Source organism: Lepidochelys kempii, chromosome 5 (genome assembly GCF_965140265.1).
Source record: "Lepidochelys kempii isolate rLepKem1 chromosome 5, rLepKem1.hap2, whole genome shotgun sequence".
Taxonomy (NCBI): Eukaryota; Metazoa; Chordata; order Testudines; family Cheloniidae; genus Lepidochelys; species Lepidochelys kempii.
Genome location: NC_133260.1, coordinates 96,410,241 through 96,986,956, shown reverse-complemented (window position 1 = coordinate 96,986,956; position 576,716 = coordinate 96,410,241). Strand labels below are relative to the sequence as shown.

The 576,716-nt window shown below is 40.8% G+C and overlaps 3 protein-coding genes and 1 long non-coding RNA gene across 10 annotated transcripts; 3 read left to right on the top strand and 1 right to left on the bottom strand.

Annotated features, from left to right (window-relative positions):
* Positions 1-156,281: 156,281 nt before the first annotated feature.
* PCSK5 (proprotein convertase subtilisin/kexin type 5) lies at positions 156,282-456,220 on the top strand. 4 transcript variants are annotated; one of them, XM_073345119.1, is made up of 37 exons: positions 156,283-157,014; positions 187,205-187,309; positions 219,171-219,284; positions 252,581-252,724; positions 255,092-255,168; positions 279,998-280,086; positions 287,361-287,533; positions 302,432-302,644; positions 316,132-316,232; positions 334,805-334,908; positions 352,125-352,242; positions 352,954-353,142; positions 364,465-364,601; positions 372,108-372,251; positions 374,514-374,616; positions 375,488-375,681; positions 377,299-377,383; positions 379,787-379,884; positions 380,355-380,484; positions 381,418-381,533; positions 397,631-397,733; positions 402,455-402,591; positions 405,600-405,803; positions 406,161-406,229; positions 423,650-423,692; positions 425,809-425,951; positions 427,655-427,855; positions 438,508-438,591; positions 439,202-439,397; positions 443,154-443,371; positions 444,449-444,685; positions 445,260-445,490; positions 447,614-447,791; positions 448,235-448,452; positions 450,715-450,815; positions 453,830-454,016; positions 454,671-456,220. In XM_073345119.1, the coding sequence occupies exons 1-37, from the start codon at positions 156,817-156,819 to the stop codon at positions 455,078-455,080; spliced, it is 5,592 nt and encodes a 1,863-aa protein (XP_073201220.1). In that variant the 5' UTR covers positions 156,283-156,816; the 3' UTR covers positions 455,081-456,220. The 4 variants fall into 4 exon arrangements, with proteins under 4 accessions (XP_073201221.1, XP_073201220.1, XP_073201222.1 ...); XM_073345120.1 differs by lacking the exons at positions 423,650-423,692; positions 425,809-425,951; positions 427,655-427,855; ... (8 more) ...; positions 453,830-454,016; positions 454,671-456,220 and adding an exon at positions 407,145-407,801 and having other exon boundaries at positions 156,282-157,014; XM_073345121.1 differs by lacking the exons at positions 397,631-397,733; positions 402,455-402,591; positions 405,600-405,803; ... (12 more) ...; positions 453,830-454,016; positions 454,671-456,220 and adding an exon at positions 383,507-384,225.
* A 10,003-nt stretch (positions 456,221-466,223) lies between these two features.
* RFK (riboflavin kinase) lies at positions 466,224-486,431 on the bottom strand. Its single transcript, XM_073345118.1, has 4 exons — positions 486,172-486,431; positions 479,800-479,951; positions 476,845-476,947; positions 466,224-473,044 (listed from the first exon to the last, which is right to left on the bottom strand). The coding sequence occupies exons 1-4, from the start codon at positions 486,251-486,253 to the stop codon at positions 472,914-472,916; spliced, it is 468 nt and encodes a 155-aa protein (XP_073201219.1). The 5' UTR covers positions 486,254-486,431; the 3' UTR covers positions 466,224-472,913.
* LOC140911656 (uncharacterized) lies at positions 486,041-494,935 on the top strand. The gene is made up of 2 exons (XR_012159074.1): positions 486,041-486,991; positions 492,818-494,935. It is a non-coding gene; the product is annotated as an uncharacterized lncRNA (long non-coding RNA).
* A 33,338-nt stretch (positions 494,936-528,273) lies between these two features.
* On the top strand, positions 528,274-571,846 carry GCNT1 (glucosaminyl (N-acetyl) transferase 1). 4 transcript variants are annotated; one of them, XM_073345116.1, is made up of 4 exons: positions 528,274-528,429; positions 562,145-562,207; positions 564,330-564,388; positions 565,077-571,846. In XM_073345116.1, the coding sequence occupies exon 4, from the start codon at positions 565,201-565,203 to the stop codon at positions 566,491-566,493; it is 1,293 nt and encodes a 430-aa protein (XP_073201217.1). In that variant the 5' UTR covers positions 528,274-528,429; positions 562,145-562,207; positions 564,330-564,388; positions 565,077-565,200; the 3' UTR covers positions 566,494-571,846. The 4 variants fall into 4 exon arrangements, with proteins under 4 accessions (XP_073201217.1, XP_073201215.1, XP_073201214.1 ...); XM_073345114.1 differs by having other exon boundaries at positions 562,103-562,207; XM_073345113.1 differs by lacking the exon at positions 562,145-562,207.
* The last annotated feature ends 4,870 nt before the right edge of the window (positions 571,847-576,716 follow it).

Sequence of the window (576,716 nt, the reverse complement as noted above, 5' to 3'; positions counted from 1 at the left end):
CTTCAAACACAGTTCAACATTTATTTTTCTGAACCTGTCAGACTTACACGCCACACAAGACTGTCGGTCACACTTCTCTACAGAGACTTACAAGGAGTAACTGATAAAAAAAACTGTACTGGGAAGGATGTGCCTGTGTGTAAGAGAGAGAGGGAGAAACAGGAAATAGAAGTTCAAAACTATGGCCTGGTCTACATTAGAAAATTAGGTCAGTTTAACTATGTCATTCAGGAGTGTGAAAAATCCACACCCCTGAGCGGTGTAGTTAAGCTGACCTAAGTTCCTGTGTAGACAGCGCTAAGTTGAGGGAAAATTCTTCTGTCTCTTCGCCTTCCTTTCATCCCTAAAATTTCCCTCCATCGCTAATGCTGATTCAGCATCAAAGATAGGTGTGCTAGTTCATACAAGGTTTCAGGTAGCCTGCATTTTAAGCACTCTCTCACTTGACCCCGTTTATAGAGTTGCAAATGTCTGAACATGGTATGAATTTCCACCTACTTTGCTGCCACATTCTACTGAGGAGCTGCTCACTGAAGATTATAATTTGTACTTTGGGAAAAAAATTGAGTTTTGAGGAGGGATTGCATGAGTTGGTGGTCATTTGGCACACAAGAGAAAATGCTGTTCCAGGCATAAGGGACTAGATGTAAGGTGTGAAGATGGGAGTGGGAGGATACAAAGGGCCTGGTTCAACTCCTGATACATCAATTGGAGCCTCTACATTGCTCTAATGGGCACTGGATCTAACCCAAAGGGAGCAGACTAGGTTGGAGCACAGTGAGCAAGACAGGGAATAGGAAGAAATGAGCACAGGGATGATGAGCACAGTGTTTTGCTTAGTCAATGAAAGAAACTCCCAAAAAGGTATGGTCAAAGGATGCTCTAGTGTTGTTTTTTCCCCGTAAGAAATGTATGGTTCTGAGTCATTTTGTGCTCTCAGATATGGGGATATGCAGTTGTTTTAAGATGTCCTGTCACTTTGGGGATGCACTGAAGTTTGATAGCTACACTTGGTCTTCAAATCTATACAGAGAGGGGAGATTAAATATCTAGAATGTCTGGTTGGAAACATCATGTGCTCTTTAGAGTGCCTACCCCATACATAGCTGGCATTGCATGGTAATAATTTCATGAATGCAATGTTATACAGGGAGATAAAATAAACAAAATATGTGGTAGAGGAAAAAGGCTCAGAGAAAAGTAAAACATAAAAAGTTTAAGACCATGGCATCTAGTGACCCAATTGTTTCATTGTAACTGTAACTTTGGCTTTCATTTTTAGATATTTTGATTTGTTTTTAAAACATTTGTCATTGGCTCACATGATCATTATTTAATCTATAGTAAAAATTTAAAATAGTACTAATAACTTAGAAGGATATCAGTAACTTAAACTAATCCTATCTCAAAATGGCCACACTGTAGGGTGCTGGCATGTTGCCAGCCCACAAAGGATTAGCTGTAACACCCAGAATCCCTTTTCAAGGCAGTTCTATTTCTCAGACATAGGCAAACCCCACTCAAACACAGTTCCTCAGTTCACCCTTGGCTACAGCTCCCAAGGGATTTTCCCCTTTGCCTGCCTCTATTCCTTCTGCTCAGGGCCTACTGCAGGAGTCTCCCATGCTCTGTTAACTGAGCACCATCTCCCAGGAGCTCTCTCCCTGGAGCTCCTTTCCCCCAGTAGGTTCCCACTGCCTCCCTGCCCAGCGGACTCTGGTAGCCACGCCCAGATAAGTCCCTCCTGCTGTTCCTGTTCCCACTACCTCGGCCTCCTGGCTTCTGGCAGGCAGCAAGAGCTCCATGTTTTCTTTCTCTACCCTTTTCCTGACTGACTAAGGCCTGACTTACTCAGGCACTCCCTGAGGCCTTCTCTTATAGACCAATCATAAGTACACTGGTCTCTTCTCTGTTAAAGGGTCTATGACACCCTGTGACATAATCCTAGAACAGATGGAATGAATCCAATTTAGTGGCTGCAGCCAATTCACGCCCCAGATACTTTTCCTATATCCATGACTTACAGTGAGAAGTCAGGCCTTAAAGTTATCCCTTCAAGAAAGCAGTTCCCTTAGGAATGACTTGACCAGAGCTAGAACCACTGTATTAAAAAAACAGTGAAGCTGTGCTACCCACATAGTTCTTATGTTATGTGTCAGCATGTTACATGTGGGGTCCCACAGGTGTCTGTCCTGGGCCTGGTACAATTCAATATTTTCATTAATGACATTGATAATGGAGTGGAGAGCATGCTTATAAAATTTGCAGATGACTCCAAGCTAGAAGGGGTTTGAAGCTCTTTGAAGGACAGGTTTAGAATTCAAAATAGCCTTGACAAATTGGAGGACTGGGCTGAAATCAACAAGATGAAATTCAATAAAGACAAATGCAAAGTACTAATCTTGTCTCTTAGGAAGGAAAAATCAAATGCACAGCTACAAAATGGGGGATAAATGGCTAGGCAGCGGTACTACAGAAAAGAAGGTGAGGGTTGCAGTGATTCACTAATTGAATACAAGTTAACAATGTGAAGCAGTTGCAAAAAAGGCTAATATCATACAGCGGTGTATTAACAAAAGTGTAGTATGAGAGACATGGGAGGTAATTGTCCCACTCTACTTGACTGGTGGAGTACTGTGTCTAGTTCTGGGTGCCACATTTAGGAAAGATGTAGACAATGTGGAGTCCAGAGGAGAGCATCAGAAATGATAAAAGGTTTAGACAACCTGATTTATGAGGAAAGGTTTAAAAAACCAGGCATGGTTAGTCTTGAGACAAAAAGACTGTGGGGCCTTACAGTCTTCATATATGTTAAGAGCTGTTATAAAAAGGATGGTGATCAATCGTTTTCCAAGTCCACTAAGGTATGACAAGAAGTAATTGGCTGAATCTGCAATAAGAGGGATTAAGGTTAGATATTAGGAAAAGCTTTCTAACTATATGGATAGTTAAGCCCTGGAATAGGCTTCCAAGTGAGGGTGTGGAATCCCCATCACTGGAGGCTTTAAAGCACAGGTTAGATAAACACCTGTCAGGGATTGTCTAGGTATAATTGGTCCTGCCTCAGTCAGGAAGCTGGACTAGATGACCTCTCATAATCTCTTCTAGGCCTTCATTTCTATGACACTTTGATACTATGTGATAAATTAATGAGTTCTTCTCAAATGGTTAATCCTTATAAATTAATACCTGATTTACAAATAATTGTAATTTTGTTTGGTTTATAGTGTCCACATGAAGTCAGAGATATTTTATGATGTTGAGATCATGAATCAAATCAGAGAGTTTACTGCAAATCTAGGGGATCTGACATATGTCACAATCTTCAATTCTTAATTGTCTAGGAAGAATTTAAGGCTGAAAATTTATACATTTAGAATGACCAGTTTGTGTACACAATATATGATTGCAGGGATACTGTTCAATGAGTTCACATTAAAATCAATATTTCAAAAACAGAGACCTGGATTTACAGTTATATTTTATGGAACTCCAACTGTACTGATAAATCATCACCATGACTTCTGTCAGAATAAATAATGGTTTTCAAATGTCCCATGTGATGCAGAAAGGTTCAGTGCAATTTAGCCATTCCTGCACCTGGCTTTACTCAGTACCTAGACTGTTCATTGCCTAACACAAAGCACGTTTACATATTGCCTGTCTGAGACAAAATGAATGCACTGCATGGATTCTGAAGTGGCTTAGTTCTAAAGTTGGCTTCTCATAGTACATCTGTCTGGCAAAAGAACAATAACTTGGATCAAAGAAAGCAGAGGCCTTTAGGCAGCTTATAAGTCTATTGTGTGATATTGTGTGTGCTTATCCAGTGAACACGTGCTTTAAATTAAAAGCTATGGCAGCAGGATAAGTATGTGTACTGTGTACAATTCACTTTCTCTTCACTCCCATCAAACAGCTTTGCCTTAAACCTCCATGCCTAGATATTATATCAGCATCTTCATAAATGAATGCTTTTGTTACCAGTACATCAAGAATAAAATCTGTTCTTATTGCGTCAGCAAACAATAATGGAATGTCATGCCAGTAAGACACAGTAGGAAGCATGCAATGGGGAAAGTATTAACAATAAGATGAGACAAGGTATATGTTAATAATAAACGTTTACACACGTCTCGGGGCATTAGGCTGGTCCTTACCTTTAAAGACCAGGAACCTATGTAGAGTTTAAGGATCACAAATAATGGTTCATGGTAATAAACCACTGAAATACATTACAATGATTATAAATTTGACAACACACACACACACACACATATATACACACACATTATGATCCCTGTTTTAAAAAAAAATAAGTCTCAATGCATCTTTCCACTTTAAAAACTGTGCAATAATTGAAGCTTTTAAAATTGATCTTTTAAATTTTTTTTTAATTTGTCTTTAAAAGTTAACAGTCCCATTTATTGATTTGGTGCTAAAGGAGTCCAACAGAGTTAAGATATTTTGGGACCCACAAGTAGCTCATCTACCAATGCACTCTCCCATTGACCTAAGGAACATTTTTCCTTAACAAAACAAAACAAAAAAAATTTAATGTTGGATTGAAACCACAGTAGACTGGACTCATCTATTTATCCAGCTAACAGGTAGCAGACAGAAGCATCAGTGCATGTTTGGTCACAGCGTTCTACAAAATGTATCTTTGCCTTTTTCTGAGGGACCATCTCTAGGAAGGAGAGTGTAGTTCAGCATCCACGCCCACATAGGCCTTGTGCTTTATGCAGAGCAAGCCAACAAGGATGTCAACTCCTCCCGTTTTCAGTATAACCACCAGAATTACCTAACAACTAGGACCTGATCAAGATAAACCATAGGCAACTGAACACTCAACATACAGTAATGCTTATTGGTCACAATCAGCTTGGGTCATTTTCCATACTGGTGACCTTGTGATGAAAGACTGTATTCTTTCATCTAAAGCTCCCAGTCATTCAATACCCTGAGACAAGAAATTTAAAATCTGGCAGCAAATGACAATTGTAACATAGAGGGGTGAGCATTGCTCGTAAAGAGCAACTGGAATGAAATGTCGCTAGAATTGAACAGCATTAAAAATTATCTAGTGTTTTTATATACCATCTAGTGTTTTCTGACTTATTTTACATAGCAATGAGTTAGACTGTGGTATAGTGACTGCCTAGACAAACATCAGTCTACATGTGTTTAGTAATTGCTCATATACCACTTGGACATTAGAACCTGTTTTATTAAGAAAAGAAACACTGACAGGGAGAATAGGAGTAGACCACCTTCTGGCTACAAAGTGTCATATGGGTCAGTTTTAATTTCACTAGAGACAATCACATTTGACTCTTATGCATATTTACCAGACTGAGTGAGTCATTCTGATGTCCTGAGCCATCCACTGTTCCCCTCTTGTAAGGACAATGAAGGGAGCTGATTAATTCTGATATTACTATAAAGTCACATTCCAGAAAGAGCTACTATATGAGACATCTGATCCAATGGGAAACACAAAGAAGCCCTAGAAGTTGAGGGCACTTAGCACTTTGGTGAAGACACTTAGCACCTTACTAAATGAGGCTCTGTTGACATAACCAGCACTTTTAATTACTTTTAAGAAATACGATGTTGGGACCTGATCCTGCAAACTACTGAGCACCACCAACTCTCACTAAGTGATAAGGAAAAGCACCTAGTTGGACTGTGCTTTTTTAGAATTCACACATCTTTTGTAGTTCTGAATGTGAAGTCACCCAAGTTGGAAAAAACAGCCTAGTCCTCAATCCATTGGAGTTCCGAAGGTAGACTGCCAGTAAAGCTAATATAGTCCATGAATGCATTTACACTATAGCCTTTACTCAGGCTCTGCTGAAGGATTAATGGAAACACTCCCCCTGGCTCTGGAGTCCATCATCTCTGTTCTCTTTTCTTTGCTGTTGAAAGCAAAAACACAACCCCCTGCTGTGAAGAGGATCCTCTGGCCATTCAAAGACAAATGGGACCACATCAGCTGCCCCAGGATGCAATTCATTTACAGCAATTTTAGGCTCTGCCCATTTCACTGTGTCACACAGACACACTTGAGGAACTCAAGGATGTGCATTGTGGATGTGCTGAAACCCCATTAAAATGCAGCTCCGCTCAATGTGGCTATTTTTAAAAATCATAATTCTGAAGAATTAAAGAAAACTGAGCTGTGATATTTCTGAAGGTCGGAAACTAGTAACTAATTTAAGGGAACTGTAGTGTATTTTGAAAACAATGCAGCAGTGAAAAATAAATGAAGAGAGGCAGAAGGTTTGCATATATTTGCCAGCTGTTAGGACCTACTGACTCATATTTACTATTGTTATCCAGATGGTCTTTTCAGAGCCTTAGAGGATGTTAATTCAGTATACCTAATGCTTTGGCAAATAAATCTGAAACCAAAACATGAGTGATAATAAAGAAAATAAGAAAATACAGAAAGAAATGTAAACAGCCTAAAGTAAATGGATTCCATTTCCCTCCTTAAATGCAGTAAGAGAAGGAAAAACAGCCTGTCCAAAGCTTCCAACAGACTCCAGCTGTGTCTCTTTAGTTGTTTCTTTCATTTTCAGACACAGCAAACCATCTAGTTTTCTAGAGAAGTTTCATCATTTTGGACAATGTGACCTTAAAGCTCAAATAAAGTTGAACTGATTACTAGAATGTTTTCTGTGTGTCGTACCATTGCATATTATTGAGCTGGTCAACAGTATAATTTATAACATACCTCTTACCAGTCTGCTATAAAAATCAGGGACACCATTTAAAAAAATATATTCAGGGACAAAGAATCAAATTCAGGAATAGTCTTTGTAAAAAGAGTGATCAATGACTCCAAAACCTATTAATTCAAACAACATCAAAATAGAAAAGATTGTTTGAAAAGTAACAAAACCTTGACTGTATTTTTTTTTTAAATTACACTCTTTCTGGTTCTCTAATAAAATAGCTAGGAAGAGAGACAGTCTATAGAAGGGGTATTATTGTATTTGCTAAAACATCATTAATGAAAGTAAGGAAGACATGAGAGGTATGTTAATCAGTAGAGTTAAATGAATAATTTGCGATGAATTAATTACTGGATAGATTTAACCTATATTTCTGTTCACAGATATTCCCACATATCACAATTACCTTGGATTAATTCATTTTTGTAATACATTTTAATAACTCAATGTATTGATCACTAACAGTCATCTTCTGCTACCCTTCCTCATATTGAATAATATATATATACTTTTAAATAGTATCACTTGAGGACTACTTTAGGAGTGAGGATGTGTGTGAGGGTAGCAGACCCTGGCCCTAACATTTCTTTGTAAGTATTTTATAGTCAATATTTGCTATTTGAGATGTTCTGGTTAATTGTGATTAGTCAAGTAAACCACATGGTATTGTTTGGATAAGTATATTGATGCTCCTCTATAAAAGAGATATGCAGAGAACAGCAAATAACTCATCTATATGGAAAGATACATGCCTATGGACTCAATAATGATGTCAAATCTGATGTTTCTGGAGTAATTTGATTGGGGAAACCTGAAAGCACTGATTCAAATCACACTTATTCAAAATGGTGGAGTTATACAACATGAGCAATTCTACCATGGATATGAAATGTTTGTTTTCTTTTCTCCTCATAGCTCAGTGTCCCTTAGCTTTTTGATGGCTACTGGACTGTGAGAAACTGGAGATATAGCAACAGATGTCATCATATCATCATGGTTCAAATTCCATTTGAATTGTCAGATTCCATTGTTAGTTTTGCAGTGGGTCAAGATTAATATTTCATTAACTAGTAGGTTAAAATAAGCCGAAATGAACAGCAGTGCTTGGAGAAAATAAAATCCTGTAAATTAGACACCAGTACCTCACACACAGAACTGTTAATTGGAGGTCCTTCACATTGTTGTTGGTGTGTTTCTGTTAGAATGCCTGTTTATTATGGAGTGTCATGCCACTGTTTCATAGTTAAGATTTATTTCTGACACTCTAGTAAGATACTAAGAAAAACTTGGGACCTTCCAGTACATTACCCTCCTTTCCCTAACAAACATACTATTTTCTCTTTGTCTACCACAACTCCTATTCATACATTTGAAAGGAACCTTTAGTGTGATCTGTGTAAACAACACTGATCATCAATTGCTGTTCAGGAAGATCAAACTGGCACATTGATGTGCCTCTCCTCCTCTTTTCAGCTGAACCCCGTCACAAATAAGACAGCTAACAAAATATTAGGTGATTTCTACAAAAGGGTTTTCTTGTAGTTCGCACAGGTCAGAAAAACATAAATTACCCCCAGACCAAAGAATGACAACAAGGTTCTTCTGGCATCCCAAAGTGTACAGGGTTAAGGTTGTGTGACAGTTTTGTGTGAGAAGTGCCATCTTAAATCCCAAAGAGCTAATGTTTGCTTTTTGCTTTTTACAGTTTTGCTAAAGTTCTTGTAAGGAACACACTGGTGAAACTTAACTCTGTGCTTCATGATTTATCATTGTTTTAGCATGGGCATTTAAACTCAGACTCAGGAAGGAATCAACAACTAACTTTAACTTTAGCTCCACCGTAACAAAGTTTTCTGTCGGATGAATATCGTCTGTGATTGGTGTCTCATTATCTGATATTGTCAGTTTCCTGGGGGGAAGGAGGGGGAATGTGTTTGCTGCTTAATTTTTGCTCTCCTATCCAACTAAATGGATAGCTTTAAAGGTAGATAAGGTTGAAAAATCAGTCTGAGAAACTCTGAAAATAAGCAAACCAAGAAATAAAGAAATGTAAAACTAGATACTGACACCCCCAGAGATAAAACACAATGAGATACTTAATGAACCAACCAATTTCAATAGGAAATTATTGGAAAACAAATTTTTCAACAAACACCTAAGGGCTTTTTATAGCCAGTAAATATGGTACTGGGAAAGCTGCAGGCCAAACGTACTACTCTAGCAAAGTAGAATGAGGAGGAGAAGGATTGTGAAAAATGGGGCTGTCAGAGTCTCTAAATCTCACACATTAGAGTGAAGCTGGATCAATGCCCCTTGGGTCCCATGTACTTATATCCGATAATAATCTCACAGATAATTAAATAACCTGTGTTAAAACTTCTCTCTTGCACCAATGCAGAAGTGAGAAGGTTAGGTCCAGGAAAATATACCACTGGCTCCAGAGAGGCAATCATGGTCACCATAGAAACAGAAATCTCATAAGAGACTGAGAAAAATTCTCCTACCTGGCAGCCCTTCCTCACTGGAGACATGCTGAAGGTCAGCTTGTCTTGATGTTACATGCTACGTTATGGGTAGGGTCCAGGAAAAAGTGAACACTGAAAAAATAATTTCCATGATAATTCATTTGAATTTTGACAGACCTTGGTTTCAGCTGTATTTGCATTCTATTGTGTTTGCTTCCTGCTAACACTCTATGAGTTTTCTGGGAAGGACTGTTCATGGAAACAGAAAATTTCAAATGGATTTTTAATTCACAAATGAAAGTTTTCAAACTGGAATCTGATCCCAAGTCTATTGTCTACATTGGACTTTTCCCACCCTAAAAGTTCCCATGGTTGTTGTCACTGGTGTAATTCCTCCCATGGTAACAACAGAAAGAGCTCTACAGAAAGGCTTGGTGGCTAGCAGCATTTAACCACTGTGGGTATGTCTGCACTGCAATCAGAGGTCTGACTGCTGCATAAGACCGCCCAAGACCCTGGATAGCTACTTAGCAGCCAACCCATACTGCCATCAGGACTGCCGTGGCTTCTGTGCTATCATTATTTGCACTAGCTAGATCCAAGTAAGCCTGGGCATGTCTACATGACAATCAGTGTGTGACCGTAGCAGACGTAGACAGACACTATGCATCTAACCCCTTTAGCAGGTTAGATCACATGGTGATTAAAAAAGTCTAGTGTAGACAAAATGTAAGAATTAAAATGTGTCCAATCAAGGAACTGAAACATACTATAGGCCTGATTCTCCACTGCCTTGCTCGTTTTGTGGCCATCTGCATCTGTGCAAAGTGAATCTAAAAAGTTACCACTCCAGTCTGGTTGGCTGAAATTCTGTCTTGGAGTCGCAGGGCAGGCCAAGGTTTACTCTGTGCAGGATCCAAAGCTGGGAGAGAAAAGGTGCTGTATGCCACCTCCATGGTCCCAAAACTCCGGGGCTGCCATGGGCCAAATCAGTCCCAGTGCAAGTTAGCCCAGCCTCAGGCTGTTCCAAATGTATGCCCATCTACGCTGCTGGCAGCTGTAAGGAGGCACCAACTCTGCGCCATGTGACTCTCCGGCCAACCACCTCGATGAGCTTTCAGACTGTTTTGCATAAGCAGAGCGATTCAGAGCACCTTGCTGGAGATGAGGCTGTCTGACTTCAATAAAGTTATTCCAGGCTTATACTGTAACCGAACGTAGAATTTGGCTCATAGTGATTTACAGCCACTTTACATGTATATAAGTGACTACCTGCCATTTCTGCAAGTGGAGATCCAGGCCTTAATTCTCAGCTGCTTCATGTAGCTGCTGGGTACACTGGAAGGGGGAGGAATTATTTGTGGTTCCCTGATCCTGGGGCTAGTTTGGCCACTGGCTGACTATCGCCCCAAAGGCCATGTAAAAGTGCTGCCCTTCTGCAAGCAGCAACTCCTCTCACTCAGGTTTCAGAGTAGCAGCCATGTTAGTCTGTATTCGCAAAAAGAAAAGGAGTACTAGTGGCACCTTAGAGACTAACCAATTTATTTGAGCATAAGCTTTCGTGAGCTACAGCTCACTCAGTAAATCATCAGCATTCCCAGCTCTGCCTGACACACACGGCGCCTGTGTCCCAAGAAAGGGAATGATCATGGAAAAGGCAGAGCAAGTAAAGTTCCCTTGGTTGGTGCTTCTTTCCCAGGTGTTTAAGGAATAAGTAAAGGAGAGGAACATACCGGAGAAGATGGCTTGAGCAGGCAAAAATTAAAAGTTTCGGAGGGCCTGTTCACTGAAGAACAGAGTGACAAGGAGCTCTTGAAAAGAAAAGGAGTACTTGTGGCACCTTAGAGACTAACAAATTTATTTGAGCATAAGCTTTCGTGAGCTACAGATCACTTCAAAATTTGTTAGTCTCTAAGGTGCCACAAGTACTCCCTTTTCTTTTTGTGAATACACACTAACACAGTTGCTACTCTGAAAACTGTCAAGGAGCTCTTGGTCTCCCTGGTAAGGGCCAAGGAGGGAGGAGCAATTTATTCATTGATTCATGGAGTATAAGACCAGAAGAGCCTATTACATCATCTAGTCTGACCTCATTTGTATCACAGGCCATTATATTTTACCCAGCTGCACCTGTATTGAGCCCAATAATTTGTGTTTGATTAAAGCTTATCTTCCAGAAAAGCAGACAATCTTGATCTCAAGATATCAAGAGACAATCCAATACTTCCCTTCACAGTTTTCTCCAATAGTTAATCACCCTCACTGTTAAAAATTTGTGTCCAATTTGAATTTGTTTAGCTTCCGCTTCCAGCCATTGGTTCTTGTTAAGCTGTTGTCTGCTAGATTAAAGAGCTCTTTATTACCTGTTATTTTCTTCCTGTAAAGTCCTTATACAGCATAATCAAGTCACCTCTCAAGCTTCTTTCCAATAAACTAAACAGACTGAGCTCTTTAAGTCTCTCACTCTAAGGCATTTTCTCCAGCCCTCAGATAATTTTTGTAGCTCTTTTCTTCATTCTCTCCAATTTTTCATCATCCTTTTTAAACAATGGACACCAGAACTAGACACAGTATTCCAGTAATGGTCTCACCAATGCCCTAAACAGAGCTAAAATCTCCTTCTGCTCACAGCTCCCCTATTTGTACATCCAAGGATTAGGGTTTAGCCCTTTTTGCCACAGCATCTCACTGGGAGCTCATGCAGAGATGCTTGTCCACCCATGTCAGGGTTCCCTCCCCACTCTGAACTCTAGGGTACATGAAAGACCCCCTAAGCTTATTTCTACCAGCTTAGGGTAAAACTTCCCCAAGGCACAAATTCTTTGCCCTTGGAGGGTACACTGCCACCACCAAGTGATTTAACAAAGAATCAGGGAAAGGATCACTTGGAGTTCCTATTCCCCCAAAATATCCCCCCAAGCCCTTAAACCCCCTTTCCTGGGGAGGCTTGAGAATAATATCCTAACCAATTGGTTACAAAGTGATCACAGACCCAAGCCCTTGGGTCTTAGGACAATAGAGAGATCAGTCAGGCTCTTAAAAGAAACAGAACTTTATTAGAAAGAAAAAAGTTAAAAGAAGCATCTCGGTAAAATTAGAAGGGAAGCTAATCTCACAGGGCAATCTGATTTAAAACACAAAGGATTTCCCTCTGGGCAGAAACTTTAAAATTACAAAAAGAAAACCAGGAATACACCTTCCTCTCAGCACAGAGAAAATCACAAGCCAAAACAAAAGTAAACGAACGCATTTCCTTGCTAGTATTTACTAATTCTAATGGAGTTGGATTGCTTGCTTTCTTGATCTCTCTCCGGCAAGCACACAGAACAGAAAGACAAAAGCCTTTTCCCACCCCTAGATTTGAAAGTATCTTTTCCCCTTGTCGGTCCTTTTGATCAGGTGCCAGCCAGGTTACCTGAGCTTCTTAACCTTTTACAGGTAAAAGGATATTGTGCCTCTGGCCACGAGGGATTTTATAGTACTGTATACAGGAAGGTTGTTACCTTTCCCTTTATATTTATGACAACCCCTAAATCCATTTCAGAGTCACTATTTTCCAGGATACAGTCACCCACTCTGTAAGTATGACCTGCATTTCTTGTTCCTAGATGTATAACTTTGTATTTGGCTGTATTAAAAAACATTTTGTTTGAATGGAGCCAGTTTATGAAGTGATGCAGATTGATCTGTTTGACTGTCCTGTCCTCATCATTACTCATCCCTCTGCCAGTCTTTGTCTCATCAGTAAATTTTATGAGAAGCCTTTTATATTTACTTCCACATCATTGATGAAAGTGTGAATAGCATCAGCCCGGGAACTGATCCCTGTAGAACCCCACTAGAGACACCTCCATTCCACATTGACAATTACTTTTTGAGATTGGTCAGTTACAGTATGAAATTTAATCTGTGCTTTATTTATACTGTGTACTGCTAATTTTTAAATCGGAATATTGTGGAGTACTAAGTCAAACACCTTACAAAAGACTACGTGTATTACACCTACAGAGTTATCTTCATCAATCACCTTTATAATCTGATTAATTAAATCAGGTTTGTTTGACAAGACCTATTTTCCATAAAATCATGTTGACTGGCATTAATTATATTTCGAGCTTTTAATTCTTATTAATTGCATCCTGTATCAGCATTTCCACTATGATACATGTCAGACTACCCAGCCTTTCGTTACCTGAATAATCTCAATTGCCCTTTTTTAATACTGGCACAAAATTTGCACTCTTCCAGGCTTCTGAAATTACCACAGTATTCCAAGATTTATTAAAAGCTAACATCAGCAGGCCAGAGATCTTTAAGGACTCTTGGGTACAAGTTATCCCGGCCTGCTGATTTGAAAATGTTTTATCCTGTAGATGTTGTTTCGCATCCTCCTTAGTTACTACTTGGCTGGAAAGTATTTCATCATCCTTGTGTGATACTAGCTACATCATCCTACTTTTTTCTGAATGCAGAGAAAATATTTATTGAACACTTCTGCCTTTTCAGCATCAGTAATAATTTTAACATCTCTATCTTGTAATGGGCCTATACCATTGCTAGGATTTCCTTGGTTCTGCATGTATTTTAAAATCCTCTTCATTTTCTTTAACCCTGCCAGCCATGGATTTTCCCTGATGTCTTTAGCTTCCCTTAGCAACTTTCTATACTTATAACATCTAATTTAAAATTATTGCTCACCATTTCCATTTGTTCTTTGTTGCTTTTACATTTCTAATTGCTGCCTTTACTTTGCCACAGAATCAGGGCAGGCTTTTAGCCAAAGTTATCCTCTTTCTTGATTGTGGCTTTTTGGCCACCTAATAAACTCTTCTTAAAGAACTCCCAATTTTCATTCACATTTTTCTGTCTACATTTTTCCTCCCAATCAATTTCACTCATAATTTTCCTCAGCTTTGGGAAACTATCCCTTTTGAACCACCAAATACTTATACTTATACTAGTTGGAACTGTCCTCTGTTTGCCTATATTGAATGCAGTCAGATCAAGATCACTGGCTCCTAGGTGACTACCAACTTCCATTCTAGTGATAAATTCATCTTTCTTCATCATAATGAGGTCCAAAATAGAATTAACTCACATAGTGTACCATACCTTTTGTGTTAAAAAATGATCATTTATAAATTTTAGAAACTCCACTGATGTTTATTACATTATGACTTGGTTTAAAGATCTGGATGGCTCTGGAAGGGAAACTTGGAAGGAGAGTGTCTGCAGCTGTGCATTAGGGGAATCCCTGAAAGGGCAAAGGACCCTGGAACTAGTGGAGGAAGATATCCTGGGCAAGGAGAAATAGAGATCTTAGAACAGGGGTGGGCAAACTTTTTGGCTGAGGGCCACATCTGAGAATAGAAATTGTATGGCAGGCTATGAATGCTCACAACATTGGGGTTGGGATGTAGGAGGGGGTGAGGGCTCTGGTTGGGGGTGCGGGCTCCGGGGTGGGGCCAGAAATGAGGAATTCAGGGTGCAGGAGGGGGCTCTGGGCTGAAGTGCAGGGGATGGGCTCTGGCTGGAGTACAGGCTCTAGGGTGGGGCTGGAGATGAGGATTTTGGGGTGTAGGAGGGTGCTCTGGGCTTGGACTGAGTGGTTCAGAGGGCGGGAAGGGGATATGGGCTTGGCCAGGGAGTTGGGGTGTGGGAAGGGGTGCAGGCTCTAGCTGGAAATGCAGGCTCTGGGCTGGGGATGAGGGATTTGGGGTGCAGGGGGGTGCCCCAGGCTGGGATCAAGGGGTTTGGAGCGGGATCAGGGCTGGGGAAGGGGGTTGGGGCACAGGGAGAGGCTCAGGGGTGCAGGCTCCAGGTGGCACTTACCTCAAGCGGCTCCCAGAAGCAGCGGCATGTCCTTCTCCGGCTCCTTATGTGGAGGTGCAGCCAGGCGGCTCTGCATGCTGCTCCATCCACAGGCACCAGCCCTGCAGCTCCCATTGGCTGTAGTTCTCGGCCAATGGGAGCTGCAGTGGTGGCGCTTGGGATGGGGGCAGCATGCAGAGTGGAGCCCCCTGGCTGCCCCTGTGCATAGGAGCTGGACGAGGGCCATGCTGCTGCTTCCGGGAGCCATGTGGCGCAGCCCCCAACCCTGCTCCCCAGCTGGAGCGACGGAGAGGGGCAAGCCCCACCGGGAGCTCAAGGGACAGATTAAAATAGCTGGTGGTCCATATCCGGCCTGCAGGACACAGTTTTCCCACCCCTGGCTTAGAAAGTGACCATGTGATCACCTCTGTCTTCTTTTCAGGGCTTAAAATTGCAGCTGCTGGCTGAGGATGGGAAGAGCTCCCCTGCAATCTTCTCCTGGAAAAGGGGGAAAGATGAACTGTCCTACCCCAAAGAAAAGAGGAAACTGCTAGATCTTTGGATAAGGCTGTGCCCCAGGGAAGGACACTGAATGAAGGTTTGGGATTTTCATGACCTTAGAGGAGGTGGAGTTTTGTTTTTGTTTTTTTTTATCTAGAAGGCTAATGTATCCAAACAGTGAGAAGGAAACTGAGGCAGGGCTGTTGCTGTGTTGCTGCCACACATGCTGTATACGCTGTCAATCCAGCTCCTCTCACAAGCACTGAATTAACTTAACCTAAAAATGAAAATGAATGTGCCAAGTGGAAGAAACGGTTAAAGGGTTCTGTGTATTCTTCCTCTCCCACAGGCAATCCCAAAGACCGAGCTGTGCCCTGCAAATCGGCTCTAAAATTTATGTATCTCACCCAGCAGTGGGACTACAGAACAGCCACACAATTGGATTTGACAAAAGCAATTGTTAAAATCTGCACAAACTAAAGCAATGGTTTTAGAGAAGCGTTTGGCCTCCACCCCTTCTTCAATGATTTTGTAAATCTCCTGGGTTAGCTTAGTGGTGCATTCAGAGGCTCCCATTGCTTTCATTAACTCTGACAAAGAGATGGCAATTCCTTACAGAGATAAGAAAGTATTAAAATACAGGCAAAACCACAGTATCTACTGAAACAGAAAAGAGAGTGTTCTTATTACAAAGATGGAAATTAACTTCCTAAGGGTTTTATTATCCTGGTGTTTGTTGCTGTTATTTTGACCTGCCCTGGTGGATAGACAGAGCTTACACTGACCTCTTCCAAGTTTAAAAAGAAACAAAATTCCCTTCAGAAAGAGCACAAACCCTTATCATGCCTTCCTTTTCTTTTCTTAAATAATTTCAATTTTTTTCAGCCAACTTTTGCTCTGTTAAATCAACCCAAGCAAATGGGTGTCCTGCTTCCCTCTGGCTCCCCATCCAACCTTTAAATAAGCAACTATTTCAAGACCAAAGACGCTCTCACATTTTCTTCTGTTAATTTGCAGTCTGTACCAGCATGGAATCCAGAACTATTGAGAATGGGAGTTGTACAGCTATGTGCTGTTGACTGGTCAATCTGAGACTCTCTGGCTGTTCTACCATAATCCTCCCGTAGTTTCCTGGTTTTCATTGTAAATCAGCTTTTCTTTTAAATCCATAAAAATCCTATTTACAGATAGTTGGTTTTCTTTCATTATCTGTGTTGGAGAAATCACCATTTTGTAGGAGTAGAATGAATATATAAGATTTATCTATTGGGTTTGCAGCCCATGGCAATAATTTGCATTGAAGATAAAGTGTTATGAGGCTGCTCTTTGACTTAAAGGCATTTTTGATAGAAATGAAAATATCATACATCTCACTAAAATGGATTGAATGGTTCAGTGCACAGAGTGTTCTTTTCATCAGTAAACAGTTTGAAAAATCCAGCATGTGAAAAATGAAACACTGATTTAGTTTAAAATTGAAACCTCTCATATAAATTTAATACTTGCTGCAATCACATCTAAAACACTCATACTTGGACATATATAGCTTTGGGCTAAAGTCAAAGGCATTAGCTGGTTTCCCCCCCTTGGAAATACAGTATACATCATTAACATTAAGACCATGTGTCCAACAGCAATGACCAAAACCAAAACCACACAAACAAAACAAAAACAAAAAACACATAGGAAAACCTCAGGAAACCTACTGGTAAATAAACACAAAACAAAAGAACACCCAGTTCTTCTAGACTTGCAGCACACAACTTTTGCTCAGCTGAGGCCTGTGGTTGAAATTTGCTGGGAACCAGAAGGCTACACATAAAATGAAATAAACTGTGGCTGTCCTTCATCTTTAATATGGAGATGTAACCTACAGAGACTACATGTTCCAGAATGCTGGGCTCCATTCTGGTCCTAGCAGGAGCCATTCATGACAAGATTGAGCCTTACCTCCTGCTACCTGTACTCTTTGTGGGTAGATGTAAGCATCATGAGCTGAGGGCAGCTGTTGACCTCATGGTAGAACTGTAAGTCTTTAAATTTTTTTTCCTTTCAAAATATTTTCTGCTTTCCCCATATATCTCTATGAAGAAGGAAATGCAACAAAACAAACTATTATGTGAGGCTGATCTTGCTCTCATTGAAGGCCCTGGCAAAGTTCTCATTTACCTCAATAGGAACAAGATCAATCTCTTTGTTAATAAAATGTTCAAGTTGCAACAGATACCCATGCTAGTCAAGAAAATCAGAAAGAAAGCTTTAATAACAATTTAAACCTGTCCTATTTTTCATACACATTTTAAACCTTCTGCCAGGTGGTTAGCAGCAGCAAAAAGAGCTGGGTTCTTCTATATATCTAGTGTCCCTCATGACAAATAATTAAACCAACTTTGTCCCCAGCCAGAAACCCGGGAAAACTAAACACACCTACCTCGGAAGCCTTTAATAAGCAAGCACTCTGAGACTGTGGAAAAACAAGGCAATCTTTTTAGGGGAGTGGGAACATAGAAACTTGGAAAAGCACAGCAATAGAATAGATATATATACACAAATAAACAGCCCTTTCTGTTCACTATGACAATCTAAGTCCCTACCTACCCGCTGCGAAGACAGTCCCACAGATAATAGTCCTTTGGCCACATCACCTCATCCCTCCACCAAACCCCACTCACAGCTGAGATAAGCTTGTAGCAGTAGTCCAAGCACCTATGTGCAGGCCTGCCTCCAGTTCCAAGGGAGCTGCTTGCCTAAGCCTTTTTGGAGGCACCACCATGTTAGTGACTCAGCTTTATTAAGGTGCTGGGTGGACAGGAGTCCACTCAGCAATTCTGTTGTCCTCTACCAAAGTCCCCATGGGAAGGGAGCTAAGCACTCTTAGGAAACTTGAGCTGATTCTGGCTTCTTGTAAAAGAGCTCTGTCATATGGTAAGAGCTCTATCCCCTCTTGAGCTTCTTTGGGAGCTCACTGCTCTCCAACATTCAAGTTCACACGCAGTTACGACGACTCCCCCAAGTTTCATTAGAGGAACTGTGCGTAGGTAGCCTGTGCAATTGTAGCTATGGCAGCACTTTCCCCTTGTCACAGATAGAGGGAGTAGAGAGCCCTTTCCCCTCTGGTGCTTCAGACCCTGGGGCTTACACATTGTAATAGGATGCTTACATTGAGAGTACATATATATATGTGTGTGTGTTTGTTTTATATATTTTATAGAGCATATATATATATAAATAAAATGCTTTATCTACCCACCCATCAACTAATTTTATTGGGCCAGCTTCTCAACTGTAATTTACACCAGGGGAAAATCTGTGTAGAAAGCTGCTCTTCTGCTCTGGACATGCATATACTTCTGCACAAACTGCTAGGTAGTAGAGAATCATGCCTATCATCTTTCTCTATGTGGAAGTATCATTTGGATCATAGCACTTTACAAAAGTCTCTTTAGACTTATTGTCAGGACTCCTGTTTTCTAAAAAAATGTCCTGCTTCACAAGACTACAAAACCTTTTTTTAGAAAATACATTTCTAATTTTTATAGTATGTTACTTATGTATTTGGCAGAGATACAACAACAGAAAAAGAAATGCAGCACATAGAACCTACAATACCCACAAAGATCCAGCTAGTGAAATAGGACTATCTGTATTCCTTTCCCAAATGTGCAGGGCAGAGAAACAACAACTGGTATTACAGTTGTCAAAGTTAAAGGGTTATGAACTTATGGTGAACTGACTTGCATCTTATGTTCTTTGTTCAGGAAATAATTGGATTTTCTAATCACTGACTCCGTCATTTCTTATAGCTTTATTCATGCCATCTAACAAAGGTGGTCACAATTTCCCAAAATCACCACACACTGTTTTGTAGCCTCTATGCTGGCTGTTCTCTCTGGAGATTTATCGAGTTGATCCATTCTGTTTTTAAGAGGAGATCCTTATCTTTCCTATGTCAAGAAATTATGCATTTTAAAGCAATCGTTGTTAATAGTATTTTGCCATTTTTTGCCATTATTTGTTTTTCTACCCACTAAAGAGCTATTATTTAACAAACAAAATGCAAGATGGCTGGTCTCCCCAAAGAGATGCTGAAAGCAGCAGCTGGCCAGAAGAAGGTGACATAATGGTTAATACTTTAGGACAGGGGCTACATCTTATTATATGTTTGAAAAGCACCTAGCACATCGGGGGCACTGTCAATAATCCAAAATCAATCAATCAATAATACTGTCCAGCAAAATCCTTGGGCAAATCTTCTGATGTGAGCAGGAGAACAGAAACGGATCCAGATCCTGCTCTGTCTACAGCTTAAATCTCAAAGTGCCGTTCTGCTTGAAGGCAGAAGTACAAGTTCTACACTTCAGAAATATATGGCCATTGTTCCACCAATCAACTTTGTATTATGGTTAATCCTGGTGTTACTTTAAGGGGTCTTGCTCCATCTCCCAAACAGAATAAATTATGTATTTAGTCTTTAAACTGAGTGTCATCCTAAGTGGGACAAATATCTGAAGTTTATTGATGTCTGTGCTCAGGGATTGGAGTGTGCAGCTATCGGTAATATAAGATAGAACCTCTCATTGCTAGAATTCACTGGGGCAAATCCAGCTCAGGCTGGTAATTATCATCAAGGGCTGTTCAGTGGTCTGGGTGTGAATCAGTGGTCTCAATCCAGTTCTTAGTGCAAGTGACCACATCAGAAATAACGATACCCAACAAGCATTTATAGGCTTGTTGATTGGCAGGTTTAGCAGAGAACTCCAGGATTAAATGGGCACTGAGTGGGAAAGCCATGAAAGTGACCTGGAAGATATTTGAGGCTCATTGGTGGGGTATTCTATTTTATTTTATTGTATATAGGTTCTTATCCCACACTCACAGGAAAACTTAGGCTGCTGTTTTCCATGCCATACGTGATCTATGGTCGAGGACAGTGGTTCTCAATTGGGGATCCGGAGCCCCCTGGGGGGCCATGAGTAGGTTTCAGGGGGCCCACCAAGCACAGCCAGTGTTAGACTCACAGGAGCTCAGGGAAGAAAGCTGAAGCCCCACCACATGGAGCTGAACTCCAGGACCCTGAGTCCCGCCACCCAGGGCTGAAGCCGAACTTAGCTTTGTGGGGGCCCCTGTGGCAGGCGGGCCCAGCCAATGGCCCTGCTTGCGACCCCCTAACACAGCCCTGGCTTTTATATGCAGAAAACTAGTTGTGGTGGCACAGGTGGGCCATAGAGTTTTTATAGCGTATTGGGGGGGCCTCAGAAAGAAAAAGGGTGAAAAACCCTGGTCTAGGACATCAGATTCCTGGGTTGTCAGTCTGGCACCTTTCTCAAGCACTACAGCCACCAAAAAAAGATAGATTTCTACTGAAAGACCAAGGTCACAGAGAATCTGAACGATTCTCTCTCAACAGATCATCCTAGGGAATTACTTCCAAAAATGCGTCACAGATCTCAAAATGAACAAAGAACATATAGTGTGCTGCCAGACCTCTATCAAGAACAAATTTCCTGCCTGAGACTTCAGATTCCAAAAACAATCAGGGATGCAACATTCTGTGGCGTGTTTCATGCATGATTCTATTTCTAGTGACTGGGTAAGTGCTATGTCTGTGAAGTGATTTTCATCAGTATCATGTCACCGATGGCAAGAGAGTAGGAATTGTCTGGTGGTTAACACACTTGACTGGGACTTGGCCAGAATTTTCAGAAATAGCTATTGGGTGCATCAATTTTGGATGGTTAGGTGGAGACGCCTTAACAAAACCTGCTTTTAAGACTTCACTGAATTCCCACCCTCTGAAAATAAGACCTTTTACTTCAGGGACCTGCTTGCAACACGCCACAAATTGCTGCAAGCCCCTCTCACATATCAAATTGACAGTTTCCAGTTCCATTTTGTTCCGACATCAAGGCCATCACAGAACAACAAAAATAAAACTGTTCAGTTGTTGTTAATGTAAGCAGGAGAATAGTCCCGCTGTTGTGGGGAACTTTCCTGGCTTCTGCACTACCCCGGTGAAGTAGGCTAGTGAAAGGATCTGAGTCCTCACTCCCACTTCCTTTACCCAGTGGCCTCCCTGCCCTTGAGGACTCCCCTTCCACTCTCCTGTCTGGCAGAGTCCTCGTAACCCCAACAAGGCTGGGCCCCCAACCCTGCTGCGGTCACCTAGGACAGGGTGTCCCCACTGCGGGGTACTCTCTCTGCACTGGACACTTCTCTGACCCACTGACCATTACATACAATTTGAAGCAAATGCAAGTTATTTAATCAACAATTAATTTTAAAAAGAATAAGGGGAAATGGGAAAGGTTAAAGGAAACACTTCACCCCGCTCTATGGCCGGGAACGTCACAAACAGTGTCTCTGCAATGTCAGGGCCTGCAGGGGGTTCCCCCTTGCCCTCCCCAGCTGCTCACGACACCTGGCTCCGGACTGCTCCAGTCCCAGCTCCAGCTCCACTCTGTCTCAGCACGGCTGCTGCTCTGCCTCTAGTTCCCCGGGCTGCTTCTCTGGCCCCTCTGACTCTGATTGCTGCAGCTCTACTCCCAGGACAGGTCTGCTCTGCAGGTTGCTTCTGTGACTGTGGTCCCAGCACTGACCTGCTTCCTGGGCCTCTTTTCTAGCTCCTCTGGCTCTGGTTGCTGCAGCTCTCCTCCCAGGGCAAGTCTGCTCTCTCTGGGCTGTGCCTCTGGCTTTGGGGCTGCAGCTCTGCTCCTAGCACAGGGTCTGCTCTCTCTGGGCTGCTTTTCTGGTCTCTCTGGATCTGGCACAGCTCTGCTCCCCAGCTCAGCTCGGGCCCCTCCTTTCTCCTTAGCTCAGCCCCACTCTGTCTGACCCAGGCAATTCTAGCTGACACGGAGGACGAGACCTCCCTGGCCTCCTGACTCCCTGATTAGCCTGCCCGCCCTGTCATTCAGGCTGACCTGGAGCATTGGCCTCCCCCCATTGTTCCTGGGGACTTTGTCAGTCTCAGGGTCCTGATTCTCCATCGACCCTTCCCCTTTTAGTCCTGGGAGCAAGCCAACCAAAACACCCCCACTGAATGTTCGTAAGGGGACAATGGTCCCCTTACATTAATTATTGTGGGCCCATAAAGATAGTGACAGTAACAGCAAGTATCCAAAATATTAACGTGTCATGTAAACAGTACTTCAGAAAAGGAATAGCAAGATCGTATACAATGATACTAAAGGCCTGTTTGCCACTTTTTGAAATCATTTTCACTTGTGCACAGTGGGTGCAAAGCACTATCAGTTTGATCTGGTAGCATTTTTCACCCTCTTTGCACTCATTCGCAGAGGTGTAAATGACTACACAAGAGGCAAGGCAATTGAGAATCAGGCCCAAGATACGAAGAAGTATCTGAGCCTTGTGCTTTGAGATTGTCCCAATCATATAACAAAGCTCCATTTGGGTAGCACTGCTTGATGTGTGTACAGGTGCAGTATCTGTGCACTTTGCTCTGCCCTTCCCTGGGCAGCACTTAAGCTTGCAGTCCCAGAACTTCCTTTTCTGTTTCCAACTACTTTAGGGCTCCATTTACTTTTTCTTCCACTCTGATTTCCCTGGTGATTATCCGCTAGAGTTAGCACATTTCTGAATCCTCTGAGTTTGAGAGATTGGCTCTGGAGTTTCAGAAGTATAGTGCTTTCTGAAGCATGAATAGTGGGGATGAGTAGGGGAATGAAAATAGATTCCCAGCACAGGGCAATTAGGAATATCTCTTCTCATAGTCCTGTAGGCATCATTACAGACAAGAGGCTAGACATTACAGACAAGAGGCTACTAGAGGGCAAGAGGAGGGGGAGTGGTAGGCCACCATTACATCACATCCACTACCAAGAGAAGATGCCAGAAGGGGGAGAAGGCTGAAGAGGCTTTGTCCACAAGTGACAGATTTTCAAAGCAAGGGAGGGAGGAGTATTTGATGGAGAGTCTATGGTACATCTACCCTGCAAAAAAAGACCTGCAGCAGTGAGTCTCAGAGCTCAGGTCAGCTGACTCGGGATCACAGGGCTCATGCTACAGGGCTAAAAATAACATTGTAGACTTCCTGCTTGGGCTGGAAACTGGAGGATTTCATGGCTCAGGCTCCAGCCTCAGCAAGAACATCGATACTGCTACTTTTAGGCCAATAGTATAAGCCCTAGTCAGTTGACCCAGGCTCTGAGACTTGCTGCCAACTTTTTTGTTTGTTTGTTTTCCCCCTCCCCCCGCATAGACATCCCCCTATGTGGCCAGAGAGAGAACGAAGGCCTGGACCTGGAATTTGCTTCAAAAGATTTGGACAAATTGGAAAAACATCAAAATGTCTGGATGTCTAGGAGAACCAAACTTCACTCCCCTCACAAAAATGTGAGCTACTCCTAGAGCTCTCTGACAACAACTTAGGCCATGACACAGACACTGGGAATTCACAAGATACTCTCCCAGTACTCAGACTGTGGGGACTTGTGAGCATGCATGTATGGGGAACATACTTTTTTGTTGGACTGTTCTATATTTAGCCTTGATTCATCCTTGCTGCAAGCTTGGGAGATATCTAATGCTATTTAGTAGGGATTTCCCCCCTCTCTCATACTTCAGAGAGGTTTACTAATCTCTCACTATATATGCATCTGTACATTTGATTATCAAATAAAACAAGATGAAAATATCTTGTAGAAAGAGCTCGGTTGTCAACTCTTGCAAAAATAAACAAATAGGGTACTTAACTCTTCCACCTTTGCTGTCTGATTTGATGATAACTATGCCCATTATCAATCTAGTTCTAAGAGTACTGCCATTTATTTTAATTGGGGAGGTTAATTTGTATTACAAAGTTTTTACTGTGTTGTTATGTGCGGGGGAGCAAGACAAAGGAAATGCTTGAATGCAGAATGAATCTGAAGCATTTTTAAGATGAGCTTCATGCTTTGGTTCAGCCTTATCCCCTTGAAAATGATCAAAATAATCTTAATCTATTGCAAACCTATAACGTTTACATGTAACTGTTCTACACTCTAATCCTGGAATGATAAATAGCTAAGGGTTTGTCTACATAAGGACTTTCAGGAAAAAGCATCTGAATTAACTAGAGTATTTAAACTGCATTAAGCCTTTGTGGGAACATTCTCATTCAGAAATAAAGTGGCTTTAATTTGGTTTAGTTTAATTCTGAACACATTTTTTTAGAACAGTGTGGACATAGCCTTTCAGCCCAATGCCTGATATTTCAAATTCCAAAATCATCTGCCTGGCCAGGAAATTTCTCCTCAAGGAAAAGTGGTTTAACCATCGTGAAGCTGCTAGTATGGGTAATACTTGCTGTCTTCGACAGGAAATGCTTGTTTAATAATGGTGCTAGTTCCAGAAATACACAGGCAAAACAGAAAGCCCAAGATCAACTTCATTATCCTTGACCCAAAATAAAGCAGGCAAACAAGACCACTGGTTAGTCCAAACTTAAAGCAGCACTGTCTGTATTCAGCAGCAATAATCTACACTCTCTCTGCTTCTCACCATGGCTATAGCCTCACACTGAGCACAATTAAAGGTTTATTTTAATGTTTAAAAGTGTGATCATTGCATCAAAAACTAAGAAACAGTCCCAATTTACAGAGATGCTGGTGACAGGTACATCCAAACTTGGAATGGACACAGTGATTCAGATAAAAATCAAAACAGATGTGAAACTTTGTCCAGGGTCAGACTAAGGCAAAATCCTTGTATTCTTGGGATTGAGATCCCATGTTTAGAAAAGGTGCAACAGTAAGGCACAGTGGCGCAATGCTCATAGCAAACCCACTGGCTTCAAGGCTGGGATGCTTTATGTGCGGGAAAGCACAATGACTCTGAAGTAGGAGTAAGTCAATAGACCACCCTAGAAAGCATAGATGGCAAGGCCATAATTAGCTTGTGGAACTCACTGCCACCATATATCAGTGAATCCAATAGTTCAGCAGGATTCAAAAAGGGATTAGACATTTACAGGGAAAATGGAAGCATATCCAGTTACATTAGTCAGTATAAATATATAGGAGGAACATTTTCAAAGCTTAAACCAGTCCCCTGCCTGGAATAAGGAAGAAACTTCCCTAATGGATAGATTCTCACATAATTATCTGTTACACAGATGCCTGGACCTTCATCTCAAGCATCTGATAGAAGCCACTGTCAGACACAGGATATGGCTAGCATTGTTTGGGAATTTTGTGAGGAATCTGCATTTCTCAATGGAAAAATGTCCCATTGAAATCAAAATATTTTGTGGAAATATGTAGATTTTGATGAAATTTAATTTTGAAAAAAATGACAAAGTATTTAGTTTTGAAGTTTTCAGAGTGGAATGCTTTGGGGGGTTTTTTTGTTTGTGTTTCAAAAAGGCTTTTTGGTATAAAAATTTCAAAATTATTAGTTTTTAAATAGGAACAAAACTTTTTGATGTCATTAAATTGGAACACTTCAACTGACCCAAAATGATTTTGAGGGGTTGGGGAAGGCAGGGGAGGATTTTGTTTTCTGGGAAATTTCATATTTTGTTTTCATTCCATTCTGGAATGGGAACAAATTTCCAATTTAAGGAATATCCCAGGAATGGGAAATCTGTTTCATACCTAGCCCTAATTCTAGCATAGACGGACCAAGGTTTTAGTCTGCTATGCTAGTATTACTGTCTTTAGGGGACTAGACTTTCCTCTTCCCACATCCTTCTCCTTTCTTCCTCCCCATATATCCTATCCTAAGAATCTGCGGATTCAGGAGAAAAAAAAGATGGGAAATGGTAGAGTTGGACCCATTGCTTTTAACCATCAGCCTGATGGTTGTTCTGCACACAGTAAAAAAAAGTCCAATGAGAGAAGTGACAGATTCTAACCTTGGAGCCTCCAAAAAGAAGGCTACTGTGGCAAATTCTAGATATTTATCCATTTTTAATTAATATATTTTTTGGTATTTTCCAGTCTCTTAATCCATCTGTGTAAAAGATATCCTAAACCAAAGAGTCAGTTTGCAGCTTCATCCTCTTTTTGTCATAAAAAACGTAGTCTTTTTAAGCTCTTTTACCTGTGTCCCTAGGCCAGACACTATACAGAGGAGTGAATCAAATAGAACTTCTGATCCATCTTTAATAATTACTGGCTAATTACCATAAAGGAACCTTTTCATATTGATCAGTCAGTTACGGTTGCTAGAATCTCTTAAAATTTTATCTAACAACTGTTTAGAAGTTATTGATAATATTTCTCCAGTAGCAGATAAGCTGAGTGTTGAAAAATGCCCGAGGGCTCACATTCATCATGGGGCTCTGCGGAGAAACTTTTGTCCCTGGACAAGCAAGGAAATATGTTTAGGCCTTTAAGAAACATTATGACCAGACCAACAAGAAAAGTGAAAAGACCTACTTAAGATGTGCGTAATTACCATCAGCAAATAAAACAAATCAAGGAGAAACAGAGTGATTATCAAAAATGGCTATTTCATCCAATTGTCAGTGTTTCCTCTCTCTCTCTCTCTCTCCCCCCCAAAACTAACACAGTAGGGAGCAGGACAGCAAGGGCAAGCTCAGGCAGCAGCAAGAAAGGGAAAACAAGCATTTATATTCTCTTCTTCTGGTCTCCCAAAAGTATCTCAGCAGGGGGCATGTATTATTGAAGGGAAGAGCAGTTGTTTATTCTCTGTTCCTTCTTCTCATCCCGACCAGCACAGTGAAGCAGAGCCATATGCCAACAGCTGTAATCAGGGCAGGCTCAAGCTATAGTGCTGGAGACAGGTCTTTTATGTTCTCCCCCTCTCTTCACACAGAAGCAGCTGCAGCAGTGGCCTAGGGTATAACACCACTAGACACCACAGCAGCAGGCTGAGGATTAGGTAGCGTCCCATTGGGAAGGGTGATTTTTATCCTCTTTGCCTTCCACTGACCTGGAGACAGCAGCTGGAGGGCAATGGCAGGGCAGCAGGCCTCAGGCCCTAAACCCCTAATATTTAAATATAACATCAAAGACTTTTAAGGCTCATTTCCTACAATCAGCCACGTGTGGGTGGATCCTTAGGCCTATGCACATAGCTCCGCTAACTTCACTGGGGCTCCTCATAGGCACAACCACATGCATCAGGTTGGGGTCCAGATTTGGTGTAGTACCATGTAACTTACTGACACACACAATGAATTAGAGATCTATGCAACTAGGGATCCAGGGCCAGATTTTTACAGGTATTTAAGTGCGTAAAACCCTTTAAAAGTCTGGCCCCCAGTCACTAGCCTATAAATATCACCACAGAAACCAAACTGCATTCTACATATAGGTTAGAGACCTGACTCTGCCATCCTTCTTTGGATTCAGTGGGAGTTTTCCCTGACCAAGGACTGCAGGATGTTGCTCTTTATTACTCTTCAGAACAGAAGAAATCAAAAATGCAAGGAAGGAAAAGTGATTGGAGTTTAATGTTTTTGTCACTCACCGATACATAAGTATCCTTAATTTTTCCAGTTGTTAAACAAAAGGTAAAATTTTGTCACCAACTATCATTTCCTTTCTATGAACATCAAGCTAAGACTTCATTTTCAGTGACTGACTGCGGCTATATCTAACTCCAGACCTTTTCTAATCTCCTGCAACAAGGAAAATTTGTTCTCAGCAGACATTGCTGAAAACACAAGTGTTTTCTCAAAGATTCTTGTGTTGAGTAAAGAAGAAACAATGGCAGCACAGGTCTTGGAGTTCAACTTTATTATTTCCTAAGTGTGGTAAAATAGCAAACTAGAAAGGAGTGTACCAATTAGCATTATAATCTGCCAGAACATGGATATGTGCTGAAATATAAAGAAAGCACAAGTAGTATTTGAGTATGATGCCTGCCTAAGAGAGGACAAAGAAACCTGTGTATACATTTGGAGAACATACCTAATCCATTTACAGATTATCTGTATTACATATAGTGCTTCCTTACTGGCATTTGGCTCACAGAATACAGACAAAAAGCCTACCATAAAAAGATGGGCAGAGGTTTCAGAAAGGGTTGTCCAGTCAAAGCTGGATTTAGTTCACTTTTATTGAAGCATTAAAGGCCATTTTTTTCAGACAGGCCTAAAAATCACAGACAATAATAATCTGTGTGCAATTGCAGTTCAGTGTTTGCATGCTCAGTTTACAGTGACTGCATGGATATTTGTATTGAATATAGTGGAAGAGATTAGCAAAATTTGATATTTCAATTCCATGAGAAATTGCCACACTTTGGTTTCATCCCAAATCATGATGAAAAGTTTAATTCTTTCCACAGAACAGAAATTCTGATTCAGAAATATCAAGTCATATAACTCCCATAGGGCACCACACAGTCAGAGGGAAATCTTTATTGCATTATGAGAGATGAAGTGCTCCAGGAAGCCCAGGCCATAGGAAAGAATAGGGGCCCAAACTACAATTCCCATAAAGCAATGCTGATAGGAAACTGCAGTTTAATATTTTGTTGCGCTAATTTTAAATGAAACACATTGGGTCAGTTAAAGAAATGAAATATTCTGATTTGGGCAGAAGCAATCCCAAGCGAAATATTTAATTTTTACTTTCCTGACAGAAAATTAAAAATTACTGGCAAAATTAAAATATACCCAGGGAAAATTTTGATTTTGTGGAATCTTCATTTTCCATTGGAAAATAGTGTAGATGGAAAATCCATTGGTAGCTGGGCATCTAAATATCTATTTCAACATACAAACCCAAACACTTGTGTGCAATTGTGCACAAATCATGTGCCTCCTTTTTAAGAATGTAGCCCTGAATTGAGTAAGGAGTGCAGGATCCTCATTCAAAGGTTAATTGTTTGCTCTGGGGAAATTATAGAAGTACATTGATGGTGACCAGATGTCCTGATTTTATAGGGACAGTCCAGATATTCGTGGCTTTGTCTTATATAGGCACCTATTACCACCTCCACCCTCCTGATTTTTCACACTTGCTATCTAGTCACCATAAGTACATTGCACATGTTTATGCACTTGTTATTGAAAAATATTATTCACAATGGAACAAAATTGATAACTGATATTACTAAAAGCTATAAAAATGATTTGTCCATGCTACAAATGTATAGTAACATAAACAACTGATAGTTTCTAGTAGTAAAATCGTAATTCATTCATTAAGGACCAAATCTTCAACCCAGCACACATCCCAACTACACTCAGGAGAGATTCACTGAGTTCTAGGGAGAAGGAATGTTCTGCCCCATATTGCTCTGCAGCCATTAACAGAAGACTCTGGCCTCCAATAGTGTCTTCTCTGGAGGGTGAGGGGAGAGGGAAGAATAAGGTAAATGGCAAATTACTTTGTAAGAAGTGATTCAGATGAGAAACTAATTTTCTTTAATGTTTAAAAATTATATTTTGAGACATCTTTTCTAGCCTTCATATAACTGAACAGTCATTATACTGAGAAAAAAGGTCATCAGTAGCAGCGCAGTCTCCACTTTGTGTGACTCTGTTAAATATTCTCTGCTACAGCAAACTCAACCTCAGGATCTTTAACATACTTACTGCCAAAGAGCAGATGGCGTCAATGGCTTCAGACATGCATCTAAGGAATGTTTGGCCAACTAGATAGAAGATAGCTCCTAAGGCAGTTAAGGAAGGCAATTTACTATCCTGTACTATCTTGTGATCTGTGAACAAGGCAGCCCGAGACAGGGAAAAGACAATGGCAGCGGGCAAAAGTCAGGCAGAGACCTGATGTGGAGCGGATAGTACAGCATTTTTGTTCAGTCCCTCATCTACAAAGGCCTTAGGAAAACATTAGGCTACAAGAAACAATGGAGCTGTGATAACTGCACAGCTGAAATTAGTGATTATAATCTTTTCTCTTCTTTTGTTCCAAGATAAGCATAACAAAGGACAGACAGGTTCTGACAAAACTCTGCAAGCAGTAAGCAAGAGGTTCAAACAACCAAAGAAGTCCCCTAGAAAAACTATCTGCAGACTGCCAGTTTATACAGTTTCATATAACAAAGTACCTGGAAGTATGCCTTAAGGGTGAAATTCTGCAGAGCAGTCCACAGAAGGCCACGTTCATCATATATGTCCCACTAAGCCCTTAATGAAGATTTTAAGTAGATCTTAAATGATAAGGCTTTATGCAGGCTTCCTGCATAAGGCTGACATTTACCCTAAATATCACTCCCTCTGTATGAAATCTGCCACCAGCTGACCCCAGGACTGGGAAACTTTAAAGGCAACTTTCCCTATTCCTGCTTGGATCCTGCACTGAACAAAGCTCAATTGTGACAAGAAAATTGAGGCAAATGAATTTAAAAATGAACTAGAGAAGCAAAAATTAAAAAATGCTGTATTTAGCAATAACTACAGCTAAGCAAATATGAGTCAGGAATCAGAAAATTCAGGCAGAGATTTCACTAGTGGAATGTTTAAGTGCCTAGCTTATATCACAGTGATCAATCTATCCTTCAGCCCTCATATAGATTGTGCTGATCACAACACTTCTATTTTTCTCTTATCCTGGCCTTCCCTCTCCATGTGCGACCGTGCCTTTTCACGATAAAAATCTTCCCATCTCTTTGGAGTTCGGTCAAGTGGTCATTTCAGTTCCCGTGGGTACCACTCAATGAGAGCTGTAGTCCATTGATTGTCAGTGAGCCTAGCTATATACCTGACCCATCGCATTTTACTGTACCTACTTTCAACAATGACGTCCTGCACTCCACTCTGTCGTCTCCATGACAGACAGTTGTTGGTCCTCTATCTTCATCAGAGCCCATGTTTCACTGCCATATAACATTGCCAGCAGTACTGCTGAGCTGAAGAGGTTGGCATGTGCTGCGTTGTTGATTTTTCCTTTATGCATTGCCTTCATTGACTATGTAAAAGCATTTGACAGTGTAGAGATCAATGCAGTGTTGAAAGCTCTTGCAGAGCTACATCAAACTACATCAAAACTACTAAAGGAAGCAAACTCTGACTGCACTATGGATATAGCTCTGTTTGATACTCCCCTTCGCATCCCAGTAAAAAAAGGTGTGAAGCAAGGAGACATGGTTTCACTGAAACACTTCACAGCCTGCCTCAAAATGGTAATGAAGTGAATGAACTGGACAGGTGGAATCAGTGTCAATGGAGAGCAGCTAAACCACCTGCGATTCACACACAATATCGTGTTGATTGCCGACAACACTATCAAACTACAGAAAATGCTCTGAGAACTCGACACAAAAAAGCAGCCAAGTTGGACTGAAAATGAACCATTCAAAAATGAAATTTATGCAGTCTGGTGCTTTGCCAAAAGCTCAAATAATAGTCAAGGGAGAACAAGTAGAAGAAGTTGAACAATACATCTATTTGGGCCAAGAAATTAACATGCGCCACGGTTAGGAAGGCGAACTCTAACAAAAAAAGAAAGCTGGTTGGTGCGCATTCAATTCTGTCAAGGATGTCCTCCAAGGAAAAAATCAACAAGGCAACACACGCTAGCTTATATACTGCAATGAAATCCTTGCCCCATTAAAGTCAATGGGAGCATTGCCATTGACTTCAGTGAAGCCAGCATTTCACCTGAGAAACAAGATCACCCTATATTATGACCTTGCAGAAGTTACAGATGATGATCTGTAGGTTAAATAATTTCAAATGACTAAAAACTTAGAAAACTGTCCCACTGTAAGAAGGGTATTGAAAAGCACCGTATGTTGCCCTGTTCAACCAAACTCAATGTTATATGCTGCATAATTAAGCTGCTGAATACATTTCCCCTGGCCTCCCAAAAAACCCACTCGGGGTGACCTGTAGCTACAAAAGATCCGTACATATAAACTAACTACTTCAGAAATAGACTAGACAGCTGAGGGAACTTCTGTGGGGGGATTCAACTATTTCAGATGCAATCATACTATTTATTGACAAGTTCCTGAGAAATCTGCAGGGTTTTTTTCCCCTAAACCCACCACCATCTATTTTATTTTTCACTTGTATATTCCATAACCAAACTGGGGACTTTCAAATAAAATGAAGTTCTCCATTCATTTTCTAGGTATCTTGTTCAATGTCAGTCTCTTATTGCTGATAACATGATGCAATATGACCTAACACTCATGTGTAATTGAAAAATAAAATGTTATTTAAAGTATATTGACATTTTTACTGTCAACCCGGAGATGCTAACTGTGAAGCAGCGGAGATAGTAGAAAGGAGAAATGTCAACAGGAAAGAGAGAAGCCAAGGTATTAGGAGGGTTAGAAGTTAGATTTCTGCCCTGTGTGTTTTAGTGACTGGTGAAAATCATCCAGAAAAGCCGTGTAATTCAAATAGTTTCCAAGATCTCATTTGCAGGCTGCTTACAGGTGAAAGCACAAGTCTTAAATAAGATTTACAATTCATGCAGCAGGAGAGAAGGGATTCAGTTTGTCTGTGGTCTCTATTTGGCTCTGTGTCTGGCTTGCCAGCCAGTTAATTTGAGTAGAATTTTGTGGTGATTTTGAATGCCAGGCAGAAACTCACATGTTGCTGCAGTGCTCAAGCCAGTCAGCATACCAGGAGTCAAAGCGACAGCCAGATGAAGTAAAGTGAGTCAGGCAACAGGTTTCTCGAGGTGGCAATGCCAGACCACCTGTATAAACTCGCTTTCGTTCAAGCTACACAGGAAACTGGTCAGCCAGACCCAAAGTCCAATTGCTTCTGTTGTCTGCCTGTTCCCCTCCGCCTCCCCCGCCCCCAACATATCCCAAGCCCTCTATTGTGGTAGAAATGAATCAGTTTTTTATAATAAATATATATTTTCTGTTGTCAGAGACAAAATGCTGTTCATTTGCTGTCTTTATCCATGCTATGTTCTCTCTTTCTTCCATGCCATTCATCCTGGACTGTGCAGTCTCAGACAGACAGACTAAGGAGTCAATACAGCCTAAGTGGGGGTCACATCCAGGCAGGAAGCCACTGGGGAAAGAGGTCACTCATGCTTAAAAGGGTTTCAGACAGAAAGCCAGAGAGGGACTTGAACAGCTTTCTTTGCCTTGAGGACTGTAGAACTGAGGGCCAGCTCTGTATCTGAATGGTCAAAGGACAGTGGTTCATATCCTGGGTATGAATGACTAAATATTACTACAAACTTCAGGATACACCAGCTGGATAAATTCTGTGATTATTTTAAAGCAATTTAGGCCTTTTTTTTTTTCAGAAATGTCCATTAATTCTAGGTGCCCTGCCTGAGACTCTTAGAACCTGATTTAGAGAGGTGCTGGTGCAGCTCCCATTGAAATGAAATAGAATTTTGGGTGCTCGACCTCAGGCCAGACATGTCTCAAACTGGACATCCAAAAAAGCGAGGTTCCCAACTTAGTGGGCACGTTTGAAAATGTAGGCTGCAGTTACTCATTTGAAGGCATGTATTTATATTAGTGTGAATATATTTGTATTTCCATATAATTTGCTGGTGGTATGTGTTTGAACAGCATACAGCCAATGAGCACGCAAACAAAATCAACAACACATACTAAGACATTCAACTACTGTGGTGATAGACACACAGAGAAATGAATCGCCTTTTTGTGGTCGTGCTTAGATTTATCATTTAAACTGCCACTGTGTTTCTGTTTTTCTTTGTCTTTATGTTTCCATCCTTTTGGATTAGGGCCTCGACTCCATTCAGGTAAACTGCAACAGTAAACCTGTTAAATCTGGCAAAGGAAGTTCTACTAAAAGATGCGGTTTGCTATTTTTTCTTAATAAAGGGAGGTTAACTAATACCCATGCTGCTTCATGAAAGGTGATTCTGCCAAGTACCAGCTGTCTAGGCCCATAGGACAAAATCTGTTGGATAATGTCAAATTTATAGACCTGATCTTGAGAGGCGACTTCAGTGGGAAATATAGGTGCTCAGCACCTCACGGTTCAAATCCTTTAACTCCATTCAAATGATGTTTTGAATTTCTCACTGGGTAGTTTAAATTGGCTTTGATTCGGTGCATTAGAATTTCCAGGTAAATATAAAGGAATACCCTGTTAGGAAAGTTAACTGTATAGCTTTATCTACCAGAGAGACATGTCTTATGCATTGATGGGATGCTCGTTACAGCTCCTTTGGATGGAATATTTTTCCTGGATGGAGAGCTGTACTCACATCTTTCATGCCCACCCATCAGTTTGGTAGGATATTATTCCTGGCTGGAGCAAGAGTTCAATGCTTCTGTCTCATAAAATGCTGGATTATGTGATGCTCTCTGGCTAAACTGGTATATATTATTCCCCAGGCAGAGAAGTTAGTGCTTATGCATGGCATGAAGTGAAACATCTGGTACTGTTCTTGCAGAATGGGATGTTATTCTTGGATCAAGAGGTGTGCCAGTTGGTGAAGTCAACATTATTATAAGCATGTACTCTGCATACTTGCTGCTAGTTATTCCAGAATGTAGTTATGGAAATATTGGAAGTCTAGTTAAGAGAAAGGCTATGGGACTCCACCAACCTTAAAAGTCTGTCCTCAAATGCTTCAGAGAGAGAGAGGGGAAAAACAAAACATCTTTAGTATTAAAACACTACTGCTTCTTTGCGGGAGCTGTTGTTCAGGCTGATAGAAAAGGATTTGGGAGAATGCTAACGTAAAGAGTCCAGTTTGAGTAGCAGCCAATATGAAAGTGAAGCCTGGAAATGGTATAAACACAAAAATCAACTCCACTACCCTCAAAAGTAAGTGTAGAAGTACAGTAATCTGTACTTTTCTAATCTAATCTAATCACAAAAGGCTGTCTGTCTCTCCCCACTTCTCAGCAAAGGCTTAATAGCAGTGGCTGCAAGGGAGTGTCACTAAGATTTGTTTAAAGAAAAAATCCACACACACACAAAATATACTCCAGAATGTTCACTAGTACATTATGAAATAGCATAATAAATCACTAAAACATGACTAAAATGTCAAAAAATGAACTAAGTACATTTTGTGATGCATTATCCCATTTCTTATCACTTGTATTCACTTACTCGATAATTTGTAAAATTCACTCCTTTGCAAACGGTGTTCCCTGTCATTAATGCACATGTGAGGTTCTACTAGGGTGACTAGATAGCAAGTGTGAAAAACTGGGATACCTTTTCAGGGGTGGGAGGGTGGGTGTATAACTGTGTATATAAGACAAAGTCCCTAATATCAGGATCACCTTATCATAGAGTCATAGAATATTAGGGTTGGAAGAGACCTCAGGAGGTCATCTAGTCCAATCCCCTGCTCAAAGCAGGACCAACACCAACTAAATCATTCCAGCCAGGGCTTTGTCAAGCCGGGCCTTAAAAGCCTCTAAGGATGGAGATTCCACCACTTCCCTAGGCAACCCATTCCAGTGCTTCACCACCCTCCTAGTGAAACAGTGTTTCCTAATATCCAACCTAGACCTCCCCCACTGCAACTTGAGATCATTGCTCCTTGTTCTGTCATCTGCCACCACTGAGAACAGCCTAGCTCCATCCTCTTTGGAACCCCCCTTCAGGTAATTGAAGGTTGCTATCAAATCCCCCCTCACTCTTTTCTTCTGCAGACTAAATAACCCCAGTTCCCTCAGCCTCTCCTCGTAATGTGCCCCAGCCCCCTAAACATTTTTGTTGCCCTCCACTGGACTCTCTCCAATTTGTCCACATCCCTTCTGTAGTGGGGGGACCAAAACTGGATGCAATACTCCAGGTGTGGCCTCATCAGTGCCGAATAGAGAAGAATAATCACTTCTCTCAATCTGCTGGCAATGCTCCTACAAATACAGCCAGATATGCCATTGGCCTTCTTGGCAATAAGGGCACACTGCTGACTCATATCCAGCTTCTCGTCCACTGTAATCCCCAGGTCCTTTTCTGCAGAACTGCCGCTTAGCCAGTCGGTCCCCAGCCTGTAGCAGTGCATGGGATTCTTTCTTCCTAAGTGTAGAACTCTGCACTTGTTCTTGTTGAACCTCATCAGATTTCTTTTGGCCAAATCCTCCAATTTGTCTAGGTCACTCTGCACCCTATCCCTACCCTCCATCGTATCTACCTCTCCCCCCAGTTTAGTGTCATCTGAGAACTTTCTGAGGGTGCAATTAATCCCATCATCCAGATCATTATACGGTCTACTGTATATGGTCTACTGTACTGTAATTGTATGGTATTCTTATAGGTTTGGGCTTTATTTAGTACTCTGTTAAAGGTTTTGATATTGACAGATATAAAGAACCCCAGAGCCAAACAAAAAGTACACAGTACGAACGGAAATATTGACCTGTTCAGGTAAATGATGCCATAATGTAAGCAAGACACAACTTCCATTAACTGAAGTGGGAGCTGTGCCTGCTTACATCATGGCTGAATTCGGTACATTTTACAGAGATTGGTCAGTAGTAATGCATTATAAATCCCCTCTGTCATCTTATTCATTTCACTGTAATTATATCAGCAATGAATTTTGTCCCAGATGCTTAATAACTATGGTTTTGAGAGAAACAATTTATTAGTAACCAACTAATTCATTTCACTTTTGGGCCTCCACAGTCACTCTATCAGAAATTATCTTCAGTAAGGAAGGGATTTAAATTGAGAGTCTCTCTCTTCCATGGATCAAATAGCAAGTAAGAAATCTATTGTGCCACTAGACCACCAATACCATATATTGATTTGAAGGTAGATGTATTCTTCTCATGCACATCTGGGCAGATGTCCAGAGACAGCAATAAAATAAGCAATTATCATTTTTGTTGCCATTTTCTCTTACAGTAGAGGTTTCTTGTTCAATTTCAATTTTTTAATTTTCTCTTTTGGAGTATGCAGCTTGTACTTGGAAGCTTACTAGTCCTCAGGTGCAAGAAATATATTGCCCTGGAAAAGTTTGCTACAGTATATTCTTGGCAAAAGCATTATGCAACTGAAAAATTATCAAACACAGACACTTCCAAGGTACGAAAAGAACAGGAGTACTTGTGGCATCTTAGAGACTAACAAATTTATTTGAGCATAAGCTTTCTGAATGCATCCAATGAAGTGAGCTGTAGCTCACGAAAGCTTATGCTCAAATAAATTTGTTAGTCTCTAAGGTGCCACAAGTACTCCTTTTCTTTTTGCGAATACAGACTAACATGGCTGCTACTCTGAAACCTTCCAAGGTACAGTTTCAATAAGGTGATGTTTTAGGACCATATTCTGCTCTCAGATTCCACTGGCATAAATCCAGAGTAACTCTTCATGTATTCGCAAAAAGAAAAGGAGTACTTGTGGCACCTTAGAGACTAACAAATTTATTTGAGCATAAGCTTTTGTGAGCTACAGCTCACTTCATCTCAAATAAATTTGTTAGTCTCCAAGGTGCCACAAGTACTCCTTTTCTTTTTGCGTATACAGACTAACATGACTGCTACTCTGAAACCTGTCTTCATGTATTTTCACTGGTGGAACTAAGCACAGAATTTGCCTTTGAACTACATGCCCTATAGCTGATGGTTCACGTAGAGACACTAGTGGTAAAAATTTTTTAAAAGTGACTAGTGATTTTGGGTGCCTTGATTGCTGGGCTTAAAAGGGGCCTGATTTTCAGAGCTGAACATCCACTCTATGACAATCAGGCCCTGTTATAGTGTCATGGAGGATAGGTCCATCAATGGTTATTAGTCAAGATGGTGAGAGATACAGCCCCGTGCTCTGGGTGTCCCTAAACCTCGAACATGGGTATGCATGGGTACCTCATCCTTCTTTAGATGGCCTGAATATTGGGATGTTTGTGGGTTAGGAAGGCCACAACCCCTGGCTACTCCACCATTTCCAGAAATGCCCTCCACCCCAACCCTGTTGCCAGATGTGAGGCAGCAGAGTCTTCCCCCTAACACTGACCGTCTCCTACATCAGCGGTTCTCAAAGTTTAGCAACCTGAGGATCCCCGTTTTGATTTTAAATATTTGGGGGAATCCCAAGCAATCCGCTCAGCCCCAGGCCCTGCCCCCATTCCACCCCTTCCCCCAAAGCCCCACCCCACCCCTTTCCCCCCTCCCCTGAGCGTGCCCAGTCCCCAGCTCCTCCTCCTCCCTCCCAGCTCCTCCTGCACACCGCTGAACAGCTGTTCCCTGGCATGCAGGAGGCACTTGGAGGGAGGGGGAGGAGTTGATCACTGGGGCCCACAGACCCGCTGGAATAGCTTCACGGACCCCCAGGAGTCCGCAGACCCCAGTTTGAGAAACGCTGCCCTAGGTTTTTCTGTCAGAAAGGAATGATGTGGGCCTTAGTCAGGCTGATGCACTTGGCCTGTCCTACAAACTAAATGGACTGAAGTAGGGAAAGTAAAGTGAAGTGTTATGGTTTTGAAGTATTTGGGGCTTGCTTCTCTCTAGGTGAACTATGAAACTGTACCAAGAAAAGAATAAAACAGTTGGGTCTATTGGTGAGTCTCTTCACCATGTGAATGTGAGAAAGAGAAAAGGTATTTTTATTTTCATTAAAATTCAGTAAGCATCAAAGATGCAAAATAGAATATCTTTCTTCGTGGCTGCAAGCAAACAGAAACTGATGATTTTTTAGCATCCTGCAGCGTGTAGCAAAAAAGCTAGTTATGGTAACACATTTTCCTAACAGACACAAGCACAAGTATACATAAAGACAGCTAATGTGATTGTAAGTAGGATCACTTTTGAAACAGCATCACTTAAAGGAAGACAATCAACATTTAAATGCAAATTTACAGGGAAGGAGACATTTTCAATGTCTCATGCAGTGAGTTCCGAACATAGTTTGATTATGAGATTTGTGTCTGCATCTCTAGTTTGGAATACCTATCCCAGTTACAGATCTCATAACCAAATGTTTCTAAATAAATACAAAAATGTGATTATTAAAAATGCTTGCGGTAGGGGAGAAAATTCTGCTTGGATTACTTGGCTGAATTTTGCTCTCATTTACCCTTGTGCAAACTGAAGTAATTCCATTTATGTCACCTGGGTCCATTAAGGTACTTATTGAACATCTGACTTTTATTCTAACATAAAATATTTAGGAACCCCTTAACTTTGTCATTAAGACCATTTTTCCTTGAAGGACCAAATCCTGTGACCATGTTGTGTGAGTAAAGTGAGCAAGGTTTGGCCCCAGTCTCTTATTCTGATATTGACAATTGCTCATAGTTGCTGCATTAAAATACATAATGCCAATATCCAGTTGCACAATGCAGCACATGGAGGAAACATTCCATCCTGACTGTATGTCTTATTAATTATATCATCTGGGGCAGAGGGTCTCATTCAGATCTCACTAATATTGGTTTTACACCATTGTAAGTGCATTGACTTCAGGGACCCTACACCTTATTTACATCAGTGTGAGATAAGAATCAAGCACAGAAGGATGGATTCTGCTCACAGTTACACTGGTGTAAATCCTGAGTAACTACACTATACTGAATGCCATGACTATGTATTTATACTGGTGTAAACGAGAACAGAAGTTAACCCACGGGTCCTGATTCCTCGCTCACTTACACCAGTGCAATTCATAAGTAACTCAATGGAGTTGCACCAATGTGCATCTAATGTAAGTAAGAGGAGAATTAGGCCCATTATCTGTAAAGCAATGGACCAGTTGAGAAATGGATAAAGGAAAGTCCTAGCATAACAACTCATTTACATGTGTGCTTTCCTTAATATACTATTTTAAAAGATCTTGATTTAAACACTAGCTACTGATCTTTTTCTGCACTTCAGTGTATTTTGCTGATTCCTGTGAAGTTGGATTCTAACTTAAACTGAGATTAGGCACTGGCCAGAACCTTATCAGAGGCATCCGTCTTCATGATTGTATTCTGTGAAGAAGATGTGCTCTCCTAAAATATCAAGGTCCTCCACCCTGTGCCTTCACAAGGGTATTGACTTTTTCTCTTACTAGTGGATGAGGAAAATGAATGTGTTTTTCAGAATGCCATAACCATTTACAGATCAGCGATGTTTGATTAGAGCAAACTGCAGGATTGCAATGATAAAAACAGATCATTGAGAGGGAGGCATTTAATTTTTGTTTGTTTTTTTAATATCTGGGGCTAAAAGGGTTGGTTATTATTTAGTGTCTGCACAGCAATGGTTTGCGGTACCTGCAGGGACTTTGTCTTCTCTTCTCAAAACCCTTACTGAAAGCAACCAACATATATGTATTTCTTGAATATGACAAAATGCCTCTCTAGTAATCTATAAAAACAAAACAGGAGCATTATTTACATCTAATTTTAAGGGATCTGTAAATATATTCTTAAGTAAGGGACAGGCTGTCTCACAGTATGCAAATAATATCCTTGCTTGCTTTAAAAATGTTGGATTGACTTTGAACTGACCCTGTACTTTATCCCTCTGTGGAGATCTACGAAGGGTTATTTATAATACCTATGGACATCTCACATTATACCAGTGGGAATTTTCTTCATCAGTAGATGAATAGCAGAAACATGGGCAGACTAAAACATGGCAGATATATGCAAAAGACAGATTGGATTGGATTTATTTAGCAGTGTATTACTTAGTATAGCTCTCTGGTCTCTCTTGGGTACCTGAAATGGCATTGTTTCCTGTAACAGTAAAATATAAAACTGGAAAAAAAGAACACACAATAAAATACCACTTGAATAAAAGGAGTTTAAATCACAAATGTTATTTCCTGGTTCCTAATACAGTATATTTTCTTGGAAACCTTCAACGATTTCTGCTGCTGTCAATTCCCATATGAAAGAAAGTAACAAGATTATTATCCTTATTCATTGTTATTTATTTAGAGCACCCGCAAGTATGTTTGGCACTTCACAGAAACAGAAGGAAAAGTCAGAATTCTGCTTCAGAGAGGTTACAGGCCACATGATGGACAATTAACAATATAATACACACACACGCACGCACACACACACACACACACACACACACACACCAAACAAGGGAAACAAAAAGAGGGACCCGGGTTATGTATAGAACGACACAGACACTCAATTAGGCATGGCTGGCCTTGGCATTTTCTGTTAAGTCTGTGAAAAATTCCCCTCTCCTCAGTCTGGCAAAAAATTAAATACCGACTCCTGGCCCCCATAAGAGGGTGCCAAATCTTCCACTGGTGTAAAGCTTCATAGCTACACTGAAGTTAATGATAAAGGGATTAGAAAACATGCCTTATGGTGATAAACACAAGGAGCTCAATCTATTTAGCTTAACAAAGTGAAGGATAAGGGGCGACTTGATTACAGTCTGTAAGTACCTACATAGGGAACAAATAATTGGCTCGTCAATCTGGCAGAGAAAAGTATAATACGATGCAATGGCTAGAAGTTGAATCTAGACAAATTCAGACTGGAAATAAAGGTGTAATTTTTTACACAGAGAGTAATTAATCATTGGAACAGTTTACCAACGATTGTGGTGGATTCTCCATCACTAATTTTTAAATCAAGAATGGATGTTTTTCTAAAAGATCTGCTAGGGGAATCATTGTGGGGAAGTTCCATGGCCTGTGTTATTCGGGACGTCAGACTAGAAGATGATCGCAGGGGGCACTTCTGGCCTTGGAATCTATAAATTTGCTCAGCTGAGGTCCTGGCTCCCTGACTTTTGTCTGTCAGGATCACAATCCACTGTGCATTAATGTGAATGAACTGCACAATCCCCATTTTTATAATTAAATAGTGTAACTGCATGCTCCCTGAAGAATGGGAATGTCACTGTTCTCAGAGCCTGCCTCTCTTGGTTTACCAAAAATAGCTTTTTCTAACAAAACACAGAAGAGTGACCACCTGAAGGAGCTGCCAGCCAGCTGAGCTGGTGAGGTAGGGAAGTATTCTTTAGAGCTCATCCAAAATTTTCATACAGACAGTTTTCTGTTGGAAAAAGTTGCTTTGACAAACGTTAGTGTTTTTCATGAAATCATATTAATTTTACAAAATTTTGTTTAAAAAAGAATTATAATTAAGTTTTCAAAATGTTGAAATGTCCCATTTTGACATTTTCAGAATGGAAAATTTTGAGGGTTCTTTTTGTTTCTAAACAACTTTTCATTTAGATATTTACTTTATTTTAGATTAAAGAAATAAAAATGGTTGAAGTCAAAATGAAACACTAAATTTATTGAAACAAAACATTTCAAATTATCTGAAAAAAACAATTTTGTTTTATGAAAATTTTGAAGATTTAGCTTTTTATCCCATTTTGGATGAAAAAATTGCAAAATGTTTCACAGATTGAAAAATCTATTTCCTGACCAGCTCTAGTATTATCTCCTTGCTACACATGTGAAAATACAAGTACAAAGCTGTTAAGGACAACATTTTTAACATTGGTTAAGCAACTGTGTCTGTACTTTTGCATTTAGGTTCCTAATTTTAGGCACCCAGGTTTGAAAATGTTGGCCTCTGTGACTTGACAAAGCACAAAAAATTTACTAGTGGTAGAACTGGACTAGTCCGTTGACAATAACATGGGATACAAAAGTATATTTGTATACACAGAGGAAGGACCTAAAGAAGGGAAAAGGCTTAAGGAGAGCAAGAGAGAAAGGAATGAGAGCAGAGACAAGGGACGTTAATAGTCAGGAGGGGATAGGGCCAAGGTAGCAGGTGGAAAAGACAGAAATGGACAGGAGGCCAAACATTTCACTCATGCTGGTCTGAATTCAGAGCAACTAAAGTACTCTCAATGAACTGTAACTGAGATCAGAGTCTGGTCTTCTAACACTAATATACAAGCATATGGTTACATGTGGTTATAATTATCTATCTTTTTGAGGGCATTGTCCAATTATTACCCAGTGTTTATCAGCTCATAAATGCTAGGAAACCCCACACGTTAAAATACTCGTCATTCCATTTGTTTCCCCTCTCCCATTGTCATACAGGTTACATCATTTGTTTTAGTTTTTATGCCAAAGTCAAATCAGTGATTTTGAACCTTAAATATTTTGTTTATCTAGAGACAAAATACAATACAGGCAGTGGCAATGCAAGCTTCCCTACACACAGCCTTGCCCACGTGTCTCCACCTTCTCCTTCAGGGGTACTTCGGCTCTTATATTCATCAGACCTTTGTCTGTTGAGGCTGGCAACAGTAGTGCCATTTGTGATTATGCTTTTTGCTGTGTGTACATGATACACCAATCCACCAGAACTGGGCTGAAAAAGCTAACTCATTTCTCATACAAAGTCTGGTCACTACCCACTTGTTTAGGATTTGAATCAGTGACCTTGCAGATGAAAGGGTTCATGTGCTCTTTTACCAAAACAATCCCTGGAAAAGCTTAGTAAAGTTATCCTCATCCATTGTACTCTTTATACACACTTAATATAAAGGAACCATATAGACAAAATGGGGGCCAAATAACCATGTTTACTGAATATACACAACAAGCAAGGCCTAGCTACGTACATACACTGCTGTTTTGGGTGGGTTCTGTCACTTTCCAGACATGAAACATGGTAGGCACCACTAGAGGGCCCACAAATTATTTAAAGAGACATTATCCTATTCCTGTACATAGGCTTGGCAGACTTCAATTTTTATTTTCTTTAAATAAAGATTGATATCTGTCAAAATTATAAGCATTCTTATCAAATTTCCAGTTGCACAAAATTATTTTATTTTTTCCAATTTTTATGGATTTAAATTTTCACAGTTGTGGGAAATTATGGATTATCAGATAATAATTATTCAATGACAACAGACATTGAGATTCAAAAAGTTAAAGCTCAAACTTTTTATAAACACAAATTATCAACATCACTTGTCTAATTATACAAAGTAAATATCCCTAAATCAAACTCTAATAGGTTCTCAGGTAGCATTTTTCTTACTTTGCCTCTCTGCTAATGTCGACCACCACCTGTGGCAGTATTTTTTCAACAGTTTCTGTGCGTCCGGTTAAATCAACTGAACTGTTCCAAGTCTACCTATATACTACATCATCCATCAAGGCCTTGTCTCTGTTAGAAATGTTTCCTTTATTTAAACATGACTTAACAAATGAGTTAGCCAACATGATGCTGAGCACAGCTTTGCAGTCATACAGACAAGAATAAGTCATGTTCACCCTCATGTCACTTCGTCATGATTAAACCATAACTAGCTCACACTGTGCTGAGCATACCTAGTGTCTGTCTACACCAATCGCAAAGTCGTGGTCCTCGTGGTTAAAAATCATATTTTAACACACAATACAATTTCCTAATATAGGAATGGCCTAAGGGATTCTTACACATTGTTAACTACTCACAGCCTCAGTGATTTTTCTTTTTGGTCAAAGTAATTGAAATGGTAAAAAGAGGCAATAAGGGATTTTATTTTCTAAAAGAGAAGGACGAAATGACCTGCCTGTTGATTATTTTGAAAGGTGTCATTTGGAATTCAGTTATAGTTATCCAGGTATGTTTTTAAATAGTAATTTTCCTAAATTTAACCAAATCATGAGAGAGGTAAAATGACTGAAACCAGCGCTGAGGCTATAATATAATACTGGAAGGAATACTGCTCATTTCAAAACTAAGATGCATGCTGCATTAAAAGGAGTTTCTAAAACTAAAAAGGATTATGTGAAATGCCAAAGTTCTTCGAGATATGTAGCAATATGAACACTGCCTGTTTTCAGTAGTAGGTAAAAGATCAAAATGTAATTAATTACATTTGTTTCAATAAAAGCGGCAAAGAGTCCTGTGGCACCTTATAGACAAACAGACGTATTGGAGCATGAACTTTCATGGGTGAATACCCGCTTTGTCAGATGCATGTAGTGGAAATTTCCAGAGGCAGGTATAAATATGCAAGCAAGAATGATTAGTGGGTATTCACCCACGAAAGCTCATGCTCCAATACATCTGTTTGTTTGTCTATAAAGGTGCCATAGGACTCTTTGCCGCTTTTACAGATCCAGACTAACACGGCTACCCCTCTGATATTTGTTTCAGTGTTTTTCTGTAGGTTTGATTTTTTTAATTTAGATTTTTCAAGGTCTCAGACCCATTCATGCTTGGACAAGTTTCCTTTTAAAGTTTGTAAGCCATTCAGAAACATTGATATTGAACCAGAGTTTGATGAGTCTAATTCTTCCACCTGATTATTAAAAAAAAAAAACACCCCAAAATTTTATTATGACATGGTACTGGCCTTAATAGAAGGAAGTTCTCATATCAGCCATGCAGTTCTTATGTACCCTGAAAATGGAGAGGGCAGTTGCTGGGGTTGCCTCAATAGGAGAAGAGCTTAAAGAGTGTGTAGCCTTTGCAGTTTTGCAGCGGGCATGAGGTTCCTGTTTTGATATTTGTAGAGGGATATGTATGACCTCAGGTTGGCCCTACATCGTCATCATGAAATCATGGACTGTAAGACTCTGGAGGAGAATCAGGAAATTGAAGCCAACTGCTCTTGAGCTGCTGGCAAGGGATAATAAGTAGAGAAAAACAGCAATATTTTGTTTTTATGTTGTTGTAAAATCTTAACTACCATGTAAACTATTGTCTTCAAAGATCACAGGTTTTTTTTATCAAAAAGAGTACATTTGGAAAAAACTGGGCAAGGAATAGATCACACGTAAGAAAACATATCCCTTGTTAATGGGTTTGGCTAAACATCTCTCTTGGGCAACATTTAGAAAATGATCTCCTTAGCATTTATTACTGATAAACCCACAACAGTTCCACAGTATTTGCTGATAAACTTCTCTTACTGTAATCCTTCTAATAAACCCCCATGTGCCTTTTGGATTCATTGCACCGTAGGAGACATTCCACTGAAATGCACAGCAGAAGCAGTATGGGGTTATTACTTCATTGATAACTGCCATGCAGTATGATCATGCTCGAAAAAACCACGTTCCTCTGATGTTAAAAGTCTGACTTCAACCCATAAAAGCCAGGAAAAGCAGGGCTTTGGAGCAAAAATTTGTCTTTAATTCATCTTGCATCTAGACAGTGGATAATATATCAGTCCTACTGCACTGTTTGGAAACCCCAGATTTTGATGGAAAATTTAAATGTATTTTCTTCAGCATTTTTAAAAAAAGAAAATTAAAACGAAATCAAGACAATGTACAAAAGCTAAGATGGACCAAACCAGCCTAGTATACAGTAGAACACATGCAAATTTAGGGTACCTCTACAGCACAAGTGAAGGTGTGATTGTAGCCCAGCTAGGCATACCTGTGCTAACTTTAATCTAGCTAGCAAAGGTAACAGCAGTAGTAAAGACATAGGTTACATCTACACTGAACTCTTCTTTTGGCAGTATGTCGTGTACATACATGCATAGCCCCCTTGCATGGGTAAAAATAGCAATGTAGATGACAAGGCACAGCTTAGGCGAGTAAAGACATACATGAAGGGTCTGGGTACATACCCTACACGGCTCTCTACTTGCACAAGCTCTGCCTCCCCATCTACACTACTATTTTTAGTGTCCTCCTGTCTCTCAGCTGCTGGAGCCTTTCCCCACCCCAGGAAAAGACTCCAGTACTCAGAGGCAGCGGGGGAATACTCTGACAGCTGCCCCTTATGTTCCAGCAGCCCCAGGATGGCTGTGCTACAATCACACCTTCAATTTCAGTGTAGACATACCTATAGATAATCTCTCAAAATCGTTCATTTGCCTGGAAGATGTAGTTTCTTTTACAGAACCCCAAAGTGTGTAATTTGTTTCAGGTACAGAATTAGTTAATAGATTTCTGCCCTAAAGATCTTGCAATGCAAGTAAGAAAGAAATAGATGACGGACAGAGAAAGGGATGCAAATATTTGAGACAGATTATGTTGGGTCCATTATATTGTGTTGCCTTCTTTTTCTCTCTTTTTAGTCTCCACTCCTTTCACCCCCATTTATCCCATTGCATGGTTTCCCACCAACTGTCACATGACCTCACTGCCTAGTTCCAACCCTCCATCTCTTGCAACTGATCTAATATAGCAAATAAGTATTTGCTATATTCAGTCCCCGTCCCCTAGTTAATTCCCACCCACTTACCTCTGACTTGTCTCAGACAAGTCAGTTTTCCCATAAAACAACACAGAAAATTTCATAGAATCCAAAGCTACTGATTCCTGAGCCCCCGTTACTCTAGGTTGCTGCAGTTTTTTCTACCAGAAGGAAGCAGGGGGCCTTGTTAAAGGGCCACTTCCCTAGGAAACACTGTGAGCTTTAGTCCTCATGGTGTTTTTTTGTGTGCTGGCTAGGAGGAACGTGTGTCCCCCAAAATCCTGACTGCACAGGGGGGCTAAAAACTCAAAAATGGCCCCTTTTTTATTATTAAAGGAAAACCTGACCACACTATGGAAATTAGAAAACAATGGACTCATTTCCTAGTGCAAATGGGCAGGTTTTTTGAGCTAAACCAGGTTTTGTTTGAAAGTGAAAGCAACATTCGCAATGACATCATCAAACATGTTCTCAATGTGAAAATAACCATTTTGTCAAAGTCTGAGTAAAGCACAATTACACAAATGGAAATGATGATATCCACTTTTTAAGGGAGTTTGAAAAGTAATATGGACCCTATCATGCTGGTATGTAAGTTATATTTTTCATGCAAGACTCATGAAAAACAAAAATATATGAATTTCACATATTTCTAAGGCTTAAAACAAATAAATTATAAGCAAAAACCAAAGGGACTTGCATTAATTCAATTTTAAAAAATAACTGAAGAGTTTCTGCTCTCTGAAATATGATTTGCCAGGTTCCAACACAGAGCTAATTTTTACTGACACCTCCCTCAAAGTCTGAATTTATAATTTAAATTATTGGTGGTACACTGAACAGGCTGATAGACCTTTAGCCATAATAGTACTAGCAAGTGCTACCCTGATTTATGCTCAGATACTGATTCTAATTAAGTAATAGTAGAGGTTGCCTTTGAATTTATGAGGCTATAATCAGCTCCCTTGTGTTCAATAAGTGCCACAGATACAGTACAGTGGGAGCTGGTGATTGTTGCCAAGTATAATCAGAAGTCACAGGCAGTTTGGATTATTACACGGTAGTATACAGTGCACCAAGAAATGAGTTAGTTCATAATCGCTTTTTAAAGTCATTACCATACATTTGAAAATTGTAACTCTTCTGTCTCTGATAAAAGCGTATCGTATCTGCTATTCTTTACCTGCAAATGATCTACAGATAAAAGCGTATCGTATCTGCTATTCTTTACCTGCAAATGATCTACAGATGCAGTAAATACCCATATCTGTTACAAATAATACATAAGCTTCCCTGTCACAGATTTTTATTTGTCTCTAGGATCATTAGGTAGTTGAAGCCCAGTATTCTCTTTGATCAATGCCAAATGGGAAGTTCCTGTTCCCAGGCAGAAAGTCTGAAGCTGAGTCAGTTCAGTCTGGGATTTCGCAATATGGAGAGGCTATTCAGAATTGAGAAAGATGTTTATACTCTGCTGACTTTGGATTCCAAGCAGAATATTCTCTGTGTGGTTTAATGCTGAAGTCATATTAATAAAAGTGTCACAAAGAGAAAGATAATAATTGGATGAAGCAGCTCAAATGAGCATGGAAACTTTTATCCTATCTTGGAAGGCTTAATCTTGCTATTGGAGAAAAAATGAAAACACTTCACCAGATTCTCTTAGTAGTCATATTAGAACAACCTCATTGACTTCAGTGGGGGTGCATCAGCACAACTAAAAGGAGATTTTGGTCAGTACAAGCTATATTTTTCCTTGCATTCTATGTTAGAAGGTTTCCCCCTAGCCCTCTCCTTTGCCTCTTTTATTATTTTGAGGTCACCTCTATTACTTAAGTGCAGTTTCTGACTGTTCTTTAACCCCCTAAATTTACCCAGCATGTTTGTGGCCTTTGGGAAAGACCTGTCATTCACTGCATATTTCATGAAGCCACCATTTTTAGAGGCCCAGCAAAGAGCACAAACTATGGACCAAGGATATGAAGAGCCAAATCCTGCACCCATGGAAGTCAATGAATATTTTTCAGTCAATGGAATCAGAATTATACTGTGTGTGCCTTCCTAAATATTTCACTGTGGGAAGTACATGAGACACTGCTGTAATTGTGTAACCCACTGGTCAGAGTCTATTGCATGTCCCCTTCTGTGCTTAACCCACAGAGGATGTGGGGCTATTGCAGCCCAGCTCCAGAGTTTTTTTATTTCAAGTTGTAGACACATAAGCTCAGAGATATGGAGGTCTTTAGCTAAACCATCAGTGTGGGCTAAAAATGGTGGCCATTACAGACCCACATCCATCATAGTATGAAGTAAAGCCTTGGGATTATATTGATATCCAAAATATGGAGACAAGTCTTTGTGAAAGAATATACCTCTATATTTACATCCTACACACTATTGCAATAATCTTTGTACCAAGTATGCCTGTAAAGATATCATTTGAAAACTCATAATTTGGTGATCAGTATTGTCTTGATAAAGTGTGTGGCATGTGAAGCTATAAGATTCCACTGAATGGAACTATGAACACATGTTTCAAACAGAGGTTGGAAAACAGGTCTGTCTCAAACAAAGGAATGTGTGTTCTGCTTAAATTGCATTTAAGCAGTAAACAGAATCACCAAGCAGGAAGGGAAAGAAAGGAAGCTCAAACAGGTGAGGAAAAAGCAGCTGGGAACATCCTTCCACATAGACCTTTTGTCTCCTAGTATGCAGCTGGAAATGTTTTTCAAGAGGGGGATTGAAACTATAAAGAAGGAAGGGTAAATACCCCAAAGGACTAGAGCCCTGCAAACCCACAGGTATCCACTTTATATCCGTGGACCATTTCTGCGGATATCAGTGCAGATGTGGATACAAATTTTGTATCCATGCAGGGCTTGGATGGTGAGAGCCAGGCGGGCAGCTGTGAGGAACCGTGGCATGGATCCTCCACCTGCTCTGGGTGGGGGAACATGGGGGACAGGGACACTGGGCAAGGGGCTGCTTAGGCCCCATGACCAGGGCAGGTGGAGGGTCTGCCATGGCTCCCCACAGCTGCCTACCTGGCTCTTACCGTGGCTGGGCTGCAGCTCTGAGACCCCTCCCTGCCCCCACAGCCGGAGCTGGGTAGGGGATAGCTGCACTGGCAGCTGTGGGGAGCCTGGGTCCCTCCACCTGCCCTGGGCGGGGGTCTGAGCAGCCCCCCCAGGCAGCTGCACAGGTCTCCCCCATCCCAGGCCACCATGGAGCCCAGCCGGGGAGCTCGGTGGCAGGGACACTGAGCAGGGAGGCCAAGAGGTGGAGAGTTCATAACTCCGCACGGGCTCCCAGTGCGGCTTTCCCCAACTGGGCTTTGGTGAGGGGATGCCTCAGAGTCTCAGCCTGGTTCCCAGTGTAGAGCCCTGCAAATCCACAGATAATTTTTGTGGATCACGGATCAGATGCGAATACACCTTTGTGTATCCAGGCAGGGCTCTACAAAGGACCCTCTTTCTCTCACTCTGCCCATTCACTGCACCTGAAGTGACAAAGGAAACCTTTGTTGGACTCTGGGAGAAGGGGTTCTGACCTAAAAAGTTTGGTCAGTAAGACTGCTGAAAGCATGTAGTGAGAAAACTGATTTAAAATTTAACACTTTGCTAAATTAGGTAACAGTTGCATTTTATCTTTTTTTTTCTTGTAACCATTTCTGACTTTTATGCCTCATTACGTGTACTCACTTAAAGTCTCTCTTTGTAATTAATAAACTTATTTTTACTGTTTTATCAAATGCAGTATGTTTAAATGGAAGTATCTGAATAACTATTTGAAATAATAAGATGGTGTATTAGTCTTTCAAAGAAATAACAGACTTAATATCACTTATAGTGTCCAGGCGAGGGCTGGACCATACAGGACATACGTTTCAGGGGGAAATATCTAAGACTGGGGGTGTGCTGAGGTCACCCTGTTGTAGAACCCAGGCTGGTCAGAGCCAGAGTGTAACCCAAGTGAGGCTGGTAAAATACTGTAACTAGCACCAATATGACAATCAGTGGGTGTTTAAAAGGTGCATGAGGAACATGTTATGAGGGAAAGAGGATTATAGCCAGAAAAGCAACTAAGATGTTTGTAATATAAAGCTGTCCACATAACCATAATAGACTTATGTGTAATGTGTGTTATTGGTTGCAATACACAGGTTTATCCTAGAGCAAAGATGAACTCCGCAAAGCAAGCGAGAGATTAATTTGTGTATTCACTTAGTCATGTCATATGGGACTTCTGCCTCATGTCTAAACCAGGTAGTGTGAATTTAATTAATTTGCATTTCTCTTATTTAGTCCAAAGAGTGAAATCTATCGACAACTTGACCTGGGGGGAAAAAAAAAAAAGGACATATAACAATATGAACAGAGCCAGTTTTCAGTAGTTGGTAAAAGATCAGAATGCATAGGATTTAAAGCAGGATAAAGCCCATCTTGTTTATGCTGAGGAGCCTCTGCTGGTACAAAGGAAAAGAGGGACACAAAGAACTGCTGTGTGATTCTAATGAGACAAGGTGGGTGAGGTAACATCTCTTTTACCAACAGAGATGTCCGATAAAAGATAAGCTTTTGAGCTTACACAAAGCTCTTCTTGAGGTGATTCTAATGTTATTTAGAAAGGCCACTGACTGCCCACACATACAGAGCAGCTCTTCTTGCAGTACTGTGGGATATGATTATTATGGATCTTTGCACTGAAGAAACAATATTAAGTCACAATACTGGAAAGTATATGAGGAAGAGAGGCTATAGTGGTGGTAAATTGACACCATTTCCCGTCCACTGAGGTTCCACAAGCATCCAATGCAGCCCCCAAAATGGGTGGCACTGGCTAAATAGGGGTGTGTGCTTTGGAAACATTGAATCAGTGCATCCCACCTGCAGCCTCTGCCAGCAGGACTCTTACTGGAGGTCCTAGCAGAACTTAAAGTTGGCTGCCTCTACCTAATCCCTTCAAGCAGCAAAAACACCACTTTTCTTCCACCAGTTGTGAATCACCCTGGACCACATCATCCTTTGGTGGTGCAGAGAGGTGCCATTTTCACCTTCTGGCACCAGTGGGGTATATCTGGCCTGACTTTGCTATTGGATAAAACAGGGACAAAGGTTGCTTTCAGTACCAAACCAATATTGTACCCTGCTCCAGGCCCTCTCAGAGGTCCAGAGAGGCCCAGGCCACTTTCAGCTTTTGAGGCCCCTAGCCATAATACGAAGAAAAAAATGACAAACACATGGTCTAATCTTGTGCCATCAGAACCGATATATTTTTATTAATATTTATGAACATTTTAACTCTTTAATATGACAAAAATCTATATCAGTTAACAAAAAATTATGTCTTTTACCGAATCACATCTCTTATTTGCTTAAATCTGCAGTTCTAAGCTGAGAAAGTGTGTCACATTTTGGTTTGATAGGGATGCGCATAAAAACAAGTTGTGAAACGTATCAAATGACAAAAAATTAACACGTGTCTAAATGTGAGGCCCCCTTTGAGCTTGAGGCCCAGGCCAAATGGCCCTCCTGCCCCTGCCCCCTCCCCACTCCCTCTGATTGGCCCTGCTCTGCTCCAGTCAGATACCACAGAAATCCTCTGATGTCAACAGAGTGTTAGGGCAGAATCTGTCCCTAAATGTATAAAAATCAAAATAATTAGTTTATACCACATATGAGATAAAACTCCCAAGTTTTCTTAATTAAGCTTTGCCACAAACAAACATATGCCTTTTACGGTACTACAGTAGCATTGGGAAGATGAATATAACTGTACCTCTGGCCTGGGGTAGACAGCAGACATGCACCATGGTGGCCTTGCTTTGCACTGTAGGTAAGATGAGCTTTACAATAGACCTTTAGTTATTACAATTATTTATATAGGCGCATTGCTTGCTGAGGTCTGCTCCGATAGCACAGAAATGAAGCATAAGCCAGCTATTTTTGAGCCACCGATTCATCGCAAGAGCTTTATTAAAAACATATTCTCCATTCTTCGGAGAATGAATATGAAAATCTGGTCTCCAGAATAATTTATTGTTAAAGTTGGCAGCACTGACTGTGAGCAGTGCTCCTAGAGGAGGAGGGAAAGAGTTGCATATTTTTCCGAACAAGGTTGTCTTTTATCCATTGGAAATATTGAAATATTAAACATTGTATAAAAAAATTAAAATGTTTTGAAGGAAAGAGAAAGCAAAGCACATTATTTGACTTGACTTCACCATAGGGCACCTCTCTGATACCAGTACAGAGGCATCAGAATATTCTTAATGCAGGGCCCCCTGGATTTGCATGACCTGAGGCTAGTTCTACCATACAACTTAGATGCTAAAGAATTTAGATAAGCAACTTCTATGCCCTATGAACATACTACATGATACACTTCTAGCAGAGCACCCCCAAATCGTTATATGGGCAGCATGAATTATATGTTCAGCAAAACTTTGCCACCTAGGCAGTTATATGGAAATACACCACACCCCTCTTGAATACATAATATATCTCAGCTCTGTAAGTGAACCCCACAAAATTTTGAGGCATCTTTTCTCTCCAATATGCTTCTCCATAGAGGAGGATCATCACCTCATTTAAATGGGCTTAGCGTTTATTCCTACTCCCATTCAAGTCAGTGGAAAAACTCCCAAGGACTTGAATGGTGGAGGATCAAGCCCTTAGTTTGTTGTTGGCCATTGTCATCTCTGTGCAGTGAATCCTTATGACCTGTGGGCAATACTGGAAACTCCCAAGAAGACAATTCTTATGAAACCTGATATCTCATCTAAAACTTGGCTTTAAAACTTACAGAAGCAAGTAAAACACAAAGTAAAGACTAGGTGGTGTTAGACAAATTGTTTGCCAGTCGTTTAGCCAGCTAGAAATGTTACATTTCATTGCAGCCCAGAATACGAACACTACACTAACACAGACACCTCAGAGTGAGAAGTGAGATGTGGAGGGTGTGGAACACTCTGAATTTTGTCAATGAATCACAGTTACAGGAACAACTTGCTCAGATCCAGTGTAACAATCTAGTGCCTAATAGCCCTTGAAAGGATTTATTTCTTATCAGCAGAGGTGTGGCAGGGGGAGGACTAGCTTCTAAGCACTAGGTTCAAATCTCTTACAGGTAAGTATAGCAAAACTGATTTAAAACCCTGTTAAAGTACTTAACTTACCTTGACACAAAAAGTACCTGTGGCCTATATTTTTAAACAAGTACATGTATTCATTCCCAGAGTTCTACTTAATAGACCAGATTCTGATCTAATTAGCATCACTGTAAAGCCAGTGGCTTCAGTCGGGCTATTCTGGTTGTACAGCAGTAGACAGAGATCACAATGTGACCAACATGATAATGAAAACACATAGGGCTAAATCCAAAAAGTTATTTAGACATTGCAACTCCTAACCCCTAGGTATCCTGCTACCTAGGAGAATCCTCAGCCACAAGTTAGGCAGCCAAGCTCACTATATGATGTATGGAGAGAGTAAAGTGCCAAAGGAAGGGATCCTCGGAAGCCAGCAAGCGAAGCAAGGAGCTACCTAGGGTAACCAAGAATGAAATGCAGAGGAAAGGGGCAGAGCTTATGTTTCACCCTTCAAAGATATTTAGGTGCCGAACTGATGGGCTGCAGGCAGCAACTAACTCTGCTCAGGGTTCTCAGCTGTGAATGCTCTCCTGGAGTTAGGAGCCTAAGTCAGGTCCGCACATACCCTAGCACAGCGTGTTTCTCAATTACCCGTCTGTGGACCAGTGCCAGTGGCTGAGATCTCCCTGACACAGTTTATGGAAGGCAGCAAGTCAGTCCCTGGTATTAAAAAGGTTGAGAAACACACTGCTCTAGCAGATTAAACCTAGACCTTTCTTGTGAAAAACAAGAGCAAGACTACCCCACCTGTTCCCTTATAGCCAATAGCCTGGTGATTAAGGCGGTCACCAGGAATCTGAGGAACCCCTTTTCAAGTCCCCTCTCTGCCTGATTTGGAGCAAGGACGTGTACCCAGGTTCCCAAATCCCAGGCGAGTGCCCTAACCACTAGTGAGATATTCCCAGGTAATGCTGGCAAGTGACCCACATCCACAGGCTTCAGAGGAAAGTAACCCCCCATGCCCAAAGTCCCTCCCAAACAGACCCCACATATAGTGATCAGCCACAGTCAGACCACGAGCAAGAACCAGCCTGCCAAGCACCTGAGACACACAATTTTTGGTGCCATCTCAATGCACTGGCCTACCCTGTACAATGTCCCATTTCCAGCTGTAGCCATCCCTGATGCTTTTTGAGGAAGGAGATTGTAAATGGCTCCACTCCCCGCGTGTGTGCCTCCTTGTGGCTAGGTTTGGGAATTAGCTTTTGCCCCATTGTTGGTTGCTTGCACTGTGGTCCCTCTCCCTCTCTCTGACAAGGCCCTCTGCCTAAGTCACTAGACAGTCCCCCCTCAAAGCCCCATCAAACAAGCTGTCCGGATGCTGCCTCCAGATCTGTTGCAGTCTATATTCATCTTTTTGAACACAGGTGACGAGAACTGTACACAGTATTCCAAATGAAGTCTTACTAATGCCTTGTACAATGGCATTCATATTTCTTGCTTTCCACAGGAAATGCCTTGCCTGATACAGCCTGAGATCACATTTGCCTTTGTCACAGCCATCATGTTCTGTAGTGAAAACTGAGGCAAAATATGGATTTCATTTGGGGGCTGTAGCTACATTATCTTTACTCTCCTTCCCATCCACACTGCCTAGCGGCCCAAACTCATCCTTCCTTACTCTCTTTTTATTTATATAGCTAAAAAAAAATCTCATTTTATTTTCCTTGTCAAGAGCTAATTCAGCTTGACTTTTATAAATTCTCATTTTATTCCTACATTTTCTAACTCCTAGAGTGTAGCTTTCTTTCCTGATGAACCCCTTTCCCCATTTCCTATAGGTTCTCTGCTTACTTCTAATAAACTTTTTGAGGTGGTTATTCATCCAGGTTGGTCTGGAACCTTTCCCTACATGTTTTACCCCCATTGCTTGGGAGGCAAAGATCAGATAGTTTTTTGTATAGTTGACTGGACAAAATTCCAAGCCTCCCTCATATTTAAATCATGGAGCTCTTCAGTGCAGTGGACTTCTTTAACAAATTCCCTTAAGTTCCCCAAATCTGCCCTTTTTAAATCAAAAGCTATAGCTGATGGCCTGGTTTTGATTCTCCTTCCATTCAATTGGAACTGAACAGTCTTATGATCACCAAGATTATTTCCTATGATCAGATCTTCTATGAGGTCCTCACTGCTTAACAAAACCAATTAAAGAGTGGCTATGATTAGGGTTTCTGAGTGGGGCCAGAAATGAGGGGTTCAGGGTGTGGGAGAGGGCTCCAGGTGGCGGGAGAGGGTTGGGGTGCAGGAGGGGGGGTGCAGGCTCTTGGGTGGGGCCAGGGATGAGAGGTTTGGGGTGCAGGAGGGGGCTCAGGGCTGGGGCAGGGTATGGCGGGGGTCTCCAGGAGGGAGTTTGGATTTGGGAGGGGGTGTGGGCTCCAGCTGGGGATGTGGGCTCTGGGGTGGGGCCAGGGATGAGGAGTTTGGGGTGCAGGAGGGGGCTCAGGGCTGGGGCAGGTGTTGGGGGGTGAGGGCTCCAAGAGGGAGTTCAGGGTGCGGGAATGGGTTCGGGGTCCCAGTGGCACTTACCATGGCTCCCAGGAAGCAGCTGCCAGGTCCCTACAGCTCCTAAGCTAATGGGCAGCCAGGGAGACTCTGTGTGCTGCCCTCGCGCCTGCAAGTGCCGCCCCCATGACTCCCATTGGTCGCAGTTCCTGGCCAATGAAAGCGGCAGAGCTGGCGCTAGGGGTGGGGGCAGCGCATGGAGCCTCCCTGGCTCTCCAAGCACTTAGGGGCCACAAAGACCTGGCCGCTGCTTCTGGGAGCTGCACAGAGCTAGGGCAGGCAGGGAGCCTGCCTTAGCCCTGGGCCCCTGCTGCACCGGATTGTTAACGGCCCTGCCGGCAGTGCTGACCGGAGCCACCAGGGTCCCTTTTCTGCCAGCATTCCGGTCGAAAACCAGATGCCTGGCAACCCTAGCTATGATTCATGTGGCACCAAGTTACTATGATGAAAAGCTTAATACAGTATCTAGCAAGTAGGGGGAGATAGATGCATTATTTGAATATAATGATGTCTGTCACTTTATTTGTAAAAATGTTTTCAAATCCTGAAAGTTTCACTAATTTTAGAACAAATGAGGATTCATCCAACCACCCATGCTGGAACTGCGTGATTCAATATTCGGTATTTCATTTTTCAGCATTCACTATTTATTACTCATTCACCTATTATCTCCTGTTTAACAAGAGTCAGACATGCACCAAGGCTGCCGAAAAAATACCATACAATGGATGACAACATATACACAGACAACAAACAGTGACTAGATAAAAACATAACTGAAGTGAATAGACTACAAAGCCACCTACAGGTGGAAATTTGTTCAGATGTATTCATAATTTACAAGTACTTTAAAATGAGTTTAATTGTAGAAATCAGGATCAGTTTGCAAAGAAATTCACAAAAAGGTTAAATTAGTTGGATCATTTATTCACAACAAAACAGACCTGTTCTACTAATTATATTACATTTACATGCATTTCCAGAGTACCAGTTATAAAAATAGACAGCTATAGTTATGACAGCTATAACTTTCGGAACAAATACTGTATCGTTGTCATTCCAGAGAGCCCAGTACTGCAGTAATTGAAATCAATGGCAGAATTCCCACCAGACTTCAGATGAATCATGACTGAGCCCTTACTATGACTCAGAAATGAACAGCCTCTAATTTATACTTAACCTCAGTCTGATACCCATTTTCTTTTGTTGTATAAACAATGGTCGCTGTTAAAAATTTACGGGCCTATCTTATAGCAAGCCCATTCTGAAACTGGCATTGCTGTTACCTTACTGTCGCATTTTAAATGGCATGGAGATGCGTCTAAATTGCAATTAAGCTGTATAAGTGCAATACATAATCAGCACAGTGATGAGATAAGACCTCAGAGATGAACTTGCATTGTCCTCAATGCTTTTATTTGTTTTTCTATTTCTCGGCTGAGCTCATCTTTAACTTGTAAAATATTCCTATCAAACACCCCATCATCATGTATTCTATAGATATGTACATATTTTCTGCCTCATTTTTCTCTCTTCTTTATTCCCAATCTACTTTATGTGGTTGTCTTACCTTATATATTTTTATAGAGTTTTGCTCCATTGCATAAAGTATATAAAAACAAGTCCTAAAAGTACAGCTTGTTGTGATGTTACAAGAGGCAATGGTGAAGATATTAAGTCTTAAAAATGTGATCAAAAAGAAGGAACAAGAAAGAATATAGTATGACTGTGATTGTGCATGACATATTTGCAGGTAAGCTATAGTAAAAGTATCAGTTTATATTCTGTTATCCTACTGGTCAGGAACATATAGAAAAGCTGGCAATGTCTCTTAAAAAGTATCAATTCTTTCTGTTAATAGATAAAACACTCTCCAGACTGCTAACCAGCTTAAGCTAGTAGTTCAGTTGATTATGTTTAGAGACATTGACAATTTCACTGAGACTACTCACAGTAGTAAAGTTAAACCTATGCACAGGTGCTTGCAGGACTCGGGCGTCTTAGTTAATGGTACAAATTACATGAAAACTATAGCCTTTTCATGTCTTTGCAAATTATCAGCAACAGACTTTGATTTTTACAATTTTCTGACCTCATGGGAATATATTTCAGCCAAATGGTTCATTCACAAACAGTTGGTTTTAATGATGACTTTTCCATTTTGACTGTGCTGTTTTGCATGAAATGCCGGCCTGGTCAGATAAATTCTTCACCTGAAGCTATCGATGAATCATCAGTCCAAACTTGGTAAGATGGCAAGAGTGAGGATTTATAAAAAACAAAACAAGTGAAACTGATGAAGTCTTCAGAATCCAAATGTATCCTTTTAAGAGTCTTAACTTCTTAGGTCTTCACCTCCCCTATGTCTAGAGCACCTCTATTTCTATAGAAGTCAATATTCTTCATCATACATTTCCACTTAATCTTCACAGAAGTGGTATTACAGTAGGTGGCACCCTTTCCTTTGAGTCAGTATTGAGCCAGTACCCCAGCATGGTGTTAGAGACACCATGAGCTGGAGGTGCAGAGTCTTTTAGGATTTTAAATTCCCTAGATTCTAGGGCATTTTTATAGGGGGGTTAACTCAGGTGTCCTGGTCAAATTCCCACTCTGGTAATTATAACCTCCCTATCTTAATTCACCCTGCAGTTTCAGGTGCATATGATATTCTTCTCCATCTGTGTACCCTTAACTGTACATTGTGACCTGGTTGCTGTGTTCCCCTCAACTTGCTACCCCCACCCAGTGACTGCAATTCAGTGGTTAGTGACTCTCTATATAGCCATTACTATTCCCCATCCCCATCCTCTCTAGCAAGAAAGTAGGGATTCCATTCCCCATACACATTATTCCCTTGCAGAAGCCTCTTACCCTGCTGTTTAGCCTCTTGGCCACCATGGCACATGGTTATTATTGCTATTACAGAAGCGGTGTTTCCCTGAGTTACTTTGACCCTATAGCAACTCTTAAAGGCTGTCTTTCCTGTGGGAGACAAGGTGGGTGAGGAAATGTCTTTTACTGGACCAACTTCTGTTGGTGAGAGAGACAAGCTTTCCTGTGCTCAGACCACTAGATTTACAGCTCACTCTTTAGTGGCTTGGCCCTCATGAGTTCAAAATATTATCATAAACCCCAAGGGCCAGATTTTCAAAGGCAGAAAGGCACCTACTAGGATTTTCTAAAGCACCTAGCAGGTGGGATCAAAAGAAATGAGATGCCTAACCTACTTAGGGCTTTTGAAATCCTCCACACTGACCACTGCCGGCAATGTTTATATCAAATGTCTTTGACTGAAATGCCAGTACTGATGTTGAATGGTGCATGGGGTAACGTGGCACAAGATCTTGTGCTTTGGTGAAAATACATGGAAAAAAGCAAAATGTGTTAAATGTAAAGGGAGAAAAAGAAAAGTTTTCAGCTTGATAGAGAAAACAAAAAGAAGAACAAAGAATTGTCACCTTCATATTTGAAGATGAAAGTTTATTATAAACAATGAAGTTTATAAAAATATTAAAAGAATGTCTCCTTAAGGGAAAAGTATCAGGGTCATATAAGTATATGTTTATGTATTTTATGGAAATTGCTATTTCACTAGAGCTGCGGAGTTACCACAAGAAGGGCAAAATATGATTTGCTGAGAGACCCTAAAAAATCATAGAATCATAGGACTGGAAGGGACCTCGAGAGGTTATCTAGGCCAGTCCCCTGCACTCATGGCAGGACTATATTATCTAGACCATCCCTGACATGTGTTTGTCTAACCTGCTCTTAAAAATCCCCAATGATGGAGATTCCATCTCCTAAGGCAATTTATTCCAGTGCTTAACCACCATGACAGTTAGGAAGTTTTTCCTAATGTCCAACCTAAACCTCCCTTGCTGCAATTTAAGCCCATTGCTTCTTGTCCTATCCACAGAAGTTAAGAAGAACAATTTTTCTCCCTTTTCCTTGTAACAACCTTTTATGTACTTGAACACTGTTATTTTGTCCCCTCTCCGTCTTCTCTTTTGCAGACTAAACAAACCCATTTTTTTCAATCTTCCCTCACAGGCAATCTAGACCTTTAATCATTTTTGTTGCTCTTCTCTGGACTCTCTCCAATTTGTCCACATCTTTCCTAAAATGTGGTGCCCAGAACTGGACACAATAATTCAGTTGAGGCCTAATCAGCGTGGAGTAGAGCGGAAGAATTACTTCTCGTGTCTCGTTTACAACACTCTTGCTAATACATCCCAGAATAATGTTTACTTTTTTTTGGCAGCAGTGTTACACTGTTGACTCATATTTAGCTTATAGTCCACTATGGCCTCCAGATCCCTTTCTGCAGTACTGCTTCCTAGGCAGTCATTTCCCGTTTTGTATGTGTGCAACTGATTGTTCCTTCCTAAATAGAGTACTTTGCTTTTGTCCTTGTTGAATTTCATCCTATTTACTTCAAACCATTTCTCCAGTTTGTCCAGATCATTTTGAATTTTAATCCTATCCTCCAAAGCAGTTGCAACCCCTCCCAGGTTGGTATCATCTGCAAACTTTATAAGTGTATTCTCTACACCGTTATCTGAATCATTGATGAAGATGTTGAACAGAACTGGACCCCAAACTGAGCCCTGTGAGACCCCACTTGTTATGCCCTTCCAGCATGACTGTGAAGCACTGATAACTACTCTCTGGGAATGGTTTTCCAACCAGTTTTGCACCCACCTTATAGTAGCTCCATCTAGGTTGCATTTCCCTAGTTTGTTTACGAGAAGGGTCATGCAAGATGGTATCAAAAGCTTTACTAAAGTCAAGATATACCACGTCTATCGCTTCCCCTATATCCATAAGGCTTGTTATCCTGTCAAAGAAAGCTATCAGATTGGTTTGAAGCCATCCAGCTTCAGAGGATTGCTGTCCCACCTCCAGGGAAGGAGGATATAGCTCTGTCACTGGGAGGACACTGGGTACTGGTTACTTCTGGCAGCAGGCAGTGTATTCCACCTCTGCTCCCAACCCACCCACCATGGGGATGGAAAACCGACATGCTTCCCTGGCAACGAGCGATGAGGAATCACCCCCAAAGGTGAAGGATGAGAAGCCATGTACCCAGAAGGCTGGGAGGATCGCAGCCACCACTCCCAGGAGGAAATGTAAAGTAGTGGTGGTTGATGATTCTCTTCTGAGGGGGACGGAGGCACCCTTCTGTCACCCTGACATGGCATCCCAGGAGGTATGCTGCCTGCCAGGGGCCCATATTGGAGATGTTTCGGAGGGACTGTCGAGGATCATCTGGCCCTCTAACTACTACCCCATGCTACTCATCCATGTGTGCATAATGATACTGTGAGGTATGGCTCTCAGCAGATAAGAAGTGACTACAGGGCTCTGGGAGTAAGGGTGAAGGTGTTGGGAGCACAGGTGGTGTTCTCTTCAATCCTTCTGGTGAAGTGCAGAGGCCCAGGCTGAGACAGATGTATCCTGGAGGTGAATGCCTGGCTGTGAAGATAGTGTTGCCAGGAGGACTTCGGCTTCCTTGCCCACGGGATGCTGTTCCAGGAAGGACTGCTAAGCAGCAATGGGGTACCCCTATCAAGGAAGGGGAAAAGCATATTTGTCTACAGACTTGCTAACCTAGTAAGGCAGGCTTTAAACTAGGTTCAAACGGGGCAGGTGACCAAAGCCCACAGGTAGAGTCAAAAACATGGAGATCTGGGAGAAGTGTTGGAATTTGGACTGTTATAGCAGGGATAAAGGAAAGACAAGACAGAACTTGCAGGGGGGGACACACGACAAATCAGTATTTTAGATGTCTATATACTAATGCAAGAAGTATGAGGAATAAGCAGGAAGAACTCAAAATGCTAGTAAAACACAACTATGACATACTTGGCATCACAGAAACTTGGTGGAATAATATGCAGGACTGGAATATTGGTATAGAAGGGTACGGCTTGTTCAGGAAGCACAGGCTTCCTGGGAGGGAGGAGAGGGAAAGGGAGGAGATGTTGCCTTATATATTAAAAATGTATATACTTGGACTGAGGTTGAGATAGAAATAGGAGACACTTGTTGAAAGTCTCTGGGTAAGGATAAAAGGGGTAAAAAACAAGTGTGATGTTGTGTTAGGGGTCTACTACAGACAACCTAATCAGGAAGAAGAGGTGGGTGAGGCTTTTTTAAACAACCAACATCATCATCCAAAGCACAGCACAGGACTTGGTGGTGATGGAGGTCTTCAACCACTCAGACAGCTGTTGGGAAAATAACACAGCAGGGCACAGATTATCCAACAAGTTTTTGGAATGTACTGGAGACAATTCTTTATTTCAGAAGGTGGAGAAAGATACTAGGGGAGAGGCTGTTCTAGATTTGATTTTGACAAATAGGGAGGAACTTGTTGAGAATTCGAAAGTGGAAGGCAGCTTGGTTCATGATTCTAAGGAATGGTAGGAGGGAGAACAGCAAAATAAAGACAATGGATTTCAAGAAGGCAGACTTTCACGAACTTAGGGAGTTGGTAGGTAAGATCCCATGGGAAGCAAGTCTAAGGGGAAAAACAATTGAAAACAGTTAGTAGTTTTTCAAAGAAACATTATTAAGGGCAAAAGAGCAAATTATCCCACTGCATAGAAAAGATAGGAAGTATGGCAACAGACCACCCTGGCTTAGCCAGGAGATCTGCAATGATCTAAAAATCAAAGAGTCCTACAAAAAGTGGAAACTAGATCAAATTACATAGGATGAATATAAACAAATAACACAAGTATGTAGGGACAAAATTAGAAAGGCCAAAGCACAAAATATGAGATCAAACTAGCTAGAGACGTAAAGGGTAGCTAGAAAACAATCTACAAATACATTAGAAGCAAGGCGGAAGACCAAGGACAGGGTAGGCCTGTTACTCAATCGGAGCTGGGGGTGGGAGGGGAAATAACAGAAAATGTGGAAATGGCAGAGGTGCTTAACGACTTCTTTGTTTTGGTTTTCACCAAGAAGGTTGGTGGTGATTGGACGTCTAACATAATGAATGCCAGTGAAAATTAGGTAGGATCGGAGGCTAAAACAGGAAAAGAACAAGTTAAAAATTACTTAGACAAGTTAGATGTCTTCAAGTCACCAGGGCCTGATGAAATGCATCCTAGAGTAGTCAAGGAGCTGACTGAGGAGATATCTGAGCCATTAGCAATTATCTTTGAAAAAAGTCATGGAAGATGGGAGAGATACCAGATGACTGGAAAAGGGCAAATATAGCGCCAATCTATAAAAAGGGAAATAAGGACAATCCAGGGAATTACAGACCAGTCAGTTTAACTTCTGTACCCAGAAAGATAATGGAGCAAATAATTAAGCAATCAATATGAAAACATCTAGAAGATAATAAGGTGATAAGTAACAGTCAGCATGGATTTTTCAAGAACAAATCATGTCAAACCAACCTGATAGCGATCAAATAGTCAACTGAAAAAAAAATGTCAGTGCTGATGTGATTTATGGACATTGCTTCAGTGGGGCTATGCTGATTTACACCAGCTGAGGAGACAGCTCCAAAAACTCCATCAGACTTTTGACTCTGGCACTAGATGGCTGTTATAGAAAATATTTCCTTTTGTCATTTTGTAAATATCATAAGCATAAGGATGGTAATAATAATTTACCTTTTATCTGAATCTATCCCTTTTGCAAGGTTTTCTGTTTTTATGCTTTTTCCTTTCACTCCCTAATCCTATTTGGTTTTATTTGTGTGTGTATATATATATATATATATATATATATATAAATATAGTCTCCCTTTCCTTACGTCCCAGTATAATTTTAGTTCTGTTTTATCCATTTCCCCCCTATTTCCTTCCCCTTTTTCCTCAGAATGGTTTCATTTCTCTAGTCTATTTGTAGCCCTCTCTCACATCCCTGTTTTAACTTGTTTTTACCTCACTAATCTATCTGGCTGCATTATTTGTAATTAGCATTGTTATTTGTGGTTCATATTACAGTGCCCACAACAAGATCCCTTATACCAGTGTCTTACAAAAATACAAAAAAAAAAAAAAGAAGTGTTACAGCACACTATTACTGAAAAATTGCTTACTTTCTCATTCTTACCATATAACCATAAAATAAATCAATTGGACTATACATATTGTATAGGGGGGGAGGGATAGCTCAGTGGTTTGAGCATTGGCCTGCTAAACCCAGGGTTGTGAGTTCAATCCTTGAGGGGGCCATTTAGGGATCTGGGGCAAACACTGGGGACTGGTCCTGCTTTGAGCAGGGGGTTGGACTAGATGACCTCCTGAGGTCCCTTCCAACTCTGATATTCTATGATTCTATATTGTACTTCTATTTCAGTGTATAGCATATAGAGCAGTATATACAAGTCATTGTCTGTATGAAATATTAGATTATACTGACTTTGCTAGTGCTTTTCATGTAGCACTGGGTAAATATAAACTGATGTGCCCTCTGAAAGACCTCTGCATGCCCCTGGTTGAGAACCACTGCATTATACTAAATGCTGTTCCCAAACAAAAAAAAATAAGACTGCCCCTAGTTCAAAGAGCTTAAAGAGAAGCAGGACAAAAGGATGAATGAGAAGGTTCTTATCCCCATTTTACAGATGGAGAACTGAAGTACAGAGAGATTAACTGATTTGTTCAAGGTCACACAGGAAGGTTGTAGCAGAGAATTGAACCCAAATCCCCTGAATCCCAGACCAGTAGATTAACCACAAAATTATCTATCCTTCTCAGTATGTCAGGTGCTTTGTAGGATAGAACGAGGAGTAAATCAGATGTTTTTCTAATCTGAATGAGGAGCTAATAGAGTTCATGAAACAGAAGCGTGATGTGGTGACATCAATCTGTGTGCTATATCAAATTGAGCCTTCTTGTAGGAGTTCAACTCAATACACAGACCATGCTGCAATAGTCTAACCTAAAGGAGATGAAACTGTGGATCACTGTGGCTAGGTCTGAGAACACTGATTTTTGGCGAGTTACAGATGGCGTTTCTCACCTCTGTGGTAATCTGCATCTCCACAGGTAACAGAGTGCAACAAGACTGCATGCACGTCTTCACATCACCTTGATGATATTTGATCTAATACCACCAATCATCCGTGACATTAAGGTACTCACAAATTCCTCAAAGTGTTTCCCCTTCCTGTTAGCATTACTGTGCTTCTCTCCTTCCTGGGTTGGATTTGAGTCAGCTGCTTTCAAATTCCCTTAACCTATCTTCTGGTCTCTTTGAGGCACAAAGACCTTTTGGTGATGGTGAAGGCTACATTGCTGAAGAAGGAACTATTGAGCATCACAGCAACTTGTGAGAGGACACAAAGGTATGTTCTAACAATCTCTCTGAAGAAAGTCTTATATAGACATTAAAGGGGAGAAGATACAGTCCTTAGACGTGAGAGATTATATGAGATGGTCTCTGGATGATGATTGACATCTATTTTGATAAGAATGAATTCATCCAGTCTAGTGCTGCTCCATTTACTTCCACAAAGAGTAAACCATCATCAGAACCATATAAATAATCTCTAGCAGTATCAACAGAAAGAGGCCAAAGGTCAGGAGAAGGTCATCCATCAGCAATCGTAAGTCCATTTCTGTGCTATGTCCTGATCTGAGAGAGGACTGCAAGAGATCAGGCTTTTGGCAAGGGATAGGTGCTGGTGGAGTGTGGATGATGTTGCCAGGAAATATGAAGGTGGCAACTGTGTGGTTACTGGTGATGTATGAAGATTTTTGCATTCATTTCATTGCCTTCTTTAATGACTTTAGTTGTCAAAGGATCAGGGGCTTCCTCACTAGACTTCATCAGTTACAAGGAGCAAGGAACAATTTCCCAGATGGTGGGCATGACATTCCTCAAGATTCCACTGCTTCTGTTTTAATGATTGATCCCCATTCTATCAGGGCAGACAGGATGGGCTTTGTTCCTCCATCTGGTACGCTGTGCTTGTTTCAGTGCAGGCTCCTCTGATACTGTTTATTTTTTATTTGCAAAATAGGAAGGCCCCATTTCCAGCAGGTGATGCTTAGGTTTAGCAACATGTGTAGACATCTTGGGTCAATTGGCTGTTTACTGCTCAGAGCAATTTGCTGACCATGATTTGGTGCATGCATTGGTATCTGAGGGTAGGTTCTTTTAGCTTCCTTTAGGGCAGTCTGCAATTAGTGCTTGAGCTGCTTCATTTTGCAGGGTTCGTCAGAGAACCGTAGTGAACTGTGGGAGACTAAGGAAGGAAAGGGCCATTTTGCAACTAGCTTGTCAGTGGTTTCTAACAGATGCCTGTGGCCTTCCACTAGTTCAACAACTTCTTCAGCAACTTGGTCTTTCAAATGGGTAGTTTTTACTTCCAGAAATTTATGGAAGTTTGCCAGAAACAAGATCTTCCAGGACTAACTAGTTTGGTTGGCTCACTGAAGTAGTAATCATAGATCCAGTCAATGCCTGGTCATCCTGAGCCATTTGCCTAGCCCCAGACTACTCCCAATTGTGTTCAGTAATGGCTGAACTCCACAGCATCCTTCTTGCTGTGATATTGCATCAGACGACCATAACCCCACAAACCACCATTTAAAAAGGGAGTTGAAGCCTCTACATCTCCAAAATCTAAGATTTATGTTATCTTGTGTCTGTAATAATCCCATAATTTCCGTGAGTTGACACAGAGTTTCAGATACTTGGTTTTATTTCTGAGATTCCAGTTCCCTTTTGGTTGGTCTTTTTTGTGTTTTTTAAATTTAACATTTCTTGTGTTGTTCACACTACTAGAAAGACCAAGCGGGGCATAAGGAGGGCACTACCTGAAAGCTCAGTCCTGTGTGGTGCTGAATGCACACAACACTGAGCGCTACTTTGGCATCAACTGGGTACCACTGAAATCATTGGGAGTGGAGGATATTCTGTGCCTTGCAGGTTCAGTGTTTGAAACAAAATCCTAGACAAATGACCAGCAGCACTCCTGGCTGCAGTAGTGGATGACTGATGGAAGTGTCACAGTGTTCATTTTACAGAAGTCAAAAATTTGGGTTGTTTTTTTTCCAGAATAAAAACAATGGGCTGATTTCAGAGTTTTCTGGAGTTTATTTATGAACATAGCTATATGTTCATCACCTCTTCCAAAGGGCATGTTTCTGAGTCTCCTTTGGAATAATGAGGCTCTTTAGACTTATGCAACTTTTAAAATGATCAGACATGGTTTGTATTTATACAACAGTTCTAAAAAGGTTTCCAAAGATGCCTGTTTGGCAACTCTCATATAGCTCTGTGGAAGTTTTCTTTTCTTACTATTACTGTGAGGATAAATAAAAGAAAATTAAGTCACAGACACAGATTCAAATAATTAAGAGCTTTACTTAAGCTCACACAAGTCAAGAAAGTCATAGTGAAGGATACCTCATTTGACCTTAGCTCACTCCACTGTGCAAGAATCTCCACTGAGTAAGAAATCTGACACTTCAGCTACAACATCTATAATCTGAAACTCAGGTTCCTTTCTTGATTTAATTCAGACCCTTAGTGTTCTTTGACTTTGGGGGAGAGGGTGTTATTAATTATGCATGGGAACAGAGAACATCAGAAAGGGTATACTATTCTGAAATGAGGCACAATAGGAATTTGCAGCAATCCTGAATCCAACGTCTTTAGTTCAGGCTACACCCTGTTTTTTCTCAGAAAGCAACATGTAAAACAAAATGGTGGAGCAGAGGAGAGTTACTACTGAATACAGGAAAAGAAAAAACTAGTGAGTGGTTTCAGCAAAGGACATTAAAAAGCATATGAGGCAGATTCTCCTACTGGCAGAGATCCTCAGTATTTCTCTTTATTGATTTGTGATCAGGTTACATAGAAGATCCTTGTAAATCCTGAGCAAATGCAGCATACTTTTTATCCAGAGGAATTTATTTATTTATTCTGGATATTATTCTTTCTAAGTACAGACTAAAACACATTCTTGTGGCCAAAGAACAGGACTGGCAGGTAGGAAATCTGGGTTTTATTGCTCAGTTGTGCCATTGTCTTGTATGACCACGGGCAAGATCACTAAACACCTTTGTAATTCAGTTTTCTCTTCTAAAATAGGAATAAAAGGGGTGTTTTGAGATTTACTCCACTGATGTTTGTAAAATGATTTGAGATCTTTGGATGGAGAGCGCTACCTAAGTGCATAGTGTATATTACATTAGGCATTTCTAGGATTCTGAATATACACACTGAGAATACCATCTTCTAACATGTGCCCAGTCTCCATTCATTAGATGGTTTTGTGTGGATTAGCAGTGTAGAGATAGGGTTGCCTGGTGCACACTGTACACTCCCAGCAACCTCACAGTGTTCCAACAGCCTGTGACTGATTGTATCTGTGCGGTCTTGGTAGGCAGATGTCTTTAAGCCTTCTAAAATGTGATCAAATTTGCAATATCTACACGTATCTTCTTGTCTTTAAAATAGCCTTAAGTTAATTTGAAAACTATTGTATGTCCCAAGTCTTAGTTGGTACAAACATCTTATTACAGATATACACTGACTCCACTGGGAGGAGGGACACAAGGGAGGACCATTTAGTGCAGAAATAGTCATCAGATTTCTAATTAGAAGACCAACTGTCCAAACAAAAGAATGACTTGCGTGCCTGGCTTTGTTGTGGTAGAGTGAAAGGGAGCATCAAATTGCATGATTCACAAAGAAAATGACACTTTCACAAGAGCTCTTAGAGTAGGAGCATGTAATTAGGGCTTGGTGAGGTCACATTTTTTTGCATAGTAATGTAAATTTAGGCATGATGAGTCATCCTTTTTGCCCTTGCAAAGATAAGTCATAGGCTAAACATCTGGGATTTCACATATATTTTGCTTTTTCAGTCTCCCAGAGCAGAGAAGAAAATTGCCTCATCTTACATACCCTTAGCACCAGCTTCTTCCTTTCTCCCTCAATTACAGTCAGACAATTGTTTCCACTTTTCCCAGACTTTTTTAAATTTTAAAGTGAAAACATCTACACAAAAAGATTGGAGCCTAGTCTAGCCAGGTGCTAAGCACCCTTGGCTCCTATTGACTTCAGCAAAGACTGAGCAATCTCAGGACTTCTCAAGAGATGATTTGATGTCACAGGAACAGGTTCTTAATGCAATAAAAATATTCGTAAACCTTTTGTTTTAGCCATGCATCCTAATCCAAAATGAGGATTTTTAACCAAACGCATTATTTAAGTGCAGTGTTTTGATGCTAATCAAATATTTTTCTGTATTTCCATTAAAAAGTAGCATGCAACTCAGAGCAATAAACTTTTTTTTTGGCACACATGCACACGTCAGAGAACACACATTATTTTAAACAGAAAATTCCAAATGTTTTGACATGTACAGAGGCACCATTCTGTTTTCAGTGATTTCGTTGTGTCCAGAGGTGAATAAATCACAAAATCTGTCAGCAAAATGTTGCTACCCCCGGCTACAATAAATAATACGTAAATTTCAAAATTCTGTATTTTCCTCCCCTAGAGAAGTGTGTGGTTTGGTCTTACTGCAGTGTTGGTCTAAGCTCCATGGGCTCAGTTCTGAAGTCCTTGCTCAGGCAAAAATTCCATTAATTCCAAAGGGAGATTTGCCTGGTACAGACTCAGTCAAGATCTCAGTCTTGCAAGATGCCAAGCACTCTAGATCTGATCCAGCAATGTATTTAAATTTAAGTGCTTTTCTAGGGTAGGACTGGAGTACTCCTCATCTTTATGGTTGAGCCCTAGATCTTGTGCCCATGTAAGCAAGTACATTAACACCAAAAGCAGCCTATAATCTGCAGGTTAGCCTTCCATGGGGGACAGCGAGAGCAAAGCAGTGGAGACCCCATATTGGGGAGTTACAAAAATATAGTATGTACCAAGGAGAAAAGTTTACAAGTTTGGCCATAGACAGAGGAAAAGGAATTGAGGAGGTCCATATATACAAAGCAGATCCACAAAACCACTTAAAGGGAAGTAAAGAGTCGAGGTGAGCAAATAATTGATTTTTTGGTTTGTCATCTGAACTGAAAAATATCTAAAGAATTAGATTGAATTGTTTTAGTTCAACATGGAAATACTTCCCTGCCCCCCTTCACTGAAGCAAAAAACAAACATCATTTTGAGTCAAACGAAATGTTTTTATTCATCCAAAATGATTTGTTTCATTTTTTAAACGAACTGACTAAATTTCTAATTTTGAAACAGTTTCATTTTCAAAATTTCAAACCAAAAAATTTGACTTTTATGCACAATCATTTTTTACCATCCAACTATTTGCCACATTCAACTCAAATAAACTATGTGGCAGAAAATGTTTGCCCAACCCTACTGAACAGTTGTGTCTGCCACACCCCTGCACAGGCTGTAGGGGGAGCTGCAGCCTGCCTGTGCAAAAGCCTGAGATGAAAATTCCATTCTCTCTGTCCCTACAGGCAAAAATCTTTTACTTAAACTTTGCTCTGAGAGCTACCTGCAAATCCTAATCTCCTGTGCAAACAGGCTCCCAACCCCCACTACTTCACACCACTCACTTTCATCTTAATACCCTGCTGCAATGCAAAAATGAGAAGTAATCAAGTTACATAGGGAAGGCAAGAAGCAGAGTGACTACCAACTAATTTTGACAGGTTTCAGAGTAACAGCCGTGTTAGTCTGTATTCGCAAAAAGAAAAGGAGTACTTGTGGCACCTTAGAGACTAACCAATTTATTTGAGCATAAGCTTTCGTGAGCTACAGCTCACTTCATCGGATGCATACTGTGGAAACTGCAGAAGACATTATATACACAGAGACCATGAAACAATACCTCCTCCCACCCCACTCTCCTGCTGGTAATAGCTTATCTAAAGTGATCACTCTCCTTACAATGTGTATGATAATCGAGAAACTGCTGAATTGGAATTCATTTGCAAATTGGATACTATTAATTTAGGCTTAAATAGAGACTGGGAGTGGCTAAGTCATTATGCAAGGTAGCCTATTTCCCCTTGTTTTTTCCTACCCCCCCCCCCCCGACGTTCTGGTTAAACTTGGATTTATGCTGGAAATGGCCCACCTTGATTATCATACACATTGTAAGGAGAGTGGTCAGTTTGGATGAGCTATTACCAGCAGGAGAGTGAGTTTGTGTATGTGGGGGAGGGGGTGGCGAGAAAACCTGGATTTGTGCTGGAAATGGCCCACCTTGATTATCATACACATTGTAAGGAGAGTGGTCAGTTTGGATGAGCTATTACCAGCAGGAGAGTGAGTTTGTGTGTGTGTTTTTTGGAAAAAAAAAGGGGCGGGGTTGAGAAAACCTGGATTTGTGCTGGAAATGGCCCACCTTGATTATCATACACATTGTAAAGAGAGTGGTCACTTTGGATGGCCTATTACCAGCAGGAGAGTGAGTTTGGGGGGGGGGGGAGGCGGAGGGTGGGAAAACCTGGATTTGTGCTGGAAATGGCCCAACTTGATTATCATACACATTGTAAGGAGAGTGATCACTTTAGATAAGCTATTACCAGCAGGAGAGTGGGGTGGGAGGAGGTATTGTTTCATGGTCTCTGTGTATATAATGTCTTCTGCAGTTTCCACAGTATGCATCCGATGAAGTGAGCTGTAGCTCATGAAAGCTTATGCTCAAATAAATTGGTTAGTCTCTAAGGTGCCACAAGTACTCCTTTTCTTTTAACTAATTTTGAATTATTCAAAAAGAGAACACTCTGTTTTGTTTTTTCCTTGGAGAAGGTTATGTAGAATTCCAAGGAAATTCAGTTGCCTACGCCCTGAATAATTATTAGTGCTTGACAGAAAGTTTCTTGATACTACTTGATGCATTCCTAGTTATGAGTAACAATGATATAAGTAACATGTAGTGACAAATATTTTTAACTGATTTGGTTGAAAAAACCCACATGCTTTTAAAAATTAGAAATGGGTGTTTTTTCCTTCTCAGGCAAGCTTTTGGAGCTGGATGTGAGCAATACAGATTCTGAAAGCCTCATCTTGACTTTAATCTTACAAGTTCAGGAAGAACTATTCAATTTGTGTTTCTATGAAAAGACTCAGCAGTTATCAAGAAGAAAAATAAACGCATCATACAATCCTGTGCTTTCTGCATGTTCATAAATAAAGTCTACGGAGAGCAGGTTGCCATTGCCTATTGAATTCAGCCATCCTTATCAATATGAGAAAACAGGAATTGACTAAAATAATATAATTTTGCATTACAGTTTAGGTGCAAAAACAATAATGGTTCTGATATTATTGCATAACCCTTAATTCTAAAGACAAGAGGCCAGATCCTCAAGTGGCATAAATCAGCATAATTCTATTGGCTGCAGTAGAGTGATGTCAACACATATACCAGCTGGGGAATCTAGCCTGAGATCACCAAAAAGTTCTTAGCTGTTGTGTTTTCGTTTTTAAACTGAAGAGCATCTATTCCATTTTATCTGTCTAGTATGGCAAGCTATAGCCTTCCAAAAAGAATAACGTTTGCTCATGGTGACTATCCCCAGTCTGCTTTAAAAGTTTTATTATATACCTTGAGGTTAGATTTTCCAGAAATGCCACTTTTTGTTATTGTTGCAAAGCATCTACAAATAAGGCAACTTTAAAGTGTGAGAAAAAACATTCAGAAGGAGATGATGTTTTTACAAAAAATTAATCAGAATCTGGATTTAATTGCTAAGGCTAATCGAACAGAAACAACCCACCACTAGGGAGAGAAAAGTCAGTTACAGAATTTTGGACCCATTCTTAATGGGCAGGTAATTATAGTATTCAAACAGCCTTGTTGTTTCAAGAAGGATAAATCAGTGAGAATAAAGTGGCAGCCCCTTTTCACTTACTAGTAGATAGCTATTATTTTCTTTAAACACAGGAAGAAAAGGAGTACTTGTGGCACCTTAGAGACTAACCATAAGCTTTCGTGAGCTACAGCTCACTCATCGGTTGCATCCGATGAAGTGAGCTGTAGCTCATGAAAGCTTATGTTCAAATAAATTGGTTAGTCTCTAAGGTGCCACAAGTCCTCCTTTTCTTTTTGCGAATACAGACTAACACTGCTGTTACTCTGAAACCTTTAAAAACAGGGAAATTCAAATCCTAAAATTTACTTACATTGAAACATTAAGGATAAAGATAGCATATTAAAAATTCTAAGGACAGGAAATGGAAGAGTTAGTGTTCTTGGATAATGAGAACTCACTTTGCAAATATACAATACTTTCTTTTAAAGAGTCCAATTCCAGCCTGACTTACACCTTGCTGGAACTTCCCCATATTTCAAATCCAGGATTCTGGTTCTGACCAATCTCTGCTCTTTGGGGCAGGGAATGTTATTTCCTGTGTGTTTATGGAGTGCCTAGCATGATGGGACCTGATCAGCTTGCGGCCTTTGGACACAACCGCAATGTAAATGTTCAATAATCTCTAAAAAGTCAGAGAAGCCAGTCTCTTTTTTTTGAGGGGAGTGGTGTTAACAAACATGGTATCCTTTAATGTAGCTTATTCCTTATTCAAAGGTTTATTGTGGGATATCTATGTAGTATATTGAATGCTGAAGGCAAAAAAACTTACATTCTGGAGGCTTCCTGCTTTAGGAGTCCAGAGAGCTTGGTTTCATCAGAGCTAGATATCAGACCTGTGAACTCCAGCTCCAGTAATGACGACATGTGTTGTTGAAAATACTGAGCACAATTATTTCTTCTAGTATTCCTGAGTTCCTGCTGCTGCATCCTGTTTGTTAGACTACAGGTTACTACACTATGAGCTGGAGAGGGTGATAGGAAATGGGTACAAAAGCCATCTGAGGATCAAAAAAGAGAAACAGGACAAACTAACCAGGTTCTGGATTAGTAAGGGTTTATGGGGAGAATTTAAATGTTGGGGAAAGAGACAATCCTGGAACTCTCAAAATGTCACCAACACTAAAGTCTTTTAGATTAACAACGCAAGGCATTCTCACAGCTCCTTTAAACACTAAACCTTCGTCCAAATAGCCACATTCCAAATAGTGTTATTGTAAATATTTAAATGAGAATATTTCACATTTCTATTGGGCATTAAAAATATAGCCAACCCCAAACGTACAAACTCATGATTGAGGCCCCTTCCCCCCCACCCCGAAAATGAGTTTAAAATATACAATTAAAACTTTTTTAATTTGCCTTATAATTTTTCAGCCTTTAGGTTTTATGTTTCCATTTGTAGGAGCTAGAGACTTATTTATTTAAAAAAATGCAAGCTGAGATTCTCACATAATCACCTGACTTGAAGAGCTGAGGCTTTAGGAAAAACAGCAAATATCATAAGACATGATAAAATTGCAAAAGTTGACCATACTTAGAATTAATCTTCCTAATGTTCCTGTAAAGTAGGTGAGAGTGTTAACCTACTCTGTACCTCATCTGTAGAATGGGGCTAAGGACCAGGTTTTCAGAGGCATGCATGCTGAATTGCACTTTCTTCTGCACAGGCCCCACATGTTATTGCTTATACTCTACTGTGTAAAAACCTTTATTTCCATTCAAAAATATTTACTTGCATTTGTGATGAGTATTCTGAGTCTGATTAATTATTTCAGGTAACTGCAAGTCCACAGGCCAGGGCTAAGCAGTTGACCACATGGTATATAGACTTCTAACAAAAGCAGCCATTCCAATGTGCTCAACTTTGCTACATGGTTGGGGACACTCCCAGCTGCCTGGTAGATCAGAGAGGCTGCACCCGCTCCTGTTCCAGCCCTGGCTCTGGATCTCCTGATCCTCCTCACATCATGTGCAAATCAAAGTTTGCACAAGTACACTGCCTAAAGTGTGAGCATGTGAATGCCATACTCAGAAGTACACGCTCTTAAAAATATTTGGCCCAATGTGACTTGACCAAGGTCACACAGGAAGATGGGCAAATGCAGGAATTGAATGCAGTTCTTTAGACTCGTTCATAAGTCAACCAATTCACTGGGACATCAAAAGGAAAAACAAACAGTTTCTGATCATGAGGATCATTAATATTAAAAGTATGCATATTTTTAAAATAATGAATATTTAAAGAAAAATGTATGCCTCCTTTCATATATTAACTCATTTCTTTCTTTCCTGTAACATATTCAGGATAAGTCCTAAGAAAAATGCAATCTTTCACTGTCATTATTTCATGTCTGGTTAATAAAACCTCTATTACTACAAATTATAATACTGGTAATCATGAGAAACTTACATATTAAAGAGAATTGTAGTGGTAGTTTAAAAACATTATTTAGTTTTTCTTACCAAAAAAAAGCACACTTGAAGGAAGAATTTTGCCATGATTCTGACAAGTTTTGAAATAGCTAAAGATCTTTATTCACTTCATTTCAGAGAGGGTAGGAGTCAGACACATCGTGTTATACAGCAGACTGGGTAATCATTTTTCCACATCAAAACATAGCTTGCAGAAGCATAGTGCAGAGGTGCAGTACTCCAACGGGACAAGCAGGACATTGTTACCAGGAGTGGACTGAGAGTTGTGGCCACTGAGCACCCTTGGACTAGCTGAAGCTAGAGTAAGGCTCATCTGTACAAGAGCGAGAGCTTTCTCAGAGTCAACCTAAGACTATAGAATGAATTCCCCAGGAACTAAGGATCCTCACAAACCTCACACTTTCCACTCCAAATGCAACGTACATTTCTTTGACCTTGTCTTCTCTAACAAGCACCAAGGAACTTGTGTGTCTGCATATAAATTTTAAAAGAACAACAATCCATAACCAAACATTCCACTGCCCACACTTCCCCGCATAGAGAGAAGATGAGAGAACACATGACAGATAGTAGTCACTGCACTTAATGCACTCCAGGAAGACACTTGTATACTACAGTGAGAGCACAGTGGAAGAACGTATATGGACAAGAATAGTTAAAATGTGCCCCACTATCCTCTGCCTGGTGGAAGCCAGGGCTGTGCTCTTACCCCATCAATACCTACTTTCTCGGAGGATTTTTCTGCACGTCAAGCTGGCGGTGTAAATTCCAGCTCGAGGAGACATACCTCTGATCTAGCTAGCTGCTAAAAATAGAGCATAGCTATGGCAGTGCAACCAGCAGGAGGGACTAGCTGCCCAAGTACGTAACTAGGGTCCCAGGTGGGATCATACCTGGCAGCTAGTCCCTCCTGACACTTGTGCTGCTATGCTCTATTTTTAGCACACTAACTCTAATCAGGAAAGTCTCTTTGACCTGGAACTTATACCTCCAGTGTAGATATACCCTGAGGATGATACTGACAGGAACGATAGCCTGAAACAGCCTTTGATCTTAGGAGAAAAGGACTGACATATTGCCTGGGTCCTGCACAGGTGCAGATAGAGGGAGGGAAGGCCTCTTTTGCCCATCTTTTTATGATTTTGCATACCAAATCGAAACAATTAAGAAAGTCAAGTAACCATCTCTTCCTCATGGGTCCCAAAGCCACAATTACATCCAAATCCAGTTATTCTATTATACAAAACATCCTGTTCTTTAAGAAACAATTAATTCGTATTCCAGCACTTCAGAATAATGCCACTATAATAGGAGCCTCATTAGAATACAGATTAGGGCTAGGATGCTCAGCACTGACAGTGGTCATTTGTAAAAGATGAAAGCAGCATGGAGAGACAGTGACCTAGCTTTTTGAGTCCATCTCTGGGTTTATTCTAAAGAGTCCCGCCATCATCTGTCTCTCTCAATATCCTTTGTGACAGAATGTAGTCTTGTCCACACCCTACACACTATGTTAATACCTTACAAGACATGCTTTGTACAAAAAGTATCACTTGAAAACTCAATTTTCTCATCAGTATTGTCCTAATATAATATGTGTAGCAATACTGTATGTGAAGTTATAAGATCTCCCTCTATGATGTTAACACATGTTCCAAACCACAACCCTCCCCAAGCAGAAGTTGGCAAGCAGGTCTGTCCTAAACAAAGGAATGTGTGCTCTACTTAATATGTATTTAAGCAGTAATCAGAGTCATTAAGCAGGAAGGAAAAGAAAGGCAGCACAAACAGGTGAGAAAAAATAGCAGCAGGGAACATCCTTCCCCATGGTCCCCTAGTAACCACCTGGAAATGGTTTTCAAGAGGGGGACTGGAACCATAAAAATGAAGGTCAATCACCCCAATGCAGTCCTTTCTCTCTCCCTGCCCATCGCATTCACAGCACCTGAAGCAACAAAGACAGGTTTCAGAGTAACAGCTGTGTTAGTCTGTATTCGCAAAAAGAAAAGGAGTACTTGTGGCACCTTAGAGACTAACCAATTTATTTGAAGTGAGCTGTAGCTCACGAAAGCTTATGCTCAAATAAATCAGTTAGTCTCTAAGGTGCCACAAGTACTTCTTTTCTTGAAGTAACAAAGGAAGTGTTTGTTGGAGTCAGGTCAGGACTCCTTCTCCCAAAGAAGTTTGGTCAGTAAGATTAGTGAAAGCATGTGGTGAGAAAACTGTGCTTTGAATTTAAGAAGTTAAAATGCAACTGGTCCCAACTTATTTTATTTGGTAACCATTTCTGACATTTATGCCTCAATTTATATTGTGCAGGAGAGGACTGGGCAGCACAGGACATACATTTCTGAGGGAAAATATCTAAGACTGGCGTGTGTTTGGGGTCACCCTACAGTATAACCAAGGCTGGTGAGAGCCAGAGTGTAACCCAAGTGTGGTTGGCAGACTGCAGTTCCACACAAACAAACAGGATGTGACTTGCATGGTGGAAGGCTGTTTTTGAGCAGCCAGCCGGGAACTCTTCATCAGAGCATCATAAGATCATGGGATCTGAGTTACCCAGGAAATAATTTTCTGTAGTATCTGGCTTGTGAATCTTGCCCATATGCTCAGGGTTTAGCTGATCGCCATATTTGGGGTTGAGAAGGAATTTTCCTCCAGGGCAGATTGGAAGAGGCCCTGGAGGTTTTTCGCCTTCCTCTGTAGCATGGGGCACTGGTCACTTGCTGGAGGATTCTCTGCTCCTTGAAGTCTTTAAACCATGATTTGAGGACTTCAATAGCTCAGACATAGGTGAGGTTTTTCGCAGGAGTGGGTGGGTGAGATTCTGTGGCCTGCATTGTGCAGGAGGTCAGACTAGATGATCATAATGGTCCCTTCTGACCTTAGTATCTATGAATCTATAAGGCATCCAGGGCAAGGGTTGCACAGCTGCTCATTGGTCTAGATTGTACCCAAGTAGGTCACACCCTCCCAAATCCCGCCTGTCTCAGATTTATCTGCTCAGACAACAGCATCCCTCACAGTCTCTCATGTTAAATGGACAATGGCAACTTGATTTTTTTTTAAGTGGATCAATTGTTCCAGTATCTAACAGAGCATCTTTCTGGTACGATGGATGACTTGGATTCTGGGTTTTATAATGGTCTTTTATTGGGGGGGCGGGAATGTTTTTTTTTCTGCTCCCTAGTAGATCTTTATCAGGTTTTTCTTAGCAAGGGAAAAACTGTACTCACTGATTATAAAAGGTAAACAGTGAAACTCACTACAGACAGAGGGCTGTCATACACAAAGTCAATAAACTAATCAGAGGGATGGGGGGAAAAGGGTTTTTTGCTAACTTCCTTCAGTGATAGTGATCTCTGGCGTTAGTAGTAATTATAGCAAGTACAACATTTTCAGACAAAATTCTATGTTGACAGTGTCCCTTCAAACTTGGAATGCTTCCACAAAAGAGACCAGGAGAACTGTATTGGACACTCCTTCAGCAGGGAAGGGTAAGGAGGGCTAATACAGACAAACGTTTGCTTCTGCTGAGAGCAGCGTGGAAAGTTCTCTTTCTTTCATCTCTTTCCTAGGTGATCTATCAGACCCTTCCTCTGGATAGAATGACTGTGTAGGTCATTGTTTAAGGGCAAGTGCATTCCCAAATGTAAGCAGGGGAATGGTCCCGCTATTGTGGGGAACTTTCCTGGCTTCTGCACTACCCCAGTGAAGTGGGCTAGCGAAAGGATCTGAGTCCTCGCTCCCTTCCCACTTTGAAGTGGCCTCCCTGCCCTTGAGGGCTCCCCTTCCACTCTCCTGTCTGGCAGAGTCCTCGTAACCCCAACAAGGCTGGGCCCAGGATTCCTGGGGGGCTCGACCCCCAACCCTGCTATGGTCACCTAAGATGGGGCAAGGGTGTCCCCATTCCAGGGTACTCTCTCTGCACTGGGCATTCTCTGACCCACTGACCATTACATACAAGTTAAAGCAAATGCAAGTTATTTAATCAACAATTAATTTTTAAAAGAGTAAAGGAAAAATGGGAAAGGTTAAAGGAAACACATCAACCCGTTCTGTGGCAGGGAACTTCACAAACCGTGTCTCTGGAATGTCAGGGCAGTTCACAGTCTGTTCCTTGTAAGTCCCAGGCCTTCTTCTCAGGCCCTGGCTTTGCTGCAGGGATGCTGTGGGTTGGACACTTGTTCTGGTGGTGGCCACACGCTCTCAGGCTCTAAGTGGTAGGACCCTCCTTCCCAGAGTCACCCCCGCCCTGTCGGGGTTATGATCCAAGCCTGGCCTGCAGAGCCTCTTGGCTGAGGCGTCCTCCTCGGTCTCCCCAGCTGCTCACCACACCCAGCTCCGGACTGCTCCAGCCCCAGCTCCACCACTCTGTCTCTGCTCTGCAGGCTGCTTCTGTGACTCTGCTCCCAGCACTGACCTGCTTCCTGGGCTGCTTTTCTGGCCCCTCTGGCTCTGGTTGCTGCAGCTCTGCTCCCAGGGCAAGTCTGCTCTCTCTGGGCTGTGCCTCTAGCCTTGGGGCTGCAGCTCTGCTCCCAGCACAGGGTCTGCTCTCCCTGGGCTGCTTTTCTGGTCCCTCTGAATCTGGCACAGCTCTGCCCACCCAGCTTAGCTTGGGCCCCTCCTTTCTCCTTAGCTCGGCCCCACTCTGTCTGACCCAGGCAATTCCAGCTCACATGAGGACGGGACCTTCCTGGCCTCCTGACTCCCTGATTAGCCTGCCCGCCCTGTCATTCAGGCTGACATGGAGCATTGGCCTCTCCCCATTGTTCCTGGGGGCTGTCCTGATTCCCCATCAACCCTTCCCCCTTTTTAGTACTGGGAGCTAGCAACTAAAACACCCCCACTGAATGTTAGTAAGGGGTAACCATCCCCTTACATAAAGAAGCTGTCAGGTAGAGGGGCACCCCGAGAATTAATGGCATATGTAATGTGATAATCCATACAATTGCTTCAAATAAAGCAAGGTTTTCAACATGAACAAAAAAAGCAACCAGCTGTATCTGCAGGATAAAATGCCAGGCCCTTCACTGAAGAACTTTGACAAACTCACTGTATGTCCTTTGAGAGCAGCTAGTTCAGATGAAACACAAGGCATGAATTATTTTATGAGCAAAGCCTAAAGAACATCACAAATGATATTATTCTGCTCTAAACACATTCTACATCCAAATGCTGCAATGTTCCTGGATTAACACACTACTCTATTCCAGAGTTTGCTAATACACTTATGGGATAAGGCCTTCTGCTTTCCTTGCAGGCTCCATGCAGGTCCAGGGGAAGAAGGGAATTCTGAAACACAGTGCAAGGTATTTGGATGGATTTATCTTTAGACATGACACCACTTGAAGTCCTCTGTAGTAGTGTGCAGTTCCTTTGATTTAACGGGGGTGAGGGGGGAAGAGCAAAGGTAAATGATCCTTTTAAATATTTATAGAAGACTAAAATCTTCAGCGCAAAGCATACGACAAGAGGAGAATCCTATTATTTTCAGGAGGCCCTCACAATAAAAAGTGGTTATGGAATTCATCTGGCACAGATATTAGCTAAAGTTATCAGGGCACTCCAAATTTCCCCTCTGCTGCTATAATCCTGCTTGAAGAGGTGGCATACCAGTCTAAGGATTTACAGAGCAATATGCTTGCATTTATCTCAGACTAATATCCAGTGTAATTTTATGTGTATTTTAAATGCAAATTAGATGCAACCCTCATCCCCTTTCAAGTAGCCAGTGTGATCCTTAGTCCTGCAAAAATTGTATCTCACTATAATAAACCAATGTTAAAGATGATGTTAACTTGCTTCTGCCTTTTCTATGTGCTGATGTACAAAAAATCTGAAAGAATTGGGGGGGGGGGCAGAGGGGGAAGAATCATGCTTTTGTTATCTATCCTGGAAGTTTTTAATATAGTATTTGTATTGCAGTTGCAACCTAGCATCCAGTAGACCCAGTCATGGACCAGAACCCCACTGTGCTAAGCGTTGTACATAAACAAATGCCTTACTATGAGGAATATCAAGTTTGTTCCTCACGGTTTTTCTGGTGGACTTCTGGGAGGGGTCTGGGTGATTTAGTGAGCTCGAACACTAGTTGAAGGGGCACCGCTGTTGATTAATAAAAGTGTCCTTGATCCAAATTGTTAGCCAGCCACTGAAGTTAAACAGGAATTAAGAAAACAAAAACCCCAAAAGATTTTAAGCAGTCTGATTAAAATTCTCTTCCATTTTCAGCATTCAGTCTCTTGGGTGTTGTGAGGTCACCATTTCACTTGTTCTCCAGTCATCACAGAACCATCCAACCTAAACAAAAGCAACCCTCCCTAAATTTCTAATGTTCAAAACAAACAGAACTATTCCTTTCTTTAAAAAAAGAAAACAAAAAAAAAAAAACAAATCAGGCCACCACCACAGCTTTCAGTCCTTCTCTGCATAAAGCAGCGTAAAAAGGAACTAGCACGTTTTTCTCCTTTACAAGTTACCTTAAAGTCACAGCTAAAACAGACCAGTTTAAACAGAAGGTATCAGCATATTTCCTGACTGTGACATTCCCCGGGTTTTATCCGGACCGGTGATCTGCTAGGTCACTCCAGCCCTTGACTCTGGGAATCAGCCTTACCCTGCTTTGCGGTGAGAACCCCCCACTCCTGTGCTGCTCACACACAGCTTCTGGCATGCAAGCTGCTCCTTGGATTGTGCAACTGAATGACACTAGCCAAACATCTCCGGTCCCAGACACAACCCTAGGAACCTCCATCTTGCAGTGTCCAGTTATGCCCACTGCACTGCAAGCTTGTATGAGTTTGTCAATTTAACAAAGAAATTGATATGTACCAGGCTTGTTATCCCAAGGGAGTCTCTGACACACTTCAAACCAAATGCACTGCTTCAGATAAAACAAATACATTTATTAACTACAAAGATAGATTTTAAGTGATATTAAGCGATTAACTTTTTGCCTGAGTGGTTACCAAAAGAAAAGAAAATATAAGCACAGTCTAAACTCTCAACCCTATTAGACTGGGCAACATCTAGATTAAGCAGCTTTTCTCACCCCACTGGATACTGCAGTCCTTAATATACAGGTTTGTTCCTTAAACCTGGGCCAATCTCCTTTGTTGGAGTCTTGTCTTCTTCTCAGTGTCTTAGTTGCTTGCAGCAAAGGTGGGGGCAGGAGAAGGGCCCAGTATGTGTCCACTCTGTCTATTTTATACCCTCAGTCCATGTGCTGGGGGAGCACAAGTCCAGGCGTGTCTGGGGGACATTGCTGAGTCTCTCCAAGCAAGATTGAGCAATTCCCCTGGTGTGGCCTCATGTGACGAGTCATTTCATTGTAGCTCCCTTGCTGGACAATGGCTGTTGGTGGGTTGTTTGGCACCCCGCCCGGGCATTGGTTTTGTTCCTTGCTGTTGCCTCAGGGGAGCTAATATCTGGCTGATTCCCCAACTTACAGCATGTTTTAGTGACCACCATACAACACAATTCTCATAACTTCATATGCATTAATGATACACATATATGGATAGAGAAATGACTTTCAAAGGATCATAACCTTTCCCTTGATACATATAAAGTATGCCTTGTAAAGGAAGATCATGATTATATGAAAATGAGGAATATGGGGGTTACAGTAAGCTCCCCCAGGGTATAGAATGTCACAGCTTTATTTGGTACTTCAGGCAAGTTACTAAAAAAAAAACAATTAAGATAATAAACTAAGAATCAACCTCTGCAGCATTCTGCATGTCACAGACAAAGACACCAAACAAACAACTACCCTCTTGAGGCTTGCCACAGGTCAGACCAATGGTCCATTTAGCCCAGCGTTCTCTCCTGATCATGGCCAATCCCTGAAAGACAATGGGAAACCAGCAAACAGCTGCTTAATAAAGCTGCAAACTAGAAAGCTTCTACAGTCACAAATCAGGATTAGTTAGATCAAAACCTTTCACAGAAAGACAGTTCAACATTGGGTAAAAGCCCTGCAATGAACTTACTCATTATTGGCATCCAAACAAAAGCAGCGATTATTACATTGTCAAGCAATTTTGTCAGGGTTATTCACCATGTTTAGTCTGATGCTAATGTTTAGAGAGGAACAACTGGCCCAAACAAGCAGACCAGAGTCAGAATAAGAAAAATTAATAGAACAAAAAATGTTGGAGAGGCAGGGCACTTACAGACATCAATGCAATGAGTCAGATTCTGATATTTCAAAAGAAAAAAAAAGAGAACAGTGTCAGGAACTGTGCTGTAGATTTTTGTGAAGCCCTGTTTAGATTAGAGTACACACATTTCTGCCATGAAGAACAGGAACAGCATGTAATGTTTTGGCACAGTTTAATCTCTGTTTGCTTGTGTGGATATAGCCAGTAGGCAGCAGCTACACTTCAGAAAGATTCTGAGACAAAAATGAGGCAGAATAGACTTTTACTGGTGATATGATCAGAACCTAAGAGAGAACTGCACCACAAATGACAGTAAGCATTGCTTCAGGAGTTAACTGCTTATACATTCACTTGAACAGAGCAAGCAAGACCATCTGGTGACACTCAAAATTATGCAATGAGGAGTGCTCAGCTAAAAGCATAACTGTACAAAGAAGAAGAAATTAAATGCCAACTCTTATGAAGCACTGAAATCCTGCGTCTTGATCTCACAAAAATGCTGTTGAGTTCCTCAAATCCCACTGAGTCAGTGAGAGAGAGAGCACTCTGCATCTCCTTGTAAGCGCTCAGCACCTCACACGTTCAGGTCTGTTGGAGGGTAGGAGTGCTTCTCAGATCAAAGGAGGAACTCCACTCTCTGTGGACCGAATCAGTAAAGATAAGATTATTTATTTATTTATTTAGGGGTGGGGGAGATTGAAAGGGTGGGAGGGGAACATTTATCCTAATGGCCTTAAGTAAGGCGATAGCACCAATGAAAAACATATTCCCAGTTCTTTGGAGCTGTAGCTGAAAGGGCCTGAGGCCTATGAATCTTATTCACCAACTACTGTAATGCTTTGAAACTGGTGAAACATGCCTTACGTGGAAACAACTGAATACATCAGCTATCTTGCTTTTTTGTGTTATATATTTAGTTGTTATATATACAAACAGTATAACATACTTTGGGTCTAAGTGACTTAATTTAGATAAACAACAACATACTAGAAAGAACAAAATCAAAATCTGTGGGATGAAGTACATAGTGTGCATTTCTTCTGATAGTCTGCACAGAATTGAACACAAAATGGCTTATCTTTCTCTGTAGACAGCATACAGTCAAAGATTTAAAAGTGCAGTAGGCAGAAAACAAAGGCCAACAGTTGCATAGCTAAATACCCACACCTAAGTAAGTGGCATTATGTAGAAGTTCAGTGGTACAAGGTGGGTTATTGGCTATATCTAGGATGAGGCAATTGTATTTAACTAAAAAGATGGGAATTTTTATGTAAGGTTGTCAAATTTAACAAAAACAACAAAATAGTGAAAAACAGCCCACAGAGATATACCTGTACCAGCCTTCACGTAGTGAAATGAATTACTTTGTGTCAGTGGAGCACTTGTTAATGTTGAAGGGAAACTTGAACTATATTACAGGCCACGTTTTCCAAGGCCCAGGTAATGGGTGAGCCATATAAAATGCATGGATGTCTCTTATATCTGCAAAACCTCATTACACATGCAAACATGTGTCTGTGCACAGTATTAGTTTAATCCTCTTCCTTTTGATTTTAGTGGGAGCAAAAACAGGCCCAGTTTAAGTAGAGATATAACTGCTCATACTATTTCCAGATATGCCCATATAAATATGGGCTTGTGTGTGTTAAGGTGGGCTTTCTAAGTTAAACAGTAATTTAAAAGTACATACAAAGGAGCCAAATGGGCTACAGTTCTTTTTTTATTAAATGAGTCATCATCCAGTTAGAAGGTTGATTATTTTCTAATTAGCTGTAACTTTCTAAATTTTCCTGAGTTTACAAAACATGTTTTTACACATTAGTGTTCCGAGAGTTACTCTAAGATGCAGGATTTGTTTCAAAAATAGTAGTGGAAAAATATTATTTGCTTTTGCCATGTAATGTACTAGGCCAGCTCTATGCCAGCTGCACGGTGGGGGATGAACATAAATTAGTAACTAATATTTAGATACAATTGTGTATTTAGATGCAATAGAGTATTTTACCCCCTTATTTTTACTTTTGTAGATTTACTTTACATTCTAAACAAAAGTTGTAGCAATAGCCTACAGACAACAGTTAAACCACAGAGAAACAGATAATTGATGTTTTTCTTACTCAGCATTGGTACATCCTGACTGTGAACCATTCAGCTGCGGTCAGTACTCAGGAAAATCTCCTTTCTATAAAGTTATGAAATCAAGTTTAAGAACTATGGGGTAAGCAGAGGGTCATTCTCCATCTGGGTTTAGTGAGAGCCTATGAGGGCATGTAGGTGGGAGGAGGGGCTCCCTTGAGTCCTCCCCGCAGACCCAGCTTTCAGTGGTTTCTAGTGTCCTTCCCAACCCCCAGTTAGTAGCATATAAGGGGTTCTCTGAGTAAAAGAGGCAAAAGAAAGATCCTTTCTTCCTGCTTTCCCTGATGGGAGAGGAGAATCCAATTGAAAACAAAGAAAGGAAAAGGGCCTGTCTCTCATGCAATCTTTCTGGATCCAGCTTTTGGGCCTTGGTCTATTGGTTGGTCTATTGTCTTTCAGGGGGTTTTACCTCCAGCCCCTCCCCTCTTAAGGCCTACTGCTTTGCAGCTGGTCCATTCAGCTTTGGGAGCAGTGAGGCCTGCAACTATCTCCCTCTCAGCCAACCTGTGTCTATCAGCAGGATCTGAGGTGGGGCAGCCCTCCTCCTGCTGCTCACCACCCCCTTCTCTTCAGAGAAACAAGCCTTGCAGGTGCACCTTGTTAGTGCTGAACTGACCCAGAAGAGCTCATTGGTCTCCTCCCCACCAGAGTGATGGCATGTCCCTTCACAGTATGTCTATATTGCAGCTGGGAGCAAGTCTCCCAGCCAGGTAGACAGACTTGTGTTAGGAGGGCTTGAACTTGCATGTTAAAAACAGCAATGTGGACATTTCGGCTTGGGCAGAAGCTCAGACCCTCAAATCTACCCAACCCCTTAGGCTTGAGAACCTGAGCTCCAGCCCAAGAAATAACATCCATATTGCTATTTTTAGTGCACTAGTTTGAGCCCTGCTAGCATGAGTCCCGTTGGGAGGTTCACTCCCATGTAGTGAAACTCCCATGCAGCATAGATATATCCTTAGGCACAAGTCAACGTTACAGATAGTACTGAGCCGCAATGTCCCAGAGAGAACTGTAGTCTAGAGCTCTCTGGTGCTTAGGAGGAAAGCACGTGCTGTGCCGTCTCTTAGGATGAGGTCGCCTGCTCCCATTTTGCAGCCCATCTACTTTGCTGGACTTTGAAAGGGGGAATTTGACCAAGTCCCTGCCCTTAATCTGCCCCCTCTGGAATGGCTTTCACACCCAGGCTCGTTCTCAGAGACTGGTCTGTATGCTCCTTACAAAGCACAGGAGCTGCAGTTGTGCTTTGCCTTTGCAAGGGAAGTGCAAGTGGTAAAGGTTTCTTGCGCCCTTTCACATCCCACACACACTTGCACAGGCCAAGCACAATCCAGCCCATGATGAGTATCAAACGACGTGTTTTGTTTCCATGTAAAATCATTAGAGATATGCATAGTCAGAGGCTAGTAGACGCAGGGGTATAAATGTGGGAGGACATTGAAATCAATGAGAGCTTTATGTGGATGAGGGCAAGGTTGACAGGATCTGATTTAGAGGCCAACTGGGGGGAAAAAAACAAGGAACCCATTTCAGAATTACTGTTTGCACATGGCAATCATGAGTTGCTGAATTCACATATTTATAGATTATATTGACTTTCCTGTGTCCAAAAAACACCCACTAACCCTACCAGCCTTTCATGGTATTAGCAGATCTGTGTGTCTGTCACGCAACACGTGAGTGTCAGATATGCATCGTTAATAGCTGCATTATTATGCAGCGAGATGCACAGCTTTCTGGTGATTCAATTTATGTAGTGGCTCTGTAAGCTCTTCCTCTCTCATAATAGCACTCAGCTTTTCACCTTTAGTGTCAGACTCAAAATAGAAATAGTCTATTTTCAAAGTGTCAGGACCCAAAGAAACATACCCAGTCTATCAGTGGAAATCAAAAGGTGATTTTCTTCCCCCCTCAGCAATGCAAACAAACTAGCTTTATCTGTGTCATGTCTCTTCTGTTCTCATTTTTGTTATAATGGCATTAAACTTGAAAAGCAAAGTCAAATGCAATGTAAACACGCTGTAGTAGCTTGTTGGAGGGTTGGTTGGTGCAATGGATTGATTGATCTGGGTTCAAGTCTAGATTTGGAGGCAGATGAAATGAGTTTTCTGGACTCACAGAAAGAGTGACATAAATGTTTATACTGTCTTATCCTGAAGTAATTGGGCAGTGCAAGGGGTTATCAAGAGCCACCATGCATTTATCATTGTTTCCATTTTCAATCACTGTTGCGAAAAGATCAAGCCCTTTTTTCTGGTCTGACTTATTTATATGCTTAATTTTAACTACGTGTCCTATTGAAAACAAGGGCATTTTTCACAAGCTTAAAGTTAACTACTGATGAAACTCTTTGTGGAATCAGGGGCTCAGTCTGTGCAGCACTTAAAATGCTACAGGCAAAGATAAAAATTTACTATTAGTTGTTGTGCATCATTATTGTTCTTAGTTGTCATTTTATAGCCTGATACACGAAGCATCATAGTAAAGGAACAGAAGCCATTATAAAAGTAACGTATGGATATATTTATGTTGAAAGAGAGGCTTTAGTTCATTTGGAAAAAATTGAATATTCTCAGAACAAAGACGATTGTTTTGCAAAAGCGCATGGCTAACACTGCCGCTGCATAAATTGTCAAAGTATATGACTATCCCCCCCCCTTCCCTTTACTGAATGCTGTTCCAAAAAGAGAGTTTTTAAAGTGCATTGGAACAATAAAAGAGCTGACTGGCATGTCACTATGGAAAAGCAAGTTAACTTGTCATGCAACAGGGACTTGGCATACCTGAAAGTGACTGGAGAAAACGCAAAATTCAGAAACGTAGGCCACAAAAAAAAAAAGGCAGAAAAGGAAGGATTTTTACCTATAGTAATTATTTTTGGCAATTCCATTAATAATAGGAAAAAAGAGAGACTGTAATTTACCTTTAGTTTAGTTTTCCTCAAGGATGGAGTTATGAAGCAGAAATGAACAGCAAACTGACAAAAGGCCAAATGCTACAAGATGCTGAGCAGGTGCTTTACATCTCTTGGGAGTTGGAGGTAGTGAGCAGATCCTCAGCGGCGGTAAAGTGTCCTAGCTCCATTGGAGCGCTGACAATGTACACTAGATAAAGATCTGCCTCCAAATGCTTTGCATCTCTTAGGATTTACAGGTGCTGTTCCTAATCTCTGAGGATTCGGCTACAAAATTATAGCCTATTTCTCCCTCGAAAAGAGTCAGTTAAAAGCAAGGAGTGAGAATAGCATCTGAGTGAAAGCAAGAAGTTCAAGTGAATATATTAGCCAAAATGTTTCCTCTTTTAACCCAGTGAAAGCACCATTTCCTCAGGGTTCCTAATTAATTGGGACATCCTGGTATTAATGCTTTAAAAATCAGCACAGAAGGGTATATTTTAATGATCCCCTCCTGATACATAGTACTTAACAAATTACAGAGAAATGAACAGAAACTCCTGTTTTTGCTAAAAAGAGAAATGAAGAGTAAAGGTAATTGGGAAATTGCAATACAGTGGGACAGAATGGATTCCTCACACTGTTGATAGCACATCTTTATAGACCTGAAACATGCAGTTTGCAGAATGCAGTTTCTGGAGACTAAGATTCTCTCTTGAGTAATGTAAATATGCCTTTGATGATTAAAATCTCCCTTCTCAAATTTGTTACAAGGCAATTACTAATTTAATTATTGTGCATATTTATATTCTGATAGTGCCCAGAGGCCCTAATAAAAATCAGGGTGCCATTGTGTAAGGTGCAGTACAAATACCCTAGAGATCTTATCCTTTCAGCATGTCCACTTTTTAAAACTGCATCAGACTTCTCCATGTTTTGATGGGATAACCAGCAATATATCAGAGTTTTTAAGCCATTTTAGGCCTATATTAAAAGAAGACTGTGTGATGTTATTGATATGAACTGTGACCAACTGTGTTGCACCAAATCTTGTACAAAGGAGGTCAAGTAAGGTGTCTATGAAAAGGTTATGATTTGCTGGTTATGATTATACTATCTGTATGCATGTATAATTTTTGTATTTAAAGTTATAAGTATTGACTCTATACCTGTTTCAAATGTTGGCTCCTGGGGTAACACCCACAAAGTAATCAGCCAGATATGCCATGTAAGATATCTGCAAAAATGTTATCATTTACCAGATATGATAATCTTGTTTATATGTTTGTATCACCTTGATGTTATGAGTTATAGATATGTATGTATGTCTGTATTTCAAACTTGTGCTATGCTTCTTGGTGACACCCCAGATAGTTTGGCATCAGCAGTGTCTAACCTACTTAATGGCCCATTAAGGACCATAAGCTACACAATTGACCCATTGAGAGAAGGTAGATACACCTTATGACTCCGCAAGGCATGCAGGGACATGCTTATGGAGAGAACTGTAAGGCTTCCAAGCCATGTGCTGGGCAGCTTGTGTTTGAAACAAAGGAAGCACAGGCTGCATGGCAAGAGACTATAAAAGGCAGCTGCATCTTCTCCATTTGGTCTTCAGTCCTGCTTCTTACTTCTGGAGGAACTTTGCTACAAACTGAAGCTCAGAACAATGGACTGAATGACCTGTCCAAGCTGTGGATGTACTCCAGAGACTTGATTTGAGTCTGCAGTTTATTCTATCACTGTTACAAGCCTGAACCAAGAACTTTGCCATTATTGTATGTAATTAATTCCATTTAACCAATTTTAACTCTCATCTATATTTCTTTTTTTTTATGAATAAACCTTGAGATTCTAAAGGATTGGCAACAGCGTGATTTGTGGGTAATATCTAACTGATATATTGACCTGGGTCTGGGGCTTGGTCCTTTGGGATCGGGAGAACCTTTTTTCTTTTACTGGGGTATTGGTTTTCATAACCATTCGTCCCCATAAGGAGTGGCACTGGTGGTGATACTGGGAAACTGGAGTGTCTGAGGGAATTGCTTGTATGACTTCTTGTTAGAAAGTGGGGTGAAACCAAAGTCCTCTCTGTTTGGCTGGTTTGGTGTGCCTTAGTAGTAAAGGACCCCCAGCCTTGGGCCGTGACTGCCCTCCTCTAAGCAGTTTATCCTGAATTGATGCTCTCAGTAGTGTCCCGCCAAAGGCTGCATCGTTACAGTGTGACATGTAAATAAATGTAACTCCACAAGTATCAATGGAGTTTTACTGATTTACATCAGCTGACAATATGACGGCCCACTTTTTTTTTTTTCATATTACAAGCTGTGAAATAGGCCATTATGTATGGTGGGATGTTTAAGTGCATTTTTCCTTGCAATAAATGTATGCTAAATCTTAACATGTATTTTTCTATGTGGCCATTATCACATCCACCCAAATGAACTGCAACTCCTGCAGATAATTATGTGTTTGACATTCATTTCAGAGTTAGTAATTTTCCTTGTTAATAGAATATATCTTTTGTGCCCATGCTAGAACTGGAGCAGGAACACAAGAAGCAGCCTGCATGTGTCAAAATACCTTACTCTTTCCAAAATTTAAAGGGCCAGCCCTACCAAGACAGGCTGGGAAAAAATTCTCATAAGATGGTATCCTGACAATAAGGAAGCAGATAGTAATTAGGGAAGCTACTCCTGCAGAAATGAGCTCCCAGCTCTGTGTCAATAGTCACTACATCCTTCAAGCATTCATACCATTTATGTGCCATGATAGAAATATTTACTATCATCATTCTCTATGACCAATGCCATTTTATTTTGTAAAAAAGAGCCACTGCAGAACATCTAACTAGGTAAATAGGCTGGGAGTGGTGACTGGAGCAAGGGATGAGATTGGTATTGGTTTACAAATATCCCACATGCTATAGTTACAGCCAGTTTTAGTCATCCCTAGTTTAAATGAGCAACGACACCAGTAAGAGAACCATGAGTAGCTAAATATCTCTGGAGCTACACAATGCTTTAAATTGTATCTTTTTGGTTATATCTCTATTGCACTACACTGTGTACTAGCAGAGGAATATGTTAAGCAAAGGAATACACAGTGTGTTGGCTCAGGACAGGTAATGTCAATTGATAACTCAATTAAATTTCTAACTTGTTAAAGGAACACGGGCAAGTTAAAACTCTATGCATGAAATCCTGGCCCAGCAAAGCCAATAGCAGTTTTATCATTGACTTCAATGGTGCCAGAAATGTATCACCCCTATATATTTTAAAAGAAACACATATCCTTCCTAATATTATCACCAAAACTTAGGTTATTAAAAGTGAAAGAATTTTTAAAAATAGAATTTACTGCTTATTATCTTAGCTGCACTGGAACTGACTACGGACTAGCCCTCAGTGTCGCTGGAGTAAATCCAGAGTAATCTCATGGCTTTTAAGAAGCAAAGGAATCACAGAATCTGGTCCATCCCCCCTATGCTGAGGCAGAACAAACTATACCTTAACCATCCCTAACAGGTGATTGCTCTTAAAAATCTCCAGGAATTCCACAGCCTCCCTGGGTTACTTATTCCAGCATTATCCTTATAATTATACATTTTTTTCATACTTTCTCACCTAAATTTTCCTTGTTGCAGATTAAGTTCATTACTTCTTGTCCTACCTTCAGTGGACATGGAGAACAATTGATCACCAACCTCTTTATGACAGGCTTTAACGTAGTTGAAGACTGCTTTCAGGTCTGTCCCCCTCAACCCCCCCATCTTCTTTCTCACGTCTAAACATGCCCAGTTTTTAACCTTTCCTCCTAGGTTAGGTTTCCTAAGCTTCTTATCATTTTAGTTGCTCTCTTTATGACTCTCTCCACTTTGTCCACATCTTTCTCAAAGTGTTGCACCCAAAACTGGACACAGTACTCCAGCTGAAGTCTCACTGGTGCTGAGTAGAGTGGGACCGTTACCTCCCATGTTTCATGACACTGTGTTAATACACCCCAGAATTATATAAGCCTGTTTGGCAATGGCATCACATTGTTGACTCGTATTGAATTTGTGATCCACTATAATTTCCTCGATCCTTTTCTGCAGTACTTCTGCCTAGCCAGTTATTCCTAATTTTGTAGCTGTGTATTTGATTTTTCCTTCCAAAGTGTAGTATTTTACATTTGTCTTTATTGAATTTCATCTAGTTGATTTCATGCCAATTCTCCAATTTGTTTAGGTCATTTTGAATTCCAGTTCTGTCCTCCAAAATGCTTGCACCTCTTCTAGCTTGGTGTCATCCACAAATTTTACAGGCGTACTCTTCACTCCATTATCCAAGTTATTAATGAAAATATTGTCTACTGCCACACCCAGGACAGACCCCTGCAGGACCCACTAGATATGTCCTCCCAGTTTGGTAGGACCACCATTGATTACTACTGTTTGAGTACAGTTTTTCAACCAACAGTACACTCACTTTATAGTAATTTTATCTAAACCACATTTTCCTAGTTTGCTCATTACAGTGTCATCTGTGTCAAAAGCTTTAATAAAATCCAGATAAATCATGTCTACAGCTTGCCCCCTACCCAGTAGGCCAGTAATCCTGTCAAGGGAGGAAATCAGGTTGGTTTGGCATAATTTGTTCTTGACAAAGGAGAATCCAGATCATTCAAGTGAACTTACTGGAAACATTCAGCAAAATTTAAACAGCAAATGACAGGTGGGCTGACATTTTTCTTTCTATTTTGAAATCATCTTCAACTTACCCACTCGAGAATCACATCCACCCATCTTATAACTCCACAGAAGTCAATGGATTTACATCCAATGATTACTTTGATCCACTGGGGCTACTCATGTAAGGTGAGCAGAACTTGGCTCCCGAGCCTATACAATGGGTTTTCTTTTCTTTTTCTGGTTTGGTTTTGCTTCTAGTTGTTCCTTATTGCCTTATTTTTCTTCATGCTGTCATGTCTTGCTGGAGGAAGAAACATTTCCATAAGGCTATTCATCCAGAATTGAAAGCTGAGTGATATCTGTGAGTTAGACAGCTTAATGGACCAAACACTGGCCTTTCACCTCTGACAGTTGTAGAAATGTAACGCCTTTGTTTATTCATATTACAGGTACAGCAGACGTAGGTGTGAAAGAGTCCGCCATAAAACTTCTCTACTAATGACGTAAGTGGGTGACCTGGAAAGCCCCATCTCTCATTGTTTGTGTATGTGTATATATGTGAGAGAGAGACACAGAGACAGATGCTTCTCCAGATTTGCTCATTCTTCAGCTTTTCTAAACAGAGGTTGAGAAGTGTGCCAAAAGTGACTGAATTATGTCAGACATTTGTGTGGTTTTTAATAGATTCCCTTGTGGAACTCAAGATTTTTCACTTAATTAACAATAAATAAAAAGAGAAGAAAAATCATGGGGTGAAATAGCTGAGAAAGTTAGACTGAGAAGTTGGAGGGAACAGTGTGTTATTACAAACTGATTTTAGTTCATGCTAAAAGGATCTTTACAGAGAAATACAATGATTTAATATACTAAAATACAGAACAAGAGGGCTGCAACTTTTATTTTTAATAAGTCATATTTTCCCCTTTATGAAATCTGCGATGCACCAGAAAAAGCCTTAAATTGTTCAGCAGTGCTGATGCGTGCATAAAAATCCTCACCAAGAAACTATTGCAACCTTTTTTAAAATACCACTCACTATAAAGACAGGTTTCAGAGTAACAGCCGTGTTAGTCTGTATTCGCAAAAAGAAAAGGAGTACTTGTGGCACCTTAGAGACTAACCAATTTATTTGAGCATGAGCTTTCGTGAGCTACAGCTCACTTCATCGGATGCATACCGTGGAAACTGCAGAAGACATTATATACACACAGAGACCATGAAACAATACCTCCTCCCGCCCCACTGTCCTGCTGGTAATAGCTTATCTAAAGTGATCATCAAGTTGGGCCATTTCCAGCACAAATCCAGGTTTTCTCACCCTCCGCCCACCCCCCCCAAACTCACTCTCCTGCTGGTAATAGCCCATCCAAAGTGACCACTCTCTTCACAATGTGTATGATAATCAAGGTGGGCCATTTCCTGCACAAATCCAGGAAATGTGCAGGAAATGGCTCACCTTGATTATCATACACATTGTGAAGAGAGTGGTCACTTTGGATGGGCTATTACCAGCAGGAGAGTGTTTGTGGGGGTGGGGGGGTGGAGGGTGAGAAAACCTGGATTTGTGCTGGAAATGGCCCAACTTGATGATCACTTTAGATAAGCTATTACCAGCAGGACAGTGGGGCGGGAGGAGGTATTGTTTCATGGTCTCTGTGTGTATATAATGTCTTCTGCAGTTTCCACGGTATGCATCCGATGAAGTGAGCTGTAGCTCACGAAAGCTCATGCTCAAATAAATTGGTTAGTCTCTAAGGTGCCACAAGTACTCCTTTTCTTTTTACTCACTATAAATGAATTCTCCCTGACAACTAGCTAGGGAAATATCTTAATCTATATAGACCAGATCATACTCTTCTATTTAGCCATTTTAATTCCTGTATTCCATTAATAGGAAAGATTTCATTAAGGTTGAGGAGTGATTGTCAAATTCATGGTGCTTTGAATCCTTCTAATACAGAACATTATTTCTTGGTTTATCTGTTGAATTAGTCTCCCTTGATGCATGTTAAGTTGGAAGTAATCATGAGAAATGTCCAGGACATTGAACCTAGGTTCAAGTTTTGATTACCTTTATCAATGTTGTTATTAATTTCAATTGAAAAACTTAAAAAAATAACTCAATGAAATTACAGTGGGAAATGGCGGAGCACAACAAATATTATTTGGCTTTCCTGATATGTTATATGTTGTCAAAAGTAAAAACAAATATTTCAAAGGAATTAAAGACAATGTAGTAAAGAGAAAAATATTTCTTGTTGTCAGAAGTCCATAGATTAGGCATGTTAAAAGAGAATAATACATATTTCAATCTAAGGGATGTTACAAGAGAAATTATAGTGAAAGAACACAGGGCATAAAACAGCAGCAAATGAGTTGTTTATTGTTGCTGAACACTTTATTTTCCACAAGCATTCTTGTGGTATTGAGTGACTGCTGGGCAGAGTGATAAAGATGGTGAATGTCTATTTTGAATTAGCTCCTGTTGTGAAGCACTAGCTAATCTGGATTTGTTTCTTCATGATAAGCCTCATTTACCACTCATCTTTTCTAAGTATCTGTGCAAAATTGCTTGACCTGCTGCCACTCATAAGAGTGATGTTCTCAAATAGTAACTAGCTAATACAAGTTAGTGGAGTTAAAGCCCTCCTTGCATGTTTGTTCTAACTCAGATGCAAATTTGCCCTGGCCATATAACCTCCTCACCCAAAAGTGGATTTTTTGGCATACAAAATTAAAAATCAGGTCAGTTTGGCCTGAATCAGTTTGATACTATTCTCTGCAGCTCAGAATGATCTCTGCCACAAAGGGCTTTGGTTTTGTAGCCCCTTTTATTTTTAACCTCTGGGGGAAAAAGTAGCTATGACCACAAATGTACTTTAGTAAAATGCAGCAGATACCACAACTGCATGGGAACTTTTTCCAACTAACCATTTCCTGGTGACTTTTAGTAGGTGACATAGGGTGTATGAGAGAAAGCCACAACAGTGTCGATATATTTTAGTTAATGTATGCACAGATATGTCTATTGCTAAAAACAGCCATGGACCAAGTTCATTCTGCTACGTGGAAAAATGGAGGGAGCAGGGCGGAGCTTTGTGGAGCTTTCCCAGTGCTGCGCTCTTGGGAGAAGAGAGGTTGCTCCTCCACAAATTGCTGGGCTCTTGTATTCTGTGCAGTCTCTGTGCCTCTCCATGGTCTCCTAGCCCCTTGCCGCTCCCCACCATCTTTCTGCCAAAATGGCTCCTGTGGAGCTGTCTTCCAGGGTCTCCCCTGCTGTATTGCCCCAGAGCCTCCGTGAAGATTTGATCGATCCTGCTACAATCGACGTTAATAGCAAAGCTCCCACTGGGAGAAAAATCAGACACTTAAAGGGGAAGGGGAAAGAGGAAAAGGGGCTCCACAGTATGCACAGGAAATTTTCTCAACCAGCCTGAGACTGTATTGACACTTAAATGAATTCCCCAGTGGAAACAATGTGTGACATACACCAAACTTCCCAGTCCTGGGCATGGCCCCCTGTTCCCATCTCCTCTCCATTTGCTGACAGTCCAGAGAGTTTTTTGCTGGGAAGGTGCTGTGGGGGTATCTAACCACCTTCTTCACAAACAAGGGAAGATGCAGTGATCTGGCCCAAAGTGACTGAGATGTCTCAGCATTTGAGTCAATAATCCATTTGCACAACTTCACTGTCTTTAGGGAGGTTTTTACATCATAAACTATAACATAGATATCCTTAATTACAGTCTGTCAGGCTGATGATTCACTTTTCAAAAGTACATCAACACAAAGGGCCAAAATCACATTCTATTGACCTAATTAAAAGTTACTTGACATTTACCTGGGTGTAACTAAAAACAGAACTTGGCCCTTGGAATATGTTACACTTGTTCTGCACACCCTCTAAATGTCCATGGCTAAATTCTCTGCTGGTTTAATGCCACGGATATCAATGGAATTTTGCCAGCAGCTAATTCAGCTCCAAATCAGTGCAAGTAACTACTTTACCAACCTACATGTGCTTTCTTATCAAACACCCAACCTGGAGTTTACACTGCTGGTTACTTTAGTGCTGAATCTGCCCCATATACTGTATTTGCACGGCTTGCAAAACTACCTCCAGTGCTCAATGTGAGAAGAAAAAAGGGTTTAGTGCCACATACTTAGGGTGACCAGATGTCCTGATATTCTAGGGACAGTCCTGATATTTGGGGCTTTTTCTTATGTAGGCTCCTATTACCCTCCACCACCCTGTCTTGATTTTTCAAACTTGCTGTCTGGTCACCCTACACATACTGCTGTTGCTCAGCTGGCAAATAGTGCACGGGGAGTACATAACCAGATTGGGGTGAAGGTCGCTATCTTAAAACAAAAAAACTTCAAATCCAGACTCCAGCGAGAAACTGCTGAATTGGAATTCATTTGCAAATTGGATACTATTAATTTAGGCTTAAATAGAGACTGGGAGTGGCTAAGTCATTATGCAAGGTAGCCTGTTTCCTCTTGTTTTTTCCTACCCCCCCCCCCAGATGTTCTGGTTTAACTTGGATTTAAACTTGAAGAGTGGTCAGTTTGGATGAGCTATTACCAGCAGGAGAGTGAATTTGTGTGTGTATGGGGGTGGGGGGGATGTGAGAAAACCTGGATTTGTGCAGGAAATAGCCCAACTTGATTGTCATGCACATTGTGTAAAGAGTTGTCACTTTGGCTGGGCTATCACCAGCAGGAGAGTGAATTTGTGTGGGGGGGTGGAGGGTGAGAAAACCTGGATTTGTGCTGGAAATGGCCCACCTGATGATCACTTTAGATAAGCTATTACCAGCAGGACAGTGGGGTGGGAGTAGGTATTGTTTCATATTCTCTGTGTATATATAAAGCCTGCTGCAGTTTCCACGATATGCATCTGAGGAAGTGAGCTGTAGCTCACGAAAGCTTATGCTCTAATAAATTGGTTAGTCTCTAAGGTGCCACAAGTACTCCTTTTCTTTTTGCGAATACAGACTAACACGGCTGTTACTCTGAAACCTGTCATTGTAGAACAGGTTTGCTTGGATCTTGCATTAATTTTCTATTGCTTTGTCTCTTCTTTCTCATTTCTCTTCTCCTGTTTCCTTTACTTTCTGCAACCTTCTAAGCTGTTATTCTCAACACCTATTCTTCTTGCTTAAGTGAAATGCTAGGACTTTTCAGTTTCTTTGGGGGGGGGGTTATCACTCCATTCCAATATGAGCATAGAGCTGGCCTAATTCTGAAACAGGTGCTATGTAGAGTGACCAAGGCAGTCACAGGTTTTCATGTGGTCCCTCGGCACTTGTATCAGGACAATTGAAATGTCCTCATATTTCATTTCATCAAGCAAATTGTGCAAGATGTATTTGTAACTCCAAGATGTTTGTTAAAGGCATATTTCTATGCCAAGAATAATTTTCTCTGTGTTTACCAGGAACAAACAATTTGATAAACAGTGTTTGTAGTGAAGGGAAAAATCACAGGAGCTTAGGCACTATCAAAGTTGTTATTTTGTTCTAACTGAATGTTAATGACAGATGTTCAGTGTTTTATGATAAACTCATTCAAAACATGACAGTACTGGAAAGAAATCCTCCACTCTGAGAAATATGCATTTATGTTGAATCAGAAGTTGACAGTAACAACAAATGTTTTAAAAAGCGAACTTTTGTCTTTTTCCAGGGTATTTCATGATCCTAAAGAAGGTCACCACAAAATTGCCTCCGTTTTTTATTTTGAAAATACGGTTCCATTAATGCTGTGATCTGTCAACTCTTGTCTTTTTAAACCATCCTTAGGGAAATGTTTACACGACTGGATAAACTATTAGGCTCAGTCAGGCCAATAATCCACGTTTTACAAGCTTCCTACAGATATATTTAGAAATTCAAAGCACATGGCTTTGGACCTGCCTATTTAAGAGACTACCTCTTTCTCAGTGGCAGCCTGCTGTAGTTGTGGTCAGCAGAGGCGCTCGATCTGAATTTCCCTTGTATAAAAGAAAGCTTTGAGCAGGGTACTTTACAGTGAGGGTCCCTTAGCCTTGGAACACACTCTCCTCTTTTGGTCCAAAATAACTCAAATCTGGTGCATTCAGGGCATGCTGCAAAGCCCATCTATTTACAAGTCTTTGGAGAAAGGAGGAATCTGATACGGGTTAATATTTGTTGGTTTGGTGGATGATTTGAGTTTTCCGTTCTGGTTCGAAAGGGGAGAGAGAAGCTGGGCGGGAAGGGGGGGGATTCTTTTTGTGACTGTATTTTAATGTACATTGCACACAGAAAACTACATTAAAACAACATTATTAAGGTTACAAAGTGAAACACTGAAGAGTTAGGAAATCCCAGCATTAAGGTTGTTCCCCTATGATGCAGCCTTTAATTACATGGTGTCAAGGGCCAGGACATAGGCAGCTGGACTAGTGGTTAGCGTAAGAGGGCCAGGTCTCCATGCCAGCCCAGGTTGAAGACTAGAAGGTCAGAAGCCATAGTCAGAAATCAAGAGTCAGATATCAGGAATCAGGTCAGGTCAGGATCAGGAGACAAGAGCAGGTAGCACTTGGTGAGCAGTCCAATGCAGGGTGGAGCCCAGCTGTATGGATGATTTCCCGTTCTTCATTCCAGCTTAATTAGGGGGAATGAGCCAGTCAGGAGCTCTGGTGTTCCATCAGGTGGGGCCTAAGGGTGGAGCCCACTATCTGAGCTGGGCTTCAAGGAGTCCTGATTCTAGCTGTTGACAATGAGACATCAGGTGGAGGGCTGGAGCAAGGTGCCCATCCACCCCCAGGAACCCTGTAGACCCTAGTGTGAGACCTGTGGGTCATAACACATGGTCACCTACTATTTTCCCCACAGACCCCGCCCCATTCCAGGCACAAAATGGACTGTGCTCACTGAGTGCACAGCTACTTAATATTTTTTTGTTTTCTCCTCATTGTTTAGTGTGTGACTCCAGGCCTTAGTTACAACACACTAGTCAAACTCCGCTCTTCAGACAGAAAAATATATTTCCCCATGGGATTTACTGTGGCACTCACCACTGTAGTATCTGATTTTCACAGCTATTTACTGCCATCAGCAGAATGATAAGTCAGGCATCTTGGGTTCAGTTCCAGCTTCTGGAGGGTAGTGGGCATATACCTATATACTGCTTCTGTTCCCCCCTGTTTTGCCCCCATCCCCTCTGACCTGTCTCTTCTCCATTCCTGAGTCCAGTTCAATCTCTTTGCCTAACTAATCCCAGCCTCCTACTTTAGGCCCCTCACCCAAGTTCCATCTCTCTTTTACAAAGCCCAGTGCCCCAGTATCCAGGAGCAGCACTTTCAGGGAAAGTCTCTCAGCCCCTGCAGCCCTGCTCTGGTGCATGATCAGTGCAGATGGAATCTTTGGAGTCTATTTAGCTGCCAAACTTTAACAAGTCTTGACTGTGCATTTCTGAACTGAATTTTTCAAAGGCTCATAACTTGGCCAAATTTGAGTTTTTCACATGACAGCAAAAGACACATTCTTGACACTAAGGTAACCTCCCTGCTTTAATCTCAAGTTCCTCTTCCAACGCATGGCAGTGCTAGAGCTTCTCAATGAAAAGTTTGCATGTTTTTTTTTAACCTGAGCAAAACAATGCATTTCTTTCTAATCTTGCTCTGAGGGCGGACAATCATTTTACAACCAAAAATCCTCGGTGAAGCAGACACCCAGCATGGAAAATTTCAGCCCAAACAGTTAGTGGTTGGCAAAGTAATAAACAACTGAAAATAGGACCTTTATTATTGGAAGTATCAGGCAACCTTAATCACAAGCAGCACTATCAACTCTGCCTATAATCAAAAGGAACCTACAGCTTCAGATAGGCACTTTTTATTTTTGGATAGATAATAAGACCCATCTTCGAAGTAATTTAGTTGAGAGACTATAAGTACTTCGATCATAACATTTTATTTAACTGCTGTTGAAAGACCACAGGCAATCACATAATAAGCGACCCTAAAATCCTTGCATAGTTAAGAAAAAAGCTCTAGAAGAGAAACAAAATGTAAAAGTAAGACTAATTTTCCATCTCCTATTCATGTCTATGTACTGTTGGGTTAATTATTATTATATTTGTATTACAGGAACATCTAGAGGTACCAATCAAGGGTCAGAACCCCATTACAGTAGGTGCTATACAACACATGCCTTAAAAAAAAATCCCTGCTCCATAAAGCTCATAAACTAGGTTTCAACAAGATGCATTAGGTAAATGAGACAAACATAGAGGCAGAGGAGGTAGCAGTAGTAAAGCAAGACAAATAAATATGATACAATAAGCAAAGGTCTTGGCTTGTTACGTGTCTAGACAGATCAGTGTGCAAGTTTATGTCTAGTCCCAGAACAAAACTCTATCACTTTATATTGGGAAGCTGTCAAGATGGATTAAGAACAGATTCTTGTAATTTAATCATCATGCTGGAACCTTTGGCCAGGTTTTTCATTACCTGGCACTATCTACTAATGTAAAGTATGTGCAAATCATTACCAGTCTGATTTGACAGTTTTGCACTCACTTTGTACTAGTATAAAGGGCTATATCAGCTGCCTGGTAATGGGGAATCAAACCCCTTAACAGAATTTCCTGTTTCTAGGAATTAGGAGCCTATGCCGGATTCTGGTAATGCAGTATTGCCACCTCCCTCCACTAATTTGTATGTATGGGTACACATTTTAAATATCAAAGCAGCCTAGTATTGCAAAAGTTGGGGGGAAAGTTTCCTGGTGGGGTCAAAGAAGTTCCACTTCCGCAGGAAAGATGGCACAGCCTGTCCCCCTTCTCACAGGAAATATTATGCTGCTGCCTATCTCTCCCATGCAGGGACGTGAACGTTCTTTCACTGAAGGCCCACTCAAGGGTGCGTGTGTGTATGTGTGGATATTCTGCTGATTGAAAAAGCCTACAGTAGTACCAACCACACTCCTGTTACTTTAGGGTGGCCCCTGGAGAGACAAGGTGTGGTGTTTTAGACCAAGAGTCAGGAAAACAGAGAAGAGCAACTACTTATTCCACACAACATAACTCTGTGCAGCTTAGCACAGAGGAGTGCCCACAGGAGGTATCATTCCATCCTCCTGCCTTGCTCACGGAGACTTCAACTCCTTAAGTTTAGAACAATAGGAAGCAGAGCAGATGTTGTCCCAGGATGCGGGTGGGGCATGTCACACTAGTCTCTCCAGCAGCACTGCTTGAGGGAGCTACAGAACTCCAAGGTAGAAGTCCAAGGACAAAGCACAGGGGTGAAAAATTTGTCATCACCTGCCACTCCTGTAGTAGTGCAAAGGTAAAGATTCTGGTTGACAGGAACAAGCGCAAAAAGTCCTCTCAAAATGATCATGAATTTAAAGTTATTTATTCCTCTGTATTACTTGCTTGTTCATAGCTCTACATGCCATGGGTACGTAAATAAAAACACATACGGAGTATCATACACTAACATCATCAAGACTTCCCTCTCCTGACAAAAAGTTACCCTCAATTTATAAGGAAAAATCTCCATGACAAACTTACAAATTTAGGGGCTGATTCCAAAGCCCACTGAAGCCAGTGGAATGACTTCCATGGAGTTTAGTGGGCAGTAGATCAGGCCCCTAGTGAGCCTGTTATACTTTGAAAAGTCATCTTTGCAATTAAAAGAAATGTCTTCTTTGTAAATGGAAGTTTATAGTAGGGTGAAGCTGAACTTGCAGAATTCACCAATACCTTTGCAGAAGTCCTATCATACCAAGGCAGAGCATTCCATTGAGAAAAAAAGTGCATTACAACTTGGTAAATATAGCCTTGCAGCATGCATTAGTTTTCACTGAGTGTGTTTACAGGTTTACATAGGGTAAGGAGTTGACAAAAAAATGCTAGACAATTTTTTGAAAAGTAAAAGGTTACTGCTTTTTCAGAGTCTCAGACAAAAAAAAATGGCTTGTCCAATTAACCCAAACTCACCACCACAAAAAATCATCATCAGTTGGACAGGGTCTATACGTGCAGTATGTTAAGGCAAGGACTGGCCTGTCTCCCAAGATTTGTGAGAGTGTTGGGTCATCCTTCAGGATAGGTTGTAGATCCTTGATAGTGCGTTGGAGGGGTTTTAGTTGGGGGCTGAAGGTGACGGCTAGTGGCGTTCTGTTATTTTCTTTGTTAGGCCCGTCCTGTAGTAGGTGACTTCTGGGAACTCTTCTGGCTCTATCAATCTGTTTCTTCACTTCCGCAGGTAGGTATTGTAGTTGTAAGAATGCTTGATAGAGATCTTGTAGGTGTTTGTCTCTGTCTGAGGGGTTGGAGCAAATGCGGTTGTATCGCAGAGCTTGGCTGTAGACGATGGATCGTGTGGTGTGGTCAGGGTGAAAGCTGGAGGCATGTAGGTAGGCATAGCGGTCAGTAGGTTTCCGGTATAGGGTGGTGTTTATGTGACCATCGTTTATTAGCACTGTAGTGTCCAGGAAGTGGATCTCTTGTGTGGACTGGACCAGGCTGAGGTTGATGGTGGGATGGAAATTGTTGAAATCATGGTGGAATTCCTCAAGGGCTTCTTTTCCATGGGTCCAGATGATGAAGATGTCATCAATATAGCGCAAGTAGAGTAGGGGCGTTAGGGGACGAGAGCTGAGGAAGCGTTGTTCTAAGTCAGCCATAAAAATGTTGGCATACTGTGGGGCCATGCAGGTACCCATAGCAGTGCCGCTGATCTGAAGGTATACATTGTCCCCAAATGTAAAATAGTTATGGGTAAGGACAAAATCACAAAGTTCAGCCACCAGGTTAGCTGTGACATTATCGGGGATAGTGTTCTTGACGGCTTGTAGTCCATCTTTGTGTGGAATGTTGGTGTAGAGGGCTTCTACATTCATAGTGGCCAGGATGGTGTTATCAGGAAGATCACCGATGGATTGTAGTTTCCTCAGGAAGTCAGTGGTGTCTCGAAAGTAGCTGGGAGTGCTGGTAGCGTAGGGCCTGAGGAGGGAGTCTACATAGCCAGACAGTCCTGCTGTCAGGGTGCCAATGCCTGAGATGATAGGGCGCCCAGGATTTCCAGGTTTATGGATCTTGGGTAGTAGATAGAATATCCCAGGTCGGGGTTCCAGGGGTGTGTCTGTGCGGATTTGATCTTGTGCTTTTTCAGGGAGTTTCTTGACCAAATGCTGTAGTTTCTTTTGGTAACTCTCAGTGGGATCAGAGGGTAATGGCTTGTAGAAAGTGGTGTTGGAGAGCTGCCGAGCAGCCTCTTGTTCATATTCATAATGACAACAGCACCTCCTTTGTCAGCCTTTTTGATTATGATGTCAGAGTTGTTTCTGAGGCTGTGGATGGCATTGTGTTCCACACGGCTGAGGTTGTGGGGCAAGTGATGCCGCTTTTCCACAATTTCAGCCCGTGCACGTCGGCAGAAGCACTCTATGTAGAAGTCCAGTCTGCTGTTTCGACCTTCAGGAGGAGTCCACCTAGAATCCTTTTTTTTGTAGAGTTGGTAGGGAGGTCTCTGTGGATTAGTATGTTGTTCAGAGGTATGTTGGAAATATTCCTTGAGTCGCAGACGTCGAAAATAGGATTCTAGGTCACCACAGAACTGTATCATGTTTGTGGGGGTGGAGGGGCAGAAGGAGAGGCCCCGAGATAGGACAGCTGCTTCTGCTGGGCTGAGAGTATAGTTGGATAGGTTAACAATATTGCTGGGTGGGTTGAGGGAACCATTGCTGTAGCCCCTTGTGGCATGTAGTAGTTTAGAAAGTTTAGTGTCCTTTTTCTTTTGTAGAGAAGCAAAGTGTGTGTTGTAAATGGCTTGTCTAGTTTTAGTAAAGACCAGACACAAGGAAGTTTGTGTGGAAGGTTGGTTTTTTATGAGAGTATCCATTTTTGAGAGCTCATTCTTAATCTTTCCCTGTTTGCTGTAGAGGATGTTGATCAGGTTGCCAACTGTGCCCACATATCTATTCAGGGGACACCATCACAGGGCCTAATAACATCAGCCACACTATCAGAGGCTCGTTCATCTGCACATCCACCGATGTGATATATGCCATCATGTGCCAGCAATGCTCCTCTGCCATGTACATTGGTGAAACTGGACAGTCTCTATGTAAAATAATAAATGGACACAAATCAGATGTCAAGAATTATAACATTCATAAACCAGTCGGAGAACACTTTAATCTCTCTGGTCACGCGATTACAGACATGAAAGTTGTGATATTACAACAAAAAAACTTCAAATCCAGACAGTGAGAAACTGTTGAATTGGAATTCATTTGCAGATTTGATACAATTAATTTAGGCTTGAATAGAGACTGGGAGTGGCTAAGTCATTATGCAAGGTAACCTATTTCCCCTTGTTTTTTCCTCCCCCCCCCCCTTCCTCAGACGTTCTTGTTAAACCCTGGATTTGTGCTGGAAATGGCCCCCCTTGATTATCATACACATTGTAAGGAGAGTGGTCACTTTAGATAAGCTATTACCAGCAGGAGAGTGGGTTTGTGTGTGTGGTGGTTGGGGGGCGGGGGTGAGAAAACCTGGATTTGTGCTGGAAATGGCCCAACTTGATTATCATACACATTGTAAGGAGAGTGATCACTTTAGATAAGCTATTACCAGCAGGAGAGTGGGGTGGGAGGAGGTATTTTTTCATGCTTTGTGTGTATATAAAAAGATCTTCTACACTTTCCACAGTATGCATCCGATGAAGTGAGCTGTAGCTCACGAAAGCTTATGCTCAAATAAATTGGTTAGTCTCTAAGGTGCTACAAGTACTCCTTTTCTATCCTGCCAGGGACAGTTTGGACATCCCACTAGGACATATAGTGTAGGTAGCAATGCTTCATCAGCAGGGGAATGGACTGGATAACTTAATAGGTATTTTTCGTCTTTAGTTTCTATGATCCTGCAACTCCATTCTCTCCCTGCTCCACTGTGATTTGGGTAGTTAGAACTATAATTAATATAAACTATAGGTCTCAACTGGCTTTTTTAAATATTAGAATTTAGAGAAAATACACATTTCTAATGGAATCAGGAGTGCTGTGTTTTTCTGTCTCTGGCATGGGCGGAACGGTGTGGTTACTACAATGAGATCTCTGGAAAATTAAAGATGGGCAGCAAGCAGCATTTTAGTTATAAACTAAAAAGCCTTCAAAATGATCCCTGTTTTTATTGATTTATGAATTCAATAACAAACAGCATGGTCAGCAATTTTCATCTGAATTCTGAAGAGTTATTTCCAATTGGAACAGCCATTTAGGAAAGGTGACATGAGATTCTTCTCGAGTGCTGGAATAAAATATAATAAAATAAAATCTTTAGCCTGAACTCTATCTTGTCCCAAAAGCCAAACTGTGAATTGCCAGATAAATAAACACAATTTGCTTATTAAAGCAGAACTTTAACTTTTTATTTTCATTGAATTTGACCCAGTGGAGGTGAAGAACCCTATGGAAGGGCTTGTAATGGTAATTAGTAAAGTGAAATAAGAGTTTATTTTGGTGCTAAATATTATGCCTTTGGATACCCATGCACAAGTCCTACAACAGGAGCTACAAGCACCTATTGGAGAAGAGAATTTGGTTATTTAGAATAAGTTGTGATTCATGTCTGTCAAGTCATTTAAGCTCCACAGGTAACAAATCAAAGCAGTTTGGATCAGAACCAGACTTTATGAGACACTGCCTCCAGAAGTCCATTATGTTAGTTTCATCTTGTGCAGTGCAAAATCCCATCTCCTGTCTCTTGCTATGTGTATTTATTTCCTGGCAGCACAAAACACATCCTGACTAGTAAAAGATAAAAAACTTCTTTACTTAGAGAGTAAACTATCTTTTAAAGTGACTTCAACTTTGTGTAGAACAAGATCAAAGTTAAGGTGAATGTGATGGGGCAGATAAGCCCCCCACTGGCAATGAGAGGGTTAAGGAAAGCCTGTGGCATCAGTTTCTGCCTCACTACACCTGCAACCAATGTCAGTTATGGAGAGAGAGTTAAAAGGAGACCTAGCCGAGGTCAGGGCTGTCCAGGAAGGAAAGCAGAGTTCTGCTACTTCCTTGATGAGGGAAGCCTAGGTCCAGCTAAGAGCCTGAGATAGGTAGCTAGGTGAGCTCAGGAAGGGTCACAGAAAGGGACTAGCCACATGGAGACAACCCTGGAGCAGAAGGCTGAGGTGCCACCAGTGAATCTATGGGTGATCATTATTTTTAATTTCAGTTTTCCTTTTTGCTTTAGGTCTAACACCCTGGAAGGGGTAGGAGTCAAATGTGCCATAGCAGGACGAATAAGGCGTTATGGCACTTGATCTATGAGGGGTGACTGGTGGGGACCAGCAAAGGGGTGAGTTCTGCCCTAATGGGCCACTAAGTGGTGCTGCCTAGACAAACTGGGTACAGTGATCTACTGTTCTGGGTAATTCTGGAAGCAGTCCTTCCTATGTCAAGCAAAAGTATTTTGCACCTGAAGCAACTTTTACCAGCTTTGTAAGAAATGTCCTTTTTCCCAAAAATCAGGTTTGATCCTACAGTCTTCAACTGGATGTTCTTTGAGAGCCATTATTTGAAGCATACATTGCATTGTATTAGGTTCCATGACACGACACTACATTTATATATATGAAATAGGTGGCAGACAGACTCAAAGTTATGCACATCACTCCTAATTTTTAGCTGCCCCCCAGCCTGGCTTCCAAATAGTTGTGCCTGCAGTGCCCATGAAAACCCTAATGACCTTATTTGCCAGGCACTTGGGTAGTTAAGCTGCATCCAGAGTTTTGCACTCAAATGTTGTAAGCATAAAACATCTGCAATAGTATAGACAAAGCACAAAATACTGAAAAGTTTTACATCTTCAAAGCACTTTTCAAATATATTAACTAACCCTCTCAGTACCATTACCTCTATGTGAACTAATCCTTACAATACAATGCTATCTCCTTGTTACAGATGGGTAAAACAAGGCACAGAGTTCAATAACTTGCTGTGGGTCTCGTAGAAAGGTAGTGGAAGAGCCATGGATAGAACCCACAAATCCTGGCTCCCAGTCCCCTATTCTAGTTGTTAATATTTCCTGCTGAAAAGAAAGAGGAATTCACTTGAGCTATGTGCCCAATAGAAATGCTGTAACATGACAGCAGTGGCTGATGTCTACTTCTGTGTATTTTTCTCCCTTGTCATTCATTCCTCTCGGCAGTAAGATGAACTCATCATCCTTCAGACGCCTTACTAGATGGATGACATTCTTTGAAATAGTTCCTTCTGCCTGACCTAATGTGGGTCCCTGATTGCTATTTGTCATTAACATGTTTCCTAGACAGATGCTGGTATGTCATTAGCTATATAATCCCTCCCTGAAATGTCACCTTCTTGCAAGAAGATTATTTTGATCTATATAGGAAATATCTTCACTGTTTTCTATTTAAGGTATCCCACAAGACTACCTGCCACTACAGAATAAGTGGCATGCTCATGTTTACAATTCTGCCTGTAAATGTGTGTACTACTTTACATAAGACTTTACATCAAACACCACATTGACTTCAATGGTTATTATAAAGTTAAAATGGTCAAGTTTCTACACAGAGTGGAGATATTGGTGTTTCCCTCCACTCTTAGAATTGGAAATAAGCACATTATCTAAGAAATCACTGAAAGAAAGTCAGCATTTGCCAACAGTTATCAAAGTGGCAAGTACTGTGGGCTAGATTGTAAATTCATTTTTGTAGGCTGCAGTCAGATTATCCAAAACTGGAATTCTGCATCCTGGAAGCAGAACAAACATGCAACAGATGACAGTGAGAAGAAGAGAGAAACACTGACAAAAGCAAATGCTCAGTTTATTTTGTGTGCCTGCTTAAGTGTCCCGCTTTGATGATGGATGTAGGCTGTCGCTGGGACAAGTCACAATAAAACATGAGCCTTTTACTTTGTATATAAAATGCAGGCTGGTGAATATTCTTATAGATACAAAAGACAGAAAGAAGAGTACCCACTTCTAATTAGAAAAGCGCTATGTTTTTTCTTTCTCAAGCCTTCCTTTGGATTGAAAGGACCAGATTCTCCTCTTGTTAATTGTGACATTGCACTCCATATGATTATGGAAATATGCTTATGAGTACAAATATAATGTAACTTGAATATGCTTTATGCAAAAGGTCTTTTGTAAGGTATCATTACAAAGCTTATAATCTACTGAGTGTGGTCATCCTATTTGTATGTATGTATCATTCTTTTATCTGACGCTAGAAATATGAAGTATTACTCTGAAGTCCTATTGTAACTATGTAAAGTGTGGGCCATTAATGGTGGCTTGGAATCTTGATGGCTCCCATTAACTAGGACAATTGGTTGTAAATGGCTCTGTTTACTTGTAAGCCTTCCTGTATACATGGGTGCCAGCCAGTGAATAGTGAAGTCTCACAGGACATGTGAACATGTCACATGATACTGGAGTCCATCTTAAACCTGGTGCTTTTCCATTTAGAAGGAAGGGTGGGAACCCAGAGAGAGACAAAGGATTCCGGCCTTGTGCCAAAGATATAAAAGGGGGTGGAACAGAACAAAGGGGGCTGCTGTCATGAAAAAAACCCTAGTTACCACCTGAGCTGGATCTAACAAGAACTGTACCAAGGGAAAGCATTAGGCCCAGACTAAGAAGGAGTCTAGTCTGTGAAAGAAGCTTATTAGAACATCTCTGACGGTGAGATTTACCTATATTCAGTTTCTTAAATGTATTAGGCTTAGACTTGCGTGTTTTGTTTTATTTTGCCTGGGAACTTACTTTGTTCTGTCTGTTATTACTTGAAACCACTTAAATCCTACTTTTTATACTTAATAAAATCACTGTGCATATCTCTCTATCAGTGTTATAGAGGGCAGACAATTTATGAGTTTACCCTGTATAAGCTTTATACAGAGTAAAATGGATTTATTTGCAGTTTGGATCTCACTGGTAACTGGGTGTCTGGGTGCTGGAGATAGGTGACTTGCTGAGCAGTTTTGGGTTAAAGTCTGCAGTTTTGGGGACCGTGGACCAGACCTGGGTCTGTGTTGCAGCAGACTAGTGTGTCTGGCTCAACAAGGCAGGGTTCTGGAGTCCCAAGCTGGCAGGGAAAATGGGCTCAGAGGTAGTTTCAGCACATCAGGTAACAGTCCCAAGGGGGTCTCTGTGACCGAACCCATCACAGTAATATCAGTGCAACCCCACTGACTTGTTTGGATTTACAATGTTATAAGCTGATAAACAGTAGACCATGGGCCAAGTTGTTCTATTTTTGGTCCTTATTTCCTTTCATAAGGAGAACAAAGGGTTTGTCTTCACTGAAAAGTAAACGTAAATTATAATTAGAGCATTGGCCTTAACCTGACTCCCAACCACACACAAAAATCCCTACCTTGAACATGATGAATTAAAGTCAAGCTAGCTAGCCTGCCACGGGGGTATAGGCCGAAGCTTGATGACTGTTGCTGCTTAAGCTACTGCACACTATGTGGATGCAGCTAGAGTCCATTCTATTCCCCTAGGATCTTACCAAAATTACCCTGGGAGTTAGTCTCCCTACTCCTTGGTTCCAGACCAAAAGTTACCTCCAGTTACTTCCAGCCAGCATAGTTTGCTTGGATGTTCAGCCCCCAACTTAACATGTGGTTTACTATACCTGTAATACTTGTATAGCACTCTCATTACACTTGTTCAGATCAGATGGTGTCCAGGAGAGTATCCTCTCAACATGAGGTTGACACCAAAGTTCTTGCAGACCTATGGTGTGAGGCCAGCAACACACGATTTTTTTGGACCAGAACCAGCAATCAAAAGTCTTATGAAGCTACCATACTGGAGATAGCAGAGCAGGCAGGGCGGGATCTGCTGAACTAGACCTCAGTGCCCGCAGAAGAAAATGCTTGAAAAACCTGTTCTGTCAGGCAAAGGACCACAACTCCTGGTCCCATAACTCCACTAAAATGTTAGGAGCAAGAGTAGGTGCTCAGCAGCACCCCCAAACTTGGAGCCTGTGTACACCTTTGACACCTCAAGGGCCCAAGACAACCAAGCACTGAGAATTTGGAGGAAGAGAGGAATCCAGGTCTGGTGCTGACACTGGCCACAGCAGTCTCAGCTGAGCTGGAGCAGGTGCTCACCATTCTGGCCATAGCCAATTTGAATGTGCTGAAGACTCCCTGGTCCTGTTTAGGGTGGAGATGGAGGAGGAGACTGGGGAAAAATGGACCAGGGAGAATTGGGCAGAAGAACCAGCATCATCTCAGCTGAGTAATAGAGTGATACGCCATTGTTGACATGGTTAATGGGGATATGACAACATAAAAGTGCCATCATTGCTGGTTTAGGACCAATCTACTACTGTAGTGCAGGATGCTGTGTGCTGGAAGGTGGGCTTTTTTGGTAATACTAGGTGCACCTTCACTTGAGGGCTGTAGCAGTGCCATTTCCCACCCAACTCTTCTCCCTCCCTCTGTGGTCAAGCAAGGTCTGTAGAATAATGAAATAATGCCCTTTCCAGTTTACATAAAAATGTGCACCTGGAAGGGGTCAGATATGGGCACAAATGTCATTGATGGCACTGGTCCAGTTCAGGAAGCCCATTTACTCAAAGCTGCTATTACTTCAGGGACACTACCAATCTTAACCATCCATGCGTCAACCAAAGCTATTACTTCAATTGCAAACCTCATCACCCAGCACCAGCATTGACTTCTGACGCCAAACTGATTAGCCACCCACCTACAGCAGTTTGGGGTAGCCAGCTTTCAGATGGCAAGAGTAACGCACTTCTGGACTGTCTCTACTGCATATTTTGGCACTGCAGGGCTGCGACAAGCTCTTAGTATAGCTCTAGGAAGGTAGAAGTTCTGGGTCCACTGATTGTCATCCCAGGCCTGCATGCTAATGTAGTTCCACCACTCGGTGCCTGTGATCCTGCTCCAGAACCACCAGTCAACACAGGAGGATTCCTCAGCTAAGAAAATCAGGATGAGTTTCTCCGCCCTTCCATCATGGCTGCAGGCAGCCTGCATGATCTCCTTAGCAAATCATATTGCTGCCTTCTGAGAGCAACCAGCCACTGTGAAAAGTCCTCCCCCACATCTCATGCTCTGTATATGCCTCCCGTTACTTAAGTCAGAACTCCATTAATGCATGGTAAGCGTTCCATGCCTCCACACTGGAACACAGGCCATGAACACAAAATCAGAAGTGGTGCGCTGTAATGACTTGCCAGGCTAATCCACTTTTGCCCATGTGCCCAGAAAAGAGACAACTTTTACTGCAATATTGTACAAAAGATTTCAAAGAGTGGTTTACACTAGTGCAGTGCTAAGAACCCAGGGATAACACTTCTTGGGGTTCAGTACAGGGTGCACACACTACCTTGAATATGATTTGTTACCCTCTGTGGTGTGGACACTCACTTTAGCTAAGTTAACCTGAGTTTCTCCACTCAAGCTAACTGCAGTGAAGACATACCCTAAGAGACAAAACTACATGTGAGAATGTAAGGCTTTAAGAGATAAGAACCCCCTACAAAGTCCAATAAACACAAAGTATAGGAATGTGGAATTAAAGCTGAAAATCTCACTTTCCCAACTAGCTTCATGTCATCATAAAGTTAACACTGAAAAACAAGAGGGCCACAAGATGTGTGCAATAAGAGAAATGCAGATCAGGGATCAGTCTAAGAACTCTAAGGCAGTCACTCTTGCCTAGCTGTCTGCTGAAATGTTCTGTTCACTGCCCTCAGTGCCTGGACTTGTCAAAAACAGGTAGCCCGCTGTGCCAGAGATTTGAAAAAGATCATATGGCCTTGAACCTTCTACAAGAGCTAAAGATATGCATAGCTGAATGACTCATTCCCCTATGGCTTTTCTCCATGATCTGTCTGTCAAACAATGGAGCCAAGATCGTGCATGCATTCAAGATGGGGACACTTGTGCCCATACCATATTTTCCCCAGACTCTTGACTTGGTTTGACATGATTTCCTCTTGTGCCGATAAGACTGTATACAATGTTGTGGTCTAGCACACAGAAGTACAGCAGGTGGTGGGCTCCTCAAGCATGCATAAGAGGGATTGTTGTTGCATTACATAAATCAAGAAGTTGTCACTCCAATCTCCATTCTCGTACTATGAGCCAAAACTATGAGGTGCTGTGTGACTCCTGTGGGCTGCTGAAGAGGAACCATCAGCTCCCCAAAATGTTAGGGGACTTGAGAGTACACAGCCCCCCAGATATTTATTAAATCCAGCAGTGCCAAAATCCAGCACATTTGGCATGGCAAAACTGTGGCCACTATTCCACTGTATAGGCTGCACTGGTCACTAGTCCTGGCTGGCAAGTTGAATTTTACCTCTGTCCCTTTGCATTCCATCTACATGTGGGTGGAGAGGATTTACCCATAGAAAATATTTGCAGAGATCTGACAAACAGCTAAAAAAGTCTCAAAAATATCAAATAGTTTACAATTCTCAAGAATATATTTGTTGCAGTCTGTTGGAACAGCGTGTGCTGGAAAAAAGAGGCTACATTTGTCAGATGAACTAAGTATTGCAAGTAACTCTGGTCCAATAATATTTATCAAATCCTTTATTCAATAATGTTTGCTATATTTTGAATACCTGATTCCACAATATTTTTTTCATTATTCAACAAACTTACAGAGCAGGGGAAATTCATTAATGTTCATGATTTAAAAGCATTCACAGAGAGAGAGAGAGGACCACCCTGCTCTATCTGCAGATTACTGGAGAGGAACAGATAGTTTTCATAGAATCATAGAATCATAGAATATCAGGGTTGGAAGGGACCTCAGGAGGTCATCTAGTCCAACCCCCTGCTCAAAAGCAGGACCCATACCCAATTAAATCATCCCAGCCAGGGCTTTGTCAAGCCTGACCTTCAAAACGTCTAAGGAAGGAGATTCCACCACCTCCCTAGGCAACGCATTCCAGTGTTTCACCACCCTCCTAGTGAAAAAGTGAAAAAGAAATATCCAACCTGAACCTCCCCCACTGCAACTTGAGACCATTACTCCTTGTCCTGTCCTCTTCCACCACTGAGAATAGTCTAGAGCCATCCTCTCTGGAACTACCTCTCAGGTAGTTGAAAGCAGCTATCAAATCCCCCCTCATTCTTCTCTTCTGCAGACTAAACAATCCCAGTTCCCTCAGCCTCTCCTCATAACTCATGTGTTCCAGACCCCTAATCATTTTTGTTGCCCTTCGCTGGACTCTCTCCAATTTATCCACATCCGTTTTGGTGGTAAGGTTTTGGATTGGGAGATGTGAGTTCAGGTTCAAGCTTTAGCACATTTCCTGCAGTTCCCCAGCTGTAAAATGGAGACATTTCTTCTCTTCCATCTTCTGTTTGTCCTTTTTATTCATTGTGGGAAGTCTTTCTGGGGCAGGGACTGTCTCTTCCTGTTTCTATGGTGCCTAATGGATATGTGGTGTGGATTGGGGGCAGTAGGTGCTACTGTAATACAAATAAATATTTGTTCAGTTCTAGTACAGCCACTTGAGGATACCTCTATTTCTCTATCTTTTCTAATTTTTTGGGGAGGTGGGAGTTAGCATATCCTGAGAATTATAGCTTTCTCCTCCAAAAAAGGTGCTAAAGAAGCACTCAATGAAATATTTAATTAAAAAGTTTGTGAACCTCTGCTGAACTAAACTTACTGATCACAAAAAGTACTTCTATTACTTGCATACATGGGGTAGATGGGTGCTAATGGGAGCAGAATCTAGCCCCATATCTCTAGAAAGGAGCTGGAGCATTTCAGAACATTAGACCTAGATTAGGAGTGGAGTTTGCAGACCCCATATCCTGAAACTCACTGAGGACCAATCTGAACTGAGAGAGCTGTGAGGGCTATGCTAGCTGCCTTGACTAATAGGAGCAAAAATACAATCCAGCCACACCCCCATATAGATCTCAGCACATGTAAAGCTATGCTATTATAACAGCTGTACTGTACATTACTCAGTGATTACCCTTACATAAGGGAAATTCCCAGGTAGCTGGTTAAGGCAACTTTCTGGCTTCTTTGTACTGCTTCAAAATGCCTGTTTAAAATGTACTGTTTAACAGGTATGGTAATCAGAAGTAGGGACAGAATCTAACTTTCGAATTCTAATTGCAATATTGAAGCTACATTTAAAGATTAGAGTCTACGGATTCTCAAACTTCACTGCACTGCAACCCCCTTCTGACAACAAAAATTACTACACAATTACTACAGGAGCCCACCCGAGCCCTGCTACCCAGGGGGAAGTCAAAGCCAAAGCCCAAGCCACAGCCCCTTGGGCGGGAATGGGGGGTGGCAGAGCTGAAGCCCGAGCCCCACTGCCCCGGGCTAAAGCCCTTGACCTTCAGCTTCAGCCCCGGGGCCCCAGCAAGCCTTACACCAGCTCTGGCTACCCCATTAAAACCGGGTCATGACCCACTTTGGGGTCCCGACCCACAGTTTGAGAACCGCTGGATTAGACTAACAGCCTTTGTGTAGCTAGCACTCAGACTTTAATATTAACTTTAGAAACCCATTAAGAAAAGGTATTGACTCAAACTGTTTAAAAGGTATGGTAATCAGAAACAGGGTAGCAGCGCCACCTTAAAAGAGAGTTTTACTGGGGAACACATGGACTTATATTTTCTATTGTATTACTCTTTTGTATTTTTTTAAATTAAAACTTCCCCATACTATTTTGCTACTTACAGTTATATATTTACATTATTGCTTCCTTTCCCTATATCTACTTAATCTTTCAAAGAAGTCATGATACTGAAATTGCGACAATCTAATCTTTCCCATAATGGCAATTGGATGCCATAAACATAGGATTATGTGGTCTATTCTCTCACATCTGCATTGTTTTGCTTAAATGAAAAACTCATCCATAACAAGCTTCCAAGTTTTGCACTGTAACTTTGCCTTGTAATCAATTGCAAGAGTCAGTGATCTGTGATTATGGGCACCCACAGACTGTGACGTCTACAAAACCTGGCAGGCTAATTTAGAGCCCATTTGTGAAAAATCAAGTATTCAATATTAAACGAAAATATTTCTTTGAACAAAAAAATCCCATTAATCCTGGGTTGGTAGGTATTTATGAACTTTGACTTTACTGGGGACTTATTTATCAGCAATAGTGTTACATAAGGGATGTATTTAGCCCATGGGCAAAATATGGCCCTCTCTCTTCTTCGTCTCCTCCCCCGCAGGAGAATCTATAGATCCAGAAACCACTACAAGCCAAGATGGGATAGCTAAATTTCTATTGGCAATTTCCCCTCCCCCACAGAAACTCATACTACGGTATAAATTGCATGTATTCACAGAGCCAATTGGCCCTGCTGTAACACGTCTTGTGATTAAGCATCTGACTACAGTTCCAGATCTTTACATCACAAGAATAGTCTGATGAAGAAATCATGCAGGAAAACTAAAATTTAGAAGGGACAATAATGTTTTAAAAAATATTCTGATGCAGATGTAGAGATCAGGTACAGATGGAAACTAAATTTAAAGGGAAAGACTATATAGACTTACATAGACTTCAGTCTTACTGAGAGGGCACACTAGAGGGCACTGGTATTTAAAACAGATCACAGTAATATTAACTTGCCAGTAGAGGAAAGTCATAAGGAGAGAAATGTTCTTCCTTTCTGGAATCTGAAGAGCTCTGTGTAGGCTTGAAAGCTTGTCTCTTTAACCAACAGAAGTTGGTCCAATAAAATATATTACCTCACCCACCTAGTCTTTCTGGAATCTGCAAGAACAAGTTGTGAAACGTGTACCTGTTAAATGCAATATGTATCCTCCAAGTTAATGATGATCCTGTTTATACTGATGTTGGTATCTGACTTTACTTATCTTTTCCTTGATTACAGTCAATTGCTAAGATTCATGCATAAAGCTGGTCAAAACATTTGATGCAAAGTGACTTTTCAACCAAAAAACTTAATGGAAAACTTTCATTCTGGTCAAAGAACATGATTTAAGAAAAAGTTTCTTAAAGATATTTGATTTTTGGAAGTCACATTTTAATTTAGTGGAACCTGAACATTTTTACCAAGAACAGTTTTCAAAAACTGAAAATATTTCATATTTGGATTCAGTTTTTCATTTTAAAAGTGAAATATTTCTCAGAATCTTTTAAAAAGACAAATTTCTTTTCAATTTCCCCATAGTAATAGTTGGCATTTCTGACAAGCTCTATCCACAGGTAAGATTTTCAGAAGTGCCTAAGTGATTTAAGGAGCACAACATAATAGGACTTGTGCTCCTAAGCTACTAAAAAAATCCGACCTCACATGAGATCAAGCACATAGAGTAATTCTACCACTCAGTGGGATGGTGTAGAACCTGACACAATGGCAGAGGATTACTTAAGAGATCACAGACAGGGAAGCTGTAGGAAGGTAGTGATCAACTCTTTGGTTCAAAAATGTCACAGTAAATTTGGTCTATAACACTAAGCTCTTTATGCTAGTTTTTGGCATGTTACACATATGCATCAGTGTATGGGAGAGGTGGGTCATTACTGAGGCATACCAGCAGAATGACATGCATAGTGCCTGGCTGGATTATGCCTGTTTTCAGCCCAGCACTATTAGTCTTTTGCTTTCTGAGTAATCCAACAAAACATCTGAAAATGTCTGAGGGGAAAAAAATAAATGGAAGATCACAAGATAAATGAGCAGAAAGATTTACACCTTTCAAATATAGGCCTGAAAAAAGAAATCTCTCATTGACATTCTACAAAGTGACTACGTGATAATCCTGAGAAATTATTTAGCACTCAGGATAACATTGCCACTGAATGATGGAGTTTGCTGGCAGAAATGTTGAAAGACTGACATCGATCAAAGTTAACTGTGGTGTCTTTGCTGATGCTGTGTACCCTGGAGTGCTGCCAAAGCATATCTCAGATGCAACTGATGATGAGGCTATGGGTGGCTCTGATGATGACTGATGTGATAGCCCTGCCAATGCTCAGCATCTGACAGAAGGCTTGGTGTCTTTTTTGATATAGAACAACTCTTCTTTTATTTACTTCATTATTTGGCTTTACGGAAGCTGCCAACACTAGTGGACTCAAAAAATTCTCACCTAACCCATCAGGAAAAAGCTTTCCCCCCTTAACTGATATGTACTGTCTTCTAAAGCCTGAGGGAATAGATCACCATTGCATTGTCCCTTCAAGAAAAAATAGTGTTCTACTGAAACAAGGGGGGAAGGGAAAGTAGGGCTTCTGAAGTCCTGCTGCCAATCCCAGAGGGCCATTAGCTCTAGGGCTTCAGTTGATCACAACTGTCACATTATCACTTGAGGAGAGAAGCCAGTGCCCATACCCAGGCGTTGAACATTTAGGACTTTACAGATTAACATCAGCCCCATTAATACACTGGAAGCTTGTATTTTGCATGGTAGTGCCACCAAACTGCAAGTAGCACTCTTGGCAGAGGTATGTTTAGTTGTAGCTCATTTGCTTATTCTTATTTCTCTTGCTATTGTTTGATGACAAGTAAAAGGAAGAGGGGCTTGAGAGGAGGAGGAGGAGGAGGAGGAGGAGGGAGGCCACAGTGCTGGAGAGGCATCGTAGCCAACATTACAGAAATGTAGATAAGGAACATTTGACTTGAATAACACATAGATGTGTGTACAATGTTGTACACACACATTTATGTGAAAGACTGTATGCCTCAGCTAGATTGACCTAAAATTCTACAGCATTCTACCCATTCATTCTGTGATGGTCCCCTCCAGCAGACTGGAGGTTCTGTGGTGGTTTTAGGGATTTTTTTTTTAAAAAAAAGAATGATGATTTTCTAAATTAAATGTGAAAAATACAATCGCTGAAGTGTTCCCTCTGCTAGTTAATATGATAATAAATTCATTTTATTTTACTGTCCCCATCTTTTTGATTTCCAGTGTTGCGGAATTGTGTGTTGAAATTGCATAACTGCATTATAGAATTTGTCAGGGACGAGTTGAATTTTCTTGATCAGTGCAAGAGCCAGCAGGGAAATTGTGTTTTTCAAAAGTTTTGCAGAAAAACTTGAATGGGATTTCATGGGACAAAAAAGGAACTTCTCTAGCCATAGGCCTCTCCCCATGCCCATTTCAGAGGCCTGCTGCAAACAAGGGAGGTATAAGATATATTTTTTAAAAGGTCACAAGAATCTTTTATAATGGCAACTTGAATATAGGTATCACTACCAGCTCCCCTTATAATAAAAATTACCTGAATGTTAAAATAACCAGAAGGAAAATAATGTTGAATAGAATACAATGTTGACATAAAAATTGGCATGATTCATTTTCAAAGTTGCTCCCTTATTGAAGATTTCAGAGATTTTGTTCCAGGCTGCCTGCAGGCTCAGTAACAAAAATACTGAACTCTTGCACAGTGCTTTTCATCAGTAGATCTCAAAGAGGTTTACAAAGTGTCATTAGCCCCATGTTTTAGATAGAGAAACTGAGGCACACAGAAATTGAACCCAGGTCTTCTGAGTCCCAGCCTTGTTCTCTGTCCAGTAGGCAGTACTGCCCCTCATATTACTCAGATGGACAGGACTGCATCAGTTTACACTTAGCTGATATTTTCTTTGCAAGGCTAGAACTAAAGAGGTTTTTTAAATGAAAATTTAAATCCTACTGTGCACCTCTGTAGCAAGAGGTGGAATCTGCAGCAAATGAGTATATAGGCCTGCTTATGTTTGTTGCCTGGTGCAATTTAGCTTCTGCCATGGCTGCATATATCAAATGAATGACAAGGAAATATTTTCTGTTTTTCACATTGTATCAAACAATGTCACTCTACTTGCTTGGAAAGATTTTTTTTTCTTTTTTTAATAAAGAAGTGAATTTAATGCTTGCAAAAGGTGCTGAATTGTCAGCCTCGAAAAATGCCTGAAGCTGGTTTATCATCAGAATAAATGAAGCATTACTGCAGACTAACCCCACCCTGCCTTGTTCACGTGTTCCATGACAGGATCACCTCAGAACACCCAGAAGAGAATCTTTTTTCGCTCAACACCTGTCCCTGTGAATTTATAAAGAGCAATGGTTAAGAGCTCCAAAGACAGTCCCTTGTAGTCACAACCAGAATGACGGTGCCTGAGGCACAAAGCCTAAGTGGAGATGTGCAGGGGTTAAAGCTGGATAATGGGAGGATCCTTTCCTTAGGGCTCCATTATGGATGAAGGAATCCAGAGGATGTCTAAGATGACAAAAATGAACATGTAAAACAATTAGAGGCAGGATTTGAGAGAAGTGACAAATTGTTCTATTTTAGCACTAGCACCAGGTGGTGGCTGCATGGAGTGGGCACTGTCCCATGGGGAGGGATTATGCCAGAGGGAGACACAATCTGTCCCAAGTGGTATGGTGTGCAGGGACCTGCACTGGCAGGATTGTCCCTTAACGTGGTTATTTGTATTATCTATTTGTATTCTGGTAGTACCAATCAGGGATAGAAGCTCTGTGTTCTGTTATGTGTTGGTGCAGTGGAGAAGCCAGGCCCTGCATCAAAGAGATTTCTCAGTCTAAATAAGCAAGTCAGATTAAGGGTGAAGGGGAAAGGATGTAACATACGAGCTGGTTAGTCAGGGTGATAGAGGGGCAAATATCATGATAAAGCGGCAGGGGGGGATTCCACTTTAAAAATTTGTTTTGTTTTCCTTTTCTAAAATAGAAATTTAAAAAGTGTGGGCAGGGGATAAATAAAGAGGAGCGTGAGTAAGAAAAAGGAGGAAAAGCCGTGGAAATATTGTAAATGCAGAGAGAGAAGGAGAAATAGGAGGAAAGGATAAATATGGATGGAGGGAAGTTGCTGTGGAGCATCTGTAAGAATGAGAAGGGGTTGGAACCAGGAAGGACAAAAAGTGTCCAAAATCAAAACATTCACAAAAGGAGTCTGATGCCATCACCACTGCCTGAAAGTTCCAAAGGTTCTGAATGTTCTTGTGCGCCAGCATGTTCTAGGGAACAGAGTGGAGAAAGGCAGCTGGTCATTGTTTCATTTCTCCCTCCTTTGAGGTGCTGTGCAACCCTGAGGGCTCATCAAGGGGGTTCCCCAAAGAGCAGGCCCTGAAATTGTAGCTGGCCCCTATGTGAGCCATGCACCAAGCATAGGGTTCCTTTCACCCTTCCACATTGCATCTGTGTAAGGGGCCTTGTATTTGACTGACAAGGATCTGAGCTCAGCTCAGGCATAATGACACCAGATTTATGCTCCATGTTTACATTGGGATGTAACTGATCAGTTTTCTGCTGACATCTATCCATTCAATTATATAGAAATTCTATATTCTAGTAGGCATAACTGTTCTGTTAGCCATATGCAGTTCTTCCAGTATTGCACAACATTATTAAATTACGTCATCTGACTTTAATACAGACAAGCCTATAACATGAAAATGGATTGATACAAAGCAGTACTCATGAAACATTTTGCATATCACCATTGCTTTTTCCTAACTCATACATGTAAGACCATGCTGTATTCCAAATATATGATTCTCACTTCATATCCAAACACCATAGCACATCCAGGTAGAGAGGAGCTCAAGCCACAGGACCCACCTGTAACAGATTTCAAGCATCCCAAAGAAGAGGGAGTTTTGGATCTGAAGTTCTTCTTCAGCCCTGTAGATAGAAGCCCACTGAAAGAATGTACATTTCCAGCACCCCAGAATTCCTGCGTATAGAGATCTGAGGGTTTGGTTCAGATCCATCTGCATCTGATGGGTAACAGAGTATGCTCTCCCCATGCTGACTACATTTACTTTCATAAAATGACAGAATTGTAATAGGCCTTTTGGCTGGAAAGAATATCAGACATATACCTAACTCTTCCTGGAATTATAAAAGTTGTGTTTTTCCTAGAGAAGCTTGATAAGAAACTTTTTATAACTGACTTGTAGGCAAATGGTTACAGCTGACACCTCCTTATCGCTCCAAAGCACAACTGCAAAGTAAACTTATAACCTGAATTAAATGTTAGAATATCCTGCAAACACAATAGAAAATAAACCAAACAGAAAGCCAAAGTTCTTCTTTTGTTACGTAACGACTCCCCACATTAAAGATCAGACAAGAAGCAGAATCCTTTCCTTCTTTGCTCCTGTTACTGAAACAATTCAAACTGCACTCAGATTCAGAATGCAAAGTCTGTTATCACGCACTCAGAATGCACAGGAAAGAGCATCTATTTAAAAAAAAAGTTTCCTCCCAGCCCTTTTGCCATCCAAAGAGCCATTTTATCACCACATGGAGTTTCACACCTTTAGATTATGACAATGCATACTTAGACTGCACACATTTATATTATGCAGTAAATTACATATATCTGTCAGTTAAATACAGCTTCAATTTCAATAGTTTTAATACCTAGTACCAAGAACAAGATATTTTTCACTTCTATAGCATCCTCTATCTGCTGATGTCAAATTGCTTTACATACATCAACAAACTAAGCCTTGCAACTCCCCCTTGAGGAAGGGTGTATTATCAGAGAAAACAGGGCTGGCCTTAAACCAATGCCATTTTTCTGGTCATATAGGACCCCATAGTTTAGGGGGCCATGCACCCACCCACTGCAGATCAGAACAGTTCAATATGTGAGGTGGGAAGAATTCTCCCTCTGCTCCAGGTGATGAAGTGACACTGTTGTCTCAGGCTGCAAAGAGGTTCCAGAAGGAAGAACCACTCCCCTCCACAATAAAAAAAATAATTTGCAATCTAGATACTTATGGCCTTCATGATGTGTATCATACCTGAGCAACAAAGCAGGGGGCAGCTAATTCCGGCTGTTGTAAGCCACCAAGGTGGCGCTGTGGGCAGGCAATAAAGATAGGGACATTTTAGTGGTTAAAGTAGTTTAAAATAGGAGGGGGCTCTCCAAAGCCCAAGAAAGGAGAAGGATCACTGCTCCTCAAAGCCAGGGTGAGTAAAGGGAGCTGTCCCTTTGCTCTTGGCAGAGGAGGAGGGAGTGTCTTCCTTACTTCAGTCCCTAGGGATGTTCCTTCAGTTCAGCTCCACTCCGTGCAGGACACCAATGAGTCGCTCCTGATTTATACTTGAGCAAGTGGAGAATCAGGCCCATTGTGTTCCGCATTCAACTGAATGCACAAAAACAAGTTGAGGTTTCTGCTTCACCTGCCCCACACTTCAAGCCTGTCTGTGCTGGGCAGGGGAAGACACCAGCATCATCTCAGTAAGAAAGTGTTGCACATGGACTGGACTTTGCATTGAATTCTGCTGCTCAAGAAAGATTCTTGTTGGCCCTTGAAGTGATGTGTCACACTAGGTGGGAGACCTGCAAAGACTGCATTGTTATTGGCTTATATCATTATGCCAGAGACCTAGTTTTCTGGGATTCCAGGAGAGAATCCACAGGAGATACATTCTCCTCAAGCCCAGCTGGAACTGGCTGCAGCCAAGACGGAGATTGAAGGATATGCTCTTGAAAGCCATCATCCCTGATCCCCGATTCCATGTACTCAAACACCTCAGACAGGAAATAAGAACCAGAGATGACTAAAAACAAATCTCATAAGGGACACTTCCAGCTGCACCAAGAGCCACAGAAGAATAAGCTCAAATCCCCATGGTAAAAGGAACTGGACTCAGTCAGAGATCCAATGTAGAGAATCCCACCAGGATGCAGACACTTGCAATCAGGAAGATAAACTGGGTGTGGGATCTGTTATTGTAACAAGAAAAGCCATCAGGCTGCAAGATCCCTTTAGAAAAGAGAACTCAAATGCCAACTTTAGAATATATATCATGGAAAAACTTCTGAGGAGAGGAAGGCGGAAGGGGGTGTCTTTTGGGCATTGGAGATTAAGTAATTATGTAGCCCTCTGGTGTCCTTCCTTGACTGACTGAAGGAAATTGTTTCTGACCTCCACAGAGACCAGTAAACTATGTCTGAAAAATAATGTCTGTCAATTATAAAGACACTGGAAGTATTAGCTTTTCAGGCATGTGTAACTCCTGGATTCAGTTCCTTGGGTTCTACAGTAGTTACCCTTGATGAAAGGAACAGAATGGCAGGCTCATTCACTTATCTCTTGCTCTACAGATTTATCCTCCCACCACCACCACCCCTGGCCAGGTATTATAATGACATGTAATGATGGACCATCAGCTCCTACCCAAACAGAGGTCTAGCAACTTAGGAGGGAGGATAAATAGTGTCACATGGATTGGGGGCCAGAGGGCTTGAAAAGCCACCTGTTTTTGCAAATTCAAATGAATTGTTTTTCCTCTTGACGTCTTTCCTTCCAACCCATCTTGCTTAGAGTGAGCTTTATAGATGGTACACACCTTGTTTCAGTATTTTTCATCTCTCCACTTCCATCTATTCTTTTTCCCAGTTCCTTTTCTTTCTCTTGGTTAATTAAATGCGCCTCTTTCTGGCTGCTCTGCTGCATCAGCAGCTCAGCTTATGTGGCTGCAGGCATTCAGAATGGAGGGCCGTGTATTTATAGACTCAGTCCCTCCCACAGGAGTGGTTATGCCACTTACAGGTTGGAGCTGTTCCCTGTTGCACATAGTCCTGGTCCTGATGATAGGGAGCCTTGGTTAGGGCTGGAGGATAGAAAAGTTGGAAAGATTCAGGCTGCTTGTCAGTTTTTTTGGCTGTCCAAAGCTATTTATTACTTTGTTGCGTATTCATTGTTTTATTTTATATCACTTGCAGTACTTGCATTCAGTAACCACATTTTTGCAGTGCAAATCACACAAGCACTTTGTGATGGAACCACAAGTTTGTGTATATTAACCTCTCAACTTACTACACTGAGAAGTATGACAGACTGGGTGTGGGTCTGTCTAAAAATGGGTGATTTATAATCCTTTTCTAGAGATTGATAGAAAGTTGTTTCCTACCCATTAGGCAAATCACAAATCTATACATTAACAAGTCACAATTTGAAATGAAAGCAATTTCAAAAATCAAATAGTACTGTATATACCTACTCATTTATGCTAAAAAGCCCACAAGGAATAGAATAAGCCACATTTACAGAACTGCATACATGCATGCATTTGAACACAGGAATGCAAATAATTTTAGTTTATATGCATACCATTGCAATTCCATGTGTAATCACAAAAAATTAATACAAAATAGAGGCAAATCAATTTTCATTTTTTGCCCAAATAGTTCTAATAATCTTACCCTTTCACTTCCCTAGTTTTAACAGAAATATCATGATACACTGATTATGTATATAGTTTTTTTCTCAAATGGCTAACAGTGGGAATTCCAGAGAGATATGAAAATAGGAAGTCAAATCTGGAAGAAAATAGAAAGAACTAACTAACAACTAAAAGGAAAGGAGAAGTGAGTGAGGCAACTTGCTTTGCTCTGGTTCTGATGCAGCCTCACTAGACATGCAGTGCTGTCTTCCTTCTATGGAGATTCACTTTTCCAGTTTAAAAAATAAATCAGTTTGCCTTTGTTCCCATTTACTCCATGGATGCTCACCACATTGTGTATTCATTTTTCATTTCTCTGTTTTAAAAATCTTATTTAAGGGGGACCTGGATGTAATTCCTTGGATATTTGAGGGTAATTCTGATTTCCTGTTAAAATAACCCACATACCTAGAGTGATTTTTGTTGTAATAATTTGTGTCTCTCATATATTCCTTTCCTCTATAGAGTCTACAATCTTTTCCAAGTATGTAAGGTATAAATAGGATTAGTCACTGGGGTAAGGACTGCTCACATGAAATTCAAACCAGAGGGTTGACTCCAGCAAACTCTTACTCATGTGATTAGTCTTTAGTCAAAGATCTCTATTATAGTTAATGCTGCTACTCACATCAGCAAAGGTTTACAGGTTCAGGTCTCTAGTTTGAACTTAATGTTTTTCCATACAAATAATTTGATTTGCATCCCTCTGTCTCACTGACACTCTTGGCCCCATTTTTTATGCAAAGGACAGAATTGTTCCGAAAAAGGTTCTCATTTCCCATAAAAGGTATCTGTCAATGCCCCACAGAGATTTATTTTGACTTACCAGATTTGAAGTTTCACTGAGAGACTTATTTCCATGAGACTAGGGTATAACTCAATACGACCCTACTGGGGTGTCGTTCCAAATTTATATCTTCTGCAGTCACCGTGGGAGAAAAGGGGTTGAATCAATGTCATCCATCCAACTAAATTGACACAGTTTAAGTTCTCATTTCTATGGAAAGGGAATACATACACTTGTTTTAAACATCACTAAAAGCAAAGACAAGTTCAATGCTGAAATGGTGACAGCATTGATATATCATATACAATGCAATGTAACCTAATAGGGGAAAATACCAAAGATCACTTAATAGCTGATATTGCCAACTAAATATTTACTAAATTAAAATATATAGAAATATGCTCGTGATACCACGGTGATAAATTGTGAAATTATGTGTCAATTTACATGAATCAGGCACCTTAGACTGCTTCACCTGCATTCTGCCAGCTAATCCAACTCTGTCAGGACTATTTATAATATACAAAGCCTCTAAGCAGCTTTCAAAAATCTTTCTTTTATAGGCCTGAAAGATTCTAAGATACCAGACCTTAAAATGGTTACTTTGATTTATAGGAAGCTATTTTCAATAATTTGTAGACGCTGCTAAAATTTATGAGGACTCATTTTTCTTTCTATGCAGGGTACAGTTGCATACGACAATATGGCTTCATAGGTATATGGGTATGAAAAATAGGATCAATAAAATTTGTAAAACTAATGAAATTCCAAAATAGTGTCTATAAAATGTTGCTTTTACAGAGGAGCAGGGAGAGACAGATGAACTCCTGAACAAAATGCTAATAGAGAAGCCAGTAAGGTAAAAAGAGAGCAGGAAAGTATACAGCCCCTGAAAGTACAGGGTCAAGAAATTACAGAGCAGGAAGGAGTGCTCAGCCATGTGAAAGGCAGCCAAATGTGTATACAGAAGTGTCAGACTTGGCCAGGAGTTGGTCATTACTGAATTTGATGAGAGCTATGTCAGTGGAGCGTAGACAGTGAAATTCAAACTGCATGGGGTCAAAGAAAGATGGCGGGAAGGAGCTCAAGGGAGCAGGGGCTGACCATTGCCTCTGGAAGCTTAGAAATAAAAGAGAGAAGGTGATAGAGCCAGGGCTGGCTCTAGGTTTTTGCCGCCCCAAGCAAAAAATTTGCCGCCCCAAGCTCCGAGAGCGCAACTGCCCAAGGGGGAAAAAAAAAGGAAAAGGATGGCTGGAATGCCAACCCTGGAGTTGTGCCACCCCAAACACGTGTTTGCTTTCCTGGTGCCTAGAGCCGGTCCTGGATAGAGCACGAGAGAGGCAAGAAGGGTCGAGGAAGTAGTTGTGCTCTTTTTCTCTTCTCTGCTGCACATTTTACAGAGGGGAAGGAAACTGGGGAGAAAGGTTGAGGATAAGGAGATGCAAGAGAAAGGAAGAGAAGGATCAGATAAAGAGGGCATATCTTAAGGTGAGAGGATAGGAGAAAGACGGGTGTGAAGGAGGAGACAGTTCAAGGTGAAGGAGGTTTCCTGACAGTTACTATTGTTTTTTTCTTTGAGAAATAGGACATCCTTTGGCAGAGAAAGTAGAGGTGGGGGATAAGCCGAAAATAGTAGGAGTAAGAGGTGAGTCAAAGGTAGTGAAGAATTGCCATGGATAAAGGGCATGTGAGCTACTGAGAGAAGACAAGTAGACCTGTTGAGCAAGGGAAGGAGCAGAACTATGAAAGGAGAATGTCCCTTAAGAACGTTAAAATCCTCTGGAGACTCTCCGAAGAGCAGGGGGACAATCTGATCAACAAGACAAGGCTAGGACTAGTGGGGCAAAGAGGGTGGTGAGAGCTAGAGGAGCAGAGATTTTAAGTGATGAGGAGAGTAATGATGAGTTATAAACAGGCAGGAAAGGGATTAGACAGGGTTGGAGTGTTGAGCAGCTGACAACTAAGAGTGGTCAGTAGACAGGAGTTCACAAGGTGTAAGAACAGGGAAAGAGCAAGAAAGGAAGGGGTGATTAAAGAGAACTCAGACAGAAAAGTCAGAGAAAGAGCATTTCAAGGTGAAGACCAAGGTAAGTGGCCAACGGGGTGACTACGAGTCAATACGCTGATTGAGATCAAAACAGGTGGTAAGGGAGAGCAGGTAAGAGACTCTAGAGTAATAAGTCTCATTGATGTGGAAGCTGCAGTTCCCCAAGACCATAATGGAGAGAGGAATGGGAGGAATCAAGAGTAGATGTCAAGGAAGGAACAAGAAGGAGAAATGGGAGAATGGCAGAGGATGGCCATATCTTGGAGAGAGAGGCAAGAAGTGTCAGATAAAGTGGATTTCATGTTACCTTGGAATTTCCCTGTTATTGTTTGGTCAATTTATGGTCATACTGTAAAATGTTGAAAGATACAAGTTAACATTAGTATTATACATTCCTCCTAAACTGTTTTCAAAACATTGTAAAAACCTTCCAATAATCAAGGAATACTCTGCCTATAAACCAGACTCAAATTACAGAATGTTATCTGGGATTATGCACTGTTTATAAACTTGAAAATTTATGGATTACATAAAGCAGCTGTTTAAATATATTAATGATTTTTTCCTTTGCAATAATGCTGCTAGAAAAATGTGAAACCATTTGATGAAGCCTGCAAGGTATTTATCATCATTGTTTGTTAACTTCATGCACATCCAGAAAAGGAATTGTACAATAATTGAAAGTGATGGTCATTGCAAAGACTTTGACACCACACACCTCTTAGCACTGAAGAAATTTAAAAAGCAGGATTTTCAGAGCAAGGCTAAAAGCCAGACACTGCTGCACAGAAGGATATTACGAGTTTGCTTTCTATGTACACTAAACAATGAATTTAATTAAAATGGATGTAAGCAGTGTCAGGGTGAGCTCCACCCTGACATCTGGTGGTGAGGTGTGGCAAGTTGCGGAAAAGAACTTCAGGGGCCGATCTCATTTGCATAGGCACACCCACCCCGCCTAAAATGAGGCCATAGCTGCCCAAATGGTCACTTTGGCTGCTGTGGGATCCCCAGTGTCTCTGTTATTGGGGCAGAAAGAATAAATTGTTATTACCCTGATTATGGGAACTGTGCTTGGCCTTTTGTTGTGATGGAGGGATTCACCATCAACTAAGTAGCACTCGCTAGGCAAGGGTCATGGGTTCCAAAACTGTGTGAAGAGAGAGAGGCTGGGGACAAGTATTAATTCTTGGTGGCATGGGCCCCTTAGTGAGGGCCTTACATGCTAATTGCACTTCCTCCTCTCTCCACTGTGGAATATCAGAGCTAGTTTTGATTCCATTAGGAGTCTAGTTACAGGCTGCTGAGCTCACTTTGGGCTAATGGTGCACCAGCACTGCGGCTCCCCTACTACAAGCTGAATTCACCTAAGAGCTGAAATCACTGAGCATTGTGTTAAGTAGTGGGGGAGCCTGAAGATATATTGTGGAGCAGTTTGTGGGACGGCTGGAGTGCCTTGTGGACAGGCTGGTGGAGCAGTTCATGGGATGGTGGGAGCTGCTGGTGGGACACGGAGCGGAGCAGTTCGTGGGATGGCGGGAGCTGCTTGTGGGCCGCGGAGCAGAGCAGAGTGGAGCTGAGCGAAGGAGTTCGTGGGGCGGCTGGTGGAGCGGAGCGGAGCGAAGGCCTATGGAGCTGTGGGGCGGTCAGCTTCAGATCATGTAAGGTGCCTTTTACCCCTGCCCCCATCTCCACCCAGGTTGGGAGGTAAAGCTCTGCAGATAAACTTTTGAACTCTGGGGCTGCCCTGACCAGGGACAGAGACTTTTGGGACTTTGGGTGATTTGGGGTTGCTGGACTCAAGAACCAAAGGGAAAGGGCATGCCCCAGTTTGCTTGGGGTGGGTTTTTTTGCTCATGGGTTGTGTTATGAATCCTGTTGCTGGTGTTTCCCCAACATAATGCCACATTGTTTCTCTCTGTTATTAAAAGGCTTTTTGCTACACTCAGACTAGGTGCTTGCGAGAGGGGAAGTATTGCCTCTTGGAGGCGCCCAGTGGGGGTGGTATATATTTGTCCCAGGTCACTGGGTGGGGGCTCGAGCCGGTTTGCATTGTGTTATTGGAATGGATCCCCTAGATATTGAACCCGGCCCTTGTTGCTGCCAACTCTGATGGGCAGAAGGGTTACATGTATAATTACATAGTTTTAGAATATCAAATACTATTGTTAAGAATATGTAATGAGACATGACAAATAAAGGGTGGTGTGTGTGTGGTATTACTCAATTGTTGAATCTTTTTCTCATTAATTATGTTCCTAAAGAGCAACTGCTATGTAATTAATGCACAACTAGTTAAATGTAGAGATCCATTTAGTTGGAGTTGTTAATGAATGTTAGTTATAGACGCTAAGGATTGAATTGTGGCTTTGCCACAAGCCCTGTATATGGGTTTGCACACAGCACCCTCTGAGATGTACAGTTCCCATCCCAACTGTGCTCTAGGGCAGGTGCAAGATGCACCGAATACTAATTTGCTGCTGTCTGACACCTGCAGCAAATAAAAAAACCTATGTCAATCTCCATTGGCTGATGCCTTGCTGACCCATCTCACTCAAAGGTGAGGACTAGTAGGTGGCTATTCCTGAATGGTGAATATCAGGCTCTACAGACTTTATTGGCTCTAGTGATTCTTGTTCTTTTCAGAATTCTCTGAAGATCAAGAGGAGGAAGAAAGCTAACTGGACCTTCTGCATAGATCCTGCTTAATGCAATCAATACCTCCAAACCATCTGAGGATCCATTACAAAACAGTATTTAAATGCTACTTTGAGAGTCATTCTGTAACATACTCTGATGAGGGGGGAAGAACTGAAACATTGGCATGTGCAGTTTGACACAGCCAGCCAAGCACAGCACTCTGAAATGATTCACATGGAGTATACATGTTAAGTGAAGCTGGAGTGGACTTCTGTTTCCTTTCTCAGGGCTACTGAGAGCGTAGACTGAATTTAATAGAGGCAATTTGGGAAAGGATCACAGGATGCTACTTTATTGACCTACATTTTAAATACCCCAATTTACCAAATGACCATGACTGAAATAATTATCAAACTCCAATTGCTGCTGTAAATAAATAGAATATTGTGCTGTTTCAGACTGTTCTGGACTCGCTCTCAATATACAGTAGTCGGTTTTCATCTCTACACCAATTGTGAAGGTAACTTCATGCTAATAGGGGGCCCATGTATAGAAAGCAGAACAGATTCATTATTCCATATAATCATACACAACCTCCTTCCCACCAACCACTCCCTACCCCCAATTTTATGCCCTAAGTTGCAGATTCAGTGCATGATTTGCATTAATCCTTCTCTGATATAAAAAGAAAAGGAGTACTAGCGGCACCTTAGAGACTAACCAATTTATTTGAGCATAAGCTTTCATGAGCTACAGCTCACTTCATCAGATGCATCGATGAAGTGAGCTGTAGCTCACGAAAGCTTATGCTCAAATAATTTGGTTAGTCTCTAAGGTGCCACTAGTACTCCTTTTCTTTTTGTGAATACAGACTAACATGGCTGCTACTCTGAAACCTTCTCTGATATGTCACTACTCCAGTCTCAGGTTCACTTTGTCTACCTGAATGCCCTACCTACCACAAAAATGAGACCTTGAACTAGTGGTCTCACTGTGACCGTTTTTTTTCTTAATATTTCTTTAAAAAAATTCAGAAAGATGCTAGCCTGACAACCCCAGAAATCAGCCTAGGCAATGACAGGCCAAGCTACTTAAGGCTGCCCCTCAAGCATCAGTGATGATCTTCAAAAATAATCTCTAGGAAGCACCAACATGAGCTAATGGGGCCTCTCTGTGCAGGCCCCAGCAACCACCACAACTCTAGGTCTTGGGAAGCTCTGAAGCCTCCAGATCTCTTAGAGTTCAGAAACACCAAAGGGGGCAGAAAGGGAGTAGCTTCACTTTCCCTCCTTCACTTCAGCCCATTTGCACCTCATTTCTCTCCAATGCCTCCCCAAAAATAAAATAAACAATACATAAATTATACATTTTAAAAGGACATTTGTAGTTTTATATGTAACAAGTTAACACTGATCTGTAACATGGAGATGCAGCAAAGTTTCAAAATGGCCACTTTAGGGCTGCAGCTGCTTGTCTCTGCTTTAAAAAAAAAGAAAAGAAAAAAAAAGCACCAAACACAGAAAAACATACTGGGGGAAAAAGTTCCTATAAGAAGTTAATTTCCATGGGAAAGAATAGGGACCAGGCAAAAGAAGTGGCTGTTTGTTGTGACACCACTATTGGCCATATTTTAGTAAGTCTCTACTATTTGTTTGCTCACTTTCATGATCTGTTGCCTTCCTGTTATATAAACTCTCCAGGCAGAGACAGTATTGTGTGTGTCTGAATGGCACTTAGCCCACTTTAAAAGAGTAAGACCAGAGACTCTGGATCAGTAAGACTGGAGATGGCCTGTGGAGAATTCTCCAGAGTTCTTTGCCAGTAAAAAGCTAGCAGAAGCAGTTCTACCATCCCCGACCACAAGAGGAAAGATGGGGCACGAGCAGGACAAGGAGAAGAGGAAGTGTGGTATAACAGCACTGCCATGGCCTGATCCTGCACTGGTACAGAGTCCCCAGTTTATGCTGGGACCAGACAGACCTGAGTCAGGGAGCTTCAGTTGGCTCCTTGCAGCCTCCTTCTCCCCTGCATCTGAGAAGACCTCAAATATAGTGGAGAACCGAGGCGTTCTTCAGTCCCACACAATCCTTGGCCTCTATGCTCAGACTGCCAGTGGTTTTCAGGAAGTAGACAGACTTCTAGCATTTCATACATTACACGATACAAAACAATGCTACCAGCTTGGTCTGTTTGTACCAATGACCGAGCAGTGAAAGGATCTTTGCCACTTCTATATACCAAAACCCAAAGCCATCATGTACATTAAATTGTGTCCTTTCAACTCCATTGAGAATTTCATTCCATGCATATGTGGGAGGAGACAGGGCATTGTGATGGTCATTATGGCAGAATTGAGGTAGTGGATAATGGACAATATTAAGGGACAAAGTCAGAGATGTAGGCTTAAGAAGAACAATTCGAGGCCTTGAAGCTGCTGAGAAGTTGACACTGTAGTCAGCAAAATTGGTCAGGAAATCTCATGAGAACAGACTTTCCTTTGACATTTCTGTTATTTCCTGCTTCCAGTCAGGCCAGAAATAACACGACGACAGGCTCTCTCTTGGTATTTCAGCTGTTTGGTTTCCATCTAATCATGGTCAGAACAAGGAAGAGTAAAAATGAAAAAAAAACCAGCATAATGTTTTAGAACTTCAAAAGCATTCAGCACCTCAAATTTTGGGCAAAAGTTTTGAGTTTATTTTATCCAGACTAGTTTATCCAGCCCCAAAAAAAGAGATGGGACCAAGTCAAAGTTTAGATCTGGAATTACACTCTTCTAAATTTTGGACATGCTTGAATTAGAGGGTTTTGGTTCAACCAGTAGAGAGATAGCCATAAAGTTTGAATCTGTATCAACTTCCTCAAAGCTTGGGGTGACTGGAACTGGATTTTGGGTTTGGACCCATCTTAATCCAATAAATACACAAAGTGAGTAAAAACACTACTGTGTTGTAGATTTGGCCAAAACTCAGGAAAGCAACTCTTATGATTATGCAAACGTAAGACATATGCTTCCATCTGGAGATGGAGGTTAATATCTGTTACTTCTGTTCTGCTTCTACAAATTATGGGTAAAAATGAAAACAAAATGAAACTTAATGGCCTACATGTGTACATCTGTACTTTCATTGATATGTAAAGCAGACTGTTAGTGGGATGCTGCTCACCCCTTGCAGCCACTCTCCTGTTGGAGGGATGCATGCCTGCACTGTCTAGGTTTGTGCTGCTTACAGCGACCCCTGTTGGCAGTTAACTCTTCTCAAGTGAATTTTCATTGACTTATCCCTCCAGCTAAGTCGCGCACAGACTGTAAGTGTGAAACAAAACAGACCCCTCCTGGAGTACACACTCCAACCGGGCCTATCACAGTACGTGGTTCAAACTGTTTTTCAGCCCCTTCTGGGCTCTCTCTCATATGAATGGAGCAGTGCCCCCAAGACTTCCTCTCTGGAGACTCTTTGCTCAGTAGCGAGCCTCACGGGCCCCAGCTCTTCAGTTAGACCACTACTTCAGTTCAATCCCCTTCCAGGGGGTATTAAAGTTCAGTACATACTGACCCCTTTGGGGTCTTCAGCCCCTTCCCTGGGCCTACGTAATCTCCCTTCTTCAGGGCTTTGGCCCAGAGGTGATGTGTCAGGGGGGCATTAAGGTCAAGTGCCCCCCCAGGAACCAGCCCAGGCAGGGAGGGGAAGGATTGGACCAGAGCCAGAGTGGAAGGGGCAGGGCCTCTTCTAGCCGTTGAGACACTGCCCAGTGCAGTGGCTGCCTGGGAGAGCACCTGGATGTAGCGGGATGCCTCCCACCCAGGCTCAACTTCCAGGGACAGCAGCCAAGGAGTCAGAGCTGCCCCCTGCCCTCCAGCATGCTCGGCCCCTGTGCCCAGAAGCCGAGCCCGAGCAGGCAGGCTCGTTCCTGGGCAGGCTCTCTCCCAGGCAGCTGGCTACGCTGCACAGAGCAGCAACTGGGAGCGGCTCCATTAAACTTCCCAACTGGACCTGCCTGCTAGGAAGAACAGCCAAACATGCCAGAGGGAAGCTGGTGCGGCGGTAGGATAAAGCCCATCCCCTCCACTGGTAACGGGGTGGTGAGAGTGCAGGGGCCCCAGGTTGGGCAGGGAGGAGACATATGGGAAGGTCACGTGTCCTCCCCTTTATCTTGTTCCCCCTCCCCATATGGGGAGGCACCAGTTGTCTATGCTTTGGCCACTCAGCCTGTGGCTGGTGGAGCAGGACTTGGGCCCACTCACTATTCCGGGTCCCAACCCAGGGAGCCTATAAATAGCAATCACATGTGCATCCCTTTTAACTCTGTACTACTGTCCCCTGGGCCACTGCCCTGTAGCCCACTCACCTTTATCTCAGGACTGAAGACTTTCTTGCATTCCTGCAGTCAGCCAGGAGCAGCTTTCTTGCTCCCCTTGTCCCTGCCAGCAGCTGCCTCATACACCACATCAGACACATCTAAGTAGCAGTTTGAGATTCTACATACAGGATTTAGATGTAAAAGGGGCGGAATCTTTTTATCACCATTCAGGTCAGGAGAATACATTTTGAAAGATGCCTATAAATCAGTGGTTCCAAGACTTCTTCCGCCGCTTGTGAGTGGAAAGCCCCTTCCGGGCCGGGCCGGTTTGTTTATCTGCTGCTTCCACAGGTTCGGCTGATCGCAGCTCCCACTGGCCACAGTTCGCTGCTCCAGGCCAATGGGGGCTGCTGGAAGCAGCAGCCAGTACGTCCCTCAGCCCACGCCGCCAAGCGGTGGAACAAGTTTGGGAACCACTGCTATAAATAATCCTTAGCTCTTCTATAGTAAAAGCACCATGCAAGCATCAACTATTCTTCACCAAACCACTGTGTGTTTTATTATTCCATTTTAAAATAGTGAAGTCAAGGAAGAGTGAGGAGATGATTTGCTTGAGGCCAAAGAAGGAATCAGTGGTAGAATCAGGGTTAGCATTCATGTCCTCTGGTCTCTTATCCATGCACTCATTTCTGTAGACCACATTGCCTCTGCCTCTATAAATGTCTTAGCAGTTTTACTTTCTTATTTCTTTGGCATTCTTGACACAGCAGGACATTTAGAGGAGTCTATTTTTGAAACTGTGCTAACTACAATTATTAAAAAATCTCTGTTCTGTGCTGAATTACTGTACTCCTTCTTCCATAAATATGACTACAGTTTTCATGCCTCAGAAGGCCAGGAAAGTATACAGTTTAATTTTGTTTATTTATCGTTGCCAATTTAATCATAATTTTTCTGAATTCAACAATGACATGGTTTTTCCCTCCCTTAGACATCAGTTCTTTACACTGAAAGGCAATGATCAGAAGAGTTTCCTCATCTCTTTCATGTTATATTAAAAGACAGAGATATTTTTGCCCCTAAGTCATTGTTAAATTTGACAGCAGGACTATTCATTGCAGAACTGGCTGCAATTAAAGCAATTATGCAGATCACACGTCTTTCTAGTTTAATGGGTGGGTTTTTGTGGGGTTTTTCAGGGTAGCTTCTCTAAGCCTACGACTAGAGCAGCGTTTCTCAAACTTCATTGCACCGCGACCCCCTTCAGGCAATAAAAATTACTACACGACCCCAGGAATGGGAAGTGAAGCCTGAGCCCCACCGCCCCAAGTGGGAGGGCCAAAGCCCAAGCCCCACTGCCCTCGGGGGGCGGGGGGGTGGGGAAGCCAAAGCTTGAGGGCTTCTGCCCTGGGTAGGGGGGCTGTAACTTGAGCCCCCCTGCCCAGGGCTGAAGCCCTTGGGCTATGGTTTCAGCCCTGGCAGAGGGGCTCAGACTTTGGCTTCAATCCCGGGCCCCAGCAAGTCTAATACCAGCCCTGGCAACCCAATTAAAACAGGGTTGTGATGCACTTTGGTGTCCCAACCCACAGTTTGAGAACTGCTGGACTAGAGGAAGATAAGAAAAGGGAATGAGGAGGACAGAAACTGATCTACTGAACAGATCCCACAGTAGGCAGGAGGAAATTTGAACAGCGTGCTTTGCATTTCAGCTTGTCAAAGATCTTACTGTACACCAAGTCCAGTGCCTTCTCACCATGCAGGAAGGGGATGGCACAATGAGGTCAAATCCTGATCCTACTGAAAACAACAAAACTCAAATTGGTTTAAATTAAATTAGGATTTTGCCTTTAGTTAGAAAATGCTAAGGCTTAAACAATTAAAGATTTATGCTGCTTTATGGGCATATGTTTACCTTACGCCTTTCAAAAAGTTTAGTGGAAGCTTTTAGGCTCATATCCTCAATGGTATTTAACCTCCTATTTCCTTTGAGTAGAAGTTACGCACCTGAATATCTTTGAAGATCTGGGCCTTAGCCTTTTCCTGTTTTTAAAAAAAGGAAGTGTTTCTCCAAGATCTGAATCCTATACATTCAGATAAATAGAATCCCAATAAGTTCCAGTTGCAATAATCTGTTATTTTTTAATATTATGAACTTTGTGTGTCTGCAATAGACAGTTTCATACAACCATGTGTCCTCTGCTAACTGCTCTGTTGATATGGCTGAATCATGCCCAGGGCTACCTAAAGGGGCCAAAGGCACACCTTCCATTCCTGGGAAGGCTAATTGCATCATGGATAGCAGCACAGGATGGGAGGTAGACTCTGCAGAGCTGCCATATCCCTTCCCAGTACAGCTGGAAGGAAGGGGACAAGAAGTGGGTAAAACCTTTGCTTGCTCCCCCCCCTCATTAAATGTGTATGGTGGTACAACTGCACCCTTGCCTTTGAGAACAGGGCTCCCTCCTTGTGCCACCATCTCCCCAGATCACAATCTCCCTCGCTGCTCCAAGAACGGCGCAGCAACATGCTACCCTTAACACAGGGCTCATGGAAGAGCCACAATTGACCTCAAAGAACGTTAGCAATTTTCCTTAGTATTTTCATTAAATTCACGTCCTGTGATTTTCAGAACCTAACTGGTTTTCTGATCTCCCTTCACTTGTTTTACCTAAACTAATGGGTGTTTCTTCTGCATGTAACATTACATCTCTAAAAACCCTCTGTTCTTTCAACATTTGGAAATAGAATTTTAGAATTAATACTCACATTTTCCTCATTTTTAGAGTCTGTCAGGCTCCGAACTTCATTTTTGTGCCTTTCAAAGAATCAGTCTGGTAATCTCTTTTGCATTTTATTGGGTCACTCCAACTTCTGTGATAGCCCCTGTGAATGGATTGCATTATGTAAGAGCAAGGTTCCTTGAGCTACATCGTTGCTACAGCTCGCTTTCATATGCGCACATCCTATCCTGACATCTCCCTGGGACACTGGAGATGAAAAGCTTGTCCGTTTTGTCATAGTGCTGCCTTTGTTTATGTTGAAGGGTTTTCAGATTGTTCCTCACCTGTGATATTACTTGTGATTGTTGGAAGAAATGCTCTAATTCTATAAGCAGCAGTGTACAAGCACCACTTCTTTAAATTGAAGCAACAGTTCAGCAAAATTGTTCATAAATTGCCACATTCTTTGCAGACTAAAGAGGCCTTCTCAAAGACCAGATTATTGAATTTGTCCATGAACCTATTGATCTTGTTTATCCACATCACGGGGAAGATACATCTCAAAGTATATTTTGGAACCCAGTCCTACAGAACTTACTCATACACAATTTCCATTAACTTCAATTGGAGTTTTGTCTGAGTAAGGTCATCTGGATGAGTCACCTAATCCAGACATGTTGGAAGAAAAAATTAATACTGGGGGCCAGATTCTGCTTTCAGTTACACTGCTATAAAACTTGAGCATATCTATTGACATCAGTGGTATGGTACTGTGTCTTAACAGCGTAAATAAAATCAGAAAATGGCCTAGGATTAGATCTGAACTAATAATTGACAAGAAATTTACTCAAATTCAGGCTCCAGCCTTACAATTTGCTCAATGGGGCTCCACAGTGGCATAGGAATCAGCCCACTGGGAAGTGAACTAGTTGCGAGAGTGGGGGTTTAGCCTCTTTTCTGCTTGTGAAACGTGCGCGAGCAGATTGTAATCTCTGCTAAGACATCTGTGCATTGTTTGAATGTTCTCAATGATTATTTTTGTTTTGCTTTTGTTTACTCTGTGGATTGATAGTGCATACTTCAACTATTCCACACTAGATATACAAAATTCAAGCTGTGTTGGCTAGTTATTACTGATCACGTAAATCATATGGTTCTCTCTCCGGAAGAGCTAACATGAATTAGAACATTAACATTTTCCTTTCTGGGCCAAACAGGCCTTGCCTCAACCATCATTATTAGGAAAAAAACAAGATTGACTGGATAGAATTGAAAATCTAATATTTTAATGTCACATTCACACTATGTGTGAGCACTCATGGTCCTAGTTGCCTTGGAACCAAGACTCTGGTGAGAAGCTATTCGCTGGTGTGTCATACAGTACCCTGTCTATCCAGTGGATCCCAACAGGATCAGTGTGAATGCTCGGGAGGACAAGATGAAAATGACAAAAGGAGATCCATTTTGAATTTGAGCAAAAATACTTGCAGGAATCTTTGGCAGCATTTTCCCAGTTTTACCCAGGATCTTTAAGGCCTCTTTGTACAGGTCAGGTGCCATGTTAATAAATTCTCACCCAAGAAACAATTTCTCAAAATACAAAAAGGTTACAGTTTCCCAATGTATTAACTATACAGGCTATAAGGTGGATCTCCACAGATGTTCATTTTTGAAGTAGTGTCTTTGGCAGAAGGGAGAATTTTTATTTTTATATTTTGGAGCTATAGCCATCAGAAATATTGCACTGTGTATCTTAAACAGGTGCTCACACAATGCTTACCACAGGAAAGAATCCACATCTTATTAACATAAAGAGCTACATATAATAGTTAACTCTGGAGAATTAACTCCAACTAAGAATTGAAATTGTTAATAGACACCCTGGCTCCCAATATCATGTGATTTGTTACTACAAGCATTCAGCCCTAATCACTAATTTTAAAAAATGAAGTCTCTGTACTTCTATTATTTAACTCAGTGAAGGAATGAAGGTAAAACAGAGAGGGAGGGGAAAAGAGGGAGTGAGAACAAGAGTATTAATGGGGGTGGGTGATCTGACATAATTTAGTAGTAGGGGGTTGGATTTCTTCTAGAGTGAGTGAAACCTTTCTGGGAGTAATCTAATTTCTTCATGAATTGTAGGAGTTTAATTTCTCAACAGCAGAGAAAGGTGGTAAATTCTGTCTCTTGTCTCATTCATAAAATAACTCCAAAACAAAACCACCTTCATTTCAAAAACTAGGTAAGGCTTCTCAGTGATGACAATGTACTTTATCTTCAGTATTACATCATTTACCAAACCAGATCACTTAAAGGCAAGGAAATGAATAAGACCATAAATCATACACTCCCTACATAAAAAATCCACGCATTATTCTTATCAACATAAAGCAATGTGTATTTTATCACAACTCCACAACCTTAACTCTGACCAGGGGATTATTTTTTTAAAAGTTGTTATTTTACATTGTATCATTTAATTTTTTTTAATAAACTCAAATGAAAAGTAAGAGGGGGTGATATCATGGTGCCACAATAACCCCTCTACAATTAAAGTTGAAACTAGGGGTATGTCTCATACCAGCAGCTGTGCATGGGCTAGCCTACCCAAACTAGCTTGAATCTAGCTAGCGACGCTAACAATAGCAGTGAAGACAGTGTAGCACAGGGTACTGTGCCATGTATGAGCCAGGGGCCATGCCAGTTTGTACTACCCATGCTGAAGCTTTGGCTGTGTAGACATACACTAGGATTCAGTCACGAGCTTCATTTTCTCACATACACTTACCCATTTCTAATTTGTAGTAGGAATGTTTGTGGTCAGTTTAGGCTGAGAGGAATTCTGTTGCATTTTCTAAAGTCTAATATACTATCTCTGGAATGGAGTCAGCCAGAGACTGAAGTCAGCAGGAGCAGCTACAGCAGATTTTAAACATCCCCTCATACACCACTGAGGTCAGGCAATGCTTTCTACAGTTCTTATTCTGAAGATTTCCCCCTCCGCTGATTGGCAGTTTTCTCTAGCTCCTATCCACCTACTCCCCTCAGTGTCTTGACTTCATCCTTTTCTCCATTCTCTACGTGCTTTGCTTTGTTTCTCCTTGCAGCTAATCCCTTCACATCATCATCTCTCTCCCACCCTTGCTCTATAACTTTAATATAAAAAAAGTAAACAAAAAAACTCTATCCAAAAATAATACATAAGTATATGAACAAGCAGGAAAAAATCCATGGAACTCACATGATGCTTGCAAATTATCAGTGTGTGTGTTTATATCAATTTCCCTATCGTTTCCAGTTAGACTGTAAGCTCTTTGGCACAGGGACTGTTTATTCAATATCTAGCACAATGGAGTCAAGATCTTGATTTGAGCTTCTAAGAATTATTGTACTACAAATAACCACAGTAATAATAACTGAGGATCTCTCAACTATGACCTGGATTTCAAACTGATAGAAGGGAATAGAGAGGGGGAAGTTATATGAAGAGGGTGCAGACAAGGAGTTGCATTGTGGGGAAGCAGGGTGGAGACTGTAGGTGATGGAGAGGTCAGAGGTGACCACATGGGCAAAGGGGAGGTCACAGGATGTCTACGTGGTCCAAAATGAGAGGCAGAGAAGGTATTACAGGTGGGCAGCAGAAAGGGATTCAGGTCTGTTAAGAGAAAGGCATGAGTGGGAGGGAATCTGAAAGGGGAAGAGGCTTTCATTTGGTAGAAATGATGAAATAATCTCCCAGAGAAAGAACACTGAACTGGCTCAGACAGAAGCTGTCAATACACTCCACCCCCTCAGTACCTGAGCTAACAGTTTCCCTAATGGCTACATAAGAACACTTCATGCATTTATAAAGCCTCATTGCTAGGGCCCAAATTTACGGTCCATTTTGGTCAATTTCACAGTCATAGGATTTTAAAAATCATAAATTTCTTGATTTCAGCTATTGAAATCTGAAATTTCACTGTGTTGTTATTGTAGGTGCCCTGACCCAGAAAGGAGTTGTGAGGGGGTCACAAGGTTATGGTAGAGGGGGTTGCAGGGCTGCTCTCCTTACTTCTGCACTACTGCTGGCAGCAGCGCTGCCTTCAGAGCTGGGCAGCTGGAGAGCGGCAGCTGCAGGCCGGGAGTCCAGCTCTGAAGGCAGAGCCGCCGCCAGCAGCAGCGCAGAAATAAGGGTGGCCTGGTATGGTACGGCCACCCTGACTTCTGTGCTGCTGCCTGCAGAGGTGGGCCCTCAGTCAGCAGCCGCCACGGTCTAGCTGCCCGGCTCTAAAGGCAGCAGTGCAGAACTAAAGGTGGCAACACCATACATGCCATGCCTATTTCTGCGCTGCTGCTGGCGGCGGCTCTGCCTTCAGAGCTGCGCTCCCGGGCTGCAGCTGCAGCTCTCCTGCCATCCAGCTCTGAAGTCAGCGCAGAAGTGAGGGTGGCAATACCGCAACCCCCCTAAAATAACCTTGTGACCCCCTGACAACTTCCTTTTGGGTCAGGACCACCAATTTGAGAAATGTTTATCTCCCCCATGAAATCTGTATAGTATAGAGCAAAGGCACTCAAAAGACCAGATTTCATGGGGGGAGACCAGATTTCATGGTCCATGATGCATTTTTCATAGCCGTGAATTTGGTAGGGCCTTATACTCATTGCTTAGTTTCAGCCACTAGAGCAGGGGTGGCCAAACTGTGGCTCGCGTCATATGCGGCTCTTTTACCATTAAAGTGTGGCTCATGGAGTCCGCCACATCCCCCGTCCCCCCATTCTCCACCTACCAGATTTCGGGGGGAGCTCAGGACCTCTGCCTTGCAGCGAGGTGGTGGGATAGGGGTTTCTGCTCAGTGGGGAGGGGGATCTCAGGGCTTCTGCCAAGCAGGGCATACCTACTGGGGTTTGGGGCTTCAGAATAAGCAGGGCTGAAGCCCCAAGCCCTGGCAGGTGCGCCCCAGCCCTTGAACTTCTGAATATTGTTGTATTTGCCTTGGCAGGTCAATACATTTGGCACCCCTGCTCTAAAGGAATCTTGTTTCAGACTCTCCGTGCTCCTGAATGCCTTTCTGAGGGACAGGAGGCCAAATTCACCCTCCCCGCAAAAGGAGTGTGTGTTTCATTTCAGAATGTCCATTGTTTTTAAGATAGCCCATTTTTTCATGAATCATAGAACTGGAAGAGACCTCGAGAGGTCATCTAGTCCAGTCCAATCCCCTGCACTCCTGGCAACACTAATTATCTAGACCATGCCTGAAATTGTCTAACCTGCTCTTAAAAATCACCATTGATGAAGATTCCACAACCTCCCCAGGCAATTTATCCCAGTGCTTAACCACCCTGACTGTTAGGAAGTTTTTCCTAATGTCCAACCTAAACTGCCCCTGCTGCAATTTAAGCCCATTGCTTCTTGTCCTATCCTCAGAGGTTAAGAACAACAATTTTTCTCCCTCCTCCTTGTAACAACCTTTTATGTACTTGAAAACTGTTATTGTGTCCTCTCTCAGTCTTCTCTTTTGCAGACTAAACAACCTCATTTTTTTCAATCTTCCCGCATAGGTCATGTTTTCTAGACCTTTAATCATTTTTGTTGCTCTTCTCTGGACTCTCTCCAATTTGTCCACATCTTTCCTGAAATGTGGTGCCCAGAAACTGGACACAATACTCCAGTTGAGGCCTAATCAGAGAGAAGTAGATTGGAAGAATTGCTTCTTGTTTCTTGCTTACAATCCTCCTGCTAATACATCCCTGAATGATGTTCTCTTTTTTTGCAACACCATTACACTGTTGACTCATATTTAGCTTGTGGTCCATGACTCCCAGATCCCTTTCCTAGGCAGTCATTTCCCATTTTGTATGTGTGCAACAGATTGTTCCTTCCTCAGTGGAGGATTTTGCATTTGTCCTTATTGAATTTCATCCTATTTACTTCAAACTTTTTCTCCAATTTGTCCAGATCATTTTGAATTTTAATCCTATCCTCCAGAGCACTTGCAACTCCTCCCAGTTTGGTATCATCTGCAAACTTTATAAATGTACTCTGTATGCCATTATCCAAATCACTGATGAAGATGTTGAACAGAACCGGACCCAGAACTGATCCCTGTGGGACCCCACTTGTTATGCCCTTCCAGCATGACTGTGAAGCACTGATAACTACTCTCTGGGAATGGTTTTCCAACCAGTTTTGCACCCACCTTATAGTAGCTCCATCTAGGTTGCATTTCCCTAGTTTGTTTATGAGATGGTCATGCGAGACGGTATCAAAAGCTTTACTAAAGTCAAGATATACCACATCTACCCCTCCCCCCCCCCCCAAGGCTTGTTACTCTGTCAAAGAAAGCTATCAGGTTGGTTTGACGCGATTTGTTTTTGACAAATCCATGCTGAGGGTTACTTATCACCTTATTATCTTCTAGATGTTTGCAAATTGATTCCTTAATTATTTGCTCCATTGTCTTGAAGTCTTTGTCTCTGTTCTCTTTGTGCTTCTGTGGGTTTCAGTGGTGTGTCTGTTTGAATAGCGATACCTTAGTCCTTTTTTCCCTACTTTTATATTCAAACAAATAAACCAATACAAATCTTCCTGATCTCACCATTAGCATCTGCTTTATTGTTGTTGCTCAGTGCCACCATACTGATTTTCTTTTTGGAAAACCCCTTGAGTTTCTGATTCTCCAGGGTGAGAATGTTGGTGGATGCTGTCTTAAGAGAAAGGAAGTTTCCTGACTTGTAATTCTGCTTCCCTGTAATAAAATCACTCAGTCAACCATCTCTCCTCAGAGTTCAAAGATTATATCCTTTTAAGTACTTGTTTCTATTTTTCTTTGACGAGAGCATTGGGAGGGTAATATTTATACCTGGCAGTGGGTAGCATCCAATGGTCAGGTTTCAGAGTAACAGCCGTGTTAGTCTGTATTCGCAAAAAGAAAAGGAGTACTTGTGGCACCTTAGAGACTAACCAATTTATTTGAGCATAAGCTTTCGTGAGCTACAGCATCCGATGAAGTGAGCTGTAGCTCACGAAAGCTCATGCTCAAATAAATTGGTTAGTCTCTAAGGTGCCACAAGTCCTCCTTTTCTTTTTATCCAATAGTCAGTAAGGGGATGCAGTGTGTGTGTGTACACGCATGCATACCTGCTCTCTATATGTACACCCATGTAGACACAGAGAGAGCATACTTATACATAGCAGATGCTAAAGGAAACTGCCCCTCAAGTCCAAAATACACCCTTGAAGAAGGCATATCTTTGAGGGATCTTTTTTCATTTTTGCATCTTTTCACTGGATAATCTGTATTTATCTGTGCTTATTGTCAAGTCAGGCCTTTTAACATATAATCCATGCAGAGGCCCCAGCAATCAGTGACAAACCATGGTGATGAACACAGTATAGAGAGTTAGGGTACATAAGTGTAACATGATTCAGAACCCATGTCAGCCACTCAAACTCATGCTGTGTGGCGCCTTGTTATGCATGTAGTGCCACTGAAGAGGAGACAAGGTGAAGGAAAATGATTATAATATGATTATGTGGTTCCTTATTTAGCAGGGCACTAATCAATTTGAGTATGCATGGCTGAATTGCACCCTAAATAAATAGAAAAGTGTAGACGTCACTCATATAGCATAGCTCTGTTTAATCACATTCCCCACACCAACAAAACTCTACTATAGGGATAAGGTCATTATAAAAACTTTGGTTAACACAGTGAGAGGAAAGATGGTCCAATGGTTACGGCGCTAGCTTAGGACTTGACACCCAGGTCTGCTCTGCCACACATGTCCTATGTGACCTTGGTTAAGTCACTTAAGCTAGATTCACAAAGGCGCTTATGTATTGCTCTGTTCAGTGATGCTATGCTAATCGCTAGATGGCCTGCTGCCAGCGGTGCATTATCGCCTCGGCCGACAAGACCTAGGCCTAGCCCGGCAAATTTGCAGGGGCAGCAAATTTTTAATAGCAGCATTTTCGTAATCGCGGCATCACTGACGCGTGCCACGATTCTACCTATCATAGCGCGTATTGAAACCACCCATGACGGCGCAACGCCATTTAGTAAGGAACATGCTCGTGGCAATCCTAAGCATTAACAATATGACTGGAAGGAAGAAGTTAAGCGGTTCTCAGTTAAAAAAAAATGCTATACAAAAGAGAGAAAGGGAAAATGAAATGATAGCAAAAATGCACAAAATGGATTCCTTTGTTATCAGTTAGTGCCAACAGTGAGACAGAAAAAATACTTGAAAGTAGTAGTGAAGTAAAAAGTGAAAATATTGGTGTTGATATTGAAAATATTGATGTGATTAAAGTACATAGTGAAACTAAGGAAGAAATTCCGGCTGTGGTTAGTATTGAAGAAAATGCTCCAAATCCTAGCATATCAGAGACTACCGGGAATCATGTTGATCTGGATATCTTTGACAATACTGCAGAGATTTGCGAATCATGTCAATCAAAAATTCAATCTGACACTGAAATATCTACCATAAGTGACGACCCGGCCCAATGGATATTGAATGATGCTACAATTGAGTATTTATCAACGCATGGTATTAAACAAAATATTGATAGTGATTTTACTCACTCAAAAAGACAATATATGATAAAATCATGTTCTAACAAAAAATGTGTTTGAACGACATCTTTTAAATGGTGAAGTAAAGCCACAACAATATCTTGTATATTCGGAGAGCAAAGGAGACGTGTTTTGTGCCCCATGTCGATTATTCGGAGGGAGCTCTAGTCTGGCGATGAGTGGATACCATGACTGGAAAAACATATCAGCTCAACTATGTGAACATGAAAATTTGACTGAACATAAAACATGTGCACTGACAATGGTGAAGAGAGACGAGATATCTGGAAGAATTGATACGAATTTAAAATTTCAAATGGAAGACGACATTATTTATTGGAGAAATGTGTTGAAGAGGATTGTAGCAATGGTAAAGAAACTGTCAAGCAGAGGACTTGCATTTAGAGGTAAGGTGGAAAAATTTGGATCACTTTATAACGGCAATTACATGATGGCCCTTGAGCTTGTCGCAGAATTCAATGCATTTCTAGGAAATCACATTGCACGTTACGGAAATGAAGGTCGAGGTAACGTATCTTATCTTTCATCCTATATATGTAATGAATTTATAAAATTGATGGCTTCAAATATGATATCAAATATTATTAAAGAAGTAAAAAGCCAAATATTTCTCGATAAGCGTTGACTCAACTCCTGACATATCTCATGTTGATCAATTGGCTTTTTTACTGAGATATGATGGCATACCAGTAGAGAGGTTTCTTTGTTTTTTACCAAATACTGGCCACAGATCAGAACAGTTAGCTGATGCTGTACTTTCAGCTCTGAATTGTTATGGATTAGATATCACAAACTGCTGTGGCCAGTCGTACAACAATGCCACTACCATGTCTGGTATCTATAGCGGGTTGCAAGCAAGAATAAAGAATATAAATCCTTATGCTGTGTATGTGCCTTGCTCTGCACATTCTTTAAATCTGGTTGGAGTATGTGCAGCAGAAAGTTGTCAAGAAGCATGTTTGTTTTTCTCAACTGTCCAACATCTTTATTCATTTTTTTCTGCCTCTACGCACCGGTGGGAGATTTTGCTATCTAATTTGAAGCCAGGCAGTAAAGTAATAAAAAGACTTTCTGAGACTCGGTCATCTCGAGTGGAAGCTTGTCAAAATTTGAGTGAAAACTGAAAGGCTATAATTAAAGCCTTAAATACAATAAAGGAAGATGCTACTGAGAAACCTGTTACATGTAATGAAGCTGCAGGCCTTCAGCGAAAACTCCATCGACTTGAGGCAGCTTTTATGGCTGTATTTTGGAGCTCACTCTTGGAAAGATTTCATATAACTAGCCAAAAACTGTAAAATGTTTATATTGATATACAGACAGTTGTAGAACTCTACAACTCACTAATAGGATACATTAACTCTATACGGGACTAGTTTGATATGTACGAAGGGACAGCCAAAGAAAAATCTGAAACTGAAGACTATGAATTTGACACAAGGCGAAAAAGAAAGCATAAACTTCAATCTGATGAGACACGTGAAGTTGAAGTGGAAATGTGTGATAGAGATAAATTTAAGGTGGATACCTTTTTAACAATACTAGACCTTGTATGCTCCACATTAAAACGCAGAAGTAATGCGTATCAAGAAACTTATGGGAGATTTCAGTTTCTCTCTAACATTACCAATACTTCAACAACAGATATAACAGTTCACGCTAAAAAATTACAGCTGTGCTACCAAGGAGATTTAGAAGAATCATTCGTGAGTGAGTGTCCACATTTTCGATCAGATTTGGAAGGTGTCGAAATTCCTGAAAATGAAAAGAAGTCAATTTTAAGATATTGCAGCCTTCTTCGAAATCAAAACATTCATTCAGTATATCCAAATATTGATATTGCCTTACGAATGTTCGTTTGCACACCTGCTACAAACTGTTCAGCGGAACGATCATTTTCGGCATTAAAAAGGGTGAAAAGCTATTTGAGGGCTAATCTCAGTGAAGAAAAAGTAAACTCCCTTTCTCTCCTGACAATTGAAAAGGATCTAACAACTTCTCTGAATTATACAGAATTAATTAATAAGTTTGCTGCTCAAAGGTGTAGGCGTAAACAAATTTAATTACTTACTACTCTCATACAATAAAAGAAATAAAAGTATCTACATAAAATAAAAAAAAATATTTGATATATACCAGACCCCTGCTTGAACGTGGGGTTTTGGATGCGTGCGCGGTCCCGTGCTATAAGTGAAATTGCGCTATACAGACGTGTGTTCAAGCGAGGGTCCACTGTTGTAATTTTCTTTATAATAAAACTTGTAAATGTTCAATTATTTTAATGATATTTAGATGCATTTTAGTTCAAATTAATTTGTAAAAAAATTAAAACAAGTTCATATGGGGAAGGGGGGGTGGCAATTATTTCAGGGCCTGGGGGCAGCAAAATCATTAATCCGCCACTGCCTGCTGCCCAGTAGAAACCTCAGCCTCAAGCTAGGTGCTCAGGCACCCCAGAGAATACACAGCAAGAGTTAAAAGTCTAAGAAAGGGATCCTCATAAGTCATAGTGCTGAGTGGGGAACCACCTAAAATAGCCAGGAATGAATTGCTCAGGAGACAAGCAGGGAGGGGAGAGGAGCATAGGTGCCTATGCAGCTGACCTGGGGCAAACTAGCTGATGGGTCAAAGTTAGGCACCTCCCTCCATTGGGAATCCTCAGGCATGAATGCTCCTCTGGAAGGAGACACCAAAGCCAGGTCAACTGCTTAGGTAGCACATGCCCTAGCAGCAGAAATAGTGTTTCCTGCTCAATACCTCTTTTATGCTCTCTGTGCTCCTGACTGCCTTGGTAATGGGTGGTTTTCTGACTCCATCCCCATCAGTGGCCTACATCTGGATCTCCTTCTGTGGCATCTGAAAGGTATCAGGTTTTAGGCATGCTCAGAGCGTGCCTAGAAGATTAGGTCCCACTGGTAAGACATGCTCAAACTAGGCAGGGGAGTGCCTCTCACATTGGGGCCTCTAGGTCTTCAGCTTGAGCTAGGGCTCCAAGCTGCTCATCCACTGTGGGGTGACATCAGAGCTTGAGTGACTTTGCAAATGCAGACTGGTGGAAATGTAGGTGCCTGAGGAACTTAGGTGACTATGGGGCTAGACAGCAGCTGAGCAGTGGTTTTGAAAGCATCAGTGGTGCCTAAAGAGGCAGCCAGGCCTCTAATACCTTTGAGGATCTGGACCCTACTCTCTCTGTGCCCGAGCTCCTCATCTGTAAAATGTGGGTAATAGCACTGTCCTACCTCACAGGGACACGGTGAGGAAACTAACATTAAAAATTGTTAAGCAATCAGATACTGTAGTGATAGGAGCCATATAAATACACATGAGAGAGGATACAGTAGAGTCTATCTTCTAGGAAGAACTGTAGATGCCAGCAGTGACCCCTTCATTTACTAGAGAAAGATAGTGGATGTGGAGCCCTGTTAGTCATAGTTAGCTATGATTAACTTTTATTATACCTACAAATTAGGTGTACATTATGTTTAAATACATTTTTCTGAGCCTACTTTTACAAGTGTCCATGATTCAGTAAGGAATTAAAAAGACAAAACATCTTTACTACCTCAAAAAGGTGAGCGATTTCCTGTCATGAGAATGAGCCCTAAGAAATTTCCATGTTTGTATGAAAAAATGTTCAGGGGCTAATATTAAGAGGTTTAGAAGATATACTGTATTGTTAAGATACCAAGACATACATAAGAGGAGTAAAATTGTTATATGTACTACAATAGTGCTTAGAGGACCCAAACAAACTTGGAGCCCCATTTTCTGGGGACTGCACATATACAGAGGCAGTCCCAGATCTCAGTTGAGATGACAGACAAAAGCTGGGAAAGGAAAGAAGCACTCACGGAAACCCAGCAGGTTAGTGGCAATGCTGGGAACAGAATCGAGGTCTCCTTACTCCCAATCCATTGCCCTATCCACTAGATTATGCTGTCTCACTATCAAATATATCTTTGCAATTTTCCATTATTATAGTTGGCAATTTTCACCCTTCATCATGGATCTCAAAGTGCTCTTCATCAACAATTAGAATCCCCACTTTGCAGACGGGTTAGGTGAAGCACAGTGAGGTTGAAGTCTGTTGTAGTAACTACACCTTTCCTTGAGTCCTCTGGTTTTACAATCACACTTCGAATAGATTTTTTTCTTCTCCACTATTGCTGAATTGGGGTTTTTCACCTTTCTCCACTTCATGATGTGGGTGCCAGTCGCTAGCTAGGATAGGGCTCACATCTCACTTAATCATTTCCCTATTATTCCAGGGGCCTCAGGTATTAGTGCACCTTGGTACCTTCTATTTTTTCCCTATAGCACACAATAGTTTAGTCTCCTATGGGGTGTATTACTTTAGTCAAATGTCAGTTGTTGGGTTTCATGCGGGGGTACTGGCCTGTGGTATATAAGAGATCAGAGTGGATGATCAAGTGGTCCCTTCTGGCTTTGAACTCTAGGACGGTAAGGTCTGAGGTCATGCTAAATCTTACCTAAACCTCTGAGCTAACAGCCCTGCTTTCAAAGTAATCACATTCTCTTCCTAGGTGGATACTGCCCCAGGGCACCTATTCCAAAACCTAACACATACTCCCAGTGCCTTATGAAAGTCCTCCCTACTTTTGAAGATCCTCAGGGCTCAACATATCTGGTTGCTACTTTGCAGGATTTTGGCTTGCTGCTCGCTCCAGATACATTGGCACTCTGAGGTTTCCTTCTTTAATTATACCTCAGAGTGCAAAGCACACCTCTACAACTCCAGAACATGCAAAATTTGAATGGAGGAGTCTTAAAGTGACCCACAGCCTGAGACCCATGTGAGAGGCTACCAGACTTATTGAGGCTCAGGAATTCCCAAGAGAGGAAGGGAAATTAGAACATCAGGAAAGAATTTGGGGTAGGGAGTAGCAAGAATAGAGAAGAGACTTAGATCAAATAGGAATAGCCATGGAAGCACAGTCATGGGGTTCACATACTGCTAGTGGCACCTCCTGCTGGCCATCCCAGAAATTATCTCCAGCATCCCTTGGCAGGGTCTCTTCCATTATCCTCTTGCCCTGCAAACTCCAAGAACTGCAGCTTCCTCTTCATGACTCAGTCCTCTGGCCAAGTCACCATACAGATCTCCCCCACCCCCTTCCTGAGCCCATTTGTCAAGAGGAACTTTGTTACCTCAGGAAGTCTTCCTATTCACTGCCCCACCAGGACCACTTCATCAGCAGCTGGCAGGGGGGTCCCAGGTCAGGGTCCCTCTCATCAGCAGAGAAAGTTTGATCTACCCCATACCTTGCTATTTTTCCCCCAAGCCTTGCCTACCTCTCTACCTTCTCTGGGCTTACCAAGCCACAGAGTTACTAGGCTACTTGCCCTAGACACACCTCCTCTCACCCAGGAAGCAACTAAAGACTCCTTCCTTCCAGCCCCTCCTGTTGCCAGCTTCCTGGCTTATATAGTCCCCATCTGTGTCTGCCCAGCTGAGCCTCATGTCTGGATTAATCAATTCCTGCTCCCTGTCTCCTCCTCCAGGTGCTGCCTAGAGGTTAATTGGGCCTAATTTAACCTCTCAGGGCCAGTGTAGGTAGTACACCCATCATAATCATTATCAATGGAGAGTAACAATGGAAAAGGGGTTTAGGTATTAATAACCATAGGGCAAGAGCTAGATTCAGGTGGAAGTTTGCATTTAGTATCAAGAAATGATCAGGCACAGTTGGGTGATAGAAGTAGTAGGAAGAGAACTGAGGTAGAAAAAGCAAGTTGTGGTAGAGTTGGTGATAGAGACTTACATGTTCCTGAACCTTTAAACAGCCTTAGGACTTGTTTTCACTGCAGAGTCAACTTAGGTACTGTCCTTAACCCTGCTCCTGTCCACACAAAAAAACCTCTCACCTGAGTGCCATGGTGCTTTACAGCTGGGCTACTTGCCTCATCCTGGGTATCAGATAAAGCCCAAATGCTGCTTACCTAGGGGATAGTAACATGCCCACTTTGCAATGAGATTGGATACTAAACATGAGTACAGATAGTTTTTCAGTGCCTTCCCACAGTTCCCCCTGTGCCGAGAAAGGCAGAAGAGTTCTCCCACGATACAGTGGCTCAGCTTACTGAATGGCTAAGAAACCTGGGATATAACCCTGGAAGTCCTAGCACCCCACAAGTGAAGAAGCACCAGTGTGGATACACTACAGTGGATATGCTCAAGTATGGCTTTGCAGTAAGGCTGCTCATATCTGAGCTAGGGCATCCTGGATGATCACTTCAGGCTGACCATCTCAGTTAACTCTGCAGTGAAGACATACCCTTAGATATGTCTCTTGGGCTGGTAATGACGTCATTTATCAAGAACTGGTTTTCAGAATATAGCGTTATATTCCTTATCCCTTTACGGTACTGTTGTCTATCTGTGGAAGGATGTTCTATTGCATCACCAACCCTTTTTTTATTGATATAAGTGCTAAACATTTTTGAACCCATTCCCCATTAACTTATAAATTTTCATTTATGGTCAATACCTTGCATGTTATGTTTGTCAAAGAAAGACACACACATATCTGGAAACAAATTAGTGAAGAAAAAAGTGGAGTCCACTGAGAAATGATTAGTGAACAATTTTTCCATTCCTCGTAGTTTAAAAAAAACATCAACAGCAAGAGAGCTAGGTTTTGCAGGACATTGATTGCTATATACTTCAGTAGGGAGATTATTTCTGATTAAATATACTTTAAACATTCCAAATGTAGAATGCTGTGAAAGAGAGCTGACTTGTGTAATTATCACTAAAGTAATCAATAAGGAGGGCTAATTGCTGGAGGAGATTTAATGTCATATTCAATTAATGTGGATTTATGAATATCAGCAACATGACAGCCCCTTCTGGGCCCAATCCTGCTTCTTCTGAAGTCAATGAGAGTTCTGCTATTGATTTCAGTGGAATCAGGATTGGGCCCATTGTTTGCTAAAGAGTGAATCATTATTTGTGAAATTTCTAGAGGAGGTAAACCCATGGCGGTCTTGGAACTGAGGACAGAGGTAAATAGTGTGTTGTAATATGATTAGCAAATGATAATGCAAACTACAGAAAAACATACAGGGAAGAGAAAAATTTCCTGGCAAGTGAAATTTTAGAGACAGGGAACAGATAATTCAATGGGGGAGTAGAGAGTGGATTTTCCCGATTAAAGTTAATGACAGATATGGGGGCACATTGGCCAGTAATAGAATGCAACAAAATTACAGAAAAAAATAAGTGAATTGGGTGCATAGAATATTTTAATATAGATTGTATAATTTTGTTTTATTGTTGCTAATTTACATTTAATTAGGGAGACAGCATATTTAGTGTTTAGAGCAGAGAACTGGGATCAAGATACTACCCACTTGCTATGTGACCCTTTGAAAGCACTAAAACTCTCATGTCTGTTTTCTGTAGGAATGGGAATATTAATGCCTGTTTCTGTAATGTTCTTTAGGGTCTCTGATAAAAAATAATACTTTGAATTTATATAGTGCTTTTAATATTCAGCTAGCTTTACAAACACTAATGAATCCTCACAACTCCCCTGGGAGGCAGATACATTGGTTTATGTATCCCCATTTTACAGATAAACCAAGGCTACGTTAAATGACTTGTTCAAGGTCACAAGGGAGCTATCATTGGCTGGCAGCAAATATGAGGATTTGCTTCAGGAAAACACTTTGGCACACACTTAACTTAAAGCATGTGAGTAATGCCATTGAAGACAACATTACTATTCATATACTTATTAAGAGCTACCATTAGAACTCATTAGGTCCTCATACACAGTTCTGGGCTCAGACCACTAGTCTATCCTTCTCTAAGACGAAGCCTCTTTGTGTAATTGGTGATGATATAATGCAATATTCAATATTCTTAGATACTCTTCAAAGACATTACATATTTATTATATACATTTCAAAAGCATCTGTTGCCACAGCATCCAGTGCTCCAACATAACATATCTAATATTTATACTATCATATGTTTTAAAATATAGTTGATGTGTGTGGATTTTTATTTTTCAGTGTTACTATGAAATAATATTTTCAAAATAATTAATATGTCAAGGACTACAAAGACAATCCTCCAACTCATCCCTAGCAGGGTATTATGAGGTGTGGCATAATTAGATCTAAAATTTTAATTCTGACTAACATTTTATATTGCAATAGCATCGCCATTTCAGTCAGGTTGGGTCCTCATTGTGCTAGGCATTGTACAAACACATAGTCAGTGGCAATCCTTGACCCAAAGAACTTATAATTGAAAAGAATTATGTTTATATGACAGGTATTTGAAATGTTTTATCCTGGATGATAAAGAAATGAGAGGGTTGATTTTATTCATGTGACAGGTTTTTTATGTGCAATTCTAGGTGTCTGTTTTTCTGTGCTGGTGTTGAGCACACTTTCTTTTATTATTATTGCAATGTATAAAGATATACACTATAAACTTCTGATGCATGGTTTTGGAGTTGGGTTTAGCATGTCTGTGCATGTGTACTCTAGGATGTGGCTGCACGCCTGGTGATGATACCATGTACGTTTACTATTATGCACGGTTCTTTGCACTGAAATAAATAATGAATTGAATCAAATCCACATCCCTTGCTGGCTGTTTGTTTTCGGTCGTGGGATCATCTCGCGCTGTTTGTTTAAGGCTTTTGTATTTGTAATGGGAAAAGGAAGGCGCTAGGACCGGGCTGGCTCCTGGTATCAGCCGGGAGGGAACTGGAGGAGAGAAGGGGGGTGCACAGTGACTTATGCAGAGAAGGCGCTGCTGCCATTTCCACTCACACTCCGCACTCACTACTCAGAGGGAGGGAGGCAGGGAGGGAGGGAGGTTACACAGGCTGACTGAACTGAGGAGCTCAGCTGCCAACACTCAACACTGCCTGCTGCTGCTGCTGCTGTACTCTGGGCAAGGGGAGGGAGGGAGAAAGAAAAGGAGAAGAAGAAAATAAAGAAGGAGAGAGAGAGCAGATAAGTAGAGGGGGGAAATCTGAGAAAGAAGGAAAAGCAAAGGACACCTCCCTCCCTACAGAGAGAAGACTTCCCATGTAGCAGGGGAACGAGGGAGAAGCCTGAAGCTCAGCAACTGAGAGAGAAACAAGTTACTTAATCCCTGGAGAGAGGAGGGACATTAATAATAACAACAGTTGCTGATGATAATAATCATACATAACCGCTAATAATTTAAACCCAAAGAAAGTTCAATGCAATATTCGAAGCTATTTCTGGTTGCCTCTTCGGGGTAACTTTGGAAGGCGCGCTGCTGCTGTTGTCGCCTGGAGGTGAGAGAGGAGCCTCGGAAGAAGGAAGAAGTTTCGTGGGGCTTGTTTGCACAGGAGGAGAAGATGGGCTGGAAGAGTCGCTGCTGCTGGGGAGGCGGAGGAGGAGGGGACCGTCTCTGCCTGCTCACCCTCTTGCTGGGGTTCCTGCTACCCGCCTGCAGGACTCGAATGTACACCAACCACTGGGCTGTGAGGATAACTGGGGGGCACCAGGAAGCCAGCAGGATAGCTAGCAAATACGGATACGTCAATATAGGACAGGTAACCCTCCTTCAAACTACATGCACTACTTTCTAGCAGATGGTAACGTTGCAGATGCCGCAGGCAGGACCTTCTCCCAGGTCTGCTGCTGCTCAGTCTGGGCTGGCACAAAGTTAAGCAAGGGAGCGCAGGGCAATGGAAGGGGCAGCTCGAAGTTTGCCCTTAGGTCTAGATGCCTCGGAGCCGTTCCCCGAGTGCAGCGTGTGTGGAGAGTCCTGTTCGAGTCAGCAGGGATGTGTTTGTGGCTGAATCCTGCCGGTGGATTGTAGTTGCAGAGGACTGTTTCTCCCCTTGGGTTTGTTTTGCGTGGCTGCGTGCAGGGTTTATTTTAGGCCAGGTGTAACACGTATGTTTTAATTGTATGTGTGTGTCCCGGGTGCCAGTGCTCTGGGGGGGATGACGGGAGTGTGCAATGCACAACAACAGCAGGAGACAGAAGTTTCTCCCTGCAGACACTTTTGGGGAGGGATTGTGCGAGTGAGGGCGGGGGATGTTCTCTGTGCAGCGCCGTGGGCATTTCTCAGACAGCTTCTCACGAGGTGGGAGCGTGCAAAACACCCAGCCAGGAGACGTTTGAAACTTCCTGCGTTCAGACAGTGGCTCTAGCAGCAGGAGTGAGAGGGGAGGGGAAGACAAACACCCAGCTTCCCCCCCTCCCTCCCCCCCCCGTCTCCCCTGATTCCCCGTCTTTGTCCTAGGGCTTGGGAGGGTTGGGGGAAGATTACTGTCTCGGGGTGATTCAACCAGGTAAAGGAACGGGGGCTGGGGTTTTAAAATGCAGTGAGAATCGGTGCTTAGAAAAGGTGCCCCGGTTGTTATTTGTGATGGTTATGAATGTAAAATAAAGATCAGTTCATGGCGGGGGGTGGGGGAGATGACTGATGATAACGTGGACACAGCGTTAAAGCCAAAATACGCGCTGGTTCAGCCAGGTAAATTTCCGGCTAAACTTGGAATCCGGCCCGCCGCCGCAAGCTGTACTGGGGGGGGGGGGGGGGTTCAGGGGAACACGTTTGTCACGGAAATTAAATGCATCTAAGAAATTACCCTTGCCCCTGCTGACGCTGGGTGGAAGTGGCTCTACTGCGGATCGGAGCCGTCTGCCGCTAGGGTCGTGTTTGTGAAGGGGGAGGGGGGAGGAGATAGCTTGGGGGCAAGGAGTATCCGCTCTGTCCAAGCTATCAGAGCATCTAGCCCTCCCACAGCTTTCCCCACCTCCAAGCGTCTCATTCCATTTGTGCCGTTTCAGAGCATGAACTTTGAGCTCAGTCCCTGAAAATCAGCTCTCCCCTGAACAAGCAGACTAGGACTAGGAGAACACAGCTGCTGCTATTGCCAAGGTGGGAGTGGGGGAGTTTCTAGCCCCCATTTTGGACACCTTCCGGAGCGACAGGTTACGAGGAAGGAGGAGGAGGTGGCGAAAGGGTCGCCCTTTGTGCCCCTAGATGCCTGCATGTCGTCTTGCTGCCGCTCCGATTTTAGCAGGCAGCTTGGAGCGAGAAAAATAAACCAGACTAGCCCTGTTAAAAATCCAGTTGTGCATGGGCAGGGGGAAATATTGAGGCTGAGAAGAGATAATGTGCCGTGTCTGCACAGAGGGCATTCGAGGGCTGATGTACGGAATCTGACTGGGCTGGTGCTCAGAGATCTAGACTTTACATATCTCGGTAAAGGGAAGCATGCCTGTCAATGCCCGGGAAACACTGATTTCCTAAATTGTACATATGTACAATAAAATTACTTCCTCCTTTCTCCAGTTCATAATAAAACTGGAAAGCGGGAGAAGTAAAATCTTGAATTCAAGCAAATTTAACACAAAATCATACAAATCTTCCTTGATCTATGCCTAGTCAGTTAGAAAACATGGGGACTCTGCTGAATCCACAAATGCTTAGTTAGAAAACACCTGGAACTGTCTGGATCCAAAAACAGACCATGAGAAAATTATTGGATCCAGACACTTGGAGTGAGGAAACATCTGGTTCTTGCTGGATCCAGTCACATTTAGGAAGTACTCTGTTGCTGCATCTAGGCACAGATACTACAGTGAGAAAAAAGAGTTAAGGTACCCTTTTTCTGATGTGCACCCTGCCATACTGTCTCACACATTTCTTGGGATTTAGCCTTATAAAGTGTGAGTTGTTATCCAATGCATGGCAAACTGAGTGCTTAAAAATAAACAATACTGTTTTGCAATTAGTTTTTCTGGGTGCACTTTTAATTATACCAATTAAAAGTTTAGAACACAAGATTTAACATATACAGAAGACCTCTTCATCTCATGCAGGAAATTCACAAAAATACAGCTGCACTTCAGATATTTTTCACCCCATCAGATCAAAGGACAGTAACACTCACCCAGTTGTTAGTATAATAAAATCAGTTCACACATACTGTATCATTGTACTGAAAGTTTCAAACGTACTTCTCAGTTGTTCTTTGTCCTTCATTTTATATCTTAATCTGGAATAGTGCACATTTATTATTGTTAATTATTTACCTCAAACAATGTGGGATCACAAACACTGAAATTATATAAAATATCAAATACAAATAGTTAAATCTCCAAAAGGGCTGAATCCCAGCTTCCCTTTTTGTTCCCACAGTCAGGTAGTTTGAGGCACAAATAATCCTATTTAGGGGCACAAAATTATGGAGGAAAATGTATATGTGCAAATTGCACCCACTCTTTGGAAAATTTGGCTCCAAATTGCCATTTATATAAAATAAGTGAATCCAAAATTATAGCTACCTGCCCTATTGTTTTTGTGTCCCTTATTCTGTGTCTTTTTTCTTTTTTGTATCTTCATATTTGGGACTCAGTAGTTTGAGCATTATCATATTGTTCAAGTACAGAAACAGGCAATATACTAAGATGTATGGAGAAGGATTCTCTTCTGCCCCTTGTCTTATTTGCCATGCCAGATGGCTCATTTAGGGCTTGACCCTGCATTCTTTGCACACCCAAACCTTCCATTGGATAAATACGGAAAGCAGTAAGTAGCTTTTGTCTTCTTATATGTCAGTAAAGTGCCATGTATACACCCATGGTCTTATATTAATAATACATACATTGCTGATCAGGTGTGCAGATAGGGAGGGGACAAAATACAGAGCATATAAGTAATGGACAATTGGAAAATGCATAAATAGATCTAAAATTAAAGGAGTGCATAATGCTGATGCCCTTCATGTAAGTATTATTTAGGTATGCAGATGTGCAGTATGCAAATAAAAGGAAGAATATAGGAATATATTAACTGGGAAATGTGTTTTTGAGGGAACAAGTGAGCATTAGTGATGGCATGAACAAGTCTGGTAGTTGATTCCCAGGCTCATTCTGCTTGCTACCAAGCTTTAAACAGGAAAAAGCTGGCAGTGGACATATGCTAAAACATTCATGGAGATTACTACACATGTTTTGGCTACTGGATGTCATTTTTCTCATCAAATAGAGATCCCAGAGCATGGTTTATTACATATTTATGTGGTCTGAAGAGTGGTATGCATTTCATTTCCCAGAGTTTCATGGCTGTGTGAAGTTCACTTTAGGTCTGGCACTTTTAAGTTTCCGGTTACTCCTCGTGAAATGTTCTCCAAATGGCATTTTTGCATCAGAGTGTTCATTAGTGTGTCCCTGGGCATTCATGTGAGGAGTCTGTTCTGTTCTATTCCATGCCCCACCCCTGCTCTGAAAATTTGGTACCATTTTCATCAGGTTGCCAGATTGTTGGGTCTTCAGGTGTATGACATTGATTCTACATCCCTTGTTACCTTGTGGATAGCACAGAATTATGCCATTCAGAGTGTACATAATACAATTCAAAAGAATTATGGCACCATTCTTGAAAAGTATAACAGAACGTATGTAATCTCTACATGTGAAACAAAGCATACAGGTTATCTTGCAGGTAGCATATGTAGATTTTATAGAGCACAGGTGAAAAGAGATTTGAGGGTTAAGTTTTAAGGACAATGATTAAGGAAAGGAAAACTGGGAAGTTCAAGGAGTGGGATTTGGCTATCTTTTTATTAGGGAGATTTAGAAGTCACAGACAAGGGAGAAGTGATGGTTGCTAACATGGATTTGAAGAGTGAAGGAATCAATCTGACCAAAAAAAAAGGATGGAAAGTGAGGGAGAAAAATCTATGCCAAGGACAGCCAGGGATGAGAATCTACTATTTATTGTGGCAAACCAATGGGAAGTGGCTGAAAGAAATCTGATAGTTGTGGAGTACAGGGAATAGACAGAACAGGACAAGATAAATTCAAAAGGATTGTGAAAAGTATTGTGATTTGATATCTGGTGCACTATTAAGACACTTAAAGTAACCAGTTAGCAGAGTCCTTTTCCAGTGGCAGAACTTGCTGCGTGTGCAACCTATATATTATGGCAGCCAAGATGGTTAGGATTTTGGTTTTGTAGACAGTGTTACTGCCAGGTGACCTGAAAGGGAGCCTTCTTCTGATTGGGTCAGTAGGAGCTGTGCTATGCTTATTTTGGCTTGAAGTTGCTCATTGCAAATCTTATGGAAGAACAGATCCATAAACAATCTGAAATGGACAAGAAACCATTAAAGGGTTCTGAACATGGGATATTACCACCTCCAGAGAGAAGTAAAGGGACATGGAGCTGCATTTACCACCTCCAGAGAGAAGTAAAGGGACATGGAGCTGCGTTTTTGGGTAATGGAAGATTTGAGAGTTGGGCTTTACAAAGAATGTGTAGAAGGCAAAATCTTGGCTCTTTAAAATCAGTGTGAGTCTTGCAATTGACTTCAGCAGGCATTTTACCCAAAGGAACAAAAGAACTACAAGAGTCTAGATAAGACACAATAAGGTCATATATAAGAACTGATGTCTAATATGGACAGTGTTTCAGAGGTTTTTGTGGGTAAAAGATTTTGCAAACCAGGAAGATCCCAACGATATTGTCAATTGACTGAGTTGAACTGAGGGGAGCAGTAGAGATGCAGGGCTTTGCTTCGGGGTGCTTTTGTTACTAGTTGATCTATCCATTTTGAATGAGTGGAGATGAAAGAAGTTATGAGAAAAAGCAAGCCAGAGGATGAGATTTAGGCAGGCTGCAAGTTAATTTAGGGATAAAAGAGGAAAGATGGTTTAAGTTTTGGATTTTATCTGCAGAGAAGTGATACTCAATGTTGACTTGAGAAAAGAGATGATCAGTGGAGATGAAATAATGGGCAGGAGGTTGTGAAATGAAGTTCAGACAATACACTGGAAAGGGCTGTAGAACATATGTTTTATGGGTTGTTGTTTTTTTGTGCTTTAATGGTTCCTTGGGGATGCATGTAAGTTAGCCCTTGTGTATTTTGCTTTGTTTGGGTGATTGGTAGTAAAATATAACAAGTGGTCCTTGAAATATCTGTTTGTTTTCATTGTCCAGCTGGTGTCTTAGTCCTGGCCATGGCTAGAAAAACTAATCAGACACCAGATGACTAGATCAATTAGTCAGGGGTAGATGTGATAGATGGATGAGGGAGGGGCCACTAATGAGGTCCAGAGGCAAAATGTTGGAGAGAAGCCCAGCTCCCTGCTACTCGCAGTTCCTGGTCAGATGGAGGATGGAGAGATTTCTACCAGTGTACTGTCTGTGAACCTTGCTTAGGGGCTTCATCTTTTATTTAAGTCTCTGACTAGTTGATGAACTTGAAGCTCCAGTCTTCTTTACTTCCCCCAAAGGAAGAAGGAGTTTTCTGTTACTTCTCTCACTGCATGGCCTCCTGGCAGACACAAGGTGGGAAAGGAAGAGGTTTTTGCTAAGCAACCCTTTCCTAGGCTCCATTTTTTTCATCCTCCTTTCCTGTGAATAACTCCAGTACTGTCTGTGCTGTTGGTGGTATTTTTTTCTTACCTTTACAAGCATGAAATTGACATGAGTCTTGACAATTGTACTGTCACCCATAGTTATTTGAATAGCTGCAGTGAAACTAACCAGAATATTACTAATTTCCTTCTTCTCTGGCTTGGGAAAGCAATGAACAGCAGCTGAGGTGTCAGGAAGATGACACTGCAGAACATTTGATTTGTGTTTGGAAGATTCTCTTCCTAAACATGAGGGCTAGAAATTTTTGTTTTTAAAAGGAAAGCTAAAATCCTGCAGAAATTGATGATATAGGTCCCTTATTGGTTCTGACAAGTGGGCAAATGGATTTTTCAAGCCTGAATTTGTTCACTAGGTTTTTTGTTTTGGTAAGACTGTCTTACCGATGAAGGCTCATTTTGATAACTGTAGGTAGTGCTGTAGATTTTGTGCATATTAATTCACACTGTTGGACCTGATTTCGCCTACACTTAAATCAGCGGGAGTGTTTCCATCTACTTTAATGGGAGCTGGATCAGGGCCATAGTACTTAGTTATTGACAGTAGGCCTAGTGTAAATCAATAATAACTCCATTAAAGCCAACAGAGTTACCCTAGTGTAAAGCCAGTGTAAGTGACAGTCCCAAAGCTTAGTTTGTTAGAGTGGGCTTTTGTATGACAGAAGTATCTTAAGTGATGACATAATATCCTGAATTTTGATTTTTAGTGATGACATTTTTGTTTTGTTTCTTAAGAAGGGGGGATTCTGGCCCACTGTAAATTAGCAGTTGGTGATTCCTTTGTTGTGTGGGAATCACTAGCTGGCATAAAGCTGTCTCTACACCATTCCCTCCCAGCTGTACCAAGAATGGGGTACACTTTATTGAACTTTATTGAACCCTGACCAGAATAATGGCCCTCTGGGGAGGCTGTTACAAGTTGGTATAATATAGAGCACTCTAGAGGTTGCTTTAAGTTACACTGTGATTGAACCAGCTCCCAATAGTTACAGGGTGACATATCTCCTCCCCTCGCCCCACATTATACTGAGCAGAGCTCTAGCACTGAGCTGAGTATCTGTTGCTAAATCTTGGAATAATTCCACCTTACATTGGCTGTCTAGAGATAGAAGCTGTTGAAGGATTTATTAAAATCATGTAGTGTGTTTTGCACTTTGTTCAATTGTTTGCAGTGTTGTTGTAGCCATGTTGGTCACAGGATAAGAGATGGACAAGGTAGGTGAGGTAATATCTTTTATGGACCTTCCACCAATAGAAGTTGGTCCAATCAAAGATACTATCTCACCTACCTTGACTTTGTCCAGTTGACAGATCATAGAATCATAGAATATCAGGGTTGGAAGGGACCTCAGGAGGTCATCTAGTCCAACCCCCTGCTCAAAGCAGGACCAATCCCCAACTAAATCATCCTAGCCAGGGCTTTGTCAAGCCTCACCTTAAAAACCACAAAGGAAGGAGATTCCACCCCCCCACTAGGTAACGCATTCCAGTGCTTCACCACCCTCCTAGTGAAAAAGTTTTTCCTAATATCCAACCTAAACCTCCCCCACTGCAACTGGAGACCATTACTCCTTGTTCTGTCATCAGCTACCACTGAGAACAGTTTAGATCCATCCTGTTTGGAACCCCCTTTCAGGTAGTTGAAAGCAGCTATCAAATCCCCCCTCATTCTTCTCTTCCGCAGACTAAACAATCCCAGTTTCCTCAGCCTCTCCTCATAAGTCATGTGTTCCAGTCCCCTAATCATTTTTGTTGCCCTCCGTTGTACACTTCCCAATTTTTCCACATCTTTCTTGTAGTGTGGGGCCCAAAACTGTACTCCAGATGAGGCCGCACCAAAGTCGAATAGAGGGAACCGATCATGTCCCTCGCTCTGCTGACAATGCCCCTACTTATACAGCCCAAAATGCCTTTAGCCTTCTTGGCAACAAGGGCACACTGTTGACTCAGATCCAGCTTTTTGTCCACTGTAACCCCTTGGTCCTTTTCTGCAGAACTGCTGCCTAGCCATTCGATCCCTCGTCTGTAGCGGTGCATGGAATTCTTCCGTCCTAAGTGCAGGAATCTCCACTGGTCCTTGTTGATCCTCATCAGATTTCTTTTGGCCCAATCCTCTAATTTGTCTAGGTCCCTTTGTATACTATCCCTATCCTCCAGTGTATTGACCACTCCTCCCAGTTTAGATATGTTGTAACTCCATTGATATACAATGGTTTATCATTATTCAGTGAGAGAAAAGGAAGCTTTTTTCGACACAGCCATGAAAATGATAGTATACTGATATGTCACTTTAGTTCCCATAGTTTTCCTTGTTTCCTGAAGTACAGCTTCTCACTGGAAATACATTTGTGGTTTAGTGCTAACATGTTAGTGCTAACATGCTAACATCAATACAGTGCAGAAAGGGATGCTAGTTTAGTGACACATGACCTGAGAAGAGGTTTAAAATCCAGCAGCTCGATTCTGGCTCTGACACTGATGCTTTCCATGGTCTTGGGAAAATCACTTAACCCTGTCTTCCTCCACTTCTCATTGTATAAAAAGGGGGCTGATAATTAGGGATGGGTACATGAGTTTCCTCTAATTTCAAATATTGTGCCTTCAAAGTAAGGAATGGGCAGTGAACCTTTTGAGGTTTGTGTTCAGTTTGTTTTGCCAGTTCCATTCTGCTGCCGCCAGCCTCAGCTCTGAGCCTAGAGTACTGCTCCTAGCTCAGGCGGGGCACTCTACCTCTTCCCAATCATGCAAGTAAAGTGGGAGAGAGAAGAGGCTTCTACCCCTGAAAAGAGGGAAGGGATGAAGTTTTCCTTTCTGTGGCTCCAATGGAGAATAGGAATGGAATAAAAAACAATCTGTTGCCTCCATACTAAAGTGAAGTAGGGGTGAAGACTCTTTGCTCCTTTCCTTGATTCAAGGGAAGGGGTGAATATATAGGTACCCTCCCCATCCCCACAACTCCTCCCTTCACACCTTGATTGTCCCAACAGATCGTCCCTTCTCTTCTACAGATTTCGTCTGTGTAAAGGCGGCTAGTGACCTACCCTTACCTTTCCGTCATCTTCTGGAGGCAACAGTCTACCTCTTCCCCAGTATTCTGCATTGGGCAAGGCAATAAGGACACTCAGTGTTACAAGGATAGTGTACTAAGCTCTAATATATGAGGAGCCAACCTGTGGCCATTGCAGATTACAGTATTATGTTATGGCTCTGTGCTTTGTAAAGATTTTATTTGAAAAGTCTCGGCTGAACCACAAGGTCAGGAGTGTTGTATGGGATTATAGTGCTTTTAGGCCAGTAAATCACACAAACAGTGAATAAATATTAATCAGATTCAAACCTGAAGATCTAGCAAAGGCACAGAGAAGCTGTTGTTGAAAGAAGAAAGATTGATTGTTCAGAAAGATTGAGTAGAATGGCTGCTAGCAACTTTCCAGTCCTAATGGGTTAAAGGGAGATTGCTGTTATCTCGATAGTTTCATTTAAGTCAGAAGATTACAGAAAATTGCAGCTGAACTAGAAAAGAAAGATCCTAAAATAAGGATTGATTCTTTTAATTGAGTGAGAGTAAAAGACTGCTGCTGGAGTTACCAGCATCTCCCACTGGCTGATGCAGAAAAACAAGATAATAGACCCTTGATGCTCTGTAGAAGCATTTTCAGCCACTCAGGACTGTTATATTTAAAGATTTAATACAAAAGACAGGTTTCAGAGTAGCAGCCGTGTTTCTTTCCACAAAAAGAAAAGGAGGACTTGTGGCACCTTAGAGACTAACAAATTGATTTGAGCATAAGCTTTCGTGAACTACAGCTCACTTCATCGGATGCATTCAGTGGAAAATAAGCTTTCGTGAGCTACAGCTCACTTCATCGGATGCATTCAGTGGTTTTCCACTGAATGCATCCGATGAAGTGAGCTGTAGCTCACGAAAGCTTATGCTACCACAAGTACTCCTTTTCTTTTATACAAAAGACAGGACACTTAGATCTCAGGTCAGTAGGTCACAAAACTGAGACAGGGCATAGCCACATGAGAATTTGGGACTTTGTATAATAAGCTTATATAGCCTGGGCATCACAGATACAGGTACCAGAGCTAAGATGTTAAAAGATCCTAAACTAGATATGTTATGAGCGATGTACAGAGATAGTGAAATTGCACAGATGTAGCTGAGAAAATTAAATACAGGCCATACTGAGGTAAACTTTATGGGGAAAAAACTCAGCTGAACAAGAAAGAAAGGCCGAGAGTTATAAACAACTACAACACTACAGAGAGAGCACAACACACGGACTGTCTGCTGCTGCTATTGTGCTAGCAGACATTCTGGGGTCATCAAGAAGTGTCCACCTTCTGAAGAGATCTGTAGAAAATAAAAGGAAAAAACATATTTTTGCAAAGCTTGCAGGCAGCAAAAGCGGCAAAATAAGACACATATGGCAGAATACAAAGAGGAGAGCATATCTGATGAATCCGTATTCAGCATTAGATATCTTGTAGGTGCAGTTAAGACTAAAGTAAAACAGCGGTTTATATTACTGAATGTGTGCACTGGTAAGGACGTGGGTAACGAAACCATGTGCCAAATGTGCTGTGGATCCACATGCAAACTAATAATCTACATGGATTATTTTAAATAAGACGAGGGGAATCTGGCTTTACAATATAGTGGAGTCAAGATACCATTATATGATGATTCTAAAATGAAGGCCTTAGGTCAGGAGTGGACAAACTTTTTGGTCTGAGGGCTACATCAGGGAATAGAAATCGTATGGCAGGCCATGAATGCTCACAAAATTCAGGTTAGGGTGCGGGAGGGGGTGAGGGCTCTGTTTGGGGGTGCGGGCTCTGGGGTGGGTCTGGGGATGAGGAGTGTGAGGTGTAGGAGGGTGCTCTGGGCTGGGACCAAGGGGTTCAGAGGGCGGGAGGGGGATCAGGGCTGGGGCAAGGGGTTGGGGCATGGGGAGAGGCTCAGGTGCAGGCTCCAAGTGACGCTTACCTCAAGCGGCTCTTGGAAGCAGTGGCATGTCCCTTCTCCGGCTCCTATGCATGGAGCGGCCCCCGACCCTGCTAGAGCATCGGAGCGGGGCCATGCAGCTACTTCCAGGAGCTGCGTGGTGCGGCCCCCAACCCTGCACCCCGGAGCAGGGCCATGCTGTGGCGCCCTGGCACCCCAGTGGGAGTGCCAGAACAGGGCCAAGCAGCATGGTGTGGCCCCTGACCCGGCACCCCCGGCTGGAGCGCCAGAGCGGGGCAAGCCCCAGACCCCGCTCCCCAGTGGGAGCTTGCGGGCTGGCTTAAAACGGCCCACCCCTGCCTTAAGTAAATGCACCCTGAGCTACATTTATAAGAATGAATTATGATTTAAACTTTCAAGTAGTGAAAGGGGTGAAGGAGCCTTTTCTCTAAGTAACCGTGGCAAAAGGCTCAGAGTGAATCAATAAAAATGGACACTGTATCCAAAGATGATACCAAAAGATAATGGCTGGCAATGGGGATCTGTTTCATGTACTTGGTTGCCTGCTAGGAAAGTACTATTTGAGATGGACCGAAAGTCAAGGAAGCAAAATTACCAGTACTGTTAAAAACACAGCTCAGAGTAAAAACAATCTCAAACTGAAAATGAAATTAGGACTTTGGCTGTTTTCTAGATAGGGCATCTGCTCACAGATGAAGCTGCACATCTAACTCCTGAGAAATTCTAGGAATACCTGGGAGAAAAAATGTCAAGCAATACAACACTTTATGGAATTTGTGAATACCTTACAAAATTTCTGCCCCACCCCTCTGATGTGTATAAGTAACAGACAAGGATCCTGTCTGGAAATGACAAAGCAATTAAACAGGTAAAAGAATTTGTCAGCCAGTACCCAGTACTTAAGTGCAAAGATGTACTTGGGTGCATACTTAGGGGATGCTCCAATTCAGCACAATGCAAATGAGAAGGAACTAGGTGCAGCCTTACTACAGGAAAGGCCTCCAAGCAGCTTTTATGTCAAGCTCACTTTTGCTTACACAGCAACAGTATACAGAGAGTGAAAAGAAGGGAGAGATTCATTCAGTACCTGCATGGTGGAGATGTGATCAGTGATGATGATGCAGACCATAAGCCTCCAGAAAACTGCTTTCATAAACCTTTTCTATTACCACAAATGCCTTCCATGTAGATTCATAGAAGAAATATAATTTGAAGTTATATTATGGTAAAGGATCAGAAATACACAAAGTAGATTTCCTATCTAGAGCAGCACTACCTCAGACATACGCTATATTTGAAACACTTGATCATAAGACATTAAAAAAAGATAGCTTTTGCTATCGAACTCGAGGAAATTAACTATGCTAAATTGCTTTGTAGCTGGATCAGCATCTAGCCCAGATAGAACAGCCTGGACAGCAAGATTAACTACTGAAGCCAGTGAAAACAACAGGTCTGTGTGGAAAATGTGGAAGCTGAGCAATAGTGCATAGAGTACAAAACAGAATTATATGCATATGAACCAGAGTTGCTATACCCAACATTATAAGACCTGAGACATTGGCAAGAATCCATGCTAGCACACAGAAATATGTCGTCACAAAGCCAGAATTACTGTTCGTTAGACATACGTTGTTATAATTATTTATATTATAGTAGTGCCCAGAGACCTGAATTAGGATTGGACTTCCGTTGTGCTTCAGTCCTCACTATTGTGAGGATTAATCGGTTGACATTAGTAACATGATGTGAAGATGAAAAGTGTTATAGAAATGCTCAACAAAATTAATAGTAATAGTTGTAACAACAAGCTCTGATAACTCTCATGAACATATCACTGACCCAAATTTAACCTATGCTACTACATGAAAACATATTTCCTAAATAGTTGTATGCATGGTGTTATATTTTGCATTTGTAAAGGACTTCTAGAAAAAAAATGCAGCCACTGACTATGGATCTGATCCTGCAAACATATGTCTGTAAAAGAAGTTATGCTCATGAGTAGGATTACTCATGAGTGTAAAGTTACTCATGTGTCCACATCTTTGCAGAATTGGATCTTAGAATCATTAAGTTATAGAAAGAGAAGCAGCAGCCGGTCCACACTGTTGATCAACTCATGAGCCTTTTCATGCTGCCTGCATCTTTTAATCTATTTTTCCACTGTGTAAGTTAATGGAATGTTTCTTATTTGGTTGGTGACTTTCAGATAATAAGTATCCTACATTTTAGGGCAAAATCCTTCTGTGACATGCCACATTGAATCATGTGTCATGTCAGTAATGTTGAATGTCAAGCTGAGATAACCATCAACCTGAGAAATTGGGAAAATTCAGTTTTCTAACAGGAGGTCTGAAAACATTGAGGTTCAAATTCTGGCCTCATGTGCATAGATAACTCCACATGAAGTCAATAGGACTTGTTTCCATGCATAACTGGGGCAGAACTTGTCTCTTAAAACAGGAACCAGTGTTACCTCTCCCAGGATTGTACCATATTAACTATATGTTTAATCTGTGGTAAACAATTAGGAAAATTTGGTTTCCTATCAGCAGCCTAGCATACTGTCAAATGTTACTAGGCAAAAAAAGCATCTGTTATGGGGTCGTTAGGTTTGTCTCATTTTTGGTGAAGTAAAAGCAACCTTGAACTTTGCTCTTTTTTGCCAAAAGCAAGTAGGTCTTGCTCATGTTTGTTCTCTAGAGCCAAAATACAAATCTTAGCAGCATTGCTAGAACTCATGATTAAATCAGTTGCTACATTTGTACATGCATTCTTATTCAAATTGTGTGTGTGTGTGTGTGGGGGAAGGCTGCATTTGTGCCTGTATGAGAGTTTATTGGGCAGTGAGGGCATTGTTGATATCTGTATGCTGTGTGCTAGAAATCTGAGACTAGAATCTGAAGGTGGCCTACATTTTTAGCTGTTTAACTTAATTAAAAGTAGCAGGTAGCCTTCACTTCTGGATAACAAGAAGTAGAGAACATTCTATTTATTAATTTTGGTGGAATTTCTTGTGCCTATTGATATGGCAACCAGCTTTAAGTACAAACAATACACAAACCAAACAAAACTAAAAAACCCACATAAATTATATCTGCTACCCATAGCACATGGTGGTACCACCTGTCACCTGATCCTGCACATCCTTATATGAAAATTTTTACTCACAAAGGTAGTAGATATGCCCCAAATATTAAACCTAAAGTAGCCTAAATTAATAGGCAAAGTAAACTAAGCCAAAGCCAAAAAGTCAACCAAATCCCACCCTAAAAAATGATCTGAAGCTCCTCAGGGCAAGTTGGTCTCTAGTGGGCCAGCCAGGAGGAATGAATTCCAAAGGCAGGGCCTTAAACTGAGAATGGCCTGTCACCAACAACACAGCTGCATTGTTATGACAGGTTATAGAGTGAGCTGTGATCCCTCAAATAGTGAGGCCCCAATCCATTCAGGGCTTTAAAGATCACAACCAGCAAGAAGTGAAAAGGGGAGTGAGTGCAGGGATGTGAGCACCAGCCTTACAAGCTCACAGTAGCTTTCCCAATTTAAGTAACAAGTAGGCAGCTACACTCTTTTGTCACTGAAGCTTATGGATAGTCTTCAAATGTAGCCTAACAGAATGTTCTAGTTGTGTACTCTTGAGGGGACAAAGTGCCTACTTATCCATCATAATGTGAGCATTAAAGAGATGTGGTTGCAGCTACCTGGCCCACCACTGATTATACCCAAGAATCCAGCAGCATTAATGCCTTCCATCAGAGCCCCAATGTAACAGGGTCTGACCTGAACTGGCATCAAGCCCTGACACTGTCTCAGATTTGTTTTCTTGAGCTTCTTAGCAACTGCCCCCAGACCCTTATGAGTCAAATACACTTCTGAGGATCTGGTTTATTGAAGCACAGATTGCATATCAGCTTATAGGACGTCTTCCCCCAACTTAACATTAATTTGGTTCCTTGCTGAGCTCAACAGTTCTTTCCCAAAACACAGATCTTGCTCCCTGGAGTTTCCTCAAACTTCTTAAGGCTTCTGCCCCTCATTGCAAAACTCCACTCAAGTCTTTCTGTCTGGCTACCGTAGAAAACCCTTTTCCGGAGTTCTCTCTGACCCTACAGCTCCTGAAAGGGCATTCCTACTCCCTGCAAGTCTCTTTCCTTTCTCTACTGATGGAACAGACTCCTTTTTGTAGAAAGTTCCACCTTCAGCCTGCTACCAAGTGAATCTGGTCACTTGACTCAGCCACCAGGCCAAGCCCATATCCATCATCTGGGGTGTGATCGGTCGACATACATGGGGTTGCTGAGCTCCCAAAACGGGCCAGCACACACTGGGGTACCTAGACTGTGGACTGCTTTGGCGAAGTCAATCGCATGTCATCAGTAATTGGTGCTGACACCACAACCGCCTACTCTTCTAGATGCTTCCCCTGCCAATGAGCAGCGTTTCCATCTTGTTAGGGTTGAGTCATTTCCCTTTCTTGGTCATGTGCTGGGAACATAGTGAAACTGTTGCATTTGGATAAGGAGACATTGAGTTGACTGTAGCCTGAGAATGACATTAAAGCCCCAAACATGTAATAATCTCCCTACTGTACATACATGCTCAGTGAGCAGGGGGCGTGAGAAGGTGGTTAGTAGGATCTATTGATCTATCTCTTTACATTTCTGACACATTTAAGGTGATGCATTATTTTGAAGCTGCCTTTTCAAAATAGTATGTGTCCAAAGATGTTTTAAATATTAAACAATTCAGCAGACTTTGCAATGCAGGAATTATATGGCATGAAAAGTAAATGTTTTACATTTGAAACGCGGTCTGTATGTTTAAAATACATCTTCTTTTATGCCGTTCATTATTTATTTCAAAGCTGAACAAACTTCCTATATTTAAATGAATGGAACCATGTATTAAATAAATGTACACTAGAGATCATAAAAATAACCTGCCATCTGTGAAGGCAAAATGTTTTTCTTTCCTTTGCACAAATAATTTTTGAGACACAGCTATGTATGTATTCATTGATCTGTAAAGTTCTAAAGGATTTCTTTCCCAAAGAGGATGTCCCAAAAGAGTATTCCTTATAAATGTGCAATAGACAGACCCCAAGTTTTGTCCTGAATACTTTCAATGGCTTTGGTAAATCTAGATACCTGATCACCAACTGTAGCTGGACCTCACAGTTTTCACTGACTTAATAATTTTAATGCTGTAGCCAAGTACTTTGAGGGGTGTCAGTACTATAAAATGTAGATCCAGAACTTTTTTCCTGATTGAGCCTGGATTCATCAAGATATATGCTAGGTGTTGTCTCAGTAAGAACTCAGTGCAGTTTCCATTAACGATTGTGAAAAGATTTCCATTGATTTAAGTGAAAGTTGGATTGAGCTCTAGTAGTCCACCTGACACTACTGATGAGTGGGAGCAGGAGGGGGACCTAACTGTCTGAATTATGGGGGATGTAATTTTTTACTGTTATTTCTGACTTGACTTAACTAGATTAAATAAACAGTAGATTCCTACCTGACTATACCTAGAACGAACAGCTCCGTGATTTGGCATAATCCAGATTTTGTTTTGCCAAACATCATTTAAACTGGTAGCATGTTCCTGATGTTTCCTTTCTGATTTGGTGTGCATGCTACAGGATCTGATATTTTTCTTGAAGCTTGTCTCTAGGTCCCGCCAAATACAGGTGTTTTCTTACTAACAAGTATTGAATTTCAATATCTACCTATAGGACTCCATGCTGAAACATGAGTAGTCCTTGCATAAGTAGTTCCATCAAAGTCAATGGGGCTACTTGCATGAGTAGGGATTGCTCATGTGAATAAGGGGTGTGGGATTAGGCCTCAGTATTTCATTAGAATATAGTAGTGCCTTTGTAAGGATCTTGCTTTGATCAAATAAGATATGTGCATATTATCACTGAAATATCTGGATCTGGGATTGTTTGACCTTTATTCATGCTCTGTTAAGCTTGTTGTGCAGAGTGGTAGATGATTAGACTTTGATACAGGACAAAGTCAAAGAAGTATGTTACAGTTTCACTGTTGTGGCAGTTTACACTGATAAAATGATTGATTGAACTAGGCTGATGGGTATTTAATAATGCCACACATCACGTAGATGAACTAAACTCATTCCCAAAAATTCTCATGAGTCACAGCTTTATTCTTCTTCAAAAAAATGTAGTGAGGATGGAGGGGGAAATTACTCAATAAAGTCTGATATGAAAGTCAATACAATGAAAACATAATTACTATAGCCAATAAGAACTGAGTTCAGATTTGTAAGGCAAAGTACAGTCTGAAAAGGTTTATGGCTGCAGTTTTAGGTGTTTTATGGAAATAGCATGACTACTGTACGTTGATGCGTCAGTCACTTTGAAGGTTATAAGATCTTCTGATATTAATGCATTAGTGAGTTTTATGCTGAAATTAAAATAAATGAACAGAAACATAGCATCATATCTGAGTTGGCGCCCTATCCTGCAAACCCTTACTCATGCAATTAGTTTGATTAGACCAGATTATTCTCTCGCTTAAACCAGTTTAACTCAATTGACTTCAGCAAAGTTACTTCTGATTTACTTGGTGCAAACGAGAAGAGACTTTTGCCTAGTGGGACTGCTCAGGCGGGCGAGTGAGGGTGTTCAGGATTGGCCCATGTTATTAAACATTTTGTGGTCAATTTTCAAAGGAAATTAATGCCTGTTTTTTCCCCATGAATCTGTTTTATTAAAACATAAAACCTATTTAATAACTTATCTTTATACGATTGGCATGATTGAAATAACAGTGATTAAGGTCACCTTGTAAAGTCACATTATTTTCCAGAATTATAATAATATATTGATGAGAGTCCAAATTAATCCCTCCACCATCAGCAGTGCTTAGGGTTTGGCATAGTCATAAAATATGGAATATGTCAGTGATGTAAGGTACTTAAATGAACATTCACGGTACAGTATGTATATTCCTTTTCTTTTCTTTCATTCTCCTTTTGCATTTCTCCACTAAACCAACATGAAATAGGGGTAGAAGTCAGTAATAACAGCAATGAAGATTATTCTAAGGAAGACATATATCAGCTTTTAAATTACCAACTGGCGAGTTAGAAAAGAAAAGAGAAGAAGGTTAGAACAAAAGCTGCAGTTGTGTGAACCTCTTGAAATGTTAAAGAGATTTGTTTCCTGCCCAACAGCTTTTTTTAGAGAAACAAACATTATCATTTTTCCCTACAGCTTCTTTTTAGGTCCAAACAGCATTTGTTGTCACTTGAACTTGCATGGATAACGATTACAAAACTTTCTTTATATCACTACAGATGTCAGAGGTAAAGTCTATTTACTTTGTGGAAAAGGATTAAAGTATTTACTGAACTTATTTTGTAGTTCCGATGGAAATGCAATGAGGTAAATAGTTGGGTTCAACAAAGAGGGAGATGAATAATCAGTTTAAGAGTACATTGTTTTATTTGACAGGGACATTAACTTACCTAAAGGTCAATCCCTCCCTTCATAAAACTCTCATTAATGGTCCATAATTGTGTTTTCATTTTGTGGGATGGTTAGGCTGGCTATGCTGCATGATAACATTAACATGAGAAATCTGAAAATGATCTTGTTTAATGCTAAGACATCTGCTGAAGAACTGAAAAAAAATCCTGTATCTGTGTTTCTTAAATTTTGAGTCCTTTATTTTTAACATATTATTAAAATCATAACCTCTCTTTCAGTCCTTGAAAGGAAATAGATGGAGGAGGGGTGTTCTTTATGGACTTCAAAAGGCAGAATTCAAGTTTCTTTTAATTTGGAGTATTTGAATGATCAACATGATGGCCAAATATCACTTTGAATTCATTAGGAATTCTGTTGGTTTGGTCCTTTAAAATGCCAACAACTTGATGTTTTTACTCACTGTTTATTCAGTCCTTGAGTCCAGTTAGGGCCAATTTTGAGGTCCTTACTCAGTTTTTACTTGGGCCTGTAATGCACAGCCCTGCATTGAAGTGGTGTGGTGTCACATTGCTTCTAGGGAAACATTAGTAGGCATTCTTCCTCAGATGTTCAGAAAGAGTCCCTTGACTCTTCCTCCCCCTCCCTGAAATGCAGCACACCCCCATTTCCCATGCTGTGATAGAGGGAGGTGAGGCCATGAGCCCATTCTGTCCCATGCTTCTTCTTTTTTTGGGGTGCTGAAGGGACTGCAGTTTTCGGTAGCTCTTATGGGAGTCTCACTGGGAAGGCTCCTTGGGCCATTCTTTTCATTGCACATTCATGTAAAGGACAAATATATAAAGCTAACCCTTAGCTTTCATTTAGTCTTTAATCAGGCAATCTCCTATTACCATTATTGGAAGTTTCCCTGGATACGGTGCTCAAGATTTGGCCTACTATGAATATTATTTTCTTCAAAACATTCCAAGAGAAGTATCACTGGATACAATTAAATGTTGTCAATTAAAATCCCTAAGTAGTTTTATTTAAAACAACCAGCTAACCGCTCCCTCCTCTCCAACCTCATTTATAAGGAGAGAACAACTTCAGATTGAAATCCGCAGGATTTAAATAAATATATAATCCAAAAAAGCTGCCACAATCCTCTTTTGAAGGATTGTTCAGCCTGTTTAGAAGGGTGCTTTTAATGAATAATTCTTTGTGATTAAACCCATATGAATATGAAACTATTGATGCATTTCTGATCTTTTTAAAGGTCATCCTTCTTTTAAAAGATTACAGTGTTCCCTGAAAATTCTGACCTCTTTTATCATTGAATCTTTTCTCATTTTTCCAAAGACTGTTCACTTAAGGTTGTACTAGTGGAAAGTAAGACCTCACTCTTAAGTATCAAAACATTTTATTTCTTTTGATGATACAAAAGCATTACATGTTGCTAAATGTTTCTCAGCACTTCTCTTTTCATCGTGTAGTTTCAAATGTTGAATATGGTTTCCATGGTAGCACTGATGTACAAGAGACCCACTAGACAGAAGTTCATTTGCAATATTTCTTTCAGTGCATAACTGTACATTCTTTTTGTATTTGCATCATCTATTGATCCATAAATGTTTGTCCTGTGTATCCTGAGCTTTTTCAAGGTAGTTAATTATTTGTCTGCTGCATAGCCTAGAGGAAAGCTGATATATCTTTATATTGGTAAATATATTTTGGAATATGACCTACATTGGGAGCAGATTAGAGAAACTTTGATTATATAGGTGGTATACAAAATGCAGTATGTAATCTCATGTAAATAATTTTCATTATAAATTTTTTTTATTTTAGAAGTTCTTTAAAATTGTATATTCTCTAACATGCTATATCCACACTCTAATTACATTTTTGTGCTGAAATTTTTAAAGCTTCTTAATGGATTTAAATGTTCAATTCCTATTAACCATAAAACAGTGACTTTGAAAATCTCAGCCTTGATATTGAAATAGAACAGATGCAAAGAAGGCAAATTCAGTTGCAGTTATTGTTGCTCATTTTGTCCTGTTAACAAAGGCACATATAACAAGTTAAATGTCTAGAGAGTTTATTTTGGATTTCCTATTGAAGCACTTAACATACTAAGGTTTTTGTGGGATTTTTAAAGGAAAATGCAGCAGTATGTAAACAATAGTAATAACATTCTTATGCGAAAGAACATAATGCAGAGCTATTTTATGTTAATAGCTCAGTTTTTCATTTTAGACATCCACTGATTGAAAAACAAAATTGTACCTTTCCAGTTCAATATAAGTGCACAGGCAAAATTTCTCCATGCAAACAGCTGAAATACAGTGGAAAATTGCCCAAGGCTGCAAAGGAAGTCAGTAGTGGCATACATTACTTCAATAAGGTGTTATATTTTCTCTGTTTAAAAAAAAAAAAAAAAAGAAGAGAGGAAATTTCAAGGATAAAGGACTTGCTATGTTTTGGGGGTAAAGCTGATTTATTTGAAACAGAAATAGTGATCTTCCTATTGTAACAGGAGGACGCAGTAATTAATCTTCCTTGTTTTATTCATGCACAAGTAATTCAGAAGAGAATCATCAACCTGTCTGTGTTACTAGTTGGCTGAACTCCTTTGTCTTGAGGACCAGGTTCTTTTCAGAAACTGATCAAGAAAACTCACTCACAACAATGCATTTTCTATCTGAGGGGCAGTTAATTAGCTTTTATTTTTGTCTGGAATTAGAGTTATGACCGTCCCTCATTTCAACCTATGAGACCGAGAAAAAATGGTTTAAGGGAACACAAACCATTATAGATATCTAAAACTCTGGTTCCCAAACTGCGGTACAAGCCCTCATGGGGGAATGTGAGACTGCTCTGGGGGCTAAGGAGGGGGGAAGTTACCACTATGCTGCTCAGCCTTGTCTTCACTGAAAAAAAAGGTGTATTTTTTGCCTGTCAGTAATGTGTGTGAGCTGTCTTGAGGTAAAAACACGGTGAAGACAAGGCACTTCCGTTTCACCATGAGGTAGACGAAGCAATGTCAGCCCCAGGTGATGGTATAGGCCTGCCCTTAGTGAGTTTCTGTCAGGATAAAACTAAAATGCCTCATCTTCAGCTGCGTTTTCACTTTGGGGTAGCTCACACTCAATAGTCACCCTGAGGTAAAAAAGCACACCTCTTTTAGCAGTGAAGACACGACCTCAGACTACAGCATAACTGATGAAAAAACAGAGGGAGATTCTCCACTCCAAGAACTGCCACTCTCTCCACTCCTGTCTCCGACAGGCCACTAGATTTGGGGGGGTGAGGGTGGGTTGAACAGCAGGAGAGGGTCAGACAGTGCTAAGCACCCATGCTTTGAAAATCAGATACCTTTAAGGTGTCTCAGATTGGGCACACACAAACTGAGGAACCCAAAATCACTTGCCACTTTTGAAAATCTTGGCCTTTATTTTTCCATTTATTTATTTCATTTTATGTTCTCATATATTGGCATTTTGTGGGGATGGAGGAAGGGCTCATTTCCATAGTATCTGCATACTTCAGAAAGGAGTTTCCAGGAATGCCACTGAAGTCATACTCTGATCTTTGGCAGATACTGAGCTGTTATTCTGAGGAATGTCACCACCGTTCAGAGGTACAGATTTGGCAATGTTGTGTAAACGTATTTGTTCCCTACCAGACTGGAGTACTAGCCTGAAGGGAAAACAAAGGGAATAGGGGAGAGATATGCATTGGCATCTGAGAATACCAGTTAAGCCCAACTATTAGGCCTGGACTATACTACAAAGTTAGATAGACATAAGCCATCTTTTGTCGACCTAGTTGCACGTGTCTGTACTTAAATTTGTCTCCCACCAATGTAAGTGCCCCGTTACAGTAACACCCTCTATCCAAGCAGTGTGGAGCCATGGTCAATGTACTGAGGTCAACGTAGCAAGAGTGTAGACACTGTGTTTCTTAGGACCGTTAGGATCAATCTAACAGCTGTCCCACAATGCCCAATACTGACTGTTCTGGTTACAATTGTGAACTCTACTTCCCCAGGGTCCTGGAGACTGGAAAGCTCTCCTCCCCTTTAAAGCCCTATGAATTTTTGAAATAACTTTTCCTGATTGTCTGACTTGGTGAGCACACCTAGCAGCTAGCTCTTCATTGTTGTGTGCTACTGCCCAGCTCACCATGCCAGCTACTCGCTCCAGATATGCGCCAGCTTGGAGTAAACAGGAGGTATTGGATCTCCTGGGCTTGAGGAGAGAAGAGGCTGTGTAAGCACAGCTACGGACCAGCAAAAGAAACATGACTATCTACGAGCAGATTGCATGGGGGATGCAGGAAAAAGGGTATGACAGGGATCAGCAGCCATGCCACATGAAAACAAAGAAACTGTGTTAAGCGTATCAGAAGGCCAAGGAGGCAAACAGTCGATCTGGTGCTGAGCAACAGACCTGCCGCTTTTACAAAAAGCTGCACGCCATACTTGGCAGAGACCACACTGCCACCCTGCAGATCACCATGGATACCTCTGAGGAGCTGGAGTCACAGGCCAATGGTGTGAACAGTGAGGAGGAGGATGGGGAAATACATGACCGGGGGGTCCAGCAACGCCACAAGCTAGGACCTGTTTGAGACTCCGCTGCAGACCAGTCGAGCATGGGTGAGCCTGATGCAGGGAAAGCATCCTCGGGTAAGCATATAAATTTATTTCCCATTATAGTGATGGTGCCCCCATGTTGACAGGACACAACTATCAAGTTTTCATTGAAGTACACTTTTCAAAAAGTACAACAAAGAGAGGCAGCGTTGTTATCTGCTTTTCATTCCCCTGTGGAGTTAGGCAAGGGGGAGCCATGCGGAGCAGTTTGTTTATGTACACAGCGCTGTCCCTTGAATCCTCCTGGGAGATCTCAATGAAACTTTCATGGAGGTACTCAGCAATCCTTTCCCAAAGGTTTCTAGGGATGACAACCTTATTTTTCCCGCCATTGTAGGACACTTTCCCATGCTAGTCAGCGATAACTTCAGCAGGCACTATTGCAGTAGACAAGCTAGCAGCATATGGACCCAGGCAGCTTTTGGATGCCAGTAGCAGCTGTGCTCTCTCTGCCTTTGTTACCCTCCTATGGAAAATGGTGCCAGTATTCAGTGTCATTGCCTTGTACTCATAGTTTTATGCAACTAAGCAATTCCCTCATCCCTGGTGGGCCACACTCAGTGAGTGGCACAATGCATAAGCATGCTGAAGCAAAAGTGTCAATAGACACGTCTTGTTTAAAATTTCAGGGGAGCAAGGGAAGGGAGTTTTGAATCTTCACTTTTGCTTTCCATTGTGACTATATTGACAATGGTTTACCTCTGTGTGTTTTATCTGCAGCTGCTGCCTTTGAAGCCTTGAAGGGTCTCCCCTCCACAGCCACGGAATGCCTGAGCTAGATAAGGAGGAGAATGAAGAGGACTCAGGATGACATGTTCAGTGAGATGTTGCAAGCCAGTGCGGCATCGGACCATGAGCAAAGGGCCTGGAGGGTGAATACTGCAGACAGCCTGGAGAAGAAAAGAGTGGACAGGAGAAAGGCCCAGGAGTCCCAGCAGGAAGAGAAGGAGATGCACCAGGACATAATGGAGCTTCTCTGGCAGCAAACAGAGATGCTGTAGACTCTTGTGGACCTATGGGTGGACTCTTGTGGGCTAACCTCTCTTTGCAATCCACAAAGAAGAACTCCATTACAGTACCTCCCAATTTCCCCCCTCCCCAAACATTCCATGTAGCATCAGAGGCCGCATCCCTACCCACACCAGTCCACCCCTGGGCACAATAAAGACAATCACAGCTTCACATACACTGACCCGAGAGAGCCATGGTTGCTGTATATGTAGGTAAAAGTAGACATGAATGTTCTTTCCCCTTGTTAAGTTCTGGTCCATTAATGTATTAAGTGTTTACTGTATTTGCATTTAAATTTCACTGATTTTTCTTTGCATTGATTTTGTTACTGAATAAAATTCTGTTATTGGGAAAATAATTTTTATTCGTTCATAATATATGCTGCAGAGTGCCTCGAAGTTCTGAAAGCAAACGATTACTTGTTACTGCACAGTATGACACAACTCATAGGATCAATGACAAACACAGTGTGATAATCATAACTGTACAGCAAGCACCACAAAATTCCTAAAGGTCCCAAAAACAGCAGGTCCAGGTAGAGAACAGTACTACACAATCCATTACTGTGGCTCACTGTCAATGTGCTTTTTCACAGCCTCCCTGAGCCGTATAGCTCCACATTGAGCTCTTATAATAGCCTTTGTGTCTAGCCATTCAAAGTTAGCAGACAGCCACTTCTGCTCTCCACCCTGGCTGCTACTGTTCGCCCTCTGCCTCACAGATTTTATGCAGGACAGAGCAGGCAGCTATAACCCTTGGTATGTTTTTTTCACTGAGATCCACTGTCATGAGTAAACAATACCAGTGTCCCTTCAATCTACCAAAAGTTCATTCTACTCTCATTCTGCACCAGCTGAGCTAGTAGTTAAATCGTTCCTTGTTGATCTCAAGGTGGCCTGTGTATGGCTTCATGAGCCACAGAGGCAAGGAATAGGCTCGATCCCTCAGGATCACTACTGGCATTTCAACATTGCCAATGGTAATCCACCAGTTAGGAAAAAAAGTCCCTTCTTATAGCTTTCCAAACAGTCCTGTGTTCTTAAAGATGCGAGCATTATGCATCTTCCGGGACAAGCCAACACTGTTAATGAAGCGTCCCCAGTGATCCACCAGTGCTTGCATATCCATAGAAAAGTAGTCCTTTCTGTTGATGGACTCTGTAGCAAGATGGTCTGGTGCCAAAATAAGGATATGCATGGCATTTATCGCTCCACTGCAGTTTGGGAACCCCATTGCTGCAAATCTATCCACTATCATCCTGCACATTGCCAAAAGTTACAATCCTGTTTATGAGGAGATGATTAATGACCCTGCACATTTGCATGACAATGGTCCCCACACTGCATTTTCCAACTCCAAAATGATTTCCACTGACCAGCAGCAATCTGGCGTTGCAAGTTTCCACAGTGTGATCACCAATTGCTTCTCCACTGACAGTGCAGCTCTCATTTTGATGTCCCTGCGCTGGAGGACTGGACAAGCTTGGCACACAGACCCAGGAATGTGACCTTGCGCATCCCTAAGTTCTGATGCCACTGCTCATCATCGCAAGCGTGTGTTACCATGCGATCCCACCAGTCGGTGCTTGTTTTTCAGGTCCAGAAGCAGTGCTCCATCATCTGCAGCTGCTTCTTGAACTCCACCAACAACATTGAATTGGTTCTCACTGTGTTCCACAGCAATCTGTCCTCCAAGAAATCATCATGTTCCCCGCTCATTCAGTTCTTCTTACAGCTCTGCAAATACCGGAGGATCTTGCTTCCTGTGCTTGCAAAACTTAGGACAATAGTGCAGAGCTGTTCAGGCTCCATACTTTTGTCAGAGATGATGGAGAGTGAGGAGGGCTGTGCAGGTTCGTGGGATTTTTTTTTAAAGGCACGAAAATTATGGGATATAGATGACATTATGGGATGGAAACTGTTGCAAGCTATGAAGCTGAACCCTTGTTCTCAGTCAACCCTGCACGACTTATTTCAGTTCCAACATGTATTGCCAAAACTTCCCAAAAGAGCGTGCTGGACAGTGGCAGGTTGCACATGCACAAGCGATATGCTAACTGCAGTGGCTTTATGCCGATGTAACTTGTCGACCAAAGCTTGTAGTGTATTCATGGCCTTAAGTGAAAAGGCAAAATAGCAGCCTCTGCCTCTTTTAAACATACTGACTGCCACAATGGCTTTAACTTGCTGCTTCAGTGCAGGACAAGACCAGAGCACGCAGCAATGTCAGTAACAGGGTAGTTTTGTTGTTGTTTTAATCATGGCTGACAGAAATAATCCGAAAAACTCATTTACTCCTCAGGAGCAGGGGGCTGGGCTGCAAAACCAATGGGAGTGGCAGGGAGCTGACATATTTGGAAAGAAGTCTGCTCGTCATTGTTGGCATTTCAGCTTGAGTAGTTTCCTGCAGCTGTGATCTTCTCTGTCTCTTCTATTTAAGTTCTTTACTAATTGGCCAGCTTTTTGGTGCCTGAAACTGTACAAAACTGAAAGCAAGTCACTCTTTAACCTTACCGTGCTGAAGCATGTATGGGGAAATGATATGAGGCCTAATACCTTGTAGAATGTTTACTAAATAACACATCATGGGTGAGATTCCCCTTTCTCAGCACAACACGAGAGTAAATGGGCTTTGTTTGAAGAAGTAGGTTGGGGATTTGGGTAATTAATCCATATCTTACTCTACAGTCAAATTTCCTGGCAGCTCCACAGCCCGCTGAGGGCTGCTGTTCCTGCCCTGGTCTGGTGGATCCACCACTGTGCAGAACTATCAGTAACATCGCACCAAGGTGACAGAAGGCAAGAAGCACAGAGCCTACTTTTGGCACTGGAGAAGCGGCTACAGTGTGATTCACTATTGAAGAGTGGCTTGTAGGAAAGAAACACCCTCCTGCATGGTCTGCCTGCTTGGAATGTGAGCTGGAGACAGGATTTACGCCTTGGGCAGTTCATACCTCTCCATTGCTATGTGGCTGGATTGTGCAAATTGTACGTGCCACTGAGTCAGTAGCACTGCAGAGCTTCACTCCCCCCTAGAGAGCTAAGGACAAAGTCAGGACCTGCATGATATGCAAGTTCCCCAGTACACAGGGAGAGGGCAAAGGCTGCACTGTTGTTTAGCATTGTGAAGCCTGTTTTCTCTTGGTGAGTTCAGCCTGTGGAGGGGCCAGTGTGGGAGGAACTCCTCCATGCCTCCTTATGTATAATTTATATAATATACAATTATAATTAAAAATTACTACAAAATCTTCAAAAAGTTGAAATCAAAAGAATATGTTGTAAATGACCAGAATGTTCCTTCAAAGAATTTTGAAATTTTCAATTTTGGCTTGGATTTGGCTTCAATTTTGATTTGGAACAAAGCTAAATTTCAAAATCCTCAAATCCTTTGTGAAAGAGAACTTCCATCCTCTGCACAGACCTAGTGATTTGTGTGCCCACGGCTGCACAGAGGTAGCAGTTACTGCACTCCCCTGGTTGCAGGGACTGCCAGGTGTCTTCCTTACTGAGGCAGAATTTGTAGGGTGGAGAATCCTCCCTTCCCTCCCAATTCCCCTGCAAGGGCCAGGGAAACTCTGAATGTCTGTCTACAGATTCAGGTAGTCTACCGCGTATCACAGATCCCATTCGGCTCATGGTCAGAAGGTTATGTTTGCAACCAGAAGGAGTAGAAACTTCTAGTCTAAATCAAACTTTAAATTCTATGGAAACTGATGGATAAGTCCCTTCCCACCAGAGAAGGTTTCCTATTTCCCATTATCAAATGGGCAAGTAATTTTGTGAGCCCTGCTGACGTGCTGCTATACAGGATCAATGGAAATGTTCAGTTGTTGCTGCAACCAGCCCTACAGAACAGCCTGGTGAATGTATGTAATGTACTCAATATGGAGTTTATCATCCGTCACAAGCTTTCTGAGGACACTCCAAGGTTCAGTGAGGTAGAGGAACTGAGTCACTGTATCTGTATCCTGAGTTATCCTTATGCTACTTTCAGAGTTAAAGCTGCCTTAGGGAAAATATATTTCAAGAACTAAACCAGAAGTTTTGCTGTTGTTTCACAGTAATGATGATGTGTTGGCTAATTTCTTCAAAGTTAACTCAAATTCTTATCTGTAATAAAGCAGGCAAGACATCCTAATCATAGTAGGGATGCATGTGTTTGTTTGCACATACATGTGGTTCTCTATGGTCCAAGGATTTTGAGGGTCTAAGTAAATTCCCATTAAGTTAAAGGAGGGTAATAAATTTTTTAGTACACTACTGCTTTACTATGAGAAAGCACTGGCTCTCACTGAATAGGAATCAAATTCCATTTCCAAGATTTGGGCTTCTTTGATCCCACTAGTATTTATTAACCTAATCCAGTGTTTCTCAAATGCAGCCAGCATGACGACATGCGGCCACCAGGGGCTTTTCTTGCAGCCACAGCCTCCTGGGTGATGATTGTGGGGGTGGGGGAGCAGTAGCCCCTCACTCAGGGCCTCTAGCAGGAGTTGAGCCTTGGCCCCTCTGGAGAAACAAACACTGTAGGAGCAAGCAGCCAGTGAGTTCCACACATTCCTGGGGTGGTGGGGTCAGGCTTCAGCCCAGGGGTGGCGGGCAGCTCCTCCCCCAAATAAATATGACAGAATTCTGTGTTTGCAGTTCTGTGCAATGGTGAAATACAGACCTACTTGCTTTGTGACTGCAGAGTGTGTGTGTGTGTGTGTATAAACAAGGAGTTACAGTAGAGGCTCATTAATCCATACTAATGAGAGGGAGGCTATAGAAGATTAAAGTTGTGTTTAATGTTGTGGTTTAGTGAATATGCAAAAAATGCAATTAAAGCAACAAACAAACAAGAAATCCCCAGGCTCCTGCATCAAACATACTGCAGAACCTCATAAATCTTCATAAATGGGCCGAGACCTTGCGTAAACTGGTAAAGTTTGAATGCTGCCAATGCTGGGGTGAGGACTAGATCTGGCACCACTGATTAGTTTAAAGCACCCTAGCCTTGTTTCTGGCATTGTGAGCTCCAGCACAGGGGCTAGGAGGTGATAAAGTGTTCTGCATTGTCCTGTAGGCAGCACAGAGCCAGAGACTTTAGTCTTCATGAATCCTAAAAACAGATCCTTGGAGCCCTATTGTGTTTTCCTGCCAGTTCTCCTAGAACTTTGCTTTAAGGTTGAACACTTGAGTTATTTCCTGTATACTTGTCTTTATTAGGGGCTATTAATTCAAAACACAGAATCCTTGAGGTTAGATAGCTATTCTTCCATCATCTTTTGTGATTTCATTCAGATTTGTTTTCAAAACTAAGCCAGATTTTCTTTCTAAGGTCATTTGAGTGTTTACAATTTTAATAAATGTTGTTAAAAATAAGCAAAAAAAGGAGATCTGAACACTCTGTTAATTTAAATAAAGGATCTTCCTCTAAGATTTACAACTATTATGGTATTTTCTTGAAGGCCAAATTTTAAAATGCTTAGGGGAAGCATTTTCCCTAGGCCAAAGATGTTGGGTGTGTGTGGATGTATATGAGTAATGTCTTAAAAGTCTGGCTATCCATTATAACACAGGTGTAAATGATTTAAAATTTGTTACTACAAAGATTAGTGCTGGGTAAAACCAACAACATTGCCAGACTATACTGAAGTGATGGAGACAAAGTAATTTGAATTCTGTTATTTAGAAGTTGCCCATTTTGACTTCTCATAACTTGAATAAGCACTTCTAGTAATTGATTAAGAGTTCTGACGTTACTCCTCCCTTTCCCCCCCAAAAATCATATATTTATATTCCTTTGTGAATGGTATGATGCTTAGAACTTTTTGGGGGTAAGTTAATGACATAAATAACCTATTGTGCATTTTATAGTACATTTCCTTGAGCAAACTAGATGGAATGCTTTTTAATATAGCTATTTGATGATTTTTATACTTGCCATGTGAAGACAGTCTGGATATAGATTGATATAGAATTACTTAAAATGCTGCATATAAATTAAACATTAAAAAAGGTAGATACAGACAGGCTAAGCAGCTCAATTATAATAGTTGGTTTTGCAGTTGCTGCCTCAAGGACACTCCATCCATTTCATATCCTATGTCCTTCTTTTGAAAGATGATCACTGGGGTTCAAGTAACGTTTCAGCACAGCAGGAAATTGCATAATTTATAGTCCTTTAAAAAATGAAAAACTGAAAACTGCTTTTCATAAATTAAATCTCTCTCTCTCTCTCTCTCTCTTTTCCTCCCCTGTCTCTTCCTCCCAACAGATTGGAGCACTGAAGGATTACTACCACTTCTATCATAGTAAAACAATTAAAAGGTCAGTTCTCTCAAGTAGAGGTACCCACAGCTTCATTTCAATGGAACCAAAGGTAAGAAAATCCAGCTAGGCAAGCATCTGAGGCAAAAGCTTCTGCATTTTTAATTTGAAACGTCATATCAGGAAACATTTGCCTGGATGGCAGCTAGCTTTACAAGAGTGGATATACTATCTGTTCACCAAGGTACATTAAGATGAAACAAAGACAAATACCATATTATTAACTGATGTGCTATCCTCAGAACATAATGTTCACCGTTGTTCCTGGGGGAGATGTACTATAAGAATTTTGTTAATGTACTAATCTTTATGTCATGCCTTGCAAGTTTAAACTCCCAAGAATAACCTTAAAAAGAACAGGAGTACTTGTGGCACCTTAGAGACTAACAAATTTATTCGAGCATAAGCTTTCGTGAGCTACAGCTCACTTCATTGGATGCACCTTAATAACCTTAACAGACTGCTGTTTTCTTGTCAGCTGCCTTTGCGAATGAAAATGTGCAAAGTAGGATGATATCCCCATGGTTTGGTGGTATTTATTGGCTTTTTATGGTCATTTAGTGAAGTAGGGGAATTAAGATTTGCACACTCTTTTCCATGTTCCTTTTAATTAATCCTTATTCCTTATTTTATATTAAAGGACCTTTTTTATTTGAAATGTGGCATCTCACCCTGCATCACATATTTAGTCTTAGCAAATTTTTGATGTTGGGTAACTGAGGGCATTGGGTAATACTGGCCATTCTATTATAGCATTGCACAATATTTTATCTTATAATTGTGGCTGAGAAAGCATTTTTATTGCAAGCCCCTAATTTCAGTTGTTTTGTAACTTCTCCCCCAAACAACCTTGGAGTTGGAATTTCTTATGTGTTTCCTCAACCAAGAAATGAATGTTTTTGAAAAGTTTGAGGAAAAATCATTAAGCTTTTTTATTTTATTCAAGTGTGAAAAAAACCTTAGTGTTTTTCAAGAGTTAGCACTTGGAGTATATAAACATAGCATGTTGATCCCCCTTACTGAGAAATTTATGCTTTACTAACCTTGAAAAAAAGTTAAGTATAAAAATTATCAACGAATAAAAGCAGAATGCTGCACATGTGTAGTATGTAGTTTCCCAGGGAGGTAAATGTCACACACAGACACGGAGTGGTGAATCCTGCTTTCCTAGTGGTGTGGAAGGCTGTGTAGGAAGCATAAGTAGGGTAGTTTTGCTACAGGATGTGGGGTGTCTACAAAGGAGGTTCTCACACAGTGTATGGCTAAACCGTGTTCTCTAAGGGCTCCATCAACCTTATTGTTCAGGTTGTTTCAGTGATAAACATGGAGAGGGTCAGGGGCAAGGCTGGAGGGTCCAGGAATACTCAGATTCACTGAACAAATACCAAGTGCTCGCCCCCACATAGGCAGTAGTGCAAATGGAGTGGAAACCATTTGCATCTTTTAGCAACTGCCCCAGCACATGTGAGTCTTCTGTGGGCACAGAGCTAGTGTAGCTGACTTTGTTGTACACAGACACCACCTAGCACAAACACTGTGGCTATATCCAGCTGCTGTATGGTCCCTTTTGGATCACTCACAACATTCCTAGATTAGAGCAGCCTTGAGCGAAGTATGGGGAAGGACTAAGGCAGAGCTGAACAAAGAATCAGGGAGACATAACCAGTTCCCTGATGGTCCCTTGCTGTGCCAAGTAGATTTTGGCCACATCAGAGAATCTGTCCCATCAAATACTACTAATGGACACTTGATTGGTAATCATAACTATGAATTTCTTGATTTTATTTTTTAAATTATATTACTGTAGCACCCAAAAACTCCAATCAGGGTTGAGGTCCCATTGTGCAATACAAACAATGAAGACACATAGCCTTGGTGGTGTTTTAGATTCTAAGAGGAGTTTACAATCTAAATAGGTGAACACTAGCATTTGTGGACTTTCCAAACTGTTTAAAAGTAGCTTCCTTGTAACTTAAAATCGTCTTCCAAGTGACAAAATAACACCCATACTTAATTATACATTTGATTTGAAAATGGTGACATTATTTTAGTACACAAAATGAATGTAAAACTGCATATGTGCAACTCATGATGGGGTCAGCCCTGAAAGCTTCCGTTCTTCCTCTTTCTATGGGTATTTTGACTTCAGGATTGAACTAAATTTTTAAAAAAAATAAAATAAAGATAAAATACTGGGCCCAGTTTTAAAGGGGCATTTACTCAAACCCCATCTTGGTGCTCAGAATTAATTGCAGGTAAATCCCACCTGTTAGTTGTGTTAATTCTATGGCATTACCTCCACTTAATGGGAATTCAGGAAGTTAATACTACTATTTTGTAGTCTTGTATTTCTAAACTACTTGTATGCATAGTGTTGTCTTTGACTGTGTGAACACAAAGGGCCAGATTCCTAGTTGGCATAAGTTAGTGTAGCTCTATTCATTTCAATGGAACTATGACACTTTATGACAGTGTCTCTCTTTCTAGATATTTATGAATTTGGTTATTAATGCCTTAGAAACATTTTAACTGATTGGGATTAGGAAGAAACTTCCCTTATGGTCAAGTTATCCCTTCAATTTCTTTGAACTCAATGGAGCTGGGCCCATTTCCAGTAGCCAAGAATCTGGGTCCAGACAATTCATTAATACTGCTCTGTTTGATTTTCCTGTAAGTTGTTCTTACTCTATTACTGTTTGTTCCCAGTTATTTCAGATACACTTGCAGGAACTTCCTTCGGCCTTTGTTTACATCCTGCATAAATTATTAATAGGACCCATATTTTTAAAAATGGCATCTGCGGTTTTATGGGCAGTTACCATGATTTCTTACACAAGTCAGATAAATGGGTGAACAAAAGGCTAATTTTGCATCTAACTGATTAATTAGTTAAATGTACATGCTGGCTTTGAAGATCTAGGGTTTGGTTCTCATTCTCATTTAAACGAAGGCCACTTTACACCACTCTGGCAGTGTAGAAAGGCCTTAAAGTTGGCATAAATTAGACGTGTGTAGAGTACACATTTTCAAAATTTGGCCCAATGTTTACATGAACCCTACTCTGTCTTTAAATGAGCATGTAAACGATATTCAGCATAGTAGAATTTTGTCCGTATATTGAGAAATGTATTTATTAGCGTCTGCTGCGAGCCCTTTGCGCCTCAGCTCAGGAATGTACGTTGGCACCGCCAAGAGAGGATATCAATTAGATACTTTTAGAGGAGGAATGGTCAAAGTGAGCGCCTGTGGTCACATGTAGACCTCCAGCACTCTTAACGTAGCCTAGCACAGAACTCTGCAGAGTGGAGAGGTTCACACAGAGCTTTCTTCAAAGCAGCACTGCTAGAGTGCGGTTACTGAGCATGTCATCGCCGGTTGCAGCTTGCTGTAAAAATTGATAGAAAGATAGGCAGGAGAGGGGCCAAGATCCAAAGCAGGGATCTGTATCATGCACCAAATTAAAGTGTTGCCCCAAGTCGATAGTGGGTAGGCAAATGATAAGACAGAACAAAACTCCCTGGCCTTTCTAACAAGCTTCACCCCCACCAACTAAACTCTTGCAGCGTTCACTGTAAACTGTTGCGGTTCAATACAAGACAGGACACGGCTTTAGGCGAGCAAGCAGGCTGGTTTGCTGACGGGATTGCCCCTGTCAGCTTTTCCACCTCTCTTTTATTTCTCTCCCCTCTGCGCATTACATACTCTGACCGCAAAAGGCATCAATAAAGAAAATAATATGACTTTGATTAATATTCTTATTTACCAGCCTCTATCTACTACAATCCTTGTTCTCAGGCCTTGAGCCCAGTCCAAGGAAGCTTCCCATGGTTCATGTCCTCTGAGCGACTTCCCATGGTCCATGTCCTTGGACGGAGCAGTGTGTGCACCGCTCCTACACAACAGTCAGGGTGTGCCCTGAATGTTTCCAGGTGCATGAACTCTGCATGAACCCTTCAGTAAACCCCTCCTCAGCAGTCGTGTGCTCCTCTGTCATCCCTCCATAGAGTGCTTTGAAGAGTCCTTTTGGGAATGTTAGTGCGTATGTATGGGGGTGAAGCGTGATCAGAGTCAATCCATGACTAGTGAAGGGTATGGAGAGCTGCAGAGGGTGTTGGGGACCCTCTCTGCTCCCTTCTGTGCTTACCTGACTTTCCTTTAGAATCCTTAATTGGGATTAGGAAGAAACTTCCTTATGGTCAAGTTAGCTGTTCAATTTCTTGGTGCAGAATTTCCCTATGGAGGAATGAAGCAGGTAAGGCACCCCTCAGTATTTTCCCCAGGACTATTAATTGTTTATAGTGTGCCAGCAGAAGGGGTTGCTAACGGGAAGGAGAGCTGAAATATGAGTGTGATCTCAGGCCATGTCTACACTACCATGCTACAGCCATGCTGCTGTAACCCTGTCGTGGTGATGCAGACTACACTGACGGATGGAGTTTTCCACTCCACTTCCCCGAACGACGGTAGCTAGATCCATGGATGCATTCTTCTGTTGACAGAGCTGTGTCTATATTGGGGGTTAGATTGACCTAACTATAATGCTAGGGTGTGTGGATTTCTCACACTCTTGAGTACTCATGCTAGGTCAACCTAAGTTTTACATGTAGACCCAGCCTCAGTTACACAGGTGTAAGTAAGATCAGAATTGAGCTCTTCTTGCACCAATGGGAATACAGTTTAAAGTAGGTGTCAGTAATGGAGCCCACACATGAAATTAACCACACATCACAATAACGTACACATATGAAATACAGAAGTCTATGCAATGAGTGAATTTATTTTAGGTTATTTTTTTAAAAAATAAACAAAGGGCCAGCATTGAAAGGCACAGAAAATCAGGACCATGATCTATAATGTGTAACATACCCTGAAAACATCTGAAAAATCAAGTTAGCATACATGAGTGATGTATAAGGCTCTGTAGTACAATACTTAAAAAAAGAACGACACTAAAAATCTTAATAATTTTACTTAATAAAGTAAAATAAATTTTACTTAATAAGTTTACTTAATAATTTGCCATTTAGAATCTCATATCTGTGCCTTAATTTCAAATGATGTAAATACAAGCTAAAGCGAGTCCAGTTTTTCTCACTGAGTCCCCAATGCCCTGCATGACAAGAGAAATGGAGATCTGAAAAATGAAATGTTGCTCAGAGCAGTGCTGCTTAAGTATGAATTTAATAATTCAAGTACCATGTTGTAACTCCATCTGTGAAATTTTCAGTTTACAAATGAGGAAGGCATTTACAGTACTAGTGTTTGTGGGCATTGTTTTTAGTCTAGAACCATCTCACCTTTTGATTTTGTTAAATTCCTTTTATACAGTAGTAGTTTGGTTCACTCCATATTAGAATTTTTTCATACTCTGAAAGATTAAAGTGTTTGAGGCCCAGCCCTTCTTCTACTGAAATCAATAGCAAAGCTTGGATTGACTTCAGTGAAGCTAGGATTTGGCTCATGTTGCTGACATTTCACACTGTCACTACCACCTGTTCAGTTCCACTGGTGGCAGCAACATCGCTATTGTATGACATCTAACTCTATTAAGAGCAGATCTATGTGACCTGGTGCTTAAAATGCCACTTTTTGTCAGCACCACTTCTGCACTGGTTCTGCTACCAGAGCAGAACTGGTGGTAACAACAGTGACAACTCTTAGCCAAACTGCCTTAGTGTAAACAAGGCCTGTATGTGCAGAGCTGTCCTCTAGGAGGATCACACAGTGTGACAAAGACGGGGCAGCTGTAAGAGAGTGGTGGAAGGCAGGTATATAAGAATGATAAAGACCATTTCCCCTATAAGCTGAAAATGGGTTACCTCCGGTCAATTAGGGACACCCGAGTCCAATTAGGGGCTGCCTGAGACCTTGAAAAAGTCCTCCTCCTGTGAGAGATTGGGAGGAGAGACAAGGTACTGCAGGGCTAGTGGAAACAGGGAGAAAGGCCGCTCCAATGTGGATGGCTGCTCTCCTCCCTACAGGGGAAGCTATATAACAGACTGCCTGTTTAGGAAAAGGACTGGTACCCCAGGAACAATAACATGGCCTCCACCGTCCTGGTGAGAGTAGGGAAAGGTATTCCCCTTTGTTTTGTGTTGGAACTGGTTTCTTCTTCTTCTTCTTCTTCTTCTATTTTTTGTTTTTGTTTGGCAGAGGGGCAATCCTGAGGCCTGCCTGGAAAATATTGGGAAATAACCCCTTTTTGGGAGAATAAACACAGACCAGAGTAGGGCTGACTTACTGTAGGCCCCAATCACCAGAAGGGGAAGCACTGAGCCTGCCGAGGTGGAGGAAATGCCTTGCCACATCCCTGTTCTTAACTCTGGCAGGATAGCAAGGTGGAAGTTTGTGAGAGGGTAGAGGAAGGAGGAACAGTAGCTGCCACAAATAAATCATCATGTTGCTATGTAGCAGTGTTTGTACCAGTTCAAAGTGCTAAACAATAAGTTAGGCTGACATGGGGTTTAGCTAGCTGAAAGTCTGGGAAAAAGGATGGATTTCACCACAAGATTATGGTGTTGCTTTGGCAAGGAATCCGGCGCGGAAGTTGAGAAACTATTCCTTGGGAATCTTGCCAGTAGTAAGAGAGAATGTACTCCTTTCTTCTTGATCAGCATGCTTGTTATAGATATAGAGGAGGGTTGGGGGTTTTCACAATAAAAAGTGGGACGGTCAGGAAGATGTTGTTCAATTTTTTCTGGATTTAATATGCCAGGATTGAAGTCTTAGGTTGAGTTAAAGGGAGGCAGGGGGAACAGAACACCCAACTCTGCCAATTAGTATATCACACAGTGAAGGGTCAGCATGAGAATTTCATTATGGGGCTAAAGCCCCAGGCTTTTTAAAAGCGATGGTTTGGACTTTCAGCTTAGAGCAATTCTGGAGAGGAGTTATTATGGGAAAGTTTGTGTTTAGCATTGACAATGCTAAGTGTAAGTTGTTAAATGTCATTAGTGAACAAGAAGATTCTGTTAGCCAAACAGAATGACAAAGCTGTTCAACAATGAGGCCAGGTGAGTTACTGAAGTCTGTGTGTGTAGCCATAAGCATACGAGCACTTAGAAGAAAAAAATCAATACTAGTGGGTAAATAATGGCAACTGTCCTGTTATTTTTCACATTTAAAGCTTGATCAGTGAGTTGAAAAGGCACTATATCAATGAAATATTATCCTCATGGGCGCTGCATTTCATTGTGTCTCATACTTGTTGTACCAGTCATCCTTCCTCCTTAACCTTAGTCTGGATCAAGAGGCAGTCTTGCTATTCGACAGGTTTCGAGTAACAGCCGTGTTAGTCTGTATTCGCAAAAAGAAAAGGAGTACTTGTGGCACCTTAGAGACTAACCAATTTATTTGAGCATAAGCTTTCGTGAGCTACAGCTCACTTCAAATTGAGCTGTAGCTCACGAAAGCTTATGCTCAAATAAATTGGTTAGTCTCTAAGGTGCCACAAGTACTCCTTTAGTCTTGCTATTGCTACCCTTGCTAAAGGATCCTGCCGCTTGGTGAAATTAGATCATGAATTGGGTTACTGACTTCCAGTGTACAAGAGAGCATAGAAAGATTTCACGTTAATACCTGCCTCCTGAGTATTAAACAGTTTGATATGAACATGGACAAACTAATACATAATACTTGTTACAAGTTGATTCTATTATAATTACTAAAAAGAAAAGGAGTACTAGTGGCACCTTAGAGACTAACCAATTTATTTGAGCATGAGCTTTCGTGAGCTACAGCTCACTTCATCGGATGCATTCAGTGGAAAATACAGTGGGGAGATTTATATACATAGAGAATATGAAACAATGGGTGTTACCATACACACTGTAACAAGAGTGATCACTTAAGGTGAGCTATTACCAGCAGGAGAGCGGGGGGTCGGGGGGGAGGAGGGAGAGGGAACCTTTTGTAGTGATAATCAAGGTGGGACATTTCCAGCAGTTGACAAGAACATCTGAGGAACAGTGGGGGGAAGGAGGGTGGGGAATAAACATGGGGAAATAGTTTTACTTTGTGTAATGACCCATCCACTCCCAGTCTCTATTCAAGCCTAAGTTAATTGTATCCAGTTTGCAAATTAATTCCAATTCAGCAGTCTCTCATTGGAGTCTGTTTTTGAAGTTTTTTTGTTGAAGAATTGCCACTTTTACGTCTGTAATCGAGTGACCAAAGAGACTGACGTGTTCTCCAACTGGTTTTTGAATGTTATAATTCTTGACGTCTGATTTGTGTCCATTTATTCTTTTATGTAGAGACTGTCCAGTTTGACCAATGTACATGGCAGAGGGGCATTGCTGGCACATGATGGCATATATCACATTGGTAGATGTGCAGGTGAACGAGCCTCTGATCGTGTGGCTGATGTGATTAGGCCCTATGATGGTGTCCCCTGAATAGATATGTGGACACAGTTGGCAACGGGCTTTGTTGCAAGGATAGGTTCCTGGGATAGTGGTTCTGTTGTGTGGTGTGTGGTTGCTGGTGAGTATTTGCTTCAGGTTGGGGGGCTGTCTGTAAGCAAGGACTGGCCTGTCTCCCAAGATCTGTGAAAGTGATGGGTCGTCCTTCAGGATAGGTTGTAGATCCTTGATGATGCATTGGAGAGGTTTTAGTTGGGGGCTGAAGGTGATGGGTAGTGGCGTTCTTTTATTTTCTTTGTTGGGCCTGTCCTGTAGTAGGTGACTTCTGGGTACTCTTCTGGCTCTGTCAGTCTGTTTCTTCACTTCTGCAGGTGGGTATTGTAGTTGTAAGAATGCTATACCACCCTATACCGGAAACCTACTGACCACTATTCCTACTTACATGCCTCCAGCTTTCATCCAGACCACACCACACGATCCATTGTCTACAGCCAAGCTCTACGATACAACCGCATTTGCTCCAACCCCTCAGACAGAGACAAACACCTACAAGATCTCTATCAAGCATTCTTACAACTACAGTACCCACCTGCTGAAGTGAAGAAACAGATTGACAGAGCCAGAAGAGTTCTTGTCAACTGCTGGAAATGGCCCACCTCGATTATCACTACAAAAGGCTCCCCTCCACCCCCCCCCCCCGCTCTCCTGCTGGTAATTGCTCACCTTAAGTGATCACTCTCGTTACAGTGTGTATGGTAACACCCATTGTTTCATGTTCTCTATGTATATAAATCTCCCCACTGTATTTTCCACTGAATGCATCCGATGAAGTGTGCTGTAGCTCACGAAAGCTTATGCTCAAATAAATTTGTTCGTCTCTAAGGTGCCACGAGTACTCCTTTTCTTTTTGCGAATACAGACTAACACGGCTGCTACTCTGAAACCTGTCATTATAATTACTGGTGTTCTAACACCCTGTTTATGATGCTATAAAGTGTGTGCAAGAAGGGTTTTTTCCCCTTTGTTTTAGTTTGTGAGTGAAATTGGTGCTTATGAAAAGTGACTGATCTTAGCACTTGTTTAAACCAGGTTCTGCATTCACCCAGCTTTGCCATTGCAGCTCAATCCTGATCTTCAAACCTCCGTATGAGTCCTGGGCCACTCAAGCAGAAACTAGCAAAGATGGTGTGATTTTGTGTTGTGAATGAATGGGGTTGGTATGAGACCACCATATGCACTATTAACCTGTGACACAATGTGGGCTAGACTGTAATCTTCCAATTTGCCCAGAGTGAGGGCAAAGCATAGTTGCACTGTCCAAAGCAGGAACTGAATTGAGAGTCGTGACCCTTGTTCTGAAACAACTTTCTTCCCCCTCTGCACCAGCTTAGTTGTGCCTGTGAATGCATTGGAGAGGATGAAGTGAACACACTTTGTCCCTGCCTGCACATTCTCTTTCCACTTGTGTGGGACAGGGACTAGTGGCCCAGAGGCAGCTGCTCTTTCTCCCACAGAAACCACTGGATAACCTGTGCAGTGGAGTAGGGCAGCTCACAATTGAACCCTCTGGGACTGGAACCTGAAGGACTACAAAGGTGACAGCCTAGTGCTACTGCATCCCCCAACCCTTGAATGCAAATATATTTTGAATTATCCGTGATATGTCCTTTGTTCCAAGAGTATGGGCCAAATTACAATATCAATGGGGGTAACGTAGCTATTTTTCATCAATAAAATGTTTGTGCATAAATGACAATTCCTATTTGTTGATCTACATTGCACAGAAAGCTTTAACAAAGTTAATCATAATGCTAACTGGACTGTGGTTTAGTAATAAAATTAAATACTTTGTGTGACAAAGTTCCTGCTCTACCTTGGTGGGTCTTGTGCTTACTGGTGGATTTGCTCGCCTTGGAGCTTCACGACAGCCCTCAGCTTGGCCATTTTTCTCAACCCACAGCCAGGTCAACTCCTCCTGTGTCTGACCAAGAGTTGGGAGGATTTGGGGGGAACCCGGGCCCACCCTCTACTCCGAGTTCCAGCCCAGGGCCCTGTGGAAATGTAGCTGTCCAGTGTGCCTTCTGGAACAGCTGTGTGACAGCTACAACTCCCTGGGCTACTTCCCCATGGCTTCCTCCCAACACCTTCTTTATTCTCACCATGGGACCTTCCTCCTGCTGTCTGATATTGCTTGTACACCTCAGTCCTCCAACAGTATGCGTTCTCACTCTCAGCTCCTAGTGCCTCTTGCTCCCAGCTCCTCACATGCACACCACAAACTGAAGTGAGCTCCTTTTTAAAACCCAGGTGCCCTGATTAGCCTGCCTTAATTGATTCTAGCAGCTTCTTGATTGGCTGCAGGTGTTCTAATCAGCCTGTCTTAATTGTCTCCAGAAGGTTCCTGATTGTTCTGGAACTGCCCCTGTTACCTTACCCAGGGAAAAGGGACCTACTTAGCCTGGGGCTTATATATCTGTCTTCGATTACTCTCCTATAGCCATCTGGCCCAACCCTGTCACATTTGTTAATATCTAATTCCACTACATTCAGAAAAATCCTAATTTTTTCTATTAATGCAAACAAGCAAAGAAACACAACCTCAGAAATAATCACTACCTGATGAAATTCTTTTTTTGATGTTTTCTGCTAAAAAGTGGAGCTCAGTCAGCCCGTCCTGCCACACCTGGAGATGTTAGACTTGGCGACAAACTATCCTGGGCTCAGCTGGACAGTGGAGCCTCTTACAACTGCTCTGGCATGGTAGAAAACCTGGACATAGGAGTGCAGTACTATGGCTGCAGGGGCCTGACTCAGGTCTGGTGGGGAAGGAACCCAGAGACACTGACACAGAGGTTATTTGCCTTCCCCTCCTTAATTACCTGGACCTTAGAAAGCAACATTGTATTTCAGAAAATTTAAGTTATCTATTTGCCAGGTAAATTTTAGATCTCCTTTGCAATGACAATCTCATTGATAATTGTTAGGCAAAAAATGGAGATTAGTCTGGAGGTTTTAACTGGCTCCCTTTTGTAATTAGTGTAACAAATGGCTTGGGAAATGGAGACACATGTATTTAGTAGGATTGCCTTCTCTTGCTATTTCTTCACAGCAGTTTTTTTTTAAGCTTGCTGTGATACTGGCTGCAAGGATGGAGAATCACTTAGTGACCAGGTTGGCTAGCGACACTGCCCTGCACTATGGGGTGGAAAAAGTAATTATAGACCCTTGTCCATTTTATCAGTCATCACAGCATCTTTGGAAACCCAAGGTCAGAACAACTGGCAGGTATCACATTCCAGCAAGTAGCAGAGTTTTGATTAAGTTCTTTGAGCTTTATGATGAATGAGAATTATGACAGCTTTTTGGGGGATCTTCGGGAGGCTGGTGGTATGGTCAACTGTGACTGCTGAGATCAGAACATTTAAAAACATCTAAGTCATATATCGGTCTCTGTAGCATCATGGCTGCTGAAAAAAAGGGGTCAGAAAAATGGGATGTGTGTTGGGGGCTCTGTCTGTTACAGGGGGCTCTTTCCAGTGGAAAACCGCTGAAGCAACCCATTGTGAAAACTGCAAAACACCCAATGGCTTCAATGGGAGTTTGACATGAGTAAGTGTTCTTGAAAATCATCCTTAGGCACCTATTTACGTTTGAAAATCTGGCTTTCTGTGACCTTGGGGGAGATTTTTCCCAGTGACTCTGCATCGAATGTGCCCAGTATACAGGAAAACTGATGTTGTTTGTAACTGCAAACCAGAAGTCAAACCCACCTGAAATCTAGAAATAAAGCTGTTTTCTGTCTGGTTTCTGGATGACTGTCATCAATGAGAAGGATCTGCAGCTGGGGTTTTTTTTGAATTCGTTGAAAAGAATCCAGCTCATCTCCCCACAGGAGTAAAAACTCTTAGTTCTGTCACTAATGTAAGGCGATACAACTAAGGCTATGTCTGCACTGTGTAACTACAGAGGTGTGAGTTGCAAAGTGCATCAAAATGTTCCGCTTTAACTGCCCTGTGTGGATGCTCCTGGCGCAAACAAAAAGGTATCTAGATTGCCTTAACATAGTCCTGTTTGACAGAGGACTATGTTAATGTATTAGCAGGTAACTTCTAGTTTGGAGCAGCAACTCCCACATGGGGCAGTTAGAATGCGCAACTTGTAGTCCACACAGTGGTGCAGTGTAGACAAGCCCTGTGTATGTTCAATTTGCTCACTTCATGAGTGAAGAGGCTCACATTTTACAGTCACTTTTTTTTTTTTTACCATACCTGCAATTTAAGGCTGGCTGGTGCCAATAAGCGCACATTGAAAATTATACACGAAGGTGCTGTCTACATTAAGGCAATTTGCATCAGTGTAACTACATCAGTGGCACAAACCACTGTGGTAGATGCACTTCACTGGTATAAAATGGGGTTTACACTTTAACGGTGCATGCTTAATGAGTGTACACTTAAAAAATCCTGCAGCCTTGCACAGCTCAGCTCTCTAGACGTGAACACTCAGAGTTGGCAGAATTTTGTAGCGTGCATTGGCAGCAGCCCAAAAGGGGAAAGTGTTATTTTCATTCCCACAGAACTTAAAAAACTGCTGAAGGTTTTTGCGCAAACTTTTAACAACAATTAAAAATCACTCTTAGGTAGAAACCAAGTATAGGAAATTTCAGCCCAGAAAAATATTTCATAATGCTAACAATAAATGTGTAAAAGCAAAGGGTTATAAAGGAAACTCTTTGGTGACCTTAACTTTGTGGATGCTCCCAGGTATTAATAACATTTGAATTACTTTACAGTTCAGGTAACACATTACAAGCTCTTGCAGGGAAGCACAATAAGTTATGTGAATTGTAACGAAAAGGGCAGCTGAATGAAGTAATAAGTTAGGGAGAACCAATGCTCGTCAGAGTCCTCCGAGCGGCCCTGAATAGTAATTCTTTGTTCTAATAGCTCAACAAAGAACACAGCAGCATTGGCTTCTGAAGTGGTCTCCGTGCAATGTTCTGAGTCTTTACTCCATTTACATTGCCAGCAATGGAAAGATAGAAAATTGCTGTCTCAGCTGCTGGGGTGGGTATCATTTCAGAATGATCCAGAAATGGAGGAAGTGGAGTGATCCTGGTTTTGAATCGGGGAAAGGGATGACGATCTGGAAAAAGCTGATCCTGCAGGGTAAAGTGCCAGAATATCAGCCACCTTTCTGATTGCTGGTAACCAGCCTTTGAGGCAACGTCCCCTTCTCCACCTCTTTCCCCCAAAGCCCTTTCAACGTCACTCACTCCTCTCTCCCCAGTCCCCCCATCGCTCACTTGATCATCTCCACCTCTCTCCCCCTGCTCAGCTGGGCTCTTTCTGCTCTGGTGCTGGGGCCAGAGCTGCTACAGCCTGACAAGGAGGCTGACTGCGGGGCAGGGGGAGATGCTGGGTCATTAACACTTTTGGTCCCCTTTTTCGATAGGACTTTCCGGTTGAAAATCAGACACCAGGCAACCCTAGCCCAGCACATAGAGAAAGAAAAAACATTTTGGAAAGGAGCTTCTCAGAGCAGACTATCTAGGAATGTGACAGAACACCTCTTACACAGCAGGGAAGTATTTCCTAAGAGGAATCAGCTCCATCTGACATTGATGATATTGGTTACAATACAGGATAGTCATAGAAAAATTGGCTGAAGGTTTTTGTTATGTTTTGTTTTGTTCTTGCCTTTGGAAATCTTTCTAGTAGCAGTGTACAGCCCTGATGTAATGTGTGGGTTTGCTGTGCAACTCATTGCCAGCTGCTAATGGCAACTTTCTCTCTCAGATATTGTGGATCAGAGCAAAGAGCAGGTGTTCACAATGTGCATAGATAATTTGGCACCTCTCTGTTAATGAGCAAAGATAATGGAAGACGGATGGAGCTGGCAAAAAAATTGAATCATGTCAGCCCTTGTTTTATTTTAGGATCATTTCAGAAAACGTGAGCATCACTCAAGATTGGAAAACCTCTCTCATTCCCGTTGACTCTTTAGTATATCAGGTCCTCCCCTTACTTTAATCAGGATGGTTCAGTGGCCAACCTTGGGTTCTGCTCTCACCTGGGCTATTGACTCTCTGTGTGATCTTGCTCAAATCACTTCACCTCTTTATGCTTCAAATTCCCAACCTGGAAAATGGGACAATGATGTTTACCCAACTAGTTAAAAAGTTTTGAGAGCTACAGACGAAAAGTGCTAATGAAGTATTATTAAAGTCCTGGAAACCACACTTCACTTAGTGGATTTCATATATTTGTATTCCAGAGCATTTTATGAATTAACACAATTAATTTTGTAATGAAATAAAGCATTCTGTCATTCTAAATCCTCTCATATAATCTACTTAGAACCAGTCGTCTCTATCAATATGTTGGCCATCACCTACATAAAACTCATTTAACCTTGATTCAAGTTTTGACATTGTTTGAAATTTTTCCCTGTTCAAGTGACAATGCATTCCATCACTCAGACTGGCACTGGGATGCCAAATACAATAAGAGGGCAATATGTTGATTTGCCTTCATTTTTGCAAAGGATCCAAATCAAATACATCTTTGTAGGTACATTAAGCAAACTTAAAATCAATCTGCTCTTTAACTGGTCGCCACTGTAATGAGTTCACAACTCACATAATAATCCAGACTCTCTGTATGCAAAAGACCTCTTTCTCTTTTACCAGGATGAGGCTGGCATACTGTCTTGCTCCACTTGTCCACTTAGTAGTTACTGGTAGATCAGACAGTCCTGAGAAAGGCAGCTGTATAATCCCATGCTCTCACAGTCTTTGTGGGAAACATGGTTTTCTAGCTCTAACTCTGTGGGTTTTCATGTTACACTGGTAGGAAGTAGAACCATCTAGGAGCCTCTAGTATTTAAAGACAGTGTTCAGTACACTGTTCTATAAATCCTCTTTCCCATATCCAGTTTAATGTCCTAGCCACTCCAGTCACTAGGTCAGGCGCTTCAGTGCACAAGCTACAAGAAGAGGGGAACTGGGTATAACAGTCACCAGAAGGAAAGGTGTGTGAAAGCCCTCGTGTTTGCCTAAGGTCCTGAAGTCCTTGCCTTGGGGAGATGAGGTGTCTTGTGTAATATATCCCAGATGGCATCAAACAAGCTCATGACTGCATGCTTGAGAAGGCAAGCTCATGTTTGTATGGTTGGGGCCCGCATTAGCTGAAAAAAAAACAAGTCTTTTATTGAAGCAGAGAATATTCAGAACCTCTAATCAAATAAAGAATCACGTTTATAGTAGACCACCTTCAAAACCTTTCATCACTACAGAATATGCATCAAAATCACACACAAACATTACCATCTGAGCGACATAAATGTAGATAATAGTCATTTCAGGAAGCACCAATCAGAACACACTTTAACCCAGGGGTTCTCAAACTGTGGGTCAGGACCCTTCAGGGGGTTGTGAGGTTATTACATTGGGGGGGTCGTGAGCTGTCAGCCTCCCCCCCAAACCCTGCTTTGCCTCCAGCATTTATAATGGTGTTAAATATATAAAAAACTGTTTTTAGTTGATAAGGTGGGGTCGCACTCAGAGGCTAGCTATGTGAAAAGGGGTCATTAGTACAAAAGTTTGAGAACCACTGCTCTAACCTCACTTATGTGGTCTAATTGGAAATCTAAAACTCTGATATATTCGAATGAAAAGTGTTCAATGAAATGTCAGTGATGAAAATGGATTCTTTATTTTCTTTTTTCTGTATTATTTATATTATGGAGGGTGTTATGAATTATGAGGTCAGGGAAACAGCTTTCGCAAAATGACTGTTGTTGGCACTCTTCTTATGTCAAAATGCACAGGATTGCCAGCAAGTTGCAAACCATGGTACTGCCCTGACTTCACACATGAATTTAAAAAAGCACTAGCCAGCACATTCATTAATCAAGCATTGCTCCACCTTTCTTGTGGACTGACCTGCAGAATCTGACAGATACCATGTAACCGACAGCACTGTCAGTGGTTTTTCAGGTGTGGGAATAATACTTCAGTTGAGAAAACATTTGGTGTGCTTCTGGCTACTGCAGTGATTCTCAAACTATTGTACTGGTGACCCCTTTCACACAGCAAGCCTCTGAGTGCGACCTCCCTTATAAATTAAAAACACTTTTAATACCATTATAAATGCTGTAGGCAAAGCGGGGTTTGGGGTGGAGGCTGACAGCTCACAACCCTCTGTGTAATAACCTTGCAACTCCCTGAGGGGTCCTGACCCCCAGTTTGAGAACCCGTGGGCTACTGGATCTAGGAAGGTGAACTCCAATCTTTTCCCATTTGCACTGGGAATTAGACTACATTTTCCCCTGAGGCTGGATATATGCTTCTTTCATGAGTAGCAAAATGTTTCAGAAGGTGATGATGGGGTTTAAGAGCTCTAGCAATCTCAGTGTTTTAGTAGCAACAAACTGCGCTGCCAGCTGGGAGACTAGAGTGCAGGAGCTCAGGTCAGAGGCCAAGAAAAAGGAGATGAAGTCATCAGAGTTTGTGATTTAAAGGAAATTGAACATTCTTCTTTTCCTTCCCTGCACTCCTGGCTTGAGATAGCAATCAGGTTAGATCCACTTTCTTGATTTGTAGTCAGAGAACAGGGACAAAAATATCAGTTGTCAATGAGATAGGGGTGATCATTAAGGCTAATGTCCTGGCTACAAAGAGGTATATTCCCCAGAACCAATGAGGTGTAATAGTAAAAGATGCCCCTGGCCTTTGCCTAAGTTGCAAAAGAAATAAAAAATGACCACAGCACTAAGGCTAAACCTGAAGATGCAGATTTCTGGCCCAATTCTGGTCTCTAATAAACAGCCTGCTTACCTGAGACAAGGATTCAGCCTTTTTTGTTTTTTTATGATTAGCGTTACACAGCAGCAATGGCACAAAGACGAAAAATGTCACAAGGAGGTGCAATCAACTTACATTTTTAGTTGCCAAAACCAAGTATTACAATAGAAAAACACTCGATTTAATTAGAAAAGTTATATGTTTGGGTGAAGCTGTTGTGGTTGAATTTTTCCATCATGTAGTTATGGCAGGGATTTCCACAATGGCAAAGTACCATTAAACAAAGCTGCTGCCTAGTATAAAGTACATTGGGGAGCGGGGGGTGATTTCTTTTAAAACAGAAACAATAATATATGAGAACTTCTTTCAGCTGTATCCTGGCCAGCAGAGAGGCCACTGAGGAATGGCTATATCGATATACCATTTTAGGTCCCAGTGAATCACTAGGTTGTGGCTGCTCTGTACTGCCTCCACAGCCCTCAGTAGATTTTCTACCACTACTGGCACCAGGATCTATGCAGGCAGAAGCCACTGAAGACCCTGGAATGAAGCGGCCATTATCGTTGAAAACTCGTGGCGATCAGGGGAGGTCCCAGATGATTGGAAAAAGGCAAATATAGTGTCCATCTTTAAAAAAGAGAAGAAGGAGAATCTGGGGAACTACAGACCTGTCAGCCTCAACTCAGTCCCTGGAAAAATCATAGAGCAGGTCCTCAGGAAACCATTTTGAAGCACTTGGAGGAGAGGAAGGTGATCAGGAACAGTCAACATGGATTCACCAAGGGCAAGTCATGCCTGACCGACCTGATTGCCTTCTATGATGAGATAGCTGGCTCTGTGGATATGGGGAAAGCGGTGGATGTGATATATCTTGACTTTATCAAAGCTTTTGATATGGTCTTCCACAGTATTCTTGCCAGCAAGTTAAAAAAGTATGGATTGGATAAATGGACTATAAGGTGGATAGAAAGCTGGCTAGATCATCATTGATTAACGGATCGATGTCCAGTTGGCAGCCAGTATCAAGTGTAGTGCCCCAGGGATCTGTTCTGGAGCCAGTTTTGTTCAACATCTTCATTAATGATCTGGAGGATGGGATGGATTGCACCCTCAGCAAGTTTGCAGATGACACTAATCTGGGGGGAGAGGTAGGTATGCTGGAGGGTAGGGATAGGGTCCAGAGTAACCTAGACAAATTGGAGGATTGGGCCAAAAGAAATCTGCACGTAGGACTGAAGAATCCCATGCACTGCTACAGGCTGGGGACCGACTGGCTAAGTGGCAATTCCTCAGAAAAGGACCTGGAGGTTACAGTCGATGAGAAGCTGGATATGAGTCAACAGTGTGCCCTTGTTGCCAAGAAGGCTAACGGTATATTGGGCTGCATTAGTAGGAGCATTGCCAGCAGATGGAGGGAAGTGATTATTCCCCTCTATTCGGCACTGGTGAGGCCACATTTGGAGTATTGTGTCCAGTTTTGGGCCCCCACTACAGAAGGGATGTGGACAAATTGGATAGAGTCCAGCAGAGGGAAACAAAAATGACTACAGGGTTGGGGCACATGATTTATGAGGAACTGGGCTTATTTAGTCTGCAGAACAGAAGAGAAGAGTGACGGGGGATTTGATAGCAGCCTTCAACTACCTGAAGGAGGCTTCCAAAGAGGATGGAGCTAGGCTGTTCTCAGTGGTGGCAGATGACAGAACAAGGAGCAATGGTTTCAAGTTGCAGTGGGGAGGTCTAGGTTGGATTTTAGGAAACACTATTTCATTAGGAGGGTGGTGAAGCACTGGAATGGGTTACCTAGGGAGGTGGTGGAATCTCCATCCTTAGAGGTTTTTAAGGCCCGGCTTGATAAAGCCTTGGCTGGGATGATTTAGTTGTTGATGGTCCTGCTTTGAGCAGGGGGTTGGACTAGATGACCTCCTGAGGTCTCTTCCAATCCTAATCTTCTATAATTCTATGAATCTAGACCATTGGAATTACTCTGGATTTATACTGGTGTTACTGAGAGCAAAATTTTGGCCCAGTGGGAGATTTGTGTGCCTAGGAATTCATTTAGTAAATGATTTGAGGTTATCTGAAAATAGCAAATGCAGATTTCTCAAGGACTTAAATGATTCATGGCCAGAGTTAAAGGACTAGCCTAAGGAGAGCAAAAATCCATTCGACAGTTCAATAGAGCTTTTTTTTATATTACTGGAGTGATTGGATTGTCACTCCAGTAATATAAACACAAAACCCCAAGACATTTCAAGTATAAGATGTTAGACTCCAAAGCTAATTAAAATACTGTGGTAAAGGGTTTTTAAAATTACAATCCCCTACTGGATACTTGGTTCTGCATCTGATTTAAGAATTCCTAAGGAGACGCATTTAGGCATATGTTAGCTAAAGACATGTCATATCATTTTGTGTTCAATGCAATATTAATACTAACCCTCATGGTATAATAAAACAGCACAGAATATATTGTAGTATCCCCAAATCAGTCACATTAATATGATTTTTAATCAAATGGTGTGAACTTAGCCTTGGGTATCATGCAAAACAAAATAACTGGTTGTAGGTATTTCACAGTTCTATTTCCTTGTTATTTGTGAGCAGTTACAAACTTGTGTGGCCAGGAAACTAGAATGGCTTATATTAACAGTTGCCATAAGGCAGGAGTGAGGATCATTTTGGACTTCGCAAAGGGTGAATTATCCCTGAAACTGATTCTGAAGCCTGTGAACTTGTTACTGTAGCCCCAAATTTTAAAGGTAAAAAGTCATGAAGAAACATGGTTATTCTAAAAAGACTGGTTTAAGGATTGTGGATGGTATTGTGTTAAAACCACAAGACTGGGAATCAGGAGACCTTTGTCTAATTCTCAGCTTTGCCCCAGACTTGCTGTGTGACTTTCAGCTGGTCACTTTGAGCCAGATTGTGGCCTGCCCCTACTGCAATGCACAATGTGGGAGGCTGCAAGGAGCCTGCTCTCCCCCTCTTAGTTCCCCCCACCCTCCACATAGTTGCAGCCATAATGTAAGGGATGTTGAGGGCCTTTTCGAAGGGGTAGAGATGAGAGTGGGACCACACCTCACTGTAGCCCACATACAGTCATATAAGTCATCCATCCTGCCCACCTGTGGAGGGGAAATCATGCTGCAATTCTCCTACATCAGAGGTTCCCAAACTATTTTTGCTGAGGCCCTCCTCAGAAAATATATGCCCCCTCACAGGAACTGGGGAAGAGCGGAGAGGGACTGACAGGTCACCATGGAGGGGTGCCCAGTACTCATGGGGGGCCGGGGTCGGGGAGAGAGGAGTTCCCAGTAGCCACAGGGGCTGAGGTGGGGAAGGACTGCCCTGTGTCAATGAGGGTGCAGGGGGTGGTCGTGGAGGGAACCCAGAACCCGGGTCGGGGCCAGGGGTTACTCATCACGTAGCAGTTGAGAAAGCCTTCTACTCCCAACAGTGGTTAGTTGGTTTCAGCTGCTGGGACCTGGTTCCCTGCCCATCTCACTCCCCCGCCCACAAGAAAGTGGAAGGGGGCTGCATTGGAGGTTCAAGGTCAGGAGAAAAGTGGAAAGCTGCACCTTCTGAGAACTGAGCCCCCTGCTAGACAGAATCCCCTGCTGACCATGGTCCTTCTGTATGGTCTTGACTGCTTCCCACGCGCAGGGTCTGTCCTGCAGGGGAAGTGGATGGCACTCGAGGCCCTGGGGCTGTGCTGAGCAGGGGCCCTGTCCGAGAGGGGAGGTAGTACTCCCATGGTGTAGCCTTCTGCTCCCTACTTGTGGAGTCCCCACTGGCCTCCCCAGCAAAGGAGGGTAACTGCTGGTTGGTGTCTGCTGCAGTGGAGGCATGTGATGGGAGCCTGGCAGCTGAGGCTACCCACACACAGCCCCATACACTTACCCTGTGACACAGATCCCCTTGATACAAAAGAACATAGGCTTGGTCTGCATTTAAAAGTTAGATCAACATAGCTACATCAGTCAGGTGTTTGAAAAATCCATACCCCTAACCAATATAGCTATGCTGACCTGACCCCCACTGTAGATGCAGTTACATCAACAGAAGAATGCTTCTGTAAGCATAGCTCTTAGGGATGTAAAATGCTATTAGGGATGTAACCAACCTTAACTGTTAACCCCGGTGGCCCTGCACCAGCTGGAGGGACCCCAGCACCGGCCACGCCAGGCCAGCCGGTGGGATCCCTGCCTTGGCCGTGCCAGCTGACGGGACCTCAGTCCCGGCCAGGCCAGAGCAACTCCAGCTCCAGCCATGTTAGGCCTCCCGGAGCTACCTTGGTTAATGATTAACTGGTTAAATGATATAATTTTAATCGTTTAACCAGTTAACTTTTTAAACCAATATTTATATCCCTAATAGCTATCATCATTCATGGAGGTGGTTTTCCTGCACTGATGGAAAAACTCCTTTTGTCACATACGCTGTGGGGTTATGCTACGATATACAGAGTACTTTGTGAACATGTATATGTTAAGCTGTGATATCTATATCACTATGATGGAAAGATGGATTACTTGCATATAGCAAAGTGGATAGACACATTCACAATAAATCTGATTGGCTTTTTCATGTCAGTGAGACTTGAAAAAATATGCATTGAATTTCTGACAAGCCTTTCAGCTGCTTTGCTCCACAGGTCAAACTATTATAGTCTGCCCTGCTGTTACATAGGATGTATTTACACAGACACAAGTAGTAATTTCAAACATTTTTCCCTCTGCCTCCCAGATTGTCTTGACCTGGTGTTTGTTTCTTTCTTTTATCATGCTTTTTCAGAATGTGTGTCGCATAATTATGTCAACGGTTTTGATTGTGGATAGACATTGACCCTTTTTGAAGATGCACTTTGTCAATCAATGAGAATGTATCACTTAGCGCTGTTGGATTCATTAACTTTTATCCAACTTTAGACCCCGGCAGTTTATGGGGATTTGAAGAAATGGTATCTGCAAATCATTTCCTATGCTCTTGAATTGGGTCAACAGCTACTTTGTCCTACAGTCTTCAACCATTTTTATGTGCAGACCGGCTACTGTTACTGAGAGGCTCGAAGTGCTGGTACAGAGATGGAGAAATTAAGCCCGTTGTTTGTTTGTTTTTTAAAAGATCAATTCTTTAAAGCATTGTTTTTAAAATAACATGAAGAGCTCACCAATAATGGTTTGGTTTTTTTCAAATTTTCAAACTGGAAATGTGTAAAAACTTTTCATAAATCAAATGCCTAAAGTTACATGTGGCTTTTAGGGTGTTGGAGTGTCATCCTCATGCAGATAGACATTTTAGTTCTAGGTCTTCAACTTCATGGGTTTTGTACTGTTGAAATGTGAAATACAAATTGAGAATGCTTAGATATAGTTTGTGATTTGGAAGGTATAGGGATATGAGAATACACACCTTCCATTCTCTATTCCCCTTGCTAAATATCTCCTTCCATCTTTAGTCAATCTAAGACAATACCAACCTCATCTTGATCAATATAAGAGACAAGTCCTCTAGTTATTATTCAAGACTAACTCAGGCAAAACTCCCCTTGAAGTCAGGAGCAATTACAGAGTATGGGCTGGAAGTATTGGCTCTAAGATAATATCAAAACACCATAAATTGTATCTTTAAAATTTCTAAATGTTTCCCACATTTTGTCCTGTATCCACTGCTAAAAATCTTGTCATTCCATTGAACATGAAATCCCATTATGCTTCTGTTGAGAAAAGGAAAAAAGTATTGTAGTGTCTTTACACTCCTTGTATATGTGTTAAGCGCAGTCTTTTTTATATAAAAAGAGCTTGGTGACGTTATAATCGGTTAGTGTACTGATTTTTTATATCTGGAAACCTCATTTCAAATCATGTTGATGGTTTTGGTGGTCATATCCTACTCCATAGTGGGCATTTGCCAGAATCATCACACAGCTTGGCATGAAGAAGAACTCAGAAGAGGGCCCTGAGGAGGCTGGGATGGTAGATGTGTTTTGCAGATTATGAATGAGATAGAGTGTTGTGAGGGAGTTCACAAGAGCACCAATCCAGTTGGCAGCACTGGAAGTGATCAGGGGAAGGGGGGACTCCCACAGTCCAGTGACTTGACATTCATGTATGCTACAGGCACCTATCTATGCACAGTTCTTGCCAGCAGGAGTAGTCTGGCTGTTCATGTGTTTTAGGGGGGTCAATAAGGTGTAATCCTTGAAGAGATAAGGGTAACACTATTACATATATCTGTCCATGTGGTTTGTGGCTTTCATCATGCTAATCACATAAAATAGTCAATCACCAAATCTATTAAATTGTTAAGTTCATTGACTGCAAAAAGACAATGTCTATTGTCAAAAGGAAAAGGAGGACTTGTGGCACTTTAGAGACTAACCAATTTATTTGAGCATAAGCTTTCGTGAGCTACAGCTCACTTCATGTCAAAAGGCGATTCCCTGGCTACCCACCCCAGTAAGTGAACGTGTTGCCTGCTGGCCAGTCCACCTTTCCCCATGACATCTCCCACTCACTCATCCAATACAGCCATCCAAGTTCATTGCTTGTTTTTGACATTTCCCAAGACTCTTGTCTGAGGTGGTTCTCTCTCTCTCTCTCTCTGTCTGTTTAATCTGTTGTGTTTCTAAAGTCCCTGTTTTCTTGGTAGCTGAGCAGCTATTTCTATTTCCAATTTACAGACATAGGCTAGGCTTAGGTGAATGGTGGCTTGACAATTGGACCTATGAGTGCATTGGGAGTGGCATTCGCATGCAGCCTGTCTATCTAGACTCAGGGCCCACATATGCATGTTTCCAATGCTGCAAGGCTAAAAGGATAGATTCTAGTGTAAAACCCACTTCTTATTCATAGTTGGCATCCACTGTTTTTTCTTCTTGTGTACCCCTCCCTTCTCCCTGCATAGGGCAGGATTTTGCCTTAAGTTTGTCTGTAGCTGTTGCTATTTACCTATCACATTCACATGCACTGTATTTGCTCAAAGAAATAGAAAATGTAAACTACACATCTCCAATGCCATTTGAAAATTAAAAAATATTTTACTGCAACAAACACACTGAAGTGTTATTAAAAATAATGACAAAGCCCTCAATCCCCAAAAGATGTTGAATAGAAATAGTGCAGTTAAGATGCATGGCCCATATTATAATTTCCAGTGTTTTGAAAACTTTTTAGAAAGCTACACTTGTGAAACATTGGTGTGGTTAATTTTTTTCTGATTAAACGTATTCAGTATTCTGTTAATTAACAGTTAGTTTTTTCATCTCTTGACAACATCTTATGTTCAATCACTTTCATTTTCACTGTTCTTACAAGACAACTTTTGCATTCATTACACTGAATGAGTGAGAGAGTAAAGTGAGAGAAAAGTGTTTTGCTGTATGAAAGATAACATCTCATCGTTTTGTTTAGCTCCTCTTTTTTAAAAGGGCCATTTGCGTTAGCTCAGAGCAACTTGTATTCAGCAGCACTGCTTGCATGTCAGTAAAGAAGAGCAATATTGTGCACAGAACAACCCTGTAAATGCTGAGATGAGGAGACTGGAAATGATGATTTTTATTTGAAGTAGTTTGGTCTCCAATCTGGGTTGGCTTTGATTTCTAGACATTCAGGAAATGGAACTTTCGGAGCTGAAGTCAATTGGAAAATGTGCACTGTTCCCCCTCAGCTAAGTGTGACTTTATGGAAATGTTAGAATGCACCTCATTGTTTGCATAGAGTCTCCTTTTGGCAAGAAGTAGGAATCTGTATAATCACTTACTCCAGAGATTTTCCTTCAAGGACTAGGGGATAGGAAGTGTGAACTGGACACTTTTTAAAAGGAAACATTTTTAAACAAATGAACTTTTTTCATACAGAATCAGTCAAATCCATGCTATACCAGCCATTGGGCAGTGAAGCGTGTGTATATATATGCATGAAATGAGAAATGGAAATGTATGGCAGGACATTTAAATAACTGCTGAGTTTTGATCTATTCATCAGTATTACAACCCAGGGATCAGACAGTTTAGACAAGACCAACTGGCAAGCTTTCTGTTCACTAACTAAGGAAAAAGCTCTGTTGCTCCATGGAGTGAGTACTGTCGAAGTGATAGTTTCTGTAAACTAAATGTCATGTTTCTAATGCACCTGAGCTCCTTTTCTGAGAAAATGAGTCTCCTGTGATGCTTTTAATTACACTCCAAATGAGTGTGTTGGTACATCCTCAATGCAATTATAACAGATTATATTATAACAGCTATTAAAACAGATCCCAACAGAGGGTGTTGATTAAAAAAATGCACAAGCACCAATGGAATGAGGACTGTGATTAGGCACAGTGAACTGGGCTGGATTTTCCTCCATCTGGGCTCCTTGTGTTGTCATTTGTATCTGTGCAAAGTGAATCAAATCAGAATGGTAGCATTTTACACCCACTTTGTGATGTTATAAATGCCTACCCCCGGAGCAAGAGAGGGACAAGATGGGTGAGGTAATACTTTCTATTGAACCAGCTCCTGTTGGTGTAAGGTACAAGCTTTCAAGTGACACAGAACTCTTCTTCAGGTCTGGGGAAGGAAAAAAGAGTTTCTGAGTTAAATACAAGTTGGAACAGATTGTTAAGAGTAAGGGGTAACACATTGTAGGAGGCCATTTATAGGGTTACATTGTTATGTAAAAGCGGTTTGATATGGGCCATTACAGATTAGCAGGTAGAGATGTTACTAATTATTGTAATGAGCTATGAAGCCAGTGTCCCTATTGAGTTCATGATTTTTGGTGTCTAACAGCGTTATGAATTTAAGTACCCAGACTCACCTGTTGAAGGCGCTGTGCAGATTTCCTTTGTGGACAATTACTGAAAGATCAGATTTTGAGTGATCACTTTGTTAAAAGTGTTCACAAATGGGTGATATGGTGTTTTGTCTTTTATCCTGTTTCTGTGTGAGTTCATTTGAGAGTGTGGTGATTGTCTGGTTTCACCCACATAGTTGTCATTGTAGCATTTAGTGCACTGGGTTTGGTACACCACATGTTGTGATAGGCATGTGTAGGACCCATGGATCTTGAAAGGTGTGTTGTGGGAGGACGGTATTGATCATCGTAGCATTGGAGATATGTCTGCAGGTTTTGCATCTTTTTTTTTTTGGTCTGGTCTGGTACTGCTTTGAGTTGGTGTCCTGGTCTCTGGGGAGCTTTCTTCTTCTGATGAGCTTGGTGAGTTTGGGGGGTTATTTGAAGACCAGAAGACGGGGTTTAAGAAAGATTTATTTCAGGATGTGGTTCTCATCAAATATGAGTTGTAATTTTTTGATGATACCCACTGTGGGAGGGTAGGTGACAGCTAGGGGTATGCAGGCAGTGGTTTTCCCCCGTATATTGAAGCAGGCACAGGTGCCAACTTTTTTCTGTGCCGGTGGGTACTTGCGCTCCGCCCCCGGCCCCACCCCTGGCCCTACTCCACCCCTGCCCCAAAGTCCCCGCCCTAACTCCACCCCTCCCTGCCCCTATTGGACCCCTCCCCAAATCCTCACCTTGGCCCCATCTCCTGCCCAAAGAGCGCCGCGTTTCTCCCCCCCCCCGCCCCCAGGCTTGTTGCGCGAAACAGCTGTTTCGCGGCACAAGTGCTGGGAGTGAGGGGGGAGAAACAGAATGCGGCGGCACGCTCAGGGGAGGAGGCGGAGTGGAGGAGAGGCAGAGGTGAGCTGGGGTGGGGAGCTGCTGGTGAGTGCAGAGCACCCACCAATTTTTCCCCGTGGGTGCTCCAGGGCTGGAGCACCCACGGAGTCGGCGCCTATGGAAGCAGGTTCTCTTGGAGTATTTGGGTGGCCCTTGACAAGATGTGATCTTTTTCTCTGGTGGAGTGTTCTTGTCTGATGAAGGTGGTTTTCAGTGTGTTTAGGTGTTTATCCTGGGCTTTCTCTTCAGAGCAAATTCTGCAACATCTGAATGCCTGGCTGTAGATAACAAATTTTGTGGTGCATCTGGAGTGGTTGCTGGATCTACATAGGTAAGTATGGTGATCTGTAGGTTTCTTGTATGTAGTCATTTGGATGGTTCTACTGTTGAGGCTGATCACAGTGTCCAAGAAGTTGATGCTGGTGTGAGAATGTTCTAACAAGTTTGATGGATGGCTAGTGGTTGCTGATGATGTGGTAGAAATCCATTAGGGAGTTTAGGTCTTCTGTGCAGAGGATGAAAATATCATTAATATACTTCAGGTATAACATTGGCTTCATGGAGCATTTTTCCAGAAATTCTTCCTCAAGTTGGCCTATGAAGAGGTTGACATGTTGGGGAGCCACTCTAATTCCCATGGCTGTTCTCATGGTTTGGACAAAATGTTTGTAGTTAAAGATAAAGTCACTATGGTTGAAGATGAAAGCATTGTACGTTATCTTGTAGGTATTTGAGGCAGGCAGTGATACCATCATGGTGAGGATATTGGGGTTTAAGGAGGTGGCATCTATGGTGGCAAGGATTGTGTGGCAATATGGTGGCAAGGTATTCTGGGGAAGTTGTTTATGTTACAGAGTTTCTGGAGGAACTTGATAGTGACTTGAAGAAATCTGGCCTTTTGTGTGGTGAGTGGTTTGAGGATGAGTTCTATGAGTCCTGTTATTTCTTTAGTAAGAGTGCCAGGGTCAGATATGATCGGTCTGCCTGGTTCCCTGGTTTGTGTTGCTTGGGAAGCTTGTAGAAGGTCTCTGGAGTGATTTACTGGTGGTGAGGTTGTAGAGCTTTTCTTGGAGTTGCTTGGGGAAGGAGTTGATGGTATCTTTACATTTTGGTGTGAATTGTGGTTTGGGGTCTTCTTTTAGTTCTTTATAGTGGGTGGTGTCAGAGAGTTGTCTGTTGGTCTCATTGACACAGTCATCACAATTAAGGACTTCTGTAGCATCCCCTTTTTCTGTTGGTTTGATCACTATCTGGTGATTGGATTTTAGGAAATGTGTAGCTATCCTTTTGGTGGTAGAGAGATTATAGTGGATGTAATGTTTGTTGAGGATTTCACAGTCCATTTTTTTCCTGACACAATTATTGTAATGATCCAGTGTGTAGTTTTGTCCACTGGGAGGTGTCCAGTCAGATGTCTGTTTATTCATATGACTGGTGGGGGGGATGTGGTTGTTGTGGGTGGTGTCATCTTTACTGTGAAAGAATTCCTTGAGGTGGAACCAGTGGAAGAATTCTTTTAGTTTCCCACATGTTAATATAGTGTCAGGTTCTGTGGTGGGGCAGAAGTTCAGTCCTTTGGAGAGTACCGGTCCTTCAGCTTTGGTTAAGGGTAGTCTTGGTAGGTTAATGATGCTGGGGTGTCTTGTAGTGTCCATATGCTGGGTCACGGTGTCTTGGTTTCTCCTAGAGGTAGTGTTCTGTTGGTTGTGGAGCTGTTGTAGTTGGTTCCACTTTTTCTTTTTGAGTTGGATTGCTGGCATCAGGTTTTTTAGACTGATGTTTTGGGTTTCCTGCATGATATCCAGGTAAGTTTCCTGATTTTTTTCTTCCAGTGTGTGGGAGCATGTGATCATTTCATGTTTGTGGTGGTCCCTTTTGGAGTGTGTAAAGTGCAGGAGATGGCTCCTCGATTTTTCTGAGGTCCTTCTGTAGAGCTGGTCAGCATATTTGAAATACAAGGAGCAAGTCAGTGGAGAATCAGGCTCAGTGTATCAGAATGCATCATTATGGTGCAAATGTATCTGCTGTATATATGTATTTACAGTTTGGTTTTATGGTAGGACAGTGAGTTATATCATCTGTCATTCCAGTATTTGGACCTGATCTTGCAAGCTTCAGAGCACCTTCTGCAAAGTGCTCACATCCTCAGCTCCCACTTACTTCATTAAGAATGAAGGGTGCTCATCTTGCAGGAAACATTCAGTACCTCTCAGGTCTGATCCCAGTGATAGACAAATAGGTTCTTTAAAACACAATTGCTAGCCTCTTTTGCCAAACACAGTGAATTGTTTCCTGAAACAATCTCCGTCGATAGTATATTGAAATGCAAAGCCCTCGTGCTCCTAAATGATGAGAACACTGATTTACAAATGAGTTCAATTTTATACATCAAAATCTCTCTATGTACCAAGTAATTGCTCTGGGTCCATGGTGGATGGGAATGATGCAGTGAGGGAGGGTTTATGATTGCTGGCACTAAGGAATTTTATGATAAGTGTTCTCAGTTATTTGATCTGAGACAAAATAAACTATTTGTACCTCTTGAAACATCTATATGCAGATTAGTGTTGAGATCACATTGCTGTATTTGTTAATAAAGCTTTCAGCCTTCACAAGCACTGTTATTTTGCATTCACTTTCAGCTTTTTTGTGGTCAGCAGCAGAGTGTAAATGTTTGTGCAATGTAGACATCAGAGATCCCTTGTTATACTGAAAATGTGACTAGTCATAAGCAATAAAGGCTAAATCAAAAAAAGATTTGGAGTTTGGGTTTGCATAAGCCTTGAAAACCTTGATTGCTTATCCAGCTGTATTGAAGTTTCACTTCTCCCTGACCTCAACAAGTCAGGGTCAGATTAAGACAGGTTCATGGTCCAAGGGGACCTAGTTTGCCAGTGAGTCAGCTAAGGTGCAGCACATGTGGCCTTGTATGTGCTAGGAAGCGTTGGGTTGTTTTACATGGCAGGAAGAGTTGGAAAAAAACAAGGATCCATTATCAGGGTCTGGAAGAGAGAGTTCATGCCGCCAATAGGGGGCTGGGAGGGAGCATCTGTTGAAGATCTATGGGACACCAACTTTTTTGATGGGACAGAGTTAAAAATAATTTGGCTCCCATTTAACCTTAATATGTCTCTCTTCTGTGTTCAGTAATTGCCATCAGTAGAGACTCAGTTCTTTGGTCCTCTCCCTTGGCATCTGGCCAGCTACACTCTATATGTCTTGGATACTCCAGGAATTTGCTGCTTCAGAGGTGCCCAGGAATGATTGGCTGCCTTCCCTTTCTGAATGAAGCTCTGCAGTGTGTAATATTTAATGGCAGCAGACAACCCAGTAAATATTCCCAGGCTTGCTGAGAAGTCCATGAGATGGATTTCAGCCAAGCCAGACGTACTGTTGGAAGAGGAAAGAGGTGGCCAGAAGAGAAAGGGGACTTATCAAAACTTTCTCAATTCCCTACCACCCACAGATATAAGAGGGGTAGATTTTGGAGGATTTGACAGAGAAAAGGGACTTCAACTTGCTTACACAGCATCAACCAGCTCCCTCCTATTCTGTGCCTGTTGACATCCCAGCTCTTTCTGTCGAAACCATGCCGCTACCACTGACCTGAAGCAATTCTCAGGTAGCGATGTTGCTTAGTGCAGAGGGAAAAACTATGTTTTCACAGTCCCCACACTGTCCTCTACCACCATATGGAAGTGGTACCCCATAGAACTCCCTCACAGAAGGGATTCCACAGGTTCAAAGATCCCTCTTTCTCCTCTCACCATGATCTGCATTCCCTGTCTTCAGAAGCCAGGGAAGCATGGGGCCATCAATTTTCACTCATGCATAACTCCCATTATAATCAGTTGGAGTTTTGCCTGGTTTAGGATCTCAGGATTTGAACTAGAATTAAGAATGAATGGTTGGACACATTTTTCTGCTATGGGAAAACATTAATATTGTCCCTAGCTAGTGACTCTGAGCTGGAACAAGAAAATAAAGATGTGCTTTGAAAGTAAAGTTTATTTTTGTGCGTGTGTGTGTGTACATGCCTGGGAATCAGGAGTGCAAGGTACAGAGCAGGCTGTTAGCAGGTGATGGCTGCGTTTCTTTCTTTGGAAGATGTGAATTGAACTTTTATATTTTTATTCTGTACCAGCAATACAGCAGCAATATGAGCTGTTGGTAAGCCACAAGCATGCAAGTAAAATCTGGGTTTGACTGTGGATAGTTTACAATATTTACATTTATAGCAGCAAGTTCCCATTTAGAAAGGTTAATGGTGTTGGGGGTGGGGAGAAGCATTACAAATTAATACCTGCTGTGGACTGGATGTCACTTTTGGTATCGCCTTTCTGAATGTGTTTAGAGTCTTTGATGAGGTGTCTGACAGAGAAGAAGCTTAACTTTGGAAGCCTGATTTTGACCTTGATCTCTTATTTCATTTATATTTTGAGCTTCTTGTTGTAATTTAACCTATTAGCCTGTACTCTGCTGCTTTTTTCTGGGAAGTACTTTAATTTTACAGAAAATACAGTTCCTGAAAACTGAGTGAATCGTGACAAATAATCTCATTGCAATGAATTATATCTTATTTTTTTGGTCTTTTCATGAGGTTGATTCAGTTATTGGTTAAACAGAGCTTTTGAATACATTGCAGTATTAGCAGTTGACAAGAAAAAACTTAAATAAAGGAAAAAGAAAAAAAAACTTGGAAATCCCATTTGTTTTCTTTTGAGTAACTGTTAATCTTTGTGTTTATAAATAAAAAATGGGGTGTTTATTAATTATTTATTATTAATAATAAAGAATAATAAAATATGCAATGGCATTGGTCAATAGATGATAGCTAATTAAGTCCTGTTAGGAGGGGATTTAAATAGTTGTGCACAGCAACATGTAGTACTAACTAATTTGGTATATTTTCCTGCGAACTAAATGACAAGGTGAGCTTTGCATTCCCTTTGCCAAAATGAACACTTTAAGATGAAATAGACTTGGACTTCAGTAATGGGAAACTTCCCAAGATTGCTCACATTTCTTGATAATCTCCATGGAACCCTAACACTTACCAAATATTTTTTTTGTTGGCAGGTGGAGTGGATACAACAACAGGTAGTTAAAAGAAGGATAAAGAGGGATTATAAACCTGGTGGTACCCAATCCACTTATTTCAATGATCCCAAGTGGCCAAGCATGTGGTACATGGTAAGTATAAAGGCAGCCATTGGCTCTGATTCATGCTAATCGTTTATTTGCTGTGCTATGATCCTCTGTAGGGGACAAAATAGTATCTTCAGAAAAAGGCAAACTTTCTTCTCAGTTTTACATGAACTAAGGAAGGGTCTGTAAACTCTTTACAAGTATAATGAGTGCTTCCTATTGCGGTGCTCTTGGAATTTTTAACTATAGAATAAAGTTTCATCAGTGGGGAGGGGAAGGGACATAACCATGGTCTATTTGAGAAAGGGAAAAAAAAAAACCTCCTCTCTGGCTGCCCAGTTCCCTGCCACCAAGACCCCACGTAATACAAATAATTCCCATTGACTCCAATGTCAGCTGTATCATCAAGCAAGGGAATGGAGACCAGAAATATGTCTTTGTGACAGTAGTAGGCACACAGATATGGTGTGTTAGATAATGAACTATTCCATCTGACTGTGTGTTGCTTTTAGTCTGACACAAGCAAACTTTTATTTTAATTTTTTTAACATGTAACAGTCACAGTTAAAGCTTGGACTGGAGATCTTGGCTACCCAAACGGATTTTAACTATAGTATGTCCTTAATTTGTGTTGCATGGCCTAAGTGAAGTATTTTAGTCAGAGTATATCCAGGCTTTGGAAGAAGGGAGCATCAAATTAGGCAAATGACTGCAGTTTAATAATAGGATCATCATATTTCCCAGTTCACTGAAAATTTTGCCTATGGTAAACCAGCCTGGCTTCAAAGACACTTGTTTCTTAGGATATAGATCACACATCCAAAGGCATTTTGTCCTATATTAAACGAATGTAGGACCAAATCTGATCCAGGTCAGCAAGTGAGAGGGAGCCAGGCCACTGCCTAGTCCTATTCAGCAGCAGGATGTTTGTGAGGCAGAGTGGAGAAGGACCAGGACAGTTTGGAGAAGACATTTGCTGTGGCCCACGTTTCTGCTCCTTTGAATAGGAACAGTATGGTCTTCAGGTGAGCATATGTGCTAGCCTGTGTTGGCCATTTCCACAGTTGTGAGAACACCCTTTTGGGTTTGTGTTGTGCTAACCATTACGGTCTTGATCTCCTTTGCTAGTGCTCTGTTGAACACTTGGTTGGAATCCTGGCCCTGCAGCCCTCTTTCCACACAAGGTCACCCATGTAGCTCAGATGAGAGCAGGGCCCTGAACTGAAGTAAGCATTTTGAGACTCGATGGCTTGAATGTCATCAGGGTTGAGGGGGAAATGTACTTTTTTGAAACTGTTATGTAAGAAGATGTTTAATTTTAGGATAGACACTTTTTCAGTGGAATATCATCTCTGGTGTGAATGCTGCATGGAACCATAAACTCAGATCTTTAGAATTTGATGTATACTAGCAAGAGTTTTCCTAAAGCTGCTTTACAAAGATAGTTTTGAATTCTCCTTGTGAGAATCATTTGTATTTTATGCTTTTAAAAATTGCAATTGAGAAACAAAAAGGACACAGACCAAAGGTAATTTGCAAATAACAGTATATTCTGAGTTGCCTTATCTTCAAGTGCAGATAAGAGTATATGCTTTATGGGTAGGTCACCAATCAGGATAGGGAGTGACTTGGGTTTTGGCCCATGGTTCCAGGGTTGCTGGGCTTTGATCAGAGACTATGCAATAACCAGACTTCCCAGATTTTTCGTATATTTATCACTGAGCCTTATCACTGATCCCTTGAAAGGCATATTGTTGTCCCTGCCTCAAGCATGACTCAACTTACTGAATTTCTGGCATAATTTTAAAATCTCCTCAATAAGCCTTGACATACAGTAGGGGAATATTTATGTGTATACAATAGGGAATTTTCAGTGAAGGGCTCTTGACTTTGGAACTTGCTTCCCTTTTTGGTCCACTAGACCTGAAACCTTTGATATTACGGGCATGATACAAGATCCCTCTGTTTTTCCAGGTTCTTGATGAGGAGGTGCGTTAAGGAATGCGTATGTGGGTTCAAAGGGGTGATATACTGTGAGGATCCTTTTTTATGTGTACACTCAGAGCACTCAATGGGTGCAGTTTAAAACTACCAAATAATTAACTAAGTTTTGAAAAAGGATGGTCAAGTCTCTCGAGCTAGGTGTATAGTATGTTTTGGTGGAGGCTACCACAGTCCCTGGGAACTCTCCAGTTTAGCTCTAGGGAATCTTTCGTCCCTGGTTATATATAATTTCCTTATCTCCCTTAAACCTTATGGATTCTCCCTTTCTAAAACCTCCTATTGTGACAAACAGTGCTTATCCTGGGAAGGCTGGAAGTGATGTGTACTGGGCCCTGTCAATGCTGCAGCTTGGCACTGGAGGGGAAAAGGATATCTATTAAATGATGGCTATTATACCAAACAGATTTTGATAGAAACCACTCACATTGCTCAATGATTGTGCTATACTTACTAATTAAAGCATTTTATTGTATATTTATTAGTTCACAAAATCATATACATTGAATACAGGTGTAAGTATGACTGCAGGAATATGATTTCTGCTATGGGATATAGCATATTACAGGAGTCTCCAACTGCACCATAGCACTGCTGTCCGTATGCCACATATGAGTATTGGTGTCATTGTTCTTGCTGCCCTGTGGTACATGTTAGTGGTTACCATGATACTGGCAGTGACAGAATTACTGGCTCTCCTGGCCCATGCATAGAAGTGCAAAGTAGTAGTACTGTTTTATTTATGATGTTAACTCAGGTGGAGAGGAAGAGGAGGGGAGGGGTGCTTGATCCAGAATTTCAGAAAAAGTTTAATTAAAATAAAAGGTTTCAGAGTAGCAGCCGTGTTAGTCTGTATTTGCAAAAAGAAAAGGAGGACTTGTGGCACCTTAGAGAGTAACCAATTTATTTGAGCATAAGCTTTCGTGAGCTACAGCTCACTTCATCAGATGCATCCGATGAAGTGAGCTGTAGCTCACGAAAGCTTATGCTCAAATAAATTGGTTAGTCTCTAAGATGCCACAAGTCCTCCTTTTCTTTTTATTAAAATAAAAAAGTTTAACATACAGAATCTCTTCTCTGACACGGTAGGAAGGATCAAAGGTGGATATCTCCTCCTCATGAAAGTCAAGATAATGGGGCTGGGAGAATTTAGGTCTTGGGAGACCCAAGTTCAATTTCCTGCTCTACCACAGACTTCCTGTGTGACCTTGGGCAAGTCACTTAGCCTCTCTAGGCCTCATTTCCCCATCTGTGAAATGGGGATAATGCCACTTCCTTACCTCACAGGGGTGTTGTGAGTTGAAATACATGAAAGATTGTGAAGTCTTTGATATCTAATCATGAAAAGCCCTATATAAGAACTAGATATTATTATATTATGTCAGGCTACGGATGTTAAAATTTGGTTTATGTCCCAAATCAGAGGGAAACATGAACATTTCTAAATTACCATGAAAGAGAATTCAGGGAAAAAAAATATTTCAGATCAATCGAAACATTTTGTTTGGACAAAACCAAAATGTTTTATTTTGATTTGAACTTTTAAAATTTTATAATACAATAACAATTGTATGTGATATTACAAAATAAAATATTTCTAAAAAATATGAAACATTTCATTGCTAAAATGTCAAAACAGGATGTTTCAACAGCGCCTGAAACTTCCCCCGCTGTTTTTTCTCGGAAATGAAATTTCTGAAAAATCAAGGTGATTTTGTGAAGCATTTCAATTTTGATGGAACTGCATTTTCAGAACAAAAAATGGTTCTATCAAAGTTTTTCTGATCAGCTCTAGTTACAACCCATGTGATCACATCTTCAATCCTTGAGGCTATGATTTTCTATATGCTTTCTCTATCCATGCTTTCTGTATTTTATTGCAGTACTGTATTGAAATGACAAAGTTTGTTTAGTGGTTCATTGTGCATTTTGAAAAAAGCATTTTTATCCGAAATGTAATACATTTGCAGTAATTCTTTGTTGATGCTGTTCTCTTTGGATCAGAGTCATGACAGGATCTTTTCCCAGCCTTTTGGAGCATGTGTGGTTGTCTTTATTTGATCTATCTAATTTGTATGTTGCTTTAGTCCCTATCCTATCAGGACACTCACGGTGATGTAGATAGATAGATTTGAATAAATGGCGGTATTTGTGATATTGCTGGAGTGGTAACAATATATCAGTAGGCAGGAAATTCTGATTGCCATAAAGGTTCAGTTAAAGAGGAGGCAACCATTAACAAGTATTGAATAAGTGACCTCAAAGCTATTTCAGGTCATTTCTAAAACATCCCCATAACACTGCATTTGTGATTGTAAATTCATCTCTATATGTTAAACTCACGTATCTTTTCTGGTGGTCAGAAACAAACCGAAAAGAAAGGGGAAAAAACCTCTGTATAGAACTATCCGTCATTGCCACACCGTAGAGAGAGGATTCTAGGTTGCTACCTACAAACTTCATTATTATGAAAGCAATAAAGTACTATCATGTGCTGGTATGGATGTTGATTAATGAGTAACTTCATTACAGGTTGAGATTGATACCTTTGGCCCTTGAACTGGTCTAATCTCTAGCAGGGCTGTAAATTTCATTGAGATTTGTTGACACAAGATCTTTTATCTATATACTATGTCAAACAAACTATTTGATTAATGTCTTTCTCTTCTCCCCCTCCCCCCCCCCCTTTATTTTGCTTCACAACCACAGACCTGGTCATTTTAATGAATAGGAACTAAGAAAATGGTATGGGCTTATTTTAGTGACATTTATGCCCAGAAGTGATGGGGTGATGGGGGGTGGGGTGGGGAGGCATGCCTGCTGTCCCCTTTGATTCATCACAAACCTGAGATGTGTATCCCATGAGACATATTTAAAACAAATATTCCATCTCTGTATTCTTCAATGTTGATTCTAAAGATGTTCCTAGAAAGTGAAACTTAGAAACTGTTGTAATTCCTTTCACTCAAGGCCTGAGCCTCTAAAGCAGTGGTCCCCAAACTGTGAGGGAGGAATGTCTCGGGGGGCTCGGCAGGGCCTGGGCCAGCCATCACAGAGGGAGGGGAGGGAGCGCCACCCAGCCCCACTCTGCTCCCAGCTCTGCTCTGGCTCCAGCTCTCGCCCCAGCCCCAGCCAAGGCCCTAGCTTTGCTTCCAGCCCCAGCCCTGCTCCCAGCCACAGCTCTCCCCTTCTGGCCCTGGCTCTAGCTCCAGTCTCAGGCCACAGTCCTGTTCCTGGCCCCAGCTCACAGGGGGATGCGATCAGTTTACATTACAGGTAAGGGGGGAGCGACATAAAGAATTTGGAGACCACTGCTCTAAAGTGCCAAGTACCCTAAACTTCCAGTGAGAGTAAGGAGAGTAGAAAGTGCACAGCACCTCACAGAAGGCACTCATTATCTGCAAGATCAAGTCCACTGTGTTTCATTATTCGAGAGTCCAGTTATCTGTGTTTGCTCTTGTGTTTTGCTTTCTAATAATGAGGAAAAGAAAACATTAGATGCTACTTTTCTCCACCTTGAGACAATACTAGTTTAAAGATTGCAATATGTTTTCCTTACCTGAACTTGTCAGTTCTGATGATTTATAGCTAACATGGCGGAATATAACCTTTCTTGGATGAATGACACATAATATCTCTTCTGATGGTCACAGTTCAAACATTGCTCAAGATTGACTTACACAGCTAGGAGTTGGTTTTGTCTCAACTTATATCAAGTAAAGAATGACTAGAGACCATGTACCTTGCTTTCCCTATGACGAGGGCCCCATACATATTTAGAGTTTGGAGAGTGAACAGTCCAACATATTATCCGCACAGCTCTCCTGTCTACGTATCATTAGTTTAATACCAAAAATATCTACCATATTTCATCTCTTTAATTATTGTGAATAAAGTATGCAGACTGCTCATAATTGTTCCATATCGAATCAATTCACATAGCTAATAAAAGGGTTCGCAGTCATCTGCAAAATTCCACTGCTGTCTAAAAATACTTTACCTAACCTGTGATAATAGTCCCACTATAACTGGAAGGGATTTGAGGAAAAATGCTTCTCTGTGCATTTGACAGCGTCGTCAGATTCATAGTCTGTAAAACCTCAAAAATGGCAGGAGGACTGAGAGACAGGCGTAATAAGTGAAACTATTTTTAATTCATTTTTTAAAAGTTGACTAGATTTCAAGTTAGGAGTAGCTCCCTAAGAACTACGCTTTGCCCCCTGGAGTAGATATCCCCAAAGGTAATGAAATGAGTCTGATTCCACTGTATGTGAGGTGGATTCAGGGAGTCCATATAGAGGGTCCACCTTCCCCTTCTTCACTAGAGAATCACATTGAGTTAGAACATGACCTCAGGGAGTTGTGTTAATTCATAGAATCAGAATCATAGAATATCAGGGTTGGAAGGGACCTCAGGAGGTCATCTAGTCCAACCCCCTGCTCAAAGCAGGACCAATCCCCAATTTTTGCCCCAGATCCCTAAATGGCCCCCTCAAGGATTGAGCTCACAGCCCTGGGTTTAGCAGGCCAATGCTCAAACCACTGAGCTATCCCTCCCCCAAATTAAGGTGATGCTGACCATGACTTTTCTGTCAATGCAGAAAGCTGGCAAGCCTTGTTCAACATTGTCAGCTTGTCAGAGGTAAGCCCTACCACTCCTATTATTATTAATTATAATTATTAGACAAGCCCTCTGTGCCCAAGGAACAGGTCTCATTCACTGTGAACCCTGCAGACCTCCCCTCAGTTTGCTCCGGCTGGGCACTTGGGTCCACTATTTGAATATAAATAGAAGATTTTACTAAGACTAAGAAGTAGAAGACTGACTAAAAGTATGAGGAGAAATAAGAATTTTTAAAGTACATCAGATGTGAGTCGCTCTAGGGAAAGATGATGGATCTGCTATAGCATATGGGAGTAAATGTGAAAATCAAAATGATTTGGGAATTGAATAGAAACAAAATGATTGTTCAGAATTGGATTTCACCAGAGAAGTTAAGAAGAAAACGTCTATCCAAAGGCTACACTTTGCAGCTAATGAAGGTGTGGTGCTGTCAGAGAGAAAACTAGAACTTAAGTTACAGTAAATCACTGGGACACGATGGTATTCCTCTGAGAAACTAGTGCATAAAATAACTGAGGAATCCACAAATATATGTAATATATATTTTTAAATGTTATACTCGATGAGAAAATGGTGTCCAATATTGAAGCCACCTTTAAAGTGGGTCATCCAGGAAATTTATATACCAGTGAACCTTACCTAAGAATCTGAGGAAATATCTGAGAAAGCCATTAAAATTATAAAGCATGTTGAGGAGTGTAATGTAAGAGCACACTTGTCAACTTCTCATAAAAGAAAATGAAGGTGATCTACAGCATCCATAGAGGACTTGGAATGGGGAGAGAAGTGTCACCCACTGCCTGTCCAAAGCTGGAAAAATGTTCACACTTTTCATGATTGTTGCTAGAAACAGCCCAAAGCCACCATTAAATCATAGATTTAGAAAAAGTAAAACTGTTTCTTTGTGGATTTTTTCCCTGCTTTCTCTTTTCTCATTGTATTCTCCACTTTCTTTTCTTTTCTGACTTTTAACTTTTATTCTTTATGAACCTTGGTGATTTTTCTCACATCCTTTAAAAAAAGTCTCTCTGTTGTTGTTTCACCAGTGAAGTACTTGCTTTGCTCAGAATGATTTTCTTTTCTAATTTAACCTTTCTCCCTCTATTTCAGTTGTTTTTTTACTGATGACCCCTTTCACACAGAAAGCTTCTGAGTGCAACCCCCCTTATAAATTAAAAACACTTCTGAAAATATTTAACACTATTATAAATGCTGAGGCAAAGCAGGGTTTGGGGTGGAGGCTGACAGCTTGTGACCCCTCATGTAATAACCTTGCATTCCCCAGAGGAATCATGACCCCCAGTTTGAGAACCACTGCTCTATTTGCTTTTTTCTTGTAGTGTTTTCCTGCTCTCCTTTCTCTGCTCTGTCCCAGACTTTCTTTTATTTTCTATTTCCCCTCCACTTCTGGCCCCCCACCTCCAGTTTTGCAAGTCCTGCTTTCCCTCCAGTGAATTTTGGAGGGTAAGAATTTTGGACAGTTTCCTTCTAACTTCAGATGAGTCAGCATCCTTTCTTAGGGCTTGTCTACACTTACCGGGGGATAAACATGCAGCGATCAATGCATCGGTGGTCAATTTAGCGGGTCTAGTGAAGACCCGCTAAATCGACCGCAGATTGCTCTCCCATCAACTCCTGTACTCCGTGGATTAAGAAGAGTAAGGGGAGTCGATGGGAGAGCGTCTCCTGTCGACATCACATAGTGTGGACACCGCGATAAGTAGATCTAAGCTACGTCGATTCGAGTTACGCTATTCACATAATTCAAATTGCATAACTTAGATTGACTTTTCCCTTTAGTGTAGACAAGGCCTTACGCACAAAAGAGGTTGGCTTTTGTAAGGGTGAATCGTGCTTCTCTAGTCTGTTAGGTATTTTTGAAAAAGATAATAGAATAATACATAAATGACTGTCAGTTAATATAATTTATGTAGTCTTTGAAAAGAAGAAAAGAAATAGAGTACATGTAATTTATTTAGGCTTTTGAAAATGGAGTTCTCTCTTACATGGTGTTGTTACTGAAACTTGGAATACCCAAGCAAAGATAAGGGACCTGATTCTGCCCTCTCACTGTTTTACTTTGGTGTAACCCCATTGACTTCAATGGAGTTAGTCCTGATTTACCCAGTTGTGTGAGCAACATGAGGCACACAAAGTCCTGTTGTGGCTTAATAGCTGGTTAAGAGACAGGGGGCAGGGAAAAGGATAAATGAGCAGTTATCAGCATTGAAAGAGGCTAATAGCGGGATGCCTTAGTCATCAGAAGTGGAGCCAATGCTGCTCGGTGTATTGAGCTGGCAGATAGATGAAGAGTGAGTTGACACAATGCTTTAGAGTAGCTATGATGAGGGGGGATTATTTAGAACGCCAGAAAGGCCCAACAAAACTCGATAATTGGACAAAATGGTGGCAACTAACGTTGAGTTAAGCATTCAGGCAACAGTTTGGTTGAAAAGAGGCCACTATATATGTATTAGCTGCACGGGTAGCCAGTTTAGATTGAGATTGCTTCAGTTTGTGGAAACACCTAGTAGACACTGGACATGCTCAGCGACTTAACTCAGGTATTTGCATTATCACTCAGTCTCTCATATTAGTAACGTGATCTTTAGGGTGTAGACAATTGAAAGGTAATTCACACTAGAATTTGAGCTACTCTGTACACATCGATGAGCTCTGAGTTACTTGTAACTAGGGCTGGCTGTGCAAAACTCTTATAGTGAAACCTAAACCAGGTGAAACTCAGTTGGGTTTGGGTTTCAATGAGACCCCAAACTCAGAGCTTTGTGTGAAGGCTGGAGAAGAGTCTGACAAACTCAGGACTCTGCCCTCCCTCCAGAAAACTCCCCCACCAAAATAGACCCTGGAGCCATGAGTAGTGGATTGGGCAGTGGCTCATTACATATACTCTACTGACATCTTCAGGGACTTCCAAGTGAACCCTACCAAAATCCCCTTTAAGGGATATCCTGTTACCATGCAATGCATTCTAAGGTGCATAAGAGCCTAGAATAAGGTTAAATGGCCTTCAGTAGCAGCAGTGGGTCAAAAGGAGTGCCTTCAGGTCATGTAGCTATTAAATGAGCGTTGAGGAGAATGTTAGACAAGGAGTCTGCTTCCCTAAAGATGCTGATAAGATTTGTGGGGATTTGGCTTATCTTGCTGGACCCCCAAAAATGCAAGACAGAGAACTGAGAAAAAGCATGTTACAGACTTCTGGGCTTCCCTAGGTGATGGCACCAGCTAAGGGGAGAGTTGTCTCAGGGTCTAGCAGGGTTGCATGGGGACAAAAGTGGAGAAACCAGTGAGCAGTTCCTCATGGAATAGGCCGGGAGGGAGAGAGAAGAGTCACTGGGGGGTCAGGAACAGTTGAGCAGATGATCAAGACAACCTAAAACAATCTGTGTCAGGGTACACCAGAGGTGAGTATCAGTGAAGAGGAGTTCATATGCCAGATGTTTGCAGACTGACACACACTGATTATCTGCTTGTTGACAATGGGAGCTGAGTCTGTCTTTGTCTCAGACCCTTCAAGAGATGAAAATTGACAGTTAAGTGTGAGCCTCACAATGTCCTTTTATTGTCATCTACCTGTATTGAGGTACTCATCCTTTGGCCCTGAGTCTTTGCTAGCCATTTGTCATCTCTAGACCTGTACACTGGCCCTTCCTTCTATCATGAAGATACTGACATGCCTGGAAAGCAACATACTTTAAAACTGGTAGGGTATATTACACTATCATGCATTTCCATAACATTTGCCAAAAGGGATGAAATGCTGCTATGTCTCTGTGGAGGATACAGGAAGGGGAAGCCAAAACTAACTAATCAAAAGACACATGTCCACTTTAAGAAGGCCTCCAAACTGACCAGGGCCACAAGAGATCCTAGTTCTCTAGTTGTTCTCCGAGACAGGCAGGCAGACAGGCTGGTTTTCTCTTTTCCCTTAGATGCCAAGTCAGGGGAAGAGCCGCTTAGTGCACTTCATAATGGCCTTACCCCAGACTCTTCAGTCAGAGCAACCAAACTTATACTTAGAAAAACAAAGTCTCTGGTGTTCCTGATCAGAGTGATAATATGAAGTCTGCAACCAGAGTGACCTCTAGTCACCTCTACTTTGCACAGCTTTCTTTTCCTGTTTATATAGCCCAGCTCCAGGGGTAGGACATGGTGCTCCTTGACAGCACTCTCACTGTGTTGGCTGTAAGTGCCACTGTCCCTTAAAGGGGTATTACACCCTGCTGCACTATTTAGCCACATCCAGTTTTCCTTTTGACACACCTTTTTCTATTGCTGTGCACACCAGTTGTACAGTGAAAGCCAAGTATGTATTGATGTAGCATGGCAATACTCTGTTTTTCATACATCTTTCACGTGTTGCCATTTGCACCTTTTTATGTGTGTGTATGTGTTCCAGACATGCGCCCCATCAGATGATCAAGTATTTAATATTTGATAAGGGAAGACAGGGAGATAACATTTTACCTGCTGTTGTGGAGTTGTCACTGAATATCGGAAAGTATCAAACCACCAGCAGTCATATGCTAAGAAGAAAAGTCCTGTCTTAGTTAAAAGATAGGAAACAAAGGGAAGGAATAAATGGTCAATTTTCACAGTGGAGGGTGGACCAAGGATCTGTACTGGGACAATGTTCAACATATTCATAAATGATCTTGAAAAGACAAACAGTGAGGTGGCAAAGTTTGCAGACAATACAAAATCACTCAAGATAGTGAAGTCCTAGGCAGACTGCAAAGAGTTACAAAGGGATCTCACACAACTGGGTGACTGGGCAACAAGATGGCAGATGACATTCAGTGTTGATAAGTGCAAAGTAATGCACATTGGGAAAAATAATTCCAACTATACGTACAAATGATGGGGGCTAAATTATCTGTTACCACTCAATAGAGAGATCTTGGAGTCATCGTGGAGGGTGCTCTGAAAGCAATGTGCAGAGGCCAACAAAAAAGTTAACAATGTTAGGAACCGTTAGGAAAGCAATAGGTAATAAGACAGAAAATATCATAATGCCACTATGTAAATCCATGGTATGCCCACACCTTGAATATTGAGTGCAGTTCTGGTCACACTGTCTCAAAAAAGGATATATTAGAATTGGAAAAGGTTCAGAGAGGGGCAACAAAATGATTAGGCATAGGAGGAGAGATTAAAAAGACTGGGACTGTTCATCTTAGAATAGACTCAACTAAGGGGGGATATGATAGAATTCTATAAAATCATGACTGGTATGATGAAAGTGAGTAGGGAAATATTATTTACCCCTTCACATAATACAAGAACTGGGAGTCACCTGATTAAATTTAATAGGCAGCAGGCTTTAAAAAAACATAAGGAAGTATTTCTTCATACAATACACAGTCAACTTGTGGAACTCATTGCCAAGGCATGCTCTAAAGGCGAAAAGTATAACTGGGTTCAAAAAAGAATTATAAAAGTTCATGGAGGATAGGTCCATCAATGGCTGTTAGCCAGGATGGGCAGGCATGCAACCCATGGATGGATCATTTGAAATAATTGCCCTATTCTGTTCAGTCTCTCTGAAGCATCTGGCACCAGCCACTGTCAGAAGACAGCAATCTGAACTAGATGAACCATTGGTGACCAGTATGGCCAATCTTATGTTTTTATCAGGAAATCAGGGAAGATTTCTAATATCTCCTTGTCTGTTTACTGGTGGAAGCATACATCTTGTTCTCAGTGAGATATTATGATAACATAATCTATCATTAGTTAACACTAGATCATGCTGTAACTACCTGGATCAATACACACTTCCTGATGAGAAACAACAACTAATATTTGGTATTCCAGCAAATCAGGAGGAAAAGTGGATTAATCACATCTCTGCTGACCACAGGAGATTATTGAAGTAACTAGTGTAGTGTGATTAACAAGTAGTTTAGTAAGATTAACAGAAAGACTAGACACAGACTGCTGGTCTGTTCCATGGTAGCAGTTCTCATATTCTTATTTACCTGAGCAGCTACTGTGTGTTTCCCACTGGGTCATATCTGGAAGTGCCCAGTGAAAGCAAAGTGGATGTCAAGCAGTATTCTGGCAATTATTTTCACTGAACCAAGAAGAAGTGATATTAAAGTGATCTGTGTAGTAGCTATCTGGATAGATTTTCCTGCTTGTCAAAAATGAGATGGTTTCATTTCTGCAGTAAACAGATTTTTTTCCCCAATATATATCATTTAGTAATAACACACATTCTGCACTCTACCTACTGCTGCTGATTATATCTTTGAAGAGAGAGAATCCCCTTCTCTCTTAACTCTTAAAATTCATTTAAAATGTGATGTTCTGTGTTTAAATGGCTGCAGTCAGGTCAAGAACTTCAGTTTTCTCTCTGTATATATTGCATTTTTCTGAGCTATCTGTATGTCTTTTTTTGTAGTAGTTTCTGTAATTAACAAGGAAAAGGCAGTTCCATATAATGTATGTTGTATTTCTGTTAAGAGGGAATAAATGTTTGACTGTTTAATTTTAGTCCATAATAAAATGCTAGTAATAAGTGCTATGGAATATAAATAGATAGTAATTGCTGAATTTGATAACAATACATAGTATTCCAATGGAAAAAAATGTTTGCGTATAGAGACATACAGTTATTGAATGGCATAATTTCCTTTTTAAGTAGAAGCAATTGCCAGTTTTTACTTTTCAAGAAACCTATTCAATAAGAATCCATGTTAATCTCTTTTCAGGTTGTTGAACATCAGAAAAGCAGATCTGTAACATGATTTTCCTTTTTGGAGCAATACTGCATGCTCTCCTATGATGATTGAAAAAGGAAAAGATCATTTCTAAAGTTCTGAGAAATACCACATTTTTGTTTAGAAACCTCATCTGCTATTCAGTTTAAATGCTTCCCCTGTGGCTTGCCTGGTAAAGGTGTGGTTACTGTAGGGCAGTGGCTGCTAATTAAGAGTGTCTACTAAATAAAGATGTAAATAGCACTTTTCAGATTGACAATGCTTCCCAAACTTTAAAGGCCAGATCACGGCTGGGGTGTCAGTATGTTTACTCTGTCTCCAATTGAGCTAGCATGCTAAAAATAGCAATGTGGCCATGGTGGTGTGGGCAGTAGCACAGACTAATCACCTGAGTATGGTCCAATACATGGGGGGTTAAGCTGCCTGCACCACATCGCTGTTTGTAGCGCCCTAGATCGATCAAAGTTAGCATGTGTATGTCTGTTCAAGCTGAGAATTACACCTCCAGCTGCAGTGTAGACATACCCTGTGTAGCTGTGCCTGAGTACAAGTAAGTAGAGTAAGATATTCCCCCTATGCTACTGTGCAGCCTGCCTCACTGTGGGTTTGGATGCCTAAGGGTAAGCAGGTGCTGTGCAGGTGGGCAGGGAGTGGGGTGGGAATGAGTGGAGTCTTGGCTTTGCTCCTCAGTGTACCAACTAATAAAGATGAACTGGTGCAGGGGAAAGGGAGAAAGTGATTAGAGCTGGGTGAATAACTGATTTTTCAGTTTGCTGGCAGTTATGAAAAATCAGGAAAATAATTGTTTCGTGTCAAATTGAATTTGGAATTTTCAGCAAATCAAAAAAATTCTTTCCAGTTAAATTAAACATTTTGTTTCCAGGCATTTTTAAAGGACTAGATTCACCAAACGGGGGACGTGGGTAGAGGGAGACACAAGTCCTTAACTGTTTTGCTCCTGGATCAGCAAAGCTATATGCTCTTTTTACACTGGGCAGGTTGGAGAAGCCCAGTCTACCCTTAACTAATTAAGCATTATAATATTCCTTTAAGTCTTCATCCATTTTTCACCACAGCTGAGGGGTTAAGTGACTTGCCCAGAGCCATGGGGCACTCAGTTTGAGTGGATCAGAACTCCAGAATTCCTGACTCCCAGCCCCTTCCTCTTAACTGCTAAACTCCACTTCCCTCTCATTTATCAGAAATTATTGCCAAATACTGCAATTGTCTGGCTGTGCTGGTGTAATTAAACCTAAATATGGGCATTTATCCTTGCAAGCCCAATGGACCAATTTTTCACTGTGTAAAACTGGACAAATTTACAATAAATAGGCAGACTTGCATTGTAGTTTACTCAGCATCAATGAACTGGCTGGATTCCTCAAGCAAGAAGGGGCAAATTTGCTTCAGCATAATTTGCTCCTACTTTTAATGTCACAAAAGCTGTATTGCAACTATTACTACCTCCCAAGTTCTAAGGGAAATGGGTCTCATTCTGCATCTTCCTCTGCCCAGCTGAGGAAAGAGTTCCTCAAAGAGGTAATTATAGGTGAAAAGGTTATAAAGATAATCTACACTTTGGCAATGGTGCTTTGGAGGGAAATTCTACCGGGCGGGGGGGACCAGATCCATGTAATCTCCAGTGACTTTTAGACACAGAGTCAATAGAAGTAACACAAAGACAGCCAAATCAGATCAGTATGCATAGATAGAGAGAGCAAAATCAGACCAGAATTTTCTGCCCCTTCAGTTTGAGTCCACAAAACCTCTTCGTGCAAGTATGCCATGTAAGAAGAAAGGTGTGCCAGTCCAGAGGGGAGAAGCAAGGGGTAAAGTTACTTTCTTTGGCATTATCCTCTTAAAAAAAAAAATCAGTGCTTTCCATTTGAAATTCCACCAAGAGTGAATGTTGACAGTTACAGCATTAAGTCCCACTCAGCACTCTGGTAGGGGGTAGGGTGCAAATGTGGGCAGGAGGTCAATTGCAGCCTGGGTCCTGAGGCAAGGATGATCTGAGACCCAAGAGATGTCCCTGTAGATCTTGGAACAAATGCATATGCCACACCACCTGCCCTCTCTACTGTCTTGCAAACCCCTCCCACTGGAGGGAGAGATGGGTGACATCAAAAGCAAGGAGATTTTTTTTCCCCTTTTACATGTGATTTTCTCCAGGAAAGGGTGGGATAGGTTTCCATATGATAAAAATCAAAACTGCATAAAATCCAAGGAGTGCAAGCCCGGGAACACAAGGAAGCTCAAACATCAATGTACTGTGGGATTTTACAGCTGGCGCTCTGTGCACAATAAATATAGACAAGATACTTGAATAATAATAATAAATTACTTTACTACTTGAGGGAAGCGTGTGTGGAACTGTTCATCCCTTTATGAATATAAACACCTAATGGTTTTTGAAGTTCAGAAGCAATCAGTTAACTCTTCTTTTTTCGATTTCCATGTGCCTCTGTACTTCCAGGTTTGGAGACGGACAGAAAGAGGCTTTATTTTCCTCACAAAACTTGTGGTTTTGGCTGCAGCCAGGATGTACTGGAAATTTCACAAGTGATCCTGGTGTGACCTTTTAAGGTTTTCAGAACCAATGTTTGAGAAAGCAACTCAACTTTTAGGTATCTATCCAACCCAAATTGCTGAACCTGTGTCCCTAGTTAACTAAGGTCTGGTCTACACTTAAAATGTATTCTGGCAGAGCTGTGTCACTTGGGGATGTCAGGTTTTTTTTAACCAACTTAGCTATTCTGGTATGAGCCCTTGTGTAGTTGCAGTTATACCAGTAAAAAAGTCCTTTTGCTATTTAACCTATTTCATTTGAGGAACTGGTATAACTGATACTAGCAAAAGTACAAACTGTGTCTCCACTATAGATACACAGTAAACCCTTTCTAGTGTAGACAAGGCCTAAATGCCAATGCCAGCTGCATAAATTAGAGCAGTAGATAGACGACTTTAATTCACGTACATTGTTCATACAATGGCCACCATAAAATGTTAATCTTTATAATTGGAAAATAATTAGTCTTGCTGCAGTATTCCATATACAAGGGGAATGCCTGCCATGCCTCCGTAAAGTAGGCTTCTCAACAGTTGACTTTCAACTGGTGAGCTTTTTGGGACCACTGTACTCAGTTGGGAAATGTTTCGCCCTTAAAGTTTGGATTCAGTATACCAAGATTAAGTTTATTTGCTAGCTTGTGGTGGTTGTGCTCCTTTTCTAATTCTGCCCTCTCCATCTTTTTGACTTCTGTGTTTCCACATTGCTTGTAAACGGCACAGACTCCAAAAGGGAGACAATTGCACAATTCCAAAGGGATCAGACTGTCGTGTACTGCTCTTTTTTCACTTGTTTATCCTTCAAAAACATTGGGCCAAATTCACCAGAAATTTGGCCCATTCTTTTTATTTAATGAACAGGTTGCACAATAGTGGCCAGTGAGACATCCAGTAAAAATGTGAAATGTTCCTGTTTTATTCTCTGAGACAGGACACACATTTTGTTAAAAGAAAAGGAGGACTTGTGGTACCTTAGAGACTAACAAATTTATTTAAGCATAAGCTTTCGTGAGCTACAGCTCACTTTATCGGATGCATGCAGTAGAAAAACACATTTTGTTGTCTACCAGGTGTCGGTATTTTCTCTCCTCTGACATTAAAAGTACAAACGTTTATGAAGTAGATGTGGAAGAATTGTGATCACACTTACCAAGAGACAGTAGGCCAGTAACATGCCTCTGGGCCTATCCTATGGTACAGACTGTGTAAGCTGTTTCCATTAACTGAGATATTTCATTTGGAGGATTGATTCACTGGCAATATTCAATGAAGGAATTTACAGAATAGGAAAAATAAACCTGAGGCTGAGAAGTTCTTCTCTTTTCAGACATGCCACAGGTACTGTCTAACAGACACACGTGTGTGTTTGGGGAGTGATCCTGCAAGGAACACAGTTTAAGACCCTTGTTATCTTCAGACAAGCAGGGAGTAACACAGATTGACTAAAACCTCCTGAAACAATTATGTGGGAGGGCTAAGGGATGATTGAACTGCAGGCATATATATTGAGAATTATTTTCTGCATCATCTAAACAGTCACTGTGTTTAATACCAGACAGTCGTGAGAAGGGTTTTTTTATTGTTTGTTTCAAATGAGGGAGATCAGATTAACAATGTCAGGCATGAAACGACAGCTTTCTACTTTTTTTCTCTTTTTTTGCTGGCAGCCGTACAATTGCAATCGTGCTGCTGCTGGCAGATCAAGTTGTTCATTTGATTCATATTCTGCTTTGAAAAAAATGTGTATGTGTGTGTGTGTGTGTATATATATATATATATAGAACAGTCAAGTAAAGCATTCATAGTGAATAGAAAGGTTCTCACCTAGTTTCCTTTTTTCCCTGCTAGTTAAATACTTCCATCTGCAGCAGTTAAGTCAAAGGGTACAGGTTAACCGGGGTCAAGTAGATGAAAAAGTACAAGGAAAAGAAAATGCTGGCTTTGCTTGCTGATAAAAAAGGGAAAGTCCTGATATTCTCTGCGTCAATGAAAAATTGACCAGAGCCCCAATTCAGTATAGTACTTAACCATAAGACTAAGTCATGTAGACGTCAATGGGACTTAGGCACATACCTAATGGCTTTGCTAAACAGGACTGGATTAAGGGTAATCACACACTTCTGCTGAATCAGGGCCCATGTTCTGTTTTAATGTCCCACAAATCAAAATTAATTTGCTTCTCATTGTCCTGAACTGTTCACTTGAATGTATGTATCATTTTATGTTTAAGTAGACCTTTATTTCATTGCAATTGAGTATTATTTGGTTTTGTGGATTATTTTATGTGCAACTTTCAAGAACCAGATTCAGTACAAAAAGTGATCTTGGCTTCGACAGCAGGTACACTCCCAAAATGAGGTTAGATTGCCACAGTGCAGAAGGATTATGCTGTCGGTGTAACTCCTTGATGCATACTTTTCTGTATCATTAGAAGATTGCTTTTTCCTTGGAGACTTTTAATTTTTTAATCTAGAAGTCAGGTTTTCAAGGAATCCATTTTGAAGCACTTGGAGGAGAGGAGAGTGATCAGGAACAGCCAAAATGGATTCACGAACTGCAAGTCATGCCTAAGCAACTTGATTGCATTCCATGATGAAATAACTGGCTCTGTGAATATGGGGAAAGTGGTGGACGTGATATACCTTAACTTTAGCAAAGCTTTTGATACGGTCTTCCACGGTGTTCTTGCCAGCAAGTTAAAAAAGTATGGATTGGATTAATGGACTGTAAGGTGGCTAGAAAGCTGGCTAGATCATCGTACGCAATGGGTAGTGATCAATGGCTCGATGTCTGTTGGCAGCCAGTATCAAGCAGAGTGCCCCAGGGGTTGGTCTTGGGGCCGGTTTTGTTCAGCATCTTCATTAATGATCTGGATGATGGAATGGATTTCACCTTCAGCAAATTTGCAGATGACACCAAGATGTGGGGAGGGGTAGATACACTGGAAGGTAGGGATAGGATCCAGAGTGACCGAGACAAATTGTAACTGATCTGTAACCACCAATTTTTGAGTCATCTGCAGATTACTAGCAATGATTTTATATTTTCTTCCAGATCATTAATAAAGATATTGAATAACATTGGGCCAAGAACAACTGCCTGTGGGACCCCACTAGATCCCGAAGAATGCTGATTCCCCATTTACAGATAATTTTTTAGGTCTATCTGTTAACCAGTTTTTAATCCACTTAATATGGGCTGTGCAGATTTTGTATAATGCTTTATTTTATTTTTATCAGAATGTCATGTAGAACTAAGTTAAATGTTGTACAGTAGTCTAAGTATATTATGTCCGTACAGTTACTTTTATCAGCCAAACTAGCGAGTTATCTGGTCCTGCTGATTTAAAATTTTTTAACTTTAATAGTTGCTGTTTAATATCATCCCTAGTTACTGGAGGAAAAGAAAGCATTTCTTAATCACTATGAGATACAAATACATCATCCCGCTTCTTTCCAAATATAGTACAGAAATATTTATTGAATAATTTAGATTTTTTAGCATCAGGATTGACAATTTAACCATCCTTGTCTGATATTGGACCGATTCCAATGTTAGGATTTCATTTGTTCCTGATCGATTTAAGGAATTCCTTTTTTATTATCCTTAACCCTACAGGCTGTAGATTTTACGATTCTACCTTTAGCTTCCTTTATCCGCTGTCTGCATTGCATAACTGCCTATTTCTACTCATTGCTATCAACTTCCCAATTTTCCATTTGTTTTATATTTTAAAAAAATTAATTGCCACTTTCACTTCCCTTCTTAACTAGGATTTTTTTAAACTAAGAAGCCTACTTGCATGATTGCAGAATTGTATTCATTTGGTATTTAATAAAACATTCTTAACGTCCAATTATAATTAATATTTTCATTAATGACTGGGATAATGGAGTGGAGGGTATGCTTATATAATTTGTGGTTGATACTAAACTGGAAGATGACAGGATTAAAATTCAAAATGACTTTGACAAATTGGGGAATTGGTCTGAAATCACCAAGATGAAATGCAATAAAGACAAGTGCAAAGTCCTACACTTAGGAATCAAATGCAAAACTACAAAATAGGGAATAACTGGCTAATAATACTGAAAAGAATCTTGGATTATAGTAGATCACAAATTGAATACGAGTCAACAAAGTGATACAGTTGCAAAAATGGCTAATGTGATTGTGAGGTGTATTAACAGGAGTGTTGTATGGAAGACATGGGAAGTAATTATCTTGCTGTATGTGGCACTGGTGAAGTCTCAGCTGGAATACTGGATGCGATTCTGGGTGCCACACTTCAAGAAGGATGTGGACAAATTAGAGAGAGAATCCGGAGGAGAGTGACAAAAATTATTAAATAAAGCCTATTTCTTAGGTGGTGCTTTTCATCAGTAGATCTCAAAGTTTCCCTTTCTGTAAAATGGGGATGGTAAAAATTATTAAACTGACCTATGAGGGAAGATTAAAAAATTTGGGCATGTTTAGTCTTCAGAAAAGAAGACTGAGAGGAGAACATACAACAGTCTTCAAATTCGTTGAGGGCCGTAATAAAGAGGACGGTGATCAATTGTTCTTCATGTCCACTGAAGGTAAAACAAGAAGTAATGAGCTTAATCTGCAGCAAGGGAGATTTAGGTTAGATATTAGGAACAGCTTTCTAACACTAAGGGCAGTTAAGATGAAGAATAGGCTTCCAAGAAAGGTTTTGGAAACCCCGTCATTGGAGATTTTTAAAAATAGGTTGGTCTAGGTTTACTTGGTGCTGCCTTAGCACAGGTGGCTGGACTTGATGATTTCTGAAGGTCCCTTCCAGCCCTACATTTCTATGATGCTATTATCATTCACATTTTTATATTTACATTTTACCTCCTACTCAGTTTTGCTCTATGATTAATTTCAGCTTTGGGAAGATGGTGCAGGGATGTACATTTTAAATTTCTCTGTTCTACAGAATTCACTTGGCCCATTGTATTTAATGATTGCCAAGATACTCATGTTTAAAGTTTGACAACTGTGCATAATCAGTAACATTTCCTTAACATTATGAATTTGACTATCTGTTTGATCATCATGATAGCTTCAAAGTACAAACTGACATGGCAAACCCTTCATTAACCTTATTGTGAGGGGTTGCAGTATTGAGTAAATAATGTACAATTTCAAAATTGTCTGCTTACAAATTTACAAGATGTCCTTAATAGCTCCAAAAATCCCATTACATTATAAGAAGTAAATTGAAAATATCTTTAAAACATGTCACGTACTTACATGATACAATATAATAGCTTTAAAAAAAAGCTGAAATTCTCTTTATGAGAGTTTTCTTTTCTCTTCCTTTTATTATGCTGCCACTTTACTTTGTATGGTATTTTTCATACAAATTGTCTCCTACAACAATTTACACAGTTAAATAATACAGCCATAAAGCTGAAAATAACAACAAAGTGAAGGAGAAATGAAGAGGCATGAATAAGGGAGAAAAGATATGTTTTCAGCCAAGATTTGACAGGCGATAAGGCAGAGGGATACAAGAAGTCAGTTCTATTTGACAGGAGCTGTGGAGGTGAATGAACAGCGTGAATGATGACAAGTAAAGGGAACAAGGCGCCTCCAAGAGACAAGGTCATAACAGTAACACAGAGCAAAATACTATAGAAATGAGACAAGAATAAATGATTATGACATTAATAATTTGTACTGTAGATTAATTTCTGGGAGTGTGTTCCCCAGCTTCATTATGCTCTGATCTCTTTAACTCTGTTCTGGGCCTTCCTGTCACCCACCACCTCTCTTTTTTTCCCCTGACTTTGGTGATCTCTGAAAAGTGTAAAGACTCTTATTGATAAAGAAAGCTGTTTGTATCTCCTTTCTTTCAAAAGATAAGGCCTGGTCTAAACTTAGATTTTGTACCAGTATAACTATGTCAGTTAGGGACGTGAGCTTTTACCAAAATAATTATATTGGTATACTGTGGATGCAGTTATACTGGTAAAGGTGCCTTATATTGGTGTACCTTTCCCCCCTTCCCTACAGGAATAAGCTATACTCGTATAAAGCGCCTTTGTATTGCTATACTTGTATAGTTACAGCAATACAATTTTTGAGGACAAAGAAGTCCTAAGGAAATAAAATCAACTAAAACCCTCCACACTCTGCTCTGCACCACACTCTCAAACCTACTGATATAGCACTAAGGCTATGACTACAGTGATGTTGGCATGTAGCTTGCAGACACTGCACAACCCCCAGCACAGGCGTCAATAGAAGTGAGACACTTGCCCAGAACTTTAGGCAAGTGAAGACATGCCCAGAACTTTATGGTATATACCCTACACGTCTCTCAACATGTCCAAGCACTGCTTCCCATGTCTGCACTACACCGCTGCCTTCTCATTGCTCAAGACTTTCCACACCACAGTGAAAGGCTTTGGCTGCTCTGGGAGCTGCTGGATCTTTCCCTGCTGCCAAAGCCTTTCACTGCTGCATGTAGCTACACATTGCAGTGTGGATGAGACCTGCTTTTCTCTGTGGCATGTAGCTACACATATCCTGCATGCCACCGCAAGTGTAGAGGGTATGTCTACACTGCAATTAGACATCTGCAGCTGGCTCATGCCAGCTGACTTGGGCTTGTGGGGCTCAGGCTAAGGGTCTGTTTAATTGTGGTGCAGACATTCAGGCTCAGGCTACAGCCCAAGCTCTTGGACACTCCCACCTCGCAGGGTTCACTTCTGATTTCAGTAGTTTTCTGGTCATCATAGAGTCATTCAGGGCAAACAAGACATGAATTTTAAAACGTGACATATGAGTTTAGTGTAATCACATGTCTCCATGGCACTTTAAGAAAAGGACCATATGTCATAAGACTCAATAAAATTCTCTGATACTTCTTTCTTTTGTGGGAATTAATGGAGGTCACATAAAAGCACAATGCACAGGCCACAAAAATGGCAGAATGGAAAGAACGATGTATTTGTGGAATAATTCCCCCTTCCTGAATAACACCACTCTGGGTGAGGATGCACAGTTCAGGGCAGGGAACAGCCTCTCTGTGCATATGCTTCTTCCAACAGGATTTCCACAGTTTTTCTTAGACAGGAGTTAAAGCAGGTGAAAACAGCATTAACTTCCGATCCACTCTGATGTTCCCCCAGGCTGAGGAGTGTAGGGTATATGTATAATGGAAGCATCCTCAGGGCACGTGGCTACCAAGTGAAAGATGGTGCCACAGAGCCCAAAGAAGGCTCTGAATCCATGGGTCTGGATGGATTCTTTCTTCATGAATTCCTAGGATCCACAGGATTGGTAAGTTATATCTCCAACCCTCTCTGTGATCTCAAAATCCATCCCACATGCGGGGAACATTAGTAAATGTTTTTTGCTAGGTTTACCTCCTACATGTTTTACTGCAGAACAGTATCATATGATGCATCGTTTCCCTTTTTTCGAAAGGAATTTAGTGAACATTGTTTCACACCAAACATTTTGCCTTAATAGTGACTTTCATTTTTTTGTTGTTTTATACTTGAACCGTAATTAATTTAATAAGTTAATTAATTTAGTGGTATCATGGAGCTGATGATACCATCAGTCAACATGCAGCAAATCTGTGTGTGTGTAGTCACAAGGTTAATTCTTACCAAATAAATATGAATACTTGATAAACCAGTACATAGAAAAGAAAAAGAAAAGCTTTGAACCTATAGTCCTTGGTAGAATCGATTAATAAATTATATGGCCAGAAGGAATCATTACGATTATTTAGTCCAACTTCCTGTATAACTGGCCAGAGGACTTCCCTGAATTAATTTCTGTTTGAACCAGAGCAGATGTTTCAGAAAAATATCTAATTTTTATTTTAAAATTTCCAGTGATGAGAAATGATAGAATAGTCTCAGTGTATATGTGAGCTAACTATATTCTGAATTGTTCTCCTTTTGGGAAGACTAGAAATTTAGTGTCAAGTCACAGAGTAACCTGAGTCATTAACTCATTTTTTATAGAGATAAATTAAGTTCTGTTGTCTTGTTCTTGTTTCCCTGTAGCCAATAGATAGTTCTATAAATATAAGGAGCCCATTTACACTGATTCCCTGTTCTGCTTCTCTGTTTAAACGAACTTATAAAATAATGTATGTTTTTGATTTGTTTCCTCCCACTGGCCTCTAAATACATTTTACTTGTTTATTTGAAAAATCAAAAAGGTCAAGCGCCAAATTCATCTCTGGTGTAACTCAGTCAAATACGTTGAAGTTATACCAGGGATGAATTTGAAACTAAATATTTAATACTGTATATTTTTCAAATATTTCATTGGAAAGAGACTCAGATGGGAAAAAGTAGCAGTTCAGTAAAATGTGTTGTTTCAGACATCAAATGCTAGTTAATCGAAAGCATCTCAAGCATGAGATGAATCAGTCCATATAATATCTCCAACCTCTGTAGGCCTTTAAAATGCTGTGATCCAAAACTGTTCAGGGGTGAAATTCAGAGGAAAAGAAGTTTCTATGCAGACAGTGTTTCCTATTTAACATGCAATAAATATTAGATTACATTTACGAAAACTAAAATGTTTATTTCCTGCAAAAACTCCTCCTAATCATTAACATCCTCCATTCATTTATTGCTAGCTCTGATGGAAGAGTTTATACTCAACATTAAAAATGTGATAAACACTCTTGAAAAAAAGCATTATTTTAAAAAACATTATCCCTCAGTAAACACAATTTACTAACTGCCTAATTTAACTCATTCCTGAGTTATACTGTTCCTGAAAACATGTTTTCTTTGCTTATATTGAATCATATGGGCCACTATAACAGTGGATCTATCTGTCTATTTAGACTTTTAGAAGGTCATCCTTCACTGTGGTAACTGATGTTTCCTCCCCTCCATTCAAAAATGAAGCTTGCTTCATATCAAAAGTACCAAATGAACTTGAGCCTGGCACCAGTAAGCCATCTCCACTAAAGCTAAGGGAAACTAAACTTTGCTGCTTGGATATATTTACTGTCCAGCTGAGAATAACATCCTGGCAGCTAGTGGTTAACCAAATGTCCAACACTGAATTTCCTCTCACAGAAGAGGCAGAAGGTCTCTTCCCTTGACAACTCCTTGGTTAACCAAGATCCACCTCTTGGCCCCAAGCAGTTCTGTCCCCTCCACGCATGGATTTTAGGAGCTGATCAAGTCCAAATAATTTGCCCTTGACCATTCTTATTGTTCTACCTGTGTGACCCTGTAAAACTTTATCACATCATATATTATATCATGCTGTATAGTACAGTGGATGAAGCTCCTAGACCTAAAGAATGTGTACCATAAACTGCAAGGTCTACTGCCTATGGCAAGACTCTTTTTTTACTACTGTTCTACATGAAAATCAGGAAAAGCCCGTCTTTTTACAATGATCTTTTTTCCCTGTTAATTTCTGGTTGGGGGGCTAATGGTTGGAAGATTTACTGGGCTTTAAAGTATTTGTATTGTTCCACCAAATCAGTTCGAGATCTGCCAGATCTTTGACATGATCTTTAACCACTGTTAACGCAAGAACTGCTGGAAACCTGTGCTTTGTACCATGTGATAGCTTTCAGAGGGCATAACATCAACAATTCATGAGAAATTGGCTGTTAAAAACTTGTCAAAGACAGAATAGAATGCCTTATACACCGGACCCTCGCTAGAACGCTCGTCTATATAACACGAATTCGCATATTACGCAGTCATGGCCATGGATCCCAAATTTAAGTACTGTAAAGTACAATTTTTTTGAATATAGATGAGATAAATTGACCGCTGAGTGCTTTCCCGTCGACTCTAGTACTCCACCGAACGAGGAGCGCAAGCGTAGTCAATGGGAGATCGACCCCACGGTAGTGTAGACAAGCCCTAAGACCATTACTGTAGGCCTAGAACGTCATACAAATGTAATGTAATAAAAATTTGCAGGTACAATATTTATCTTTAGAAAGATGTCAAAAATGTTGGACAAAAGGAAGGCTTACTCGGTGCAGGAGAAATTGGACGCTATCGAATGACTTAGAAATGGCGAAACCCAGGCAAAGATTAGCTGCGATATTGGCATTAACAAGTCCACCTTTCATGGATGGCTAAAGAATGCTGACCAGCTTGGAACTTACATTCATAACCTGGATGAAGAGCATGGCCTTCAAAGAAAACGAGCCTATTTAGCGAATGATGCCGATCTTGATTCTGCGATGTACACGTGGTTTGTGCAAGAACAGCAGAAAGGCATTCCAATCTCTGGTTCACTTATAGCCATGCAAGTGGAAAAATTCAACCGGAAACGTAATGGCGAATTCAGCAATTTTAAGGCGAGTTTGGGTTGGCTACGGCAATTTCAGAAAAGACACGGAATCTCTCAGATTGCAGTTTCAGGAGAAAAACACTCTGTTTATTACAACGCTGAGCAATCATACCCTGTGAAGCTGAGGGAAATTTTGCAGGCAGAGGGTTACTCGGAGGAACAGGTTTACAATGCAGATGAAACAGGAATTTATTATAAAATGTGGCCCGATAAAACCCTGGCTGTTAGAACAGATGAATGTAAGAAAAAAGGATATAAACAGGCAAAAGATCGTCTTACTGTATTGTTTTGTGTGAATGCAACAGGCAAGCATAAATTAAAACCATTGTGCATTGGAAAGTCTCGCATGCCTCGGTGCTTTCGTCACGTAAATGTGAATTGCCTGCCATTTTTGTACAAGAACCCCAAAAATTCCTGGATGACAAGAGAGATTTTTGAACAATGGTTCTTCACTGAATTTGTCCCTTCTGTGCGAAAGCATTTGCGGGCAAAATGCTTAGAAGAAAAGGCCGTTATTTGCTAGGCAACTGTCCAGCATGTCCTCTGGCTGAAAGACTCCGAACCTGTGACGGTAAAATACAGGTTGCATACTTACCTAAAAACACGACTTCCAAAATCCAGCCGCTTGATCAAGGTGTTATTGCCATTTTTAAGCAGCACTATCGACGGAACTTGGTATGACAAATGATAGAAACGAGTTGTCTGTCACTGATTCTCTGAAGAAGTTGACTACAAAAGACTTCTTTTACATTGGTGGCGATTCCTGGAATTTATTATGCGCTGAAACGATAAACCGCTGTTGGATGGTGGGACTGAAAGAGTCGTTTGGCCACCCGCTCCTGGAAGAAAATGAAGAAAGCAGATCACAGTCTGACGAGGAATTCGACTTGAAGGGATTTACAGAGGAGGAAGTTGGAAGAACAGACATGGAGTGGATGCAGGAGCTGTGCCAGCAACTGTCCGGGCTCGGGGTAACTGCTCTGCCACAAAATATCGAGTCCTGGATAAGAGGCGATGATGAAGCAGAAGAATTTTGTCCCGTTGCTGACAGTCTAATGGATGACGAAATTCTTCAGGCCGTACAACCAAACAACATTCCAGAAGCTGAAGAATTGGCCTTCGCTGTGGAAGAAGAAGAGGAAAATGAAGTGGACGTTGTTCCAGCGTCTATTGCGACCGTAGCTGGCTTAGAGACTGCTTTGAGATGGTTTGAGATGCAAGACTTTGAGCCTATAAAAATTATGCAGCTTTTGCAGTCTTTTGCAGTTTGCTTAGCAGAAGCGGCACAGCAGCAAGAAGCAAAAGCAACTCACCGACTTTTTAAAGAAAAACTAGACTAGTTTATTGTAATGTCTACTATAAATCTCTAATAAAACAACACTTTTTTTCTCGTTTATTGTTTCCTTCAAGTAGGAGTTTATTTTCTGAGGTTTTCTATACTTTATGGATTTGACATTTACTGTATACAGTAATTTCATTTTAACACAGTCCCCACTATAATGTGGTACTTGGTATGGATCCCAAATCCCGCATTCGAGTGAGGGTCCGGTGTATAGCTTTCCTCAAAATTCATTTTTGGCTCTAGAATATTGACTTTAAGATGATTACTGGTTCCTCACTCTGTCAATTCCTTTTTGGTATTGATCCATAACTGGATACAGCCAGTATCAGACCTCTGAAATTAGCACACCAGGCACAAAACGTTAAGATAATGATAAAGACAATGAGCTACATTTGAAAACATCTACTCAATCTGCAGCAGCAATCAAAAAAGCTAACAGAAATGTTGGGAATCATTAAGAAAGGAACAGATAATAAGACAGAAAATATCATATTGCCTCTATATAAATCTATGATACACCCACATCTTGAATACTGCATGCAGATATGGTTGTCCCATGTCAAAAAATATATTTTGGAATTGGAAAAGGTTCAGAAAAGGGCAACAAAAATGATTAGGGGAATGGAACAGCCTCTGTATGAGGAGAGATTAACAAGACTTGGAAAAGAGACAACTAAGAGGGGGATATGATTGAGGTCTATAAAATCATGACGGGTGTGGAGAAAGTAATTAAGGAAATATTATTTACTCCTCATAACACAAGAACTAGGGGTCACCAAATGAAATTAATAGGCAGCAGGTTTAAAACAAACAAAAGGAAGTATTTCTTCACACAACATAGTCAGCCTGTGGAACTCCTTGCCAGAGGATGTTGTGAAGGTCAAGACTATAACACGGTTCAAAAAAGTACTAGATAAATTCATGGAGGATAGGTCCATCAATGGTTAGAGATGGTGTCCCTAGCCTTTTTGCCAAAAACTGGGAATGGGCAACAGGGCATGGATCACTTGATGATCATCTGTTCTGTTCATTCCCTCTGAAGCACCTGGCATTGGCCACTGTCGGAAGACAGGATACTGGGCTAGATGGACCTTTGGTCTGACCCAGTATGGCTGTTCTTATGAGAGAGTATGTAACACAATAACTACGAAACTCCAGGCACAAGTCTAGCATTGAAAGAATGTAGCAGATTGCAGAAAACCCCTTTAATAGCTGAATCACTTCTTTTAAACACTGTGCCTGTTTCTTAATTGCAGGAATAGCTTCCAAACTGTCCACATTCAAGTGATTCTTTTGGCCTCTCACCTCTATGAGACTTGAACTGCAAGTCCGAGGGAAGTTCTAGATCAGTAATTTTCCTCAAAACACCCTTCTTGCTTCCTAAGCATTTTTGGAACACAAGAGTCTCTCTGCCCCTGCAGAGGTTTCTGATTAAATGCTAACTGTAGTGTCATTAATGTTTTGCAGTTAAACACTACAAAGAGAAACATCAGCCTTTAACTGCCTTTTAAAAAACTCAGTCAAATTATATTGGGTGAGGGGTTGTTACTCCTTTCAATGATATCCTTCAGGCAGTGGGCAAAAACAATGTATGCTAAAATGATGCTCTTTTACTGTGACTAAACTAACTTGTCCGGGGGAAGGTAGGATTCCATGTACTTGCCTATTCTCTGTGGCGGAGGTGGAGAAATCAATCAGCAATACTTATATGGATGGATCTGGTAAAAACCTGCAACTCCCAAGGTTTTGTATGTTAACAAAGTTGGTTGTTGTGGGTTTTTTGTGTGGGTTTTTTTTTTGTTTTGGTCTGGTTACTGCTGGGATAGATTTGACAACTAATCAATATTTTAAAATAGCCAACCAAATATAAAAATGATCCTTAGAACTTCACATCAATAGAGGTTAAGATAAATTAAGCCTCAATCCTGCAAATTTAACTTAATGCATCTTAGTAGTTCCATTGATTGAAGTAGGATAACTCATGTGCTTATGTAAAGTTAAGCAGGACTGGGGGCAAAAACTACAACTGCAGACACACAAAAAATCATGTTCCAAAAAGAGGGAACAGAGAAAATACACTGACATTATTGCAAATTAATAAGATGCTTCAGTACTTGCCCATTGACACAAAGTCCAATTAATTTTAGGCACTTGCTTTCTTATTTTAATGACTATTCATTATTTAGGTAGCTCTGTAAATCTACACAGTGCTTTCAAACATTTACAACACAAAGTCCCTGTCCCAAGGATCTGACAACGTAATTCAGACAGATGAATATGAAACAGAAAATAAAGTTTAAACACAATACAGTTAAGGAAGAATGATAGAATGGAAGTCTACACTGGAGATTTCTCGCTAGAAGTGATTTTGAAGGAGGGATTTAAAGAGGTGGAGGAGAGAATTTATAGTGGACAAGAAGTTGGCGGCTGTGCTTAACTGCACTGTAGTTGAGGTTGAAAGAGCATTTCTATTAAAAGCTAAATTTTCAAACTGCTTTAAAATTGATATACCTAATCAGATTGGCCTGAAAAATGTATGCCAGTTCAGAGTGTGGGGTACAGTTTGTGGTGCAATTTTGGGGTGAGAGGAGCTGGTTGTGAGGCAGGGGATTTGTGGTGGAGAAAAGGTTGAACTTGATGTGGAAAAAAGAAAGGGAGCCAGAGACAGGAGAGAATGAAGGAGATGGGAGCATGGAGGCAGAGAACTGCTCGGAGCAGCAGGAGAGAAAGATGATTCTAATAGCAGCATTTTGCCTAGACTAGGAGGGAGAGGTGAGAGGAGGATGAAGAGGATCCATAGGCATGATGAGAGATGACAAAGGTGTTGTTAGTAGTTGGGGTTGAAAGGAAAGGATGGATTTTAACAAAGATGAGCTCCATCTTCAGCTGCAGTTGCTATGTGCTTGGCAGAGATGGGGATGGGAATGATGGTGGCTTTATACCAACTTTTCATCCCTTATATGCCCCCTATGCTATGGCTGAAGGACGGACTGGGTGTAGAGATATGCCAGCTCTATACTTTCTGGAGATTCTCCTTTGCCAGGGGATTCTCTGACCACCCATTTAGTTTGGCTGTCTTCCCAGTGCTGGAGCACAAAGTGCGGGCCAGGATCTGGCACAGTATATCAGAAGAATCAGTTAATCATTCACTAATGGGGTAGGTGTATCTTGTCTTGCTTTTTTGTACATCAGTGTAGGAAAGAGGCCAATGGGAACCTCTGCTGCTGCCCCAGAAGCAGATATTCAGGCATGGGCAGCCTGTTGACATCACTGAGAGAGAAAGGAATCATCTTCTGGTAGAGGTCCAAGGGCCTTTCAGGGGAATAGGAACCAAACACCCACACACTTTCCCGGGGCAAGTGGTGAGACTAGACTAGTGGTTCTAAACCTATTTACTATTGTGGGCCACATCCAATACTACCCGTATGGCCCTGAGGATGTCACATGGGTCACTGAGCTGTGCTGATTGGGCCACAAGCGGCCCATGGGCCACAGGTTGAGAACCACTGGACTAGACCAAGAAGCAGAGCAGCCAGAACTGCTAGTTCTTCCCCAGGGGGAAAGGGACAAGCCTAGGAACAGAACACCCCAAGGGCTGCTGCTCATTTTAAAGAAAGGGAGGAGAGGAGTAAAGATCTAGTGGTGGGTTGCATGTTGGTCATTGGGAGTCATTTTCCCCTTTCTTCATTCCCAGCAACCAGGAAGAAAGGAAGGGTGGAGTTTCTGTCTTTCGTCAGACTGAAGGAATTATGTGCCCCACCTCCGACCTGCTGGAGAATACTTTACTTTTAGTATTGGCTTCTGGCTAATAAGTCTACTCTTCTAGCTCACAGGTGCCTGGTAAATATGTAAGGCATGATCATCTCAGAGTGGTGAGTCAGCATAGTTCAGTAAATTGACCCTGAGGCAGGGAGACAGGAACTCCCATCCCACTTCCGCCTATGACTTGCTCTGTGACCTTGGGCAAATCACTTCACCCTTCATGTCTCCATTTTCCCAGTTGTAAAATGTCAGTAGTCATATTTATCTACCTCACAGCTGTTTGGTGAAGATTGATTGGTTTGAAGATTGTAGTGCACTTTGAAAAAAACAAGGGAACTCTATGTGCGAAGCACTGTTATAATCTTTAGCACTGCAATGGTAACCATCCTGGATGATGGCATTGAGAGAACCCACCCAGACTTGATGAAGCATTATGTAAGTCTTTGCAGTAGTTCAGGATGCAGTTTTATTATTGTTTGTATATCACAAAGAGTCTTGAGCAGCCACTGCACAAACTGTGCAAAAAAGGAAGTGTAGAGTGTTGCTAACCTTATAAAACAAGCTGTCTGCACATTTTTGAATGATATACATAACTCTACTTTCAATCCTTAGCTAGACATTCTTTGGAGTTGATCCCTAAAGTTGTACAAATGCCTTGTTTATACAATGCTTAATAGCAAACTTGCTTTAGTAACCTCTAATAAACACTGTGAAATCCACTGGTTTGTATATTGTATCAAGGTGCAGTGAATGGAAGGAGGCAGTGGTAAGAGCCGTCTCAGTAGTAATCTTACATTAATTTACACCACATTCTGTGCTAACAAATTGCCTTCAGTGGGGTTACCCCATTCCCTCCCCCTGTGTGTAAGTCAGGGCAGAATCTGTCCCTTTTTATTTAGTTGAACTGTTTACAGTTTCCAAAATGCTAAAACATTACATTGAGGTTCATGTGCAAGGAAATGGGGAGTGGGGAATGAACGCTGAGAGCTTTCGTGTGGCTACTGTTGCTATGATACTAGGTTCAAGCATTTCTTTCTTTCTTTCTTTCCTTCTTCTTTTTTTCCCCTCCTTGCTCTCACTGAGTTGGAAAAAAGCAACACTGATGAGGGTCTGAATGGTTCGGGCTTCATAGGGAACCACTTTGTTTATGGGTCAGAGAGTTGCTAGTGGGGGTATATGAATACCCAAGTGTCATTTCTCATTTCCATAGCAAGACAGATTTTTTCATATAAATGGCGGATGTACTCATGTCACAGGAGAGTCATTCAATTTTAAGGAACTCTAAGCTCTCTCCACACCCATTCGTCAGCAAGTTGTACCCCGACATGTTGACTTATAGCCATCTACAATTCATCAGGCATCTTAAACTGCAAGTTTTTCAGAGGGTTGTTTTGGTTACAGGTTCTTAAGTGCTGCTCATCTCCTGCTGATATTGCACAAAACCTGCCAAAAGCCTTCTTTTGTAGATAGAAACGAATCTGGATTAGTTTCCAGACATCCAGTAAAGAAATTATACAGCACAGAAACTCCAAAAAGCAAGTTGTTTCCAGGGCTGTTTCTCTACAGACTTATCTCTACAGATGTTTCTCTACAGACTTATCTGCATATGATTTGTTTTGCTGAAAAATTCAAATGCACATTTCCAGTGAGCACATCAAATGGTCAGAAAAAAAAATTTGTTTCATTTTATGCAAGACTTCTAATTGGGCATCATAGCTAATAGCTGCCCTTTTCTACTGTTGGGTATTTAAAAAGAAATAAGCAGTTCTAGTGATTTCCATTTCATTTAGCGTTTCTTTTAAATTATCCTGGTATTTGATAATGAAGACACTGATCTTCCGTATTTGCAATTCAAATCACTACAGTCATCTGCTGATAATTTAATTGGTTATGATAATGAATAAGCTAATATCCCAACCCTCCCTCCCCCCACTGTTCAATTATCTCCAACATCCAATGCATTTATTTCCTCTTCTCTCTTTAGCACTGCAGTGATAACACTCATCACTGTCAGTCAGATATGAACATAGTAGGTGCTTGGAAGAGAGGCTACACCGGAAAGAATGTCGTGATCACCATCCTGGATGATGGCATTGAGAGAACCCACCCAGACTTGATGCAGAATTATGTGAGTCTTTGCAGTAGTTCAGAGTGCTGTTTTATTATTCAGAATTGAGATTGCTGCTTGTAGAAAGATGACTGTGTTGTTCTGGTTGATGGAGAAAAGAAAGAAAGAAAGAAAGAAAGAAAGAAAGAAAGAAAGAAAGAAAGAAAGAAAGAAAGAAAGAAAGAAAGAAAGAAAGAAAGAAAGAAAGGAAAGATTTTCTATAACAGCAACAATAAAAGGAAGGAAATTACAAAAAGTTATATTTTTTCATATGGAAATAATCTGTGGGATAATATGTTGTATATTATCAGTTTAATATCTGATTTGTCTTCCATAAGGAATCTATATCCTTATGGAATATAAGGAGGGGGTTGAATTCAATGATCTTGTAATTTTTCACCCTAAATGCTTTGACCTGTGGTCCTCACACCACCATCACTCTCAGAGCTTTTGAATATGCTACACATCTGCTAATTTCAAGAGTATATAGCTAAAGGGAGAGTATAAACCCTGGTGTAGAGCAAAAATATTTGTCTAGAGAGATAACAGCCCATTCCTGAAGGTCTTAACTTAATTATTTCCTCCTGAGTATTTATTTAAGTTCAAGCTATCCATCCTATGGCTACAAAAATGTAGAGGAAAAAAGGGGTGTGACTTGCACTCATCTACAACACTTTGGGGTCTTGGCAGTATAGCTCTGTTGATTCCAATGATGTTATCCCCAATTCACACTACTGTAAATGAGAGGAGAACCATGCCCTTTGTTTATTGTAAGTTTTCTATGGCCTTACAGGTTTTCTGTCTGCTTGTGTTTTGTCACATTTAAACAATTGGTTTAAAATAAATAGGAATATTTGCTTAATGTACGGAGAGGCTGCTCTCTTGGTAGGTAAACTTTTTGTCTTACCAAAGCTGACATTGTCCTTTCAAGCTATTTAGAATCTCAGGGTAGTGCATTGCTAGGGGTGATTATTCTAGGCCACAGATTAGTCATGATGCAGAAGTGCACGACCTTGGGTGTCTTAATGTTTTTATGAAATGGACTGTGCATGCTGTACATGAATAGCAGTGAAGAAAACAGATGAGTGCATTTGGGATGAAATTCTCTTGTGCAGAGGGCCAGCACAAAGGGTGCTAGCTGTAGGGGTGAATTTCATCCTGACATAGCATTCAAGACGTAGGGATGACATCCGGTCCAAAATGTTAGAAATGGGTCCGCAGTTCTAAAGCCATTGATTTTGAATTAGCTGCTATCCTGCCATCCATCCTGTGTATAAACTCCCTTTTGAAATCAACAGGAAGTTCTGCCTAAAAATCAGTGACAAGATATAGCTTTATTTGTCAATTTTAAGATTCGTTCGATCTTCACACGCACTACATCTTTCATGTTAATTCCCATATCATAGGTTATTTAAACAAGCCAGGTACAACTTTCCTCCCTCATAGATCAGACAAGATTGTATCAGATGCCACTAACTTCATCCCAGTCCTATCCTTCCAGTGAATATAATGCAGCTATTTACTACCTTCCCCACCTTCTCCCCCTGCCAGCGAGGAATTTCCCCAGGGCAATTCACTGGTTTGATGACAAATGCCTTCTATGTGGCTACAAACAGGAAAATTTGAGGTGGATGTGGTAACTGGTTTTGAACAAAGAAGAGATTAAAAGGATCTGCTTGCCATGTCAACACACCACATGCTACCACATCAGTTAACAGAAGCCACAGAAACAAGCAACTGTTTGCACTATAAACTATTTTCAACAGGAAGAATCTTGGTAAATGCGGACAATATGACAAAAACACACATTTCACATACATTACAAACAGTTATGCTCTCTGAAAAGATAAGGAAGTTTAAAAAGGTATATTCTTTTCCAGAGTGTATAGTTTGTGTTATGTGTTTGAACGGTATGTGGGAATATTTTCTTTGAGGAATATAAAGGATCTCTGCTTCCTGAACTTTCAGGAATTTTTCTTTTCTTAGACTATATCCAATTGTTATTGAACCTAGATAAATGTAATGCAAACCTCGTCTCTTTTTCAGGTGTTATATACAGAGGTGTCAGAGGAGGAATATAGAGTTTTATGTAATAAATTTACATATGTGACAAGCAGCTCTTCCTATTTCATAATGGTTGTTGGAAAAATACTTTTGTCTAATGTATTTGTTTTCCTCCACCCTTTCCAAAACAAAATTTTAAAAATGTAAATCCTGTAATTATTGAACATATAATCCTTTCCTAAAACATCACAAAACCTCAGGAATGTTAGTTAACCTAATTACTCTCTTGTAGAAACCTGCTGAAGAATGTATGTGGGCCCCATGAGTCAATGGCTAATTAATAAGAAACTGGTTCTCTCTCTCTCTTTTTTCTGTTGGTTACAGGATTCGAACGCCAGCTATGATGTCAATAGCAACGATATTGACCCCATGCCTCGGTATGATGCCAGCAACGAAAACAAGTAAGGCCTGTTCACTCTGGCATGTTTGACATTTTAAATGCAGTGCCTCAAGTAGAACATACCAAATCTGCCAATGTAGTAGGGATGCATCCGAATGTCTCCATAAAGCATTGAGATTTGCATTTAACTCTATGTTACGTATATATAATATAATGTGTCTCCTCACACGCTTTAGAGCACTCACTCTGTGAGTAGATGGGTGTACTTATCTGAGAATTTATAAGTAAGTCCATTAATTAGAGTTCTAAGCATTTAAAAATGAACCCATTTTGAATTTGTTTTTTGGCAAGTCTAACCTTTCTTTCAGATGCTGTTTCTAAGCAAATTATTGTAGTCTGGTACTGTGTTTTGTGTGGACTTTGCCTTAGCTTATGATTTCCTTGCACTTTTAATTTTTGTGGTGTTGTGAGGAAATACACTTCAGCAACTTCAATTCAAAATTAATGAAGTTTTGTGTGTGTGTGTGATTTTACTAGAGGCAATTTAAAACTAACTAACAAATGGTAATTAGTTCCGATTGTAATTGTATGTCCTTTGTTGCTGATGGTTAGATATTTCTGTTTGAAAGACAGCTTTCTCCTTTGGAGATCAGCTTCTTGTTTGATGTTATTCAGCAGTTATTTTTAGTGGTCCAAGAATCTCCCTGGGAGGCTCTTGGTACCATTCTTGGGGCACCTGAAAGAGCCCAGCACTATCACTGGGGCCCCGGCGGACAGTTATGTATCTGTTAAGCATGGTACTTTGCACAGGGAAGTATAATCCTTTTTATAGAATCATAGACATTAGAGGCAATTATCTAGACTCCCTGCCACTGCAAGATTATCCCTACATTATATATACATGGCAGATACTGGAATGTTACTTGCCTGCAAGATAGATTTGCATTAGAGAAGCTATAAGGGAGGAAGCCTTTTCCTTCTCACCACTCCAGTGTTTTAGGCTATTTCTTCTCCCCCCTCAGCCCTACAGTGCTCATGTTACAGAAGCCATCCTTGATTAGTTTTTGTCTGAAACCCATCAATGCTGCAGCCATTATGGTCAGAGGGTTCTCTCCAAAAGGACACTGAGGATCCGATCTTGCTCCCATTAGAGTCAGTGGCGAAACATCCATTAACTTAAATGGACAAATCCTGCTCCTGCAGCAAAATGGTGGTGGGCTGTGCAGGGTTGGTGCATACCCTGTGCATCAGAGAGCTCTGCCTTCAGGGACTTCTTGTATAATGTGGCTGAGATACTGATGGCAAAGGAAGTGGTGCTGCTGGGCCACTTGGATTTTCTTAGCCTCGAGAGGGGAACGATACAAGGAGCTGCAGTGTCTCTTACAGTCTTTGGGTTGCAATAACTTTCATGGCAAGGGTGGGCGGATTCTGCCAAGTGCCCAGTTTGGCTAATCAAGCTGAGTGTTGTGCTTGGGATTTGCCCACTTGTGTATTGTCTCCTCAATGCCCACAGCCGCTCTGGGTTTGGGAAGAAACGCTTCTTCAAACAAATATTTTGCAAAAATTTCAAGAAAATATATGAATAAACAATTGAAAATGAATGCATACAAGATCATCTGCTACAGTAATATTTTCTCATAGCATTAATGTGCTGCTTAAAGCTTACTAGCTGTGTAATTTAAGACTTTATGTAATATCCATTATGGTTTTTTATAAAGATATTATAGTAAGATCTGGATGAGAATTAATCAGGGATTTGGCTATTAAAACAGTGATATAGGAGGTTGTAAATGACTGAAAAATTCATTTCACACAGAAATCTATTATACTGAAATTGATTAGAATAGCATATCTAATAAATTATTATTATTAACTATTTTATGTGGGGTTGTAATGTTAGCGTATGTTCTAATTCAGGTTCTCTCGTTTGCTGTTGTTTACATGCTTCAAGCATTATTTTCTAGACACAAGTAGATGCATGAACTATTTTCTTCTCTCTATACCATCCTATACCATTGGCGCATTTCTTATCCTTTTTTCATACTGATGCTCACTTTACTGAATAATGTCTGTCTTTTCTTTACTAGAAAAATCTTCTAAAACAGTAGTGCAATTAGATAGTAACTGCCAATAAAACCATATTGCATTGAAATCTGTAAACATCCTGCAGATGTGGTTTACTGTAATGTTAAACAAAAAGGCTCATCTGGAACAAGCTATACAAAACTTGCTGCTATGCTAACTTGGTGAAGCAAGCAGCAAACCCAAGATCACAGGCTACATGTCAACAAGAAAAATGTTAATGATCAAATTGAATCTGTTAGGAGATGCTTCTAGGACATCTGTTAAATAAAACCGAAAAAAAGAAGCAAAATAGACTGCAAAGAGTTTTGCTCTTGTGAAATGTACTGTAGCACTTTTCAGTTGAGATTCTTAAAGTGCTTTACACAGAGGCCTATTATCATTTTCATTTTAGTGTTGAAAAATTCAGGTACAGAAAGGTCAAGGCCTTAATTGTCAGACGTGTCTGTAAAGTTTGGTTTCCCAAGATCAGGAATCTCTGGCTTGATTTTCAGAGGTGCTGAGTACCCTTAGTACTCAGAGCCAGATTTTTAAAGCTATTTAGGTGCCTAAAAATGCAGATAAGCACCTAGTGAGATTTTCAAAAGTGTGTTGGTGCCCAGTTCCCAGTGGGTGTTAGGCACCTATGCATCTTTGAAAATCCCGCTAGGTGCCTATCTTTAGGTGCCTAACTACCTTTAAAAACCTGACCCCACTGACTTTCAACTGGGATTCTGGTTGCTCAATACACCTGATAATCAGGTGCCAGGTGTCTCAAATTGGTCCCACAAAAATGGAGGCACCCAAAAGAAGTGGTCACTTTTGAAAATGTAGGTCTTAGCAACTTGCCCACGATCATAAATAGGAGTAGATAAAGAACTCAAATCTCCTGACTCTCAGTTCCTGCTCTAACACTGCTCCAACACTCAACAGTGCATTATAATGTTCCAATTAAAAAAGGATAGTGGGACATAGAAGTACACATCAGCAGGCTAAGCAAATTTATTTTATAAAGCAATATAATTATGGGGGTGGAGTGATAAGAAGGAATAAAAAGAAATGCTGCAAAACTAAGCAGCTGTCTTCGTTGAGCTTTGCTAGGACACAGCTGGGAAACTTCAGGGTACTGGTACTGTTTGCTAACTTTTCTCTTTTAATCAGTAATGAGGCTTATTAGGAATATAAAATTATGAGCAAGCAAAAATTGGGATTTGTGAAAAGGCAGTCGATAAACTTGAATGATGTATTTTGAAATGATATTTAAAAATAAAGTTCTCAAGTGTAGAGAATGGGGGGGGGAGGAAAAAACCTTAAATCAATCTCTTGAAGCTTTTAGTCAAAACTAGAGTAGGACGATAGTGTCTTTAACTACTGTGGTATGTAGGAGTCCTGCCAGAAGTTTACTTTGGTTTCTACAACTTGGCAGAGAATTGTGAAGCTTGTAAATGGTATGGGCCTATACTAGAACTTCTCTTTTGCACAGCTAAAGACACCAGTCAGCTGTGTATGAAGTCATCCTTGCTATGCAAGTCATCTTGTTTTGATTTAGTGCTGAGTGCTGCTGCTTAATTCTATGTCTTTTATTTAGCTGTCACCTGTAAACATCATTTTAAAACAACTGTGTCACTTAGCCATCAGAACTCACTGGATAGAATGCAAACAGACTTACTGGGTTTCAGCCCCACGCCATTGGGTAAACTTAGAAATTGAAGAAACGAAAACAAACGTTAGCAACATTAAAACAAGTTTTCATTTTGGACCACACACAAAAAAAGGCATTTCTCTGTTTCAGGCTGAGATTTTCCTTTGATATTTCAGAGCTTAGTAACCTATCTCTTTAAAATGAAGGACTTCTGATTTGCTCCATATGAGAAAGAAGAAAATCAGGCCTATAATTTCTGATTAGGAGACATATAGTTGCTCTGTTGGAATACAGTTCCAAATTTTGCGGCTTTATATTTAATTAAATTAACACATTTTATTTTAATAACCCTATATATATACTTTTTTAAATGAATGAATTTGTATTTTGTACAAGAATGTGTTTGCATATAGACTGTAAGAATCATGATACAAAAATGCTTGAAGTCGGGAATCTTTGCTGGCCTAAATCATAAAAGGTAAAAAATATTTCTTTGGGTTTCTAATATCTACAGCTCATAGTATCTACACCGTTTTATATGCAGTTGCAAAGGTGGGGAGAGAGTTAATAAGTCACAGTGAGTTCTTTTGCTTTTACTTGGTCCAAAATAATGAGAATGTTTTTTCCAGCAGAAGACCAATATACCCATTCCAAATCATTGCCATTTTTCTTCCTTTGTCAAATTAACACATTTTCCCAATAAAATGCCAAAAGGCAATTCGTTTTCTGCCAGTTTATGGATGCTGTTTTGTAGTGGACAACAGAATCTATGTTTTAAGTCATTTAATCAGAATGGATATTAGATATCTGACAGGCAGAACAGATTCTAATGCATCCTGAATGGACAGTAAAGTGATTTCAGTGGAATAAAAGGGTCTATTGACTTTATCATGTCATTATTCAAATATGGAACACTGAAGAACCTAATGCAATCTAACACAGAGAGTTTGAATTTTTTTGATTGCTCGCTCCAAAAATCAGTCCTAAGAAAATGCCCTTCTCAGTGCAAGACAAAATGGGGCTTAGGTAACACCAAACATGTCCCCTTTAGGAGAACATAACAATTTAGAAAGGAAAACTAATTGACGGTATGTGTACTAGTAGACACATGGAGACCAAACCTACAGTGGGGCAGAGTTTCATCAGTTCTGCTGAAGTCAATGTGAGTTTAGGTACTCAGAATCTCATGCAGTTTCTCTGCAAGTTTAGTTGATGGCTGTGAGGTACTATTAGGAAACTGCAGATTTTGTTGTTGTTGTCCTGTAAATTTATGTCTGGATTTCTTGTTTATGAAAGTGATTACCAAAAAATATTGGCAAACCTGTTAACAGGCAGGTAAGTGCTATGAAAGCTTTTCCACTGCAGCCCAATCCTGATTTGCAACATGCTACTATCTAGTCTTGGGCCTCTCTTATGTGTACCAGGCCTATAGCTGGTATACTCATTTTGTGCTGTGATTTTTAGCAGATGTTCATAACTAAGCAGTTTCAGGCAATATATGGGTAGCTCTCCATAGAACATGTATATTTTACAAGGAGCAGTATTGGTGATTTAGCAGCTAGCCTCAGAGTTAATACTGATCTAGTTCCCCATCAGAGTGGTAAGAGACACCATGACTCTGGAGATCATGTCATCTTTCGGATGAGATATTAAATCAATGATCGGACCGTTTGTTATAATTAAAGATCCATTGTACTGTTTGCAAGAGTAAAGGAGCTAAACTTTGTCTGAAGTCCAGCTTGGATAATCACGTTATGTTTAACTAGTTTCCCCTTGCAATTTCATTTCAAAAGTATTCTTCCTCACTGCCTGTCCTAAACAATTATGTGGAGTTGCTGTGCACCATTACCCAGCTGTTGTGTGTATTCATTAGATGGCTGCATTTCAGTGGTAATCCTTACATAATCTTTGTCTGCCTTACAGGAGGGTTGAGGGGCTTAATTAATGTTTGTAGAATGTTTTGAGATCCTTTGAAGGAACATCCCATAGAAACACAAAGCATGACTATTAATCATCACATCAGACTGTGTGGTGGATTTGCTAGTATATGGTCAATAGAGAAATTTGACTTCTGTTCTAAAACAGGGTTTGAACCTATGTCTAAAGGGTCTGTTTACTACACTACATAATCTCTCCAAAATTCAGAGTTGGCTTGAATGGTTATGTTTCTAAAATGAAAAGGAATACATTGGTTTGAAAAGTCACTGAGGTTAACAGATTTCCAGAGGAGGAAAAATAAAAGAGAGAGAAAAGAAAACAAAGTTCCATTAGTTTGCGGCGGGGGGGGGGGGGGGGTCCTTTCAATGCCTTGGTTTTGGTTACTGAGCAGTATAACTCACTTGAATAATAGATGTGCGAGAAGCAGCAGCCTTTCCTTTCAGACTGTGTTAAAACATATTCTCATGATTCACTTTTCCTGTATTTACCCGAGAAAGTATAATAAAAGCTGTCTCCGTAGTTCTAATTATTTAAGCTACCCAAAAAGTGGACTCACAGATACAATACTATTGTGAAGTTCTATGCCATTACTTCTCTTTCTTATATATGAATTATTGATGATGATGAGTCAGATCATCCCTTCACATTCTAAGTCCCAGCTGGTCCATGGTGCAACAATATATTAGAGGGAAGATGAACCCATGTATTGACCTGGGTTTGTGGGGGTCTTATTTAAGGAAGAGGGATTTTTTTTTCTGGAAAGAATGGGTTTTCCATCCCAAAACTTAACTGTAGTTTACAGTTATTCATTTAAGTTGGGGCAGACCACATCTGCAGTAAGACTATGTTTGTTTTATGTAGCAGTGTGATAGTCCTGGTTTAACAGGACAGCTGGGTAGGAACTTAAGTAAGAAAATGCATTTCTTTGGGATTTCTCCCTATAGCAGACCTTAGCTTAGAGGACGCTAAAGAGAGTGATTATGATTCTTCATTCTGTTGCACCTGTTTTGTGCCTGTGTAATTCCATTGACTTGAGTTTAGGTGTACCGGTCTAATAGAGTGGAAAATCTGGCCCACTGAATCTTCTATTTCTGTTGTGCAGCTAAAGCACACATATTTGGATATACTATTGATTTCCTCTTAATATACCATTAAAACAACCTTTAATTACAAGTTGGATAGAACACCCACACAGTAACAGTCCAAAGCTGAAACTTGCAGGTAAACTATAAGCTGTTAACCAAAAGTGGAGCTGCATAACTCTAAACTAATGACAAAGAGTTTCATTAGCTATGAAATGTTTTTGTAAGATACATTAAGGGCAGTTCTTTAGGGGATCCCTTTCTCTCCCAAGTGATAAAATGTGGATGAACAAACTTAAACTGAAATACAAACTAAGAGTTATGTACTTGCCCAACTCTTGGGAATTGTGGCAGGCTGGGAAAGTTGCTAGCAGCAGGTTTGATATTAGAAAGCACAGGACAGGTTGTCAAGGGAAACAAATGGTTTTGTTTGAGGGATACACCTCATTGCTTCTTTAACCTAAGTTTACTACCCCACTTACCATGTACTGCACATAACAGCATAAGCATAGGGTGCCTAGCCATGTACAATCCAGCACACTGTGCCTCATTCAGACCATGTGGGCTACCCAGTTTAGAGATCTTTTTACAGTTATGCTGCCATACTAGTTCAGTTTGGGGAAGATGTTCCCCAACCCCCTTTTTCTAGCAGAGACTTAATCCAGCACCCTCTGAAGTCCATGTTAAAACTCCCTTAGAAAATGTAGTTGTGCAGGATTGATGCCTTATTGCATCAACACAAATAAGGGTAGGGTTTGGCTCTGTTTTGACAGGGATTCACCTAACCTGAAATGCAACCAGCTCTAGAGAGAAAACTGTCTGTTTAATAGTGCACAGCAGCATCACATCGAATTTAGGACAGAACACAATACCATAGCCAGTTGAAATTGCAGTGGGAATTAGAGTAGGCAGAATGTAATTGCCTAAGCTGGAATTTGGCCAGGATACCACGGTTTTAAAATACCCTATTCCTTTCTTAACTGTTGTTCTGGGATTGAAATAATCACCACATATCCAAATGAGCTCTGCAACATGGATAAAATAGCAGGCTGTTAGCCACGTGACCCACCAACACATCACTATGCTATTCCTCTGCTTTGCCTCACCTCTCCATGCTTCCTCAGAGCAGTGTTCTTGTATATTTCAGTCATTTGCCCCACAGAAGAACATAGAGAAAAGAGGGAGGAGGTGCCCCTTTAAAGGCAAAATCTCCCCTTTCCAAAAGCTTTTTCCTAACCTTTTCTCTAGCAACGAATGGGTGTCCTTTGCTGCCTGAGGATGATTGGGAATAAGAATTCCGGCTTGCCTTCCTGTAATTTTTAGGAGCTTTTTCTGTCATGCTTGATTTCATATTTTTGTCGTAGTGTTTTTAGTACAACCAGCTCTACCCATTTGATGAGTTATTTTTATGTGTTTTGTTTTTTTCCCTGCTATACAGAAATGATAAGGCTCTAGTGTGGAGGTTTTGGAAGAAGGGGAATTGCTTGCTCTGGCACTTGAGATGTCATTGGCTGCATAATGACAGGAGCACTTGTGGCACCTTAGAGACTAACAAATTTTTTAGAGCATAAGCTTTCGTGGGCTACAGCCCACTTCATTGGATGCATAGAATGGAACATATAGTAAGAAGATATATAAATATATATACACAGATATATATACACACACAGATATATATACACACACAGAGAACATGAAAAGGTGGAAGTAGCCATACCAACTGTAAACAGCTAATTAATTAAGATGAGCTATTATCAGCAGGAGAAAAAAAACTTTTGGAGTGATAATCAAGATGGCCCATTTAGACAGTTGACAAGAAGGTGTGAGGATACTTAACATGGGGAAATAGATTCAATATGTGGAATGACCCAGCCACTCCCAGTCTCTATTTAAACCCAAGTTAATTCAATTAATTCAGTTCAATTCAATTAATTCAAGCTCAGCAGTTTCTCATTGGAGTCTGTTTTTGAAGCTTTTCTGTTGCAAAATTGCCACCTTTAAGTCCGTTCCTGAGTGACCAGAGAGGTTGAAGTGTTCTCCTACCGGTTTTTGAATGTTATGATTCCTGATGTCAGATTTGTGTCCATTTATTCTTTTGCGTAGAGACTGTCCGGTTTGGCCAATGTACATGGCAGAGGGGCATTGCTGGCACATGACGGCATATATCACATTGGTAGATGTGCAGGTGAACGAGCCCCTGATGGCGTGGCTTATGTGATTAGGCCCTATGATGGTGTCACTTGAATAAATATGTGGACAGAGTTGGCATTGGGCTTTGTTGCAAGGATAGGTTCCTGGGTTAGTGTTTTTGTTGTGTGGTGTGTGGTTGCTGGAGAATATTTACGTCAGGTTGCGGGCTTGGTCTGTCTCCCAAGATGAAGTGGGCTGTAGCCCATGAAAGCTTATGCTCAAATAAATTTGTTAGTCTCTAAGGTGCCACTAGTACTCCTGTTCTATTGGCTGCATAGTTTCTCTGTCAGTCTGGATGAGAAGTCTGAATCACAATCAATAGCGATTGACGATATATTGTAATGCACTAGAGGGGGAAGTGGGACAAGAGGAGAGGAAGTTAGAATGTCAATGGAAATTTATTTACAATGGGAAGGAGCCAGCACCATAAAATTAAGATGACATGGGACTATAAAATTCGCAGTGGGGCTTGGGGATCACAGAAAGTATTACACAGCAAGATTTGGGCTGTCTCTGGAGCATGGGAATCCCATCATGGCTCTTTCTGCACACTCAGATTATAGTCTCTTTTCCTCCCACATTCATTTCTTTTATTAAAGAGACACTGTGAACTTTTTAGTAAGTAAGTAACTAATCTTAAAAAGTCTAGTGTCTGAGATAGATTATCTTTCAATAGTATGTCCTTGTTTGTTTAATTCCTTTAATATAACTTTAGGAAAAGGAGAAATGGACTATAGCCATGATCATGTAAACACTTACTGACACATGTGAGCAGTCCTATTGACTTCACTTTGATACTTTATGTGCATAGATGTGTGAAGGACTGGGGCCTTAGAGCTTGCCTTTATGGGGAAATTAACCAGAATAGCTATTGTGGAATAAACTATTCTGCAATAGTTATTCCTCCCCATGTGGACACTATTCCAGAATGGAGAGTCCACTGGGGAGCTATTCTGGAATAGCTATTCTGATCAATTTCCCTTGCAGACAAGTCCTGATGGAAGGAAGAGTGAAACTCTCTAGACAGAGTGCAGTCAAATGCATGAAGGAAACAAACTGGAAAAAAAAACCAGAAATTTTCTTTATTTGCTAACTTCTTAAAACCATCACAATCTTAGGGGTTAAATGTAACAACTGTAGATACACAAGCTTCAGAGAAATGTGTTATTTTTGAAGATAGAGTACTTATCACCATGGCAGCTCGGTGACCTCCAGAAATATCACTATTCATGCTGCTAGCTATAAAGATAAACATGACAAAAAGAAAGACATCCATCATATGGAACTGTATTGGCTCCATTATGGGTCATCAGCAAGCTTGGAATGCAGGGCCTTTACATCCACAGCACCAACCTCTTCACGCCCCTTTACTCGAAGTAAAGGAGTAACTGATAGCAGTAGCTGTTCTCAGCTATGTGGGCCGGCCACTAGAGGGGGACACAACACATACTCTGTCATTGGCTTACATGCTACTTTCTAGGCTTCAGAGGAATGTTGGGAAGTGGGAATCAGCAGTTCTATTCCTGGCTCTGGAGAGGAAAGTGGTCTAGTGTTTATAGGCAGCAGAGACAAGCACATAAAATTGACACATTCTGAATGTCAGTGTTGCTAACTAGATGAGCCTTTGGTTGTCATCTTGGAGAAATGAGTTTTATTCTCAACTTTGCTAGAAGTAACTTGTGCACGCTCTCAGTTACCCCATGTGTAAAATGGGAGGAATTATACTTTTCTACCTGTTACCCTAATGAAATAAATGTTAAGTAATAAGGGCTGTGAAATGAATAGAATTATTAACAAATCAGTGGAAAAGCAGACTCCTAGCTCTTAACCAAACACTCCTTTTCCTAGGCTAGCAGGGCAGCTGCTGATGCTACTGCTGCCATGTCCCCTCTATCCAAAGTTGTAGCCAGTGCCTATTCTGTAGGTGGGTCAGCATAGTTGACATCTAATGATCTCAGGTGGGCTGGAGCATGTTCATTACAGATAGAAGGTTTGGAAATTTCAGTAACAGTTCTCTAAGAAGTTCTACAGGGCATGTGCAAATTACACTTTTCAGAGACATAAAATTTAGCCAAATCTGGGCAGATTTTCATGATGACAGCAAAAGGCACCTCCTGGCCCAAGGACTTTTACCCTGCCAAATTTCCAATTTCCTGCTCCGAAGCATTGAAGCACAGAAGTTTGTCAGAAAATGATTGGAAAAATTATTTTGTATTAGAAAAACTACCATTTCTCCTTAATCTTGTTCTAAGAAACACTGAACTATTTTTGTGCTGAAACTTTAAAAATAAAATTCTGCCTGAGGCAGAGAACAAATATGGACATTTCAGTGTGAGTGGTTAAAGTTTGGCAAAGTTAAAAGCAACTGAAAACAGGAACTTACAATAGAAAGTATCAGGAAACCTTAACTTTAGGTATTGGTATAAGTTCTGCCAAAATCTACAGCATTTTGTAATTTCCTGTGTTTCTTGGTCATCCATAGCATTACATTCTCCTTTCACAATGGTGCAACACCATTGTTTAAATGTTATGGTCTTAATTCTCCAATGTATTGCATTGTATGTAAGCAGCTACATCTGTATATAGTGTAAAGTTTCCATAAAACATACTTTAATAGTTAATTGTGGCCACTTGTGTAAAGCAGTTGCAGTGACAGTGACTTCTTTTGCGAACTGAAGGTCTAAAATAGGTACCAAGCTAAGCTCAGTTGTAATCTCCAGAAGAGTTAGCAAAAATCTACACTGTGCTTATTCCCCAGGTGGGTATCTGGGTAGAGTTGGTGTAAGGGCTTGTCTATACACAATAGTTGCTTTGTTTACCAAAGGGTGTGATGGTCAACCTTTTTAATTAATCCAGTGCAACTTTGTGTGTGAAAAGAAAAGGAGTACTTGTGGCACCTTAGAGACTAACAAATTTATTTGAGCATAAGCTTTCGTGAGCTACAGCTCACTTCATCGGATGCATCAGATGCATTTATGTGTGGACACACTTAAATCATTTTTTAAAAGGTTATACAGTACTGGTAAATTTACAAGGGCAAACTAAACTGGTACAAGCTTTGTTTAAAATATATGCATGTCCACACACAAAGTTGTGCTGGTTAAACTAATACATAGGTTTAACTTCACACCATTAGTTAATTTAAACCAGTGGAATGTTGTGAGTAGACCAGGCTTAAGAGGCTGATATCAATTAGGTAGCACATTTAAAAACACATCAAAACACCATGCTCCATGTCTATCCCTCTGCTGATGTTTCCTGTTGAGATAGAGGTGTACCTTTCCATCTCCCCTTCCCAGGGTATAACGCCTTTTCTTTTTTTTAATGGAATGCTGTCTGGCACATTGACGATGGAAATGACAATCTGATAGCCTCTGTGTAATATGGAACATGTTTGCATGGACACCGAGTGTGAAAGGCACTTAGGGGTAGACAGGAAATGTGGAAAAGAGAAGAAGAATTGGGAAAGCTGCTGAGAAGATTATCATTTGGTAAATTGTGGCCTGTCAACAACCAGCTAGCATTTCTCAGGAGCAAGGAAGGGTCATTTCACATGTTAATGCTTGAGTACTGCATTAATGCAGACTTTGAGGAACAGGACAGTGGCTGCTGAAGGGGAGTGAGAACTTTTTCAGAACCTGTTTTCCTCTGCAGATGTATTCAGCATTTGTCTTGTGCGCATTTGCTCTTTCAGACAACTGAGATCCTTTCAAATTTCCCTGGTAGCAGTAGAAGGACTAGCAGCTCAGATGTTACAGGATTCTTGTGAAGTGCTGCTGTACAGACAAAGGAATGAATAGCAGGGGCTGTGGACACCAAATCCATTAACCAAAGTTGCTCCAAAAGTTGATCACTTTACATGTGTAGCCCAGAGTCAAATGCAGCTGACTTCAATAGACTGAGTTGCACTAGTGTGAAAGTGTAACTTTTCCTTTAGTGCATCGTGTCAAACCTGTTTTATTAATTCCCAAAGGGCATGTATCCTGTTTAAAACTATAAGTAGCTGCAATTGAAACTGAAGGGAAGCAACCAACCCTGACTTCCCACAAGCAATGCTACTGTAAAGTGATGCTGCTATAGAATGGTCCGAGAGATAACCTTGAGTTCTGAGAACTTATATCCAAATAGGCATTATTTGGTGGCAGATTAATTAATTTTTAATGTGCTGTGATCAGTCTCTAAATGGCTGATCCTGAAACAGGACTCTGAAGATTCTCACCAACATCTAGATTTGCTCCTGGAAGTGGCCTGTTACACTCCAAAAAGCTCCCTTCTTCTCTTTCCTTGGAGGCATGAACTTGGGTTAATACACTTGTCATAGTTTTGCATTGATACTGAATTATATATTGAAATGCAGGTGGGATGAATTTTACTGTGGTGCAGAGCATCATGTAAAAAGTGCACCAGCTTTCCATAGCCCAACACAGAATGCCACAGTGGGGGCTAAGCCTGGGACAGGACCACAGATCTATGTTTATGTGGACACATTGGCCCCAGCACCCAATATAATTGTGCAGAGAGGCCGTGGGTATTATTGTTAAATAGCAGCAACGATGCATCTTGCCCCTAGTTTGGGGGTGGATTTTACCTCCCCTACTGTTCCACCCTCACAGAGCTTGATTACTTGGGATTTATGTATGCAGAGTGGATTTCAACCAGAGATATCTGAGGTAATAAATGAATAAATATATATATTACTCCAGAAGTTCTTGTTCCTCCTGTATTTTTCCCTTATAAGAAAACATGGGAAAACATTTACATTTGTATTTATTGTAAATATTTATACATTGATGATTGCTTCTGTCTGTTGCTCACAGCATCTATATGTTTGTGTTAAACAAAATGGTGCTGCTGTGAATCAAACCTAGACTACATTGAGCTTGTTCATGATTGGTTCAGGTGGAACTTGTAGCTTTCTTTATCTACCCAGGAGTTTGAGCATCAGTAGAGGTGTTACTTCATAACCATTAAATGCCAGGACATCAAAATGTAGTCGGAACTAATTTCAAGGGTTATATTAATGGTCTGTGCTTTTTATTGCAAACTGGAGACAACTAATTCCATTCTTGTCTTGAGCTGTAAAGATTCAAGAGTGAGCAATTACTTAGATTGGCTGCTTTTACACAATCATCACAATGATCTTTGTTGTGTAAATTTTGCACTAATCTTGTTCTGTCTCCTTCCCTCATTAAGTTGTTAAACAGAGTAGCTAATGTCAGCATTTTCCAGTTTAAACCCCATTCAGAGGGTTAGAATTTGGGCCTCTGCTGTGTGTCATGGAATGCAGCAAAACTCCCTTGTTCCTGTAGATTTAAATGGGGGAAGGGAGAAATGTAGCAACACAAGGATTTCCCTTCCACTGTTGATCTGCCATGGCTTCACTGGGCTACACACGGAAAGGGTGGCTAAGAAGCCATATTTATAGGAAGCCATAAGCAAAAATGAAAGGATTTCTTAATGCTGTTTAAAGCTCATCCTCAATATTCCGTGACCCTCATTCTATCCAGAGTCTCTCTGACTGGTTGGGGATAGCCTCCTCTTGTATGGCTGGGGAGCCAAGAAGTTGAGACCACAGATTCTCATGGAGTCCCAGCCTCCAGTTGTTCAAGGCCACACTCCCTGCTTCTACTATTTCTCTGGAACAGGTGGATGTTAGGGAAGAATTACTATTATCAAATATTTGTGTGTAGCATTTGTGATACAGCATGGCCAGAGGGCAGCAGGAGAGTGTTAGAAGGGAAACTTACTCCCTGTAGAGGGAAGAAAATTTGCTATAAATTAATTAAAGCACCTGAAGCCAGTCACATGATAAAAAACCCCTGCTTCAATCAGACAAGTGGAGGAGTTGAGGCAGAGTGGATTGGTGTTGGAGCAGAGAGCAGTTTGGAGGGAAGCAGAGGAGAGTTTGGAGAAGTGCTGCGGTGGGCTAAGAAGACCAAGACCCTAGGTAAAGGGACACCTAGTTTGTGCAGAGGGAGGGCAGGAAGCCCCACAAGCTGAAGGGCAGGAGAGGGAAATAGCCCAGGGGAAGGAACCACTAGTACCAGTGGTTTACTGCTATCCCTAGGGTCCCTGAGCTGGGACCCAGAGTTGAGGGCGGGCCTGGGTCCCTCCCTCTCCACTCCCCTCCTCTAGGACACTAGTGGGGCAGTTAATATCCCAGTTCAGGGACAAGAAACAGTGCCCTGAACCCCCACCCAAGAAGAGAAAGCGCGAGACCCATCATAGTAGTGCCGGCAATTTGCCACACATTATAGATGTGCATGGCATTGTGAATTGGGTTTGAGTCTGATCTTACTGGGACACCAGTTTATCTCCATTGAGTTTGTTGTAGTTACTCCTGTTTTGCACTAGTGTAAGTGAGCTAAGAATCAATAATACATTTCCTGCCATAATCAGGAGCTTACAATCTAATTCATATAAAAAGTAATAATAACAAAAGAGAGGTCATCTGTCAGACTTCACAACTTTTTTTATTAATTTGTTCCCTTTCTTCTACCATTGTTGTTTTTTGTTTTGTTTTTTTTCAGAAAAGGCAAGGCATACAGCCTTTGATTTAAAAACTCACATTGGGCTAAAATGTGGTGTACTAGGTGTCAGTTGGCAAGAATTTTAAATATATACACATCAGGCCAGATGGCTACAAGAGAGTGGTCGTAGGTAGATACATTAGTTCCAGGTTAAGCAGGTCCCTTTTCCCTGGGTAAGATAACAGGGACTATTCCATAACACTCAGGAACTTTCTAGAACTAATTAAGGCAGGCAGGCTAATTAGGACACCTGCAGCCAATTGGGAAGCTGCTAGAATTAATTAAGGCTAATCACGACACCTGGTTTAAAAAGGCTGTCACTCCAGTTAGTGAGGTGCACGTAAGGAGCTGGGAGTGAGAGGACTTGTAGCTGGAGGACTGAGGAGTACAAGAGTTAACAGACATCAGGAGGAAGGTCCTGTGGTGAAGACAAAGAAGGTGTTGGGAGGAGGCCATGGGGAAGTAGCCCAGGGAGTTGTAGCTGTCACGCAGCTGTTCCAGAAGGCACTCTAGACAGCTGCAGTCAACAGGGTCCTGGGCTGGAACCCAGGGTAGAGTGTGGGCCCGGTTTCCCCCCAAACCTCCCAACTCCTGACCCAACACAGGAGGTTCCACCAGAGGGGAAGGTCTCTGAGCTGTTCCCTGACCTACATGGTGGATCAGCAGAAACTGCGGGGATTGTTCTTACTCTTTTTTTCCCATGCTGGCCGGTGATGAGGTTATCTGAGTGAACAGCAGATTTGAGCCATGAAAGTGGTCAACTGAGAGCTACTGTGAATCTCTGATGCGAGCAAAATCTGCCAATAAGTGCAGGACCCACCAAGGTAGAGGAAGAACTTTATCACAATACATATAATTGGGACTAAAGTTTTAGTTAACTTATGGCATATTCTTGGTAGTGTGTGTGTGTGTATATATATATATATATTAACTCCAGAAGTACTTGTTCCTCTTATATTTTTCCCTTAGAATAAAACATGAGAAAACACTTACATATATATATATATATATATATGTATGTTTAGCATTAACCGTGTTTTTAAATTATAACTGCTCAGTTAATTGCACTGAAGAAGAGACAAGAAGGGTAAGATTTTTAAATGCATTCAGTCATCTAAAAATGCAGATGGGCATTGCAGATAGTGGGATTTTCAAAAGCAAACATCCAACTTTGACAAAATTCCCAATGACATAAATTGGAGCAGGATTGGCCCCTACTAAGAAAAAATTGTTTAACTATAATTTGCCGTAAACAGAAATAATCAGGCTTCTCCTTTGCAAACCCATTGTTGTAAACCAGTGGTTCCCAAACTTGTTCCACCGCTTGTGCAGGGAAAGCTGCTGGCGGGCCGGGCCGGTTTGTTTACCTGCTGCGTCTGCAGGTTCGGCCGATCGCGGCTCCCAGTGCCTGCAGTTCACTGCTCGAGGCCAGTGGGGGCTGCTGGAAGTGGCAGCCAGTATGTCCCCCAGCCCGCGCTGCTTCCAGCAGCTCCCATTGGCCCAGAGCAGTGAACCGTGGCCACTGGGAGCTGCGATTGGCTGAATCTGCGGACACGGCAGGTAAACAAACCGGCGCGGCCCGCCAGGGACTTTCCCTGCACAAGCGGCGGAACAAGTTTGGGAACCACTCTTGTAAACAATAGACAAAAAGTATGAACGCTACTAAATACACAGGATGGTTTTGCAGTTTCCTTGGAAGCATGAATTCTCTTTTTGGACTCACATAATGGATACTATTCAGTGGAAAGCTGATGGATGTGGACTTCATTACTATGGTGCTATGTTGTCTTATGTTGCCTTATTCAGCCAGACTGCTTGGGAAATCAGGGCCAGATTCTCCACTGCCTTTCTTCTTGCATTGTCATCTATGCTTGGGAAAAGTGAGTGCAAAACCCTCTACCATTCTGATTTGGGAGACTGACCTTTAGGTGAATTACTTGGAAGAAAAGCATATATTGTCTCTCCCACTCAGAGAGTGTCATGGCCTTATCGTTACACATTGTCATGTGCCATTACACATACTGAATCTATTTCCCCATGTTAAGTATCCTCACACCTTCTTGTCAACTGTCTAAATGGGCCATCTTGATTATCACTACAAAAGTTGTTTTCTCTTGCTGATAATAGCTCATCTTAATTAATTAGCTGTTTACAGTTTGTATGGCAACTTCCACTTCTCTGTGTGTGTATATATATACATCTTCTTACTATATGTTCCATTCTATGCATCCGATGAAGTGAGCTGTAGCTCACGAAAGCTTATGCTCTAATAAATTTGTTAGTTTCTAAGGTGCCATAAGCACTCCTGTTCTTTTTGTGGATACAGACTAACACGGCTGCTACTCTGAAACCTGCCGTGGCCTCTAGTCACAAAGTGATGCTTCTTCTTTCCCCTTTGTCTATAGGACACTATTATGGCACTGCCCTATATTATCAAAACGTGTTGGTCCCCTGAGTGCTGATAGAGTACTAACAGCGATCAAGTGCTTGGCTCTAGAAAATGGATGCCCATCAATTTTTGGCTCTTGACCATTTCCCTGAAATGCATCCTCTCTATCTTTGGAGTCTTGCATGTATATAACAATAGCTCTTGGTGGGCCATACAGCAAGGATCCTTGTACTGTGTTGCTGGTTCCTACTGAACATGGTAGTGACTGTAACTTGTTTCTTTCTGTTTGTTTTCCTCTGCTGATTTGCACTTTGTCAATAAAAGTTGACTCACACACAGTATTATTCATAATATAACTAATACGTGAAGCCGTTAATTCCAGCAGTCTGCGAAGCTGGGTATACTTCTCCTTCTCTGATCCCCTGGATTGTTGTTATCTGGCGGGTGGGGGGAATCTCTTCAAGATGCTTAGTAATATTCCTTGATATCTCATACTCTTCGCAGATACAGGCTGCTCTTTCCCCACTATATCACAATATTTAGCAATTTATATGTGGGCTGACTTGTCCTTCTGATATTTGTAAAATGTAATGTATTGTCTATTAACTCCCTTTGCTGTTTCCTGCAATTTCAAATCCCGTACAGCATGTCCAATCACATACTGTATCATCGGATATGTAACACTGCATGGAAGTGGTTAAGCTGCTACATTTACTCCCGTTACACTTTCATGGCAACTCCCAGGACTGGAATGTTTGGAATACCTATTTATTTTGTTTTACATAACTGGAAATATTTACCAGATAAGCGTCTAACCTCCTCTTGCTCTGTTTTTCTGAATTCAGAAAGTCGTCTTTACTTTTTTATTCTCATTATCTGGAAATAATCAAGGGGAAACAGTGTGTCCTGAATCAAGCGCCAATGTCTGAATCCAGCAGCTCATCTTCCTAAATGAACAAGGAGTCAGAAAAGGAATAAAATTAAATAAGATTTTCTGGATTTTTGTTTTTTACTTTGGGGTTTTTTCCCCTTGTATATTTGAAAGCATTCTCTGCCACCTTTTTTCTTTTCCTCTTTTATTGAAATCCGAAGAATAAGTAGATCCGATGCAGTTTTTCCTGTATCCTCATTTATTTATTTGACATGGAGCTAACCTTATGGAACAACAGACAAGAAGATGTTTTCTTTATCTGAGGAAGTAGATTCCTGCAGGTACTAAATCCATCCCAGACACCACTTGGGCAGAGTGAGTAGCAAGACTTGCCCTTTTTTCCTTTTCAAGTACTTTACGAGTTATCCAACATATAACTTTAGGTGCCAGATTGCTGATGCTTTCATTAGAAACCAAAAATCTTGAAATGTTGGATGTAGGTTCAGCTACTCCCCAGGAAATTCTTACCAGAATTCAGTTGTCACTATAGAAGCTTTGAGCTATTGTGCGAGACTGTTAGGTGCACTCCCTGAGCAGCCTCATAAGAGTCTGACAAATCACTGGGTTCTTCTGGAATAGCAGAGCAATCAAAATACAGATTTTCCCCCTTATTGGTCTCTAAAGTAGCATTGGCTGAAATGGTGGGATTTGGCTTCAGCCTCCTTCCATTGTCCATCGTTTTCTTTTTAATCAAGGAGAACTTGTTCTATGCTGGAGAAGAACATAAAAAGAAAGCTCAACATTTGTTCAAAATCTGAAAGAATCGACCAAAATAACTGAGACTATTAAGATCAAATTGAAGAACACTCATTGCTATATAAGGCTGAAAAGTCAGAGTCCAGTTCTGTGTGAGAAGCGGAGTTTACGAAATGTCTGCCTCACTGCAGAGACAGAAAATTTTGACAGGAAACATGATGGGATTGTCCTCACTGGCTAGCTAGACATGATTGGCAGCTCTGGATCTCTGGGCGGGGCTCTGTTTATCTAATTTGGTCTATTTAAGTACTTTTATGGAATCCATCACCTTAGTATCTGAGTGCCTCTCAGACATTAAAAAATTTACCTTCCCAGCGCCCCCATGAGGAAGGAAAGTATTACTACCCCAGGTTTATAGATGGAAAACTGAAGCACAGACTTGCCCAAGATCGCACACTCTGGCAGAGCTGGGAATTGAATCCAAGTTGCCTGAGTCCCAGTTTCATACTTTCATCACAAGACCATCTTTGTATTCGGAGAGTTTCTGTGAACTTCTTGGCAGAAGGAGTGTGCTAGGTGGCTTTGCTGATTCCCTGTCTTCTGCTGCTTTTGAGGCTTTTCTGCTCCATTTTTCTTTTATTTGCTCTCCTGTGCACCTTACAGTGGATGAGAGCTAGGACAGTCGAATGTAAACAGTTGAGAAGAATTAAATACAAAAACTCAAGGACCTTTGAGATATTTGCACTGGATTATACTTTGATCACCACTAGGGTTAGGTGAACTGTTAATAGCAAACTGTTTATATTGACAAGTTTCATTTCTTTCTCTTATTTCTAATTATTCATTAACAGGCTTTGATTTTGAAATATTTATTTGTTATTTGGAGTTATTAACCAAATGGTTTATGTAACCATATTTCAGCCTGCAGTAGCAACTGTTCCCAAACTTTTCATTATGCCTGTTGTTTTCACTATTCACACTGGTGATTAGCCATCTGATTCACATATTATTGTTTGGGCTTTCTGACTGGGTTACTTGCAAGCACATTAAAAGCTTTCAAAATGCTTGCACGCACAGTGTGTTGTTGTGAGTACTCATGCAAACATATAACAACATAGATATGACTCTTTCTGCCAGCATTCGTTTGTACAAAAGTTCAGCCATATGGAGGAAAAAAATAAAAAGTAGTTCAGATACTGTAGAAGCAAATGCGAGGAGGTTACTGTTGGGGTTTTTTTCTGGAACAAAATGGTTGGGAATATCTTTTTACAGTATTCACCCAATTCGATTCTGCACTCAGACTGCTGAATAAATCACTATAGTTTTGTTAGTTACCATTTCTAAACATCAACCTGTCCAATCTTAATGTTAATCTTGATGGCATGACAAATTCTCTGGTTCAATGGTGTGCAATTTTCTTACACTATTTTATATAGATCAGTTGTATAGGGTCTGACCACAAACTGGTGAGGTAACTATCTCTCTGATCAAAGAAGGCCTCTTTAGAGTATGACTACACATCTGCACAGTGGTCCATTGTGTGAATTGTTCTCAATAGTCAGCATATCTTTCAGAGTTTGACATGCTTCTGCCATTAGCTTTTATCTTTTAGGGGATATCACCCTTGTGAAGCGAAATATGACAGTAGGCAACAAAAGGAAAAGATATGCAGGTCAAGCAGGATAGTTGGCAGGCTGAAAACAATACAGATGTTCGTATATTATTCAGCAAGACTTTCTTGCTCTGATGGCTCCTGGTTTCACAGAATGCATTTTCATTTTAACCTTGGTTACATCTCAAACTCAACAATGCTTTTGGAATGGGAGGAGGGAAGAGGAGGAGGAAAGTCGTAATGTATACGGAAACAATAATGTATACTGCATCATTCTTCATCCCTTTTATCTTTGCTGATTCACAAGGATTTGCCAGCATGGAGCACACCTGTAGTCAGAGTTATAAAATCTGCTTTTAATTAGGGTAATTTTAAGTGGGCTAAATGAACCAGTTCAGAAAACAAATAAAAACTTAACTGAACCTCAGCCCAAGCACTGAACCAGAAGTATTTGTGTGAAAGCAACATGTTGATAAAGCTAAGCAAAAATCTTTCCATGGGGAAAAGTATGTAATACTTTCTTGAGACTCTTAAAGGTGACTGTAGCAGATCGAGCACTCACTGGCACGGTGCCTCCTGCTGGTCATAAGGGAATTAGCTGAATTCCAGCCCTTGTAGTGCCCTGTGCTAGCCACTGTCTCGCCTGCCTCAGGCCCCCATGTCCCTCCCGGACCTCGGTGCCCTTTACCTTGGGGTTCTGCCCCGCAGCAGTACCCCCACACTCTGGGTCTCCCCTCCCAGGGGAACCCCCAACCTTCTAAGTCCATCTTGCCTCAGTGGCTACTGCCAGTCATCATCTAGTCCCCATTCTCTGGGGCAGACTGCAGTCTGTAATGGCCACTCATCACTGGCAAGGGGGTTGGATCTGCTGCCTTTGCCTATCCCTGGGCTGCACCTCTGCAGCCCCAGTACCTCCTTAGGCCTTTACCAAGGCCTCAGTCTGGGGAGTTGCCCGGCTGGAGTTCCCTAGCTCCTTTTGCCCTTCCCCAGCACTGCTCGGCTTCATGTACCCTTGCTCCTTCAGGCAGCTAGGTCCATCTCTCTCCAAAGCTAGAGAGAGACACTTTGCCTTCTGGCCCAGCAGCCCTTTTATAGGGCCCAGCCTGGCCCTGATTAGCTGCCTCCCAGCCTCTTCTTATTGGCTCTCAGCCCCAGTCCTCTCCAAGGGCTGTCTTTTAACCCTTTCAGGGCTGGAGTGGGGTGACTGCCCTGCTACAGTGACCTGTACTTATTCAATAAAAACAAAAGATCCCACTAACTGTTCTGATAAACTTCAATGAGAATCCAGAAAATCACTGATTTTAAACGTAGTTTTAAGCTTTTAGGATTATGCCGCTTCAAGACAAGAGAGGGCTTGATTGTCTTATAAATAGAAAGACTTCTGGAACTAGTGCCTGAGTTCTAAAAGTGCTGCTTCTGGCCTACCTTCTTCACTTTAGTCTTGTAATTTGGGCTAGTTATGTATATGATTATCAGATTTGGATGATTACTAGGTCATCATAATAGATGCATACTGTGGGCCTAAACTCTCTACTGTTGAAGTCAATGGAAGTTTTGCCACTGAATTCAAAGAGAGCAGGATCAAGCTCTGTAAGAATAGTAATGCTGTGTGTGAGTAAGAAGAGGCATGCAAAAGAAAAAGCATTGTTATCCTCTTTGATATGTATTGCGTTCCTCATGGCACACCCAGGCTTTCTGAATTTGCCATGCCTTAAATTCAGTATAAACCTGGAGAAACTCCCAATCCCAAGGCCCAATTCCTGTTCACATGGAGAAATGTAGCATGTGTAAGAGTGATGAATGCCCCTTCCCTTTTCTTATGAAGAAGCTTTATTGCAAGTTCTCTCTGTTAGGTGAGAAGACTCCAGAAGGCAGTAAGTCCAGCGTTAGTCAAGGTCTTCCCAAGTAAGTTTTGACATGTTTCTGGCTTGTCATTAATGACAGACAGACTTTTTCCACATAGAAAGGCAACAAAAAGAACGAGGAAAGGAGCAAATTGATTCTTGCTTGTCAGTTTTCCTTAGCAATCTGAGTTATATCCATCTTAGACACAATATATAGTGATAATTTTCAAAAAGAACTCAGCCAGGCACAGATACATGAAAAATATGAAAAATTTCAACCCAAGCATTTAAAATTTGGCAGAACATAAGCAATCAAAAATTGGGACTTATAATGGACAGTGTTAAGCAACTTTAACTTTAGGCAAAGATGCGAGTTCTGCCCAGAGCTGTCCCTTGGGTATGGCAAATCGGGGCAACTGCTTTGCGGGGGGGCTCGCAGGCTGGTGCTATTGGCCGGCACGGTCGATCCCAGAAGAGAGGAATCCGCCACTTCCGCTCCAGGCTCCGCACCCTGTGGGGATGGCCCTGGCTCTGCCTATAATAAATTGGGAGGGGGTTGGTTTGAAATATGACAGCTTCCTTCCTTTACCTGAACGCAGTTGAGCTTACACAGTCTTTGAATGGGTTTTTCCACATTCCTGTTTCTAAAATAACAACAGCAAATAAAGCTCATTTTCTTATTTCTAGTTAGCATTCCCATCTTGTAGATTGGCAAAATATCATAACCAAGATTTTCTTCGTTCTTTCATTCTACAGCACTACATCATCTTGACATTAACACAAAGGACAAGTGCAAAACTTTTTTAGCCAAGCATCTCTTTAAAGTGCCATTTAAAAGCCTGGGAACTTGTTTCTGTACATTAGAAATATAAAAGGAGCCACGGAAATGAAGCACAGACCCTTGAAAGTTTCTCAAGGCACGTCTCTGTAGGATGTCAAGCATAGGTTTTTCTGGGCCTGCATCAACATCGTAGTGGGGTGGTGGGTAAATGTTTTGTGTAATGCAAACATTCAATAAAGGGGATGTTTGTTGTCATTTGGGGTATATGCGTTAACGTAGGCTTTAAGCTAAAAGTCATTGTCTTCATTCAGTATATGTAGTTTGAAATTTTTCTGAGTTCATGCACAGTAGAAATTTGTGTTAAATTTCAAAGCTATCTTAATCAAATTTCAGGTACCTGTTTCGCTATTTTAAGTTTGTGTAAATAGTGCAGGCATTCGTGCACTGTTGAAGCAAAAAATTGTTTCAAGAATATGATGAGTCAAAAATACGGCTTGGGAAGTCTGAAAATGAAAAACAGGGAACTTTTTTAAAAAAAACCCATACCTCTGCAAATCCTTGTGTGATTTACTCCAGGTTTGGGGGGAAAAAATCTACCCTGGGATGAGATATGTTATGAAATTTGAGGTAGTTTGGTGTTAGTGAAATTGGAAACCAGGCTTCTAAGGAGAAAAAGAGCTTCAACGTTAAGTTTGGGGGGGATACTATGATCAAATTTGGTGAGTTATAAACAGGTTAATAAAGAAGTGACTTTGTGAGAAGTATCTAATTCTGATATCTTGATCTATCATTAGAGTTAATCAGCATTTAGCTTATTACTGTGGTCTCATGAGTAAAGACGATACTTATCTCATACAAATATAGTTTATCAGTTGCTTGAGAAATTAAAGATGCCCTTTGACATTTCTTAGGGGTTATGATTATAATTTTATACATAATTCTTTGTTGTTGACCATCACTGTTTTTGTTTCCTAGTCTCATCTCTTTGTTTGTTAATCCTTTTCTATTTACGAAATATAATTTTATATCTAACATATGCACTACAGACTGGGTCATGTAGTAATATCTCGCACAGACATCCAGATATGTTTTTTGCATCTGAGGATGAGCAAGATCAAAACCTTTAAACATTGACAATCTGCATTTTAGTGGGTAATGTTACTCGCTTTAAAAAAATCTCTGTTCTGCCTACAGGCATGGAACCCGTTGTGCTGGAGAAGTGGCAGCCATTGCAAACAACTCACACTGCACAGTAGGAATCGCCTTTAATGCCAAGATCGGAGGTTTGTAAAACAGTCTCACCGTTAACCCAAGTACAATTTGTACAAAGTGGCACACAGGAATCTTTTTGAACAAGAGCTAGAAATTTGTTTGCTTAACAACATGAGCTGTGTTGACAGGTAAATGCTTCTGAAATGGATGTAGTTAAATATAGTTACTGAAGAGAAGCCTTTTGTAGTGATACTTCAGAACTGCTCTCTAGAACTCTTTAAATACGCATAGAAAGTTAAGAAGCAAGACTTGTGATTAAAATACAGAATAAGGACTCTGGAGATCTGTATTCTATTCCCAGCGCTCCCACAAACTTACTATGTGACTTTGGGCAAGTCACCTACTCTGTATGACTCAATTTCACAGCCTGTGTTATTGGGATAATAATTACCCTCCTCACACGCCTGTTGTGAAGATTGGATTTTTAGTGTTTGTAAAGCACTTTGAGATCCTCCGATGAAAGGACTATATTAAAATGTTTAAATACTTCATTAAGAAATCTGGTTTGAGACTGCATAAAAACTTAAATTTGTGACTTTGGTGTACCATATCAGTTATATTCAAAAAGAGGCAGTGTGGTCTAAGGGCTAAAGCACTGGACTAGGGCTCTGGAGATTTGGTATCTATTCTCAGCTCTGCCATTGACCTGGTGTGGGACAAGTCACTTCACCTCCCTAAGCCTCAGTTTCCCTATCTGTAAAATGGGGATAATGATATTGATCTCCTTTGCTTTGAGATCTACTAATGAAAAATGCTATACAAGAGATGGGTATTATGATTATTACTTATTAAAAATGCATGAATCTGTCTATATCAAGAAATAATGTGCCACGCTTACATGTTAAAAATGTGCCATCATCTTCTCTTCTGTTTATTCCCCACAAAGGTCCAATATTAATAATTATTCATATTTTAAAGGGACGCTGAAAAAATAATCACCTGTGTTATTAATATGAATGTGTAAAAATGTTTTTTTAAGTATTAAGGAAAGGCAAGGACAACATTGTTGGCATCTACTGTGACCCAAGAAATGCATCTCTGCATCTATAGCAGGAAATGGAAAGTCCCCAGTGTTTTTGGTGAAAGCTGTTGAGTGAGTTTCCAGCCAGCTCACCAGGCCACTCTTCCAAACAAAAGAGTTTGTCAGCCTACCTCTCCCTAATGACTTCTCTGGATGGCCTAGAATATGGTTATCCCCTACTGCCCAGCTTTTATTTCATTGTAGGGAAGGTACAGGTCAGACTCTTAGTTCCTCACTGATCAGGAGTAGGCTTGTTCTTCCAATTTCCAGGAGATTTCTCTTATTATAACTTAGGGACAAGGGAAGGTCTTGGAGCCTCCCCCTTCCTCAGAGGAAGAGTCATGATGCCTCCATGCAGAGAGATAAAGAAATGAATTTGTTTGAGTCTGGCTGGTTTGATTGATGAAATGTGAGAAATGGGTAAGGCAAGGGAAAAAGAGACTTGTCCCAAGGATATATTGGAGTTATGGTAGGTGGAGTGTGGGGGAAAAATTGTATAAGGGACACACAGGATTAACTATGTGTGAGGGGGAAGGGACAGTAGAAGCTGATGGTAGAGGTTACTCCAGAATAATGTGGGTTTTTTTTTAAATTTATTATTATGGTGGATGAACTGGGCTTGAGCCAGGTGTTTGGGTGGTTGGTTGGTTTGAGAGATGGCCATTTCTGAGGTTGGCCTGGGGGCAGGTGGGTGGGTAGATGGAATTTAGTATATGTAAATACAAAGGATAACAAAATTAGGAAACCTGTGGGCTTCTAAAATCTTCCCCAATAATATATAATACCGTAAACGATGTTACTGAAATTTTATATCTGAAGACATAACAGAAACGAATTGTATCAAATATTGTTCCTCGAGTAAAGGGAAAAAATGCCCTCACTGGATGTGTTCCCCCTCCATGGGTTGAAAGAGAGAGACCGAGTTCATATTCTCACCCTGATTAGAGGAAAGACCACTGCTGCATACCCTAAGTGCACAAATTGTCAGGGTAACTGGACTTGAGCAGCTGTGGTGAATGAAGTAACTCCTCAGCATGCTGGCTCAAATTTTCAAAGACACATTTCAACGTGTGCACAATGCTGTACTTTTCTGACATCAGTGTACAAATCAAGAATGCACGTGTGCATATGGACTCCAATCCAGCAAAACACTTGAGTACTTGCCTAACTTTAAGCATGCGTATTAGTGTGTTGTTTGATTGTGACCATAGTTACTGAGAAAGCACTTTCTTCCTTCCTAACCATGGCATGTGATCATAGTGTGCCCTGAAGTATGAGATTTTATTACAGCTATTTATTCCATTCCCTTGATCACACTGTAAGTCATTTCTATAGATTTTTAAACAGTGTCTGATTAATTAAGCAAAAAGAAAAGGAGTACTTGTGGCACCTTAGAGACTAACAAATTGATTTGAGCATAAGCTTTCGTGAGCTACAGCTCACTTCATCGAATGCATGGAGTGGAAAATACAGTGGGGAGATTTATATACACAGAGAACATGAAACAATGGGTGTTATCATACACACTGTAACAAGAGTGATCAGGTAAGGTGAGCTATTACCAGCAGGAGTGGGGGGAGAAAAACCTTTTGTAGTGATAATCAAGCTGGGCCATTTCCGGCAGTTGACAAGAACATGTGAGGAACAGTTGGGGCGGGGGGGAATAAACATGGAGAAATAGTTTTACTTTGTGTAATGACACATCCACTCCCAGTTTTTATTCAAGCCTAAGTTAACTGTATCCAGTTTGCAAATCCATTCCAATTCAGCAGTCTCTTGTTGGAGTCTGTTTTTGAAGGTTTTTTTTGTTGAAGAGTTGCCACTTTTAAGTCTATAATGGAGTGACCAAAGAGATGGAAGTGTTCTCCGACTGGTTTTTGAATGTTATAATTCTTGACGTATGATTTGTGTCCATTTATTCTTTTACGTAGAGACTGTCCAGTTTGGCCAATGTACATGGCAGAGGGGCATTGCTGGCACATGATGGCATATATCACATTGGTAGATGCGCAGGTGAACGAGCCTCTGATAGTGTGGTTGTTGTGATTAGGCCCTATGATGGTGTCCCCTAAATAGATATGTGGACACAGTTGGCAACGGGCTTTGTTGCAAGGTTCCTGGGTTAGTGGTTTTGTTGTGTGGTTGCTGGTGAGTATTTGCTTCAGGTTAACTCTCCCCACTGTATTTTCCACTGCATGCATCCGATGAAGTGAGCTGTAGCTCACGAAAGCTTACGCTCAAATATATTTGTTAGTCTCTAAGGTGCCACAAGTACTCCTTTTCTTTTTGCAGATACAGACTAACACGGCTGCTACTCTGAAACCTGGTTAATTAAGATATATTTCAGTTCTTGTAATATATTATGGAGACACGATCTATGAATCTGTTAGTGAACAGACCTACATGCAGGAATACTCCTTAAATACAAGTGAGCAATTTGCATTTGATGAAACCATAAGGTCATCACATCCCCTTTCTTTCTACTTCCCCTTCTTTCTCAGGAAAACACTGTATTTCCGACTCATTAACTGGTAAATTGGTTAGTCTCTAAGGTGCCACAAGTACTCCTTTTCTTTTTGCGAATACAGACTAACACGGCTGTTCCTCTGAAACCTGTCCTACAATAGAGGCCATCTGGGAATGCAGAAGTGTGAAATAGGCTCATCTCCATGAAAGACAGTAGGGAATACTAGAGGGGGAACAGAGAAAAGTTAATGCTGAAAGAAATAAAGGAAAATAAGAGCTTTGCTCTGAATAGCTGTTGGGAAGGGGGGAAAAAGACATTACTCACTATCTAATGAAATGACCAAGACACTGTAAGGCTGCAGACACCTCCTGCAGATACTGTAAGGCTTTCCTCTGCATGGCAATGCTGGATTTTAAATGCATTATTTTTATTAAGTATCATGAATGTGTTTAGTGCTGCATGACAGTCCCAATGGATTCAGCCATATTTGCTGAACCACAGCCTGTTTTAAACATAGTTTAAAACGGATTCAGGCTAACGGGATTTAAACATGGTTTACCTGTTCAGTGAACAGGGAGTGTAACCACATCAAAACTAAATATAATCACTTTGCTCTAGACTAGAAACAAAACTCATCCTTTGAGCAACTCCACTGGCAACTGAAGGAAGAGCTTCATCCAGCATATTTACAATGTGTTGGGGACTGTCACGAGTATGTTTCTTAAACATGGTTTGAAAAATGGTTATGTCCCATCTGCCCGAGTCAGACAAACTGTGCTATATTTGAAACCATATTAAACCGAACCAGTGTTCAGTTAACAGCTTAATTCCCAGTGTAAGCTTGGATTTAAAGAGCCTCTTTTGGCCTACTGATGGAGAACACTTTACACCTTTCTCAGAGATGCACCTGCTTGCACTGGTATGAATTTGTCCAGAGAGCAGTATTCCTCACCTCAGCCAGAATGTGCTCTCAGGGCCTCGGAGGGGTAGAGAGGAAAGAAACGGAAGTGGAAGAAAATCCTTTCCATCAATATTTCATCAAATTCTATCAGCAGAACAACTATGATTAATGATGTTTGTGATGGAAAGTCATTTGCAATATATCCACCAGTAATGCTCACCTTTTTCTAAGTGCTTTGTCCTCTTCCCCTCTTTTCCATTCACGCCAGAAACACTGACCACAGAACAGAGCAGGGAACAATTTCCTCAAAAGTCTGATTCTTCTCTCACAGCAGTGCAAATCAGGAGTAAATCTGCTGACATCAGTGGACCTGTGCTGACAGGAGACAGTGAGAGTGAGATTAGAATGTGGACCTTAATTCTGTTGCTGTTTGGGAGATAACTCTTGTGAAGAAATCATACAATGTGTCTCCGGTTCTTACTCCTCTCTACTGTAGCTGAGCCTCCTTTAGCTGAGCCAAAGGAATGTGATTATTTGAATGTTTGCCAGTTTTTACAGCACTCATACATAGCAAGTTACCACTTACAGGGTTTTGGGCTCTCTTTGTTTGCTATAAAAAGGGATGGCTATCTTGTTGTTTCAGAGTAGCAGCCGTGTTAGTCTTGTTGTTGTTATTTCTGCCTTATTTGTGGAAGTTACAGAGCATCTGTGGGGATTTGGTGCTTAGTTATTTGGCTGGGCTTGAGTCCTGATGGGAAAACGGTTATACTAAACTATGACAGAACAGATGTAGATTGTCTTCAACTGACAAGGAATTTGTTCAGCTGTTTCTTTAAGCTTAAGTGAGGCACTGATTAAAAACAAATATTTGAAAGGAAAACGTGCTTTCACTTAATTTTCACATGCTTCTTCACGATTTGTTAGAAGTTTGAGCTGACTAAAATTCCACTTAGGTTTTGACATTTATGGCAAATATTTGGAAAAGTTTAAAGAATTCTGAAGATTTAGTGGACAGTCTGGAAACTAAGTCTGCTAATTGCCTTCTGGATGGTTATAATTGTGCTATCACCACACGAGAAAAACACTTTGTATGTTCTGTGAGGGGACAAAATTAACAACTCATGCAATTGTTACAAAAATAAAGTAACTATTTAAAATAGCCAATGATATGTCCATTGATAAAAGTTGCACTTGATGTCTGCTAACTGTTGGCAAAAAGAGAAGAGTGGACAGGCTGCTTCTGGATTTTACCACTTCTGGATTTAATGTTTAACATTAAACATGGTGTAAATTATTTCAGATGCCAGGGATAGAACTTGGTTTTACTATTCACTGTAGTGAATGCTACATTCATAAAGCATGTTGCATTGTTGTAGTAACTAAAATGAAATTCTCTCCCTCTGTTTTTTATCTTGATTTGTTTAAATGTAGTATACCTTTTGGTGTTTTAGTTTGGAATCAAATATATTGATATGCTTGAAAGAATGAGAACACACCTTTTACCCCTCATTAACTTTTTAAGATTGCTGAGGAGGCAAAATAAAACCTGAGATTACCAAAGTTGTTTAAATTGCTTTTTTATAAAGTAAAATTCATAGTGAGATCACTGTTTGGACAAGTTCATTATCTCACAGAACCTGGGCAGTTTTTGTGTGAATTTAGAAATATGATCACTTCTCAATTTCCAGTCAATTAGAATGAGAAAAAATAGATCCTTTATCAACAAACCAATCTGTATACCTTGGAAGGTAAGGCCTTGGTAAACACTCAGCTTAATTCAGTGCAAACTCATGAACAAATCTGTGTTCTTATAATTAAAATATATAAATTTGATTTATAAATAGCAATATTCCTATTAAATGGGAAAAGACTTCAAATATGTTAATTATGGAAGTGAACATCAACATATACTATCTCATACAATTACATACTAATTATTATTTAAAAATGAAAATCTTTGATCAGATATCTCATTGACTTGGAGGTTATCCTTTCATTGCTGCTACTTATTAAGGTGTGAGAAAGTTTTAAACTGACCTCAATTGGCTGCTCCCTCAAGATTAAATTATATTGAAATGTTATGGTTGACTTGAACAAGAATATTTATTTAAAATTCCAAAATATTCTTAGTTTACAACCTTCAGCCTTTCTCATCACACTGCTCCTAAAACACCATGCTGTCATGTAGATATCCACTTTACAAATACTGGCACACAAGTCTGTCAAATACTACCGTTTACCAAGGGTCGGATCTTGAGATCCCTTATTTATGCATAACTGCCATTGACATAAATGGGAGTTCCACATACACAACTGAATTTCAGAAGCAGGCCTTACACAGTTTCCTACCTAGAGAGGGATGTTCGCAGTTTTGCAATTGAGGTAGAATAATGTTATGCAAAGAATGCTATGGTTTGTCAGTAACTTTCTATAACACTTTTGCTAGTACCTAAGAACGTCCTCCCCAGCTTCTCCTTTTGCAGAATCCTGCAATGAAGACATAATCCTGTGCTTATCTATCTGCGTACATCCTGTGTTTTATGTCTATCAAATTAGAATTGCCATGTCTGAAATTGCACTGTGTCATAGAGAAGGAAAGGAAATTATAATTATTTTTAAATGAGAAATATAAATGCACTGAGGTTGAAATAATTTTTTTTAAGTTTTCCCCAAAATTAAAGTTTTTCTTTAAAATTCAAACGTGTATTGGATGAAGGAATTTGAGCACAGATGTTTCCTAAAGCTTTAGAGAAATCGACTTTACAATTTGAGTGCCATAATCAATAAGAACTTAAGAAATGTAATCCGAAAAGAGTAGCTTTCTGTATTTTTCACATAATTTTTCAAACATGCTTCATTAGTCTAGTTCTCACATTCACTGCCTCTTGTTTTGAAGGAGTGAGGATGCTGGACGGTGATGTTACAGACATGGTGGAAGCAAAGTCTCTCAGTCTGAATCCACAACATATACACATCTACAGTGCCAGCTGGGGTCCTGATGATGATGGGAAGACTGTGGACGGACCTGCTTCTCTAGCACGTCAGGCCTTTGAGAATGGCATCAGAACGGTAGGTTTCCTTAAACACCAGGTCATGTCATGGGCGCATGTGCACAAGCAGGGAAATCTAAAGCTTTCAAGACACATTGCTGAAAAGAAGGAGCTAAGTTTTGCTTAAAGGAAAAATAGCACTTTTGCCTCTTTCCCCTGTTTAGAGTTAGGTCAGTGGCTCTCAGCCTTTCCAGATTACTGTCCCCTTTTCAGGAGTTTGATTTGTCTTGCTTATCCCCAAGTTTCACCTCACTTAAAACCTACTTGCTTACAAAATCAGATATCAAAATACAAAAGTGTCACAGCACACTATTAACTGAAAAAGTCTTACTTTTTCATTTTTACCATATAACTATAAAATAAATCAATTAGAATTAATTAGAATATAAATATTGTACTTACATTTCAGTGTATAGTATATAGAGCAGTATAAACAAGTCATTTCTGTATGAAATTTTAGTTTGTACTGACTTTGCTAGGGCTTTTTATGTAGCACTGTTGTAAAACTAGGCAAATATCTAGATGAGTTGATGTACCCCCTGGAAAACCTCTACGTACCCCTGGCTGAGAACCACTAGATGAAAACTATTTTAAAATTGCACATTTGAAGGTCTGAGCACTGTTTTGAATGTAGCGATAGACTTTCTAGCAAAAAGACGACAGCTCTAGGATTGTAAGAGGTGAGATCAGCACAAAATATTTCTTCAAAGTGATCAAGAGACCATTTGGCTGTTCATTCCAATGTTGAAATATAACAATACTGGGGACCAAATTCAGGAGGTGCAGCTAATATTTAAGTCAGTGAGTGCTGTAACCACTTATACTAGGACTGAATTTAGCAAAATATAATGAGCAGTAGCTTTGGAGTATTTGGAGCGTATGCATCAGTAAAAGACTGTATTTGCCTTGAAGAGCTCATGTTACTTTATAATATGCCACAGCAGTTGATCATGGCAAAAAAAACAGGTGGAGTGGGTGAGGGAGGCGGATAGTAACAGTTATAAGAATATGTAAGAGCCTAGATTATCTGTATGCAGTACTAGAGGATTTCAAGTCATTTCAAGTCATTCACAGTTTGTTTAATTCTAAGATGTTAAACACAACATAAAATTGATATCAATAATCCCTCCTGGTCATTTTCCTAGTATTGAGCACAAGATGGGGAGCCAGGAATTCTTCAATTCTTCAGTTCTAATCCCAGCTATGTCTTGGGCAAGTGACTTAAATTTTCTGTTTTGGTTTACCTTTCTGTAAAATGGGGATATTTGCTTACCTGCCTGACAGGAGTGTTGTGATGATTTATTAGTTAATACTTATTAAGCTCTTTGCAGATGGAAAGCACTGTATGCATACTGAATATTACAATTATTTAATATAAAGTAAACGCCACTAACAAAACTAGTTTTAATTAACCCTGGGACCTGCTGCAATGTAACATGATTGATTTCTTTCCGCAACTGATACTTCCATTCAGTTCAGATCTGGCAGGCACATGTGGCAGCATATCATGCTTTTACTTAATACAGTATGTGCTGTATACGGTCCCGCTACGACAAACCTCTTAAGTACATACTTAACTTTAAGCACGGGAGTAGCTCCAGCGACTTCAGTGTCTTAACGTTAAGCACATTTTTAAATGTTTTGCTGGACCAGGGCCTTATCAAAGCACTTATCAAAGCTCCATCACATTCTATTACTATTTGACAATGATGGCAGTGAACAACAGCAGCAAAACCTTTAAGGAAGCTAGTGGAACTGCAGGAAGGGGAAGAAATAGCTGAATGAAATAAGAAATTGTGTGTGTGTGAGCATCATTTCACTGAGATAATGCAATCACAAAAAGGTTATTCCCACTCACATATCAGAAGAACACAGATATTCATTTGCTCTTTATAATTTCAAGGGCCTGATCTTCATCTGGTGTAAATCTACAGTGACGTCAACAGACCACAGACTTTCATTATAGTACCAAATCGTTTGATTTGTTTTACAGAGATAACAGCACAAAAGATAAATTTAATTCTTCATTGTACAGTTATAAATGGATTATTTTTTCCATAAAGAGTCCAGGGGGAGTTTGTTCTTATTTCTTAGAACAATAAAAGCAATAATATTTGGAACAAGTTATATACCCTTTAATTTTTAATTTCTTTTATCCTTTTGAAGTGTTTTAAAAGGATTCACACAGGTGTCACTATTCTGAATTGTTGTCTGGGTCCCACTGTGAGAGCATGTACATTTATGCAAAAGAAGTATTTTTTAAAAAAATTTTCAATTAATAATTAAAATCTGAAATATTTTAAAGTACCTTATCACCAGACTAAAATCAGCAGATGTCTGAATGGAAGAAGCAGATCTGCTGAGTCACAAGTTGCTGAAAGGGTGGGTGTGTGCTGTCTCTTTAAAACTGTAGCAGGAGGCAAGTCAGTATAGCATTATGGAATGCTCTCAGACAGAAGCTCTATAGTGAATCAGTGAAAGAGAGATGCGGTTTTCCTTATTCATTCTAATATAGTTCCTTCTTTGGTCTTAGAATAAAGCTCCTCTTTCTGCTTTTTGCACTGAAATATGACAAGTGCTGTTTTTATATGGGGATTTTTCAGATCACAGAGTTTACACAAATTGCTGGTTAGGAACCATGCCAAATCCTCTGATTTATAAAAGCTGTTATAATAGTTGTACAAACGAAGGTACGCAGGCAATTCCCCACACAATTTTGCACACAGATCTTGGCCTTTCTTTTTAAAAATACTGGTCCTAAACAGTAACTACAGCAATACATTTAGCATCTTTGTTCCATGTTAAAGTAATAGACTGACAATGGGAAAGTTGGCAGGTTCATCTTGCAGATCCACATAGTAGATCTGGATTTGATATTCTGCTTTAGTCCTACAAGACACATCTCCCATGGATGCTAATGCAAGCAGGAATATAGAAGCAAGATCCTTTAAGTGGGTCTGAGAGGAAAAATTGTGCACAGTATGTTTAATTAAGAAAATTACAGGTGCTGCTGAATAATGACTTTGATTAAAATGTAATTAAACTGAATGATCCCTCTTTATTGAACTAACCAAATAAAAGTGAAATCGGTATGTCTTTTCAAGAATCACCACCCCTTCTTCAGGCCACTGAGAGACTGATTTTTGAAACCATGTCCACATTATCTTTCAGTTGTATCATTCCAATTAAAAGATTCATGCAGGGTGTCTGAAATTTTTTGAAAAATCCACTGGGCTAATTAGGGTGACCAGATGTCCTGATTTTATAGGGACAGTCCCAATTTTTAGATCTTTTTCTTATATAGGCTCCTATTACCCCCACCCCCGTCCGGATTTTTCACACTTGCTGTCTGTTCACCCTAGGGCTAAATCCTATACAAAATAACAAAAATAAATAATTTTAATAAGTACATTTTTCAGTGGTTCATAGAAAAAGAACAACATGCCATAAATTGAAAAAGACAAATGTGTTTTTTTTTAAAATGACACAAAGTAATAGCAAAAGTTTAAAAAATGAAAATCTCAGACAGAAATTAAAGGTGCTGTACAGCTGCTATGCAAGATTAGGATAAAGAATGGAGAAGGGAAAATGTTGTAAACTAGTCTCAAGCACCATAATTTTACATCATCTTTAGGTTGGTTTGTGTAATTCTATGATACTTAAGTTCATGAATCTGATGAGTACTTTTGCCCTTGGAGAGTTTGTTTTCAAATAGTATTAATTTCAAATGGCAAAGTTACCTTGGCATCATACTTTCAGATGGCAAGGGATTTTTTTCTTGGAAATGTTATAGGTACCAGCATTGTATTAGCTAGTATGGAAAATGCATCCATTCAAAAGGTCTGTGTTTTAAACGCCAGTGTATAACAACTAGTAGATTTAATAACCTGAAAAACTATTCTATTATAATTGTACAATTCAGTTTTAGATGAAAAATCAAGTTTAGAGCAATATGTCCAAGAGTAACATTTTTGAAGAAAAGGGTATATCGGTATATGATATGTCAACACTATAAAATATACAGGCTTATTTATTGTAGTAAAACAAGGTTCTGGACAAACCACGTAATAAAGTTTTCCTCTTCCTTGTATGGGAGGAAAAACCCAAATGTTTAAAAGATTCAAAGATTTTAGGGACAGAAGGAACCATTAGATCATTTAGTCTGACCTCCTGTATACACAGGCCATTTTGTTAAATCAGGTTAGAGATAGATCTAGATTTCAAATCTGATCTAGATTTGAACATTATGTTTTGTCCACACAAGCAAGCATATTTGTAATGTAGATATAAGAAAGAGTAAGTTTGTTGATAGGATTACGTAGTCATGACTTTAAATTATTCTGCTTTTATTTTTACATGTTCCTTGGCAAAGATACCATAACTATGTTTCTGGAGAGTTGTGGCTACTGTTGGCATTTTGTGTAGCAAGGTTTCAAAGAGCCAGTTATCTGGGCTGTGACAATGAGCAGCCAGCTTCACTTGTTTTCCATTATTGATTTTGCATCACCTGTTCTGCATACACATGAGCTACGCTAAAGCTGTGGCAGAGCAGGTCATCCTTAATGTAATATAAAAGGGGAGAAAGACAGGCAGAGAAATCTAAATCAGGATCTTTGGCTTTTTGCCTGCGTGTCAGAACAGTGGCCTTCATTTCATTCCCACTACGCTGTTCTGTTAGTGAGCTGGATATAAGCCAAAATGTTTGATGGACATTAATGATCTGATGTCGTGCTGCTGAACCTCTTGTGAGAACTCGGCTTGGTGCCTCCCCTCCCATCATCACTGCCCCTTTTCATCTCTCTCGCTTCACCAACTTTGGTTGCAGTGTGTATTCAAGTGTATTTTCGAAGCAGAAGGCTCTCCTACAGTCACTGAACAGCCCTCAAACTCAAGTGCAAGCATTTAGGGGAGGGAATTACATGTGGATTTATTTCTTTAAAAAAATAATACCAGGAGATTCCACCAGTTGGACTGTAATAAAAAGATGCCAATAAAGTTAAAGGTAGAGTGTTATTCGACCCATCCTAATATATGGAGCAGAGCCTCGGACGTCCACAAGAAAAGAAATCAGCGTGCACTCCACCACCGAAATGAAGATGGTGAAGTGATTGAACACTCTGTGATAAGAAGCAAAAGGAGCCTTATGCAGGTTGTCCTAGTTGAAAAGTTCAGGGAGGCTAGGCTACATTGATGTGGACATGACCAGTGCAGACCTGAGAGTTATATTGGTAAGATGGTCTTTGCAATGGTTGTGGAAGGAAGAGGACAAGGGAGGAAGCAAAAGACTAGATATCTGTGTACCTTAGAGAGACCAATTTGCCTAACAGCTAGGCATACAATTACGAGTTTTGGAAGAAGGCTATAAAGGTCGCCAACCCCAAATAGGGAAATGGCAAGAAAGAATAAGATGATTCCAATGGTGGAGGGCAATGTATATAATGTGTAACTGTTTAGGCAGAGGGGTTGCTGCCTGTGCTGAAGCAAATAACAGACTGTTCTTAAATATATTTAAAAATGTTATTAACTTTGTCTGTCATCATAATTTGCATGGGTTTAAGAGGAACACGTAAGTGTTGTCTACACAAAACATTCACTTTGTTGCAGATTTGCACTGAAATACAATAATAATATTTATACTTCTGTCGAGAGTTTCAATTGGGTATCTCAGAAGCATGTCACAAAAATGGCTATTATCCCATTGTACGGATGAAGAAACTGAGGCACAGACAGGTTAAGGCCACATCCTTTGAAGTGTATACTTTTATATATATGTCTACAATTTGGGGTTTCCATGAGCACATACGTGTGTACATGCAAATCCAGAATTGTATGTCCATGTATGATTGGTATGCAGGCAAGCTGGACATGTGCAAAAGTGTACACTAACTTATGACAGGTTGGCCAAAAATGATTTTCCCAAGGTCATTCAGTGGGTTAGCCCCCCTACATTGGTCACTTGACTGAGCACAGAAATTTTCTGTTACAGGTACTGTATAGCCCCCATGGCTGTGATGTATGAGCAAATAACAATTTTTTTACTTCATGATTTTGAGTGAAAAATGTGGAGCTTCTGCTTTACAGTGAATTGTGTTGGTTGTTAACACAACAGAGATGATATCTCTAATTGCTCATTCTGAAGGACAGGCTAATTGCATGCAGTGTAGTGACGTTTACGTTTTAATGTCACAGCTGATACTTCCTGATAACATAAGATGATATCATTGGCCTACATCATTTGTATAGGATCATAGATTTTAAGGCAAGAAGGCATCATTGCATAGCATCGCATAGGGCCTGTGGATGGTGGTATGGGCAGCTCTAGACTGACCACCACTGCACGGCATTACATGGATCTGGCATTGACTCCCATACCACACCACTCATCTCGGGTAAACGGAATAGATTGATCGTATTTACCCTTTCATGGTTGGGTGAGATTTTACAGACCTCAACACATTTTTGTAGTTCTTTTCTGAACCCTTTCCAATTTGTCAATATCCTTTTTTTAAAGTTTGGACACCAGAAGAGGACACAGTTTTTCAGTAATGGTCTCACTAATGCTGAATACTAAGGTAATACCACTTCCCTATTCCTGCTAGCTATTTCCCAGTTTACACATTCAGGAATCAGGTTTGCTCTCAGCCACTGAATTGCATGGGAGATCATGTTCAATTAGTTATTAACCATGACCCCCTAAGTCCCTTTCAGTGTCACTGATTTCCAGGATGCAGTTCTTGAAACAAATCTTTATTTCTAAATGTATGTGGCTGTGTTAAAGCACACATATTAGGACACTGAATGGTTTTGCAAGAATATCTTGTGCTGGATGTGCTCTAGTCCTTTCCAAATTAATGCTGCCCAGCAAACTCAGATTGGGTGACAACCTCCATATATGTCATGAAACTAGAATTTTTTTTTCAGTCTATGCTTTGCATGAAGTTGGCAATTCCAAGTGCTCTGCTAAAACACTCTAGATTACAAATACTGTCTTCCAATCAGTAAAGTAGCAAAGTTTAGTTTTCATAATGCCTAGATGTACTGTGATACTATGCATTCTGTTTTCTTTTGGAAATAAATAGAAGATTCCTTTATAGCAGTACTATTTGTTATATGCAGTTTTTCCACAGATGATCAGTATGTAGTGCAAAAAGAAAGTTTACAGAAAATAAAATAATGTAACAAATGTTCCTACATTAGATTCAATGTGATATACACATCCAAAAGGCAGAAAAACTTGGAAAGAAAGTTACAGGAAAACATACCTCAAAATGTCCACAGTTTCCATACAGTGTCACAAAGGGTATTGGAAACAGACTATATTAATTACCTCATCCCATCCCTCACACATTTGTGGAAACTGTTCTAACAAGCCAGAGGAGTGATATGGCCTAAGGGCCAGCTTTTCAAAAGGGGCCTCTTATTTTGGGTGCCCAACTTGAAATAGATTAACATAAAATACATCCGGTCTCTGACTTAGGATAAGTCTTAAATTGGGAAACCAAAATTAACAAGCCACTTTGGAAAAAAATTGGTCCTTTCCATATGTTTAAAATGTACTTATTTCAGTGAGGATGCATTTAAACAATAAAAGAATCTGGTTAATTAAGTCTCTCATCCCCCTTCTCCGCAGAACTGTAGGGACCTGGACACAGCAGAGTCTGTGCTTTTCTACTGCCTGTGCGGAGAGCAGGATTTCATGAAGCCAGTTCGTACTCAAGGGTTTGCTGCACCACAGAGTGAGGTTAGGGTAAGGAAGGTGAAGCCAATAGATCTGACACTAAGACAGATCACATCCTTTCTCCCCAACCACACCCATGTGGTGGGGACAGTCCATACACAGGGGCTACTGCAGCCCTAAGTCTATAAAGGCAGCCATGGAGCAGCATCTCTGTTGCTTGTGTCTGGGAAGAGGATTCCTTCCCGCAATCCCTGTGAAAATCTCTGTACCTACCTTGTGTACTTTTCTTAGAAATGTGGATTTATTTTTCATTCTCTTATGGCACTGGGGCTACAGAAGTCCCCGCTGAACAGCGTCACTGCTGAGCGGGTTGGCAGCTGCAGAATCTGCACCCTAATGTGTGCCATGGAGCTGTGCTCTCCACTACTTGTGAATACCTGGTGGGAATAGGAGTTTAGGTATCACCACTAGGTCTATACTTACATGGATCTGTTGGCCACAAATCCCTGTCTAGGGGGTTTCAACAGGTAACTGCAAAAGGACAGGAAGAGCTGATTGAATCCTCGCTGTAGGTTAGGGAGGTGAATTCCATCCATCACCCAAACCCTGCATAGCTCTCGCACAGTGCCTCTTTACTTGGGCTTTGTGTAATGAGAGAACTTTACCTATTATTAACCAGAAAGTGTCTCATCCTAAATCTACTCTTGGTTTAACAATATTTTGGAAAACCTGGAATTTTTGGTTTGTTTATTTTTGTCGGACAATAATGCAGTATTTTTTCATGGTAATAATGAATCATAATGAATAGATAACATGAACAGATAGGCAGAATCTATGATGCATGCGGCAGCCCTGTAACTGGCTTTATTTTGTTTTGTTTAGGAAAAGTAGAAATTCATTCCAGCATTCCACAGGTTCAGATTTCAGGTTTCAGCCAACCCCTTTTATTTTTTTTTGGTTGCACTTTAAGCACTAATTATAGCTCTGTGGGGAATAGCTTGAAGCTATTGAACCTGTTGTTCTAGTAAAGAGGCAAATAAAAAATATACCAGATGCATGTTGAAATATTCTTCACATATTCTATCACCATCATTACTGTGTTAATGCATAATCTCTTTTAGTTCTTCACTACGTTATATATTACCTGTACGTAGAATATTTCCACCATAACTTATTAAAGACACTGTAAGTATTAAGAAGGTGTAAAATCCTATGAAAGGGTGAAATACGTTTGTACTTTTTTCTTTTCTTGTTTAGATTTCTGTTCTCTTTTAAGATAAGAAATTGGTGCAATTCAGAACTAAATTAAGGAGACAAGAGGAAAATAAACTTTGAAATCATGAGTATAGCTATGATTCTCTTTCCTTGCTCTCTATTTTCTATCAGCATGACTTATTTCCTCTACCTGGTGTAGGATTTCAAATTTATTAGGACCAAATTGCCTCTCATTGCCTGTAGCTCCCACTGCTCTAATCTCTCCAGGTCACTGGTTCTGTCTTCCTGTGTGTTTCCTACTCCTTCACATTGAGTTTCCTCTCCCTCAGCAAATTTGATCAGTCTGGAAATGACACCAAAAAAAAACCCCACCCAGTAAAGAAAGAGAATCATTAACAGACTTCAGTTCCTGTTTATCTCTTAGGCAGAAGAACACAAGGATGCACAAGCAAGAGTAAGGTTTGTAGAATAGTGAATGAATACATTATTTTAACTTTCTAGAATGGTGGGACTAACTCCTGCCTCACCTGTTCATGCTTCATATGGTCAGTGGAAGTTGTTTCAGAGACAACTTGGAAATGCCCTGTGGCCCACTAGTGGTACATGGACCACAGTATGTAGATCATCACTCTACACTGATGTGTACCACTGTCAGTAAGGTATCAACTAATAAAGCTATAACCATGTATAAATTTGGAGCAATGGAGGCTCCTTTAATATTGTTGAGGAAGTTTTCCATGTGTCTTTACAAGAATGTTTGTATTGGCTCTGATTCCTGGCAGAATCTGGCCCTAAAACTGGATTAAGTGGCCCAGAAAGGATCACACTAGTGTAAGAGTGATGCTCCTGTGGTGCTGAGCTGCAGAAAAGCCCTTTACGCCATTTGCCCTCCCAGCTGCTAGCAGTACAAGGAAAAGAGGGAAATGCCAGAAGAAAGTGGGCATCCTGTGCCACCCCTATTTTTCAGCCTTTGTGGCCTTTTGCAGCTGGTATCAGTTAGAGCAGTTCTCATGCAAGGTCTGCGCACATCAGCTATACTCAGGAAAATATCTTGGTAAAATTCTTCATGTACCTAGACTGATGATACACTAAATGTCAGTGAAGCGCTTTTGTTTCTTGTCAGAATTGCAGGCCGAGGGGTTTTGGTTGTGTGTGGGTTTTTGTTTTTTTTTAAATATTCAGACATTTTATGAAGGCTAGTGACAAAGATAAAAACAGTAGGAGAATGTCTCAAAAAGTACACTGACAACCACAAGTTGGGTTGTGGAATGCTTTACAGTATTTGGAAAAGAGTCAGTAATATTATTGCAAAGGCAAGACATGAGAAGACATAGCTCTGTACCCAGAGGGGATGGTTGATGCATTTTTATCTGACATCGTTGGCATGAGCACTCTGAATGTTCTGCTGCACTCACATTCAAGCCCATGCCATTCCTCTACTGTAATTCACATCACTGACTAGTGTTTTGCTTCTGTCTAAAAACATGTGTCTATATGGTTTGTAAATACAACTTTTGCTTTCAAGTAATAAAAGATGCAAAACCTCTTGCCAGTCCCGGAATACACTTTTTGTCCTGACACCCTTGGGCATCTGGAACATGACAGCTGGAGATTTAGCCAAATCGTAAAAGCTACAGTATGTTATATGTGTGTTTATCTTAACTTTGTAACACAGCCCAAATGTCTCTTATTTAACTTCATATTTTGAAGAGAGACCAATTTTAAACTGGGTTCACTTACAGTAGGACATCTAATGCTGTTGCTTTAAGTAGGTTCTTTGGTATCTAGAGTTACTAGCAAGTGTATAATTTCCTGCGCACAAGTGGGTCCAATGAATTGAAGTGGGGTGTGAGGGCAGAGGGGAAAGGAGACAACCAAATAGTAATCAAACAATAGACAGTAAATGAAAACCAGAGCATACTTACTTGACATGTTATTTTGGGCAGGTTAAATTTGGGTTTTGGGTTTTGTTTTTTTTTAAAGACTGTCATTTGCTTTGCCAAATAGCTTTTAGGAACAAGATCTTAGCATATTGTCTAGACTGAAGGCTAAATTCCATTGTTTTCTGTGAAATGCTGAGTTATTAAATGTACCATACTGCAGTATGTTAGAGGAACTGGAATTCTTTGCTTCATGTGGATTAGAGGGAGGATTTCCCACCCCCCATTAGTCTATGCACCTGGTATGTATTTTTTATGGAAACAAGATTAATTATGAACCTTTATTTTTTAAAGGCGACTGATTTTGAAGAAGTATATTTTTATACACGTAATAAATGTTTACCAAAAAATTCACAACAGAAAGGTCAACTGGGATGTAAATAGTTATTATTCCTGTTCTTCAAAGACTTATTTGAATTAATAAAACTTAAGTTGGTGTTTATTATTTTTAAATATTGCACTGCAGCATTTCTAACAATCAGGGCCTCATTTTCAGCAGCCCTCTATTTTGTGCAGGAGCAAAATTTGCTCACATATCTATTTCTACCTGCAAAAATCTCATTTCACATTAATAGTATTATTTATTTATTATAGCACTATCAATGTACTGGTGCTTTACAGAAATAAGGCACCTTTCCCTGGACAGAGGAACTAATAATTTGAGGTCTGTTCCTGCAACACTTCCTCACAAGAGTAATCTTTGGTCCTCTGAGAAATTCCACTGCAGTAATTGTAGTAATAGGTTGAATCACATGCCATAGGGATTATGGGATCAGTGCCCAAATTAGCCAAATGCAGCCATTTGAGCTGACCAGAAAAAAATATTTTTTTCCTGTGAATAATTTCTACAAAAATGGAAACAAAGTCATGTTTGACTTTCTGAAGAAAAACAGAAAATGGAAACAGTTAGATTCCAAAATGCTATTGTGGTGCCTGATGGGAGTTGTAGTTTGGGTGCTTCACATTCTCATTCTCCTCTATAGCATGGGCTCCCTTATTGGACAACATCTCCCAAGACATACCATGGCCTCACCTCTTAGTAAGTGGAGGTAGTGTATCATGGTAGTCCCTGGGGTGCTACATGGGAGATGAAGTCCAGCTGGGGAGTGTGACCTGTAGGGAAGAATGGGGATGTGAGGCATTTGAACAATAACTCTCCTGTGGCACTGCAGCGATATATGCAAATTGATATATTTCATTTTTTGACCAAAATGCAGAAACTTTTGTTTTGAGGGGTTTGGGGAGGGAGGGTTTAATGAAAAATGAAAATTTTTGCAAAAGCCATCAGTTTTTGTTGAAAACCCAATTTTGTATTGCATACACTGCTTGTTCTGATATATGCAATTGTGTGTGTGTGTGTGGAGAGAGGAGTTCTTTTCTTTTGCTTTTTGTTCGTTTGATAAGAATATTGTAGAGCCAGACAGGAGTGTAGACATCACTCTGGAGTGAAAACTGGCAGTGAGAAACTAGTCAAAAGTGAAGACTGAGGAGGGATTTAGAGGAGGAGAGTGAGGTAGCTCAGCCCTGGAAGAAAGAGGGTACCAGCTGTAAGAGGCTAATGTAATCAGCAGAAATCAGCCAGGAGCATAGTAAAAAGGAAAGAACAGCCGCTCTTTGGCATGATCTTCTAGTCCCCTCCCAATCCTAAAGAAGCTCCTGAATCTCAAATCCATGGGCATGATGGAATGAGTTGAGGCAGTAGATGGATGCTTTCCATGTCATCAACCTGCCTCAAACTTGCAGGTATTCTCAAGCAAAAACTACTTTTCCCTCAGTCAATATTTCAGGAAAGGGGAGAGGGAGCAAGAACAAAGTTAGGGAGAGAGGTGACCAGAGGATGGATGAACAGAATGAAGAAGACAAGCAATAGTTCATAGGTCTGATCTAAAGCCCATGGAAGTCATTGGAAAGACTGCCATTGACTTCTCTCAGCTTTGGGTCATGCCCTAAAAGGTAAAAGGGTTGTGAAAAAGCAGAACACAAAACAGCAAGGTGATGTTGCTCTTTCTTGGGTTCACACAGGGAGGGATGAGACCTGGAAGAGAGGAACAGAACCAGAGTCTACTGCTCTAATCCAGATATAAAGACTGAGAGATGATGGAGCAGGGAACACAATGAACTGAACTTTCCCTGTGCAGGAGCAGCACTGTTATATGAGTGATCTGCTTGGGCATGGGTGTACTTGATAAGAACAACCACAAAGTTTGCCCAGCATGATGTTGCTAGTACTACCATTTGTGTGTGTGTATGAAAATAATGTCAAAATCAGATGCTGTGGTATTAGTTGCTTGAATTGAAGCCCTGCAAAAAGTCTAGAACTGCTCCAGCCTTTTAAATAAGAATATTGTAATGTACTTTTTTTATCACTGGAGCAGCTAAGATCAGCCAAAGAAAGAAAAAAAAACTGAAATAGTTATACTTCCTGGCTGGCTGGACTGGTCTTGTCAGGAGCATGTGGATTTCATAGTACATTTAACTTGGCGCCCTGGGATATTTTTTCCTGTTTGAAATGTTTTTTAATGAAAAATTGCATTTTAAAGGCATAACCTTATGTAAACACTAGCAAGGAGAATTTGATATTTAAGTTATTGTGCTGAGGAGAAGAATCTCTACAGGTAGTGAACTTTTATTAAACTCACAAAGTGAAACTCATCAATGTTTGTGAATTCAAGCACATATATCTACCAGAATCATGAACTGTGGGATTTTTTTTCTTACATTGATTTAGGCTCTATTACACTCAGCAAAAAATGCACTAATGAAAACCCCCTGTGCATCTGGATTAGATGAATCTTTGAATTGCTAATTGTTTAAGATTGTCCTGGTAGATATCCAGCAGCTGTCTTTATGTCAATTGCAGTGCACAAATCCACTCTATTTATAAAAAAAACAAAACAAAACATATGTACTAGTAATTTATTCATGATCACAGAAAGCAAAGTAGCATGGGGCATAACATTAGTTCATCATACATAGGAATGAACCTACCACTTATACAAACCATATATTGCATGATGTGCTGCAAGCAAATACTGTAAGATATAAATTAGACTATTAACTTAATTGTAACCGATGGGCTTTTTCCTTTGCCCTCAAAAGAATTAATAAATAATAAAATGATGTCATTTTGCAGAACTAATTAAAGACGTGTTTACTCTTTTGATTAAAATCTCTATCCTAATTCATATCATAGTGTTTGCTAATAGTCAACGGATGTATTTAGATTATGTAAATTATGGGAACCTCATATGTTAACCTGTTTATCTGCATGAAGTGCCTGGAATATGGAAAACCACAGTTCCCTGCTAGACAACAGGCATGCAGCATGTTGATCATCTTCACCCTTTACATCAACATCAACACCAAAATAATTATGGATTCATTTTCACTCCCACTATATTTATTTAGACTCACTTATTAAATTTTTTTAATATGTATATCTGTTTTAGGTCCTCATTCAGCAATTTACTTAAGCATGTGCCTAACTTCAATTAGACTACTGAATCGGGGCTGTAGGTGTTTAATGCTAATATATTAACAAAGCAATCTTTGCCTGTCCATTTTTGTTTTAACAAAGTGTTTTACATTTACAATTTATAATATTTGTGCAACTGCTCCAGTGTGGTTCATGGTACTTGATATTACTCAAAGAGTACATGGCGTCACTTGGTAATTCCAGAATGAGACATTCAGGAGAACCCTTATAAACAAATGTTTGTAGCTACAACATGCTCTTTTTTTGTTTGTTTACTATTTAAATCCAGTATGTTACATTTAATGCGTGCTGTGGCTCTTCTGCATTTCTCTTTGTAAGGCTGGACAGAATAGATCCAGACCTACAAATAGAATCTGAATTTAATTTTTGTTTTTAAGGTTGTGTTTATTCATCTTACTCATGTTTTGAATTTGGGAGGGTTAGCTCTTACCTCGGGTAAACTCTGGTTTTTCTTCACAATCTTCCACAATGAGCTCTTTTGTCTTTTTTGCGGGGGGGAGGGGGGAAGGGGGAAGGATTTGGGGTAAGGGCCCACATGCTTACTAAGAAAAAAACATTAATCAAATCTTTCCTATTGTTTGTAAACAGGGACGAAATAAGTTAGGTTCCATTTTTGTTTGGGCGTCTGGAAATGGTGGAAGGAGTAAGGACCATTGCTCCTGCGATGGCTACACCAATAGCATCTACACTATTTCCATAAGCAGCACAGCTGAAAGCGGAAAAAAACCTTGGTATCTGGAAGAATGTGCATCCACCCTAGCTACGACTTACAGCAGTGGGGAATCGTACGACAAGAAAATAGTATGTGGTTTGTTTGTTTTTGTAATGCTATTTTAATTGTATGTGGTTTTGTATTTTCTATAATGATTTTTAGGGGAGAGCAAAATGACTATTAGGTCTTTGTGTCTACACGTGGGCTTGTTTGAAAAAATGTCACCCTTGGTCAATATGGTATATATTTGTATACAAGTTTTAGACCAAGAATTTGAATGTAAATTTCTGCCACTGTGTGTAGCTCCTTCAACCTCCTTGTATTCTGACATCCATAATTCTACACAATACATCAGGTATGGTCTTACTAACCCTTGTGACAGAGACTGATTTCTCCTTTCACTTCCACTATGTGTCCTACGTTCTTTCTGCTTTCCTAACTGCTTCCAAACTCTGAGCAGAGTCTCTCTGCTGTCATCCATAAAGATTATTTTCCTGACCAACACTTTGTAGCATATCACCAGACCTCAGAGCAAATCTCCTTTTGGTATTTTTTATTCAGTCCACATTATTTTTCATTTTAAAACGTGCAGTTACAGAAGCCATTTTCCAACCCACATCCCCATTTATTTCAGATTTACTGGGACTCAGCTTCCTTCGTTTTTTGTATTCATTCTCCCTTAGTCATCATTCATATTGCTGCCTATTCCTGGTAACTGAGAAACAGTAAGTAAAATTAGGTTCAGTGCTTATCTGTCCTGTGCTCTTTGCCATCTCATTCCTTCCCAGACTATGGCTGTTTTCAATTAATTTTTGACCGGGGCTGTTTTTTTATTCCACTGGAGATTTCACTATTGTTGCCATCATTACTGGTCTTTATTTTTTAATTGGAGAGGCTTCCTGAAGTCCAGATAGACTGTCAACTTCTGTTTTGCCCCTAACTCTTCTTAAACCCTTATTGTCACTCCCTCAAAGATATTATCAGATTCATTAAGCACAGACTTCCTTCTGACTTATCGTTGACTAGTCTACACCTGTTAACTGTGCTCTTCATAATAAAAAATCACAAGGTGCTTTTCTAATACTGAATATAACTTATACTTTCTAGAATCTTTCCTTGCTCCCTCCTTAAGCATGGGTTTCATGATACCTTATTTCCAGTTCTTTTCTTATTGCTAATGAGGAGTTAAAAATTCCTGCTCTAGCTTTTTTTTTTTTTTTTTATTTAAATACCGTCTGCTGTGTCTTTCAAGATTCTGGGATGCCGGCCATCCCTTCCTGGAATCTTCCCTATTTTCAGATGATCTAATTTAAAAAAAAACAAAAAAAAAAACTTGTTCTGAGGTAACTCTTCGTTCCAGTAATTTTTCTGTTCTTTCTTGGTGTCATAAATATAAAGGGAAGGGTAACCACCTTTCTGTATACACTGCTATAAAATCCCTCCTGGCCAGAGGCAACATCCTGTTACCTGTAAAGGGTTAAGAAGCTCAGCTAACGTGGCTGGCACCTGACCCAAAGGACCAATAAGGGAACAAGATACTTTCAAATCTTGCGCGGGTGGGGGGGGGGCTTTTGTTTGTGCTCTTTGTTTATGTTTTTTGTTCTCTCTTGGGGCTGAGAGAGGCCAGACAGAAATCCATCTTCTCCAACCCATCCTAATCCAAGTCTCCAATATTGCAACCAGTATAGGTAAGCCAGGCAAGGTGGATTAGTTTATCTTTTGTTTTATGTGCATTTTCCCTGTGTTAAGAGGGAGGTTTATTCCTGTTTTCTGTAACTTTAAGGTTTTCCCAGAGGGGGATCCTCTGTGTTTTGAATCTGAATATTCTATAAAGTATTTTCCATCCTGATTTTACAGAGGTGATTCTTTAATTAAAATTCTTCCTTTAAGAACCTGATTGATTTTTCATTGTTCTTAAGATCCAAGGGTTTGGGTCTGTGTTCATCTCTACAAATTGGTGAGGATTATTATCAAGCCTTCCTCAGGAAAGGGGGTGTAGGGCTTAGGGGGATATTCTGAGGGGAAGACATGTCCAAGTGGTCTCTTTCCCTGTTCTTTGTTTAAAACGCTTGGTGGTGGCAGCATACTGTTCAAGGACAAGGCAAAGTTTGTACCTTGGGGAAGTTTTTAACCTAAGCTGGTAAGAATAAGCTTAGGGGGTCTTTCATGCGGGTCCTCACATCTGTACCCTAGAGTTCAGAGTGGGGAAGGAATCCTGACACTTGGCTTCTCACCACAAAAACTTTATCTCTGTTTTTGGCAACTCTCCTTGTTCTCCCCAATAGATAATAAAGCAAAGAAGTCATTCAATTTTCTAGCAATATACACTCCTGTGATCAAATTTCCCATATGGTCCTTTCAAAGACCTTTGCTAACTTTTTTTTCCAAAGTTCAATAAAACTAATAGATTCATGAATTTTAAGTGCAGAAGGAATCATTGTGATCATCTAGTCAGTGCTCTTGCATGACTCATACAACAGGACTTCCCTGAAATAATTCCTGCTTCCAGTCCAAGATGTTAAAAATTACCCTCCCTGTTAAAAAAAATGGAGTCTTATTTCTAATCTGGATTTGTCTAGCTTCAACTTCCAGCTGTTGGATCTTGTTATACTTTTGTCTGCCAGATTGAAGAGCTCTCTCTTATCAAATTTCTGTTCTTTGTGTAGGTACTTATGGACTATGATCAAGTCACACCTTAACTCTCTTTGATAAGCTAAATAGAATGAGCTCCTCTCTGAACCCTCTCCCATTTTTCAACATCCTACTTGACGTGTGGACATCAGAACTGGACGCAGTATTCCAAGAGCAGTCACGACACATGGTACCAGATATATAGATTAATATAACCTCCCTGTTCCCACTTGATATTCTCCTATTTATATTGTCATGCTCTCTGGGGTGGCTCACAACTGTGAGTGCCTACCCCAGGGCAGACTGTCAGAAAACGGGGAAGACACCCCAGGCTGGTGTGTCACCAAGCCAGTACCAACTGTGAGCTCCTGGATCACTATACCAGTCCTACCATGGCGTCACCGATAGTCCCTTAGCTGCTCCAATCTGTCCTGCCACACAGACAAACCAGACTTAGTGATAAACGGTCACTTACACCAAAGATCACGTCACATTTAGGCTGCTCCCAGTCCCAGGAGACCAGACTTACCCCAGATCAAATGGTACTGCAGATCTTAAACCAAAGATAATGCTGGCATCCAATTCTATAGTAAACCCACTAAAGATTTATTAGCTAAGAAAAGGAAATGAGAGTTATTGAGAGGTTAAAAAAGGTAAAATATATGTACAGTTGAGTTGCCATCTATAATTCCAAATGGTAGCAGAAAGGTAGTAATCTGCCAATTTCCCAAAAGTCTCTCAGGGCTACCCAGAATAACTCTGGATCTCCATCTTCTCGTTCAGTCATTCTGCCTTGTTAGAATCCAAACAGTCCAGAGATGAAGGATCTTTCATTAAATCCATTCTTATAGCTTCTTCTCACAGAAAACTGAGCTGACAGGGTCACTGCCCATGAAGGTTTTTCCTTTGATGACAGAAAGTGAGGGATGCAGTTAGAGTCTTTGACCTCCAATCATCATGTACAATGACTATTTGCTTTGAAATTAGAATTTTTCTGTTAGAGTTCTTCATTTGCATTCCACAAGGTCTCTTCTTGTTTGATGGATTATTTAGTTAAAGGGGTACACACAATGTAAATATTTGCTACTACATTATAACAGTATACAGATAAGTGAAAACAATGCAACTAACATCCCATTAGTTTTCATGAAGTTTAAACACCAAATACAATTGTATACATTTAACAATTACTTTGATCTAAACTAATACACAAGTGAATTGGCCTGGGACTCTGGCATGAGCTGGCATGTGGTCTGCTGGCAACACATATATATCCAAGAATCTCATTAGCCTTTTTAGCCACAGCTCATTCAAGCTCATATTCATCTGATTATCCAACATGAATGTCAAGCCTTTTTCAGAATCATTATTTTGCATGATAATGTTCCCCATCCTGTAAGTGTGGCCTAAGTTATTTGTTGCTAGAGGCATGGCCTTACCTTTGGCCTATAAAAACATAGATTGTTTGCTTGCACCCAGTTTACCAAGCAATACAGATCACTCTGTGTCAGTGTCCTGTCCTCTTCATTATTTCCACTTCCCCGATTTTTGTGTCATCTGCAAACTTTATCAAGTAATGATTTTATGTTTTCTTCCAGATCATTGATAACTATTTAATAGTATAGGTCCAAAATTTGATCCTTGTGGGACCCCATTAGAAACATACCCGCTTAGTGATGATTCCCCATTTACTATTACATTTTGAGATATCAGTTAGGAAGTTTTAATCTATTTAATAAAGTCATCCAGTTTATCCTTTTAAAATATTGATACAACATTAGCTTTCTTCTAGTCCTCTGGAACTTTCTCAGTGTGTTTGAAGATTATTGAAAATCAACTTTAACAGCCCTCTTAATAGTCCAGCAAGCTCCTTGGCCAGCTCTTGTAAAACACTTTGATGCAAGTTATCCATGCATGGTGATTTAAAGATGTCTAATTTAAGTAGCTGCTGCAGAACATCCTCTTTAGTTACTGTTGGAATGGAAAGTATTTTGTCATCAAATGACATGAATGCATCTTCTGTCTTTTTCCCAAATACAGAGATATTTATTGGATGCTTCTGCCTTTTCTGTGGTATTATTTGAAATTCTGCCATTTCCATCTAGTAATGGATCAACACCATTTTTAGGGTTGCTTTTGTTCCTGATACACTTAAAGTACTCCTTCTTCTTCTCCTTGCTATAGAATCTATAGCCTGACTATAGATTTCCACTTGTGTCCTTTTACTTCCCTTGTCAAATTTCTAACTTCTAATTTATATTCGTTGCTATCAACTTCCCTTTTATACATTTGTTTTATATTATATATGTAATGCTTTCATTTCCCCTCTTAGTCAGGCTGGTTTTTTAACCAGCGTAACCTTCTTTCTTGATTGTGGAATTGTGACTTTAGGGTCATCTAGTAAAACATTCTTAAACTGTTCCCAATATCATTCATGTTTTTCTGTTTAAATTCTTTCTCCAGCCTGACTTGTTGTTACATCTTGTGCAATCCTCCCATTCTTCTTCAATCATCGTTTTCTCAATCATTTCTTCCATTCTTTTAGGTAAGTCTTACTCCCTGTGTTTACACTTCTACAATCTCATTACATCAGGACATTTATATTGCTTACTTCTGAGATGTTCCTCACTTTTGACCCAAAATTACCTCCACACATTTTTGGTATTATCACATTTCCATTATTGTAAATTTACTTTTAAGTTGAATCATGAGAATAAGGTTAAAGAAAATGTTGTTTAGTCTAAAGATATTTAATCCTATATAGCTTTTAAAATTTATTGCGTTATTATATTTCTAATAATGATAATACTTTGCACTCATATATTGTCCTACTTCCAAAGATCCCAAAGTGTTTTGCAAACGTAATTTTAGCCGTACGTTATCCTGGTGAATTAGGGGAATCTGACACCCATTTTATATAAAGGCTTATGTGGCAAAGATATTAAGGCCTACATTTTCAAAAGTTCCATTTTTCTTAACTTAGAATGCCAATTTGAGACATCCAGAGCCTGCTTTTCAGTGGAGATGAAGAAATGCACCTTTTAGTTGAAGTCAATGAGTTCTGTGAGTGCTCATTAGTTCTGAGAATTGGGTCCAGCAGCAGGTATCTCCAGTGATCCAATCAACATGGGCTGATCCAGCTGCATACATGTTAATCAGTTAAGGCATGTCCCGTGCCAGCTGCCATAGGAGATTACTGTACTCCCTCGATTCTCTGCTTATCATGGCCCCGTTCAGATCCTGACTACTCTTATTCAAACCATCATCTGTTCGCTTAATGGCCGCACTGTAGGGGTCTGATTCTCCACTGAGTTATATCAGGTTTATACCGGTGTAACTCCACTGATTTCACACAGTCGAGAATCAGGCCCTAAATATTCCACCAAAGACCCTTTCCTCTTCTTCTGTGTTGCACTGTATTACCAGTTGACTCCTGAGGTCCAAAACCTCTCCTCAGGATGTTTTACTGCTGGTAGCTGACACCTCAAGCAATACTTCCAATAACAAAGAAAAACATTGTTCACTGAGTGCAGGAAATAGCCTTCTCCCCCAGTACTGTATACAAACCAGTCACCTTCCTTTGGACAACATTTGTGTTAGTTCTTATATTACTCTAAGGTCAGCTCTAAAGAGAGATGAGGTGAATTTGCAGAACCAACCCTTTAACTGAAAGAATTTAAGAGTTACAAGTAACAGCTGTAACCTATCAATCAGTGTCCTCTGAGCACACACGCAGAATGATGAACCTCTCTCCCATCTTTCTCTCTCTCTCACATCTGTAGTAAGCCATCAATATAGGGTTAAGGATAAGGATAATATTAATATCGCCTCTCCTCTAACTTGCTCACTATAACACACCTTTTCCAAAAGACCTATTAACCCTAATGTCCCCAGCAGAGATGTTTTGACTAATACACACAAGTGAAAATCATCACCAGAAAATATAGCGAACTCCTATACAAAGCCAAAAAATCCTGGCACTAAGATGATGCAAATTCAATTTCATTATGAAATTATACGGCTTTTTGCTGCCTCACGTCTTCCATCCTTAGTTTTTATGTTGCCTGCTTAGATGATCAGTCCTTTGAGACAGAGACCTCATCTTCATTCTTTTCCACAAACTGACAAGGGCATTGTTGGTGTTGTATAAATATAAATAGCAAATAATCATCGGAAAAATAAAGATTAAAATATTTAGATAAATTAAATTTAATCCTGTCCTGAGGACTATACTTCACACCCACCCACAAAAGGAAATTAGATAGAAAGGGCTTGATGGCTTCCTCATGTGGAATAGCAGCAGCAGCTTTCTTAAGATTAGTGACTTTCCTATAGGTCAGTCTAATTGGATGTGATAGTTCAGCTTGCTTTACTGTGTGTATGAGATTCTTGCTTTTAAGAAAGGAGAAAATATGTTATAAAATACAATCCACCGTAAAAATCCACCATAAATATCCTAGTGCCTGATTCTGATCTCACACAGGATTTACCTTAGGATAGCCGATTTAAATGCCGATACTCTTCATTTATTTCATTGTAACTGAGGATAGAGTCGAGCCCCCTAGTATATTATGAGTTTTGAACAATATAGTAATACAGAAATATAGCTAAGTGACAGCACATTGTTCTTCTGTCTCATATGCTTTATAGTGTCAGATTGTTCAAACTCCTGTCCCTGCTTAATTCTGCTTTGTATTTGTACAATCTCAGTCAAATCAGCATATTGGTTTGTGCTGATTATGCTGTATTCCTATCCAATTTGTATTAGTGGCCCCTTCTGAGTTGGACAAGTAAACAGTCCCCATAAAAGCAAAAATGCTAGTGGTACCGGGTATTCTAAAAAGGCACTCAGTAGTATGGTGAGTGGAGAGAGGGGGTATGTAAAAGCTGGTTACAGATATCTCCTGGTTTCATCTTGTCGTAAGAAAATATTCTTTGTAGTTAACCACACATTTTTTCCCATTGACATGGTTTTGTCATCCTCACAAACATGCCATGTGCTGGAATTGTTCTTTTTCAATCTGGTATAATCATAGTTGCTTTAGTAACATAGGCAAGTCTCTGATCTCGTTTACTGTGATGAAGATATGGAATTTATATTTACATTAAAGTAAGTGACACAAGAATCTGGCTTGTACAGTTTAGACAGCAGTTCTTACACTGTCAAAACTCCCACTGACATTAATGTCCTGCACTAAGACTGCATTAAGGATGAGGCCAAGAATACATATTAGTTGTTACTATATTGTACTGCACCTGTCAAAAATCTCTGTTGCATATTTTGGACTGGATTTTCAACTCTTGACTCCCACTGTCCATGCACAAAGTACACCTGCCTTTTCCAGATGCAAAGAGTATGTACGTATTCCTTTTAAATAGTTCAGTGCTAGAATTGTTATCAGATGTTTGCAAGAGCAGCTGCAAAGTGCAGGCACAGGTATATAAAGCCACAGTCTGGGACACACGTAAGTGGAAGCCAAGCACAGGCCAGTTGAAAAATGTACTCCTTTAAAACAATTATCATTTGAAGCACGTGCTGAGTGTGAGACTCTAAGAATCTCCGTAGAAGTGACATGAAATATGCCTAGGACACTTAACTGTAGCAAATTCCTCCCCTTCTAACCTCAGTGTTACTGAAGAGCTCCAGAAGGCATTGTACCCCACTCCCTACCTTCCCCCCACCCCAGCAGAAATGCTTCTATGTATTGCCCCTAGAGCCCTGCGTCTCTGCACCACCTCTTGGAATAGGCTGTATTTAAGGGCACAATCTAGCTCTATATGTTAGTATGGCCTTTATCTTAGCAAAGGCACTACACAAATAAATCATAACAATCAGTGTACTGTGGATTTACTCAACTATTTTCTGTTAACCATACTGGTGAGTTATGCATGAAAATCCCCCACTCACTTATGAAATTTACAATCTATGGTATACACCATTGCTCCTTTTAAAAATTAATTCCATGCTCATCAATAGCATCTCTTGTCAGTTATTAAAAAAACTCCCCCTGTTCAACTGCTGTTGTAGAGCAGATATAATACAACATGGCACCTTCAATGGAAAGTGGTTCGGGATCACATGACACCATGTTAGGGGGAGAATTGGCAACTACAGATTTTCGTTAAACACTTCTCATTTTAGAAGACAAGTCGGTTCAAGGTGACATACCCGTAGGAATTACATCAACAGGTAAAAAGTGTTTCAACCACAGCTAAAGGCTCAAGACATGAATTATGAAATGTCTGGAAATAAGAGGCTTAGGTTGGGAGAAGTGATAATGTTCTCTGCAAAGGAAAATCCTATTTTTGACCTGAATAACTAACTTTCCCTACAGCTGTAACTAAGGGAAGATTGATAACACAACCTGAATAATAACTGTACAGAAATGACACTTCTTTAAATCTTCAGAGCAAGTCACTTGTACCAAACCATTACAGTAGGTATCTGGGTCTTTCTTTTATAAAACTGCACGTAGTCTGAAAACAAGCTAACTCTAATATATAGTAAAGGAGAAAATATACTGTGATGATAATGATACCTTAAAACGGACCTTTGTCATGGTGTTCTAAGTTGTTAATTTCCTGTTAATTAAACTATATCTTTACCAGCCAGTATGTAATTGCTTTCGGTCAAATCCAGTTGTTTTCTTCTGTTGTTAGCGGAAAGATGGGATGATTGTAACACAGTGCATTATAAAATATTACATAGCCTGAATTTAGGCTTGTCACTGTTTCCTTAGATCAGCAGTTGTTACAATGATAACTAAAACCCAGATAATATTTAAACCTGTGAATGCATTGTACTTTAGGTAAAAGGTCCAAAGTTGGTGCCCAAGTCCACTCACACTATTGAATAGAATGACAGCTTTCATACACTAATGTCAACTTCATATCCCTGGCAGGCCTCATCTCCTTGTATTATGATTAACGATGTTGCCCTCGTGTGGTCTTGGAATCTCGAACATAATTTTTCTTCTTGAAGCTTGACTGCTTGTTGGTGGTCCTGTCTCTTTGTTTCTAAAGATAGACACAAGGCTTCTCTGGCAGTGCACCCTTAATACTGAAAAACATGCCTTAGATGTCTCCTGTAATTTACATCTAAACATCTCAGCTGTTACCCTTTGAAATGGCTCAGATAGGATTTCCACTTAGGGAGCTTTCGTTACACATTTTCTGCTGCAATATTTGCTGAGTGAAAGAGAGAGATAAGGGATTGTACAATGTCTGCTAGGACATGGGACAAACAATGCAGCAGAAGAGTGTAATGGCTTTATTACACTTGCTATTCAGGGGTACTGCTCACATAAAACTAAGGCTACATCTACACTATGAGCTAGGGCTGTGATTCCCAGCTCGCATAGATGTACTTATGGTAGCTTTCTACCATGGTAACATGGGCAGTGACAGTGGGCGGCATGTGCTTGCAGCTCCAAGAATGTACCTATATGATTCAGATGGGTTTGTACTCAGGGTAGCTAGCCCGGTGCCGTACTGCCGTTCCACCACAGCTACACTACTGTTTTTAGCTTGCTAGATCAATGAGCATGAGCATGTCTGCGCAAACTGGGAATCACACTCCTAGCTTGTAGTGTAGATGTAGCCTCAAAAACACTCACCACTCTTTCTCCCGATAGATAAATATGTAGATAACATCTGACAATAGGCTTTCAAGGTAGAGGGCTAAATGGTGTCTTTTAAGGCAAAACCATTGTCAGGGGAGATGAGGAAGAGACTTTCCCCTGCATGAGCTCCTGAAGGTATCGTTGTGCTGCAAGCAAACCCAGTGCTTCCTGGAGTGCAGAGAGAGTTCAGTGACTGCACTACCCTTTCGCAGGGTGCAGTAGTTCTGCTGTCCACTGTGGGAGAGAGAATGAGCATGTGCTATTCATCCTGCTTTATTTTTTCCACTCTTTGGGGGCCGAATTTTCAGAAAGAGGTGCCTGAGAAAGCCCACAGAACTTAATTTGTGTACGTAGTTGTGTGCTCCTTGGCCATTTAGATTTCACCTGCAAATACTCTACCTGCTTTGCATTCACACAAGTTGACACAGGGCTTCTGGCTGCTGTAAATTTGGCCCTTTAAGTTTCCCTTCGCCTAATCCCTTTTGAAGCATATAATGGAAAGTATGTCATTGTATTAGAGATTAGTTACAGTATAAAATCAACTTACACCAGGGTGTGGGAAATACAGGGTGGTTTTCGGCACCCCTTTTACAATATAAACTAGTACACCCACTTAGTGCTTCATTGATACTCTAAATATCCATTCGCTAAATTGGTGTACAATTGTTAAATGAGAGTCTGAAAATTTTATTTAAAGATTTTTACAGGTCATGGACAGAATAAAATGATTTATCAAGAATTCAGAAATAGACCAAAATGGTTCTTTCAAGACTTTTGAGATTTTGAAGAAGAGAGGTAGACTGGCCTTTGGCAGATCAAGTAGTTTAGAAATATGATTTTCTAAACGCCTTAGTCAATTTTTTCCCCATCTTTCAACATTATCTCTGAGTGAGTTCACCTGATGCCTACGCCATGTCACCTCATTGATTCTGTGTTAATTTCTGCTCTTCTGAACAAAAGTATATATATACACACACACACACACACACACACACACACACACATATTAATGATACCAGACTACCATCCACTTCTAATAAATGCTTTCTCATCTGCTCATGTGATATGTGACTTTTTGGCAATGCATAATTCAGCTGCCTACCAGGTTAAAGTTATCCAGGTATCTTTCTATTCTTTTGTAAGCCTTATTTGTGTTTATTTCCATGCTTTGTTTTTCTCCCAGTCTTTTCTCGTGGTCTTATATGTAAAATATAATGCTAGTGAAAGCTCCTGAGTGGAGAGCCTGGGAGACCAAGAGCTTTGTATAGTCAGGGAAGAGGTGCACTACCTGCAGCAAAACTGCAAGCTTCTCCCCACTACCCACACGCTGCCCCATTAATGACTTAACCTAAAGAGCCACCTAAAAAGTTATGAAAGTATTTTTCTCTCCGTAGCCAGTCCAGTTTTTAACCTATCTAGTGTTTTTTGTGACATAGGCCCTTGTTCACAAGGAGCTACTCTGACACCACCCACTCATTGTGCATGTCCTTTTGAAGAATTGTAGAAAATAAAGACTTTCTGTTTCTAATGACACAAGCTAGATTTGAATTAGTGATCTAGAAACATGTTTGTAGCGCTGTGCTAATCCCCTGAACTGGGATAACTAGGTTGAAACATCTTTACGTGTGATTTAAAACTTTGTAGAAATACATTTATCTTCCTAGAATCACACTTCTTTCTGAGATACTTGTGTTCTATTGTTAAATGCAAGATTCTGTTTGGTCTATTTAGCTGGAAGTGCTCATTATGGCTTTTGGGGCTTTATCTACTTAGGCCATATTTTAAAATGAGTTTTCTGTAAGCAATATATTACAATATAAGACTGTAAACAACTTATGAAGTTGGTTAATCTGACAGATAAAAACTTCTTCAACATGACTGAGGCAGTTTCTTTGAGCCTGCCAGGATTTTCAGACAGGTTGGGTAATATCTTTTATTGGACCAGCTTCTGTTGGTTAGAGAGAGAGAGACGTTTTCGAGCAATACAGAGCTCTTCCCAAGGTCTGGGAAAGGTACTCTGAGTGTCACAGCTAAATACAAGGTGGTTTTGAACAGATCGTTTACCATATATTCTAAGGGATCATTCGAGGTGAAGTGGCCCATTAACACTCCTGTAGTCATAGGACAAAAAGAGGGGTCAGTGATTGTTGTAATAACCCCTAAAACCAGTGTTTTTATTCAGACCATGATTTTTAAGATCTAGCAAAGCTATGAATTTAAGCTCCCAGGCTCATCTTTTGAAACTGCTGTGCAGGATGAGGACTGATGGGTCAGATACGGAGTCATTGCTTTGTGAAAAGTGTTCACACATGGGTGATATGGTATTTTTGTGTTTTATCATGTTTCTGGGTGAGTTCACTGGAGAGTGTAGTGATTGTCTGGTTTCATCCATGTAGTTGTTGTTGGGGCATTTAGTGCACTGGATGAGGTACATCACATGTTGTGATAGGCATGTGTTGTGAAAGGTGTATAGGGGATGTTGATCATTGTAGCACTGGAGATATGTCTGCAAGTTTTGCATCTGTTGTGGCAGGGTCTGGTGCTGCTTTGAATTGGTGTGTCCTGGTCTGTGGGGAGCTTGCTTTTGATGATGAGCTTGGTGAGGTTGGGAGGTTGTTTGAAGGCCAGAAGAGGAAGTTCAGGAAAGATTTCTTTCAGGGTGGCCTCTCCATACATTTAAGTTGTTTGATAGGTTCCAGTGTGGGGTGTTGAGTGCAACCAGGGGTTATTTTCAGATGAATTGTTGCTTCAAGGAGAAAGCCTGGTGCTGTGGTTAGAACACAGCAGTTGGAGTCGGCAGGTGTGTATTCGGTTCCTAGCTCTGCCATACATTCCCTATGTGACATGAGGAAAAATGGTTAACCCCTCCACACCTCAGTTTCCTCACCTGTAAAACTGGGATAATGATACTTACCTGCATCACAAGAATGCTGAGAGATTTAATTATGTTAATGTTTGTAAAGCATTGTGTGGTTCTTGGATAGAAAGTACTACATAAATGCAAAGTAATATGAGGGTGGAATTTTAACCTACTTTTGGAATGTGTATTTTTCTAATTTCCAAATCTTTAGGAAAGATTTCCAAATCTCCCATGAAAAACTGAGACTAACATACCTGTTCAGTACTATAGAATAGAGTGAACTTTTCTCCAAGTTCACCAATACCTTCAACCTGTGAGTAGAATAGAAAAGTTTCAAATCAATGTATTCATCCCTATTAAAGAGGAAAATTCTGTTCACCTGCATTTGACTCACGTAGGCAATAGAAACCTGTTCTGATTTCTGCAGTTGTGTTCTAAATTTCACACATTCAATTTCTTCCAGATCACCACCGACCTGAGGCAGCGTTGTACAGACAGTCATACTGGAACCTCAGCCTCTGCACCTATGGCTGCAGGCATCATTGCATTGGCACTGGAAGCAAAGTAAGATTAATAATAATGCATAAATAAATGCATATATTTTATTAACGTGACATCTTTCATCCAGTGATCTCAAAGTGCTTTAGAAACATTAACTAGTGAAAATTCACAATATACCGGTGAGTGAAGGAAATATTATCTTACACACACACACCACTCAATTTTACACGTGGGAAAACTGAAACAGAGAGAGAAAAGGGAAAAAATGTTCTAAATTGGGTGCCTAAAGCTGTGATATACTTTTTAATGGTGTTGAACACATGCAGCTCCCATTGAATGGCTTGGGGAACCTTCACAGTGCTGCTCAAGCTTGAGTCTAGTATTTAGGCTATTGTTTGTGACATTGTGCATAGACCCAAGTCCCTTTCACTAGCTCGGTTCATAGGGCTGATGGAACTGAGGACAGTGTGCCAGCATGAGCAGATGTTAGCATGGTACAAAAAATAAAAATACTCACCAGTATTATGTGTGATGAAACAATAAATCCAAGATTTCTATCATGTATATAGCTACGTACTGATTTTTAAAATGTAGATTATCTGACAGTGGACCAAATCATTTAATCCTTACTAGAGCAAAATTTCCATTAGCTTTTACAAGAGTTTTCCTCAACGGCAGAATTTTGTACATTGTAACTAGAATATATTTTTAACGGACATTTTTGACCAGAAAAAGTCACTGAGAGTTTATCGTGTAAATTCATATTTCAAAACTTTTTCATTATTATGTATTATGTCAGAGTGCACTGGTCTGGTATGCACAATGTACATAGACTAATGATCTGCAAAATCCTGTTTAAAATCAGATGTTTTTAAATTATAAGAGATTGATCCTATGAGGTTCAGATGACACTATTCAACATGGTGGGGTGGGGGGGAAGTAAAAAATGTGTGCATCATAATAATTTCAAATTGTATTATACTTTCATAGTATGTAATTTGTAATAGCAAACAGGTTTTGGGTTGCCGTTTTGTAAAAATGTAGCTTTTAGTGTAGAATCCCTGACCTAAAATTCAATCCAGAACACATTTGTACTTCTGAGTTACATAGCCATGAAAACAAGATATTGTAATTGAAAAGCTGATACAATCTTAAGCAGAGCAGCACTTGTGTCATTATAATTGGGTTTTCTCAATACAATAGTTAATGACGAAAAAGGCTTTGAAAAGTTAATGTAATACCGTTATTTCAAAAACCATTCTTTCAATCACTTTTTAATCTCAGTTCTACAATACTTACATTTGTTTTTAAACACCCCACATACACAGATAAAATTACATTTGTATGCACATATGTATGCTGGAGGTTTTCAGAATTACTTTTTAATGAATTGCTGTTGCCTGTAATTCTAATTTTATCTTTTTTCATGGTATTTTATGTATGTTTTCAAACACATCATTGTTATAACTGGAATTTTCAAAGTATTGTAGCAGACACATAATACCTGCAGCCGTACCAATCTGATAGCCAAGGTACTGGATGGAGTTGGTAATTCAGTAGGTGATACTCTTCTTCCAAATAAATAGGTACCACTGTGGCTGACACTGCAGATAGAAGCAAAATATTGTATTAACGTCACAGGTGTGGTGATGGGAGAATGTGCTGCTGCTGTACGTAGATAAGATGAAAAAACCAAGAAACTGACTAATCTTGGTCTTTAAATATCCCATGGTAATCGTTGAATATTGGCCAAATTCTAGGTGAGATAGTTATATTTTGCATTCCTAAATTCCCTGGCAGTTTTGGTAAATAAAGAATTCTTTACTTCCTTTCCAGAAATGGATATGGGCTAAGTGTGTCTGTATCTGTATAGATATAAAATAATTTTTATTGCTATTAATATGATAAAATGCAGAGCTACTTAATACAATATACTTAACATATATTTTTACAACCTCACCTGCAGTCTGCCCACTAATATTTCTCCAGTGGAACTATGTATAACTGAACCTCAGATAGGCTTCACGCTACTGGCATTAAAAGAAACCAAACAAACAGCTGGCAAGAGAAATGTTTCCTGTTTTCCCCAAAAATTAAAATTTCTCTCCCAAAATTAGCCTGGCGTGTGACCCAAGACATTCAGTCCTGCAACAGTCATATATTTATTATCTAATCCTTTTTTTATGAGAGCTAGAAATAGGAACTTTACACCATTAAAAGCCCAGAATGCCCCCCTTTTAGAGGGATAAGGCTTTTTTAATAGCTCAAGAAGATCATAATATATTCAGCTTTAATATCTTGACATTATTTTGTATGGATCAGCTATTTTAAATATTTGTAAGGTGTTTCCGAATGTTACAGTATTAAGAGGTATTTGTTATAATTTTCATCTGCCTCTGATTCCTCTTGGGTTAGATGACACTAAAGCATCTATCTTTATAGGTGATATGATATGAAAAACATTACTAATAACAATATTTAAAACTCTCCTAACCATTTCTAAAATACTTTTATTTTGTAAAATATGTGGCATACAGAGAATGCATGATGGTGTCATGTGATGCAAAGATTTTATTGGCACCAGCAAATGGAGGTTGGGGGTTGCAGATTTAGCCTTAAATTTCATATTAATGCCTGTGCTAACCACCATCATATTTTTTAGATTTTTCAAAAAGATTAGTGGGAAAGGAGTTTTCAAGGTTAATTATGTTCTTCACACTGTGAGCTGCCCAGTAATCAGAGCACTTTTTGTATATGTTTGAAAGACTGTGTTGTTTTGTTCGATTATAAGGCACTGCCTAGTAGGAAAATTGTGGATCTACCATATCCCCCCTAAGTCGCCTCTTTCAGCTTGGAAAAGAGGAGACTAAGGGGCCATATGATAGAGGTCTATAAAATCATGAGTGGTATAGAGAAAGTAAATAAGGAAGTGTTATTTACTCCTTCTCATAATACAAGAACAAGGAACCACCAAATGAAATTAATAGGTAGCAGGTTTAAAACAAACACAAAAAAGTATTTTTTCATGCAATGCACTGTCAACTTCTGAAACTTCTTGCCAGAGGGTGTTGTGAAGGCCAATACTATAACAGGGTTCAAAAGGGAGCTAGATAGATTCATGGAAGATAGCCATTGATGGACCTATTAGCCAGGATGGGCAGAAATGGTATCCCTAGCCTCTGTTTGCCAGAAGCTGGGATTGGGTGACAGGGCATGGATCACTTGCTGATAACCTGTCTGTTCATTCCCTTTGGGGCACCCGCCATTGGCCACTGTCAGAGGACAGGATACTGGGCTTGATGGACCTTTGGTCTGACCCAGTATGGCCAGTCTTATGTTCTTACTATGTGTATTGAAACTCTGGAAATGTTTAGATCCTAGGTGCGCAATTCTCTACAGCAGCCAAGCTATGGTCACTGCAGGGGAAGCATACTGCTCCCTGATTTAGCATCAGCCTGACCTTGACATTATTTAGAGCACCCAAGAGGCTGCTCTAACTTATACCACTCGTGTAAGGATCCTAAGAGACGTTAAACCAGTGGAGATTTGAAGTATTGGAGCTCTGTGATCCACCTCGCCCTGCTCCTGGCCTGTCCCAGCCTGCCATCTCCCTGCCTTAGGGGCCCCGCCATAGCACAAATGGGTGGGGCACCTGGTACAGGACTCAGCTCTGGCACTCTGACCAGCATTACTCCAGTGGAGAGTTCCCCTCCACAAGGGGAATTCTCTGCTGATCTTTTCAGCTGGTGGCGCGGGATTTTTTTGGGAGCTGATAAATTCAATACTGCATTATAGTCTGTGATATTTACAAAACTTTCTTGTGAATTACAACTTCTTCCAGTGTTTTTGTATCAAATGGCATATCCACATCATGTGACCAAAGAAACCTAATTTAGCTTCTTCAAATGCTCATTTCGTAAAATATCTGAGCATAACTTAGAAATGTAAATACGAGTCTGTTGCATTGAAACACCAAAGAAATAGTTAACATACACACACACACACAAAGCCAGTCTCCATGAGGGATTTCTGCATGTAGGGCTCAGGCCTATAAAGACCCAGTAGTATTTGGGCTTTCATGTCCTGTTTTTCAGTTGCTTTCTTTTACATGATCAGTGCCCAGTGGAGTTAGTATCCTGCTCCAGCTCTGTAATTGGGTACTTAATTGTTTTCCATTCTTTTATGTTCATTATGCAATGCCAAATTTTCCTAGCTGTAAACCTGCTGCTAGAGGGTAAATTGTTATATTCTACTAATTCAGCATTGGTGGCATCTTAGCTCTAAATATAAAATGTTAAAGTTGCTTAAGAGCATTCTACTGCCAGATCAGAAGAGCTTTTTGGCTGATGAAGGATTTGAATTTAGGATTTGCATGAATTGGTGTGAAGAGAGAGAGTTTGTTAAAACAGCATATTCCTTCCTTTAGGCATTGTGTCATGTTCTTAGGGAAAACATAAATAAAGAGAATGTCTTTTACTTTGCTTGAGAGACGGTACCTGAACATGAGAAAAAATAATATGTATACGTCCAAGGTGAAACCTGCATGTTTCTCTATTAACAAGCCAATGCCTATGTTTTTCCATCCATAATTTGAGAAGTTGTAGCTACATTACATCAGACAGAGTTAATCTGCTGTTTTTTCTCTAACGTTGCAAAATACCTGTTGTACTGCCTGTGTTTCCTTCTCTCATACAAGTTATAGACTTCCTTTGTCTTTGCTCATATAAGGTCAGGGATAAAACAAATTACTCTTGAAAACAAATGAAGAACTTTGGTGAATATTAACATGCTGTAAGGGAACTCAGCTGGGGCTCGTCCCTCGGTGGGGTTGTGGGGCACCACACCACCTCCCTACACTCTCGGCTGGGTTGGGGAATACCCAGGCTATGGCCCAGACCTTCAGGCTGGGTCCTGTGGGCAGTTAGGTATAAGCCCAGGCCCTGGGTCAGAGCGGGGCAGCAAAGAAACAGTCAGGGGCTCAGGCCCTTAGACAGGGGCTGAGCAAATAGTTCAGTATAGGCCCAGGCCCTGGCTTTAGCAACCAGGGGGAGGGGGAGACTGCCACCCGTGAGGTGGGTGGCAGGAGGACACAGGCCCACCCACTCCACTGCGTCCCAGCCTGGGGCCCTAGCAGCAGTCGAAGACCCGCTGCTGTGTCAGTGGGGATCCTGGCCGCAACACACTGACATTGCCCTCTGGCAGTGCTGCAGCCAGACTGGGGTCGGCTGCCCCCGGGCTACTTCCAGACTGCCCCTCATAGGAGTTTCCACCACCATGGGCTCCTCTGGGTAGCTGGCGAGGGGTAGACTTGGCCGCTCCTCGGAGTAGCTGGTGCAGGATAGGCTCAGCTGCTCCTCTGGGCGTCGATCAGGGTCAGGCCTCGGCTGGTCCGGCCAGTCCTCGGGTCGGCCATGGCTTGCCAGGGTCTCCCAAGTTGGAGCCAGGCCACGGGCGTCTGGCCTCTCCAGCTGCTGTTGCCCAACTGGGCTCTGGGGTTGGGCTTTTCTACTTCTTGTCCTGCGCCTTAACCTCTGGGGGGTGGGCAGAGGATCCATGGGCTCCGCCCACTTTGGTGTCTGTGGGGGGGGTTTGTCCCTCGGCGGGGTGGTGGGGCACCACACCGCCTCACTACACATACTGATATCCACCCAGAAAAGTAACAATAAAAGTACATCAAAAAGTTCCTCAGTTATTTTTTAAACGACAACATAACTGAATGTAAATCACAGAGGAGAGGAAATCTGTGCATCCAAGCAATTACTCCCTAGCCTTTATACTTTTGAAATCTGTCACGTTTTCTTCCTCTGCAAATTGCTGCTGTTATGGAAGGGACTCAGATTTCTGAAAACTAACCCAATAGCAGCAGCACTTCTCATACTGATTCATTTCCTTACAGAGCCTCCTTCAATAATGCAGTAAAACAGACAACTGTCTGGTTACTTACAAGTTTTTGAATCAAGGAACCTATCTCATATCCCTTCAGTGTTAAGAGAGGCTTTCATCCCAGCTACTAGGAGCTTGATTACCAATGAATACAATAAAAGGCCAAAAGTGATAAGAAAACTAAACTGAACTGTGGAAATGCTTTTGGAGTGTCATTTATTTATATATAGTTCCAGTATGAGATGAGAATGACAGGTCTTCAGTTTAATCCTATGACACTCAGTTAACTCAAAGTTGTTCCGCTTACCTGATTGGCTGCATGTTATTAGAAGGAAATGTAAGAAGACTGTACATAAAACAGAAATATTAACATTCAGTTTAAACAGATTATGGTTATAACTTATGAACTGTACTTTCAGAAGAGATTTAGAAATAGAATTTTTAACAAGTTATGTATTTGAAAAGGGGCGGAATAAATGGTAAATTTTCAGAATGGAGAGGGGTAATTAGTGGTGTTCCCCAAGGGTCAGTCCTAGGATCAATCCTATTCAACCTATTCATAAATGATCTGGAGAAAGGGGTAAACAGTGAGGTGGCAAAGTTTGCAGACAATACTAAACTGCTCAAGATAGTTCAGATCAAAGCAGACTGTGAAGAACTTCAAAAAGATCTCACAAAACTAAGTGATTGGGCAACAAAATGCAAATGAAATTTAATGTGGATAAATGAAAGTAATGCACACTGGAAAAAATAACCCCAACTATACATACAATATGATGGGCGCTAATTTAGCTACAGCTAATCAGGAGAAAGATCTTGGAGTCATCGTGGATCATTCTCTAAAGACATCCATGCAGTGTGCAGCAGCAGTCAAAAAAGCAAGCGGGATGTTTAGGAATCATTAAAAAAGGGATAGAGAATAAGATGAAGAATATTTTATTGCTGTTATATAAATCCATGGTACACCCACATCTTGAATACTGCATACAGATGTGGTCCCCTCATCTCAAAAAAGATATACTGGCATTAGAAAAGGTTTAGAGAAGGGAAACTAAAATGATTAGGGGTTTGGAACGGGTCCCATATGAGGAGAGATTAAAGAGGCTAGGACTTTTCAGCTTGGAAAAGAGGAGACTAAGGGGGATATGATAGACGTATATAAAATCATGAGTGGTGTGGAGAAAGTGAATAAGGAAAAGTTATTTACTTGTTCCCATAATATAAGAACTAGGGGCCACCAAATGAAATTAATGGGTAGCAGGTTTAAAACAAATAAAAGGAAGTTCTTCTTCACTCAGCGCACAGTCAACCTGTGGAACTCCTTGCCTGAGGAGGTTGTGAAGGCTAGGACTATAACAGGGTTTAAAAGAGAACTGGATAAACTCATGGAGGTTAAGTCCATTAATGGCTATTAGCTAGGATGGATAAGGAATGGTGTCCCTAGCCTCTGTTTGTCAGAGGATGGAGATGGATGGCAGGAGAGAGATCACTAGATCATTACCTGTTAGGTTCAGTCCCTCTGGGAGACCTGGCATTGGCCACTGTCAGTAGACAGGATATTGGGCTGAGTGGACCTTTGGTCTGACCCAGTATGGCCATTCTTATGTTATGTTATGAAATCATGGACTTATAGGGCTAGAAGGACCTCGAGTAGTCACCAAGTTCAGTCCCCTGCACTGAGGCAGGACCAAGTAAACCTAGATCATCCCTGACAGATCTTTGTCCAAGCTGCTTTTTAAAACCTCCAGTGATGGGGATTTCACAACCTTCTTTGGAAGCCTATTCTGGAACTTAACTGTCCTTACGGTTTGAAAGTTTCTCCTAATGTAAAACTTTCTTGCTGCAGATTAAGCCCATTACTTCTTGTCCTACCTTCAATGGACATGGAGAACAATTAATCACCATCCTCTTTATTACAGCCCTTAATATATTTGAGACTGTTTGAGTTCTCCTCTCAGTCTTCTTTTCTAAAGATTAAACATGCCCAGGTTTTTTAACCTTTCCTCTTAGGTCAGGTTTTCTAAACCTTTGGTCATTTTTGTTGTTCTCCTCTAAACACTCTCCAATTTATCCACATCCTCCCTCAGTATGGTGCCCAGAATTGAACATAATACTCCATCTGAACTCTCAACAGTGTCATGCAGAGAGGGACAATTACTTCCTGTGTCTTACATATGAATCTCCTGTTAATACACCCCAGAATTACATTAGCCTTTTTCACTACTGCATCACATTGTTGGATCATGTTCAATTTGTGATTCACTATAACCCTGCAGGTAAAAATAAGTTGTTTAGTCCATTAAGAAAATGTGTACAACCGTTTTGTTGAGAACCTCTAGTACTTCCATGCTTTGGAGGATGGGCTTGAAATTTGGTGGGGGAGTGAGGTATCATCTTGTCTTTTGCTGTTTCCATAAAAACACACCCTCATTTGGCCAAGTTATAAACCTTTGAAAAATATCTTAGTTCACACATGCACACTAGGTTTCTCGTTGCGAAGCATTCTTTAGCTCACTGGTGCAGGAACTCAGAAGGACTTTCCCTGCAGTTGCTCCTCTTGGCTGCTGCTGCTGGCCACTGGTGTGCCAGGCACCACCAATGGGAGAACATGGAGACTCTCCCTTCTGTTCTGTGAGTATTCCTGCTGCTGGTGCTCCGGCAGCCTGGAGGAGGAGCAGCCTGACTGAACTGCAGAGGAGACAAGAACCAGGTCCCAGCAGGACGCCTTGTTTTTAGAGTGTTTTAGAGTCTATATTTTGAGGGCTTGATTTTGCAACCTTAGCATTCTTTTAAGGTAGTTTCTTGGATGTTATAACATAAACAGGAATGAGTTCTAAGCACCGACAGATCTAGATCAAAATGCTAGTTTGGGCACTGTCCTAGACGTAGCTGCCTGCATGTTTATTAATTGAGGGTTCCGTAGGACTTCCCCCAAAGGTACACCAGATGCTTAGTATAATAAGCCTAAATGGATAACGGGGCTTTGGTGCTGTGGTGTCTGGCTGTAGCTCCTCGTCTGGGTGGACTGTGTATTTCTTGAATAGTTGTTTCATTCTTTCCTCCTGAGAAGGCACAGAATAGTGTGAAGCCATAGTCTGAGATCTCTCTGCAAGGTTCTATTTTGTCCCCGACTCCTTTTCTATGTGTATGTGAAGCCACCAGGTGCTACAGCAAAAGATAGGCAGCAGTGTCATCAACGTGCAAATGGTCCTTTGTTTATTTCATTTTCATCAGAACTGCTCTATATCTATGCCAGGTTATTGTGTGATATTCTGCCTGGCTCTGGATTTTGCCACTGTTATCCATGTTTTTGTGGTTTTATTGCAGTGTGGTCTATGTGGGTCTATGTTTAGGACTACTGAAGCTAATGCAAAATGTGACTGGTTGCTCATCTGGTGATGTTGGCAATAAAACTTGCTCCCTATTTGCTTCCAGGTGAAACTTAAGATCTTGACTTTTGATCTATAAAGCCCTTAAAAAGCTAAAAGACAAACTATTTTTCTGAGAGTTACCACAGCAGCTGCCATAAAATAGTGTGCTCCAAATAGTACTCCCTGGATTTAATAATCAGGCAGACATCCTACGTGGTGAGACATAAGGTGGGTGAGGTAATTTCTTTTATTGGACCAACTTCTTTTGGTGAGAGAGACAAGCTTTTCAGTCACAAACAGCTTTTCTTCAGGTCTGGGAAGAAGACCTGAAGAAGAGCTCTGTGTGGCTCAAAAGCTTGTCTCTCTCACCAAAAGAAGTTGGTCCAATAAAAGAAATTACCTCACCCACCTTGTCATCGATGACATGAGCTGTAGTTCACGAAAGCTTATGCTCAAATAAATGTGTTAGTCTCTAAGGTGCCACAAGTCCTCCTTTTCTTTTTCCGGATACAGACTAACACGGCTGCTACTCTGAAACCTGACCTAGTAGTGTCACAGCTACGTCCTAGGGTGCCCCTCAGGAAGGAGAGAAATTAGTATCTTCAAAGTCTTATTGTTTCTTCCTAATGACCCATCAAGGCTGATGGCCTGTTGTTTGGTGTGTGTCTCCCAAATACACACACAATTGTAATTGTTACATAGTCAATATTCCTAACTTTAGATACAGAAATGATACATGCATACACATTGGATAATTACATTCAGTAAATTATGGCCTTTCCGATGATACCTTACAAGACACATCTTGCATAAAATATATCTCAGTTATGCCATTTCCATATCATAAGCATATTTCCATAAATAATAATTGGGTGTAACATCACAGACAGTTATTAATCAACTAGTCATAAAGAGGCATTCATCATTCAGTAAATGTGAATATGGATTTTGGATGAAACATTGGAATTGGATTTGTCTTATGACTGCAGAAAACACTGGAAGAGTTTGGATAGTTATATGAGTTACAAGGAGCTTGTGGCTAGGCCAAACAGCTGTGTTTTCTGCTTTGTTTATAAAGTTGTTGAATGGCCTCATGGGGCAGAGTCATGTGGACATCAGAATGCTGAAAATGCTGTTGTTGGAATAGGAGTTGTATTTTAAAATTGATTAGACTTTGTGTGTGATCTACTAGTAAATACTATGTAACAGAATTCCAGGGAAGGATGCAGTGTCGGAAAATACTACTTGTTTTGATGAGATATAGCAGTAACAATCAAAGCCTGTCTCGTCATACCCAGGATTTGCAAAGATGGCCCATTGACCCCTTCAGATTGCATGGCAATGTTTCTTCTTTTGTAAATCCCATGGTATTATGTTTTATTTCTGCTTGTATCCTTTCTTCAACTAGACTCAAAGACGCCCCTGATATTTTAGCAAAACATTTATTTTCAGATAGACTGATCTGCATCAAACCACTGGTCATTATGACAGTGTAGTCACTGTTGTTAATTTTGATTGCTTTATCATTTTGCTATGAAGGAAAACTTAATTTGCACTCTGATCCCTCACTGTTTGATCCTGGTTGTGTCATACAACTTCACACCGACTGAACTTTCCTCTAATTTTCTTTCACTGATGGCATTTTTGTTTCTTTTGAATCATAATTTTTGTTCTTTATTTTTACATAAAAGGCCAGATTTTGATCCCTGTACTCATGTTTAAGGATATTTAAGGATTTAAGGATGTTTAAGGTGAGGCCAGTCAGCCTCACCTCAGTCCCTGGAAAAATCATGGAGCAGGTCCTCAAAGAATCAATCCTGAAGCACTTGCATGAGAGGAAAGTGATCAGGAACAGACAGCATGGATTCACCAAGGGAAGGTCATGCTTGACTAATCTAATCGCCTTTTATGATGAGATTACTGGTTCTGTGGATGAAGGGAAAGCAGTGGATGTATTGTTTCTTGACTTTAGCAAAGCTTTTGACACGGTCTCCCACAGTATTCTTGTCAGCAAGTTAAGGAAGTATGGGCTGGATGAATGCACTATAAGGTGGGTAGAAAGCTGGCTAGATTGTCGGGCTCAACGGGTAGTGATCAATGGCTCCATGTCTAGTTGGCAGCCGGTGTCAAGTGGAGTGCCCCAGGGGTCGGTCCTGGGGCCGGTTTTGTTCAATATCTTCATAAATGATCTGGAGGATAGTGTAGATTGCACTCTCAGCAAATTTGCAGATGATACTAAACTGGGAGGAGTGGTAGATACGCTAGAGGGGAGGGATAGGATACAGAAGGACCTAGACAAATTGGAGGATTGGGCCAAAAGAAATCTGATGAGGTTCAATAAGGATAAGTGCAGGGTGCTGCACTTAAGATGGAAGAATCCAATGCACCGCTACAGACTAGGGGCCGAATGGCTAGGCAACAGTTCTGCGGAAAAGGACCTAGGGGTGACAGTGGATGAGAAGCTGGATATGAGTCAGCAGTGTGCCCTTGAAAGAAGAAAAGGAGTACTTGTGGCACTTTAGAGACTAACCAATTTATTTGAGCATAAGCTTTCGTGAGCTACAGCTCACTTCATCGGATGCATACCGTGGAAACTGCAGCAGACTTTATACATACACAGAGAATATGAAACAATACCTCCTCCCACCCCACTGTCCTGCTGGTAATAGCTTATCTAAAGTGATCATCAGGTGGGCCATTTCCAGCACAAGAAGGCCAATGGCATTTTGGGATGTATAAGTAGGGGCATAGCGAGCAGATCGAGGGACGTGATCGTTCCCCTCTATTCGACATTGGTGAGGCCTCATCTGGAGTACTGTGTCCAGTTTTGGGCCCCACACTACAAGAAGGATGTGGATAAATTGGAGAGAGTCCAGCGAAGGGCAACAAAAATGATTAGGGGTCTAGAACACATGACTTACGAGGAGAGGCTGAGGGAGCTGGGATTGTTTAGTCTGCAGAAGAGAAGAATGAGGGGGGATTTGATAGCTGCTTTCAACTACCTGAAAGGGGGTTCCAAAGAGGATGGCTCTAGACTGTTCTCAATGGTAGCAGATGACAGAACGAGGAGTAATGGTCTCAAGTTGCAGTGGGGGAGGTTTAGATTGGATATTAGGAAAAACTTTTTCACTATGAGGGTGGTGAAACACTGGAATGCGTTACCTAGGGAGGTGGTAGAATCTCCTTCCTTAGAGGTTTTTAAGGTCAGGCTTGACAAAGCCCTGGCTGGGATAATTTAACTGGGAATTGGTCCTGCTTCAAGCAGGGGGTTGGACTAGATGACCTTCTGGGGTCCCTTCCAACCCTGATATTCTATGATTCTATGATTCTATGATATGATTCTGTCATGGAGGTCACCGATTCCGTGACTTTAAGAGACTTACATGACTTCTTCAGCTTCAGCCCACTGCAGCTGCAGGGCTGGAGCAGCTGTCAGCCCCCACCCAGGAGCAGCAGCAGGACTGGGTGCAGTGCCCAGGGCTGGGTCAGCCTACACTATAGGAGCAGTGGCCAGCAATCAGCGCCCAGTGGGACTCCCACTGTTAGTCCCTCCCCCCAGGGTATTTTTAGGAAAAGTCACAGACAGGTCGCAGTCTTCTGTGAATTTTTGTTTATTGCCCACCACCTGTATGTGACTTTTGCTAAAAATACCCATGACAAAATACTAACCTTACTCATGTTGAATAGCACCTGCTTCAGGATTAGCTACATTGTCTTCAAAAGGACTACTTGTGGAGTAAAGCACTACTCAGTATAAGTGAAGGGATCAGAATCTGACCTGAAAGTAAAGCTTCTAATTTCTAACCAATTTGGATAATGCTGTTCATTCTTGGTTAAGGATCCAGTTAAAACTCAAACTAATATTGCTGATTTTGTACACCATTATTGTACAGTTGTTCCACTTCCATGGTTTCTCATTTACCTTGTTTTATAAACGTTTTGAAAAGGTTGAAAGAAGAGGTCCAGACCTTGGAGTATTACTAGAGAGCTGAGGACTTGACATTCATTATTTATTGGCTGCTGGTCATGCAATTTTCATCTAATTATTCTTACTTCTGCTCATTCTGGTGTGATTTTGAGTATTGTCTGGTATGCATAATCCCCAGGCAATTTCAAATGAGACATTCAAGTTTTTTTTTTCTTGGAAGGAAATTGTCTTGTTTTTGAAATTGATCCCATTATATAGCAGTGTCAGTATTGGTCTTGTTAGTACTTTTTTTCCTTTCAAGATGTTTACCCATTAACTCTTTTGAGATTAATCAAGTGGTAAGTCAATTAACATCAGTGACATCTTGTCTGGATCTGTGGCTTACATGGCTAGAGAAACTGTTTACTCACTTCGGTTCCAATTTTGACATGTTTTACAAACACTTGACTGCTTCTGTGATGGTTCCAGATGCTTTAAAATTGGCTCCTATGACTCCCTAGTTTGAAAAAAAAATCTATTTTTTCTCCAAATGAACTGCTAGTTTGACTCCTTTCCAATTTCTTATTTTTTGTCAAAGTTTCTGACAAAAGTTGGGGGTGAACAATTGCAGTCCTATTTGGTTTCAAATGAGGTGTCTACTGTAGAGAGGAAATTTCAATTTGGCAATAGCTCACTTCCTAGTACAGCGAAGGTTCTATCGGAGGCTGTTGAAATCAGCTGCAATGCTGTTCTTATGCTGTTATATCTCCCTGCTGCCTTTGATATAATACACCAAAAGCTTGTCTATATTTGAGATGACAACATCAATAGAAGAAAAATGTTATACTTCAATAGCTCTTGCAGTAAGCAAACTGGCGTGCAGGCACTATGAGAGAGAGGTTGAGCGTACACACATCTGTTTACTGGGTACCTGACACTTAGCTTTAGGTTTTCAGTTTGAGAAATTGTTGTCTGAGTTTGGTTTTGAGGATGAGATGTAGCAGGCAAATACTGTATAACAGTGGCCTCTTACTCAGAACTTTAAAATAGAACCAGAGTAGCTCGCTTTTCAAGGTTCCCCAGGCTGGAAGTTTTGGGGGAGTTTTCATTAAACCTTAACTGTGGGTTGTATTTTCATCTTGACACGCTGTATAATTCCCAATAATGAGAGCTCAGTGTTCATTGAAAGGAGACTGGATCCCCTGGTTGGTTTTTAATAATTAGCTGAATGTAGCAGTCTTGATCATTGCCCTTTAAAACTGATGTGAATATTTTAGTGCCTTTTCTTCTCAGTAGTTTCGACAACTATAACACCTTGCTTTGTGGAGTCACAGATTGTTCAGACTTCACCTAATAAAGAATGCAGCTCTTGGGATTCTCAGAGGTACTCTTGAAGGCTTGAGCCAATGCTACATGTTTTCCTAAGACATTACATGGGCTCCTAGTGAAATTCCTGATCTGGTATAAAATTTTATTGATTCCTTTCTGAAGCATGTTACGTGCCTGTCCAAGCATACCATATCTTACAAGCCCTTAATGCCCATTACATTCCATGACTTTCACTTTTTGCAGTTCTTTTTTTTACCAGCTCTCAGCTGGATAAATACTTACTATCATACCAGTTCAATTGTCTAACTAGAAAAAAGACCCCTTCTTGGGAAACAAGCTATATTTATATTAATATTTGTAAATGTCCATCCATCACCAAAAGGCAATAATGCACCTTAAAAATAATGCAATAATTTAACCACAAGCTGCCCCAGTACCTCAGATGCACACAAGAAAAATTAAATGGTCATGATTAAACTGATCCAGCTAGGAAGAAATGCAACAAGTTCTGAAAACCAAAAGAGATTTCAGCACAAATGATCTTGCATCTTCAAAGTGAATGTTCCAGCTGATCTGCATACACCAACATCTTCAGGGCTCCAGTGCGAGCAGCACTCTGTGTTGGCTTCACTAAAATACACAATACCTCCTTTGATTCTCCATTGGTAGCTAAAAAAGGGTATTTGATGCTAGGTCACATCAGAGTCTAGTTGACATTGGCCTCGCACAACCTAGTGGGAAACTTGCTGCAAAGGAACAAGAGTCCATCCGAAAGTAAGATAGCAATGTCAGCACCCCAAAAAAAAAAAAAGAAAAAAGAAAAAATGAAAAAAATAGAGGGGAAGGGTATATAGTTAAATGGTTCCACACCTGAGTTTGAGATGCCATTTGTAACTTAGTTACAGTATATAAGACCTATTTTAAGCAATTCCTACTTGGTCAATATATATAAAAATTCTGTTGACTTGGTCCTGTTTCAACTATATAGACTGTATGGCCATTGGAGGACCCCTTCCACACACATACACGGCTGTTACTTTTGAGTGTATTTTCTACACTTCTCAGGTTTACTGCCATTATATGGTATTGTGATTTATGAAGCTCAAATGTAATTGGTTTTCATTTCCTTCCTTTAATCTCATTCAGACAGATGAAATCCCTTTGATCACAAACCTGTTAATTTCCATCAGTCTATTTCTGTCTTTGCCCTGTGTGAGATAGACAGGTTTTCCATAGAAAACTTAGATGTTTTCAGTAATTTCTGCATATCTGCTGCTTCCCTATGGAGTTCCAATTTACTGAAGCTAAAGTTTGTCATCTTAATTGTGTACATTTAAGAAACCCTGGCTTATGCAGCTCAGCAAGAAAATAAAACACTAATTTCTTCAGACTGAGTTATATGTAGGAAATGTCATAGACCTGATTGATTTCAGCTACTTACTTCAAAAGATAAACAAGATACTATTTCTACATTTAAGTATGGTATAGCATCTACAAAGCAAGTATTTCAAAAGGTTAAATTTATGAGAAAATAAATTCTGGCAGATGTGAGGACAGATTATAAAAATAAGAAACACTGCTTTGAGTTCTGCACACCAAATTCTCAGATTGGTGAGTTTCTCTTCTGACTTCCTGTGTCAGGAAGAGCTCCCAGAAAAATCAACCTGCTTGGATAGTTTCTGTTATCCTGCAGATGTTCCACATAGAAATCTCTCACTAAATTTAGTAGGCATTCCATGCATGGAAAAACTGCAGGATCAATGCAGCTATGGCCTCTGTTACCACGGTATCTGAGTGCCTCACAATCTTTAATGTATTTATCTTCACAATACCCCTGTGAGGTAGGGAAGCATTATCCCCAACTTCCAGATGGGGAATTGAAGCAGGAAGACACTAAGTGACTTGCCCAAGGTCACAAAGGAAATTTATGTTGGAGTAGGGAATTGAACCTGCATCTCCCAAGTCCCAGCTTAGTGCCCTAGCTACTAGACCAGGGGTTCTCAAATTATGGGTCAGGACCCTTCAGGGTGTTGCAAGGTTCTTAAATGGGGGGTCACGAGCTGTCAGACACGACCCCAAACGCTGCTTTGCCTCCAGCATTTATAATGGTGTTAAATATATAAAAAAGTGTTTTAAATTTATAAGTGGGGAGTCACACTCAGAGGCTTGCTATGTGAAAGGTGGTACAAGTACAAAAGTTTGAGAATCACTGTACTAGACAGTATAGTTAACTAGTATTGGGCCTGATCCGGCACCATCCAACTCAAAGACAGTGTTACCACTGATGTCAATGGGAACAGGAGCAGGGCTATTCAGAGGATGATGTTTGGTGAGTAATGGTATGAGCACAAATCCCCATTTCCTCTTTTTTTATTTAATTTTTGTGAAGCCCTACCATAGCTGCTCATTCTGTATTCATTTATCATTCTCACTATTAACAACATTGTTGGAAGAACAGTCATATTCCCCACCTCATTGCTAACAGAACAAATGAGAAATTGCCAATGAACACCACCATAATCCATGGCCTTTTAAGCTATGGTTTTAGAAAGGAAGTCCTCCTGAGAATATGTATCTGCAAAACAAAGGGCATCTGAAATGCTACATTCTCTAAAGATTTCTTCTGTTTGTGAGAGAAAAAATTGGTAGTTCATTCCACAGTGGAGACCCAGATGGGATCCTCTTTCGTCATCCTTAGGGACAGAATCATTATTTACATATTGTAGAAACTCACGTATGTGTTGTCAGTCACTTGCCCATTGTCACAGATCCACGGAATCAGTGCTACTTCCCAGCTTCTAAGCAGTCCCTTGGAAGTACCTGTTCAGAATGCCAGACCCCTAAGAGGTTCTACTCTTCTTTAAGGGTAGGCCATATGGCCTCTGTGCCTCCAAGACTGATTCTCTGGTTCTTGTACTCCCATTTCACACTGTGAGCTCTGTCCAGCGAGTCCAACTGAGATAGACTCCTGGTCAGAGACTTTTATACTCTTCAGGGACCAATGCACCCCAGCAATTATTTGCAGTGACACCCGGCAGCCTTTTCAAAACAAAGTAGGATTTATTAGTCAACTGGAACACTATATCAGAAGCCCTTAGTTTAGCACAGAGAAGCAAAGGTTAAGATATAGTCCAAACTCACGAAGCCAATGCAATCAGCCATGCTGCTATGGTATCCATTTCTGGCTCTGACTCGCTAGCAGTCTCAGGTGAAAGCTGCTGAGTCTCTCCAACAGCCACCCCAACCCCCTTGCCAACCCCTGTGGAAATGTTCACGTGTTCTGCCTGCTGGATAAGCATCAGTTGTTCAATCCTTAGGGCTCCCAATGTCTTTGTGGATCGATCCTCCATCGGTATGGGTCGGTTTCAGCCAGTTCTTTAATGATCCATTAATTCCCCCTCCCAACAGTTACATGACACCACCTCATGTCTCCTGCTCTGCCCCAAGAGCAACTTTTTATTTTTAACCCTTTTGCACCCACAGGGTATCAATGCAAAGTACAGAGGGAAACTGAGGCACACACAGGACTAATACAATATTACAGAAAATTCCCACTTCATCACAACCATTAACTACCCAAATTCATTCCTGGGAGTTTTGGGTACATAAAGAATACAGGATTGATCTCTGCCTGATTACCAGTAGTGAATCTGGCTGATAATGAGCAAGTCAGTGACAATGTAGACTCACGCTTCCATAATGACTACAGTGGAAGTTTAGAGTGTGAAAGGAATGCCAGACTGGGGCCGTAATGAATATGAAACAGCTTGTGATCTGTTATGCTTTTCTTCTCTTGTGCATGTCTGAGGTAGGCAACCATGTACAGATGCAACATGAACAACTTGGTGGTCATATTAGTTATCTCTAGGTCAAATACACTTTTTTATCCATCCTTGTAAATTCACATGTGTGGAATACTGAGTGTGTGTATTTTACAGGCTGCCTATCAATTAATGCATCTCTCATAATCGAAAAAGAATAGTAGAGGTAGAAATAATTTGACACATCAATCCTGTAAAGCTGGGTCATGTTACTTTGAACACTGGTTTTGTTTGTGGTTTTGTTTTTTAACTTGTGTGACTTTTTTTTTCCCCTTTTTGGTAAGAAAGTTCTGATTTTCACTTTGTCTTTGCCCTTTTCCTTAGTCCATCTCTGACCTGGAGAGACGTACAGCATATTATTGTAAGGACTTCACGTGCAGGACATCTGAATTCTAATGACTGGAAAACCAATGCTGCTGGTTATAAGGGTGAGAGCTTCCTTTCTTATTCACCGTGACAGGCAAAAACAAAATTGGACATTTAAAGGGGAAGCTGAGGGAAATATTCTCAGATGGTTTGTCTGTCACCTGCAATATGTGGAGCTTTTAGTCTTTTTCATTAACAAAAGAGATGTGTTCCTTCTCCTCCTTTAAAGACTGGGATTTGAAATTACTAGAAAAGTATTATGGGCTGGATTCTGGTCAACCCTTACTGCCTACTTTTTGCTACGTTGGTAGCACAAAGCAGGCAGTAAAGCATCTTAACCAGGTCTTTGTGTCTTCCAGGCACAGGTGTACAGATGGTCTAGCTTGATGTTAAGGTCACAGAATTTAATGTCAAGCAAACCTGAAATAAAACATTTCAATTTAGGAATATAAGGGATTTTGATTCAAAATGGCAAAATGGAATGTTTTGACATTACTGAATAGAAATTGTTCAGAACTTTTCATTCTGCACAAACAAGGCTTTGATATTTCAGCTTTTTGCCCTGATTTGGGATGGAAACAAGTGTCAAAATATCAGACTGTCTCAAGGGACAGAAATCCCATTTTTCAATCAGACATTTTTCAAAATTTCAAAAAACTCAGACATGTTTTAAAGTTCTCACTAAATGTTTTACTGGTTTTGACCAGCTGTTATAGATATATATACAGACCATCATAGTCAATGACTAGCAATATCATATAATTCTGCTTATATTTTAGTTGGGCTAAAATTGGACCTTGAATCTAAACACCTCTACATTTCAAGATGGTTTAAATTCTAGTTCCCATTGTCTAAACCCTTTATTGGCTTTATTTCTGGGTTGGAATTCCACCCAAGTTTTAAGTTGAGTCTGTCTTGTGAGATTTATGCCATTTTGTGCCAAAAACTCCTGAGAACAGTCCACAAAGTATCAGAGCCATCAAATTTTCACACAATTTCACACTAAAATTTGGCCTTGAATCTAAACCTTAGCTTTAACCTATTCCAGATCACAGAACATCCACCACAGAACATATTTAATATGTAATTCTGCCCCATGACATTTCCGCTGCATCTGAATTAGAAACAGAAAAAAGGCCCCTTTCATTTTTGGATCCAATCCAGAACCTAAACGATAGAGGATAGTTTTGGAAATGGGGATTCAACTCCACACGGCCTCAAAATTAAAATGTTTTCACAGTCAAGGGTCTGGGTTTGACCCATTTACAATACATATAAAAAAGATAGAGATACAAAGGCCCACACCTACATGCAAGAACACACAGAGAGATACTTAATGATGTTGTCAGTATAGTACTTGTCACTGTGACGCATAGCCTGGCATTAAAAATGTATTGGAAGGAAATGTGTGTTGATATCTTATTATTGTGATTGAAACTATCTAGACTATGGTCTTCAAGTGGTGTAAATGTAGCATCTTGGTTACTATCTAATTTCCAGAATTCTATCCCTTTGTATTTTTTCACCTGTTCCCAAGAAAGGCAATAACGTCATAGTACTCAGTATCATACTATAGTGTATCTTGGAGCAGTTGTCTCTCATTAGGAAATCGAAGAGTTGCATTAACACATGGTATACTAGCAGCAGCAACAGGGCCTTTATAGTTACAACAATTCTTTCTCTGGCTTAACACCCCAACAACTGGAAGGCACACGTGTGCTATGTTTGAATTGTGGTGGGAGATATTTATGAGGTAAAGGAGTTAAGGAGGGTTTCTCCCCCACTTGTCTAAAATCATGAATGTAGACCTGGCTGACTGTGGGGAGGCAGGAAATACGACTTCACCTGGCAAAACTCGGCAGTAGACTTCATAGTGGAATTCAAAAGGAGAAAGACAAACTAAGTGCCTCGACCTCTGTGGAGCTAAGGATCAACTTTAACCCAAATAAAAGCACCAGTTTTAACTAAATTATTTTGGCAACTTAGGCTAAGCAAATGGTTCCAATAAAAATCCAGCTCTCTTTAAACCTCTGTTGCTTTTGGATAGAAGAGAAGCAAAAGAGTTAGATTAAATCACAGCATCCAAACCTGAGCTGGAAGGGGGAGTTGCACACCGCTGCTGGCAAGAATGAGACTGTATTTTACTAGTGCACGTGGCAATATTTAGTATAATATTTCACTATTATCCTTCGCTGCTGCCAAGAGTAACAGTTAAAGTATGGGTTTTTCATAGATGAATTACTCTGATCCTTGTGGAATTGTATCATGATTTTGTTGATGTCAAGACCCATATTTCTTCCAAAGCATGTTCATAACAAGGCCGAAAAGAGAATTTTTCTGAAATTGACTAAGGCAAAGTGAGGTGCAAGAAACAAGCTGCCTTTCTTCCATGAATGCTAGAAGAAGAAGGGGAGAAGGGGGAAGGGGGATTGGTTCTTTAGAAATGAGAAATCAAAGGGTGAAAACAACAAAAACTTGGAAGAACCTCTCACTCAAAGGGTCAGCAAAAGCTGGTACTTGAAAGTGGGTCAGCCTGCCTGGGCTGCATGGCAACACCATCCCTCAGCACAGTTACTCTCACTGTTTGTCATTGGGGAACAGAAAGGAGGAGCTCACAAATGTAGCTACTGGCTACAAGGGCTCTAGTTTTCTTTCTTTCTTTTTCTTTTTTTACACGAATGACAAAGATTAACTAATGAATAATACTTGAGCTGCCTTGTGCTTTGCACTGCACTGATACCACTCCTCCTCCCTCCCCTCCTTCCAGTATACTTCTTCTGGAGAGTAAACAGCACTTGTTAAATAGCAGTCAGCTGAATGAACCTCCTGGTCAGAAATGGGTTTTCTTTTTAATTATTATTTCACTAAGAGTGAACAGGTGTCTTTACACAGTAGTTTAGGACAAGGCACTCTCAAAAAATAGTTTTGAAAATGTATTTTACAAGCACTCTCAGTCACAGACCTTGTTCATATGGTTTGCATTGTATCCTCAATCACTACAAAAAATTAGGCAAACTATAGAATGCTCAGCATGGCTAGATTCTACCTGTTATTCCACCTCAAATAATTTCTTTTTATAACTAATGCAGGCCTCTATTCTAGCAAAAAGTTAGAGAGCATCCTTTTTCCTTCCTCTCTTAGGCGTATCAAAACGGGTGATCTTTATCCACTGCTGTAGATTGCTTTGGAAAGGTTACATGCTCGTTCAAGTGTTCAATCAGCAGTGCAGGTTGATATTGAAATCATAAAAGAAGAATGGAGCATCAGTGCTCACTTGTCTGTAGGTTGAAAGAAACAGAATGCAACAAAGTAATTTTAAGAAGCATAATCATCTCTTCTGAATGGCATCACTGAGGTATTCACAGTTAGGACCTTAATTTAAGGAGCTTCCCATTTCATACTTCTTTACGTGGTACTAAAGTTCCATTAGCAGTCCAAGAGTGTGCAGTCTAGCAGCGAGTACAGCATTGGGGGTCAGGAATGCCAGTATTCTAATCCTGACTCTGCCAGTGACTTACTGTGTGGTCTTGGACAACTCACTTCACCTCTGCCTCAGTTTTCCTCATCTCTAAAATGGGGATAATATTACTTCTGAGAGCAAAATCCAATTTCAGTGAAAAATATAAACACTTTAACGGATAGTTTCCATTTACTGACCACCTCTACAGGCATTTGCCCCACTGGAGACATTCCAGTTGCCTGTAAGAACTGCAAGTGATATGTACCTTTTTGCGTCCCGCCTCCCTAGCAGCACAGCTATGGTTTGTAAAGCAGTAACAGAGCATTTAAGGCCTAATCCTGTACCACTGATGGCTACTGAATGTCACCATTGACTTCATTGGGAGCAGGAGAGAGCCCTTAATGTTTGAATAGGCCCTTGAATGTGTAAACTGCTATATAACTGCTCAGTATTCTTTTGATGTGCAGAGCTTGTATTAGATGGGGGCAACACTGGAGAAACACAGAAAGAGGAAAAATAAGACAACACCATTTGTATTCTGATAATAGGTCAGGTTTAAACTGATGTCAAAGGTAAGTATTCAGACCAAGTTCAGAGAATAACTGTAGTGTCTGCACAACATTGCGGGTTATTTCAAAAGAGCTGAACGAGCTTCCCGTACACATTCTGTCACACATTTTAAATCATGATTTAAGAATCAGATGCTAATCATTGCTAACAAATATAAGAATTCTGAATGTGACAAACTTACATTCTAAGCTCTCTTGACTTATAGCAGCCACCTATGAGACCTTTTGTCAGCCAAAAATACCCAGACTGCAGTTCTCTCTGGCCATACCCTATTCCTCCCCGCCCAGGGGCTGCAGGGCAGTGTGGTGGTATAGAACTATTCCCATAACTGCACCACCCAGGGAACCCTCTTAAACCAACACCATAAAAAGGCTGCAGTAGCATACAGAGTCTAGACCACTGAATGTAGGGTAACTCAATAGAGGATTCTGACATCCTTCATCAGGGTCCTAGCATCTGCCACTCTGTTATGGAATTCCAATATTTCATGGATTATATTTATCAAGAAGCAGGAAAGACTGTTATATCATGCACCTTCCAACAAAAGCCAGACCCTTCAGCAATCACCTTTAATAAGCAAATTAAGGGTGGGGGAGGGGAATGAAAAAACACCTTCATTAATGAAATGTCATTGAAAACTGCCAAGTGGGTATGATCCCATGAGTTAGTGTAGCAGGCCCTCAGCTTCCCAGTCCATGTGGATTTAAATTTGAGCGATATCTCCAAGCTATTTCCTTGACCACAGTCAAACATCTAGATGCTATTATTAATTTATTGCCCTACCTGGTTAATTTTATTTTAACTCATTTTGCTGCCCTTCGCTTTCATCATGGGCTTTTGGTGTTGTTCAGAACACATGAGGGCAGCACTCGGCATAGCACCAGGGAAGCAGATGGAAGAAGTCCCTAAAATTATCTGGGATCCTCTCAGAAATGCAGTCCCCTACTTCTCCCAGTAAGGAACCACATTGGCGGAATAGAACACGATAGGTGAGCAGCATGGGCCCGGAGGAGGAGGAGTGCCCAGTGATAGTGGTGACCGTTTAGAAATGTCAAACATGTTTAAATATCACAGAAATCATACAATTGACGCCAGCACCTTTATCATTTCATTTGTATAAAGTATCATTACAGTTACTGATTACTGTGGAAACTGAGGAGTGGAGGAGATAGAATGTAAATGGTAGGGGAAATAGGGCCATAAATCTTTGATTTTTCAATACAGGGTTTTAGATGATTGTGGGACCTAAAAATTATAGGGTTTTTATTTTCCAGACATTGCATCCTGTTCTAGGTGACTCTTTTTTGCTAGATCATTTCCTCCATTCCATCAGCAAATGCTCAGATGGCAATTATCAGTAATGTTAAAATTACTTTATTCGGTGCTCCAAATTTAAAACTAGGTTAAACAAATTGCCTGGTTTCTGAACCTTATCTGCCTTTGCAAGAATCACCATATCTTTTTTGGGATGCTGGGAAAGGTAGAACAGAAAGTGAGAGGAGATCTTGTTTGGATTCTGCAACCTGAAAGCTTGTAGGATTCTTCTCAGGAGGGTTTATTTTTGCTTAATAGAAATTGATATACCTCCCAATTTTTCTTTTTAAATTAAAAGAGACAGCTGAGAGCAGGAACAATAGGTACTGACAGCTACATGGTTAGGTAGTTCCAGAGATGAGTTCAAGAGAAAGGAAAAAAGGATGCCTGGAGAGAGCCCCAAAAAATCCTTATTTCTCCTCCCAATTTTAAACCCATCAAAAACTCCTCATTATGGCAACTGTAATTCTTGCTGAGGCTGCTATCTCTGCAGTGTTCTGTTCCCTGCTGGCTCAAGGAACCAAGGGACTGGCAGTAAAGTCAAACTGGGAAAGTCTGAGCGGCCACACCTCAGTGACTAGATACATAAAGAAACATAGACTGACTATAACATATTGTAATACACTCTAATTTGCTTTTCTGCATTTATAGTATTCATATATTGTGGGCCTGATTTACCACTAAGTTGGTTCAGTTTGACAGTGGTGTGACTCAATAGTTTTCAGTGGACTTAATCTACCCTAAAACTGGAGTAACACAATGATAAATCAGGCCATACACTTATTTATATCACAGTAGCACCTACAAACCCTATTCAAGGATGAGATGGATTGTGGTTGGCACCGTACAAACAAGCAATAAAGAAGACAGTCCTTGCCCCAGAGAGCTTCCAGGCTTGGCATCCATTGCATAATCCAGGCTATGAACAAACAGTTTTCAAGAAATATACATTATAAAAATTGCAGACTGAACTGACAGCAACAACACCAGCCAGCCCACAGAAATGATAACGTTTGACTTTTTCCCTTTAATACACCTTAATCCAACCCTTTTTCAAAGCCTGCGGGAAGAAAAATTAGCCTTATAGCATGCATGCCATACAGGTCAACAGACTCAGGCTCTGCATGAAAAACTAAAATGATACCTTTCTGGTTTGCAATAATAACTATTCCTAGTAAGACTAGAATTATTGAATTAAACTTGAGTAAGAAATGGTTATGCTGGAAAGACAGAACACTTTGCCTTTAGTCCTTAAAAATAAAAAGCCCAAGGAATATATGCAATCACATAATTACATTTATGTCCACTGTTAATAACAACAGTCCTTGGAAATTGGGAGATTTTTCAATCTAGCTGCCTAACTTTACACATACATAATTCTAAGCACAGATGTTAGGCGCAGAGTTTTGTGGGTGGAGCTCAGTTCTCTCTCTCTTTTTTATTTTTTAATAAAATGTGTCCCTAAGAGCCAATGGAGTTTGATTTTCATTGTCTTTTATTGGGTATTTTCAGTAATTATATTCACAAATATTTTGTCACCAGGATGACTGTATTGTTTAGTGGACAGAGCTTGGGACTGGGATTCGGGGCTCTTAGGGTGAAATCATGGTCCCATTGAAGTAAATGGGAACTTTGCCATTAGCTTGCCTGAGTCCAGGATGTCACCCGTAGGTCTATTTTTTACATTGCCAATTACTCTGATAGACTTCGGCCAATTATTTAACTTTTCTTTGTTTTAGTTCACTTATCTATACCTATTATAATACTTACTCACCTTACAGGGTTATTGAGGTGGATATTTAATTATTATAAATACTTATTGTATTATTATTATTTATTAAATATGTATACCGTAACCACAATGTATTTTTTATTCATCCATATGTTGCTGAAATCTGATACTGTCCCTGTGCTTAGTCAGGTGTTCTTTTAAATGTTGATATTCTACTGGAACATAAGCACTTTCAAAAAGATACAGAAATTACATAAGGCAACACAAGAGAAATGTTCTTCACTATGCACCTGATACTTTAAGCAGCACAGAAATGGTATTCGTGTGTCTATAGCTAAAGATCTGTCAGCATTTCCACTTTGAATTCACTCAACTAATCTGTCATAATTTGTTTGGAGTTATTTTCTTATAAATTCTTAATGAAAGGTTGTTTGTTTGTTTGTTTTCTGTAATCCAAATATGGTTAGATCCATCTGCTTTTAATATCATGGGGAACCTCAGATGCACATTCAAGGGGAAATTTGGCCTGAAGAGTCTTAAAAAGGGAAATGAGTGGGTTTTTAATTACATTTTGCTCCAGTCACAAATGGCTTGTTTTGTTCAAAGAAAATTTACAGACAGTTGGTTTTGCAATGGAGTTGTCTCTTTTGGAGAAATACACTGTAAAATGACCATCACTGAGTTTAAAAATTATAGCTTACATTACCACACATGCATCATAGCCAACTTTCTTTCAACAAACCTTTTATAAAGCTAGTGCACCAGCATACAACCCTTAGATTTATTCCCTTCATACAAAATGAGTCATTTTATAAGAGATAGAAATGAATGGCTTCAGTGCAGTCTTTATGGCCAAAATCCTATCATATAGTGTGATACCCATGCCAGAAGGTGGGGGGCAATCATAGAAAAAGTAGGGGCAGGGCAGGTTTTCTCATTCTATCTCAACACATTTCACAAGGTAACTTTTCTAGGGGACAAGGAGATAGATCAGGTTTCTTGATCACTCTGATGAGATTCTCAACAAATATGAAAATGCAATAGTGTTTTTCTGTGATGTGGATGACAGTGCATCCACAGGTAGTGGACTTAACTAGTGACCTGTTTCTCATAAGCTACCAAATGACCATCAAAGAGTAATGATTTTCAGTCATTACTGCCTGGGGCCTGATTTGCATCGGTGACCCAGAAGTGAAGAGCTCTGTCTCCTATTACAAGTCCTTTTAGTCAACCAGTCTTCATCTAGTACATAAGCTAATATGCAGGTGTATTTTAAATTCCTGAAATAGGCGATTATTGTGAGGATGTAATTATAAATGCAGTCTGCAGGTTGATTTTCTGCATCCTAAGGTTTGTTGTTTTTTAAAGTGAATTTAGGTCTCATAAAGGATGCTATGTTGACAGAACTGCAAACAGAAATTCTTTATCCACCAGACTGAACCGACCGTGGAAGTATAAACTTCTACATGCTGCTCTGCCAGTGTGCCACAGACCTCTTTATTTTATTTCTTATAGATCACAGAACACTCAGTAGTGACTTTCAGTCAGATAGTTCAATCTACCAATAAAATCTATATGGTAGTCTTGAGTGTGATGTTGGATAATATAGTGTTGGTATTATCTGAAGAAATCAAGCTTACTGATACAAATAATCAGTCACTGGGTTGATATAATTACATGCAGAAGTTAAACATAAGTTTTATTGAACAAACAACATACATTGTATCCTTTTTCTGATTATTTGCTATCACTTTTCTATCTGCATATCTGGCCCCCAAATTTTCAGTGTATCCCATTATAATGTAATGTAATAAATAGGGTAGTGCACACTGCACCTTTCTGTCCTACAGACAGACCATTATGTTGTGTGATCCTTGGAACAGAAACTGAAATTTCCTTCTATTCTTGCTTTGTCCTTAGAGTTATCTGTATTTTGGGGAAATATGTGGTTTTCTGTTGTCTTGGCTGTAAGCAGAAACATTTACATTTTGGTTATAAGCAGAAACATAAAAATGCAAGGAATACGATTGCATTCTTTCTATACTCTCCTTTGAGTTTCAGATACATTATGTGAATTTGAAAAGCATGAGTGTTGGTTTTATCCCCAAGAGTAAAAAGAACAGTATCACGTAATTTGTCGTTGGCTGTGCAGCACAGTTATGTGTTTCAAAAGTCAAATCCCATTATTTTAACTTACTGGTAGCTTTTGGCACAACACAAGGGAATTGGGATTTAAGGATGTGGCTGAAAAATGCTAAGTTCTAATTCAAAATCTCAAAAATTCTTTTCGCTGTAATTTGACACAGGCAAAATAGGACAAAGCTTAAGCAGTGCTACTTAAAAACAAACACATTTTCCTTGTAGCATCCTTTACCATCCCTCCATTTTTCCTTTAAATAAATCTGCTTTATACTTGACATACCAAAATACTTCTAACATTTGCAATAAAGCTAATCAAATGACAGAAATTAATTAAAGTTATATGGAATTGGAACTAAATCTATTTAGTAAGTTATCCATCTTTAATAACCTGTCAAAAAGTTTGGGCAGAAGATCCATTCTAAGATCATCTTGCGGAAGGATGAGGGATGGAAGAAGTTGTAGGATGAGTAACAAGGGGAGAGTGGCTAATTTCAGAAGTATTAAGAATCTCTTCATGTTTAAGATATTGTGAAATCCTTTTTTAAAAAAAACAAATATTGACCAAATTCCTGTGAAATACAGACATCCTTGTAGATGAGAAGGACAATCTACAGGCAAGCAGGGAGAATTGAAAGAGGGAAGCTTTTCACTGCCAATTAAACACAGATGTTTTGGAATTTCTGTTGTCAAGTACAGAGTTGCCAGCACAATATCTGGCATCAGCATATCCAAAAACAAAAAAACAACAACAAAAACCCCCACAAGATCTAAAACACAGTCAGACTGAGAGCAATCCTGTGTAAAGAGGAATACTACAAAATTTCCTAAGCAAGTGTAATAATTTTCCTGTTTACTTTCACTACAGCGCTAGTTACACTTGCACCTCTGTCTGATAAATATGCACAGCACCAATACAGCTGTGGAAACAAATTCAGATTCAGTTAAATATTTAGCACAGTCTTGTATTTTAAAGCATTTCAGTACAGATGATTCTGTCCTCATTTGATTTTCAGTGAGATTGATATAGATGCCTGGGTCTAGAATAACACAAAACAAATCCAAAACTCCAAAGAAATCCTGCTATTTTATTTCTCCCAATCTAGCTGAACAATATCTAAAAGCACAGAAACATGCCATATATAGTGGCATTTCAGGCAAGTAATTTTGCAGGTTCCAGCTGGCTGGATACATACCAGTGGCTTCAGATGAGATCAGTGGCCAGATCCACAACTGGTGTAAATTCACTTCACTGGCAATTTACACTAGTTGAGACTCTTCCCCCAGATGTATTTCTAAACTCTCCTACTGCCAGCAGTGTCTTCCATTGATTCAATATTGGTAGTATAAAGCATGCTACCAACATAAACATTAGGCAATACCTCTATACTGTCAAAGCTGTTTTCAGGGATTGGAAAATTAGGGGGAATAGTGACAATTGCTGAATAATATCAAATTAGGAGAAGACATTCTGCATCCCATATAGTTGTTTCATTTGTTTCTGTCAGTCCAGTATCTGAAGGGGGATTTAATAATCAGGCGCTCTTATAGTGGCTAAACTGTCTGTGAGAAGAGGTGATCAGAAGAACTGAAGATCATTTCATTAACATGGACAAGGGCAAAGTGTAGCAGCATAACTTAAATTCAGTTTAGCTATATTAGACATTATAAGTACTGTATTTTCAATTTGGCCCAGTTCACCAAGAGACTACAAGATTTTAAGTAATGACTGCATTTATACGTAACAGTCATTAATACTTCTGCATTTGATCAAATCTTGGGAATGGATTCTGTCCTTTAAAGGCTGCACTTTAGGGGGGGGGCAGCACATAATATGAAGTTTACATCACCGTTATGTATAAAGAAGAACAGTCTTTTCCTAAACATCCTACATCTTTTCCTATGCATGAGAGTGTTGGCCCAAAATAAAGGGATTACGTACCTTTCCTAGAAAAACTGGGGAAGATCTGATAAGCTTGCATAGTTAATCATTGCTAGATGGTCTCTGGTTTTATAGTGGGGGTAAGGGGAGCTGCTCTGTGGATAAATAAATGGACATAAGCCTCTAGGAATCTTTAATGATAAGAAGAGTAAAGAGATCAGCTAAAATTCAATATTTGCTTTGTGAGACTAGTTTTCTCCTTAAACCTGTCCTTTTATGTACATGTAAAGCTCTGTGTACACCTGTGAAGCTGTATAAACAATAGTAGGCCAGGTTACATGTGTGTGCATGAGGAGAGACATAGCTCAGGGACCATTTCTGCTCTTTGCACCCCTGAGCAATCCCTAGAGCACAGTTGCAGTCCCTCCTCTCAGAGAGTGCAGAGGCCGCTTCCTCCCAACACACCTGACAACATTATTATGTCAAAGGGAGTGGAGAGGAGGCAGGACCGTGGGCTCCCTATGCATTCACCCGCCAGCAGAGTTAAATGGGCATGGAGGGGGAGTACACTGCTGCTGAAGTGGAACAGCAGCAGGCTTGCTCCCATTCCATGTTCCTCTTCTGTCAATGAGGTAGAAATCTCCCTGAAGCTCTGCGTGTGAAGAGCCATCTCCACACCATCCCTAACATAGTAGTGATCGATCTATCAGGGATCCATTTATCGCGTCTCATCTAGACGCAATAAATCGATCCCCGAATCAACGCCTGTACTCCACCTCGGCAGGAGGAGTAAGCGGAGTCGACGGGGGAGCCACTGCGGTCGATTCGCCACCATGAGGATGGCCAGGTAAGTCGAACTAAGATACTTCGACTTCAGCTACGTGAATAGCATAGCTGAAGTTGCGTATCTTAGTTTGAAACACAGACACACACCCCATGTAGCCCAGACCCTAGACAGCAAAGACAGCACATCATGATTACCTTGCTAATGTTGTTATCCTACCTGTGTCAGCAGAAGTGAGTCTGTATTCTTTTCCAATGGCAATCACATCTCTAGATGTTACCCAAACGGCATGCCTAGCCCCATATATGCTGTCAAAGTAATTTTTTACCATTCTTGGAGGTGCCAGAATTGGTTACTGTCAGACGCAGCAGAAGTAGAGTTCGTAATGTGTACAAATGAAGGGGTGTGATTTGAAAAGAGTGGGGAAGGAGATTAAACCCTCTTTTATGATGGGAGTGATCAGCAACTTTTGTTAATTCTGTAATGTTTTCCTAAATTATTATTTAGTGTCTGAAAATGATGGCCCTGTCTCAGTCCTTGCAGCGGCCAGCCAAACCCACTTGATCAAGGGCTTCGAAGTGTAGGCACTGCAGACAGCCAAATATCAGCTGTCTGGAAGGTTTCCACATGGAAGTCTTTAGTAACACCACTGACTTGATTTGGATGGGAATATTTTCCAAGGAAGTATGTACTTGTGTTTAAAGTAAGTGTGTGTGTGTGTGTGTGTGTGTGTAAAAACAGGTGCCTAGCCTCTTAGTCCTACTTTTCCTCTTCCATACAAAAGAGTTTAAACATTGATTAAGTGTAATGATGGTGATGGACAATTAACATAAGCACCATCAACCTTAGTGGTAATCTCTTCTCATGTTCATTTTAAAAATAGGTGTTAAAGGTAGGAAAGATAGTGTGTGAGGGGCGGGGGGTTGTTCTGTAAATATTTCAAAACAGCTATTTTTTAAAGTGTGAATATTCAGGCTCTGGTCCCTCAGGAAACTCAGTGTGTAAGTAGGGTAAAGAAACCACTTTGGGCTCAACCAGAGGCCTGCCTGACCAGGGATGTCCTTGAACAGACTCCTGCCATCACCAAATCTTGCTACTCACCATCCCACTCAGCTGTGTCAGGAGTGGGTGAACATCAATCAGAAGCTAGGAATTGTAGAAAATTGATAAGGGAAGCAAAGGGACACAAGGAGAACTCTGTAGTCAGCAGATTTAAAGGACAATAAGAAGGCAGTATATTAGGAACAAAGGAATCCTGACAATAATATTGGTCCATTACTAGATGGAAATGGTAGAATTATTATTAAATGTTTCTGTTCTATATCTGGGAAAAAACTAATGATGTAGTCCCATTATATGATGCTGATAATACTCTTTCCATTCCATTATTATCTCAGGAGCATGTTAGCCAACATTTACTTAAGTCTGACATTTTAAAATCAGCAGGTATAACATGTATCTCATACTCATAGATATTAAGGTCAGAAGGGACCATTATGATCATCTAGTCTGTCCTTCTGCACAATGCAGGCCACAGAGTCTCACCCACCCACTCCTGCAAGGTGCAGAGAATCCTCCAGCAAGAGACCCGTGCCCCATGCTACAGAGGAAGGCAAAAAAAAAGCAAACAAACAAAAAAAACAGGGCCTCTTCCAATCTGCCCTGGAGGAAAATTCCTTCCAGACCCCAAATATGGTGATCAGCTGAACCCTGAGCATGTGAGCAAGATTCACCAGCCAGATACCCAGGAAAGAATTCTCTGTAGTAACTCAGATCCCACCCATTTAACATCCCATCACAGGCCATTGAGCCTATTTACCATGAATAGTTAAAGATCAATTAATTGCCAAAATCATGTTATCCCATCATACCATCTCCTCCATAAACTTATTGAGTTTAATCTTGAAGCCCGGTAGGTATCTGGGTGAGGTCTTTTAAATGCTGGTCCATTAATGTTGATTTCAATAAGTCTTGAAGCATTGGGGGGAAATTTCAAAAGACTAGAAAAAAGCCAGTGTTGTGTCAATATTTTAAAAGGGTAAATGGGATGACCTAGGTAATTATAGGCCTATCAGTCTGACATCAAAACAGAGTAAGATAATGGAACAGCTGATACTGAACTCAATTAATAAAGTATTAAAGGATGGTAATATAATGAATGCCAATCAAGATGGGTTTATAGAAAATAGATCCTGTCAAACTATCTTGATATCTGTTTTTGATGAGATTATAAATTTGGTTGATAAAGATAATATGTTGATATAATATACTTAGATTTCTCTAAGGCATTTGACTTGGTACCACACAACATTTTGATTAAAAAACTAAAATGATATAAAATTAAACATTGCACTCGTTAAATGGATTAAAAGCTGGTTAACTGATAAGTTCTCAAAATGTAATTGTAAAAGGGGACTCATTGTCAAGCATGAGTGTTTCTACTGGAGTCCCAATGGGATCTGTTTCTGGACCTCTGCTATTTAACATTTTTATCAGTGACCTTGAAGAAATCATAATATCATCACTGACCCAAAACTTGGAGGAGTGGTTAACAATGAAGTGAACAGGTCACTGATACTGAATGATCTGGATCGCTTGGTGAACTGGGCACAAGCAAACAATGTGTGTTTTAGTATGCCTAAATGTCAATGTGTATATCTGGAGCAAAGAATGTAGGCCATACTTCCACAATGGGGACCTCAGTGATTCTGAAAAAGATTTGGGTGTGATGGTGGATAATCAGCTGAACATGTGCTCCCAGTGCAACAGCATAGCCCCAAGATCTAATGCAATCCTTGGATGCATAAACAGGGTAATCTCAAGTAGGAGAAAAAAGGTTATTTTACCTGTATTTGACACTGCTAGAACCTGTGTCCAGTTCTCGTGCCCACAATTCAAGAAGGATGTTGATAGATTAAAGAGGATTCAGAAAAGAGCCACTAGAATGATTAAAGGATTAGAAAACATGCCTTTTAGTCATAGACTCAAGGAGCTCAATCTGCCTGGCTTAACAAAGAGAAGGACTTGATTACAGTGTATAGGTACCTACACGGGGAACAAATATTTAATAATGGTCTAGCAGAGGAAAGTATAACACAATCCGCTAGCTGGAAGTTGAAGCTAGATAAATTCAGATTGGAAATTATGCATTTTTTTTTATCAGTGAAGGTAATTAGCCATTGGAACAATGAACCAAGGGTTGTGGTGGATTTTCCATCACTGACAATCTTTAAATCAAGATTCAATGTTTTTCTAAAAGATATGCTCTAGGAATTATTATGTGGAAGTTCTGCGGGCTGTGTTACACAGGAAGTGTAACATCACAATGACAAGATTATCACAATGGTCCCTTCTGGCCTTGGAATGCATGAATCTGTTATACACTCTGAAGTCTTTTTTTGGTTTGTTTTATTCTGAAAATGTTAGTTGACCAATTACTTAGACAAGCTGTGTTTTAGCTGTCTTAGAATGCACGTTTCCATTCTACGTGCACTTGCATTTGGGGCTAAAGGGAAAGGAGATTGTAAGAATAACAGTTCATTGCACACTCATTATGCCTCGCAGGATTTTCCGTTGAAGAGCTTTCTTCAGTTGACCATTTCAGCCAACATTAGATATTGCCATATTTGGAAGGTGTGATCTTTAAGTTTAGATCGGTTTTATACTTTGAACTGTCATTTGTTTAACAAGATTTTGTGGGGGGTGGGGAATGATAGATGCAATCCTTTGAGTTCTGGTTTGGCATTGATTGGAGGCTGGTTTCATAAACTTTCTGCAAAGTGTAGCTTGAAAGACTTGTCTTACACCATGCCTTGTCACATTAGAGATTAAAACAGCATTTTATGTTTTTCTGATGATTTGTCTGTAGTACTGTCTGTGGTAGCAGTCTAAATTGATTTATCGATGAAATGTTGTGATTTAAAAGTACTCGCTCCCATACCCTTATCCTTCCACTATCTCCACCTGAGAAATCTACCAAAGATATAGATTTATAGCAGCTGTAACAGATGGTCACTGATGTTTGCAGTCCCTTCTAATTAATCAACAACCAATTGCAAGCTCCTGTTTTGATTAGAACTAAAAAAAAGTTCACAGCTGATTAACAGGTCAGTGAGTGAAACCTTCAGTGTATGCCATGAAGCTGCTTATTACTAAGCCCTTTTAAGTACTAGATATTTTATGTTCTTTGTTAAAAAAAAAAATCAAAAGTAACTTTCTACCTTTCAGGAGCAGGTATGTGAAATAATTGACATGCCTGAGACAACAGGATCAAGTTCATACTCACAGGACTATCACTGTAAAATGTCAAAAGTGAAAGCTTGCAGGGCGGGGGAGAAAATCTGTCACATATTTCATTGCCTCTGTATCTTGTATGCATCTGGGTTCAATTACTGATTCACCTAAAATTAGGAAAGATAATGTTTTTAAGCCTTCTTCTGAGATATTGAACTTAATTATTAGGTATGACAGGAAATTGAATTTCTCACAGAAAGAGAATTGTTTACTGTGAACATGCTTCATGATGGTTTTTCCACTTTAAAACTGCTAGTGTTAGAGATACGAGGAGCCCACAGTCACAACTGCTCTATGGGCTTCATTGTCCCTGGTCCTGTGTGGGTTGCAGAGGGAGTGGAGCAAGGAGCTATCCCCTCTTCTGCTTTGCACCCTGCTCAAGGGCCCAGGATGACTTTAACCCCTGGGATTGGAGAAGTACAGGGATTTCTCCCTCCTTGCACAAACTACCCCAAGAATGGAGGGAAGAGCTGGCCAGCTGCACAGGAGGAACATACTGCACCATCTGAGAGAGCATGAAGCAACATCCACATTCCCCCTGTGCACAGAGAAACAAGGAGTGGATTGTACCAGGATCTAAAAGCCCCAGTCTGGCCCTGTGTAAATCGCAAACACCCAGTGAGTCAGCCACCTTCAGAATGTGTCTGTAGTTGCGGTTGCGAGGCATTTGAATTATCAGAGATAACACACTTCTGGCTCCTTCCACCTTCTAACATTTGTTTGCAGGTTCATGGTAGAGGACTGGATTGAATTAAAGCAGGTGACCACAGGGCAGTCTGTTAGGCAGTTGCACTCCCTGGAGTTTTACAATGTCTGGGCTACCCAGTTCTTGATGAAGCAATGCATGCTGGGATCTGTAGTATCCATTGGCTATGTCTGCAATGAAGATCTAAACAGCTGCACTATGCTCTATTTTGTGCAAATGAGGTATAGCCCTTATTGCCAGAATAGCTTTTGGTGAGGAAACTTTGGGTGCTCCTGAGCAACAGGAATGATGAAGCAGTAGCCTTTAGTTGATGACTGCAATGACTAATGATGCCATTCTGTTAGCAAAACAGCAATGTGCTATGTTGTGATTGTAACCATTTTGTTTACATCTGACAGTGAGCCACCTATATGGATTTGGACTGATGGATGCTGAAGCTATAGTGATGGAAGCAGAAAAATGGACAACAGTCCCTCAACAGCATGTGTGTGTGGAGAACACGGATCACCAAGCCAAGTAATACATGTTGTATTCAGTGGTTCATATATTTACATGTAAAGCAGTTGATACAATGTACCTTTCTTTGTGCTCTCTTTGATTTGCCCATATGAAAGCTATCCTGCTCTTGATAAATCATAGAACTGTAGGGCTGGATGGGACATCGAGAGGTCATCTAGTCAAGCCCCGCAGCCTGAGGGAAGTTTGTTTTCGCACTGTATGTGCCCAGCCTGTTCTGTGGCTACACAGAGAAGATCAGTCTTCAGACACACTTCCAAAACACCAAATTCACTAAAAATGAATGATGTACTTAAATGATAGATGTACTTAATGGACCACATCCTCGGCTGCTGAAAATTGCCACGCTTCCAGGAAGCGATGTCCTTTATACCAGATGAGGATCTGATCCCCTGCATGTTAATGATATTCACTATCTAATACACAGTAGTCAATATTATTTAAGCAACAACCATGGAGCCAGGCATTTCTGTGAATTAATAAGCTGTGGTCCAGTGACATTCTCTGATGCCATCAGCAAACCTCAGCTGGTCACTAAGATTATGCTAACTAAGATGCCTGGTAACCAAGATAATGCTAAAATTTTATTTTTTTAAACTAAAAAATAGTAGTCTGACATTGACCAATAAATGCCATACAAGGATGATTTGGTCCATTCTCCAGAAAGCAAGCCTGAAACAACTTTGTTGTTGGTATATCTTTATGTTACAGAACAATACGGCCAGACAGCCAGGTCCACTCAGTATACAAAGCCACTGGCTGTTCAGATAATTCCAACCACCATGTGATCTACTTGGAGCATGTGGTTGTGCGCATCACTATCACCCATCCTCGGCGTGGAGACTTGGCAATTTTCCTAACCTCTCCTTCTGGAACAAAGTCGCAGCTATTGGCTAACAGGTACAGTAACCCTATGCAACTTTGCACTCCAGTGAGGGCTCAGAGCTGGGGTGAGATTGTAGCTTACAAAGAGAGGAATTAAATAATTGTTGTACGTGGGTTAACGGTCATAGGCATCTAATTACTTTGGGGAGTGGAGTAGGAGGGATGGGGGAAATGAAGCAGTAATTAGCTATGAGGACTGTAGTCATTACTGTATCAGTATAGGTCTAGACTAGAGCAAAGCTGTTACAGACTCATCTTTACAGATGGAACCCCTTCCAGCTGTGAGATCAGCACAAAAGCAAAGGAAATTTTGATAGTCTGAGTATTATCGGAGGGTAGCTGAATGGGGGAAAGTCTTCTATAGACAATTAATACATAATTGTTCATCCCTCCTTCCTTAACACTTCTTCCCAAATAATAAACATAAGATAAAGTAGCCTAATTCCTCTGTAATTGTTTTCCTCATCAATTCCCCTTCCATTTTTCCTTCTGCCGGAGTACATAGAAGTGGTCTCCTCCAGCCATGAAAGGCTCTTGACAGAATAAGAAAGAAAACATGGTTATTGTTATAAGCAGGCATTGCACTGTTGATCATAAAGGGTTGTTGACACTCGTATGAGATTTTTTAATGGGCATCTTTCAAGTGGATCCACATTCCTATCTCAGTGGTCCCACAGAGTTGTGATGGACACCTGCTGTTTGTTACTAGGCCTCTATCATGCAGCAATCCATAAGGCTCAGTCTCTCTCCCTTCCTCTTTCAGCTCTACATGAGACTGCTTAGAGAAACTGGGAGACACCTTATCCAGATCTGACAGAATGTCTCATTCTCTGAGGCAGCTCCTCCACCACCAGGATGGCCCAATGCCTAGAAGTGATGTGTATCACTATCACTTACCCTCAGCATAGAAACCCTACCAATACCTTATCCTCACCAAAGCTTTAACTACCAATCAGTGGTCCATGGAATCTCATCAGATCAAAATGGAGTGGCACCTCAGGGTCCTCCTCAAACTCCTTGCTACTCCCAGACATGCAAATAGCCACAGTGGCAAGGAATGCTTTCTTGCATCTCCAGCTGGCCAGAAAAATGTACCCTTTCTTCTCATGTAAGGATAATCAACACTTTTGCCTTGGTGATTCACCACATTAGTCTACTGTAATTCTATGTAGGGTTGAATGCAGCTATCACACAAAGGCTGAATTTAGTGCGGCATGTCGCCTTAGCAACAACAACCAAAACTAGCACATCACACCTGTGCTTTGTGAACTCCATCGGGACCTCATTCATTTCAGAAAAAAATGTGAAGTCCCAATCATTATCTGCAAATGCTTTAACAAATTGAAACCTGGCTACTTCAGTGACGGCCTCAGAAGTTCTGGTCTCCCAAGACAGCTGAGCTCCACTGGGACAACACAGCTATAAAGAACCAGGGGTCAACTATTTGACTTGGGCAAGAGAGCATTCGTAGCAGGAGAACAGATGCTGTGGAGCTCCTTGGTAGAAGAGACAGATTGACTCCAAACATGGTTTTATTCAGATTGAAGTATAAGACCCACCTTCTCACTAAAATCTTTCCCCAGGAGTGATGCCCATAAATACTTTCAAAAAATCCTTCAAGCATATAAATTCACACATGGAACGGAGAGGGAAATCACCATGTGTTCTGAATTCTTTAGCTTCTTCATAGTATTTTCAGTGTTGAGATACCACCATTATCAGTGCCTTAGAAATAACATTGACAGGTGCATGTGCCATACAGAACCTTCTTTGTTGGCCTGTACAGAGACGGATTCTGTCCATCTAAACAGTTGCAATTTGGATTTGGTTTTCTGTTTGGAGGAGGCTCTCTTTACTCTTCTGTCCTTTTTTATGCAGTGGTTCTTCCATGAAAGCTTCAAGATGAAAATTTTTAAAGCAGTCCAAATAAATATATCCAAATAAAATAAGTTGGTATAAACCCTTGGGTTTTACTTGAGCTCACTTTAGGATCCAGCCTTTCATGTGTTGCAGCTGACTCATTGCCAGTGAGAGATAAAGACATTCCAGTGTTCACAGCTCACCTCTTGTGATGATTGGTATGTGGAAAAGTTACAGAATTTAATGCAGTCATCCTATTTGTAACCCTTGTTCCTTAAAAGGCAGTCGTTTTCTGAGCTTGCAAGTGAAACAGAAATGATGCAAAAGAAATATATGTATAAAGCATGGAAATGTGAGGCTGCGTCCCATCCAGCACTGTTATCAGAATGCTACCCTCAAAACAAAGATTGAAAGGCCTTTTATGTTCAGCCTTTTTCCAGAAACAAATTATTCATGAAAGAGCAAATATTATTACACAGAGACACACCAAAAATCCTTTTCTCATGCAGGCTTCTGAAATATATTAGCTTGCCAGTCAGAGTCAGTTAACATCAGTTCACAGCTCTAGGATTCTAATAACAAATAATATTTTTATTTTGGGGAAGCCAGGACTGGCAAATGAACTACAGCCCCCAACAATCCTTTCCTTCCAGTAGAGTTCAAAAGTTGGTGGATACAGTGTTTTCAGATTATTGGAAGGCTTCTTTATTTTCTTTTAGTCCGCAAAGAATAAACCCTACAATTTAGGGACACTGCATATTAGTGATTCGAGTGTGTATTTTTAAATGTCATTTTGTCATTTGTCATACAAGAAAGAGTTGTTTTTGTTTTTATTTAACATCTTTAGTTAGGGCAAAAAGAAGCAATGCTTCTTTTTTCCTACTATAGTCATAGGTATGCCAGAATAAATCCATTCATGTGCACAGGTAATACAAGGATGCCTCGGCAGCAAATCATTTGGGTTTTTTCTACAGACAGAGTCTGCCATACATTGCTGCTACCTGACTGAGATACTTTTCTCAGACTTACAAGACCTTTACGTGCACACGAACATGAGTAATAGCAGCAATACCAGCTGTTTTACTGAACCCAGGAAAAATCTCATTGCTTCACCATTACCCATCTGGTTTTAATTTGAAACAGTTTACTGGTGAAATAACTTAGAAGTGCAGATGTACATTTTACACCTTATCCACCAGATCTAGAAGAAGAGTCACTGCATAGTTTCTGTTGTGTCAATGAATAGGTCCCCCAGACAATATCTGTTGTTCCCCGCCCCACACCCAATATTTTGTTATTTGGCATCCCCCAAAATGACGTCAGGAAGAAAACTTGTTAGGCAGAGGAGCTATGGATTCCTTCACAGGCATTTGGTGGATTACATTGTCACTGGCTTCAGCTTCTTGTGCATTCATCAAAAACTGCATTACAGAGAACATCTGCTTTGCTGTTTGGAAAGTGCTAAACATGATTAAATTGGATGTACTGCAAAAGACGAAAATACAGGCTCAGAGAGTGCAGGCTGGGGTGAGGCTTAGGCTCAACTAGTCATAATAACTACATTTGGACCAAAGCGGGACAGAATCCCCTTTTCAGAACATTTGCCCATTGGATTTGGCAACACACAGGGAATAGTTTTGAGAGACCAAGGCTTGTCCCAATACACACTCAAATCAAGAGGCCACAGAGGACCTTCTAGATGGAAAGAACACGGAAAGGGACTAGTATGCTGTGGGCTTACTTGTCTCCCAGCAAAGTCACTGCTTGCTTTAAATTGCATCCTTTACATTTAAAACAGCTGCTGCCCGTTAGAACTACATAGCTGAATGCCTTTTAAACATATGGTGGCAAAATTCCAGTCCTTTATCTTCATCTGCTTACTTCTCAATGACATTAATAATACCTCTTCCCAACAACGAGAGGACGTGCTTTCCATTGCTATCTTTTCCTCTAATGAAATCTTTGATATCAGTAAATTTTGTTCATAAAATCCTCTTCCAAAACCTCTCCATTTCTGACTAAATATGGGGTCCTGTAATCTGGTGTCACTTGCGATATCATTTAATAAAAATTCTTGGCGATGAGAAATGGAAGAGGAAGCCCTTTCTTTATATAGGGCTATTTAGATTTCTGGACTGTCCCAGCTGTCATTAACATATTAAAATCTACTATGGAAATACTTCATAAAGTGTTGCATTTTAGAGGTAAATTAAAAAGAAGAGGAGAGGACAACACCACTTTTGATGTTGAGCCACAGCACCCCGAACCCCTCTCCACTAACAACTAGAGTGACCCTACAGTAATACCATCAAATACATGAAAAACAAAAGAATACAATCACCTACCTGTACCCAGCCCATGTGGATGAACCAGCATCTGGAATAATTATTTCCCATCCCCAGGCTGCTATTTTGCACTTCCTCCTTTAGCTTTGCCCCAGCCCTTCTCTTGCTGAATAGACATTGTGCCATTCCTTCTTCTCGAAACAGTTGTCTCCCATCCCCAATTTCTTCAAAGTCCTGCACTTGCTGCTTTGCTGTGTCTGTCAGCACTGGCCTTGCTTCCCCCTTCCCCCCCTCAAAACAAGACTTTGAGTGGCTTCTCTTGCTGCAGCTGACAGGAGAAAAAGACTTGTGCAATGCATTAGAATTGTTTCCAGCAGGCAGACAACAGATGGAAAATAAATAGGTTCATGAGCACTGGGAATGTTAGTGATGCTAGAGTCAGAAAAATAGCATCAGAAAATAAATATATTTAAAATAGTGGGGGAAAGATTTTCTTTTGATCTTTCTCCCTGACATTGGAGGGCCAAATTCAGTTATTTGTGAGGAAGCAAGTGAGCCCCTGCAAATGGCACCATCCTCCCTTTTATTCTAAACCCAGTCTTGGGAGATGCCCAAAGATGAGCTTGTAAGAAGGATGAAGTTCAATATATCCAACCTCTGTAAAAATGCAGGCCCTTTAGATCAGGCCTGAGATTACTGCTGGATTAGTACAGGGAACCTTTGTGTTCCTCACAGTACTAGTCTACTGGTCGCTATCTATCAGCTTTTAACACTCAATTCTTCACTTAATTTTTGTTTCAAATTAATTTTAGTTGAAGCTGGATTCATCCTGAAAAGTGGAACAGGTGGAAGGAACTATAAGATGACAAATGAATGGGGTCAAATTTATGATCTATCTGAATGCCGCAGTAAATGGTGTTTCCAATAAATTAGGAAGGAAGAAGGGAGATGAATTACACTTTGTCAGATCAGGGGATAGCTCTGAAGAATTTTGCTTCCTCTGCACAGGTTTGTCTCAGCTGCCTAAGATGAATGGGCAGTTTTGTAACCTTGGGATCACTGGGCCCAGTTAGTCCCCGGTATAATACCATTGACTTCAGTGGAGGTTCACCAGGGATGAATTTGACCTACTTGATGTACTGCCTTGTGCCTGCCTCCCCCACCAGCTTTCCTATCCCCACTTGTGCCCGAAAGAAGTCTGTATTGTGGTGCTGTGTTCATTCATGGACCTGCACCAGGGGCTGCTGAAGATTTGCAGCTAATTAGACAGAAACGTGTGTTTTTTAAACAAACAACCGTGAGCACAAATAATACCCTGGTATCAACAGGCGGAACCTCAAGTCCTGACACACCTGGTCCGATGAAGACGGACCATTACATGCTGGTACCTGTAGAATCTGCGGGCAAGTTCTCTATATCAAAGATGAGGGTGACTGTAGTCAGGCCTCTTTCCTTCAGTGTAGTTATATCTTTCCCGTTGTGCATGCAACCATCCTGTGAGCAGAGCTGGCATGCTCACATTTCAGATCAAACTGTGCTTGAGTTCCATGTTGCCTCATAAATTCGCTTTAATGAGTAAATGTAAGAGGTGAACGTCTGGAGGTCAGATCTATGGAAAACAATGCCTTTACAGAGGGAAGATATAATCGTCTACTTTCTTATGGAAAATCCCTTTAACTTAACAGCTATAGGTGAGAAGGCTTTCAGAGTGCCTATCAGCTCCCAGACCATTTCTTAGGAGGATTTGTTTTCTTCATACTGTAACGCCAATGGGTGGTAGGAACTGGTTGACTGCTTTGATTCAGCCAGTTTCAGCTGTCTGGTGTTCCTCAAAAGTTATTTCTCCCAGCTGACAGGCAGTTGCTGGAGCCTCTGTGGAGAGTAGCTGTTCAAAAGAGTTTACCCAAACATTTGCAGGTGCAAAGCTCAAGAAGGCACTCTGCGATGTTCAAAATACTAGTTCAGCTTAAGTCTTGTCCCCCATTAGCCCAGCGTGCAGGGACCACTTATATGTCAAGTTGCTAATTTAGGAGGGCTGGAGCACATCATAAACAAAGAGCTCTGCAGTAGAGGACAAATCGTCCCCAGCCTCCAACTGCCCTCATCCCCACTGATCAATCATTTGGGAGTGTGTATATTTCCTGATTCTTGAAACTGAATTCAGTACATAGTGTACGGTTGTCTATCACATGCAGCTGGAACTTCAAGGATTAAAAAGGACCAGAGTAATACAAATCTATATTTATAAATTTACCTTTTTTGTTTGTCTTGTCATGATGTCTGAATGTGGTGGTACTCACCAAAGTCTAGCCCCCAGATCCATCTTATGTTATAGACAGGAGAGGGTTTCAGTTTGCAAACTCAAATTAACTATGGCTTGCTGTTTTTCTCTTTGGGTTGTTAGGTTTCATTGTTTTTATTGTTGCTTTTGTTTTTTGCATTTATCAGTTGTGAGCCGTTTACTAAAAATCTAAACTATTTTCGTCCTTGTAGATCTTGTAGATGTAACTGTAAGGGGCTAATTTTATGTTCCCAGTTGTGGAATGTGATTGAAAGTGGATACCCACCTGCCTCTATTTCTAAAATTTAATTACAGATGACTATTTCTGTTTCTAATTATGCTGTTAAATGGAGAGGGGATATAATTGTTAGTGGTGAGGATGATAAAAAGAGAGACCTGCACATTTAAACAAGATGATCTCGTTTTCAGGAAATAATTATTTGAGTATACTTTCTACTTATATATATGTGTGTGTGTGTGCGTGTGTGTGTGAATATATATTCACATACACACCTACACATATGTGTATTATATAATTTCTCAAAGAGACCCATTTTTTTCAACTTTAAATTAATTTCGTACTGGACATGTTCTTTTTCAGCACATAGATGTTCCATCTCTTAGTACAGGAAGTCAGGACTGCCATATCCAGCCTATCTTGGCCATATTGGTATCACCAAGGTTCACATGGGTACTTAGGCAACTGGTCCCACTTTAGATTAAAATTACATTAATAAATAGTTTATAAAGGGTTCATGAATGATTAGATAATGTTAGACGTATGTTACAGGCACGAGTAGAGGTGTTATAGTGGTTATAAGCACGTCTATAATTGTTGTGCATGGCTATAAGCCACCCATTGAACTATTGGACTCCGCAATAATCCATAACAGTTGATTAGCCATTCATTGAAACACCTATTAATCATTTACTAATTCTTTGTAAACTATTAATAAATATACCCTTAGTATGAAGTATGACCTAGTAAATGAATCCACTGACACATGAAAAGTATGAGCTGGGTTTTAGTGACTCAGTCATGTTCCTTTTATGCCTCTGGCATTTAGGCCAGTGATGAAGCGCCTCCATTCCGGTCTGTTTCTGGCAAGTCTTTCAATAGTTTCCCAGGTGTGCCCCAGGTTTTTCAGCTCGGCTTCTACAGCTCTTCACCATGTTGTTTCGGGCACCCAAAAGTGACTGTGGTTTTAGATTAGAGTAAAAATCTATTCACATTTTTAAATACCACGTTTTGGACAGAATTTAGATAAGCAAACAATATGAAGACCAACATCTGAGGTGACTGAAAATGTAATTGCCACTGATCTGAGGACAAGGTGAAAAGTAGATTATACCCTCCTCTAAAACACAAATACTGTGGAAAATCTTGTACTAGTCCTTGGTAAAAATAGGCAGTAAATATCAGTTACATGTCTCTGTGAAATGTATGTGACTTAAATCCCAATAAATATAGAATTTTTTAAATAATGACATGGTATTTATATAATGCAATGTAAATTAGTTGCCATAACAGTAGAGAGGACTGTTGCTGACCTGACTGACTGACACTCTGTTTAAAAATAATATACTGTGGTATATGAGTTGTTTACTGAGTTACTGTAAAAAATCAGCACAATATTGCATGGCAACTGTATTAAGTCTGTTAAAAGCAAACTTTTGCAATCTTTTAAATTGAACCTACCCAATATGTGTGTGTGGAATGATACCTGGATAGGTAATCTGGATCACTGCAGTACATGGTGTATGCTATACTAGCAAACATTTGTTTGCAAAATCTGCTGTACTCAAATAACTAAATTGATAATCACACAGAATGGGCCAAATACTCTGCTAGTACAAATTCTGTGACATCAGTGGAATTGCACTAAGAAAAAATCCGACCCAGTCAAGAATGAGAATGTAGTTTTATTTTGAAGTATATATTCTTCATTGAATGTTATCAGATATTCAGACACGAATTAGAATGACAGAAGGATAAAAGTTACACAAACGAGTCCTGCAAGCTCTCTGTGCACATGGTTTCTTTTAAACTCCAAGGAAGTTAGAGAAATGGAGGCCTTACAGGATTAGGACCTATCTCTGTGGAATGAGTGAGGTTCTCAAGAGGAAAGATAGCCTTTTTATGTGTGCCTGGAATATCTTTTAACAGTACTTTGCACAAAGTAACAGCGCTAGAATTGTATGCAGCTTTCACAGTTTTTGCACACTGTATGCACAACTTTTTGAAAAAAAGACGCTGAAATACACTTAAAAAAAGAAAAACCTACTCATACAAATGTCTAAAAAAAACAAACCAAGTGAAATCACTTGACTCTTTCTTGTAGTTTCTAAGAGAAAATTGTGGTAAATCCATTGAATCAACAATGGTTCTATGCCAGTAGTCAGCTAGTGTACAAATCTAATTTTATGAAATATACTTAAGCACAGATGTGAGCCATGGAATCTCCATACATAAAGAGTGTGAATAAAAATATATAGCTAAACATGTATTTGTGAATCTGGCTGTATGTGTGTGTTTCCAGGAAAGGGAGAGAGAGATCTGAAATTGTATACATTCATAACAACATAAGAATGGCCATACTGGGTCAGACCAAAGGTCCATCCAGCCCAGTATCCTGTCTACCGACAGTGGCCAAAGCCAGGTGCCCCAGAGGGAGTGAACCTAACAGGTAATGATCTAGTGATCTCTCTCCTGCCATCCGTCTCCACCCTCTGACAAACAGAGGCTAGGGACACCATTCCTTACCCATCCTGGCTAACAGCCATTAATGGACTTAACCTCCATGAGTTTATCCAGTTCTCTTTTAAACCCTGTTATAGTCCTAGCCTTCACAGCCTCCTCAGGCAAGGAGTTCCACAGGTTGACTGTGTGCTGAGTGAAGAAGAACTTCCTTTTATTTGTTTTAAATCTGCTACCCATTAATTTCATTTGGTGGACCTTAGTTCTTATATTATGGGAACAAATAAATAACTTTTCCTTATTCATTTTCTCCACACCACTCATAATTTTATATACATCTATCATATCCCCCTTAGTCTCCTCTTTCCCAAGCTGAAAAGTCCTAGCCTCTTTAATCTCTCCTCATATGGGACCCGTTCCAAACCTCTAATCATTTTAGTTGTCCTTTTCTGAACCTTTTCTAAAACCTTCCAAAGCTGAACTGTACCATTCATGAGACACTAGTCTCTACTCCAGTGAATCTCTCATCAATAGCTTTGGGGAACCAGGCAACATGCTGTTAACATTGAACAAAAGTGCATGCTCTCTTGTGTCTTTTCAAAATCTCATTAATAAATTCCAGTTTTAGGCAATAAAATCTTGGGCCAGTCTTCCCTGCTGATCAGCATCAGATTGCAGACTCTAAACTGGGTCCCCTCTACTAAAATGCACTGTATTTCAGACCCAAGCTCCAATCTCTTCACCCAAGCCCTAAGTAATGAAATTACTGTAAAACTGTTAGTAAGATGAAATCATCATATGCCAATTAGTCTCTGCATTCAAGCAAAACTAGACTTTGTCAAACTTTTGGATATAGCAGTACTTAAATCATTTGAAGTTTGATACACCAACATCTCAGTTACCTTTGTTTTGTTCATAAGCATCATGAGCACTGAATCTCTCCTGGCCCCAACTGCTCATGTGGTATTGCTCACCTAGTATTGCTTATTTTGTTAACCCCCTGTTCAGTATTTCCATCCAAAACTGGAAAAAAGAAAACTTTCCACTTAAAAAATGATGTTTGTATCTGGGTCACGCTTTTAGAACAAAGGAAATGTAGTTGTGTTCAGTGTATACTTTTTCAGGATGTGAATTTTATTAAACGGCACTGTTTCAGAGTACACATTGCAAGGAGAGTGGTCAGTTTGGATGAGCTGTTACCAGCAAGAGAGTGAGTTTGTGTGTGTGTGTTTGGGGGGGGGGGTGAGAAAACCTGGATTTGTGCTGGAAATGGCCCACCTTGATTATCATGCACATTGTAGGGAGAGTGGTCACTTTGGATAAGCTATTACCAGCAGGAGAGTGAGTTTGTGTGTGTGTGTTTGGGGGGGAGGGGGTGAGAAAACCTGGATTTGTGCTGGAAATGGCCCACCTTGATTATCATGCACATTGTAGGGAGAGTGGTCACTTTGGATAAGCTATTACCAGCAGGAGAGTGAGTTTGTGTGTGTGTGTTTGGGGGGGGGGATGAGAAAACCTGGATTTGTGCTGGAAATGGCCCACCTTGATTTTCATATACATTGTAAGGAGAGTGGTCACTTTGGATGGGCTATTACCAGCAGGAGAGTGAGTTTGTGGGGGGGGGGGGGTGCGGAGGGTGAGAAAACCTGGATTTGTGCTGGAAATGGCCCAACTTGATTATCATACACATTGTAAGGAGAGTGATCACTTTAGATAAGCTATTACCAGCAGGAGAGTGTGGTGGGAGGAGGTATTGTTTCATGGTCCCTGTGTATATAATGTCTTCTGCAGTTTCCACAGTATGCATCCGATGAAGTGAGCTGTAGCTCACGAAAGCTTATGCTCATATAAATTGGTTAGTCTCTAAGGTGCTACAAGTACTCCTTTTCTTTTTATTAAACTGCACTGGCAGTTTTAATTTGAAGTGAATAAACTTTCATTCTCTCCTGCATTATATGAAGCAACAGCATACAGAAGAACCATTCCCTCTCCCGCATTGACTTGTTATATACAAAATGGTCCCATCAGATATGTTTGAAATAGGTGGTGCAAAACCATGGTGATAAGTTCAGTATAAGTGCTTAGATTAGATACGCTAATTAGTTTAAATATATTTCATTTGTGAGTGGGTACACATGAGGGTTGAGGATCACTGATGTAGGCAAGGGTTTATTTTCTTGTTCTTCAGGATATACTTTATTGCTTTATCCTAGGTTATTTGATCATTCCACAGAAGGTTTTAAAAATTGGGAGTTCATGACTACTCATTGCTGGGGAGAAAAAGCAGCAGGTGACTGGAAGTTGGAGATTCATGATACCCCATCTCAGCTGAGAAGTTTCAAGTCTCCAGGTATGAATCCATCCTTTAGTTAGGCTTAGTGGTTCAGAAGAATATGTTCAGTTGCATGTCGTACTTGGGCTAAATTCTACCCTCATTTATACTTGAGCAGACCCACTGATTTCAATGGGATTGCAGAAAATTGAGGGCAGAATTTGACTCCCATCTATTTGTTGTGTTTCACTTCCACACTTCTGTTACTTGTCTTCTGAGACCCGTAACTCCTTCTTACCATGAACCTACTTCTGGTTTGTGTGGAAAAGAATGGCAACAATGCAGTGTTCTTGGAGGCAAACTAGTACCTCCTTTATCCCCACCATGTGAAAACTTGCCATCTCAAGGTATAAGTTGCACTTCACAGCTAGACCACATCAGGCTTGTGAGTTTTGGCAGCCAAGAGTCAGTGTTTGAAAATACAAAGGGATTTAGAGACAAATTTTCAGAAGGAGAAGCCCAAGATTGGTATGTGCAGTTGCATGTCTGCATTTTTAAGGCAGTTAACACAATGGCATGTACAAACTGGTAAAGGCTACCTTTTGAGCTCCCCAGATTCTGGGCCACCTTCTCATCAGGTTGATCAAGGCCACTCCCCTTGTTGTGGCTGATAAAACTGCTAGCAATCTCTGTCCACACACTTTCTCCAATCCATGCTCAGTACGCCAGCTACAAGGAGGGAAGTGGCCTTGTTCAGTTCTCTACCACTGGAGAATCTACACACACACACAAACCATATTGGGGTGAGCCTCCCTTAGCCAGCTGCACCTGCTTTGAGGTTGCTTTGTGCTGCCATACACAAGACAAAGTGTCCCAGAACTTTTATTCTCCCGCTTTTGAATCCTATTCTTGGTTAGATATGCTTTTAGCCTCAGAAGATCTTCTGCTTATAATTCCTGTTGCACACATAGGTCCCAATATGTGGTCTGATCTTACACTAGTATATGCAAAAATTTCAATACAGATAGATCAACTAAATGGAGATTTAGGTTAGAATTTCAGAGGGGTCCAAGAGAGCAAGATGCCAATCCCCATTGACTTGCAATGTGAGATGAGTATCTTAAGTATTCTGAAAAAAATCTCAGCCCTAAGCCTCATTTTCAACAAGATATTCTACAAACAAAAAATACCACCACTATTAATTAATATAGAGTAGAATGCTTCCCTTGATATCTCACATCAAAATAAATGAGATGCCCTCAAATCAGTTGTTTGGGGGCGTTTAATTTCTGTCAAGATTTATTTCAATAAAAATATTGAGGAAGAAAAATTACATCAGCAAGAAATCTATACTAAAAATGTTCACTCAAGAGTTGGAGTACAAAGAATGTATTGAAAATTATGTAACAGTAAAGCTAAATTAACACTTATAGTGTGATTGAAAACACTGAGAATCAACTCAGTAAACAATATTGCAATAAAAGTGGAAAATCTGAGTGATGACTAGCCTGTGACATTTAAAAAATGTATACAAATTCAGGATTAATGCTCTAAAATCTGATCTGGGTCACCATAAAATTACCACTAGGCATGTTGGTTTAGAATTCTATAAAGACAACAAAATATATTACCCTTCAGAAAAGTAAGTCCACTCATAAACCATTCAAGATTTTTTAAAAATTGATTTATCTAAAATCAATCCTAAATTGCAAGAATAAGACATGTCTGATACTCAAGATAAAATATTTGAAGCCATACAAATATATTCTTGAGAGTTTAACACGAGAATTTTATTTTTAGGCAATTAAAAATACACTTGTTTCTGAATTAGAAAATATATAATGACACTCAAAAATCTAAACTACTTTCACCAAATATGATGACTGTATCACCAGTACACAGGAAAAGAATAAAGAATTTTTGGCTAAGTACTAGCTACCAAGCTTGAAAAGTATCTGTTTAAAGTTTATTTTGTAAAAAAGTTTGTGGCTGATAACATAAGAAGCATATTAAATATCTCCAAATTCAGCCTGGTCAGAAAGTCCCATTGGTAGTTTTGTTATCAGATGTAGAGATGGCCTTTTGTCCTGTGGACTGGAACAATGTTTTTTTTTTCCTCTCTTGGTTGAAATTGGATTTGGCTTAAGATACTTAATTTGGATTAATACACCTTCTTCTTTGAGTGCTTGCTCATGTCAATTCCAATGAGGTGTGCACGCACAGCAGCTGGAAGGGTTTTCCCCTAGCAGCATCCGTTGGGTCGGCCTGGGCGTCCCCTGGGGTCACACCTTTATGGCGCTCAATATAGGGCAATGCCGACCCGCCACCCCACAGTTCCTTCTTACTGACTGTGACGGTTAGCCGGAACGCTCGTGGCTCTTGCTCTGCAAGTGCAACTCCCCTAGTTTCTTTAACTTCTTCGTGTAAATAGTTCATATAAAGTGTATCGTTTGTATTAGTATTAGTTTTAGATAGGCTTTAGTGGGGGGTGCACCCTTTGGTTCCCCCTTTTTTCCCCAGAACTGGGGCATGCCTTGGTCCCCAGAGTTTAAACCCTGCATAGACTGTAGCAAGCATTTGCCAAAAAGTGACCCTCACACTTCCTGCCTGAAGTGTCCAGGTGAAGGAATTACTCTACTACTCAGCAGGCCAGAGATGATGCAGCCTTTGGAGGAGCGGTGCTACAGTCAGCGAACCTTTCAGGTCCAACCCCACCTCCAAAATTTAGGCTTGGTGACCACGTAATTGGAATCAACATGAGCAAGCACTCAACAAAGAAAAAACGGTTACTCAAAAGTGAGTGTCTGAAGCTATGCTCCTAAATCCATACTAGAAGCCTAAATAAACAGTCCGATTTTCAACATTGCTGCACAGCAAGAAACTTTGTGTTAAAGTCAATGGAAACTGCTGGGTGCTCAGTATAATGGAAAATCAGGCAGTCTATTTATTTAAGTGCTAACTAAGGATTTAGAAGCCCAACTTTAGACACCCAGTTTTGAAGGGCTTGGCTACAGCACTCTAGAGGTCTGGAGCAAAATACAGTCTTCTTCAGTTTTTCAGTCATCACTCAGCTATGTTTGGTCTGATTATCTTCTCACACCAGTTTTCACTGGTGTCATTCCATTGGCTTCAATGGAGTTCCTCCTTTCATCAGGTTATTAAAAAGGAAGCCCATAAAGTCAATGGTCGGCAACTTCATCAATATTTTAATGTTACCAAATTTATTCTTGGGGTAGCCAGAGGGCTGCCTGGCTCCAAGGAATTGGTTAGACCAGCTTGCAACAGCACCCTATGTGTCATCCCCCAGCCAAGTACAGCAAAGAGCAATGCATTCCAACCACCTCCCTCCCGCTCTGCCATGACATGCTCCCTATGCTAGAGCTTGAGCAAGGGCTGGCATAGAGCCACTTTGATAGTTTTCCACCAGCTCCTTACATAGGGGCTATTCCCCAGAGTCCATTTACAGCCCCGTTATGCTACCAGGGCAGTGTAAAAGGGACAAGCTAAAGAGAGGATTGAGTTCCACCAAATTTTATACAGGACTTACGTAAATTCAAATACTCTTTAAGGACATGTGCCTGCAAACTCTAGCTTGAATGAGGAGTCCTGTTGATTTCAATACTTTATACTGTATGAACTACAGCACAATTAGTGGTTAATCATATGGAGCTAGATCTTCAAGTGGTGTGAATTGGCAGAGCTCTACTGATTTCAGTTGAGCAATGAGGATTTACAGCTGGTGAGGCTCTAGCTTATGTAGTGCAAAGAAGTTGCAAATCCAGTAGACCTGCCCAAATGAGGATTTCTCTGGCAGCTGGCACAGAGCTATCTTAGCCGTCTCCTCCAATACGCGGCTGTAGAAGTCCACAGCTGGTATATCAGCCCATGGGGCCACAGTTAGCCAGAATAGTTTAAAGAAGTCCTGAGTCTGCTCTAAACCGTCAGGAATCAGGCCAATGGGAAATCATCTCCCATATCTTCAGATGCACCCATTGGTTATTGGGCACAGCTGAGAATCTGGACCTGGAGAAGTGATTCTTCACTGCCTTGAACCTTGTGTAATCATTTACACCTGCAAAATGGGTGTATGACACCACCAGATCCGAATATAAATGTTAGATACCGACTCTGCATTCATATGCATGCAAGTGACAACACAGGGATCCAGGACAGTGGAGAATTCAGGCCCTGGTTCTTTTTGTCCTCTTTAGCATCATCTAATTTCAGCATCCAGCGTAGTACTTGCCTCATAATGGAAACTGTCCAATAGCATTCCTATTCAGAAAAGATTTGCTAATGCCTGGCATATGTTAGCCAAGGAAAAACTCAGATGTTTGGAATGTTTGAAGTTTTTCCTGGCAGTGATAGATCAGTGGGCAGTGTGTGAGGTAAGCAAAGGTGCATGAGTACCTTCTATAATAGTTACCCAGTTTATCACCATAGTCTGAAATTGATCACACTGCTATCACCACCATATGTGTTTTGTATTTCTGCATGTCTTTAAATATTTGTTTAGCTATCAAAAAGTTTTATAATTAAGAACTGCAGTTTTCCTGTCTCAAAATGTGAACAAATGGCCAACCCATGTAATGTTTCTGATGTCATCAGACCCTAGCATTGGGCAAAGTATTGTCACATCTGTTAGCCATAAAGAAAAGCAGCATCCAGTTTATAAAAAAACAATGTATGTTATTTCTGCATTTAATTCAGCAGAATTAATGGGGCAAAGTGCAGACATATGCTGTCTATGAAACACTGTGGTATACTGTTTCTTCTACACGTACAACTGGGGATCTCTTTGTTATGTACTAAATATAAGGAGGGAAAGAGACTGTGGTAGCCAGACTAAATGGTGGAATCAGCCAAAAAGATATGTTGGCTCAAGTGCGTATGGTTTGTATATTTGTTATAAAAGTGTGTGTGTCTGTGTGTGTGTATTTTCATTGTACAAATTAAACCTGCCTTGAGGCAGACTTCATTTATGTGCTGGCGAGTTCCATGGATTTTCTCACTCTTTATCGACTGAACTATTCTTTAAAAGGAAAATACTCCCATGGTAACACCTGCATTACTCTCCCCTCCACTTGTTTACTTAAGAAACACATGTAAGGCCCAGATCCTGTAAATAGACGTACTCGTGCAGACCACTGCATCATGCAAAGTCCAAGTATGGAAGCTTCAGTAGGACTCAGACTTTAAGGCCAGAAGGGACCACCATGATCATCTAGTCTGACCTGCTGAAGATTGCAGGCCACAGAACCTCACCACCCACTCCTATAACAGGCCCAAAATCTCTGGCTGTTCCTAAAGTCCTCAAATCTTGATTTAAAGACTTCAAGTTACAGAGAATCCACCATTCACTGTAGATCAAACCAACAATTGACCTGTGCCTCATGTTGCAGATGAAGGTGAAAAAACACAGGGTCTCTGTCAATCTGACCTGGGAGAAAAATCCTTCCAGACTCCATGCATGGGCAGCAAAAATAAGTGGGGTATTTCTGGTGGGGTGCTGGAGAAATTGGTTCTTGGACCAATATTTTTGTCAATGATCTGGAAAAAAAATATAAAATTATTGTTTATAAAGTTTGCAGGTGACACAAAGATTGGTGAAGAATTAAATGATGAGGACACGGCACTCTGCATCTATTAGTAAAACACATTATTTGACTGCATCCAGTTTATTATAGCCAAATTCAAGGTCATACATCTTAAAACATAGGCCATAATTACACGATGAGGGACTGGAAAACTGGCTCTGACAAGGATTTGGGGATAAGCACCTAGAGGACATGCTGTGGCTAAAAGGGGCAACGTGATCCTGGGGTGTATAACCAGAGATTAAAGGTATTTGATCTAAAGAAGGTTATGGGGCCAGTTCAGCTTGATCGTGTACAGGGAGATGATATCTGATACTACAGGGTTCTTTAATCTAGTAGACAAGAGCAAGTGACTGGGAGGTGAAGCTAGAAAAATTCATCCTGGAAATAAGGTGCACATTTTATACACTAGTAGGGTAATTAACCATTAGAACAGCCTAACAAGAGATATGGTAACTCCATCACTTGAAGTCTTTAAATCAAGGTTGGATGTCTTTCTAAAACATATGCTCTAGCTCAACTATAAGTTGTTGGGCTCAATGCAAGAATTAAGCTACTCCTGTGTGATGCAATAGATTAGACTTTAGGACCATGGCCTTCTCTGGCCTTGTAATCAAGAGAGGACAAAATAATGTCAGATAAAGAGAAGGATTTCTATCAGATTGACAATACTGGGTTGACTGAGACACGTACTATTTCACAACAGTCTTTAGTCTGAAAATATAACAGTTGAAAAGAAAATGGGTGATCACCTCCCATCAGCCAGTCAGCTTAGGAAAACCTCTGCTTCTTTTTGCTTAAATTGTAGGTGTTGAATGTAAAATCAAAGAGGTAATAGGGCACATTATTTGGGTACCTCACTAGAGCATAGCAACAAAATTGGGAGAATACAGAAAGATAACTAGGATTTAGTAAAAGTTAATGGAACTTAACTTCCATAGTTTAAAAATACACAGGCAAAGCAAAATATTACAGCCCAAAAACGAACTGTGGAGAGCAACTAATATAAAGGAGGGCGTAAACTTATTTGAATTTTACCATACATGTAGTATGAGTGATCTTCTTAAAGCAAGGGTAATTTGGTTAAAACTTCTGAAAAAAAGTTGCTCCGAGGGAAGAGCAATTAGACCAAAGAACAGCCCACCACGAAACATAGCTGCAGGACTTCTTCAAATATTCACTGCTGACCTATTTCAGTCCCAAGCCTTCCATGATGAGAGACTGACAATTATGTTGACTTGGGTTAAATTGTATAATGGTTTTTTAATGTGGGCAAATGCAATCAAGGGAGCAGTGTGGACAAACTTATTTTCCATATTGTAATTTTATAGTATGGGTTGTCACTGATGGTGATGTTTTCAGAGGATGTCATGGAAGTTTTACTACAGAGTTTCTGATAAGTTAGAAGAGTTTTTCTTCCCTTAGTGTGCATTAGTAGACCTTCATTAAAGCCAGTAGGAGTTACTCATTGGATATGATAAGAAAATCAACCCCTTTAATAAACTGGCATCCCATCAATTGTGCAACTAATTAATTGACAGATTAAGAATAATAAAAAAGAAAAGTTGGTTTACTAGTGTTCTGAAGGAAAGTGAAATCTGGGATGAAAACTTGCCTCATTGAAGTCTGTATGAGTTTTCCCATTGATTTCAGGGTCAGGATTTCATCCCTTATTTGAAAACTTTGTATGCTTTTTCATTGAAGCAAGCATGGAGTATTTAAGTAAGCTTTTATTAGAACTAGAAGAGGTTGATGTGGTGGAAGATCTGATGTATGAAAAACTGATTTAGAAAGGTGAGCTGGTTTGGATTTATACTGAAGCTAAAACTGCATTCTCTCTGTCTCACGACACAGAGATAAAGCAAGGGCTCAAACTCACTCATATTCATTCACAAGTTCACATGATCAGAATCAAAATCCACATGATAGAGAGAAAGAGAGGATGTAAGTCATTTCTAAGATTATGCTTTAAATATTTGACTGCTAGGCAAATTGAAAGAATGGTCCTTAGTTCTTTATGGGACATCCATCCAGCCTTACTCGCCAAGAAACGATTTTCCCAAAGTGGAACGAGTGCGCTCCAGTCCAGTCGAAGACCCTATAGAGGACTATGGGACAGATGACTATGCAGGTGAGTTGGAGTCTACATCTCGAGGAATCATTCATTTACTGTATCTCATGTATAATAGAGTTGAGGACTAATTTGGCCCACTGTATGTGCCATTGTACTGTCAGAACATCACTGCCTAGCCACCTTAAGTGTTTGATGTTCACCACTTCTCTATACTCTTCCTCCTTCTGTCTACTTGCATTCCCTGATTAGAGGCTAAGATCTTGGAGGCAGGAACTGTGCCTTTTTTGTTTGTTGTTTGTTTGTTTGTGTTTGTTTGTTTGTTTGGAAGCCACTTAGCACCATGTGGATGCTTCTGGAAACAAATAATAAACAACAACAATAACCAAAGCAGTTGAATAAAAAATATCCACAGTTACTTTGAGCTGCCTTTCCCTGTCTCTGGATTGAAGAGGAAATTTGTATGTGTGTTTATAAAACTTCTTTTCATAAGTTAGAATTGTAATAAATATAAACATGCAAGCTTTATAATAATTACATGCAGGAAAATGAACTTTCTAAGATCAAAAGCATGATGCCAACCAAAGCTCTAGTAAAAAGGCTTTGCACTGAGGTTTTTCCCATGAGGAATGGGAGTGATGGGACTTCACTTAAGAGTTTTGATTAAGAGCCGAGTCATGTGACTTGTTATTTAAAGTTGCACATACATCTTTTTAATTCTGGTTTTTTTAAGCATGACAAGTACATATGGTATATTCATGATGAATATACATGGCGAAGAATTCCCCAGCAGTATATATGAGCAGGTGTTCGGGATGGTATCATCTACATTGTGTCAGGAGAGACAATCTCTTTCAACTGAGCTCTATCAGAAATTGTCCATTGTCTTCATCGAATTTTTATTATAACTAGTCTTTCTGGCATCAGTCAGATAGCATCAGAGCAAGAAGACAACAAGTCAGTGGGGCTGGCCTGTTTCGGTATGACATTATTTATTCCAACAATGTCTAGAGCGTTCTGAAAGCACTTAGGCCCATTATGTGTGAAAAGGAACTTTTGAAGGCCAATAGCTTGGTAATATTTGATTGGATGATTCTGTGATCAATATCTCCCTGTCTAAAGGTAGAGTGCCAGCCCCAAGATGGCAGCATTATACTGAGAACTTTTCCATTCTCCACTCACTCTTGAACCTCTCTTTATTTTGGAAGGTGATTGAGCCACTGTAGAATCACCTGGACAGACTGAGGTTTTCCTTTTTTTTTTTTTTTCTCCCCTATTCTGGCTTCAGGCATCAACATGGCATGGAGATGGGATTGACACATAATGGTTACTGAGCAGCTTTCCGTAGTGATAATGTTTAAGCTGCCAAACACTTTTGATGGTATTAGTTATAAACACCAAACCACTGTATAACATTCACATTGCCACGGTGGACCACAAACTCTGCCTTCCCAAAATGTAAATACAGACCTACAAAATAAACACTGACAAAAGTCTCAAACAGAACCGCTTCAGCTGCTGATTTAGAGAGAAAATACACTGAAATCTAGTCCATTATCTTGCCTACACATTCCAAAAATTACATCCAAAATTCCACCATGAGCCATACAGCCAAGTGAGCTCATCTGCTCTCTAACCTATGAAGCCACTGGAAGATCCCATTATTCATTAATATATCTCCTTTTTTCTGCTCCCCCTGGTTCTAAGATACCACACCATTATTTAGTCATCATCTACCCACATCCTCTCCTGGAATTATGAAGAAACTGCACCACAAGATAGTGGTCATTACTAGCATTTAGTTGCTATCCAGTAAGAGGCTGTTAGCAGGAAGATGAGGTCAGGTTGGAGAATCTTAACAATCAATTCCCCAACTTTCAGATTTAAAGTTCATATTAAAAATATTGTAACAATATTATGAATAGGGCCCCAGTACTCTTATTTAATTATTAACAACAATATGCTAGTGATAGCCTGCCAAATACTGTTTGCTCCCAATCTTAGATTTATTTGGGCACAACAGAGCTATTTATGATAAATGATGTTGTTAGTCTTTGTTAAGGGACTCAGGGACCTTCGGGCATCAGTGACAAAAAATGTAAATGATTTTATTTGTTATGAAAGCATCTGTTTGACTCCACAAATAGTATCTGATAAGTCTGTGTTAGATGTTATGCTAGCTTCACTGTAGCTAGTCACTGAGTCCACATAGGGAACTGGGCTAATTATACTCTGCATGATCGTAATATTTTGTAAGGACCACAGAGTAGCAAATGCAGATGTGTCATTTCTCCCCTCCTTTCATTTTTGGATTTATTAAAGGTCCGTGCAATGCAGAATGCAGTAAAATAGGGTGTTATGGGCCAGGACCAGACCACTGTACTGATTGTCTACACTATTACTACAAATCTAAAAACAACACCCGGTAAGAAAGAAAAAAACATCTTTATATATTATCCCTTGTTCAATTTTTATCTTAACATCTCCCTCCTTTTCCCTTTTCTACAGGATATGGAATAATTTGTCTTACCTTTAGTTTATTTTACAAATTTGCGTAGGAGTTAGAGGAAAGTCCTACTAATTTGAATGTAATGTACATCCTTCAAACACCATTTCCTGATTATTCAGCCATCATCTGACTATTTTTTTTTAACAAAATGAACATAAAAACAAAATTAGAACCAGCATAGCTAGTACATAGCATCAGTCACTGGGCTTGGGCAAGCTTGGGGCAGATATAAATGGTTAAAAATGAAACTGTGTGATTGTCTGATGAGGGAATTGCCAGTGACCCAGCAGATGCTGCAGGGAAAAAAAGTTAGTGGATGCAATGCTTGTGAGGTTTACCTTTTGTTAAATTCTCTGGTAGAAAGGAGAAGTAGTGATGCTGAGCAAGGTGGCTGTTTTATACTTGTGGACCTATAGGGTAGTGGTCTCCAAACTTTTGAGGGTTGTGCTCCTCTTACTCCTGTCTGCGTCTCCCTGCCTCTTCCAGGGTCAGGGTGGATGGGAACGGGGTAATGGGACTGAAGCTGAGGCCGCAGTTGCGGGTGGGTCTGGGGCCGGGAGCCAGAGATGCGGCTGCACAAAGGACCAGAGGAGAGCTGGGGGCGGGGAGGGCTGGGTGGTGCTTCCTCCCTGCCCTTTGTAGGGGCTGGCCTGCCCTCAACCCCCACCTCCCAAAGGTTCCTCTGTGCTCCCTAGGTGGGGCACACCACACAGTATGGGGACCTCTGCTATAGGGTGGTGGGTTTACATCAGTGACGACTCTGCCTTTTCTTCACTGCACAATGCAGGATCTGTGTTCCAAACTGCCCACCTGGTCACTACAATGCAGACAAGAAACGCTGTAAAAAATGCTCACCCAATTGTGAAACCTGTGTTGGAAGCCATAGTGACCAGTGCCTGAGCTGTAAATCCGGTTACTATCTCAATGAAGAATCCAATAGCTGTATTACCAGCTGCCCAGATGGATTTTACCTTGACAAGAGTCAGTATTTTCTCCTGCTTATTTCTTTGGGCTTCCAATATTTGGGCTGGGTTGCTTGGGGGAGGTCAGGAGATAGTTTTTAAGATTAAAAGTGTATTTTGATACATTTGTCTCTTTTCTAAATCTCATTCCTTTTATGAAATTGTTGGGAACCAATCCTGATCAAGTGTCTCTTCCAAAACTAAACCTGGATTCTGCTGAGATTATTAGCTCTTGAAAATCATGCTTAGCAGATACCTGACAAAATCCTTCCCTTTCTCGTTCTGACTAGGAAGTGGAGGTAGCAGAGCAACGCTTGGCCCACTACAATAGTAGATCCACTATGTGGTGGGGGAACATGTGGAAGAATGCATCTTCCTGCTGCTCCAGAAAGGAGCAGCGTGTGCTGATCTCCAGCACATATTAAACATTACTTCCTAAACTGGGACACCATGCTTCCCTGGTAAACCAGAGGGCATGTGAGAGCCAGAAGGGCATGCTGCTCGGCTGCTGCTACACTGGTGTGCTAAGGAAGGTAGAGGCTCAACTCTTAACACAGCTGCACAAAATGGGCAAAATTTGGCAGACATTTAATATCTGCAGTAATGCAATGATGCAGTAGCAGTAACGTACACGGCCCTGTGGGAGACCTGGCTTTAATTCCCACCTATGGATGACCGTGCAGAGTCCCCAAGTCTTAATTCCCAGCCTAGACCATGATCATATAAAATATTTAATCCCAGGGATGTAGGCACATCCTTAAAGATAATTGTGCTTAAGAGCTTTGCTGAACTGGGGCCGGTGTCTCCTGCCTATAGTCCTATGAAGCAGTTTACTCATAACCAGGGATAGCAGGGGCAGATATTAGCTTCATTTCTTTCATTTTCACTTTACAAGAACAAAGTAGTATTATTCTTTCTACTACAATGTCTCCTCTGCCTGATCAAGATGCAGGATAAAAGAGAATGTGGAGTTAGATTGGATTCTCACAGCCCTTTTCAGGTAGAAAGTTGGTGTCCATGATACAGCGCCTCTAGGGTAAGAAGTGTAAATGGTGGAGAAACATGGCCACTTTAGGTCTTATAGCTGCGGTAAAGGGAACCTGTTAGGGGAGAGGGCACAGTAATATGTTGCTTAGGTTTGATAAGATCAGAAGAGTGCAATCAGGCATAGTCTTGAACCCCAAAAAAATGAAATTAGGAAAGTCTGTTTGCTTAAATGATCTAAAAGACAATTACACAAAGGTTACTAGATCGCTTTGCATGAGCAATTTATGTAGAAACTCTTATTTGCATGAATTTAGTATTCTTCCTATTATTTGAAAAGATTGCATGAGTCAGTAATAAAAACGTAGTTAATTTAAACAAGTGTATTCATATAAGTGTTTTTACAATCTCAAAGCATATTATTTTTCAAAGGAATAGGATGTTATTTTAAATATTTAGAAATAATTGAAAGCATTTAATAAAGAAGGTCAACATATAAGTAGCACTTCAGCTATTTAATTTTATTCTTGCTTTCTATTTCCATTCCTTGTGCCAAGGTAGAAAAGCAATAAACAATGGACTATATCCATATAATTTTATTAAACATGATTGACCAGGGTTTTCTGGGCTGGTTTTCTTTTTTCCTTTGCAGATAAGATTGCTTGCCGGAAATGCAGTGAGAACTGTAAGACATGTGCTGAATCCCAAAGCTGCACAGAATGCAGACATGGCCTAAGGTAAAGATATGATGGATTTCACTGCACACAATAGCCAAAGAGACTTCCTGAGTCTATGGACATATATCAAAGAGACATACATTATATTACTATTTAACCTTGTCTGGGCCTCCATTTATGTGTTCTATTGCTGTTTGTGCTGTAATTTAATACTTTCTTGTGCCATCATAAGCCATCTTGGGTAACAATGAATTTTAAAAAATGTTTAACAGCGGACAAAATGAAAGTTGTAGCCATGTAAAAGCTGTGTTCTTCACTTTTTTGACCTACAGTGTGGCAGTCAAGGATTATTTCAGAAGTGGAACTGGTGAATTGTATTAATCCTTCTGATTCATTCCTGTGACAGTTAGAAACTATTTCCTTATCTTTATTGTGTCTCTTCAGACATCCAATCATTCACTTATCTTAAGTACCTCAGGCTCAATTCCATTACGATATGGTTATGCCCATATATTAAACAGCAGTGGGTATTTTTGCTTGGTAGGGGGACTTAATCACTTCTGAAACTGATAGGTAAAATCCATAGAGCAGCAGCAGCATCCGTGTTTACTTCCATGTGAATGAGTGACCTTTTGATCCAAGCGGAGAGGGTCAACTATCCCTGTAGCATTTGTAAGGGATTGTATACTGGCTTTATGCCACACAAAAATGGAGGTCAAAATCTGGATCTGAGACTTGTTTAGAGTAAGGATGATCCTTGATTGTTTTAGTATTGGACATGTACTTTGTGGCAAAATAGATTACAGTCTTTGAGTTAGTGTGAGCTGACCATTAGAATTAGTTTCCTTGAATGTCTAGGCCTAATTTCTTTTTCACATGGTAAAGCCACTTCTCACTCTCTATATACCCACAGTACATTTAGATTTTTCAACCACCTGCGTTGTTCTGTCTCCAATGATGTGGTTTATCACTCACTAGAAAATGATCTTCCTTCGAGAGAAGGCTTGATCTCAGGGAAGCAAGGCATCAGATCAAGCCAAGGCCCCAGCACATTGAAACCCTCTGTAAAATGCGGATGATATTTACTTCCCTCACAGGAATGCTGTGAGGCTATTGGTAAATTCATGCCGTGGAGCATGTTGAGATCTTCTAATGGAAGGTGCTATGGAAGTGTAGAGTATTATTAATTTGTATAACTACACCCTCTTATGACAGGCCTGTGAACAGTTGTGGGGGAAAATGTGAAAATCTTGAGGACGATTTCAGGAAGTTTACCTAAGTTTTGCCTTTTATGTTTCTGACTAATTTTAATAGCCACACTTATACCTCCTCAAGTTGCTCTGGTGCTAGTCTCTTAAAAATGATGCAAGCTGGTGAACTCAGGCAGACATCCGCTTAGCAAAGCAAGAGTGTGGAGATGTTTCATAGCTATATCAGGCAGCCCAGTGGAAGAGCCAAGGTTACAGGTTTGTAGGAGAGAGTATCTAACAGGTTTCCTGGACTACAGTTGTCTATTTGTTCTGTGGATAGCCATTCCAAAGACTAAAATTCAAATTAAACATGGAACATAGGCTGCAAATTCTGGATTCAGATCAAGATTTCAGGCCCTCCCAAAGTTAATTTGGATCCAAGGTTTTTGTTCAGCTGATTACGTGTTTAATCCTGCAAGGAGCCAAATGCTGTCAAGTTCCCACTGATTTCAGTGGGATCTGAAAGCTCTTAGCACCTCAAGGTATTGATCCTTTTAGTGATAGGGAAGTTAAACTCAATAATTGCAACTACACTTTGAAGTGAAGATTTCATTGATGTGAATGGGATGATGCAACATAGTGGTTTGCAAATACTATTTGGCTGGAGACAGCTGTCTGCAATAGTGCTAGGCTGTAATTCCCCTGTGTGGATACAGCAGGCATGAACTGAAGGGTCCCAGTTCACATGCAAACTCAGTACCTTTACAAAGGGAAATCCTCGGGCTGCATTAAGTGGCACTCTTCACACTGAGTTGGTATTTGTTAGTATTTTAACGTGGTATTAGGGGACACTACTGGTACCGTTGCATGTTTGTAAGTGCAGTGGTACTGACCCCAGACCAAGTTCTATTTGGGTAATTACATTCTGCATACTTGAATTTTCTTTGCATTTTCCCTTAGATTTGGCATTCTTCTTCACTTCCTGTCCTATACTACTGTGTACTGTCTGCTACAAGTTGTGAAACTCCACCATAGATGTAGGCGCATGTGTGAAATGACTGCTATATTTGAGTTTGTAAAGAACTTGCAGTGAAAGAAGCTGTATAAGTGTAGAGTAGGATACTATCATTTCACTGAACTTTTATTAACGGAATTTCAAGAGAGACCTACATTGCAGAATACTTTAGGTTTCTGAGTCTGATCATTGTCCTCCCTCCTTACCTTGCTGTTAGCTGGTCAGTATTAAACAGTCTAATTTGTACTTTTGCACTAGTTTATATGGATCCAGATGCGCTGTCCGCTGTGAAGAAGGAAAATATCACAACGGCAGGGAATGTGAACCGTGTCACCGTTCCTGTGCGACATGTGCAGGTACCTCAGTGACATTTGACTTCCCGTAATCATTTTGTCCTTTGTGCGATATGACATCACGTTTCCAAATACAGTATGATGATTGGCTTGTAAATGAAAAGTTATGCCTTGGAGGTTCTTTAATAGATCTTTGAGTAAAGTGGGCTTCTTCCTGTTGACATAAAAATATAAACGTTCTGGCTGAAAAGTACACACATACTCACTAGCTCTCTTTGCTTGTGATTCCTAGCTGTAGAAATAACAATTTCTTTCTCAGAAAAAAGTATGGCAGGATTACCGCTATATTTATCTTTTGTCGCTAGCTGATATAGTTTGCAGTACATGTAGGCAAGGTGTAAAGCAACGAGAATATATATGTCCAGTAACCTATGATGAGCAGATGTTTTGTTACAGTTAGCGATGCTGTCTGTTATCCAGGCTATACTGAGAATGTGTCAATGTGTTATAGTGTATTTTCTCTTGGCTTTAAGGCTCAGGAGCAGATGCTTGCATAAACTGCACAGAAGGTTATTTTATGGAGGATGGGAGATGTGTGCAGTCCTGTAGTGGTGGTTATTACCTTGACCACTCTCTTGAAAACGGATACAAAACGTGCAAAAGGTAAGATATGGTCTTCAAAGGCTAAATTATATTTTGGGGGGTTTTTTAAAGCAAGTGTCTAATATTTGATATCATACATGTACTACTGTGTAAATTGGATTAAATAATAGAATGTTATGACATTGTAGAACACATTTCTGGGTGTTGAGAATAAGAGAATACACAGTATGCTCAGCAAACTATGGGAAGAAAGCAAGAATTGTTAACTTGATTGTAATTTTTAAATAAGGGCTTTTAAAATGGATTTCAGTGCGCGTGTGTATGTGTTCTGCTTATTTAAATCAAGATTTTATTAAGCAATTTGAATTTACAGGCATAAAAATATGGTAACTAGTTAACAGATCTAGCAGAGGGGCTGTTCTTTTCCATTAAAGAAGCAATAGTAGCCATTTGCCAAGAGGTAAATTGCCATTCATATGGACCATTCAGTTCCTCAGCTATACACAACCAGCTATGGAGCAGAAATACTTGATGGACAAGGCTTGGCAAGATTTTGCTGAGTTTTATTTGAAAGGGACAGAGTTTTTTGCACATCTTTGTAAAGTACAATTCAGGCCCTTCTGAAGCTCTTATTTTTTGACTTTGGACAAACTCTCTTTGACGGGGGCAGCATTGGGAATCACCTTTTGTTACAGCTTTCCACAGAAAACACATAATACTCCTTTAATCTTCTGTGACATGCTTTACTTTTTGATCCTTATCTCCCTGTGTAGTTTTGTCCAGTTTATGGATGCCTAATGTATTTTATAAATGTGACTGGTTACTTCTACCTGCTGTACTTCGTTTCAAAATTTTCAGAATCAAGTCATTATCATTAAATAAAAGAATATGAATTATCTCAGTGACGAGAACTTAACTGAGACAGTGTGATGGAAATTCCTGTTGTTGCTTAGTGGCAATTGTGATAACTTCTGGCTTTTGTTTTGTTTAAAGATGTGATGCCAGCTGCTTGGAATGCAGTGGTCAAGGAGACAAAAACTGTACAACTTGTCCAAATGGCTATATCTTAGATACCGGGGTCTGTGTAATTGGAACAGTCTGTAAGGATGGTGAGTATTATTATTTTTCTCAAAAATACTCCTTTTGTTGGCATCAAAGTTAACTTAATTGTTCCACGTTTTGTGTTGGTTTGGCTTCTTGAAGTATTTCTAGATGATTGTTAATTGATTATTTAAATGATTATTTCTAAATTATTATTTTGTTATATTTTCAGATTTATACATGGGGCAAATATATAATATGGATTATTTTTGTTTCACAGACCCCATTCTTTTCTTTCACAGACCCCATTCTGAGCTTTAGCCCATGATTTCCACCTCATTTGTTTTGTAATGGGCATTTCCTTAGAAAGATTTTTCTTGTGACTATCTTAATGCACTCTTAACTGAAAGATTCATCTGTGTCTGATTTGCCCTTCTAAACTGTAAAGATGTTGACAACTAATGTGATGTTAACTCTCAATAACCTTAATTGAATTATGTGAATGAATAGCAAAGGGAAATAGAGACAATTTGAAAATATTATACTATCTTCATAATGGAGATTTTGGCATTCTCTAAGCAATTTGTTGCATTTAATACAGCATTGCTCTAACTGCATATTATTAGCTTCATTACTATATTATTTAAAGCAACAAAGTGTGTTAACAGTTAAAGAGATAACAGGGTCCTTTTCCTGAAGGTGTTACTACCTAAGGTCATTGCAGGTACGGTCCAATTCAACAAGTGAGATCATTTCAGAACAGAAGCTTAGTGTTACACACAGTGGGGCAAATATCTGACAAAGCAAATATAGTAAGAACTAATGATGATTCTGGGGCCCATTTAGCTCCCATTTAAGTCAAATTAGCATTTTACCATTGATTCAATGGAAGCAGGATTGGACTCATAGTGCTTCTTTGGACATTTATAGATCATGTTAGTCAGTTTACACTTTCAAGTCAGATAAAGCTAGTAGTAAAAAGAAAATTAAAGTCGTGTACTCACAGTATCCTCTTGCATATCAGCAATATGTTGCAATACTTGTTGGGTCTGGTACTGCTTCGGCTAACATATGTCCTCATTTATACCTGTGCAGCCTCAATGAGTTTGCACAGATGGGCATCACTGAGGGCAGAATTTTGTTTCTTGTACTTTTCATGGATTGTTATTGATGTTGAGCTGAAAAAGAAAGGAGCTTAGGCAAAGTAAATTTCATTAGAAATACTCTTTTGTGTGAACATGATTATACCAGCCTCTCACTTTCCGTGACTGTTTCACACCATGCTTTTTGTGAAAAATATTATGTACACACACACAAGTGCTTTCCTCTGCCCACTTGTACAAATTAGAGTAGCATCTGTGGATACAAAAACAAAATGGTACAAGACCAACATGCACAGAAATAACTAAATCATCATTTTATTGGCATATGGCTCAATCCTTCCAGAAGCTGAGAAGTCCGAGGAAGTACTGAGCACTCTCCACTCCCATTGAAGTCAGCAGGCATTGAGAAGGTGCTCATGCAAATGGTGTTATTTTTATTACAGTAGCCTAGGAGGACAAACACAGAAGTAATAATGTTACTTATAATTTTCAAAGAAGGAGGATCTTATATTACCGGCAGGGGATCAAGAAGCATTGGTTGCTTGTCAGACTTACAAAGGTTCAATTTCTGTTTAGAATGTTTTATTCTCTTTCTGTGATATGACTGTTATATCCTTTTGATTCATAATAACTCAGAAAAAATCCTTCACTGTATTTATCACTGTTTTCTAATTATTCTTTTTCTAATCTTTTTTTTTTCTCTTTCACAAATGGATACCAATCACTCCCTGTCGGACAACACAATATTTCTTCTTGAAAAAAAAAAATGTTGTTGACTGAAATTCCTTTTGATGGACCAAATTTCCTACTTGCTACCTGCTCCTGAATGGTCTCTTCCATCAAATCTGCCTGTCTGACCAATTAAATCTTCCTCCGTTGTACACCATGCTCTTCAAATCTTCAACTTGCCCCCTCCCTCTATCGCTGACCTCCGGAAGCAACGGAAGAATCTTGGGCCGAGGGAGGATTCTGTATGCTAGTGAAAAAGAACAATCTGTGTCAAAGGAAAGTACTTCAGCAACTGTGTTGCAGAACATGTACACACAAAGGGTGAACTGGTACCTCCCAGAATCCTCTTGCTCCTGTAGACTTATAGATTAATCCATATTATTAAAAAAAAGAAAAAAGAAAAAAAAAGCAAGCCACCTCTTTCTCTCTCTCTCTCTCCTCTTTGTCAGGGGAGATGGTGAACTGTTTGTTGGAACTTTAATGGAAAAAACTACAACAAGCCTACCTTTCATAACTGGGTGTTTAGAGCTAAGCATCCGGGATCACAGTCAGTATTGTGTGACCAAAGCATTGATGCCAAAATTAACATTAAAGTAATTATTTGATTTCCTGTCAACCTTAGGATTATCCCTGTTTTTGATGGTCCTTTTTCTTCCTTTCCCTTTTTTTTTTCCTGCTTGTTTCCCCTTCAAGATGTTTAAAGAGTGTTTCAAGAATACGACACAAGTTTACATGGATTAAAACAAAACAAAAACAAAAAAATACTCGCATCAGTCTTTTTTTGTGCTTATATATTGTCACGGGGAACTTAAGAAAACCAGCCCTTGAGGGAATTAAAAACATCTTTATATGTGGGACTATGTTCTGCATCCTTTGTATCAGTATTAAAAATAAATTAAAAAGTGATCAATTCCACACATATTTCTTACTTTGTGTCCTATGCTGTGTGCTGTTTTTTGCATCATGCAGTATTTACATACATTTTGCTTCTCCACCCCAGTTATATAGATCTGGTTATTAGACAGTTAGCTTCTTAACTGCTATTCTGGGATTTTAATTTCTTTCTTTAAATTGTCAAAGCTATTTGGAATAAAATGTAACATTCCAATAACACCTAAGTTTTGACAAGGGCATTCTTCCTATTGTGAACAAATTGTCTTCACTACCCATCAGATCCAGCGGGGATCAATTTATCGCGTCTAGTCTAGACGTGATAAATCGACCCCCGAGTGCTCTCCCGTCAACTCCTGTACTCCAGCGCCGTGAGAGGTGCAGGCAGAGTCGACAGGGGAGTGGCAGCTGTCGACTCACTGCGGTGGAGACACCACAGTAAGTCGATCTTAAGTACATCGACTTCAGCTACATTATTCACGTAGTTGAAGTTGTGTAACGTAGATCGATTCCCGCCCCCCCTCGTGTAGACCACGGCTTAGGTGTTGCTATTTGGAATAAAATGTAACATTCCAATAACACCTACGTTTTGACAAGGGCATTCTTCCTATTGTGAACAAATTCCAAAAGGAGCTGGTCCTCTTATTTTTCATGAATGAAAGTATTTTGTAAACTCAAGTCTGTAGCACACAGGTACCACTTAAGTAGTAGTTGTATAATCTTATCTTGTATTTTAGCAAACAGGGGGCCCAATCCTGCAAACGTGTACCACTAGTCACAGTGCTAATACGTAGATTTCAGTGATACTACATCCAGAAGTAGGTGTTTACAGGACTGGGCCCTATAACTGGAACTGATACACTGGGTCAAATTCAACCCTTGGAGTAACTACATTTAGATCAATACATTTACATCAAGAGACGATGTCTATCCAGTTTGGATTTTGTGTAATAATATCCCTCTTGGTAGTCTGGGCCTTAAGCTGCTCTTAATCAACAATGGTATAAATTGGGACTAACCCCAGTGAAGCCAGTTTAAGTGAGAGAGGAATAGGGCTCCTGTGTTTCCTTTTCTAGTTACACATCATTCCCAGTCAACATATTTTTATATGTTCCTATTAGCATATTGCTAGACACACATTAATTAGGTGAAATGTAGTAAATTAAATTTCAAAGATATTGATTTGATTAAGGGCTTTTCTTCACTACAGAGCTAAATTGGCATAATGGCTTCGATTTAGCAGGTCTAGTGAAGACATGCTCAATCGATGGGAGAGCGCTCTTCCATCGATTTCTCTACTGCACCACAATGAGAGGTGGAAGCAATGTCGGTGGGAGAGCATCTCCCGTCAATATAGAGAAGTGTGGACCCTGCAGTAAGTAGATCTAAGCTACATTGACTTGAGTTACACTACTAACATAACTCAAATTGCATAGCTTAGATTGACCAGCAGCGGTAGTGTAGACCTGGCCTAAAACAAGTCTTCCTTCTGTACAAAAGTAATCTGGGTGCGACGATCAGTGACACACAAATGGAAAATGGAAAACATTTCTGTAAAAACATATATCGTAGAAACAGAACTTCTAGACTTCCCTTTTTTCAATATGAAATCTGTCCCTAAATTTTACAAATGTAAGCACTGGTGCCAGTAGAAACAATATGTTCCTTTTCCCAGAGAACAGCTGAATTCCTACAGACATCCCATTTTCTATGATAGTAAAAGAACTGTGACGTTCCTTTGGTGTTCATTAAATTTCCTGCTAAACATTCAAAGTCATGACGACTTTATTTGTGCTAGTTTAACTACTAGTCTGTTACGTCCTTATTACTCTAATAACATTATTAACTAGAACATAATGCTTTCAAAGTTTAAGTTAATATTATATATTATATATAAATATATATATATATATTCATAATTGAGATATAATTATGTAATGGATTGTAAAGAATTTGTTTGGATACTTACAAATGTCTCTAACACTATTATAGAGAAGAAATTAATATCTTTGTTTTCTTTTTAAAATACTGACACATTGTTAAATCCAAATCCATTTTTACTGAAAAATACTGTACATGTGTAAAATGTTCAGTTGTTATTTGTAAAATAGAGTAGTACTGTTGTAATTGATACTGGCCAAAATCAATGTTATTCCATATTTTATTTTTTCTATTAAATTAACCTAAGTTCCTGTTGCTTTGGTCTGGAAACACATGTTGATGATTGTTGATATGTAAAGTATCTCACGTTAGGAGAGGAAGGTAATTTTTATGTTAAAAAGCAGTTTGATATCACATATAAGTCATTGCGACAAAGTGGGGGAGGGGGTTGGTTTTTGTTTTTAGTGAATGTATTGACGTTTTGAAAAGCAGTGGTATTTATCATGGCAGAAACACCTGTTTTTGATGGAGGTTACTTTTTGTGCTGTAGAAACACAACTGAAGCTGAATTCTGATGCAGAATAGCTTCGACTTCTTCTGATCCATAACAGTAATTATCAGACCAGTTTCTTTCATATTTAGGATTAAAACCCAGATCCATACCTACCTAATTGCCGAGGTGGTTAGGAATAGATTAGGGTAAGACATTACGTTTCCCGTTAGGCAGCCAGAGGTGTCCATTGTGCAATGGATTGCTGATCTCCATTATTTCCCAGTGCATAGATGTCAGTACCACAAAAGCACTGCATTGGGCTCTGTGCTTATAAATGACTGTTCACAGGCAGATTGCTGCACCCGTGAAGACCCTCACTGAAGTCACCAGGCCTCCACATGGAGGCAGCATTCCAATGGTACAGGTTTGGAGCCTTTATTGATGTTAATTGATACCTTTGTTGAGCATCTCAGCTGAGAGATGAAGAACTGAATGGGCTTGGAGATTGAATGACCTTTCATCCACAGGTCTTCAGAGTCAGGGAGGGCAGTCTGAGGAAGCCTGCACTTCAGCTGCCCAATCAGAGTATGTTCTGTAGTGGTTTTCAATCCAGTACCTTTTGCTAGCTCTAAAACCACTTAAAAATAAAGGGCTAGATCAGCGATCACACTCTCCCCGCTGCTCCTGGGAGAGCGTGAACTTCAGCCTGTTGCAGCGTACACCCCCTCTCCCCCCCTCCAACACGCTGGTATAATTACTCTATAAGCACACTGGGGAGACAGTCACAGGGCCACCCACTGCCTGCCTTCTCGCCCACCTGTGCCAGGGAGGGACATAGTCACGCTGCACAGGAAGTGGCAAAAATGGCCCAAGGAAGAATGTGTGCGCAGTACGCCCCACCACTCCCTTGCAGGCCACAATCTGGCCCAAAGAAAATCAGTTGATACCTTAGTTGTTTGTTGCATGAAGAACTTCTGCACTCTGCTTCCATTTTCATCTTTCTATTGTTGATACTGTTGCTGGGCATTTCACCAATTTGGTTGTGTTGCATTCTCAACATATTGTCCTCTGCGAGGAGAGCATGCAAAAAGTGATAGTACAGTCATGTTAATATTGGCCAAATAGCTTTTCCAGAACGCATATCTTTAAACACTAAGCTGTAGAGCAGGGATCGGCAATCTTTGCCATGCGGCCCATCAGGGAAAGCCACTGGCAGGCTGGGATGGTTTGTTTACCTGCAGCGTCTGCAGGTTCGGGTGATCGCAGATCCCACTGGCCGCAATTTGCTGTTCCAGGCCAATGGGGGCTGCGGGAAGTGGTGCAGGCCAGGCCCCCTCTTTCTGCAGCCCCTATTGGCCTGGGACGGCAAACCGCGGCCAGTGGGAGCTGCAATTGGCCAAACCTGCGGGCACTGCAGGTAAACAAACCGTCCCGGCCTGCTAGTGGCTTTCCCTGACGGACCGCATGCCAAAGGTTGCCGATCCCTACTGTAGAGCCTCTCAGACAGGCAACTGCTGAACTGAGTCTTACTCCTGAATGTAATACTTTGTAGCATAAAGTTGGAGCATTAGCCAGCCATCTTTCATTGATGTGTCTAGTAATGGAATCCAGTGTTTTATAAGCATTGTTATTACAGAGTTTTAGAGGAGGCTGGCCAGCATTCTAGCCCACCCTACTCACATGATAATCCATATACCTGTAGTCCCGTTGTAGCCAATGAGATTAATCATGAGTGAGTTCTGCAGAAATGGGCCCTAAATTTGCCAAGAAAGTATCTTCCTTTGCTATGTAATTTTTTTCTCACGACACGATCAGTCCTCCTTCTGCTTCATTTGTGAGGAGTTGCTCTTCAATATTTGAGATCCAGTACTAATAATGAGTACATGATAGATACAGACAAACCACTTCATTGAAGTTCAGAAACTTTGTTACATGGAGCAGTTTACCCCTTTTCTCCATCCTGCCTGCTGAAGAACATATCTGCCTTTATTTATATCACAGTTCAAAAAGTGGCAACAGAGATTTTTTAACAATCATACTTTACTTAAGCCATTTCACAACTATGATAAAACGTGTGCTTGTCTCCCTCCCTGTTCAAAAAGGCTCATGGTGACTTCCCATTGACCTCAGTGGGGATTAAGAATGTGCTTAAGTGCCTCCCTAAATTGGAGCCTGGGAGATAATGAGGCCTATCGAACGGTGATCCAGAAAGAGTCTCACAGCATAACCAACATATCTCAGGAGAACAGGCAGAATTTCAATGAGCTATTAAACTAGTAAGTACAACTGCCCAGTACAGAAAGGCTCCGTTTTTTTAAATGAAAGATTTAATTATTTTTTGTAACAGCCCCCTTTTTTTTTGTAAAAAAGCTTGACCCATCTTCTCGCTGTACACCACCACCTCAAAAAATACACCCTCAGCATTTTTCTGAGCAACAAAGACTGCCTGGTGAGTGGGAAAAGTGACTGTAAGGGGAATGTAGAGATAAGTCTGCGTCCAGAGTGCATTCATCCTCAGCAGTACCAATGCACCTTATTTTTGATCCCGTCTACTTACACTGGAAGTTGACACTGGAAAGTTCTCTTTTTTTTTTCTCTAAAAAGTTTTGCAGGCTCCCTCTCTTTGGGGAACGATGTATTGTAACAAAAAACTATTTTGATGAACATGTTAAAAAATCATGGAAACATGTATCCATTCTTAACCCTGCAAAAGAGAAACAACTTGGAAGTTTCAACATTTTGCACAACATTGTTTTCCTGGTTTTTGACCAGTTCAGTTTACCACCCGCCAAGAATACTGGTGTGGGAAGGGCTTCCTTTCCTCCTCTACGGATGAAAGTATCATTACTTAGCAAATTGCTATATGCTCGCAACTGAGCCTTGTTAATGTGCCAACAGCTGCTTACTAGGGTCATGTCCATCTATTTGGTGCATATGCTGCCATCACCAACAAACGTTATATGCCAAATGTAACCACATCTCTATTCTCCACCTCTGCACTAGCCAACAGAGCAGGACTTGGACCTATGATGTCCTGGAAAATTTTGGTTAAGTCCAGGGCACCTAGAGCACAGCAATATTGGACCTCTCACCTAGGCTTGAGTCAAGCCCATTATTTTAAAAGGACCCGTTTCTGAAACCCTCATACTGAGTATCCCAGCAAAATCAATGGAATTGCTCATGAATGTGTTACTCTGTGCTGGTAAAGGTAGCAGAATCAGTTCCATACTCAGTTACACATGTACTATAGTTAGCAGATACTAGAAGGAGTTTGTCTCTGGATCACCACAATATCTATTCCCCAATAAGTAAGTGAAGTTTCACTTCTGCTATGTGAAATGCAGACAAGGGAGTGAACGCTGTAGAAAGAACTCCCAAGTATTTAAAAGGAGGTCTCTTCAGTCAGCAGCAAACGCTGCACCTTCATATAGTGCCAGGCGTTTTCTTTTTGTTTCATTTCTTGAGTATCTCATGGACTCACTGCCAGATCTGGGGGTGGTTGGTTATGGATCAAGCCCACATTCACAATTATTAATTTATTGCCATCTTTACAGAGTGTAAGATGGATTTCATGAAGGTTTTTTATGGAAAAACAACATCACATTTCAAGGCTGGCCTTTTCCCACTGTGCTCCATGGAACATCGCTTTTCTTTCATTTTGGAGATGTATAACACTGTTATTGTAAAAGCAGTATACATACTGACAAGATCACACCAATTATGGAGAGCAACTCCTGTGTGCTGGGAACTCCTTGTGTAGCTAGTTTACCTCAAGTTCCTATCCACTTGTTTGGAGAACTTTATTCACCCATTGGCCAAAACCACTCACAGTTCCTTTCCTTTTGGAAGTAATGTAACAGAGGTAATAACCAGGCCCGCTGACTGGGGGGCAAAAGGGGGCCATTGCCATGGGGCCTGGATGATTTTAAAGGGCCCGGGGGCCAGTGTAGGCGGCCGACCTCCCTGGGGACAGCCCTGGCCCTGGGACCCGGAATTTCTGTCAGCGGGCCTGGCAAAAAACAACATGTGGATCCATTCCAACCCCTTTAGCCTTTGTCAACTACTCACTAGGCAGGGACAGATCCACTCTAGCATTATAAGGAACAGCTAGTGGGAGCTGACAACTAAGGGATGACCCAATACAATTTGTTAACCGCAACAATAAAACTGGTAAAAAAATTATCCATCATCCATCCTTCCATCACCATACTATCTGAGCACCAAAAGATCTCAATACCCGACTGTGCTAACTCACATAATGAAGACACAGTTAAAACAGTTCTTCCCCTCTTAGTTCCACATTAGGAACCTCCTGCATTTGGTGGTGGTGGTGGCCAATGCATTTGTGCTGTTTGAGCTTATAACGTGAGTCTTGGTCTCCATCATAAGGGGTCTGTGGAGAGGAACATGAGGTTCTCTCAGTCTCCAACCCACTTCTCATTAGTTTTAGCAGTAGCTCAGGACTCCTCTCAAGTGACCGATGGATGTGCTGACTCAATGGAGGAAAACACATTTTGGGTTGTTATTACCAATGGTAATTTAAAAACTGTTTTTTTTTTTAAATTATGGCAAATATCTGAGCTCTTTGGTGGAAGGACTATCTTTTCCCATATTAGCGCTGTGCCTAACAGAATAGGGCACCAATCCCTGATTGGAGACTGTGGGCACTACCATAGACAAATAATAAATAGCAGTGAGCATAAACTTCAAGCTGTTTTGGCAAAAGGACAGATACAGCAGATGTACATGTGTTTATTCAGAGGAGACAAGAATTGAGGGTTATGCAAAATACTGCAGTTGACAAAGCCTTTCTTCTCTACATCCTGCTTCAAGTCCAACCTGAAGCATTATGTGATCTCTGCTAAACCTGAAACAGAAGACCCTTACATCCTATAATCACCACATCTAACTCTGCACAAAGCATCTTTGCTGGGGGAATGGAATCCCTGGTCTGTTCTGACCCTCAAGGATGATTGGATCACCAGAAGGGAAGTGGGAGCTGAGGTTCCATTTTTTCAGTCTTACTAAAAGTCAGTGGGACTTGCTACCTCAGTTGCTTTTGAAAACAAGACTGCCATGTAGGCACATTTGAAAATTCACCCCAAAGCTTAAACACTTATGGATCCCTCACTCAGATTTGTGCACCCTCCCCTGTACACCCAGAGCGTTTTCCCAAATCCCAGTGCAACCGATCCCATGCTTAGATTCAGAGGCAACTTGATTACAGTGTACAAGTACCAGCCCAGGGAGAAAAATACTGGGTTCTAACAGGCTCTTCAATCAAGCAAATAACAGCATAACAAGAACCACTGGCTGGAAGCTGAACCCAATTAGCCAAATGCCATTTAGAAATTAGGCACAAATTTTTGATAGGGCGATTAACCATTGGAACAGACTGCTAGGTGAGTGCTGGATTCTCAGCCCTTGCTGTCTTGAGATCAAAATTGGATGCTTTGGCCAAACACAAGTTATTGGGCTCATTACAGAGTAACGAGGTGAAATTGAATGGTATGTGATATACAAGAGGCCAAACTAGCCGACCTAATGTTCCTTTCTGGCCTTAAACTCTATGAAACTCTATGCTTTCTTCAAATTCATTATCTGCCCCAAAGCCCACCAATGCTGAGCCCTGCCTCTAGCAATGAAGCTGCTGTCACCAAGCCCTCAGTAATGTGGGGTTTTTTTTAAATAAAATTGCTCTAAGGACCCAATCCTTTGAGTCACTTCCTCGTGCTGCGTTCTCTCAACTCCTAGTGAAGTTAGGGGAAGATGGTTTGGTGGATATAACACTCAGAAGACACCAGAAGGGTTCAGTTCTGGGGTTAACTACAGACTTCTTATATGACCATGGGCCATTCACTTAATCACGCCAGTTCCCCCATCTGTAATACTGATCACAATACCTCCAAACCCCAAAAGGGGGTTGTGAGAATAAAATTAATTAAAGATTGTCAGGTGCTGCAATACTACGGTAAGGAGGGCTGGGTAAGTGCTCAGCCAGAATGACTTTTGGGGTAGTATTCACCATCTTGAGGAATCAGACAGTAAATTAGCATCATACTTTGGGCCTCCCAGTGCATTTTCTGTTGTGTATCTGGGCAGGGCTATGACCTACTGTGTATTTTACAGCATCACCTGCACTGGTGGTAAATATTACTAAAATAACAGCAATCAAAATAATTTATGCAAGACAAACTCGAAAAAAGCAGTTTTTACATGGTAAGGGTAAGGGTACACTGGCTAGAGCAGTGGCCTGGGACTCAGGAGACCTGGGTTCTAATACCCAAATCTGCCACAGACCTGCTAGGTGACCTTGAGCAAGACACTTCCCCTCTCTGTGCCTCAGGTTTCCCATCTGTGAAAAGGGGATAATGGTGCTTATTCTCCTTTTCAAAACACTTTTTGATCTGCTGATGAAAAGTGCTATACAAGAACTAAGTATTATTAATTATGTATTGTATGTATTACTGTAGTGCTTATTATTAATTATAACAATACTATAAACAATTAAAGCCATACTTTGCAACCTGCCAAAATCCAAATGTCGAATGCAGTATGCGCCAAAGATCTCAAATGAGGGATACAAAGCATTATTCACAGAGGAAACTTAACATGCAGTGGGTTTCATGCCCTTAACATAACTAACTTCTGTTATAAGCCCAGTTTCATGGTTTTGTTGTGATTATGTAAATAATTTTCAGCAATAAAAGTGGCAGCTGAGGGGAACGCCCTGTTTGCACGGAACAGGGCTAATCTTTGGGTGTGGCTACACTGTAATGAAACACCTGTGGCTGGCCCATGTCAGCTGGTTCGGGCTGTGGGGCTGTAAAATTGCAGGGTAGATGTTTGGGCTCGTGCTGGAACCTGAGCTCTGGCACTTTCTCCACTCTCAGAGCTCAGGCTCCAGCCCAAGTCTGAACATCTACTCTGCAATTTTACAGCTCTGCGGCCATGGGTGTTTGAGTCCAGTGTAGACACACCCTTTGGGACGAAAAAGGAGTGATTTCCCTTGAAATGAGGTACAGTGGAAAAGTATGTTTAAAGGTGGTAAAATTACTTTTTAAAATGATCTAGTGTTATTTCCCAGTTACATGCATGACATGGATACCTTGCAGAATAAAGTAAAAGGGTGCAGGTTTTGCAGGTCGTCAGCTAGCTACCAATGTCTGAAGGGGGAGGAAGGGTTACGCATTTTTTAGCCCTAGGCAAGTACGTCAAGTTAACAAATAGTTCTGTAGTATAGTTTAAAAATCTTCTTTCAGCATTTCAGCATTAACTATTTTAATTTCCACAGAAAAAAATGCATTGTATTAATGTTTAATGACAGTTCTACAACCATAGCTGTGACTTGTGAAATCAGAGGCCCAGAACATAGGCAATTTCTGATGTTCACTCTTATAACAGTGTGTTTTAAGAGGCTGCAAATTAAAGATTCAGCTAGCAAAGGACTGGCCTTCAACTGGCACTAATCCAGGGCAGCTGAAATGAATTACAGCACTTCAGATGGAGGAAGTAACAAAGAAATAACAAAGGCCTTTTAAAACTCACCACTGATGCCATGTGGGGAGGGTTTGGAAGGGGGGTATTCTGAGGTATATGAATTAGTGGCTCCAGACTGAGTGATCCTATACAGGACACAGAGTCTATCACTGTTGCCAAATAAAGTGAATTTAACAGAGATGAAGAAACAACGAAAAGCTTTCAGAATATAAATTACAACCAAAACAACAATATCAGATAAGGAATGATTTAATAGAAGGGTAACATCTACTGAGGGATGCTACAACCATGAGAAATCATGAGCACCCTCCCAAGCAATGAGCCATCAGAATCTTCAATGTGGAATGTGCATGTATTCTAGTGTTGCCTAGTTATTTTATAGCATCAAACATTGTGCTTACAAACATCACACAAAATATACAGAAGACAGAACCTGACCCTAAGGAACGTGGTTATTTTTATATCAAGTTTCTGTTGGGAAAAGTATCTGTTTATCTGCCATATTCTGAAAAAGTCATTTGTACGGATGTGCTTCCGTATCATAACACCTTTACACTATAGTAATCTAAAAATGGGATTGCTAATTGTGGGAATACAGTGTTTGTGAAGTGGACTGTAATCTAGTGAGTACACCACTGGCCTGAAAGTCAGGAGATAAAGGCTTTAATTCCGGCTCTGTCATTATTTGACCTAGGGCAAATCATATAACCTATCTATGCCTCACTTTCTCTCTGTAAAGGCATAATAGTATTTACAGGGTGCAGTGAGGACTAATTAATGAAGGCCAAATTTTATCTCAGTTACACAAGTGTGAATGCACAAAACTGTACTCAATTCAATGTCAAATGGTTAGTTTATCACATCTTTATCATCACCCCATTATATGATATATATATTTATGGGCCAGATCCTGAGCTGGTGTAAATCAGCACACCTCAGATAACTTCAGTGGATCTATGCCAATTTACACCAGCTGAAGATCTCACTTACACAGTCTAGAGAGATTATATAAACAGAGGGATACCCATCCAAATAGGCACATATAAATATGCTAAAGTCCGTTGAGATCTATGGCTGAAAAGCACCATAGAAGTGTTAATATATAAATTCTGTGTCTGTACGTACTCACACACAGAGAGACGCCTAAATATTTTGGTTACCTCTGGGACTTGCAAAGAAAAGGTGCTTAAAAACAAAGGGGGGGTTGTTGTTTTGCTTTATATATATAGAAAACCTCAATATTTTCTTTCACGGCTGGAAAAAGGAAGAACAATAGCTAAAAACATGCTAACAATTCCTGTAAATCCCAGATTATTTGCAAAAACAGTGTATTTTTAATAGAGAATTCAAAGGGATCCTGCAGACTTTGTAAAACATGTCTGCAGAATTCCTCATGGATAGAGATCTCACTGTCTGGGCATTTTATATATGTCTGCTGCCCTTACTCAAAATGAGAAGGACGTTAGTTCATAAATCATCCCAGTGATTTCTCCTATATAAAAAATTGAGTGGCTAATATGTCTGGAGTGAGAGGGAATAGATATTTGTATATTAACATTATTTTATGGCTTGTCTACATGGTGTGGTAATGCCCTACATTAACTGGGTAGACCCTGCTGGTGTGCACTAAAGGTTCCCTAGCATGCCTTAACATAATAGCTTTTCTGCCTCCCTTCCTGACATTGCTCCTTCATACACTGTGGAGGACTCAGCAAAACAGAGGACTCAGCAAAACAGAGACAGCCAAAACCAAAAGACACTCCACTCTTCTGTGTCCTAAGTCCCACAATGCACATGCACAGCCCAAGTTTCAAGGCAGCAATGCAAGTGAGAAGAATTCTCCACCTAGGGGTATCCACAGAATTTGCAGGCTTCATTTACCTCCCAGGGCGCACTGCCCAGACCATATCCTCAGCTAAATCAGTTGCTAAAGAATGAAGCAGCAGATAGTAAATTCAGTCAAATATCTGTACTTGACTAGCATAGATTACCTGCTAACCAAATAACATAGGCACATTTATTTAATCTAGGGCCTTATAAAACAGTTCAATGGATAGATTCACTGCCCCCACACAGTGCTTAATACACACACGGCTGGCATGTCACTTGCCAAAGGACTCTAGCTACTCTACGAGTTATGGGGAGCATAGATAGGCAGCACAGTAACCATGTCTTAATGAGCACCCAATAAACAAAAGGACATGTCATGTATTACAGCACCACGCAGCAGCAGCTATAGTCTCGCTGCCCAAAGAGGATGAGATTTTCAAAGTCACTGAGAGGACTGGGACACCCAGTTCTCTTTAATTTTAAAGGTAATTGGGTGTCTATATCCCTAAGCAAGTGTAGGTCTCCAGGAGGCACAGAACCGAAGGAACAGTCCAAGAGGAGAGGTAAGGGGGACAAAGAGGACCATTATGCACTCCTGATTTTGGGCTGGTCCAGGCTTTAGCTTATAGAAACCCATCCCTGGCTACCTGTGAGTTGCAAAGTAGTCTTCTAGGATCTCTTGTGGTGGCACAGGCTATGAATATGACCTTAGCACATGCCTTACACTGGGGCTTGTAAACTGGCAGTGTAAGAATACTGTATCAGCACCAAAGGGATTCACCCTGAGTTTGCTGCAGCCCATTAATGTGTCCTATATAGGTGGCATCTTTCTGCAACCACTTTGAATGTGTTTCTGCTAAAGAGATAAAATAGCACCAAATACACAACATGCCATGTTTCTGAACAATCATAGTAAACATGGGAGACTCAAGAGGACTCAGTCTGATCTCACACTGGTGAGAATCAGGAATGACTCCACTGACATCTGATGAAAAGCACTAGGTATTAAATCTATGGAGTTACCTCGGGGCAAAATGAGCTAAGTGAAATCAGAATCAAACCCCAACATTTTCAGAAGAAATTACTTTATTTGTGGTTATGTCGTCCACAAGAATGATAAGACATAATCAATTCTGGGTGCATTTAGTTGCTTGAGGTTTGCCTTTCAGATTTAGCACCAAAATGTTTATGGAGATACCACAGTGGTTCGCATGTTAGAAATAGCAAAGGCAGGCAGGCAGCTGAATGGTTGTGATGTATCTCATATCTACCAGATGGTTGCCAAACAGTGCAATGTAGTGCACCGAACTACTTCAAAATCCCATCTGCTGTCTGGACTCACTCCTCATGCATCCCACACACAACTGGAGCAGAGACTCAAACGGTTACCCTTCGTGCAGTGTCCTTTAATCTAGTTCTCCAGAGTGCACCAGAATAGAGGCCCCCCCTGTAACCAGAAGCTGAGCCAATAGGAGCTGGCTCAACCACTAACAGGCATTCTTCATAAGACTCAAGCAGACTCAAAGAAAACAAGTCATTGGGCTCATCATTCCGAAAGACACAGTGCTCCAGCACCCAGGGCACAAGCAGTGGGTTGCCTGTTGACACAACTGAGAACTGCCGGTTTCAGAAATTCAAAAAACTTTGATGTCTAATTCTTTTCAATTAGCAACATATTGGACAAAGTTTTTTATTTGATCTGTGGGTCTTAAGTAAACGATTGGGTTTTGTTTGCCAGGGGAATATGCCGAGCGTGTGGATCGGTGTCTGTTCTGTGCAGCATCCTGTTCTAAGTGCACAGGACCAACTCAGAATGACTGTGTCGGCTGTGCAATCACAAGGTAAGTGATTGTGGTTGTTATTTATTTACATTGTGGTAGCAGGTAGAAGCCCCGGTCAGGATCTGTGTCCCACTGTACTAGGTGATGTACAAACTCATAAAAACAGACTAATTAACCCGATGAGGTGAATCAAGTGAGTATGACAAACAAAATTAGAGCAAGGAAGGAGAACAAAGGTGGCACAAATGAAACCAATTGCTTGCACAGCTGCTCAACCAGATGGGCCCTGAGGGAAGAAAATCTTTTTTCCTTAAATCAGTGAAATCAGCTAACCCTGACTGACATACAGGCAAACCATAACTGTTGGTAGTAGGTTTTGGCCTCTAACATGCCACAAAGGGGACAGGCTGACCCTGATCAGTGACAGACAGGGTATGTCTACACTGCAATTTAAAACCCATGGCTGGCCAGTGCCAACGGATGCGGGTTCATGGGGCTTGGGCTAAAGGTCTGTTTAATTGCGATGTAGATGTCTGGGCTTGGGCTGAAGCCCAGACTCTAGGACCCTGAAGGAGGAGGAGGAGGGTCCCAGAGCCCAGACCCAGCCAGAGCCCAAACATCTACACCACAATTAAACAGCCCCTTAGCCTGATCCCCACAAGCCGAAGTCAGCTGGCACAAGTTAGCCGCAGGTGTCCAATTGCAGTGTAGACAATATCTTCAGACACTCGGAGTCCATTTTTTGACTTGCCACATCTGCATTGGTTTTCATGACACATATTTGATTTATATGGTAACCTGGCATGAGATCAATTACCATACAGGGCCTGAAGGGATTATTGTCTAACGAAGACATAATTATTTATTTAAAATATATCTAAATACTTCCTTACTAGAGCAGGTCCTGAACTAAATCCCAACCTGAACCACTGCTCAAACTTTGGGAAAGTTTGAATCTAATATGAATTCTGCAGCTCAGGTTCACCTCTGCTATTTATACAAGGGAGCTATTATAGTCTCTTGTTTTAAATTCCATGTTCTTCCAATAGAGAAGTTGTAGCCTTGATTCTGCACTCACATTAGTTTTGCTCGGGTGTAACTGCACTGATCTCAGTGGAGTTACTCCATTTTTACACTGGTGTGAGACCAGAATAATCTCCTATAAGCTTTTTCCATGGCATAAGAACACACCAAAAAAAACCAAGTAAACATACAATTTATAACACCAGTGTCTATGACAAGACCTCTGAAATAACAAGAAACACCAAGTAGCGGTACAGGGTCAATTCATCCTTAAAGCAACTCTACTGCCTTTAGGTGGGTTATACCACGGATTAATTTGGCTCAGTGTGTCCGGCCAGAGTGTCAGGCTCAGAGCTGAAGTTCTATGCTTCTTCTGGGTGGTAAACTGGAACCTCTGTGTTACTGTAACACAGATTTTTGTGTGGGAGGGGAGGTTTGCTTGTTTATTGTTCCATGATAAAAGTTACGAGGTTTGTTACAATAATAACAAACAACACAAAACCCCCTAAATGTTCCAGGCTGTAATGATCAAGCTCCTCTCTTCCTTGAGTCTCCATGGCCTTTGGGAGGCTATGATCATAACCAGAGTTTTAGCTGCCTCCTATTTGGCTTCAAGCAGAATTTATCAGTCTTGTGTGGAGCTAGAAGGCTAGACATTTATTCCACCTCTGTCCCCAATTTTGGGATTCTAGAATATATACGTTGGTCATTTGCAGAGGTACTTTTCCTTACACAGGTTACACTACATAATACAACTGGAGAAGAGGGGAGTTAAGCTCCAAAGCTCTTATTTCACCGTAACAAGTCCCTCACCAGTTTTTTCTTTTTCTTTTTACATCTAGGGCTTCCAAAGAGAGTCAGGTTTTTTTCCTTCTGTCTGTCATAAAAGATCTACTAAGAAAATACAAAAATAAAAAGAAACAACAAAAACAAAAATAGATAAAAGAAAAATCCAAATGGAAACTATAGGGGAGAAAATAGCTCCAGTGGATACTATTTGTAATGTATTGGAAATAGACCTATTTAAGTCTCAGAGTCCTATGATTCTAAATGTTTCACACTGAAGAGTGTAATGAATGGCACTCTAATACAGACTAAAATTCAGGAGAGATGATCTCCTACAGCAGAATTCTTTTCCTTTTCTACAAAGGATGAAAAGATTGGGTTTTTTCCTTCTGAAGTCCTATGAAAATGAGAACACTGAACATCCCCATTCTCTGTGGGAAATCTCCTCTAGGCATTGTTCCCTTGTTCGGAAACCCAGGATGCTATTATCTGTTTTTAATGCATCAGGGAAATTTGGTTTTTCCCAGCCAAACAATTTAGTTCTCAATTAAAAAAACAACTTCTCCTCCCTTTCTAAATCTGTATATTCCGTGATCTATTGAGCTCAGGATCAGGATCTGAGCTGTCAGCTTCTATCATGAGGACTACACAGTGACCAGGGCAAGAGAGGGTCTCTCTTTACTGGGCTAGCTTTGTTGATAAAAATCAGTCTTAGTCTCCTGAACAGAGATAAAGTCTACTGGATGCCACATGTAGGTATGCGAGTCTCTCTCTCTCCAACCATCTGGAGTTCTTAACTCTTCCCCATTGATCCTATATGTTTGTTCCTAAACTTTTTCAAAGGAAGCATTCCGGGAACTGCTTATTTATGGGGCACTCCTGGAGAACTATTTTGCACTGAGTGAGCAAACCAGTGGCATAGCTAGGAGTGGAAATTTGGGTGGACCCTGACTTTCAGGTGGACGGGCAATGACAGACTGTGGTAGCTCAGCTTCTCCCCCAATGCCATGCCCTCTTCCTAGCCCTGGTACCCCCAGACACAGGGCTCCACCTGCCAAGCTGGGCATGCACATGGGGTAGCTCAGAAAATGGCAAGGCAGAGTTGCCAGAGCGTAGCTTTCTGAAGGGCGGGTGCCATGCAAAATTCCCTTGGTTTCATTAGCAATGCAATGCTCTGGTCATATTCTTCAAAGTTTTGCTACAGGCCTCTTCACATTTCACATAACTAAGATGTTGGAACCAATCAGAGGCAAAGATACAAGTACACACTACCCAATTTGTGTCCACAAAGCAGTGGTTTTGCCATCACAGCCATGTTTGTCCATCCCCACAAGTATCAACATTGCAAATCAGGGTACTTTTGAGATGATATCTAACTAAAAGACCATTTGACAAATTGTCCTCAAATTCTGCAGAAACAATCTCCCTTCAGAACAAATCTGGATGATTGTCACACCAAACCAGGGGTGAAAGTAAAACGCAGCTCTTACCAGTATGGGGCCACTCTGCCCCCCCCAAAGGGCGTGGCCTTGGGCGGAAGGGGCGGGGCTGGGGGGGTCAGTGTCCCCCAACCAGTCCATCTGTGCTCCCCGGCCCGCGTCGCCCGGGGCTCCAGCGGCAATTTAAAGGGCCCAGGGCTCTGGCCAGCACTGCTGCAGTAACGGTAGCACCGGTCAGAGCCCCGGGTCCTTTTAAATTGCAGCCCCGGGGCAGCAACTTCTTTTGCCCCCCCCCATCAGCAGCTGGGGGCTGAGGGGGCAAAAGGGGCAGCAATGTTAAAGCTTTAATATCGGTGCCCTTTTTGCGCCCCCCCATCGGCGGCCCTGCTGGGTCATCACTGCCCCTTTTGCGGCTCCCCCCCTCCCCCCCAATGACTTTAAAGTCAGTGTTACGGGCCGGTACTGGTGGCTACATTTTACTGGTGCGCCATACCGGCCCATACCCCCTTACTTTCACCCATGCACAAAACCAAAATTACAGGGGCACAAAGTAGGGTTCTATAATAGAACTTGGTTGCTATCATAATATGGAGAAACTACTGTCCTGAAATCAGTGCTAAGAAAGTAAGGAGTCAATCCTTAATTGTCCTTTTAAACACATATCAAGATCGGGCTCTACATATATAAATGCCAGTCCAGTCAAGGACGTGAGCACAGAAGTGCATGAGGCCATACAGAGTCCTCTCCATTATTTTCCTTAGCTGTATTTAAGACATCTTGAGGTTCTAGCCCACTTCTTCAACTTTTTCTTTCATATATATTTCTCCATATTTATTCATAGGCCACATCATTATAATATGTATCCTTTCCCCTTATTAAGATTAAAACCATTAAAAATAAAATAATTGCATACCTGAGCCAGTTATGTTGCTACTACATTCACTCAGTTCTTTCAGACTCATCAACAAAGTTTTGGAGAAGAGGAGTCATTAGCCAGCAATAAAAAGTATTCAACAATAACCCTCATAGGATTCAACAATAACCCTCATATGGGGACAGCCCCTTCAGCCCCAATCCTGTGAAGATTTACACAAATGTTTAACTTTATGCACTTTGAATAGTCCCATGGGCAGTTCAAAGCAAATCTTTAAAGTGAAACAAATAGAAAGCTTTGACAGAGGCCTAGATTTTTTCACAGATAACTTCTGTGACAGAAACATGTTCTTGGCTTCTTTTTAACAGACATAAGGAACATTTCAGAGCTTGTGGTACAGAGACATCAAGATAAGTGATTTTCTGTGGGGGAAAAAAAAGTCAAACTCAAATCTGAAGTATAAGATTGAAGTTAAAGGCTTAGCTGGCCTCCCACTTTATCTTACCAAATATTGTAAAGAAAATCAAAGGGAAATGAAAAGCAATGTGCAAAGAATATAAGTAATAAATATAGCTGGGTGAGGGTGGACGTTTTCTTTAAAGATGAAGAGACAGCTATAGACTTTAACTGTGGCATTTTGCCTCTCTCTACCACCACAGATTTTTTGATGATGGACAGTGTGTGCTGCAATGCCCCAAAGGGAAATTTGAATTTAACAACCAATGCCATTTGTGCCATCATACCTGTAGAGCTTGCAGTGGAAGTGAACCAAACAAATGTACTGCTTGTGGTACAGGTAAGTCAGATTTCTCCTTACAACTCTTTCCTTCGCCTCTTAGGTTCTCTGTGCCTCTGCTCTCAGGACCTAATCCTGTCCTGGAACTTCTGCCACCATTTCGGGCTATCCTCATGATTTAACTCAGTATAATGTCCTGGAATTCAGTTTGCAAGAAAAACACTTGAAAATACAGATGTATTCTGTTCTTCTTGTGTCAGTTCATTATTTGGCCAACAAAGACAGCCTAATGTATTTGGAATTATGCCTGTCTTTAGAGAGGCAAAAATAAAAACGTTTAAAAAAGGAAATGTTTTTGGTTGAATAAAATAGAAAACCTAAGTTTGGAAATAGAAAAGCTGCACTAGGCAGTCTAGTCTACCGTGGAAGCCTTTTTGTGCTAACCCAGACAAGAAAAAAGTCTGCTCTTTCATCACAATTCACTTAAACAAAACATGTATAATAGCCACAATAGCTTCATCTTCGGTCTGCTTCTAACTGCCCCCCTGCCTGGAAGAAATATATTAAATTATATTCAAAGGTGAGCCATGTGTCAGAGTCATGAAGCTCAGATCCAGATTCTGACCCAAGTCTGAACTTTGCCACAACTGGTGGGGGTGTGTGTGTTCTAATTCAATATTCTAGCTTAGGCACATTACAGAGGTAGATTCAAGCCTGACTCCAAAGTCCAAACTTCAACCAACTTTGGTAGGAATACATGTATGTTTCAGCTCTGGTGCTTTTGTTTAACAGTGAAAAATGTATGTTTCAAATAGCTATTACAGTGAGAATGTGTAAGTCTCAGAAAATGCCGCTCTTCAGGAGCTAAGAAGGACACAACAGTAACAGTCATTGCAGTACAAGGTAGATAATAGGAGTTATGGGATCACCAGGATCCTGTCTAAAGCAGACTTAGGTCAGATGCAGATGTACAGAGAACCCACTTCCACATTCCTAAAGAGAATGCTACCATCCACACAAAAGGAATCTAATCTCTTAACAAATGTTATCATTATACAGATTATATTTAAACAGACAATACAGGGAATTCCATGATCTAAGGAATTCTTTTTTACTTTGAAATTACAGTAGAGCATGGTAGATTTCTCCAAAGTACTGTACATGAACATATGTTAGATTTGTGGGGGTATAGTCTAAAAAGTTACTGAAAGTAAAGAGTATTCAGCTGCTGAAAAGACAGGAATGGATTATGTGACTTTGTCACAATATTTCCTTGAATACCGTTTTCCTGACAATATGTTACTTAAACCACTTTTTATGTTGTCAGAAGTACTGAAACTCTATGGATCAATGGGCAAACAAGCAGCTACAAGACTTATACATATAATTCTATAAATCTGTTGGTATTTCTGATTATCACTTATGACTAAATGAGCAAGCAAAACTTACACTATCATAAATTCAGAAAAGCTTGACAGGAGTGCTGAATTAGCTAATACAGCCAGACTGTGAAAGGAACACAGGCCATTGCCCTACCAAGTGGTAGTAACATAGCACAAGGCTGCTGTAAGGACAAAGGTATCTGAATCACTTGCCTTGACAGGCTTAACATCTCTCAAGTGTAGATGATCTTCCAAAGAACCTCTCTTTTCATTAGGTATTATTTTCCATTAAGATCCCCAAATACTAATTGAATAACATTTTTTATAAAATAATTAAGTTAAATTGTTATTCATTGTTCTTGATGACTCAGAGTATTGATAAGGGAATATGGAGCCTTTCACTTCTAGGAAGCCAGTTCAAATTCAGACCAGGTTGGTAGTGACCCAAAATCTTTCGCATCTGATTGACACTTTCATGGCAAATGTGAAATACATGGGCCAATGGTCTCAGTCCGGTTCTCAATACATAGATGTCTACATCACAAAAAACACTATTACAATACGTACTAATTAATACCTACATTGGCAGTCTCATTCAAGAGGCTGAGACCAAATGGACACAGAGGCTGAACCACACTTTTACCCCTATAGGCAGTATCTGCTTGTCAGGATCACAGCAGTGTGGGAAAAAGCTTGCACCGCTGCTGCCCATTCTGCCTCTAGTCTGGGCAACAATACAGAACTTCTATCTCTATGGGCTCCCAGAGAGGCAGACACCATGGTAACAGTCACAGTATCAGGATCTGAGTAGATTAGAATCCATTCTGCAACTTTCATGAATAACCAAAACTCACACACAAAAAGTAAAAATAAAAGAGTATCAATGCCTCTTTTTATAGCAGAGTAACTACCCATTACTAATAGTTTAGGTTCTGACTGTAGCTTCAAAAATTGTCATGGGGAAAATACTGATGCAACATAATACAGTTAGCACAGTAATAATAGTATTGTAAGGTGACTTGTAAAGAGCTCCCTTCACTGCAATGCAAAACGCCCTGAGTCATACCTGCTTTCACGTGGTGGGTGGGGTGGACTGAGGGAAGAGGTTTCACTACTGAAATGAGTCTGTGGCGTAGACTTGGGAGGGCTTTCATCTAGTAGACCTGCCAGTTTTTACCATCAAACACTAGAGATCACCGGTGCTTCAATATAAAATAGACAAGCTTACACTTCTAAATTCAATTCAGAATCCAAACTTTCAAGATTCAGAGTAATCAGGATGAAGATTCCAGTGAAGACCCAAGCTTCCCCAAAGTTGAAGTGAAAGATATCCGAGTTTAGGGAGGGGCCTCTTCTGTCACACCCAGATGTGTTGAGGAGAATTTGGGGTGAGAGTCCCAATCATGGAAGCTTCTCCATCCATATTTGAGGATTGTGGGGGTGTTTATAATGTTTGTGCACTTGAAATAACTATTATGAAATTTTTAGTGCCATAATTTCCGAACATGGTGGAAAGTGTTGGATACAGATCCTCAGTTGGTGTAAACGGGTGAATAACTGAGCTACACTGATTGACCATCAGCTGAAGCTCTGGTGTTCAGTGTTAACACTACTTTTTCTGCCTTAGCTAAATGATGTCTCTTTTACTGCTGATCTATTTCCTCCCACTGTGTTTCTGCTGCACAGACAAGAGAGGAAAAAAACGTTTCCTGTACATGGGAGAGTGCAGAGAGAGCTGTCCACGAGGCTACTACCATTCAGAGAAGAACAGCGCTTGTCTGTCTTGCTTAGAGCACTGTGAAATGTGCCTCGACTCCACCCAGTGCAACAGATGTTTCAAAGGATATTACCTATCTGATAATAGGTGCCTGAAGCACGAGTGTAGAGAAGGTAAGCACCCACCAGCAGGAACAATACCCCTGGGGCCAGATTCTCAGTTGAAAATCTGGCTCTTGTTTTCTGATACACAAAAAGACCAAATCCTAAGGTCCTTAACTCAAGTGCTGGTTCCCCTCTCACATGTATCCATGTAAATTGGGAGTCAGTCCCTTGAGGTGTATGGAGTTACGCAAGTGTAAGTGGGAGAAGAATCATATTGAGTTAAAATGAGTGATTCCAAGTATGAGTAGTACCCTTAGGGCTTGGCCAGATTGATACATTTATTTTCGGTATCCCAGCTGAATGCTTTAAATATTGACCCTTCATTTTGCTAGAATTAACCCTAAACTTGAAATCGTCAATGCGCAGGTGAAGTGGAGGACCCTAACTCTGAAGACTGCATACCATGTGCAGATGGATGCCGGAGTTGTTGGCTGGGTATGTGTTGTTTTTATGTGCCATTCCCCTGGTAGTTTCAATTGGGGATATGTTATTCCTTTTCATCTCTGATCCTAAATCCTTGGGTGGGGTTAATGAGCACTGTTCATTCTGTCCCAGAGCAAGCTGCATTTCAGATCATTTGATTCTTCAACACAGAGCCATAGCATGCACTATACATTGAGAATTATGCTTACCTAATTCCTCTTATGACAGGTTTCAGAGTAACAGCCATGTTAGTCTGTATTCGCAAAAAGAAAAGGTGTACTTGTGGCACCTTAGAGACTAACCAATTTATTTGAGCATGAGCTTTCGTGAGCTACAGCTCACTTCATCGGATGAAGTGAGCTGTAGCTCACGAAAGCTCATGCTCAAATAAATTGGTTAGTCTCTAAGGTGCCACAAGTACTCCTTTTCTAATTCCTCTTATGACACTCTTCTGAGATAGGTAAGTATTTGTACCACAACTAAGAAGTTTTGTGAATTTCCCAAAGCTACAAAAAGAGTTAATGTCAGAACCAGAATTAGACCTCAGCCATTCTAGGCCTGAGCACAGACCACTAGACTATTTCTCTTCTTTAAAGAAACATCTGTAAAGTCAAACTCCATTACAGGGCAATTTACTTCTGCTGAGCTTCAGTGTCTCAAAAATTGATTAATACTAGCAATTTTTCATGAGGAGAAAGAAATGTGTCTCCTACTCATAATGTGGTTCTGTCAGAATGTTTGACATCCTCAAATAAATACCATCTACTCATTCCAGAACAGTTAATTCTAATCTGCCTTATTTAATTCAAATGGAGACAGACAACTCACCACTATTTTTGGCCCTTGGGCATTTCTTTTGGAGACTTAAATGTTGAAAAGATGTTGCAGTTAGTTTAATTTATCTGGCTTTAATACACTTGTGTTCAGAAACCTGACTTCATCATGGCTATGCTGACAGAAGTACAACAGAAGAATCTATGACCCGGGGACTGAAGGAGAACAGGGTGACCCAACAGGAAGACAAAATAGTGTCCAAGTGGGGATTAATGAGACATGATGAGGAAATTCACATCACAGAAAGGAACTCTTTGCTGTCAAGCAATTTCCAAAAGTTAAATGAAAGTATACAGGGCCAAATTTTACACTAATTAACTTGTTATAAATCTGGAGTAACTCTACTGCAATCAGCAGAGTTACTTTGAATTTATAGTGGTATAAACAAAAGAGGATTTTGCCGTAGTGTCTTTCAGCAGTCTGTATTCAAATGTGTTAAAATTAGAGATGGCCCTGCATCACAAACTCTAGATCCAGATGTCAACAAGTTTCCACAGTTCGGGGTTATTCATATCTGGCACTTTGGTTTGGCCAAATCCCTAGTTAAAATTCTTGCTTTGTAACACTAGCTACAGCAGTAGATTGTATGGAGCCATCTAGAGCAAAGTGAATATTGAAAGAGGTATCTTCAAACATTCATTAAAAGAAAATTCATGAATGCACTCCCACCCAAAGTATTCACAGCCCCCTTGAGTTACTGTTTCCAAGCTTGCATGCATGTGATCATGATATTTTCACTTTTTTGCAAAAAAAAAAAAATACCCATACAAATATGTATTCATACAAATGTTTTCACCACGAGTGACTTATTCAAGCCCTCCAGTTCTTAATTGTTCAGTCATTCATAAATGAGCAAACATAATAGCATGTGACTTAGGTGACCAGTTACTCAGTATAAATATTATCAAATCCAACAACTTCTTTCATGACTGTGGATGTTCTTTTGGCAATGGAATGTGGTTCTGAAACGTCATTTCACCGTGACCCCCTTGTGCCAACAAAAATTACTACATGACCCTGGGCGGAGATCAACAGGAGTTCAAGCCTGCCGCCCCAGGCTGAAGCCCTTGGGCTTCGGCGTCAGCCCAGGGTGGCAGGGCTCGGGCTTCATCTTCAGCACCAGGCCACAGTGAGTGTAACGCTGGATCTGGCGACCCCTTTAACATGGATTCCCAACCCACTTTGGGGTCCCAAACCACAGTTTGAGAAGCACTGTAAAAATGGAGGCAGGAGGGAAGGATTCAATATGACTGTGTGGACCTTTCGTAAGCTTGCAGTCCTACTCCACACAAACTCCCTACTTGCTGTGAGGTTGGCTAGAAGAGCAGTGAAGGTGGAGAATCTGCTGCTATGCAAATCCTCCTGATCATGGATAACTGGGAAACAGAAAAAGGGGCTAAAGTAGTTGGCAAATGGGACACCCTATGTCTAATGTCATTCATCTCCTAAATATAAACTCACCACTAGGATTGCTTCCCACTTCCCTTCTGACTCTTACCTTTGAAGTTCTGATTTAAATCGGTTTCCAAAAGCTCCAGTCAAAGCTTGAGACAATTGGCAAGAGTCAGGCAAATTCAGGATCAATTTTCAGCACAGACCAAAGGTCAGAAGTGTTCAGGGTGCAGAAAGTTTGGTTGGAACTCCAGAAAATGTTTGTGATTTCTGGTTAAGATGGATGCACTGATAGAACAGTGGATATGGTTATTTTAAAATGCTACCACTGGATTTTAAACTGAAGCACAAAAGCAGGCAGGAAGCAAGATCCTGAACAGATTTCAAAAGTTATCACGTGTCCCTACAGTATAACATTATTTTTAAGTTCTAGATATAATATAAACTGGACGGAGCTGCTGGGAGGGGTTTTTGTTGTTGTTGTTGTTGTTATTAATTGGTTAGATTTTGGCTGCATCATTAGCTTAGTTTGCAGCTAAGACAAATGAAGGAAGAGGGTTCTCATATCTGATCAGAATGGATAGACTAGAAGATACCTCTGAGAGCAAACAGCTGGGCCATGCTGCTCTGCCCAGCCAAAAGTGGTTTCTGATGACAAATGCTGTAAAAACATCCAAGGGCCACAAAAGACACAAAACAATGAAATGTTATGTGTGCTGGCAAAATACTGAATTTGATGCATTCGTATTCATCCAAAAATGCCAGATATAACTTTTTCTTTCTGAAGCATGATCCTGCAGTCTTTACTTGTCTTGGACATATCTCACCTCTGGCAACAATAAGAAATTTTGCCTCAGATCTGGGCATAATGGTATTTGGGGCACTCTCAGTCAGCAGTGCACTAGGAGTTTCTGGGGATAAACAAATGTCCTTTCTAGAAAATAGTGTAATAGCCCAACTAGAATTAAAGTTATGTCATTTTCTTCCCTAAAAAGATATGATTCTTAATATGTAAATAGATATAGATACATTTTATTTAGATATACAAAAAGATTCAGACTCTTCAGTGAAATGAGTAATGATACATATCCTTTGTTTAGTCTTTTGAGATCTATGGATGAACAGCAGTATCTAAAAACTAACTATTATTATCCTGCTGCAACACTGGGTTGTGAGTGAACCACAGCTTTTACTGACTGCTGGATGACTTATAGGAACCTAATGAAATAAAAAAGCGAGATACATCACAAACACATTGTAATAAGCTTGTTGATTGATGGATTTGTTACCTTCAGCAAATCACAAGGGTTTAACTGATTTTTTTCTTTTTATAAACTGTGATTCTTTGGTAATGCATGTAACTTCAAATATACTCAATAGGGTCAGCTTAATTATGATAACTGAACTGAGTGTGTAGCTAGTAGACTGTGGGCAGAATTCTTGCTTGCCACAACTTGGGTCTGCTGTATTTCTATCTATCTCTGTTTACCTTTATCTGTGACCAGACATAAATTATAAACCTTCTGGTAGCTAATTATTTATGTCTTGACTGACCTATATCAGCAATCTCTTAGTCACAGTTCATGACAAGTGATCAACAAAGATAAATGTAATATTTCAGGATCAAACTTTACCCTCAGTTTCTGTCAGCTATTATACTTCAGTAGCTTAGATTTAGGACCTGGTGAAGGTAACATGGCAGGAGAGGGTAGGAAAGATCTTGAGGAAAGTTGAGGAAGCAATGAATGGATTGGCCCAAAGAAGGTGGTAGGCAGATGGACCTTGGTGTCTTCTCAGATGGATGAAGATGGCAGATGCTTGCACAATAACCCGATCCCCAGTGTTGAGATACGGGGAAGAAGCAGTCTAGTTTTAGGAATAGAGAAGTCACTTAACTTCTCTCTGCCTCATTCTCCACATGTCAAAGGACGTATTGACACTTACTTCTCTCACAAAGGTATTCTGAAACTTAATTAATGATAATAAGCCATTTTGAGAGGAAAAGTATTGATGTTATTAAAACAGATACAGCAGTGATAAGGCAAAAGACACTGTTACAGACCAGTCAGACCATTTATAGGAAAATGCTCCAAAAAGAGACATTACTAGTAATGCATTTAGGGTGCACTGGTATCAATGAGAGCTACAACTGCTAGGTATCATGCAGTGTATTGTGAAATCCATATTTTTAAATAGCCATTTTTATTGAGACCTAGAAAGCAGACCCATAGTTTTAAGCCTAATTCTTATCCTAGTGCACAACACTAGTAAATTACCAGGCTGAGTGCTAGAGAATTCTGCAGGTGCAGTGGAGATGGGCTCTTTCACCAGGCCATGTATTATGGCAACTACTGCAGCCTCACTGCTATAGAAAACCTATATTCATAATGAATCCTCATCTTCCCACCGAGGGGTGGGGGGGTTGGTCCTGTAACAACACTGGAATAATATGCGGGAGTTAAAGACTCTCCTTTTTTTGCCATCATCATCTCTGCTGATTCCTGACTGGCAAACATGAATCCTCTTGTTCTCTGCTTCACTACACTGAATGGTGGCAGCTCACAGAACAATGGTTACTATTATGCCACCAAACACGTAAATAAATTTTAGGACTGGTGCATTGTGTATCGTGGCATTTCCCGTTTCTGCAATTCTCTCTTTGATACTGCAAGTGGGTCTACATGAGAACTGTTGCTGCTGCCTGATGGCAGTGGCATAACAGACACGTTTGCTAATTTTAATACTAAGAATACTGTCCAGCTAATAAGACTACCTCTGTGGATGCTATCTAAGAAGGCCCTAAAACACAGAACCTGAGGTACCTAACTGTGTGTCTCAAGTTCCCTGGCCCAGGCAATGTGGTTCTTACAATTCATCCTAAATCTCTCGTGGAGCCAGAAATGAAGGAAACGATGTCAGATGTAGCCAGTAGCGTCAAATATGACATTGGAGAAATCCCCTGAGCATGCTCCATGAGCTGCTGACAAGAATGTATGTGTTATTACATTAGAAATGCTGCTGTGTCACAGAGACAGACTTTAGAAGAGAGGAGAAGGTATTAAAAGATCTCTCTGCTCTGGCAAACAGGCACAGATACCAAGTCGCTCTTTCAGGCAGTAATTCAGGCTAGAGCTGGACTATTTGTGCCAGATTGTAGCTATGGAGCCTGCAATTTTTGCCCTTCAAAAGATCAAGTGGAGGGTTGTTTGGGAGTGGGAGGGGAGAAAGGCAGAGGGGTAAAGTGAAAGAAGCTGCAAGACAGGGTGGGGGGAGCCTCAGCCTGCAAAGACTTCAAGCTCCTCCCCCCATGAGCACAAGGTCCAACAGTGCAATCCTAGATCTCATTTACCTCAGGGAGCTGGCCCTTTTAGCCTTAACCCACACTGGAAACCAGCCAATGAGAGCACCAGCAAGTAGCATCACACTCCTCACATGCCTGATACCCACCTCCTGCATAACACATTCCCTAAGGTCATCGAGTCAAATGTTGCTCCTCCCCTCAGCATCTGACAGATGCACTCTGTCCTCCCTAAAGAACTCAGGCCCATTTTATCAGCTATCATCATGCCCCACCCCTCAATTCCCAAAATTATCCTGGCTACCTCATGGTTCACATTTTTTTCATGTTCTGTCAGTAAGGGCTACTGCATCCCCTACTGCATCACACACACCTTGCGAGCATTTCTGACCAAACCAATTGAGTGTGACACTCTAACTGGATAAATCAGCTCTCCATCTCTGTGTATCATAAGCCTTAAATCTAATCCAGTGCAATTCCCAAAGTCATTTTCACCAAGGTGGGTGAACATCAGGTGACTATAGCTTGGACATCAGTTAGTGCAACCAAGGCATGTGCTGGACCTAGCACCTCCCCTGTCTACCAAACTATCAAAGGCAAATGACTTCAGTCTCAAAGCTCAGTTGTGATCCACCTGCTGACCTGGCCACCTGCATGTGGGCCCAATGCACAATACAATGCCCACAGACCCAGACCTGAACCTTCCTCCCGATGTCTCTTGCAATTGTAAATAACAAGGTTAATGCAAATCGTGGCACACCGAGAGATGAACAAAGCCAGAAATGCACACTAGCCTGCAACAAGAAATTAAGCCAGAGAGGCACCCTGAAATCATGGAGGAAATCAATCCCAGAGCACCAGGTATATTGCATATCCCATTGCTCGAAGGTCAGTGATGGACCATAAGCACTGAAGTCCTTCTTGATCTCTGAATTCTCTAACTTTCACCAAACCAACCATTCAACCAGAAAGTCAGGGGAGCAATAGAGGTTGGGAGAGTTTGTTTTTTTTTCCTGTTTGTAATAATCCTAAAATTTTCATGAGCCAAGACTTCACAACTTTCCTTGTGTTCCTTTTGTTATTCTTGTAATTGGATCACGTTTGATTTTTGATGAGAGGGCGTGTACCATCCACTCCCAGACTCAGAGCTTGCTTCATTGTCTCAGTTTCTCCAGGTTCTTTTAAAAACAATGAATTTTAAACTTTCTACAGAGATCTACCCTAGCTCTTCAGAAAGTGACTGTGCTACGTCTCCTTTAAAGTCAACAGAGTTACTCTGGTGGAACTGCAGAACGTGGCTCATTTTATTTCACTGTTTATAGAGTCTCTGAAATTAGTATAAGTAAAGATGCCTGCAGAGCTGGAAGGTACTGATGGTTTGTAGTTTTAGTTATATTCTATGTATGAAAATATAGCCCATAGGATACATACTTTGTTTTCAACCAGCCAGTGCACTCCCATGAGAGAATGGCCAGTGGATCCATGAGCTCACCAATCCGTCAGCCCCTCGGCTAAGTTACTTCCCTTCACTTCCATAAACCCCTTCCACAGCTATCGTATGAAGGAAGCCCCTGCATAACTGCGTGCTGTGTCCTGTTGGAATGTTTATCCCTAAACAGATGCCTCAAAACCTGCCGACCATCTGTGTAGCAAAACTCTACAAGTTCTGCTGTGCCCAGGTCCCTCCGGGCCTATGGAAAGGGTAGCAGGATTTGCCCCTTAAGACCTTTGCATCAAGAGCTTTTTTCCAATATCACCTCTGAGAACACAGGAACCAGAGCAGCAATATTTACTAATTGGAGTGATCATCAAGACAAAAAAAAAAAAAAAGAGACAGATGAGCAACTACATTGTTCTCGTTCAAGCATTCTTTATAAGAATAAATACGGAAACACTCTGAGTGGCAGTACTCCTAGAAGAACAAACTCAGGTATAAGCATTTGGGGCCAAATATGCCTCAGTTACACCAGTATAAATCTGAATAGCTGTCAAAGGCCATCCAAATCAATCTTGGCTGCAAGGGAGCTAACAAACAGAGAAGGAAGACTGAATCACTTGCAAAATACTCTACAAAGCCATTACACAGAATGAGATGGAGAAAAATGGAATATAATGGAGCTGGAGTGAGAGAAAATGTTTTTGGAGAAGATTTAAAGAACCCATGAGATGACTCAAGGGCAGCACTATGAACAAAGATTCAAGTGTACAGGTACAAATTGGGACTCTGGCTGTTGTGTTCTTGATTAACGAATAGAAAGTGATCTAGTTCTCATAGCAACCTAAGAAGCACAAAGCAAAACTTCATTTCTTAAAGATATCTCTGATGATGAATAGGCAAAGACTTTCAAAATACGGAGAATATTACTACAAAGATCCTCTTTTATCTTAGAGTAAATCTTCCTCCAGATGTTAATCTCACAGGATGGGTTTTAGCTTTGCAGATAATAGGTCTTGTTTGCACTGGCTTCTTAAGTGGGAAATGCAATCTGTCCAAAAATAATACCCAGTAAATTTGGAACACTTTTTTTGATTTTCAGCAGTGACATTTCAGTGTAGGCAGAACATGAGATTCAAGGATGTTGTCTTTCCAACAGTATCTTCGCATGGAGACTTTCCTTAGGTGCTTATAATATTAAACATATCTAATAAGAATCAGTAAATTAAAGACTCTTTTTTGTAGCGTTTTATTTCTTCATGAAATAACATTTCTGGGTCAATTCATGCTTGAGGAAAGCCTGTTAAGTCAATGGATTTATTCAAGGGATGAATTTGACCTAGACCTTCAGCAGTTTTAGATGCACAGCCTCTTTACTATTTCCAGCTTGGCATCTGCAGAGCTGAAATCATTTTTTAGTATTCACAAAGTAGTTCAGCCTTGGCTCCTCAGCGTGTTGGGTTTTGGCAAAATCTGAGCCAAATTCTGCTTTCATTTCCATGGGTAAGATTCCATCAATTTCATTGAGTTACAGATTCACAGTGCGACTGAGAGCAGAATTTTACCCTCTGATTATTGGAGGTTTGAAGCCGGATCTATAGACTCTCGTTAAACCGTTTAACCATAGAATCAGTCTGAGAGTGGGAGGGCAGTCATTGTGTTAGAAATCTGCTTGGCTTTGCAAGGTACAAATGCTCCACTTTAACAGTCTAGCTTAAAAGTTGTGATATGTCAGCAGCCACTTCAAGCCAGAATTCTCTGTAGAAATAAACAATAAAGAAGAGTTTCTTGCTGATCTATTGCTGGTGTGTTCTGCTATTTCTATGAGGTTTATCAAAGAACGAAAACATATGTAAAATTTAACAATGAACCTCTCAGCAACTTCACCCCAAGTGTTATTCACAAGCACCTACTTCTTTAAACAGTTACAAACAGGTGCAAGCTTTGGGTTTGTGCCTTTGCATAAGGAAGAGCATTTATGGAACCTCTTACTGACTGAAGCAAATGCAAATCTTCTGGGACTGTCTGCATATGGAAGGGAAGTTAAATTGTTTATTATATAAGCCAGGGATTAGCAACCTTTCCGAAGTGGTGTGCCGAGTCTTCATTTATTCACTTTAATTTAAGGTTTCGCATGCCAGTAATACATTTTAACGTTTTTAGAAGGTCTCTTTCTATCAGTCTCTAATATATAACTAAACTATTGTTGTATGTCAAGTAAATAAGGTTTTTAAAATGTTTAAGAAGCTTCATTTAAAATTAAATTAAAATGCTGAGCCCCCTGGATCGGTGGCCAGGACCTGGGCAGTGTGAGTGCCACTGAAAATCAGCTCGCATGCCGCGTTTGGCACGCATGCCATAGGTTGCCTACCCCTGATATAAGCCTTGCCATGGCTACACATTTTTGATAGCAGGGGACAGACTGATCCTGCTGCCATTCAAGTCAATGGCAAAACTCCATTGGACTTCTGGAGTGCAAGATTAGGACTGTAGTGTTGCCCTCTGATACCCTTACTAATACTGAGTAGTGCCTTACTCCACCACTAGTCCTATTGACTTCTGTGAAATTATTTGTGGAGTAATGTACTGTTCAACATGATTAAAGGTATCAGATTTTAGCCCAGTGAGATATGTATTTCTGTACAATACAGTTTTTCTCAAACATGAATGACAGCCCTAACATCTCAATACATATGAAACTCGCTTTAGAAATAATGCACCTATCATATTGCTTGGATTCCTCTCATTATGTTTCTGAAATACCAAAAACAGACTATAGTTTATACTCTCACCCAAGTTAGACATTTCCCTTTTTATTCTATTTTTATGACTGATAACCTCCAGACAAACCCAAAACCACCATTCTGAATGCTCTGATTTTCAGGTGGTTTATTTCAATGACCCCTGACTAACTACTGCTACTATAGATGTATTGATGGTGTATACTCTCTGCTTAACCTCTCACTTAGGGGCCCGCTCCTGCTCCCATTGTTGGATTCTTGCCATTAACTTCACCAGGAGTGAGATTGAGCCATTAATTCCTCTCTGTAAAAAAGAGATCAGAAAGTTCTTGTGTGGGATTCATCCCTTGACTGCTAGCAGAAGTACTTGACTGAAGACAAGATATATAGCTATCCCACTGCAGTTTTGGTGTATAACAGTTATATGTAGTTTTGGTTTATGAAACTGTGAAACTACTAACCGTGATATGTAAGCCAACACTTAGATCAGTCTTTGTACCAGATAACTGGAGGATAGCTAATGTAACACCAAAAAAGGCTCCACAGGCAATCCTGGCAATTGCAGGCTGGTAAGCCTAACTTCAGTATCAGGCAAATTGGATGAAACTATAGTAAACAACAGAATTATCAGACACATTGATGAACACGGTTTGTTGGGGAAGAGTCAACCTGGCTTTTGTAAAAGGAAATCATGCCTCACCAATCTATTAGAATTCTTTGAGGGGGTCAACACACATGTGGACAAGGATGATATAGTGATATAGCATACCCGGACTTTCAAAAAAGCCGTACCTCACCAAAGGCTCTGAGGCAAAGTAAGCTGTCATGGGATAAGAGGGAAGGTCCTCTCATGGATCAGTAACTGATTAAATGATAGGAAACAAAGGGTAGAAATGAATGGTCAGTTTTCACAGTGGAAAGAGGGTAATAGTGGTGTGTCCCCCAGGCATCTCTACTGCAACCAGTGCTGTTCGACATATTCATAAGTGATCTGGAAAAAGGGTTAAGCTATGACATGGCAAAGTTTGCAGATGATACAAAATATTCAAGGTAGTTAAGTCCAAAACTGACTGTGAAGAGTTACAAAGAGATCTCACAAAACTGGGTGACTGGGCAACAAGATGGCAGATGAAATTCAATGTTGATAAATGCAAAGTAATGTATATTGAAAAACTATCCCAACTATACATACAAATTGATGGGATCTAAGTTAGCTGTTGCCACTCAAGAAAGATCTTGGAGTCATTGTGGATAGTTCTCTGAAAACATTTGCTCAATGTGCAGCAGCAGTCAAAAAAGTGAACAGAATGTTAGGAACTATTAAGAAAGGGATACATACTAAGACAGAAAATATCATAATACCCCTATATAAATCCATGCTACGTCCACACCTTGAATACTGCATGCAGTTATGGTCATCCCATCTCAAAAAAGATGTATTAGAATTGGAAAAGTACAGAGAAGGTCAAGAAAAATTATTAGGAGCATGGAACAGCTTCCATATGAGGAGAGATTAAAACGATTGGGACTGTTCAGCTTGGAAAAGAGATGACTCAGGGGGCATATGATAGAGGTCTGTAAAATCATGACTGGTGAGGAGAAAGTGAATAGGGAAGTGTTATTTATCCCTTCACATAGCACAAGAGCCAGGGGTCATCCAATTATATTAATAGGGAGCAGTTTTAAAATAAACAGAGGGAAGTACATACATCTTCACACAACACACAGTCAACCTATGGCACTCATTATGGGTGACATGTGACAGCCAAAAGTATAACTGGGTTCAAAAAAGAATTAAATAAATTCATGGAGTCTAGGTCCATCGATGACTATTAGCCAAGATGGTAAGGGACACAACCCCAGAACCTCTGACTCCCAGAAGCTGGGACTGGACGACCGGGGATGGATCACTCAACAATTATTCTGTTCTATTCATTCCCTCTAAAAATCTGGCACTGACCACTGTACGAAGACAAGTTCCTGGGCTAGATGGACCATTCGTCTGACTTAGTATGGCCATTCTTATGTTCATATATAACCCATCACATCAGGGGTTGGCACATTTTGGACCAGATTCTTATTTTGCAAACTAGTATAAATCAAATCCATTAAGTCAACTGACCTATTCCACCTGATAGTACTTCCTCCCACTCAACCTCTTCTCATTTCAAATGCCTCCTAAAAATCCAGATCTTCCCTGTTGCTGAAAAACATGAATTTATTATCACTTACTCCTGAGACCCGCTGCCCTCTTAAGCTATGGAACCATTACATGGAACACACTGAATAACCACATAATCTTTGTTTTCTCATACCTCATCTCCTCTATTGTTCATTACAACCTTTCCTTACATCATGAGTCAAATTAGACTGTATAATCTTTGGGGCAAAGACCATGTCTTTTTCTTTTTGTTTTGTAAATAAAACCACAGTAATCAAAATTAAAGTTAGTCCTGTGTTATAGCACCATAATTAAGAGCAGAATCTGGCCTTCTCTCTTGCTGTTATACGCTGATGTCCTTTCTCACCTGGCTGGCTCTCAGGTGTCCTGGCCACCCAAAGAAAGGTGAAATGGCGTCAAGAAAAAAAGGAAGAGAAAGAAGATAGAACAGATAGTGTGACAGAAGAGAGAAAGATGAAAAAAGAAAACTGGGACAAAAATGGAAGAAAAAAACCAAACCTTTCACACAACCAGAGACGACCCAAGCAACAAATCTTGGGTCTGATATTTCCCAAAGTTTGGGGATTGCCTGGGTGCTGGGATTTTGGTTTGGGCCCCTCTCTAGTCAACATTCCCATTATGAGAGCAGTGTATGCTTCAGTTGTTTTAACTGAGAGCCAATAAAGTAAAAGTAAAAAAAATTCTAGAGTGGTAAAATATAACTATACTCATCGGTGATACATTAAAGCTTACAGTACTGTTTTCATATTATTTCATGATATTATTCAGAGAAACATAAAAGGCAATAAAACTAGCAATAACTTGAAATTAAGCAATTACAAAATCTTGATTCTTAAAGGAAGACCATAGTGTAATATCAAATCATTTCTAGCCATTACCTTTGATTAAATTTTAAAAGGAGAGCAAGGGCTTGATAATGTCAGGCGCTGAATACCTCATCTCCCTCTGATTGCAAGAGGAGCTGGGTGTGCTTAATACATTGCAGGCTCAAGGCGAGTCAATTAATTTTTCCTCCAAGCAATTTAATTAAAAAGTGATAGTTAATAAACAAATGGAAAGCTAGAACAAAAAGTGCATAAAATTATACTCACAGTGCATAAAGTTAAGTGTACTCTTGAGTCATTTCAGGATCTGGTTCTAATTTGATGGCACTACTTGAGTGAGTAATTATATTCAATGGGGGAAATTCAGTAGAGAGGACCTGTAATGTAAGTAATGTTTCCAGAATCAGACCCCGGCTAAACACTGTGAACAGACATAATGAAACATCACCAGGATTTTCAAAACACCTTTGGACTTAATTTTTAATATGCATGAACACATATAAATATCTATTTAAGCCTCTATGGTAATATTACAAATCCCTTTCAGTTTAACTTTATTTATTCAAACATAAATACTCCTCCAGCAAAACGCCATTATGCTTGTAACATGAATGTCAGTACTTCTCTTCAGGAATAGAAAAGGCACCAAACAATTTCCCAAACCAGAGAATTACAATTGAAATTAGAGTCTTTGACTTTTGACCAACAGTTAATCTTTTAATGTACTTTTCTTATATCAAAACAGAGATTATTTTTACACCAAATAGTGTCTCTACTCCAGCCTTATTGTGCTAGAGAAAGTGGGGGGCGGGGAGGAAGGAATCAGTTGGTTACGAAGTGGGAGGGAAACCAGATGACTTTCTCCATGAACTCTAGGTGATGAATACTTAGCTAACGTCTCTGTAACAAAATCGCAAAGTCAATGAAGTCAATGGGAGTTGTGCACACATAACTGAGGGCACAATCTGACCATAGATTTTGAATGGGTTAAATCCTGCTCCCATTGTAATCAATGGGTGCTTTGCTTTTGGCTTCAAAAGAAGTGGGGTGAGTACCACTAGAATTGGAAATAACACTGATAATATCAGGATAATATGCAGATCAATCATTAGTAGTCACATGCCAAAAAAGATTCCTGAAACCGGAGACCTCTACTGGTTTGCTTACTCTCTGGAGACCCAGACCTTTTATAGCTACCCACATGGATGTTTAAATTCAGATTGAATATGATGTGAACACATGGACATCCGTTTCAGAATCCTTTCATGTTTGTTTTAGCTAAGAATTGAGCCTAGTATTAGTCTGGCAAGTTTTCAGGGAACCATGTTTGAGAAGAATTTAATTAATAAGTTCTTCCAGAATAGGGTCTCTCTCAAAGATGGTTTCAAACAACTTGGAAGATATAAAGCAGGATCTGTATTGAATGGCTAATTCAATATTACAGGATTACGTGTGAGCCATGTTTTATTTCTGCCTGCCATCAGATAAAATTATAATTTTTGGATTTCTTTCTTATCCAAGGTCCATAGCATATTAACAGTTTTAACTCAGAAGCTTTAGCTGCCCAACTATAGAACAGTAAAGTATCCATTTTAATTGGCATAATTTTCAGACAACAAATAATGTTGTAGCAAGTTCTAACAAATGATTTAATGGAGTGACCAAATCAATAGACAATTGTACTTGGGTCACACTGGTTTAACAAAGGCTGCAAATCTGAATATATGATTGGATTCTCCAATAGTTTTAACTAGAAAAAAATGAAAGAACTGAGATGAGTATGACTTTACCCCTGACAGTATAACCCCATAATTTCCTCTGAATGACAAAAAAAATTAATAATTAAATGATTAGTGTGTTTTCAGAGGGGTCGTTATCACTAGCTACAGTTCCAGACATGCATTCCCTGTAATAATTTTCTTTTTACAGTTTGATAGATAGTAGCTCAACAGCCTGCTGTAGAAGTCCCTCTGACAGGTTGTGGTTCCCTGCTATATAATTACACAAGGAGAGGAGAGGAGACATAAGTATCTACTGAAAGATGTGAACAGAAACCAAGTTCTCAAAACCTTACATAGCAATGATGATCAACACTGACCCTTTTTATATCCATTCTTTTGTCATGTATACAATTACTGGGCCTATTCCTGTGAGTTGCTCAGTAACTTTCCCTCCCAATAGAGTAAACAAGCATTGAGGGTGCTCAGCAAATTATGATTTCAGAGAGAAATGGCAAAAATACATAACTCTGTTTGCCAGTCATTTCAAAGGGAAGACAAAACATCTGTAAGTTTTGCTTTGACCTCCTTGAATCGTGATACACTCTTCTTCCGGCTTTAGCAGTTTGAAAATCTGCCAACGGATCTCACCCTGGAGGCCTCCATATAGGATTCAAACCCAAACACCTTCCAAATGAAACAGTCTAAAGTTAGCTTTTCCCAAAGATGGGTATAGCCTCCTGACAAGGTATTTACTATTAGCACATCCACCGTCACAGGAATGTAAGAAGCTGGCGACTAGCACTGTTTCAGGAAGGGTTCCTCTTTTATCCTTGAATACGCTCTTGCCTGACAAGATCAAGAATGGAATGCTCTTTAAATATTCATTTTTTTAAACATCTGCCTAAGCAACTAACTTATTTAATGTTCACCTTTCTGTTCTCTTTACTAAAAGCCAAAAAAATTCTATGTTTGTAATTATATTCTCAATTTGTCTAGGAGACATCTATTTAGGCAATGCCAAATATAGGTAACAAAAGAAAGAACTAAAAGTGGATAATCAAGAGAGACCACTTTCTCCAGAACATCCCACAGAGCCAGAGAAAACAGAGCTCCTATACATGAAAACAAATTAATATACTCCTGAAAGGGAGAGAGCATCTGAAGACTTTGGAAGTAAAACTCCAAGTGATCCCCACAAATTCTCAGAATGTTCTTGAGACAATACCTATCTGTTTCCATCAATGACTTCTTGGGACTGGTGGTACCTCACCTGAAATATTAACAACAAACCCAAATATCTGGCGTCCTGATATTCTGTACATAAGTATATACACACTAGCCTACCCTGATTTATCATAAACCTCTGTGCCAAGAAGAAATGTCATACACACTAGAAGGGAAAACAAACAATTTTAGAAAATGTCTTTGTGAGGAAATTTCCTTATAGAACTCATTTCTGCTCTCAGAAACCATGCAAAAGAAACTCTGGGCAAATTAAATACCTTACCTTGAGGATAAAAAATTACTTTCTAGAGAAAGTACTTAAATATTTTAATAGTATTTTCCTTTATCAACATTAGAAAAACCTAATCCAAAGAATACTGAAGTAAGTGGTTGCTTTTGTTATTTGTTCTGTAAACATGAAGGAGCATATTTACAACAAGCATGCAATCTTTGTGGGAAAAACCTCATGCTTCAATAATGACTTGTCAGGTATATGTGCAAAACAGGTAAGTGTGTGCCTCGCTAGTATATGTGCATTTGCAAGGTGCAGTTTATGTACAAGGAAATACTGTCAACACAGTTAAAGTAGGGTCATTAAAAATCTGGACCTAAGCATACTGTGAAGTACCAGAAACAAATTTACATATATTTCATGGCAGAATGTTTATAAACACACTGGACTTGTGCTGATCTCTTGCTCCAGGTCTGTCTTCATCCCATTCTGGGAATTTAAACACAGCTTTCTTGTAATCGTATTTACAATATTTATATTTCTTGTTTTAAAATGCTGAAAGTTTAGTGTTCCAAATTCTCCAGCCCATTCACAGCTACTGGTGGGTTGCTTAGGTAAGGCAAAGGGCATCAAAACCATCTGCAACTACCCAGGTGAGAATTCCCTTCATGTGGGAGAGTCCCCAGTGAGTGTAGAGCCAAATATGCCCGCTCCTACACCATGGCCAGGACATAGTTGGTGTGTTAGGAGTAGGGAGGGAATGTGACTGGTGCACACCACACTCAGGCAAACTACAGCTGGTGGATAGTCCGTTTGGGACCCCAACTGGACCCCTGTCTGATTTGAAACAAGACAGGGAATAATGACACCTTGTTGTGTCTGTTCTCTGCTGCACCAATTGCAAACAGCAGAGAATGTTCATGTTCCAGTAGTAATTCTATCTGATCAAGTTATCAGAAGCATTCGCACAAAATAGTGTTTGCAGTCTTGTACAGACATTCTTCTAACCCCAAAGACCTGGGCACAAATGTATGTGTGCAAACCCTGATTTGCATGAGTCTGCAGATATGTATTCATGCAAATCACGGTTTGCAACTTTCAGTGCTTATTCATATTTTTTAAAAGATTGCTTTTAAAAATGTCATGCTGAGAATTTCCCTTTATAGTAACTAGAATTAGGCCGAAAGCACATTTTGAATAGTGACTTGTGATTATGAGTCTCTAAACTTTTTGGTGCCCAATTTAAGACGCTTTGAAGGGTCCTGATTTTCAGAAGATGGGTTCTCAGTGTTTTATGAAGAGCTGGCCCCTTTAAGGTGTCATAAGTTGGGTGCTCCGAATCACTAGTCACTTCAAAATTTAGGCCAGAATCTGGTTTTGGGAAGAAATTACTTCAAAACTGAAGGGGATTCAGATCTGAGATTCCAGTTCAGGCCCATCTCTCATAACTGCAATGTCAGAAAATAATTTATTTTTAAACTTTGCCACGTATAGCATTTTGTTTTTCAAATTAGAGTACCATTTATATAATTTTGTTTTTTAATTCCAGGTGACCCAAGAATATGCACAGCATGCATCCACAATTACTATATGTAAGTTCAACTCTTTTAGTGTCATTACATTTTCTGAACCAAAAACAATGCTCCCTAAGGTAATGGAGGTTATGCCATATCAGTTAGCTTCTAGTTGCTGCTTGAACAAAGAAGGGTGGTTGAAGAACTTTAAAAAGGGGGGCAAAGATAGGTGTGGGGGAGACTCCCTCAAACCCTAAAGCAAAGTATTATCACTTGAGGATACTTAACACCTTGGCCTTAACTCCCACTGACCATAACAAGCGTTGAGGAAATTTATCACCAAGCGGAATCAGGTTGTTCTAGTCTTTTCCTGCTCCTACCTAAGTCAATGGCAAAATCCCCAGAGGGAGCAGGTTCATGCCTGACATCTGATATTCAGTGATGGCAATAAACAGATCCAACACGCTAATGCTGTCAAGCTGTTGAAATGAGCAGCCAGTGGCATAACAAACAATAGCCTACCTGTTTACCTTCTTGGGGGAAAGCCTTACTTTATTGAAAATGGCAAGTATCCAGCCTCACATCTGTGTTGAGGAAGTCTTTGTCTTTCGGTACCTGGATCCTGGAAATTTACCAGTTGGCAAATTCCAGGATTAATCCCCATATATGCTACATCTGATATCCACTATCTACAGGGCCCAGTAGTAAGTATTTGCAGTTGTGACTAATTTAATGTTGCAGTTAGAAAATACATACTACAATCCTCAACATTCATGCTGTAGATTAAGTAATATCCAAGATTAAAAACTGGCTGATAGGTCTCAAAATGTAATTGTAAACAAGGAATCATCATTGAGCATATGTTTCTAGAGGGACTTCAGAAAAGATCAGTTCTTGGCCATACATTGTTTAATATTTTTATCAATGACTTGGAAGAAAACGAAATCATCACTGATAAAGTTTGCAAGTGACACAAAGATTGGAGTAAATGATGAAGAGGACAGGTCACTGATACAGAGTGATCTGGATCACTTGTTAAACTGGACGCAATCAAACAATGTGTGTTTCAATATGGCCAAATGTAAGGTCATACATCTAGGAACAAAGAATGTGGGCCATACCTACAGAAAGGGGGACTCTATCTGTAGAAGGAGTGACTCTGAAAAAGACTTGGGGGGCCATGGTGGATAATGAGCTGAACATGAGCTCCCAGTGCAACACTGAGATTAAAGGGCTAATGTGATCCTTACACGTATAAACTGAGGAATATTGAGTAGGATTAGGGAGGTTATATTACCTATGTGTTTGGCACTGCTGAAATACTGTGTCCAGTTCTGGTGATCACAATTCAAGAAGGGGGTTGAAAAATTGGAGAGGATTCAGAGAAGACCTACAAGAATGATTAAAAGATTAGAATACATGCCTTATAGTGATAGACTCAAGGAGCTCAATTGACTTATTCTACCAAAGAGAAGGTTAAGAATTTATTTGACCTCTGATAATAAGTACCTACATAAGAAACAGAAATTTGATGGTAGAAGGCTCTTCAATCTAGCAAAGGTATAACAAGATCCAATGGCTGGAAGTTGAAGCTAGACATCCTCAGATTAGAAATAAGACACACATTTTTAACAGTAAGGTTAATTAACCATTGAAACAACTTACCAAAGGTACTGGATACTGGATCACTGGAAATTTTAAAATCAAGATTGGACCTTTTTCTAAAAGACATGCTGTATTTCAACAGCAGCTATTGGACTTGAAACAGGAATTAATTCAAGAAAGTCCTATGGCCTCTATTATGCAGGAAGTCAGATTAGACGATCACAACGGTCTCTTCTGGCTTTAAAATTTGTGGATCTATGAATCTGTGTATACACATATATGACTGTCTGTACAAATATGGTGTTATGCATGTTCAGATGGCCAGTTATCAAGCAACTGCAATAAATGTACAAATTAGGCACACAATTGTATGCATCAATTTTTTTAAATCAAACTTTACAAGTATATTTGAGAACCATAATATTAACAAACCTGGCTTGTAGAGTAGTGTTGAACTAGGTAGCTATTTAGTTTGTGAGTAATTGTATTACATCTGCTTAGGAATTATGCCTGTTCACCACACTGACAAAAATGAACTCCATGACCTCACACAGACTTATTAAATTGACTAAGAATGTTCTGTCACTAGGTATAAGCAGCATTGCTATAAGAACTGCCCTGAGAACACCTACAATGATGAGAGTACTCTTCAGTGTATAGAATGTGATGAAAACTGCATCAGCTGTGACAACTATGAGTGCTACTGGTGTAAAAAAGGCTTTTATCTCTTAGGTAAGCAAAGTAACAGGTAACATATATATGCCGTCTCAAAAACGATTTGCACTAAAAGCCAAAATTTGGACTTAATTCTCTGAGGTTCCTGAGCATCCTCTATAGACGTCAATATGAATCGAGGACACCTTGTAGAAACAGGCCCTTTGTGTAAATCCAAGGGATCTTTTGGTTCAAAGGTCCCAAAATGTTTGACTATGAATTCCAAGCGGGATTTTTATTTTTAACAAGTGTTTGGCTTCAATCCCCTCTCTTTGAGCACGTACAGGAAAAGATTTCTATTTGATAGAGCTATGTGAAATGAGGTGGCTTTAGTTTGACAGAATGAAGCAAACCTTTTCTTTGCTTTTAATTTGTGTGGCTTTGCACATTCTAGCTTAACTTTGACTTTCAGGTCTGAACAAATAAACCTCAAATTGTCTGAGCAAAACCCAGTTAAAACCACTAAATTTCATATCAAACTCACACAAAACTAAGAATTCCTCGTAAAACTATGAAGCAACCAGGACTAATTCAGACAATATTGCCAAACCTGAGCTACAGGTAGTCCCCAACATATGGCACACTCACCCCTCCAATTCTGGGTGCTATGGAGCACAGCTTCACGCTGACAGAAAGCTCTGTCGTGATAAAGGAGAGACCAAGGTTGCCTCAAGGTTACCATGACCATTGCTGGTGTACATTGTAAGCTCCTCCATTCTCCTGTTTAATTTGAAAGCCCTATCAACTTTTCTCCTGTCTCCCTCTGCAAACCTATATATTACCATTTGTATGTCCAATTGCAAACACAAGACCTGTTGCTCCCTACCTGACTGTGTGCATTGGAAGGAAGTCAAATTCAATTTTGGGCTTTGCAAGGAACCTCAGATTTGCTCAAACTAGCCCTGAATCTATCTTAACTATTTTAGTGTTTACACTGCTGAACATCACCATGGTATCCAAGCACCTTCACTGTGGTAGCTGAAGATCTGAATCAACCCAGGTTCACTCAATATTGGCCGCACATCTGCTGGAATCAGATCTTAGGGTTCAATCACGAAATTCAAATCTAGATCTAAACTTTTATAAGATAGTGAGTGTTAGTATTTTGAGATAGACTCAGCTCTACTTAAACCTTGGTAGAGAATGGCTTGAAAGGTTTGTGAAGTTTTCTATAAGGACATGGGCTGAGTGTAAAGTTTGCAATAAAATTTAAAACCAGGGGCTGGGGTGAGGAGGGGGGAGGCATAACAAAAATTTCACACTATTCTACTGTTCTGTTTGTGTTTCTTAAATTGCCTCAGAATGAGATCAGGGATATATACCTTCCCCAATCTCAAGTAGCCAGGATTATTCAAAATATACAAGTCTAATCTTGGGTGCTGAATCTAAAGAATACAGTTTTGGAGCTGTGATGGGTCTCAGCTGCAGGATTCCCAATTGACTTTAATTTGTTCATTTCCAATTGGCTTTAGTAGGAATCATATGACTGAAACTACACACAATCTGTCAAAATGTATCCCTGAATTTCCAACAGGGGTTGGAAGCGGCATAAAGAAGACTAGAGATTAAACTTCACTAATAATCCTCAAGCACACAGTATTATTAATGTTGCTGTTCATCACAACACCCAGAATGGATAGGTGTATAAAGCGTTTCTTTATCTTCTGGTTCTTGATATGTGTGAGCGATACTATGACTTAAAGGCGCTTTCTATGTTGTAGATGGGGAATGTGTGAATGACTGCAGAGCAGGTTTCTACAGTGATGAGGACTTTGCAGAATGTGAAGAGTGCCATAGGACCTGTGCAACATGTGACGGGCTCAACTTTGATGACTGCACCAGCTGCAAACAGAATTTACAGCTACTCCACGGGAAGTGTGTGAATCCAAAAAACATGGTAGTTGAGGGGAAATTCTGGAATGGTATGTTGCTAGATCCTTTGATCCCTTTTATTTCACCCCATGGACTATTATGATTAGAAATGTTTAGAAAGGCATCCAACCCCTTTTTTCCAAGGTCCTATAGGTTGGATAAAACTACCGCATATCTAAGTAGATTGTGAAGTTAAGGAATCATAAGGACTATGAATATAAATCTGGTCACAGAGGGTGGAATTCACCCTTCGGCAGAGAGTCCAAGGCTTATGCACAATTTAAATCCAGTTTAGGCCCTATTTTTGAGGCCCTGTGTTGGCTCCCTGAACAGGGTTGAATTTCACTTTGAATGAAGTATAGAGTATATTGTAAGTAATTTAATGGATCAAATTTAAGAATAACCATAATGATCTAATGGACTGAACATAGGATTTGGAGCTGGAGTTCTTGAATTCTAGCCGTGGCTCTGCCATTAGCTTCATCTGTGACTGCCCGAAGTCACTTCAACTCTCTCTGTCTCGGATTCCCCATTTATACAATGGAGATAATATTTTTACTCCCACAAGATCATGGCAAGTTATTAATTAATGTCCGTGAAACATTTTGAAATGCAAAATGCTATTGATGAGTTTTATCATAATTACTGGAGCAGAGCAAATGATTTGTCGCAAATACATCATTTTATATCTTTTTTGTTTTCATGAACTACCTGCAAGCAGATCACAGTACTTTCACATTTGTTCACTGTAAAATTATTTACATATTTCTTCAGCAAATAATTCTTAATCTGTAGATGATTAATGAACAATTCCTAGTGACTATTGGTAATTTGCACTATGTACTGTGTTGGGATTGTTTTATTCCCAGTTTGCGTGATTTATGCATCAAATCAAAGCAGCGCTACTTGTGAATTTTATGTATTCACTTTTTGTGAATATTTGTAAACAAGCTTTAAAATAGGCTTTTTAAAATTAAATTCACTGCCGTGCAGAGGCCCAGCACAAGTCCTCTGCACGGTGTAAGTCCCACACCAGGAACTAAGTAGGACTTCAATGAAGCATAGGCCTGCTACTGACCCTTGGAATGAATGTGAATTTCATCCTGTGTGAGCATTCAAATTAGTAAAGCTCAAGTGCTCAGATGCTCATTGAAAGTGAACATGAGAGTCACAAATATAGTCAAATGAAAATTTGCTTTTGATTCAAATGTATTTATATGGATTTAAAAGAGCAAATACAAGAATGGCTGTCCTGAGATCTACATGGCCTTGCCATTAACTAACATCTATATAATCCTTCTGCCAGATGGTGTTGGCAGCAACAAGAAAATGTTCCCACTAGTAGCTCATCTCTAATTATTGTCTAATGTTTCCAAACGAATGTACTTCCTATCCATTCAGAGGTGTTGTGCCCAACAGAAGCATATTTCTTATCTGCAAAAGCGATATAAGTAGAGGCCCTGAATTTGCTTTTATTTGGCATCTAGATGCTTTCTTCTGGTTACAATTATCTATAACTATGAATAAATAATGACACAGGAAATTTGTCTCATCTGAGGATCTCGTTTTGTTTCACCAAGCAAATAAGTAATATTTCCATTTGATTCCCATTCATTCAGGACTGAGCTACAGGTAAAATGACATGTCCCAGGTCACACAGTGAGTCAGTGACAGAATAAAAACCTCAAGTCACTTCACTCCCACTCCCTGCTATAACCAAACAAAATACACAGCTAGCTGTGTCATGTTCATTAGGGTGGCAATCTAGGCAAAATCCCCAAACCCCCATAGCTTAATTCAATAACTACCACAAGTGCCTTTGAAAAATCTTTCTCTATTAAAAAGTATGCTAAAGTGAATGCAGGCAAGGTTGTGGCTGAGGTGTGTTGGACCTTGAACTCAGCTCACAAATAACAATGCCATTACCTTCATCTCTGCTGGACTATGTCTGAGACAATGTAGTTGAGAATGTTACAGTGGATTTTGTAACTTAATTGACCATTCATATTGGACAAGTTGGTTCATAACCAACCATTTGAGTCTCATGAGACAAAAAACTGTTGTCTCAGTTTGGCTCCTAGACAAACAAGTTAAGGGGCAGCATACCAGAGCATGCTAAGAGATAAGTCAATGGGAAGGCAGAATTTATTTACATTTTGAGAGATTGATGTAGCTAGGTCAGGATTAAAATCGCTTTCTGGGTGTAGAGTATACATTTTTTGTATGTCTAACCTTCACTTCCATTTCTTGTGTGAGAATAAATGAAAGACCAGAAACATGAATTTTCATGAGCACACAGACCAAAGACTAAGACAGTGTGTATATAAAAACTTTCTACAATTATACTTTTTTTGTGGGTACTCTGGTGGGCTAACAATTCAATTCCAAACTGAGAATTTGTTAATAAATCATATCAAGGCCTGAAATGAGGAAACAGCGCTTGTATGGCTTCCAGACATTTAAAAGGAAAGGCAAGCCAAGGGAAAAAAATGGTTGAGCTCTCTGTTTGTAGCTCAAAACATCTGTATTTTATCTGGTGTACCAGATGATGAAATGACTTTGGGAGCCAGGAGACATACTAGTGTAGGCTTGATTCACCAAGTGATTACACACACCCTATCAACCGGACTAGACATTTTGCAAGCTGAAATCGGGTCTTAATTTTGCCAGTTCACTGGAAATACCACACCCTGAGCTTGTATGCTCCTCAGTCATACAGTGTAGCCTACCGTATTCTTTTGAGAGGTGCAAAGGAAATGTTTCTGTTATAGATTCAACATGGAGTACATGCTTCTTCACATGCAAATCATTTCAAAACAAAATTAGTCATTAATTATGTGAGGTAAGTATAGCCAGTACAACTCATATCACACATTGTAACACAGAACGGAAGTAGCATCCAAAAAGAAGCCACTGAGAAGTGTACTAGAAGCCTTACACCAGCTGCATGTGTCTGAGCACTTTTTTCTTTCCCTAAATACCATATTAAACAACAAGAATTAAAAAATATAACATGTTAACAGAGGGTTGGTGGAGAGAAAACAAAATATTCAGAAATTAAAGGATTATAGGAATTACATGCCAGCTCGTACAATTCCTTATAGGTCCATTAACTTCAATGTAGCTATGTTGATTTACACCAACTAAGGATCTGGCTCTAGGTGTGCATTTTGTGGTGTATCTGGAAAGATGTGAGACTAGTGAGGGGATAGGGACTAATGGATAAGGCAGAGAGATGGGGAATATGGAATAAGGGGGAGAGGAGGAAAAAGAAATCTAGATGGAAAATTTTATGATATCTACAGAGGAGGATTTAGCACCATAGAAGGAGGTAGGGGACCTTTTTAAATAGCATCCATATGTGAAATGTAACTCTGTCAGAGGCAAGCAACACTTATTCACTAACCTATACATATTTTTCATCATCCCCATTGGAGTTGCATACAGATTTTTTATTCGAGGCATTCATTCGTTAAATTAATCTTGTGGCTGTTATGTGATAACCAGCTTGGGAATTAATGGTTACTGGGGGTTGTGACTTACTTCTCACCTAACCTACTAGTACCCTTGAATTTATAATTCTCATAAGTCTTTGAGATGGGATAGGTTCTAGTATTTTATTACCTCTGTATATTGTTTTCATTATGTTTTATCATGTCTATTTAATTGTAATTAGCTTTTCGAGATATGTGGTCTATTTTATGTATTTTTATTCAGGGCAGTATCATTTTTGCAAGGCCAGTGCCATAAACAGAATAAAATCTAACAAACTAAACAGCATCCCCACTGGAAAAAACTGGCTCTCATTCAAATCACATCCTTACTACACAGCGTACAGACCAAACAGGTCACCTTCTAAAAGTAATGTACACATGGTTACAACCCTGGCAGTACAGCTCCTTCTATGTTCGTCACTGCAGCAATGTATTGCATGTTTTTGACTTTGGGTTTACAAAAAAAAAATTCACAAAAAAAAATCAAGTTTTCTTTAGCAGAAACTGCTATATTTTCAATTAGGAAGCAAAGGAGAGTAATTGCAAATGTGGGTGGGCAGCCAGTTTGATATCAGGAACTGGAATAAATTAACTATTTAAATCCCTTCTCTCTATATATGAGAATAAATAAATGTGGTCCCCAAACAGAGAAAACAAATGTACTGAGTCCATAGGTGGCTTTTATAAACGTGAATACAATCACTTGATCCTACACTGCACAGGTGTGAAGGATTGTTGTGTGCATAAGCACAAGGTAAAAACTAATGAGCAGGTCAGGGATCACAGAAAAACTGACCATGCATTAATGAGAACTGTGCTGTGGCTCCCTAGCCACATGAGAAAGACCAAAGAATGGACTGGAGAGCCCTGCACGGGACTATTGTAGAGCCCTGCGGCAGGTCTGGGATCCTACAGATCCCACCGCCATAATAGCAGGAGCAGGACTAAATATAATCCCATATAGAGCTCTACCATACAGCTAAGTAGCTAATTTGAATGCGTTTAAACCAATCTCTCTTCAGACACACCTGCATTCTTGAAAGCAAGTGAGCCGGCATTCAAGGAGCTTCAAAATTTACTTTCACTCACTGTGAAAGATTACATTGAATATCTTTAAGGATAGGTGTACTTTTTCTTTACCTCTGTAATAGATGATTCTAAAGGGAAATCTTTAGTAGAAGCACGAGAAAGATAAAAAAGTAACTTTAGGGACGCTTGACTTCAATACTCCAACGTGGTCAGGATACCACCCACTGTTATTTTCCTTCGAACAAACTTCCTTGTTCAGTGTTAAAAGAAATCAATGCTTACTGTGATTGTTTATCATTGTCCCATGTCCTGTTGTCAGAGGTAGACTGACATATTTTGAACTAGCATAAATAAGAAAGGAAGAAAACCAAAGTTCAGACCTTCATAAAACTTTCAGTTTGATAAGCTCATGGAGTGGCCTGAATGCTACCACGTATCCCAAACTGCAATAAAGCTTAACTCAGAAAGTGGAAAAAGTACAAGTCAATTCCTTAGTTTCTGCAATGGGGAGTGAAGCTGAAAATATTTATAAATTGCTTACCTTTACTGATGAAGGAAACAAGAATTAACATGGTATTGGGGCAGATTTTGGCCCTAATGGAAGCTTACATGTGTGACATTTTAGTTTCTGCAAAATCATCCAAGCTCTGAAGGTCTGAAAAAGTTTTTTTTGCATTTTTTTAAACCAGCAGTGAAGTAGTAAACATTATCATCAATGACAGGTTTCAGAGTAACAGCCATGTTAGTCTGTATTCGAAAAAAGAAAAGGAGTACTTGTGGCACCTTAGAGACTAACCAATTTATTTGAGCATAAGCTTTCGAGAGCTACAGCTCACTTCATCGGATGCATACTGTGGAAAGTTCAGAAGATCTTTTTATACACACAAACCATGAAAAAATGGGTGTTTACCACTACAAAAGGTTTTCTCTCCCCCCACCCCACTCTCCTGCTGGTAATAGCTTATCTAAAGTGATCACTCTCCTTACAATGTGTATGATAATCAAGGTGGGCTGATCACTTTAGATAAGCTATTACCAACAGGAGAGTGGGTTTGTGGGGGGGGTGGGGAAAAAACCTGGATTTGTGCTGGAAATGGCCCAACTTGATTATCATACACATTGTAAGGAGAGTGATCACTTTAGATAAGCTATTACCAGCAGGAGAGTCGGGTGGGGGGAGAGAAAACCTTTTGTAGTGGTAAACACCCATTTTTTCATGGTTTGTGTGTATAAAAAGATCTTCTGTACTTTCCACAGTATGCATCCTCTGAAGTGAGCTGTAGCTCACAAAAGCTTATGCTCAAATAAATTGGTTAGTCTCTAAGGTGCCACAAGTACTCATTATCATCACTAATCTTCAGAGTAAACATTCCATATATATGAATAAGGGCAATCCACGCTTCTCTCTGACTGACCTATTATTTCAGGCTGTCTGCTGAATTAGCAAACGTCATTGCAATAGTGGACATCTGGCTCACATATTTAATGTTTTCTTTGCAACCATAAGGACTTGAGATTTCAATTTTTAAATGAAAGCTTAGATTCCAGAGCACAAGGAGGAATCCTCCAGATACAGGTAACAGCTGGCCAAGCAGTCATGAGCTGGTCTCATTTACTGCTTGGTCTAACATAACTATTGAGGGGTACAGTAGGTCAGAATGCAAGGCTAACAGCCAGAGCTTGCAATTCTTTTTTGTAGTCTCATCACCCTTTTTACTTCAAAGATACAACTCCTCCACTAAATATCTAACTAATTCTACCACTTCCTTACAGAAGAATTCTACTTGCCCACATGCCCAGAATGAGTAAGTAATGGGTCAGTGACAAGTAAAATATTACTGTGTGGCAGAACTGGCCATCTGGTTTCTCATTATCATCAGAGCAAAGGCCAATAAATACATTTTGTCCCTAGGCTAGTACATTTTCTTGACAACTTTTCAAGACTGTTCTATGCAAAAAAAAAGCATTGGTCCCATCATGGCAGGTGCTGTGTCTACCCTGGCAGGTGCTTGTGGGTCTACCACAAAATCTTCTGCAGTATATTTACTTGTTTTGAAGGATATTTAGGGCATCACCCAGACTATTGTTTTTTTCAAAATGAGGATCCAACTGCTACTATTAAAATAAATGGCAGTTTTGAAGCTGGGAGAACTCGATTCAGAATTCAAACAGGCCCAATTAATTACAAGCTTTTCATATCGGTGCTAGGAAGAGAACCCTCAAGTTGAGTGTTTAAGTATTTATTTCTGACTGGAAAGTTATAAGCTAGAGTGACTGGACTATAGAAATTTTCTTCTATGTCCCAGGCAAAATATCGTAAAAGCTTAACTGCTTGTGCATATTCCCCTCTGGTGGAGACTGTAATGTATTGCAAAGAATGACTGTCACAAATGTTGCCAAGAAAAACAAACATGAAACTGTAATCTTGATCGCTGAAATACTTAATTGTAAATGAAAGTTGGTATTTCTTAATTGTAAACAGTTAAATGTTTTCAAGAAATTTCTCCATAAACATTTCTCAGCAGTTATTAGTCTCTGTCTTAGCCTTATCTAATTGCTATTTATTATTTATGTTACCCCAAGTCCTCAGTCAGGATTAGGGCCCCATAATCTTGGAAGTTGCTACTACAGCTATATTTCTGTTTTCCTTTTTTCTCTTCATAACTGGTATTAAATGACAACACTTAACAGTTTGCCCTGTCTACAGAAGGTTTTCAAAGGAAATAAAATATAAAAGACATCAGTGCATATGTGGCTGCTGAGAAGTTACATAACATTTTGTATTCCATCTTGATTCAAGAAAATCTCAGACAATTTCTGTGGGAAATCATTGTAGCCTTGAGAAAGACTGAAAGTGCTAAAAAAGGATAGATAGAATGACCTTAGAAATGCAAATGCAATAGATTCCAGAAACAGATAGTATTCAGTTCATGTGAGATTTCTGAGGTAAATAAAGTGAGAAACATTCTTATTTAACAACATGGCTACGGAATATATCAACAATTCTTCCTGATGATCACAGTGTGGCTAATGTGGGGCTTACTTTAAAAAGAAGGAACCAAGAGAGATGAGAGGATTTGCAGACCAGTGGGTCTCACCTCAATATAAGAGAAAATGATACAGTATATTTAAGGATAGGAGAATAAAAAGCCTGAAAAAATATAACCCAATAGGATCACTTCATGTAAGAAAATCATACCTAACATTTTCAGAGTATTTTTTAAAAAATACTAAACAAACATGGCCTAATAAACACATTTTACTTGGTATTCTGAAAAGGGCTTGTTCAAGTCCACAATAAAACATTAAGAAAGTGAATAACTATGAACAAAAGGGGCAAAGTCTTATAAAAAACCAATTGTAGTGAATTGCTGCTCCTCAAAATGAAGAGGAGTCATGAGTGAGGTTCTTAGAGGTCTGTCAAGACCACTATAGTCTTAACAATTAGGGAAGCTAGAGTGAAGTTTGCTGATTTCTTTAAGTTGTTTTGATTAGTAACATCCAGGCAGTTGAGAGAGACTCCAGCTGGCTTTTAAGTGTGCTGGGCAATCTGACAGCTTAGATAAGTGTACAATAATATATACTGTTAAAAGTTAGAATTTCATAGATGGTAATGGGTACTGAAATTGCAAGCCCCTCAGAGAAAAGGAATTATCATACATAGCCCAGTGGAACATCTGCCGCAGTGTGTAGCACAAAACAAACACAGAAGCTGCTTGGGTGTGAGACAAGACCAAGGTAACCCTGTATAAGTGTAAGATCAGTAACCAAGGATCTTGAAGTCCTACTGACTGCCAAACCCAGTTTTTCAGGGCCTAGCTCAAAGAAACAAACATTGCCTTTCAAGGTTATATAGTAAGGCTTCCTGAATCCTAGACTCTATATAAACCTAACTAAAATGAATAACTCTATGAAGCTAAAGTTTGAATCAAAAAGCTTTCCCCATACCCACCCTGCAAAAGGTTTACCTACCCCTAACTGGCCAGTTTCAGTGTATTACAGTCCAGTTCTCTTATAGTGTGTTGGGAGAGTAGCTTAATCCATCACAGCTGGTCCAGCCCTACTACTCTGACAGTGCATGCACTAAAGGCATACAGCTGTGGACTTTCCTCTACTCACGGAGAGATAGTTAACACTCTCCCAGCCAACCTGGGAGGAGAGCTAGGGATAGAAAACCATACAGTGTTTGCTGGTGGTATATAGTACTGAGCTCTGTTTCGGGCACCATACCTTTGCTGTTGCTAACAAGGAATATATCTGGATAAGTACAAGGAGGTTGGTGAGAGGTATGATAAACTAAGACTATTAAAACTGGAAAGAAGAAAAGTTAGAAGGGGATTAATCTAGTGTTTAAGATTATAAAGGATATAAGAAGAACTGATCCATCCCTCCTTGTTTCCTTGTCTCATAATTAAGGTTAAGATTTTGTCAGGGTTATTTTTAGTAAAACTCACAGACAGGTCACAGACTCCTGTGAATTTTTTTTTTAACGTGCCCGTGACCTGTATCTGACTTTATTAAAAATAACCGGGGTGGCTAGGGCTGTGGCGGGGAGAAGGAATGACAGCTGAAGTCCCAGGGGTGGGGACTGACAGGTGAAGTCCCCCTGCCATGGGCGTGGGAGGGGCATAGCCCCAGCTCCAGTGGCCGCAGTCACAGGGAGGACGTACAGCACCGGCTCCAGAGCTGGCTGCAACTGCAGGACAGGAGTACATAGTCCCGGCTCTAACCACAGCCATGGGGGCATATCCACGGCCCTGAGAAGCTGCAAGGGAAGCACCCAGCCCTGGCTGCAGCTGCGGGGCAGAGGCACGCAGTCCCAGCTCCAGCTGCTGACAACTGAAGCCTAAGAAGTCAGAGATGTTCAGTAAATATATGTAGGAGGCCTCGGGTTCAATCACCCTCTCTGCTTGATTTAGAGAAGGGAGTTGCACTTGGATCTCCTAGTATTACAAAAAGGTGCCCTAGTCACTCAGCTATGGGATATTCTGGAGAAGGACTTTCTCAATCTGTCCTGTTGAAAGTGTTCCACTGTGTCCAAATAATGAATTAGTCATGGGTAGAGGAAATTGAACTTGGGGACATTTACATTAGCTGGAAGGTCTCTAACCCCTGGAGCAAAGGTTTCTCATTCTCTCCTGTTGAAGCTGTTCCACTTTGTCTCAAATATTTGACTAGTCATTGAGCCAGAAAGAGACTCTGAGTGTGAGTGACTCTATAGCCTTCTGGTTACAGTACTCCACTAGGCAGTGGGAGAGCCAAGGTTGAGCCCTTGCGCCAATCACTACATCATTATTTCTACCCAATGGAACTGTTTCAGTAGGAGAGAGCCAGACTGCCACAGGGGCTAAGGTGCTCTTCTGCAATGTAGGTAACCCAAGTTCAAACCTCCAGCAGAGGGAGCAATTAAACCCAGGTCTCCTATTGCTCTCACCACCAGCCGAGCAGTCTATACAAACATTACCCCAAATTTCCCACCCAGAGTATGAAGTGTAAGTTTGCAGATAAAAAGATTCCATAAGAGGAACATGAAGGATTCTTCCTAATGGGGAGAATTGGGAGATGATTGATACATGTGAATACATCTCTTTCCAGGCACTCCCTTCTTCTCCTTCATATTCTTAATTCACTTCCAAAGAACTCCTAACATGTGTTAGGGAAAGAATGTAACCAACTAGCATGAAAGCATAATACAAATTATTCATTCAGAAGCGACCCCTAACCATATATTCCTCCCCTCTCCCCAGATAAAATGAGTCTGCATTTACCTATTTGTGGTCTAAATTCAATGTCCATCCATACCCCCAACCTGAAATTACCAATAACAAGCTAAGCACTTGCAACAAACACTCTAGAACAATGCCAAACTGGATTTGAGGGTGCCCTTTGTGTTTTATTTTTCTACACTAACCCTTTACTGATCAGCCAAGAATATGTGATTGAATTAAATTGTCAATTGTCTAATTTCAAGGAATATAACATTAGACTTTTATGGCTGTAAATAGTTAGGTTTTTTAAAATAGCTCTGAGTGAATCTACGTAGAAAAAGCAAATAGGAAAGTTCACAGACTGAATGAAGGTGTCCTGCCTACTTGTCCTCCTAAAAGTGCCAATGGTGATCCAGTCCCTACGAAGACTAAACAGTGTAAACAGCAGTATTTTTCCCTCTTCCTACCCAGACTCAAAAAAAAAGTTCCAAAGATGTGATTCTTCATGTAGGACCTGTGATGGAGCTGACAATGTTTGCACTTCATGTCCAGAAGGTAAGTGGCATTCAGCTTCTTTGGGAAGAGTTTTTAGTTGGGTAGGTACTTCGGTACATTATATATTCCCAGGGAATATCTTGGTTAATGGATAGTAGCAGGTTGCTTAATCTAGCAGATAAAGGTATAACAAGATCCAGTGACTGAAGGCTGAAACTTGATACGGTCAGACTGTGAATAAACCATTTATTTTTAGCAGCAGAGGTAATTAGCCATTGGACAAATTTATCAAGGGGTCTGATTCCCCAACCACTCAACCAGAAGTTAAGGGCTTAATCCAGGAATTATTGGGTAAAATTATATGTTATTCAAGATGTTAGCCTGGATGATCATCATGCTCCCTTCTGGCCTTAAAGTCTCTGAATGACAGTTGGCCATGAGACTGGCCTTTTGGGAAAATGGCTTAAAAGAATGTTGCAGTTTTTAAGAAGATGGGGGGAAAAAACCCTAAATTTTGGATTTGCAGGAAATGCAAAGTTAAGGTTCCATTTTTAAAAGAAGAAACCCACCAATATGCTATTGCAGGTGTGGCCACCACAAACAAGATCCCAGAGTTATTTTTTTAAGCCTTCTCAACTGTGCCATTTCATTGGGGTGGGTGTATTGCTAGGGAGATTTCTTCTCGCTGAGACCTGTGTACATACATGCCCTCGAGGGACTTTTGGCGACCTGAAAAGTTGGAAGTGTGAGAATTGCACAGATGACTGTGAAAACTGCTCTGACCCCAGGCACTGTATGAAGTGCCAGTCTCAGCCACACCGGCCGCTCTACCTACATGAAGGCAGATGCTTTCAGGAGTGCCCCACGTAAGTTATCTTGTATTTTTTCCCTCGTTTTGTTGATTTACACCAACTTTCAAGTTTGCTCACTAATTTTTAACTGTGCCACTTGTCTCCATAATTTAGGTCCTTCTAGATCGTACATCATAAACTCCTGTTATGGAAATGTTAATGTACCATTTTGGCCATCAGAAATTATGATGTGCTGAAACAATTTATATGTATACAGTTGGATGAAGTAATTTACTTTGCTTTTGTTAGCAGAGGCTATGTGTGAATGTAAGTAAGCACTATGTGTGAAATCCTGAAGTCAATGGCAAAACTCCCAGTGATTTCAATGAGGCCAGGATTTCACCCTCATGTAGATCTCCACGTTGACTGAAAATAACCCTTCTCTACCCTCTCCCTTACACCCAAGAATACAGGATAAAAAAGAGGCAGGGTATGGGCACAGAATGGGGGTGTCTGAGGAGTTATGGACTGAAGCACAATCCTGAACATGCAAATGGGGAGCTTAATCATGTACTTCTTCTGGTTTTTCTCCTACTATGCATCAGTAACCTGGCAGCCAAGCAGTAACAAAGGTTCCCATTGACTCCAATGAGCATTGATCAGACCGTAAAGCAGATCAGGTTCCACTGCACTCTATATCCTGCTTATCACTAGTTGCCAAGTGCATGTATGCATAATGCTGTATGCTGTGTAGGATCCAGTCCTTAGAGGCCGCCACTTAGTTTCTTTCTTTTGGGAAAACACATCCAACCCTTTTCCACTGTGATTTATACTAATATATTGGCTGTATTTTCCTACCACGGTTTGCATACTTGCTAACTGTGTTAAATAAATCAGAGCATCAAAGGGACAGATTCTGATCTCATATACACCAGAATGAATCTGGAATAACTACATGAAAGATATAACTGAGATTAGAATCTAGGCCAGTGTGGGTTCTTTCAGCCTACCCGTCCAAAAAATGAACTGTAACACACTGATCTCAAAATAATACTGCAGCATTATTACATTAACTTGTGTGTGTTTTCAGAACCCATTTCCCAGATTTTTTGCATGGAATCATGCAATTTAATTCACATTTTTCATGTACAACTGCTGCATCCCCCCCACTTTTTGCTGCCTTCCAGAGTATCTTACGAGACCCATTCATAACAGGGTTTCAGACATTGGCCTTACTACAACAAAATCAGCCCAAGTTAAGTTTCAAGTTTCAGCCCCTACGATATTTTACATTACATTTATCACCTACCCCCATTTGCAAGGTATCACAGAGAAACAAGGGTGCTCTCATTCAGTTCTAAATGTCTTCCTTTAGAACCAAAGAAAGTACTGTAGTGTGAGGGGAAGGTGTTCTACGTATCTTACTGATCCACTGTTCTCTTGTGACAGAGGCATTTAGAAAGAGTGAATCTGCAAAGCAAGGTGAGCAAACTCACACAACAGAAGAAGAGGGAGGAAGAAGGGATTGGAAGGATATTGAGAGATGATAAGAGAAAAGAAAGGAAGAAGATAGAAACAGGAAAGATGGAGGTGGACTTTCTTCGCTTCTGTTTCCTTCTTTCCAACTTTCCTCTTAATTAACCTCCTTAGCTTTCTTCAGAAAGTACTGCCCCTTGCTCTTTTAAAGCATTCCCTAAAATGCCAATAGAGCACTGGAGAGCACCCCACTGTGTGTAGGCTGCCTGGCTGTACGTGTTAGTGCAAAGTAGATATTCTGCTGGCTCGTTCCTTCCTCAGTTTTAGAAGATGACTGCATAGTTTTGAATTAGTAATTATTTCAGACAGTTTATTGGCCTCCCTCCATATATTTTTTTTCCAAGATCTTATGCAGAATGAAATGTGCCTCCAGCCTGCCCTTCCATCTCCTTTCATTTATGAGGTATAGGCCAAGCCTAGTGAATATTTCATTATGATTAATCCTTCCAAACCTAGAGTGACTGTGGTTGCCCACAGCTGCTCTACGTCAGTTGCTTAAAGTTGTTCTGCTTTCATAGTCCAGGGCACATTCTGTGTAGGATCAGATTATGTCGAAGTTCTGCCACAAACTGCATCACACAGATCCATGCGGGAATCACCATATTAGACATGCTGTCATCTGGTTATTAGAGGAGAGTTAGAGCTGCTTCTCAAAAAGGCTCCTTACCACTTACCTACAGGCTGTATAACACAGGTATCCGTGTGACACACTCCTGACAATAGAATACACTTGCCAAAATTTTTACAGCTTCTTGAGTGACACTTCTTTTGGATGCGATCAGCAAATCTGCGGATGATACTAAACTGGGAGGAGTGGTAGATACGCTGGAGGGGAGGGATAGGATACAGAAGGACCTAGACCAATTGGAAGATTGGGCCAAAAGGAATCTGATGAGGTTCAATAAGGATAAGTGCAGGGTCCTGCACTTAGGACGGAAGAACCCAATGCACAGCTACAGACTAGGGACCGAATGGCTAGGCAGCAGTTCTGCAGAAAAGGACCTAGGGGTGACAGTGGACGAGAAGCTGGATATGAGTCAGCAGTGTGCCCTTGTTGCCAAGAAGGCCAATGGCATTTTGGGATGTATAAGTAGGGGCATAGCGAGCAGATCGAGGGACGTGATCGTTCCCCTCTATTCGACATTGGTGAGGCCTCATCTGGAGTACTGTGTCCAGTTTGGGCCCCACACTTCAAGAAGGATGTGGATAAATTGGAGAGAGTCCAGCGAAGGGCAACAAAAATGATTAGGGGACTGGAACACATGAGTTCTGAGGAGAGGCTGAGGGAGCTGGGATTGTTTAGCCTGCAGAAGAGAAGAATGAGGGGGGATTTGATAGCTGCTTTCAACTACCTGAAAGGGGGTTCCAAAGAGGATGGCTCTAGACTGTTCTCAATGGTAGCAGATGACAGAACGAGGAGTAATGGTCTCAAGTTGCAGTGGGGGAGGTTTAGATTGGATATTAGGAAAAACTTTTTCACTAAGAGGGTGGTGAAACACTGGAATGCGTTACCTAGGGAGGTGGTAGAATCTCCTTCCTTAGAGGTTTTTAAGGTCAGGCTTGACAAAGCCCTGGCTGGGATGATTTAACTGGGAATTGGTCCTGCTTTGAGCAGGGGGTTGGACTAGATGACCTTCTGGGGTCCCTTCCAACCCTGATATTCTATGATTCTATGATTCTATGTTTTTCTAGCTCCTCCCTCTTCTCTCTCTTGAACCTCTACAGAGTTGTTGACCTTCCATTGTAATGCCTTCTTCTAATGCAGGAACAGCTTGTCCCTCCTGGTGCTGGGGGTGAGGTCTCTCTCTTCCCTGCTCCCCATCCCTCCCACTACTCAGAGGTGTATCTTCTCTCTCCTTGTCCTACCACCATTGGAATGATACCTCTCTTCCTTCTCCTGAACCACTGATATCACTGCTGCAGGCAATGGCTTCTTCCTTCCATATTCTGTGCCTCTCCAGCCTGGGAAGCAGGAGGAGGACAGGAACAGTGGCTATCACAGTGACACCCTGGTGGGCAGAAGGAAAGACTTCATGGGAAACTTTGCTAATACCATGCAGCCCTTCTGGATGCTGGCGACTTTGGTGCTGCTAAGGGATGATGTGGTTTAGTGGGCAAAATATCTTGTATGAGATGTGTGGCACATAGCAGCTGTTTGTGAAATCTGTCCATTGTGAAGCTCCTGATTCACCCAAATACATTTTTATTCTCTATATTTGCAATAAACTGTGCCATCAAACTGTTCCAAAAGTGTGCTCTCTCCTACTGTTTGTTCTGTTTGTCCTGACTCTCTAGGGGGTATTTTGCTGAAACTGGTACGTGCATCAAGTGTAACGGATCCTGCAAGACGTGTGAAGGAAATGCCACAAAATGTCAGTCCTGTGAAAGTCCTTTGCTTCTGGAGCAATGGGAATGTAAAAGCTCCTGTTCTGAGAAGCACTTTGCCACTAATGGAATCTGTAAACACTGCCCTGAGATGTGTCAGGAATGCAATCATGAAAGTGCATGCAAAGGTACTGCAGGGAATCCACAGTGGCATGTATCCACTTGGCTAAGATAAGACCTTGCTGGAAATATATAGCCTGGCAAACATTTGTTGAAAGAGAGAGTTCTTCTGTAGTTAACAAAAATGAGAAAAGTAACTTTAATTTAATTGTTAAGCTACTCAGGATGATGCTAATGAACACAGAATCATGTGGTAGGATTTTTAACCAGATAGATCTAGGAATGACATATGTTCAGTGTTCCTTTTTCTGCTCTTTTTTGTGTTTCAAGAGATTCCTGCTGGCTTAACTTCATCCCTGATTTAGCATGTTATAGACCTTGGGTCCTGGCTTTCCACGGCCTGGCAACTCAGGTAGTCGTTTACATTGGTACAAGGTGGATGCAAAATGCTACCATTCTAAACTAGTGGCATTTTACACCAACATTACACAGGTGCAAATAGCTATGCAAGATACAGAGCAGTGGAGAATCAAGCCGACTGAGTATTCATGCAATTAATGATGAGTGAACCACAAAGTTTTGGGGATTCTGTTTAGTTGGGCTGCTCACCCCAAAGTTTGAATGATTGTGTGAATTTCAAGGGCAGGTAAAATTGAGCAACTATCTGTCAACCTGGAAGTGTAAAAGTGGGGGACAGTGAAAGGGAATGAACAAAAAGGTTAAACTACAAGGTTAAAATAAATTCAAAGGTAGAGATCATCTCAACCAATATCTCCATATCCTAATACATCCAGCCTCTGGGGAAATTCAGATCTGGATGCAAATATTCCAGACAGACCCTATTTCAGTAATGAGTTGAATAAAAGTTCAGATCCAAATATCCCTGAACTTTTGAGAAGTTTGGAATTAAATTCAGAGGTAACTTTGCATCATAGGCCCATCTCCACGCAGAGGCTCAATCTAGGTATAGCCTGAATTTTAGTAAAGGCTCTAGGACAATTTTTGTTTTTTATTATTTTTCTGAATTAGTTTGTCCATCCCTAGATGTAATGCAGCAGGCGCTACCTTTGGGTTTTGTTGGTTTCATCAGGAAAAGAAAATAAGCTGTTCTTTTGCTTAGCCAGCTGCTTCTCTTTTTTCCTTAGTATGCATGGACCAGTTTTTCTTGCACAATGGGAAGTGTCTGCCGGATTGCCCTTCTGGCTTTTATGCCGACTCCAGGAGCTGCTCTCCTTGCCACGAGGACTGCAGAGAATGTGATGGGCCTGACTCGGATGACTGTAATGAGTGTGCCAGCAGGTCCTTTGTTTTGCACAATGGCGAGTGCTTTGGAGAATGCCCAGAAGGGACTTACTATGAAACAGAGACTGAAGATTGTCAAGGTATTTTTTTTTAAATGTGGAAACAGTCTTAAGTAGAACTGGTTGAATAGTATTAAAAGTGTTTGGGGTGTTTAATATATTTACCATTGATCCTGAAAAAGCAAGGCAGCAAAATGTGCCAATGACATGACTTTATTTAGTCTAGTCAAACGAGAGAAGACTGTGAGAAAGCCAAGAGGGACTCAACAAAGTTAGGTGAATGGGCAACATGGGAAATTTATTGACAAGTGCAAAGAAATACACATGGGAAGTAATAATTAGAACTACTCATACACATTACTGGTTTCTAAATTATAGGTTACCATCCAGGAAAAAGACTGAGCATCACTGGGGATGGTTCAGGGAAAACCACTGCTCAGTATGCAGTGGCAGTCAATAAAGAAAGTAAACTGTTAGCCTATAGAAAGAATGGGATAGGAAATAATACTTAAACAAACACACAAACCTTTCTCCAGTTCCCTGAATGAAAATATTCCCCTGGGTGTATGTTCGCAACTTGACAAATTAAAACTACTTAAAAAGAATCTGAAATGAAAAAAAAAGTGGTGAAATACTTGCTGTTTGTACATTTCAGAGTGTGACAGGACATGTCAGATTTGCTCCTCCTCCACTGCCTGCCTTACTTGTAAAGAGGGCATGGTGATGAACAGCCAGGGTCACTGTGTGATGTCCAAGTATTGTTCTCTCACTGAGTACCACGATGAGCAGACTCAGACCTGTAACCCTTGTCACAAGAAGTGCTCTCGCTGTACAGGGCCTGCTGAACATCAGTGTCTTAGCTGTCCAAAAAATTGGCATCTTCTCAGTAAGTATCTTGCTCCTGCAGCCAGGTTTTATTTTTTCTTTTCCTTTGAAGATGTGTGACATATGCAGATCCCCATTAATCATGGTGCTTCAAGCTGCACTTCCATTGCTCCTTTTCATGAAATGTCAAGATATTTGATCATGGGATCCATATTTCAACAGGCTGAAGCCAATCTGAACATTGCAAGTCAAGTATGACAGGTAGCTTTCAGGTGTTTGTGCCACAATGCACACATGCCTGTTGATTCTTTGGAGCTAGTCAAGAAAATCTCTTGACCATATGAGCCAGCCCTGGAGTTTGGGCAGATATGTAGGTTTGGACCTGACAAACTTTGAGGCCCAAAGCAGAACTTCTAACCATCACAACACTTTATGGCTAACAAAGAACTAAAACTTTTCTGTTACCTACTCTCTGCTTGCTTTCAACTGTCCTTTCTTACAGCTTTGATTACAAGTGGGTGATTTGAAAATCACATTAAGAACCATCTGGGTTCTTTTAGCCCTGCCTGCATATTTTGCAAACACATCTATTTTGCACACATAAAACTCATGTATATATGCAAATGTGGGCTTGTTCAAATGCCTTGGCAGGTTTTGAGTGTGCAATATAGAATATACTCACAGATATACAGACGTAGTTAAGGAGACTTGCTGAAAAATTGTCCCCGGATCAATGGGTCATTCTCTGTTGGACTGCATTTCAAGCAAACTTAACATTTGAAGTAAAGAACAGAAGATTGGCTTGCCTGAGTAATGACTGGGTGAATATTGAAAGTCCATCAGGATTTAGTATTTAGTGAATAGGTGCATATAAAAAACAAACAAAAATGAACATTTACAAAGTTCATCAAAGGCCAAATTTCTTCTAAAGAAGTGAGCTTCTGTATCAAAACTAGAGAAACGTTATTGTAAGACCAAATCATGATATTTATTTATTTATTTGGTGAATTTGTCTCAGGGCAAAAATAAATAATTTTGCAGAGAAATACCATTTTAATCACACGTTTCTTCTTGGTTGTAGTCAGCATAGTGTGAGAATGTGAGAGAGATGTAATAGAGCTGGGCATTAGCTAGCCCCAGGCTTGAATCAGAGTTTCCAGCTCTGAACCAAATTTGAATACTGAATCACAATTCTTTGAGTTTTGGGAAGTTCAGATGTTGATCCAGATTTTGAACCCTCAACTTTGTGAGGGTACAAATCTGAGAGTTTGGTTCAGGCCCCTTTCTACTACAAATGAACAATATCATTTTGCTCATTACAGTTTGTACCTTAGATTGAGATAGCTAGACAGACAACCTGTAGTCCAGAAAGTGGCAAACAAAATATCAAAGAAATAGTATTAGGAAGGAAAAAATCTTCTCTTGCCTATCTATAACCTGAGTATTGAAACACACAACACAAGAAAGATTATTTCACTTTGTGAGTAGTTTTTGTTCTCCTTCACCCTAATTAACATTGGGTAGGTTGAAGCCCATATGGTTAACTGACTCAGAGCTAGCCCTACATTCCAGAATTATGATCTGCTGATTTCCCTCTGAAATCTCAATGAAACATTGTGATATTCATGGTACATTTGACAGGACTGCAAGAGTGTTCTCTCATCACACAAAGCAGCAGCCAAACTGCTCAATTATTCATCGGGATTAAAGCCATTGAGCTATAAAGGCTCAAAATTCTCATAAATCCGATAGATGCGACCAAATATGCATCAAAACTGTGAGCTAGGTATTTAGAATCAAAAGCAGGGAAACCAAGAGATAAATGGTGCTGCAGATGGAGGGATAAAATTTCCTGAAGATTATTGCTTCCTTTGTATATTCTGATATAAATTGCAGATGCTTTTGGTTATTTATTATTATTATATATGATAATCACTTGATATCTTTCAGGAATTAAAAAAAGACACAGTCCCTGCCCTGAGAGTTTACAGTCTATATGAAGCAGAGAAAACAGAGACGGACAAATGAAGGGATGAGAGCTAAAAGGCATAAAAATAATTAATACAGCAGGGCACTCCCTTTCTGGCTCTGCTATAGCATCTGATATGGGATATGTCATCAAGCCTCAATGAGGAGAAGAGAATATTGTATGTGATCCTTTGTTCTTCATTATTCCCTCTGTAGATACAACCTGTGTAGAAGCGTGTCCTGACGGATATTATGTTGACAGTGATGAGGGACGATGTTTCACATGCCACAGCACCTGTGAGACTTGCTATGGAAAACATAACACTCAGTGCCGTACCTGCAGATCGGGCTGGTACAAACAGGGAAAGGGATGCGTACAAGCCTGTACAGCTGGGTAAGGCTCCAGGATGGATAGCTAAAAGCTATATTGGACAAAGAGCTTTGTTAAGCATGTAGCCTTCAATTCTGCTTTTTTTTTAGATGAAAGTTTCTCATGTTATTTCTCTACATTAAGGTTGCTCTTTAGGGACAATTTAGGATTTTCCCAGCAAGGAGATATGCTGGGGCGAGATCTCCTGAGTCCTAGTCCACAGGCGTATCTGCTTACTTCGTGACTGAATTTGCCCCACTGTTTTAGAAAGTGCTGCTCTTTAGCTAAACTCAGAGGGCCAAATGGCACATGTGCATTAAAGGGAATACCCTACATCCATTAAGACTGCAGTTTTGCAAAGAAAAGAGTAATCAAGAATGAAATCTCTGCAGTAGCTGAGAGGAATGGATCTTTTCTGACCATGTAAACATTTTCATACCTTCACCTCTTCAAAAAACTTCTTTCAGATATTATGCAAACAACTCCATCGGATTGTGCGAGAGATGCCACAAAAGCTGTAAAGAGTGTTTGGGACCTCAGCCCACAGACTGTCTGTCCTGTGATACATATTCCTTCCTGCTGCACTCCAAGAATGAATGCCTCCCCTCTTGCCCTGAATATTATTATGACGATCGTGATACAAATGTCTGTGAGAGATGCCACCCTACCTGCAGCTCCTGCGAAGGTAAGATCCTCCCTTATGTGCTTCTCTGCCACAAGGGCTTTAAAACATAATCTACTTCTCTCTCCAACTCTCTCTGCTCAAGGTTTTGGTAACACTGTGCAGTAGGTAACTTACATGTTATACAAACATGTTCATTTATGAGAGTTGAACAGTTTTCTAATGATTCTGTATGTGCTTCGCCAAAAGTGTCACTAGACAGATTTTAGAAGTCTGTTGGCTACTAATAATTGTGCTGTAAAACAAGCTTATTGCTGGACTCAGGACTTACTCCACTGTAGTCCCATCAATGGGGCTACTCACAAAATGAGATACTACTCAAGCTCAGTAAGGGGGTAAGAAGCTAAGGGGCTAAATTCTGATTCCCTTATTCACATTAAGTACTGCCTTACTTTGTGACTAGTGACAGTCCCACTGAAGGCACTACTCTGTGTGAGTCAGGGTTTCAGAATCTGGTTCCAAGTTTTCAGAGATGAATGATTCTCAAAGGAGGGGGCAGAAAATGGACAGCTAATGAAATAAATCAAACTAAAAGCACAGAGTTTAGGGTTCAAGGGTAGTAGGACAAAATGTGTATACATATTGTTTTGAAATACAGTCAAATATTTGCTGAAGTTCACCTTGAGGCACCATCCATTTTGTACTAATGCCATTCTAATCCAACCTGGTGCTTATTTATTTATTTTCAAAAAAAATTATCCCTATCCAATTTTGAGCTGGGCAGTGTTATTCTCCTTGGACTTAGATGGTTTCCTTGTTTCTGAAATGATGGCTACCAGTTGCTATTCTGTAGCTCAGAATGTACTATATAAAGGTTTGCATTGAAGAATGCAGATGGTTAATTGCAACATAATAATATTTGAAAGCAACTCGTAGAATGAAATGTCACCTTTGATAGCTATGAAAATATAGTTGTACAGACAAATTATTGTAATCAACAGCAATATTTTTGGCTTGGATTTGGAATCGGAAATATTGTTATAATTTACAATCTGTCTCCTACACATGATGTTGTATTTGTTTTGCCATTAATACTACTGGGCACAAAGACAGAGAGATTGAATATGTGTGAGCCCACTGGCTAATAATAATCCTCCTAAACAAAAAGTGTATGGCCAGTGAGTAACTGTTGTCATGTAGCTGTGCTGCCCCAGCAGCACCAGGGAGGAACTATAGTTGGAGAATCATGGTTCTTTTCCTGCTCCCCACTTGTTACAGGGGGGAAATAATTTATTCCAGCCCGGAAACCTGTGAAGCTCTGTTGATTGGCACTTTGAGGGGGAAGAGCCATGGCTCTACCCTGGTCCCTCCCTACTTTCCCCTCCATTCACACACTTACTGAGATGGAGCAGCAGCACAGCCCCTTTCTTGCGCATGGAACCCAGTGCTGTGATCTGGGTAACCCTAATCCAGCAGCACTGGGAGAGGGGGCTGCATGGCCCTGTTAGGCCTAGTGACAATCTAGCCCTTACTAGTTGAGACAATGCTACTAATTTCACTCCTTTATCCACTTCTTCCATTTCTATTTTCTTCTTTTCTCACAGCCATGGACATGGGGGCAAGGGGAATAGTTTTGAAGTCTGATTGGACAGCCCCATTTTCACATTAATCATGTTAAACCATCCACTTCAATACGACGCACAAGATGTGCATGTAACATTTGTATTTGCCTATTAAACTGTTTGTGTAACAAACCAAGCATGCCAAGTGTTCTGTTAGTGCTTGTCTAAGGAAGCAAAACATTACAGCATCCAGCAAATCATCTGATCACTAATAGGAAAATGGCTCATGCTCTTTTTGCCATATCTGGTAATATTTGTTTCTAGTATTGTTATAGCCATAATCCCAGGAAATGAGAGAGACAAGATAAGTGAGGTAATATCTTTTACTGGACCAACTTCTGTTGGTGAGAGACAAGCTTTCGAGTTACCCAGAGCTCTTCTTCAATAAAACATAGACCTTCACACACACACACACACACACCGCTTGTCTCTCTCAGTAATCTTTTAGCATTTAATGAACTTAAAAATATACACTGAAAACATTTTTGAGCACCCAAAATTCTAACAGCACAATTTTTTTTTCTTAATTTATGGCTCAAGCACTTTTCAAATAGACTTCTTAATGCTAAGCATGTTCAGTACTGATACTTGATGACAACAAATGCCCTGTGTAATTGATGGGAGCAGATTATCATAGTTTCCAAAGGAAGATGATAACTTTTCATATTTCAATATAAAACTGTTGCTTTATTTTCCTTTGAAGGGAAGGGAGCTCTCAGCTGTACGTCCTGTGTGTGGAGTTACCATCTAGCAGGTGGAATCTGCTACTCTGAATGTTTTGCTGGAGAATACAAAGTCGCAGAGGTACTGTCTATACACACGCATCTTCTCTAGGAAGTATTTACATAATAATGGACTTGAAAACCCAAACGAGAAAAGCAGAGCAAACAGTGTTTGATCTTGCTGAATTCAAAAGTTACTTTTATTCCCCTCTTGGTAGAGAAGACATGGCTCCAAATGCTTCTCTGAAATGAATGGAATTCCCTCCTTGTAAAACAGGATTAAGTCAGACTACAATCAGGGCTTGAGTATGTGCAAAACAGAGGGTATCAAATGAGAGATGACCCCTATAATGAGGGATAGTTGAGATGTGTGGGAATGGGTGCTAGTGTAAGCAGGGGAATGGTCCCGCTATTGTGGGGAACTTTCCTGGCTTCTGCACTACCTTGGTAAAATGGGCTAGCAGAAGGATCTGACTCCTCACTCCCACTTTCTTTACCCGGAGGCCTTCCGGCCCACTCTCCTGTCTGGCAGAGTCCTTGTAACCCCAACAAGGCTGGGCCCAGGATTCCTGGGGGGCTTGACCCCCCAGCCTTGTTGTGGTCACCTAGGACAGGGGCTACGGTGTCCCCACTCCGGGGTACTCTCTCTGCACTGGACACTTCCCTGACCCCACTGATCATTACATACAATTTAAAGCAAATACAATTTATTTAATCAACAATTAGTTTAAAAAGGAATAAGGAAAAATGGGAAAGGTTAAAGGAAACACATCACCCCGCTCTGTGGCAGGGAACATCACAAACCGTGTCTCTGGAATGTCAGGGCAGTTCACAGTCTGTTCCTTGTAAGTCCCAGGCCTTCTTCTCAGGCCCTGGCTGTGCTGCAGGGATGCTATGGATTGGACACTTGCTCTGGTGATGGCCACACGCTCTCAGGCTCTAAGTGGTAGGACCCTTCTTCCCAGTGTCGCCCCCGCCCTGTCGGGGTTACCAATCCCCCTCCAAGTCTGGCCTACAGAGCCTCCTGGCTGAGGCGTCTCCCTGTACTGGGCCCACTGCCCAGGGTCCCCCTCGCTCTCCACAGCTGCTCACTGCACCGAGCTCCAGACTGCTCCAGCCCCAGCAACACCACTCTGTCTCAGCACGGCAGCTGCTCTGCCTCCAGCTCCCTGGGCTGCTTCTCTGGCCCCTCTGCCTCTGGTTGCTGCAGCTCTGCTCCCAGGACAAGTCTGCTCTGCAGGCTGCTTCTGTGACTCTGCTCCCAGCACTGACCTGCTTCGTGGGCTGCTTTTCTGGCCCCTCTGGCTCTGGTTGCTGCAGCTCTGCTCCCAGGGCAAGTCTGCTCTCTCTGGGCTGTGCCTCTGGCTTTGGGGCTGCAGCTCTGCTCCCAGCACAGGGTCTGCTCTCTCTGGGCTGCTTTTCTGCTCCCTCTGGATCTGGCACAGCTCTGCTCCCCAGCTCAGCTCGGGCCCCTCCTTTCTCCTTAGCTCAGCCCCACTCTGTCTGACTCAGGCAATTCCAGCTCATAGGGAGGATGGGACGCTCCTGGCCTCCTGACTCCCTGGTTAGCCTGCCCGCCCTGTCAATCAGGCTGACCTGGAGCATTGGCCTCTCCCCGTTGTTCCCCATTTGGGGCGGTCAGTCTCAGGGGACTGTCAGTCTCAGGGTCCTGATTTCCCATCGACCCTTCCCTTTTAGTACTGGGAGCTAGCCAACCAAAACAGCCCCATTCTCTGAAATGAATGGAATTCCATCCTTATAAAACAGGATTAAGTCAGACTACAATCAGGGCTTGAGTATGTGCAAAACAGAGGGTATCAAATGAGAGATGACCCCTATAATGAGGGATAGTTGAGATGTGTGGGAATGGGTGCTAGTGTAAGCGGGGGAATGGTCCCGCTATTGTGGGGAACTTTCCTGGCTTCTGCACTACCTTGGTACTTTGCACTACCACTGAATTTTAGTAAGGGGGCAACAGTCCCCTTACACTAGGCATTAGAACAGGCATTTCCTTACCTTACCTTTCCTTCCAAAGGATTCCAGAGGAGATGGATTTAATTCACCCTTTCTTTTTTGTTGTATCTTTACCCAGTTGTTCTACCCACCTCAGTTATCCTAGCTGTATTACTGAGCGGTTTCCGTCAAGGCTGCGTTATTAAATTATTACAAATAATTAATAATAATAATTATTATTGTGGTAGAGCCTAGGAGCCCCAGTCACAGACCCGGGTCCCATTGTGCTAGGCACTGTACAAATACAGGACAAAGACATGGTCCCTGCCCCATAAAGCTTACATTCTAAGTAAGTTTCAGAGCTATGCTGTGACTGAATCGGATCTGTGTGTAACTGAGTGCCTCCTATGAGGTGCTGGCTAATGCCTTCAGTTGCCAAGGGCATTCAACACTTCACAGGATCTGTCCCCCACAAGCCAGCCGATGATAAGAAAGAAGGATAAGAGGGAAAACTACTTGTTCTATCCAGTCATTCTAACACAAGCCTTAGGGATGTAGGTCAGAATCATTTGCCATGTCAATGAAATGAGCTAGGCCATGTGGTTATTTGCTGATTGTCACATTTAAAATAACTATTAAGGGAATTGAGCTGCAATACGCTTAAAGAATGGAGGCTTACATTTTAAAAATACTCCAGAGTTTTACATGACTGTGGGGCCCTGTTTTCAATGTTGTTTTTGTCACTGCTGATGACAGAAGAAATTACAGAAATGTGTGCAGCTCACCAAGAAACTAAATGGAAGCCACTAGTGGCTTCCATGTATTACAGCTCCTGCTCTGTGTCAATTCACAGAGGATATGAGTTGTTACAGCTCCCAGTTACAGTGCCGTGGCTCTTTAACTCAAGATGTAGTAGCTCATGCTTTTAGTTCTGGAGGTGTCCCATTCATTCTTTGGTGTATCAGCAAAGATGGTGGCTATCACCTAAACACTATGACTAAATCCCGGTCCCAAAAAATTTTGCCATTGATGTCCATGGGACCAGAATCTGTCCCCTCAGATTACAACAGCATAGGATTGCCAGATCCGTGCTGAAACAGAAAAGGAAAGCAAATGTGGTTTGATTTTGTTCTGTATCTCCAGGGAGACCAATCCAAATGTGAAAAATGCCATGATACCTGCGTAGAGTGTAAAGGGCCTGGACCCCTCAACTGCACTGTGTGTCCAGCTAACATGAAACTCTACCTAGACGAGGGCCGCTGTGTGAAGTGCTGTGATAGTTCTAATCTCACAGAAACCCAGGAGTGCTGTGACTGCAGTGAAACACAAGGTAGGACTGAGATGAAGAGAAATGCTGATATTTAATGACCTTGTGCCCTGTTGGGTGTTTGTTTTGTTTCTTAAACTGATTTTCTTCTGAGCTGCAGAATTATCATTGCAGAACTTTGCTGCATACAAATCCATTACTAATACACCATTGCCAGAGTATCTAGATACTCTCACTCGCTGCTGCTATTTTAAAGGGTCAGATCCCAACAGACAGCTTCCAAGTCTTCTCAGAGTGTTTCATGATCTGGTTGAATGGGCAATGCTTGTGTAAATAGGTGGCAAATTGAGGCATGCATTTTAAATTCAAGTCAAACTGACCCCTGGTTTCAGAGTAATAGCCGTGTTAGTCTGTATTTGCAAAAAGAAAAGGAGTACTTGTGGCACCTTAGAGACTAACCAATTTATTTGAGCATAAGCTTTCGTGAGCTACAGCTCACTTCATCGGATGCATACTGACCCCTGGTGTAACTCCATTATAGCTACTCAAAGTAGCTACAATGCTTTACCCCAGAGGTAAATTCGGTCCAAAACATTTAAATTGCTAATGGGTTTAAATGTTTTATTATACAGAATACATAAACTTCCACCTAAAACAAAGTCCCCACTTTAAGTATGTCATGGTATTCACGTTTTTTTGGTTGCCTTTAACTTGCAGATGAGTGTGTATTACAGACCATTCTGAACCTACCAGCTCAAAGCAAAGGGAAAACTGCTTTGTTTGTTGCTACCTCCATTTTGCTGATCCTCTGCATTGGAGCCATTGCATTCATCTGGAGAAGATCACAAGCCAAAGCCCAGACAGTAAACAGATGTGGGTACGAGAAGCTGAGAGATCACTCAAAACCCTTCTCTTCTTACAAGAGTAACCACCATGAGAGCACCAGCTATCAAGATGATCAAGTGACTGAGTATAAAGACTGGGATAATGAAGACGAAGAAGAGGATGATGATATTGTATATATGAGCCAGGATGGCACAGTCTATCGTAAATTTAAATATGGACTTCTGGAGGATGAGGAGGAAGATGAACTGGAATATGATGATGAAAGTTATTCATTTAGATAATTTTTTATTAATCTGTGTATTTTCCCTCTTCGCTGCCTCTCTCATTACATTAAATCAATTTAGTTATCTTACAGGGGAATAAAATATTTTTTTCTCTGCATGAAGGGGCTCAAGCAGAAATTTATATTCATGATAATTCTAAGAAAAAGGGATTTTAGCTATACATACTGTGAAAGCAAAGTTGTTTCTAAACTTTTGTTTCCAAAACATTTTATAAATCCTTGATGAGTCTTTTAAGAAGCAGCACTCAAGAAATGGGTTGGCTAAAAGATTCTTTTTCTGTATACTAATGTGTGAAAATAAAATATTTTCTAGTATGTATATGTAAGTGCATAGGTGTATATAAAACAGACACACGTATCCAACTAGCACTTGTCAATCCCTTTTAAAAATATACTGATATAAACAAGACAGGCATATTTATCTACATGATAGATGTCCCTGGGATAGGATGTCACTTAATTGTTTACTTCTGTGTGATTAAAGTTTGTACTGTAGTTCACATTATAATATGTGATTTTGCATATTTTACACTCTTTTCCTTCCATGGTATTATCCAAAGCACTGGTACTCCCCAAAATCTGACACACTGCTATAACCTTTAAGTGCATTTCCTCAAAGATTTAATATATCAGACATTCAGTTTTAGATAAAATTTGAGGTCACTCTGACCCCATTCCAAGTAGAATGTATTGTAGCCATGACTTGAATGAAACAAAAAGATAAAATATATCTGAAATATATTATATGACATTAACTCCTGATTAATTTTGATCTTAGTGAGTATATATTTTAAGCAATGTTTCATTTTCTACAGACTTATTTGGACTTAGTATAAAGGAGTGCTTAGTCTATAAATATGTATGTGGAAAAATCTGGAGATTACAGAGAATTGTCACAGAACAGACATGAAAGCAAAAGATTTATTAATCCTACTTTTCATATCTATCACAAATGGCTTTGGATGTTCAGATAATAGGAAAGGGAGTAATCAACACTGCACTGAAAAATGTTAAATGAAACAATGGAAGACAATGATTTTTTTCATCATTATAGATTGTATAATTTATTGCATTATATGAGAAGATGCTAAACCTGGTTCCTTTGTTGTGAAAGAATAAACTAAATCTTTGTACAAAAGCATGCAGAGAAGGTTGTTGTTATTCACTAGCAATATGGGCTTTTGGCTAAAACTGTGGATTAGGCCTCAGGAGACTTGCGTTCAATGCCCCACTCTGCTACGAAGTTCCTATGTGATTGTGGGCAAATCACTTACTTTCTCAGTCTCAGCTCCCCAGCTATAAATCACAGCTAATAATACGTCTCTATCGCATGGGATTGGTAATTCATTAATGTTTGTGAGGGACTCAGATACTATGGTAAGGGATGCCATATAAAAACCTAGATAACGCATTTAATAGTCTCCTTACAATACACAATTGGTGTATAGTACACTTAGAGTATTTTTGCTTAACACTGATAGGAGAGCTTTAGAAATACTTGTGATGACCTGAAGGAAGCTGACTTTCAGTATATTTCCAATATTCTTACTATTGTCATTTACTGGCTGGTTAACAAAACACCTCTGCAGAGCCCATTTCGCTCCTTCACAGTGCACTCATGTATTTTAAATCTTCTCTGGGCCACTAGGTATGTAGTCCCAATGGATTACAATTACCATGGATCTCCCCTACAGGAGGAATTTAGAGCCAAGTGAAATGTACCCACCTAACTCAGAATAGGGAACACCTGCCTTTTCCCCTATTTATGCATGTCTGATGCTTTATAGACTCCATGTAAAATATGCTATGGAACACTTTACAAAAGTACTATCACCTACATGTTATGCCTAGCAAATTCAGCTAACAATTTGGTTTAGGTAGTATATTAAATTCTGTGTGAAGTTAGGACTGTCAAATCACCAGCCCATTCACTTTATTAAAGTGAAAAAATCATTAATTCAGGTTTCTTTCCTCATTTCCACCATTTCCCACCCCCACTATTGGTCCTAGTGCATTTTTATGCATTGCTACATAAAAACCCAATCCAATGCCCACTGAAGTCAATGGCAATCTTGGATTGGGTTCTAATTATTTAAATCCTCATTGTCAAAGTGGGGTGTTGGAGATGCACATGCTGATTAATTACACATCTTATTTTATAACACAAAAGTGGGCAGTTGTCTATGTATCTATTGTCCCCTGCTTTGAAAATCTGGCCTCCAGCCCTATTCATTACAAACCCTTACTTGCAGAACAGGGGAAGGGTTAAAACTATTTACAATATTGCCAAACATAAATCAATGGCCTATAATTATAGGAAAAGATGAAACAATAAGGTACTTTGAAAATAAAGATTTGACAAATCACTTTAAGTAAAAGCTCATTCTTGGTAAAATTTCTCAAAACAAAACAAAGGATAGAATAAGAAAAACAGTGAAAACATTATGATTGAAAGGCCATACCGAGAAAAACAACTATTCAAACAGTTTCCTGTTCACATGCTCTCATTTAACAATACCCTTATTTTAGTAGTGGTTTGTATAAATTGGCTGTAAGAATATGCTTTAACCTGAAACTGCCCTTATCAAATTTCAGAGGCTTATTTTAAGCTGTCCCCAGTAAAAAAAAAAATGTATGGACTGTATTAAATATGTATGAGCTGTATTAAATATAATGAGTATGAACTGCTGTAAAAAATATGTATGAACTGAGCAGCCTATGGGCTTTCAGTTTCAGCATGGGAACAATTTCTTTTTTTCTTATGAAGAAAGGCTGGTGTGTTCAAAATTACCCGAATGACAAACTAACGGAAACACCTTGCACAATATTCCTTTTTGAACTCCTGTAACTTAAAAAGGGATTTGTTTTAAACTACTATTTTGCAACTCACTGGCCAATCAAGTAGGACCATATTTTTGAGTAGATATAAAAGTCACAGTGGTTTTAGTACACCTGAGAACCAGAAACCTTTGAGTTCTACTCTCAGTTCTAGTCTGGACTGCTTCTCTGGCTTTGGGAAAGTCACTTATCACCAGATCCTCAAAGATATTTAAGCGCCTAACTCCAATGGGATATATTTAGGCACCTAGCTCTAAAGACAGTCTGTACTATAAGCACAATGTAGAGGTTGAGGGCCAGATCCTCAAAGGTATTTAGGCACCTAACTCCCATTGTAGGTACAGATCTGCCTAATCTTTAGGTGCCTAAATATACCCCATTGGAATTAGGCACCTAAATACCTTTGAAAAATCTAGGCCTTAACCTCTACTTTGTGCTTAGGGTACAGACCTGCCTAGTCTTTGGCTTTTGCCCTTCTGCAGCCAGCTTGACTTGCCACCTATGGCTTTCTGGCTACCAGAATTTTTAATCTGTATCTCTTGACTGCCATGGAGATCCATTCTTCCAGCTTCTGCAAGATAGGAAGAAAGCATAACAAGAAGCATGAAGAGCTGCTTACAGTTACTATGAGACTGGAGCTGCAAAAGCAGAGCTGGGCCAGGCCTGGCAAGCAGAGAAGCAGCAAGAGGCACCTTCCCCCTTTCCACAAGAGCAGGTAGGACAGGCTGCTGTGAGGAGAAGGCTGAGTTCTAAGAGCTACTGGAAGAAGATATTGATTTTGTGTTGGGTGAGTGAGATGGAAGAAATGAATTATGATTTACAAGGTGGGAGATAATTGATTTTGTGGAGGGGGACTGATTTTGTTGAGGAGGGAATCGATTGTAAGGGGTTAATACTTGATAAATGGTGTCAACAGGAGCTTGAGGGGAGGGAGTTTTGTAGTGGGTTGAGGGTGTTTTGCTTAGGGTGAACTATTTACAATTTGTCTCCCTCTTAGGGACCTACTGGGGAACAAAGTGAGACGTGAGATGGGGAGTCAGCAATATGTAAATTTAATGCAGAACACATTGCAGCAGAAAAAGCAGCAGATAATAAAGCGGTATGAAATGCCTGATTTTCTCTTCATGAACTTTTGGTGGCAAAAAAACATTTTTCATTAACTATCTAAAGTTAAAATCTTATTTAGTCACTGCAAAACTAGTGTATGTTGCATCCAGTTTTCCTTCTCTTTCCTCCCTCTTCCCACCGTATGGAGGAAGGTCACTGTAAAACTTAAAGAAAATAATATTTTTTTAAAAATAAAATGTCTCTGGGACTTTCTTCTGCCACGCCTTCTCCAGTTCAAGTTTCTTACTGGTTTAAATCCCTGTCACTGTTGCTAAACCTCTTTCCCCTTCTTTCCACATTTTTTTTCTTGCCTGTTCTTCTCCTACCTCTACCTTGCCCTATTATTCCTTCCACCTATCTTTGCTGTCCTTCATACCCTGGCCCTCTTAATCTCTCCTTCTCTCAGCTTCCCATTCCTCTGCCTCACTCATGGTCCTCCAATCACTCATTCTTTTTCCTTCATTTTCTCCTCCTTCAACCCTTGCATTAAGAGCCCTTTTCTTTCCTCCACATCACTCTCTAAAATCACCCCCCCCCTCCACTTACTTACCTCCTGTAATCACTGCCTCTGCTCCTTGATTTAGGTGATTGATTGGATTTTGTAGGGAAGTGTAAGGTTGCTGGTGCTCTTTAGTCTCCCATTCCCCAAGTATGTGTATGTGGTCAGGGAAAAGCCTTTTCTTTCCTGGCCTTACTTTGATGATTCACTAGTAGAGCTGGTTAAAAAATATTTTGCTTCTCTCCCCCTCCCACACCAGAAAATTTAGATTTTTGGCAGAAAATAAAAAAAAACTGCAATATTTGCATTTGTAAATATTGCCATGGGACCTCATGGGAGTTGTGGTTCAAGTGCCTCAAGCTCCCCTTCTCCTCTATAGGCTGGGCTCCCTACTTGGACTACAACTCCCATGATACTTCCTGGTATTTCCTTTTGGGAAGTGGGATGGTGCATGATGGCAGCCACATCACTGAAATGCATCATGAGAGATGTAATCTGGCTGGGGAGGTAGACCCATAGAGGAGAATGAGGATACGTGGCAGCTGAACTACAACTCCCATGAAATACCAAGGCAGTATTTACTAATCAAAATATTTTGGGTTTTGAGCATTCAGCCTTACAATGAAAAATAAATTTTTTCCACACAAAGCATGCAATTGTCACAAAAAAATTTGTTCCTTGGAAACCAAATTTTCCTTTGAAAAACAGTTTCTACAGAAAATTTTTGCTTTTTTCAAGGCTAAATCATGGTTCTCAAATATATGGGTTTGGCAATACTGAGGAGTGCACCAGTACAAATAACAAATGAGACAGTAGGACATACAAGTTTGTTTGAAGCACTGAGCTGAAATGAAACCACTTTCTACCAGAAGCAAGCATTTAAAACAAGACCTTGCAAAGAGGGTGTAATGAGTTTCACATATTATAAAGTAACCTAACTTTCATATATGTCATTCAGTACAAAATATTTATAATGATGTTACCTATTCAAGGTTTGTACTGCTAATCACTTCAGCTGCCAGTTTTACAACAAAACATAGATGAGCAAAGAAAAAGCTAGCAAGACACAATGGAAGTGCACTAGCCAGTTTCATAGGTGCTGAGATTCAAAATTCATAGTAGGTACCATCGTTGGTGTCATGAAACTTCTGCCTTTTCTCTGCTGTATCTGCATAATTTCCGGGTGTTTAGTTGGTATCTGTTTAGAAATGTTTGTGGGATTGCTCAATAACTGCAGTACATTTGAATTTAAACTAATTTTTCTTGTGAATTTATTATTGGTGAAGGTACCAAAGGACAGTGCTAGAGAATGGCATTTGTATTTTTCCTCTGAACAGGTATAATTTAGGTAGCAGTTGCCCTGTATGTAGGGACCAGCTGTGAATGAGTGTGAGAGTGGGAAGTTATGTCTCCATTGTCATTCAGTAGACAAAAGTTCTGCAAAGCTGGCTCACAATGGTGTCAGCTACAATTTTAGGGCTGTCAAGCAATTAAAAAAATTAATCATGATTAATCGCGATTATTCACACTGTGAAACGATAATAGAAAATACCATTTATTTAAATACTTTTGGATGTTTTCTACATTCTCAAATATACTGATTTCAATTACAACACAGAATAAAAAGTGTATCGTGCTCACTTTATATTTATTTTTATTACAAATATTTGCACTGTAAAAAACAAAAGAAATAGCATTTTTCAATTCACCTAATACAAGTACTGTTGTGCAGTCTCTTTATCATGAAAGTTGAACTTACAAATGTAGAATTATGTACAAAAAACCTGAATTAAAAAATAAAATAATGTAAAACTTTAGAGCCTACAAATCCATTCAGTCCTAGTTCTTGTCAGCCAATCACTCAAACAAACAACTTTGTTTACATTTGCAGGAGATAATGCTGTCCAATTCTTATTTACAATGTCACCTGAAAATGAGAACAAGCATTCACATGTCATTGTTGTACCTGGGGTCGCAAGATATTTATGTGCCAGATGCGCTAAAGATTCATATGTCCCTTCTGCTTCAACCACCATTCCAGAGGACAGGCGTCCATGCTGATGGTGGGTTATGCTCGATAACGATCCAAAGCAGCGCAGACTGACACATGTTCATTTACCTTATCTGAGTCAGATGCCACCAGCAGAAGGTTAATTTTCTTTTTTGGTGGTTTGGGTTCTGTAGTTTCCGCATCAGTGTTGTTTTTTTAAGACTTCTGAAAGCATGGTTTATATCTCGTCCCTCTCAAATTTTGGAAGGCACTTCAGATTCTTAAACCTTGGGTCGAGTGCTGTAGCTATCTTTAGAAATCTCACATTGGTACATACTTTGTGTTTTGTCAGATCTGCAGGGAAAGCATTCTTAAAACAAACAACATGCGCTGGGTCATCATGTGAAACTGCTATAACATGAAATATATGGCAGAATGTGAGTAAAACAGCAGGAGACATACAATTCTCTCCCAAGGTGTTCAGTCACAAATTTAATTAACGCATGTTTTTTTAATGAGCATCATCAGCATGGAAGCATGTCCTCTGGAATGGTGGCTGAAGCATGAAGGGGCATATGAACGTTTAGCACATCTGGCACGTAAATACCTTGCAGCGTTGGCTACAAAAATGCCATGCAAACCCCGTTCTCATTTTCAGGTAACATTGTAAATAAGAAGCAGGCAACATTATCTCCCGTAAATGTAAACAAACTTATTTGTCTTAGCGACTGCCTGACCAAGATGTAGGATTGAGTGGACTTGTAGGCTCTAAAGTTTTACATTGTTTTGTTTTTGAGTTCAGTTATGTTACAAAACCCCGACATTTGTAAGTTGCACTTTCAGGATAAAGAGATTGCACTACAGTACTTGTATGAGGTGAATTCAAAAATACTATTTCTTTATCATTTTTACAGTGCAAATATTTGTAATAAAAATAATATAAAGTGAGCACTGTACACTTTTTATTTTATGTTGTAATAGAAATCAATATATTTGAAAATGTAAAAAAAATCCAAAAATATTTAATACATTTCAATTGGTATTCTATTGTTTAACAGTCTGATGAAAACTGCGATTAATCATGATTAATTTTTTGAGTTAATCGCGTGAGTTAACTGCAATTAATCGACAGCCCTAGTTACAATGAATGTGGATACCTATTCTCTAGGAGATGAACTGAGATCACATTTCACAGTAGCCGCCAAAGAACTATCAAGCTCTAACAAATTTCAGTCCCTACCAACCTGGAAAAGATTATATATCAGAGACAAAAATTCCAATAAATTCACTCTCTTTGTGTCTCTATGGGAGTAACTGTATATACTGAATGTGTCCTTATTATACATTTCTTTGAATAAAAAGGAAAATAGTTCTTTTGATTTTGTTCCTTATATATAGTCTCTTCTCAGCTTCTGTATGACTAGTTTTATTGGAATATTACTCAGTTTTTGTGCTCATCTGATGTCTGTTACGTTGAATTTTCTCATGCTCATTTTTATCTGTCCTTTTCAAATCTTCTCTCATTCCCCACATCAACACCAACACTGCACCCTTTCTTGCTGTGTGCCTTTTCCTCTTCACATGGTCTTTACTTCCCAATTATCTTTCTTTCTTTCTTTTCCTGTGAACTAATTTTCCCATTTTAGAATCTCATCTTTAGAAAAATGGGAGTTCCTATAATAAATCATATAATCTAATTCTGTATTGTGCTTTCACCAGCCAATTCCTAATACTGCAGGGAACACACAGCCAACAAACAGAAACAGAGCACTTAGCCACTATCTGATTTAAGCAAGGGAACAGGTGATCAGGTTTGCGATGCTGGCCAACCAAGTGCCAGCTCTGGCCAAGGCTGTAGATGTTAACTAAGAACTGACAAACTCATAGCTGGAAACCAGCTCATCTATATGTTAGTTTTTTTAAAATAGGCATTAGTCTTATAAGAATGTTGTGACGGGTTAGAAACTCCTCCTCCCCGGGTCCAGGATGCCTGCCACCTGATGTGCTGGGGTCCCACTCAGCCCTCCCTGCCAGCCTGGGTTTCCCTTGCACTGAGTTGTTGTGCCAGGCTCTCAAGCCCCATTTCAGCACACAGGCTGCAGTCAGATCTGTGTGAGAGAATTCACTCAGCACTCATGTGCACACCCTCTGTGGAGAGGTAAACCCCAGATAATATTGTCTTGTGCTGTATAGAAAGATCTGCTGAGCACATTTGCTGTCACTCCCAGTGGAGAGCTAATTTCCCACCCTGAACTGCTGGGCTCTATTGCACGGACTCAGTCTGAGCTACAAACTGTGAATTGCCCTGATTGAGGGACTGGGGCAGAGAGACTAATTAAGGCTTGAGCTGATTGTGGGCCAGGCCTGCTAATGGCTCACTGCCCTGATTGAGGGATTGGGCAGAGGGACTAACTGCTACTTGGATTAATCACCAGGTGGACTCAACTAGCTGGAGCTGCACCCTGCTTGAGAAACAGTGAGGAGGCACAGCCTCCCTCCCTGTCAGAAGGGGAGACACGCACACCTCCTTACAGACTACAAATGTTAGGGCATGGCTACACTTGCCGATGTAGAGCGCTTTGAGTTAAACCAGCCTTCGTAGAGCGCATAGGGAAAGCGCTGCAGTCTGTCCACACTGACAGCTTCAAGCACACTGGCGTGGCCACATTAGCAGCTCTTACAACGGCCACAGAGAGCAGAGCATTGTGGTAGCTATCCCAGCATTCAAGGGGCAGCAACGTGCTTTTCAAATGGGGGGTCAGGGGTGGAGTGTGACAGGGAATGTGTTGTGTGTATGGGGGGGGAGTGGGTTTTTGGGAGGCTGAGAGCATGTCAGCATGCTGTCTTGTAAGTTCAGACACCAGCAAACTCCTCATCCCCCCGCCTCTCTCTCTCACACACAGCATTCCACAGTAATTGTTGCTTTGTCTCAGAGCAGATAAGCATGCTGGCTGTCAGAAACGGAGCTTTCAACGGACATATCTGCATTCCTACAGCGAGTTCAAAACAAGGACAAGAGTGTCCACTTGACTTAAGGGGATTATGGGATGTTTCCGGAAGCTGATCAGAGCGCAGTAATGCAATACCTCATCCACACTGGCGCTGCGGTGCTCCATCAGAGGCGCAGCAAACGTTATTCCACTCGCCAAGGTGGAGTACCAGGAGCGCTCTAGCCGTGGAGTCAGAGTGCTCTATGTGCCTTGTCAGTGTGGATGGGAAGTGAGCTAGTACACACAGGGCTCCTTTACTGCGCACTAACTCGCAAGCGTAGCCAAGCCCTGAGTAATCATTGTATAGTTCCAGTCCTTTAAAAAAATCACCTTACCTCAATTGTCTCCTGCAGCAGCAGATTGTATAGCAAATCTATGCTGTGTTTAAACAAAAATGTCCTTCTGCTTGTTAAATTTCCCTTGTGTCTTTCTTCATTTCAGTACAGTAAAACAAGCCCAATATACATTACTTACAAATTCAAAATGAAATCAATACACAATTTGATATTTAAGTCTTTCATTTTTAATACCAGAAAGAAAACAGGCAGAAAATTGATGTGCTTAGAAATTGCAGTTGTGGGTGCTATAGAAAACCCCGAGACAAGTAGACAGGCACTGCAGAAAGTAGTGATGTTTTTTCCATAGCCCATATGTCTGCAAGGCAATTAAAAACCCCTGATTGGCCCAAGCCAGCTGACAAGCTGTGGGACTGTTTAATTGTGGTATATTCAGGCTCTGGCTGGAGCCTGGACACTAGGACCCTGCCACATGGGAGAGTCCCAAAACTCAGGCTGCAGCCCGAGCCTGAAAGTCTACTCCGCAATTAAACAGTCCCTCAGCCTGAGCCCCACGAGCCCAAGTCAGCTGACACAGGCCAGCTGCAGGTGTCTAATTGCAGTGCAGATGTTGGGCTATCAAAGGTAGTCTTTTAAATGAGACAAAATTTCACTAAAGATACCATGGCACTTTACAGAAAGAGTAGCTCTGTCCATGTGTTCTGTCTATACTCCTACATCAGACTAAATTAATTCCTGGTGCAACTACGGTGATCTTATTATTTATAACAGGCATGATTTTTGCCACTTCTATTTTTCCTGCACTTTCAATTGAATATAATTTTACTTTCTGTCCTAATATGGTGTGTCCTTTTTCCTCTTTCTGGTAGATTGTGCATCTCATTGCAACTCAAGGTCATTGAATTTCAGTGCTATATACATGCATTAGCTGCTTTAATTTCCTTTTCAGTCACCAAAAAGGCAGAGGAACATAGGGCAGGGCTATAAGGGAACTTTGTCTGAAGACTGTTGAATGAAACAGTCTAGGATGGCAGGACTGCTTTTGGTTCAGCTGCATGTTCTTCAGCATTGCTATAAACGTGGCTCTAAAGACCACTTTGAAGTGCTCTCCAGAACACCAATCATCCACAAACCTCATTTGAAAACTACAGTCACCTCATCTTCCTGTCTGGATTTTTACACACTTATTTTTGGAATATACAGAAGAATCTCCTGTACTTAATTTTCTGTAACCCAGACCTCTAAGTTACAGGCAACAAGTAAGCAAATCAATGTCGACTCAATTTACCCGGCAGAGGGCGGTGAAGAGATATTGTATGATTACATTTCCAAAAGTTGATATGAGAGTTCATTTACTGGAGTTAGGCTGCTATAGGTTAGAGCTATAAACATCTCAGCATTTTCTATGAAAAATGTAGTCTTTTTCTTACTATATATATATATATTGTACTAGAATGTATAAAGGATTTTCATATCTTCGAATTCAACTAATGTTCATCTTTCAACTCTCACTAAATGACATTGGAATTTTCATTGTATTCTCAAATTAAAAGCAAATCTACTCCTAAAAATACGACCACAATCTGTTTTTGGGCTCTGATCTTCAGAGTTCCAGAACTGAACTAGTATGGAGTGTGAACACACCTCTCTCATAAAAAGGATAATTTAATCTTGGTTAGTACAGCTTTTCTTGGGGGAATCTGTAAGAAATTATGATGGAATTTCTATTTACTGTGATCCCCTATGGACTTCCGAACAAACCTTGTTTAAGGCACACAGTTCACTTGAAATCAAGTCCATTTCACAAATTATTTACGAGCACTTTTAAGTAGTACAGCTGCCTTTGAGTGACTTTGCCAATATTTGTTCTACAATCCTCACACCCATTTTTAAAAATATCTATCTCCTGTATTATTGTGTGAAAGACCAATACAAATAGGAGGAGCCTAACACATTATTAATAACAGCATACACCGGAAACAGACTGGACACAAAGGCCTAGATCCACATAAGTACTCAGGTTGCGAAGTCCCAGTATTAGGCACCACTGTAATCTGCAAAATCCTCACTCTATGCCATCTAATACAAGGTGGAGGGATAGCTCAGTGGTTTGAGCATTGGCCTGCTAAACCCAGGATTGTGAGTTCAATCCTTGAGGGGGCCATTTAGGGATCTGGGGCAAAAATTGGGGATTGGTCCTGATTTGAGCAGGGGGTTGGACTAGATGATCTCCTGAAGTCCCTTCCAACCCTGATAGTCTATAGGCACCTAAACTCACTCTGCATTTCTGCTGTAAAAGTTCTCTAGGTCCTTACATTTCTGCCTCCGAGAACGCATGTCTGCCTAACTCTAGGTGTCTGGATGCCTATCCATGAACCAGCAGCAGACAGGCATTTGCCCACATTATCTTCCCTATGGGGCGAGATCCACTAGGCATGCTCAGAGCACTTGAACAAAATCAGGCCCTCTTCAAAAACCAGGAGATGGGTGTGTAGGAGGGTGCTCAGGTTGCAAACTTTTAACCCAGTGGTTAGAGTACTCACCTGGGATATAGGAGACCCAGGTTTAGTTTTCCCCTCTGCCTGAGGGGGAAAAATAATTTGAACAGGGGTCTCTCACCTCTGAGTGCTCTAACCACTGAGCTACAGGATACCCTGATGTGGAGTTCCCTCAATCTCTCCCACTGAACCTGTTCCACTTTGAATGTATCAAAATAGTCATTGGAGCAGGACTGGCTCCTGGGTCTCCCACATCCCAGGTGAGCGGTGCTCTAATGACCAGTTTACACTCTCTCTCTGGCTCTGGCCCAATGTCTCTCTAAGCATTTATACAAAGTGGAACAGCCACCACACTGAGCTTGTGGGAGAAAAATATGGCATTTGTGGTTTGTTTTCTATGCGTGACTGCTACTCTGCTTCCCTCTGGGGGATCACATGAGCATCCCATCAAAAGACAGTGGATGAACAACTATCCATGCTGTCCGATGCCTATCTATGCAGCACGCTGAGCTGACTGCTTCCTATCTGAAGTACTACTGTGAGGTAAGTGATGCGGTGGTCTCCAATGGGAGATGGGTCGATGTTTTTATGTTTTTATCCTTGTTCTGCATTTCAGTAGATATTTAAAGCACAAGGATGCACTAGTAGAAGAGTCTTAGAGCTGATCTTGACCATGGTAATAGTTTCATCCAGGCAACAGCCCGTAGGGGGCTTTGCTTCAAGATTGCCACATACAGGACTACTCCCCTCTTAGGGTTAGCTTAGGCAGCCCTCAGCTCATCTTGCTGGCTTCTGAGAATCCCTTTTTTAAGCACTTAACTTTCCCCATGCATTGTATGGGAAGCCTGGGCATCGAGTTTGGGGCTGTGAATTTCACAGGGAAGCAGGGCACCAGGGCACCTAGGCATTAACTGGTGCAACATCCACCGTTGTGTATCTTTCTCTTAGTTCCATTATCAACTCTCCTAGGCCACTTAAGCACTTTGAAAAGTTTAAAATACCACCCAAATGATCAGTTCTGGCATATTCTGATTTGTAAAAGAACTGAGCTGCTTTCTAGATGTGGTTTTGAAGTGCTCCATCTTCCTTCAACTAAAATAATTTGAATCCTGAATTGTTTGTTTTGTAACAGAATGCTGATCACCACAACCATGTTTGTTTTAGTGCTTCTAAATTTCAGATTAAACCCTTTGAATGTTTTTTAAAAAAATCAAAACTAGATGGTAATTGTGGCGGACACTGAAAAGCATCACTGAAAGCAAAAGAGTCTCTGGTTTTAAAAGGGCTCTCTCTCTCAATAGAACCTACAGACCCTAGATGAGGGATCAGGGCACTATTGTAGTAGGCAATGATTTAAATACATAAAATAAAGGACTAAACTCTATTAATGTTATCTAGCAGTCTGGAGAAAAAATTGTAATTAAGCCATCACTTGTTCAGTTTTCACTAGTGAAAGAGACATTGTTGTCATCCATATAAAAAAGAAACAGCAAACATCAATTTTGATTTACATCAATGCGAAAAAGGGTAAGATTTGACCAAGTGAATTTTTACTAGGTTTTCATTAAATATAATCTGTTCTTGTGGAAATACTATCCAGGAAGTAATATTAGCTTCAGGTGAGTACAGTGTTAGTTACACAACATGGCAATAAATCCTAGACAACAGAAATTCTGTGAATAAATAAAACCTAGTCCCAAGAATTTATGATAGGGATGGGTAGAAAGTGAAGATATATAATTTGCCAAATACTGTAGTAGGAAGACTTGCTAATAAAAGGTGACTTTACATGTTGTTGTGGAGTCTGCAGGGACTCTTAGAAAACAGCCTGGAATTTTAATAAACCTTTGGTGCAAGATTCCAAAGCACATGGGTCTGCAGTTAGCATGGTAGCTGTACCAATCGCCATATGTACAACCTCACTTCTAAGCAGTGTGAACAGGATTTTTCTTCCTTTTGTACAATCTCATTGCCCTCAACACAAAAAATAGGTAGGGCACTTTCATAACAAGAAAGAGTGGTCTGCTGTCTGCAAAGGAGTCAACTGAAGTAATACAAAACCCAACTTTAACAAGTTGATTTTATATATGTAACACACACACACACACACACACTAGAAATTACTAGTCACCAGTGGTTCTCAATGTTGAACATTAACTACATAAGCAATTGTTAGTTACTATCTTAAATCAGGCAGAAAGAATCAAGCAGTTATTGCACTTTATTCAAAGTTTTCAACATGTGCTAAAAATGTACACATTTTGCACTAAGCTAACAATACCAATTTTATCCTACCTAAAAGCTACTGTTCGGTTTTTTTTTCCTTTTGAAAAAAACAAAACATATATTGACTGGTCCCTACACTAGACCAAAGTTTATTCAAAGACAGCAGTAGATTTCAGAAAGACACTAACTCATATTTGGCCCAAAATGTAAACTGTGAGAAAGTATTTTGACGGTTCTTTTAAAATTCTAAAACATTTTTAAAAAGCCATTTCCCTTGCAATGTTTGTAACCCAACTATTGCAGCACTGGGAAATTGAAAGTGAAAACCACTGAACAAAGTTTTCATTGTAGAAGCTGAAAGAAAGACAAGTAAACAAGCAGCATAAATAGTGAACAGTTGACAATGTTTTCAGAACATGCCAACCAATATGTAAAAATTATTTATACCAAGCAAGACTTTTCACCTGAAAACATGAGACAAACAGGAATATAACTGTTACCCAGCTACAGTTCCTTTTTTAAAAGTTAGCTTAGATGTTGTAACAGTAGAATAAGCAAATACAAGATTTGTACTTTTATATTAGTATATAGTACAAAAATATAACTGTTCATAAAGCTTCTGTTGTACTAAGTTGTATCAAACTTAAATAACTGATATCCAGCAAGTACATAACAAAACACAAAGGCAGAGAGATACTTTGAGACACATTTATGCTCTCAAAAACCAACCTCAAGACACTACTCTATATAAATCAGTCTCACTTCCAGTTGTTTTATATAATTAGCAGTTCAAGTTCTCTCTGCTCAGTGCAATGGTTATACATTGTGAAATGATTCTTGGACATTAGTGTTCGTTACCAGTTATGAACAATTGTACTCAAATGTTTTAAGGCACCTTTGTTTCCTAAAATGGTAAACAATTCCTCAACTGACACATGAAATCATTAGCAAAAAGTTTACAATTGTTTAGTTTTAAAACCCTAAACTAACAGATTTACTTTTCAATACGACACCTTTTCCTTAATAGTATATATAACTGGTATTTTGTTCCCCCAGGAAAGAAAGGGGGAATGTGAAATATCAGAATTAACTGGACATATTCATGCAAGAAGAAAATCCTCCCTTCACTCCTTCATTTGAATTAAAATGTATCCCTAACAGATACCCTTCCTTCCAACTTACAAGTCTGAATTGTTGTGCAGAGTGTAAAAAGACAGCTTACACTGAGTCTTATAGTAAAATGCCATTCACATTAACCATTCTTTTTAAACAGTATTTTCTACTGCATGTGATTTCTCCCAACTTTGAACAGAAGGCAAATGAGAAATTCTGAAACTTCTTTGGAAAATTCCAGACAGCAGTTATGTCAAGAATTTTCAGTGTGCACTCTGAAAAGATAACAAGGACCAGCTCAAGTACTATTTACTTTGAAAAGTGGTTATGTACCACACCTCCCTCCTCAACCGATTTAGATTCTTTCCTCTTTCATATCAACAGGACTGTTAAGTTCCAGTTGCAAGATCTCTAATTGGTGATATGCAAATCAAAGAATTCAATTTCATTCTCATGGCAAGATCCTCACAACTGCTCTGGTCTCTACACTGCGTGAGAGAGCCAGAGCCAGAGAAGCACAAAGGGAACCTAGAAGCCCGTATTCAGAGAAGTAAGGATTCCCAGCACAGGAACTGAGGAAGACAGCTCTAAGTCTGACTTCTGAGAACCCTGAAATAAAAGGCATGCTGGGGATGGGGTGTGTCAAAGCAGGGGTTACAGCACAGCACTGCAGAGATTCTGGACAACACTGCAGTGCACAGGGCAGTCCTTGGTACAGCTGTATATTACAGGCCCTCAGCACACTAACTTACGTGAAGCATCATTCTAGGCCCAAGGAGCAGCCCAGGATCAGGAATGCAAAACCCCCAGGTTGAGACTCCAGAATGAATTTGCATGGCTAGTAGTTAGAAGGGACAAAATCACATATTTGTAAAAGAAGCAGATTTGATCTGGAATCAGACTAGAAATATGAAGCCCCATTTTTATAGAATCTGCTTGGAGTACAACCACAGTTTAGATAATATGGCATTTGTATGCATGTTTATGTCTTGTATGGCAAGAGAAACCATAATTATTTACTTTTTACTGAAATGTTTGTATTTTGAATTTATCCTCTTCACATAGTGTCCCAAAAGCGGCTTTGTTTTTTTCTTCACATAGCGATTGATAGTGTGCTTAATCATTGGCACCACGCAAGCTGCATTTGGTGCAGGATCCAAGGAAAGGGTAAAACATAAAAATGGCTTAACTTCCCAGTCCTCAGGTCAACTGGGGTGGGTTTTGTCCACAACATAATCTAAAGAACAGCCTCAGTGTTGCTCTTGGTTATGTCCAGCTGCAACAGCCCCAAAGTACCATTGTAGCAGCTGTCAATAGCCAACGCGCAATTGCTCTGGTCCCCTTTCCCATCCTAGGTGGCTACAAGGGCACAGGCCTGGGCACAGGTCTCGCTACAGTGGCTCCACATCATTTGAAGATCTCTTGCACTAAGGACGGTTTTCAATCTGCTTTGCAATATCAGAGTTACACAAATTTAATTTAGTAACCTAGATCTAGCATCTTTAAATTACTTTAAATTTAGTGAGCTGTTATTCTAAAATGAAATCAGCCAACTCACAATTTGGCACGATGGGATTTATATGTATTTTTTAAAATAAACAGAAGCATCCATTTTAGGATTCAGGCAATGCTTAAAATAGGGAGCATGTCACTAAAATGGAAGACAGTGCAATTATTTTACTCTAGTGATAATCTCTTCAAATAAAAATAAATAATTTCAATTAATGCCAGTTTCAAGTGTAATATATGCCTACTAAAACATATCAAAAATATAATCTCTACAGTATGCTATTCTTGCTACAGATGATTTCCACATCACAGACAAACCTGTAGCATGATCACTATTGGTATTTTGTAAATTAGTGGCTGAAGTCCAGATATAAGGAAAATGTAAAAACAATTGGAAAGCAGTAATGACTGTCCACTCTAATCTCATCACGAAGTCTTTTGTCTGTAGCCAATATGTACACACCATTAATAGACAAAAAGACACTAGTAACTTTGGTTTTGAGTTTCATATGATCAGACCTGTGAACAATTTAACATGCTGAATCACAATGTTGATTTTTAAGGAGAATTTAACATTACTTTCTACTCCCTTGCATGACAGATTTAATAATACATTAGTTCAAACAAAGAAGGCTAACACAGCTGTTTTACAGTGTTTTGTTCACACACAGATTTCACTTAACTAACCAGATACAACAGCTGAATACTAATGAGAGCAGACCAAAGACAAGAGTACAGTAAAAATAAGTGTACAAATGACCTTGTTTAATGGCCATTTACTAGTTTGCTTTCTGGCATGTGGAAGAAGTTGTCTTCTTTGAGTTTCAGGTGTTCTGGTAAGTCTAGTTTTCTATTCGCCTCTTCAACATCATCTTGAATTGCTGAAATAAGTGCATCTGCAAAAGGAAAGTTTACATTTTATATTTTTTTAAAAATTCAGACCAAATACTAAACCATACAATATTGAGAGAGAGTGCATATGACCCAGAAAAAACAGACTGCTATCAGTAAACAGTTCAGGTTCAGAGACAATGTTCTTTTTAGAGCTGCGCAGAGGATGGAAATCCCATATCAAAGTATTTTGAGATTTGGTTTTGTTACTATTCAGAAAAACCAAAATTTTCAGAATTGCCCATGAAAGAGTTCCCAAAAAGTTCCATTTCAGCTCAAAACATTTTGATTTTGACTATTTTATTCTAATGTACAATAGAAAAAAAACCTGGCAAAGTTCAAACAAAAAATGTTGAAACAAGATGTTATCAGCATGATTGGAATTCTCCCTTCTCCCAGTTTTTCCTCAAATAAAACTTCCACAAAATGAACGGTTTCATAAAATGTTTCATTTTCAGTGGAAATGCATTCTCAAATGAAAAATGGTCCCACCTAAGTTTTTCCAACCAGCTCTAGTGGTAATCATTAATTTCTTACTTAGAATTTTAAACCTACTCTTTCTAAATTGAAAAAGAAAAGTGTAGACTTACTACATATTTCATTAGAAGTGTTTGAATTCTTTATACTAGATTCTTTTAAAAACTATGTCTTACTGTAGATGTAAGATTCAGGGCCAATGGGGGGGGAAGGGGTGCGGCAGGGGGGCCATTTGGCCTGGGCCTCAAGTTCAAAGGGGATCTCAAATTTAGACAGTTAATTTTTTGGCATTTGATAAGTTTTGCAACTTGTTTTTATGCGCATCCCTATCGGACCAAAATGTGATACTCTTTCACCGTAGTGCTGCAAATTTAAGCAAATAAGAGATGTGATATGGTAAGACAATTTTTTTGTTAACTGATATAGATTTTGTCACATAAGAGTTATATTTTCATTAATATTTATGAACATTTTATATCAGTTCTGATAGCACACGATTAGACAGTGATGAACGTGTCCGCTCAGATCAGCTGATTATATAAACAAACCACTACTAGTGGCTGGTGCTGGATCAAGTGCGTGTTGAAAGGTAGAGAATTGTCACATTTTAGTGTCTTTATAGTTTTACATCTAGTTGACTAAGGAATTATTAATGTGTGAGAATTCCTCACTATTATCTTCATATGGTAGCTAAAAGAGGTGACTGGTTGGTTGAGCCCTAGCTTGACCATCATCACAGGCCATCGTAGTCTACAGGCCCAGATTCCAGGTGAAAATTTGCGAGGACAATCTTGTACAGTGAGTTTTGAGAGGATTCACGTTTGAAATTTTTGGACATTATCTCTCTGTCTGTATCCATGTCTGTGTTTACTATATATATCATCCCTTTGTCTTCAGCTCAGCCTGTTACATTATATCTGCGTGCTTGAGTTTTGATTCAGTGATAAGGATAATAACCTGTCTGACTGTTTCATTTTGTGTTCTTAAGTAGTATTCCTTCATTTTAAGTCTTTTCAGCATTTGTGTACATGTTTACAGTAGAAGATTTCAAGTGTAGATAAGCTACTTATTTACAGCAAAATATTTCAAGTGTGGATAGGCTACATATTGACCAGATAGATCACTATTAAGAGGAAATCTGAAAGTGGTGCGAGCAAGAGACGGCGAAAACAATCAAGTGAAGCAGCAGCTAAGAGCTCAAAGCCAATAACTTCATTTCTCAAACTACTGGAAAACACACCTTACCCAACAAACAATGCTACAGATAATGAAAACTCCACAACTGCAACAGGTGACATTTCAATGCCAATACTGGATCATGAGGACAATAGTCAAGGAGATGTGCCAATAGTAACAGATGCAGCAGAAGATCCTGTGTACGATTAAGAAACCCAACAGCAACAGGAAGATGTAGATCTTACGCAGAAAGAGCAATTCATAAGTACTACAGGTTTGACACTGACTGACATTGCAATTATTGTCAAGAGCAATGCTACCCAAATGCCATCTTTTCTTCAAATTAGTTGTTTTGAAATTCCAAGTAACATTCCACGAGATGCTGATAATCGTGCTTTCCCTACTCATCTGCTGACAAAAACTCTTCCAAATGGTGAGACCTACACAGGTGACTGGTTATGCTGGAGTACGGAAAAACAATCTCTGTACTGTGCACCCTGCTTCATTTTGAACAAAAGTGCTCCAAATGCATCAGTTCTCTGATCAATCAGGATGGAGCATCAACAGAGGTTGGAGGAAGTTGAAAGATGGGTACCATCACATGAGAGTTCAACATCAGGTAGAAATCTCAAGAGGCAGACGTTGAGCAAACATTAACAGTTACATTGTCAGAAGAAAGCGAATGCCAAAGACTAGCTAGCCAGCCAGCCAGGCACCCAGTCACCCTTAATGTACACTGGAGCAGAGAGATTACAACTTTCCCTAACGAGAACACGAATTAAAACTTCAAGTATTTGGATGCATGTTACAGATACCACTCTCTCCTTCTTATAAGGTGTGCCTTTTTTTGCTTCATTATAATGAAAAAGGACTACATGAAGATGCTTTTCTTCCCTTTTTTTTAAAAAAAAAAATCTTACAATAAAATCTTGTTTTTCCAGGGTTTTTCCTCGAAGTTTCTTTGGAGGATCCAATAAAATTGGGTTAGAACTGTCTCAGCTCTTAACTGAATAGATGAGAATATGTATCTTTAACAAAGATCTTTACTTCTCTTTGCTGAGCATTGGAGTCAAATGTGTGTTAAAAGAAACTGAATAAAAAATATCCTTTCCTCTGTCATTTTTAAAATTTATTTTTGTTGGTACATGTAAACCCTTAATCTGAAAACCATGTACATCTGGAAGCAGTGCTGCATTATTGTCATTACCAAAACTAGGAGCATCTAAGGATTTCTGCACTCAAAGAAACAGTTTTCCAGGCCAGAAGGGACTAAAAAACCAACAGAATATCACCCCATCATTTCTGTATCAACCCCATAACTTCTGGCTCATGAAGACAAACCCTACTATGTGTAAACCTGTCCAGATTATACACAATCTGGCACAAGACACATCTAATGGGTGTTGCGAATAATTACTTCCAAGACTTCTCCCTCGGGTACTGTGCAGCAATGATAACAGGAGGAACAAATAGTAAAAAGCCCCTGCTGAAATGACACCAAAGTGAGATATCACCATTATCTCCACTGTATTCTGAAGAGGAGTAAAACTAAAATGTGAAGCCTCTCCATTTGTCACAAGAATCAATCGCACAAAGGGATGGAATCTACCACCTGCTGATATATCAGATTTGCAACTCCCATAACATAGGAGGTTCCATGGCAAGTTCTGTATTGGAAGAGCCAGACCAAAGAATGAGGATTCTGTTAGGACTACCACTTTTGAATAATCAGTTTAGATTTTGTGAAGGAGCTGTTCTTCAACAGATTCAGAGATACTTCAAGGTTCTGGGAGTGACATCACCATGGTAACCCAAAAAAGAATAATTCAGCCAGGAAACAGATGTGCAAGATGACACAGCTTGCAAGTATATCTGTTTTCTGTATTTCTCAATATTCCTCAATTCTTTTTTTTAATATCAGAAAAGTAAAGCCCTCTTTGTTGCATTCAACCTATCATAGCAAGCGAAGACCATATTTATGGTTTAAATGATCCACTTCCAAAAGCAGATTTACTTAATTATCAAAAGTGAAACAGAACACAGGAGGAAGGCAAATCTCTGGTGGCAGTGAACTGCATAAATCATCAAGGTCAGGCTAAAAATCTTTAAAAACAAAACAAAACAAAACTTTTAGGGAAGCCTTGATACTTACCTAAGGAATCAAAGTTTTTTTCTGGTCTGATGTACCCAATAATGACTATACTAAGAATTTCACCATAAAAGTCTTCTTTGAATGTGTGGATGATGTGCGTTTCCTAAAGAAAAAAAAAATCGGATAGTTATTTTTGTTTTCTCTGTTTCTCAAGAAAATTAGCCCAAGTTACTATTACCAACTACAAAACAGGAAAAAAAACCTGTTTTATCCCTGCCCCACATCTTAATAAAGTTCAGTAACTTAATTTAACATTTATTATGCATGTTTAAGAAACATGACAGAAAACTGTTAAAGTAAACTGAGCATCTTTGAAGCTTCAGTAAGCATGACAAGAGTCTCAACCATTAATTTCATGCTACTATGTCCAAAGAACTACAATACATCTCCATGGAGTGGAAAACACAGCACATGAAAAGATGGGAGTTGTCTTACCAAGCAGGGAGTCAGTGCTAACAAGCCAATTCAATTAAGGTGAAAGTGGCTTATTCTCAACAGTTGAGAAGAAGGGGTGAATACCAAGGGAGGGGAAATCACTTTTGTGGTGCTAATGAAGCCAATGCAGTTAAGGTGGCCCATTTCAAACAGCTGACAAGAAGCTGTGAGTATCAGCAGAGGGAAATTCCTTTTTGTAGTGACCCATCTAGTCTTTATTTAGGCCTAATTTGATGGTGTCCAGGTTGCGAATTAATTCCAGTTCTGCAGTTTCTCACTGGAGTCTGTTTTTGAAGGTTTTCTGTTGAAGAATTGCCACTTTTAAATCTGTTATTGAGTGTCCAGGGAAATTGAAGTGTTCTCCTACTGGTTTTTGAATGTTATAATTCTTGATGTCTCATGTTGTGTCCATTTATTCTTTTACGTAGAGACTGTCCAGTTTGGCCAATGTACATGGCAGAGGAGTGGCTTTTAGTCCACGAAAGCTTATGCCAAAATAAATTTGTTAGTCTCTCAGGTGCCACAAGGACTCTTCATTGTTTTTGCTGATACAGACTAACAGGGCTATCGCTCTAAAATCTTAAATGTATAGAGTACCTCACGATACCGTTAGTATCTATGACTGAACTTAATGTTTCTTGAATCAAAGAAGCACATGCAACTAAATGAGGACCTAGCTGAAATAGCTAACAAGCATGACAATTTGAACAAAGCACTTCATTTCTCAAGCAAAATCCTCATTTAGTTATGTCACTGAAAGTGGTCCTAATCGGCATTTCATCAACACACTTTAAATCCATTGTCCAAAATCTAATTAAAGGAAATGTATAGCTAAGCATCATCATAAGACATGCCAGATACAAATGACCCATAAGCTCCTCGAGTACCTTCATGTACATGTAAATCAAAAGAGACAAAACTGAAATTACTGGGTCACAGACATTCTGCACAAATTTCCATTCCTATTAAAGTTAATTTAGAAGAATATTATGGGTAAGAGTTTGAACTTTCACAAACTGCAGCAGCTACAGTGTTTTAGCAGGTGAAGCTAGGTATACTAGCAACAAATGTACTCAACAATTGTATTTGTCTTTGCTTACCAAATATGGTTTTATTTCAAGTTACTCCTACCCTCTGCATACTCCTGCAAGTGTACTATAGGGCTCTACTGTTTTACTGCAAAAGCTTTTAAAATACCACTGTTCTTACTGCTGCTTGAAGGTTATTTTATTTTTTTTTTAACTGGTTAGTGTGAGAAATTTCTTAAGGTGTTTTGCTCTTCAAGAGCAGGAATCCTACATTTATGAAATTTTTAAGAATAGGAAAATTACTTATGTTTTGATTTTTTACCATCATTGTCAGAATTCCAACTACCCACCCATTTCATATCAGGTTTCAGGATTCTAACGTAGTAAACTGCCATCTAGCTTTATATTATTTCCATCTTTGAAATAGTTCCTTGAATTCTGAAGAAATCGTGTGTTATTTGAGAAGCAGATTTTAGGGATGCTTTTGCTTCTTGCACATTTGGGAACTGAATGAAGATTCTAGAGAGAGATGAAAGAGTAGCAGCTGGAATAAAACTTAGAACAGGGGCTCATGCCTAACTGCCTGTGATTTCAGAATGCCTAAAATGTAACTAGTTTTGCTGGTTCAGGCTAAGAAGCCAGGACCCAAGAGAAAAAAAATCCTACACAGATGATGGTATAATTAGCGGGCATGAGACTTTCTGTTCTTGATAATATTTGAATTCATTTTTAGTTTATTATACTGATTCTGCATAAGAGGCCATAATATAATATAATATGGATTCAATTACTGATCAGAGAACATACTGGAAGAATACCAATTATGTAGAAAAATCTATTAAGCCATACTAATTTTTCTTTTATTTTGAAGTGCAGTTATACTCTGAAAATTAACAGCTATCATTAGGCTTTTACTCATTTATCCTATTTCCATGTCTTTTATAATCAATGTGCTCAATTTACTATTTAAGCTTACATTTATTTTAACTGGCAGCATCAGATTTTATCAATTTAATTGATGATGCAAGAGGTAAACAGGAACATGTCTTATTCTTCTATGGCTGCATGGACTCTGTCTACTAAAAAGAAAAGGAGTACTTGTGGCACCTTAGAGACTAACCAATTTATTTCAGCATAAGCTTTCGTGAGCTACAGCTCACTTCACTGGATGCATTCAGTGGATGCATCCGATGAAGTGAGCTGTAGCTCATGAAAGCTTATGCTCAAATAAATTGGTTAGTCTCTAAGGTGCCACAAGTACTCCTTTTCTTTTTGCGAATACAGACTAACAAGGCTGCTACTCTGAAATCTGTCTACTAAGAGACTCTCCTCTCAGTATGTAAATATAAGACAAGTGCCACTTTTATGACTGGAAATGCAATATCTAAATACCATTCATTCAGTTTATGGAGCAACTCCTGCTCCTCTTACTCAAGCCAGTAGTCTAGTTAGTTTATTATAGCCAAAATACCACATAAAGCAGAATTCTTACCACTGATTTCTTTACGTTCTTGTAGTATGGGTTCCAACCTATACTCAAAACCATTTTATGCACATCTCCATTTCCAACACAGGCCCATCCATAGTATATACCAGTAGAAATATCTGATGGAAAGCTTTCGACGACTTGCTCAGAGAAGTTAGCTGCAAAATCGAAAAAAGTGTATATTATATAAATCAAGTGCTCCATAGTACAGTAAACAGCTTAAAATATACTAAAAACTAAACTCCACTCATATCATTTGATATTAAATGACACAATGCTCCACTTAATACAAGAATAAGCAATAGGAAAAAACAGCTTCATAGCCAATTAGCACACTGGCTTTGTGAGATATCCAAGATATCACAGAGTTAGCAGATCTATGTAAAACATAGTTCCAAGTTATTGTGTAGAAATGACCTTACATACACCAACCAACCAGGCTGAATTAAATGCTTTAGCACAATCAGGGAACCTGGCCATAGTCCCATCTGCATTACAAACAGAAGCCAAACTGTAATGCCGTCAGGATACAGCTACGTTAAAAGACGCAAACACACACACACACACACACACAAATCATTAAAGTGAAATTAAGACCACAGGTACCTATCAGTGGCTTGAGTGTATACTGCCTTTCAAAATGATTCGTTAAAAAAAACTCAGATGTTATAAGACCAACAGCTTAAGACTGCACTTGTAAAACAAATCACCAAGTTATTTTAAAGGAATACCCTGACCTCTACAAACAAGCCTCCTATTCTCTCCAACTTTTCCATCCCTGAAGATCTCTTAATAAAGAGGTGTCAACACTCATTTAGGCTGAGTGTTACAGTGTGTGGTGGTGCGTTACTCAAGCCTGACTCAGAGTCACCGTCGCACAGCTTCACATAAGCCATGCCCAATATACACTACTTCCACACTGGTAAAGCAGCAACCTCTGTTTGGTGCTGGGGATATATCCCAGGGTTCTTAGCACCTCACCAAGTGGAACTGCTCTAGAAATTGGCTTGTGGTATACGGTGGGAGAACTCATCTCCTTCCTAAACTCCTGTGCAGAAGTATTTTAGTCTGCCATGTTTAGCTGAGGCACTTCCTCCTCTACACACTCCTCACCTCTGTCCACTTGAACCGGGGGACAAGCCATGGATTCATTAGATGAGCTACTCCTGTTTGCAGGAGAGTTATTTATGCAGTGAAGTGGACATTTGGTGAGTTGCTGGATGGCCTTTTGGAATCACTTTCTGAGATGCAGACTGTGGCAGGACTATTAAGCCAATTCATTCATCGCAGAGTGGACAGACATGGTGAATGCTGCAATTGCTGCAGATTCCCCATGCGCAGACCAGCACTTCTGGTGCAAAAGAACTAGCACAGTGTGATGAGATCACATTGTCTTGGAGACCTGTGATGACCTGCAGAGGCTCCAGAAACAGACCTCCATGGAATTCTGAGGTTGTCCCAACCCTCCCAACCCTCCAGCACCAGATCACTCAATTGAGGGAGTCCTTACCAACAGAAGCAGGTTGCAATAGTCCTTGGGAAGCTTTCTACCCCCCACTGCTAACGGTCATTGCAAAGCAGTTCAGTGTTGGCAAGTCACCTGTCGGATTTGTAGTAGTAGAGATTTGTGAGTTAATTAACATTGTAATTTACCAGTGAGCAGTGGACATTAGAAGTGTGCCTGAAATAAATAGCGTTCTTTCAGATAATGTTGTTCCCAAACTGCACTGCAGCCATCGATGGCACACCTGTGCCCGTACTTTGCTTGCCATAAAAAGTAAGAAAAAATGTCATCTGCAAAGAGTACTGCTCCCTGATTTTGCAGGCCTTCGTTAATCAAAGAGAGACAGGTCCATGAGGAGGAAGAGGACACTGTCTAGAAGATGGCTTGGTTTCAGCCTTCGGCCAAAGCTAACCACACTCCATTGCATACACCATCCTCCACAGTGATAGTTTTATTGGTCATAACCCAGAAATCCTTCCCTCTTAGAACAAAAATTATCCCGTGACAACAAATATGGCAGACAGCACTTACAATGTTACAGATCCAAAATCTGGCCCTACACATCTCCTTCTCCAGGCTGTCCCACACGTCCATCCCCAAATAAGTTCTTGGAATATGGATCCAGGATGTTCAACAGCCAATCTGGCCGAGTAAGCTGAACTGGGGCTTTCAGTTCTGTGGTCTGTTCCTGGTATCCATCGTGGCCCCATTCGCTGCCGTCCTGCATCCCTTCCTTCAGTCTGATAATAAGACCATCTAGATTCAGAAGGATGTCCTAGGAAAGAGTGGGCTCTTCAGTAGCAAGTGCCTAGTCCAACTCCTCATAGAAGGAGTATTTAGATGCAGAGGGCGCATTGCCTATCTGCTGTTTCCATCTTTGCCCTTGCAAATACAGCTGCTTCAGGTGCCTGATATGCTCCCTACACTGGACACCAGTCTGGCAGACACTCACTTCTGCCAAACTTTCAACATAATCTTAACAGTGGATATTTCTGGAGCTCCTGCTAAAATGATGGTCCTGAGTGTACACACCAGTGTACACACCAGAAGTTAACTAGAACCTCACTGTGCTCCTCTGGCCAGCTAGTGGCATGCTGGAGGTAAGCCATCTTCTATGCTGTTTAGCATAGCTAGTCTGAGCTTTGCAAAAACTGGAGCAGCACATGTATAAACTGAGGATTAATATCATAGTACAGCAATGTGAACTGCCAGTAGCTTCTCATACATAGAGGGAAAGTAGGAAATGAGTAAGTAGAAGGGCCGGAATATACAGCTATAGAGAATTGAGAGAATGGTAGGGGAGGACTACCTAGACTCAAAGTCAGGTACCAGTGCCTTTGCTACCTTCACGCTGCAAAGTAGGCAGGTCACAGGTCAACATGTGATCTGACCCATACCCCAGTGGAGTAAGCCAACTCCAGACACATCTAAAGGCTTGGAGTGTGGATGAGAGAGGATTTGGGCAAATACCACACAGGGAAATCTGCAGTGTAGATGTGCCATTAAAGAAGTTCAAATTTTGTGTTTAATTATTATCTGGTCTGGGATATGAATTCAGGACTTCAAAGACTTCCTTCACTACATTCCCTGATATCAGTGGGAGATTTGGATAGAAATCAAGATCAAGTGTAACTAATTTATTCCGTACTTTATTGTCACAAAAAATATTACTCAGGGCTCGTCCTGAGTTGATTTGTTTAAATTAAATCAGTCCAGTTAAACCAGTGCAACGTGTGCTGACTATTCACGTAACTCAAATTGCATAGCTTAGATCAGATTTCCCCTGTAGCGTAGACAAGGCCTAAGATATAATGACAGCTTTTTAAGGAAGCTTGAAAAATGCCTATCCTCACTATACGTAACTGAAATGCAAATGGCTGCTTAAATTTCAGTATTTTGCTAATCTGATAACCAGAATATGAAACTAGTTAGAATAATTTTTGTTCATAGTTAATTTCTATTTCCATTGTGTATTTCACTCCATTTGTTCAAGGTAAACATCACAAATTAGTACACTGAATGATTTTAACCTGACAGGATATTCAGTGTACAGCTTAATATTTTAAAGAGACAGCCTGAAACATTTACCAGAATGCTTCTGTGAAACTGCTTCTGGTATTTTTAGCATTATGTCCTAAGTCTGTGCTTTAGGAGTGACACGGTAAAAGCACAAAGTTGTTATTCTTGGCTAAACGAACTCGACTGATTTCTGTGATGCAAACTTTTTAGTTACTGATTGAGACCAAAACATCAATTTAACATTTTCAAAACATGCAAGTATTGTTTGTTTGTTTGTACAGGACCAGCACTAAGCTAAACACTGGGATAGCCTTTTAGTAAGTTTAGGAATGCATAAAGCATTCTTTCAAGACCAATAAAAGTCACCAAACGAAATAAAAATGTTTATGGTGTTTAGCTTAAAGGACTTCCTGGTTTTATGTTACAAAAAAAGAATGACCTCTTTTCCCCCAGTACAGGAAAGATCTTACCAGCCCTAAAGCAGGGCAATGGTACAGAGACCCAGAAACTAAGGGCATGTCTACACTATGGGCGCAACACCAGCACAGCTGCAGCTGTGTGAGTATAGTGTAGATGTTTCCTACAGTGGAAAAACTCCATCAATGAAGTAAGAAACCCAAGACCACAAGCAGCTGTAGCTACGTTGATGGAAGAACTCTACCCCGGGGTTAGGTCAGCTTAACTGCGGCACTCAGGGTGTGAATTTTTCACACCCCTGAGCAACATAGTAGTTTGATCTAAATTTTAAGTGCAGACCATGGCTAAATCAGACAAACGATCACTGATTAACTGTAAAACTCCAACTCATCTAAGTGTTACAAATGAGGAGGCCTTGCCCAGTGCTCTGCCTTATGTTTCTACAATAAAGAGATTAGTCAGCTTCCTTTTACCCGTACATAGTGACATAGATAATAGTGTTGCATTTCTCCAATTCTACAGTTTTGCTTTCACAACACAATACATTTTTTCTTCTTGACAAGCTACTTCCATTAGCTTGTTACTGGGAAGTTAACTCCCTTTTTTGTGATAAATAAAGGTTAACCAGAAAAGAAAAGCATCTTCCAAGTTGAAGAAATAGAACTTTTATCCCTCACTATACATTTGAGTGTATGTGGGGGGGGGGGGTTTGGGGGGAGGAGGAGGATAGGAATAAGAACACATGAGGAGCCCTTGTTTAGGTAGAAACTTTCCCTGCCCCCAGGAATTCTCTGCATCAGAGTCAAAGTAAGGGGAAGCTAGGGGTGAAATCCCAGTTTTATTTAAATCAAATAGCACCATGATGATATCCCAGCTTTCTGAGCAAGCTATTTTGCAACTCCTCCTTACCTACACACATGCACTCATCCCAATCTCTATAGAAAACACCTTCCTTCCATGCCACAAATCCTGCAACTAGGACAACACTTTTGAAAAAGCAAGATATACACAGAAATTTCTACTAATTTGACATTTTAAAAGGGGGCATTTTGGATGCAAGCCTGTCACCAATTTGTGCTGGTACCTAATCATAGCATTAAGCTGGCATGGTAATAGGGATCATGGAAACAAATAAAGCTAAACTCCTGAGTGAATCACAGATCTTCTATGGCAAATCCTAATCAACTCTAGGAAACTAGCCTGTTGCCAAAAAAAAAATGGTTAAAAAAGAATGCCCTTGAAGTGATACTCAGAACAGTTTAATTGCTAACATTAAGAAGATAATCCCTTTTCATCATATTACAGAAAGCATGCTTGACCTTGCCTACATAAAGGAAATTTTGCAGAACTTTCCACTGCTGCCAGGACTGGTTCAGTTTCTCCAGTATTCACAACACAAGATGCTTAGTGTCCACAGACACTATTTGTGATCAGCATTGGAAGTATTATCATCTAATTCTGTTTAAGGCACATTTAATCAACATGGAAATTAAAAACTGGTGGCATGTCTATGCCAGCTCTCCCAACGTTCCTGACGCAAGTGGAGCTAACCAGTGTTAGTGACTGTGGGAAATAGTTACAAGATTTCCCTGTGGTAGACTGTAGACAGGCTGCCTTAGTTCACTCTAAACAAGGACTCTAAACATAAACGAGGACAGTGTTCAACACAGGTTCAGATAAAGTGGTGTTGTAGTGAATTCTTGCGTTACTCAAGCCAAGCCAACACTACAGCTTTTGACAGGATAGTCAATGTCAGGTAGGGGTGGAATTTTTTTTGCACCATTTCTATACCAGCAGAAGCCCTAGAATAGACGCAGGCATATCAGTATAAAAACTCTTCTGCTGCAAGAGCTTATTTAGCGCACAGTATCAGTATAAGCTAAATCAGCAAATGCACTTTTTGACAGCATAAGCGGTCTCGACGCTAGGCAGTTCCTGGGTACACCTTCGCCGGCTGCTCAAGCGAGGTTGGTGACGGGGTGGGGTATTTTCAAGCACGGCCATTTCTGCGCTGCTCCCGCTTGGCGCTGCATTTGCCCACCCACGCAGGGAGGCCCCCAGACCTCAAGCGAACTGCCTGGCTCCCGCGCCGCGAGCAGCGCCATCACCGGGGCCTTGCGCCAACGGCGACGCGACGACGCGGCGACGCGACGACGCAGCGCCGCCAGCCCAGGCCCGCTCAGCGCTTTCCGGCGCACGCGCCGAGAGAAGCGATTCGCTTCCGGCCGCTCACAGGGCAAGTAGCGACGGTGGCCGACAAGCCGGTGTTGCGACACCAGTAACCTCAGAATGGGGCGGGTCACTGACGTCAGGGTTACTCCCCCTCCGCAGCGGTCACACACGGGTTCCCCCCCCCGAGCCTCGGCGCCCCCATGCCCCGCAGGTAAGGGGGAGGGGGTGTCACAGCTCGGGGCGAATCCCCTAACACCCGCACTTACCGGTGGGGATGCCCAGCTCCTTGGAGCCTCTGCCGAAGCCCCTCACCACCTCCCCACGGCAAAAATAGGGCAGGTGCCTCATGGCCGCGGCAGAAACAGACCGGCCGCCAGCGAAGGGTCGATGGGGGCGAGGACGGCTAGCACGAGAACCGGCCCCAACGGCCACCAGCAGCGGTTCCCGCGTGTGCGCGCGCGCCTCCTGAGCGCTGCCGCTCTTTCGTAGCGCGAGGAGGGCTGCCGTCGCGTCGACTCGCCGGCTTTGAATGAATTCTCAGGCGCCGGTGCGGAAGGGGTGGGGAGGGGCGGACACGAGCCGCGACCTACTGGAAGGTTCCAGTTTCTCCGCCGTGGAATCTTCCGGATTCGCTTCTCCCCGGTGAATGGACTGGCCCAGCCGCGTGTGGGAGGGACGCCGCGCAGACTCATTAGCCCGCACGCATCCTCCCCTCCTCCCCCCAGGTGAGAGCGCCGGGTCCCCTCTGCCTCGGTATCAGCAAGGAGGGAATGGGCCTCGCGCCAGCCTGGAGCCTCTCTGCCCTGGCGCGGCGCCTGGGGGGGGGGCCCTGGGCTAGCCCCGGAGCCCTTGTCGGCTTCTACTCTTCTCTGGCCGCCGCTACCCTGAGCAGGCTGCGCCCAGGGGCTCCCGCGCCTGCCCTTCTCCCGGGAAGCGTTCAGCTGACTCCCCCGGCAGCGCAGCGGCGCCGAAGAGGCTTGGATGGGAAGGGGGATAATTACACCATTGCCCCGCCGGACACTTCACTCAGCATTTTGAACCAGCTGCTCCAGCCCGAATCCAGATTCTCCAGCTCCAAAATCCCAGGCCAGTAGCGCTTGCGTCTGGTACCTGCACACAGAGGCCAGTCTGCTATGGTACTTCGCACTTCCCAGGCCTCATGTAACGGTCTCTAGGCTAGATGCATTCACACCACCTCTGTGAAACAAGGCTATATCGTTGTCTACAATATTCAGAGGTGTAAACTGGAAAACAGAGTGGCTATATCTAAGGCTAACGTCACACAGCAAGTCAGTGGCAAAACTGGGAAGAAAACTCACATGTTCTACCTCCCAGACCCATCTTTTAACCCAAAACTATTATTTCTTTTATTTATTAGTATTATTGAATTGAGTGTTTATTAGGATGGGTAGGATTATTCACAGAGGGGAAAACCAAGTATATCAAGATTGTGATTTGCCTATGGTCACCCCAAGTTTGTAGCAAAAGTATTACAATCTGCTATCAATTCTTGTGCTTTAACTACAGGAGCATTTTTGCTTCCTAATTTACATTTAGAAGCTTATCGCTAGATCATATCTTCATGACATTCTCAGCTTGTATACGTTTTTGTTCATTTATACCCAAGGGTCTCAAACTGATGGTGTATGTAGATGTGGGGACATGTATTAAAATGAATTCATTTCAGATGTCAGAAAAACACTCAGAAGAAGAGTGACTTATTAAAAGAAAACCGCGCCAGGGCAGAGAGGCTCTCATTATAGTGGTACAGCAGCACCACTGTAGTTAAAGTTAGATCTTGGCATTTGTTTAAAGATCAACCTTCCTGAGTAGGCAAAGTGACAAGCATGGTTGGATTTCTTTAAAAGTTGGTGTGCCCCAGCAGAGTAGGGTTACTGACCCAAATTTGGAGTTATTTGTGCCAGGTGTAACCCTCTTCCCCCATAGCCATTTTTAAAAAGAGTTTCTAGTTGGGAACATTGCACAGCACTAGAGATCAAACTATTGATGAGCTATGGGTCAAAGTGGTCTCAGTCTGACAAGTTTTGCCCAAGGTAGTGTATGGCCCCTACTAAATCTTTAGGGGACCCAATTGAGCATAAAGAAAAATTACATTTTTTTACACTGCACATTCTCCAATACAGAAAAGTGAGTAGAGGTTTCCCTCACTACTATTTTCTGTTCTGTAAAGCTTGACTCTTGTATCTGAACAGTTAGATTATTTTGAAATTCTGTGTGGCTCATGAAGGCTCTGTGAGCTCACCTTTCAATTAACTTACACCTAACTATATATTAATCAAAAGCCCCACAAAGGAGTCATGGCTGGCAGTTTTATTTTTTGGGGGAAGGAGGGAATAATGAAACTATTTGAGAAGGAAAACATTAGACATGCTTCCTGGGAGGGAAGGGATGTAGGGGGTAGTGGAGAGGGGGATAAGTGGAGATGGGAAGTTGGTGCTCAGAAACAGGCTGTGTAGCCTTACCCCCCACCACCACCACACACACACACACTTTAATATGGTCAACACAACCTATTTCTCCTTAACCTTGTTCTCTGAAATGGCTGAACTATTTTTGTTGTGCCTTTCCAAAAAATTCAGTGTGAGGCAGACACCCAGCATGGGAAACTTCATTCTCCAATTTTTCAAGATGGCAAAGCTCTAAATCAACTGAAAACAGTCCTAAAGTGGAAAGTGTTCAGTAGGCTGCCAGCTCTGTTTATTTTTCATAGCTAAGTTGTTTAGTACAGTCGTCCTTCATCCAAGTGTTCTAAACATTAATAACTATCAGGCTCCAAAAAAATGTACTAAAAGGATTTAGGACCCAGTTTAGCAAAGCACTTAAGCACATGCTTAATTTTCAGCATATCTGTAATCCTATTGAAGACAATGGCACTACTAACTTGATTAAAAGTAAGCACGTGTTTCAGTGCTTTGCTGAATTGGGGCCACAGTTTGGCCCTTTTAAAGTTGTGTATTTGTCACTGGTGGTTCTGATTATCTCTTAAACTTCATCCAATGAAGTGAGCTGTAGCTCACGAAAGCTTATGCTCAAATAAATTGGTTAGTCTCTAAGGTGCCACAAGTACTCCTTTTCTTTTTGCGAATACAGACTAACACGGCTGCTACTCTGAAACCTGTCATAAAAATACAATACTAAGAATCTGAAGAAAAGAACATTTTTCAAATGAATTCAAAATAAACTATCCCTTGGTAAAATGAAGTGTAGGAAATTCAAAAACAGCTTTATAAATAGGGTTTTAAAAATAGTCAATTATGCACGCAACTACAGTGACTAAGCTCAAATGCTGTATTATATATATATTGGCACAAAATAAGTGAATACATAAGTGCATGTGTATTTTTAAAAAAATTCCCTAATTGATAAACATACATTTTCAGGCTTAACTAGATGACAGATAATCCAAACCTACCTTTTTTTTTTTTTTGTTTCAGAAATATACTTGCCAAGTAGCTTTTAGGATCTCATTGCAGGACACTAGTTTTTATACTCAGAAATGTCATTTGCTTGAAAATGTTAGGGTTCGGGTTCCATTGCATACAATTTTCTAGATCCAACAGTTGCCATATTTACCAGTACAAGTTAAAGTTAAGTTGCATGGCTTTTTTGAAGACCACTATGTGTTATACCAATAAAATAGAAACCAGCAGGATCTTATTAATGGGAAAAAGGCAAAATACCACATTTATTGTAAATACAGAAAGAATCCTAGTAAGCAGTTAGTTATAGCTATAACGTTCCATTCAATCTCATATTTATTCACACATTCATTCATACAAACACACACACACAGGTTCTGCAAGGTTGTTATCATAGTTACCAGCCTTAGAGTTGCTCGTGCCAAGCCATTGGCCAGGTGACCTGGACATGAGGAGGGAGCAGGGCCTTGTCTGATGCTCCTGGAAGTTGGTTTGCAGAATCAGACCCCAAAGTTCTCACTTTCTAGAGTCCATTTGTATAGGAATTTCTTCCTATGCTAGTCTATGGGAATTGCTTCATCATGCTGTTGCTGAATCAATCAGCAGATAGGACATTCCTGACGGCTCCGTGCTGCTAGATGTTATCTTGTTCTTTGGTTCTCCCATTCTTGAGGCTGGTGGGTGGATTCCAGTCTGCCCTCTAGGGGTCCTCTGGTTATTTCCACTTAATGCCTTCTTCATCCGATGGACACTGGATTCTTAGGCTGGCACCTCCCTGATCATTCAGTTATTATCCACAGCAAGCATCCATCCACATACATCCTCTATCTCTATTTTAATCACAATTGTTAACACAACAAAAGGGCGGGCAGTCTCTGGGTGCTGTTTCTGTTGTTACAGAGTATTGCTTTGAGTCTCTCTGTGAATTGCTTTGAGAACAGACTCTGTCTTAGAGTGTACTAACGCAATTAGCAGCTTGCAAGTTTCACGCACAGAGGGAGAGAAACAGTACCAAAAACCAAGAGACCTCTTAATGAGTAATACCCTGGAATTTAAACTATGGGGAATCAAACTCATTTGTGATTTTAATACAGAACTTCTTTAATATGATCCAACATATGAACACATTACCTGTGCTGAGATATGAGTGTAAACCATGGTGCTGGTAATCAGTCTTCAAAACTCAATGATTAGGGACCTGTCTACTAGAGAGAGTGTATCACATCCAGTCCTGCCAACTGCTGAATGTGATGAGCTCATGGAAGCTGAGGATATCGATACCTTCTGGGGTCAGTTACAAAATTTATACTTAACCTACTTTTACTACTTCGTCTTTCTTGCTCTCCCCTTCTTTTTCCTCTGTCTTTATATCTTCCTTTCATTATTCTCCTTTTTCTTGATGACTAACATTACTTGCATTCATTCCTTCAGCCTGGGTAACCTAGACTGATTTACTGAAACATTCGTTTACTTAAGTCCAGTTAAACAAAGTACAGCATTGTGGTGCTGGGTGTCAGCCAGGGGGGAAGGCAAAGAAAGCAGTTAATCAGCCTAGACATAGCAGCATGAGTGCAGCATATTGACACATATTAGATGCATCACAGAAAGCCAAGGAGAGATGTTTTCTAGTGGTAGTAGTTTGGAAATACTGACAAAAATCCCAGCGCCCATTCTCTGCCTTTAATAAGGCAAAATGCCTGTTGGGGGCTTATTCCTTCACCCACTTACTTCCCTGGTCCTTCTCGCAGGAACAGAGAGCAACAATACCCGAAGTCCAAAGGTGCAAACAATTTGATGTTTATTGGGGTGAACTTCCAGCAAGCATGATTCCAGTTTCCTTCCTTAGTATCCTCCTTCCCAGCTCTTACACCACAGAGCCTTACACCTGTGTCCCTGTTCCCATTCCTACCCTTAGCCAAACATGATTCCAACTTCCTTACTCCCATTCCCTGTTCCCATTTCCCCCTTTAGCAAAACATGATTCCAATTTTCTTACCCCCATTCCCTGTTCCCATCTCCCCCACCCACCCACACATCCACCCACACCCCTTAAGGTTAACCTGTCCCCCTTATTTTCAGGCTTGACTTGTTTTTTTCACCTCCCTTTCCTGGAGGGCCATAATATGAGTCTTCTAGTAGCTTGTTTGCTGACCAGATGTATTCGTTATTTGCAGCTCCTTTGTGCCCATCAGCTAGGTAATTTGCATTTACACACAGAGGCTTACTAGCTTGCTTCTGGATCCAAAGCTGTTAGCAGCTCAGACACTGTCTTAAAAGGGAAGCATTTTACTTCCACCAGAGTTCTGATTACTTTCATCTCCTGCTCCAAAACACACAGAGATCTGAAAAAGAAAGCACAACCTATTGTGGCTCCTTTTGGAGCCCTATTAGGATTTTAATTAAGTACCATGTTTTATTTGCATTTCTTTCACTCCTTCTCCAATATACACTGCACACGTCCTGGGAAAATGCACATTCCTTCCGTATAGTTTAACTTCCATACATTATATTAGCCATATTAATTTTACACAAGGTGTAACTGCCTCCCCCATGCCTACAGAGTTTTCATGCACACCCACCAAAGCAACAATCTAATCCCCCAGAGCCATCCCAAGGCTCAGTGTTCCCATCAGTGCCCATACTGACTCCAAAGGGAGTTTTGCCTGACAAGTGACAGCGCAGAGGACTGTTGGATTTGACCTATTAAACTAAGGGTTCCAATATTCAATTTAGTTCAATAAAGTTGATTTTTAATGGGAATATATAGGCCAATGGTTAGTTTCTATGGCCTAAAGTGTTTCTCCAGCTCCCTGATATTAAATAACCCATCTTGTTATAGTGTGTAAGGGAATTGCATACCTAGATGTTCCTGTTTTAAAGAAACAGTCTTCAGATTTTTTGTGGACAAATAAATTCTTTCAGAATAAAATTGTAGTGTTCCTCTAGTATCCACAAGGTGGTGAGCAATCTCTTCTGACATCTGGCTTTGGGCACAAGGGTTCTGATTAGCACTTGAAAGTTACTTTAGGGTAGAAGGAAAGATTTGTTTTTGAGAACTGCATATTTTTTAATTCTAGAAAGATTGAGCACTAACTAATGTCTCATTTTGTGGTTCTACAGCTAGTAAAAGGAGCCATGGTCAAGGATATTCCTAGTTTTTATGGAGGCTTATACAAAATTTGAGGCTCCTTCTCCACCTTACACCAAGCCCTCAAACTTTGCACATACCATTTTCTGATTTAGTACCTGAAAGTTATGTTTATCTTTGTACAAATGAAAAGTATACGACTAGAAAAACAACTCCCCCTCATTAGTATCTTTATTACAAGTCAGTTACTCCTCAAAGTAAGACTACTAGAATTGGGTGAAGAATTCACAGCAAATATTTTCTAATGAACAGCTTGATTCTCCCTTATTTATTTGTTCTTCAGAATTATTCACCAAATTTCATTGCATACTTTTTGCTCTACAGGTTGTGGGCAAGCCTGTTTCAGACTATCAGCATATCAGAACTGGAACTCCATCTTTTTCTCCATGTACCCTGCCACAGTGGGCAGACTGCAAGGATCCCAAAAAATAGATCTAATTTAGAGTTTTGTAGTGGTCATCATCACAATATTGTGGGAGGTATCTAGACATAGGTTGTGTGGACGTAGACAACTAAGTCTGGAAGGCTTTAGCACCCACTTAGGGATTGTGTTAATAAATAAAAGCCATGCTGTATTTTGAACTGAAGCTAATCTCACTTTATTAGAAGTGAATAAATTTAGTTATGGTACAACATTTCTCCTTAAAAGTGATATTCAGTGGCTTTTTTTAAACTCTAGTCCCTGTCCCACCCCCAAAAGAATTAAAAGTTGTCTATGCCCCTGTATTAGCAGAATGAAGGCCAAGGTGGACTTCATGGAGTCTTCTGTTTTCCCTTTCCTTGGGGGGTTTAATTTGAGGTAGGAACATTGTTGTCTCTTTTGGTTATCGTCAGAAAGGTGTTAGCAAATAGGAAGATCATGCAGCATTTCCTACGGGTGGCTAGACTGAATTAGTTGCATTGGATATTTGTTCTATAGCGAGACCCGGATGAGGATGTGGAGTAGGAGGAGGACCCAGAAGTAGAGGATGACTCAGAGGTTAGAGATGCATGCAGCTAGGAGCTCTTTTCTACCCCAGAGGAGGCTAGCCAGTCACAGCAGTTGGATCTTGGCAGAGGGCAAACAGGAGAGGAGGAATTGCTGATTTTGGGAATTGCTGAAGCGAGTTAATGGGGGCAGGAGGGTTGTAGAAAGCAGGCTTGTCTCCCACCTCATGCCTGTTCTAAGCAGCGGAACAGGCTGTTGATTGACTCCCTTGCTTCATGGGAATCTCCCTCAGATCTCCAGGAAACTCTCTCAGGTTCTTCGGCAGAGCCGCTTTTTTCTTGCCCCATTAACGGTAACTTTCCTGCACCACTGTGCCATCACGGGGCGGGGAACAGGGGAGAGATCATTGCCGCACACAGGCGAGGCCACACAGAGGCTCCACACAGAGGCTAGGGCAGAAGCCGCAGGCTTGGAGAAAACCCTGCCTTGATTCCCTGCTCCCCCTCAGCAGCGAGATATCTTCCATAATAATCACATCCTGTGGAAAGTGTGGGGATAGGAATGATTATCAGGCCCCCCATACTGTGCTGGCTCTCCCCAAGGACCACATGCCCAGTGTACAGCAGTGTCCGGGAAGGGTGATTTACTCTGCCCCTGCAGCTACTCACCATTTTGGGGGGTCTTGTGGCTCATGTGTGCTTGCCTGGGGTCAGCCAGTTAGTGACAGGTGTGAGAGTACTGGCTGTGTTTTAAATAACTGAATCAGTGCTGTCTGTGTTGCAAACAATACTGCTTCTGTAAAATGTTGCAGTTAAACTTCACAGAGATGACCTTGGGAGCCCAATCTCCCTCTTTGTAATCGACGGCTGAACAGAATTAGAAAGTGGTTAAGAAGAACTAAGGAGAACTTTCTGCATGAGCTTATGATGCACTCTGATGCCAAGAAACAGGAATTGAAGGAGTCGCGGGACAGCGAGAAGAGGGACCAAAAGGATAATGTGGTGCACCAGAATGAAGCCACAGAGTGGCTCTTAATGGTTATGGAGCGCCAAGCAGACCAACTCCAGATGATACTGGTTCTTCAAACCGAGCAGCTCTGCGTCCACCCTCCCCAGCAGCCACTGTCGCAAAACTTTCCCATGTGCCTCCCAGAGACACTGCCAACACACTCTTATCAACCTCCTGGCTCCGGTCTATACCCACAGCATTCCACTCCTCCCCACCCCCCAACTCCCCCGCCACCCACAATCCAGCACTACAGACTCCCACTACCCCGTGCACTCAACACCCATCTCTCTGCAGTTTGGGCCCTGCTGAAGTACAGTACCCGTTGCATTGAATTCCAAAGGAGAAGGTTGGATAGGACCCCTGGACATACACAAATCTTTAGGTGTCCCAGGACTGCTCCCCCCCCGGGACATTCCCTTCCCCTATCCCCCTCACTGCTGCTGGGTTTTTTTGTTTGACTCTCTCTTCTGGTTGTTGTGTTTTAATAAAATAATTATGTTTTGAAAGCAATCTTTATTCTATTAATTGAAAGCAAAAAGAGCCCTGCAAAGTACCATACATTTATTGTAAATCCACATATTGCATCAATCACCTCCTAGCATCCCAAACACTGCACTCCTGAGCATAACAACAAATATTAGTGGCTTTCAGCTTCAATTTGCTGCCTCAAGGCATCCCTGATCCTTAAGACCCCGTGCTGTGCCCCTCTAATAGCCCTGGCCTCTGACTGGTCAAACTCAGCCTCCAGGTGCTGAGCCTCTGTGGTCCAGCCCTGAGTGAAGCTTTCACCCTTCCCTTCACAAATATTATGGAGCATACAGCACGCAGCTATAATCATAGAAATATTGTCATCGGCCAGGTCCAGCTTTCCATACAAGCATTGCCAGTGGGCTTTTAAAGCTCCAAAAGCACACACAACAGTCATTCTGCACTTGCTCAGTCTGTTGTTGAACCGCTCCTTGCTGCTTTAAAGTTGCCCCGTATATGGCTTCATAAGACATGGAATTAGGGGCTAGGCAGGGTCTCCCAGGAGCACAGTGGGCATTTCAACTTCCCTTACGGTGATATTCTGATCCAGGAAGAAAGTCCCTGCTTGCAGCTTCCTGAACAGGCCAGCGTTCCGAAAGATGCATGCGTCATGTACCTTTCTGGACCAGCCTGCGTTAATGTCTGTGAAATGCCACAAGCAACTTGAGAACCATTGAGAAATACCCCTTCCGATTAATGTACACAGGGCCTAGGTGGTCTGGTGCCAGAATTGGAATATGTGTGCCATCGATCGCCCCTCTGCAGTTAGGGAAGCCCATTTGTGCAAAGCCATCTACAATGTCACGCATGTTGCCCAGAGTCACGGTCTTTTGGAACAGGATGCGATTAATGGCCCTGCACACTTCCATCAACACGAGTCCAACAGTTGACTTTCCCACTCCATACTGGTTAGCGACCAATTGGTAGCAGTCTAGACTAGCCAGCTTCCACAGTGCAATCACCATGCACTTCTCCAATGGCAGGGCAGCTCTCATTCTTGTGTCCTGGCACCGCAGGGCTGGGACGAGCTCATCACACAGTCCCATGATTGGGGTTTTCCTCATCTGAAAGTTCTGCAGCCACTGCTCGTCATCCCAGACATACATCACAATGTGATCCCACCACTCAGTGCTTGTTTCCGAGCCCAAAAGTGGTGTTCCACTGTGGTCAGCACCTCCAGGAATGCCACAAGTAATCTCGTGTCATAGCTACTAGGCATGGCGAGATCAATGTCTCACTCCTCTTGCCTTTGTAATTTAAGGAATAACTCCACTGCAACTCGTGGCATGTTGGTCAGAGCGAGCAGCACACTGGTCAGCAGTTCGGGATCCATTCCTGCATCCCAAAGAGGCAGGGGGCGCGGTACACAAACCATTGAAGGATGGTGCCAAATGCATACTGAAGCATAGGAATTGCTGAGATGCAAAGCAATGAATCACAGGTCATTGGGACAGGACCTAGGATGCCCTGCAACCCCCTCCACCTTCCCACAAGTCTTAGCGGCGGAAGAGAAAGAGGTGCTCTGTGGGATAGCTGCCTAGAGTGTACTGCTCCGAATAGCGCCGCAAGTGTGCACACGCTATTGCGCAGGCAGCTGAAAGTGTGAACACAGAACAGCAGTTTCCCTTCAGCGCTCTCTGAGCGGTGCTGTAACTGCCAGCACTGTAACTACCAGAGTAGATGTGCCCTAAGAGTCAGAATCTTGACTACTCCCACCTGCATGGAACTGAATAAAGGAAGCCCACACTTTGATTCATTGTGATTCTACAACTCAATGTTTGCAATTTCAGTTACATTGATAGTGATGGAATGAAGGTTCAGAGTATGGTGTTTATTCAAAGCTTATCTGAACATATACAAAAGTTTTAATATGATCTATCTACCCAAAAGTCACTCTGCCTGTAAGTCTTCAGTGACCCTGCTTTCTTTCTCTTTAATCATCTCTTCCACATCAGCAGCTTCAACAGGCTTTCCAGTGCCTTCAAGAACTTAAAGTAGATGTAAAATAGCCCTATATTTTGGGGCTCTGTACCAGAACACACAAGATTTCAATCACCTATCAGGAGCCAACAAGGGTTGCTAGCAGTGGCAATGAACCCTACAAAGAGATTTACAGGAGTGACGGAGCTTACTGGAGGGACCTGCCAGAGATAGAATGGGCTGAGGGGAGTGTTTCTTAGTTGCATGGTGTCTTGGAGAGGAGCCAAGGAAAGTAGTGACGGGTGAAGGCTGGGAAACTTGGAGAAGATAATAGTGTGGAATAAAGTCTATCAGAAATCCTGCAGAAATGGCAGGTTAGGGAGAATTTATAGTGAAAGGAGAAACTGGAAAGTGGCTAGAAAAATTATAGAGGCATGTGAAGAAAACATTAAGAGTAGGGGGGAGCCAAGGCAGAGATTCTTCTTTGTGTAAAGGAAGCAGAATAATAGGGGGCCTGGAATCATTCATGGAGCGGTTATTTGTGGGGTGTGGAAAGTCAGGTAAATATAGGAGTTATTGATAAGGTAATCCAGAGCAAGGTTGTAGGAAGGGCTTGAATTCTGGGATTTTTTCAGTGGAGCAAGTCAGAATGAGGTCCTGATAACTTGGGAGGGTAACTACTCCTGATTAGCAGAAGGAAGTGAACAGAGTAGCATATCTAGACGTGTGACACCACTGATGGCAGTGGCATTTGAAGCATCATGTCAGTTAGTCCTGTTCTGATCAGTGTTGAATGACATGATGCCAGCAGCAGCCTGCAGCCCATCTATGCTAGCAATATTGGGAGCCCTAACACTTTGGAGCCAAACCACTGCTAGCAACAGTGAGAAATTTCCCTATTGTAGAGAAGAGAGGCAGGGCTTTGCATAGCAGTTGCCGTACTAGCTCAGATCCATGGTCCACCTTGTCCATTGTCCTGTCTCCAAAAATAGCAAGCACCAGATACTTCAGAAGAAGATCAAGAAAAAATGAAGGTTTCATCCTAATCCCTAATAGTTAAAGATTGATGTAAAACCTGAGGCATGAGGTTTCATATCCCTTCCAATATTCTGTTGGCATTAACTATAACAATTCTGGATAGTCTTGTTATCCATGTAAGTATCCAATCAATCTTTGGATCTTGGCTACAATGGTCTGATCCTGCAAACACATTTAACTTATTAAAACCACAGAGAAAAAATATATATTTTTTTGTTTTATTCTCTTATTAAAACCACAGAGAAAATGTCCTATATCGCCTTTGAACACAGACTTTTGTCATAATATACCATCATATAATATATTGACAAGCTCCTGAGTAGCTGTATTGAAGTGAATTGAACTACTCTCATATATTAAGTTACTCGCATGTGTGTTTGCAGGATGAGTGAATGCTGATCTGCCAAGTAACTTTATCAGGAATGTTCTGAAGGACTTTCCTTGGTAGTGACCTATGTTTAATTCACACACTTGGGTGTGGTGTTCTGTCCCATCTAGTGGCACCAAGACCACTGAGAGAGAGAGAGAGTTAAATGAGTCTGCTCTACAGCCTTAGCTAACAGCCAATTGGCTTTTAGCTTATGTGGTAGAGGCTCATGAACTAAGCTCCCAGAGGCCCCAGATTTGATCCTGCCCGCCAACGACCGGGGTGTGTCGGCATTACATATGCACCCTATGATTTCTATTTAAAAATATGACTGGTTACTCATACAGATCTAGCACTCACTCAGCATGAACAGGCTGATATTAACTTGGCAATGGTTCAGAATGTTCAGGAAACCCATTGGTTTTTATTTGCTCTCACTTGAAATGTTTCCTTTTGCTAATCCTTTGGCAGATATTTATATGAAAGCTAAAGTAAAAAGGGTGAAGAACTACTGATTAAGTACCTGTGTGGGAGAGGAAGAACTCAGAACTCACACTAAATCTATGTCTACATTTAAAACACTATAGCAGCACAGCTGCAGAACTCCATCTGCGCTGGGTAGTGCTTCAGTGTAGACATCCACTACAGCAGCTCGAGAGGGTTCTCTAGTTGCTATAGTTAATCCACCTCCCTTAGAGGGGGAAGCTAGGTCAACAGAATTCTATCAACCTAGCTAGCACTGCCTATACGGGCTGGATTTTTCATACACCTGAGTGATGTAGCTGGGTCGACTTAACTTTTCAGTGTAGACCTGCCCTAAGTAGCAGTTATTCTTGTGAGTGGTCTCATTGAATTCGGTGAGGCGACTCATAAGTAAATCTCAGCGTAAGATTGCAGAATTGGGCCTTAAGTATGAAGTGACTCAGCCCAATATGCCAGCTAGAAAGATCATGTGATTATGCATTAAAGAAGTGAAACCAGACACTTGCAGTTCTACTGATAAGAAAGGTCACAGTAGCTCATAGGATGACCTTCTCTGTGAACTGGGCCTAGAAATGACTTTTAGTTTAATCTTATGAGGGATTGTAAGGCTAAACTGCAGACCCAGTGATGGACAGGGACAGCAAACCACTAGAAAAAGAGGAAAGCAATGAAGACTATAATTAGGTATTTGTATTTGCTGTTCATGGCTTTGCTTGAATGACCCCTGCAGTGTGCTGAACTGTTGAACCATACTGGAAATGTGTTCCTGTCAGAATCTAAACATTGACCAAAAATGGAACAGCCTTCCAAAGCTTAAATTCTAATTAGCAAGGTCCCTAATGCAACTAGGACTTGAGAAGCCAAAATGGACATCTAGCTAACATAAAAACAGGAATGTATTCAACAATAGTACAAGTATCCATTTTTTGTACAGTTCTGTAATGAAATAGGATATTAGCTTCTATAGGTGTCATTTGAATCCCTTCATTGGGGGAGAATAAAGGAGAATAAACTGATTTTTTCAGTTCTTTACCTGATAATCTTTTAATGTCAGACAGGGTAACTCCAAGAGGCTTATGCGGTCTTCTTAAATTACTTACTCTTTATTCCAAGAGGCAGCATGAATGCTGGAGCTGCTTGTCTGATGTGACAAACTATCAAGTAAAGAACTAAACAGACTGTTTTTTACCTCTCCTGTGGGTGGAGGAAGTGAAAGCTTGCTGAAACTACATCAAAGAACCTATGCCTTATTTCATTTATGAACAAAGGCTTCTTCTACATATGAGGGAGTCCTGCTTGTGGTAACTGAGTGTTATTTTACTAACACCCCCAGCCTGTTAGCTACACAAACACTCTTCTGGGATATGCCAGCCCTGACTTTACCTTGGCGGTTAACAATAGGTGCACCCCTGTCCTCAAGTCCTCTTGAAGCATTGGCCTGTGATGTCCAGCCCTGACACTGGCTTCTCACAGAAATCCCAGATCCTCTGCCCCCAAATGAGTAGTGTATCCCACTTAACCAGTTTTACCTTAAACCACTGCTCTTGTATAAAACACAAACACTTGTGAGCATTTATAATAAACCAAAAGAAGGTTTATTTAAGAGATTCCACTAGATGCAAGGAAGTTATAGAAACAGATGTTCATGGTTTATATTGTAACCAAGGGCCTACACTTACAGTTACCTTTATCATTTATGAAAGTATGTTTTCTCCCAAAGGTCAGTCTGCTGGAGAGCTAACTGACTTCACAGAAAGCAGGATCTAATCTTTCATGAAAAACACCCCCACTCAGAGGTGCTAGAACTAGAGGGTGCTGAGGGAGGGAGGGGAGTGCCACACCCCCTGGCTTAAAGTGGTTTCCATCACATACAAGGTTTACAATTTGCTTGAATGGCTCTCAGCACCCCAACTATACACATTGTTCCAGCACTCCTGCCCCGCTCAACAAGACATCTCCTCAGTGAATGGACACAGAGTGCCTCTCCCCACCCTGTGCTGCATGAAAACACAGTCTTTTGTCTTTATTCATAGACAGGGCGATCCCCCATCTTATAATAATCCCTTTTTAAAAACAAACAAAAAAGCTCTACATGGTTTGATTGTTTTCAGTTGTCTTGGATGGTTTTGTGTTGGCTGTTCTGACCAAAAAGGGATGACAACTCCCTCCTGCACGAATAGGTTGTCACTGAGTAATATTACTCCTGGGTGACTCCTTTTAACCTTATGGCCATAAAAGCATAAAACTTCAATAGTTACATTATTCCTTAAATATTATCTGTACATACTTCATGCTGTGATTATGATCAATAAGTCACAAGTTTTCAGTAGAGATCACCCTTTATAGATAAATTCCCTATAAACAAAAGTCTTTGATGTAGTGAGTTTGTCAGGTCTGAGACTAAAGAACAGGAGACACTTTGCCAAGAGGCCATTGTGTCAAAGGAGGATAAACCACAATTATCACAGCTTTGTTATGCCATCCACAATTCAATGCCTGCGTCTTACATTTTGCAGCAAGTACTCAACCCATGGGCCCTCCCCTACCCTGCACTTTGGCTGTCTAAGAACATTTCATGTAGTCTCACTGCAGGCACCAACTTTCTGATCTCTCACTATCTTTTGTTATTAGAGCTGGACAGGAATCTTTCAATGGGAGATTTTTTTTGTCAGAATATGTCAATTTGTTGAAACCAAAATGTTGTTGGAAATAGTTAATTTCAACTTGTTTCCAAACTTTGAGTAACATTTCAAAATTTTCAATTTGTTTTGACTTTAGAAATGAAAAATTCTACTTTACTGGTTCAAAATTACTTAAGAAATTTAAGATAATTATACTAAAAATAAAAAAAATGGCCAAAATCAAAGCAATGTTTTGACTGACCTGGAGCGAAACTTTTTGGATTTTTAATTCTTGAATATTGGAGACTGATTTTTTATCCTCATTCAGTATCTCAAGTTTTTGCAGGATGGAAAAGTAGTTCCCCAACCAGCTCTAGAAGGAAGTTTACTGTATCCAGACTGAAAAGTTCTGATGATGCTTCTGAATGATTAACATTAAATTTATTTTAGTTTATAGGGGAGAGGCATGTTAATTGACTTCCATTTGGGTTGCATGAAAAATTAAAGTGGAAATAATACCCCCTGGCTCTTTTGTAGCACTTTTCATCAGTAGATTCCAAAGTGCTTCACATTCTTTAATGTACATAGCCTCACAACACCCCTGGGATATGGGCTTCCCTCCTCTAAGATGGGGGAACTGAAGCTATGCGACTTGCACAGGGTCACGTAGGAAGGTGCTAGTAGAACAGAGAATTGAACCCTGGTCTTCCAAATCCTAAGCTAGTGCCTTAACCACAGAATCATCATTCCTCTCTAATGAGATTTAGCTCTGGTCTATATTAGACAGATCCATGGAATGCAGCTTACATTAACCTAACTCTAAATGTCTCTACTAAAATGCAGCTCCCACCACTGTAACTTGCCCACTACATCAGTGTAATAACCCCACCTCAGAGAGGTGTAGTGCTAAGTCAAAGTAGTTAGGTCGATGCAAACACCTAACACTGCGTTACTTACATCAGCTGTTGCTGCCTTTCAGAAGCCATCCCACAATGCCCCACACTGATAGTTAAATCGGTGCAAGTGCTCCTGATGAGGACACACACTGCCGTCAAAGGAGTGTAGTGTGGACATGCAAAAGCAGTTTAATTACTGCAGTGGCTGTAAGTTGACATAACTTGGTCGACTTAATTTTGTAGTTGCAGGGCCGGCTCTAGGTTTCTTGTCGCCCCAAGCAAAAACAAAAACAAAACAAAAAAATAACCTCCAAAGCAAAAAAAACAAATAAAAAAAATCACCTGGAATGCCACCCCTGGAGTTGTGCCACCCCAAGCACATGCTTGGTTTGCTGGTGCCTAGAGCCGGTCCTGTGTCATTGAGACTTGCCATTAGTCACCTAGTACTCAAGCCAGAAGTGTACAAACATTTATTCACATAGCTGATTTCCTACCCTTTTCTAATAAGTATTTACCAGACTTCAGAGTGGAAGCAAAAGCCATACTTAATCCCCCTGTCCTCAGTTCTACATTGTTGTGCTTGAACCAAATGAAGGTTATGTTACCATGATTCTTCCTTTGTTAGGGTTTGGGATCATTATCTTGTTTATCATGTGAGAATAGGATTTACTGTAGTTCTATCAGACCTAATTCTAGACTTTTCTGTCTCCCAGCAAGAATTCCTGCCACATGTTTGGCTTCTGACTTTCACTATGCAGAGTCTTCAACAGCTTCATAACATATGCTCGTTCCTGACCACATTCCACCATCTTCAGAAGGTCTTTTCCTGACATTTGGTGTGAAGGATTTATGAGAGAGTGTCAGAGTAGTTAGGAATGATGTTGCTGAAAAAGATTTCAAGTCTTGAGAAAATGTGAGATAATTAAATAACTTCAGAACAATAGACACTCCTAATAGATTGCTGGGCAAGGTATGTACATGCTTTGGACCAGATTCTGGTCACAATTACCGCAGTAACTCCACTTTTAATTTTAATTTTAATTTAATCTAAAATGGTATAATAATTCTGAAGTAAATGAAATCAATCTGCCTCTACAGCTTTGTTGCTCAACAATATAATGTAATCCTAAAAAATTGGAGTAGCTGAGAAAGTTAGCTGCCTAGCAGTAGGTTTAACTCAGTCTAAAGTATGGATTATATTCAAAGTGTTAAAAGGACTATATCTGTGCTATTTGAACGTGGTCAGATGAGTGTGTGAGTGTTTTAAATAAAGTCCAAACTATAAAGAAATTATTCCCTGCAAATTTTTCTAGCTGTCTTTAAAATAAAAAAAAAAAGCCATGAGTAAATTAAGACAACACATAGTTTTGCTTTTATTCCTTACATTAAAAGGATGTCTATCAAAAAGTTAGTTTAGTCACCACGCCTAAAATATGATGCAGAATATGCCAATATAGGTTGTTGTTTTTTTTAGCCTAAACCAGTTTCTGAAGAATCATTTCCAAACACATTTTAATACCACACATCATCATAATATTTGAGTACCTTCCAAGATACATGCTGAAGCAGTGTAATGTAAACCTTTTGTAGTTTACAGTAACCTGCAGTCATCCTACAACCTTTGTCTCCTTTTGACTATAGTCTTCACATAAAAGAAATTGACATGTTTAGAGTTATGGTCTTCTTCAAAACTTATAACTACTACAGCACCTGTATTTCCATTCATAATGGATTCAAAATTCACTTATTTCAATTAAGTATGGAGCATTTGAACCCTGCTTATTCTGTACTATAAATGGTTTTGAGAAGTGGTAGAGCTCCCAAGCCCTAGCATTATGGACAGCCACAGATTTTGTAATGGGCTTCTCCATATTTACTTAGTTGGTGCAGTGCTTCATGTTGAGATAACCAAGAATAACTGCCATTTAACTCCTTTTCTTGATGTGGTGCAAAACAAGCACAAGTTGTAGATGTTTTCTTACAACAGCTTCCGCATTTCAGCTTTTTTTTTAAAAAAAATGGATCTGGTTGTTGTGTTGTTCCCAGACAATATTAACATGGATTCCCTCAGCCTATTGATGTCTTCCTGGGTGTAGTGACTCCTGAACATAACAGCCATACTGGGTCAGACCAAAGGTCAGTCTAGTCCAATATCCTGTCTTTCAACAGTGACCAATGCCAGGTGCCCCAGAGGGGATGAACAGAACAGGCAATCAAGTGATCCATCCCCTGTCGTCCGTTTCCAGCTTCTGGCAAACAGAGGCTAGGGACACCATCCTTGCCCATCCTGGCTAATAGCCATTGATGGACCTATCTTCCATGAGTCTATCTAGTTCTTTTTTGAACACTTTTATAGTCTTGGCCTTCACAACATCCTCTGGCAAGGTATTCCACAGGTTGACTGTGAAATACTGCCTTTTGTTTGTTTTAAACCTGCTGCCTATTAATTTCATTGGATGGCCCCTAGTACCATCTGTTATGAGAAAGAGTAAATAACACTTCCTTATTTACTTTCTCCACACCAGTCATGATTTTATAGACCTCTACGATATCTTTTAATCAAACCCCCACCTGTTTACACTAATTGAGCTCTGATTGAAAGACAGGCAGGAAACTAATTAACTGAATGGGGATTCATCTGAGGGGCTAATTTAGGGTGACCAAATAGCAAGTGTGAACAATCAGGAAGGGTGGGGGAAAGGGAATAGTTGCCTATATAAGACAAAGCCCCTAGTATCAGGCTGTCTGGTCGGCTAATGGGGTAGCAGTATCATCAGCAGCTAGACACAGACGGAAAGGAAGTGTAGGAGGGAGAGTTGGGAGCCTGAAGGAAAGCAGAAACAGGCAGGACTGTAACCTCCCCCAGACGCAAATAGGGAGCTGGCAACTCACTGTAAATGTAAAATACAATAAGACAACAGTGGTTGTGGTCTGTGGTTAAGGCCTCAGGGGACTCAGAAGACCACCCTGTGATAGGGAGACTAAGCTGATCTCACACAGGGGTCAGCAACCTATGGCACACATGCCAAAGGCGGCATGCAAGATGATTTTGAGTGGCACTCATGCTGCCCGGGTCCTGGCCACCGGTCCCGGGGGCTCTGCTGCCACCCTGGGGTCCCAGCTGCTGGCCTGGGGCTCTGCTCCTGGCTTCGGCCTAGGCTGTAAGAGGTGCAGACAGGGGCAAGAGGGGGCACAGCTCAGCACCCCCACCTTAAAAATTGTTCCAGGACCGCTGTACTGAGATATTTTTAAGTTCTGATTTGCTGCTTACATCACTATTACGTGGAACAGCACATTGCGTTTGATATTGTGCGTGCCATCTGACGCGATTTCCCCCCTCCCCACTGTAAGTTGAGGGGTACAATTGATAAAAACTCAGCTCCTAAGAAAGCAAAGTTAGATGTCCGTTCATTTCAGCCTTTTTGGACAGACACATTTGGATTTATTCAAAAGAAGGATCGTGCTGTTTGTGCTTTCTGTTGTGAAAGCGTTGTTTGTTGCACATCAAGTGTTCGATGACATTTTCAAACGAAGCACCAGAAACCCTTTCTTGACAAAGCAGACAAGACTGAATCGATCAAAAAGGCAGTAGCAGGATATGAGAAGCAAAGCAGTGTTTTTAAATGCTTAAGCATAAATAAAAATCAAGCCACAAAGAAGGAAGTTACAAAGATTGCACAGTGCATTGCAAAAAACGGAAAGCCATTTACAGATGGGGAAATAAAAAAATAGTTTTTGGAGTTTATGTTGCAGTTTGGAGGTTATGTTCAATGATTTGCCAGATAAAGATGCATATCTAGAATAAAAGAACTGCCTGTCTCTGCGAGAACAGTTGAGAGACGCAAAAGCGAAATGGCAGAAAACATTAACGAAAAGCAGACAACTGCATTAAAAGATGCAGCAGTATTTAGCGCTGCAGTTGATGACAGCGTGGATATAACTGACGTTTGGCAGTTGTTGCAAGTTATTGTGCTTCCGATGAAATCCAAGAGGAACTTTGTTGCCTAAAACACCTGCATAGAACAACAAAGGGGGAAGATAAACTTTTGTAAACCATTTTGAAGAACGAGGAGTTGACATCAGAAAAATATTTTGTGTGACAACAGATGGTGCTCCTGCCATGGTCGGAAACAGAATGAATTTGTAAAGTTACTTGAAGATCAGATTGGCCACCCAACAGTCAAATTTCACTGCATCATCCATCAAGAAAACCTGTATGCTAAAATTTCTAATACAGAGCTTAATAATGTGATGAATACAGTGGTGCAAATTGTGAATGTCCTCGTTGCTCAATCTGCTTTGACTCACAGGCAGTTTCAAGCACTGCTAGAAGAGATGGACAGTGCTTATAATGACATTCCACTTCACAGCAACATTTGGTGGCTAAGTCGTGGCAAGGTTTTGATGCTCTTTGTAAACTGTTTTGATGCAATCAAGGCCTTTTTGTCGGAAAAAGGACAAAACTACCCCGAACTGGATGAGGACAAATGGCTGTGAAAGCTCACGTTTCTAACTGACATCGCCGCTCACCTAAACGAACTCAACCTCCTTCTCCAGGGTGCAGGGCAAACGGTTCTGGATCTTTATGAAACCTGGAAGGCATTTGCTGTAAAACAGCAGTTTTTTCTTGGGATATTCGAACTTTGACTTGCCGCTACTTCCAACACATAAAAGAGCTATTGACACGTTGCACTGTCAGTGTCGATGAGATTGGAATGTACATGCAGGAACTGGAATCAGAGTTTTCTAACAGATTAAGATTTCCAATGATTTGGCCCAATACTTTCTTTTCCAATTAAACCTGAAAAGTTCAATGAAAGTGACTTGTATTTGTCTGTATTTCAGTGGATGGGTGTGGAAGATTTCAAAATGCAGCTCATTCCGTTAAAAAGCTCGGAATTGGGGGCATCAAAGTTTGGAGTTCTGCGGAGTGCACTTAAAGCTACCAAGAGAGATCAGGGACCTGCTGGAAATCCCTGCCAGTGAAATTTAACTGTCTGAAGAAAATTGCATTTGCAATGGTTTCAGCATTTGCATCCACATACCTGCGTGAACAGGTATTTTCACACATGAAATCTGTCCTCTGCCCCTCTCGGAGCCGGTTAACAACTGATCACTCAGAAGCCTGTGTGTAGCTTAAAGTATCCAAATATGTACCAGACATTGGAAAACTCAGCAAGGAAAAGCAAGTGCAAGGATCACACTAAACTGATAAGATCTGTATTTTTATTTAGTTTTAAATGAAGCTTCTTAAAATTTTAAAAACCTTATTTACGTTACATACAACAATAGTTTAGTTCTACATTATAGAGAGAGACCTTCTAAAAACATTAAAATGTATTACTGGCACACAAAAGCTTAAATCAGAGTGAATAAATGAAGACTTGGCACACCACTTCTGAAAGGTTGCCAACCCCTGCTATATATTCATATTTATGCACTGCAGTGGTTGCTCTTAGGAGACTGTTCAGTCCTGCCTTATCCCCACATAGCAAAGAAATCCATGACCTCTGCACATTTCATTGTGGCCATGTGACACATGTATAAAACATGACTGTTGTAACACTGCTATAATGCTCCAGTAGTGAGAAATTGCAAATGAGTGTTCCTGGCTGCACACCAGGGCAGTGACATTTGGTCATTCTGACCCCAGAACAATAGAAGGTGTACAGGTAAACAGACAGGTCAGTCCCAGTGTATAGCATTACAGTGTGGGATAGCAGTAGGAGGGTTGAAAAATGAATCAATACAGATGCAGCCAAACAAGATTTCCCCTCCCTCCCCTCTTTGGAAATGAATTTAATCCATTTTCAAAGTGGCTTATCCAATTCACACTAAACGGCCAGTTAATTTTTCTTCTGAGTTGTCATGTGCATAGAAGCCATTTTGATTTTTAAAAAATCCACTATTAGTGCAAAATAAACCCCCTATAGACAAATCCTAAAATCAGGTGTTCGTGCTAAGGGTTAGGTAGAGTGTGATACTGCTCTGGCTAAAGATTTTTAAATTGTATATAAACTGGTCCAGTTAACTTGAAGAAGAGTAATCGCTAAAAAGCTCCACGGAAATTTTCTTTTCTCACTTCCCCTTTCACAGAAAAACCTAAGGGCTTTTATTTGCATATAAAACATCATTTCTTACTAAAATGAGAACTTCCGCTGGTCTTACTAAGCTCTCAGCTAGCACGGAACCAATGCACGGAGTCCTGCACACTTACACAGCCCTGGCATACAACCTGCATCGTATAGGGAAGGAAAATAACTGGAGCATACCTGCTCTATCTCCAGCTGTTGTTTGGTCGATAGGCTGTTCTCACATATATTGAGACTGACAGAACAGGAAGCACCTTTCTGCTGTAATGAGAGACTTCCAGGCCTTAATTCCTTAAGTTGGTGAAGCAACTTGTCCCACAACAAGGAGTCAGAAGAGGACTGTAGCATGAAAAGCAATTAACCAGGGCTTCAATAAGATGTGAGTTAAAGTAGGCCACTACTACTCTGTTCCTTGGCATATGTAGACTGTTCTCAGTCGTACCAAATGACAGAACAAGAAGTAACGATCTCAAGTTGCCATGTGGGAGGTTTAGGTTGGATATTAGGAAAAACTTTTTCACTAGGAAGGTAGTGAAGCACTGGAATGCGTTACCTAGGGAGGTGACGGAATCTCCTTCTTTAGAGGTTTTTAAGGTCAGGCTTGATGATTTAGTTGGGGATTGGTCCTGCTTTGAGCAGGGGGTTGGACTAGATGACCTCCTGAAGTCCCTTCCAACCCTGATATTCTATGAAGTCTCTTGGAATTATATGGGATACTGATTTAGGTTTACAGACACCAGGTGAACTGGATATATGCCAAGCACCAAGAAGTCTCATGGCCCTCATCATTGTTATTTTTGGAGGGAGGCCCAAATTCAGGCAATCCAGTACTCTAAGCACACCATAATATAAAATACCTGTAGTCCCATCCCACAGCCTTGCACAAATGCTAGGGAGCTAGCTCTGACTTTGAGTGCCAGGGTCCTCGTCACCTCTCCCAGAGATACAAGGGCAGCAGCTTGGTACCTCCATCTCCCACCCTTTCCCTCCCCTCCCCTCTGAAAGCGGATGTTGGCTAGGGGCACTAAATTACTCTGTTATCAAAAAAGTAGATTTTTCCCTTCCGCTTATTTCTTTGGATAGAAAGTAATTTCGTTTAACAACTCTGAAGAAGAAGCCCTCTATCAATTCAATATGTTGTACTGCTTATCTCCCAATACTTCACAGCAGCATCAAGTTCTGATTTTGTACTTAAATCCAATACTTCTAGTCAACTTCCTAGCCTGTATATGTACCGCACCAGGTAAGAAACATTCAAAGCTACCACAAGAAACCATTGAGAGAGAGACAGAATTATAGTCAAATTTAAAATCCTAAAATGAGAGATTACTGTTTTACAAATGGACCTCATGAACCTGGGCAGATTCATGAGGAACATGCATTCATCAAAATGGCAACATAACTAAATACACCTAAACTAGAATTAGATTGATTAGACAGATGTAAGCAGTGTCAGGATGAGCTCCACCCTGACATCTGGTGGTGAGGTGTGGCAAGTTGTGGAAAAGAACTTCAGGGGCCGATCTCATTTGCATAGGCACACCCACCACGCCTAGAATGAGACCATAGCTGCCCAAATGGTCACTTTGGCTGCTGTGGGATCCCCAGTGTCTCTGTTATTGGGGCAGGAAGAATAAATTGTTATTACCCTGATTATGGGAACTGTGCTTGGAACTGTACTTGGCCTTTTGTTACGATGGAGGGATTCACCATCATCTAAGTAGCACTCGCTAGGCAAGGGTCATGGGTTCCAAAACTGTGTGAATGGAGAGAGGCTGGGGACAAGTATTAATACTTGGTGGTATGGGCCCCTTGGTGAGGGCCTTACATGCTGATTGCACTTCCTCCTCTCTCCACTGTGGAATATCAGAGCTAATTTTGATTTCATTAGAAGTCTAGTTATAGGCTGCTGAGCTCACTTTGGGCTGACAGTGCACTAGCACTGGGGCTCCCCTACTACAAGCTGAATTCACCTAAGAGCTGAAATCACTGAGTGTTGTGTTAAGCAGTGGGGGAGCCTGAAGATATATTGTGGAGCAGTTTGCGGGACGGCTGGTGAAGCAGTTCGACACGGAGCAGTGTGTGGATGGCAGGAGCTGCTTGTGGGCCGTGGAGCTGAGTGAAGGAGTTCGTGGGGCGGCTGGCGGAGCGGAGCGCAGCTGAGCGAAGGAGTTCGTGGGGCGGCTGGCGGAGCGGAGCGCAGCTGAGCGAAGGAGTTCGTGGGGCGGCTGGCGGAGCGGAGTGCAGCTGCGCGAAGGAGTTTTGTGGGGCGGCTGGCGGAGCGGAGCGGAGCGCCGCTATGGAGCTATGGGGCGGTCAGCTTCAGATCACGTAAGGTGCCTCTTACCCCCGTCCCATTTCCACCCAGGTTGGGAGGTAAAGCTCCGCCGATAAACTTTCGAACTCTGGGGCTGCCCTGACCAGGGACAGAGACTTTTGGGGCATTGGACTTTTGGGGTTGCTGGACTCAAGAACCAAAGGGAAAAGGGCATGCCCCAATTTGCCTGGGGTGGGGTTGCTTTTGCTCATGGGTTGTGTTATGAATCCTGTTGGTGGTGTTTCCCCAACATAATGCCACATTGTTTCTCTCTGTTATTAAAAGACTTTTGCTACACTCAGACTATGTGCTTGCGAGAGGGGAAGTATTGCCTCTTGGAGGCGCCCAGCGGGGGTGGTATATATTTGTCCCAGGTCACTGGGTGGGGGCTCGAGCCGGTTTGCATTGTGTTATTGGAATGGAACCCCTAGATATTGAACCCGGCCCTTGTTGCTGCCAACTCTGACGGGCAGAAGGGTTACACAAAAATTGGTGAAAATCATGATTTTAAAGGAGTGGTTCTCAAACTTTTGTACTGGTGACTCTTTTACACAGCACACCTCTGAGTGCGACCCCCCCCTTATAAATTAAGAAGGCTTTTTTATGTTTAACACCATTATAAACACTGGAGATGAAGCAGGATTTGGGATGGATGCCGAAAGTTCACGAGCCGCCCCTCCCCCACCATAAAAACCTCACAACTCCCTGTTTGAGAACCCCTTGTTTTAAAGGCTAAGCAGAAAGGCTATTATCATTATGTTAAAGGGAAGATTATTGATCTGGCTACTTCTCTCTTTGTTTACTCTTGGCTAAAGAGAGATCAGTTCACCACCTCCAGGAGGCCTGGGTACTCCGTGTGCCCCAACTCTACTACCGGTCTTGGAGCTAGAGCACGAAGCATTTTAGCAGCTTTGCACAGAGGCCTCCCATGTTTCACTGTACACTGAAGGATCAGTTTACCAAAACAGGTAAAAGAAAAATACTTAACACGTTCATTGAACTTGCACAACAGTAATAAATAAACTATTAGCATGTGTCAGCATTGCCATTCAGGTGTCATGTCACACATTGTAACTGCGGAGCTCTGTTCTCAGCTCCCTTCAGCATTGCACCGGCAAGAATAAGGTGGTGCGGGGTCTCTGGACTTAAGCTGAAACAATTATTGGAATAAACCATCAGCTTTCAATAGTGATAGGTTGTTAGTGGAACTTTGACCCTGGAAACTCTCAGAATACCATTACAGTGCTGTGACTGAATCCATCCCTGTATTCACACCCTACACATTGTAATAATCTTTGTGCCTTTGAGGTATCATTTGAAAACTAATAACTCACTGGTCAATAATATCATGGTGAAATGTGTAGCAACATTATATGTAAAGTTATGAATTTCCCCCAAAGGATGTTGGTAGCCCATGTTCAAACCCACATAGTCCGGAGTAGGCAGGAACGGTTAAGTATGTCTATCTTAAACAAAGGAATATGTGTTTACTTCAATTTACATAAAATTAGTAAACAAAGTCCTTGAGATGGCAAGAGGGAGACAAGGCAAATCTGCATTTCAGCATACAGAAAAAGAGCATGGGGCTCAATGTACCCCCATCACTTTCTTTACTGTTTGAATAAACTTTGCTTTGAGGGATAATCCTTAGAAAGCCACTTCAAAGGGTAACTGGACTATAAAAATGGAGGGGCCAAAATATTATATATTATTATTATACATATATAAACCCCACCAAGGTCTCTCTCTCTCTCTCTCTCACTGTCACCTAAAAAGACAAAGGAACCAACCCTTTGATTTTGACTGGAGAGCCTGACCTGAGAATTTGGTCAGCCATGTTGCTGTGAACCTGTAGTTAATATTTTACTTTGAACCAAGTCCAATTTGTTACAGTTTAGTTACTAGATAGTGTTTTATCTTCATTTCTCTTGTAACCATTTCTGACTTTAATGCCTTATATGCGTATTCACTTATGATCTCTTTGTAGTTAAATAAAAAACTTGCTTTTTTAAAAATCTGACCCAGTCCAGTGCTGTGTTTAAACTCAACTGTTTAGTAACTCCAGTTAAAGTAGCTAACTGTTGAATATTGACCCTGTACAGGGGCAATGGACCTTTAATATCTAAATTTGTCCATAAGAGGGCTGGGCAGTGCAGAACACACTGACGCTCAGCGTGTGATCTGCCCATTGATAGGCTGTGAATAGCCCTTGTTGGGAGCAAACAGAAAAGCATGGTGAAGTACCCAAGGATGCGGGACAGGCGGTGACAACCCCTCACTGGTCTGGATTGCACCTGGAAAGTGACAGGCCGTTGACAAGTAAATTTCCTTAAGGTTACAATGTTAAGTTTTTTCAGCATGCTCCTTGTGTGTGTAGTCTATCAGATATCCACTCTGCATTCTTTTAGCTCTTTGTATGTCACCAACACTTTGCTTTATCCATTCTGCCATTTTCAAGGGGTTAACATCTCATATTTTCATATCTTCTGTTGCTGATTTGAGTTATAAAATGTTTACTTTTACCCAGTTCATTTTTCATGTCTATGCATGCCTTCTTCAGATCCTGATGTAGCTAGTCTTTTTTTCCCTCCCTGATCTGAGACCCTAAACCACTCCCTACCTATTGTCCTTCATAGTCCAAGGAGACTTTCTGCCCCCCCCCCCGACTGTCAGCGTCAATGTTTAGTCTCGTTTCAGCTGGGGTCATCCACAGTCCTCTACCTAGCCTGCTCCTACAGCACAACCTCACCACCTTCAGCCAGACACTAGCACTCAGCAGCCCCCAGCCTCACCTCCTTAGCTCAGCCCATCATACTCCAACCCAGACCAGCCACTAGTCCAAGCCCTCTTCTTTCTTTCCAGACATTTTATGGTGTAGCAGCTGCAGTATGAGAGTCTATAACTGCCCACCAACTACAGTTTTTGTCATAAGCAAAATCCTACATCCTCTTGCCCAGTCTTGTATCCTTAAAAAGCAGAGTAATGGTTTGGTTTTGTTTTTTTAATGCTACCCTACTCTCACCAATCCTTTCAGACTATTTTCTTTCACCTTGAGGAGTTTCCATTCTTACAAAGAATCTTTCTTTGTGTAATTCTCCTGGCATTGCCACAGCAGATCCTCAACTGTTTCTTGGACTTCGCAGGATTGCACAACCTCTCTTTGTGCTCATTTAGCAAATATAAATTACTTTTCTGGTCACACTGACCTGTTAAGCACTCTAAATATAGGTCACTTCACTTCTTCTATTATAGGGAGACTATACCTTTATCCTCAAGTTCGACATATTACATAGAACCTTCATTCTTTTTTCCTCTTTGATCCAAACCCCACTTTTGAAGTCCTGTTTACTCAGAGGTATCTCATTTTTTAAGGAATTTTTCACTGCTTTATCTGCCATTTCATTGTCTGGTATCCCAAGATGTTATACCAATAAAATAAAAACCAGCAGGATCTTATTAAAGGGAAAAAGGCAAAATACCACATTTATTGTGAATACAGAAAGAATCATAGTAAGCAGTTAGTTATAGCTAGAACATTCCATTCAATTTCATATTTATTCACACATTCATTCATTCATACAAACACACACACACACAGGTTCTGCAAGGTTGTTATCATAGTTACCAGCCTTAGAGTTGCTCATGCCAAGCAACTCGCCAGGTGGCCTGGACATGAGGAGGGAGCAGGGCCTTGTCTGATGCTCCTGGAAGTTGGTTTGCAGAATCAGACCCCAAAGTTCTCACTTTCTAGAGTCCATTTGTATAGGAATTTCTTCCTATGTCAGTCTATGGGAATTGCTTCATCATGCTGTTGCTGAATCAATCAGCAGATAGGACATTCCTGACGGCTCCGTGCTGCTAGATGTTATCTTGTTCTTTGGTTCTCCCATTCTTGAGGCTGGTGGGTGGATTCCAGTCTGCCCTCCAGGGGTCCTCTGGTTATTTCCACTTAATGCCTTCTTCAGCAGATGGACACTGGATTCTTAGGCTGGCACCTCCCTGATCATTCAGTTATTATCCACACCAAGCATCCATCCACATACATCCTCTATCTCTATTTTAATCACAATTGTTAACACAACAAAAGGGCGGGCAGTCTCTGGGTGCTGTTTCTGTTGTTACAGAGTATTGCTTTGAGTCTCTCTCTGTGTGAATTGCTTTGAGAACAGACTCTGTTTTAGAATGTACTAATGCAATTAGCAGTTTGCAAGTTTCACGCACAGAGGGAGAGAAACAGTACCAAAAACCAAGAGACCTCTTAATGAGTAATACCCTGGAATTTAAACTATGGGGAATCAAACTCATTTGTGATTTTAATACAGAACTTCTTTAATATGATCCAACATAATCCCCCTTTTGACACTAAGATTTATAATCGTCAGTGTCACTTTCTATGTAGCCTATTCAAAAGAAGGTACTGTGAGGCAATTTGAGATTGTGATTCCAATTCATCCCACATACATGATCCTAGTGATGTATCTTTACTACAAGGTTCTGGGGCAACAGGCAAGGTGAGGCACACCCATTTTTGAGGAGTCCATTCAGTACAACCTCTAGTGTCCAATAGCTTCCCTCCCTCTCCAGCCCACTGACTCGAGGTCCAGGGTAGCCAGAAGGATCCCATGTGTAATATGGGGAGTGGGCTAACCTTCAATACCTTTGCCTCCAGGGACTGTTAGTTTGCAATTTTGACAACAAAATCTCCCATTAAACAAGTCTGGTTTTACAGTACTGGGAATGTATTGCATTCATTCATTTTGATAAGTGTCAAACAAAATGATCTCTTTCTTTGCATCAAACCCTTAATATTTCCCAATATGACCCAGAACATTGTGTTCCAAAGTTGCTAGGGCAAGTATCTGCATTTCAGTGCATCCCATAGCTATGGCTGTGTAGTTTCCTATTTCTAATTTTTTTTTCTTATGCATAAGCCATGTGGTAGTATTAAGCCATTGCCAAAGATTCCATCGGGCTTTTAGGTTACCCAGACCAATTTGGACCAAGTCTACATTGGCATGTACTTGTTTTTGTATCAGTCTGTCCTGTAGCTGGGACAGAGAGCTTAATTTATTTTTCAGTACCTGCAGGTCTTTAGTATTTTTTCTTTTTTAAACACACAACAGTGCTAGCAACAAGACAAAACATAGAACACAAAACACAATTTCTATTGTGACAGTAGATTCATGGTATTGGGTTGCTTTTCAGCTGGCGTCAGCTTTTCCTGATTTTCTGAAAGACAAAAAGAACATGTTTCTACCCCTTTTGGGGTGGCAGATTATTGCTTAAAATATTTCTTTTACAAATACCCTTGCTGATTGCAAGCAAAACAGAGGACTTGCCCACACATTTTCCTGTTTTTGTTCTATAGACAGGCCAGGTTTCAATGGCTTTTATCTTTTAAGGGTTATGGGGAAATTATCCCACTGTTTAGTCATTAAATCCCTGAGTTTTCCTTCTTATACAGCAGACCAAGTTTATAATGTTTTTCCTGCTGTGTTAAGCTTTAAGTTTTATTTACAGGTAATAACTGAGAAGCATCATTACCATACGACCTTAAAGGGTTTTTCCAAAAATCATACTCACTATACGTTGTTACACGGGTACTTATTATCATTAAATTTATTAAAATTATCTTGTTATACTATACCTTTTATTTAGACAATTTGTTTGCTGACCAGGTGTGTCCTTTATCTGCAGCTCCTTTGTGCTGCTAGTTCTTTCCTTCTTTTATCATTTAGGTCATTTACATTTTCACAAACGCTTCTGGCTTTTGGATTTAAAGCCATCAGCAGCCCAGAGACTATCTTAAAAGGGACACAATCAACTTTCAGAGTTTTGATTACTTTTAACTTCTGCTTCCAAAACACACAGCAATCTGAAAAAGAAAACCCAACCTATTGTGGCTCCCTTTGGAGCCCTAATAGCATTTTAATTAAGTAACATGGTATGTTTGCATTTCTTTTGCCCCTTCTACAATATACCCTGCACATGTTCTGGGGCAAATGCACATTCCTTCCATAGTTTAACTTCTATAACATTATCCATATCAATTTCTTTTTTTCTTTTTTTCTTTTTTTTTTTTTTTGCTTACGGAGTTTTCATGTACCTTTATCAAAGTGACAGTCTGATTACTCAGAGCCATTTTCAGACTCAGTATTTCTAACATTGAGTCTTTTTGTTTTGTGCACCTCACCCCTGCTGTTGCTTCAGAGGGGCACTGTCTTTTTTTTTAAATTTTATTTATTTATTTTTTTTACTACAGCTCCCATCTGCTATTTTGTTACAAAAAACAAAAAACAAACAAAAAGAATCCAGAATTTTTTTTTCTATTCTCCTGATTTTGACTGCCCTGCTGCAGCCACAACTTAAAAACATTTTAAATTTTGTAAAGCATTGAGTTACCTTTTAAGGGTTAAATGCCAAATCCCAAAGCCAAAGAACACTAATTACCTGTGTCTAGCAAAAAGGTCTGTCAGTTTTGCAACTTTGAATTAAAAAGTCAAATGAATTTTTAGTGGCATTATTTAAAACAAAAACAAAACCAATTGGTCCTTAGAACTTTACATATTTACACACACACAGAGATAGATACATACATATTTTCTTTTCCTTAACATCCCTTCCACAGTGCTCTGTTTTTTATGTCTTACATTCCCTTTATACATTTGAGGCAGTTAAGTTCCAATAGAACCCCCTTATGTTTTTTTAGCAAATTTGCCTAAATTGTCCAGTCAAATGATTTTAATCAGATAGTTTATTTTTGCCTGGCTAATTTACAGACATTCCTTTGGAAAAAGGGCCCATTTTTCCTTCAGAATGGTTGCAAAGAAACCAAGAATGCTCTATCACACTTTTCCTTTTTAACATTTTCACAAAGTTTAGCTGCTTAATTCCCTCCAGCCTCTGCAGAGTTAACTTTTTTTTACTCTCTTTTCTCTTTGTAATTATACCTGCAGGTGCCATACATAGGACCTTCTCCCCCTTTACCTGCGTCCCTTCAGCCTCTGCAGAGTTAACTTTTACACTCTTTGTATTTCTGGAGTGCCTCTTTCACTATTTTCAGCTGGCTTTGGGTATTTGCAGCCAGCACCTTCCAATTGTCTGCTCCCTTTTCCGTTTGTGCCTTTTCCTCCTTACATGAGGACACGCGGAGGTAAGAATCCTTACGTGCCTCCCACAACAACCAAATTGCTGCTGCATCTCTTTTGGCAGCACTAGAAGGTTTGCATATGAGGATATATGGAGCCAATCTATCCTCTAGGTCCGAAATAGTGCAGACATCAGCTAGGGCTTGTTTAGTCCAAGGACTGTGCCCAAATTTTTGAAGGATTTATTTAAAAGGTGTAATTTCTTTAACAAAAGGTGAGGTTGGAGTTCCTTCTGACTCCATTCCTCCCTCTGGTACTGGCTTACCCCGTTTTCTTTTAAAGATTTTAACATGGATATTTCAATCTCTTTGTCACTCCTGGCATTACTTAGTAAGTGATACAGCCTAGATTCTGAAATCATAGCTTAATCTATGAGTTTTTCCCCTGCTGCCTTCCCGGAGGCCAGCAGGTCCCCTGCTGCCTTCCCGGAGGCCAGCAGGTCTGGTTAACCTAGTAGAAATGCCTAGCTCACTAGAGCTGGCAGTGTGCACACCAATATTTACAATAACTGAGGTTTTTTACCAATATTCCCCTTTTGCAATTCTCCACCAAAATGTTATACCAATAAAATAAAAACCAGCAGGATCTTATTAAAGGGGAAAAGGCAAAATACCACATTTATTGTGAATACAGAAAGAATCCTAGTAAGCTGTTAGTTATAGCTATAACATTCCATTCAATTTCATATTTATTCACACATTCATTCATACACACACACACACACAGGTTCTGCAAGGTTGTTATCATAGTTACCAGCCTTAGAGTTGCTCATGCCAAGCCACTGGCCAGGTGGCCTGGACATGAGGAGGGAGCAGGGCCTTGTCAGACGCTCATCTGATGCTCCTGGAAGTTGGTTTGCAGAATCAGACCCCAAAGTTCTCACTTTCTAGAGTCCATTTGTATAGGAATTTCTTCCTATGCCAGTCTCTGTGAACTGCTTTATCATGCTGTTGCTGAATCAATCAGCAGATGGCACATTCCTGACGGCTCCGTGCTGCTAGATGTTATCTTGTTCTTTGGTTCTCCCATCCTTGAGGATGTTGGGTGGATTTCAGTCTACCCTCCGGGGGTCCTCTGGTTATTTCCACTTGATGCCTTCTTCAGCAGATGGACACTGGATTCTTAGGCTGGCACCTCCCTGATCATTCAGTTATTATCCACACCAAGCATCCATCCACATACATCCTCTATCTCTATTTTAATCACAATTGTTAATACAACAAAAGGGTGGGGAATCTCTGGATGCTGTTTCTGTTCTTACAGAGTATTGCTTTGAGTCTCTCTCTGTGTGAATTGCTTTGAGAACAGACTCTGTCTTTGAATGTACTAACACAATTAGCAGCTTGCAAGTTTCACACATAGAGGGAGAGAAACAGTACCAAAAACCAAGAGACCTCTTAATTAGTAATACCCTGGAATTTACTATGGGGAATCAAACTCATTTGTGATTTTAATACAGAACTTCTTTAATATGATCCAACAAAGATGTGCTGGGATGCACACTATTACTGTATAATTAGGTATATAGTTAAGAACAATATTTCATTGATTAGGTCATTCATGCTTTCTGAGGCTCCTTTTGTAATCACCATTATACCCAACAGTCAGGTAAGATAACAGTCATAGTTTGGCATAGATCAGTATGCCCCTCAATTTATCTGTCAAAGGCCACAGACTTGGATAGTGTCACAAAGCTCTTATTTCCAGATTCAGGGATAGAAAGAAAAGGAGGACTTGTGGCACCTTAGAGACTAACCAATTTATTAGAGCATGAGCTTTCGTGAGCTACAGCTCACTTCCTCAGATGCATATCGTGGAAACTGCAGCAGGCTTTATATATACACAGAGAATATGAAACAATACCTATTCCCACCCCACTGTCCTGCTGGTAATAGCTTATCTAAAGCTATTATCTAAAGATAAGCTATTACCAGCAGGACAGTGGGGTGGGAATAGGTATTGTTTCATATTCTCTGTGTATATATAAAGCCTGCTGCAGTTTCCACGATATGTTTCTAGGAAGTGAGCTGTAGCTCACGAAAGCTCATGCTCTAATAAATTGGTTAGTCTCTAAGGTGCCACAAGTCCTCCTTTTCTTTTTGCGAATACAGACTAACACGGCTGTTACTCTGAAACCTGTCATTATGCAAGGGATAGAAAGGCCATTCCTACTCTACCTGTGTAATCCACTTTAGAGTAGTCAGTATAGATTTGGCTATTCTGATCCCATCTACCATGTATAAACTCAAACTCATGTATAAATTTAGTCATCATATTTTACAGTCTTGTTCCTCAGCTCTGCAGTTCTGGGCTCCTTCTCTCTGCTTCAAAAAAAAAAACAAAAAACAAAAAAACTCCTCCTCCCCTGGACTAGTGCCTACCACTCTGGTTTCCCTTCTATCTCTAGGTGTACTAGAGTCCAGAACCCTCCTCCCAGGGAATGATTAGTACCTTCCTACCATCTTTTCCAGCAGTTTCCTAACACTCCTCTCTCTTCTCAGGGAATAACTACTCTTTCTCAGCCACAAGTTCAGTCTGTAGCTAGCATCCTGGCTTTATAGACCCCCAAGTATTCCCACACAAGTAAGCCTCTCTCTAATTAGCTACCTTCAGTCAAAAGCTCCCCCGTTTGCAGCCTGATTAGCTGATAGGGGCCACTTAGCCCAATTCTGCTCTTGAACAACGAGTATGGGGATCTCACACCATCATACACTTCTCATATGAATGTTCTCCACATTTACCATACCTTGTTTTCCCCTTCCAGACAGCCACCATATGCCCATGCCATTGACCTTTATAACATCTCAAAGGGGATGGGATATATGGTTTAATTTATAAGGGCTGATATATTTAAAGATGCAGTCCTACCCAATAAGATAACTCAGACAGCTGTGTATGGTTTGTGTTCTCCCCTCTCCTGCTAATCAGCCACTTCTCAAACAGCACTTGGCCCTCACCTACACCCCATTTAATTTAATCCTCAGTCATGCCTGTTAGAACCTCATACGTTAACCCTCTTGCTTCTGACATAAATTTAGGTAGCTAGCAAATTACTTTTATTTTCCCTAAAAATGTAGTTTTAAGAAGTTTCTTGCCCTGTCCCTTATAAATTTACTCATAAATCTCCATCCCGCATTCTTTTGGCTCTTAACATATCTCTGATACTTTGCTGTGACATTAAAAACAGCCCAAGGGCAGAGGGCAAGGGACACGCTGATATCTAGCTGTGAGTTTCAGTAGGCCTGACCAGCCCAGTATACCCCAAGTCATTATTGTTATTATCTGAATCTAAAAGGTGTCATGTAATGTGTTATTAGAAAGCTCATAACTCAGTAGTTAACATCATTGTGTAATGTAGGTGCAAGCAAAGTTATGGACCTAAAGTGAAATTATAATTTTTAAACTGTCTTTACCAGTCAAACAGAAGTTACCCCACCCTAAACAAAAGAATGTGATTTCTCCACCAGACAGTTACTTCCAAAGTTCTTTGAAAGACAATGAGAATGGATATACATATTAGATAAAGCTATTAAGCTAACAAGTGTGTGTGTGGGGAGAAGGGGGCAGGGAAATATACAGTGTGATTATACCCAAGCAGAGAAAAGACACTTTATCTGAGCTATAAAGAAAGGTGGGGGGAGGGTAGGTCTTAATAATAAGCAATTGAATCAACTGGTTGAATATGATATTAGTGTATCTTTTATAAGGTCTTTTATGAGTGCCTGTACCATGCTTGGGATTAATATTGTGAAATGTGTATGTTAACACTATATAGGAATTATGAATACTTATTGATATTATGTTTTCAAGTGTGAACAAAGGAATGAACAGCCCCACCCAGACAGTAAGTTGGGCAGCTATTTACCTGTCTCCTATGTAAATTAAGCATGATAGCATCAAAACAATGGAAGCCTTATTTACATTGAAATCATACAGGAGATGGGAAACACATATGAAGGGGAAAACAGCATGAGGTCATCCTGCCTCTTGAAACAGAGTAATTGAACTTTGTTTGATATAAACAAGTACAGAAGCCATCTTTAGCATGCAACACTGGACAGAAACAAGGGAACAGAACTCTAGCAAGCTGAGAAGGGGGGTAGGCATTGAAGTCTCTGGAACTGAGTATTGATGAGAAACCTTCTTAGGCAAAGACCTAAGGCAGCAGTTCTCAAACTTCATTGCACTGCGACCCCCTTCTGACAACAAAAATTACTACGAGACCCCAGGAACCCACCCAAGCAGGGGAGAGGGAGGAAAGAGAGGGCCCAAGCCCCACTGGGCTTCAGCTTTGGCCCTGGACCCCAGCAAATCTAATGCCAGCCCTAGTGATCCCATTAAAATGGGGTCATGACCCACTTTGGGGTCCCAACCCACAGTTTGAGAACTGACATCACTGACCTAAAGGAAAAAGGGTAGCACACAGCTGATACTTTTTGTGGAAGGCCCTGACTGAGGGAAAGTCATCCATGGCTGGGATAAAGAATGACTGGTGAGAGAAACCATCTTAAACAAAGCCTTGCTAGGTTAAGCTTTAGACCTTTAGAAGCATATTTTGTTTTGTTTTACTTATAACTCTGTCTTCATTCCTTATAGTTGAATTAACTTAATCCTATTCCTGTTTTGCCAATAAATTTATTTCATTTTTACCACAAACCATGAAAGTGCTGTGTTTAAAGAGTATATTTACCCCCTGTTAAGTTAATAAGGTCTGATGTGGTTTTGTCTCTTTACAGGAACAATGAACCTTGTTTCTCTGAGATGTCCAGCCCTCTCCTAGACACTTCAGGGAACATGAATCATAGAACTGGAAGGGACCTCGAGAGGTCATCTAGTCCAGTCCCCTGCACTCAAGGCAGGACTAAGTATCATCTGATGTAGGAGACCGGCAATTTCTTTTTCCATTGTGCGCGCAGACCAGGAGCCGATGGCTCGCGGACCAGCACCGGTCTGCGGACCACCACTTTAATCTAGACGATCCCTGACAGATTTTTGTCCAACCTGCTCTTAAAAATCCCCAATGATGGAGATTCCACCACCTCCCTAGGCAATTTATTCCAGTGATTAACCACTCTGACAGGAAGCTTTTCCTAATGTCCAACCTAAACCACCATTGCTGCAATTTAAGCCCATTGCTTCTTGTCCTATCCTCAGAGGAAAAGAACAATTTTTCTCCCTCCTCCTTGTAACAACCTTTTATGTACTTGAAAACTGTTATGTTCCCTCTCAACCTTCTCCAGACTAAACACAACACAGCCCCCCCCATATCTTCCCACATCCATTTCTAGCTCTGAGCCTGCCTTCTTCTACTTTCAGCTTCTGGGCTTTTTAGTGGGATCTTAGCCCTTTCCCAGCTGGGCTGCATTCTCATTATCCCTGGCCCTTCTCTCACTCTCAGGTGACACCAGATAAACCTAACTGGCCTCTCAAGGCTCTCTTTAACCCTATCAGGGCTGATGTGGGGTGAACACCCCATCCCACTCCCCTTTTGGTAACTTGTTGGTATAACTTTTTCCTTTGCTGTTGTAGTAGGGTCACCAATAAAGGAAGAAAACTTTAAAACAAAATGCATATCTCTGAAACCTTTATAAGAATATTAAAGTATTCACCTGTAATGGTGTGCACTAGAGTTTACAACAGTCTTACTGAGATGTTTTGGGGACATTTGGCTAGAATACTGTAGTATTAAAAACAACAACAACCACAACAGGTACGTTAACATTTTTTCTAGTTCTGACTTCCACTTAAATTCTTAGATTATGAACACTCCCTACAGTATTCAAAGTTACTCATTGCAGTTGCAAACCATTGCCTCCACACAAAACAGAATGAAAAGCTTGCCAAAAAAAACACAAAAAACCGTAGTGCAATTTCTCACTCCCACTTGGCATAGTTGTTACCAGTCACTATCTGGCTATTGTGTACTTCAAATGTTGTGATTCACTGGAGCCCAGATGAGTACTTCAAATGTTGTGATTCACTGGAGCCCAGCATTATTAACCTTACAGGCAAACTGTAGAACCCACTTCTCTTCCTGTGTGTTTGGGAGAGAGTAGGTGGTCGATGAGCTGTAGAGTGTTGTATTAATTTCAGTGGAACATATGGGCCCAAAGAGTCAAGGTGTTAACATGATACTGTCACTGTCCAACATTAAACAGTTTTAAACAAAGTTCAGGGTTTGGTGTACAGAGTCCTCCCTACTTAGTACCATGGCAAACACACCACTAAAAAGAAAAGGAGTACTTGTGGCACCTTAGAGATTAACAAATTTATTTGAGCATAAAAACCACTAAAAATCTTTTAAATCTTTTATTAAAGATACAGAAAAAAAGAAAAACAGTTACAGCATTTGAAAAGTAAAGTATTAAACGTATTAATCATTTTAACGTTTCCCTTAGCTGGAGAAAGTTTTTAGAAGCAAACTTCCCCTTTTTGGCAGTCTTTTAGATGGTATTAACTGTTAGATGGTAACTGCTCTTTTGTGAAAAAGAGAAGAAGTTAGTTGAAATGGACTGGAGCTGTTGTTGTTGTTGTTGTTGTTTAAACTCTGATCCTGTTTCTTGAAAGACAAAACAGGAAAAGTACACACAAGAAGGGAGAGGAAATAACGGCAAAGGTAGACAATGCAGCTTCTGACTCTGGTGTTCACTCTCATTTGCAACCTCCCTGCTTAAAAAACCCACAAGTATGGCACTTGGCCTTACCTACCACTCCAAGACCTGGCAAACTTGTCCCAGCATCTGTCTATTTTGGGTATTGCTTTTAGCTTTCTCTTTGGTCACAGGCTTACAACAGTGTTGCAAAATATATAGTCTTGGCCACTAAAGCTAGATTCTTATTAAACAAGTACAAAAGGAGAGGGATAGTCAAAATTCCCCCAAGTCAATGATTCATCGGGCTGACATGATTAAGGCATGTCAGTTTCATAGACAAGGGTACACAAGGGAGTGATGTGATTTGCCCTAACCCAGTGGATCGGGTACCCATTTTGCGGGTAGGTGAACTAGAGGTAGCCTTTTAGTGTGCGATCAAGCAAGTCTCAAACCCACAACCTTGCAGTCCAGCATCTCAACCTCTCAGCCACTACAACTCTAGGAAAGAGAAGAAATAAGGTGGAGAAGGAAAATGACACACAGGGGTGGTGGTGGAGGGGTTGGCAACGTCTCACACCCCAGGTGATAGTTGAGATTTAGCTGAAGCCAGTGTGGAGGTGGTGATGGCATCTGGGTCCCACCTGCTCTCTGGCCTGAGTTGGTCAGGATATTTCTCAGCATCAGGATGACAAAAGGCCAACAACGTTACAGTAGATCGTAAGGTCCCAGGAAATGGTGTCAGTGGTAGCCCCATGATGGTAAAGCTCACTTCTTCCCATTCACCCATCTTCCAGCCTGTAGTTGTCAGACAGTTTTCACCCACAAAGTAATTTATTTTAAGGAGCCCTCCTCCTATTATTTTGTCCACCAACTAGGCCTGACTTTTGACATACCAATTTTGGTCCACTGATTTTTGGTCCCACACTTCTCTTGTTTACCAGGCATAATCTTAACACAGTCTTTGAGTTCTAGAAGTAGGCCATTTTAGTTGAATTAATTTAATCTTTTGTTTCCCCTTTGTACCTTTTCACATTAACATTTATTGTCATAAATTATTGTGATACTTTGTGAACTTTTACTTACTTTTTACAACCAAGCTCACAATTAGGGTAAATTTGTGGACCCAATTATTACAACACTAGAGTAGTTACACTATAAGGAATTATTACATGGGCCAAGATTCTGATGCCTTTATACACATTTAACACTAAGTTCTCGACAAATACTCTCCTTGAAGTTAATGGGACCATCTGTAATATGGTGCTGATCCATAATGACTACTTGGCAGGTAATATTGTAAAGGTAGTTCAATTGTTAAAAGAGCTTACCTGTATGTTTGGATGTTTTTTTATTGATATGGGTTGTGCTACATTGTCTTTGGAACTGAATTTAACAGTGTTTACTGATAGTTAATGAAGCTTTCTACTTGGTAATGATATAAACCCCTATCTTCAGAAGCTGTCTCTGATTTTGCACCCACAAGTAATTGTATTTACAAGTTGGAGGCATCCAGTAATAGTTGATGCGCTTCCTAGTTTTATATAAGTGCCTGACTGAACCTCCAAATCAGATGCATAAATGCTACAGAATACACCCACAACTATTTGCAGACACAGATTTGCTGGCACAAAGTTGGAGGTTGAGCTGAGGTCTTTTTAGAGAGACAAGGTGGGTGAGGTAATGTCTTTTATTGGACCAGCTTCTGTTGGTGAGAAAGATAAGCTTTCAAGATCTTCTCTGGGTTAGGTCTTTTTGAAAGTCAGTGCCATCATATGGATTGATAGGCTTTTCTTTTGTATTTCATAGACTATTTTTAAAAATAATAAAATATAAAAGTGTACCATTATGCATCATAATTTGTTTCTATTTTTGTCCCACTGTCAAAGATAACATAATAACATAGAATTTTGCACATCTTAACTACTCAGAACTGTGGGTGTTTGGTGTGACAGATTGGGGAATATATCTGTGTCAACCTCCAAATTCCATGTTGTTTGGTGAACTCCACTATGTTTCAGGGGTTCTACTCTGTACTGTAACCTTCATTTTGAAGTGTGACCTTCATGTTATATTGCAACCTTGTTTGTGGATTTGGAGGATTCCTTTAGTAGCAGGGGCTTAACACCTAGTGGAAAGACTATGGCTACACTAGAGAGCTTACAGCAGCTCCCATTGGTGTAATTACTCCAGCCCCTGCGAGCGGCGGTAGTTATGTCAGCAGGAGAAGCTCTCCCACCGACATAGCACTGTCCACACCAGCGCTTAAGTCATCATAAATTATGTCGCTCGGGAGGGGGTGTGGCTTATTCAGACCCCTGAGGACATAATTTATGTCTATTTAAGCTGTAGTGTAGCCATAGCCTTAGTCTGAGAAGCTCTGAGAGAGCCATCAAAAGCCATAAATGTTCAATGAGTCTCCCCTACCAGAATAATGGGTTTTCTACCAAAAGAGCTATTGACTTTGAATGACTCTCTACATAGAAGCTATGGGGAGGAGGGAAATTCTCCATCTGAAGCATATGGGGAAAAGGAGAACAGAGGCAGAGGCTGTTTTAAAAGGTGGCTGCATCTCTGACCAAGGCGGTAAACCAATGGTATATGCACAACCAGGCCAAAAAGGGCTTTGTAGCCTAAGAATACTGACCAAATTAAGGACTCACTGGAGCTGTGAGGTAAGACAAGGGGATTGTGTTATTTTTAATAAATCTATAACTCTCTAGTGTACTTTGTTAAGGGAGAAAGCGTCTACCATTAAAGACATTTCTTCAATAAGTCTGTGTTCTTTGTCTTCCAGCCACATTGTCCCTGAAGAATGTAACTAGGAACCAGAGATCTCACAATCAGGTACACTGGCGGAATATGTCTAAGCAATGGGGGGTTCTGGAGGGCTGTGACACTAGTTCCAGGGTCTAAGATAGCCAAACTGCAGGGTCCCATTGTCCAAGATGGGTGTCAGACACAAGGTCTGCCCCTGGGAGTGAGCCAGAGCTAAGAACAATGACCAATCACTTCCCAGACTCAAGGATGCTTCGAAGTACATGGACCCAAGAGTTGGGTCCCTTTACAACAGACTTAGGCTTGTCCAGAAGAGAGGACAGGGCAAGGTTGTAACAGTTGATTTGGGGCACTGGACGGGACAGAAGCAGTGCTCCTTCTAGGTTGTGTCCCACTGGTTCTAAAATTGATTCAGCTGAACATCCACAGAACCAAACCTGAAACGTGAGCATCTGCTGCTTCTCTCCCGCGGAGTTCATGAACTCTGTGGGAGAGGGCAGAGATCCCGCATCGTCACCTCTGGAATGTCTCAGCTCCACAGCAGGGAAGCCTGTGCTGCTTCTCTTCAAAGAACTGCAGGAGGCCTGCAGGAGAGAAGCTCCCCTCCTGAGAATCGGAGCCCTGTAGAAAACACACATATATAAATCCTTTACCATGTCAAGTGCGGAAATGGTGAGGCTGGGGAGAGGTGACTCTCTGGGGAGTGATGGATGGTGGAGTGAGGATTTTTCGGGACATGGATGAGTTTGGGGGTAGCAGGCTGTGAGGGGGTCTTTGGGGGGACATAGAGGACTGGGAAGAGGGGTAGCAGAGGCTGCAAGGGAGCCCTGGGGGGGGGACCACAGAGGACACTGACACCCTAGGTAGCAGTGGCTGTGAGGGGAGGAGGGTGTCGCTCTGGGGAGTGGAGGGAGCTCTTTCGGTGGCGGCGCTAGTGAAGGGGAACCTCGGAAGCGCCTCGCTCGGCTGGTTGCTTGTGCAAGGCCCTGCCCCATCCTCCCCGCTTCCGCGGGCGGTGTAAAGAGCAGGGGATATAAGGAGGCGGGGCGCTCAGCAGCGCCTCTCGGCCAGGCAGAGGAAGTGCTTCCAGCCGCCGGCGAGGGGCGGGCGCTCTCAGGAGGAGGAGGCTGGGGGAAATTTGTCTCCGCTGATGCTAGCCCGGCTCAGTTCGTAGCTGAGCAGCAGCTCGCGTCCCTCCTGAGCCACCGGCCGCTCGGTCCAGGTAACTGCTCGGCCCCCTTTCCTCCGGCTCCCCGCGGGCCGGGCCAGTCGTGTCCGACGGAGTCAGGCAGCCCGAGCTCTGGAGGGGGAGGGGGGACTGGTGCGCCCTCCTAAGGGAGGGGGTGTCGTTTGCTCCCTGCCCTGGCTTTACTCCAGCCAGCCCCTCTTCGTTCACTCCCCGCTCCCGTGACCCGGGCGCCCTGCTGGGTCCGGCAGGAGTTGATCCAGTTAAAAGCTCTTCCCTCGCCCACCTTGGCTCTCCACTGACTGGAACACAAAGGTGGTGGAGCCAGGGACCGAGCCCCATCCTAGGGAAAAGTGAAGTAATAGCTGGGTGGGTGAGCCTGTTTGGCCAGGGCAGGCAGTGTCTGTTTCTGTTTCTATACCTCCTTTGGGGGAACTCGCATGTTGCTGTAAAGCGCTGGCGGTTGCACGCTCGCTTCCTCTCCTGCTCGTTCGAGAACACGTTTTTGTTCTTCGCTTGTCCTGGTGGAAACAAGAGCCGTTCCAATGTGAAAAAATAGCAATAGGGAGCACTCTTTCTCTCCAGCGTTATGAAGTAGAAGCTATCTTAATGCAGTTGAAATTTACCAAGTTGTTATTGACTCCCCCCACCCCACCCCACCCCCACCCCCCCAAAAAAAGATTTCTGGAAACTTTGTTCTGTTTCAAATAGGAGTGCTTTTAGCCATTTAACTAATGGGGCTCCAGGTTTTTTGTTGTTGCTGCTGTTGCTAACGTTGTTGGCAACTTGAATGAATTAACTGACTGTGTTGTATGGTTCACCCTATATTCTCCACATATGAAACCTTGCAAAGGTATAACAGACTTTTTACCTGAACTTTTTTTGATCTAAGGTTAAACAATAACAACCCCTTTATTTCTGGGATTTCTGCAAACATTAGTCTCTACTTCGTGCCCTTTATTTGAGCCGCGTTTACATAATATTATTTAAGTGCTAAAACATCTTGACAATGGGCATGGGTTAGAAAAGATCAGACTTCTTTTATTTTTAAGGAATAGCATGCCTGTGTTCTGTCAAGGTTGGTAAAACAGAGCAGAGTCTGAAGAAACAGATTTGAGGACACCAACAGTTTAGAAGGCTGTAAGTGGCTTTCTGGAATCTAAGCCTGGTGAGTGGTTTCAAACCTTAACAGGCAGCTCAGTATACCACTGGCATTTTGCCCCCTTTTCAAAGCTGTTCTGAAAAGTAAATCTTTTTGCTGGAAGGAGGTGAGGTCAATTACGTTTAAAGAGCAGTATGAGTTACCTATTTGGAGTATTTGCAATTCCAAACAGGTTTCTTAAATAGGGGGTTTCAGGTAGCTGATTTCAAGTTTGGCAAGAAACACCCGGGCTCTGTGGAACCAGAAAAGGGTTGTTAGCCCTGTAGCTGTTGGCTATTTTGTCACTGAGCTGAAACCTCCCTTGTCTCTAAAAGAAGATAGACCCCTTCTGCCCCTGTGAAGTAGGGAAAAAAATACTAGTGATGGAAGTCTAGTTATGGTACAAACATTTTTGTCAGAAGGTAAATATTTTGGAAATATGTACATTACTACTAAACTTTCTATCCTCTTTGGGAGTCTCCAGTGCCCTGTAAGGTTCACAACGCTTTTCCCCACTCTAACCTCTCTAGTGTCCTCAGATGTCCGTCCTTAAGATAATTAGGTGGTCCCAGAAAGAATCTGTATCATCGGTGATGGGCTTTAGTTGCTTGGGGCACTTCTAGTTGAGTGATCTGTAACACTCCTTTCCCTGAGGCTAAGCACATCTCAGAGAAATTTTCTGTGCTCCATTAGCCTGGCTGAGGCTAAGACAAAGATCAGAGGCCAAAAATCTGCTGTTTTTTTACACCAACCACTAACTTCAATGAAGTGGACTGCTCAGTTGGACTAAATGTGTGAATAAAAATGTTCACCAGTTTGAGCAAAAGGCTGAGAAGCTGCCCTGCTGAGTTTACATTGGTATGCTGGAGCAAAATTCAGTTTTTAAAATCTTTCATCGCAGTGGAGAATTTTGCTATCTGTCTTTTAGACAAAGCTTTTAAAAGCTTCCTCTTGCCACCTCCCCCTCTCAAAACGAAATCTAAAGGCTCTATTCCAATTGCAGCAATACTGAAATCTGACTTCCTAGAACTGCAGTTGCTACTGAGAGAAGCTATAGGAGAGGTAATTCCCCAGGAATTCAGCATGCCAATTAGTAGCATTGATGTAGTTTATCGGATACTAGTCAGCATTATTCAACTCCAGGAAAGCTTACTGTGATTTTTAACCTTGTCACTAAAAATAGCATGATAAGGAAACTAATTGGGAACGTTAATTAAACAAACAAAAGTAAAAGTGAGGGAGAGGAAAATTGAAAGCAGAAAAATGTATCTCCATACTCTTCAACAGAATATAGAGCCTTTCAGAATGCCAATAGCATCCAGTGAGCCAGAGCTTTGCAAAAAATGTAAATGCTATCCTGCAAAAGTCTGGTTTGTTGACAATAAAATTTTCCAAAATTTCATTTAATTGTTCACGTCTTTCATAAAGTTGTAGGCATTCTTCACTTATGCATGTGCAAGTATGCTGCAAATGCCTGTTAGGAGGGCAATAGTAGTAAGGTAAGCACAGTTTTCCATACAGAGAAAACTGAAAGTTTTTAGATAACTTTGTTTTGTTTTAAGTATGGTTTGCCTGTGGATGCTAAGAATGGGTGAACACAGATTTGCATGACCACGTGCTTAAAGAAATAATTTGAGACAGATGGGCTACATAAAATATCTGTCTAATTTCAAAGCAGTATTTTCTTATTATGTTAATGAGACTTCTATTTCTTGCACTGTTTTTAACTATCTTCCACTAGTGCATAAGAGGATGATAGACCTGTGTGAATAACTGATTTCTTCAGTTTTCTGGCAGTCCAAAAAGAAAGAAAGAAAGGAAAGAAAAAGTGGTTTGGGTTGAACTGAAATGTTTGGGCATTTTCAATCATTAAAAAAATGTCCTTTCATTCAATCCAAAACAAAATGTTTAGGTTTGGAGAATTTTAGCCTTTTTAAAAATAAAAGCAAAAGAAACGAAGAGCTGGACAATGTGGTGGTGGTGCTGGTACCTTAAGTACCACACCTATCTCCTGTTTACCTAATAGCCTAGTGGTTAGGGCACTCTCCTGAGATATGGGATTCACTGGTTCAAATCCCTGCTCTGCAGTAGGCACTAGCCAATGGGTCCTAGAGAAAAAGGGTGAAATCCTGACTCCATTGAAGTCAATGGCAAAAAGTTCCATTCGTTTTAATGAAGCCAGGATTCCACCCCAGATATTTGGATAGGCACAGTATAAGAGTCCAGATTTTGGGAGTAGGGGGCAATGTTAATTTAAAGAAACTGTCATATATGCTGCTTACCTCCCAGATGCGAGAAGTTTGGATTTGCATATGACAGTTGTATCTTTTAGCATTGCTGTAATTAAAGATGGAGGTACCTACATTAGGAATTTTTTTGGAAGGAAAAAAATCCCCACTGTTTCTACTGTTGATGCAGCTCCACTGGTGGGAGCACTGGTGTAGAAAGGGGTCTTAAACACCATGTTAGTGTAGTCAGTGTTTTAAACAGTGTCCTCTAACTAGGCTTAAAAAAAATAAAAGGCCTATTCAGCATTGTTCTTAATATGTCAGTGGCCACTGGTGCCCTATCTAAACCAGCTCTCTCACTAGTGATATTTTAGCAGTAATTCCTTTTATATAGATAAGGACACCGTGTTGGTGTATATAATGGCCATTGCGTGACAGAAAGGGTCAATATTTATTTTTTAAAGCTTAAGGCCTTGTCTTTGTTGCTAAAAAATGCATATCTTTTACCTTGCAGTAACTATTGTGTGAGAGAGATCCTGGTGTGAAAACCACAGTGAAAATGAGCCCCTCTTCCTTATGATAAAACTGGGGTTGTCAAGCAATTAACAAGTTATAATAGAGTACTATTTATTTAAATATTTTGGATGTTTTCCACATTTCAAATATATTGATTTCAATTGCAACACAGAATAGAAAGTGTACAGAGCTCACTTTATATTTTTATTACAAATATTTGTGCTGTAAAAAAAAAGAAATGGTATTTTTCAATTGTTCTCATACAAGTACTGTAGTGCAGTCTCTTTATCATGAAAGTTGAACTTAAAAATGTAGAGTTACGTACAAAAAATATCTGTAGCTGGTGTTGCAAGATATTTACGTGCCAGATGTGCTAAAGATTCATATATCCCTTCATCTTCAACCACATTCCAGGGGACATGCTTCCATGCTGATGAGGGATTCTGCTTGATAATGATCCAAAGCAGAGCGGACCAACTCATGTTCATTTTCATCACCTGAGTCAGATGCCACCAGCAGAAAGTTGGTTTTCTTTTTTGGTAGTTCAGGTTCTGTAGTTTTCGCATCAGAGTGTTGCTCTTTTAAGACTTCTGGAAGAATGCTCCACACTTCATCCCTCTAAGATTTTGGAAGGCACTTCAGATTCTTAAACCTTGGGTTGAGTGCTGTAGCTATCTTTAGAAATCTTGCATTGGTGCCTTCTTTGCGTTTTGTCAAATCTGCAGTGAAAGTGTTCTTAAAATGAACATCTGCTGGGTCATCATCCAAGACTGCTATAATATGAAATACATGGCAACATGCAGGTAAAACAGAGCAGGAGATATACCCAAGGAGTTCAGTCAAAATTTAATTAATGAATTCTTTTTTTAACAAGCATCACCAACATGGAGGCATGTCTTCTGGAATGGTAGCCGAAGCATAAATGGGCATACAAATGTTTAGCATATCTGGCATGTAAATACCTTGTAATGCCAGCTACAAAAGTGCCATGCAAACACCTGTTCTCACTTGCAGGTGACATTGTCAATACGAAGCAGGCAGCATTATCTCCTGTAAATATAAACAAATGTTTTTGTCTTAGCGATTGGCTGAATAAAAAGTAGGACTGAGTGGACTTGTAGGCTCAGAAGTTTTACTTTGTTTTGTTTGAGTGCAGTTATGTAACCAAAAAAATCTGTATTTGTAAGTTGCATTTTCACAATAAAGAAATTGTATTATGGTGATTGTATGAGGTAAATTGAAAAACAATATTTATCATTTTTACAGTGCAAATATTTGTAATAAAAATATAAAGTGAGCACTGTACACTATATTCTGTTGTAATTCAAATCAATATATTTGAAAATGTAGAAAAACATCAAAAAATAGTGTTAAATTTCAATTGATATCTATTGTTGAACAGTGTGATTAAAACTGATTAATTGCAATTAAGTTTTTTAATTGTGATTAATTTTTTTGAGTTAATCGCGTGAGTTAACTGTGATTAACCAGCAGCCCTATATAAAACGAAAGTATCTTATCTTCACTGTCGTTTTCACCTCAAAATAGCTCAGACACATTAGATATTGCAAGGCAAAAAAAAAAAAAAAATTTTTTTTTTAAAACAGTGAAGACAAGGGCAAGTCCTTCAGGGCAGGGACTGTTGTTCTGTATGACCTTGTCTCCACTAGTGTCGTTGTCTTAAATTTCCCACTGTTCTGGCAGGCGCAGCTCTACCAGCACAAACAGTAGTGCAGATGAGGCCCTGGTAACTGCATTTTAATCTTGGGGTTGCCTAGACCTGTTCTGAGCAGGACCAGACGCTGCAATAGTTAAAATACCTGTCAGTCTGTTATTACTTTTGGCATAGCCGCTCTTGGTGGAGTTGCACTACCAGCTGCAGTAATGGGAAATTAAGAGGAAAATGTCGAGTGTAACTAGAAGTTGGTCCAATAAAATATATTGCCTCACCCCCTTTGTCTCCCCCTTTGGGTTGGACCAATCAGATGCCGTTCTACAGCTGCATCATAGAATACATTTTCCTGAACCAATCCTATTAGTCCCAAGATTTTTAAACAAGAGCCTTCTCCCTTCTCTCCTTTAACTGCCTTATTCTTATCTAAAAAAACAGACCCAAACATCTTTCCTGCCATGTAGCGCTTTTACACAGGTGCTTTAATAAAGATGAAGACCAACAGTTTTAAAAAGTTTTTCCCTATGCTTTTGGTGAGGACAATTTGAAGCTGCAGCAAAAGCAGCTTTGTTAGCCAGTGAATTAGAGAGAAAGAAGGCTGTTAGATGTCCAGAACATAGAAGAGATAAGAGGGTTGTTTCTTTTCAAATTTTTGAACAAGAGCAAGTAAAAGTTATATTAAGTTTTGTAAAGGAATAAAGTTCTATTTTATAATCACTTGAAAAGACAAGCCTATTTGAAGAAACAGCCCTTTATTTATAGGTATTTGAATAAAAAATGAGCATGCAGGAAAAACCCCAGGGTTAAAACCACAACAACCGGTTTATTGAAGTAATTCATAGTAATAAAAAAAGTTTTCCCCTATGCTTTTGCTAACATTGATTATTTTTTTAGTGAGGACAATTTTGAAGAAGCCTTTCTAAATTAGTGGATTAGAAAAGAAGACCACTTTGAAAGACAAGCCTATCCGAAGACACATCCCTTCAGTTAGCACTTTTGCATATGTGTTTCATCAAAAAATTAGCATGCAGAAGCACCCGAGGCTTAAAAGCATGGACAAACTGTTTCTAAAAGTAATTTATAGTGATTAAAAAGTTTATACAATTCAGTGACTATCAATGGACTTTCCTTCCTTTTGTTTTGTTTGTCCTCAGTACATAGTAGCGGTAGGCAAGGGAGGTGTTTAACCTACTAAGTAACAGCCACTTGAAACTGACATGATTGTTTCATTGTTACTATCCAGAAAGCTTTTGAGCAGTAACAGAAACAACCATTTTTTAGGGCTTGTTTACACTTGGAAACTTCTGAAATAGCTATTCTAGAATAATTCCCCACATGGACACTTATTATTCCAGAATAGCTATTTTGGTAAATTTCTAAGTCTACTTACTTTCTAAGTCTACAATGCCACTGTTGTTTCACTGAGACATAAGCAGGAACATCGCCGCATTCTGTCCGCAGACTCAGGAAGACAGGACTGCATTGATTTATATTCTGTTTATATCTGGAAGATTATCCTGGCAAATATATATGACTCTAAGAGCCCCTTTATGTCAGCTGGCAAAGGGCATGTGCAACACACTGTTGTCAGAATATTTAGCCAAATATTGTCTTGTAAGTTATCGTATAATTAGTTACATATGGGACATTAATATCATTGTGTGATGTATGTATGGTTACTATGTAAAGGGTTATGTAAGTATGCTGGAAACATGTTTCTAAAATATGTCCAGACAAGGCAATGTGAGTGGATAAACAGGTTTATCCCAAACAAAGGAATGTGGATTTGCCAGTGTCTCTGGCTTACAAAGCTTGAACCTAGCAATGAAAGTATATTTGCATCTAAGGTAAACCAAGTAATCAAGCCAACAGAAAGAGCTAGATCACAGTGAGATGACGACAACATGACAGCGCACCAGCAGGGGAGAAGAACTTTTTTCTGGGGATACACTTCAAAAGAATACATTTCAAAGGTTTATGGGACTATAAGAAGGAGGGCAGGGAACCCCTTAGTTATCCATCACTTAAGGGACAAAAGAAGCCAGCATTTTTGGAAACTGTGGAAAGTGAATCTTTCAGCTGTGTGGGTTGAAGATGCTGAGAACTGACTAGTGAGAAATTGCCTGAGACCAGGATAGTAAACAGTTAAGTTTTAGACACTAGACAATATATCTTTTACTTTTTGTTTTCTTTGTAACTATAGCTCTTCCCCCCCCCCCCCGTCCCTTGCTTATTATCACTTAAATCTGGTCTTTATTACTAAACTTTTGTTTAGTTTTACTATGTCAATGTTTGCAAAAAGAAAAGGAGTACTTGTGGCACCTTAGAGACTAACCAATTTATTTGAGCATAAGCTTTCGTGAGCTACAGCTCACTTCATCGGATCCAATGAAGTGAGCTGTAGCTCACGAAAGCTTATGCTCAAATAAATTGGTTAGTCTCTAAGGTGCCACAAGTACTTCTTTTCTTTTTGCGAATACAGACTAACACGGCTGCTACTCTGAAATATGTCAATGTTGTGTGTTAAATTAGAATGTGTCCTCAGTGAGCCAGTAGGCTGGTGCAGGAATACTGTCTCTTTGGAGACAGTGGACTTCATAGTTTATGTTAATGTTCATTGAGATGAAGTGGACACTACAGAAAGACCTCTCTGGGAGAACTTGGGAACTGGAGTTCACTGAATGTAACCTAAAAGGTAAGATTTAGACTGGCAGAGTGTCAAGGAATTTTCTGGCAAGGCAGACTGTTGTGGCATAGATTATAAATTGGCCATCAATAAGTTTAGGCTTGAAATTGTGTGAAGGTTTCCAACTATCACAGGAGTGAAGTTCTGGAACAGCCTTCCAAGGGGAGCAGTGTGGGCAAAAATCCTAACAGTATTCAAGACTGAGCTTGATAAGTTTATGGAGGGGGTGGTAAATAAGACTGTCTACAATGGTACGTAGCTGATCTGTGACTGTTAATAGCAAATATCTCCGACCATTGATGGGACACTAGAAGGGGAGAGTTACTACAGAGAATTCTTTTCCAGGTATCTGGCTGTTGGGTGTTTCTGACAGGCTTGGGATCTAGCTGACTGCCATTTTAGGGGCTGGGAAGGACTTGTCCCCTGGGTCAGATTGGCAGAGACACCCTGGGGATTTTTTTGCCTTCCTCTGCAACATGTGGCACAGTTTAAAGTGGAGTAAATGATGGATTCTCTGTAACTCAGTCTTATGATTTGAGGACTTCAGTAACACAGCCAGATGTTATAGGCCTATTACAGGAGGGGATCAGTGAAGCTCTGTGGCTTGCAATGTGCAGGAGATTAGATTAGATGATCCTGATGGTCCCTTCTAGCCTTCAAGTCTGAGTCTTTGAGAGCTGTCTTCGGCTATGTCTACACTATGCAACTTTTAGCAACACAGCTGTGCTGCTAAAAGGTGCACAGTGCAGCTGCTGTTTGTCAGCGGGAGAGAGAGATCTCCCGCTGACAAAGCACCGTTCACACTGGCGCGTTTCATCTGTAAAACTTTTGTCATTCGGGGTGTGTTGTTTTTTTGTTTTTTTTTCTCCACGCCCCTGAACCAGAAAAGTTTTACTGGCGGAAGTCCAGTGTAGACAAAGCCTTCGTGTTGCTGAGGCAGCGCTTTAACGTGGCTTGTGAAGTCGCTCACCCAGCGCCCTAAAAACCCCACCTCCACGAGGGGCACAGCTACCGGTGCTGGTGCACGGTCCACACTGGCGCTTTACCGCACTGAAACTTGCTGCGCAGAGGGAGGGGTGTTTTTTCACACCCCTGAGTGAGAAAGTTGCAGCGCTGTAAAGTCCCAGTGTAGACAAGCCCTTCGTTTCAGCTCCAGCAAAGATGTCTAAGGCAAAGAGGTAACACAGTGAGTTATGGTTTTGGGCTCCCAGAGGAGAGCATCATAATATATGGGCTAGAAATATTACTTTAATCCAAATTTAAGTTTTTGGGTTTTTTTTAAATAATGCTTAAATCCTGCCAAAATGGTGGTGTGGATTCCCTTACTTAGCAGGACACGCTTCTCATCTGCAGTGGTGAGTTGATATTTTAAGCCTGCTCTACACTACAAAGTTATGTTGACATAAGCTGCCTTGTGTCAACCTAGTTGTGCATGTGTCTCCACTTAAGGTGGTCCATTACACCAACATAATAACACAACCTCAATGAGCCAAGATTGATGTATGGAGTTTGAGGCAGCGGGTGTGTAGACATAGGTAACGCTATGTTGACCCTAACAATCCTCCAGCATCTTTCCCATAATGCCCAATGACTGCTCTGGTCTCCATTGTGAAGTCCCCACCTTCCACCCCCTTTTCATGCCCTGCTAATTTCTGAAATTCCTTTTCCTGATTACCCAGTTTGGAGAGAGAACCTAGTAGCTCTCCATGGTTACATGCATCTGACCATGCCAGCTCCAGACCACATACATTAGTGGTGGGCAACCTGCGGCCCATCAGGGTAACCCACTGGCGGGCCACCAGACAGTTTGTTTACATTTGCATGGCCGCTGAAAGCTGCGGGCGCTCGTGCAAATGTAAACAAACTGTCTGGAGGCCAGTCAGCGGGTTACCCTGATGGGCCGCAGGTTGCCCACCACAGATGTACGTGCTCCAGCCTAGAGTAGACAAGAGATATTATCTCCCGGGCTTGTAGGGAGAAGAGGCTGTACAAACACAGCTCTGAGCCAGCTATAGAAACATGGACATCAAAGAGCAGATTGCTCAGGGGATTCAGGAGAAGGGGTACAACAGGGACCAGCAACAGTGCCACGTTAAAGCCAAGCAGCTGTGGCAGGCATACCAGGAGGCCAGAGAGGACAATAGATCTGGTGCTGAGCTGCACACCTGCTGCTTTTACAACATGCTGCTCAGCAGACTCCACCACCATCCCACACAACACCGTCGATACTCCAAGGACCCCGAGTCACAGGCCCCTGCTGTGAACAGCGAGAAAGAGGAGGAGGATTTGGAGAGAAGGTGACCTGGGGATCCAGCTGTACAGCAAGCCAGGATGTTTTTGACTCCACTGCAGTCCAGCCACATGGTATCAGAGGCCATAGTGCCACCCCTACAACTCCACCCCAACTTCACATTAAAGACCATCACAACTTCACATCGCTGACCTGTGAAACCCACGATTGGTGTCAGTGTAGCTGAAGTGGACATGAATGCTCTTTCCCCTTCGTAAATTCTGTTTTAGTAGGTTTTTTTTGTAGGGCTGTCAAGCTATTAAAAAAATTAATTGCGCTAAACAATAATGGAATACCATTTATTTAAATATTTTTGGATGTTTTCTACATTTTCAAATATATTGATTTCAATTACAACACAGAATACAAGTGTACAGTGCTCACTTTATATTTATATTACACATATTTGCAGTGTAATAAAGAATATTTTCAATTCATCTCATACACGTACTGTAGTGCAATCTCTTTATCCTGAAAGTTGAACTTACAAATGTAGAAAAAATAACTCTTTTATTTTTGAATACAATGTAAAACTTTAGAGCCTACGGGTCCACTCAATCCTACTTCAGCCAATTGCTCAGACAAACAAACTTGGTTACAATTTGCAGGAGATAATGCTGCCCACTTATTGTTTACAATGTCACCTGAAAGTGAGAACAAGCATTCGCATGGCAATGTTGTAGCTGGATGTGACGGAGTGGGGAGGATTGACCTGGGGATGTTGCAGGGGAGTTTTACTGGTACTATCTGCATTGGTGATGGGATATCAGGGTGTGACTTCACTTGAGGGACGATACCTGAGCATGTAACCTGAGTCCAGGAGGGAGTTGGGGCCAGGTGACCCCTTCTGCCTGGGAAATTTGACAAAGGCTGGAGGAGGAGCTGGGGGGTGGCTGGAGGAGACTGCTGGAGGGGGTTTCAGTTTTGGAGCTGACTGGGGAAACAGAGGGAGACCCAGGGCTGGGGTTTAAGCTCCTCCCCACCCCCCCCCAAATGAACCTGACTGAGGGGGTCCTGTTGTCTGTACCTACAAGTTCTGTTTTGGACTGTGTTCCTGTTGTCTAATAAACCTTTTGCTTTACTGGCTGGCTGAGAGTCACAGTGAATCGTAGGAAGTTGGGGGTGCAGGACCCTGTCTCCTCCACACTTTGTGACACTGGCGTCGCAAGATATTTACATGCCAGATGTGCTAAAGATTCATATGTCCCTTCATCTTCAACCACCATTCCAGGGGACATGCGTCCATGCTGATGAGGGGTTCTGCTTGATAATGATCCAAAGCAGAGCGGACCAACTCATGTTCATTTTCATCACCTGAGTCAGATGCCACCAGCAGAAGGTTAGTTTTCTTTTTTGGTAGTTCGGATTCTGTAGTTTCCACATCAGAGTGTTGCTCTTTTAAGACTCCTGAAAGAATGCTCCACACCTCATCCCTCTCAGATTTTGGAAGGCACTTCAGATTCTTAAACCTTGAGTTGAGTGCTGTAGCTATTTTTAGAAATCTCACATTGGTATCTTCTTTGCGTTTTGTCAAACCTGTAGTGAAAGTGTTCTTAAAACATGTGCTGGGTCATCATCCAAGACTGCTATAACATGAAATATATGGCAGAATGCAGGTAAAACAGAGCGGAAGACATACAGTTCTCCCCCAAGGAGTTCAGTCACAAATTTAATTCACGCATTATTTTTTAACGAGCATTATCCGCATGGAAGCATATCCTCTGAAATGGTGGCCGAAGCATGAAGGGGCATACAAATGTTTTGCATATGTGGCACATAAATACCTTGCAACACCAGTTACTTACAGGTGACATTGTAAATAAGAAGCAGGCAGGAGCATCTCCTGTAAATGTAAACAAACTTGTTTGCCTTAGCAATTGGCTGAACAAGAAGGAGGACTGAGTGGACTTGGAGCTGTAAAGTTTTACATTTTGTTTTTGAGAGCAGTTATGTAACAGATCTACGTTTGTAAGTTGCACTTTTATGATAAAGAGATTGCACTACAGTACTTAGTATTTTTCATTTCACCTTATACATTTCTTTTGTTGATCATTTTTACAGTGCAAATATTTGTAATAAAAAAATATAAAGTGAGCATTGTACACTTATATTTAATAAATTTCAATTGGTATTATATTGTTTAACAGTGTGATTAATCATTTTTATTTCATTAATCTTGATTAACTCAATTATTTAATTATTTTAATTGCATGAGTTATCAGCAATTAATTGACAGCCTTAGTTTCTTTGCATCAAATTCTGTTTCAAAATAAATGTTTATGATTTAAAACATAACTCGTCTTTACTGGTTTGCAATATCTGCTACCAAATGCTTAGCAGGTCTGAAAGCAACCAGTTACTTGTTACTGACAGTGTGACACAACGCACAGGATAAGCCATAGACAAAATTAATAAGTATACTGATGATATATTCCTACATGTACCGTAATCACCACATAATTTCTAACAGGCCACAAATGAGTAGGGCCAAGTAAAGCACAGTATAACAAATTGTGTTACTGTGGCTCACTGCTAAAATGGTCATTCAAAGCTTCCCTGAGCCATATAGCTCTAAGTTGAGTTATTCTATTAGCCCTTCTGTCCGGCTATTCAAACTCAGCAGACAGCCGCTCCATTTCCACTCTGGCAGAAAGGTTTCACCTTTGCTTCACATACGTTATGCAGGACACAGCAGGCAGCTATAACCACTGGAATATTTTTCTTACTAAGGTTCAATCTTGAGAGTAAACAAATGCCAGGATCCCTTCAATCTACCAAAAGCACATTCAACTGTCATTCTCCGCCTGCTGAGCCAGTAGCTGAATTGCTCCTTGGTGCTGTTGAGATGGTCAGTTTTACAGCTTAATAAGTCAGAGGAGCAATGGGTAGGCTGGGTCCCCCAGGATCGCTATTTGCATTTCAACTTTCCCAATGGTAATCTGCCATTTGGGAAAGAAAGTCCTTGCTTGCAGCTTTCTGAACAGTCCTGTCTTCTTAAAGATGCGAGCATCTTGCACTGTCCCTGACCAGCCCACGTTGATGTCAGTGAAGTGCTCCTGATGATCCACCAACGCTTGCATAACCACAGAAAAGTAGCCCTTTCTGTTGATGTATACTCCGGCAAGGTAGTCTGGTGCCAAAACAGGGAGATGTGTGCCATCTATTGCTCCACTGCAGTTCAGGAACCCCATTGCTGCAGATCCATCCACCATGTCCTGCACATTGCAGAGGGTCACAGTACTGCGTAGCAGGAGGCAACTAATGGTTCTGCACATTTGTTTGACAACTAGCCCCACAATGGATTTCCGGACTCCAAATTGATTGCTACCAGTCAGCTGGTAACCTGGTGTTGCAGGTTTCTGCTGTGTGATTAGCACGTGCTTGTTCACTGTCAGTGAAGCTCTCATTTTGATGTCCCTGCTCTGAAGGGCACTGGGGTGAGCTCAGCACAGTGATCCAGAAATATTGCCTTGCACAGCCAAAAGTTCTGCAGCCACTACTCCTCATCCAACGCCTATGTTACAATACAATCCCACCAGCTACTGCTTGTTGCTCAGGCCCTGAAGCAGCGCTCTACCATCTGTAGCTGCTCTGTGAATGCCACCAACAACCATGAATTCCGTTCTTCGTGCAGCTCTGCAAATGCTTCACGATCGTGTGCCCTGTGCTTGTAATATTCATGACAATAGTGCAGAGCTGTGCAGGCTCCATGCTTCTGTTGGAGATGGTGGACAGTGAGGAGGGTCTTGTGGATTTGTGAGACTTTGAAAAAAGGTGTGAAAATTATGGGATGTAAATGACATGGGATAGAGACAGTTGCACTCTATGAAGTTGACTCCATGTTCCGTCACCTCTGAGCAACTAGTTTCAGTCCCATCATGCATTGCGAAAACTTCCCATGCGCACCACGCTGTGCATTGAGACAAGCGCTCCTGGTGAGTACGCACACTGCCGACATGAGCCATACATGCAAGTGATGTACTGACTGTGGCGGTTTCATGTCGACATGAGTTTGTAGTGTAGATATGGCCTTGATCTCTGTGTAAAACATGCAAGTTTATCTTCCAGTATTAGCAAAGAGTCCAAATTAATTTTCACAAACCAGTGACTTACTGCAAGCAGTGATTACACTAACTCTAAATAGCATTGAAACAGCAAGTATTGGTCAATGAATCTAGCCTATGGTAAAGCTTTTAGAACAAGCTCACAGAACATTTTTGGACTCCTTTCCAGTGCTACAAATGAAACATGTACCTTTCAAAACGTTCATGCAGAGAAATACAAATTTCAATATCCTTCCCAATGACCTATATTAAAAAGACTATCAACTTGCCTCTTTCAAATCTGGCTAATTAATGAATCACCTTTTGAATATTATGCCCTGGGTATTTTAACAATTTCTTTAAAAAAAAAAAATCTGTTACATTGCTGTTGTCTTTTATATGATTGTTTCTTCAGCAGGGAAGAGGGTGTGGGCCTAAGAAACACCACCTAATATCTCCTCTGCACATATCTGCCTGTCCGCCAGGTTCTTCAGTGGCATCCTTTTAGATAAGGTCTCTTAGATAGTGACCTCTTCTCCCTTGTACCCTGCAGAGGAATTCCAAAGAATTAAGCAACCACTATGATGACCATTAAATGCTTCTGTTTGATATATCTATAATCTTATCTATATCGATATAGCTTAAAAATTAACCTGTGAAAACACAAATGTCTTTTTGTTTAGATATACGTCTCCATAATAGTGTCAGGTGTGGTGGGTTTTCTTGAAATTATGAGACTGAAAACTCGTTAAGTGCTAATGCTTCAAAAAAGAGAGTTTCTATTTTAATTGAACTTGTAAGTTTTGAGGAAAATCTAAGGCCGTTGGTCCTGCAATGGGACACACTTCTGTGTCTGTGTGGAGACTAGCTGATTTCCAAGTGGTCTGCCCTCACATCTCATTAAAGGACTGGGACCTAAATCTGTAACCTAATAGTAGCTGATATAATTCTGATTATGACTAATATTTGTACTTCCCTTACAGAGATTGAAATTTCTGTAACTGAATACATTCACGTGTAATGAACTGCTAATCTCTCTAAAGTCATACTTAATTCATGGCCATTTACATCTGTGTTGTGTAATAGAAAATGCTGAGCTGTATTAACATATCTCTCCTCTCTGTGGCAACACACATCTCGTCAGATAACATTGTTGCTGTGGTTCACCAATTAATTTTTCCCTTCTGAAGAATAAATGTTCTACATAATACACTGCAACCAGCAGGATTTTCATTGTATATGCTGTGGTACACCAGTCCCATGGGTGCAGCTTAGCATGCTAATGTGTAATGAGTTCAGAGGTGAGTTCTTAGTACTTCAAATGCTGTGTTCAACGGGTTCTAGTCCCTGGTGGGTTCCTGTAAAAACTCAGGTTTCAGAGTAACAGCCGTGTTAGTCTATATTCGCAAAAAGAAAAGGAGTACTTGTGGCACCTTAGAGACTAACCAATTTATTAGAGCATAAGCTTTCGTGAGCTACAGCTCACTTCATCAGATGCATATCGTGGAAACTGCAGCAGACTTTATATATACACAGAGAATATGAACCAATACCTCCTCCCACCCCACTGTCCTGCTGGTAATAGCTTATCTTGCAAATTGGATACTATTAATTTAGGCTTAAATAGAGACTTGGAGTGGCTAAGTCATTATGCAAGGTAGCCTGTTTCCTCTTGTTTTTTCCTACCCCCCTCCCCCCCAGATGTTCTGGTTTAACTTGGATTTTAACTTGAAGAGTGGTCAGTTTGGATGAGCTATTACCAGCAGGAGAGTGAGTTTGTGTGTGTATGGGGGTGGGGGGGATGTGAGAAAACCTGGATTTGTGCAGGAAATAGCCCAACTTGATTGTCATGCACTTGTGTAGAGAGTTGTCACTTTGGATGGGCTATCACCAGCAGGAAAGTGAATTTGTGTGGGGGGGTGGAGGGTGAGAAAACCTGGATTTGTGCTGGAAATGGCCCACCTGATGATCACTTTAGATAAGCTATTACCAGCAGGACAGTGGGGTGGGAGGAGGTATTGGTTCATATTCTCTGTGTATATATAAAGTCTGCTGCAGTTTCCACGATATGCATCTGATGAAGTGAGCTGTAGCTCACGAAAGCTTATGCTCTAATAAATTGGTTAGTCTCTAAGGTGCCACAAGTACTCCTTTTCTTTTTGTAAAAACTCAGTTTCCAGTTAAATAAATTGTGCAAATACCATAGGTACAACTTCTTCTGGGGTTACAATCAATGGCAATAAAAACTCTAAGCCAGTCCAGTCCAGGGGTAATAAAATCAGAGTCTGACTGGAGCACCCTCATATCAGTTTCTTCCCTGCATATTGCAATCCTGTGTACTTCTGCTGCTGGCCGCCTTCTTGCAACAGGCAAGTCTCTGCCAAGCTCAGAATCTCCCAGATCCTAGCTCTCAGGCTACCCGTTGTTTGGTCTTTCCTCAGGAGCCATCTTCCTGAGTGCTGTCTCCAACCTGCTCTCCTGCAGGGTCTGGCTGTGTCCTGAGCCTGGTCTGTTCTGACTTCAGGATGTATTGACCTTTAATACAGTGCCCAGCAATGAGCCAGCAGTTTCATTACAATACCTTTATATTTTTCACACTGTGTTTTGGCTCTTTCAAGGTATTAACCATTCACCTGTCCCTGTGCCAGTGCCCCATAATTCTTAATATCCTCATGAAATGGTTTAAAAGTGACACGTGGAACAGAATGCTCTGTTTAATTGCTTTTTCTTAGGAAGAATTGCCATATGTTTTAGCTCAGTTTGATTAAATCATTTATTTATTCTTGTAACCACTGGCAACAAAGCACCGGGAACCTTGAAACATCATGGAAGTGTGGTGCCTTTTGCCTGGACTGTTATAGGGTAAATACTGTGGTGTGAGAATTGTCTGTGCAAATCAACTACTAGCATTCTTTATTAGGCATTGGCAACCAGCAACACCATAAAGATGGAGAAGTGTAATAAGTTAGTATTCTCTAAGGGGGGTAAATGAAGCTGAACATAACCATGACAGATGGCATTCAGCCTTTCCAGGATAAACTGTACTTGCTGTATAAATATCGAAAAGTTAATTACCTAAATATATAATCTTCACAGACAGAAAGTACTTACCTTGCGCTATGCTGCTTGCATAGAGTATTTCTATTTACATAATGAAGAAGTATTACTAAAGGGGATATTCAGAGTCGTTAACCTTGTGAAAGTACAAACCTTGAAAGGAAGTGGAACATTGCCATGGATTGAGAGAAAGTTGTAGTCCCAGAGAATATTAACTAACAGTTCTTTCTGTCCCCAGACATATTAATCAGGTGAAATTAGTAAAGGATGGTTTACAGGATGAGATGAGGCCACTTGCTAATTTCAACTTGATACTCAAAATATGTTCAGCCACAACAGGATGTAAGAAAAGGGAACTTGGATCTGGGTCTGTATAATCAAAGCAAGATGTGAGTTGACAGGAAAGAGAGCTAAAAACTTTAGGTTTCAGAGTAGCAGCCTCGTTAGTCTGTATCTGCAAAAAAGAAAAGGAGTACTTGTGGCACCTTAGAGACTAACAAATTTATTAGAGCATATGAAGTGAGCTGTAGCTCACAAAAGCTTATGCTCAAATAAATTTGTTAGTCTCTAAGGTGCCACAAGTACTTCTTTTCTTTTTGCTAAAAACCTTTAGCTTTTGGAACATTTTTGCCATCTTAAAATTTATGGCCCAGATTCAGTTCCAGCAGAATTCAGGGAAAAGGCTGGCTCCGTTAAGTGATTTATCATGTTGTGCCCGATATTTGGAGTTTAGACCCTTGTTCAAGTTAGAGCAATCCTTAGGCTGCTTGTTGTTGCATTAAGCTGTCTTGGTCCCAAAGGACTATTCCAGCAGCTGAAAACAATTTGAGTCCAGCAGGGCTCCACCCATGCACCCTACCTTTGGGACTTCATGGGGGAGAGATGTAGAGCCATTATACTAGTTTTATACCACCTCAGGAGTCTCCATGTGTCTGGTAATCCCCAGTGTCTGGATCCAACACTTGACAGCCCCTTAGTGCTATCATGATATAATTAGCAATTAGGCCCTGTAACTGTAACCTAAAACTGGTCTTGGTGAGATTGCATTGGTCTTTTGAGTCTGTACTTGAAAACTGCTAGTGAAGTATTTTATTGAATGTTAAACTTGCTTGCTTTTGGTTTTTATAGTGAGACAAAGGCTCTAATCCTGAGGCTGAAGTAGTTATGGTACGTTAAATGGCATGATACTAACTCTCACTACTTAAACACTTTTTTTTTTAACCTCACTTATGCTTATTATATTAGGATAACTTCAACTACAAAAATATTTGCAATACTTGGTGACCAATCATTAACAGAGATCTCAAGCAGAGAAGAGTAAATGGGATGTCTATTAAGTAGTGGTCCCCTCAGTAGCCCCACTTTCCAAGATTGTGAAGAGGCCCTCTAGGAAAAGATTTTGTGACGTGTGTGGAAGGGGGAACGCTGCTGGAAGTTGGACTGAAAGTTACATTTTAGTCTGTCTATGTAGCCTTTCGGGGTTAGGTACCAACTATGCCCCACTGGACTGGATATATCTACATCTGAGCTTTTATTCTTCAAATAAATAAATAAATAAAAGCCTAATCAGAACCTGGCTTCCATCTAAAGATCTCCAAATACCGCGGGCACTGTGTACAATTATCATTGCTCATTTTATAGATGAGTAAACTGAAGTGCAGATAGTTTGTGATTTGTCCTGGGGTGATGAACAAGTTCAGAGTTGGAAATTTAATCGTGGTCTGAGTTCAATTCCTTCCCACAAGTTATATTCAAGTATAGAACAACACTCTTTAGTGAATGCTGTGCTCAAGTAAAGAGGCTTTGCACTTTGTCATGATTGTTAGTCTCATCCTTCAGTTTCATTTTCCCAAAATGCTCCAAATGCAGACCTTAACTCTTAAATTGATGGAGCAAATCTGCAGTTAAATCTTTGCCCATCCCCTTGAGAAACCGTAGTTAGGTGTCTATACTGGGGCTTACGTTGACTTAACTCTGTTTCTCGGATTGAGTTCCCATCTCTGAACATTGTAGCTAGGTCATCCTAAGTGTTGGGTCTAGACCAGACCTTAGTGGCTACCACTGAAGGGATGAGTTTTGATTTGGAGAGTAGGCAGTACACAAGTCAGCAGAGTTTAGAAGGTTGAAACAGCTAAAATAAGTAGATGGATGATTATGGAGCGAACCAATTGCTAAAATAAAAGATGATCACATCTTCTCTTCCTCTTTTCTGTAAAGGGCAGTCTTTGTGATGAATAACATGGGGTTGCAAGTATTGTCAAATCGCTGCTCACAATTAACTTATTGTCTGTATCAACTTTAGCAAGATTGTGGTGTTGAAGGGGCAACATGCTGATGAGGGGAACATAAGAGTTTAAGGAAAAGAAACTGTAATATTGGACAATCTTCTAGACATAACTAGGAATTAGGGCTGTTGATTCATCTCGGTTAACTCACGCAATTAACTCAAAAAAATTAACCATGGTTCAAAAAAATTAATGCAATTAATTGCAGTTTTAATCACACTGTTAAAACAAGAGAATACCAATTGAAATGTATTAAATATTTTTGATTTTCTACATTTTCATATATATATTGTGTTGTAATTGAAGTGTATATTTTTATTACAAATATTTGCACTGCAGAAATGATAAACAAAAGAAATAGTATTTTTGAATTCACCTCATACAAGTATTGTAGTGCAATCTCTTTGTCCTGAAAGTGCAACTTACAAATGTAGATTCTTTTTTACATAACTGCACTCTCAAACAAAACAATGTAAAACTTCAGCCAATCGCAAAGACAAACAAGTTTGTTTAAATATACAAGAGATAATGCTGCCATCTTCTTATTTACTATGTCACCAGAAAGTGAGAACAGGTATTTTCATGGCACTTTGTAGCTGGCATTGTAAGGTACTTACATGCCAGATATGCTAAACCTTCATATGCCCCTTCATGCTTCAGCCACCATTCCAGAGGACTTGCTTCCATGCATTAATTAAATTTGTGACACAATTCTCCCCCAAGGAGTCCCATGTCTCCTGCTGTTTTACTCAAATTCTGCCATATATTTCATGTTATAGCAGTCTCAGATGTTGACCCAGCACATGTTGTCCATTTTAAGAACACTTTCACAGCAGAGTTGACAAAATACAAAGAAGATACCAATGTGAGATTTCTGAAGACAGCTAAAGCACTGGACCCAAGGTTAAAGAATCTGAAGTGCCTTCCAAAATTTGAGAGGGATGAGATGTGGAGCACGCTTTCAGAAGTTTTTAAAAAAGCAACACTCTGATGCGGAAACTACAGAACCTGAACCACCAAAAAAGAAAATCAAGCTTCTGCTGGTGGCATCTGACTCAGATAATGAAAATGAACATGCGTCGATCCACGCTGCTTTGGATTGTTATCAAGCAGAACCCATCATAAGCATGGGCACATGTCCTCTGGAATGGTGGTTGAAGTATGGAGGGACATATGAATCTTTAGCGCATCTGGCATGTAAATATCTTGTGACGCCGGCTATAACAGTGCCATGAGAACGCCTGCTCTCACTTTCAGGTGCCATTGTAAACAAGAAGCGGGCAGCATTATCTCCTGCAAATGTAAACAAACTTGTTTGTCTGCGCAATTGGCTGAACAAGTAGGACTGAGTGGACTTGTAGGATCTGAAGTTTTACATTGTTTTATTTTTGAATGCAGGTTTTTTTACATAATTCTACATACGTAAGTTCAACTCTCATGATAGAGATTGCACTACAGTACTTGTATGAGGTGAATTGAAAAATACTACCTTTTGTTTTAACAGTGCAAATGCTTGTAATCAAAAATAAATATAAAGTGAGCACGGTACACTTTTTATTTTATGTTGTAATTGAAATCAGTATATTTGAAAATGTAGAAAACATCCAAAATATTTAAATAAATGGTATTCTGTTATTGTTTAACAGTGCAATTAATCATGATTAATTTTTTTTAATCACTTGACAGCCCTACTATTTTGAGTGAAGTGTGTGGGTATGATGTAAGACTTGGAACTGGTATAAATGAAATGAAGGGTGCAGTTCTTGACAGTTCCAAACACTAGAGCTTTTACATACAGCATTAGCCTGTAAGCATAGGCAGTGTGCAGAACGGCTTTTGGCAACTGAAGAATTCTTAAAAAATTGAAAACAAAATACAGGATAGTGTAAAGGTGACTGGAACTGTGACAGTAGTCTTCTCAAACTGTGGGAAAGAAACTATTCAGCAAGCTGTATTCTTTGTAAACTGGAGAATATGTTGAGGATATTAATGGTAACATTTAATTTTAAGGCTCTTTGGTTCTGGCCACCTGTCAGTATTCCATGGTGTAAGGTGTTCATTATGATCTGTTCTCATTTCACTGGTAGATGATTGCCTTCCCTTCGGAAAGATGAAAACTAAATTTCTTTTTAATCCCTAATTTACTCAGCAGTACTGAGTACATTGGAGAAATAAACTCCAGCTTCTGAACTACAGTAGTTGTCTTAAAAATGGCCCCTCCTTATCCCCCATGTTGAGTGTTTAATTTCTTGTGTGCTGGGTGAGTATCAAGCTCTGTAGAAAATTTGGTCATGACTGACTCATAGCAATGATTCCTAGTGGCTGTGCCTAAACAGAGGTTTTTTTTGTAAAACTAACACTCATGCAACTCCATCAGTACTAGCCACACTGGGAGTGCTCTTGTAGACTGGCCACCGGCATTTTTATCATAGCATCATAAAGTCCTGCTCTGAGTAGGTGTGAAGCTCTTGAGCTGATAAATCGCTTTTTCTATCAACTGAAACTTGACATGTGCCACTGTACTTAAATCATGTTCTTCTAGTCTTCTTGGAAGAACTGGTAATTCTTCCCTTCAAACATGATCTACATTTCTAAGCAAACAAGCAGAAATTTTGGTTTGAGGGTAGTCTGTAACAGGCTTCAGCTATTGGTTTCTGTAGTAAATAAAAATAATCCATACTCAGTTGTCTTTCTCTAGACCCTAAATTCACTTCTTACATAATAGATCCCGTTATTGTTGTAATTAGACAACCTTTGTAAGTCTACTAGATCTGGATATGATTCTGCTATGAATTTGGCAAATTAAAGGAAAAGTTAAAGCCAGATTAATGTATCACTGTCTTATTTTGTGAATTAGTCATTTTCTTTTTAATTACCGGATATTTCATCTCCTACAAGTACTGTAATAGTTTATGAAGATAATGAAGTAACATGCCCCCTTATTACAACAGTGCCTCATGTGATAATTTGCTGTTAGGTGGGGCCAAACTGTGCAGATGAGCTTCTGCAATTGAGACCATAAATTAGTAGTGTTGGTATACACTAAACTATCACTAAAGATCTATTTGGGTAACCCTCTTTTTAATCATGAAATACAACCAAATGATGATTGTAACTAAATTTGTAAAACTTGGAAAAGCTACATTAAGGTGCATGTGTTCAGTAAAGAAATTATTTCGGTATTTGACTGGATTTTGAGTTCTCAGTAGTAAACTGGAATTACTTGACTGGGAGCATCTGAACTATTTTAGAGGTAATTATGACAAAAGTGAAGAACTTTGTGGGAAACGGGTGGAATGCTTTTTGCCTCCAGTATTGTAATGATGGTGTAGTGTAGATTTGTGAGTAAAAGAAGGTAGTCCCCTGGCCCCACCTGCACTAAAGGAAACTACCACCTTTCTTTCTGAGTAGTTCTATTGAATATCTATTTTAAGTACCAAGATTGACTTCAATAGGGCTACTCAGTGAGCAAGTTATTACTCAATGAGATGAGTGGCAGAACCTGAGCCAGCTGGGAGTAGCGGGGGGCAGCGAGTGCTAAATATTCCTAATGAAAATAGGAAGATGCTCTGGATAATCTAGCGACGTAATATCTGTGAGGATTTTAGTAGGGTAGGTGGTAAATATAATTTGGGACTTGTCTACAAAAATTCACCATGTTCTGAAATGGTCTTTTAAGAATCATTTATACGTTGTCTTCAAATACCTAGCTGGCTCGTACAGCCATGTTATGTCCTAATGTAGCCAAAACTTTTAAAAATGGGTGCCTAAAGCAAAACTCTTATGTCCATATTCAGGCATTGAAATAGATGGCCTGATTTCTCCCCCTCCTCCCCAAAAGTGCTAGACATTGAATGGCTGCCACTGACTGTAGCTAGTTCAACACAACAATGTCAGAGCTCTGTGGAAGGATCATTTTGGAAATGGAGTTTCAGCAAAAAGGGTCATGGGATGACCTCTCATGAAATACTGCAGCATCTGTTCTCTAAAGGAAAACCAATTCAATAAGGAGGGTCCCAGAAAGGCACAGGGGAGAGGCAGGGAGAAAAATGATGTCAGTGGATGATGCACTTTGGAAAATGAGCCCACTTAAATGTGGACTTATACTTAGGCTTTAAACAAAACAAAAAATTGAAGTTTTCCACTGTTACACTACAACTGGTATAGTCTAAGTGGACTCAGCAATAGTGGATTTGACCTATAGTTCTCAGTAGACAAGTTTTTATATGTGAGACGATTGCTAAAAAATCTTTAAAAAATAAAATCACGTTCCTTTTCTTCCTCTCTTCCTATTGCCATCTTCTACACCAGACCCATAGTCTGTCTTTAGCTTGTTTTCCTTCTTGGTATCAGCTTCCTCAATGTAATAGCAAACCACTTTTGTCTATTGAGCAACTAGATAGACACCCTTTGCTGGCTTGTACCAGCCGACTTGGGCTCCGGGCTGCTTCATTGCTGTGTGGACTTCAGGGCTTGCTCTGGGACACACCTCCCGCTGCCAGGGTCTTAGAGCCCAGGCTGGGGGGTGGGGAGGGGGTGCCATACCTTGGGCTCCAGCCCAAGCCCAGAAATCTACACAGTCACCATAAATAAATTGCGAACCTGTATTTAAGCTTTTAATTACAGCTGACATTCTTGTGCCTTGTGCTGGAGGTAACAATCTTCTGAAAAGTGATTACTAGCGGAAGAGGGACTTGAACTGGGAGGCCTTATGAAAGGCTCTAAACCAGGGGTGGGCAAACTTTTTGGCCTGAGGGCCACACCAGGGAATAGAAATTGTATGGCAGGCCATGAATGCTCACAGAATTGGGGTTGGGGTGTGGAATGGGGTGAGGGCTCTGGCTGGGGGTTTAGGCTCTGGGGTGGGGCTGGGATGAGGAGTTTGGGGTTTAGGAGGGTGCTCTGGGCTGGGACTGAGGGGTTTGGAGGGCAGGAGGGGAATCAGGACTGGGGTAGGTGTGTGGGAAGGGGTACAGGTTCCAGCTGGGGTTGCGGGCTCTGGGGTAGGGCTGGGGATGAGAAGTTTGGGGTGCAGGAGCATGCTCTGGGCAGGGATCGAGGGGTTTGGAGAGGATGAGAGGGATCAGGGCTGGGGCAGGTGGTTGGGGTGTGGGGAGAGGCTCGGGTGCAGGCTCCGAGCAACGCTTACCTCAAGTGGCTCCCAGAAGCAGTGGCATGTCCCTTCTCCGGCTTCTATGCATGGAGCAGCCCCCATCCCTGCTAGAGCACCAGAGCGGGGCCATGCTGCGGTGCCCCGGCTGGAGCGCTGGAGCAGGGCCAAGCCACGTGGTATGGCCCCAGACCCGGCTGGAGCACTGGAGCGGCACCCGGAGCCCAGCGTGGATCTGGCCCACGGGCTGTAGTTTGCCCACCTCTGCTCTAAACTGCTTATTTACTTAAACCTGGATAAGAACGTAAACGATGTACAAGATTAAATAACTGCTTCTTTGGTTGTTTAAACCAGTTCCTAAATACCTGGAGGGAAATGAGTCCCTGCTGTTTCACCATTGATCATAAAATAGTTTTCTCCAGCATAGGGCTCACTGACCAAGTGTGGTTTTTAATGTACACCTGGTGGTAAGCTTTTCTGTTTGTGTAAACTATGGAGCAGAGCCAAGTGCATACATGTGTCTAGCCCATTTTCTAAATTGCTTAGTCTTGTGCCTTTTAAAAAGTTGAATTCTATAATGGATCTTACCCTCTTGCTCAAAGTATACCGTACTTAGGATAGAGAAATACTTTCCTTTATGGTGCTTATTTATGCAGCTAATCTCAGTGTATTTTACATAGTGTTAATTTTGCTCCTTAACCAAACATTTAGCATGGGATTATGTTGTCAGAACACTTAGTTTCTGTGTCTAAGTCACTACAAACCAACTTTTTAAAACACGTTTTTCTTGAAGAAACTCTTCTGCAAACTGAGTGCCAGAAACTATATGACAGGTTTCAGAGTAACAGCCGTGTTAGTCTGTATTCGCAAAAAGAAAAGGAGTACTTGTGGCACCTTAGAGACTAACCAATTTATTTGCGCATAAGCTTTCGTGAGCTACAGCATCTGAGGAAGTGAGCTGTAGCTCACGAAAGCTTATGCTCTAATAAATTGGTTAGTCTCTAAGGTGCCACAAGTACTCCTTTTCTTTTTGAGAAACTATATGAAAAATCTAATCCAAGTATTGACCCAGTGTCAAATGCTCAGCATAATTAACAATTGCTGTGAGTTGTGTTGTCTGTCACATGTGGGAGGAGAGGAGGATTCTGGAAGGATAAAACATTTGATGAGTAGAACGTATGGAGATGGTTAATGAAAATAGTGCAGATCTGATCAGGCAGCTTTAATTAGTATCTAGTTTTTAGTCTAATTTATATTCTGTGGGTGACATTCAATGCTTAAATATCACTGTGATTGGAACCTATAGAAAAATCTATGATTAATTGGTAGGAAGACTGCCTGTGTAAGGTCTTCTGGGCAGTGAAATTCCCTATCATCCCATAGTACCCTTCAATGGAATGTGTATAAGAAGTGGCTAAGCAGGGGTCTCTGCCTTGTGGATGTAGCTTCCATGGCTACACACATCCTGATTGCTCAAACTTTTGGCAGGACTTGTGAATTTCACCCTATAGAAGGCAGTTTGGGTACTTGTCATGGTGTGAGATACTAATTTCTTCACTCCAATCTCCACCCTGCCCCCTTTTTATGAAGCATTATTTGATGGAATATGGAAGGGGCGGGGGGAAATGAGAGGCAGGGAAACTGGAAACATACCAAAAAAAAGTATAGGGTAATTGAAAAGAAACTGCAGTTAATCTTAAAGTAATCTGAAATTACCAGGGATACTTAGCAGATAGATATGGGTAAAATAGGACCTTGATTCTCACATACATCTACTAACCGCTTCAGTTTAGCCCCATTTACTGAGTATTTTGTACAGGTTCTTACACTGTGTTCATCACCATAGTATCTGAGCACCTTCCAGCAGTGCATTGAGAAACAGAGCTAAGAACTATCACACCTTTTTGTTCTCTCGTCCTTTCCCCAGTGGAAGTGTGTGCATAATAGAAACATACATATTTTATATTATGTGTGTTTTTGTTTTTGGAATTTGTGTGTGTGCGTGTGCATAATATAAACATATATTTAAAAACACATGTTGCTATATCTTAGAGAAGACAAGGTCAAAGAAATGTGCCTTGCACTTAGAGTGGAAGGTGAGAGGTTTGGGGTATGTCTACACTTACCATTTAAAGCGCAAAAAGTCCCTTTTTTGTGCTAAAACCGCGGGAGCGTCTACACTTGTTAATGACTTTTTGCAGTGAAACTCAGAAGTTTTTACTGCAAAAAGAAAACCATCTTCATGAGAGGCGTACAGCTCTTACTGCTGTTCTTTTTGCACTGCTGTGAAAGTGAAGACGCATTCCACCAGTGTAAACACCCTTTGGCCTCTGAAGGCTATCCCACAGTTCCAAAAGCAACCACTCTGGCCAGCATCTCCGCTGCTCTGATGCACAAACGTCCGCCCCTCCCTCTGTAAGCCCCGGGAAGTTTGAAGCTCCCTTTCCCTTTGTTTGTAGATGTGGCGGGGAAAGCAGCCAGACAGCAGGAGGCTTTTAAAAAAATGCCATGGAAGAAGCCAGGAAGTAATGGGGCTCCTAAGACATGAAGCAGGGCAGCATGGGGCACTGAGCAGAGACCCAGAAGGCCTTCGGCTCACCCCCATCCCCCTTCCCACAAAATCTATCGAGAGAACTGCACTGTGGGATAGCTGCCCTACAGCGGTGCTCTCATCCCGATGGAAGTGCTGGTAGTGTAAACACTCTCTGACGCCTGAGGAATTGAGTGAGTACACAAACCAGCGCTTTGCTTTTACCGGTTCCCTATCACCAGTGAAACTTACAGCGCAAAAACTCTAAGTACAGACATACCCTTAGTAATGGCTCTCATTTCCTGTGACTGTTCATTCCACAATCTTGGGCCAGCCCCAAGAGAGCTCCAAAATTCAATAGAGTACTTCTGTAACTACTGAATTTTTCAGTTTCTTACCAACACTTGATTGATTTTGATTTGATTTTTTGAAATGGGTTAAGAACTTTAAATAGCTCTTCAAAAGGGGAGGAGGGGAGCCTCTCTACCACATCCTTTTCAATTTTAAACCATCATTGAAGACTTCAAACATTATCTTGCATTTCCACTCTGTTGAAAGGAAATGCTTTCTAGAGAGTCAGACTCCTCCTGTCTTTTTGCTTTTTATGCTGTTTTGGTCTTCTTTAAAGCATTTATCAATGTATATCTCATTTGCAAAATCTATTTATGATTAACTGCTGCAAACATGTATTATGCACAATTTTCATCATCCTTGTATTTAGTATTTTAATTCAAGCCACTGCCTTTTTGGGGAGGGGGAGGGGGGAGTGGAATTGCAATAACCAAGCTGGTACATAAAGTCTAAGCAATGATTGGGGAAGGCGGTGGATTTAGATTTGGAGCTGCTCTGTAATTTACGTTCACCTGCTTATTTTTGTTGTATGAATATATTGGTTTACCTTAATAGTCTGAGGGGGGAAATTGAGCAGGAACAGAAAGAGCAGCTCAAGATAAACCACTTCTCAGTAAGCACTTGAGAGCTAAGAGACCATGCCAGGATAGGAAAAAATCCCAGGAATGCAAGAAATTGAAAGAACTCTGGTAGGTTTAAGCAGCAACACTCTCTCAAGATCGGGGTGGTCATTTGGGAGAACCAGCCTGACACACAGGCAGCAATATGTTGATGTTGCCCAAACAAAAAATGCTCCCCAGACTGAGCAGCTGCTGAGTGAAATTGACATGATTCTTGTCAGTTTCACAACTGCTGGTCAGTGGTGGGCCCCATAAAACCAAAAAGAATTATGTAAATTTCACTCCTCAGTTGCCAGGTCTTCTATGTTGCTATGTGCTCTGCCCCAGACCTGGGACCCCTGGTTGGTTCACCAAGCTGCAGAAGTTGGCCAGCCCAAGGAGAAAGCTGGCTGAGGAGTCTAGAAACCTTGATCTCTCTGGCCAGCCTGCATGGTAGGGCTGCCCTGGAGTTTTAGATTTGGAAAGCCCATCCCAAACTTTCCTGGCTCTGTGGCAGGGAGCCCAGAGGCTCTGAGAGCCCCCAGGACTTGCAGGCTCCCAGCTCTGCAGCAAGGAGCCTGAGGTTCCTGAGCTGCAGGGCTGCCCCAAAGCTGCAGGCCACCTGAAAACCAGAGTAGGTTCCATCCGAAATGTTTCTAACCTGAGATGTTTTCACAGAGCACTTCAGGTTGGACAAAAGTAAGGGTGGCATGGTATGGTGTATTGCCACCCTTCCTTGTGCACAGCTGGTGGTGATGATGCTGCCTTCAGAGCTGGGCAGCCAGAGAGTAGTGGCTGCTGGTCAGGAGGCGGGAGGTGCTGGGGCTATGAACTGCCAAGCCCCAGCACAAATTAAGCCCCAAACACTGCTATTCTTAAGCTATATGAAAGTAGTATATGCATTGCTTAAGTTTTTGTGGACAACTTTAAATACTAAGCTGTTGATCCTGCCTGCCAATATACTGGCCCATGGTTGGTTTGTTTGGTTTTTTGTTTTGTTTTGTTTTTTAAAGAAAATACAAACACTACCTTTCTTGTTGCCAGACTACAAGCGTGAGGCAGCAAGGCTCCTTGAAACCTATGAAACTGTGAAAGTTGTGGAGTGGCTACAAAAACCAAAACACTATGTGACTTTGGAGAGGGGAAAAAGTGCTTCCCTTTATTCTGTTTTGTCAGATAACTTGCTGCTTTTTCCTAATTTTGTTCAACTTAATACTGAGTTGTTAAAATATCTTTCTTCTCTTGAAGAAGCAGAGGCCAGGTCTAAATATACTGGTTCAAAAACTAACTTTTGGTTAGGTTGTGGTAATTTTTTATTAAGAAGGGGAAAAGCATCCTGGCATAAAGATGATTTATATTGATCTAGTTTAGTCCTCTTCCCATACAAGAATAAGCTATGACTGGTATAAAGCAACTTTATTCTAGCAAAACTGCATCCACATTAAATGGTTCTAACAGCATCCACGCTAGAAGGTTTCTAGCATCCACTTTCTGTGTGGACAAGCCCTGATAATGAATCCTTTCAAAAATGTGACCTGCTTTTTCTATTCTCTCTGCTCCCCAAAGAAGAATAATTTCTTTTGACCTAAGGTGTAAATGTGTGCTAACTGACAGCAACCTTGGTTAAAGAGGTTTTTTGGGTTGGTAGGCAAAACTATACAATTGTAAAACAGTTGGAGGTAGGTCAACCTATCTAAATGAAGTTTCTAATTTTATTTCTTACTCAAACGTAGCCACTACCAAAATTTTATGTTTTTCAGAGTTGCTTAGACCCTGTCTACATTATACAGTTTCGTTGGCAGAAGGCAGCTTTTGCCGACAAAACAGTGGAGGTGTACACGCTACAAGGCTACTTTTGGCTGCAAAACTCTGCTGTTTTGCCAACAAAATAAAACCACCTCGATGAGAGGCATAGAGCTTTTTGCAGTGAAGTTAAAGCAACAAATCATCAGTGTAGATGCTGCCGCTATGTTGACATAACTGGCCTCCCCCGGTATCCCACAATGCTTGCCGTGACCATTCTGCTCATAAATATTTTGAACTTGGCTTGGCTGCCCTGCAGGCGTGCACCCTTTCCCTTTCAACATGGAGAGCTCACAAGCTGCTGAGGCTGCTGCTGTTGGCAGCTGAGGGGGCTGTAGGAAAACTCTGAAGGAATCATTAACATGGAATTGACTCTCTCAGACTGGCAGGTAGAATGGGCTGCTGCTGGTGGGGGAGGTGGACGGGGAGGGACTGCTCTGTCTACTGTCTGAACTTAAAGAAGCAGTATGCCGACATACTCTTCCCCCAACACGCACACTGTTTCTGTCTGTTCCCCCCACATACACTTCAGCTGAATCTTGTAGGATGCCAGTGAAACATTGCTGGTTTCTCAATCGCATCGTGTGACACTGTACCTGCCCCATGAAGCACTGCAAACCCTTCCCAAAGCACCCTGCTGCCAGTTTCACAATGGGATAACTACCCACAGTGCACTGCTCTCTGTGTTGTTGCAAGAGCTGCTAGTGACCTGCTCTGCCGACACCAGGAGCATAGTGTGGACATGCAACAGTACTTTAATTAAAGCGGCATAATTTTTGTCAACAAATCTCTATAGGTTAGCCATAGCCTTATATTCTACTATGTAGTTGCCCTTGTCCTAATCCTGCAGTATAGTACATGTTCTCTGACTTTGCCCTGAAATGTATCCTGTTCCTAAACAAATGTGTTGATCACTGTTCCTTAGTTAGTATGGCAGAGATTCTGACCAGGATTTGTTCTTGCCTAAATATGGGAACTTCCTTGGTCACCCTTCAACCAGCTGATACTAGATTGGTCCTTAGTGTCCTAGCAAAACTCTTTGCCAAAAGCTTTCCTATTCCCCTGACTGCTTCTAGAGTTATCTCAGATTATTTGACAGAGTAGTTCCCCCCTCCACCCCCCCCCCCCGCTTTCAACAAGTGTATTGGGGTAGAGAAGACATTTAATGCCCCAGCAACATTAACTTTCTACTTTCAATCTACAATGTCCTCTTTCTGTTATTGTATTTCATTGCCAATGTTGCATCAGAATATTTCTCCCAGAATCAAATGAGTGGCTGTTAGTTTTTTCTTTTAGTAATCTGCTTCTTGTGGATGCTGTAGCGCATTTTGTAAACACCCATGCCAGTGAAGAATGAGAACATGTTTCCGTCTCAGAACTTACTCCTCCTAACATTCTGATATTTACCTTAGGGCTAGTCTACACTGGCAATGTTAAAGTGCTGCCATGGCAGTGCTTTAACCAGGGCCGGCTCTACGTTTTTTGCTGCCCCAAGAAGAAAAAACAAAAACAAAAAAATCTGCTGAATACACACACCGCTGCCGGAGAGAACAGGAACATGGAAGGGAGCTGCCGCCGACAGCGAGACCCGAGTCAGAAGAGTTGCCGCCAAATTGCCACCGCGGGAAACAGAGAGGGGCTGCCACCGGGGCTGCCCCTTCAGCAGCGCTGCTCCAGGCACCAGCCTGCTTAGCTGGTGCCTAGAGCCGGCCCTTGCTTTAACATGGCTTGTGTAGTCGCGGCAGAGCACTGGGAGAGAGAGCTCCCAAAAAAACCACCCCCACGAGGGGCGTTACAGGTGTGCTACCAGCAGTGGGAGCCCGGCTCCTAGCACGGGTGCACTGTCTACACTGGCACTTTACAGCACTGAAACTTGCTGCGCTCGGGGGTGTTTTTTCACAACCCTGAGCAAGGAAGTGGCAGCACTGTAAAGTGCCAGTGTAGACAAGCCCTTATGCTCTTCCTTTAAATATATTCTCTAGAGGTTACATTTTATCTTTATTGCAGTTAGTTAGACCAGAGACAAGACTATATCAAAACCTATACAGCGCTATGAGAGTATTTGGGAAGAGCTGATCAGAAACAATAAGCTACATTGCTACAGATCCTATAGAGAAACTTGACACTCAATATGTTAATTAGAATGGTAGACTTTCACACCTCTTTACTCATGTGGGTGACTGCACAAGTGCAAAATAGTAAGGGATTTGAGACCTTCATGCCCCACTGGGTGGGGAAGGCAGTCGTATGTCTCTGATTACCTTCATTCTGTGAAGGGAACTATATAAAGTCCTTGTGCAGAAACTTGTGATAAGCAGTAATAATGGATCCTGGGAAACTTTCTGTAGAAAAGTACCTTGAACAAAGGAGGAAGAAAAGAATGCCACTCTACACTATAAATTTATATCCGTATAACTAAGTCGCTCAGACATGTGAAAAATCCACACCCCTGAGTGAGGTAGTTACACCTACCTAGCCCCTAGTGTAACAGCACTATGTGAACAGGCAGTCAGAGCTACTGCCTCTCATGGAGGTGGATTAATATCCCGATGGGAGAAGCTCTCCTGTCGGCAGAGTAGCATCTTCACTGAAGCGGGTACATCAGCGTTTGAAGTGTAGACCTGCCCTGAGAAACTGATGGAAAGGGCTTTAATGTTATGGGGGTGATTAATAGCAGTTTTGTGGGTTAAAACTACCACTTCCCTTCCTCCCACCCTCTTTAGGAAGATGGGAAATCTCCTTGGTAATCCTATTCCACGCAACTATGTATAGGTGTGGAGACCCTTATGGATGAGTGGAACAGCTTTGTCACACCACCAGTGTAATGCAGAGCTGTAGACTTTATTTTTGCCTGTTTATAAAGCCAGCCCTTTGCTTTATGAACAGTTACTGTAGACCCTAGGTGGAAACTGAACCAAAGAGTTACCATCTTGTTTAATTTCCCTTCTGCAGAATAGAGTTTACAGCTAATTTGAGTTTACAGAAAACTATTTTAACTGTTATATAGATGGTTGCACATCTGAGGAGGCACTGATGTGTGTCAGATGAGTTTATTTAAACAAGAATATGAAACTACTGCTGTTAACTTCAGAGGACACAGTATAAGCATGCATATGTAGTTGGGGTGAGCTATTTCTGGTCCAATTCCATATCGTTCTACTACCACAATGGAAAATCTGACCCAGAGCACTTAGTTCCTATAAAATGATCTATAAACACTCAAAATTGCAAATGCAGTGGGACTAATGAATTGTTGTGGGATCCATTTAGTTTGGAGACTGATGGAATCCTAGGAGTCCGCATGGAGAGTAGCGTTGGTCCCTCAAACTTTTTGTTTTTTGGCACATATAAGTGCTCTAATAAGAGCAAACTTTACTTGGTTATTCCTTCCCCTCCAGCACTCTACCCGACTGCTGTCTATTTCCTCTCCCTTGATGCAGAATGAAACTTCTCTTGCTGCCTGGAGCTACCACTGCCGTAATCTCTCAATGTCACCTTGCCGTGTGAGTTTGCTGTCCTGTAGATTTGCTAACTCTCCAGTTTTGTTGTCACCTGCTGCTAATTTAAACATTTTTGACTATACATTGAAGAAACGGCCGTGTGTGTGTGTGTGTGTGTGTGTGTGAAAACTGCTTCTGAGAATCATGATCTGGGCTGCAACTAGTAAGCATCCTCAAATGAAGACTGACTGGCATCACCAAGTAAGCTTAGAAGCCACAGTTTGAGAATCCTAAATTACAAGTTAAAATTTTAGCAGACATTATTAAATTCATACTGAGCAGGTTGCAGAAAAACAGGCTTAATGCAGTTCTTCAGTTATGGAAATCTCAAGCCTTGATCATTTGTCTCTGTTTAAAATCTAAAAACAAATTGTTAGAAGGTAATTTGGAACTGGCAGTAATTGTTTTTCAATAAACAGCTTGGCAAACAAATTGAAATTTTTATTGGAAATTTTTAAATTTGGATGAAAATATTTTGTTTTCCCTTTTCTTCCCCCTGCACTCCCATTCCACGAGGAATTGGGGTGACAGTTGGGAAGGAAGACAGATACCAACAAAACTTTTGGCACTCTTGGCTTTATAGAAAAACTTTTTTGTTAAATTTTTCATGGAACAAAAATTGTGTTCCAATATTTTTTTGCAGAAAATATTTTTATTACCAGCTTTATTAGTAATACTTACATTTCTACTGATTTTTTGCAAGTGTTAACATGACTTTGTATGAATTTGGTTGTCTTCCACGGTGATCTTGAATAGTAGTTAGTAAAAAGTTTTAATGCTTTTAGTTTCCAGATTGACATACTGGCAAGTGTTCTCACTGAAAATTATGGACTCCCATCACCATCTCTCCATATATACATTGAGCATTTTGCTTCCTATTAAATAAAGCAGTGGTTTTCAAACTGTGGGTCGGGACCCCAAAATGGGTAAATGGGGTCACCAGGGCTGGTGTCAGACTTGCTGGGGCCTGGGGCCAAAGTGCAAGCCCCACCGCCCAGGGCCGAAGCTGAAGCCCATGCCCCACTGCCCAGGGCCAAAGCCCAAGGGCGTCAGGGCTCAGGCTACAGTCCCCTGAGCTGGGGCTGAAGCCCTTTGTTCTTTGGCTTTGGTCCCCCACACCTGAGGCAGCGGAGCTCAGACTTTGGCCCCTGCTCCTGGGGTCACATAGTAATTTTTGTTGTCTGAGGGGGGGTCACAGTGCAATGAAGTTTGAGAACCTCTGAAATAAAGTACTTGAAACTAAAACCTGAATGTTCTTTAGAGTTAATTAAATGATGTATTTAAAAGTAGAACTGGATATTTAGTACATTAGATGCAACATAATTGTTTATAGACCTCCACTGTCTTATTTATTGAGTTTGCATTATTTTTCCCTTTCGTGCTGTCTCAATATTGTTTACATGTAAACCTGGAAGGGGAGGTAGAGAGAAAAGGAAAAACAAAGTTTTTGACCAAATGTAGCTTTTAATTTTTTGCAAGCATATTTGTGAATACAAATAAAGTGTCACTCTTAAACTATTACCTGTTTAGTTGATCCAGATTCCAGAGATTCTTGGCAAACTCTTCTGCAGATGTATGACTGCCCAGATGTCTCCAGACTCTGTCCATCTATTTACAGGACTCTTCATTATGTATCTTTATAGAAAATTTGACTGGAGAATGTTCAAGTGGGTGGGGGTTAAGATATTTTAATTAAGGGTTAGTGGACATAAAATATGCACTGTACATTGCAGGTGAACACGTGAAGATATATATCGTAGTGCTTTGAATTTATAACAAACTCATTTTAATTTATTTCGTTTTTTGTGTATTGGATATTTCATATGAAATCCTGTAGTTGTATCTAGAGAGAAATTAGGGCTATTCCTATATTTCTAACAACACTATATTTCTCTCAACACTCTGTAGTCCACGTTTATCTAGTAGCCAGCTCTCTAACAATTGAGTAAGCTGTCGCATGCATAGAGTGATATGAAAGACAGCTTCAAAAGTGCAATTTAAATACTTGTTTAAAAATAGACCACAAAATAGCAATACCATGTCAATTAGAGAGCTGTCTCTAGCAACTCTCTGAAAGCTAGATGACTATGTAACACTAAATTATTTTTTCCCTTCTCTTTTTCAGATCTTTCCTGAAAGAAGCCCTAGGGTCACATCACTGCTCATTCTTCAGTATGTTTAAGGGTCTGTATCACAAGAATAAAATGCTGAATGTGCATGGGGGCTGTATTTCAAATGAGAGGATGAAGTGTGAATCGTTTCCCCAGTAAATGAGTTGTAAATTGAAATGCCAACAAAACTTTGATGGAGTGTGTGTGTAAAATGTCCCTGTTAAATTCAGGTTGGAATATTTACTATAAATACTTAAGCTACTAACACTTCACATTCTCTGTATTGCACAAAACCTCAGTTGGTTCCCTAAATTATTTCATCTGATATGGGTAAACCAGTTCTGTCTAGGGGACAAAACACTTTTCTTTCTATTGCATTTTAAAATGCCAACATTTTTAAAAGGGATTCAGCAGATCTAAGTAATCTATCTTAGACCAGCCATGCCAGAATTAACATGCTTCATCCAATAATGCAGTAGAAATTATGGTATGAGGGAGAAATTAACATTTGAATACATAGCTTCAATACTAGAGCTGGTCATAAAATGGGAAAACTCAGATTGTATCTAAACTTTCACCACCCAACTCATTACATTTTCTAAATTGCAGGAAACTCCTTTTAACTAAACTGTTCACCATTAAAGCAAAGACTTTTAAATCAACTTTTGATTTAAAAGCCACAGGTAAAATGTAGAATTGAATTGCAGAATAACTGTATTAGGAATGACTTGTATTTTTTTGTTTGTTTGTTTTTGTTTTAGGGCTTTTCCTCCAGTGTGTATACACACACTTTTGAGAAATGAGAACAGATGACTCTGAAGCTTTTGAAGTGGGTTTGAGATCATGAGTACAAAGAAACTTTGTTTAGCCAAGTGAAGGTATCCAATGTGGTCTGAAATGCTGAGAAGAAAATTTCGTTTTTGGCATATTTTACGCTTCAGGCACCTCCTCGTGCTACTTCTTATTTTAGTGGCCTTTTCTGTTCTAAAAAGTAACCAAAAGCTGGACTTCTTGAGTCAGAGACATCTAGAGCTGACTGGTGAAGATCCTACCAGTAATATTAACTGCTCTAAGATACTGCAGGGTGATATAGAGGAAATTCAAAAAGTAAAGCTTGAGATATTATCTGTGTCATTTAAGAAACGCCCTAAGCTAACAGCAAGTGATTATATTAATATGACAACAGATTGTGCCTCTTTTACCAAGATGCGGAAGTATATTATGGAACCACTCAGTAAAGAAGAAGCTGAATTTCCAATTGCCTATTCAATAGTGGTATATCACAAAATAGACATGCTTGATAGACTTCTAAGATCAATCTATGCTCCGCAGAATTATTACTGTATTCATGTTGACAAAAAGTCTCCAGAATCTTTTCTGGCAGCAGTTAAGGGAATTGTGTCCTGTTTCAATAATGTCTTTATTGCCAGCCAATTGGAGAGTGTAGTGTATGCTTCGTGGAGCAGGGTACAGGCAGACCTCAACTGCATGAAAGATCTCTACAGGAGAAGTACAAACTGGAAATATTTGATAAATCTTTGTGGTATGGACTTTCCTATTAAGACCAACCAGGAAATGGTGGAGAAATTGAAAGCCCTAAAGGGTGAAAACAGCTTAGAAACTGAGAAAATGCCTTCCAGCAAAGAAATACGATGGAAAAAACACTATGAAATTGTTGATGGTAAGCTAAAGAACATGGGAATAGACAAACAACCTCCACCTCTTAGTACACCTGTTTTCTCTGGCAGTGCCTATTTTGTTGCTAGTAGGAGATTTGTAGAGTATGTGCTAGAAAACAGCAAAATCCTTGAATTTATTGAATGGGCTAAAGACACGTATAGCCCTGATGAATACCTGTGGGCTACTATTCAAAGAATCCCTGAAGTTCCAGGGGCTGTTTCTTCCAGTGACAAGTATGATGTTTCTGACATGAATGCTCTTGCCAGGTTTGTGAAGTGGCATTATTTTGAAGGGGATGTGTCAAAAGGTGCCCCCTATCCTCCGTGCAATGGAATTCATGTGCGCGCTGTGTGTGTGTTTGGAGTGGGAGACTTGAACTGGATGTTAAAGAAACACCATTTATTTGCTAACAAGTTTGATACTGATGTTGACCCCTTCGCAATTCAGTGCTTGGAAGAATATTTGAGAGAGAAAGCTTTGCATCAACACAAAAATTAAAATGCTATCTTGTGTTTGGTATGACAGCTTCACACTGATAAGGCTGTCATGCAGATAAAATATTATGTAGTGATGATTTATTAGTGTGTTGCACCTTACTCATCGCCTTGGTATGAGCATGAGAAACTCCACTTGGGGTATATATGATATGTTCGGTTCAATTCAGTCTCACCTGACTACTTTTCCCCCCCAAATTTCCATACCACATACTCTTATTATTGGAAGAGGTCCAAGCCTCAAAATGCATATTTGGGGTCAAGAGAGCTCCTCTGGTAAGTCCAGCTATTCTTGTGTAACATTTCAGTAGTAGCCTTTCAGGTTTTTTGGTTGTGGTGTTTTGTTTTTGTTTTTTGATCTCTGCTACTATTCAATTCAAAGCCTTAAAAAAACAGAACCCCCTGATCTTGTGTGGCCATAACTCCATCCTTTTTCATAATCTTCTATTACTGTTGGGCATGGGGTGGAGAGAAAGCTAGACTGAGCAAGCATGTAGATGCAAAAGGATCTCAGGGAAGGCATGTCAGGAATTCTTTAAAAAACAGATAAAAGGGAATTGATCAATATGCCAAAGCTAAGACTTTTGCAGTGGTTCCACATGTATTCTGGGATACATACTTCTGAATCTTCTTTTCTGAAAACCTTGAATTTAAGTTGAAATATTCACCAAGCAACTACAAGGCCTTGTGTTTAAAGTACACTTCTTACAGTAATGTTTTGTGTGCTTGTTTTAGTTTAAAACTATTTTAAAGTTGAACAATTACATTTTAATTTCAGAGACGACATTTATAGCTTTAATCTGCAATGTCCATCTTCTCAGGGGAATTTATTATTCTGGGCCTGTTAGGATATAAATGTTGATATCATGTTTATTTTTTTGTGCATAATGTCACTTCTCTACACTTGTAATTTTTTTTAACTAGTCTGAGGATTGAATTAATTCTTTTATGTTGCAACTCTAACCGGCAGAGCTGCTGGGCTCAACATTCTGAAAGAGTTAACGTACATCAGTCTACCCACTTGTATCTCAGAACATTTAAACAGTTACTGAATATTCAGACAAATAAATTATTTTTCTAAGTGAAACTCTGTTTTCTCTTGACATTTGAAAGTCCTCTCAAAGCACTGTCAAAATATAACTGACTGTGATACAGTTAGCATGATTTGGCCCCAAGTTAACAAATCTGTGCCTTGCTCAGGTAGGTGGCTCCCAGTCAGAGTAAATTCAGTGGGGCTACTTCTGTGCATAGAATGGAGGATGTATCTTCAATGTGCATTATAACAGGACTGACATAAAAGTAGTCAGCCTTTTAGGCCTAATTCTTGAAACTACTTCCAAACTTCTTGGGATGAAGAAGATATGGTAGCCGAGACTGACGCTTAGTATAGTGGGTTGTACACCTATAGTAAGCGATTAAAGTTTAAAAATGTGTATATACTTTTTATTATTTTGATCCTTTAAATATGTGTAGATGAACAACATTACTCCTAGCAGGAGTTCTATTGAAACCAGTGTTGCTATTCATATGTGTAACTTAGCTGCATACTTGTTTGCAAAATTATACCCTCTGACATCAGAACTAGGGCTGAGAAACCTGCTGTGGAGAAAGTCATTAAGGAAGATGGAACACAAGGTATAAATACATCAAATTTTCTGAGATGTAGGAATGGGAAGAAACACTTCAGGTCTCTTTTGGGGACACACTTCATTTTGGTAAAGACAGTTAAATCTTAAAAAGTACGGGTCTGTCTTCCAAAGGGATCTGCAACAACTTTGAATGCTATCAGAGGAAAGTTCTAGCTGACTTTTTGTCTCTGGTAAGGCCTAAAAAAGCAGCTATTGTGGTAGATGTGACAAAAGCAAGATTGTAGACTACACTCAAACTCCTTGAATGTAAGCACTGCCTTGGTGTTAAAATTCAAACTATTCCTTAGTGCTGCTTTTACTGCAGTCTGATAAATTGGATAAAGACAGTTGTGAAAGTTTCTCCATTCAGTACCTACCTATTGTCTAAAACTGTCATAACTTAATTCTTTGGAAACATCTTTATATATAGTTGCATTTTAACATAGGAATTCCACTTCTGCATCTAAATTAAAGATAAAGCCTAGGGGTTTAGGCCTATATCCTGTAACCCACTTACAATATTATTCTCTACTTTATATGAAAAGAGCAAAAAATTTAACTTGATTTCTCTTCCCTTGCCCTTCCAAAAATGAATATTTCTAAGGATCTGCGACGTTGTTACCTCTGCCAGTTTTAATCAAACACAAGATTTAGCCCATTGCCATACACAGTGAAAACTTCAATATCCTTTTTAAAAAAAAAAAAAAACAACCCCAAACCTGAAGCAACTGATATTTCTTTTAGCACTAAAATAAGCTGCCCCTGGCTTTAAAACTTTGGGTTAACTACTGCTTTAGGTAGGGTTGTCAGGTTTTTGAATGGAATGCCTGGTCAAAAAGGGACCCTCGGGGCTCCTGTCAGCACTGCTGACCACGCCATTAAAAGTCTGGTTGTTGGGGCTGGCAGGTTCCCTACCTGGCTCCACGTGGCTCCCCGGAAGTAGCGACATCCCTCCCCTCCTAGAAAAAGGCCGGCACCTGCAGGTGGAGACAGAGCGCAGATTCGCCTGGCCATGCCTATGTCTAGGAGACAAGGGCCATGTCTCGGCTTCCAGGGAGCCCCCTGAGGTAAGCGCTACCTGGAGCCTGCACCCCACACCTCCTCCCATACCCCAATCCCCTGCCCTGAGCCCCCTCCCTAAGCCTGCACCCAACTCCCTGCCCCAGCCCTGAGCCTCTTCCTGCACCCTGAACCCCTCATTTCTGGCTGCACCCTAGAGCCCACACCCCTAACCCAGAGCCTGTACCCTCTCCCATACCACAACCCTATGCCTCAGCCCAGAGCCACCTCTCATCCATGGCCCACCCCAGAGCCCACATCCCATTCCAGAGCCCTCTGCCGCACCCTGAATCTCTCATTTCTGGCCCCACCTCAGAGCCTGCACCCCTCATTCCCTCCCACACCTCTGCCCCAGCCCAGGGAAAATGAGTGAGTGAGATGGTGGAGGAGAGTGAGTTATCGAGGGAGGAAGGATGGAGTGAGCAGGGGTTGGGCCTAGTGGAAGGGACAGGGCAGGGGGTGAGATAAGGGTGTCTGGTTGTGTGATAAGAAAGTTGGCAACCCTAGGTTCAGGGACGTTTGTATATTCCTGGGGAGGCTGCTACAACTAGTCTATAAGTAGCTAGTCTTCCATTACAAATGTAAGCTCAAAACAAAAGTGGACTCTAAAGTATACTGCAATGGTCTCAATTGACCAGTTCCATGGAGGATTTAATCAAACAAAAAGCTTCAGGTAAAAGGCAACAACTCAGAGCAGATCAGACTGGATTCTATACTAATCTGTATACAGTACAAGAAGAAATAACTGATACTATTACAATTGTTTGTAAACTTTTTATTCTGCAGCAATTACTGTTCTGTAGCAGGTCCATTTAACACATGTGGGTCCTTAAGAAAGACTGAGTTTAAGTATGCTATGTGAGCCAAAATCCACAATAAATAAAGCCAAAGCGTAATTATTTGCACTAGCTGCATGTGTGGTGAAACTACAAAGCTGTTTCTGATTGAATTCATGTGCATGCTTTCAACTTTAGTTGCAAGACCCTCAACCAGTGGTGAGCAACCCCATCAGGGTAATTTGCTGTTGGGCAACATGACAGTTTGTTTACATTGACCAGCTGTGGGCGGCCATGCCTGCGGACAGTCAGTGTAAATGAACTATCTCATGGCCTGCCAGGGGATTACCCTGATCGGCCACATGTTGCCTGTGGGCCACAGGTTGCTCACCACTGGCCTAGACTCCCCTGTAAGCAGTATTTTCTAGGGGGCTGAATTACTTCCAGTAGCTGGGGCTTTAAGAAAAACACCAAGAAAAACTGTGAGACAAAATTGCAAGAGCTGGCAACACTGAAAGCCCTGTCCAGAGACCTACCACCATCACCAGCTACTGCTGCCATCCCCATCAAAAGTATCTTCAATTTGTTCATATGTTTCAGCTTCTGTCTAACATCCATGAATATGAAAAATGCTCTTCCCTAATGCTCCAGTTGGAAAGTGGCAACTTAGATACTTCATCTTCAAACTTGGCTTGACTTCTGAGTTACTTTAAAGAAAACTGGCTTGGTCAACTTTAAAAGTAATGTATGTTTAGAGGTAGCAATTTTCATATGCTTGCACTAACCTTTTCACCAGTAGACCTTGTAAGTAGGATAACTTTAGTTCAGGCAAACTGAATGCTTCCTCTGATGACTAACTCCATGTTTCTTCCCATGCAAATAAAAATGCAAAAAAAGAATTTCAATGCATATAAACTAGCATTAGGGCAGAAGATCTGAATACTCAGACTGGAGTACCTAAGGGTCTTAACGTTTTTGAACCTTTTAGAACAAGCTTTTTCAAAAGCATATTAGTGAGTTAGGTGCACAGGTTCCATTTACTTTCAATGGGATGTGTGCTCCTTAGGCACTTCTGAAATCCCATTTATACTTCACCCACTAGTGTTACATTAATATGGGGGAGGGGAGTCATTTAATTGATTTCTATTGTAACTATGGAAATAGAACAGATAAATAACTATATAGTGATAAAGTAGCACAGTTGTCCTAGTAACAGATACCATACCAGAGTGCTATTTCAGTTGACCAAAGGCTGACTTTATTCCTAAAATGTCTTAACTCTTACATGCAACCTCTTTCCTACCTGAATTTTGCTTTTCGGTAAATCTAAGTCTAATTAGCTGTCACAGACTCTGCCTCCTGTAATATAACACTTCATTTTTAAGTTTCCTGTCACCTTCTGAGCTCTGCAGTTGTAACTAAGTTAGCTGTACAACTGTTCACTACGCCATCTTTCACTTCACTATTGTGTCCCACATACGAAACACCATGAACATCAAGAAATCCCAGGGCAGTAGCCAGCAAGAAGCTATCGGCTGGACAATATGGTATTCACACTATCACTTAATCATTTTTCTTTGCTTTTCTTTCATTGCTTTTAACTTGAACAACTTTCAAATTAAAAAAAAGGGGAAGACTTAAGGAAAAGGTGCTGATTTTTAGGCACAGTATTTACTCAGATTGTTTAAAAATTATTTGAGGACTTAAGAAAAACAAAACCAGCTTTCTTAACTCTGAAACTGCCTAAAAATAGCTCCAACTGAGGTATATGCTGTTGTAAATTGAATTTATTAATGAGTTTTTAGCCAATGATAACAATTGTCCTGGCAAATCATCTTCATTCGTGTATGGTAACTAGAAAAGCTGCATTAAAGATTGAAGTTTAAGTTTGTCATCCACTCTATGGATTCTGGTTATGTGGAATGAATCAAAGCTGTCTTTCTAGAGAAGGATCTTAGAGGGCAGCAGTTCACTAGATGTTCTGTGTTTAAGTGCTTTGATGCAACCACAGCCATGACAATGATGACAAATGTAGATTGATGGCCTCATAGTCTAAAAAGCAAATCAAGCGATTGTCCTGGCATATAACTAAAACTTTATTTACATCAGTTACTCTAGTAATTAAACAAATTGACTGCACTGTGTAAATATATGGATTCCTATTGAAAATATGGCATACCAACGATTTAACTCTTGCCTATTTAGAAATCAGTCTTATCTACTTAATATCTGACTGAAAAAAGTGTTCACAACTACAGCCTCTGAGCCAGATCCTCCAGCCCTTCAGTGGGAGTTTGGGGGATCAGTGCCACTCAGAATCAGGCCCTCTTACACTCACAGACAGCACAAGAAGATAAGCATGTTGTATCAATAATGAGAATTCATTCATTAATAGTGTGACTTGCTGCACAAAAGCCCCAGTTCTATATTCAGTCAAAAGAAACTTCTGATCCACAGATGCCCCTTCAGTCTCTTTAGCATGAGAGGTTGCTCCCTATACTAAAGGACTAGCAGTTGTGAAATGCTCCTCGGTGAAGACTGTTGCTCTGCCCAAACTCACTGCTTTTCATCCAATCCATGGCAACCCAGCTCATTGGAATGATGCTGGGATCCTCAGTGTGTTTTCTGATGTCCAAACATAGGAGCCGCTTCTTCCGCAGCGGAGTGAATGCCACTCAACTACGAAGGATTTTTGGAAGGCTCTCTCCTGCTTAACAGCTCTGCTCTGTGAGACAAGGTGGGTGAGACGCAGCTACACCAACACTGCATACATGTTCTGGTCTGTGTCAGCAAGAAATTGAAAGAGGCCATATGAGCCTAAGGTTTAACTCCTCCATTCCTTTAAGAGGGTGCGACTAGCCTGCACAAGGCCTCATGCATCTTTTAAAATCAGTGGTGTTAGTCTTCAAAAGGTGCATTTAGAAAATTACTTGGTGATTAAGTGTGATCTGATGGTGTCCTTTGGGCCAAAAATATAGGTCTTACATTAGCTGAGATTATTAGAAATATTCCTGCATTTTTAACATTTCAAAGAAAACCTTTATTTTCACAGGTAAACAGTGCATCCCAACTCACACAGTCCCCCAACACACAGTCTCTCACACGGAGGCTTGCTCGCTCACGCTCTCTCTCTCTCACACACACACACACACATCATTATTATTATTATTGTTATTACTGCTTGTTACTTCCTGTCACAGTGCTCGTGGTGAGCCAGGAGTGGCAAGGGGTTGCAGGAGGGCTGTGGGCTCTGGTAAGATGCAGCCTCCTTGTGACAGCACGAAGCCTGCCTTGAGACACTGCCGCAGCGTCTGCTGTGTACGAAGCTTGGTGTGTGTCAGCAATTTGGGAGTGGGGTTTGGCTGTACCACCTCAACACACTGGGGTCAGCGGTGCCAGCTGGGGACTGCCTTCAGTGGAGCATAGGGTTCCCGTAAATCCTAAAGATGGCCCTGTCTAGGTCTGTTTTCAGTGGAGCATAGGGTGCCCATAAATCCAAAGGACGGCTCTGTCTAGGACCCAAGTCAGAATGGGGAGGCAACTCTCTAATACAAGGATATGGAACGTAATATTTCTGCCTAAAGACACTGGGTCAAATTCTGCCCATTACACCCAAAATCAATGAAGGGACACAGGACTAGATCACATTTGTTTCATTAAATGGAAAAATACCATGGTCAGACTTTTCACTTTGAAAGCAAAAAATTTTTTGGAGAGTTGGTTAGTTTAGAGAGTTTATATCTGTCTCGTGTTTATATTGTGCCTGTCACCATAGAATGTAGGTAAAAATGAATAAAGCATGTTTTGATCTGAAAGGTTCCTGCTCTTCACTCCTTGTCAGTGTCATTTTCTTAAATGGGATTATTCTGTTTATCTGCAGGGGAAGTTTTGCCCGTCACTTCTTCTAGCACTGTTTTATGGAGGAAAGGCCTTTCCATAAAGAAAAGATTTACATTTTCCCCTGAAAGTAGAAAGATGGGTTCATTCTGATCTCTGACGGTGCCACAACTGGGGGTTTTACATAAATCAGGATGCAGCATAAGAATTATATCCCCAAATCTAATGGACTTCTTTCCCCAAGAAGTGTCTAGCTAGATTTTCTGAAAGAGACAGATTGAAAATAATAAATTCAACACAGAAAATATCTATTGGATTATCCAGCCCACCCCTCTGCTTGTGGAAAATTGTTCACTACAACACATTAGCTATCGATTTGTCTAATCTAATTTTAAATATGTGCAGGGATGAGTCACCCACCATTTGCTGCTCGCGACACTTACTCCCCAGTCTTATCCATCTTGCTGTAAAGAAGTTTTGTTTTCATGTCTTTTCAGCGCTCTTGAAAAGTGGGCGAGCCAGAACTTTTCAGAATAATACCAGCTATGTCCTTGTACATTAAAAAGATGGGCTAATTAATAGAACTGGTTGAAATTGAACTTTTTCCCCCCAAAAAAAGTCCTTTCTAAAAAAAATTACATTTTGTACACAAATTGTTGTTGACATTGTTTTTGTAAAATTGTCTATTTTTACAAAAATAATTTAAAGTAAATTCTGAAAACAAATTTTAATTTACCGAAAACAGGTTTTGGTAAATGAAAAATGTCAAACAATTTTGATTTAAAAGAATCTGGTAAAAGATATCACTGAAACTTCCACAGAAAACAGGTGCATCTCCAACCTTGGGATCTAGAAACAACTTTGGCAACTTTTGCCAATTATTTTTTCCATTTTTTTTTTGGCAGCTCTGTCGTTAATAAACACCTGCTACAAATGTGATCTCATTTCTATGTTTAAAATAATTAAGAGAAGCACACAACAGGCTTCTAGCTAATATAATTTCTTCTTTCTCACACTACTCACCTCTCTCTTTCCCAATTTATCTGAATGAAGTAGTTAAAATCAGCTTCCCACTGCTGCTCTGACCTGTTTATGGTTAAGGTTCTGTACAACTCCACCCTATTACTACCATCATTTGTCACTCCACCCAATTTAATCTCAGCTCTCATTTCATATTGCTTCCTACTAGTCTTTTTGCTCCACTAATGAAGCCTACCTCACCCTGCCCTTCATTTCATTTTTTCATGCCTCTTCTATGCTGGGAAAAATTTCTTATCAAAATCCATCAGACATCCCCTCCCCCTTCATCCTCATTCTTCCTTAAACTTTTTTTCCCCTTTCTGTAAAAGTGCTGTTTGCCCCTTATTGTTTGTTTTTTAAATAGATATTCTAAATTAACAGCATTTTCTGGATTTCTCCACTTTTGTTTGCGTCCTGCTTATGCATTTAGTAATCTTTTCCTTTTCCTCTTGTAGAGGGCAAAGCATACTATGTGTGCACTTAATTAATGAATACATTAAATAAATGAGGTAGGATGGTGGTTCTAAATACCACTTTTCAGGCAGATTTTAGGGGTGAAGTAATGTGGGGAACGATGACCTATTGGGACAAATTCATTCCAATAACAGCAATGCACCAGCAAAGAAACTCTCTCCTTCTGAGCAGGATGGCTATCTATATCTAAAGCACTGGGGGACTAAAGGCATTTAAGGAATGTTGAGTAATGCTATAGTGGTCCAAAATTTGGCTCCAGAGGTACTGGCTTCTGAACAACCTATTTGGTAACCATAGAGACAGATAAATTCTTAAGCAGAGAGTCTCTGCACTACATTTTTAGAAAAAAATATACATTTGCCCATTACTCAGGTTGGCAAACCTTTCAAAAGACTTGGAACCAGGTCTTTCTTGCACCCAGTGAGGTCAGTGGGAATCTTACCACTTACATCAGCTGGAGCAGAAACGACCTCCAGTCCAAGCTCCAAGTTTGTAAAGAAACTAAGTGGTTTCAGGTTCTGTTGTGAAATCAGATCTCTACTTGTAACTGTTAAGTGAAATGAACAGACTAATCTATTGGGTGGCATAGTCTTTTTGCGGGTGGAGGGAGCATACATATTTCTCCTTTTTAGAGATCTCTCTTCAGTCAGAGTCAAAACAAGGTCATTCCCTTCCAAGGAATAGGAAAATGTGTGCCACTATATTGAAAGGCAGCATAGTGCAGCATAATTGCATAGATGGCTGGTGTGCTACATTCAGAAGATATTTGCATAGTCAGGTCTTTCAGCTGATTTCAGAGGAGTTGTGATTTATTTTTATTAACCACATTTTATGAGCCATGTTTAAAAAGAAGTTGACATGCATTTTATGAGCCCTGCTTCTTGCCTCTTTTTTTTTTTTTACATATAGGGAACAGACAGGAAGAAGAGGAGCAAGGGACTTGTTCAGTGGTTTAAAAATGCTTGGCACATCAAACTTCTAGCACCTGGGAGTGGAAACACAAGTGTGTATGTACTTAAATATATTTGGACATGTAAATACCATGCAAAATGTTGACTGTCTAACAGGGCCGGCTCTAGGTTTTTTGCCGTCCCAAGCTCCGAGAGCGCAATTGCCCAAGCAAAATGCCACCCCTGGAATTGTGCCGCCCCCAAGCATATGCTTGGTTTGTTGGTTCCTAGAGCCAGCCCTACTATCTAACCTTAACAATCCAACAGTAAGAACAGCCTAGATTTTTCAATTCTGATGTTTAATGACTGACAGGGATGATCCTATCGTTGTGTTTGTACACACACATAGTTACAGGCAGTATAAGTGCTTATTCTAACACATGACAAATTTTAAAAGGCAGAAAACTTGGAACATTTGTTTTTTAGACTTGTTAATCTCCAACCATGTTATAGGTTTTAAAAAAAAAATGTATTATCTGTTAA

What these genes read in the sequence shown, in the direction of transcription:
- PCSK5 (XM_073345119.1), top strand. Translation starts at nt 156,817, where the DNA reads ATGGGCTGGAAGAGTCGCTGCTGCTGGGGAGGCGGAGGAGGAGGGGAC. An exon ending in AAATCTAAAAACAACACCCG is followed by an intron (nt 374,617 to 375,487) that starts GTAAGAAAGAAA and finishes TGCACAATGCAG; the next exon opens with GATCTGTGTTCCAAACTGCC. An exon ending in GAAGCACGAGTGTAGAGAAG is followed by an intron (nt 405,804 to 406,160) that starts GTAAGCACCCAC and finishes GTCAATGCGCAG; the next exon opens with GTGAAGTGGAGGACCCTAAC.
- RFK (XM_073345118.1), bottom strand. Translation starts at nt 486,253, where the DNA reads ATGAGGCACCTGCCCTATTTTTGCCGTGGGGAGGTGGTGAGGGGCTTC. An exon ending in AGAACGTAAAGAAATCAGTG is followed by an intron (nt 476,948 to 479,799) that starts GTAAGAATTCTG and finishes TTTTTTCTTTAG; the next exon opens with GAAACGCACATCATCCACAC. An exon ending in AAAAAACTTTGATTCCTTAG is followed by an intron (nt 473,045 to 476,844) that starts GTAAGTATCAAG and finishes TTCCTTTTGCAG; the next exon opens with ATGCACTTATTTCAGCAATT.
- GCNT1 (XM_073345113.1), top strand. Translation starts at nt 565,201, where the DNA reads ATGTGGTCTGAAATGCTGAGAAGAAAATTTCGTTTTTGGCATATTTTA.